This window comes from Accipiter gentilis, chromosome 6, assembly GCF_929443795.1.
Source record: "Accipiter gentilis chromosome 6, bAccGen1.1, whole genome shotgun sequence".
NCBI lineage: Eukaryota > Metazoa > Chordata > Aves > Accipitriformes > Accipitridae > Astur > Astur gentilis.
Genome location: NC_064885.1, coordinates 37,644,251 through 38,128,037, shown reverse-complemented (window position 1 = coordinate 38,128,037; position 483,787 = coordinate 37,644,251). Strand labels below are relative to the sequence as shown.

Genomic DNA, 483,787 nt, shown 5'->3' with positions numbered 1-483,787 from the left:
TCCTAGCTGGCGATCAAGATCTGATCCTTTTTTTTTTAAACACTTGAACAATGTGCATCTTAGTATAACAGGAACGTGAAACAAAAAAGAAGCAAGAGTTACAAAAGGTGAAGTAATCAGCGGGCTTATTATAGACACTGTCAGGTTGCTCACGTCCCCTGATTTAAGTTAAAAAAAGAAGAAAAAGTACTAGTGCAGATGGATTGCTTATAAGATGTATTCAAAGTTGCTAGTCCAAACAGCATAATTTTTAAGGCTAAGCATTCCCTATACAGCAATGTTTGAACCGAATGCTTTTTATGGATGCGATTAGTTCGTATAGTTGTGTGATTATGCACATGGGATCTGATTCACAGGATTGCTTCTTTCTTCCTTGACAAAGGAGAGATGTAAGAAAAAGCCTAAAAAAGGCTTCTGCTGGTTAAAAATATTCATGAAAAGTAAAACTTCAGGTTTAGAAAAGCCACATAAGGAGAAAAAATGGAGTTTCTAGATCTTTTGAAATTTCTACTCTGCAAGGAGTTGTAGTGTTTAAGGCTCATAAAATAGATTAAGAGTCCGGTGACATATAAGAGTGGATTTTTTTCTCTGCTCTCTCTTTGGCTATATATCAATAGGTCTTCTAGGCAGAAGAAAAGTCTTGCTGACTACATCAAAGATTCTGTACTAGGAACAGACCTTAAAAAATAAAAAGTAGGCCTACTTGAAAAACGTTCGTCGGGTATTTTTTAGCGGAGATTTTGTTTCTTCCCTAAAAATACGTACCCCCACAAAAAATCTTTTTTTTTGCTGAAAAATAAACAAGAGAAGCAAGTAGTTGTGTTTGATTAAAAGTCGACCTGTCTGAGAAACTGGCTGCAGTGGTCTCTGTAAGACGTAGCCCGAGCAGGGAGCAGGAGTTAAATACAAGGACACAAAGCATTGAGGCCACACCTTTCACGAGACACTGAAACAAAATTCTCAAATCACAATGCTTTGCTTTTCATCTCCAAAATGGCTTGTCTTAAATACTTCCGTGAAAAATTGCAGGTAGCCAAAAGCAGGCAGGGGAAGGCTTTGGAGGTTGGCCGGGACAAACGGCGAGGCGCTGATTTCCACCACGGGCAGCCTTTGGACAGGAGCAGCCCCGGCCCTTGGTGAGATGACTCAGTCCCATGGCTGCTACGTCCCTTTGAAAGCAGTAGAGAAAATAAGCATTGGCATCACATACGCTTGCAGATCTTTTCTGGTCAAAAGCTGGGCTGCTACACTGGTTTTTGAAAGTATGTCTTTTATAGTTCTAGGATGACTACGTGGCGCTTCCACCTTCAAAGAGACGCAACGCAACGTCCATGTGTTCAAAGGTAAATGTGCATACGGCCATGGTTCTTTTTGGGAGGTTCTGGATATAAATCGTAAAGGGCCACAGGAGAAGTCGGTGCTTTGGGAACTGGAGAGAAGATGTACTGGACAGGGAGGGTCACAGATGTTTCCTACCAGTCTGTTTGTTCCCTTTTCATTGCTACCTGGGTTAACTTTTGTGAGGCGATTTCCATGCAGGTACCTCCTAGCTACAGATCATACACTAATGGCAGCTTTTGTTTGGACTAGGCGCTATCCCAAAAGTCGCTGTAAGAGGCTCATACTCAAAACCCCATGGAGTTAGGCAGCTACTGTTAAATCCTTAGGGAGGCAGTTACCTCTCTGGTACCTGTGCCCTTCATAAAACATAGGCTCTAGCATTATCGGTAGGTTTGCATGTTCCCATAGCCAATAACTCTGAGTAAGTGACGTATTTAGAGCATCTGTCATAGCCTTAAGAACGGGTTTCTGCCATGCTGTGGTGATGGAGAACGTTTTGTGACATCCTGGAATTGAATTCCACTATTCTGAACATATCCTCTGGCTTTGGATACCCCCCACGCTTACTTTCTGCAAAACACATTAATTTTGGAGGTCTATTTGTTTTAATGCCTTTAACTGCAGACGTCATTCCTGAGAAAGGACGAAGCCCTGATATGTTGGCACGTTAGTCTAAAAATCAGGACAATGCAGGGCTGACGTGAAAATGAGGAGTATCACTAACGCTTGGGCCAGTGTTGGGAAAGGAGAAGCCCAAGGAAAAAAAGCAACTTCTCTCTCCGCAACTGTTTAAAAAATCACGATAAAAAAGACCAAGAGAAAGTTGGAGGAATTTAGGCCTTAATGCAGCCGGGCTCCTGCTCCTCCCCTCCCTGCTATTTTTAAACAAATTACTTTTAATATTACCTAGACATTAATGTTTTAGACTGGGTACTATTCATGCTCCGTAACTGCTTTTCATAAATGTTTTAATGGGTCCAGGCCCAATTCCACTGAGGTCAATTAGAAGATTCCAAATAAATCCTTCCTTCCCCTCCTCGCATTAGTATGCAGCTTGTAAGAGGGCTGACATTGGTCTGTGCTTTTATCTTAAAATAATCCAAAAGATGATTTTCCTATGGGAAGAACTATCACTATATAATTTGTGGGTGGTACTTACAGGGATGTTATCCAGGTAAAAACACTTATCTTTAATTTAGGGCCCAATTTGCAGACATGCTGAACACAATTCTACCTGAAGTTAAATATAGGCTTTGATGGTCAATATCTCTGAAAAGCAGAACCATAATTTTTAACATGTCTCATTTTGTCTCAGGCTTCTATTGTCCAGAATTAGGTTTAAAGTAGTTTGGAAGTGCATTTCAATGTGTCCTTTCTGCAAATATTGCAGCACAATAAAGCGGTATATTACGATAAAATATGTTCCGTTTTATTTATGTCTTAACTTCATGGCGGTGAGTATCTGACTTTAATGAAATTCATTTTTAAATGGACCTCAAACTTTAAATAACTAAAAGCATCTTTCTTCACAACAAGAATATAGTAGGTCTTTGGTCTGGTACGCCATAAAAAAATGGAGGCTGAGCTGTAAAATACCTTGGGAAATATTGACTTTTTTGTTTGTTCATATTATGGATGGCTAACTGGATAAATACTACTATGGGTTGGTGCAGAAATCCAAGTTCAAATTTCTGTTGTACCTCTGAACTTGCAGCATGGTCTGGGGCAAATAGTTTACAGAATAAGGCCCTAAACCTTTGTGCTATACATACCTAAGTGTCTGAACCCCAAAGGTCTAGCTTTAATCACAACGGCTTTGAGAATACTCCTTTAACGCTCTTTAATTGCAATTTTTGTGAGTTCTTTTTGGCATACTTGAACTGCAGAGTTTCACTTTTGTCTAGGATGTTTTACGAAATCGGAAACGATTTCTGGTATTTGAAACCAAGCTTGAAATTGTGCTGAAAACACAGTTCTTACAGAGGCTTTTCAGCTGAATTAATTACAATACAATCAAGCTGTGTCATGTGGGACAAGAAACATCTGGTGATAACCTTGGCCAATCTTACTGTAGATTGAATTCATGAGTCTGAATAGTTTTCTGGACATATTGATATAGCCATTATGTCCTTTTTCAATTTATGTACTTGTGATGGCTTTGGCCATCTTGACAAAAAAATCCCACACTTAGGTCAAGGACTCTGGAACCGTTAGTTTTCAGTGAGAAATTACTTGTGGACTCATTATACGTTTATTGTCTAAGGCTCCTTGTAATAGGAAATCTGTTTTGTGCATTAGCAATGTACATCATTAGCTTTGTATATTCCAACTGAAACTATTAGAAACACATCTTCCTCCAAGAAGAGAACTTGAAACAATTCAACAAAAGAAATAAGAAATCAAGCTTTGCTATTCTTTTCATTGTCTTCTAGTTATATTATCTGTGTATGCGTATACGTACTGAGGAAATTTAATGGCTAAAGAGCTTCAAGATAATTCCAGCTTTTTAAAAGCAAATAGAAAAGCATCACTCCGTGAAGCCGAACCAACCGTACAGCACTGGAAAGAAATCCACCTATGCCCAATACAGAGCTATATTGCCTTTTCTATTGTCAGCTGCCCCGTTTATAAGCAGAATGTCCCCCCTGCAGTCTGGTAGCGTTCTCTGTCCGCTCTGATGAGGAGTGAAGGGTGGGTAAATATGCAGGGCAAATGAAAGCCAAGCTGCTTTAAATGACGATGTCTTCTAGTGCCAAAATACTTCTGGTGTTTTAAATTTTGTAAACATATAGCTCTCAGACTTCGATTATCTGAAAATTGAAAACAAAACCAGAGTAATCATGCACATGAACATACTAAATCCCAATGAACTTTCTAATAAAATAAAAAATCCTGGCACTTGCTGGAAGAAATATTTTCAGTTGATACGGCCTCTCGGATGATAAGGGACAGCTTCATCATACTGCTCTTTTTTTCTGCAACTGCACCCTTGTGTCCACTTCTCCTGAGGCATGAAACCATCCTGACTTGGGCAGATTCCAGCTGCAGCATCGACAGGCACTTTACAAAGAAGGAATTCTGTGAAATGGGTCCATTTGGGACGCACCTCTGGTCTTTCTGCTTCCCCATGCATGGCAGGTTTACAACAGAGTGGAGTTACTCCATAGGGTTAGGAGCCCAGCTTCGGCCTCCCCACGACGTCTTCCTCCCAGCGCTCTGCTGCACAAGCCGCTGCAGAACTGATGCGCTACGTGTGTGGTTTTATAGCTTACCTCCTGCCCTTCTTTTTCTTCCTTGGCACAAAAACCCAGCAGCTGGGGTTCTGCAGAGGCACCAATTTGGGTGGAATAGGTTCTAAAAGACTATAACAAATATTACTACCTGTTTGCAATAGGTGCCACACATTCTTTGCGCTTTCTGAAGGAAATTGGAAGGGGACTGATCTTGGCTTTGTATAGAAAATCTATACAAATATTGTCTCTTCTGCCAAAGAATTCTTTTTCCTTAGATCTCAAGTCTTAAATTTCTGTATACCCAGATTTATGATGCTCCGCCGCTGTATTTATTGTAAATTGTAAGAGTTTTGCTTAGTTGCAGGTAGCTACAGGGTTTTAACAATCTGTAGAATTTGATCACTGAAGCACTGTTTAAATAAGGAAAAAAAGTCTGTCAAATCCTTTTGACCTTCATGGCATCTACAAATACAGCAAACTTGTTTTACATGAGATTTTTGAGATACCCAGGGCATATACATTTTAAATTATGCAGTCAGTCCAAGACAAAACTGGTTTTCCCTGCATATGAGATACATCCAGACACGTATTAAGTGTCTCCTGAACCTATAAAGAAATATTTGTATTCTATTTAATAAATGTGGGCCTGATTCTCTTACTTTCACCGGTATAATTTCCTTGACTACCACAGAACTACAGCTGCATCATGTCTATGAAAATGATAAAGCCAGCGCTTTTGTTGATCACAGTATGTAGCCTAGAGATACGAGGGAGACTTTACTTAAAAGTCTCATGCTGGTTGCATTAAATCTTGGTGCAAAACTGAAAGTTAACATTTTAAGAAATGTGTATTATAAATAGTTTATGAAGAACATTTTTTTTTCTGTTTAAGCTACTGGTATTCAAGGCTTCATATGATTTGTGAGATTCAACATAGAATTCCCAAATATGGTGTTAATTTTTCCCTGGGGATTTTATGTATTTATGTATATGCAGCCTGTTTTCTTTAGCTGTGTTTGAAAGCTATTTCACAGTACAATGAGGTCCTAATTTTTACAGCCAATCAAAGCTGTGCCTTCCATGTAATCAACTGTTTGCTTGTACAGCAGAACAAAGCAATGGCCTATGAAAAATTAAGTTGTATTTATTTTTTTATATAGTACTCAGAAGATTAGGTATATGAATCACATAAACCAGAATCTAATTAAATTATCAGCTCCCACAGCAAGTTCTGCATCTTCTGCAAATACATCTGAAATTGTATTAAACATATCCCTGCTTATGAATTCCCCAAGCTAAAGCTTTTGATGTTGCCTGCTAAAATCTTAGCAGAAATTACAAAAATCCAAATACTAACAGGGCAACTGAAACCACCTGTTGCTTAAACAACAGTATTTTTCAGTGATAAATTCTGACTCACGAGGTCGCGCTCCTCTTTGACTACCAAGAGGTATTTGCAAACATGGCAGGCTTTTCTGCTCTTACTGGGCTCCTGTCTGGCACAAAACCGTGCAGCACCAGGGAACAAACTAATCAAAAACCCATCCAGATTTTTATGTGTGTTTGTCAGCACTGCATTTCCACGCCCCCCCCCCCCCCCCCGCCCCAGGCCAGCGGGATTCAGTGTTAAAAAGGTGTGTTTGGTAACTGAAGAGCTTGTTCTCCAAATGGAGAGGAAAAATGTCTTCGGAAGCAACTGTTCTCTTGTTTTCCTCCTGATATACCTCACAGCTAAGTACAACAGTTTTCCTCTCTGGTTTAGGTCTGCTCTTCAGGTTTGGAATTTGCTTCCGTTTGCAGTGTTGAGCCAATGTCAGGAGAGGACAGCTGCAGGAGAAAAGAAGAAATTCTTCATGCATTTCAAATTCTTGAAATCATTCTCTTTGTATATAGTTAAAAATTTCTATACAGAAAGTACATTCCAGTCACAGGCATAACCTGAATATAAAACCTGGTAACAGCAGCAAATGTCTCTCAGATAGACACATAACTGCTGGCATGCCTGTCCAATAAATGATGCTGAGACTCAGTAACCCGTGGACACACTTAAAAGAGCCTTCGTTTATAAAAATAGTTGCCTTACATAATACAGCATATAAGCATACTTGTCTTGTTGACCAAAAATTACATACAGATTCGGAGTGTTCTTCCCTCTTTCCATTCATCTTCATACAGCAAAAATTAAGCTGCTAGTTAAGGAACTGTCTGCCTTGATGTATCAAGGAACTCTGTACCTGCACACGCAGGTTACGAGCAGCTCACAAACAAACCCTGTGGAAGATAAAGTGATACAGGTGAGAGCCCAAAGCCCAAGCTTCAAGTTCTCATAAATGATACTGGCATACTGGATTACTCGCGTTTAGCCGAGACATAGAAAGCAATGGTAGTTCTGCAAGTAAAGGTAATTTGATTGCTCGTGATCATTCAGATCATCTGAACATACCTTCAAAGAGCCTTGTCTTGCTGCAAAGATAGTTTGGGTTGTAATTCAAGGGCTGCCCCGGATAACGTTCTGTCTGCCGGCAAAACTTTGAATATGAGTATGCTGCTGCTGTTAATTTGATTTGGCTGGTTTCTCAGAGAGTGTGAACTAAAGCTGAACTTACTATTACTCATCAGTGGCTAACACAAGCACTTTACAACAAATAGACTAGCTCCTTTTGAGCACATTTCAGGGATTTCCTTTGTGTATTCAGAAAGGACAGGCAAATTATTTCAAAATTAAATGTGTAGAATGACCCAGTTTATTGCAGCTTAAATAACTGTGGAACACATCTTTGAGAAATCCCAGATCCATAGAAAAATACATTACCTGCAAGGGTGTAATAATACTGAAGGGCTGGCTATTTTTCCTAAGCTAGGCTAATTCAAGAGAAGGAAAGTGAGTGGAGTTCACCTGCATTCTCTCTGTAGTATAACATAGCCTCATCTGCCTGTGGTCACACAAAACGTCTGTGATGGGGCATGAAAGTAAATCTGTAGCTTAGTCCCTCTGTAGCATCCTAACCACTGAAAAAGAGAAGCCAGCAAAAAAAAAAAATAGAGTGGAGAAAGCAAGTAGAGAAAAAAGGAACTTCCTCCCTAGTTATCTCCTCACTTTATATTTTTATGTCTTTTATGTTTTGAAGTCTGTGCAAAAATTTTTCCTTGTAGCATAGTTATCTTCAACACCAAATAATCTCATATCCCACTTATCTGCAATTTTAGGTTTTGTGCGCCATATTCATATCTAGCAATTGTTTGAATGATGACTTTATCAGTTGCCAATATGTTGTGGTCTAACCTGGCAGGCAGCTAAACAACACACATGCGTTCGCTCACTCCCCTCGCAGTGGGATGGGGGAGAAAATCAGAAAAAAGGTAAAACTCGTGGATTGAGATAAAGACAGTTGAATAGGACAGAAAAGGAAAGGAAAATAATGATAATAATAATAATAATGATGATGATGATGATGATAAAAGAATATACAAAACAAGTGATGCACAGTGCAATTGCTCACCACCTGCTGACCGATGCCCAGCCAGTTCCCGAGGAGCGGGCCGCCACCCCCCCCGGCCAACTCTCCCCGGTTTTACTGTTCAGCATGATATGCTATAGTATGGAAAATCCCTTTGGCCAGTTTGGGTCAGCTGTCCTCGGTTGTGTCCCCTCCCGACTTCTTCTGCCCCGCCAGCCTCTGTGCTGGCTGGGCATGAGAAGCTGAAAAATCCTTGACTTAGTGTAAGCACTGCTCAGCAACAGCTGAAACATCAGTGTGTTATCAACATTCTTCTCAGCCCAAATCCAAAACACAGCACTATATCAGCTACTAGGAAGAAAATTAACTCTATCCCAGCTGAAACCAGGACACAATATTTGTTCATTCAATATGCATCAGAAAGTAATCTTAGCCCAGGGAGTTTTTAAAAATATTTTCCATAGAAGTTAATGCCTGAAATACATGAAATAAAGTTCAGTATAATTAATATAGTAAAAGTCTCAGTCACCAAAAGGAAATTGCAGAATGTGGGTGTCATACTGCTACCTGTTGCCTAGCAATGTTGCATACGTGTGGCACAAGATTGATAGATATCACCCACTCAGATCGCTGGATTCAGACCTTCACCGCCGAGTTGTCAGGTGGAAAAACTGCCAAGAATCAGGGAGAGAAATAACAGATGGGAAGAGAAGCATCGCAGAGTAACTTCGTCTCAGTGTCCAGCGCCATACTACCCAAAAGATAGGGATGTTAAATTTTATTGAGTCTGTTTTTCAAAAAGGCCTATGTAAATATGTACACGTATATAAATATATATATAAGAAAACTTGCTTCCTAGCTAGATATACCTGGGTTGTGCAAGTTGAGGTAATGATATCCTGAAATTAAAATGGCAATTCGGTTTCATAATTTGTAGTGACTCACGCTGCATTACCTTTAAGTAGGATGAACAGAAAATTCTCTGATATTATAGATAATTATAATGTTATTATAGCATTCCTGATAGCAAATGCTAAAGTTAAGATTAAGATGCAACACAGCATTTTAAGCAACTCATACCTTCTCAAAATACACTTTTTGCTAAAATTTTCCATGATCCACTTGGCTTCAAAGTCAGCTTTTTCTGAGAAATCTTTCTATGGAATTAGTTCTGCCATTTTTGAACCGAGTCGAGGAGCCTCCATATGTTCTATTTTAAATTCTGGACTTGCATAATTCCAAAAAATGACTAAAGATAGAAGCCTCAGACCTGACAGGTTTTATAATTCTCATTAGAGGAAGAAAATAATCTTGGTTTGAAGAAAATTAATTAAGTGTTTAAAAATAATGGCACCCAAAACTATTTCCCGCACATGCACAAGGACGGTCTAAAGATGGTTTTTCAGGCCAAAATGGTTTTAACCACTGTTTTATATGAAGGCATGCTCTTAACTGTTTACAGGTTTAAAGTCGTTACACTTGAGGAAAGCCTTATTTGGTTAGCCCCATCCATTAATAAGGATTCATTAAAATAATAACGAAGCACCAGAAAAATCTAATTATAAAAAGACCAAACAATCAATCCAATAGAGCATGAACTGAACAGCCATCTGTTGAACAGTCCCATTTGCAAAGAATTCAACATCCATCTTAGTCGCGGAAAACAGAGGAGCTAACAACACAAAAGCCAAGGAAGGCACAGTAAATAATAACGAGTAAGACAAGGAAAATAAATGGGAATTACAGTTGATCCTAATGCCCGTGAAGGGTGCGGATTGTTGGGGTTTTTTTGGGAACACAACGGCGGACCGTTGACGGATGCTGAAGAGAATGAGGGTAGCAGCCCGGGCGAGCAAAATTCACCGGATAATAGAGAGGGATGCGATAGCACGCAGCGCACAGGGCCGCTGTCAACAGCAACCTGCTCCGGACCCTACGGACTAGAGCTGCGCTAGCTCCAGCGCTCAGCCTGGGCTCGGAGCCTCCATGACATGATTACAAATATCTGCTCCGCAGCTCCTTTATGGTGGAAACGCTTCCCTAATGACCCGCTCAGGAAAGGGCTTGCTGCGTTCACAAGGAGTATCTTAATTGCATTCCGGTTTTGCCGACATTTGGTGTTGTTCAAAGCGCTTAGGTAAGATTTTCAGAAGTATCAAATGACTTTTAAAAACTACAAGTATCAGTAAGCACTCCGCTGCCTCCCAGTCAGTTCCTGAAACACCCACGCAGCAGTTGTTGCTCACTACAGCCAACTCCCACGCTGAGTTTGGGACTTGGGGTCTCTTACACAGTGCCTAAGACCCAAGCAAGGCAGGTGCATGAAAAGCTATTTAGAGCTAATTAACAGAAAATGCCAGCAGGAGAGGTATTTGGGGCCTCCAGCCTTCGTTAGGGTTGGGCACCTGAGCCAGCTGGGCTGGTGGACCAGCAGCTCTCCTCGTGAGGATCAGAAGCCCAGCTCTGCTGTTGCAGGTAGGTACCTACTCTGGTTTTTTGAGAGAGAAAGTAATAGATACCTCTTTATTTTCTTTTAAAATATAACAGGAGGAAGCAGTCATAGAGTTATTCCCTTTTATGTAATCTTCTGGTGGTAGGGTGGTTGAAAAAAGAAAGATTTCAGTTGTTTGCATGTGTCCTGCGTGGTTCAAAATTGTATCTTTCAGCGTGTGTTTTTGACTGTGATGGAAAATGAGGAGGGTCTGTCCTCTTTGATGAGATGCACGAGCTTTGTGGCAGGGAGCGAAAACTCACGGGCTTGCGGAGAGAGCACACGGGAGAGTTAGGAAGCTGGAAAGAAAGAGGAGTCGTCGTATCTCCTACCCTATTTTTAGCTAATACTGGTGTAATGCAAATTGTTTTCAACAGCCTCGAGAGTGGTTTTAGATACCGTAAAACACAGAAGTACAAAATTATGAGAAAGAGGGCTTGGGGCTCTAATGAGAGGATTTTGCTGACTTTTCTGCGCTGTTCCTTGACCTCGACGTGACATTTGTCTTTTTTTATCATTAATATGCATCTTCTTGGCAGCTGGTGATAGAAAATGATGGCTTTCTTTCCATGTGACAAAGGAGAAAGTATTTCTTTTCATTTATAGCGAAGGGAGCAAGGCAGGAAGCCTAGTTTTCTTCCCACAGCAATGTGGGCATCCAGAGAAAGATGTGAGCTGGGCGGCTCTGCAGACTGTGTGCCGTTACTCTTGATCTTCTTGCGGGTCTTCTAGTATTCCTAGGCTGCATTCCAGTTTGGCATTTATATTCCCCTCAAATGTTGTGATAACATTTACTTTGAAAAGAACCAAAGTAAGGTAATGGACCAGTTCAATCTCGCTTAAGCCTATTTAAAGATACACACCTTTCCAGCGTGAGGAATGTAACGTTTTAGCTCTGTTCTGACTATAAGGAAGTCTTCTCTCAACTAAGAGGGTGGAAGGGTGCCAATAGCAGCCCTATTATTTGGCAGGCAGGAGGTAACCTTACAGTAAACAGCTGTCAACTTCACAGTCTAGCTGAATTTTAATGGCTCAAAGACTAAAGAGAGTTATGATTTTTGCCTGAACCCTTGGGGTCTGGGCTGAATTACTCAGGGCTACATTTAAGCTATCACGTTGGGGTCATATGACTTGTCTATATAAATTCCTCCAACGTGCCGTTAAAATGTCAGTTCTTAACTTAGCTAGTACTATAAAGCACTTCAGCACAGTTTAAATCTCTGATCAAGTATAAAACAATCAAAACAGAATAAAAGGAATATCGTGTGGTTGGAGGCACTGTCACTTTTAACCACGTGCAGGTACATGCCATTGCCCCCAGTCTTCTGGGGTCGGTCTTGTTCTGCATGCAATGGAGAGTGAGGCTTAGCCCAGGTAAAACAATAGCATTATTTACTAGGAAACTTACAGAATTTGGCCTTCTAACTTAAATTCAGTGTGTCAATGCCAATCCCTTTCCTTATTCTTGAATGTCCGTCAAAATAGAAAAAGGATCCCCGGACATTCAAAATATGGACGGCTACTTTAAAAAGTACCTTCATTTTAAGAGAAATACTTATGAGTTTTATCAGTCTCAGAATATTGATGAGGACTGGAAAGCAGAAAGGACCGTAACTTTTAAATTAGGCCAGTGGCAAGTATGAGTGTGAATCACAACTTGGAAGAAAAAAAAAAAAAAAAAAATCCCCACCATTTGGAGATTACTGTGCTGAAGCAGTGATTTATGACCATTTCTTATGCATAAAGAACGAACATTTAAAACTGTACTGTAATTCTGCATTAAGGCGAGTACCTTCGGTTGCTGCTGTGAACTAGGCACATGCACTTACCTATCTGTCAGTGACAGCAGACAATTAAAGCAGTAATTTAACTGGGGATTCTGGAGCAAAGAGTGCCGGGACCAATACTGATACCTTAATGAAGGATCAAGCTGTGGTAATGGATCCTAGTAGTAATGTGCAGCATGACGAGCTAGGGTTTTGATTTGAGGAAAGTTATAGAGATGCAAAACTCGGAGTCAGTGGAAAAACTATAAATTACAGGTGACTAGCTACGTGTAGTTTCGGAATCGGGCATATTTGCCTGCACCTGACATGCCTCATGAATATACACCTGTATGATATTGATATTTTTTCTTACAGATTGGAGTAAGGCTATGCATTTTCTAACAGTGCAGCTGTATACCAACGCAGTGTCTGTTACAGAAGGCGAGGGCAAATATACTCTGCTGTACTTATGTTTTAAGTTGTAATCTTTATATTATTCTGTTACTTGTACTCCATAGGAGTCAGAAATCCTGCAGCACTTCTCAAAAAAATTATACTGCAGTGCTGATGAGTGTATCTTCAAAATGGACGTTGTTTGGAAGATAAACTTGTGCCCTGCAGAGAAGATAAAATGTAGATTTATTGAAGCAAACAACAACAAAAAGCTGTATATTGGATTTTGAGTCCTTTTTATATTTTAGGGTCTATAAAATCAGGCTCCTTGCCCTTTATATTGCAAGTCAAGCAGGAACAACCGTTGAAAGTTTTCTTGATCACCCATCTTTTATGTCCCCTGTAATCAAGCATATACCAAATTCCAGGGTGATTTGACGAAAAATACCATATTTCTTTACTAAAAACAAAGCAGAGCGATAAAATTGCTCCTAATGCCTTATCAATAACAGTTTTCTTTTGATATCAGTGGAAGTTCATTTTCTTGATATCTCACCAAAGGCATGGAGGCACTTTCAGTACATTCAAGTTTATTTCCAAAGACTTGTGCCTCTTCACTTAGGACTGGATTTATTGCCTCTGCAAAAATGCAGGTAAAACAGTCTTTATGCTGAAGAAAAAGGCAAAGCAGGAGGATTGGGTAGAGGTGCCCACGGAAAGAATACAGAGCAACTCTTCCATATCTACTCCTCAGTTCCCTGGCTGAAAGCAGAAGCTATTATGGCTGCATTTCCATATATTAAAGTATAGCACTGCTGCTTTCAAGCAATTACTTACACTTCACGTGTCCTCGTCCCTTTCTTGGCTGGATCCAAATTCCCCACTGTGCTGCCCTGTGTGGAGCCGTGATGAACCTCGGTGTTGTGCGGAGTTTGTTGTCTTAAACTGGATGTAATAAATAAATTGGAGTCAATGCACAACATTGAACTGTCAAGCATTAGTTGGAAGTTCAAATATTGAGAGCTTAGCTTACTTATTGCCATGGCAATCACTATTCAAAATATTTTTAGCTTATACTAAAGGTAGAAAAAAGAAGGAAAAGCAAAAGGCGTTTGAAATGTGAAGTACAAAGACATTTAAAAAATGTTCCGTATCCCTTCAGTGAGGGGACCTTTTATAAGGGAACCCTGGGTTTGACAATCTTGGATGATTAAGCTTGATATTAAGTGTCTTCTCGGGGACCAAAAAAAAAAAAAAAAAAAAAGGTAAGCGCAGCTAGGCTGGTGCTGCTGCTGTTCATAGTCTGATCTTGTTTTTATGAAACGACTGATCATGGCCTGAGCGTCATGCAATATCTCTGCCTTAGATAACTCTCTTGGCCCCTTGCCACCTCCTCCTATCTCCAAAATACAGAAGTTAGCAATAGAGATTTTAAATCACTGCAGTGCTCAGGGGTTTAATTAATAGTTCTTTATAGAGAAGTCTAACAATATTTGTCAATGTTTTTGCTACTTGCGCTTTCTCATTCAAAGTTCATAAAAGACAGATGACCCCCCACAAAGTATTATGTAATAAGGTATTTCAAAATGTAAAAATAATTAAAAAAAAAAGAGAAAAGTTCCTGCATTCCTTGTTATAAGGTCTGTGAAAGATACTGTCTAGGAGGCATGATAAAGGAGAAATCTCTTATTAGGGATGTCATAGGGGATAGTGAATAGATGCAGGTAATTACTTTTTCAAATGTCTAATGACCTTTTCACTAAAGCCCAACGAACCTCTATCATGCTCTGTTGCTTTTGGTAGAATATGTGATCTTCATGCGTACGGACGTACAAAAAAAAACTTCCTCGGTTTTCTAATAGAATAATATAATTCAAGAATTGGCATTGTAGTTACTATTTTTCTTCCAGATGTTGGAGTGTGAAGTTTGAGAAATAAATGGTTTAAGTTTGCATTACTCAGACTGGGGCCAGAATTTGGAATGTGTGGTGTTACTATATCTTCTGGCATGAACACAGTGAGAATTGATAGGTGCCAGCATAAACTGTAAAGGCGGCATTGATGATAGAAGCGGCTCAACAGGGACACTTGCACCAATGCGGTTCTTGTGTGGAGACACAAAACGGTGACAGGTGCAACATCAGCAGAATTGACTTGTTTGTAGTGTGGCAGCCAGGAATATACCTCAGTTTGCTCAACAACAAGAAGTGTTTAGCTAAATAAATAAATAAAAAGTAGCATTCCAAAGAAGATCAAAACTGCTTCATTACCGCTCAAACAATAAGCTACAATGCCGAAACATCTAATTATAAAACGAACGATAGAACTTTTGCGTTATGTTGCGTTTAGGGACAACCTGGAGACTCTAGAGTTCTGAGACAGAAAATCAAACATATTGAAGGCTTTTGCGCTCCAATTCTAGGGGAAATGACAGTGCCTACTGTTGCTGTCCACGTCGTGAAGAAGTAAGTCTGTTGATTAGGAGGCACCAGTCCCTGCCAAAAAATATTAGAGCACTTTCTTATAGAGAAGTATCAGAACTACTTAGTGGGTTCTGGCTAGACCATTTGTCTTTGCATTCAGGTCTGGGGTAACTGGAAAAAAATATAGGTGGAGTCAAAATGTCCTGGCTGAGAAGAACAACTTTACTTGCTACTTACGTTAATCACAATATGTTTAGGCTAAACAGCTTAACCATGACTCAAGCGTGTGGGAGAATTTCTTAGAATCACGTAAGATTAGTATGTGGTTTCTTTGTTCTGGCTAGGGATATATTCATGCTGGAATACACAGCAACAGTATAACGCTTTTCACTTAAAAAAAAAAAAGAAAAAAAAAAAAAAGTCTCTTACTGCCATAGTTCAGTGTTTAGAAAGAATGGGGAAAACCCCCAAAGGATTTCTCACCTACTTGGAATTTGCTCATTAGCTTTTGATTCTTGCATCATGTAGTGAGAACCGAAAAAACCCTCAACATAAGCCGTTTTGCGGTAAATGTAGAAGTGAAGCATTTCCTGTTTTAAACACATGAAACCAAAGTGGAACCATTTTCAGTATTTATATCGAGACCGGGAAGGCAAAAGGTGTCTTGGCTGAATGGTTCCCCTTTAGCTCTCTGTCGGAGAACTGTCTACAAAGTCTCTCTATAAGGTGGTGATTTCTGGCCAGAAGAATGAATTGAGTTAATAAACTGAACAGTGAGGTAAAGAGTAGTTTAAAGTCATAGCTAGAGTGAAAGCCCTGTTGTTTCTTTAACTAAGGTATTGACTGAAGCTGGATTGCTATAAATCTTCCTGCGAGAAATCTGTATGTATACAAGCTTGAAAATTAAGTCTAGCCTGTTGTGATTGAGACAGAAAAAGATCTGACTCTCAGAACTTCACTGGTCTGTAAAATAACTAAAACATTTGCCAGGAAGGAGAAAGACAGTGTGATTTGATACACATTTTTAAAAAGAATATTGAAGTTATACTTCCATTTAATTGAGACATTAATCCTAGAAAATTGGCTCCTACACGTAACCTGAAACCTATATCACATTCTTCTACTTGTTTTCTGATATCACCAATTGAAAGCATATCACAGAAAATAAATCTGTTTTCTTGTCCAAAATATGAGCAATTTCAAGAGAAAAGACTGAGCCGAAGAGGAATCTGAAGGAAAAAAGAAAATCCAGTAACCGCAACAGATAAATAAAATGACTGCCTCTAACTAATAAACTGGGAACCTGAGTACTGTGTTTGACAATAATATAGGAACTATAATTTGGCTCACAAACCTCTCAAGAAGTAGTAAAAACTGTTATGTGTTTTCTTGATGAGAAGCTGGGCATGTTGTTGACCTCATCATTCTAAGACGTTTCTTCTTCTGTGGATATTCAGAGCACACAACACTTCCACTGAAATCCCTTGTTCTGACTGCTGAAGTGTTATATAGCTATTTTCTTGTACGATTGAAGCTACGCCGAAGCCAAAGCATAGATCCCAACCATGCAGCCATAAAGGGTCTTGGGGAAACATTCAGACAATAAAATGTACACGGCAAATACTGAGTGCAGCGGTGAAAAGTGGTCATCCTTCTGCTAACACTCCACAGGCTATCTCTAAGTGGCCATTATGAACTACCGGTAATTTAGGCAACGGTTAGTTCACTAACTAGTAGGATAGTCACCAGACCATGCTGTTGGACTAGCAGGTTCCATTTAAGGGCTGCATGCCTAGAGATAGGGTTCTTGGATAGATTTCTAATTGCAATATAATTCTTTATAGAATGTATACTGTTACAAGCACAAGCTTTTCTCATAAAACCAGATCCAGATCTGGGACGTAGACATCGACACGCCAGGCATCGCAATAATTGAATTTCAGGGCTGAGAGTTAGAGATTTAGGTGCTCTAGGCGGGGTTTTAGCTTGCAAACTTTAAGGGCGTTGCCAGTTAGCAACGCGGTGCAATTGCACCCTGGGGTTGGTCAGGCTGGCCGGAGTGTCAGCTGAGGAAGGAAAGTTTGCGGTGATGCTGGAAACAAAATTGGCTCTTTCGCTGCATTATAATGAATTACATAATTTTGCCTGGCACACGGTTTACCTTTGATCCACCCAGTTGCTCATGATCTTGGCCCAAATCTCAACTCCTCTTTGTCTTCTATGACTTTGATTCTCCTTTATGATTTCTTAGAGGGAAAGGATGGGTTTCTTTCCTGGTCATTTAATGCTAGATACCGAAAAGTATTCAGGCACCTAAATTTGCAGAGAGATTAAATGTGTTTGCAACTCTGGCACCTAGTTTTTCAAGCTAGTTTAAATTGGGAAAACTCCTCACTTTTGGTGAAATGCGTTATGTCTGCCCTTCAGGGGGAGACACCTGCTTTGATTTTATTGTTAGTTGAGGTCACTTAATTCACATTAAAGTATATGTGCATTTACTTAATTTGCATGCTGTGAACTGCCCCAGGGTTTCAGGACCAAAGCTTTAGCGGATAGACATCTGGGAAATTTTCTGTATATTTCAAAGAAGCCATGTCAATTTATATTAGCAGAAGATTTGGTCTTTAATTTTTTTTCATAATGGAATATCTGATCTGAATCCAAAAGGTCCATAAATTACATCCCCAGGTGGGGGCGGGGCGTCCAAAGACATTTGAATCATCCTTTCCTGTCTATATCTCTTTATGTGGAAGTATTTCACTAAACATTTCTCTAAATGTGCATGGAAAAATTGAGCATCACATAGAATCTATAGTGGAAAGACAGTTGTGTATTTTCATGCAGAATTGATGACTAGTTATGGGAGGCAGAATTACCAACTCTAGAGAACACAGATGTTAACTGGCATAATGCCCTCTTGATGCAAATAAATACATTAGATGCTATAAAAGATTTTAAAACAGGAGAGCTCATCTTGGCAGGAGATATATTTGCTGGATTTGTGCTATTCATTTTGTTTTATAGAATTGCTGTGGAATTGGAATAGACTATTTGAGGAGCTTCTAAATGCACCAGTGGAATGAGACTTTAAATTCATTTTATTTCTAATGTTTTTAAAGGGAAAAAAAAATGCTTAATTTGTGCATAGGCACTTCACCTCCCTTAGTACCCAAAGGGTCTGAGCTACACGTCTGGTAAACTAAGCAATGACATTATCGCAAAGCGATGAAAGGCTGGACAACTGTTCAAACACGCAGGGTTATTAGTGTGTCTGGAGCACTACAAGGGGAACTTTCCCTTTCCGCTCAGAAGCTGCGATATTTGCATTCTTCCTCCATCATTAATATTCTTTATGATCCGAGTCTCACTGTTATCCCTACCAAGCTTTCACCACCTGCCACCCTCTGCAAACCCTTCCTTTTTTTACCATGCGATTATCTGAATTTCTTCTAAGTAAAACCTGACAGAATATAATGAGACCTGTCTCCCCTTCTCCTCCTCCAGCTCTGCTCCTGCCCATCACAAAAATACGGGAGGTTTTTGTGACTCCATCTTTACCTCCTTTTATAACCAGAAGGACATAGGCATCTGTTTAGGGCAACAGGTTTTAAGGTCAAACCCCTGTTGCCGTACCCTGGTAAGTGTTGCCAGGGTAGTTTAATGCAATGGTCTACCCTGGGTTTTGCACTGGATTTTTGTTACACGGCTTTTTTTTATTAAGGCAGAGGAAGGCACCCACGCCAGAACTGCTCGCTTCGCTACCAGGCTATTGGCGCAAGCCCACCTAGAGAGGACTTGGAGAGTGCTGGAAGGGTGGACGCTGGTCTGATTCGTTACAGCGATTTCTGTCTTTGAGTCTTGCCATTACTTTGTGATGCTCGTTAGTAAGAGAGTAGAGTGAAGGGCAGGAGGGAAAGGGGAGCCTTCGGTTTTTCCCTCTCTCCTAGGTGGCTGTCACATTCTATAGCAGCTGCTTTTATATCTTGCAGTCATTTATTTTTTTTTTTCCCCAAGACATGTCCCTTTTAACTTCCTGATCTCATTTTTCAAGCATTTTGAAGCATTTTACCACCTCCCTTTGTCCCTCCTGTTTTCCCTGATGTCAAGATAGCTTTTTTGTTCCATGCTGTTGTTTTATGAAGCCTTTGTCTCCTTATACTCATCTCTCTCTCCTCTACATGCGACTGTGAGCTCCCTTTACTAGTGTCTGCATTTCTGCGTCACATCAATCTCGCAATCTGACACATGCAGCCGCTAAAATAACCTGTGCATGATGCATACAACCCGAAAATAAACATTTATTTCAGCATTAGGTGCGTCATACCTGCAAATAACCTCGTTTATCTAGACACGTTTATTTTAATGCTTATTGTATAAATACCAGTATCTCGGCGTACTCTACAATACCATCTGCCACTTGCTCTTGTATTATGCATAATTTAATATAGCCCTACGTTACTCCCATTTTTTATGTTGCCAAGTTCGTACATAGCTACATACTTTGACAAGGATACAAGTGTGTTATAAAGATTACAGAAAATATTACACTGAGGTTTAAAGTGGCGCTTTTGGGCTAGAGAATGTTAATTCAGACAAGGTATCTGACACTAGCAGTTGCACAATGTGGATTGGTGCAGTATTTTTTCCATACTTGTTTTGAATCTTCTCAATAACTTAACCAAGGGTAAAATGTCAGAAGTGTATGATAAGAAATAAAAGTATATCCCACCTGCTCACCGATTTGGAGTTTTCAGTTCTCGTCAGGCTAGAGAAAACTCAATTCGTGTGTTCAAGTGAATTATTAACCTGTAACTTACCGGATTGCTGGGGTGTTTCTGTGGACCATTATCATTGGCAGGACACTGAAATAGCTACAGTTGATCAGGCTGTTACTGTCTTAGTTCTTGAAGAAGCCAATATTGCGCAGTGAGGAGATGCAAAAAGTCCTGCAGTAAGCTGTCATGTAAGCAGCATTAGTTTCTCCTGATTCCATGGGTTAGTTTAACCTTCGGAGCCTGAGATTACTTTTACCTTTGTTTCACATTCCAGGACTAATTTAAATTAATTCCAGATTGTTTGTAACATAATTATGTTGTAACTATGTGAACGCTTTGGAAAAAATCAAGATTCGCAACAGCTGAAACTTGGTGCCTGTTTTTAAAAAAGCAGCCGGTATCGCAAGCGCAGCCTCTAATTGTGAGTTGTTTCGATCGCTGCATGCCCTTCCTCTGGGTTACCGGTTCACTTCACTAAGTTCCCAAAGACAGTTGGTAGAGGATGGGAACGTGGTGTCGGGTGGTCCCTGAGGACTACAAAATAAGTGACATTAAATCAGTTCCTGCTGACTTGAACACCTCGAACTTCTTTAAATACCCTTTTACCTCTCCATGGGTTCTGGCCTTGCTGTCCAAGGCTGTAGCTAAAATCCAACAGAGCTTCGCCGATGACGAGACTGCTGTAAGTCACAGCAGAGCACTGAGCCCTCCTGAGAAATGCCACCCCTGGAGCTCACCAGCTGGCTCTTTGTAACATGGGTGATTGGGCTTTTCAGCAATACTTATGCAAAGCCACCCTCCATCAATTCTGAAACAATTTGTGCTTGATCGCTGGTACTTTTTCATATTTAGGATAAAACAGTTCTCATTACCCCCATTTTGCAATCACAAATCCATTTTTGGTCAAAGTGATTTTGGGGGAATTTGAGAACATTAGTCCTAATAATAATAATGAAAAAAAGCACAAAGTATTTGATTGTTAAAGCAGTGGCAAAGAACTACTCCTACCATTGACACAGAAAGGACTGATTGGTCCCAAAAAAAACCCCCCTGTATTTTGTGGAACTAGGGAATAAGACGTCAGTATTCCTACCCTCATTGACCTCAGCAAGGGTTGCACTTTTCAAGACTCCATTAGTAGGTATGAGTCTAAAAAATACTTTAGCAAATTCGGTGCCAGCTAAGCAGTAGGTAAGTTTGGCTCATTTCAGAGCCCTGATCTTATTAAAGAGAACCTGTATATAGTGAGCAGATTTTTCAGACCAGAGCATGAAAAGTCTGGATATTAAGGTGCTCGATTGCGAATTACAGCTGGCTCTGCTGTTGCTGTCCTAAATGTCTTTTCCTTTAATAAAGGTCCAGAGCCCTCTGTTGTTGTTCGCACTCTGCCTGAGATCTATGGCAGATTTTAGGCACGACTTAGAGACTGTCCAGAAAAAAACAGGTACTATCAATATGTAAAATTGAATTATGGTGCATCTAAAGTGACTGGGATGCGGTGTTTTAGCACAGCTGTTGAACAGGAGTATTTCTCAAGGAACCTGATTTACCCTTAAGACGTGGAACAGTAATGACTAAGCTTAACTGGAATAATGTTAGTATAAATGTAGATGGAGCAAAATGGCCTAATAGTGGCTTCCATAAATGCTGAACTCATCTTCCCCCTCCACATTTAAGTGTGATTTTTGGACGTGATGCAGAGCTTCTCAAGTGAAGAAATAAACCACGCTGCTTTTATAAACTTAGCTACAAGTTAGCATCTTTTAAGGCTCTAAATTACTCTGTGCACTGTTAATGAAAGCTGTTTAAGTAAAACTGCACAGAGCATTGTATCTATAATGAAGTATCAGAAATTATACCTAAAAGTAAAAAGAACTGCAAAGTAATTTTCCTTATTGTTTTATCCCCTCCATTTGCTTTCTGAATTCTGCACTTGAAATTAAATTGAGTCTACTCCCAAAAGGCAAAATACAAAGATCATAGGCACAAGGATCATGAATGCACTGTGCTGGAGTGCCCTTTTGTGGGTCCATGTTTTACATGTCCATTTTATTGAGTTCTTGTATCACCTATTCATGATCATTGCACTTCTCAAAGTAGAGAAAAAGAGAAAATCAAGGCAAGATTTCCAGCTTATTTGTGGTTTTTGGTAATGTGCCCTGATATGCCCCCTCTCATTTTCAAGGGGCTGTCATTTACGTAGAAGGCACTTGAAGTTACATTCTGATTTTGTGTTAAATAACTCGGGCGCAGGAGGTAGGCTAAGGCATTTAGTACCATGTTCCTCCTGGTCTTTAGGTGACAGAGGAGAGTATGGCTGGTGTACATTGCAGGGGTCATACCAACGAGCTTTGCGGAACCAAAGGCAGGCCGTCTCCAAATTTTTCCAATAATCATGAGTATTTTACAAATCTCAAAAATTAGAATTTAGTCTGGCTTTGATAATTGGCAGTTGCAGCCTGCTTTCTACAGGGGAATGAATCTCATTTTACTTAAAATAGAAAGAAATTTGTTGTTCTCCTGCTGTTTTTGATAGGGTGCTTGACTACTCTATAGCCCTTGTGGGAAAATATTTTGCTTCAGTTCTATTTTTATCTCCTGTTTGTTTATTTTTAATTACTACTTCAGTACCCTGGGATTTACCATCGATCTTCATCTGCCTACACAATTATCCTTAGCTTGCTGAAGGGTTTGTTGATTTTTTAAGTTATATGTGCTCTTTTAACACTTTTTTTGTGCGTGTGTCTAACTTCTTGTAAGAGGAGGATTCTGTTTTACTTGGAGGAAAGGTGGATTAATATTACTGGTGTTATGAGGGTGTAACACAAAGGGAAGATGTTGTCTGAACACTATTGCTGTCTTGGGGTGATCGTTTTTGTAACAGCATCCCGGGGAAATGTGCGCCATGGAATGAGGTGTTTCTGCCCCAAGGTTACCTAGGGAACACTGTAACATAAAATGTGGGAGGTTAATGTCTTTAGGAGTGTTTTAAATGCTCCAAAGTTCTTTGCAAAGCGACTCCCACTAGCTTGAGAAATACCTCTTAAATTTATGAAAAATTATTCTGCAACTTCACTGCAAGAGACAGTTTCTACTTCTCACAGCACTGGAGGGTCTTCTCTCTGTGTAGGTTTTGCGGTATCGTTTAAAAATTAATTCTACTGTTTTGTTTTAAGTTAATAAATTCTTATCTTCAATGAGTGGATCAGTGTAATTCAACTGATATAACCTAACGTTCCGTCCTAAAATTTATTTTTCTCCAACTCTGAAGAAACTACTTTTCCTGTAGAAGCAAGTGGGGAAAACATTTTCTGTCTCCGTCAAAACAATATCGGCAGCAAAACTCCAAACTTTTCTCCTGCTCTGAATGTCTTTGGATATCTGTTAAAGATTTCTGATACGCTTCTTCCTAACTTTTAAATACCTATTGTACAAATTTGGCTGGTGTTGAAAAGGGATGAAGCGTGAACTGTAGATCGTGCTGTTTGAGCTGCTGAAGGAGACTCCTGCACCCAGGTGGACCTCCCTGATGGCCAGCGCCATTCTCCTCGAGTTCGTCATGTTTGCCCACGTATTTACTGGAAGGAGCTTTTGGCTGTGAATGTCAGCTTTTGGATATTAAATAGTAATAACTAGTAACTTTGTGAGTCGTCTGAAAGCTGCTCTGAATGTCTCGCATTTATTTGCTTTCCAAAATTATGGGCTGAACAATTTTGAAGAAAAGGTCTGAAGAAGGTTGGTCATTGAATCATTCAAGAGAGAACTGTAATTATAAGCAGTAGAGAAAAATCTATAGAAAGGAGATAATTTCCCATTAAATTCAATGGGGCAGTTGTCAGCTAATATAAATTGGGGAATTTATTGACTTCAGTGGAGCCTGCTTACATAGTATGAGGATTCAGCCCTACCAGTTTTTGAAGCGAGTTCTGTAGAACCCATTTTATGTCAATTGCTTTCATTTTTATTCTGTTCGATGTGACTAATTATTACTGTTCCTTCTGTGAGAATGGACCAAACGGCTCTTGTCAGAGCCTTCTGCTGAAATGACTCACTCAAGAGAATGACGAGTAGTGACAGATCTTGCAACTTATCACTGAGGACCAAGGAAATCTGTTGTCATGAGTGGTACCCACATGTGCTGGAAAGCTCATGTCACTGTCAGGCTAACCCTGAACTTGGTTCTCCTGCCTTGCTGTATTATATATTGCCACAGAGCTACAGTCTCACTGCAGGTTGTAAAAGGTCAGCATGCTGTGCAATTAATCTAAAATACATGCACATTTCAGACTATGCCACATTGCATGATTTTAACCATCATATAAACAATTGTTGTAGTTCAGGTAGAGTTCACTTTGAAAGTTTCCATTGGCCTTAAGTAAAGAACCTTTAGTTTTGTCAGGGAAACAGTGACATAACCCCCTTTATTTTCTCTAGCATATGAAGTCTGAAACAATTACAGCTCACCCAGTAAATCCATTTTCCCCTCGTTCTCTGCAATTCTTGGATTTCCTTATGTTCCCCTGACTCGGGGAAAATACTCATTAGGACAAGCACGTACAGTTCCCCTAACTGTATCCAGTTTGAATTGCTGAAGCTGGTGGCTGGCGTAGCACTTCCACAGAATTTGTAAGGAAATGTTTAAAGAGGAGCCAAGAGCTGACCATGCAACTTATCCAGGTTTTCATCCTAAACTAGGAAGAAAAAAGAAAAAGTTGCCTGTCTGCCTTCTCCAATGCATTATTTGGAGTAAGATGCTTTCTGCCCCAGGCATGTCCTACTTCAGACTGTGCTGAAGGGGTACGCAGCACTTTAAAAGCCATTTACTCTGCCAGGGCATGAGCCTCTATGCCAGAGGGAGAGTTTGTACGCTCACCTCTTGGAGCAGCAGTACTGGGAGGGGTGGCTGTAGGAAACAGGGTGATTGGGGTTTGCTCAGGCTGGTTCTTTAACAGTGCTGGTAGCTGAAGGACAGCTTCAGACTAAGGCTGTTGTAATCTCTACTGAACAATGCAGCAGTGAGCTTCAGTACCACATCAGCATTTCTGAACGACGATACTTGCTTGAATTTTCTACTTTTTTCACTCCTTTCTTGGCCCCTACTTGAAAATATATATGTTCCCTTCAATTCAAAGGGAATTGAACTTCCCTTTCAATTAGACCTATTTCACAGATGGAAAAACCGAAGATGGAGAACCCGGTGCTACAAGGTGACTGCTACAGTCGTGTTATAGCTGACTTTGCATTTGCAGAGACACCGTAAAGCAGATTTCACGCTGCTGCCACCTTAGCGAATGGCCCGTGATGGATAACACCTCGCGTACGGGGCACTTGGGTTGAGGTACGGGACGAATGGCCCAGGGCACGCACCACAGATGCCGAAACGCGTGACCGCGGCAGCCTGTGGTAACGGGGTTGCTGGATTCCCCTTTGTTGCAAGATGTGCAGAGGACGGGGTCTGAATTGTTCTTTTCAGGCCCCATGCTGTGTTAATGGTGGTGAACAGCTGAACTCGTGTGTAGCTGCTGCAACTCCTTCTTCAGCAGTATTTCCCCATTCCTTTACCACTATACTATATATATTACCATTTTATAGATGTCATTCCTTTCACCAAATATCATGCTTAAGAATGAGAGACTGAGATGAATAGGAGAGGTTTGTTTTCCCCTCTGTGGGAGGCAGAGCACCCTTCCCTTTCCCCCGAAACACAAACCCTCAAACTCCAGCAGTTAAACCGCAATCCAGAGCACTAACATTTGGATTTGGAAGCATTTTGCGCACACAGATGGGGCTCCACAAGGTGCAAAGCAGTGAAGAATGTTGTAAATTGCCGAGTCAGGTTAAATTTTAAAAGTTAGAAGGGGAGGAAAAAGAACTAAAACCGAGGGAAGTGAAGGAAGAGGCTCCAGATGTGGGTTGGATGGGATCTGACTGTGTTCCAAGGTTTCTTCAAGGCAAGTGGGGAAAAGGCAAGTCTTCAGGAAGCGTTTTTGGGGAGCACTGGAGGGGATGAGTTAGGGACAGGGTGTTTTGGAGGTACCTCCCACCCACGAGAACGGTCTGTCGGGGAGCGGGAGGCCTGTCCCACCAAGTCTCCTTCGTGCCTGCACGGCGTCGGTGCGGTGACTGGATCGAAATGGGAAAGCGGGAGGGTACGGGGGGAAGGGGGGGGGGATGCTGCCAGGGCCTGTAGCCCATGCTGGGCTTTGTGGGGCCATGGCTGGAAGGACTGGAATGATTCCCCTTTGCTCCCCATTGATGGGGTGTGGGCCAGCATGCCTGGCGTGGGGTCATTAAGTGGAGATTGAGCAGGTTCCTGGCCGCCCCCGAAACAGAGGGAGCCGAGGGCTCCCCGAGTCACTTCTTGTTTTTTTCACAGCTCTGTGTCCCAAATGAAGGTGTAAAGTAATTGGCAGTCTGTCCCTCACATCTCATTTTAATACTGCAGTAATTCCATTTTAGACAAGCTGTGTACTTTTATCTTCCTGAGGGATCTCAAACAAACTTTTCTGCAAAACCTTTGCAGGTCACCTTTAAGATCAGGGTCGGAGCTAATTTCGGGAGAAGGATGGGGAAAGGGTCTGGAATGGTCTCAGAGGCTTCAGGAGGACCTCTGTGTGTCATGGTGCACAGCACAGACCATGGTGGCAAGTGCAGCTCTAGTCATACAGCAAGTTCGGAAACTATTATTCGGAAACACAGTTGTAACGAGGCAATATTATAAGAAAAAGACGGAACAATGGGCCACGCCAAGGACCTAGTTTTCCTCTCAAGCTAGGAAAACTCAGTGGACTTGTTTCATGCTTACAGCGATGAATAATTTTTTTTTTTCTCCTGGTGTTGCCCCTGTGTCTTGCGTATTGGCACATTGTGGAGGCGTTGGAGCTTGCCTCAGCTTTGGGCTTGGTGTAGGGTATCTCTTAGTGGAAGCCATACTACGGTTGTGCAGCGGGGGTTATGGCTCCTGGAGGGAGCCGCTACCCCATCTCAAGAGTCAGTCTGTTGTGTGATCTGGTAGAGTCTGGGGAGATAAGAAATGTAAATAGGAAACGAACTGCAAAGCTACCAGAGAGATGTGAAGTAGGGATAAGATGACACCCTCTCCCCCAAAAAACCAACCCCAAACCAACCCAAGAAACCAAAAAAAAAACCTGGAAGAAAACTCCAAAACCATTTTGGTTTGTGATGTACAGGGGGAGGAGGAGGCATTATAAACTTAACTGCGATTCAGACCACAGAAGAGGCAAGAATTATGTAGAGCAGAAGAGAGTTTAAGTTGGAAAAATGTGATTGAGTTAAGAGGAAGAAAAATTCAGGCTGCATCTCATGAGAAAATAGACTAATTGTGAAATCCTCTACTACGCTTAGATCTGGGCCCGCTGGGAAATAATGGAAAAGACTGTTTCTCGGCATGTAGAAGCCCCTAGACGAAACACCAGCACTTTAGGAATAGGTTAGGCACAACCGCAATATAGTTCATCAGCAGCAACCCCATTCCTGCACTGACAGGAAAGAACTAGCTAATTTATCAGTAATAAGTATTTTGTGTATCTCTATTTCCATATGCTGAGGACACTGAGATTGCTGATGAAGGTTTTTGGTTACAGAGGTGATTTTACAAAGTAAGAATTTATCTAATAAGAACAGGTCTAAAACTAACGGTTCATTTTGCATAGGCTGCCCAGCAGCCAGCAGAAAGTAATAGCTATTTGCCTCTACTCTCAGCTTAGGCTAATTTTGAACTACTAAATTAAAGGCAAAATAAAATAAAAGGTATTTCTGTAAACTGTTTGGTCTCCCTGGGAAGGATTTGCAAATGCACTTGTATTCATCACTTAGAAGGTTTCCTGTTGCTTACAAATATCTATTTTCTTGAGACACCTTATCGAGAAAGTGGCTTAATGTTTTTTTTATCATCCACTGTAGCCTGTTTTCAAAGCACAAGACACTCTGCATTTTGAAAATATTTGTTCACAGTATTGTTTGGCAAATTTCAAAATGCATCTAAGGTTTAAAATAAAAAACCCCCACTAACCATAAGCGTGATATGCAATTGGATGCAATTTCACAATTTAAAATGATGTTTCAAACCCCCCCTGCCCATCCTAAATATGTCATTTGTGTATAGCTACTGCCATTTCTAGATCCATTTATTTGCAGTAAACAACGCAGCTCAGACCTTTGCTCAGTGGCTGCCTATAGCTTTCGCTGTAGGTAAACATGGTTGGCTTTACCCCCAGTGTTAGCTGAAGCACTTTACGCCCTCAAAAAAATCCAGGGAAGGACTGTTTCTCCAAGCTCACTGTGTTTGACATTGACTTTTAGTCTGGTTTGAGCTGGAACTTTTCTTAATGCTCTTTATCTCGGTTTTCCATCAGTGACATTTCAAAGTTGTTGCATGAGCTCAAGCCGATCTTTCCGCAGCTAAAGGGAATATTCCATTTTCTCCTCCATCTTCATTCCTTCACCTTTGCCCTCTGGGCTTATCTGCACAGCTGGTGTCAGCTGTAGCTTTTATCTCTACCTATCCTTGAGTCGGTTCAACTTACTAGGCCAAAAAAAGGAAGGGGGAGGGGAGGGGAAAAAAAAAAAAAAAAGCAACAAACCATCAGCAAACAACTTGCAAAAAGATGGATAATTTTCTACTGGGTTTGTGAGTGGAATCAAGAAGACCAAATGATGCCAGAGCCAGCCGAGGTCTGGGCTGAGCAGAGTGAGCCTGGAGGGAAGGTGGGGAAGAAGACCTGCGCCTTTCAGCAGCAGAGACCCAGGGAGCTATTACCTTGTCTCAGCCATTCTGGCTCACCCTCCTGAGATAAACATGCTTTTTTACCCAACAGGGTTGCTGTGAAGATAAATTGATACATGTTCAGGACGTATTCAGCCGGTGATTAGGGAGGCAGTATTGCCCCAACCAAAGGTCTGTTTTCCTTGGTTTTAATTACCAAATACACTTTCTGTCAGATTAGGGATTTTAATGCTAATTTTCACGTCCTTGTATACATTCGTCAGTTGCACTGTCAAAAATGGAGGTGTATAGCTGAAGTAAATGGCTAAATGAGAAATACAAAATTCTGGTCTTTAGTTTTTTTAATCGAGAAATGGTTTATACAGAAATAGAGAAGTATTACAGTGACTGCATAGAAACTTGCCATAGAAAACTTATCACTGAATTAACATGCAAATATACATTTTATATTCACATCAAATAAGTGAAATCATAATATTTAGTTCTGTTAAGGAGCTTTTTCTGTAGAATTCTTGCCCAGAGTACAGACAAGACAGAATATTTGCTGTTTCAGCAGCCAAATGAAAGACAAGTACCGAATGATTTTTATTACATGCTATCTTTTAGTGTGTTGCCTACGATGTATTGTCCAGTTTATGTCCATTTCACAACATCACTTATGCCTGTAATATAATAAAAATGAAATGTAAATATCCCAGTACTTCATATTAAATATATTTTCAATCATTTTAAAAACAACAAACAAAAAGTTATAACAATGTGTAAATGTTAAAAGTTTGATCTTTCTGGCTAGGATTTATTACTCGTTTATTTTCCATAGGGAAATAGCAGGAAGAATAGGAAAAGGAGACTGGGAAATGGCATACTGCCCATTCTTTTACCTTTAAAATTATTAATCAATTTGAAGAAATTGAACTGGCAAAGTTGACTGAAACCTTCTTGTGCGTATTTAGCTCAACTGATACGCAACAAAAATGTACTGAATTTGTGAATGTGGACTCGGGTAGATAGTCCACCGCTATTGTGACCAAGCAATGCAATTTTTGATCATGGAATAGCACCATCCCAGTAATTTAAATAACTGTGTAGGTCATATCTACGTTCCAAGAGTGCGCTCAGTGGAGGAGGGCTAGCATGATCTAGTTTAATTACAAAAGCGAAGCAAAATTGCTATGTGCTTGATCCAAAGCCTATTGAAGCTTATGGGAATCTTTCAACTGGTTTCTTTGCTTCTGTATGTTATCTGTTATTAGGACTGAATCAAACTTGGTTTCTTCAAGCTTAGCAAGTTTGGGTCTTCAGTAATATTGGCAAAATAAGAAACAAGCTGGTGAGACAGTAGGTTTTCATCTTGAACCCCTCTACAAGACAGCTTTGAAAAAATTGTGGTGGTTTTTTCCCCCATTTTTGTCATAGGGAAGTTGCAGTTCAGTACCCTACATATTTGTAAACCTAACTTTGTGCATCTTAGACTGCAGGACTCCAGTGTTTTCGTGCCTTACTGGTTTTGGCCTGAGGAGTAACTCTGTGGAAAACCTTGGTGCTGCAGAGACATAAGGAAGAGCATAAAATTTCTAGACTGTATAATGATGCGCGAACAGGGCAAGCTAGACTTCATTTGCAGGACTGACGCTTAGAAGAACCTTGCTGTAGATGTGACGTCTATACTGCATACCTGACTCGGCCGCTATATAAAACAGCAATGAAGAGAGTTTTCAACATTGGCATTTCTACAGTCCGTTTAATCAGAGGAGACTCCTGTTTCAAAACACTTTACTGATACGGAGCAAAAAGAGGTAAAACTTACTGTGGACATGCTAAATTTGGCTTCTAATTACATTGTACACAAGTGTTATCTGTGGAGTAAATGAGCGCTTGCCTTAGAAGACTTCTAATTTACTTCTTGTGCAATGAGGGTTTCGCACGTAAAGATAAAATAGGACTAGTCTTTATGGTACATTCTGATGATAGCCTTGGAACTAGGCAAGACCGTTCTCATAGGCTAGTGGTCCTCTGTGGTAGACGCCTCCCATTTTTTTTGAAAGAATTGCTTCATTTTAATAGAATTTGGTATTCTAGGTAACATCTGGGGGGGGGGGGGAATACTGGGACTACATTCTATTTAAAAGAACTGGCTAAAGGGTAGACTAAATCTAATTCACAACAGTTGTTCATTGGTAAGTTCTGAAATATTTCAGGTTCATCTTGATCCCTTTTAAATGTTACGCATTTTAACATGCAGGAACTGTTGCAATTTTTATGAGCAGTGGCAAGCAATACTTATAGCTTGCTTTCATTATTTTTTTTAGAGGAATATGTGACTAAGGACAGCTGCAGATATAAACAATTACTTCATGCTAGAAATATCTGCATGATCTTTCATGAAGTTAAGTCTTGAAAGTGAACTGTAATAATGCAAATTATTTAAAACCAGTTTTCAAGCAAGTGATTTCTTCCATCGTGGTTCATTCTAATAATAATTTTCAAGCATTTAGAGAGTCAATTTATCTTAATTTTAGATTGTTATTAAATTAAGTGATGAGAACTCTGAGTAGGATGACTTTTACTGTCTAGAGTGTCACAGGAGAATGTAATAGTCCTAGATTTGAAATGTTTTCATGCTATTAAATGACTATGTTAAGGTATCATGGAAAACGAGCAACTAATTTATTTTAATCTTTCATATTCTTTGAGCTGTTTTTCTTCCTAAGTGTTTTTAAGTGACAAATGAGAATCAAAATCTGCCATTGATGCTTACTTCACAGTTATATAGAGAAGACTCTTAATCTATAGCTGACAAAAACCAGCTTTCCTTTTCCATAACGTAGTTGCATTTCTTTATCTCAAGAAAGACAACATAATCTATACAGTGTAGTTCTGTGTTTGTTCTTGCAAATCTCTGAATATAAGCCTTTCTGTAGGCAGTGCTTTACATACGCCTGTCAAATACAATTGGTGTTCTGCTCACATATAGGTCTCGATTTATGTGCCATTTATTCATCATGTGCCTCCTGGCTGTGCAGCCTGTGTATAAATTACTAACAATTATTGACTATTTGATACTTTGGGTCATATTAGCGTTGTTTGTAGGCTGAGCAACCTCTGTTTGGAATTAGAGACTCTGAATGTTGCAATTAGCTTACAGGAGCAGGAAATACCTGTATAATTTTTCCTTGCTTCTTATGTTCCTTTTTAGCTCTGTCATGTTTAACTAATTTTTGCTATGCAGTACATAACTGTGCCAAACTGCAATGGAGAAGGTTCCCCTCCCCAGCCTCCCGCGTGGTATGAGGCAAAACGTAGGTATACCATCTGCAGCATGCTTCAATCAAATCAACAGTGTGTGCTATATCTTCATCTTAGAAGCGCTGTGACCAGAGTCTCCTTTCATAGTGAAAGAAAATCAATCCTCCATACATGAAAACAGTTAGTAATGGTCTTACTTGAGCTTAACTTATACTGAATTATTCATGGTTGAGTTATCCAGGGAGAATATTACTTTCGTAGTAGACTGCTTCAATTGCTTCTCTTGTTTATTTTCATTGGGGCGATTTGCTTGAATAAGGACTGCAGGACCAGGTCCTGTGTTTGCTGGACATAAGAACATTTCATACTGGCTAATCCACTGGGTTGTGGGATTTTTCCTTTTTTTTTGGTGTGTTTTTATTTTGTTGTTGTTCTTGTGGGTTTTTTTTTTTTTTTTTTTCCCCTCCTGTTTTTGTGTTTGTTGTGGTGGGTGTGGTTTTTTTTGTTTTTTTTTGTTGGTTTTTTTTTTTTTGTTTAGGGTCCCAGCGTGGGATCCCAAAGTGAATGCTAGTGCATTTGAATCTAGATGGCTCCCCGTTGACATGCCATCTGCAGATGCTCATGTAGAGTATGTTTTAAGCAGCAAACACCTGGGGTGCTATATTAAAAAATGCTCAGCATTTCAAAATCCCAGTGATGAAGTGTAATATGCTCTTGATATGCCACTTGCTGTTAGAACTGTAAGCTGGATCCTGCTAAGTCCTAATGCCTCCTGTTGAAGTGAATGATAGCAGAGAATACTTGGGACTAGAGAGATGCATGACTTACAGGTGTATTAAAAGGAGTTTAAGGCTGTCAAAACTCCTTTTATTTAGACATAGTCATTCTAGGCTTATCTCCTTTGCTGTCTCTTTGAAGGACTACAGTGCAATACCCCTAGAGCAAGAGGATGAGCAACAGTTGCTACCAGGCCTTTAGACTCATATGACACTCCTTATTTTAGTGATACGAGATTGCAAACATTCAAGCCATGTCATTTAATGGCGCTAAGAAGTTTCAGCAGAACTGAACAATTTTTGATGGATATATTCCTAGAAGCTATGCTAAGGCACATGAAGGACAAGGAGGTGATTCGAGACAGCCGGCATGGCTTCACCAAGGGCAAGTCTTGCCTGATCAACCTAGTGGCCTTCTATGATGGAGTGACTACATCAGTGGACAAGGGAAGAGCTACAGGTGTCATCTATCTGAATTTTGGCAAGGCCTTTGACATGGTCCCCCACAACATCCTTCCCTCTAAATTGGCGAGAGAGGGATTTGATGGATGGACTGTTTAGTGGATGAGGAATTGGCTGGATAGTTGTGTCCAGAGACTAGTGGTCAACGGCTCAATGTCCGGATGGAGGTCAGTGACAAGTGATGTCCATCAGAGGTCTGTACTGGGACCAGTACTGTTTAATATCTTCATCAATGACGTAGTAGGATCAAGTGCACCCTCAGCAAGTTTGGAGATGACACCAGTCGTGTGGTTGACATGCCCGAGGGACCTTGCCAAGCTGGCGACATGGGCCCACGTGAGGTTCATGAAGTTCTACAGGGCCAAGTGCAAGGTCCCGCACCCAGTTCGGGCCAAGCCCCGGTATCAATACAGGCTGGGGGATGAAGGGATTGGGAGCAGCCCTGCAGAGAAAGACTTGGGGGTCCTGGTGGGTGAAAAGCTGGACATGAGCCAGCAATGTGCACTCGCAGCCCAGAAGGCCAACCGTATCCTGGGGTCCGGAGGAGGGACATGAAAATGGTCAGAGGGCTGGAGCACCTCTCCTATGAAGAAATGCTGAGAGAGTTGGGGTGGCTCAGCCTGGAGAGGAGAAGGCTCCAGGGAGACCTTATTGCAGCCTTTCAGGGCTTAAAGGGGCCTTATAAGAAAGGTGGGGACAGACCTTTTAGCAGGGCCTGTAGCAATAGGACAAGGGGTAATAGTTTTAAACTAAAAGAGGGTAGATTTAGACTAGATATAAGGAAGAAATTTTTTATGATGAGGGTGGTGAAACACTGGCACAGGTTGCCCAGAGAGGTGGTGGATGCCCCATCCCTGGAAACATTCACGGTCAGGTTGGACGGGGCTCTGAGCGACATGATCGAGTTGAAGATGTCCCTGCCCATTGCAGGGGGGGTGTGGACTAGGCGACTGTTAACGGTCCTTTCCAACTCAAACTATTCCATGATTGTCCAGTAGTAAAAGATGGCGAGAACCTACAAAGAGCTGTAAGAATGTAGTATGTGTATAACAGCAACAAGAAATACAACTATCTAACTTGATTTTTATAATATTCCATTTAATGGCCAAAAATGATAAAAACAAAGTCAGTAAATATTGAAGTCATTTTCAGATTAATTCAGAGAGAAGTAAATACAATTTGGGTCATGTTGCTTTTCATGACCCCCAAACCCCATTCAAATAAGCACTATGGATTTTAAAGATCTACCACGTCTTTGTTGATGTATTATTGATCGTGGTTAGTCAGCAGTTCAGCTCTTGTTGTTCACGACTACCTAAAGCAGTAAGATCAGTTGTTATTAGCAGATTATATTGTTCACGTATTTTCACTGCCTTTTTTTTTTTAAGGTATTTTTACTGATTTGCGTGTGTGTGTCACAGAGGGAGGAACTTTGAATTAGTTAACATTGTTGTTTCCAAGTATTGAACAGCAGCGTAACAGTCTCTAACTGTGTGTCCTTATATATTTGGCTTATATGACTGATATATTAGGAAGCAAAATTCTTCCTTCTGGCGTCTGTAGCGTGGGCCATCTAAACTCAGGGCTTGGCTGCCCTTCCTTCCCAAAGACAATAGGGGGAATGCTGTTCAGGATCCCTCTCGTCCCTTCCCTGCCCGTGTAGGAGTCACTGCACAGTCGCTGGCAGACTGCAGAGCAAGGAGGAATGGTTCCTCTGATGCCTGGCACTATTTCTGGAGTTGTGGAACTGAGAAAGACACCAATATCTTGATACTGGGCTGGTCACTTAAATAATAAAATTAAGACAGCATCCTGATACACTTCACAATCTGCTGCTTATGATAGGAATAAGTCATTTTTGTTGAGGAAGTAATTTACACATCTGATATCACAGAACTCATGGCATTAATTATTTGGTTTTAATGATCTGTATTCACGATTGAAGAGGGTGTTTGAAGTTCAGAAGTGCTGTAATATTAGTCTTAAGATAGAAGGATAGAAGCAGTTCTAACATACACAGGTAAATAATTTTTCCAGAGCTATTCCATTTTATTCCACCTTTTGCTACAGCTAGGTGTAGCACGTGTCTCCTTCAATTCCTGAAAATTATGCACTGCCTTTCTGTTTATTTTTAGCCAATGATTGTGTGCAAATGTGTTACTGATACTTGTGAGGAAATGTCTTTGTCCTGTTTTTTTTAGACTCATCTAATATTCATCATGTATATGAGTTAAATTTCACCTGCTTTACTACTCAATTGGTAGGAAACATAGTGGACACAGGTCTACATGCTAAATAAGGAAAAATTCTCTACCATGCCAAAGTGTTGTGACTGCAGCTTTGGAGACTGATGCAAAACGTATCATGTATTTGATAGTTTCTGGGGTAATTTTCTAGCTGTGATGCTGTGTGGATTTAAAAAGAAGAAAAAAAGTGCGGGGCTTGGGAAGCTTTGGTGGGTATTTTTGTTGTTTGTTTTCTTGGTTGGTTGGTTTTCTTTAAGTTTCTGATTTTGGTATCTTAGCTGACAGTTTGCTGCTTAACTTCGCTGTTGTTGGCTCACGGAGCTTTTTTGATCAAAGTGTTTTCCTTTAATGAGGCTGGGTGGTCTCTATTATACTGTTGTAGTACTAGTTAACTTTCCAAGTGTTACGAGCTTTTTTGCAGGGATGTTGTTTGGGTTTTTCTTCTAAAAAACATTATTTGAATAAGTAAAACTGCATGCACTGAAGTTACTCAACCCTTACGCAGCATTAAATGAAGCAGTTGTTATTTGAGTTACAAACTCTAGGGGTAAATACAGCCACTGAAATGTTGGCAGCCTCCTGTACCTGATTGTGCTGGAACACGGCTGTAAACAATAGGTGCAAGTAGCAAAGGAGTGGGTAGACAATCCATGATAGTACGTGCAGAATTCTTCCTTTTCTTTTATAAAACACAATATAAGCGCTTGGATAACGTGGTATCTCAGCAACAACTTGACAAGAGACGTATAATACACCCTCAGAGAATAGAAGAAACATAATTTGTCTCCAGTAAAGGTGTTTAGCATTCTGATCCTCTCAACATAAATTAATTTGCAGTTATACTAGCAGTGTTTTTACATACGTATTTTGCATTTGCATCAGAGTACTTCCCACTCTTCAGCAGCACTTGCTGCTTTTCTGAGTATTAACCGTTCAGAATGTGAGTATAGGTTAATGTGCTGTATACCTTAGGATCAGCTCTGGTTTCTCTCTTACATGGTGTACTTAGTCTTCAGGGGATTAAACATGTTCTTCATGAACCAGATGAAAATGAATATTTATTAAATATTGTGTCAGGATATACTTTATAGAGAAAATGCAATATATTATTTGAACAGTGCATGGGAATCTGAAGAAAACTCAGGGAAGCCTTTTATTCCAATAGAAAGTTTGTGCGTTTGTATAGTTATTGTTTTCAGACTTGGGTGTACACTTTGAAAATAGGTACAATGGAATAAACCGTATTAAGAGAAACAGATTCCTACATAGTCATCTTTCTCAATAGATGACAGATTTATAAGCAGAAAAGTTGCACACTTGGTTCCCAAATGTATCTTTGTCATGTGACAGATAAAGATACAGTACGAGGCAATTATTACAGCCTGCTCGATGATCGTAACGTTACAAAGAACAACTTTTCCTTTCTTTCATGTTTTTTCCTAAAAAGCTATTTGCTATTTTTAGTATTCATGGGCTGTACAGTAATTGTTGATCATTACTGAGTATTGTTTCTAAAGCTTTGTGAAGATGAAAAATGCTAGGTCTGGTGGTTTGATCAAAAAATATGTAAACATTTACAACAATAAAATGCTATTGTTTTCTCACATCTGTAGCAGTATTTATAACACCGCATTGTTGTTGGGTTTGGGGGGGGGGGGAGAAAAAGAAAAAAAAAGAAATTAGTCCAAGGCCCAGACTTTTCTTTGCCAATTTTCTACATATGTTTTTGACACTTAGAGTGTAGCAATAAGGGACATATTTCAAGACAAGCACAGAGACTGACTCTTCATTAAAGCTATACCTGCTGTTAACCTCAATGGTACTTCAGATGGAGTATTTTTAGTTTGATTCTATAGCCAATTTACTTGCATTATTTTCAAGCTGTGTAGCCAATATTTCAATAGATCATCATGAATTGACATCTTCCTTTTTAATTACAACCTCCTTTAAGTTTCAAAGTGTTTACATTGATTGTGTAGCCTTGTGAAATAAGCAGCAGAACTCAAGCACATCTCTGAGGGCAACAAGCAGGAAGCTATAATAAACACACTTGTCAAGCATATGCAGACAGAAACGGGAACATGCTGGTGGGGAATATATGACCTGCTATAACTATTTGTTTGAATGTGACATGTGCTTATCAAGATACAGAATAAAATAATTCTGCACAAAGAATCCAGCAAGTAAGGATGCAGGGATAAACATCTTCATCTTTTGAGGCTGTTGCTCTCCGGCTGCGTGGCTGACCTGTATCCCTGTCTCCCAGAGATGAAGAGGTGTAGCAGGAGTGGGCAGGTGCAGTCAGTTTAATCGCTGCAGTTTGTTCGGCTGACACGTCTGGAATTGTAAAAGATAATCCTGGCCGAGGGACGTTGCCTGCCTCTTTCTAGCATGGCTTATGTTAACAAGACAGAAACTTACTGTAGGCTAGGTCTTCACCTGTTGTAGTTCAAGGCAGCCAGCATTGTTGTCAGAGGCACTAAGCCAGCAGAAAGTTTAAATCTAGAATTGGCAAGGGAAACAGGGTAGTTGCTGTAAAATCATCCCAGCTCAGGTACAATACACATTTTCCTTCCTTCTCCCTTGGCTCTCTTGACTATGAAGGGAAAAGGGCTGCTGGAGGAGAGCACTACCTTTGCTTGCTGTTTCTGTAGGGGCAAGTCAAGAAGGTAACAAAACCAACGGATGAGGTTAATGGAACTTTTAAAAGCATTGCTAGGGGATAGACGTGACTGTGGAACGCACAAGGAGTGTGCAGTAGCCCTACCTGTCCCTTGTGCTGTGGTGGGGATTGCATGGCACAGTGGGCCACAGCTCTCATCCTCCTGCTGTAGAGACGCAGATGAAATTTCAACAACAATAAAAGGTGAAGATACTATTCAAGTATTATGCAAATAAACTATTACAAGTGCGTCATATTAGAATTGTATCCCCATTTGGATTATGTGATTCAACAAAAGAGAGACAATCTTCTGTGGAGCCTAGTGGAGGGCTTGGGATCTGATTTATCCCAACTCCTTTAGGTGCCTCACTGATTCAGCTTGCCTAGGATTTGAACAAACCTTTAGGGTTGGCTCTTCCTTCCTGTTTGAATAGAGGAGGGTCTGAGGTGAGTAGGCTCCTAATTTAGGGTTCTTGTTAGGTGCCTAAAGCTAGTCAGGATCAGAGCTGAGCAAGCTAAGAATAAACAGCAAATGACTACTCCAAAGCTTGGCTTGGGCAACTGCTGGAGCATCAGCCACACTTGGAAACAGCACCAACAGATTGAAGGGGTTTGGCCTTCAAAACTGCAACAGATTGAAGGAGTTTGGCTTGGGAAAGCTGTAGGAACAGGAGCAGCAGTTTGTGAGACAGCCTGGCTTATGCAAATGTAGAAACGGCAGCAGCAGGCTCTGACGGGATGTGTTGCTGGTGTATCTCCAAAAATTTTTAAACTGGCTGCTCATGTAATACCAGGGCCCTATCACCTATATGCTCAATTTATCACTGTGTCTTGGAACTTTTCCATCAGAGTAGTAGAAAACAAATGTTATCCTGCTATATAAGAAAGAGAGAAAGCAAGCCCACTCAGCTTATTATTTACAGACCTATCTTGCTGCTTCCAACTCTATCCATAATAGATAATGAATAAATTGGTTCACAAGCAAGTGTTTAAGTACTTGGAGTTAAACAACATACTGAATGATGCTCAGTCTGGATTTCATTCTCATTATTTCACCGTCATTGCACTAAGAAATTGTTGGAGACGTTTTCTCTGGTCATGGATCAAAGTCTATTTATAGGTGCAGTATTTATTACCCTGTCAAAGTCCCTTTTGACATGACTGGTCATCCTCACATACAAAAATTCATTTGAAATCAGTTCAAATAAAAGAAATAGACAATTGGTTTTGGTCACATTTGCCTTCCAGAACCCAGATTGATTGCATTAGGAATGAACTGTCACGTATGCAATATAATACTAAGAAGTCTTGTAACTGGGCACCATATTGGCCGTTATATGTTCATTAAAAGCTGTTGTGCATGTTAATATGGTTAAAACACATATAGTGGGGCCAAATAGCTATTAAAATTGAAAGCAAGCCAGAAACCAGAGCCTTATCTCTTACAAATACAGCATTTCATCTTTTTTTTTTTTCCTGCATGCCTCTAGAGATATATATACACACACAGAGATATACAGGAACAGCATCAGTGGAGTTATGCTGTAGAAAGCAAAAAGAGCTAGGAGGAAGGAGAGCTTTGAGCAAGGATGAGGTACTCTAGAGTGACCTTAATTTTTTGCTCTCACCAGTATATTAAACCGCCAAATATCTCAAACAGTCTTGTCTCAAGCAAAATGAATAGAATTGTCTTTATTTGATCAAGAGTATATAACTCACAGAGCAAACCACAATATTGTTTTATTCTGAGGCTTGACATGTGCTGCAGTGGGAACATTCAGCCCTACTACCATTTTCTGAACATCCGGTAAGCGTCCTTTTTTTAGAAAATCCCTACTGTAGCAGGACTCTTCACAAGAAAAATGTCTGTGTGAATGTCATGTGGACAAGTTTTTAAAATCTTTAATTCCCAAGTGATAAAAGAACCTAGCCACCAAGATTTAAGTTTTGGTTTGGTTTAGTAGTGATACCCGTTCAGTTAAGTTTGCTTTAGGTCAAAAATGGCCAGCTGGGAACCATAAACTCATTTGAATGGAGGAGCAGACTGGTTGTGGGAGATCTGGCATGGCTTGTGTCCATCTCAATGCCATCACTTCAAAGAATTCCTAAATGCTGTAGAGGAGAGCAGCAGTGATGCTGTGGTGAGAAAATGGCAAGCAGGGGAGGAGAGGACAGGACGTCTGAAGTCCTCTTAATCTCCTCCCTCTGCCAGTAAATTTGTACATACAAAATGCAGGTGTTACAGTGTGTGTTATGTAGACATATCCACAGTAAGGGCCATCAGAGCAACTGCTGAGCAGCTCAGGCTCTCGTGGTGTCCTAGCAGTAGAAGTCATCACTAGGCAAGGTCTGGAAACGAAGATCTGGCAAGTCCATTCACCTCAGGGTGACTGTTTGTTTGAGCCAGTGAGGGGGGAACAAACCCCTCGTGGTGTTGGGGAAGGAGGGGCTGTGGTGCAATGTTGCCTGATGGGTGGTAGAAGCGTAGCCTGCTGCTCTGCCAACAGATGAGCTTTGGGGGAGACTATTTTTAGTCTAATTGTTTTCTGAGCCATTAACCAGAAGCATTTTGGGGTAGTATCATATTCAGTAAGACTTCAGCACAGCAGCTTGGGGGGGTAGTCTTAATCTGAAGAAATTCTGGGTTTGGTATGACTCAGGTGGGCTGTGAAGTGAAACTGAAATACAGTTCAGAAATATAGGCTGGAGGGCTGGAGATTCAGGTGATATTCCTGATTTCACCAGACACTTGATAAGCTTTTTTCCTATGTCGTTTTTTTCTTTTCTCTCTCTCTCTTTTTTTTTTTTTTAAATGAGGATTACAGGGTTATGAAAAACTAATTCCATTTTGGACCCCTAGACTAGTATTTCCTGTTGGCTGGCTGTATGCTGTCACAGGAACCTAGTGAATGGCTGACAGTGAGGGTACAGACATAGTTGGAGTTTAGGCTATATCCATTTGTCCATGATTTCTGAGATGACGAATGGACACTGCCAAGTCATGACTCTTACTTGTTGTTAATATATATAGGATTAATTTTAAGCATTAGGAATTCTGCTCGAAAGTCCAAAGTCATGTGACTTTTAAAGTATGCATATTGCATTTCTTTTCCCTCTCTTCCCCTCACACACATCTGTAAAGCAGGGTGATGATAACAGTGTATCCTACAAATGGACTGCTACTAGATTTCATTTCTACCTTTCTTTTCTTGTTCTTTCAGGCCTTGATTGCAGTGCAGACAACTTGCAAATAAAAGGAAATGCCCTTGCAGGTTCCTTTGAACTTGTGCTTGTACTCCCTTTGACTTCCTTAGGTCCAGATGCAAAGTGAGAAAGCAAGATAAGCTGATGGCTATGCTCTCAGTAAAGGGCACGGGAGGAATCTTAGCTCCCTCTCGTCTCCTCTTGGACAGAATAACTGATTCTGTGCCAAGAAGGAAATTAATTCTTCTAATACAAGGCAACAACAAATTACTGTTCCCAACCACAGAAGGCAGAAGTGAAGGGAAAAGCATGTCTCTGAAGAACAATGTTTCTTGGGATTGTGATTGTATTGTGTTTCTTGGGACTGTTCCTCCTGGTGAAATAGGCAGTCCTCCCTTTTTGGAGCTGGTATATAGAGTTGTAACTGAGCCATAAAGAGATCAGGCTGCCGCAGCCTAGCAATACACACACCTGCAGAAGAGCCACATGTCACACTGGAATCAGCCGAAGCTTTGCCTGAATAAAACATCCAGGACCAGGTCACTGTGCTTAAATAATTTGGACTGGTGGGTTTTTTTGGGTGTGGGTGCCCCCCCCCCTCCAAAGAACAGACAGGTGATCTCTTTTAATTTATCTGTGACTTGAGTTTGGACAGAAAGGATTCATATGAGCAGATGCCTGATGAAGGAAAAAGGGTCATATTTGACCAGGAAAGACACGGGGCTTATACATTTGTATCTCTAATTTGCTGATGGAAATCAGTAGTACCTGGTATGTTAGAGTCTAGATTAAAAGTGGAGACATCTCTTGATCTGTTAATTGTTCCTTATGGACTGTGATGATACTGAGGGGACAAAACAAGAGGTGTTGTTTTTTTTGTTTTTTTTAACTTCATTTTTTCCCTTTGAATTCTCAGGCTAATTCAATAATACTTGTCATGATTTGTAGGTTTGTGCTTGTCTCCATTCTTTTTTTGCCTGTTACTGCAATATATACGCAACTGTAATGGATTTCTGTATAGAATATGCATCAGGCCTCTTGCTTTGTATTTTTATTTAACTGCCTGTCTCTTTAGGCATCTACTAGGAAAGATTTCTTTCTTCAGACACCTATATCCGTTTGTTCTCTAAGATTCCATAATGAATCTAGTTTTGTACTATCTAGAATTAATATGAATTGCAGACAAGCTTTGTCAGTTCCTCCTATTTACTTTCCCTGCAGTTGTGATAGTTTGCCTTTGATGTCATAAATGTCATAAGCTTAAACACCTTAAAAATTCATTCCAGGGAGTTTATCAGCTGAACACTGGTATCCTCTGTATTTTTACCTAAGTTACAGAGTCAGCTGTGTGATTTATCTTTATGGCATGTTCTGTACTTGTATTCTTTCTCCAGTGTGCTGAAAGGACAGTATTTATATCTCAGTAATTAATTAATGTTTAATTTCTTATTGAAGTGTTGGGTTTGTAATTGATGGTGGAGTATTTTGATCATGGATGCAGATGAGATCAAGAACCAAAAAGGGTCTAAGTGCTTGTTCAAAATCTATTCTGAAAATGGATTCCATTATTCTGAGGAATCCTCATGAAAGTCTCACCAGAAGGTGAAAAATCTCATGCAAGCTTTGGCATGGAGGCATTCACTCTTGCTGTGAATGGGTCAGCAGGAAAGACAGAACCGAATAGTTGACCAGAAGTCGTGCAGAGAAGAATTAGTGGGTATGTTGTAACTTAGAAATATTTGCTGAGTCACAGATTCCCTTTCAGGTAAAGGGAGACTATTTTGACTTTTTTAGATTGATGTCCCATGTAACAGAGATGAATTTCATGCAGTAATTTTTCAGTAAACGGAATGATTCGTCTCCGGTAGCTGAAGAAGGGTTCTGTGCATCTTTTCTTTCTGCAACTTCCCATGCTTTAAACAGTACTGCTTTTCTCTGCCATCTTTCTTCTTGTTAAAAAGTCTGGCCAATAAGGAACATGTGTTCTCAAAGCAGACTCTGAAAATATGATAGCAGGGCTTTGCTGGCAACAAAAAGAAAGAAAAAAATGGAGAAATAGGAATTGGTTATGAAACAATCCTTTGATACTGGCAAAGTGGAAGGGCTCTTCCAGGAGGAGCTAAAGATGGACAAGTAGTATGATATATTTTTGTGTCTAATAGAATGTTTTGCAGTTCCTCATGAAATGGCTTTCTCGGGAATAGTATAATCCCACTGCACATTGCAGTGGCTATAGAGACTGTATTTCTGCTTCAGTACTGTAGTTTTTCCTCATTGCTCATGCCTTTGTGAGAAGTTCACAGTGTTCCTTTTCATATATTGAACTCTTTGCATACAGAAATTTTAAAGCAAGAAGAGAGGCTCAAAGAAGTTTTGTTTCAGTGGGACTTTCTAGTCTGTATGCCTACAGGAACACTAGTGCTTAGAGAGATACCTGGAATTTTCATATGAAGCCACTGAAATATGACCTCAGGAGAAAAATCTAGACCATATCTTCCTTCTTTCAGGATTAGCAATTCCTTTGTATACAAATAAACTTCATCTTTCTCAACCTGTGAAAGATCCTGGGTTTCAGGGGTTTGTGGAATGGACTCCAGGAATGATTTCTTCACAGAACAAGTTAATGCAATGAGATTTCAAATTTCTGTGCAAACTCCAGTGCCCTGAAAACCAGACAAAATACACAAGGGATCAAACTTAAGGAAAGGGGAAAATCCTATTCTGCTTTTAGGTTAACATTTGAACTGTATTATTAAATATGCATGAACTCCCTGAATATAAATCATCTGCTGAAGGAAGGCTGGCAAGTCAAAGTTCTGACTCTTATCTTCCACAATTTCTTTCCAGGTAAGGTTTGTAGGAGAAAGTAAAAACCTTCATTAGCTTAAATGAAATAGTTGAAAACAGCAGGCAAGATTTTTGTCATATGACACCTCTTGCACAGCTATAAACTGAATATGCTGCAGAGAAGTGTACATAGGGCTCGGAAATTTGTAGACCTTTATCTCTAATTGCAGATTATTAAAATGGCAGGCAAACTTACAAAACAGAAACAAAGACAAGGCTTGATCAATGCAGAGGTAATTCCATGTGCTCCTCTGGTATCCCGCAAAAGAAGTTAGCTCCCTCAGCTTCTGCTGGCCAGAAAAACATGTTGCTGTAAGAGTTAGTGGTGAAAACAATCTTCCTAACATGGTTTCAGCTTCCTCCTTTGCTTTGAAACCTGTAAGAATAGTTGTATGCTCAGATTAGAGGAGACAATATATAAAAATTAGTTAATGATTAGTAGTTAGTAACATATGCTTTCCCAGGAACAAAAGCACTTGGGAGTAGTGTGTTAGTAGAGGTTGTTTCTGGTGCAGGTTTTAAGGTGAGATTATTTCACATACAGAATAAAGATTGAACCGTAGAAAATCAGCAACTGAAAATGATTGGATAATGTTTAGTATTTTATGTTATAATTCCAAATATTGGAAAGAAGGTGGGTTTTTTCCCCTGTTTCTTTCATCTCTGGTCCCATGCATAAAGAGACGGTATAGAAACAATAACAGCTTTTTTTTAGTTTTGCCACTGACTTCAGGGAAAGGAACACTGGGTCTTTTGACAGAAAATAGACTTTAAATCTTGCAAGCGACCATATCAACAATTACCTTTCCAAATGGAAAAATACAGCTTTTCTAATGTAACAGAAACAACCATGGATAGTAGGCTATGTTTTACTACTTTGATTCCAGATATCAAACAAATTGACTCTGACTTTAAAGACTCCACCCCCCTTGCTTGTATTTCAATTATAAAGGAGACACTTTCCTCTGTTAAGCTCCTGTCAATTACTGTTTCTTTTTAAAAACAAAAAGTTCAGGAAAAACAGTTGATAGCCCACAAATACACGGTCATCAAATGAGGTATCTAATGTAAAAAGTATGTAAAGCTAAGAATGTATGTTCATCTACTTCATGATGTGGTTATAGATTGAAGAATAATTTATGTTGACCTGCTTTTCCCAATGCCTCATATTTGTAAAGATTATAAATAAATTGTGGCTGAGCATAGAAGTAAATTAAGTGTTTGGACGTAGTGACTCTAAAATGTATTTATGGAATTAGCTTTCTCTTTGATCTACCTGTGCCTGTGTATTATGAACTGGTAGGCAGTTCACCTCCCTACACATTTGTCAGGAGATGACCTCCAATCTTGCAAGTTTTTCTTCACAAAAATCTTCCTTCCTTATAGTTGCTATGAGACCATCCATAGAAAGTCTTAAAAAGTTTTCATCTAGATTTCCCTCTCTGTAAGGCCAGAGAAACAAAGCATAGATTTTTGTACCTCCTTCTAATGTGTAGAGTCATTTGCTGGTGAGGCTAATGCTGGTTCCTGTTGTGTTGGCGACTTGTGAAGGGGGGAATGCTTTTCTCTTATAAACCAGCTTGATGACAGTAACACATTCAGCACAAAATCCCTTGACTTTTCTGGAAGCCCAACTGCAGGAAAACCAGAACACGTACACGGTAGTAGATCGTTATGTGACTTTACGTGCCGTAATATTTTGGAACACAGGGTGCACAAGGGACAAAGGTAATGAACACGTCCCTGCATAGATCCACGAGGACTTCTCTCCAAACAGAGGGGTGGCCACTTGCTATTCTCTCGCTTGAAGGAAAAAAGGAGGACTTCCTCAGCCGTGGCTGCCATAGCCTTCTGCTTGATCTATCACAACTTGCTAGATTGGATGCCCCAGTCACTCTGAACCTGGGAACATGATTAATTTAAACTTTTAAGGGGAGATAATAGCAATGTAAATGAATTTTACAGTAACCTGTAATGCTTTTAATAGCATGAATGTTGATAGTGTTTTTCTACAAAGTCCTGAGGCGCTTTACAGCTACACTATTAAAACAGGAAAAGTTATAAAATATAGAAGCTGTGGGGGGGGGAAAGGAGCCTAATCCTGTGTGAATCTGTGAAGTGTAGGTCAGGGCCTTATTCATTATTGTCTTCTGGCTAAGCTTATAAACACATGTGTATGCATAAAATAGTTATTGTTGCTTTTGTGGATGTGGGCTAGAACTTTAAAGCAAATTTATTAATCATTAACAATGTCTCTGTACTGGAACTATTAAATAGACAGTGATTTATCATAAATGACTTCATAAATCTCCAATGTGGAGTTTGAAACATGGCAATGCCAGGAAAATTGAAGCAAAAGCAGAAGTCTGAGTAACTGTTTGTGCGGCATAACTGTATGTTACAGTGCCTCCGCTAAGGCTCCAGTTCTGTGGTGCCCAGCTGTATATGTAACTTCATACAGGTTTTCTTTTTTGGCTCTAGTCAGAGCTGTATTTTTATGCTGGCACATGGCCACAGGGCCCTGCACGCCTTTCTAGGCATACCATACGACAAACGCTGCCCATGCATACATTTGGTGACAATCTTTCTCTGGCCAATGCTGTGAAACATTGGCTTGGGTTATTCCAATATTCTATATGTATGAGATGTTAGTTTCCTCTTCAGAGTCCTTAGGAAAAACTTCACGATTTCTAAACCTTTTTTTTTTCAGCTTCTCCCTTTCCATTCCACATCTGATCTGGCAAGTCCTATGTTAGTGCCTGAATATCTGATTTAGCTGCCCGCACAAGATCTATTCGCAGAATTTTTAATACGTACCAAGATTTTGACTTACTGTACTTGCCTTGATGGGATATGCTGGAATATTGGTAGAAAAGGGATAAATCTTGTTCAGGAAGGTCAGGCAAGTAAAGTGTTACTTTGTGAACTCCATCATTTGGCAGCTGCAATCTTTGGAAAAGGAAGGAGGGAGACAGGCAAGAAGAATTTAATAGATTCAAGAGATTAGAAGCTTTTGGATCAGCTGGGACTGCTGAACTTCGATCAAGGACAGCAAACAAATGGTCTGTAGCAATGTTTGAGTCATTAGTCATCAGGTCTAACGAAGTAGCAGAAGCTGGATGAGGTACCAGAAAACAGACAAAAAACAAATGCAGCATCTGTCTTCAGAAATTATGCAGCTCAGCCTTAACTCTCTCTCAAAACAACAAAAAAAGGGGGGAGGGGAGTGATAAATAATTAAAATACTCATAAGCAATTCTAACATAGCAAGGAAATACATAACTGCTAGCGTGGGTTTACTGAGAACACATCACATCGAATGAGTCTAATTTCCTTTTACAATAGAGCAGCATGTTTTGTGGACAGGCAAGAAGCTGTAGGTGTTAGATACTGTCAGAGCTTTGCCAAGGCCAGCCTGTTTTCATGGCATTCTCACAAGCCAGGTAGGGAAATGCTGGAGCTATGGTTGCTGGCGTGCAAGATGAGCTGTATTAATGCATTCAAAGTTGTTATCAATAGTTCACTTCAAACTGGGGGACAACTTGTCTTCTGGGACAGAGAGGTAGGAGTTATATTGGGTCACAGGCCAAACAGTGAGTGACCAAGATCACACTGTTGCACAAAAGCAGAGAAGTCAAGGCTTTGACACGCACAGTTTAGCTCTCTTACAAGCACAAGTAACTCTTGTGCTAGTAAAAGCTTAGCTGAATATGTAGTGTTCAGTTTGGGGCACTGCGCTTAAGGTACAGACCAACAGCAGGAATGATCAGAGCCCAGTCAACAAGATATGTAACAACTGACTGACACAAACCCTACGCAGTTCAGAGGATGGAGGAAGGGAAAGCTGATGGGGGATACATAGCTTCTGAAAACGTTAAGGATCTTGTAGCAAAGGAGGGTCTAAGCTGTTTCCTGTATTCCAGGTGGTAAAACAGATTGTAACCAGCATAAACTGCAGCAAGAAAGATTCAGACTAGACATTAAAAATCCAAACAACCCACAACAAAAAAACCCCAACCAAACCAAACAAAAAAACAACCTGCAAACTTTCTAATGATGCAGATAAAGCATCATTGGAATAGATTTTCTGAGTAGGCTGTAAAGCATCGTTAGAGATCTTTAAGGATTGAATTAGACAAACTTTTGTCAGATGCAACATAAGTGTATTTGAGCCTCCCTTAAGGCAAGGAGATACACATGATGACCTTTCTGGGTCCATTCTTTCCCTATTTTCCTGTGATTCTATTAATTAAATTAGGAGATCATAGTGTACTAACATCATTTTGCTCACATTTTGCTGGAGACTGGTAACAAATCTTCCAATTCATCATACTACCTTGCAAGCTTGCATTGATATGTCTCTGCTAAAGCATTTACAAAATGCGAAATGAATAAATAGTCTTTTAATGAAATGTATCCATGAAATGTAGGCCATTTCCTCTCAGAATTGAATTAAGCATTACAAGTGATCAATAACTAGATTTCTGTATCTACTGAAAAGCTCTGCTGCAGAGTTATATAAATAGTCCAGAGTAAGAGAATATGGCTGATACTTTATCTCTGTGACTCCCTGAAAACATCTGAAATCAGTTGGCTGTCTCAAAAGACTTGTGACTAGATAGATTGATTCTGTCTTTCAACCCTGGGTTACTGGGTCAAATTTAGCTTAACCCTAGAATTGAGTAATGCCTACTACCACATGCTATTGGAGACCTCTGCAAAAACCAGTCGATCCTGTTCAGATTTCTGTGAATCTGGTGAGAACTTATCATACCTTTTAGAGAGTAACAAAAGCACTGAGTTAAAATCTGCAAGAATTTAGGCACCTAATTCAATATTTCAGCACACAGGCAGCTTGACTTTAGATGCTGTGAGCATTCTTCGCTTCCATTATTTTATTTTTTTTTTTAGCAGTCTTCCCTCAATCTGGGTTGAAACACTTACTTGTGGGTATGTGTGCAGTGACTGTGCTGCTCCTTGTGCTGTATACCCTTTACAGATATAAAAGTCCTTTCAGTCCATAATTGCATGGCACTGTTCACAATTGTCACCGCAATATTTGAATGTGAACATGCCTAAACAGGGAATGGAAGTGCGTAATTTTCTTTGGCTTGTCATCACTGGGCTAAGTCTGTCAGCTGACGCTGCTGTGGCATAAGATTCAGCTTTCGGCTATACAAATGGGTCTGTACAAATGGATGTTTGAGTGGCCTGGTACATATGCCTAGTGTTAGTCCTTTACACGCAGGAATGCATTCCTATTTGTCATAAATGATATGTCAAATTGAATTTGACACTTCTGTAATAAAAAACTTTTTAAAAAGATCAATCTACCTCTTCTATTCGAAGTAGACATTCTGTATCATAAATAGAAATATTTTCTATTTCAAAGTTTCTGTCATGGTTTAACCCCAGCTGGTAACTAAGCACTATGCAGCCACTCACTCACTCCCCTCAACCCAGTGGGATGGGGGAGAGAATTGGGTAAAAAAAGTGAAACTTGTGGGTTGAGATATGAACAGTTCAATAGAACAGAAAGGAAGACACTAATAATGATAATGATAACAATAATAAAATGACAATAATAATAATAAAAGGATTGAAATATACGAAACAAGTGATGCACAATGCAGTTGCTCACCGCTCGCTGACTGATGCCCAGTTAGTTCCTGAGGGCCAGCTCCCTCCAGTTCATATACTGGGCATGATGTCACATGGTATGGAATCCCCCTTTGGCCAGTTTGGGTCAGCTGTCCTGGCTGTGTCCCCTCCCAAATTCTTGTGCCCCTCCAGCCTTCCTGCTGGCTGAGCATGAGAAGCTGAAAAATCCTTGACTTAGTCTAAACGCTACTCGGCAGCAACAGAAAACATCAGTGTGTTATCAACATTCTTCTCATACTGAACCCAAAACATAACACTATACTAGCTACTAGAAAGAAAATTAACTCTGTCCCAGCCAAAACCAGGACAGTTTCCCATTTAATCAGATGGAGCTTTAAAAAGTTATTTATTTGTAAATGAAGTTAACTGTGAATCAGAAATCTGTCTGCTAAGAATATGATGAGATTCTAATATCCAGCAATGTGACCAGTAGAGATAGGCATTCCTCCTTTTTTTGTTATACATGCTTTTAGGTTTTCAAACTCTTTTATTGCAGTATTGTTCAGATTTTGGCATTTATAGAAAACTCACTGGCCTTTTCTTCAACCTTTAATTTTAGTGAGCTGGATGCTCCACTGTGTAAACTGGGTCTGTTTCATCTACTGTTATTTATGTGTTTGTTTTCATATTTCATTTCTTGCTGTCAAAGTGGTGGCCTATTGTGCTGAAGGGACCCTGTTTCAGTTCTTCCAACTCTGTAATGCTTAGCCTTGTGCTCATGTCCCTTGTACTTTTTCAAAGAGGGGCAGGTGAGGTCAGAGTCACTTGGTGAGGAAGGATGAATGAAGGGTGTTCAGCACGAATATCTGTGTCTGCTTCAGCTTTGTATAATCCTTGCACATAATGACAGCGGACGGTTTAAAAACTGTGAACGTGATTGCATTCTTCCTTTAATATAGCTTCAGATAACTTCATCTTCTCATCCCCTTACTCATCCTCTTGCTCACCAGTGAACGGGGCATGAGCTCGCCAAATTCTTTCTTATCCTGTTGAGCGCACTCCAGTCCACAAAGTTTTCCAGACTTCTGTTTATTGTTTCCATCTGACCTACACAGTTGTCTTTTCAATTGTTTAATGGTGTATACTAATGTATTTTAAGCTACCTGACTATTAAGGACTGTCTATATTTTGCTACGGTGCTTCTCATTTTCATTTCTGTTTTGTCGCTGTTATAACTGGAAGCCTTAATTAACCACGTACTTCACATGTGTTACCTGTTACCAAGGCAATATTGTCTTTAAATCTGAGGAGGTGGATTTGCTTTCTTTTTATCCTGTGTGCTCTATTCTGATTTCAGATCTGCACCTGCTTAGCAACAAAAAGACACGTGTTCAAGGGGCTAGCTGTAACCTTGGCTTAAAAGTACAGCTGAGTCTAGATATGATTGTCCTTAAAAAAACAAAGCTGAACCTCTAAGCATTTAGCAAAAGCCCTATGTGTGTGTATATATATATATATATATATATATATATGACATTAGACTCCAGTGGGGTCTATTTCTTTAAAAAACCTGCTTTATTGTGAATACAAAGCAGTAGGGTAGGTCTTCGCATGGAGTTATCAGATAAAACTGTTATGATTTGTGACTAATGGGATATATATACTGCAGTATATACTGCAGTATTTACTGTGTTAGAAATACCCATGTCGCTGCTATGGATCAAGCAGCTGAAACCTGCAACGTATTTTGCCTGGTGGAGTGGAAAGGATAGGCAAATGTGCCTCTCCCTTCACTGCCAATATTTATTTATTTTTTCAGTGTAGGAACATTCTTTCTTAGTTGCATTGTGTCCATCTGCTATTTGATGCCATCAGCTGCCAGGCATCCCAGCACGTGAGCAGTTATATGAAGTCACTTGCCCTCCACCTTACCTTATGCTGAAGAACTATTCTGGCTTCTCCAGTTTTCCACCTTGAGGTCTTTAACTAAACTCTTCTGTGCCGGGGAGAAGTTCTGCACAGATGAAAAGCAGACTGTAGAAGGACATAATAATTATACTAGCAGAAAAATGTCAGCAGACTAATGTAGGTCCCCTATAGGGGTTTGAATCATCTTATGAAAAGTGGAGCCATTAAATAAAACAAAATGTTAGAGATTTTGTTGGGAGTGACAGAAGCAGCCAAATGTTCTTCCTGCTGGATCACTGACATTCTACGATTTTTGGCTGAGTAAGAACAGCAGGCTATCTTTCTCAGTTATCAGAGCTCAGATGTATATAAAGGTTTCTTAAGACTGTGAGATGGGGAGAAAAATGTGAACCATGCCCTGGCAAAAGCACTCACCAGGTATTTTATTGTAAATTTTTTAAAAATAAAATAAAATAATCTGCAGCCCAATCCTGGGAACAAATGAGTTCAGAGGCACTGAAGAAGCTTGTCAGGATCATCTGGTCTTTTGCCTTTGAATGCAGGCTCAATTAGAAACCCAGAATTACAAGGCCAACCTACGCAGTTTTGTTAATGGAGGGGAAAAAAAAAAATCAAGTGCTAGAAAAATACTTAGTGAGGTGTGACCCCACGTAATTCTTACAGAATTAATATTCAGGATTTGAATATGTTTATTTAAACTTAGTATTTATTTATTAATGAGTCTTTTGAAACACTCTAGACATAGCCCTTGTTTCACTGATGGGGAAACGGAGGCTCTGCTCACAGAATTTCTGTGAATAGGCTCTCGTTATTCTAAGAGGAAAAGACATATTCTTTGACAAGTGTGCAAAGGGGAAAAAAAAATCTGCCTGTGAGTGGGAGTCCAGTTTTCTACCCTGTATCTCACTGAAAGACTGTAAGAAAAGATTCTTACATTACATCAACCACAAATGACATGAGAATTTTCTTTAAGTTACTTCTGAAGCTGGCACCCAGGAGACTCTTGTTCATGCAGAAGATATTTTTAAAATTTCAAAGAAAAGTCAAGGAGTGTAACTTTTGTTTCATTCTCACTGTTCCTTTTTTAATCTGTCCTGTTTCTACTGGGTCCAATGTTCTTATAGATGAGCCTCTTCTGTCTTTTTTTTTTCTTTTCTTTTCTTTCCTTCCAAATGTAATGATAATTCACTGATAATCAAGTAACAGTCTTTGATGCAGAGGTCTACATAAGGCAGCCGTTCCTTCACCCTATACCTGGTAACACCAGCTCTTAAAGGGCTTTTCCCAGAGAACAGCAACATACCTGGCACACCGCAGTAGCTTGAGGAGAAACTTCTGGTTGACCCTTTAAATGATGTTCTATATGGGCTCTTAAATCAAAGCTATTAATGGTGAAGATGTAAAAACCCTTCAAGCGCTAACAGTGCCAGGATACCTTATGAGACCCTCCACTCAACATAGTAATAAGTAGTTAGGATGGTCTGCTACTATAGGGCCAAGTGTTATTCCAGCTGTACATAAACAGTGGCTGCAAGGGTGCATTTACAGAGTACATTATAGGAGATGGGTATGAAGGATTGACATAAGGTGGGGCAGCGCTGTCCCCCCTGCAATGAAGGAAAAGCTTTATTCTTTGTCAGATTATGCGTTGCAGAATAGGAGGAACCAGTGGCCAAGTCTGTGGAAAATACGGCCTTCTTTCTTCCTCTTTTCTCTGGACATTTGGTTGGCTTTGGGGATTGCTTCTTTTTTGTGTGTGTTTCATATCCTATTGATAGAACCAGTAAGGCTTGGGCAAAGAAAACCCAAGTTATATTCGGTTTAGTTAATAGCACTTAGCGGTTTACAAGTCTAGTGTTTTCCCATCTCTTATCTGCAGCATGAGGTTGTTTCTGCATTCTAAACTAATAGAGTTTAGAGCTGCAACATTTTTATTGGCAGTGACTAATACATGAGCCAGAAAGAGCACCATTTGGTTTGCAGATCCCATAATCAGCCACAGTCTAATCTCAGCCATTCTTGTTTCATCTAGTATAATTCCACTGAAGCAAATGGCTTTACTCTAGTTATTATATGATGTAATTGAAATCAGGATCTGTCTCAAAGTGTACAGTTCTGACACTAAAAAAACCCCCAAACATCCAAACCAACACATTTTTAAACTAAGTAAAAGATGTAACGTGGGTAACAACTACAATGCACACCAGGCCTATGACAGAGTACGACATTTTCAAGAAAAACCTGACAGCCTTGTAACAGACCTGAAACTGCAACCCTTGCAACAAGACAAAACCTGAAAACCAACAGCTCAGAGTGACCTTATTTGTTCTTTCTTTTCAAAGGAAGGTTTAAATGACATAAAGACCATGTGGTTTTGGTTGTCTGCTGAGAGACAAGACACAGTATCTTCCAGTTCCCATAGAAATAAATGACAATAATACGTATGGTGTTGAAATGCATGGTAATGCGCAGTATCAAATGCATGGCCTTAGTAGGACCTGCTGCACAAGCAGCTCAGCAATGCAGAAGTAGACCAAAAGAGATTTTCCTACGGATGGACTGAAAGGTGTTCCAATTACAAACTACATTTAGCAGAATACAGCTAAATAAAAAGCGCCTACGTCATATACTGCAGCTAGATATATTCCTGAAGCACTTTAAACTAAAAAGCCTTTACAATTCTAAACAACCCATATGTCTGTCAAAGCTGTCATTGTGCTGCAGCAAGTAAAGGAAACAAAACTTAATTTGTAATGAAGCTTCCCCCGGCTGAAAGCACAAGTCTTCCCCGTTCTCGTTTAAGCCTCTGTTCACAATTGCAGCACGCTCTCTCTCTCTCTCTCTGACTCCTTATAAAATGCTTTGCATTTCTTTTTGAATCACGTCAAGTTAATTTTATGGCAAACCATCTCTGTTTTCTGAAACACACAAAAGAAATATAATTATTGCTGGGTGAAGGGGAGTTGGAAGTAAACTGAACATGATGCTGGTAATTGGTTTTGGGCACTGGTGCTGGGAAGATTCTAGCCACCCGAACAAAAAATATCTAAAAAAAAAATCATTAATTATAAATGGGAAGCTTTGTAGTATAATTCCAAGATCAGGAGGAAAAAGCAACATCGTACTACCAAAAATAAAAAAAATAAACAAACATATTACTCAGCAGATGACCTTTTCGGTAAATAAGCCACTCTTTGGTTCATGATGGTACATAACCAAAGAAATGTTCCCTTGCTTTCATTCCCAAATTTGTTGAAGTGACAAGGTGAGATTTTTAGGATGCTTAGCTTTGACCTTGTTCTGTTCTTACTGTAATCAATGGGGGTTTTGTCATAGGGACAATGTGTTGTAGCCAAAACAACACGTTGGCAGTTCTTACCCAAAGGTGTGGTCCTCACATCAGTGTGCCATGCTTCTGCCTATAAGTCCGTCTACTCCAGTGAGCTCAGCTCTACCGGTCTGTACTGAGACAATGTGTGGCTCAGAATGGACTGAAATATCTACTCTGCTTCCTTTTCTCATGTAGACTAAGTGTTTTTGAACTTGTTTGTTTTGGTGCTTTTAATGTACGATTGTTTTCAATTACTTTTGATATAAGTGGCACTGCAGGCAAGTGAGGCTGGCAAGATCTGGTTCTCATTGTAAACATTTCACAGTTGTAATCATCTAAATTGCCTTGTGAAATTGTTCATTAGATAAAAATTAATAAATCCTATAAATGAAATCCAACGCACCGTTAGGCTGTTGACATTAAATCTGGCATAAAAACATAGTTGTAAATGAAGTCATTTATATCCACATTGATTTGGGGCCAAATTTTTAGGTCCTTGAACAATTTTTAAACCAGTGTTTATTCCAGCAAGTCTATTGAATAGGAGTGAAAACAGCGGCCTAAGTTATAGCTCTGCGAGCTGTTGGGGAAGATTCAATTTCTTTATGCCGATCTCCTACCTGCTGCATGCAGCATGTGGGGGAGAGTTCAGGCTCTTGAAGAGGATAGCCTTCTCAATTTCCCTGTTTCTGACCACACAAGGAAATTAATGTGTAAAATATTACCATTACTGTGACTTTTGTACAGAGCCACGTGTCTGGGGCCTCGGAGTCTCGGTGGATGGAGGGTGATATGGCACCATGGCACCAAAGCTGGTACGTTATCCAAAATCAGTGGCTAGCACCCAGCACTCTAATTATTTCTTTTTTGCTCTCCTATTTGGGCATCCCAGAGGATTCACGTTCGCAATGCAGATCACTACTGGCTGTGTTTTTCCCCATTGAATACTGCCAGTTTTTTATGTACACATACCTACTGATGTTGTAACAGACCCTAGGGTTGCCTCAAGTTATAGTTTCATGAGAAAGATCGTGAACTGAACTAAAGTCGTATATTTAATTGGAATAGTAATGAGAAGAAAATTCTTTTCTCATTCATTACAGGATGAAACCAAAATAACACTCTTCAAATTGATGGAGTTACTCCACAATTATATCAACAGCTCTGAAAACCAAGCTGGGCCTCAAGTTTTGGGGTTTTGTAGTCTCTTTAGGAAAACAAATGGTTATGAGTTGTCTTGGATGAATTAAAAAATACAGTTAGAAAATGAGTGATTCTGTAAACACAGTTTTAGTCTATCGCCAGATGGGAGAAATGGAGAACAGGTTGTAAAAGTATAAGCTAAAGCATTATTAATATTGTACTGTTACTGAGCCAACTTGTAGAGGAACTGAAAAAACATCCTATTGGTTAAGTAATCACTACACATATGCTTTTGGAGATTAATACTTTGAATTTTCAAAGCTTTTATATGTGTCAGTTCTGCTATAAGGATGAAACTGCAAAAATGCACTGGTAGCAAGTTTAAAGCATTAATAGCAATGTCAGATACACTTTAAGGATAATCACAACTCTTTTACATCCAGTAGACCCAGTAGTCTCAGATATGGAAATAAGACTTTTGACAACTAAAAATGTTTGAGAAAGTGGGGAAAAGGCAAAAGAATGTTGTGTAATATTTTAAACCTGGGTAGCTATTTCAGCCTTGGTTTTGAGTACTATAGTCTGTGCTATACGTATGCCATACTGGTGGTCTTCAAAAGTGATTGCATAATCACTGTGGCTTCCTCCTTTTCTTATGATGGTAACTGGGTTTTTAGCAACTTTTTTTTTTTTTTTTTTTTTTTAAAGCAATAGCACTGCTTTATTCCTGGAGACTATTAAGGTATTTCAAATATCAGGAATAGACATAACTTAGAGTCCTCAAACTACCTACTTGGAAGTCATGTCAAACTCATATTGGGGATAATAACATTGATTGAGATTTACTTACATCTGCATGATTTAAATACATATTTAATGCTAGATAGAGTTTGGCTGTGTGACAAGAAAAGCAGACAGGAGACAGCCTTCTATCCATGAGCTCTTGTATAGTTTTGGAACATCTTTATTCCATATGATATTCACTGACGAGCAGCTCAACTTGTTAATAATTAGTGAAGAAGGGGAAAAAGTTTAGCTACTGGCCAGTTTTAGTTTTAAGATACGTGATTTAAAACCAGGGTGCAAAAGAAGAATTATTTTGAGTGAGATCAAATTTGGCCTTGATTTGAGTTTTAAGTTTGTTTATTAACAAACTGGGTCCTTTGTGAGAACCAGATAGGCAAATCACCAACACCTCACAGGATCACACCTCATGCTTTTGAACACTCATGGTATCAAGCTGTGCTTGTAGAGATGTGTGAGATGAGAATGTATTTAACTGTATCACTAAATCTAAACGTATTATAATAGCAAAAATCTAGGGTCTTATTCTGATGTTCTGGTTAATGATGATTAATGCTGACTGGGACTACTCATAAAGCTATGTCTGGTGTAAGAGGTGCTGCCTGTGACATGATGGAAATGGGTCAAAGCTAGAAGCTTTTCAAAATCCCGTGAAGTGTTTATTTGCTTTGCTGGCAAAATATTAATCTTTGAGGTTTGTTTCTGGATGCCAGGTTTCAACACCTGAAACTTGCAACAGGTGACTTCAGATTTCTGATTACATAGGAGACAAATCAGGCCCCCTAGAAGTATTTTTTTTTTTTCCTCCTTAACTGTGCCTACTATTTTATAAGGAAATTTAACTTTGTGACACAGCTGACCTAAGGACAACATTGTTGTTTAATATTATGGTTATGCGAGTCTAACGCAGAGACATATGTATCATGTGTGAATGTGTCATCTTTGAATCCTAATACTAACATGGGAAATAAGAGCACTTGCTAGATCACTGAAGTAAGGTGAAAAAGACAAATCACCTCAGGGTGCTCCAGGATCCCAGCACTAGAATATTTGTGTTTTCTTTATTTTAATATTTTCATTTATTCTTTTCCTGGTATTCAGTAAGGGCCCCTTCGCACTTAAAGAAGGAAGGAAATATCCTCACACTGTTAAAACAGTACCTACTAAATGCGGGAATATCTCTCATAGTATCTCCTATGTATTCCGCTATATTGGTAGAGCTTCTTTACAACAATGTTTCAATGACAATTTGAGGTTCCCTGTGAGCTTGCTCAAGATGTTAATTTAACTCTTCATAACATCTGTTTTGATATTAAAAATAATTTCAGAGTGGATTAAAATAATCTGAAAAAGCTTCTTAATTTTCTGCACTGGTAGTATATAATTTTCCTTGAAATTTTAACACCTTAATATTTCAACTATTGTATTATTCCAGACTGATCTTTGATTGTCTTTAAGGAAAAAACACAGAATATCTTTGGAACAACACCTGCTTCTACCAGCGTCATTACAAGATTTCTCTTAGACGTTAGTAGAGACTGTTCAAAGAAGGTGAAATAAATGTTTATACTCAACGAAAGGGAAAATGGAAATTGACGTTTAAGTGTAAGCACTTCAAGAAATGGTTGGGAGTTGTTTCTGAGATAAGATGTCCCTTTTCCATGATGTTGGGAAGTCTTCAGCTGCCCAGCACCTTTGAAAATCAAGCCATTTTTGTAAAGTTTGAGGGCTGAAGTTGCACTCCCTTTTATATATTTGCAATAAATTATCATTGATATTTCAGATGCATAATTATATTTCTCTTATTAATGTTACTCCTCCAGTTATGAAACTTTAAGCTATGATCATAGAACGAATAAGTAACGAGCCCAGAAAGAAAGCATAAAGGTCTTATCCTCTGCCTCAAAACTCCTGGGCATCTGCGTTCTGCTTTTTGTCTAAAGGTTGTGCATGAGGGTGTGAATTTGGGAGCTAAGCAAGCTGACAATTTCTCTTCAAAGTCATCCTTGCTGCAATTCATTTTCAGCCTTTTCAGCCTCTCTTGGACAGTTACAAAAGACAGCTTTATTATGCAGCTCTCTTTCGCCTATTTTTGTACATATCATTTTCTGTTTGTCATGTTTAGGGCACCTTCATTTCCTCTGTCTCACAGAAGCAGAGATGATTACATTAAGCGTAGAAGTCTCCTCTCTTTACTTTTGGACAGTAAACCATAGAGTTATTTTCCATTATTCTTCATAAATTTTAGTGGGGTGGTTCTGGTTGAGTGTTAAGCTGGCAAGACCCACATTGTAACACAGAGCTACAACTACAAGCTGGGGAAGGCTAAACTTGTATTAATAAAGTGACTTTGTTGTCCTTGTGAGATATATTAGCTACTAGCTGCATCACAGCATCTTCTCTTCTGTATAAATCCCCAGGAAAAGATGTAGGAGTTGGAAGGGACTGGAAGATATCCTCAACCCTGATTAATCACCACAAGTAAAGGGAAGGTATTAAAAATACCCCTGAGGCTAATCCTGACAAAGCACCCTCATTCTGAATCGTAGAACTGATAGGTGCACCCATGTTACATTCGAGCTTCCACCTGTAGGAAAACCTGAGCGAATCTGAAGCTGTCAGCCTTGCACCTAGACTTTGTGAACTTGATCATCTGGATGCCCAGTTTAAAGCTCTAAAGGTATTCAGCTATTGCAGTGGTGAGTATTATGTAGGTAATTTACTGGCTAGAAGGTTAAATCTGCTTCTCAGGATGGGAATACCAAATCAATGATCACTTAAAAAATGTGTATGACTTGCCTTCCAGACATGTGGAGCTCTCCCCTACATCTGTCTTCCTATTCCCTTCATGTCTGCTCCAGCGCAGAGCCTCTCTTGCTGCCAGTACTGCTTTCTCCAGTGGGACTGAAGGTGAAGGGCTGATCTCCCATTTTCCTAAACTGAAACAACCGTACGGATTTCCAGCTGAAAATCACATACTGCAGAAGGCACCATGCTGTACAGAACAGCTGCTCCCCAGCTCTGTCCTTTCTCTCCATAGGTTCTCCCTCCTCAAAATGGCCATTGCTTGAGCCGAGCGGTGTATAAGTATGTGTGCACATATGTTAGTTTGGTACAGCAGTATGTGAGGTGCACGTGTGGGGAGGGGGCTGCCTTTCCCAAAGACCCTCGCAGGTGTAGTAGAGGTGCTGCATCTGCCAATCCATTTTTGGGGCACTGGCTCGTTCCACCCCACCAAGTGCCACGTAGCAGATGGGAGCATCTGCCCTTGCTTTTGTAGCCATTGGAACAGGCATTAAAGATGAGATTGCATATTCCAAAGTCACATAAGTTGCTCCAGAGGATAAATCAAGGCTTTGTTTGATTTGAAAATAGAAACAAACCAAATAATTTTCATGCACTGAACTTCTCTGTTTTGGAAGAAGCATTCTGGGTTGGAACCCTGTTCGTCACACTGACTTGAGGACCTTAAAAATGCATTGTGTTTCACAGACAGGTGCTGTCTTTGGAATCTCTACAGGATTTCCAGATTGCTCTGCATCCAACACTGCCATTAAGGAATAAAACTGTTCTTCCATTTGTACTAATTTCTCAGAAGTGGTATTTTGCTTTTACTGTAAACACACCTATCTGATACAAGAATTGTGAAGAATCTTTCCTGGGCTCTGCCTTAAACTAGTCCCCGATACTTTTTTTTTTTTCTTCCTTCTTTTGTTAGAGAAAAAGGTGCTAAGAGAGTTTAATGCCCTTCGCCTTCAGCCCTCAAAATTCAACCAGAAGATATGTAATTGCTGGGATGTGATTTTGATTTCCTCACTGGAAAACAGTGTGTGAAAAAGTCCTTCACAAGGACGTATTTTCTAGTTGAGGAAGCCCTAAATAGTTTATTCCTAGCCTCTCTTTTCTCTTCCCACCCTTCCACTTTGCCTAGGAAGACCTCATTGTATCCTTTGCCTCCTCTCCTTGTCTCTGCCTTTTCTGCACCTGTGTTTAAGACCTGCTTTGAAACTCATACTTCCCTTTGAAGTTCTTCCACATCCATCTGCTTGCGCTTCTGTGATCACCTCTTCCAAGCACCTCATGAGGGATAAAGAAAGCTGTGAGTCCCACTATCTGTGCAGTATGTGTATGATCACCCAGGTGTGAGGCAGGAGGTCTGTTTTCCATGGTCTTTTTCTGCCCTTGTTGGATGGACCCATGTTTTGTCCCTTTCACTTAGGGTGGCATATTCTGATTCCCAATTTGTCAAGAGGAAAGAAAAATATCTGCTTTTCATTTGTTTAAATATGTAAATGATATTACTGTGAAACACCAGTAGTTAAGATGCTTGTGAACTTTTAATTTTGTTTTCCATTACTAGTCAAACTGTGAGCTGGTAAGGGCTCACAGGAGAGACTTGTTACGGTGGTGTAAACTGGGGCTCGCTCTAGTAACCTGGTAATCTACTGACACAAGTTGCTCCCGTGGAACTTTAAACAAAAAAAACCCCACAATCATGGAGTAACTTCCCTAGAAAAGCCCTGGAAAACAAGGCTGAGCAATTCAGTTTTAGCTTTTCTTAGGCTTCAGTGTGTAATTTGCTACCTCTCTTGTCCTCCGTGCCTCTGTTTACATCCCTGTGTACCATACATTGATGTTTGCCTAATGAAATGCTGCTCTGGAAGATTTATGGGTGTACATTAATAGAATAATTAAAGGTCTTGAAAGTCTTCAGACGAGATGCGTACCAGGTTCAGGGAAAAAAAAGAGAGTGGAAGCCTGAGACGGGAGGTGATGTCTCTGCGCCCACGACCCGACACGTTGTGGGGTGATGATGTGTGGTGCTGGGGGGTATCGGAGGGCACCCGGGCCCCAGCCCTGTTCGTCCCCGCGGGCTTTCTGTGGGCTCTCACCCGCTGCAAGAAGGCAGCCTCTCGACCTTGGCCAGCCTGCCTCTCGCTGAGCTGCCTCGGGAAATGTCGGGAGCTTGGGAGGGAGAAGCAGGAGGCAGGAGCAGAGATACCACCCCCAGCGTGGGGAATGGGCTCCATCCAGACCCGGCTGTCTGGGTGGCGGGGGGGGGGGGGGGGGGGGAGGGAGAGGAGAACCCCACCCCCCCCCCCAAAGCTTCAAGCCCCTGAGGCGGGGAGAGACCGGGGGAAACTTTCCGCGGCAGCAGCTTGAGGCTGCGGCTGCTCCAGCCTTCCCGGTTCGCCTGAGCGTCACATCTGACGTGCGGGCCGGGAGGGCGGGCGGGCAGGCCCGGCCACACACCACAGCCACCACACACACACACACAGAGAGAGAGAGAGAGAGAGAGAGAGAAAGCCACACACGCCGGGGGATCCCCGCGGGGACCGCCGAGCCTGTGGGGGCACGCCCCGGCACGGCCCCGGTTCCGTGTGTGTGGGAGGAGAGTTGAGTGCGGGTGTGTGAGGAGAGTGAGTGCGTGTGAGGAGAGTGGGGGTGCGGGCGGGCGGGCGTCTGTCCGCGCGCGCAGGTAACGGCGGCGGCGGGCGCGGGCGGGAGAGCAGCTCACCCGCAGCGGCGGCGCGGGAGGCGGTTGCTCACTTCGCTGACGGATGGATGGCTGAGAGAGATCCCGCCATCCCATTTGTGCTCGGCTCATACGTCTTTCCTCCGTGCTTTTCTTCTTCTTTCTTTTTTTTTTTTTTTTCTCTTCAAAATCTCCTTGGGAATTTTCTATTTTGCAGCCTTTTTTTTTTTTTCCTCTCCTCCCTCCTCTCTCTCCTTCGTGCTGAGGATACGTTTTGCTTGCCAAGTTTGTAGTGACACCTCTCAGATTCCCCCACTCCCTGTTTTTTGGATCTGTTACAGTGCCCGTTCGTACATAGACATACCTCCTTTTTTTTTTTTTTTTCCTCTTTTTTTTCAAGAAAATTGGAATTCTTTGGGAAGCTAATGGATACTGAGGAGGACGATCCTAAAAATCTCCTTTTGAATCTGTAAATGAGGTGTACGAAGAAATTCTTAAATTCAGCCATCAATTTAGCTTCATATTAAGCACCTCGAAGTATTTATGATTGCAGAGCAGGTGCAAGCGAGGATTAGTAATAAGGTAAGGGAGCTATTTCCATCTTTGAGGCAGCAGCGTTTGCTCAGGGTTATCAGCAGCTTCTCTTTTTTTTTTTTTTTTTTTAAAAAAAATAGAATTTGGGCTGATTTATTTGCATTTTCGGGGCTGTTCTCCCGTCCTTCCGAGTCTTTTCTAATACGCCTGCTTGCTTTTCATCACTAAAATTTACATCCCTTCTCCCTGCCTGCTCTGTATTTGGGAGTTTCTTTGCTGTGCACATGTTTTGGCTGTTATTTGGCAACTGTTTAAAACCACCAATCCTCCCTTTAAAACCATTTCTTATCTTGCACTTTCTCTACCCAGCAGGATTCCTGAAAAGCCCCGTAGAAAACTGCAACACAAAAGCTTTATATTTTTTTCATTTGCATTCAAAAAGGAGAGAGAAGTAGTTAAAATTCCTTCAGGGAAGAGATTGGCGGGGGGGGGGGGGGCAGCAATCAGGTTCTTCCTCTAAAAGCAAATCAAAATTAATTCCTCTCTCCCTCCGCCCCCCCCCCCCCCCGGCCTCGGCGGTTCCCGGGAGCTGAAGCAGATTTTTGGGCCTCCCTCCCTCCCAAAGTTTTAGCCCCCCTCCCCCGTCTCGCTCCATGACCGTGTCACGGGTGGAGGAAGGTGATGAATTTAAAACGCTTCTGGGGGCTGTGGCACGGAGGGGAGGACGGGGGGACAGGGAGAGTAATTATTCCTGCTGGGTGGTTGGGAAGGAAGGCAAGGATACCCCTCGCTTCTTTCTGGGATGTTGCAGGCGCTTGTTCTTCATCAGTGTGCTTTACTAATTTTGTTTTACCAGCTCCATTTAGGGATGTAAATGGCACGAGTGTGGATATCAATCACCAGCTAACCGTGGAGATAGTCCGTGTTTTATGGGATTTAAGGCTTTCTCTTGTTTTGGAAAAGCTTTTGTGACGCTAACAATAAGGAACTCTATAAATCATCTAAATGAATTGTGTTCCAGGAAGGGTAATTTTTAGTCTGATAACTAATTGCACTAACAGTTGTGAACACGCTTGTCGTAATAAAGGTGCCACTACTAAAAAGTGGCTTTCTTGATACGGGTCCCGTGTTTACTCAACTCCTACTGTGTGCCTTAGCTGCAGACGACCGCTGTCCTCTCCAAATACCGGAGCAGATGAGATGATTGAGAGCGTAGTGCGAACGTACCTGTCTGGTGAAGTGGCACGTTCCCCAGCCCTGAAAAGAGTGAAAGCCCATTTAACGGGCTGCTTCCATGACTTAGGTTGAAAGCAGGAGGTAATCATCACTTAGGCCTTCTGATTACATATTTTGATTAAAAGAGGAAGCAAACTTTTTTTTTTTGTTTGGTAATCTTGATGATTCCATCATTAGCTTTTTAAATCCTCTTAAAAATAAGCAGGAGCTGTGGAGTTCAGTCCTTCAAGCAGAATATAGCAGTGTTCCTGCAGTGCTGTGAGGAAAGCTCCTCTTTCATGTCATCCTTTTCTGTTGCTTTATTTCCACCTTCTGTATTCATGATTTTATTTTTTGATCTATTATTAACAGTCAGGATATATTGAAAAGGCTGGAATAAAATAGTGCTGTTCTACTTAGAGGGAAACGTGCTATGAGGAAAGGAATCAAGTTTGACTGTTTTAAAAGAATTGTTAAACCACGGGGTTTACATTTACTTGAGTTTTCTTTCCACTGCCTTCGGCAATCTTTCATGTGATCTGCAACTGGTGATGTAACATGCATTCTATATGTACCTATATCATCTGCGTAGCTCACTACACCTTCACAGGAACTCCATTTAATGCTGCCAGCAAATCATTCACTGTGCAAAAAAAAACATCAGCAATTGAACAGGTGCAGGTTCAGTTCACCATACGATTAACTGGGCCAGTAGTTGCCAAACGTAATGCCATTATATAGATATGCTGAGTCCCTCAAAAATTCTTAGCATGGTTGGTTTTATTCTTGTTTTTTGGGTTTTTTTTGTGGCTTTTTTTTTTTTTGAAAATAACCACATGCAAAATCTGGTAAGATTGGATTCCTTGTGGCTGCTGAGTGGGCATTTGAGTAAGGTTAATGGAACCAAAATCTAAGAAGTTACTTCATGAAATGTATGTAGATTTTAGTGCTTTCTCTGAGCCCCTCTGAATAGAGTGTTTTATTAGCATGAAATATCTGATGCTGAGTTCAATCCTACTGTCCTTATTGAAGCAAAAATTTCCATAGACTTCATAAATCTGTACATAAGGGTGTTTTCAATGATAATTTCTGACTGTGCAATAAGATAACGTAGATGGTAACTTTGATGCCAGTATTACTTATTTGAAGTTAATTTGTTGGTGTTAGGAAGTTTACTGTTTATCTCTGTAAACTGGAAGGGATCAAAGAGTGTTTCCTGTTGTGTCATCAGTACAGGCACTGTCTTTCCCTCTTTGCCAAAGAGCAATTACTCAATGAGGACAGACTTGGATTTGAGCTTTTAAAATGTCTTTCCTCTGAACATCAAGAACATTTAGAAAACTGAATTGGTGACTCACTAGAACGGTTTTCTATATCCCTTTTTACTATTCAATATCTTTTATATCATGTGTGTATTTGAGCATAATCTAGTTCTTGAATTGAGAGATTATTGCTTGAATAAATTCTTCGCTTATTTGTTTATTTTCTTATTTGAACATGGTTGTCATGTATTACGCTATAATAATGATAATTCCTTAAGCGACAGTGAGTTGCAAGCAAATGCTCGAGTTCATGGGTGAACATAGTGATTCATGACTGTGTAGACAGTATTGCTGATCAAGGCGTATGGCAAATTAAATCTCTAACCATAATGTCTGGTACAGGTACAATTCATTTCCTATTTAGTTCTTGTTGTTAAATTAGCTTTGGGAGTTTTTTTTCAGATGGTAAACAGTATTACAAGACTCTTGTATTTTAATCCACAGGATGGGAGTCTGTCATTTCGCAATGGAAAACGAGAGATAGTCTTCTAGACACCAAAGAAATTAATTTATTGTACCCAAGTCCATACAGTTAATAATACTACTGTTTGATCCTATTTCAACTTTTACTTGAAATTTCATACTGCTTTTCAGTAGTGAACAGCTACCAATATCCTAGTTTTTACTGATGGGAAAAGTACCTGAAGCGGGTGGCTAATCTGCGATTGTGCAGCAATTCAGTAGCAAGTGTAGGTAGCGGACCTGTGGCTTTTGTTGCTTAGTTCCAGGCTGTAGTCCCTAGATGGGTGTGAAACTTCTGCAAGAGTTGCAAATGTTTCTGAGGAAGAAAAGTGAATACTTAAAGAAACAAAATTTTTGATACTTGGCAGAAATAAGCTTAACTGAAAGAAACAGAGTTGTGGATAACAACCTTTACCTGCTTTTGAGAGCAGCTTCGTTCTATAAATGATACAGGATGTCAGGCGTACTGCTCATTTAATGGCTAGGAAGGTGCTGGGGCCATCAGCCTCCGGGTGATGAGCCCTCCGCTGTATGGAGCAGCAGGATGCTCGCGGGCACCTGCCCGCTGTCAGACCCCTTCAGGCCGGGTATTCCTGTTGGCTGTGAGATCCATGCTGTGATGTGCACCTCTGTCTGCAAAACCAGGAGGTTCGGAGCAGCCAAATGCAGTATGTGGCCAAGTCCTGTTGTTTTTACACTCTTACGATACCATCACAGTCAGCAGGATGAGCTCAATAAAGTATGCTGCAGTTGTGACCATTTAAAGTGGCGTTCATGTTTGTTTAGAAATGCCAGAACTAATGAAAGCTGCTTTCCCAAAGATTTCTGTCTTGTAGAGTGAAACGCTTCCCCAGTTGAAACGTTGATGAGAGCTTTCACTCATCTTTCTCATGCCCGGTAATGTATTTCAGTTTTAGGGCTTTTTTTCTGTTGAGAGGTTGAGAGAAGTATTCTGAGTTTTGCAGAGTTCCTCATACCTGTTGTGTCACTTACTCTCAACAAATTTGCATGTTCCTCAGATAGTTTGGACTGAAGTCACCAACTGATTAAAAAAACTGGTAGAAGTGCATGCAAAGCATGGTTGTGTAGATCTCACTGCTTTAGAAGACCAGACTAAAACTGCAGCCTTGTCATGTATTTTCTCACGTAACAAGTTGGTAAACTAGCCGTCTCGCTTCATAGCTTTTCAGTGCATGGGCTAAGAGCTTACTACTGCTGACAGCTAGTGAGATTTCTCTTTGGCTCCGCGTATCAGTGGTCCAAGCGTTAAGTTTGAACATTTGTCTGTGGAGGTCCCTGTGGGGGAGAGGAGTAATTGCCAGAAATCTGCTGTGTATCCAAATGGTTAAGACTATGGTTTTGTCATAAATAGGATTAAAATTTCACAGGAGACCAGTTTTAGTTATGGAAATGACCATATTGTTGTGATACCAGATGTTAGGTTGATTTCTACAACTTTCTAGGAAATGGCAGTACCTGTGCACGAGTCTTGTGTGCTGGAGAACTTTTTGCAAAGCCAGAAAAAAACCAATAATTTGAAGCCTTTTTTTGTTATTAAGTATGCATCTACCTCAAGGTATATTTCCAAAATGAAATTTTGTAGTAGGTTTGTCAATGTGAAGACTTTGGAACGTATCTGACCATACCCTTTTTTCCCCAGAAAGCTCTGTGCTTCAGGGGAGGGACTGTGTTTTGGGGAAAGTTTTAAGATCCCTTTTCTCTGTGGACAAAGAGGCTGGACAAGCCACTTGCACAGTAGGAAAAGGGGCATGGGAAAGATGAGAGGACTGAAAGTAGGGGGAATGAAGCTAGAAAGACGACATGTATCAGAAAAGATGATATATTGAATTTAGTGATGATAAACTGCTACTAACTGAGCATAATAAATGCCTCACTATCCATAAAGCTGCGTTGCAAACACAAGTAGCCATGTTCAGTCCTGAAATGCCACTGTGAAAATGCAGTCCAAAGTCCACCTGATTTAGTCCATTTCGGTGGAGTTGCACTAGTTTACAACAAGGCTAAAGCGGAGGAGAACCGTGCTTTTATGTTTTAGTTGTCTTCATTATTGTTGATGAGCTGAGTATGCAGGACTTTGTAATGCGACTTTATATTACACAAGAAGAAAGTAGAAGGAATTGATCAGCTATAACAGTATAGTTAATCAGCTTACTTACTAGCTTCATATACTGTGAGAGGACTAACTTCATATACTTTACAAAGGGGAGAAATGCTGGGAAAGAAAGCATTTCTATTTGTGCATTTCAGTAAAATAATATAAAACTAACTATAAGATGTTTTCCAGAGCCTTAATAACAGAACTGCAATTAGCATAAAATTTCCAAGGACTGGGATAAATAAATACCAGATGCGCTTATTTATTTATTTAGGATTTGATCCATTTCCTATTGAGGGGAACTTTATTATTCAGAGGAAGGAAAAGGGAGAGGGTATATTGTTCCTCTGAAGTGGATGGGAGACTTTCCATCCCAGTTGCCAGAAAACAGCACAGGGGGCTTCTGAATTTTGAAATAGAAATTTGAAGTAGAAATTTTGTTCATGTTTATATAGCTGTTTGCCAACACTCAATATGGTGAAAGTTCATTTTAAGGAAATAGGAATATACTTATGGGTATTTATGTTTGAGTCCTGCCTTTCCTTTTGTTCAGCAATTATTCAGAATTGGCTTACCTGTTATTTTCAATAAAACGTCACCTCCAGCTGAGATAAATATTTAACTTTATATTTATTACTTCCCCCAAACTCCTGAACTCAGAAAAATTGGGACTGGCTCTGATTAAGCATATTTGTTGGACAATTGAAATTAAAAGCAATTTTAATTTAGTGAAGGATGTAGCCAGGTAGCAATTTATTTTGCAGTAAAAGGAAAATTAGATGTTATTTAGTTATAGACGAGGTGAGTGCTGAGGTTTTATTAATTATTGTTTGTATTTCTTGGGCAACCAGAAGGTTCAGCCGCAATCATCACCTGCTTTTGTGGAAGACAGTGTACAAATAAATAATAAATAAATTTTGTGTCCCAAGGAATTTAGGCTTCACTCTACTATGAGTTCTTATTGCATGATTTACCACAGTTGCACTGAGTTCATGTGTTCACAACATATGAAAGTATTGTAAATGGTGGAAGAATTGGAATGCAATGTGAAAGGAGAGTGGTCAGAAAAATAAATTCAATGTGCTCAGCGAAATAAACATTCGGAGGCACTTTTTAAAAGAAGATCATCAATCTATTTGAGAACTTTTCCTGTCTTTGGTAGACTCAGTTAAAAAATATGCACGCATATGTAGAGTTATACATATGCACTATGCTATATGATAGTGCAAATACACAAAAGAAATTGTGTGGTCTGATTCAAACTTCAGTGTAAATACATAGGGATCGCAACAATGTTACTGGAGTTACTAGGTACAACAATGTGTATGTGGCTAGTATATATGAAGAAAGAGCATTTCTTTTGATCGGAGAGTGACTTAGTCAACTTTTGTGCCTTGAATGAATGAATGAAAGATGCATAGTTAATGCTACTTTTTTCCTGCTATTTCATTTGCTTGTGTTTTAAAAATTCCAAACATAAAAATGTAGATTGACTTTCAGCCTATGTTTAGCATGGTTTAGCCTATGTAGAGACGTGTACCGTTTGGCAAGTGAAGGTCTAAGCAAAGGTTGAACAAAATTGAACTGTAAACATTACTTTAAAGTGGTCATTAAAGAAAAAGAAAATTTCTGTTTTGGAACATTTGCTGCAACTAACATTTAAGAACAGAACAATTTTTAGAAAATGCAAAACCTAATGATTTCATTGCTCTTCATTCACATCCCCCATTTTGTACTCTTGCAACTCTGATGTTTTTGCAGATTGTCGCTGAGGTAAAAGTTGACTTTTAACTTTTTTGTAGTTTGGTAAGTTTGTTGGAATAATTAGGAACAAGATTACTACCTAAACATAAATCTTGTAGCATTTGGAATCTTAATGTTGGAGAAGACCTTAAAAGGGCGCCACAGTTTTCCATTTTGACTGTTCAGCAACATTTTACATTGCCTTCATTTTTGTCCCCATTGTCATAACAGTAACTTTTTTTTTTCCTTTGTCCTTTTGTTTTGTTTTGTTTTCCTTTACCTTACCTAGTTCATAAGAAGTGTGCAGTGGCTCATTGCCATTGACTGGGGTACAAAGAGAGAGGAGCACCAATGTGATAGTTTGGTCTTTGCTTTTGCCGTACTCACTCTTCACCCAGCTGCTGGGGCCATGATGCAGCAGTTACGCCGTGCCAAATTTTTCCAGCATACCCAAGTCTAAGGTCTTAGCTGCCGCATGTCCACAGGAAAGAAACACTGGGGGCACTTTCAATCTCATGCCTTTGCTTGGCACTTACATTAAAATGTATTCTGGTACTCAATCTATTTTGTTTTCCCATCCATAAATTGAACTACTACCCTGAGATGCTGTGAGGATTAATGAATGCTTGGAAAGCTCACTGCAGATAGAAAAAATACAGTGCTGCCTCTTCAGATCATTATGTATAACACTGCATAGTTCAAAAGTTATGAGAATTGTATAAAGGCTCTGGCACATGAAGCAAGAAAATATTAAACCTCCTATTAATGGGGGAGCCATAGGTCTTTCTTCATCTGCCATCCATTCTTGGTTCGGACACCAGCAGTGCAATGAATGATCCTGTTCTTGTAAGCCTTCTCTTTGTAACAGCCTTTGAAAATGAGGAGGGTTTGACACAGGGAAATCTTCTTGGACCCTGATGGATGCTGTTCAGCTTTTGTGAAGTGGCAGTATTTTAATTCTTTTCAAGTATGTTTGTTCCAAAATAACAAAGCATCACTATGTATATGGGCCTGGCCATTCATAAAATGATTGTTTCTTTAAAAAAAAAAAAAAGTAAAATGCTTATCATAAACTCAGATGCTATGTGTGAAAGAAATCTGCATTTGTGATGAGAAGTTAGAATCCAGTTAGATTTCTAATACTTTTTAACAAAGTATTTAAGATTTCATTTTCTCCTTGGATATAAACTTATTAACCTGAGAATTATGACTTCCTAGGTAGAAATCTATGTGCAAGATTTTTGCACATTTTAAAAATAGTTTTGAATAATTAGGAAAATGTAGTGAAAATCGTGACAGACCTTTAACTATCATGGGACGGGGATGAAAACATCTGTGGTGTCAATTATTGCACCTCTTCTGCATGTTTTATATGGGGTCAGCTAACCTGTCAGAAATTCAGAGTAGTAGTAACTATGGTACTACAGTGGCTTAGATTCAGAAAACAGAAAGTGAAAATTCTAGGAGAACTAAAAAGTACGTAAACACAAAGATGTGTAATCTCAACCTAAAAGTTGTGCCTGGTGTTAGTGAAGCAAGCTCCTTCACGTTTGGCTGATAATATACTTGAGCTGCCATTTGCAATCCCACTTTAATTCAGAAATTATTTGATATTTCAAGAATGTAAGCTGATTCTTAAAGCAGTGGGGAATGTGTAAATGCTAGCAACAAGTCCTGTTTTATCTTTGTTTAGCTATGAATAAAATACCACATGATGATACCATATTGAGTAGTGTGGTGCTTTCTGAGCGCTCTCTATCTCTCTCTCAAGACAATTTCACTGCTTAACTAAACCACAGGTATGAAAAGAAATTATTTTACAGACTACCAAACCCAGTCTTGCATAATGCTGAATTTCCACAATCGGGTCCCAAACTGAAATAGGGTGAGCAAGATCTGTAAAACCTAGAGACCCTCAGTGGTGTCAGCACCAGAGGGAGCTGCTTGCCCAACTCTTGGCCATGTCACAGCTTGAAGGCTGGAAAGAACCAACAAAAGGGGACAAAAAGGCAGAAAAAAATTTATGGTAACCTGTTGAACACTGTCCACGCATGAAAAATAATATTTGAAAGTTGAAGCTGATCTGTTGGCCGAATCTGATATTTTTCTTACATTGAATAATTTTAATTTATTACATTCAAGTTCTAATCTAGCCATTTTTTCTAGATTGTTGTCATAAAAATACTTTGTAGCTTACAAAGAAGGTATTATAAAAATAAATTATGATCTTCAATTACAGCTGTAACTTTGGATCCTCTATTTGCTATATTAATGTAAATATATTTTATATTTACATATTGGACCCTTACATTTGTAGTCTTAGGTGGTACAGTGTGATGCCTGGTAGGAATACAAATAAGGCTAATCATTATTTTCCTCGACTACCCTCCCCCGCCCCCTTTTTTTGTTTCTTCTAGAAATACCATGGTTTATATGGCATTAGTGTATATTCTCTTAGATTACTGAGAACTGAAGTGTGTGCGATACAATGATTCTGGACTTCGTCTGTAAAGTAAAATTATTTACGTAGTTGCGTGCCAGTGAAGCTCGTAGGTTCCAAAGTGAAATCAGGGCGGAGCTGTGCAGGATGCTGTATTTACCCATAGTAAAACCACCAAAGAATATCCCCAACATCCCCCGAAACCACCTCCCAGGCACTGGTGTAAAGCATTTGTAATCTATGTGCTAGGACAGACGAAAGAGGATAGAAAGGAAATATTGCCCTTCAACAGAAAGATGACTTAAGCATTTGCTTAACTGCTTCTGCAAGTTGTCCAGGGTCACAGAACTAGCCTCTGGCAGAGTAAGGAATTGAACCTGAGCCTCTGAAGTCCTAGTCCAGCACCTTGTTCATGAGATATTCCTTCTTCTCTTAGCCTTATTGCCATAAAAAGTGATCTCTCTACACTGAAGATAATACTTTTAAAAGTAGATTTGTGTGTTCTGCTACCACTGTAGTAAAATTCATTTATTTATAGGCATGCACGCACAGACACACACAACACACACACACAAATCCTTTCCTTGGACAGGGGCTTTGCTGGTAAGGCAGTATAATAGTACTAAAATCAGTTCATGTGGAGCTTCAAAGTTATTAAGCTGTAGCAATTTCGAGTGTATTCAGTCCTTCGGCTTAAGAGATTTCTAAGGCAGGTACCTACCCACAGAGGTACACAGAGGTGTATGTAGAGAGTATGTGTGTGTTTACACATGTGTACACGCACTTCTAGAATGTATATATACACATATATATGCAGTTAGTTATTTCAAAATCAAAATTAGAAATTGAGTTTAGCTGAGACTTTGTTGGAAGTGGAGCACCCGAGAAATTTTCAGTATTTGGAGTGGTCTGGCTTTCTTTTCCTTGATAAGAGAGATCAGAAAAGCCCGATTTATTTGCTGCTAGCGCCTGAGCGAATGGACATTCTTCCCAATTTCACTTTTGGACTAAATCTACTAATAAAAATTCTTCTACATTTCAGTTTTTTTACAAGTTATACTGCCAAATTTAAATGGCAAACTAAGTTAGTTTTCAAGTTCCTTCTTTGAGAAGATACAGAACAAAAGTTTGTTTCAACACTGCGTTTTCCCTCTGTTACAGCAAATATGTCTAACTGATAATTCAATTAGTTTGACTTCCAAATTGGGAATAGGGCTGTATAGTGGTCTTAGCCTGAAATGCTCCAGCTCAGTGTTAGATATCTCTCCATGCTTCCTGCCTGACACAGGTGGGTGGAGGATCAGGGGATGCAGATGAAAAGAGATATTTGGGTCGCAGTGACATCTAAATTTTGAACTCGGGTAATGAAGTCCTTACGTGAACTCACATAGAAAAACTTGGCCAGAGCAACAACCTGACCTTAGGCACCAGTTAAATCACACAGCTGCTTCCCTTTCTTTCCAAGATCTCCTAGAAAGTTTTTTCTGTGTCAGTACAGCTTTCCTTGCTCCTGGATAATGTGGCAGCCTTAAGATTGGTAATGGAGGAACTGCAGATTTCATTACCTTTTCAGTCTTCTATTGAATTGGTAGAACTAAATTTGTCCCACTTTGAAACAAAAGAAAGATGTCGTCTTTGACAGTCTGTAAAAAAGAAACCAACCAATCCTCCAAAACCCCACAAAAAACCTGAATCATAACCTGAAAGCTGCAAATTTTGCCGTTAGATCTTTCAGACATATTCTTTCACTCTGTTTACAAGTTCAGATCCTAAAAGGTTGTCAGAAGTGGACCAAACAACCTGGAACAGTTGAGAGACACTCCTTAGTGTGTTTTTAATGTGATTGATTTCATGTTTCTGGTCTTTGATTCAGTTCTTACTTTCTTTTTGTTTCAAAGACCAAACACAAATAAACAATTCGTTATGATTTAGCTGGTTGCCTGAAGGACAGCTGGATTGGAAGTTCCTATAAAAAGCCTTCAGTTTTGTGTCAGGTCAAGTACAGTGTTCTTAAAGCACCATTTGAAACTGTCATATACATTGCACTTTCTCAAAGGCTTTTGCAAATATGTTTTCTAAGTGAGGCTATTTATCCAAGAACCTTCTCTCAGCCAAGCGTTCAGAAAACAGTAGCTGTTGTTTGCATCTTGAAGGAAATTATTTATTACTAAGACAAAATGAGTCTGCACTAACTCACTTCTCTATTCAGGGTGATATATTAAAACCTGGAGGATTATGAAAAAATCAAGGTGGAATAACTGGGCAGCAGAATGGTACTTGAAATCCAGTCTGCGTAATTGTAAATTGATGCACATTGGTGGAAATACTCTATTCTGTGACAGAGTCTGGTTTGTGGGTTGTCTGGGGGAAAACCTCTAAAGAGGTTATGATTTGTTCCTTGGCGGTTCACCCTAATTTAAACAGGACTGGGAATCATCCTTTAGAGCTACAACCAAAACTAGGCAGTGTGATTTAGCTCAACTGAGGCTTAGCCTAAAGTCTATTGAAATCTATGGAAAATTTCCCATTGATGTCAGCGGTCTTTGGATCACTTCTCAGTAGCTCTGGCAGTGTTACGTTCTCCATTAAATAATGACCTACTAATGAAAAATTCTACATCCCTGTCTGTAGTGTTTCTGTGAAAAGACTTTTTCATTGCTTTCCTTTAAAAAGATCTCAAGGAAAATTATATGCTCAGTTATTCATCTAGATCTCTACTAAACCTTTTTACCAACTCACACATACTATTGTCAAAGGGCAAAGTGCACACAAAATGACTAGGCTTTGTAATCATGTCCTGTGATATGAATGAATACAGGTGACCATATGATAGCTAAAGCATTTAGATGAAACAAAAGAACCATTCTGGAATTTGCCACATACAGAGGTCATCAAATCAAACTTTCAGGCTAGATTTTTTTTTTTTTTTAAAGGCTGGATGATTTTATGGCTGTTAATAATATTTGTAACTCCAGTATGCAAACTAAGATAAGAATAATCAAATCTCATGCTTCAGGGCATAAGCTAATCACCTGCTGGGTTTGGCATAATTGGTTTAGTGCATTATACTAGGAAAGGAGGTTCACTTTCTCTGAAACTTTGAGTCTTAGCCACCCTCAGTGAAAGCATTTAAAAGGCCAGAGTTTCCTGATCCCTTCTGACAGCTCTTTTGTCCATACAATGATGTGTAACTAGAGCCAGTGAACATTAATGTTAGAATCTTATTTTTGGATTTCCTGACTTAAAGCTGTTAGTATGAGTTACTGCATTTTATATGGCAGAGACTACACATATGTATTTAAGGGTTCCTTGCTGGTTTTGCCTTTTTTTTCAGAAGTGGAAAAGATGCCAAATGATGTAAGAAACAGACTTTGTGATAAATTGCTGAATAGTTTGCGCACACACAGACAACATTAATTCACCTGTTAAATTACAAAATAATCAATTTATCTATCTGTCCTGGTATCTGGACATAGAAAATTGATGTGCTACTTATAAATAACTAGGAAATGTTTACAATGCTTTGCAGGCCCAAATTAGACAAGTAATAAGTTATAATAGCTTTTTGATTAACTCCTTGGCAGTAGAATTTGTATTTACCTGATATGGAGCCTGGTTTTGGCAGTGGATTCACCAGAAACCACCTGCTCCAAAGGATTAATTCTGTAATTGAATCTCTGCTCATTTTAGTGAATGTGTTTTGTTTTCTTAGGCCCAGTTTGTGGTGGATTCTGGCATGTGGGTATGGAGCAGGGAAGCGTAAACATTTTTCCCTTCCAATGCCCTCAATGGAAGCTGACCATGTCTGCAGCCTGTGCGCTCTAGTGAACAAAGACCATTTCAAGAGTAGTGTCTTGTTAAAGAAAAAATAAGGGAAGTCCTGTACACTTTAGTAAAATCAAATATAAAGTAACAGGTAATGAGATACCCTAACCAGAATTCTCTAGGGTGCTCAAAACCGGCCCAAACTGATAAGTTTAAATTCCATTGATTTTAGAGTAATTTCTGTTGAACTCTATTTGGTTTTTACTATTAAATTAGATTTGGGTTTTCCCAGACCATGAAATACGTTCTTTGAAGGCAGTTTGCCCTGCAGCTCCACCAAGTACATTAGATGACAAAGTTGTATTGGGTTGCTTTAAGCTTTAACAGCTTGATATGTGGCAGCTTTAGCTGCTACCAATACTTCACTTTAGCTGGACTTTCTCTTCTAGGAATTTGTTAGGAGCACCATCTATGTTTTTGCCTATACAAATGAGTTTCAACTGAAAATCAGGGGCTGTAGTTTTCTCCTGGTTTTCAGGATTAAGGGTGACTAAAATTTAATGTATTCATATTGGGTAACCTAGAGATCAGGAGAGAGGCTGCAAGTTACGTGCCTTCTGAACGCCTAATGCAAGGCATCTTCCTGGAAAGCCTCAGCGATGATGCAGGTAGCCCTGTATCATAACATGTCATTCAACATGTTGGCACTGACCTTAGCAGCATGAGGTCATGAGACTGGGTTTGGTTTTTTTGTTTGTTTTGGTTGGTTGGTTGTTTTTTTGTGGTTCTTTTTTTTTTTTTTTTTTTTTTTTTTTTTTACATATATGTGCATCTATAGAAGATTTTTTTAAGCTGAGGAACAGAAAAGTACAATATTGTGTTGGGATTTTCCACTGTTCTTGACAGGGGAGTGTAGGGGCTGGGGCTAATGGGAGATCTGGAACCTGCTTAGTGCCCCAGCTCAGCTCAATCTGCAGTAAATCTATACCTGTCACTGGCTGGAGGCTTCAGCTCAAACAAGTACAGGAGTATTGTTAAATCTTCTGTTGCAGGTTTTTTTTTTTTGCTGTTGCATATAACTCAAGATGTTGGCTCACAGAGGAATAAGAAAAAATATTCTTCTCTTAAGAAAAGAACAACAAAACCACAAGCAAGTTGATTATCTATGTGAAGTCCTCAGATGCAGGCCTGCAGGAAAACCTGTAACACTGCTGAAATACAGGCGGCAGGGCTTTTTTTCCAGATGAATACTTTTAGTAAAACATTTTCATAATTTCCACACAGTGGTAATCATTTTATTGCTTTGCTTTATCTATACCTATTACTGCTCATAGAGTAGCTGCACAGTTCTGATAACCTAGTGGAAATGCATTCCAAGTGTAACTCAAGATTTGCAGAATTTCATAAAATTCTCTGAATTTCCACTTCAAAGCACACTGGCACAGTTTAGTATGGCTGTTAATAAGACATTTTTAGGTTCAGTATTTTGATCTGGAAACATAGTTATTTCATTTTCTGGTGATTTATATGTTTCTTTTCTAAAGGAATTTAGGGTTTTCAAAGTTATCAGTCCATAATTGAGATTTTACAATTAGCTGGCCCATCACTGTAGTAGCAAAATATTAGTCTATGGGATTACAGAGAACAGCACTGAATAAAACAAATCAGCCTTGCAGAGCCAGACCCAACTGCACAGGCAAGATTTTGCTCCGCATTTCAATATGAGAAGTTGTTAACAGATCATATATAAATAACTCTTGAAAGGGAAACGGACCCAGCATGGGAATGTGTTTATCTATAGGCATGCCTGCACTGATTCTTATCCAAACTTTGTCTTTATTCAATCAACCTATCCTTTAAATGGGGCCTTTAGTTTCAAAACTGAGGCTTGATTTTTACCCTCTTGAGGTGCAGCAGTCACAAAAGAAGATACCTGAAATGTGTGGAAGTGATAAACACTTACGATTCCCACTGGTCACCACTGATATATTCAGTTGTGCCCAGGACCCTGCCTTGTGGTGAAAGGAATTCATTGTGTACATCTTCAGAAGTCAAATACTTTAAAAGTAGAGTCCAAATTATAAAAATATGCTTCTACTTGAGTCTATAGCAGGCTGTTAATGATTGTAATGGTAGAGTTTCTTTCCAACAAACCTCTGAATAAAGTATTTCCTTGAGCTGGCTGTTCTCATAATATCTTTTCTGAAAGCCTTTTGGTCTCTGCTCAGGAGCTCTCTGTTGCCTTAGAGATACTACTGTATATTGTATACATGAAATAAACCCAACAAAACTGCCTGGGGAGTCTGCCACAGTCAGTAAACTAACACTTAGATCCCACCACAAATGGTTCCAACTCCTGATGGTTTGCCAGGCTGGTTTTGACAGGCTACATTGTAGATAAATAGAGGCGTTTATTCTATACTTTGGAGAAATTAAAGAATTAGGTATTTATTGTGATCCAAAAGTGAATAGTTGGAGATTGCTGGTCTACAGATTACTCCCCCCCCCCGCAAGGTTACATTTGCTTTGATTGTGTGGTGAAGTTATTTTGTACTTGCCTATATTTTGGTACCTTGGATATGAATTTTTCATAGTTCATGCAGCCATAGAAATGCCCAAAGAATAAAGAGAAAAATCTATATATGATACTGCCATGATGAGGGAAATAATTTGTCATTTTTCTTAATTTTGTTTGTTTCCACTAGAACTGCTTTTAAGGAAAAAAACCCACCTTTGTAATTTTTTAATCAAAACCCTACTATATTCTCTATCTGTGCACCTTCACTGACTCTAATGTCACTGCATGAATACAAATAAAAGCAACACTCGGCTACCATACTTATTTTAGCAGTACTCTGGTAGTTTTCAGACTATCAGATGTGATTTTATATCTTTATTCTCATGATTTGAGGACTGAAGCTCATGTTAATATCTACTTCTCACCCTTAAAATCTCTAAGTGCTCTATGGCAGAGCACAGATATTCTTACATTCATGTTTTTTAGGTGTCAAAACTAGAGATGCAGGGAGCAAGAGCAACCACTGAAAGTCCCAGGGAGGATGATATGTAGTGTCCCCAAGAACATAACCTACCTACAGGGATGCATTAAATATGACATTTAACTCCTCAACACACACTCAGGTCAATGCAAGTCAGCTTCAGTCCGAACTTGGCCTTTTCGATAAAGTTAGAAGTGAAGTCTGGAAAAATACACATTCAAAGTTTTGACTTTTGCAAGAAAGCCTTGCTTTCACAGAGTTCCTCCATAAAGTATGAGAGGCTGAAGTTTGCTAGAAAGAGGAATATAAATATTCTTTCCTCCTTGAATATTTTTCTTTAGAGTGCTCCCAAAGAGATAATGATTTGTATAAGATTTCTATGACCATATTACTAATAATTTAAGGCTCCTAAATATTTATTAAAAATCTTCTATTGTTCAACTATGGAATAAAGCTTTTTTGTTTGTTTGTTTGTCAGTTAGAAACAGGTGACAAGTCTTCAAATGAAATTGCAATAGGGCATGTTTCTGCATGGCGTCAAGTATCCTCAATCCTTGTATTTTCAGTAAATATGAAGATTTTTACTATTTTGTGGAAGACTGTTTAGTTTTGCAAGAGTCTGTTTCTGATATCTATAGAATTCATTCATTATAAATATTTAAGGACTGTTTCAGCATAGGCATGTGATTCAATAGAAACACAAAGCTTTTAATACATAATTAGTCCAGGTCAGATAAGTGGTACATAAGGGTCTGAATATTGAACAGTTAAAGCCTATCTGATTCTAATGAAAGTAGCTGCATTAGTTCTTCCAGGAGGAATCTGTTCTTTGTTTCTCTCGGGTCTTGCACAGTTTTCTGGCTTTTTTTATTTTTTGAGTAAACATTGTGTATGAGAATCTGATTCTCTGAGTGCACATGTATAATTTAATTTTTACAAGAAATCTTACTCCTTCTGGCTCAAAGTTAAATGTATGCAGAATCAAAGCCTTAAGATTACAATTGGAAAGTTTAAGTAGTAGGTGGGCTCTGCAATGAGTTTTAATCTACCCCTTTTATTTGACCTCACATTTATTTTGATGCACTGAAGCATTTTACACTTTAAGCAGCCTTGCACTGGAAATATCCAACTCCTACATTATTTCTGACTGGCTTTATTGCAGGAACTGCAGAGAATCTGGTTAGGCACCTATGTGTTGCAACAGTATTTAACTCTGAAAAAAACAACTAGAAACTGGAATAAAAATGGTGATATATAAATATACAAGCTTAGCATCCCACATACATACACTACCTAAATTCTTTCTTGATTTCTGAGGGGAATTAGGCCTCTAGCTCTTTTCACACTCCTGTATGGAACAAGCATGTAAGAGCTTTATTCAGCGTACCACACTTCCCAAAACAAACCATTAACTTGAACGCTGGTTGCACTGGAGTTTTTAATCCTAGAGTAAGTGGTAATAGCTATTATCGATGTTGTCAGGCCAAGAAACAGTCTTCCAATGAGCAAAATACACAAATCTCTCTATCCCATCATGTGAAGCTCACCCTCCCGGAGCGATTCTACAAGCCAACTCAACTGACCTAGTAACTATTCCTCTGCTTCAAAGTGACTTTTCTACACTGATAAATTTGTGCTAGTAACCTGTACAGATATGGAATTTGTCCCTATAGAGATGTGATTTTAATCTATCATCAAGAAGATATTTGTAGCCGGCTTTTGTGCAGTAGATTATTGATAGTGCCTCTTCCTTTATGCTTAGGATGCCAAGTAAGCGAGGCAAACTCTAAAGAATTTCAATGGACTATCTCAGACCTCCCTGAAATGGCAAATAAACTGCACAGTGGGTTGTATTCTCATATATTTTGCAAATGCTGCAGAGGAAAATAAATCACCACAGATACTGAGACACGTGTAAGTTTCAGTCTGAAACATGGACACGCTTCCAAAACTGCAATAAAGAGCTGTCCTTTGTATTTGAAGATGTCAGGCTGCTGGAATCTAGTGTGAGCTGAGGTTGTCTGACATCGGTTTCATTATGGCTACTTCCAGACTTCTCATATTTAGATAGTATGATTGAAGCTTTAGTGCAGCGTGCTCTGTACAACTGACAGTACCTTGGGCAGAACATGACAGATTTTAGCAAACAGATTAAAAGCAAGTTGAAGTGACTTTCTGCTCTTTTTGATTAATTTTGTGCGTGTGGTCTCATACTGTTGCAACATCTATGGAAATAGGTTGGTGCATCATAACCTCAAGGATAGAAACGAAAAGGAAGAAAATGAGTGTAGAGGGTTCTCTTCCTAACATGGAAATTGCTGAAAGACCTGCTGTTGGTGATGCTCTAATTACTTTGTACTCTGCCTTATCAGTGGTGTTGAACAGGGATGTAAATTGTGGTTCAATTTAAACAGCATTAGTTTTACAAGCTGAATGAAAAAAACCCCAACATCCTGTGTGCTTGGCTCAGTGAACTAAACTTCCCAATGAATGCCCTGGTTGCTGTGCTTTTCCTTCTTAGTTTGCATGCGGAGTGTCAGAAATCCCTTTAAACAGAAGAAACACATAGTTACAGAGTTTATACCTCTGAGTCTGGGTGGTAGAAGTGCTTAAAATTTCAGGTGGGACTCGGTGGAAAACTAAACAACAAGGGCTGGCTGTACAGACACCACATGTACCTTCTGGCACTGCAGTATTTCTCTTTCTTACCCATCCACTAAAAAGAGCAATGCATAGCATCTGGTATAGTGTTTGTTGGAGACTACTGCATGGCTCCACCACAGGAAGATAAATGAAGGTTAATGCATCTATTGTATTCTCTCGTTGGAAGGTTTTATTCCATAGGGGCATTCTAATTATAATACTTTTGCCATCCAGGAACTGAAACCCACAAGAAACCTAGTTCCTTTAGTCATTGAGTCATTCGAGGGTTGCAGAAAAATAAAGGCGGGAGCAGAAACAGCAAAGCAAACGATAAGAAGGTGATGCCGTTGCCCGCACAGTGGTGTCCAGGACCACTTGAGGTGCCCTAGGATGTCCAAGACATTCCCATAGTGCAGGCTGGTGTGATCAAGAGCCTATGGAGAGCCACACACCTCTGGAGCAGGAGCTGAAGGCTGGCTGGGCTGGCCCACAGCAGCTAACAGGGCACTACGCACCTCCGGCTGGGCAACTGAGTCCTCTCCTCTTCGCTTCTCCTATTGGCAGGGAAGAACTCTTACTCTAGAGTAAAAACCATTATAGCCAGCTGTAACCCCAAACAGATGTGGAATAATTTTGTAATTTTTATTTTTTTATAACTTTTTTTTTTCCCCAAAACAATTTTGTAAAAATTATTTGCACTAGGGCTAGAAGACATCGTGAGGATTAAGTCTCAGGTGCAGATACAACACAAATTTCATCCCATTGCTGTTTTACAATCGAAAGAGAGTGGAATTTAATATCAGTTCACCAACAAAGATCTCTTTACAATGTCGAGGCTTCAAACAAGCCATCCACTTAAAAGTTGTGGTTTGAAACACGGATATCACTAAAATGGAAAATGGTCAGACATAAGCAAGTTCATTTCCCTATATCCCCAAGCAGTTATTAATGGTAACACTATCATTCATTATTTACCTTTTCTGTGTTTAATCTGTGACGTAAAGTGTTTTATAACCAAGAGGCAGTTTTTTGACCCATCTAATCCCAGCTGGTATTTCTAAATCTATTTATACTCGATGTAAAATATTTAGTTAATATTTTTTACTCATTAAGAGTGTAATTCTACAACTGTGTTAATTGTTAATGGCCAATTAAAGCAGATTAGTATTTTTTAAATGGAAAAATACTAAAATCATTTCTTAATATAAAGATTAGATAAATTTTATCATTTCAGTCGACACTTAATTCACCTCACTATCTGATGATATTAATTTTAAGAATTTCTATTGCTCCCTCTAAAAAAAAAAAAAAAAAAGAAAAAAGGGAAACTTCAGCAGGTGCAATTCCCCCCCCTCCCCCGCCCACCCCCCCAATTAATAAAGGATCACAGACATTTTTATCAAGGTGGAATATGCTTTTGATAGCTCTGTTTCAGCAATTTTCCTGAACTGGAACACATTGGTTTTTTCTAGTCCTGTGAAGAAGTTTGCAGTATGATGGATAACGTATCATGAATAATTAGACATTGCGAGGCTGTAAATCCCAACAGAAACAATGCATCTCGCAGATTAGTTGTTTCTTCTACAAAGGGCAGTATACAATGATGGAGCAGAGCCATTCATTTTAGATACATTCCATTTGCAAGTAATCTTTCGTGTGAAAGAAAAACAAGATGTATGATAGTTTACACGTCAATTAAAGCATGTTAGGAATGAAAGAGCATTTTCAGAAGCCTGAAAACAAAGTTTTTCAGATGATGAATTAGCTTTTGGCTAGAGATTAATACCTGTGCAAAAATCAAGAGTGGCCTCATTATGAACCTACCTTCCTTGGATTCTTGCAATTAACAATGAAAATGAATGGGAAGGACTTGTCTTGTAATTAGTGCAGGTTGGGACATCTGAACTGTCCCAGCAAGAGCATCTGAACTTTCCCAGTGCAGTGAAAGAAAACTTCAAAGAAGTCGTCATTCTTTCAGTTCAGTTGGCTGATTGGGTTGGGGTTTTTTAAAGGATTAGCTCCCTGCTGTGGCAAATAAGTATTGAAATGCTGGAAATGCTGATTTTCAGAAAGACTGTTCAGAATGAAAGCTGCTTTTTCTTTCTATTAATCGTATTCCCATGTGTCACTAGAATGTAGAAGGTGGGGAATTCAGGGAGGAATCTGCATTATGATAGCAGTGCACTTTGACCTTCCTGTGATACCGTCTCTCCTTTGTTGGACCATGAAGTTTTCAATGCTAGAATGTCAATCAGTTGTCTGAAATTCATGAGTCTTTAACATAACTGAAGTGGATGAAAATGTACCGATTAGAACAATATTATGGAACGGGAGGCTATACTCACAAGTGGAAAGTTCTTTACTATTAGCTTTTGTTTTAGGTCTCTTTAAAGCCACTAGTCTGCGGTTCCTGTCCAAAGAAATGATTTTCTATAAGCTTCTCCAGGTTTTTGCCTTTAGTTGCAAGGACATGCATGCTGCATTTTCAAATGCTGGTACTATGCCAATAAACTAATAACACAGTGTTCTTCTTAATGAGGTGGCAGTTTTCCTACCTCTGAAAATTAAGAATGTCAGTCTGCGGCAATTTGGCATGAGGTAGCTCTGCCCATATCACTCTCTTCCAGTAGCAGTGAGGACAAAGTGCTGTTATTATCCATAAGCCCAGATCGAACTTGAAGTTCTATATGTAATATATCTCTAGCTCATCCCCTAATCAGTAGTCTTCCTATGGAAGACAGAAAGGCCCTCTCATAAGTGTTGCTGCCCAATGTCGTACAGCTGGCAGGCAGGAACGGGAAGGACTAGGCAAGAAATAAAAGGCTAATCACTACCCCTCCGCAGCTTGTAGATATTTGAATAATATGCACATTATTGTGTAAGCAAAATGGAAGAGATCAACTTATGAATGTGAAAGATGATATCAACCTTTACTTAGAAGAATTACTTGCACTTCCGGACTAACAAGCCTCAGAAAAAGCAAGATGCTGCAAAATGCAGTGTAACTGTGCCAATAATTTTCCATAGAGCTCGAGTGCTTTCTCTGGCAAAACACCCCTTGAGTAAGGACTGCAAATGCTGTGGCAAGTGAAAAAAAGTATTTGTTATTTTAAAAAATGTATGTGGTCAGAAAAGTGACTGCAAGAAATGACAGTAGATCTATGTCCTGTGTATTTTCAGTCTTTCTGCTGACTCCTGCAGAAAAATAAGTATGTGCTATTCTTTATACCAGTTAGCATTGCAGAGCCAACACATCTCTGGGAAGAAATGAGCTGAATTCTGACCTGGCTGTATTAATTAAGTCCCCGATGAAGACTCTTTATTATAGATGATGACGCATGGACCATAAACAGCCCAACTTGGTGTTCAGATCTCAGGCAGAATTTTAGTGCTGGAAATGAGAAGACCTTGTATGTCAAGTAAATCTCATCAGGAGTCACTCACAATGAACATTGAACTCACTGACACCACCTATAGACTCATTTTTCAGGGTATAATTGCATTTTAACACAAATTTCTTTTGGTCCTTGTCCTTGAAGTCCTCTTTGTTCATCTATAAAACAGATGCTCTTTGGGCAATGGGTAGACCAGCTCAGCACAATGAGGACATTAATGCTTCTGTAACCAGTTCCTTTCTAGCTTACTCTTACCTACAAATGCTGCTTAGGTACTAACAGAGATGAGAGAAACTTCCCTTTCTATAACTATGTGTATATTTTTCATTGCACGTGTTTATTTTCTTTCCTCCTCCCATGCTTACACCTCCTTTTTCCTGGCTGTTCAAAGAGCTCAAAGTTGAGAACATGTTTTAAGGATGTGGGACTATTTCCGAGGACACTAGGAAATTACTGTGTGATTAAAAATGTGCATTTACAGTTTTCTCCACTGATAATGTTTAACTTTAAAGCAATTTCCTGTCCTGTTAAGGGCTGCTTTAATTTTAACAGATGGCACCATTTTTCATCATCGAAACCGTAAACCTTTATGTAATTTACTTACATATAATTTGTATTTATTTCCTTGCAGGTTCTTAATTTTTTGAATGTAATAGCTCTCAGTGGATTCTGCCATGTACCGCTGAACTGTGCCAAATATTCAGCATTGATTTTCATATTGACTTATATCAATTGTGCCATTAGTGTAAAATAGATGGGGAAACACATTGAATATAATATTCTGAATGTTTTCATTCTTCAATCTGATATTAATAATTCAGAATGTATTTAACAGGGAATATGCATTAAAATCTCTGCCAGGATTTGAAAATAAATTTACCACAGGCCCTTTTGACTACGTTGGTTATGTGTTGGCTTATTCACTGTAATTTTTCCTTTCTGTCCCTCTGCCATGTGTATTCCCTCCTTCTAGCCTGTCCAAAGCACTGCTACAAAAGTCTTTCCCCTGGTTGATCAAACAAAATCACTCAGGGTCCCAGCTGATGTACTTGTATAATCTCAAATGATTCCTGTTCTCTCTTGTTCTACCAACTACCTTCTGTTCTAGAAAAAAAATCCATGCTTGTCACAGTAAACTTATTCTACATTGATGCGGCAAGTCTCCTAGAGTCTGCAGCCCTCCTGTGAGGCAGATGGGAAATTCTGTGACAGCTTCAGTTAAATTTAAAATGGAAGTTTCGGATGAGTTCAATATGAAGATGAAATTCTGCCTGAAATAGTAGCTACTCTGTTTTTATTTTCAGCTTAAGTTGGATTGGGTTTGCACTAGCCTCATATTTACAGTTCAGCTGTGTCAACTATACTCCGTTTGTGTTTTCCTGCTGCCCTACCCTACTCATTGCTGATAAGAAACAGTTTTCAAATGTGCATTTCATTGTTCAAATGCAAGCTGAAGCTAACCCTAAACTCCATCCCTATGGAGCAGACCTTTTCAAGTATCTCACCTTACTGTTATTTTGTCTGGTTCAAATATGCATGGCTTTTATCGTTACTGTGCTCTGCCTGGTATATATAGTTCTGTGTTCATCTCTCTCCTACCATTTCCATGTTTTTTCTCAAAATGTAGCCATGCCAGAAATCTTTCCTCCTTAGTTGAACGTGCCAGTAATCACTCCTCATTCAACATGTTCTGACTGTCATTCTGTGTTTTCTCTCATGTTGGTTCTTCTTGCCTCCTTTTGCATTCAGACGTTTCATGACAGCAGGTTATATTATTCCATATTGGTAAAACACCCTGTGAATATATAAACTTATATACATGATTTTTAAGAATCATGTAGATGTGAAGAAGTGATATTTTTAAATTCTTTGGGATTGATTTCAGTTTGGCATGCGTTAACTTGTGCTGAAATTGCAAATATATTTTTTAAGTTGGTTGATACTTGAGTCATTCTAGATGGTATATATCCGACAAAGAGCGGTACAAGGCAAAGTGAAGCTGATATGTATTTGGGACAGAGAGGTGTGAAAATAATCAGTTGTATAGATGACACAAGCAAATGATATTATGCCGGTTGGTTTTGGTTTACACGTTAGGTTAGAGCTTTACATGACCTAGCTTGGTTAAGAGCGTTTGTGTACTTCTGCTGTTAAGCATATCTTTGATACTGATTTCAGTTGTGTTTTGTCTGCATCTATTTTACAAGCCCACAATCTCCTATTTTACCTTAATAATACAATATTTTGCTTTTCATGCTGGATAACTGTTAAGCTAGTAAGTGTGTTGGAGTTAAATGGACATTGTCATACTTCTTTACAATTTCTTCGTATTTTTATCCTCACAGAAGATGGAAAGACAAGCTTTCAAGCCTTTTTTATGACTTATCCTTTGCCTCTTTATTGTGCTTTTTCCCCACTGCTTTTTTTTGATGGGACTTTGTATTAATGATTTTTTGTTACCTTCTATGCTTGTGCCCCAATATCAGATAATTGTGGTGCTGCTCTGGGAACTGGGCATGACAGTTTGGTGCAAATGCTATTGCTACAGAAAAAGTGTGTTGGCAAATCAGACTCAATTCTAATTCCAATTCCACTTAAGAATAAATTCTATTGTCTGCTTTGAAGGATATCCATGACCACTGCCATGAATATAATGGGAGTTTTTGCCCTAGCAATGTCTTTGGCAGATCAACAATGCCCATACATGGTTAAGTTCATGGGTGATCCAGTCTGATAATTACTCAGTACCTCGGTGCATCAGAGTAAGACGCATCTCACCGGCAGCCACAGCATGTGAAAACATGTGCATGTTTACATGATAGTGGCATTTCCTTCCCTAAAGTAACATGATTTACTGTAGAGATCTCCAAAACTGGGGTTTGGGTTGTTTTGGGGTTGGGTGTTGTTTCTTGTTTTGTTTTGTTCTGTTTTGTTGAGCTAGCTACAATACCAGAAACAGGCCAACTCTGCCAGTGTGGATGTTTACGAAAAGTTAACGTGTCGCATTAAGGTGTGAGCTTGATCTATAAAATACTTAAAAATAATCTTGAATTCTACAGAAGCTGGGGATATCAGCTTTTTATGAGGTGCTTAGCCTTTCTCAAGATCAAACCTTTGTAACAACTTTGACCAGATAGATTTGGCCAACTGTTTTTTGCAGCCGCAACTTTTCATCAGGTTACCTTGAATTGGTTGAAACACAGATCCAGTTACTTCTGAACATAGTCTCCTGAGAATAAAAATCAAGTAGGAATCTGCTTATTAGCCACAGTAAAATAGCTTGAGTCTCAGCTGAATGTTTGCAATTCTGTTCCAAATTTTTCCTGATAGTAGATTATTTAAGTGCTAATTTTAATCTAACCTTCAGAAGTAAAAAGGCTGGTAATCAAGTTATATTTTGTATTTGTGAATTGTAGTATTATATTAATGTGTTGGGGTTTTGTCTGATTTATGATTAAAACAACTTTCCATCATGCGTGCATTTTCTGACTGGTTTTATTTTCTGATGTATAGTGTCACGTAGCACAGTGTACAGCCAGAGTATTTACTTTTTTGACAGGGTAATACAGAACATTTTCTAACTTATCTCCAGAAAATCTCATAGAGATCTGACAAGATAATAGCTTTTGCCTGTATCCTGTGCCTTTTCCTGTTTAGTTATTCAGTCTTTTATCTGGTGCTGTGAGCTCCTTAGATAAGTGTTACTTGATTGTTTAATAACTAAGGTGCTTTTCATAATGCCTATCATGCTGCCAGAAACCATGCTGTTTATTTCATTCATGTTCTGATCAATTGGGTATTAAGTAATTACTATTTTGGGCTATCTCCAAAGGCTCTTTGCCTCTGCAGTAGCCTCCATTACAAAGATGCTGTATTCTGGCACTCAGTTGTGTTGAGGTGTGTTGTAACTAATTACTGGAGAGCAGTAACAAATAAATTTCTTGGTCCATAGGACCCAAGTTGTATGGATTGCCAGCGATGCTGAACCATGCATATGAAAGTCTCTGTAGATCTTGGGAATGATTTTGCTTTTTCTTATGCTGAATGTGGTGTAATTCTGTTTAAAATATTTAGTTTGGTGCCCTAGGCCAAACATCTTCACCAGGCATGTTGTTAGAGGCTATGTAAATGGCCAAGCACTCATGAGGGGTGGAGAGCACTTACTCTGCACCTGCAGAAGAGCAAATGGTTTCATTTGCTCTGCACGGAGCTGAATTCACTCTCACCAAATCAAGCTATGTGAACCACACCAGCCTGCAGTAAGTGGGGAAGATCAGGGGATTTGCTTCGAAATTGCTCTGCTGCTTTGAGCCAAAATGCGAATATAAAAACAGCCTTTGTGTCTGCATCTCTGCTGTCTTTTCCTTTCCCTCTCTCTTTGGGTTACTTATAGGAAAGACAGATCTTCCAGAGAGGTGGCTTTGTGATCGCAAACTTGTTAACTGTGGTTTGGGTGTTGGTTGGTTATGAGGAATTCCCATGATAGCAGTGCCTCCGAGGGAGTTTTATATCTTGTCTTCCAAGCATATACTGTTCTTCTGCTCATCGTGAAAGAGCTGGAAGACAAAAAAGCCTGTGCAATTACACCAAATGCTCAGTCATGATACAAAACCACAGGAAGCAACTGTAACCACAAAGTTTTTTATAAATATTTGTCCTGGAAAGGAGGAGCAGTAATAAAAGCAAGTCACCAGTGGAGGCTGCTGGAAAGGTGACCAGGGCATGACTTTATTGACAGTGAACGTGCCTGCAGCTACCATGGAGATAGATTTATATTAACAACTGAGATTGTAAAAGGGATGTTGAAAACCAAGCCCCAAACCCTGTGCCTCATTAACAAGAGTAACAACAGAAATCTTAATGGAAGTGGGAAATACTTTGAATTTACTTCATTTTCTTTACAGAGGAGTCTAGTGATTTTCCTTCAAGCAGTTCATAAGACAGGCTGCTAAGAAAACAATAATAGGGAGTGATTTCATTATCGCCAAATTCAGTCTTGAAGCCAGTCATTTTGGTGTCAACCTACAATTACAGGCAATCGCTGCCGTTCGCCTGGTTGTCCTAGTCTGTTACTGTTTACAGTGTGTACTTACCTAATGCACAGCATTGTGTCAAGTGGATTGTACTTTTGTTGTAGTTAATCAGCTATGTTGTATTTTCTTTATGATGTAACGTTGCTTCCGTGGAAAGCTATAGGCAGATGAAAGTGTCTCTAGTTAAAAGAGGAAAGCATCTTTTTTTGTTTTTTTCCTGCTCTCCACTTGCTTAGTAGCCTCACAGAGATTGTATGTATCAGCTTGTGACCTGAGAAGATTAAAAGGGTTTCTTGCTAATATATGCATGATAGCCACTGAAAACCCCATTGGCACATTCTACCTGGTTTGCAAAATTCTGGAACAATTTTTGAGAAACCCTGCCATAGAGCTGGAATCCCCAAACCACATTAGATAAAGACTTCTAGCCAATGCAGGAGCTGGTATGGGCAGCAGAGGCACTTGCACCCACCGCGGCTGGTGGCAGCCGGAGCAGCTGCCAGATTTGCTCCAGTGAGCGTGTGGAAACCGCTGCCCTCCCAAAATGAGAGAGGATCGCAGTGGTTCTTGGAGAGGCAAAGGACATGGCACGTGCTAGATTTCAGGTTGGAGAGAGCACGCTATGGGATCGGTCCTTCTGTTTCTGTGCCCCAGCATCAGATTTTTTTGCCAGTGAATCTTTTAAAATGCTTTTTAACCAAAGGTAATTCATTGAGTTTGAGTGTTACCGAGCTGTATAATTAAGTTTCTTTCATTCTTGGCAAAAGCCTGAATCAGTTAAAACTGGTTTCCAGTTAGCCTTAGAGTATGGAGACATTACTGAATTTCCTCAGTTTAAAGAAAGGGCTTTCTCCCTTCCTACTAGTCCTCAGAAAACCCAACAACAAAACTTGCTGAATTGCTGATGATCCTAATTGCTCATAGATTTGTTTGTTTGCTTTGCTAGGAACGTAGCAGGTTTTAGTTAAACAGCAACAGTTTTCTCTTGCGCCCTGCAAAGGTCCTGGCTAGACATGTGAGTCTGGGGCTCCCTGTGACCAGAGCCCATGGGTAAGCACTCGAGGTCTCACCACCCTAACGAACCACGCAGAGCGGTAACGCTGACATTTACGTAGTACGGAAAATGTCATTAAGGGAACTACACTGATGATCATGCTGAGGCTGAAATGAGACCAAGAAAATCTTAAACACCCCATATTGGCAAGTTGGAAAAGCTCAACCACTTTCATGTGAATAATTTCAGTGCCTCGTTTTAAAAAATCCTGGCAGCAGTTTCAGTCTTCCTTTAGTTGTACGTGTTTGGAGCAGAAGTGAGAAAATAAAAAGATGCAGGTTTTAGGCTTTTCAGTGTAACAGCTTACAGACAATATTGAAGTTTTTGATAATTACTGAGAGTTCTTCTGTGTGACACTTTTGATCGTTATATTTTCATGAGGATTTCTGACTTCCTGAGGAACATAGACCTTTGTGAATTCTTGTTGTTACAGCTCTGTGTTTTTTTTAAAAAAATCTAACCTTTTACATAAGTTTTCTGTAAATTCTTCTCATTAGGCAAAATGTTGTGTTTGATTCATTTAACCCATCTACTTGTGTGATATGGCAGTCACTTCATTAAACATCTAGATGAGAATAAACAGAAAGCAAGCTGTCTTGCAAAAACAAGATCTCGTGTAATGTGTTAAACTATATTAATCATTCCAGTTCTCCATATTAAAAGATAATTAGTGCTCATAGCATAAAAATTATGGTATACAAAAAACTGAAAGCATTTTTATAACAGGCGCGCACACAGATACACACACTTAATCCTTGCACAGCGCAATAACTAAAACCCAGTTATATCTCAGCTGATTCTCACATAATATCCTTTCCCTTAAATAAATTCTCATCTTTCTTACCCAAATCTGCAACTCATAAGTTATGCAGTGTAGCACTATGAAAGTAAGACCATACGGCATAAATGTAGGCTGAAGAAATACAGTCTTGTAGTCAAAGAACATCACTCTTCAGGGAGCTATACCTACCTAGAAATCTGGGGGAGGGAGAGCATGTGGCTAATCTATGGGGAGTTTTGAATCATGTCACTGTTGGGAATGATGAGGTCAACACACTCTAGGTAGTAGCTTCTCAGAAGAGTAAGGGTTTCTGCTTTCTCACTGTCAGAAATGGATGTCTGTAGCATTTTGGTTTTCACACTCACTTTGCCTGATTGGTCCACAGTCCCTTGCAGAGAGATGTGTCACTATCACTAGGAATGTATTACTACTCGCAGTCTCCGTGTTCCTTATTTTAGCCCTCAAATCTTATGGGTCTTTGCTTCGTGAGGAAGGAGTGGGGACAATGTTGGGTCAGGGGAATTCAGCCTTTGAGGCAGAAAATAATCTGCAAGACAGATGAGATGAAGGTACTGTAGCTAATCCATCCTGAAGCACCTAAAATGACATTATTTTGTAATTTGTGTGTGATACTCCTACCTTGCCACCCATGTAGCCATCTCTGAACTCCTTCGTGGTGTGATGCCCAGCACACTGGCAATCCTTAATACCTTTTCTAGTGTTTCAAACTGAAAAGACGTTGCAGTTCAGTCTATGATCGTACATAAGGCTCTTCCTTACTTTGCATTTAAGGCTGTTGTGTATATATGTGCAAAAAAAGCTATAAGGGTGATCATGATGGTCTTGCATTTGGCCAAGATGCATCCTGCAGTGGCTATTACTTAGGTATATATTCTCAGGTATTGATGAGTTATTTACTAGAAGTGCTTACTGGTTTAGTGAGCGCTTTTACTTTGATCTTGATCCTGTCACCATCGAAAGGTTGCTCCCACGTTGATGAATAATGTTCTGTACGTATCTGTGGTTTGATGCAAAGCAGATACTATACAGTGAAGGGTGAAAGAATCTTGTCCCCTGGGACTCAGGTGTTAGTGAGGAGATGTGAAGCAGTGAAGATAACAGGAGCTTAATGTATTATAACATTTAAAAAAAGGTTATCCTTATGCTTCACCTATGCAGACCCTGTCCATGCTGTTCCGTTACTGTTGCTTAATTCTAGGAAAAAATTATTTACTCTTGTATTTCTGCTGCTTTGTTTGGGTTTTATTTTTTGGTGGGGAGGAGGGAGTGGAGTTAGGGAGAGAAAGAAGGCCTGTTAGGAATGTAATTCTATTATTAAAATAGAAAACCTCAGAGAGAGAACGCTGCCTTCCTTTCCTGGAAGGTGGGTTTTTTCTATCTTTACCATAGAAAAAGCAAACAGTTAGCAACTCTTCCTAAACACAGGCCCAACTTGTACTGGATACTGCATTTCAGGACTTCATCTAATCAGGGCATGGAATAACAGGAAGCCTGAAAAATCATCTCCCAAAACAGAATCAAATTATCGTTCTTTTTATCTCTGCAATCGCATTCAACTTTTCAGTGCAGTTCTAGTGGATAGACCTTTTTTGGCTGTAAATGAAGGCAGCTGTTGGCTTACGATACCAGATTCTAGCCAAAATTATCAGTTTGGCAGTTTAATAAGCATTGATATTCATCCTAAACTTTTAAAAAGGCATAAAGATATATATTAACTGTAATGCAAAAAATAAAGATATCTTCCCTAATTAATGGGAATTGCACTAAAAATCAAAAATCTTAACAAGTTTGGGTGAGTTTCTGTGTCCAGGCTTTTGAACGTGTGCTTTTACCACAAAATTAGCAGAAATATCAAGGTCCAGCAAGCAGTGTGTCTCGTCATCTATGGATTTAAAAGCAAAAGGAGCACATGTTGACACAGTAGATGTAGGAAATACAGTGTCACTGAATATAATGTACCAAATGTTTGGTTATCTTGTTATTAGAGTCTTTACTTTTTTGGCAAGAAGGTGTGCCAGAAGCATGGGTCAGTTCAGCTGAATGAAATTTGCTTTTAATAAGCTTTATTTTGTCTTTTGAAATTAGATGTAGCCACACTTTAAGTGGAAACCTCTCTTCTTATTTGGCCTACCTGCCTTCCAGTTAAAAAGTGACTTATTTTTTGCCATGCAAACCCAAAAGCCTTTTGGATATTGTAAAGCTTGAGCACGTAGACCCTTTGGGTGGGTCTTGAACTTTTTATGTGTGTGTAGTTGTAAATGGTGCGTAATAAACTAATGAATAGGACTGAGGTAGCTTGAGTGGCACGTCAATGCCAGGTGGAGCTATATACCCTATTGGGCAACGGAGCAGAATTTCAGTTAGACAAATGGGGCTAATAAAGCATAAAACACTTGTAGCTACACAGTGACTTCTTGTGTATGCTTACAGTGTCAGTATGAATTTTACAGTATTAAAGATTATCTAAACGTGATCAAATTCAAAATTGTAGCTAGATGTAACCATGACACTAGATTAACTGATTAAAGCAGCCTTTGAAAAAAATGAACATAAACAATCTGTAGATCTATCCTGTATTGAACTTGACAAATACAGGAAGATCAGAGTTTATGAAAATAGTCATGCTATGATTTACACTTAACTTACTTTGGAGACTATAAAACTGAACAATTTTACATGACCGAGTATTTAAAAGAAAGATTAGACACACACGCATGGGAGTGCAGGCATATGACCATACAGTGCTCAAATGCATTTCAGCTGGGATATTTCCCACCCCAGTAAACTGAAGTATGCAACTAATTTTTTTTTTCCCCCCATTACTTGCCAGTTCTCCTCAATCTGTCTCTTTTGTCTGTCATTGAAAAGAGAACATATGTTCTCTTGTAGGTTCTTTGTCACTTACCTAGTGTGATATAAGGAAAAAAATTATAAAGCCCTGCCCAGCAAATTACCAGTACTTGTTCCTGCAAATCTGGTTTGTCAGCCCCAAATGGCTGTTCCCTCAGCTCATGTGATATATCCCCCGTCTGTAGAAGCCCAATGCAGTGGGGCTAAGAGCCTTGATTAGGATTCTAGCATGGTGCTGAAACGTGAATCATTTGTAAGAAAAGTGTGTGTTTCTGGCAGGAGGCAAGGAGAAATTTCAAGCCCTGTAAGCTGTTTCAGAGAAAGAAGAGAGTAACCTCCATTGCTGTGTTAGCCAAAGTTTACAGGTTGATAAGAAAGACAGAATCATAGAATGGTTTGGGTTCAAAGGGACTTTAAAGATCATCTGGTTCCATCCCCCCTGCCATGGGCAGGGACACCTTCCATTAGATCAGGCAATTTTTCCTTTATTCCAAGACAATTTATGAAATACTACTGAGGGTATAATAGCAGCAATTTAATTATACACTCTCTTTATTACCAGATCGTGAGATAATTTGCACAGCTTTCCAAGATATTTTGCATATGCAAAAAATTCTATGACTTGTGTTAGCTATTTGTTTAGGTCCTTTGGTGGAATGCTTTCCATTGGTATTAATTAATTTCTTTATGTTCCTATGGCTAGAAATTTTACTAAAGAAGTGTAAAATTTTTATTATTATTCTATGAGTAAAGGATGGTCTTCTAGATGTCATAAAAGAAGCTATTTCTTCCCTAAAGGACTTAATCAGAAAGATCAGCCAGTGAAGAATTCTCTTCAGATCAAAATCCACAGCTTGCTTCCATTTGTGACCTCTGAGGGTCGGTTAAAAATGTGTTTAGTGTTTTGACTTTTTTTCTTTTCTTTGTCTGTTCCTCATTACAATAGGACTGGAATTGACCTGACAATTAAGTGAATACCTAAGGACTTAAGCATAATTATCTGCTAGTTCTCAGTTGTATAACCTGGGACATTACATTTTACAGAAGACAAACATTTGTCCTTTTTCACATGCCAAGTTTAACAAGGTAACTCACGACAATTGTTTGTTCCTTTTTTTCCCCACATTCATATAAAAACTGCTAATAAATAAAAAAAAAAATTCATTCAGGTTGCCAATATATAAAATCCTATAATCTGTCTTTATTGTCATGTAGCCATCATTATCATTCATTATTTATATGTAGGATAAAATAGGTGAGCTTACATTAAGATGACTGGTAACAGAAGCTACACTTCTAGAGACAGAGAGGATGGTAACAGTAAATAATGAATTTCCTTTTCATTCTTCAGTTTTTATTTTATTACAGAAATTTTTTTTCTGCATTTTATTGGACAGCCATTATAAATTACTATAAGAACATGCTTATATTATTATCTAATTTAAAAAAAGTAGTAACTTTTCCTTTCAAGGTTACCCTTGAATTATTCCATTTTAGCAACTCTGCACCTTCTTGATCTCCTACAAGTTAAGCTCATTCATTCTCCTTTTTTTTCTACCTTACAAACAGAATGAGACAAGTCAATACTTATGTGAAATAACCCAAAGATATGGAAATATACTGCTTAATAGCATTACCTGGCATTTTCTTCTTTTGGGTCACTACCAAACACATGGCCATGCTGCTTGCAAATGCTCTACCAACATACAGTAGTGTCCTTGTTCAAATTTGTCATGATGATGTTCCACTTGGGTTGTAGTAATGCAGAAATCTGGTTTAGTTCTATGTTCGTTCTCATTGTTCCTGACTGTTCTGTGGCTACATATCTATGTTCTCCTATGTGGTCCTTCAGTAGCAAAAGACAGTTGATTTTTCTTTTTTTTAAATGCATTCTCACCTATCTAAAATTTGTTGTTGAGCCTTAGTTAAGGACTTTAAAGTGCTTTGAGGCCTTAAGAAGTATTGTCTTCTCTACTGCAAAATATCGTATGTATTATGATAGCAGGATTTCTCCAACTTCTCTGAAGTGGCTATAGTCAGGTCATGGGATGCTTATTTTGATTTTTCATCACGGTCATCACTCGCTGAAAGCCGAGCTTTCCTCTTCTACTACTCTGAGTTGTGTTTCTAACTTGCCAGCATCACGCTAACCCTTACTAAATACCTTCAGGGCTTGAGAACATCACTTGCCAATCACAAGGACTACCCTTGTCCTCGAGTCTGGAACTATGGCATTCAGGATCATCAGATAAGCTGTTATTTTGATATTTTTTTTTCTTCATAATTTTAATGATAAAATGTTAATGGGTCACAGTTAATTAATTCTTTCTATCATGACAAGTGATTGCCTCCAGCAGAGCTCCTCTTATGAATGTAGAAAACAGAGGTTCCTCTCTGATATTGTTTGGACAAGTTACTTGACCTGTCAGTTTTGTTTAATTATTACAAATGCCATTAAGAAGCAAATGTTAAATGTCACAAGATAACAGCCCCCTAAAACACCATGTGAAGCAAGTGCTTTTTTACATGCAAAACTTTTCCTCTGTGTGAAAGTGGTATTGATATACACTATTTGAAAATACTTCTTGCAGATTACATCAAACAATTAAAAGGATTTGAACCTTTTCCCTCACCTATAACTTTTTCTAAATCAGACCTAAGCCCAGTGTCCCAGTCTGAAAGGTGTCAATGGCAATAGGCTGACTTGCATATACAGCTGATTACTGTTGAGAGTATGTGCTTAATATAATGAGTGTGCTTCATGGTTTAACTGAAGGGAGCGAATAAGGGAGTACAGCCTCCTTTCCTTTGCTAAGTAGGGAGGGATCTTCCCTCCTTTGTTCTGAAACTGTGCAAGCCTTGTTTCTGTTCCTTCCCCCCCCCTTCCTCTCTCGGTTAGTGCAGTTTACCTCCTCCGATACAGTCTCTGTCTACTGGCAGGACTGGTCGCTGACTAGGTGAAAGTGGTGTGGATGATGTGAGAAGTGTAAGTTTCCAGTCTTGAGACATTTGGTAGCCATCATTGACTTGGTGCTGGGACCCTGAGCTGATGCACAGACAGAGAGGGGCACACAGCCACATCTCGGGTAGCTCAAGGGCAGATGGAAGAAAATCAGGTGAATGGACTGTAGCAACATGTGACGGTGAAATAAAAAAAATCTCAGGAAGGCTGACCTTGTATCTGTGTCTAGCAGCATGGTAGGAGCACGCACTTCAGTCAGTTGCTTTTAGAGCATTTTATTGTGCTGCTTACCAGCCTAATGCCATTACTGTGTCAGTGAAACTTCAACGCGAGCAGGACTTAAGGTTACGTATCTGCTTACAAAGCCCCACCAAATTAAAAAAAATATTAGTAATCGGTTTATTGTCTAGGAGATTTCCCTGAGGAAGGGTAGGCTGTTTCTTCTACGCTGTTTGTCTTCTCTAACACCATAAACAGATTATGACTAAAGGTACCTTATACTTACTCATAATAGATTTGTGTCAATACAGATAATACATGTATGTATCTCCTTCATTTACAAGCACTCAATATAGCATGGATCTCATTTGGGGGAAAACAAGCAGTATGCACTAGGATGGCTGCCCTAATTATGGAGTCTGGAGCAGCCCTTTGCTTCTTGTTGTGAACCATGGTTATATCTTTATCTTACAATAAAGTCCTGGACCTCTGAGGTACTGGCCAAGCCACGTCAGCAGATGTTTCCATCATCATCGCGATATTTCCGTCACCACCGTGATGTTAGTGGCCCAGCAGCCTTGAAAGCCCCAGGAAGAGTGATGTAGTTTTCTGGCAGTGGGAGGTCATTTCTCCATGCTTTACAGCTCTTTACAATCTACAGGCCACAGAGTAAAGGCAGTGGCCATGCTTCTTGTGGAGTGTGATTTTTGGCCTATTCTTTGAATGGTAGAGTGGAATATATCAGGTTTTAACAATTCATAATACTGCTTTATCAACAATGCTACACTACACTGTCCATACTCTGTACTCAGATATTTTTATTATCTGCTAAAAATAGTGTTCCAATATATAATATACATAAACATACTATGAGGAGTATTAAAACAGTATAAAAAATATAAACACCTGGGAGCAACTCCCAATACTTCTGCACCTGTAACTCTATCTCATATACTCATTTAAAACTATTAGTTAACATCTTTTTTCATCCAAACAAATATATATAACTTATGCATAGCCATGACATGACTTTGATGTGTTTTTCCTTTAAGAACCAGGGCAGTTTTATAATTTTGGCCAGATCACTTAGTATGAATTGTGATAATGCCATTGCGTTTGATAGTTTTGTGCTATTCACTATAGATGAGGACTTAATCCCTGCAATCCTCCATCAGTAAGTTCAAGTGGGGTTTTTTTGGTGTGGATTTTTTTTTTTTAAGGAGAAGTCATATGTAGTTGCTTGCTGTACAATAAGCATTTTAGTATCTCCAGGCAGTTTTATTATCCCACTGTGTTTTCAGCACAGAGCCATGACCCTGTACTGGGATAGAAGCCAAAGGATGAGCAGCATGAGATATTGTAATTTGGTTTTATTCGAGACCTTTTTAACAATATAATAATTTATGATAGCCAAGCTTTCCTTTGGGAAAATGTATAGGGGAAAAAAGTGTATCTTAAATTTATTTACAAAAATATGGGTTTGGACTAAATAATTTTTTTCTTAAGTGATATGTTTCTAGGTAACATAGCTAATTAATCTAAATATCCTTGGGTTTGTGGCATTTAGGTATAAATGAAGTTATATATCTCATAGCGGGGATGGTGTACGTCGAGTGCTTTGTTTAGAAAAATGTTCGAGTCAGCACTGTTCTCTGACACGTTGTCTCAGTGTATCCACAATGTTCAGATACCGAGAACCTATTTTGCTGAATCTAATTGATTCACACGTTCCTCTCTGAGATTGTTTAATATCTCATGTTCACAAAGATAGCAACTTTTACACATCATTTCACTTAAAATGTAGAATTCTGGCTTATACTTGATAAGCCACAATGCTGGGAAGCACTGCATTTTCATGAATAATAGCTAGAATACCTGAAATGTTGGTTGGTTTGTTGTTTTTTTTAAAGAGCTTTTTTTTTTAACAAGTTTAATTAGAGCAGTCTAATGCCTGCACATAACATGAAAATTATGTTTTATGGCATTCAGCTTTCCAGGAGCAGCTTTTAATTCATTTTAAAAAAAGACTCCATCCTGCTGATGGGTTCCAAACAGTTGTCCGTTATACCTGCAAATGATTCCATGTTTTCTGTGCTGCAAATAGAAACTAAAGTGAAGCTTGAAGCTAGTCGTCTAACTTCAGCATGCACTGGATTCTCGGTGCCATACTGTTTCTAAATAAACATATACATTCCAGGTCTGTTCTCAATTGACTTTCAAATTGAATTTCAAATTGTTGCTCCCTTCCAAAAGGGCGCATCAACACGTCTTGGTTTTTCTCTTTAAACAGAAGTTTTACGCAATTGTTAAGAAATGGCCTTAGCTGGACGTGTCTGATTTGAAAAGCTGGCTGTATTGACTTGTTATTTCTGAATTTGTAAACTTGACATATTTTAGCTGCTTTAACATGATTTTTATAATGCTGTTGATCCGTCAGAAATCTATTTCTATAACATTTAAGGTAAATAAATAGCCTTCAAAAGGCCAATAGATAACTTTATTAGCTGTTGTAATTTTCTAGAAATGCAGTGCTGTCGTATTTCAATGGCTCTGTTATGAGATTTCTGGCAAATTCTGTTTCTTGGCTGAAATAACCAACTAGACGTAGATTTTGGCCAGTAACCTTTTCATGGAAGTGCTCAGATGACCATCTGATTCCAGTTCCACTGTTATCTTCTGTTATCACGTCAAGTAAAGGAGATTGGTTTTTATTTTAAAAAAAAAAGTATCCCATAGCCGTGTTTGCACAATATGTTTTTCAGAGTGACCGTTTATTAGGCTGTTCTTCTACTAAAGTATTCTTATTAAATGTTAACTGAAGTTATTTTTAAACTTCTGAGATCTATGTTGCTTGTTCCATGGTATGAATCTGTTATCTCTTTTTAGGAAGGTAATGAGAAAGAGATGGTAAAATTCAGATTTGCTATTCATGTCATTATATTGTGAGTATTTCTATCCCTAGAGCTTGATGTACCACTGGGAAAATTTCTTATTTGCTGTAGATGGGCAGACTGTGGGTGTGGAAAAGTAAAGAAAACCATTTAAAAATTGACACAGCTTGCCAAAAAGGGAGATGGATTAGTCTCAGAAGAGCACAAGTAATAGCAAAACTGAAAAGAGGCCACTGAACAGAAAGTTGATATGCAACCTATCTATTTTTTATTCCTTGTAAGGCCAGATAGGCTCTATATGGTGCTTTAGCATTTGTTATGTCAGTGAACCATATATGTCACAAAAATATTAATGGAAAACTTGAGTTGCCTTACAGCACTTGAACTGTCTTCCTTACATCCTCCTGTCTTTCTGGTGCCCAAATAAGCAAAGATTTCATATGGAAATATTTTAAAATTGTGAACTAAGGATACTTAAACAACACTGCCAAGGCCCTGAGATGTATATAGCTAGCTATGAGCGGGTACCCAATCTTATGCTGATGCTGTGTAGCGTCCTGCTACCTTGCCTCCACAGAAAGAAAATCACAATTACAAGCATCAAAAAGCAAAACCGGCTAGTTTTATTGTGAATCTTGCTTATTGCAGTAGTGCTTACATATCAGCTGAGATCCTTCATACTAGAAACGTTGCAAACTCAAAGTAGCAGACAGTTCCTGAGCTGAAGTTTACCATTAAAGTAGATAATGCATCCAGATGTGGTGACTATTCCTTTTCCTTCTGCTGAGTTTATGGGGCTCATCCTCAGCTGCTGTATTCTGTTATTACTGCAATGATCTTAATGAAAGGGTGGCAATTTGTATCAGTGACAATATGCCCCATGTGTACTGGAACTTTCTTTTCTTTAGTAAAAGTACAGCTGAAAGAAAATTTCAGCTACAGTAGAACAACATATCCACATATTGGAAATGGAGCATATTAATTGGATATGTATGAAATGAAAATTGCCTTATAGAGAAACAGAAATAAAACCTACTATTTCCCAAGTATTAATTTCATTTTTTATTTTATTTCATCTGTAGTGATAACCAGGGACATCTTTTTTGCATTTAAAAAGCCAGAATGACTCTTTGGAGTTTCCAAGTGAAAACATGCCTATCTTTTAAAGTGGGTTGTTAAACTGAGACCTGAATGGCCTATTTATTTGCTGCTTTGTTTGAGTGGAGACTGGATCTAATCTGTATGTACACCGAGGGCTCTCCCTCCCTCAATTTCTCTGAAAAACTGCAATTAAATTTTAGACATAATAGGATTAAAGCATTATATTGCATATGACATGACATTTGTCTGCAGAATTATTGAATTTTATATTCTCACTGATATTTTACTTGAATATAGAGACAAAAGATGACCTAATTAATCTTGTATATCTCTTTCAGGACCATCCCTCTGTTTTACGCTACTTATGCTTTTTCCAGTTTCATTTTAAGTCTGCCATTTCCTTGGAAGTCTATTTCACAGCCTATTAGACCTCACTCTTAGGTGGATTTTTTTATATATATATACAGTTTTCTTATATCTTTAAAATACAGAAGGCAGCAATTTTTTAATCTATTCTGAACACATGGAGCACAGTAAAAGTTGTAGTGAAGCACAAAATTCCACCAAAAATTAAACATAACTGGAAAATGAATATATGTATTGCATCTGGAAAATTTAGAGAGAATATATTAATTAGCTTTGATTTTAGGGCAAATGAGTCCTAAGTACTTGGGGAAATAGTTGCGTTCTAGAACCATCATTTTTTCTGTAGCTTCTACCTGTTTCTGTTGCCAGTTTGTCTCCCATACTGTGTTGGAGAAACTAAGGGCCACCTTCATTTGGGAAATGTTTACTAATTTTTTTCTTTTTTTAGCCCCATAACTATGTGTACAGAACATCGCTGGGGTAGTAAAAATGCCATGGCTTTCGGGCTAGTGTGCCAGAACTGCTTTTCTTTTAACCAGCCAGGGTGGCATATATGCTAACATGCCAATACTCAGTTCTCCTCTGATGAATGAAGAGGACAAAATAAAAATCTGTTGATTAAACGTACTGGCCATAATATGAGATTGCAGGTGCACAGATAAAATGATTTCATGAAGTATTTTTATGGCTTGGTGTTAGAAATGTTTTTTCCCATTCCAAGTGTAAGTGTGTGGCTGATGCTGGCCTGTTCCAGGCCTCCGCCATCGTTCCCCTGTGTAGAGCTGGATTGAGAGCTGCTTTATGGCACAGGGTGTCTTCGCACCCAGCCTTAGCCGGGGCTCCGAGCAGGCAACGGCTTGGCACCAGCTTGCTCGGCAGATTCATATTGCTCTTTCCATTTTGGAAGAGGCCGATGTCAAAGGAGTCCGTTTGGCCGATGGTTCAGGAAGAAGTCCAAAAGTCATCACTATTCAGGGGGAGCAAAATGAAATCCCACGCCCACACCTACACCGTGAATTCCCTAACGAACTGGCAGACCTCGCGGTCGTTTTGACACAGGTCACACAACGTGGAAAATGCCAGGAACGCCTCTTTCGGGAACAAGAAGTACATCTCGTGAAAACAGCAAGATTATTCAGTGTTTTATGTACTTTAATCATGTTCCAAATACCCATTTTCAAAACGGCGCTATTCAAAGCTTTCAGATTTACCTTCCTGACAGAAAATTATGGTCCATGCAATATCTAAATGATGAAACTATAGGTAGATTTTCCAGTGGTTGACAAATGGAAAAGACCTATTTAAATCGAAGTGATTCAAAACCCTGGGTTTAAGTTGAAAATACTAGGCAAAAAAAATTCAGTTGTAATATTCTGTTCTTTTTTAAAGAAAGACTTGTCATTAGTTAGAACAACAAAAAGAACCATACCTTTTATCAAATATGGAATTTATTTTTTTTTTAAGCAGGAATGTGTACCACATAGTCATACATATCTATCTGTATATAACTTAACATACAATTACTCAGAATATTAATTTTTACAGTCTTAATACAATTTATGTTATTTTAATTTAAGATGTTAAAATAGTGAATAACGTATCTTAATTCAGTAGATTAATTTCTTGCTTTAATTCTGTCATGCCATGTGTGAATAGAAATTTAGTTTTGATGATAACATACAAAATACAATTTTAATTAGTTGCATAAAACTATCCTGAGATTCTTTAAGAATAGAAAAAAAATATGATTTTTCAAAATTTATTTGGGATGACAAACCTATTACTAAAAAAAAGGACATTTTAATTAATTTTGATTGTAATTAGGTTTTTTGGCCATCATTCGACAGACTTTCCAAGATATTTTGCTATTTAAAAATGGACATGCATGCATAGCACAGTTGTCAGAAGAACCAAATTAGACTAAATCGGTAGGAACTGAATTCCGCAAAGGCTGAGCACCTACCGAGTACTGCAGGAGATCTACCTAACTACTTGATATTCTGGATCCACTTCTTCCAAATTTTTGAATTAATAGATCACATATTTTTTCTACTCGTTTCTTGTCATAGACTGAAAGAGGAAGCCTTCTGGCTTTTCAGCTCATAGCCATTTTTCCAACATTCAAGGAATTAATCCAAAGGCGAAGATATTCTTCAGCTCATTAAGATTTGTGAGGCACTGTTGGTTCAGTATATTTTTAAGTGAACATTTAAAGGATTTTAATAGATTATCAGACACCAATATTTTAACATTAAGTTTAACATTGCTAATCATAGTATCACATAGAAATTTAAATGTAATAATTTTAAAAACAGAAATGCTTGTAGTCTAAATTAAGTAGCCATGACTCAAAATTGATTTTTACTTCTGCTTAAGGTACAAATACCGGTAAAAGTCAATCAGGAAAGAAAATAAATACCTAAACTCTGCCTGAGTCTGGTCCAGTCCTCCAATCCACATACAGTAGCACTAAACCCACATCTACACGGTGCATATATAATTCTGTATAATGCGAGTTCAGTAATATAACTACCTTCTCATTATAGTGATACACATGGTAATGAAGCATTGCATGTTGTAATTCTAACTTCTCTCCAGGGACATAAGGCTCATTTTGAAGCCTCGTATCACAACACCTCTCCTGGCTGAATGCTCTGCAGAGATGAGATGGTTATGCTATTCCCCGGCCTCCCTGTAAACTATTCTAAGAGATCAACTGGCTTTGATGTTGCAGAATTTAGTGGAGAGGCAAGGAGGTGATATTTATACCAATATTATACATGATACCATGTCTGCATTTTATATTTGGGTCACTGATTTATCTTAAGTGGATTTGTACGTTGGCTTACAAAGGTGTTTTCATATGGCAGCAGAGTCTAGGTGGGTGGTGGTAGAACCTGCGAGTTAATCTCCTAGAAGTACAGGTAAGCAATCCCATAATTTGTGTACTTTACAATGATCCAGCTGAGAAACTCATCCGGGAGCATAAAAGAACCCTGATGAGAAAAAGATAAGCAACATATGTAAGTACAATCTTAGAACAGAGCCTTTAGTCTTAATAGGATATTTTGTGGGAATGTCATTAGACTGTAACTAGAATTTACGTACTGAACAATACCGAGCTAAATCTTTCCTTAAGGGGCAAAAATGAAATGTAAACCTGGCTTGTTCCAGGCTTAGGATATTAACTGAAAATAATTTTCTTCTTTGTCTTAGACAGCAACCACAGCCTTTCCTTTCTTTCTTCTACTGCCTTGGCTCCGTGTTTCAGAGGCGCTGAACCCATAATCCTTTGACCACATTCAAACTAGTCCTCTGTGATGCAGTGTGTAAAATTCTGGCTAGTCTTGGTTTTCTGTCATCCAAAAGATACTAGTCTCCTTTTTTGTGGGAAATTTTTTTGCCAGCCATTCAATCCTCATTGTTTTTCTGTCACTGGAAACTACTATATGCTATTAAGTCCTGGAGAATGAAGAGCTATGTCACAAGGAGGGAAGAAAAAAGATTTCAAATAATAATTATAAAAAGAGTTTGATTATTTAAGGAACATAACTGAAATTGCAAAACACACATATACTGCATATGAGTTTCAGTGAACAGGAAATCAATTTCATAGTTGCAGTTCCAGGGTTTGCAGTAGTCTTGTGTATTACACCCATTGAATGCTCCATTTCTTTCAACTATCAAGGTTACTGAACTTCAGATACACTTCTCCTACTGCGTTTACAAATCAATTAAGTCAAAAGAACAAAGCTTTTTTACATGCTAGAGAAGTAATGCTCATTAAATTTTGGATAAGGTGCTAAGACAATTACTTCTAAAAATGGATGAAATTAATTGCACTCTTGGTTTCTTTTGATCTTCTGCAGCTTACATTATGCTTGTTGGTTTTCTTCCCCCTCTCTTGAATGTATTGGTATTCCAGAGACAGTCATGGGTTAGTGATTAAAACAATATTTTTATGAATAAATTTCGGTTTGCTCTGTCTGCTCTAAACATAACAAGGCTGCATAAAAGAAGGTTATCTGAGGTTTGGTCAATCCTGGCTTACTAACCATCATCACTGTTGCCTTAAGCACAATACTATGCAGTGGGGTCACTCTGGGGCCTAAGAGTGTGGTTTCTTAATGTGATCCTGTTTGTTTTTAACCTGTGATTTTGGGTACCTGGTAATCTATGCCTGGCTATGCCTCTACTCAACCTGAATTTGCCTTTTGTTCAGACTATTTGGACACAAGCACATGCTGAGGGTTGGGCTCTGGGCAACCCCTGTGGCTTGGCAGATGGGAAGGATGGAGATTTTGGTAATATTCCTGCAAAATGGGGTCAGGCAGCAAAGACCATGTGAACAATGTTGATCTCTTGTCTTGCTCTGTAGTACAGTGTGAGATTTGGAGACAGATGACCCGTGCTCGTCCACTGGCTAGGCAGGTTGGATGTTAGAAGATGGTCTGAGAATACAGCGTGCTTTGACCTTTTTTTAGACCTGTCTGTCGTAAGGCAGTCTCGGCATAGCTTCTCAGCGCAGCTTTCAAATCTTAGTTTCTCTTACTGTAAAGGAACTAATATCCCTTATTTTTCAGGAAAACCAGTGAGGATTAATTAATGTTTTTGAATTCATGGTATCCATGTTAGGCACTAATTAGTGTTGTAGATACAATACAGTCACCTTGGTATGAAGTTTTACAGAAGTGACAGACACAAGTGCTGCTTGTTTAAACTTTTTTAGCTCCCAGTTGATGACTGTTTTTTCTGAAGTGCATAATGATGTAGCAGTTGCCTTTATGAAAGAGCACGTTTTTGTTGTTGTCGTTATATGCTGGTTTAATACAAATATCTTTTGAAAACAAGACCACTCTCCTCACTAATTTTTTTCCCCACAGTTTAAGTGTGGGGAAGTGGACACTTCTCAGTTCAGCATGTAATTATGAAAAATCAAGATAATATGCATATAATTATACACAAGAAGTGGAGTAATATCAAAAGACCTACTGCTTAGGAGATAAACATTTTACTGAAAGTGGCTGCACATTGGAGTATCCCTGCAGTGAATCCCGTGCTTGCTTGAGCAAGTGCCTGTGGTCAGTAGAAATGGTGGCTGAGTAGTTAACAGGATTATGCTCTTGGTCTACCTGCATGTAAGGCAAAATGTAGATTTCTGTGGATAAATAGATTTATTGAAGCAAACTTGCATATTTTCTCTCTCCTCTGTATACAGTTAGTGATAGAAGCGGGAATAGGAAGCTCAGAGGGTGTTGAATGGGGAGAGGGGAGGCACAGGGTTGCACCAACACCATTTTCCATCTTGAGTATTTGCCTGCTCAGAGAGGTTTGAGGGCCACAGCTGTTAGGACCACTGCTGAATCAGAGATGAGATTTCTAGGAAAGAGGCTAGTCCTTAATTCCTCGGTCTTTGTCTAAAGACCTCCCCATGATATGATATTGGACTTGATAAACTGCTGCGATGTATTTTGTGTATTTAGATTGTAACATACACCTATTATTAAACTTTCCTTTTTTAAACTGTTTACTTTCCTGTCATGCAAGGTACATGGTGGGGAGTTTGGGGGAGGGGAACCAATTTTGCTCCCAGTGAATTTTGTATAAAAATAAGAATGTGTCACAATTGGGAGATTTTCTTTATGAACTGCTAATCCAGGCCACAGATCGGAATGGAACTTTTTTCATTCATCTCAGGAGCCCTTCATCTGCCAGACATGTTATGCAGGTTAATTGTTGCAATCCCATGAAAGATATAGAACCATACCAGTCACTTTTTTGACGGATGGGGAAACATAAGCAGAATTGACTGTCCCAAGGAGACATGGTTTAGCAGCAATAGAGTAAAGCAATTGTAAAATCAGAGAAGTCTTGGGTCTGAGCCTAAACATTGTGGTTTATATCTGTATTTGTGGTGAGGAGCTATCTATAGGGCAAGAACTGAATTCTTCTAATGCAGCTATTAAACAGAACCCTTCAAGGACCACAGTTCTCTTTACCAAATGGTTTCTATGGGCAAGTATATTGGATGAGTATGAGACAAACGCCTGTTGATTAAGGGCTGAGCTTGGAATTCAAATCTTCGTCACCGTGTTCTTTTGCTGTATGATTGATGAAGCTCAACTATAATTAAATTTAAAGCATAGATTTGGCAAAGAACAGTATCCATTAACTGGACTGATGTCATTTTATCCCATGTGATTCATTAACAAGTAGCAGTATATGTTTCTTACAGTTTACCTGATGTCCTAGGACATTAAAGGTAATGGTAAAGGTCTTGGGACATTAGGTTTGTTTATTTTCTTAATATCAGAGAAGCTGTCAGCTTAGGTTTGCCTAATTTTTGGTTGCTCACAGAAGAGAAGTAATGTTCTTAGAAGGTTTAGTATTCTGTTTATGATTGTTTAACATTCAGCATCAATGATTTTATTGCACAGACGCTGGCATTTTACTCATTATCACTTTGGTTTTCATGCCAGGTTCTTGCAAGAAGTGTATTTTATGCCAGGTGCCAAATAACCTTTTGTCATCTTACTGAATGAGGCACTGCTTTTGTTCTACAGTCAAAAATTACATCCAGATCTTATGAACATTAAAAAATATCCATCTTCTCTTCTGCCTTCCCCTCTGACACATGCGCAATTTGGCAAGGACTAACAGTACTTCAGAATCTATACATTCTGCTCAAAGTGAGAAGAGACATACCCCTCATTTCTTAAGATCATCTCAGACCAATTAAAGACCTGTGCAAATTAATAAATTTTTCTGGTTTGTCCAACACTTGGCCATTAGGAGGTGGCCAGACTGGAGAGCCATGAGCGCTACATAAGACAAAATGTGTCAGATCTTGGGACTTGAAAAGGTCCAAAACATTTGAAATTTTGCTTATAAATAGCTGTGTGCACTAAACCCACCCATATGGCTCCATGTGCCAGATATATGTAGGATGATCATTCTGAGTCATGTTTTCAAAAAGAAAAGCCATCAGAAAGAAAATAACACAAACCTGTAAATCCTTCAATTAATTCAAGAATTATTTATGTTAAATTATCATACATTTGCAGGATTACACATCTGCATTTTTCTTAACACTCTCAACTATTTTAAACCTAACAGCTAATTCCTAATTTGCTTTCATATATTCTTTGAAAAGGCAAAGAAAAGCTTAAGAATTCTTATGTAAACCAGATCATTCCAGTGCAATAATTTTATTACTGCAATCCGTTACACAGCACTTTGGTGATAAAAGAGCGTATCTCGGAAAAGCAAATCTTGGAATTTGTAACATGTTGTGGGAGGGGGTTGTTTTGTTTTAACACTTTTTATTAATTCCCCTTTTTACTTCGTTTTATTCTAAATAAAATGAAGTGGAAAAAACTGGCCCATGTATAAATCAACATTCTCTCTCTCTCTCTCTCTCTCTCTCTCATTCAGCCAAAAAAATGACTTAAATACTCTTCTGTAGTACTTTACCAGATTCCAAGAAAAAAAAAAAGTTTTATGATGCAAATACTACCATTTCTTTCTGCAATAAACCTGTCACGGGATTTGAGTTATTCACTTGCCCTTTTAGGAAAAATAAAATAATAATAATAAAAAAAAAATCAGAAGACCTTAACACAGAATGCAGGCCTGATTCATTACAAATGACACGTCACTGTTTCTTAGCAGTTGAGCTGAGTTTAGGAAAATCTCTCATCAAGTCAGGGTACATCTTAAAGATATGAAGCAAGGAGCCTGGCTTCTTTAAACTGCTTTACTTAGTGGAAATCAAAGGAATTGCATAAACCAAGCCTAGCTGAAGATCTGGCCATCCTAGTTTCATTAGACACTGTTGTGTCCTACTTTAATCTCCCAACTTTCTCAACAGGGAAGTATTTGAAACTTCCTTCAAATTTAACTACTTGTTCTTCAATTCTTTGGCATATATTTTGCAATTCTTTCCACAAGGACAGTTTCTCAGTAAGAATACAACATTCCTAGAAGCTGTCCATTTTCTTAAATTCTGTCCTTCCAAACAGAGTGGTTTTTCCAATATTCCAGTGTGACTGGTGGGCGTATCTAGTCATTATCCCTAAGCAGGGTCATGTACAAAGCCCATTAACCTGTATATAGAAAGACTAACTCCTAGATACCAGTTATAATCTATTCATATGGGAGCCCTGTGCCATTTTACTGAGCAGTAGAGTCCTTGCCCAAGATGAGCGTCAGAAATTGCTGAGTGGAGGAGACCACAGACCAAATGATTACCTGAAATAATCTCTTGCCTTCCTGCATGACATGGAAGGAAGGCTGCAATTCCTCTAGCCAGAATTAAGGATCCGACACAGGTTTTAAGCAGATACATGGTGATGTTGAAGCCAAGGCGCCTTCCCCCCGCCCCCCATTCTCTGTTAATCTTTTCTGGAAGGAGTTCTCTTTGCCAGCTCCCTTGGTTAGCCCCCATCTTCTTTGATCCCCATCCCCTGAAGGCATGGGCTCTCCCAGCTGCCTCCAACACAGTGTGTATTCCTCCTTCCCCTCTTCCTCTTCCCACCGGCTGGCTCATACACAGTGCATCTCCCTCCCTTTTCTCCCCATAGCCTTACACCGGCTCCCTGTAAAACGTCTGGCAGCTCGGCTGGGAAGAATCGCGTCGTGCAGCATTTGAGCGGGAGGGCAGGGAGGACGAGTGTGCCGAGAGGCCTGTCAAACACCAGCCTGCTGCTCGCTGTGCGGAGGTGGCAGAGGGCGCAGGGAGGGAGTACGTGACTCTTTTTTTTTTTTTTTTTTTCTTTTTCACCCCCCCCCCCCCCTTTTTTTTTTTTCTCTTCTGTTGACATCCCTTTCTGCATAGCAGCATGACTCACGCACTGGCACTCGTGGTCCCTCACCCCACAACTTCACAATTGCAGCCATAGAGACTGTGTGTGGGAATAAAGAATAAAACATGCTGCCTTCTCAGCTGCCTCTGATGAGACAAGCAAGGGCACAGCTAAAAGGCCACCGCAGCGTGATCTTCCCCGCACACAGCCCCAGGAGCGGCTTCTGCACAAGGCGGGAGGCACCTTGGAGTCCCCTGGCAGGGTTTGCCTTCCTGGGGCTTTGAGAAACTCAAGGAAGGGATTTAAATATAGTTAATCATTGTGATCGTGCAGACAGTCATACATAAAAGCCTTTTGTGAAGAGGAAAATAGGTTTTCTGCTTGGTAACTGGATGAAGTCCTTTTCTTGGATGACTGCAACAATACAGCATAAAGGCATAGGGAGCCAACAGCTGTTAGCAGCGCACAAAGGTGCAAACAGTCCTCATTTAGTACAGTCAAAAAATTATTTGTCCTGCAGAACAGGGAAAACCTGCTATCTATCCCATCGTCCAGAAGGGCACCTGCCCACACCTTCCTGCGAGGCGGGAGCGTGTGGGCCAGTGGTCGGTGTTGGGAGGGCGTCCAGATGTGTCTCCATCCAGGTAGAAAGGGCAGGTCTGAGTTCCTGCTGGTCGTGAAGCAACAGTGGAAAACTCAATCTGAATTCCTTCCTTCCAGGACCACTGTGATCCCCAGTGTCCTCTTCTCACCTCTGCATCCGGGTTGTAACTAATTGGATCCACTTGTCAAGATGATGCGGCTCTAATTACCCTGTATCTAAATTGCCCTGGAGGATGACTTGGCAGAAGAGCTCTTCACCCCTGTGAAGCATATCTGATCTGTAACCTTTCTTTTAGTCACTCCTGGTCTAGTGTTGATTTTTCTTTGCCTGCTGTTGGTTTCTAACACCTTGAACTCTGAAGAAGCACTGCATGTTTAATAACCAAATTTTAGAACTTGCTGACACATTAGAGCTTATTGTCTGTTAGTTTATAACACTGGTAAGTTCCTCCTAGATGTGGAGCTTTGTCAAATGTTTTCTGACAATCTAAATAACTAACATCTTTGACATTTACTGCACCCCTTTGCAGGCTAGGCAGTAATAGGCTCAATGAAATCTGAGTTACTGAGGCATGACCTGAAACAATATTAGCTGTCCTTGATTATGCTTTGAATTTTCATGTTCCCCTCGTCCCCAGCCCCAGTGTGATCCTTTTAACGGTTGTCTTAAGACTCGCTCGAGAACTAATGGGAAATGAACTGACTGGTAATTTCTTGCTGTGTGTCTGCTTGGCCCCATGCCAGTCTCTTGAAATGATGGTACCAAGTATAAATTTTCATTACACCTTCTTCAATTTCTGTGGTTACTTCATATTGTATTTTTAGATGAGCATTGTTCGTCTCTTACTGGTTTTAAGAACAACAATCCAGTTAATTGACAGTTTGGGTATTATCACCTTTTCTTTTAATTCCTCACCGTCATTTCTGTGTGTTGAGTCTTAGGCAAACGTCTTCCCTCTTCAGTTTTAAAGATAGGTACAGGAATAATTGCTATATAGCCTTCCTGTTCCTTTACACTCCATCACCTTTTTCTCCTGTCAGTTACTTGGTGTATAATTATGCTTAAAATATCTTTTGGTATTAGTTGAGATGCTTTGCACTATTTGATGCTCATTTTTCAATTTGGCTTTCTCAAGTATTTTTGATTGCCTCAGGCTCTTAGTATAATTTAAATAATCCTCCTGTATTCTAGATTATTTCTACCTTTTAATGCTGTCATTTTATCCTTGATACTGTTTTCCTCATCCTTTGCTTCTGCACAGCTCCTGTTCTCATTTGTGACACATCCTGTAGATGTTTTATTGGAACAAGCATAGCTAGTAATATCCTTCCTTTACTACACTTGATTTTCTGGACTCTATTGAATTCACATCAATTTTCTCAGACTCACTTCTCCAAAATCTACCTTTTGTACAGTCCATTATTTTTGCACTTTTTTCCTTAACACAATCTAATGAATATTTTGGGTATGCATACATGTCTTGCTTTCTAAGTCCACAAGAGCCTTTAAGGAAATGCTATCTCTTCTCAACAGTTCATTTTTATTCAGGAAAACACAGTGAAGTGGGTTGCACATTAGGCTCTCCTGCTGTCTTAAATCATAAAATAGTATTTGTTGCATGTGAACTACAGCTGCAATTGCGATAGTCACCTAAGGCAATAATGGATGATTTTAAAGCCTGGTAGATATAAGTAAAAGGCATGGTATAATAGTACGTAGATTTATTCTTTACTGAAATCAGAGTTCACTCATAGCAAGACAATTTTCATACAGCTGTTGGGATCAGATTAGCCACTGTCTTTCATCTAATGCAGATGTTTTTTGCTAGCGCAAAGTGAGCGTGGAAATTTCCCAATCAGACGTGAGAGCAGCCTATGCTCATTTAGTAACAACACTTTGCCACAGATGTTGGATGTGCGAGATACGGAACGGTGGTGAATTTACTCCTAACTCTCAGAATCAGACCAAGTTGAGTTCTAAAGTAGATAATTTAAAATAATTTCTAGCAAGTAAAAAGCACAACTCGTGACAACGCTGGCATTTCTTTCACACATTTTGAATCTCCTTTTTGCTGTTGAGGTTCTGGAGGATTTAATGAAATTTTTACAGCCAATGTTATGTCTTTCAGCAGAGAGATATATAAAATTTACACTGATGTCACCAATGATCTGGGCTTTTCTATGGTCTGCTGCTCTTTCATGATGCATCACTGAATGTGTTCAGAGAAGATTTGTACCTGAAATCTCTTAAGAGATCTCTTAATTTTATTTTTTACTCCTGGAAGATATCACGTGTAGAATCCAAGGAAGACTAATTTTAACCAACTTTGTGAAATATAATGAACATTTGAAAACAGGACCTCTCAGAATTTGAAGTTACTGTTAAATTAACAGCTTTGATGTCTTTGCAAAGGGATGTTAACAGCTCTAACACTTGAGACAGACCTACTATTTTGCTCAGTGAAAGTCTGCGTTACTGCAGTGTGATAGTTGCCAGTGCTATTACTTTCTTCAGATACGTTATTTTGAGGGTTTTTTCCCCATGAAAAATCAGTATTTTGGAATAAGACAGAAGAAAAGAAAGAATAACTCTAAAGAGAATATACTAAGCTTGATGTTTTTTTGTAGAGACAAAGGCAAAAGGGGAAGCAGGTACTTCAGTCGCTCATTGTTTGGTAGAGCTGTTTGTAGTAGCAACTTCCAAAATAATGAGGTGTCACTATGCTACTCTTGGCATGGGAGAAGGGCAAGCTTTGTGTTCTTTCTGTAAAGAGAAATCAAACTTTCCCTGCCTTCCTATGCTTTGTATTTTTCAGCTCTCTTCAAAACATTCTGTGCTGCCAAATAATTGTTGGAAGTTATTGCCTGGGGATTTTTGTTATTTTTATCCCACTCACCTATTTTTGTGGACTAGAAAGCATATTCAGTACTCATCACCTGTCTACCTGCTCCTTCCTGTAATACCATCTCAGCTTTAAGCCATCTACAAATTGTATAGTTTTGCTCATTAATGGCTTAGGTAGCCAATGATTTAATCACTTTATCCACAGTAGATGAAGGATTCCATCAATGAACTGTGAATTAACTCGCTATGTGCTTTACTCAATTTCCTTGTCTGTCTTGGGAAAACATATCTGTTTAATGGGAATGTAAGGCTCAGCTTCGCATATCAAGATCAGTGTTATACCATTCCTCGAAGTGTTAAAAAATGGGCTCTCGTAATTTCTTTTTTGCTTTCCCAGTTTTGGACATGTACTTCTAGGGAGCAGTTTTAATATATATACCAGTGGTTGATAACGCTGTATCTTGAACAGTAAGATGTGTTTTTCTGTGCTACCAACATGGACTAATACACTATTTTAGAGTAATTGGGTATGAAACGTTGCATGTATCCTTATGTCTACAATATCTAGGTATTTTTTACATCCTCCTAAGCTATTAGACTCAGTACTTTACAATGAAACAGTGTTCCACAATTTAATTACACGTTTTGTACAAAATATTTCCATTTAACAGTTCCAAACTGTCTCTTCCCTTTGAGTATAACCATTTTGGCTCAGCTCCCATCCCTAACAATGGGAGTGTCACATATAGTCCCTAAGTGTTTGAAAATGCTTTTCTTTAGTCTCCATTTATAAAATGTGTCTTCCACCCTTTATTATGCACTCGCTGTTTTTATTTCTGGAATGGCCTCTACCATTGTTTTCACAGAAAGAACAACGTAACCGACAGCGGCTGTGTTTTTGCTGCGGAGTATCCTTGCATTCCCAGTGTGGTTTACAAATCCCAGCGTCCTTGCTCGAAGCCTAATTCTATTTTTGTCGATTCTAGATTAGTTCATTAGGCCAGATTAGGAACCCTTATTCCTGATAACCATTCATAAGCAGGTACTTTGCTGCAGAAGACTGACTTGAAAGTAATTCTTCATACTGGGGAGGGGAAAATTGTGTAGCTAACAGTAAAGATGCCACTAAATATGAAGGTACAACTGACTTCCATCTCATGAGTTTTGGAGATGGTAGAAGGAAGGGTCAGCCTTTTATTAGCCCACTCTAATACCTTCATCAGGAGAGTTCTGTATGTGAAAGGGAAAAAAGGTCACCTTCCTGTACAGACAGGAAATGAAAATATCCTAGAGAATTTGTATTATGTATCCCCATGCATTCCATCCTGAGTTCAGCAAGAATTCAGCCCAGATAGACAGGTAGAGAAAACCTTCAGGATTTCTGTAAACACAATCAACCTGTTCTGACTGTAGGGCATGGAGCTGGGAGGATGGATGTCTTTTTGCATCCAGAGTATGCTGCATTTCCTTCATCTTCTTGGCTTATTGACTGGTTAAGGGATCAGGAATACAAGTCGTGTTCTCCCTCCAGTTGCAGGGAATGGTGAGGGAAGAAACAGGAAGAGACAGCAGATCAATACCTGGCTCCGAGCCTGGTGTCACCGGCAGAATTTTGGTTTTTTTGATTATGGGTTGGTTTACGCAACACCAGGCCTGCTGGCAACAGATGGGGTATACCTATCTCAAAGGGTGAAAAGGATCTTTGCACAGGAGTTAGCAGGGCTCATCGAAAGAGGTTTAAACTAGTTTTGAAAGGGGGAAAGGCATAAAACCAGGCTCGCTAGAGATAAGCCTGGGGGCGGCATGGCGAAGTTTGAGGGACAGTGTGCTAGCGAGGTCCTTCAGTCTGCTGTGTCAGCGGAGGTAGGCAATGGAGACCCATGCGGCAGCAAAGATGCAAGGGTTATTAATGTGTTGGAAACTGGAAGTGCCTGAGAATGGTCACATAGGAATTGGGGCTTCTCCCCCACCCCCCAAAAAAGTGGCAGGATCAATAGCCCAACTGAAATGCGTCTACACCAAAGCACGCAGCACGGGCAGCAAACAGGAGGAGCTGGAAGCCATTATGCAGCAGGAAAACTATGACATTGTTGCCATCACGGAAACACGGTGGGATGACTCATGCAACAGGAGTGCTTCAATGGATGGCTATAAACTCTTCAGGAGGGATAGGCAAGGAAGGAGAGGTAGTGGGGTAGCCCTGTATTTTAGGGAGTGTTTTGATTGTCTAAAGCTTAATGATGGTGACAATGGGGTTGAGTCTTTATGGGTAAGAGTCAGGGGGGAAGGCTAACAAGGCAGGTATCATGGTGGGAGTTTTTTATAGACCACCCAGCCAGGATGAAGAGGCAGACAAAATATTCTATAAGCAGCTGGGAGAAGTCTCATGATCACTAGCCTTTTTTCTCATGGGGGACTTCCACTTACCAGATGTCTGCTGGAAATACAATACACCAGAGAGGAAACAGTCGAGGAGGTTCCTGAGATGTGTGGAAGATAACTTCCTGACACAGCTGGTGAGAGAGCCAGCTAGGGAGGGCACCTCGCTGGACCTGTTGTTTGTGAACAGGGAAGGACTTGTGAGTGATGGGATAGTTGGAGGCCATCTTTGGCACAGCAATCATGAAATTATAAGAGATTTTGATTCTTGGAGAAATAAGGAGGGGGGGTCAGTAGAGCTGCTACCTTGGACTGCCAGAGAGCAGACTTTGGCCTCTTTGGGAGAGTGGTTGACAAAGTCCCTTGGGAGGCAGTCCTGAAGGGCAAAGGGGTCCAGGAAGGCTGGGCATTCTTCAGGAAGGAAATCTAAAAGGTGCAGGAGCAGGCCGTCCCCATGTGCCGAAAGATGAGCCAGCGGGGAAGAAGAATGGCCTAGCTGAACAGAGAGCTTTGGCTGGAACTCAGGAGAAAAAGGAGAGTTTATGACCTTTGGAAGAAGAGGCAGGCAACTCGGGAGGACTACAAGGATGTTGTGAGGTTATGCAGGGAAATAATTAGAAGGGCCAAAGCCTAGCTAGAACTTAAATCTGACTACTGCCCTAAAAGACAATTAAAAAATGTTTCTATAAATACATTAGCAACAAAAGGAAGGCTAAGGAGAATCTCTGTCCTTTATTGGATGCGGGGAGAAATGTAGTGACAGAGGATGAGGAAAAGGCTGAGGTACTTAATGCCACCTTTGCCTCAGTCTTTAACAGTAAGACCAGTTGTTCTCCAGGTACTCAGCCCCCTGATCTGGGAGACAGGGACGGGGAGCAGAATGAAGCCTCCATAATCCAAGGGGAAATGGTTAGTGACCTGCTACACCACTTAGACACACACAAGTCTATGGGGCCGGATGGGATCCACTCAAGGGTGCTGAGGGAGCTGGTGGAGGTGCTCACTAAGCCACTTTCAATCATTTACCAGCAGTCTTGGCTAACCGGGGAGGTCCCAGTTGACTGGAAGTTAGATGCCCATCTACAAGAAGGGCTGGAAGGAGGATACGTGGAAACTACAGGCTTGTCAGTTTGACCTCGGTACCAGGGAAGGTTACGGAGTGGATCAACCTGAGTGCCATTGCGTGGCATGTACAGGACAACCAGGTGAACAGGCCCTGTCAGCATGGGTTTATGAAAGGCAGGTCCAGCTTGACTAACCTGCTCTCCTATGACAAGGTGACCTGCTTAGTGGATGAGGAAAAGACTGTGGATGTTGTTTCCCTAGACTTTAATAAAGCCTTTGACACCATTTCCCACAGCATTCTCCTGAAGAAACTGGCTGCTCAAGGCTTGGACGGGTGCACTCTTCTCTGAGTTAAAAACTTGCTGGATAGCTGGGCCCAAAAAGTTGTGGTGAATAGAGTTAAATCCAGTTGGTGGCAGGTCACAAGTGGTGTTTCCCCAGGCCTCAGTTTTGGGGCCAGTTCTGTTAAATATCTTTATCAACAATCTAGACGAGGGGATCAAGTGCACCCTCAGTAAGTTTGCAGACGACACCAAGTTGGGAGGGAGGCTTGGTCTCCTTGAGGGTAGGAAGGCTCTACAGAGAGATCTTGGACAGGCTGGATCAATGGGCCGTGGCCAATTTTATGTGATTCAACAAGGCCAAGTGCTGGGTCCTGCACTTGGGTCACAACAACCCCATGCAATGCTACAGCAGAAGAGTGGCTGGAAAGCTGCCTGGCAGAAAAAGACCTGGGGGTGTTGGTCAACAGCCGGCTGAATATGAGCCAGCAGTGTGCCCGGGTGGCCACGAAGGCCAACGGCATCCCGGCCTGCATCAGAAATAGCGTGGCCAGCAGGAGCAGGGAAGTGACTGTTCCCCTGTACTGGGCACTGGTGAGGCCGCACCTGGAGTCCTGTGTTCAGTTTTGGGCCCCTCGCTGCAAGAAAAGACATTGAGGTGCTGGAGCGTGTCCAGAGAAGGGCAACCAAGTTGGTGAGGGGCCTGGAGCACAAGTCCTGTGAGGAGCGGCTGAGGGAGCTGGGGCTGTTTAGCCTGGAGAAAAGGAGGCTGAGGGGAGACCTTATCGCTCTCTACAACTGCTTGAAAGGGGGTTGCAGTGAGGTGGGTGCTGGTCTCTTCTGTCAGGTGGCTGGTGATAGGACGAGAGGAAATGGCCTCAAGTTGCGGCAAGGGAGATTTAGGTTGGATATTAGAAAAAAATTTCTTTACTGAAGGGGTTGTCAGGCATTCAAACAGGCTGCCCAGGGAAGTGAAGTCACCATCCCTGAAGGTATTTAAAAGACATGTAGATGTGGTGCTTAGGGACATGGTTTAGCAGTGGACTTGGCAGTGCTAGGTTAACAGTTGGACTTGATGATATTAAAGGTCTTTTCTAAACTAAGTGATTCTATGATTCTATGAAAGAGAACTGCCTCGGCAAATCAGAATACTAAGGCAATACTGTGCTGTTGCTAGGCAATAACTAGACAGTTTTTGTGCAATTTTCTACCTTCTGATGGGTGATGTAACTGGTCTAGATTTGTTATCTCACGGAAGTCCTTATCTGGACAATATGTGGTAAGAGACAAGGCTGGTGAGATAACAGGAGTGGTGCAATTAGTATTAATTAACCTAATACATCAAGAATACATGCCTTACGTTGTTTGTTTGACAAATCCTGGCTGCTTGCTCCAGAATTAAAATGTAAACAATTTAAAGTATCACACTGCTTCTGAGATGAAGCAATCACTCAATTTCTGATGCTAAAAAAGAGAAAATAATAGGATGGGAGCAAGGAAAATAATAAAGCAGAGAGGAGTGAGATAAAGATGTGAAAAAGTTTAAAGAATCATGTGGCTTTTCAGTGTAAGTACCTAACTGTTTCGAAATCTTAAGAATATAAGATCCTTTATAATTTAGTAATGCCACATGTTGGGCTATGTCACTCTGACCTCATCCTTAGTATATATTCAGCCCAGAATGTGCTATTTACCTTTTGCAAAATAGCATTATTCAAGTTATTACATTTGCCGGTGCAGTACTACAAAGTCTAAAGTACAACTTAGCAAACACTGAGTAAAATTGAAGTGATTCCAAAGATTACAGACTTACTGTAGCCAGCGGCAGCTATAATGCACATGCAGCTTGGCTTAAATATTTATTTGTTGTCATTATTTGATGGGAAGGACTAATTTCAACTTTGACATCAGATAACCAGAGGGGTTTTCTTCCAGAACACTAAAATCAGAAGGGCTTCATAAATAGAGTCTGGCGTGCAATTAAACCATTTGGAGATACTAGGTAAACTTTCCACTCTGATGCCGAGTCTACTCTTTCTGACATCTGAGCGTGCCTTTTGTGAGTCTCATTTTTTTAGTAGGTCAAGAGATCTAAGCCTTAAATGAAGCAGGCTGTACCAGACATGGATTTTCATCACCAGTGGGATCACGACCTTGCAGTGTATATTGAATTTAAGTTTAATACTGTAATGGATGGGACTTGTAATAAAAATTGCTAGATGTTTTGCGGATGAGTAATAAAGAGCAGATCAGAGTGCAGGACTTCAAGAATCCACAGTGCCAAAGAATTTCAAACAATACTGAATTTATACTATCTTTTGGCATTGTTTTTGTGGTTTGGAAAGCTTATAATAAAATTCAGGCCTTGCCCATTATTTAATTACTTTGCTACATTTTTTGGCCCTTTCTTAGTAGCTTAATAGGTAGTTTGCATAAAATGCTACCACTGTTAAATATCTGTTTGTGCAGCTAAGAACACAGTGGTGTTCCTTCTGTCCTAATGTATCACTTAAATGGAGATAAAATAGTGATTACACTTACTCTTTAGGACCATAGACTTGGATTTACTTTCAGCTCTTTCTACATATGTAACCATTTTGGCAGACTCATTTAAGTTTTCAGAAGATACCAGTACTTGCTGCTACGGTTACTCTGACTTTAAGTGGAGTTTTATTTTACAGACTTGTCATTAACCTGCTCATCTCTCACCAGCAGTAAATATGAGCAATCCCGTTATCCTAGCAGGGGAGAGAAAAAAAAAAAAAAAAGTAAAATGTTTGAAGCCTAGAAAAGAGCATTAGCTGTTGTATGGCATTTTTCTCTGGTTGTGATTACCCATGTTGAAGTTCCCTATCTTTTAAAAGTATGAAGGTCAAGCATCCAGATTCATTGCATGTAAAGGTTTGTGGGGACGTGTGTGTTGCTTTCACCTTTCCCAGAGAAGTGAAAAACTGTCTGAGACTGCCAGGGGCGGCTTAACGGCAGGGTCAGCATGCCTGCTGCTAAATTTTCTTCCAAAAGAGAGATGGCACGGTGCAACTTTGGAGAAGCACGCCATGTGTTGCAAGGGCTCAGTGATACCATTCCTTTTCTGGGAAACACAGTGTATTTATTTTCCTACATTATTTAATGCTTGCACCCAGATTGTCAGTTGCCAAGGCTCCCTTCCGTGGGACTCCCAGGAAAATCATGGTGAGATTGATGATTTAAATGGCCATTCAGGGGTTGGTAAAATTAAGGCTCTCAGTTATTGAATTTGATCTGCAGTACTAATGACAACAAAGCCTTCAAAATGGCACAGGAGAAATGAAATAAAACAATTACACGGAAATAAAGGTTCTTCAGACATCAAAGTTCACATGCTCATAGGAGGTTTCCTATCATGCTGATTAAATCCCACTAAAAACCAGCAAGTTCTCCTAAAATAGATGCAGCTTCCTTATACTGTATGGACAGTTGCATCTCGTGTTGTTACTTCTGTTATTATTATGCTATGTTCTGCACCATATTTCATGTCAGCAGTCACACTAATTGAAAACCTGAAGTAAATTATTATTATTACAGTAATATATTGCATCATAAGTATACATAATTCTTGAAAAGTAACAATGAACCTAAGAAAGTTAGTAACTAGATTAGGTGTGGCATGAAATCACAGAGGAGAAGGACACAATAAGATCAGCAAAGAGGAGGGAAAAAACCTTAAGTTTTCAGTGTAAACTTGAGTAACCATGACCTTTAAAAAGCTTTCAGAAATTTGTCTGCACTCAGAACAGACATCCTGTGAGTATATCATACAGTCCTTTATTTCACTCCTCCTTTCTCACCCTCTATCCATATGCCTTTTCAGCTCTTGAAAAATGCCGATATAAATGTGCTGTGAATTATGTGTGCCACGTAAATGTTCCTTTTCTTTTTATCCGTCATTAGGACATTGTGATTTATAATGACCAGCTCTTGTGTATTATGTCAATTATACCAGAATGGTGGCATTACTCTTTGGATTAAAGCACAGGATAGATACTGGCAATACAAAGTACGTTTTGCATGGCAAATATTGCTGAAGAATACCTATGTCCTCCTATGGGCAGTATCAGCAAGACTGAACTGAGAACTTAGGAAGCTCTCCTTTCAGTTTTATACTATTCCAGTCAAAAACAGGTTGTAGACTTTTTGTGCTAAAACTGTAGCCTAACCTAGGACAAGGTTTGGAAGAGGCAGAAGAGAATTTATTCCGGTAACTTTTAGGGAGACATCCTTTGGAAGATGCAAAAGCGCTGCTGGAAAAGCGTACTCTGCTGGTCCTCATGCTCTGGAAGGGAGAGGCAGAGACCTAAGCCCCTCTATTCCCCTCCTGAAAAGACCTGCGTTACTAGCAGTGCGAGCCATTTATACTTCTCCAGAGTAAAGCAGTGATGGGTTTGCACATGGAATACATGAAAAAGAAGTTTCCTTGCATTTTGGATTGAAAGGGAAAGGTTGCTGCAAGCCAGTTATACTGGTGGAGTTTCTGAGCAGCTGCACCAGAAACAAACAGTCTGGGATGTGAGGACCTCTGAAATCTGGAAGCGGCATTGCACAGCTCCCCTGACACTGAAGACGAGGAATGGAATTCTGCTTTCAGGATTCTGATTTTGCTTTTCAACAGCTAACTCTGTAGCTGTCATGTTTGGTTGATAACGAATTTAGATGGCAATCGGTAACTTGGTCAAAAAGGGACGAAAATATTGAGAGGAGCCAGTTCTGATGGGAAAGGCCTTAGGCCGTTAGTGATGACTGATGCTGTAGGAGAAGCATATAAATGATGTACTGCAGTAATACTTTGGGGCTCAATATGAAGCCCCTCTAGACCTGAGAAATATATCACTAATCAAATTTCTTTTGAAGGTCTTCCCTTTACCTAGCAAGGAGGACTTGATGGGAATCCCTGGCAAGTCTCCATTTGATATACAGTACTTAAATGTTGCTGAATGTTTTAATTTGCAGACATTATCAGACTGGGAGTAGTAATGTTTTGGCTGTTAGTGGAAAGGAAAGCTTGTTATTGATATTAGGCTCTTTTTAGTTGGGAGCATAGGTTGTTTTGATTTGGTTTGCTTTAGAAGAGTAGTTCTGAGGTATTGAGAGAAGCACAATACAAGGTCATGATCAATTTCAACGCAATTATTTCATGATTTAAGACAGGAGGAGAGCCTAATGTGCAACCCATTTTACTTTGTTTTCTTGAATAAAAATGAACTGTTGAGAAGCACAGGCTGAAGCTTCTGATGGCTCCTGTAAATCATCTCAGCTGTCAATGGCACATGGCAGCTTTCAAAGGAGAATATCAGTTGTCTTTTGCACTTGTTTAACTAGTAAAATAAAGTCCTGAGGGTGCCGAGTTGGAACCTTTCCTGAAGCATTTATATGCCCTTACGCAGCTATATCATCATCCGTTCTGCCTTGTTAGGTGGATTTGGAACTAGAAGAAAGGGAATATTTATTCTATCTTGATTTGACTTCCTAGTTTGTCAGGGATAGGTGGACTTTGCCCAATGAACACACTTGATGCAGTCAATGCAGCAGCTTCCCTTGCCTGTTGGTGCTTGGGAAAGGTTGCAGAAGGGTAACTATGCCTGACTTCTGAAGTCGATATGGAATTCAGATACTGTGCAATATTTTTCAGATTTCCTGTCGTAAGGTGTAACAGTTATTTTGTGTCTGTCTTCCTGTTCACGTCAGAAATTCTTCCCCTTCTTGATTCGTTCTGTGTTTTTAGCAGTTAGCTTAGTTCAGTCCTAACATCATGCTGCCAGGAACAGGCGTTCGTTGCCCTTCCTCACTGACTTGGGTTTGTCTGTTTTCTTGTGGGCTACTTTGTTCCAGTCAATATTTTGGATATCCCAAATACCAATGTATTAACAGTGTCCAAAGATTGTAAATGCTTTGCTTCTTTTGCTATGTTTGAACTAAATGTAGTATTTAGCTGATAAGTTTCACTTTATCTGCCTGTTTCACCCTGTATTAGATTATAGTGTGTTAAGGCCGCTGTCTTTCATGAAGTCAGATGAAGCCAGTGTCTTATTTTTGGTATGTTGCATAATCTGAGGAGGTTAGTCTGTTTAAGAAATTGATACAGCATATAAAACTGTACCTTGTGCACATATTAAAATGCGGTCGAAAATGAAGTAAAAGTCTGGTACACAAGCTCTAAACTATTTACATTTTCCATAAGAAAGGAATGCAGAAAAATCCTGCTTTTAACTTCTTCCTCTGAGTTTACCGTCCTTCTGTCTTCATCCCATTTTGTATGCCTTACACAATGATATCATTGGAACAATCAAATATTAAATCTGAAGGAGGGTAAGGATTTATATCTTCCATCGTAACTCCCTTAATATTTTCATTTTCTGTCCTTTCAAACCAAGTATCATCTTTAAAGAGCTATGTTTTAGATGGGTTAAGGAATCAGTAAAGACATTGGGGCATAATCTGAGCAAAAGTGTGTTTTCTGTCTGGCCATTCCATCACTACAGAGCCAGAAGAGAGAAGTTTGGGCCGTGAATGAATGGAAATACGATCTCAATGTTTAACAGGAAAAAAAAATACACAAAAGCTGATCTTGTCTCAGTAGACGTAGTTTTTTCAGTAGGAGCCATAAGCCTTCAGCTGTCCTTTGGCCCCAATTTTATTTAAGTCAGAAAACAGTTTGAGAAACATATGTTGATTGCAGTAATGACTGGTCATAATGCCTTTAACCTGATTTTATGTGGGGTTTAATGCCTTCAAGAATTTTATTACAAATATAACAACGTCTGTGTATACCAACTCATAGTATAGGAGCGTGCTGCTGCCTTCTTTTTTTGCAGCTGGTAGAGCTACATAGCTTCAAAAGTTTCCAGTGCAGGCTACGACAAGTTTGAATCCTCCTTCAGAAAGAGTGAAATTCATGCATTTCTTGAACCTACCATTCACTGCTAATGGCCCACAGTTTCCTAAAGAACTAATAGTGAGCTGACGTGTTTGAGGGAAAAGTTGTATTTAGAAGACTTTGTTTAGAGAAATCTTTTTTTCTGGCCAAGTCAAACCAAACCTGCTGTGGATAGCGAGAAGTTTGATCTAGGAGCTGGTTTGCTCTTTTAGTTATAAAATGTTTGCTTCAGGGATGTTTGAGAACACAGATGTGAGACTAATGTAAACATGTTGTTTATAATTGGTTTAAAATTTTTTCTTGATTGCATAAGTTATATGCCTAGTTTTTCCTTTTATTAACAGCTGTCATTTTTTTCTTTCACATATAGTCTAGGTAATATCACAACTGTATAAATCAATATAATAATGACATCATGTATGTATATTATTATTTAACCATTGCTCTCTAGGGCATAGTTATGTCAGTCATATTTTATAGAGTTTCTGCAGACTGTTATAATCATTACAATCTGTTCAGTGGAAAAACCCTGCAAATCAGCATTTTCTTGGTATTTCGAGTAGTAATCTTGTTGTATGGGTAAATAGTAACAGAATTTCTGAATACCAGGATCCCATAAGCATTGCAGGAAATAATGCATGAAGAATATGCAACTAAAATACTGAATAAATGAATAATCTTTATGGAAGATATTATTGCAAAGACGTTTTCAAGTCATCTAGCATGAGAGCCACCTGTGAATTTATGCCTGTAAATGCAAAAATATTAATATGCACTGGTGTCTTTTGGAAACCTGTCAAATGTGCATTTTGTGGTGTCTTGAATTATTTTGTATGTATATTAAGTAGGCAGCAAATTGTGCTTAAATCAAAGATAAATGATTGCTGGTTTGGATGCCTTTTTTTGAGAAGTGCCCAAAAAGGAGGATGAAATCGGAAGTGGTATGCAATCATGTTTCACCAATATACAATGATCTAAACCTTAAAATATATAAATCTTCTTTTGGATGATATCTAGTCAGAATGAACTCTCTAAATACTCCTTCTAGCAAAATTCTTTTTTAAATCAGATATGATTTATGCTAACATTGGTGTGATGAACAACATTTTATAGATTGCTTCTCAAATAATTTTCACTCACAATTTTTTCAGAGGCCCCAAACACAAAGAGGACATGAGACAAATAATCTTAGCATTGTTTCTCCCGTTTCACGTCATTATCTTAATCTATCAAGGCATTGTATGCTGAACACTGTGCGCAAGTTAGTTTAACTGCAGCAATAACTTGTGCTGGCCTGTATCAGATAAAATCCTTTCCAGATCATGATCTCATCTGTTAAGGCAGGTAATATAACCTAGAATATGTGTATAAGTTGTTTTTTTTTTTCTTTTTCTATGTTCAGTGTTCTACTTAATAATTTTGTTGCTTTAATACATTAAAAACTTACAGGGTTGGTTTTTTTTTTTCAAAACCTACTGATGCTATCCAAACAAATGTGAAAACTTTTAGCCACAATTGTGTTGAATCACTAATTGTCACAGGCTGTCTTATTTTCCAGCTTGTGGAAGCACAGCCAAACTACAAGTAAGAAAGAGGTAACCACCACTTTGTGCTTTGCACGTGATAGTTGCAGCTTTAGGGTAAACTGTGAGGAAAAAGGGAGGGTAAAACTGTGATCAGGTAGTCCACTGGCAGTTTAAGGATTTCTGAGCATCAGGTTTTCTTGCATTGGAGTATTTATTTAGTGGGTTGACCACCACATGTCAAATGACTGGGTTTTTTTGGTTGGTTTTTTTTGTTTGTTTTTGTTTTTTTCCCCAGAAAGTTCAGGCAACACAACTGAGAATCTGTCCCTCCCAAATCTTTAGAATTAAGTATTTTATTCCCTAAGGGGCTCTAACAGTAGTTACAGAAGGAGCATTGCTAATGAGCAAATCCATATTTATGTGCATTTGAGTTATACAGGGTTTTAAAATAAATGCATGAAGTACCAGGTGTAGAAGTAGAAATATGGACTTTAAACTGTGAGTCCTAACTGCGTAGACCAAGGCGGTCTTAGAAGACTCCACGAAGAAGATGTTCTTGTCAGCTTTTAACCACAGTTATATGAAAGTGAGAAGAGCAATTGATAAAGTGTTAGGGATAGAGATGCCCAGTATGAAACTCTTTGGATGCTTCTTTTACAAGCTCCGGAAAGTCTAAAATGCAAACTATAGAATAGGTCCTGCCCACAACTTCTGGCAGCCTAACTGCTATGGACATAAGTAGAGAGGAAGTCTTGGGACACCAGCAGGAGAAAACGAAAGAAAGACTATGTGGATGGAATAGAGAAGAATTGAGCAGCTGGAATTTAATACATTTCTCTAGGAAATGCTGAGTATCAAATTATATTAAGGAATTGCCTCTTTTACTTGGAAGGCAATGGTCTCGACAAGCCCTTTTAAAGAGAGCATGTTAAAAGCACGAGGGAACTGAACCATTAAGAAAGATACTGTATGTGAGTGAATGTATGTATTGCTTAAAATGGCACCGGTGTGTTCAGGCTTTATTACTGTCTCAAAACCTTTTTTTTTTCCTTTTTCTATTGGCAATAAGAAATATTGTCAGAATCCTAAGAGAATGGGACTCTTAATGGTAGATATCCAGCAATGAAAACAATAAGCAATTTACCTTTGCATCCTGCCACAGTAGCTAATTGTTCTTCAACAGCACTTTCTTAAGGCTCCTTCCAAATGTTCAGGGTGTTTCTGAGCTGTTCATATAAGGCCCTAAGATGAGTCATAAAAATATAACCAGGATGATTTCAGGGTGCTGGCGTTTTAATAAAATTCAAAGTGAATCCTGCTCACTTTTTCCATCCAGAACAAGTGTTCCATTTCAGCTTCTCACAACACAAAGCTATTTCATATAGGTCTGTCGCTGCTATCAACTATATACTTTTTTTTCCTGTGTTTATCATAAAATGAAAGGGCTGATGAGTGTGTGGTATAGATACGGAGCTGCCAACTTGAAATGTTGAAAAGCGATAGTTGTCAGCAATGAGCTTTAGTTACTTCCCTTAGGATAATGCGACACATCACACTGACAGGACATTTCTGCTGATGCTCAGTCTAAATATTAATGTGCTGCCCTTACTTCTTGTCATACCTCCCTCTGATACTCTACATTACTCCTGGGCGTCCTCCTGGCCACCGCCGCTGTTTTCCATTCTCATGACTTTATTCCTTTGTTGATCAAAATACTTGGCCTTCTGTTCTGGGGAGAAGGTCTAAAAGATTCCATATTGCCAAACCGAGTGTTTTCAAAGGTGGTTCTAGGACGTTTGTTGTCTGACAGCCAGCAAATGTCCACACCAAAAACTCCTGTGCCTCCTGTTCTCCAAAGAATGAATGGAACATAACATAGCAAGGAAATTGGTTAAAGGCTGTAAAACGGGGTAGAAAGTAACCTCATCTTTTTTCCTTAATTTTTGAATAAAATACACTACTGTATACTTCTTTGGTATATCCTAGTTAGTTTTCCCAATTCAAAGATAAAAATTGGAATAATCATGACAAGTGTGGATTCTTGACTATATAACCTTTTTTTCATTATCATATGTTGCCTCTGCATGCCATTCTGTGTTCCATATTTGCAAAATCTCATGTCATAAAGACAACTATCTTTGGATGTCTATAGTTGTGCGAGTCAGTAAATTGTTTATTTGCTCAGTGTGAGTTCACTTAGGACATTGAGGAGCTATTTCCTCCTAATTGGTTCCCTAGAGTCCTCTTATTAAAAAAAACCACCAAAACTTTAGGCTTCAAGGAGTCTGTTTGGGGTCATTATTTTCTTGATAAATGTACTCACCACCACTCCAGATTTCCCAGAAGGGAGACTGCAGGGCAGAACAATGTTGTGTTGCACGTTATATTCCATGATTGGTTCAAATTACTCAATTTACCCAGTATTTTCAAACAACAATCCTAAATCATCAGTCAGCCACATCCTACATCCAGTGCTGATGCCAGGCAGTCATTTTCCCTAGGAGCATCATTGAATATGAGCTCTCCTCAGCTTGTTTCATACTTTGATGAACTAGATGGCTGCAGGGACTGTGCTGAGATTTGAGACATTTCATTTGAGATGTTGCTAGTTGTTTCCATCACGGATAGCTCTGTAGGAAAGGAGTGGACAACACTGATTTTACTCATACTGGGTAGAGATTATCGACCTGTAAAATTTACCATCATATTTTACGAAACCAGTCTGAGATGTCATCTTGTCAGATAGATATGCTAATGCAAGGTGCTTTATCTTGTCTAGTCTTTGAAAGGGAACCTACAGTCAAACCTAAGATAATGCTGAAAGAGGTTGTCATTTATTTAGTATGTGCTAATGAGACAAGCACTATTGTTATGGTCTTTAGATCAACAAATGCTTCCTCAAGAAGAAAAGTATATCCTTCATTTTAGACTTAAATTTTAGCTCCATCTTTTGTAAATGTGTTCATTTTCACCTGTCATAGAACCTTTCATGCTGTATATCTTGTGATTATTACATTGTGCTCATTCTTTGATAATTGCTCACCTCTACGATTCAGCATTGTCATGCACAACTTTGTGTTTTCATTTATTCTTGTAGGTGCTGAACTCAGTCTAACAGAGTTGCAGGCTGATTGTGAAACACAGGGCTTAGGTTCCCACAGCCTACATCCCACCTAAATCCCAGTGTTTCCTTTTGGCCTTCAGAGACACCAAGGCAGTTGGGTAGACGAGGCACTGCAAGTAGAAGTACGGATGTGAAACACTGGACTGTAGCAACTGTGTTCATGTTCTTCTAGAGATATAGTCTTATTCACATCTGTGCCAGTCTTACTGCAAAATATTTACGAAACAAAAGGCTTGTGTTAAGGGCTGTGGAGCTGACTGCTGAGCAGCCGTGCCCATCACGCAGTCCCGTCACCCAGGACTGCTTAACCCACAGGTGGTTGCGGAAGGAGGCAAATACTGCCTTAAGATAATCCCCCCTTTAACAAGGGCTGCTGCAACATCCCCTTTGCAAACAAATGCCTCTTAGCCCCTCTCTAATTTACATCATCTTGGAAAGCTAATATTCCTAGTGTCAGGGATATATTTTTGGTTTATTTCAGTGGAAGTTTGACTGAAGCCTGAATAAAGGCCTGAAGATAAAATAAAAATTAACTTCTCTATTGAGAAGAAATGCACCATTTTTAATCCTGTAATTATGAAAATATCTTACAGACATGTCTCTCACATTTGCAGTCATAAGACGGGTGAGCTTGCGAGCCTTTCTTGCAGTCCCTGAATTGCATGTGTGCAACACAAGCTCTGCATGGCTATAAACACTGAGAACAGTTGTGAACAAAGAAAATGAGAAGCTGAGAAAAACAGATGCCGTGCAATTTGTACCTATTATGTAGTATCGAACTGCACCCATAATGTAACATTAGATGCCTTACTATGTTTGCCCACCTGTAGAAAGAAGCTGAAGCAGCAGCCGTGGCCAGCTCAGGCGTGTGGGAAATGCAGCCACAGTGCCTGCACCCTCTACTGGCTCATGTACAGACCACAGATGGGTTTGACTGATTTTTTTTTATCAGCTATAGGAATAATTTTCTCAGCCTGGATTAATAATATTTGGCAGCAAAAAAATTTTATAGCATCGTTATTAAAAGTAATAGGAAATTTGGGTGTCCTGCTTATCTGGAATAGGAAAGAAAGTGAAAGGTCTGAGAAATAGAAAACTCATGAATTCTTTCATCTTGTTGGGGAAAATATTTGTTGAGAACCACTGTGCTCACTTTCTATGGCAAGGGAGTGCCAAAGTTTGCCACACAGAAAGAGATTAAGCTGTATTGTGCTTATTCTGAATGCTAGAGACGTTGTTCATTAAGTTCTGCAAATGCCAGATGTGGGAAAAAAAACCTATTCTGCAACAAAGACCACCTAGAAATTTGAAAATTAAAATTCAAAGTCATGTCTTCCTGGGTGTGGGATTCAGTTTAGCCACAGATAGGTATTACAAAGTATTTGTATAGATTTAACTTTCAGATGGTTCTAGCGGACCTTGTATAAAGAACAACTGAGACTTCAAAGTCCATGTAGAGTGCATACTGTAACATGACCATAGTATATAGAGGATAATATATTCTGGGTTACGACATCAATTAAATAATAGGCTTCTAGCTTGCTGCAGTTGCTCTATTGCCATTTCCTTCTCTTTTTGTTTTTTTTTTTTTTTTTCCTTTTTCTCCCTTGTCTGCCTACAAGGATGCCAGCTAAGGCTTCCTGAGGTTGTATTTTTCCTGTCATAGCAGATGGAGGTTATCTGCAGATATTTTGCATAGAACAGAGGTCCTGTTTGTGTCTCTAGTTTTCCAGTGGGACTTGACAGCCAGCTACTGTAGATGTGGTACTATCACGTGTCTGTGTGCAGCCAGAAACACAAAGGCACATAATCTAACATGCACCCATTACACAGCTAGAATGAAAAAATTTGTTGCTGCTCCTCTGCTGTTAAATCACTAGAATAACTACCTTTTACAGGAATGATATTAATGGGCTATAAATAATGGCTTGGTTATACTACTGTGAGATTTTCAGAAATCACAAGTGATTTGATCTGCCTTCAGTTTACTTCCTTAAGAGTAACTGTATTTTCAAAAGGATTAATGCCCCTCTGCCCCCCATTGCCTGTTAATGGTGACATTTCTTCAGGTCCCTCAGTTTAGGACCTCTTTAGGTGCCTCTGCTTTGGAAATTCTTGGCAATTTCTGTACGCTCTGCTTTGCCTGTATGTTCCTGCCTGCGCAAGTCAGTTTTGTGTCCTTTGTCACTGTGCAGTGAATCAGATTTCCAGAATCACAAGCTTTAAAACTTACTAAGATAAGTAGGTGAATGTATTACCGTTTGTACAATGGTATTTTTATAGTGATACTAACTATCTCCTGGATTTCCCATTACTATGGAGGCTGATTCATGCCTGCAGAATACAGGAACATTTCTTTTATAAAGTACTTTTCTGTTGGTTCGTTATTTTCTAATGCTTATTATAGCAGAATTTCATAAACACGTTATGTCGACTCCTCCACGAGAACAGTTTGTCCCACACAACTCTCCCCGGTGCCTGGCCTCTTTCAGAGGTCTATCAATGCCCCGTAACAACACGGAGCCGCCGCTGCACCTGCAAACGACTGCGCCGATTGGTGCCAAACAGCTGGGGCTGGCAGAGGCGGCAGCGCCTGGGCAGTGCCAGCACCGGGCTGCTCCGTACAGCCCTGCTCCGCGCATCCCTGCTCCGCGCATCCCTGCTCTGCCGGCTGCTCCAGCACTGCCTCTTGACCTCCCTCTCCTCCCCGGCTCAGGAGTCTCTAGCCTCCTTTCCTCCTCTTTCTCCTTGGTATGGGAAGGTCGTCTCTGCCCCTGGTGAGAGAAAATCAAAATGGATTAGATAGAGTTAAAAATAGGAAAGATAAAATAGTTTGCCCAAGGTCTCCGCCCGGTCACTGGCAAAGCCAGAACAGGGTCAGGTCTGTCCCTGACTCCCAGCCCGGTACCCAACCCCAAGACTGCTTCAGCCTCTTTCCAATGCAGCTCACGTAAACCAGGTTGGAAGTGGTTTACTGCTTTTTAAGAGTGTTTTCAAACTGACTCTTTTTCAATTGTCAGGAATTAACTGGGACTGCATGAGTTTTAATTAATGGATCATGTTATTTGGTGCATCTGAAAAGAAATTTTAAGAAATATCTTTGCAGTGTTTGGCTCTCTTGGCCAGTAGCCATAATGACAGCCAGGCTAATTATATCGGTCACCAAGTTATCAGTGCAATCGTAACTGGAGGCAAACAGACGCCAAGAGAAGCTGGTAGTAAAATCATGATGTATTTCACAATCATCTTATTACTGGCTGATTTAAATAAGGACCTAAAATGCTTTATCAGTACTGAGAGAGCGTCGAGGTTTCAGCCAGTCTTAATTCACAGAAGTTGAAGCTTTCCTTGCTTATGGAAACTGGCTGGTGAAAAATCAAAAGGTACGCCTCGGTAAATGCACGAGGAAAACAGTGTACTATTTCTACTTGCAAATGCTAATAACCCAGCCTACATGTTCATTTTTTTCTGCTGCGGTTAGGTATTAGGAAACAATCAAAATTCTCTGATGAGGTTCCTCTGACTTCCATTTCATTACATCAGAGACGAAGTTGGTCCACAGTTCTCTGTCATTTGCTTACTGGGTCTAAAAGAATATAAGCTGCAATACTGACAGCATATCAGCTTCCACTGGGAATGTCTCTGTATGCTTTAAAACTCACTACATCAGAAGTACTATACACTATGTACCCCTTTGGATTCTAGTTTTAAACTAATTTAATTAAACCACTAGAAGTAGGTTGGCTTTCACATAGTGTAAAAGGAAAACTTTTTGTATAAATGCTTCTTGTAATTTAAAAAAGAAAAGTCTAGCCCCATACTTTCCTGTGTTTGGTCACTGCAAACCAAGGTAGATTCTGATTTCAAAGACTAACTGAAATTTTGGGAAGGAACAAAGTCATAAAACTCTTCTGGACTAAAAGTATTCACAGCCACATAAACAAGGAAATGGATTTTATAATTAATTCAGAGTTCCCTGGCAAGCACAGTGTTGTAATGTGTTGTAATCTACTGATTAAGTTCCAGTAAGAACACTGGCAATGGCTTGCTTTATCAATATCTGTCCTTTAACAGCACCCGAAAGAACCCGAAATTCTGAATCTCGGAATAACCACGGGCAGACTGCGCTCATCTGAGCATCTTGTCAACGCGGGGCAACATTTAGAGAGGGGTGAGACCATAGGAACAGGTTTTGTGTCAACCTTGGGTCCTGTTCGCTTCCTCTTCCTGTGTCCTCGAGCGTTGCGTTTTGGAAACACGGTACTGTAAAGAAAATCACCGTTGAGAAGTTCAGGCTCAATGGGTGTTTGAAACCTTCCAGCAAAGCTTTTAATCCAGCAGGGTTCTACTTCACAGAATGCTTTGCCATCTATCAGACCATTGGTCATGGCTGTTAATTAAATGAAAATGCAAAATAAATCTACAGTGCAGAGATACAACATAGCCAATTAAATATTCCAGTACAAGGTGCAAATGATAAAAAGCAAATGTCACCAAGGACAACCTGTATGATGTTAGAATACAAATCCTACCAGATGAGAAAATGTATGATTTCCCATCACGGGCCAGGAGGAAGAAAACCACTGACCCTGACCACTCAAGTCAGGTGTTGCAGAGGAGGCGGTGGTAAGGACATACGGGATGCGAGTACAGGCTTGGGGACTTTTGTGGATGTGGTTCAAGTTGAAACTCTTAGACTACCCGCATCTTATTTTCTTGTCTCTTGATATGTGAACATCTGACTGCTCCTGAGTGAGTTCTTTGCCATACAGGCAAAGCATCATCCTTTTTAAAATACGGTTGTGTTGTTTTAGTACAGAAGAACAATCTTAAAGAAAGCAAATGATAAGCAAGTAATGATGAGTGTGTGAAGTGACTGAGGGACTGTCAGTCCCCTGTATCTTTGTGAAGAGCTTTAACGGCTATGCTGTGAAGAGGGACGGCCTGTTTAAGTGGCTCTCTTCTTGGCAAGGTTAAACCAAATGAATGGCAATAGCTTAGCAGTTACAGCTAACTAAAGCACCTTATAGACAGGCATTATAATTTCATTAAAGATTTGGCAGTCGGGGGCAATCTAAAGAATATAAATGGACGGAGGTGAGTAATCTTAAATAAGTTTCATGAAATCAAAGAAAATATTTAATGAAGTTACTTGCAAGAAACAATTTAATGAGCTATCTTGAGACAAGCAAATTAATGAATATTTAGAATCTTATATATGTAAACAATTCCACCTTTTCTACCTATTAGAAAGGTTAATTTTTTTTCTCGAGATATACAGTCTGACAAAATCTATACTTGAAAGAAGAACATATTACTACCTTAAGTTATATCTTTCAATAGCTCATGAAACTCGTGTCACACACAAAAAAACTTTCTTACCATTAATGCTTCAGGTACACAGTTTATATACCTCAGACATGTGTTTTAGCTTGGATTGCTAGTTGGTAGCTTCTTTCTTCATTTTAGCTTTTGATTGTATGTTTTGCTCTTTTTTAGAAGTTAGGAGCTTGGGTGAGAGTTGTACGAAGGGCTTCGTGCTCTTAAAACGGAGAAAATGGAGCAGAGTTAAATTTTAGAATATAGCAGGATGCTGGACTTGGAAATTTGCAGGGGTTATCTGTCCATGGAAGTTTATCTCTCTTTCTTTCCATTATTTTGATAAATGCAGATAACATCCCTGTCAAGACTCAGCCAAACTAAATATTAACTAATGCCATCCTTTAAACCAGTTTTGCATTCCTTAGATTTTTAATAAAAGTGTAATTTCTTGACACGCAGCATATTAAAACATATTTAGCAAAGTTCTGATCGACTGCAACCTCTTCTCCTCTTCTTTCAAGTAAGTCCAAACACCCTTTATACACATGTGTTTGAACGCGTGTATAAATAAATGCGTGTATAGGACGCCTGGGTCTTTAAAGCACGGACATTCTGGATGTAGACTGAATCAGCGTCAGAAACTATACTAGTAGTACAGTAGTATCAGGCCTTAGGCAGCGTTATTGCCACATTTATGTTCAGGCACAACTAGTACTATCACATCTCAGTACAGAGAGATTAGTCTTGGTACTTCGTTCTCCCAACCTTATATCCCTTTCTAGCCCTGCACAACCCTTTCTGGAGCTGAAGTCAAATCTTTTTGCCCACCACAAGCCAGTACTTCTTTTTCCCCAGCTATATTTTGGGTGAGAGGAGAGCTGTTGTGCTACTGAGGTCTCTGGTGAGAAGAAGTAAGGAGAAGTGTTTAGGCACAGAGATGGGGAGTAGAGTTAAAGACAGTGGGAAAGTTCAGGAAAGGGACCCCAACCTTGGGGAGAGGCCAGAGCCAAAGTGATGAACTGTTAGCACATGTTACTGCTGCCAGAGCGAGTTAAAGAGAAACTTAATGTGCTCAAACAACAACTTTGTGCCATTTCTGCACGAGTGAAGATGGGTTAGGATCAGGTGGAAGCTTGATGGCCAAAGGTGGGATTGTGGCAAACCGGATGGAAATTGTCCGCTCCCGCCCCAAACCCCCCTATGGTAGAGGGATAAATGGGTGGATTTCTTCACGTAGTAGGGGACTATATGCTTAAGTGATCCTTGGAGCGCTCCAGTGAGGTGTTCACGTGTTGGCTTGGGGAACCTGGGGAAGATCCATAGAATCTCCTTGAAGGAGTGAGAAGAAAACTTTACACACTTGGATTCCAATGGCTCATCAAGTGACAATAAGGGCGCAGTTATTTTATGTCGCCATTATTTCTTACTTTTCAGTGCAAAAACCAACCCAAGGATAAAACTACTCCAGGGTTTTATGCGGATGAAGAATGGCAGAATAGCTCACCTGGTATTGCCCTCTTTGCAATAGTTTTTAGGCTGTTGGTTGATCTGTGGCTGGTGGCAAGTGATTGATATTCATATGCACATTTTCTTTCTAGTTTTGAAACCTTTTTTTCTCCCCACAGTGTTCCCTTGAGAGTAACATAACATGCATAGGATTGCTCTGTCAGCAAAAAGTATGTTCTGCCTTTTCCTCCCATATCTGAGAGCCACGTGCTTTCAGTGGCAGCGTAAGAGTTAAATTTCAGAGTACTGAAGGCGGCTGGACTTTGAAAATTCATCGTGGACTGTAATAATTATTGATACTTAGCAGGTGGAAAATGTGCCCAGGACACAATTATTCCAGTACGCGGGAATGCCACAGGATAAACTGCTGCTGTGTCCTGTCATTCCTGCCATGGACATTTAGTGGGACTGAGAGAGGTAAATAGCCCGGCATGGCTGGGACTGGCCTTCGCTCCTCTGGGATGTGCTCTCAGGTGAGGGGTGTAAAAGCTTATCAAATTATCGGGCACCTTCAGACCTCGCCTGGGGCTACATGCTTGGAAACATGAGTGGGTGTGCTGTGCTTGATTAGCGTCAATATTTTAAACCGAGGTGGATGTTGACGCAACAAATTACAGATTTTTAAGACAATTTGAAGGGAATTCTCTTCTAAAATAACAGGAGATGTTAATGAGCTCGCCACAAGAGGCTTAACCCAGGATGCTTATAGTCCTTTAGTGTGTGATTGTGGCTGTTTTTAAAAAAATGAATAGACCTTTCAGAATTCAAGGGACTATTTTCCTGCCCCTTCTGATCCGGCCTTCCTTTCTCCCCACATACCCCGAGTTGTCAACTTTCATTCTCTACCGTGATCCCAGAAAGCACGAAGGCCGGGATCGGCGAATACTTTTTTTCTCAAGTAAAAAGAGAAAGTAGGCAATGAAAAATAATTAAAAGATTTCAGGAAACAGCAGGGAGGAAAAAAAAAGAAAAAAAAAAAAAAGAAGAGCCACATCTATCTTGCGTGCAGACAGTGACAGTCTAAGTACATAAGATCATGGTTTCTTGCTAAATTATACCCGTGCGAACTATCGTAGCGTCGCACACAGGTACGGTTTAGGAAGAGGCAGCAGCCCTCCCTCCCGCAGGTGCATCCAGCCTTTTTATCCCCTATAGGCACCACTTTAATCCCCCCCCCACCCCTACACCAGGGTGCATGTGCTTCATGCGGCTGCCTGTAGCCGGCAGAGGGGCTCCCCCCAGACTTGCTATTTTTTCCCCCCGGAGGCAGGTTGTTCTGGCCGGGGGAGCGGGGCCGGGGCGGTGCGGGGAGCGGGAGCGGGGCCGGGCCGGGGCGGTGCGGAGCGGGGCCGGGGCGGTGCGGAGCGGGGCCGGGGGCTGCCCGCGTTATTCTCCGCGCCGCCGCTGGGGGTATCTTTGTACCATTTTTCATCCAGCAGCAATTTGGAGTGGAAACGTGTAATAGGGGGGGAAGAAAAAAAAAAAAAAAAAAAAAAAAAAAAAAAAAAAAAAAAAAAAGCAAGCAGGGTTCTCGGCGGTTTTAGCGAGCCGTGCATCCAGGAGCCAAAAAGATTAACACCCCCCTCTCCCACCACCACCCCCCCGTACCCCCCCGCACACTCACACACACACACACACACACACACACCACACACACACCCGCACCCCTCGGGGCACCGTCGCGGCTCCGAGCTCACCCGCCGGACATCAAGCGAAGGGGATTCGTCTGGAGGGCAATTTCGGATCGGGAGGGGGGGTGTGTGTGTGTGTGTTGGGGGGGGGGGGGCAGATCTATTGGATTAGGAGGATTATCTGCTTGCAGACGGAGAGAAGTAGCGTTTGATCATTTCTATTGCTTGCCTGATGGTCGGATTTAAATGGAGGTGGCTCGGCACGGATGAGGCTGAATTCCGGATGGGGATTTCCAGTCCCCCCCTCCCCTCGCCCCGATCCGAGGAAAGGGGAGAAAAATATATAAAAATCGATATAATTCGGAAGTGTCCGGGGCGCGATTGAGAAACCTCCAGCTCGCAGCGACCGGGAGAGAGAGCCGGAGGAGGCGAATCCAGTGAATTACAGTTTCAGCTACGATTGCAGAAAAGCGGCCGTGAACTGGTAAATACTTTGATGCTCTCGGCGTGCGGGGCGAGCCCGAACCGGGATGGAAGGGCTGACCGGGCCGGGCTCAGCACCGGCCCCCGGGCAGGGCAGGGCGGCTGCGGGGCCGGGGCGAGGGGGCTGAGCCCGGGGCCGCTTTGCAGTGCCGCTTTACGAGCCCTCTCCCCGTGGTGTGTGTGTGTTATGGGGGGGGGGGTGGTGGGTGTCCGCGGACAGCGAAGATGGCATTTCAGCTGCTTGCAACCGGCCCGGCCAGCGGAGCGGGGCTGGGGTGCGGAGGATGCGCGGCTGCGGCGGGCGAGCCCGCCCGAGCGCTGCTTCGGGGTGGGGGGGGGGGGGGTGGGGGGAGAAGCAACCGCGGTGCGGTGCTGGGGGGAGGATAGGGTATTCGCAGGGAGATTTCCACCTGCCCCAAGCACGGTCCGCCCGCCGGCTCCTGCCCCCCACCCCCGTCGCTCCCCCCAGCCAACTTTTCCTCCGCCGCCCCCCCCCCCCCCCGGGAAGGCCGGGGCCGCCGCTCGCCTTTGGCCCGGGCACGGAGCTGCTGGGAGCTCCCCGGTGCCGCGTCTCTTCCTCGGCTGCCATGCCTGATGGAGGGATTGGATTTGGGATTTTTTTTTTTTTTTTTTTTTTTTCCTTCAGACATCTTCTCGCTTGGGTGTTAAGTACTGGGTTTTTGTCTCTCCCCCAACCCCCCCCGCCTGCTCCCCCCCCCCCCCCCCCAAGCCTTTTTCCTGACGGATCCGCCTCATCTTCACTTGCCGAAGGAAAATCAATTTTCAACAGGTTTAATTAAAATTAATCAGTCAAATTACTTAATATTAATTGACTTATAATTAAAGCCAGAAAGTTACCTTGGAATCAGGAGAAAGGATGTTCTCTCGAATCGTTTTAAGGATGCATATGGTTTTAGAGCAATTACATTAAAATAATGGTTTAAATAAAACAAAACAGAGCTTGATTAAAGTGTTGCTTTCTTGCCGCTGCAGGTGACACAGTCTGGACAAGCTATTTTCTTCTGCAAATTTGCTGACCTTTTTAAGGAATATCATTTCAGTTTGACACTGCTTTTGCTTTCTGGAAGGCCAGTTTGCTGTAGTTCTAACAACTGTGGCATTAAAAATCCACTAGTATAAAATGGAAATATATCTTATAGAAGTTATAAATATCAAAGTGAATGTTTTTAGCACGTTTAGATGTTCTGTGAATTTGAAATGAAGCAGATTTTTTTTTTTTTTCCCCAGCAGAAGTGTAAGAAATTGTTTTAGGAAATATTTTTTCCAGTACTGCCATCCACTGTGGCAGTATTTGCATTTATCCAGAGCCTTAGTGGGACCAGCCTGTACTGGTAAATTCAGAGAGATAATTTGTATCTGAAACTATGTATTTGTGACAATGCTTAAAACAACTTTTTCATGCTCCCGTAAGACCTAGGTTGTTTTTTCGGTTTGCTTGTTTTTTCCAGTAGTAGCATTTTTGATGCATGTAGACTATCGTTACTGGTGAAAGAGCAACACTGTGAGCTTTGGGACCTTTTCTCCTACTTTTTTTCTGGGCTGACTTAATTGAAGCAAAGGATACCTATGGAATTGCACATACTTTATTACAGGCACCTGACAAGTGAAAGACCCATGTGTGATATAAATGAACATTTAAAACCAGAGCCTGGGCCCTGATTTTCAAAGATACTGATTCCCATTGACTGCACTGAGACTTGTGTGGGCTCAACAGCTGTAACACACAGCCCACTTTTGCATCTTTGAAATTAGATTTGCAGATTGGGAGCCAGAAGCTAAGTAGCCATGTTTGGAAATACCGGTTGGGTGGTTTGGGTTTTTTTTTTTCCCCCCTCTTCCCCCTCCACCCCCCCCACCCCCCAATTTCTGGTGCACGATGCAGGGTTAAAGAAGACTACTTCTTAGTTACTTTTGATAAATGACACTGGTTTTCTTAGACTACAGCTACAGACTGCAGCAATGTTGCAAAAGCAGTTTTGCAGCGAATGATTAGGGCATCCTTAGATACATATGAAGAGATGCTGTTTATATTTCATGTGAATCATATGCAGACTGTGGGAAGAAAAATGAGGCTGAGGATAATCATACTAAGTGTGCTGGGAAGCAGGGTTTGGCTGAACACCTCTGTTTTGTGATTAACTGAAGTAGCAACGAAAGCCATCAGAGAGCGTTCAGGCTGTTTAAGGCTGTAAGTTGTGTAGAAGCAAGGAGGAGAGCTGTCGTCCTGATACTGCTGTGGTTATCCTACCCCTTTTTCTACGGTGGGGTAAGAAGATAATATCCTAGCTGTTGATACTTAAACATCCTTAACAAAGTGGGTTTGCTCTGGATTATTTGGCTGGAGGTGGAGCAGTCTGCTGAGGAGGGTTATTTAAAGACTGGGACAGAGCTGTAGGCAGATAAATTGATTTGCAAGTGAATGGAGGATTTGAACATGGTAATGGTGGTAGTTTTATTTTTTATCAGTTTGCATATTTAATATCCACTGGCATACACACAAGCATAAACCACTCTAATTGTTCAAATGGAGTCTGGGGAAAAGAGAAGAAAGCAGAGGCTTAGATATGGTCTCAGTTCGTAATGGATTGGCTTGCCTTTCTTTATTAAAAGCAAATATACATTCCTTTCTAATAGAGACGTGGAGCTGTATTACAGATCCTTGGCTAGCTTTGAATTATTTGTTTGATGTCATATTTATTATGTTTTTTTAATCACATGAAAAAGAAACTATTTAAAAATTAAATAGTGAAAAAGAAGGGCAAAAAGAGACAGACATTCTTTGAAAGCAAATAATGAAAAGACAACATTTTGCCAGAGATTCAGTAGAAACCTTTGAGGATTTCCTTTAATAAAGGATAGGCAGTAATCAATCTGATCCAGTAAACAATATAATTTCCGATTAGTCCCAGATATCCATCCGTGGTAAGGATAAGAGGTAATGATAAAAAATAGATCCTGGCTGATGAATAAAGGCTGAATAAAAGCATTTTTCCATTGCTGTAGCCCTGTTTCTGAGCTCTCCGTTCTGAAGGAATGTATGCATTCAGAGGGGGATGCCTGCCCTGCTACCCGGTCATTGCAGAAGAGTTTGTATGGGAGGGAGGGAGGGAGTTAGGGGATGCAAAAAAAACCACCTCAAGCTGATGGGGAAACTTCGCCATGTATTGCATATTGAAAGCACATCCTGTAGTTTTAATGACAAATGATGACATTACATTGCCCAGAATGACTATTGAATTATCACAATTACAAGGGGAAGGTGTGTTGACTTCTTGGTGACTCAGCTCCACATTTCTACCTGCCTCTGAAGACCCCACATGTGTTCCAACAGACTTAGTTTTCATAATTATTAATTGCTAGTTAATCATGTGCTGCGTATTATCCAGGCATAAAAAGTGACTAGTTGGCTACTTAGTACCACGGTCAAGTTTTTCTGCGCTCCCAGTCTACCGTGCCACTTTTCACTAAGAACAGGAAGGTGACGTAAAGGGACGCCGTCTGTGTGAAACCACAGGGCACCATGTCTACTGGAAATATCCTTATGGTAATCAAGCCATGTAAAGGTCTGGGCTGCATACATCAGTGTAAAATGTTTTTTTTTTCTCACTGCTGTGGGCAAATAAAAGATGAGGCCATTAAAAGAAAAGCAATTGGAGTTCCCCTTCTCCCATTTGTTGAATTCTTCTGTTTTGTCCTTATAAAATTTTCTGCATAATCAGTTTTAGTGCTGCCTTTGGGTAGTCTGTTACTTTCCGTTGATGCTTGGTTAGGTCTTCTGCACCATATTAAGGCAGAATGTAATGCTTGGAAATTAGCAACATGTGACTGTAAAATCATAAAAGTGATCAAGGACACTTCACAAATATTATATTTCAAGTGACTCATACTCCTTTAACCAAGCAGAGAACTTAAGTGGCAATTTAAAAATATGTTTTCTAAATTTCCTCAATCACATCCTGCCTAGAGATGCCATTAGCCCACTTGTTGAACTGGTTCTGGGAATTTAATGAGGGGAATACGTTTCTGTTGGATTTTATACTTTTCTTTAATTCCATCTTGTCTGAAGCTTTTAAGTTCAATACCCAAACTTAAAATCATTCTTCAACTTCTGCTTTCCCAACCCTGTTTCCAAAAAAGCACTTGAAAGCAGTAAAGTGTGATGTAGGCACATAGCGTTAGAAATATTCATGAGGAGAAAAGGGCAACTTATTTAGAAGAAACCTTACTACATAGGTATACTGAATATTTTGACATCCTCAAACCTGTGTAAAACAGGCATTGTGGGATGGAGCTTTTGCTTCTTCAGCTGGTTTCTCAAAGATGAGTTGCTTCTGTGGAGACTTGGGCCCTGAAATAGTCGCCACGAGACTCCACTGCTGGCTTAGGAAACACTTCTGTCGCCGGAGCCATGGTCAGCATGACCGGGACATGACCACAGGGAGACCCGAGACTAGTTGCTGTAACTTCAGTAAGTGTCTTTCTCACAGATAGTGGTAGAAAATGAAAACAGGACAAGGAGCTGAATAATAGGAGCTGCACATGAAGTCAGATGGAAAGAGTAAATCTTTGTAGACATTTAATGGTGTTATATTCTAAGCTTTTGGGAAATTTTATTTGAAATTTTTTTACAACAGTAAATATAGTCTGTGCTATATCCTATTTCTATTTCATGTGAGAGAAAAATTCCCCGTCTATGGCACAACACTTTACTGCTACCATTACTGCAGACTTTATAGATCAGAGATGTGTCAGCATGTTAGCTTTAGCTGTGATGCTTTTTTTGTGTGAAACCTTATGGGCCTTGCAGCCACTTTCTCATACTGACACTCATAAAACGTTCAAGTTCTCATATTTATTATTTAATTTGCTTCCTATATAAAGCAACAGAGCTCTTCGATACATGAATGTGAAGCCAAAAATGACAGGCAGGCATGAATGGGACTAATGAGTTTTAATAATGCACACATTAGAAACTGCTAAAGGAAGTTTAATTAAGAAAAACAAGTTAAGCATGAAATTCATTTTGGAACAAATACAAGTAAAGTCACAGATGTACAGAATGCTGCATCACAGGAAACGGACTCTCAAGTTGATAGATCCCTATAATGCCAATATTGCACTCGAAATGTAGTGTGCACTCTACAGTTCTGGAAAGCATGGTAACACCATTCAAGAGCACTTTCAAAGTTGAGTTAGAGATGTCGGGTTTGTGATTAACGAATTATATTTATGCCTCTGTGGATTTTATGATGAGTTGGAATTTGATCCCAATTACCCTGATGGAATTGAGACCAGAATCTGATCAAGTAAGAAAAGCATTTGCTCTTTTTTTGTGCCACAAGGAAGTTTGTGTTTTGTTTTGTGTGGGTTTTTTGTTTGTTTGTTTGTTTTTTTAAATTCATCTTACTGAAGAGCTAGTTATTGATCTAGCTCTACAACAAGGGGTTTGTATGCTTTGGAACCGTTATTGTACGGTATCCAGGTAGAAAAGCAATTCATAGACAAATCTGAGTTCATGCAAGCATCTTTGTTTTCAGAGCTCTCTCTCAAGAAATGGTAATAACTGTATTTTAGCTTTTTTTTTTTACCTTGATGTCCTAACGTCCCCCAAAATAGGAAAATAAAAAAGTGGTATCTTTCTTATGAATCTGATATGAAAGCTTGCCTTAGGTGATGAACTACTAGCATTAAAGATAGTATTATAATTGTATTAAAGGTAGCAAAGAAAATCCAATTTACTTTTCTCATATGATTAATCCCAGTGAACCAAGGGTTAGCCACCAATATATATCGGGTAATGAACTTTGTTACTAATTCTATAGCTTAATTTTTCACCTGCAAGAGATGATAAAAGAACACTTAGTTTCAGGGGCATCTGGGTGGTTTCTGGTATACTCTGTTAGAGTGATCAGATGGGAAGCATGTGAATGTTTTATAAAGCGTTAATCAAAGCAAGTTTAATCCACTTGACATCATGATACACAATATGCAGATTTCAATACTGAAGATCTTAAATGAGAAACATCTGGGATATTTTATTCTCCACTATGACCTCTGATTAACATGAGTTCAGCTGAATTTCTACAGTAGGTCAAAAAATCTTCATGTCCTGAAGCACGCTACTGCCATCAACAGAATAGCCATTTGTTCATTTAGCTGAATAGTTACAGTACTCAAAAGTGAGTATAATGTGTGGTCCATTTAAGAGTTAACAGTAAGCTGCTAAAAGGAATAAAGGTTCACTTCAGTGCCCATTATATTCCAAGCCAGTGCATCTGCCATTTTTAATTTAAATCTGTATTACTTAGCTGTCTAAAACTTTACACATAAGTGACAGAGTTACCCATTCTTTCTGTTATGGGTAAAATCACCATTTTGTTACCTACTTACTGTGCAAAATGTCAGACAGCTATAGTCCACATTAAAAAATTGTAGCCAACTTCTGGTAATATAAACAATTACTTCAGCTAAGAAGTAGAACTATTTTAAGAAAATGATTTATTGATACGAGTAAATGGAAGATAATAAGACTTAAGTGACCCTCTTCTTCTTATAGGTTTAATTTGTCTAATTCAAAAACAGCTTAATAGACAATTATGATCAGAAGTCTTCCTATTTTGGCAAACGAAGTTGCAGAAATTATTTAAAGGGATCTTTTGATCATGAAAATACTAATTAATAATGAGTTAGTATTAGTGAATATTCCCACTAATGGGGAAGAACAAAAATATAGCGAAGCTGAAAAATGCATGACAATTTCAATGAGTCTGATAACACCTACTCAGTTCAATTCAACTTTTCGCTAATTCGTGGTGTACTGCGTGAATACTGGTTTTAAATATTGTATTTTTTCTAATTTGGTTGTAAGGTTTTGTGTACAAAACATGATGTTAAATCACAGAATCCTAGAATGTTTTGGATTGGATAGGTTCTTAAAGATCGTCTAGTTCCAACTCCCCAGCCACGGGCAGGGACACCTTCACTAGACCAGGTAATAATAGAGGTAAATGTGAGAATGGCACTGAGGAATCAGTCTCTCTGATCTGGGAGTGATTATTTACACAGCTTGTAGCATCTGGAAGTCCTTACCACTGAGTTGTTTGTGGACATGTGTAGCATAACACTTGTAATCTCATACTAATGTGGGGTGGGACTGTGACCCCATCAGAATAATGTCTTATTCGTACCGGTGTTGGCGATCTCGGCAAGGTTGTGCCTCTCAATAGGGCTGGATTTGTAGCTGCCTTCTGGAGCCTCCAGACCTGTAGCTGCTCTCAGGTGGAGGGGGTGCTGGCATGTGGGAGTTAACCAAACCCAACCAGAGCTGTACCCTTCTTAGGTGTGTGTATTCAGGGTTGCAGTTTCCTCCATTATCGCTTCATACACCTGTTTTTCTAAAATGCACGTAGTTAATTTCTTGAACTAAATACATGTAAATCCCTTCACCAAGTATTTATGGAAATACCCAAGAGCAGGGTCTGTTTCAAAAATCTTTACTACTCTATATAGAGAAAATATGCTGTATTTGACACAACGCTTCCCTTTGCTAACTTGAAACGTGAAAGAAGAGATGGGAAATTCTGTGATGCGTCTCTTGAGGATTTGTCCGATCGTGTTTACGATTGGTGTGTCACACCGACCCAGCGTTCAGCCTGGGTCAGAGTCTTTCCTTTAATGGCTTCTGTTCCACTGGCCACGTTCCTGTTTGGCATCGTGGCGTATTTTAGAACACGGATTTCTTTTTAGAGACGTGAAACATCTTTGGGCTCTTAGTTCTAAGTAGAGACTGTTGTAAGTAAAAATGGATGCAAATGTAGTTGGTTCTGCAAAATAGCATTTGTGTTTTGAAATGAACTGGCATTGTGTGGTGTTCAAAACTCTTACAATCGCTTTCTATGAGTATTTGTGCAATTGGGATTTACTCGCAAAATTGAGGTGGAAGGGAATTTTTAAGCATGAATATCAAATCACAGAGTACATCTTCAGCTAAAAAGAAAACAGCTGGTGGTGTAAAGATACCATAACAATGCCTTTACATGTGCTGAAGCTGGCATATGGCCGGAAGCCTTGGGTGCCACCAAAGGTTTTATTAATCCGTTGGAGCTATTGACAGGTGGTGCAGTTCAAGACATCCCTTAAGATTTGAAGCTCTGTGCATGAGCAACAGAGGAGTTTAGCTGCTGCAGTTTGCAGCAGATGTGACCTGTTGTGGGATGCCCTATGTCATTGGAAATGCAAAGATGCACTGAAGTTATCTTGGGTTGTTCGCTCCTCGGCATACTAAATGCCTCTCTAAAGTATTTCAGAATCTGAGCTATAAAGTAATTTAAATTCAGAAAGGAAGATAATAAAATAATAGATGATAGAAAAAATCTCTACATAGTAGAGACTGTTCCAAAGACCATGAAAGACTTTATCAAATACCTTTTACAGGAGAATTCATTTGTGTTACCACAGGGAACAATTGTGATCCTCACATCTAGACGGTAATAAAATCTGAAAATGTTTCTCCTCCTCCTCAGATCCACAATATTTTGATGCTGAAGCTCGCCCCAAATTGATCATTATTACTCTTTAGTTTATTCTCCCGCCCATCTCCCTGATCATTCCTGCTCCTGTCTATTGCTTCTCTTTCTTTCCACTGTTTAGTCAAGTCCAGATACCGAGGGAAGGTCCATGTAGATCACCTGCTGGAGGACTAAGGAAAATTTGGTCCAGCATTGACTCTCAACAAGTAAAAAATATGCTCCAGGCCGGCTTCCCTGCTTGCCTTTCCACCTAGTGCTGGAAATAAAATTTTGGCATAAGAGTCTCAAAGGATTTGAGTAATCTCTTTATTTGCATGAGTTTGTGTTTTTAATGTTACAGCTTCAGGGCAGCCAATGACAGGCTTGAATGTTTGACCTCTCAGTCTCAAAAGTAAACTGTTAGCCATTTAAAAAGAAAGGCTTGTGGTGGAAAAAAAAGCAAATCCAAAATTCAAGTTAGAAACACAATGAAATTCTGTTGGTTCCAATTCGGCAAGTGCTTTACAGTTTACTGTCCTGTATAGCCCGTAAATCTATTCACTGAAGATAGCTCCTACCCAGCAGTTAACTAATTAAGTATAGCCAAACACAGCACTGAGTTCTATTCTTACCTTTTGAGCCTCCTGTCTCTGAGTAAAACCTTGTCCATGGGAGGCAAACCAGAACTTTAGATCACAGCAATGGCAAAACAGCTGCTGGACAAGTGTAAAACTATAGCCCAGCTCTCGGATTTGCTTTGAATTTACATTTACATTGAATTTACCATTTTAGGTATCAAAAGTATCTTAAAAAGTTGTCTTAGATCTGAAAACAGGTCTAAGACTTTTAAAGTGGAAGTGCTGAATGAATTATCAGTAGCATCTGGGTAGTTTTCCACATTGAACCAACTCGGCAGCTTGAAAAGAAGGAGAATGCTATGGTTTGGCACAGCTACGTTGAATTTGGTTTGCCCTTAGAACTTCCCCAGACCGTGTAAATGAGCAGGAGGGCTACCGAGATTAAGTTCCTGCTATTTACAAGTTTGAGTTTGAGAAAGAAGAGAGAGTGCATTTTTCCACTCCTGACAGGAAAAACCCCCACAACAAACCAGAAACCAAATGTGGATTTTAAGACCTAGTGGAAAAGGTTTAAATTTGTGGCGGTTTTTGAATACCACTAAGGAATAAGCTTCCATCTTTACGTGACCTACTCTACATCACCTCAGAAGAGCAAAGTTGTATGAGGTGCCTTCTGCTCTGGCACCTATCTACGTACTCTGTCTTTACTATTTATCCAGTAATATCCTACGGCCTTCAAAATTTGAAATGCAACAAAGCAACAGTCTTCCAAGAGGCAATTGTCTGCGTGCCATTTTGTGTAAGTTTATTAAACTAAATGCAAACACGTACATCAAGTTTGGGGAATTATTTTCTGCAGCTAAATTGGTGCGTTTCCAGCAAATGCTGAGAATTTGAGACTGGAGAATGAAGGATATAAGCCTGTTTGTTAATGCAGTTTCACAGTGAAGGTGTTAGAATTAGCAGAGAAAGAAAGGGAGAGAGAAAATTGCGGAAAAGCTTCATCTATCTCCTTATTGCCTCCTGAGATAGATTGTTCAGAGCTAAAGGAACACTAGACATGAACCAAATCTCCTGCTGTCCTATATAGCTTTTACAATCTCCTTTTTAATAACCCAAACTGCAGGGTAGTCTGACTATTAGACAAGCCGTTCTTTTGAATTCTCTCTACAATGTGTATAGACATGATAAAAAAACAATTCTCATTAAAGCTGCCAATGCTGTTTCAAAAGCAGGTGGTTTAAAATGTTTCCTATACAAAGCAAAACACATTTCTTGTGCATTACACACTGCTTAATAGGGAGTGTAAGATTACGCCGCTATGTTGTGTATAACACTGCATCTTAATAGGATATTGTAAGTTGTGTTGGAAATATGTTTAACATGAATATGGAAGATATGATGATACGCACTGAGCTATTTTCTGAAGTGCTGGAACATAGCCTTGTGTGACAACCTCTGAGCTGAAGTAGTTGAAAATAGGATCTGGAATTTGCGATGATACAGTCTCTGATCCTAACTGATTATTTTTCTAGGATATTGTTCGGTCAGCGTTCTACTGTCAGATTTCTACTGTCCTATGGGAACATTTATTGTTTATGTTATAAATTAAGGATGGTAGGGATTGAGTGCATTCATCATGCATTTCAGTTTTCACTAAAGTCAATAGTTCAGAAGGAATGCAGGATTGGCCTGAAGTAAAAATCGTGATATACAGCTCCATCCCTAACCTGTCTGTTCTTATCCCTTTCCAAATCAGTTTTGAAAAAAAATGCTGAGGTCCAGTTATACTCAAGTGCAAATTCAGTTTGCCATTCACTTCAGTGAGAGCGGACTTCAGTCCTTCGTCGATGTGAACTTTTCACTCTGTAGGTGTTTTTCATTAGCAGTCAGAAACGTGTGGAGTAAGAAAACCATATAAAGCATGGTAATTCAGGTTATTGTGAATAAGCACAGTCATTCATGTTACCCTTACAAATATATTCCAGTTGCCTCAATGTTTTAATCAGAAGCCGTACTTTAAAATGAGCAAAAAAAGTTTGTGTGTAATATAATCTGCTTTTAATGAAATAAAATGCATTTGAGTCTTCAGTATGCCTGCCTATCTTAATTTCACTGTCTTCTGCTTTACAAAATAATTACTTTTGTTTTGATAAATCAACTTGTGCAAACAAGGTGAAAATTGATTATGAGCTGATTAAGTTAAATAAAATATCAACATAAACACTTACGTAATGTAGCCTGGCAGCAAAGTGCTTATTCTTAAAAAGGTGAATTTTAAAGATGTATTTTCTGAGAGTCCTGTTTCTTCTGAAAAACCTCTATAAATTCAATAGGTGACATTATAGATAATCCAGTAATCAGTGTTTCACCCACCATTTCATGGACCCATAAACTACTGCAGTTTTACTTACATGACTCTAGCAACTATTAATGTATGTAAATAACTTGTGAAACATCTAGTTATCACTCTGCTCATATTAGCTCTTTCATACTAATGATTTATTTTCATTTTCTCCAGGATATAGACCTGCGGCTAACTGGATTTGATTTATAAGAGGGGATTCTGCAGTAAATGGCTGCTCTCTTCATATTGCTGCTATGGAAAACAGAATTGTCAATAGGATGTAGTCTGATAAATAGTGCTGAGTGAAGATGCAGCTTCAATAAGTGTGAAATCAATGGAAGATACTTACCGCATGAAAAGCCTTTTGAGATTTTTCTGACAGGCACCTATTTAGGAAACTTGATCTGTTTCCTTCAGCTGCCCTGTTTTTACACCAGTGGATACAAATCAGATTGCTTCACTGTAGTTACACAACTAATGTGGGACCATGGCCTTTCCAAGATCCATGTGGCTGAACTGTGTATGGAGAGCGATGGTAGTCCGCCTGTTACACATGGGATTGAATGCCACTTTTGCTTTTTGTATACTTGGATTTTTGCTTCACGCTGCAGCTGTGTCCTCCCAAAAATTGGATGATACCAACCCAGTGGTGACCACCAACTTTGGCAAGATAAGAGGGATTAAGAAGGAACTTAATAATGAAATTTTGGGGCCCGTTATTCAGTTTCTTGGGGTTCCGTATGCTGCCCCTCCAACAGGGGAGCGCCGCTTTCAACCTCCTGAGCCTCCGTCTCCCTGGGCAGATATCAAAAATACCACTCAGTTTGCTCCAGTGTGCCCCCAGAACATTATAGAAGGCAGGTTGCCTGAAGTCATGCTTCCCGTGTGGTTTACTAATAACTTGGATGTAGTTTCCACCTATGTACAAGATCAGAATGAAGACTGCCTCTATTTAAATATCTATGTCCCAACCGAGGATGGTGAGTTAATAGCAGGCGAAACAGGGAGATCTTTTTATTTTCCTGTTCTACGTTCTAACAATATTAATTCACGTGTACTGGTAGCACGCATGGCTTTCTTTGTTTGCATGCCAGCCTATTACATGTCTGCATGCTGCTTTTCTGTGTATGCATCTGTCCTTGTTTTTTGGTTTTGGTTTTCTTTCTGTCTACGCTCATTTTTTTTTCTTCCACAGCACGTGTATTTTTAGGTCAAAGTTGGTACCTAATTCCCATTGCCACCCACTGACTTCTGGGAAGATGCATCAACATCTTATCCATTGCATGTGCAGGCACAACAAGTTGAGAATCTTCCGCACCTAATAAAGCAGGTCATATTTAAGTTAGATAGTGGTGTTGCATGCTCCTACTGTCTGTGATGGAGCTCCATGTTATTTTCTAGTCTTCTATTCATTTTTCAGTCAAAAGAATATCCAAGGAATGTGCCAGAAAACCCGGCAAGAAAATTTGTAGAAAAGGAGGTATGTATAAAGTGGACAAAAAAAAAAAAAAAAAAATGGGGGAAAGATCAAAACCTTGCAAAGGAAGAACGACTAATACAGCTCAAAGAGGCTGATTTGATGATGCTGTGAAGTGAACCGTTAGGGACTGTCTTGTCCTAACGAAGCCAGAAAGGTATTTAAAGAGAGGACCGTGTAAAACAGATGAGAAGATAACATTTGTAGAGCCTGAACTCAGTTGCACCTGATCATCTCTCTTGCACTAGCTCACGCTGACCTTATTGGCAGCTTCTTTGTCTTGGCTTCGTGGTGTAGAGGAGTGTCTGTCACTCGTACGTAGATACAGTATGTTGTATATGCATGCACAGGAGGTAGCTCATATGCCTGGGGCCTGGTACTATTGCTGTTGAAGTCGCTGGTACGGCTCCACAGCTCTATATTCAGTTGTATAGCATAATGACTACGAAGTATTGTAGCAAAGCAGAGCTGAAAATCTGCATTGTCTTTCTAGGTGATACACCCTATTTTTTTGGAACGGTGTTAACTTTCCTGAAACGTAGATGTGAAACACTTTTTTTCCGTTTACACGCTTCTAAAAGTGAGCGGTGATTTCCTTTATTATGTGATTACAGCTCTCTCTGTAAAGCCGAAAATCTCTTAATAGGGGTGTAGAGAAACGTTAAAATATTGTGACACGGCACTTTGGAAACTAGGCTGCTTTTGGAAGCTTTGGAAACTTGGCTTCTACACTTCTCGTGTTAGATAGTACGGGAGAATTTGCAGATTTCTTTGTGAACATTTGCAAGTTCCCAATGCGATTGATATGCGATAGAGAAGGTATATTTTTGTACTGATTTAAAGCAGGTATTTGGTACTAGTTTAAAGTACTAATTTTGTACTACTTTACACATTTGTTTTACGTCATATTATTTTTCTTTACTGTTTTCTTTAAAATGAAGTGTTATTTAATAGCTGGACTGCATTTGAATCTAGAATACTTTTTAGGGTAAACAAAGAGTAGTGTGGACATACACGGTTGCCTGTTAGCTGTAATCCATACTTTTTATATCAGTTGCTATGGGTCCCTGTTATTCCAGAACAAATACATTTTAGGAAAGTGTCACGGCAGGAAATTGTTTAGAGTTGGGCAGAGTTCAACTCTGTAAATTCTGTATTAGGTTTTTAAGGCGATGACTAGGCATCTAAATGAAGGTGGCCTTATTTTCCAAGGTTTTTGCTCTTACAGCTTGTACTGACTATTAGGTGTAGCTAGTTGTTAATTATTAATTGTTAATTGTAGTTGCTCAACGTATGCTTTTTTAGATGTCTAAATCCACTTTCAGTGACTGAAGGCCGAAAATTTGTTTTTAAAGTGTCGGGCTCTGAGGCAACTTTTGAGGTAACGTTTTCTCTATTAGGGAATTTTTGCTCAGTGCTGTAAGAGTACAGTTGTTTAAGCTGGATTCCAAAAGTTGGAAGCAAAGATAAGCAGGGTACTGTGAGCAACGTCACTTCTTCACACATCATTCAAGTTAGAATAACTGCTGTCATTTATATGCATTCAATTAATGTGCAGTGCTGCAGCAGTTATTACGCAGTTCATCAAGCGTGTGTAATTAGCTGAGCAACTTTCACTTCCTATCACCCAGACAGTGATTCACAAAGTCATGAAGATGCAGATCTCCATCATTGTTCTCAGAAAGCATCTTTTCCTATGAGAGAATATTAAAGAAAAAAAATAATCAGAAAAATAGCAAAAATAAAGGGAGGGAAAGCCCCGCAGATGAGAAAGTCATGTTTATTGTCCTGTGAGCCTGAAGGAGAATAAAGAGAGAGTTACTTAAAATTCAGCACGTACCTTTCCAGTTAAATTAGTTGCACACACAGCACAATAAAAAGCAGCAGAAGCTTACCTTTTCCCGTTGACAAGTGCAGAGAGCTCCTGAATACCTTCAGCCTGGGCAGTTGTCATAGCTGTAGTAATCTCTGCTCTCCGAGTAACTCATGCTCTGCTCAGCTGTATATGACTGAAGATTGTCCTTGGCTCGGGTTGCCCCCCATACCTACTAGTAAAAGGAATCATGTTGTAGAACAAAGCTGCAATAGAATCACAGCACCTTGGAAACAGCATTGGTTTTGTATGAGAAAGAACAAAGGCCCAATATTCTCTCTTTTGCTGGATTTTTAGGTTGCAGTCATTTCATTACATTTAGTGATGAAAATTAATGGAAAGAGAAAATACGAAAATAAGAGGCAGGCTTTTACACTATCTTTTTAATTAATAAAGGTTATCTAAATTTGAAGTGACTGAGTCAACAACCGTATGCTATCCTATATATTGTTTGATTCTTTCTTATTACATGAACCAGATTGCATTAGGTAAATAAATTAGTATCTATACTTAATTGTCAGCTGAGGGACATGAGAAGATTCAAGATTTTGAAGAACAGGGAGTAATCTGATGAGAAATGAAAGAAATTCTATCCATGAGTCATGCTGGAGATCGTGACGAGCATTATAACCATTACCACCTGTTGGTGGGATTTGGATATGCACTCTGCAGACACTACAAAATGGGAGGCTGGAGTTGGGTGAAAAGGAGTGAGACAATATAGCATGCTTTTTGCTAAATATAGATGCCTGTATTTCAGTATACTTCATCTTCAATTTGCTGATTCACTAGATAAAGAAACATCATCTGGTTTTGTGCCTTTTGCTTCAGGTACGTGAAGGCCAGAGATTACTAATGCTGTGATGGGCATGCATACAAGCAGAAACCTCTCTGTTTGCTAGCGCTGGTTTTAGGAAATCTGTGCAAAGGCATCTAATTAATTTCGTGGGGTTTTTTAGAGGCTAGACCCCATAATTCTAAATTTTAATAGAACCTAGGTTGTATTGTAGGTAACACCATTTTACTGACTGATATTAATTATATTGTTGATTGCAGGGTATTTCCTGAATTTCCTGACAAACTTTTGCATCATTTCTAGGGAATACCTGAGTGGTTTTGCACTCTGTTTGGCATTTCAGATCTCTATTTTACTTTATAGTCAAAGCACAAATATTTTACTCGTGATCCAGAACGGCAGGGTGACTTATCATCTCTTAGGAGGACTGAATGTCCTGCTTTAGCTGCATGCGTCTGTTTTTTTAATACTCTGTATTAATTTCTTTGCATTGCAACAGTTTGCACCATGAATTTCCTACTTTAATGACAACTACGTAAAGAAAATTTTAACGTGATCACTAATACGACCACTAAAATAAGACCAGGTATTGTGTGTTCTGCACTTGGGACGGTAGTATGCTCTTTCTTATAAACCTGTACTAAAGCCTTCATATTGCCTGAAGATAGCTGAATGTGGAAATGTGAAGGTGTAGTTTTTGTAGAGAATATGATGTATGCTCAATGTCATGGAACTAGGCATGTGCAGTTTTGGATACGTTGGTATTTGTAGGAGAATTGGGAGTAGAATAAGGAAAGAGATCACTTGATCTTTACTTTTAGGTTTAGGAATTATCAGTGGCTAAGAGACTGCCCAGTTTCAGTGCCTTCTTCACACGTGGATTCTGTTTCTTATTCTAGTCGGTGCAGTGAATAAATTTTAAATGCAAAGAATCATGATCTGAACTATCTCATTTGAGAGTGTAGGATTAGACAGCTCTATTAATATTTATGCCTCCTAATGGGCTACTTGATTTTCAGAGCAAGGCTCCCAACACCATACTTCCTGGGTTATGGCTGTGGTTACTGTGGTCACATAGGAACATATATACTGTAGGGATTGGCGCTCGGAAGATCTCGCGATGTACGGAAAGAGAAGGGTTAAAGGAGGCGGGATGACCGACAGACAGTATGTAAGGGCGTGACGCAGTTGAATAAACGCCATTTGCAGCATCCTCATATTGGTGTCAGTGCTCTGTGGCCCAGGGTATGGTGGACCCTGTGCCGAGTCCCACGGGGTGATCAGACGAATGTCTACAATATACATACATACAAATACATTCTTGAAAATGAAACACAAATCACAGTGCTGTAATCTCATCCTGTTTTTGATCATTCATTGTTTTCAGTAGAGAATCTGTTACAACAGTTGTGATTCGTAAATGGCACTGATAACTTTAAGGCTTTTAAGCTTAGCAATATGAAATATTTTTTACAAATCTAAGCAGAAATGGAAAGAGTACAGTTTAGCCTGTTACCTTGTGTTTCTCTTGGGTGCTTGCTCCAAGACTCCATTTAGCTATCCTAGAACTGTTTATTTATCACATTTTGGAAAGGAGGAATTAACGCAACATGTGCGGTTCCTATGGACGTCATTAAATGAAATTCTTTCTGTCTACCTGTTTCAGCTCTGAAATCAACCAGAAAAGGACAAGCTGAGACATGCTAAAATGTGTATTTCCACTGATCAAATATCAGTTTGTCAATTGAGTATCAGATTCTTTTTTTCTAAATATGTAAAGTAGAAAATAATATCAAAGTAGCGGACTTGTAGATAGTATGTTGTCAAAAAATGATTGAAATATTCTACTCCATGGCCATATAAATGAAAAGTATGAAATGTAAGGTGTGAACCTCCATCACTGCAGACTGAGCTATGTCAAAATATGTTGCATTGCCAGCAGGCTAAGAACATGCATTTGCAGACCATTACCAGGGCTTATGGTGAGTGAGAGGTGCGTCAAAGCCCACAGAGCTCTAAGTGCATATTTTGGTGTACATCAACCGTTACAAAGGGTGTATATCTTCATTAGGCCACTTTGAAAATTCATAATGAATTATTTGCCTGTAGTATATTTGTGTCAGTAGCTGCCTGCACACATTTGAAGTTTTGCCCCCATTCACCTTTTCTGGCTCCTGGCTGAAGAGCCCTCATCCTCATTCTGGCCTCGTGAGGCCGGATTTCGTCCCTGCAGTATCAGCAGGCACAAATGTAGCCCATAATCCTGAACTCCAGTGCTATGTATTGAGACACCAAGATTGTTCTATTTTTCTGTTCCTTTTTGAAGCACTGTATTCTTGTTTTCCATTCCTCAGATACCACTGCAGCATTTCCTATTATACTAGTAATACATGGAAGAAGATAATGAAGCAAACATTGTCTTGTACGGACCTTTTCATCCTTTCACAATCTAAAGCTGTTAGTGTCAGTTAGCTGCATTTTTCAAAGACGTGCAGTAGGTTTATGTCATATTTGAAATAAAATAAAATGCTTAAATTCTGATGTACTTTCTACAGTCCTCTTTCTGGGTGAGCCAATGCTTGGCAATAGAAAACTTCGCAGACTGCATTTTAAGACTCCAGTCATCTTAAATGCCATCAATGCTGGTCAGAGTCCTCTGTAAATGTCTGGTTGTTCAGGCTCTGAGCTCCTGCTGACCACACAGCCGTCGTGCTGTCATTGCTTTGTTCATATACCTTGACACTGCTTATAGCTCTAACAGGTCTTAAATTCTGATCTAATTCCATTCCTTGTCCATTATTTTACTGCTTGCTTTTCATTTTCTACATCCTCCCACACACAGGCTCTAAAATAGTACTGTTACCCTGATAATACTAAGTCGGATAAAACTGCTTTGTGCTTCTTCCCCTGGCCTTTCTCGGGTTGGACTAGTTGTACTCAGTAAACAACTGTGAGATGGTTTTCCTTTCAATCTGCTAGTTTCTAGTTTATCATTTAAAGCCAGAATGGACAAATATTTAAAAAAAACCAAAAAAACCCCAGAAAGTTACATAAGTATATTTGTACATTTTCAGGAGGAGTAGTTGAGTAACTAATATGACTTTTGGGTAACTATTATTTTCTGCTTGCTTTTTTGGTCATTTATTTCCCTGTATTGTATTACTATTCCTTTCTCTTCTCTGTGTTCATGCTCTTAATTTCTTTGTTTCCTTATAATACACATGGATACAGATATTTTTAGTGTTCTTTGCATATTTTTTGAAGCTTGAAACATGATGCTTACATGTGTCAAACCGTTCTTAAGGATCATCTCAATTATAATGTTAATAATCTGCTTATAACTTGAATATTGCTCCAGTATAATTTTATTGGGTTTTTTTCAAGTTCTTCTCACTTATAATTCTTTAGCCCTCTTCATTTTTACTTACTTTATGTTGTCAAATTTACATGTCTTCTCTATTTTGATATGTATAGGATTATTAATTATACTGTGCATTCAGAACCCAACTGCTTTAATTAGCTTAACATAAATGAGATTTGGTTTTGGGGTATCAAACCATTTCCTTCTGTTTTAATATTAATATCTGTTATTTTACTTTCTCATGCTTGTAATAATGAAGATTTATCCTAAAAAGAAGCAGCACTGAACAATAGGAGGCTAAGGGAAGTGGGACAAGGCTGACTTTAAGCCATGTTTGCACTTATATTCTAACGCATTGCTGGGACCAGAGTGGTCTCTGGCCAGAATCGGAGCCATCTCAGGGCTGCTCTAAGTGAATGCAGAAAATGCAAGACACACGGAAATGGCACAGTCCAGGTGCTGCAGATGATTTTCCCTTCCAGAGTTTTGCCAAAGTGTTTTGAAACACTTCAGCTGCAACAATAAATCACGTTGCTAATTCATCTGCTGTGGGAATTCTTTTAATATCCCCTTATGCTATCAGAGCAGTAATCAGTATCTGCCCTGGTAGAGTTTTCCATATGCTTTTTATTGAGGGTGGCTTTTGCCTTTCCTGTTCATACTAATAGTAGTAAATGCATAGTAAGTTTAGTCTTAGGAATGTGTTTTAAGAGAAGGAAAATTACCTGGCTGAAGAATTTCTGGTTCTTCAGCTGATAAAGCTCTGGCAGAAGTTCCTTCATTGAAATACCATTGCCTTGTAAAGGTCTGTCCACCAAGGGAGATGGAGGGAGAATAAATCTTCTGTGGGGTTTCTGCGTTAGCAGGGGTATTGCCAGTAGATTCGACCAAGATGACACATTTTGGGAGAAGATCATAGCCAGTATGACTGGTAAGCTTTAACAGCAGCTGCACTGGACTGCTGTGCCCTGAAGGAAGGCTCGCGGTCCCGCAGCAGCTGTCGGGGACGACTCCGCAGGTGGGCCTTTTCCCAAGTATTTTATGGTGGTCCAGGATCTGTCCCTTTCTGTTGCAGAGGAATCGGAATACAGTTTGCATGCTCTTGTGGGCGCTATTTGCATCTTCCTTCTCTCAATGTTAATTTATAATTCAGTATCTTGTGAGATGCTGAGCTATCGTAGGACCTAATATAGATCTGAGCTACATTAAGGTCAGTGGGTTTGGATCAGGCCCTGCAGAAGCGAAGTACTGAGGTCGCTCGATATGATTTGATATTTGTTTAAATAATGTCTTTTTATCCTTATACTATTTTATAATGTGTGGAAAATCACATATATAGCATATATAGAGAGAGATAAGCTAGTAAGGCAAAATGTATAGGAGAGAGACAGCCATTTATTATTTGTATTTGTTTTCTGGAAAGCTTCCATTTGTTAAATTTCACCCTTTTTGTAAAGGCCTTCTTTAATTATTAGCTGAAAATCAGGTATTTATGTAATTACCATAATTATATCTACACATCTAGTGTACTTGCAATTATTTCATTAAAAATTGTAATTATTATACAATTATAGGGGATAATGACGTCCTTGTAACATGTTGCAGAAGCCCTAATTAAATAGTGGCATAAATGAATTGGAAGTGATTTTGAAGTTTTGAATATTGTTTTATCAGAAATATCAGAAGTGATTCATCCACATTATGAACTGGCAGTAAAACCCCTCCAAAGTTATTTTGAGAAAAGATTTCACAGAGCTCATGGAAAAGGATTTGTCTCTATTGCCTTTCTGTCTTTACTTTCTGTTCTCTATATTCTTACACCTAAAAACTGTCTGCAGATTTTTAATGGAAAGGTGCATTGTGTAAGAAGAAGATTGCACAGCTTGCTGAATCTTTCTAGAAGGCTCAGCCCAGAGCAAATAGGATCTACATGCAAGCACAGTCTGTACTTAGACATCCTTCTTCTATACAGAGGGGAAAAAACCTATCCAACAGTTGGTTCAAGATGATGAAAAAGCTCCACTAAATATAAGGACATTTTCATTACGTGCTGAGTTTCAGTGATCTGCTTATAGATTGGAATGTCCAAATAGTGCCACTCCAGGTGTTGGGGAAGCAGAAAAAAAAATTCCTCTTGTAGCACAGATCCATGTGATGCTCCAAGAAAAGGAGTTGAACTAAGCAGCGTGGATACAGAGGAACCCTGTGGAGCATCTCCCTTTCTCCCCTCCAGAGTGGGTGGGGAATGACAGGCAAGGATAATATATGCCAGAATCTACCAAAACCTCAGGATCACAGATTTCTCGTCCTCTTTCATGTCAACATTCTGTAGTGTACAGATGATCTCTCTTCTCTCCCTTCAGTTAATTTTAAAAGTCATTGAAAATGGCAGGAAGGCATATAAAATTTTTAGGCTCATTTTATCATTCTGGGTTTTTTACATCTCATATAGCCTGTTCTTAACTGATGGGTATATAACAGTGTACCTATGGCATGACTGGCAACCATGCAGCCACCCTTACCGTGACATCCGCCTCGGTTTTGCTTCTAAAGACAGCAGCCCGCTGTCGGGCTGAGGCTCTGGGCAGACTGGAGCTGTGTACAAACCAGCTGGAGGGGCCTCCCATCTCTCTTGCTTACCTCCCACCTACCAGCTGGGGCTCCTCCTCCAGTCTTTGCTCCCAGTTTTGTCGGGGGAATGACTCATGCACATTCTTCCCAGTTACTTCGGATGCATTCAGGCAGACCTGAACAAACCTCCTGTTTAATTCACTTAATTCACGTCAGCTCGGTTTTGCTCAAGCCTGATTAAGGAGGGTTTGCAGGGTCTGCTCTAATGCAGAATTTTGATGTCCCACAAAAGGACGGGAACAAAGCTGCAAGAAGCAGGAGATCCTGGACGTAGCAATAATGTCCTACCGTGCCTCAAGATGAAGAAAGACCATCCATCCGTGGCCTGGAGAAGAGCTCCCTGTTTCTACCATCTCGTGTCTAGGTTCCTTGCTGAGGCAGCCCATACAAGAACCAGTTTGCTCATGCGGCTGCGGTGCTTTTCTAAGGACTTGCTGCCCTTTAACCAGAAGCTGAGCACTGCCGTTGTTGTCAAGCTCCCTTCCAGTGCCCTGGCAGGTATTTTTTTTTAGTTTCTGCCAACGCTACTCTCTGCTTTTCAGTCTTTAATATATTAGTATTAATGTAGTGAACAGGCAAACAGAACATACCATTCACCAGCTGGATCTAGCTAAACTGATGAGAATTTAGTCTCTGAGAAACCTCGTTCCCAAAGCAATAGTTTTAATAAGATGGACCCGGCGGTAAGGGAGTATGAAACATGCATTTATCTGTGTATGTGTGTATACATATGTGGTCATAAACGGATTTGAAAGCTGAAAGGAAAGCTAGTACGGTTTGTCTTGATCGCAAAATTGATATTGATTCGTGTGTTTTCATATTTATTTTAAAGTGCCAAAAAGAATTTGGACTTTTTTAAAAGTTTGAACTTCGTTGCTGAAGGCCAGATCTAAGATACTTATGTGAGCCAAACAGAAGATTTTGCGCAGCTACCTGCTCCAGGACTGCTTTTGTTAATGGTAGCCCCCATGATCTATATAGCAATTTGGATCCATGAAATATATTGCTTTATATGGCTGTTGTAGAGGCAGGTTTATTTGGGGAAATTTCGGAAGAAATCATCAGGCTGTAAACCTGGATTTTAAAATCTTAGTCCTTTCCCTGTTTCTCTATGATGCTAAACTCAGATGAAGTAGCTCTCCGTATGCATCAATTAACAACTGTGCTATGTGGAACAGGAAAGAGAATTAAGTTTGTTTTCTACACTTTTCAGTCATTAACTGAGCCAATTGTTAATGACAAATGGATTACTTTTGCTGGAAACAGTAACTTTTGAAACAAAAAATAATTGCTATACTTAAGTGCCGAAGCACCTGCAGTCTCTTTTATATGAAGTCTCCATAGATGAAGTCTCACGTAAAAGAAGAAACAAAAGATGTATCGATTGTCTTTTCCTGAAAGTGCCATGAAACCCTTGATTAACTGGCAATTCTTGCAATGTTGCAGTTGCAGTTCAAGTGTTGAAGGTATTACCTGGCCAAAAGCACGTTATGGTACCAGATCGTGGGAAACGGGTGCTTGGGTTTTATAGAGACAGGGATGGTTGCTGAAGAGGTCACAGCAAAAGTCCCCCCTCTCCGGTCCTGAATCTGGGCCCGTTAGCAGAAATCCCTCGCGTCCCCTTCTGCGTGCATTATATTCTGTGTCGTTCACATGCGAAAGAGAACGTTGCCCCTTGAACTGTGAAAGAGTCGTGTGGTTTTGACAGGCTTGATTTTGTTTCTTTTCCCCGGCGCCGTTGAAAGATGGCTGCCAAAATGTGGTTAGGCACGAGAGGGGCGTTTGCTTGCGGAGGTGAGCTGGGAGACTGAAGATGAGCTGAAAGAAGCAGGAAGGGGATTTGACAGCAAAGAAGGCTCCTGACACACACGGTGAAGCAGGTGTACGCTGCCAGGCAGTGTGCAGACCAAGCACAGAAATGGGATTAAAAGGCTCTTTCCCTCTAGGCAAAATAAGACCAAGAAGAAGGCAGCGCACAGTTCCACCCTGCAGTTTTAAGTGGCAGAAACTATTCTTCTCTCCAGAGTTTGCTAACATATATTAGTTGCTGTTTTTCTGCCCAGAGCTTTGACATACTCAACTGCAAGCTACTTTGGGCGAGTATGGGCACAACAAACAAGCAGCAGTCAGATGAGAGAGGAAGAAACAAGTAATTCACCAGAAATGCTCCATATCCCTTCCACACTTGGTGTTTGCACTGTGCGAGCGGTCTGGCTGTCACCCCTCTCTGTCCAGCACCTGGGCGTGCGTTAGAGGACGTGCCACAAAGCAGGTTTGACCTAAGGTAGAGCAAAAGCTAGCCCTTAATATCGCTCGATTAAAAATAGATAAACTCAGCAGTAAGCTGGCTTTTGGCCTGTTGTTTGAATTATGAATATTCTTCTAAATGCTGTCACTTCCTTAAAGAAGTACAGTGGTTTCTTTTGAATTTTAAGTGACTTTGGATTGAAACTCTGTGTGAGTGATTATCTGGCTGAGTGAATACTGTTGTTGTTATTAGCAATTTGGGGGTGTTAACCTCTTCACTGCTGAAATCTCTAAGTGTAGCATGACATTGTGCCGGCACTCAGGAACTAGAAAGGTTAAGAAGCCATTGAAACACATTCAGGAAATGTCATAATTTTCAGGCTGATGAAGTGCTAGCCTGGAAGAGAACAAAGAAGCGATAATAATAATTACATTTACTTTATGCTTGTGAAGAAGACAGTTTGAAGGAGAGCGGGCCATAGACGGTAGCTCATTTTTGGTTCTGCCCCCATTAGTTATGTCAAATTCCTGTTTTACTTCTGTAACCCCCGAAGTGTGCTGTTTAAATGGAGCTTGGTTGCAGAGGGATGATTTGACACAAAGCCAGCTGTCCCTTTCCAGTCATTCTGGACCTCACTAGCCTTTTCCCGTTCCCTCCCTCCTCCCCTGGCTAAGCAGCATCTGGCCCTCTCCCTCTGGTGAACTCGTGTGACTCTATTTCAAGTATAGATTTAGTTATTAAATCTGGAGATAAAGTATGGATCTGTTCCACTAATCAGATACTACAGTGATTAGAGCCATAGAAGTACTTGGAGAGATCAATTAGATTAGATTATCAAATCATTATAAGCAAACTCTTAAAGACAAAGCAATAGAAAGTAATCTTGTGTCACTGTATTTCTGTAGAGAATATTTATACTCTCTTATTGTTTGTTTGCCTCTATTTTATTTACATGTGCTAAGACTGCAGTGGCATCAAGCCTTATGCTCAGAACTGGGCTGGAGGACAGAATAAACCAATTTCTACAGTAGAGCTCTCTTTGTGATGCTGGTCATAGGCTAAAGGACATTATTGCTTGTACTCTAGGTGAAAAAATACATGCATATGGAAATCTTACTTTATAAAGCAATCGGGCAGTTTCTTGGGGGAGCTTATTTCAGATCTCTGGGGTTAGGCAGGAAGGCTTCTGCTCTCTCGCCAGACTTTTATTCTCTCTCATCTCATTCTGTATTTATTATTTTCACTGTGGAATCTTATTTGAACTACTTTTATTGCATAAACCTAGTGTTACGAACTGACGCTAGCTAATTCAGATGAAGGTTTGTGATTCATTCTTTAGTAGTTTGTTTTCAGGGCTCCTGTGAAAATGGTTTTCCAGTGTGTAATAGCCATTCGGGTCAGTCCTAAGCCTTGAAGTTGTGTTTTCTACAGCCTGCAGTGTTTTTTCTTAACGCGCGCGTGTGTATATATATATATATCAGCTTTTCTTTGTTAATATATATTTTAGTAAGTAGTCCAGCTAATGCTAATATACTGTTTTCATGAGAGAATTGGCAGAATAGTATACATCAAAGGCAACAATTAGTGTATTTTCATTTGACTTGTTCAGCCTATTAGGTTGTTAAATTTTGCATAGAAAATCATTAGCATGTTTAATTTGGGAAGGAAGCTCTTGGAAGAGGAGTTGTGGACGTAAATCAATCAGTGAGCAGGCTCTCATACAGTACTACAACAGCAGCTAGAGCTCTAAAATACCGTGAAATATTTTCCCCTATTATTAACTGTAAATGCAAAGAGGTGAAAAAACTGCAGGATTATCACCGGCTTAGGAGTTAACAAAGAAGCTTCTGATGGTTTTGTCCAATATTAGAATCTGGAGCAAGATTGTATCCCATTCTTTTCTTTCCAAATACTGGCATAGAAGCGCAGGGTTGCAGCTCTTCTTTCAATGAGGGTGAAAGACATCCAAGTCAGGCTTGACATAACATAGGTCACGGTTTGTGCTTTTTTCTTTCCCTAAAACTAGTTGAAGAACTGTTGCATCGCAGGTGATGTTGCAACTGTTACGACTGTTGCTCACTGCCTCAGAATTAGCTGAAGTTGAAAAAGTGACCGAAAAAACTCCGAAGTGCCTTTCCCGCCCATCTTTATTGGGAGCATGTGACCTGACATTCTGGCAATTTAGAAAGAGTTATCTGGTATTAAATAAATTCAAAAAGGTTTTGATTTTGACCAATTAAAGTCAAAGAGGAAAGGTCAGAAATCAACACCAAAATAGAACAAATATTAACTAAATATTCCATCATACAGCAGCTAATCAGGGCTTTTGTGTGCCCTGCTGTGCCAATATCTATTCAGAAGCTAGTCATTATGTCTCTGTTCTAAAAGAGAACTAATTTTGAAGACTTCTCTGCACTAAAATCAAGTAATTTACTGCCCTTTTTGCTCTGTTTTTATGATGTTTTGCCTGATTTAACATTCAGTGCTAGACGTAGTGGCTTCTGGTTTTGTCCCTGCACTTTTCAGGTTCAAATTTCTTTGAGTGCAGTTACTATTCGTTGGTGCCAAAGTATTTGATTGCCTTCATAAACTAGGATATTAAGCGGCAAAACTGGTGCAAGCATCAGGATTACATTATTGAGTAGTTTGAAGGCACAAAAATCCATGAAGTCCTTTCCATTGGGGTCCGGTGGAAAGCTCCTGTATCCATTTGCACACAGTGGGTAAATTTGTGGCCACGTAAAAGTCAATCGTGAAATTCAAATCACGTTTTACAGGACCAGGCCCAAATTCCCATCTCTAAAAGATGAACAGACAGAGAGGGATATACAGGGATTTGAATGTTTGGTAGATTTTGAAAATTTTGCCTGAGGTACATAAATATCTTTTCCCTTTGTTCTTTTTTTTTTCTTCATTCTTATTTTCTTGAAATAATTTCATTCCTGTCTTGTATCATAGCCTCTCCTATAATAACAAATCTGTTTCACCTTTTTCGGTACTTCTCTGTTTCCTGCTCTCATAGTCTTATTGTGTCCGATTTGTCTTTACTTCATGTTTCCACGTCCTTTTTTTTTTTTTTTTTTTTTTTTTTTCATTTTAGAAACATTTACTATTTCTTAAAGGCTACAAAATGAGCTATTCATTTGCCACTATATCCTTTAATTTTTTCCTTTGCATTGGAGATGGAGAAACTAGGACAAGAGAATGGACTTCTGCAAAGTCACACACACAGAGGGAAAGAGACTGCCTATCATTGTGGAGCTGGAATTAAAACATCCCATCCTTTTTATTGCATGTTTATATTTAGGGGCTGGGCTGTTTATGATGCTCCTGGGCTGCTTTTATGGTTTATGTAGCTGAAGCAATGCTTCTTGTCTTTAATTCCTGCACAACTTAATCCTGATCTTTCCTAAGTGCAAGTATTTGTCAGTCAGTTACCCCCTGTAGGGGTGAGAATCACGTCTTATCTTAGCCCATGAAATATTTTCTGCCTCCCACTTGTCTTGCTGCCTTACAGCCTCCAAATAGGGAAAAAGAAAGGGTTGCTGCAGCTTTTATTAATTATTTACGTGCTGTTATCAAACATTCCTAGAGTGCCATAAATATACAGGCTTTAGTTCAAACTTGGAGAAAACAAGTTCCCTGCTCTAGAGAATTTACAGTGAAGAAAAGACAACAGAGGTGAAGATATAAAGCCAGTGGATGTAGTAAAGTAGTGCAGAATACAGGAGTTTTGATAAGAAGGGATTGCCATAATACACGGTGTGAAGGAGAAAGAGAGCAAGAGTGCTCGGATGCATGCACGGAGTGCCCAAAGAGGAGAAAGAGGCAGCAGTAAAAGTCAGTAACAAATAACGTACAGGGATTACAAGGAAAGCAAAAGGATTGACCTGATTTGTGTGTTTACCACTCAGCGTCTTAGTGGTGCCCTTTCAGCTCCTGAATATAATCATTTAACTCGATGGGTGGCAGAGGCAAGCGCATGTTTCAAATGGAGACCGACATGCTCGAACAGGTCTGTCTCTCCGCCATGGCTAGCTCACGCGTGCGCCAGTTAGTGACTGTTTCCGAAAGTCATCTGAAACCATGGGAAATGGCCCCTTCAGACGAATTAATGACATATTCAGCCCCTAGCACAGGGCTTTCTTTGGGCCCATGAGAGTAGCTGCTGTATTTCTGTCCTTCCCAGAGGCAGCAGCGTGATGGCAAAGTGCTGCATCCGATGCGCGCTGAAGCTGGTTTTTGAACTCGGTCCCTAACCTCCTGTAGAACCGTTATATTTTTCTCCTTTTTTTTCCTAATACAATTTTATTTTTAGATGCACGAAAGGATGAGCACAACGAGTAAAGTGTATATCAGCAACACAGAGTAACCAGAGGTGAATAGGCTAGACTTAGCTTACAGAAATCCACAGACGCTGACGTTATTTCCCAGTGACTTTGTTACGGTATTACACATTGTGTGGCAGCGTACGTTGCATGGTAGTGCGCAACTGTCCCATGTGGTACAGTTGCTGCTATGGAGATCACTTGAAATAATGGAGTATTAAATGGCATAATCTATGATAGAGTAATCGGCCATAGCATTAAAAAAAAAAGCCATGTTGAAACAATACAAATTGCTGCCTAGAAAAAAACCCGCGTCTGGGTGCGATACTGTCTCACCTTGTTCTCCTCAGTGCAAAGGGCTGCTCTGAATCACTTCTGACCACGTAACCAGGGCATCGCTTCTTTTCTGCTCAAATGCTGTTCATCGTACTGAAGAGCTGCGGAGTATATTCAGAGACTCAATCTGCACATATTTAAGGCCCTCACTTAAGCACGCTCCTAAGGAGACCAGTTGTGGAACCTGGGCTTATCCAGGGGTAGTTCGAGGTAGTCATTAATTTAAAGATTTGCCTGGTGGCAACATTGCCATTTACTGTTTAGGGGCAGGATTTGTCCCATGGTTTGCTGAAACTGGAAGGCTGACTCCTAGGGATGATAAAGCCACTGGACGTTGCTTTGGGACTTTCAAGTGGTTGTAAAATTTCTGTAAGTCTAGTTATAATGTTATTATAAAATAGGCCTAATTGTAGTCACCGTATGAATTCTGAGCAAGACGAATGTGCAGTTGTGTGATTTCACCCTGAGCAAAAAAGACATTGGTGTTGGCCTTCTCTTCTTGCAGTTGCATTTATTTGCTTATTTACTGTAACTTTCTTTTTGCTAGCTTTAAGAGGGAGCATTTTAAGGTGCAGGTGTGTAGTATACGCATCTAAGCCTGTGGACAAAAAGATCAGCCAAAAGCTATACGCGGGAATGAATACATAATCAACAACCTTGTACTTGCCTGTTATAACAAAATAGCATTAAAGAACAGAACATTTGACTGTAACGTAAGTTGCAGTTACTTCCCTGCCAGGGTAGCAATCCTCTTGAGGCTGTCATCTATTGCAACTTGAGCGATTGCTAATTGCTTTTATGAAAGCACCAGCTTCAATTATATTTTTAGCGTGTCACCTGTACAGCTTTATATTTGCATGTATTTAGCAAGGCATTCATGCAACGCTGAAAAAATTAGGAGACGATCCTACAAAACTTAGGTTCACATTTGAAATGTAGCATTAAACACACTGAAGCCACAGAACAAACTGTATTGCACCTATCACGCTTTCAGTTCGGGAAAGTGGGAAGAATGCAGTGTTTCGCTAGCTGTGAAGACTGCCCACACCTCCTTTTGAGCTTCTGGGTTTGCACCTGGCACCGATGAAATGCTGTTCCCCAGAGCAAGCGCTTATTATTTGTTAGCCGCTTTCGGTGCGAGACGTCACAGATCCAGCAACACGCCCGAAATGCTGACTGTTCAAGCAGATGGTAAGTGCTTAGCGGTTTTATAGGAAAAGCTGATGTCCCCGATAACTGACTTTACTGAAAGTAGAGAGGGCCTTAACAACCAACACATCTGGGGTTCACCTTGAGCTTTGCAGAAATTCAGATTTGGATCCAGACTGTCTGGCTTGCGCCAGTGCCTCCTTCAAAAAAGAGATAATTAAAATGACTTTTATGTCTTCCTTGGACTCACGATGTCATTTGTTCTGGCAGCAAATGCGACAAAATTACTGTACTTATTTTAAGTTTTCTGTGTTATCTTAATGGCCCAGAAATTTTTAAAAGGAGGTTTAGATTGTGTGGAATACAGTGACAGCTGCATTAATGCCAGTGTTTCTATGAGCAAGGCTTTCCAATATCCATACCCATTTTGTGGTCTGTGGTAGGCAGGATTGAACGGCTTTATCGTTTTGCTCTCTTTTAGTGAATCAGAGTAATTCCTCACAGTAATAAACCAGAGACCTGAATTAGCAAAAATCTGATCCCTAATTGACCTTATCTTGCTGCCAGTCTGATGTAATCCAGATTCTGATGTGATCTTGTCCTCCTTTCTTGTGAATAGTGAAAGAACACTCACTCTCATTGATTAAAAACCTTAGTTTTCTTAATAAAAAAAATAAATTAAAACCAAAGCATCTCTTTCAGGCATTTTCCGCTTTGGGAATATGTTTTATTGGTTTCCACAATTAAAATTACTAGCCATTTTTAGATTGAATATGTTGCCGATGTGACTCTGCATTCTTGGATACATCTGTGTCTTTGTGCATAAGGCAGTGTCTACAGCGGTAAAATTCTGCTCCAAGAGCAGTATAGCAGCTAAAAACTCTGGTACCTAACAGTTTCGGGAGGCAGATGTAGGTTTTCTTTCTCCCTCACCCCTGCTTTTTAAAGCAGGAAGAAGGAACCGTGTTACATATTTTTAACGGAATGGTATTCAGATTAAGTAATTACAAGACAGACTCGTAGTAACCTACTGATTACTTGGTGCTTGCGAGTTACCCTTGTAGTAGCTGATATCACTGGTAAAATGGTGAAACAGAAAATACATGTTGTTTATTAAAGAATGGTTGCTAGATGAAGTTAAGATGAATTTTTAGGTTTTGTAAATCAAAGCAATATAAAAATAAAAGCTAAGAGTACGTTTTAGGGATTTTTCAATCCTATTAATATTTATTAAACTACAGTTCTTTAGATTTCTGTATCTCAGATACTCTGTCATGTAATAACACAGGGTTGTCTGAGACAAAAATTAACTTGGACTCAACTAAAATCAAAGTGAACTGATTTCTTCTTTTTCATTCCTCTGACTGACAGAAATGCATAAAGTAGAAAAGTCAGAAAAACATAATAAGTAGATTTGAAAAGTGCTTGCTACTTTATACATTATGGACAGTTTTAGAAATAAAGATGTGCAAAGTTCTTAAAAAAAAAAAAAAAAAGGAGAAAACCCCTATTTAATCCTTTATTACTATAAAAATTTAATAGCAATGCAACACTGAGGATTACAGTCCAGCCTTCAGAAGTGCTTCTGCCATGTTGTATCGGTTTTCTTCTCCACATCCTCTGTACTGTTCTGGACCATAGTTTATGGTACACTAGATTTTTCAGGGAAAGCAAATAATGCTCACTTCTGCGTAGCAGTTGCAGGGAAAGGGAAGGCAAAATTTCCTCGCCGGCTGTAGCAGTGTTTTACCACCAGTGAGGCAAGCAGGTATTATATATCAACACAAATGCATTCTGTATTTATTTGGTTAGATCTATATATTGGTATACATGTATCTTTTAGTGGTTTTATTATGGTAATTTGAGGTCTGTTGGCTGAAGAGCCTAATATAAATACTACAAAGTAGTTACACATATGATTTGGAAGAAAGAGAAAACATGGAAATTATTTTCTTCCGTAAAAACGGTTGAAAGGTTTGGAAATTTAATCTTAAATTTATTTTTGCTTATCTTGGGCAGAGGGGAATATTTGATTTAGCTGATCGCAGAGCTTTAGGGGTCTTTTTAGGGGTCGCAAAAAAATGCCTTGGTTATCTACATTGGGGTCCTACCTTTAAGTAAGAGAATAGGACTTAGGTTGTCTAAAATATTTTTTGTTCTTAGTACTCTCCCTTTCAGAAGTTAAATTTGACTCCCTGACTGCCTCTGAGTTGATAAAATTTCTCATTTTCCTGGCCGATGTAGGCTTTTCCTGGCCCACATTTCTAATGTGAAAGACAACAAGATGAGCTTGTGTATTTTGAAACTGTTTTGGAAACTAAACTTTTTTTCATATATAACAGAGGGAAAAAAGGGCACACCCTATTTGTTTATTTTCTTCCCCTCTGCAGGTCATCTTTAAACTGACTCTGCCTCTTCATATTTCTTTTTAGAATGAAAATTTCGGTCATAAATCACAAGGAACATTACGGCAGAAACACTGCCAAAAGAAGTTGTCATTTAAAGTGGAAAATCCAACTGAAGCTTAAGTGTAGGTAGCAGCAAACTGTAATGTAAAGTTAAAGACTAGAGTGGACGGCAACCTCCTTCTTTAAAGAATAACCATAAATATTTACACTTCCAAACCAATTAATAATTCATGACACACAGCGGTCATGGAACATACTGTGTTGATGCTGTACGGCTTTATTTTTTTTTTTTTTTTTTTTTTTTTTAAAAAACCCCAAACAACACCTTTAATCCCAGGGTGCTTTGTGAAGTGGTTTGCACTCGCGGCAGATTGACTAACATCGTGTCCCGCTGCGGCTGGGCCATGGGTGCCAGCTGGTACCGGGTACTGTCCGTGGCTCCTGTTCGCCTTCCTGTTGTGGCATATGGCTTCTCCCTAGATTTATTACAGGTACTGGCCGTAGGGATTCCTATAGATGGAGTTGCTTCAGCCATTTGCTTGTTTTACTTAGTTTAAGTTTGAGCAATTAAAGTCATCTATGCTGGTATCCGCTTCAGGCTGAATTTTGTGGGAAAAGCTCAGTGAAGACCTCGTAGCTGTTTGCCAAGAGAAGGGAGAAATGCCCTGTTTTGTCTTGGGAAGAAAGTTGTTGCAGCTGTTTGATGGAGGACCTGTGTTCCCCTTTGCTCTGAAGCAGGCATGGGGTAGATGTGAGCATGTAATTATAACACTCCAGGCTGTTTCATCAGGCATTTGCATAAGAAGCCAAATTAGATTAGTTTTAACTTAATTCTGGTGTTTCCTAACCTCCCAGTCTTTGACTCGGCAACCTTAATGTTATTTTAATATAGTTTCTTGAGATTAATACAGAGAAAGAGGCCCCATAGGTCCTATAAATCTCATAACCACATGGAAAATCTAGCAGGAGACGTTTCTAAGAAAGAACAGGAAAATGCATGTTCCTATGGAAATGAGAAAATGTCTCTTTATGGTGGCTTTCAGAAAAACTCCTGTAAACTACCACAAAAAAGAGGGTGAATTCTTCATCCCTTTGAAATCAAAGGGATTTGCTTGAGAGTTTATGTGATTAGCACAGAAAAGATATCTGCTGCAGCAGAGGCAGAAGGATTTTTTTAAGAAGCCTTTAAAGTGACATAGTGAACTATTAAATTCTGTAGATTTCTATAGTAATATTCTGTAGGATCGCATCACGTTTCTCACAGCAGAAAATTCACTTTTAAAGTATGCTTATTTGCATTATTTATAATCCAAAGATAAAATTCAGACTGTTTCTTTCAAAAATATTTTATCATTTTCCCGTGTTGTTGCCTGAGTAGTACTGCGTGTTCACGTAAATTCTGGGGTGGTGTACTGGAGCAGAGGTAGTTATGTTTCCTTACAGCTGATATTAACGTTGGATTAAGAAAGCCACAATAAGAATTATCGACTTGATCTTCCACAATTAAGCATTAGTCTGGTTTAAAGCTTTAAAGTATCAGACAGTACAGCAGTGCAAGTTCTAATTAGCATTGTAGCTAATGCATATATTGGTGTTCATGTGAAATAAACATGCCAAAGAGCATAATGCATGTATTATTTTAATGCTTGTGGGGTTTATTGTGAAATTAATTATAACTCAGGATGACAAAAGAGTTATGTAGATGTTGTTCATATTAATTAAAGCAAAATGCACTAATAAATTGATTTTTTTCCTCCCTTATAAGAATAGAAAGTCAGAAAGGACTTGCTGCCCTCACCTTCGCCCCTATTTGAGATTACAGAAAAAAATACCTTGAGCTACTTTAATTTGCCTCCTTTTTCCCAAATTTTTGGCTTTACCTTCTCAAGGAGTTTTCAGCAATCGCAAAGCTTAGAGATACATGAGCTGAGATTTTCACGTAGCTTTGGCTTCAGAAGGCTTAAAGAATGACATGACATACAGTGAGGTTTGTGATTTACAAATAACGTGCGAGCATTAGCGTGACAGTGATAATCTGTCACTGCAAGGGTACAGCCCGCGCTTTTCCTGGACCCGCGATGGCCCTTGGGTTTCGTCCAGCTTTTTGGGAAGACACTTTTTCCCCAGGGGAGTTTTAAATGGATCGTTACATTTTCCTGAGTCTCTGGCCCGGAGCGGGGAACCCCCGTTACAGGGAGGCAGCAGGTATCTCCTCGGCGTGACTGCCCGAGTGCCTGCGTGGACAGGTTTATTGCAGCGAATACTTCTCTCTCACCTTAGCCGGAGAAATAGTCGCTCGTATTGCGGGTTATATTAAAGAAGCACATCCCCCTTGGGCTGTAAAATCTCCATCCCTTCCTCCTCTCGCTCCCTTTTGTCCCTTCCCCGCAGCAAAAAGCACATCCTACGGCAGCAGAACCAGCAGCGTGATTTCAAGTACAGAACTGTACAAGAGAGAAAGGAGGTTAAAAGCTCTTAAAACATATGGCATGCTTTGGCTTAATAGGAGGTAGGTGGCAATCTCCACAGGGATGCAGCATGGTTTTTTGAAGCATTTGTTTCCCAAATACCTTTTTATGATTTTTCCAGCACAGACATGCAGTAAGTGAACGTAACTAGAATATCTGCTGTGGTGTAATACGCGCCTTCTGCAAATGTGACAGTGATGAGTTTAAAGGAAAGAGGAGGTGGCAACAAAAACAAAGACAAAAAGTGCTGTAAGGACTATGTAGAAGTTAAACGCAGGTGCCATTTAGGGTATTGCTGTAGAGCCTGCTGATACTGTTTACTTCCCTGCTGAGGTAGAAATCTTTCTCTGCTAAAAGCCTTCACAAGAGCACTGAGGATATCCCCATGCAACAGTGTATTACAGGACACACATTTGAGAGGAAAACTGTTAAAGCCGCCTCTTAGTTTTATTGAATTATTACCGCTCTGAGAAAAAATACACTTGAGGAAAAACCCAGCTGTTAAACGTAGCTCTTCTGGAGCGAGCGTGTTTACTTCAGCGTGGCATTTAAAAAGTATTTATCCCAAAATCAAACCGCAAAAGCTCCAGCACTGGCCGTAAGAAACAGATTTACAGACCTGGGTTACTTCTCCTGCAAGAGCTGGCTACGAGGGCGCTTTCTTCAGCAGGGAGAGAGCGGCTGCGGGCGACCCGGCGAGGGGGCAGGCGGGGGGGTCCCCACGGCGGGTGTCAGCGGAGGGAGGCTGAGCTCGCCGGGGCTGGCAAGGAGCACTGCGGGAGCAGCGGGCACGGGCTAAATTACAGGTTAGAGATGGCCGAGTAGCTCGTTTCCCTCCCTTCCCTTAACCTCCTCCTCTCCCTCTCTCTCTCCTCCTCTCCCTCCATCCCTGTTTTCTCGCTCGCTCGCTCACTCTCCCCAAAGTATGTGTTGCAGGTGCTGAGGCAGGATCACACAGCCTTGAGCATCCCGTGGCAGTTCATGGAGCACTGTGGTGATTTATTTTTCGTTTATTGCACAAAAAAAGGACTCCCATTTCCCTACGCTCTGTCCGCACGCAGCTTCTGTTCCTCGGGATACAAAGGGAGAAAACGTTCCTATAAAAAGTAGGTAGAAATTTTAACCATTGTCTAGAAGGCCTCACAATATTGTGACTGCCGTGGCAGGTGAATAATGAGCCACTATGCCGGGCTTCCAGCTAAATGGGGCTTTGTCCCGTCTACGCGGCAAAGGCATCCAGAAGAATGCAGAGCAGTTTTCCAGTACACAATGAATCACTCAGTGAGGCCAAGTGACACTCTGCGAACACTCGTCCCAGATATTACAGCTGTTGAAGGAAGCTGCTTACGAAACAAGGGTAGGCTCAGTCGCTTCGTGACCTTACAGTTCCTGCGCTGTAGGAAATAGTTGGGGTAACTCTCTGCAGGAACAGCGTTGCTTTTAAACCCACAAAGCTCTGCAAATGGAAATACTGGAGTGTTAGAAAGATATTATCTTGGGACCTGACCTGGTAGGATGTACTCTGAAAACGATGTGGTAGCCATTTGGGTAGATGGCATAAATTTCATGGGAGGGGGGTATTTCATTCAGAAACTTGGCAAAACAAAGGAAAGGAGTACCAGGAAATGGGAGATTTGTCTCTCCCCAGCCAGGAAACCCATCACAGTTGTAACACACTTGGTGAAATGAACTTCTCCTTGCATGCTTAGCTTCTGCTACAGAGGGAGCTGTGTCAGTAGTTAGGTATATGAGTGGGAATTTGGGAAGTTTTGCAAAGCGAAACAGGTAGTTTAAATGGTACGGACCTAAAAATAATTTCTTCGCTGGGTTTGCAATGTGGAAGAGTTCTAGGTGTTGATGCTGTGACCGCCGTAGTGTGGTGAAATACTGTAATTTAGCTATCGTCCCTGTTTCGTTCCTCCCATGATCAGTCATGTACGCTGTGTTTTATATTGCCCTGTATAAGCTCTCGGAATGGTCCGTGAGCAGCGACAGTCACTCTTATGCACTAGCGCAATGGGAATATACTATTTACAGGTTATACTTGCCTTCAATTTCCATCCAGTTTTTTCCTTGAAAGTTTCGTGTGTTTCAAAAGTAGGTAGTCATAGGTAAGACCATATTCTAGCTAGATTTGGAAAAAAAGTTTAATTTGAACACTTACCCACTGCTGCATCACTTTCTTTACTTCATGGATAATCAGTTTCTTAGTGTTGATAATGTACATTATTAAACTTCACTTTCATTTTACTGAATTTCTGTTAAGAGAGATTATGTCCCAGTGATTCACAATATTTATGTACCTGCATAAGTCAGAAAACAGGAGACTGTACCATCAGGGGAATTATGCTTGTCCACAGCCTTTTTTTGTGAAGAAATGTTTGTCTGTATAGCAATGCAAATACATAATTCCTATGCAGACACTTTGGGAGAAAAAACAAAATTAATGGTATATGCATACAATCATTTGTTGGGTCTGTGCTAATCACATATGAGCAGTTTCTGATAATTAGAAATTAGTGTGTGTGTCAGTAGCCGGGTGAGGTCTTGCGCTTTCTTTCTGCCCTTGGGATTTGAACATAGCGTGCCCAGCAATCATTTCCCTTGTCTGCGCTTTGGTTATCATCTGTCACAGAACAGTTCAGTTTCTTTTTTTTTTCCTTTTACTTAAGATACAAATTTTCTGTGATCCTGAGGCCAGATTGTGATAAATCACATACGCATACACAAACAAACAAAGATCAAGATGGTATTAGCTGGGAAAAATATACACGCATACATAAGCTGTTGTATGTTACTTACTCTAGTGTGCAAATCTGTGCCCGTTTAATGGCCTGTTACTCTGTGTGCTATACAATATGAAAACTGCAGGAGTGTTCGTTAGGGAAATGGAATGGATGCTCGGGGTACCTACTGTCACCCCTTGGAGATGTGGGCTGTTCTGCCTACCCCTGCTGCTCTCCAGAGGGACGTAGATCTCCCCGAGGTTCTGTGTCCTCCGCCAGTCTCTGCAAATGTCCTGGATGTCCTGCAGTGTCTAACAAGGTGCGAGATGTTCCTATTTCAGCAGCTGATCCGTTGCAGGATCCCTGTGTTTCTTGAGCTGTGGCACCCGGCTCTGAACCTTTCATTCGTTCTGCCCTCAAAGCAGTGACATAGAGAAAGCAGCAATGTGAAACCGAGAGAATTTTTTCTTCCGTATCCCGGTCCCCTCCTGTGCAGCAATCAGGATCCTTCGGAGACATTTCAAGTTGACTCGGCTGCTCTTTTAGCACTGTATTGGAATAGCTTCATTACAGTCAATGGAACTATTCCACTGAGTAACTTATTCAGCGGGGTGAGAAAGAAGCTTATAATATGGCCATAATAAAAGGCCCAGTTTTGTCATCTTTAAATGCACAAAATTCCCATTGACTTCGGTGTAAAAGGAAACAGCGATGCCAGGCCTAATGCTGTCTGTCTAAATATAATTCTACCTGACACGTCTGACCTTTATTTTTAGAACAATTTCACTTTTAAAGGAAAGTACAGAAATACAGGGGCATTTATCTATTTATATAGGGGAGAAGTGAAGTCACTTCTCTTCTTCTGCCTGGGTGCTGGAGCATTATAATGTGCCTGCCAAACCCTATGTGTAGCTTGGCCTTCAAGCTAGACAGCAAAGCCTTAAATGAACAAAAGACACAACAAAAGCCTTGTTTGAAGTATAGCAGGAGAATGTCAGGGACTGGAATGATGTTTAAGGATATCAGACTCTTTATTTGTCTTTTAAGTTATATTTAAAAAGATGCAGATAGGACAGAGTTAAATCTTGGCCCCAAATGAATAAGGTCATCTGTAATTTTTTTATATTACAGAAGGTACGGCATGTACCGTTACATGGATTTGCAACGTCCAAGAATCGGTACTGGAAAGACTCCAAGGTTCGTTTTTCCTAGACTAAAGCAACAGTTTACAACTGTTGTTCTGTGATTTTTTTTTCGCCCCTCATTTAGCTGAATACAACGATAAAATATATCTGCAGAGCATATTCCCCTAGCAGGAATTGCAATGTAAAAATAAAGCACCAGATGGCACCCGGGAGCATTCCTGAGAGTGACACAATCTGAGCCTGCGGTGAAAATGGTGTTGCAATTGGTTTAAAACAAAAAAAGGAACGATCTCCTCTTCTTGCTAGTGGTGAGTGCGTCTAGACCCCAAATATCTCTTATTTTACTTGTTTCACGCAATCCTTGAAGTCTTCTGGAAGAGTCTTGGACGCTTTTCAAAATAATTGCAGTCAGTATTATAAAAAGCCCAGATATGTCTGATCTCATAACTATACAAAAATCGATAAACTTCTGTTAAAAATGCCAAGATACAAAGTGAAAGAGCGCGGGCACAGACCCAGTAATTCCTTGGCACTACATGGATTCTTTCTTTTGAAAACAACTTGCGTCAGGATTGGGATGGGGCGCTTCCATTCAATGACACTTGGATCGCCCCTGTCTGCTACGAATATCCTGTCCAGCTGTGGGGATGTGATTAAGATCAGCCATGTCATAAAAGTAATTCTATAATGACATCTTTGTATTTTCAAAATCTAATACCTTTCCCTCTTGACTGTGTAGCTGCTTCATTGCTACTTTATGGGCTAAGCCTGCCATCCCGCTGCAGTGCATTGAAACAAGCTAAACTCTATCAAGGAAAAATGCAATTTAAAAAATGTGATGTATTGTTTAAAAAAATTGATTTTTAATTCAAAGCCCTTGGAAAAAGTAAACTATAAGACAGAATTGTCACTGTATAATTTATAAATGCATTATTTCTACAATCGTAATGCAATTTTTATATGCCTTGCGCTTTATATCATGATTATCACATTCGTCTCATTTAACATATTGGGGTTTTTTACTGGAATAACCAAACTCGTTTGTTTGACAGACAGGAAGAGAGAGGAGGAAACTTTTAAGTTAATTTAGGATCTTGAATTACAGATATGAACTGTAATAGCTGAATGTGTTTTGGTACACATTTGAGAAGAAATCAAACCCACAATAATACATCCGATGCCATTTCAGATCCGACTCTTGCACAGATTCTGAGTGTTGACCGAGAATGGCACCTGGCTCCAAACTCCTACCCCCACACCCCGGCTCGATCCATGTCTCGAACTAAAAATCTCTATAATTCAAAAGACATCACTGATAACAGATAATATATATATATAAATCATATACTGGTATATATGAATGAACATCTCTTTATAAAGTTGAAAACAGTAGGCCATCCATATATCAGCTAAAAATGTCCTCTGTGATCAGCATCTTTTCATTACAACTAGTTTTCCAAGACCTATATACTGTGATGTCCATCCTATGAGGACTGTTCTCTTTTTCCGGGGAAGAAAGCTTGTAAAGTGTGTCATCTTTGATTTCTGGCAGTTCATGAGAAGTCCTGTGGTATTCCAAAAAGCATAACCTGTGACTCCTAGGTGAAGGGGAGAGCCATGTGGAGCTGGACTAGAATGATGCTCCCTTCCAAAAAATGTAAGGGCTGAATTCTTCTGGGATCACTTTGGAGTGATTTAAGATGCATTTGAATGCATCCGAGACAACATTTTGCCTGTGGAACATTGTATTGTTGCCAGGTGAACGGTCATACACGCGGACCAGACCTGTGGTTCAAATAAGGATGCTCAGTCAGTAAGCGGGTCTCTGAGCTGAGCTTAAATCTGAGTACCATTCCTGTTTCCCAATGCTTTTGATCCACTTTATGACTTTTGGAAGGTCGTTTTTAATCTCCGTTTCGCCTACCTCTTTGCAAGTTCAAATACTTTGTAAAATCTGCTGGGGAAATGTGATGTTTGTGCAGTGTTGAGTCTATCTTAGCGTGGCATAATAATTATACTGCCAACATTTTAGCTAACAATACGTGCTGAATGCTACCCCGCTGTGAGTGATTCTGGTTTTCATTGTTGTCTTATTAAATCAGCCTGTAGTTTGTACCAGAGCTAACACATGACCCAATTTACCTTCTTGATAATAAAAAGCTTCTTGGATTCTTCACAGGAGTGTATCAGATTCATAGAATAAACTCTTGTAATTCTGATAATGGGAGAACAATCACTTGACCTAGGAGAACTTCAGGGAGAAAGAATAATATAGGCACTGTATAGGAGCTCTGAGTTAATCGGATGAGAATCTGTTTTCTATAACTAATTTAGTAGTTGCCAATAGTATTGGACTGAGCTTCTTGCTTTCCCTAAGAACCTGCATGCAAAAAAGCAGTGGCAGCTTCCTCACACAGCTTTCACTCTATCCCTGACTACATTCACCTCCAAGGTTTTTTTCCATTATCGTGTCTTTACCTTTTTATTAAAACACTCACAGCATTGCTTTTTTTTTATGGTGGTGTTTGTGATGGAGACACCTATCAAATACAAAGCAGCTTCAGGCCATATTCCTGTTTTTCATGAAGCATTGGATAGCTCCACTAGTACCTACTTTAAATCACTGCAAATGCCATTGCAAATTCTTGATCCACCCATTTGCCTAATGACTGTATTGCTTGGATAGAAAATAGTTTGCTTTTACTCAAAATAATGCTGAAGTAATTAGATGTTCTAAGTTGCCTGAATGCTCTAAGTACCATTAGGCTCTTTTGGCACATGAAAGAAGAGCAATGGGAAAGCTACTTTAGAAAATCACACATAAAATGTATTCAGAAGTTATTTTTGAAAGGTATTGCAAAAAAGGATACTTTTTATACATTGAAGTAATAAGTAGTTCGGCAAATCCTTTGCAAACTTGTCAAAATGTCATATCCAGGTACTGGATTGGAAAATTAGTAACTGCTGAAGTGTGTGAGTGTTTAAAGGTGTCACTGTGTGGCAGACTGGCGGATTTTAGCTTCTGGCTTTAAGGAGAGATGTTAATCATTATGGCTGATATTTAAAATGTCAGAAGACCTTAGCATGAAGATAAAGGATTTAATATGAGACTCTGCTGTGTTATGTTTCCTCACAGAAAAGAAGGAAGATCGGCACCTGTTCCTTTTCTCTTTTTTTTTTTTCTCTTTTTTTTTTTTTAAATTCAGTGGCACTGTAATAGCTGAAGAAGCATCCCAAAAGCACACAACCTAGCAGAGTGTGGAGCTGTGAGGTGGAGAAATGGATCGCTTAGCTGTTCCTTGCTCTTTGGTACAGTTTCTTTTTCTGATATTCCTGTTGTAGCTCCTGTACTCTGTCATAGCAGTATCTGGGACCGTTGCACCCAATGGATTGGCAGGGAGGCATGGCTGGAATAAGGGAAACTGAATTTATCACTTCCACCCTCGCCTGCTTTCCTTTTCTTTGGCTTTGGGTGAGGCTCTGAAAAAATGAGGGAAGTTTTCTTTCACAGCAAGGGTTTCCACTACCTCTGCTTAATGCTTTCTAAGACAATACTAGGTAAGGAAAGCTGCAGATTTTACTTCCGCAGCCAGTGCTTTTAAACTACTTAGCGAGAGTGGTCTTAGTGGCTGGAAGAGTCTAAAAAGGGGTAAAGAAGAAAACTCATCTACGATTTTTTTGGTTTGGTTTTTCTCATTTCCTTTTCATAAAAGGCTGCAAAATGTGCCCAGGTAGCTGAAGCCTTAAATTATTTGAGTTTAAGCATATAGTTTCCACTCTGCCGGGTTAATTCTGCTTGTCTTGGTAAAATTAAGCAAGTTATATGTCAGTTGCTCTGCTTCCATGTTCACTTGGACAACCTGCTGTACTGGGACACCTGAAGGATGGCATTTGTTAAACACATCAGAGACAGCAAATGATCCATAAATATTGAATAACAAGAGTGCAATACCCCGTTCAGAAAGCATTTAGGCATTTTGTCTAAACATAATCGTTATGTTGGTTTAACTATTTTAGTTAGGGCTGTGGTTTTTTCTTACTAAATTTGATCACTGGTATGAACCTAGCTATCAACCAGATAAAGTTATAAAAAGTCATATAAATTTTTCATTTTTAAAGATGAGAGAGTTCAGAGAAAGTGTTTTGTATACTGAATAGCATTTTGTATGCTAGGAGGTAGACGAAAAGACAAGATTTTTTGCTTTTGGCAAGGTAACGTAGAGACTTTGTGGTTGGTGTTCCAGCTTTAAAAAGAGAAGGGAAGAAGATTGATGGCTTGATGAATATTAATTGACACTTACCTTTCCACGATTTTTCTTACGAAACAAGCTATTTCCTGAAACCAGCAGTGAACTTCAGGGCTGTTACCTTGGTACCATTGTAAAGAACATTTGAGTCTCAATCTTTTATCCGTATTTCTAGCAGGCTGGGTGGTTTCATAAACAGAAAAATTACTCTTGGGATAGGGAGCAAGCTACTGGTTTGGCATCTGAGTTCACAAGTTAAATTCACTCTGATTACTAATTTAGGAGTTTCTGATGGCTTGTGAACTAAGTGGAAGGTCATCTTTGTCCTCTTTTTGTTCGTTTATGCTCCACACTTAAGCACATCTGCAGCTGAAATTGTTCGTTAATGACTTTATTGTCAGCTGCAGGGAAGAGAAAATGAACAATCCCAGGATGCAGTCCCTGAATGTCAGTGTTAAGTTCAGACCCATCAAATATTTCTTTCTGAACTCTACTCAGTAAGCCAAAAGCTGTGGTAACCCAAAGGAGTAACCTGATATTTTTATCAGGCAATGCACTTGTGTTTATTTTATCCAGAGGAAGCAGGTGCATTTCTGCAAGGGGATTTTCAGGTATGGTTTAAGCCTACCCCATTTGACCCTAAAAAAGGAGGTACTTTTGGTGACTTCAAGTCAGAGACGCTTCCAGTTAGCTTTCACCATTCCTTTCAGAAATCAGATCCTTCTACTTCTCTTGTTGTAAGTGGCTCTTTTTTTCTCTCTCGAGTCTCACCTCCATCACCTCTCGTAAGCTGTCACTGTACTGCAGAGACGGAGCGCGAGGCTGAGCACCAAGGTCTCAGCACTCATTCCCGAAGGGCTGTGTGTAAGCGATGCGCCGCACGGCATCTGCCATCACCCACCAGCTGAAGCATCGCTCCTGCGATCCTCCTGGTTGTGACATGCAGGGCGAGACTGAAACCTGGGGTTACTTTCAAGCCCAGGTTTCTAGACAGATGAAATGTGCTGTGCTCGCAGCTACCGTCTCTGTAAGGCATTTTATAGTATTCGTACCACTGTAGAGGGGATTTTTGTTTGGTTGGTTTTTGCTTTCTCTCGACATGATGCAAAGGAGATAAAAGGCATACATTTCATTACAGGATACTTAGCTTTCAGCAGCGGTTTAGTGCTCAACCTTACAAAATTACATTTGAATGTGTTTAGCTTTTCTACTGCATGCACGTGTGTTGCTTCCCATTGCTTGCTCAAAATAAAGGAAACCTGACATTATTCTTTCTCTCCTGACAATGCACTACCTGTTTCATTTCTCTCACTTTCTTCACTCCTCATAGCATCTTCTTATTTTGTTCTTCCAGTCATGCATTGCCATTTACTTTCTCGCTAGCTGAGAAGTGGATGGTTCAGAAACAGAAGATACAATACGTATACTATAGCATTATTTTTACTAGAAAATTTAATGGAAAATCTCAGTAATTCTTCACAAGCTACCGCGTATGGGAAAATGGAGCACAGTCCACCAAAAGGAATAAACGTGATAAAGTACTTGGCATGTGGTAGTCAATACACTGATAGCAAAGAGTTTTTATGTGGAAAAAAATGTTGAATAATTAGTAACACATAAAAGACAAAAAATACTTCTCTCAGTGATGACAGTGGATGCTCTTGCTATGAGTTGTATTTCTCAAAGATAAGAAGATGAAGTAAAGGCAATTTCTGCATGAGCATCATCAGGTTCAAAGCATTATTTCTTGATGTCTAAAGGACTTCTGACAAGTATAAACCTGACAGTCACTGGTCAGAACACATTTAATACATCTTTCATGTGCTGAAATTAGTAGGTCTAAGGTCTCCCTGGGGTAATATGATGTAAAAGATGCTCATGACACTAATTTACTCACAGACCATTAGGTCTCTGTAGATGCTAGACTTTAAAGACCTGTGTGTGAGGAACATGCTCTTCAGATACCCATACTGTACTGCAATCCTTCATTTTCTTAATGCAATTTCCTGCAGCTGTCCTGTTGGTCATATGATGCGCAATGAAGAGTAGACCTCAGGAAGTCATAACTCTGAATAACAGGTCTTCTTATTTTGCACTAAATATTTTGAGTGTTTCATTCCTTAAGCAAAGAGGGGAGATAAAATTTTAAATATAAAAATGATTTGTTGTAGTCAGTTTTGACAAACAGTATTCTGTAGTGTTTCAGTGTTTTAAAGAAATTGGCACAGAAAAATGAGATGCTAACTATCGTTATGAAGCTTTTTTATAGTCTTTCTGCCTCTGTTTTCCAATTTTAATAAGGTACCTATAAAAAAAATGAATAATGAAGCAATATATAAACAACGTTACAAAGACAGCCTTTTCTCATTAGCTTGAACACCCTACTATTTTATAGATAGATAGATTCTTTTTAATGTTCTGAAGGTAAGTTTTGGATGAAATGCCAAGATTCTATAGAACCATACATAATGATGAAGAATTAATGTCACATACCCAATTGTGTTGCCATTGGAATAGTATATCATGCAGTTCCGTGCCAGCAGATTTAACAAACGTGTCAGCCATCATTATTAAAGCATCTAAAGGGTCATCTTTTGATCTGAGCAGCGTAGTCTAATAGCTTATAGTGTGCACATAATGAAAGATGATGTGTGGGATCTCCGGTGATCTTCTTGATCAAGAATCAATTAAAATAAGTTGCTGTTAATGTGACACTAGGTATAGAAAAAGTGAGACACACTTGACGGTTACTAATTCCAGCAGGCAGCCAAAAGAGCTCTGTAGAGATATGAGGACAGAAATGGCTAAATTAGTAAACTGTGTTGACATCCTTGCTCAATATTTTTTAATATGCAAGCATAGCATATTCCCAGGTCTAGTGAACCTGACAGGCGTGAGTTACTGACACTTTATGAAAATGAAGCAGAGAATACGTTTTTTTCTTTACAATTAGAGTAGCTCAAAACTAATTATCCTAGCAAAATGGAATGAGCAAGCTGTCCCAGCAGGGGAGGCTTGCACTTGTCTGTGTTGCTGCCTGAGTTCAAAAGCAACCTCTAACTAGATGCTTTTTAACCTGGGGATGCCACCAAGAAAATGCTCCTGTTCTTTAAAGCAAATGGATGCTGACTTCTGTCCCACTCTCTCACTCCTTGTGGTGCCCAGTGGGATTTCTACATCACCTTGCTTTAGAGCAGGAATTAAAGAAATGTAAATCTGGGATAATTCTGCCCTGCTGTATCTCACTCGCAGAGCTCTGAGCTCCCTCGGCATATGCCCTTCTTTGGGACAGTGTCCAAGAACAGCCGCGTTCAAATGCCTGGGGTGCAGGCAGGGAGCTTTATTTTGTTGGTGTTTTTTTCCTCCTCTTTTGATCTCTTATGAAAAGTGCCAAATGATCTTGTCATGTTCTAGGTGATTCGGTGTATGTTTCATTTGGAACTGTGTATGCCCACAGGAGGTTAACTGGTGCCTTGTAAGATGGATCCTGATAAAAACCTAACCCAGCTGTGTGGATGTTTTGAAACTGAATCCTGTATGAGAATCCCAGGGTGTCGTATCTTCTGGTTTGCCAGAACATTTGTGAATCTTTTTTAAAATAACTCTTAAGATTTTATGAGCTTGAACTTGTTATCCTTTACCACATCACAAAATTTCCCTACATTTTCTTAGCAAGCATTTTTTAGAACCTTGGACTTCTAATTGGGAAAATTGGGACTTCTTTAATGCCAGTGCTGTATTTCAGCTAATGGAAGAGTCTGACACAGCACTGAGGTCAGCACTTTCTAGCATGTTTATCACACTGTTTTCAGCCTTGGGTTGTGCTCAAATCTTTCTCTTATTTCCTGTGGTCAGACTTGCCAAATCACATCTGTTTTCTCCTTTACAACCTCTCTGGAATCTGTGCCTCACTTTCCTCTTCTGGGCACTTAATGTCTCTCTTAGTGACATAAACCCCTATTTATTCATTACCTGGACCTTAGCCTCACCTTGTCTGCTGTAAGCTTATTTCTGTTTTCTTTGTGCACCGCTGCACCCAGGTGTCCCCAGAACGGAGGGGGACCCCACAGTGTGCACATGCAGACCACGCACTCCCCTCCCTTGTCTGAATGTTTGGCCTCTCTCTATCTGCTCTGTGAACTCCGAAGCTTGTAATTTTGGGGGGTAATGTATCCTATTCCACCATGCCGTGTGAATGCAGAGTAGTATCATGGGGCTAATGCCTTTTTCTGTCCCCTAAATAATAGCTAAAGTTTATTGTAAGGTTTATCACAAACTGGCTGCCTGTGTCTGAAGTCACACACTTCATCAGATTTTGTATCACTGAATTATTGGGTGAATGCTCTCTTACCGAACAGAGCGTGAATTAGCAGCGCAGATGTATTTAACTCAGCATCGCATGGGCTCTTCAAAAGTATTTCTTCAATACTAAGGTAACTTCTGAAAAACTGTGCATCACATTCCCTAGGTGAAATTACAGTCCTGCTAAAGGAGCTGTACCAACAAGAAGGAAAGACATAGTCCAGTAGCGTTAATAAAAATACAGGTAGTTTTCAGCCAAACATCGTGTGCGAACCAAAGCTGAGGGCTGAATCACAGATTCATACTGTAAAAGATCAGAAGGAAACATCATAATCCAATTTGATTTTCTGTCCACAGACCTTCACCCAATCAATTCTGTGGTATAAAGCTGCTGTTTCTAACCTAGATAAACTCAAGTTAATAGTCTGTGTTGCTGTTGCAGACTGAAGACTGATATTTTTTCTGTTCTAGGAAATGATTCTATAATTTCTGAGGAAATAGAAAATATTTCACTACTTGATTGTTCAATTGTTCAACAAATGCTATGAGCTTGAAACGTGAGATACCCCAGAAGAAGTGGCTTAAGGTGGAATGCAGATGACAGTAGTACAACTTGACCAGGAATTTACCTTTTTCACTTACGCTGAGCTGAAAGCAAGCCAAAATCTCTGCATGCGCTATGATTTCTGCTTTAAATATGAGTCTGAGAAACTTACACTGTATGTTTCTCCATTTTTCCCAAATGGTATATACATAAAATACCTTTTGCTTTCTATTTTGATGTAAAGAACTCTTGCTATACATTTCATTTTTCATTGCAATACAAAATAATCTCTCCATCTCTCAAAGTTTGCATTTTTGTGGAGTTCGGACATAGTTTTTCCATACGAATGTTTCCCTTTGCATTGAGTGAGCTATGACTGTGGAGTTCTCTGACATTTTCCCCTTACCGTAGACTGTTCTGTATCTCTTAAAGGCAGTGAGCCATTCTGGGACTGATGTGACAAGACATGACAGGAAATTCCACTGAATAAAACAAATTATACACTAGAGATGTGCTGAACTGACTGAAAACAATTTGGACACCAGGGGCTATGAAAGGTGCTGAGGAGGTTGAAAGCAATGACATTTTCTTGTAGGTTTTATTTAAAGTGTTTTGATGCACAACTTGGTGTAAATCAGTGATTGTGAGTTCTTTAGGTTGTCCCCCTTCCCATTTTCTTGCTCCGAAGGGTGTGCACACATGTACATGAGTGAGCCGAGTCGGTGAGTTTCTTGTAGCTGATAATGATTCATTATGATTTTGACTCATATTGGAAAATGTAGGTACTCATATTTTCAATTTGTGTTTTACTGAGTAATATTTACGCAGAGTAGAAATGGGTATGTGCCCATTTTTTAATTCGCAGTTGTAATCAAGCAATCACATGCTTAGGTTGCAAAACAAATTCTCAGTCAAATGCACGCTATATGATCAATGCAAAGATTTTGTTAAAGCTAATTTTACTTTATATAGCGATAAAGAATACCCTGTATATTAATGCAACAATGAAAGACACAGTTGATGTGGAAAAGTATTTAAATACACCCAGAGGAAAGAGGAAGAAATCTAGTAAATGAATTGAGGATTATTTGTCATTCATGTCCTCCAACTTCGACAATAAAGAAATTTGACTTGATTCTTCTTCTACTTGTGTCAATTTTAAATCATTGTACGTCAGCTTCTTTTGAGAGGTACTTCTGATTTGTAAGTGAAATGAAGGTAGTGAATTATTGCCAATAAGCTAAGATTACCATTTTGCCTGTACAGTAACAAAACATAAATTTTGTTTAATGTGCCTTTAAGAATGTGAGCGGAGTGGATACGCTGCTGCCAATGAATAATGATTCATATCATCAGAGTGAGGATCCGTTTGTCTGTCTCATCTTGTCATGTAAATGAAAAAACATAGAGCAGATAATATGGCAATCTGGCAGCAGTCTACGCTAAGGTCTGCGAGTCAAAGGGTTCTGCATCGGAGGAAGGCGTTTACGTGAAGAGTGTGCTTTCCCTGATACCGTTTGGATGACAGACGTGGAAGCATCGCTCGCTGCCTTTGTGAAGCCAGGCAATCTTACACCCACTGGCAATCGGTCAATACTATTGGAAAAGGCAGTGGAAAGCAGGGGATGAAGACGTTTTACCCTTTATTTCATGCTTTTTCCAATAGCATGCTGAAATTAATCGCTAGAATAATACAAATTTTTAATCAAGTAACGCCCAGAGAATGTTATTTGAGCTTTATGCTGACACCTGTTCTGAAGAAACTTCAGTAAAGCATTTAGGCAACAGCAGATCTAGCTCTGTGATTTGGAAGAACTAAAGCCGAGTTTAATTAATAGACTTGAGATTTCTGCCTTGCATTGGTAGAAATCAGCAATGACCATTAGCAAGCCTGTAGAATTCCTCCCTTGAAGGTCAGACTGGAATATTGTAATCATTCCTGCCTTCGTTTCCCTGCACGTATTACCAGGAAACTGTCCCTAGTAATGCTGGGTTAACACCAGGATTTGACCTGCCAATCTTACTGGGGCTGTTGAGTTCGACGACAGGAATCCTGTTTTGGAGGCTCTGTCAGCATCAATCCAGGCTACCTACTATTATCTATTAATTCACTGCTTTGATATAGATTATAATACTTCTTACAGTGTTTCTGTCATGTGAAATTCAGTACATCCTACAGATTGAAATACACTGTTGGCTGCATCTGCTGCAGTAATATACAGGGTTTAATTGCATTTCTGAGAAAAAGTACAAACTTAAATACTTGTCTCAGTGGAAATATAAGTAGATTGCAACCTTGAATGAACTCCGAAGTGGCTGAATAGAAGATGTTCTTGGAAAATACGGAGATACTATTGTTTATGCATATCAGCATATGCACATTAAGCTGGTACTACCTAGTAGCTCCAGTTACTATATTTATAGACAGATCTTCAAAGGTGCATCTATGGCACTTAAGGAGCGGGCTCGAAAGACCTATAGAAGAGAACGTACTGTCTCTTGCTGGGGTCAGTACCAGATGCTTCATGGAATAGCACAGCTTTTTATAGTTGGATTGTACTATCACCGATGGGTCAATCAAATTCATCGTTCACACATGACTAACTTTACACCTTCATTTGTAATAACAAGGAGCCGCCATAATTTATCTGGCTGTTGAAATCAGGGTTTTTTTCTAATCGGAATTATCAAAATCTGTTTCTTTGTCTCTGCAACAATTTTGTATGGGGAGTACAGAGAGACATATATTCCCAAAACATAGTGATTAATTTTGATTAAATTGTTCATGTTTCTGGTTTTACTTGCAGTTGGAGAGCGTCAAATTTTGTGAAGTTGGTAAAAATAATTCTGCCCTTGTATGTGCTGTTTTAACAGTGCTGTGCATGTTTTCTCTCCCACGCAGCATTCTGTGAAACGATCTGTTAGTTGTGAGCAAAATTATCAGCTTTTGCAAATTAGAAACCAGATCCAGCCATCCACAAATGACAGAGACATTTCTGAACATCTTTAACAGGGAAGACACAAAGAGAGAGTTTATTAGGTTACGTATACATGGGTGTGTGTGTATGTGTATATGTGTAGTATATGCATACATAGAGCTAAGAACATTGTTCTAAGTAGGTGTTTGCATACTTCTCAAGAGACTTGAAATACCAGACACAGAACGCTGTATGGGGATATACTTTTTATGCCAGGAAACAAGTCTGTATTAGCAACTGCATAATAATCTGTAGAATATCTATTACTGATTTCATTGAAAAGTCTTAAGGCACAGTGCATCTGATAAGCATTTTCATTATTGTAAATTAGATATTAAAAATATTTTTTTCACAGACTAAAACCTTTTCTTTCCTCCTGTAGTTCTCATTAGCTTAGTAATTCAGTTACAGAGGGTTTTTTTGTTTTGTTTTAAGAGAAAGGAGTTGTTTTGCATCTTTTCCAAGACTAAAAGGAAGAAATATATATTGCAAACGAAATGTTAGAACGGAAGATACATATCCATAGCAGGTTCACTAAATAACTTTTCGGTGGCCAGTTCCAAGTACTCTGTATAAAGGCAATATTTAACATTTTTGTTGCCATCGGAACGTTATTTACTTAAAGATTAAATGATTTTTTTTTGTGTTTTCTGATCATCTTGTATATCAACTATAATACTACTTGTTCTTGGTTTTGCTGAGAGCTAGCTCATGTCAGGTACTCAATTCCTCCTCCTGACGCACTTGATTCTCTTGCCCTAAGTTCATTTGGCAACATGTTCTGCTGAATTTTAATTTAGGGTAGCATATGTATACAGCTCATCTTTAAGGGATTCTAAATAGCAAACAGCTCATAAAACACTGTCCTCAAGCTCCTCACAATTATTTTTTTTTAAAAAATGAAATAAAAGAAATAATCCTAAATGTCAATATTAATTCACAGTGTAGTGTAGCACCCGATATTAAATGTTAAGTTCTAATAGTGAATCTATGGAGACAGTGTCATATTTTGTAGTCTAAGTACTTTTAAGTACCACAAGGTCTTTCAGCGTAATTAGTAGAGAATATTGAGCCCAGCCAGAAATATGGGATTCATCACTAGATTAGAGGCTTCTTTATCTCTGTGAGTTTAATCATGTGTGCAGAAGACTAATTGTTAATGGCATAGGGTTTATTGCTCTTAGCTTTCCTCCGTTTTAAATGGAATGGCCTGCTTTGTGAAAAATAATTAGGTTTTATTGTTCTACCTGTATCGAGTTTTGTTGATAATCTTACGGTTTTACCAATTGAGATTCAAAGAGCAATTAGTGATAGTGATGATGTTTCATTTTAAATTGCAAAGTATTGTTATTTTTCCTCCTTTTTCCTTTAGATTATTTTTTCTTTTCTTGTGACAATAATAGATGTACTATCTCTAACTTTTAATGGGAAACTGTCAATAATAAACAAATGAAAACCTCTTGGGTTTGCAATACGCAGATTTAAGAATATAGCTTCTTCTGTTGGCACATGCTTTAATGATTTGTAGGACATCTCACCTGTGCCTTTGCAATCAGAAAATGTGAAGCCTCAAGGCAATGACAGTGTATTACATAAACATAAACAATTTTCAGTGATTTACAAACTCACTGTTTGATCTTGCTTTTTTTGGTTGGGTGAGTTATGATTATGCTTAAGGATTAATTAGCCTTATGGTACTTGCTCACATAGAAGAAAGATTTGCTTATCTGTAGCAAGGGTCATTCGCTCTCTCTTGAAGTCTCTGGAGAAATCCCTCTTGTTTTTCAGTTTTAGCAAATCTCAGAATAAATATAAGCTGAGGTTTTATCTGAAACCAAGAGACCGCATGTCAGGGACATTTAACAGATCTGTTGCTTGTAACTTCAGAGGCAGGATCTTGGCTCTTTTGGCATAAGTACCAAGCCTCTTGTTGACTCATACTTTTCAGAATGATTTTAGAATGAGATTCTTGTCCCAGATGCCCATTAGGGAAAAATAACAATATGATGGAGAAGTCACTATGAGATGCATTTCTCTGTGTACAGGTTGGAAGATTAGATATCTTTTTCTCAGATTTGCATTTCATTTTTCCAGACATGTCCCCCATGGATTTCCAAGGGTGTCTGTCAGCGCTGCAGTGTGCGCACCCTCCACAGTCAGTGCCCCCTTGCTAGGATAGTTCGAAGAAATCAGGAAAATACTTAATATTTTTTTCTTCCTTGTACCAAGGAAAATTCTTCAGGAATTTTTAATTATTCACCCTGTATTAGTAGGTCCTGACGTTGATATAACAATACCCAAAATCTGTTTACGGATTCTTGGGTAAATTTTAATTTAGATGTATTTTCGTCCTACAGACAGAACACTACAAGTACTTGTGGGAGTTATTTAAGAAACAACTCCAAAGGGGGTTGTTCAGTCACTAGACTTGAGGGAAGATTTTTCCTATTTTAATGTCTGTACTCTAACTCAGACATTGACATCTGCTTACAAGTACTTTCATTAAGTTACAACTTGCCCAGGAAGATGGGGAACGTTAAAACATCACAGTTAGAGCTGTTTGTTAAAAAATATTGGGTTCAATCATCTGAAGTGGAGACTCTATGAAATGCAGGACTTCAAGTGCATAGGAGTGGACTTTCAAATCCCTTGCCCAGTACGAACAGACTCATATTTATTTTTGCAATAAAGTCCCTGTCTTCCTAAAGCGTTGCTTTCTCCATGACACAGATTCATCTCAAACCCAAGGCTCTCTGGGATCCACCAGAAAAGGGATGTTTTGTCTACATCTTCTTAGCAGTCCTATTCAGCTAAAGCGTGGTTGATGTGATGCCCGCCCAGAATATAATGGCCGAATCGGGACTTCTGAAATTTATACAATATTTCAGTAGATAGAGCACTCATCCAGGCTTGCAAGAGTGAAACTCTGGGCTCTTTGTAGCCTCAAGGAGATCAAATTCATACCTTTCATTTCCCATTAAAGTCCCCTAGGTATTCAGTACAGAGGGCATTGTCCATTCCAGTTACATCTCTGTCATTCCGCAAAAGAAGCCCTCCAGGTTCTTGGACTGAACAGACACAGTATGTCTGTAGTTCAGTCACTGAGGCAGTCGCCTGGGTCAGCAGAGATCTCGGTCCAGTTATTAATCCAAGTATGGTTTAAACTGCCACTGGGCAGAATTCTCCATGGAAAAATTATGAACAGTCCCCAGAAGAGGGATCAGCACCCAACCCCCTCTTTCGTGCTTGTTGTAAATAGGTGTTCTAACCCCCAGATTACAGATTTCTCTGCCCCTCTTTGGTTCCAGTTAATTTGAACGTAGAGATGTTTTCCGCACAGTTGTGGAGTGTGGAGAATGCTCCTGGCCAAGAGCAGGTGGTTGAAGCATTACAGAAATGGGTAAAAGATGCGAGTTTGAACCCTTTCATGTGGAGAAAGTTGTGGAACATTTACCTCTTTTTCTCAATAGTGTATAAAAGTGACTCGTATTGCTTCCTTCCATTGTGCTTTTTTTTATAGGAATGACCCTCGCTCACTTTCTTGAAAAGAATGATTTAGGTGCATAAATGTGGTAGCAGCAATTTAAGAAGTAACCACTACGCTGCCTTTTTGTGTTGTCACCTTTTCCCTGTAAGTGATGACTGCCTCCAAAGCAGACATTCTCACTCCCTGTCAATCCAGAGTCAGCCAGGTTAGCCTGAACCAGCATTAAAGGTGATTTAAACTAATCTGCTTGACTCGTTATTGAACTGGTCTTGAAACATTCACCCAACCCGACAACGGGGCTCTGCTTTGTGAATGGCAGCACCCAAGAGAAGAGTAGAGTAGAGTAGAGACGAGACGGCGTGGAGCATTAGCTTCTTGCTCGGTTTCAGCTAGGCGCCCGGAGCCCGTCTGCCAGCTCCCTAAATCACAGGGGATGTTGGTACTCTGAATTCCTGCCTGACGCTGGCAGCCCAGAGCGAGGCACCCGACCCTTACAGGGAGGTGGGATTTATGGCGCTCTCATTGCTTCGGCGTTCCCCACTAGCTGTTTGACTGTGTTGGATATTGTGAATCCCTCCCAGAACGCCTAATTTCCCCACGTGGGCTACCAGAAAATACCTCGTAAAACGCCACGGGTTGCAGTCTGGAAGTCAGGTGCTTAAAAGTTAGGTAGTTACATGACCAGCGTGGAAGCGTCTAGGTCTTTTTGTACATTCAGATCCTCGTGTTTTTTTCTCTCGTTTACTGCATTAATCATGCAGTATTTAGTAAAAACAATGAGGGGAAAAAAGGACCAAACAAATAGGGTTGTTCTATCCCACCGATATGATAGAACAGTTAAATTAATGGCTAAATCTAATTAGGAAATGAAAAATTACAGCTTGTCTGCTGCCAATACTAAAGCCAATGGACTGTGAGATAGAGCTATGGTTACACTCCAAAATTATCTCACCATTGTTGAATCTTAAGGTGGCTTTGCTGCCTGCACTTGGAAATAAAATAATCCTAGCAATTACGGTTTGCAATTTGTGAGTGGTTTGAAATGTAGTGGCTTTTACTATAATAAATGGATTATTGTATGTTGACAAAGTACAACTTTAATTAACAGTGACAGATAAAGCTCTTGCATTTAGAAGCTATTTATATTAGAAATTACCTGATAAAAAGGGGGGTTTTTAAGCATTCTAAGTACCCGGTTATGCATTACCATCTTGGTCTGCTACCATATGTATTCATCATTGCATGGATGTTGCCTGGAATCACAGCAAGTTTTTCTGAGACATTAGACTGTCATAATAACTGATAGATCAATGGCTTGATTTACATATTTATTATGGAGAAACTGCTTGTTTTCATCAACATAACTTAGATTTTATGCATTCTTTGTCTAAAGGTAATTTGAAAATATTAATTTTCAGTGACAGCTCAGTCTTCTTCCTGTTTAATCACTTAATTTCCCTTCTACCTAAGAATGACATTCAGTGAAATGAATGAGAAATGATAACTTCAGGATGTCATTGTCCTTACTGACTAAGAGCAAACAGACAGCCCAGGAGACAGTCTGGGTAGCTGTACAAAATATATCAATCACAACAGCAAAAGCTAATTACATTTTTTTCCCTTTACATAAAGACATAACTTTAAAAAAAAAAATTCTTTAGTTTATTAATTTTCTGAAGTCTAAAAATGTATATTTTTTTAGCAAAAATAATCCTAAAAAGGAAAAAAATGTGCCATCTGTCAGAACTAGAAAAGTCATTTTACTTTGCACATTTTGTTTTCAGCATCATATTCAGCATCATCTGGATCACACTGTCTTAATCCTTCAATGACAGGAATTTGCAAAGAGGCACTCTTGATGGATCCCAAGGAAAATAGTCACTGAAGTATCTTCATGAATAAAAAAGCGTTGGTATTCTTCTTTCTTGTTAATTCCCTACTTTTCATTAATGTTATCCATTTCTGCAATTCAAGGTAGTAAAGATGTCCGAAGGAATACAAATAGCTTGAGAGGAAGGAAACTGATGAAAGGGAGTGGCTTATAGCTTTCCATATTGTTGCACTTTGTATGATAGAGCTGAATGGACAAGGTAGGGAGAAAAAAAAAAGAGCAATTAAAATGAGGAGACTAAGAAATTGAAGAGTATAAAAGGTAAGAGAGAGGAACAGACAAGATAAGAAGCAGGGTACATGCAAAAAAGACAGTAGTCTTCGTCATGTTAGTAGTTTAGCCGTATCAGAAGTGTTGGGAGGTATTTAACCCCTTGGTAACATACTCAGACCTTTTAGAAATTAGAAAATACTTATAAAGTCATCCTGTATTTCCATAGCTGTTTGTGTTTTTACAGATTCCTTCCATCAAGGCTATTTCTTATTGTATTTTCTGGTGGTATACATCAGGTCTTTCTTTAAAATAGTGCTATTATTTGCCCATTGCATCCTACATCAACACTGGAAGCCCAGCCTATTGCCTGAGGGTATCTCCATCAAGATCTCCTGCCTTCTTCTGGGTGAACTTACTGCTGCTAGTGAGGATTTTACTGATGCAAACTGAATACCTAGTTTGTTTGGTAAATGGAATTTAAGAATGAAAATGAGATTTTTGTTTGTTTGTTTTCATATGCCGTCAGTTTAGCACATACGTCAGATGTGCGCTGATAGGGACAGTGGACATGATTTTAGCCTCCAGCCTGTTACTAACTTTAGTTTGGTAGAGGTTCAATCTAGTTCACTTATTTGGCTTGCCTCTGTTGCATGACTGAAGATTTAAGGGAAAAATGCTTAGAGTCCCAGCATCTGTTAATTTACGCTATTTAAAGTACAAATGAATCAGAGGGAAGATTTTTTAAACCATTTTCTTAGAGGTTTTCCTCCACTCACTGCTTGTGTCTATATTGAAAATAATTGAAATTATTTTAAAATTCCAAGTTACAAAGCAGCCATTAGAAAATGATTTTGAGTCAACAATTATCATAACTCCTATAATACAGTAATGTTCTCCGCTGGTGGGAGCATTCGGTGGTTAGCTTGGAAATGCCTGTAAGGTATTATTCTTCGTGTTAGACAAAACCCCGATGGCTGCTTAAAATTGTTGTATGTCATGGCTGCTACACAGGCAGTTAAAGTCTCCATGAAAATGCACTACCTCTGTAGTTTGTCGGCGCTACAGGAAATCTAATTGAAGCAGTTTGGGTGGTGTTATAGGACATAAAATCAGAGATGTTCCTTACTCTTATTACATACTTAAAAATATTATCTTAAAGTGCTCCCTAATAGTTTGTTATAATTTTGAGTTGGTTTTAAAAACAGTGTATTTGAGTACAAGTAGATGAAAAATCCCTTGGTAACGAGGGAAATTACAGAGATTTTCAATTACCAATCTACATGTTCACTGACTTTTCATTTATATCTTTCTTTTAAAATGAAGTTGTATTACAAGATGAAGTAGATGCATCTTCTGTTTTGGCTTCTTTTCACGTTCTCAAGAATTTGTTGTTCCTTTGGGTGCTTTTGCTGTTGGCTCTCTGCTATTATTTTTTTATTTTTAATTGTTCCATACTGTGCGAACAGTAGTACATGCCACAGTTGCATTCCCCTTCTCCCAAGCCTAACCACTGTCTTTCACCAAGTATGTGCGTGATATGAATGTTTCTTTTTGTTTTGGATATGGATATGTATTTTTATTTGTGCGTGTATTCATAAACACATACTCACAAATATACATATACGTTATGGTTTCATGTCTACACAAAACTGTAACCTTGCACATTTTACCGGAGTAGAAACACATGACAGTACCCTCTGCAGTACGTTAATGTAAGCTGAAGAATTTGCAACAGATACACTTTCAAAATTAATGCTATTGAGCTGCCTGTATTTGGTGAATATTTTGTAATAACAGGAGTTCCACATTAAGCCAAATGGACTGATTATGAAAATTGGAGGATAAAATAAATGTTAAATTTGCAGTGTTGCCAAACTGACGTTGCTGATAAAAACCTGAAAATGTTGGGGGCTAAATTCAGGGATCGTGTGAATAACACCTTGTTATAGCCCAATCTTTTCAAAATTTACTAATGCACTTTCAAGCATGTTTTTCAATTAGCTAAATATCACAGCTGCATCTTACACATCAGGAAGTCGATGTTAGCTCAGCTTCCATGCTGAGAGGCCAGAGGGCTTTTCTGTAGAAGGGAAAGGAAACCCACATGAAGCTTTAAGGCGAGACAGTTGATTGCCTTTTTTGTTTGCTACCATTCTTCCTTCTTTCTGGACATGCAAATAACAACAATTTACATTAAAAATGTATGCAAATAATTTTTACTTCTGTTGATGTCACCATTTAATTTTTACAGTTGTGATTTACAGTTGCAGTTTTAATCTTGAATTAATGTGGCTGATTGCAATTATTTGTCTTTTTAATTGAAATAAAGTAGGAAGGAGAGGTGTCCCGAATTTGCTACTTGCTGTACAAATGTTTCTACACCGGTTGCGAAGTAAACATCTCACTATGGTGAGTGGGACTGGAAGACGGAACAGGGGAAGTAATTGCACAGATTGTTATGCAGCTGGAAGACTAGGAGAGGGCATGGCCCTGAAAAAAATTACAGCTTTCTACCTGTGTTGCAGAAGAAGAAATCTGCTGAAATACCAAACTACAGGATATAGTCTTTTTTGGAGCAGAATTACTAAGTTAGCCTCGCTTTACTTCTTTTGTAGAGGTACACAGTACCTATTTTTATTTTACTGTATTTACAGTGTGCAGTTATGATTGTCTTTAAAAAGCTGTGGGGTGTGAAATAGGAATATATATATTTTTTACATTAAAGGGTTCAGAATTGCTTTTCCTGAGGAAACTGTCAGTGATGCCAGAGAATATCAAAGTCAGTGTGAAGCCGTTATGCTAAAAACTTACTTTTCATTCAATTTCTCTGCCTCTGTACTTGAAATCTTGATAAAGGTTGAAAGTTTAGAAGTGACTGATACAATTATGAATGCACTGACTGTTCAGTTAATTGGCAGCGCTTTGAATAAAGGTACCATTTATAAATTATTCATTGATCTATATTTCATGATTAATAGGTGGAGCTCGGTTCCTCAGCTCATTGAAAAGCGTATTCAAATTGTTTTAGTAAATTTGTAACAGATGCTGCTCTAACAAATAGTTATAAAACACATTATAATGTGTAGATATAACTGAAGCAATATATAACATTTCACTGTTATTCAGTGTCACTGTTTTCTTACATAATTTCTCACATCAGTGTAACACTGAATAAAGTAGGGGTTTTTTTCTAATGAATAGTATGGGGAGTAGAACCGTATCCTATTTGTGAAATGCCAGCTCCATTAAAATTGGTGGTGAAATTTCCACAGTCACCACTATGTTCAAAAGTAAGGTTCAAATTTCAGTGTTGGAAATTGGCATGGGTATCTTGATTTCACTCTAAAAAAAAGGTTTATAGATTGAACAATAATATTGTGGTTAATGTATACTAAAGTTACTTCTTCATTGCTACTCCCAAGCCGCTCTCATGAAGGAAGAACTTACTTAAGTTTTCAGTGGAAGTTCAAGTCTTGGTTGTGTTCACTCAAACCCTCTTCCTGCCTGTGAAATAATTTCCTATGAAGAAGCATCCTTTATGAGCCTCCGCAGTCCCTACAGCCCTTTCAGCTTGCTTTCTTACTGCTCCTTCGTCAACAGGCGTGATGGTGAACAATAGTTTCTGCTATTGTCTGTCTCCATCCTTTGTCTTGCAGTCACTCAAGTTCATTGTCGTTCTCTCCAAAGGGCATCTAATCCTGCAGATATATGCACCGTACTCTCTTTTGCAGTCTCCCACTGAGTCGTTCAGTGAGTAAACATTCACATCCATATGACCCATGGATGACAGCAGGACTGAGGTCTTGGTTTGGAAAGTGTCATTACTGCAGTTAAAATCTGTCTGAACGCACTGAGAATCCAGTAGTCGGTGCTATTTTGGATTATTTTCATGTCAATCTTCAGTTATCAAGGGTACTAAATTAACCTCCTATGACTCTGAAAACATGAAAATGTTGCAGTTCAAATAGTTGTACAAAGTCCATAGATTAGTATCTTTGATCTTCTCAAGGGTCCCACAGGCTATTGACACACACATTTAGAGAATTCAGGAAAACAGATGGTCAGCATTCACGGGAGGGACTAAAACAAGGTGATCAGGACATCAAAAAATGTGATACAAAATTCAGGTTGCCTGTGGAAAAAATGAATGTGGAGCAGGTGGGGAGAAAATTTACAATGTGCCGTCGAACCAAGAGCATAGCCTCTTGCTGTGGTTTGGGGGTGGTTGCTGTTTTGAGGATGTAGGTGCACTGATGTGTAGCCTCGCTGCTGGACGCCTCCACATTTACTGTGAGGAAATTCACGTTACCAGCTTCGTGACAAAAAAAAGGATATTTACCTGACAAAACTCTTTCAGAACAGCCTATGCAAGAAGCACCCCACCTCGAATGGTATTTTCCCAGAATTTCTCTTCATAGCTTTCAAATGCATTATAGGCTTGCTAAACTCATCATTAGAAGCAAACTTGCTGAGGACCACCCCATACCAAAAGAAGCCAGCAAGTGTAAAATTTGCAAATGCATTTCCACCACCACTGTAAGAAATAGTTCTCACAACAGAACTATGAAAATTCATAGATTCTCTCTCGCTCTCTCCGTCTATCACAGACTGCAACATATTTCATCCAGTGCACCAAATGTCCTCGGGGAAACTGTGGGTGAAAAGAAGCCCTGCGCGTTAAAATGAATTCACACAGACAATTGGTGAAAAAATATGAAAATCATATTTTTCCCAAGACAATGATTCCATTTCCAGCCTCTCTTACAAGTCCTTAGGGAAGATCTACAAAATATCTTCAAGAGGCTATGTTAGGAGAATAAGTCACATCTACTGGACACTAAAACCAGGGTCTCAACAGAGGTTTTATTGCACATTATAATTTTGATCTCCATTAATATCTTGTATTCTAGAGGCAACAATTTCCTGTCTCTTTCCCCTGTCCTGTTGGACTAAATTCCTGATCCTCTTGGTTTAGTCGCTTCTGTGAATACTGAACATCTCTTTTTCTGAATTATTTAAACAACTTAGTTGAATGTGAACAATTTGTCTTAACCACGTTTCGCTTGAAGGTTACGGCTCCTATGCCAAAACTGAAGACAAGGGTTTATTGTTTTTTTCTCACAACCCCATTACCTGTTCTAATAAAACTTTCCTTCCAGACCTCACTTCACTTCTATCCTCAGATGCTCTCAACTAAAGCAACAATAATATTACTTTGTGGTGAATTGCATTGTGGTGAATGGGGTGAAATCCAGTTGGTGGCAGATCACAAGCGGTGTTCCCCAGGGCTTGGTGTGGGGTCCCGTTCTGTTTAATATCTTTATCGATGATTTGGATGAGGGGATTGAGTGCACCCTCAGCAAGTTTGCAGACGACACCGAGTTGGGAGGCAGGCTTGATCTGCTTGAGGGTAGGGAGGCTCTACAGAGAGATCTGGACAGGCTGGATCGATGGGCCACGGCCAATTTTATGTGGTTCAACAAGGCCGAGTGCCGGGTCCTGCACTTGGATCACAACAACCCCATGCAGCGCTACAGGCTTGGGGAAGGGTGGCTGGAAAGCTGCCTGGCAGAAAAAGACCTGGGGGTGTTGGTCAACAGCCGGCTGAATATGAGCCAGCAGTGTGCCCGGGTGGCCACGAAGGCCAACGGCATCCCGGCCTGCATCAGAAATAGCGTGGCCAGCAGGAGCAGGGAAGTGACTGTTCCCCTGTACTGGGGAATGGTGAGGCCGCACCTGGAGTCCTGTGTTCAGTTTTGGGCCCCTCGCTGCAAGAAAGACATTGAGGTGCTTTAACATGTCCAGAGAAGGGCAACGAAGCTGGTGAAGTGTCTAGAGCACAAGGTCTTACGAGGAGCGGCTGAGGGAGCTGGGGCTGTTTAGCCTGGAGAAAAGGAGGCTGAGGGGAGACCTTAACGCTCTCTACAACTACCTGAAAGGGGGTTGCGGTGAGGTGGGTGCTGGTCTCTTCTGTCAGGTGGCTGGTGATAGGACGAGAGGAAATGGCCTCAAGTTGCGGCAAGGGAGATTTAGGTTGGATATTAGGAAAAATTTCTTTACTGAAGGGGTTGTCACACATTGGAATAGGCTGCCCAGGGAAGTGGTGGAGTCACCATCCCTGGAGGTATTCAAAAAGCATGTAGACGGGGTACTCCATAACATGGTTTAGTGGGTATGGATGACGGTTGGACTCGATGATCTTGAAGGTCTTTTCCAACCTAAATGATTCTATGATTACATCCTGGGGAAGAGAACAATGAGCCATTTTCACTTCTTATGGCACCTGACTGTGCAAACACATGCACACGTGCATCTATGCTCATATATGTATGCCCATTTACACACATATGTTCAGTGGTCAAATGGAAATGCAGACATTTCTGTATGTCTAGATCTCACATCTGAAAAGTTCTGGTTTTGCTTTCATGAGTGCATTGGTATGGCGTTTGGTCAAATACAAGTAATTTTCAACTGTGTTAGTGAAAACACTTTTTGTTCAGATGCAGGAAAAGAGTGCCCAGCAAATGGCTGACGCTGTGTGTTTTTGGGTAGTGAAGGCATTGCTCTTCTCCAAATGCTACAGCTGCTAACTGAAAACCTCGGGGCATCTGTGCTGTGACTCAGCATCTATATTTTAGAGGTTTTAATTTCCAAAACGATGTTAATAACTCTTTCAAATAAGGGTTGGTTCCACAACAATCTGGTGACTTCTCCAACACAACAGCTAAATGCAAATTCCAAAAATGTAAGGGAAATACTGTTCAATAATTTATTGTTTTAAATAATGAGCTTTCATAGGAAGTTTTTCCTGAAAGTTTTTTAGAAGTAATAGGATAAAAATCCCCTTGAAATATTCCAATGCCTGAACACAGCAAATTTTTAAATTATACTTATTTAAAAGCATGACTACTTGTTGTTTCTTAAGAGCGAAGCCTGATAGTTACACAAAAGATAATGGTAATATGGCTCACTGGAAACTATAGGACTTTCTTTGAACCCGAGGAAGTAAATACCACTTAAAGGAAATTAGGTATATATCAAACCAGAGCTAAAATTTAGCCTCCAAAACATTACATTTTTTCTTAAATGATATTAGGAGATTGTTTAAGAAAGCTCTCTTTTGTTTGGGAGAACATGTTGCATGTGGGTGGGAAGCTTCCTAAATTACTTAAGGATCTCTCTAAAGTCACTCACTGGCTTTAGTTTAAAAGAGTGTTTCATTGGAAAAGTGTTGCTGAAATAATAGCTCTATAAGGTTTGATTTTTCCAGTGATGTCCAGTGCTCCGTTTACAAGTAAAAATGTTGGGGTTTGGGTTTTTCCCACCTAAACACACTGCAAAGCTAACAAGGGATTTAAAGTAAACTAGGTCTTCTCCTCTCACATCATCAGTGGCAATGAACTTCCTAGAGCCTAAATGGTGCCATGACTTCCACCTGAGCATCACCGTTATGTTCAGCTTGTGCCCTCAGCTGACAGCCATTTGGCCCAGCTGGTGCCCATTAATGCAGGTGTAGCTGACTAGGGCTTAGTGTACAAATCTGTGGATTTGCACAAGGTAGTCTGGTTTGCCTTTATCTGTTGCCGCTATTAACTTGAGCTGGAACTTAGTGTCATGCAGCCTGGCTTCCCTAGAGCTGTCTGGTTTGTGGCCTGTTTTCAGGGTGGATGAGAGCGTGCTGTTTCTAGACAGGTTGGTGGGTGCTTGGGGGTTTGGTGAGTACTGGTCGGAGCTGGTTGGAGTAATGTTTAATGGCAGTAGGGATGATGCTGAATGGAGAGCGGGAGAAGGGGAAATTTATGCCTGTTTTCATAAATTTGTAGGGATGCCTGTGCTCTAGCACTCTAAAATAACAGCCCTGAGCTTTTCATTGCTTCTGAGCCCATCTGTGCGAAATGTGACTCCACCTCTCCTTATTTAGTACTTCCCAGACACTGTATCTGCTGAAAATACTCAGCCCTGCCTAATCAGGGGACAGGGAAATTGTTATGTTACTAGGGCAGAATAAGAATTTTACCATCAGTGGATGCAATGGTTTTCTGAGAGCTTTTCAGTAAAGGCACAAGAATAATTCAGTTTGTGTTATTTGTTAATCATCCTTTTTAATTTGGATTTTTTGCTTGTTCTGTCCTTTGCCTGTCTACAACTCTCAGATGAGTAATTGCCACGTAGCTTTAGAAGGTTATCATAGCAACCAAAAGATGGGGAGGACAGTAAATGAGAAAGTCTACAGTCCAGCAGTTTATTTTAGCAGACGTTAATCAATGGAACTGCAGCTTCGATCGCAGAGCTTGAATTCGTTTCTTGTATTTGATTTTCCCTCCAGCTACTATTACAATTTACTTTTTATTAAATGACTTCTGATGAGCAGATGACTAACCTCTTAGTCCTGTCTCTTCACTGCATTGTGAACTGTAGATTAAACAAAACCTACCTTGATAGAAGTAAATTTAAGCAACGTAGTTTTGTTTTGTGATGCCAGAGTAACTCTTAGTTACCGAGTACCTTCATTCATTAGCTGAACTTGGTGTAATCTACTCTGAAGTGTTAATTTTATCTTTGTATGGACCTATAAAAGGTTTCTAGAAAGGTGAAAAATATTGTTAGCAACAAAAAAAGTAATGGAAGTCTTTTTCCAGGCACACAATTTTATAATCTCCAATATTCTCTTCCCTGCCTTCCTTCTCAAAGGATTTGCATCTTTTGCCTCATATGTTTCGTGGAGCCATAAGCTTGCAGAAATAGTCAGTTGGTTGTGTATTATTTGTGGTAGCTGATCAAACTTCGGAGTAACCTGCCACTCTGAGGTGGTTCTTCTAATTCTTTCACTAGATCAACTGCCAACAAGATATTTTTTTTATCCCAGTGCAAGGTGACTGATAAAAGCACGCTCTACGTGGAACTGATAAGAAATGAATAATCTCACAGACAAAATATACAGTCTTTGCAAGAGAGAGGATTATCACATGTGTGAAGCAGTAATACTGGGGAATGCAATCAATTGAGAAAAATCTGTAAGTCAGCAGTAGGTAGTATATGGGGTCCAGAATCACACCTGGGCAGTGAGATAGTAGGTGTAGAAGCCTTGTCGCCCCTATGCTAAGTTAAAAAAAAGTGAGTAGCAGCAAATTTGTTGGAGCAACCACTTAGAATGCTGCTGTGACTGGTTGTTCTCTGAGTGCTGTTGCCCCCACCAGTGGAAGGCCAGTTGTGACTCCCTGACATGCTAAGCTTTCCAATTCTAGGACATTTTCAATTCTAGGAATTTCCAGTTCTGTCTTTTGCAGTGGTCTATACAAGGAAAGCAGTACTGGGCTAGAGAAATGTAGAGGTTTCTGCTGTGGTTGGTGTGAGAACAGAAGTGTTTTGTTTCATCATTTCCCGCTCTGCGTAGTCATGAACTGATATCAAAGAAATGTCACAGAATCCTCCTGTGTTGCATTTGTTGTTGCTTCTACCCGTTCCTACCTGCTCCCTTGTTCTTTCAGCTGCACTTTGTTGTCTTCCACTTCTTGCCACTCTGATCACAAATACTTCGTTTCTTGCAGCTATCAACAGAGATGCATTTATTCTCTCCATTGCCTCTCTGCATTTTGTTCATATTCTCTTATTCCCCATGTTTCTTCCTTCCCTGTGAATTTGCCTGCCTCAGATTTTTATATAATTTTCTTTTCTTGCCCTACGTTGGCACAGCTGCCATCTGACTTTTCTTTTGTGTGATGTATCTTTTTTCCTCCATTCTTATGTTCTGCAGCGTGTGAAATGCACTGAACTGTAGCATTGCCAAGAAGCATCATACAGTGAGAAAGAGATAAAAGTATTGAACTATGAGAATGTACTTTAAGCTCTGTGTGCTGCCGTGGACAGGACAGGCTCTCTGTCAAACAGTTCTATGTTGTATAAATTTTAAGACTAATTGTGATATATGCTGCTCATTCATTTTTGCTTTCTTGGGCATACAATCTAATTCCACCTGGGAGAAATGCCCTTTCTCTGAATAACCTTGTGCTATAGGTGTAGAGGTTTTTTCTCTCTGAACACCTTTTTCACGTGTAGGACGGCCCCAGAAAAGAAAAGCAGTGAATTTTAACAATTTAACATACTATCTTTGCAAGCAAATTCAATAACATAGCTTCTAATAGTTTATGTATTTTAAAACTTGGCTTTAGTCAAATGTGCATACTGGCAATAATATGTTGGTAGATATTTACCTTCATCAAGGGGTCACTTTTTATTCGAGTACCATTTATATAAATATTTCTAAAGCATGATTTTAGAGTTTGCACAGGCTTTGTCCATCCCTATTGCACTTTCCTCCTTGCTTTCTAACTAATCTAGAACAAGAAACCTACTACAGTCAAAGCACCATTGTCATTTTAAAAATGTACGTAACTTGTATTTATTGAAAAATCGAGAGGGCGTTTGCAGTAAGAATACTTTTTTATTGATTAGGAGAAGAATATTAGAACTACACATGTTGTATAAAAGCAGTTTTATTGGCCTTTCTCTTTGTAGAGAAGCTGGTTGAGGCTTTAAAGTATTAAGATAATTGGGCTGTTATTTATTTTTCTTTTGCTATAGTTTGATTGTGGTTTTCAATGTACATTCAAATGAATGTCATAAGAAATCCAGTAGTGAGATCTGAGGTATTGCTTAGGTACCATGAATATTCGTGTCAGCCTTAAGGAACTGTCTGTTCTCCATACAGGTGTATTCTGGAATGGACTTCTTGGTCTCAGACTTCCCAGTGATGATTTAGATAGTCTGGGCTGTTAAACAATTGGGAGGTGGCAAAAGGACACCTAGCTATGAGCAGGTTATTTCCCTTCAGAATGAGAAGGACTGTCCTCAACTGGAGATGGTAGAAAATGTTCCTGTAAACTGAGAAATATGCCAAACTGAGCATCAGGGAGGAATCCTGGGGCACTTGGAAGTGCAGAATAAATGGACTGGCTTTCAGGTCCATACTTAAACAAGTAATGACGACTGTAGGCTAGTGTTTCACTAGTCAGGATGGTGTCTGTCCCCCTTGGGTTCAGTTTTAGTCAGCTGCTGTTTCTGTACAAACTCATCCCTACCAGCCTGGTCCCAGAAGACCCCTATAATTCTTTTTCTGGCTATTATCTCACTGTGTGACTAGTCTATATAAGCTACCTCTAATAAGTCACTTCATTTAAAAAAATCACTTTTCCCAGTTGGGGAAAGACTGGTGCTTAATTCATAAGCACACTGCTCAAAGTTGTTGCAAAACGAATTTAAATTAAGAGGACCATAAATACTTACTACACTCTATTTACTTGGGAGAAATGCATCTTCCTTGTAAGAAAGCCCATAGTTGCAGGAGTTGAATTTGGACGACTCAGCCTTCTAGTTCTCTCAGAATAGCACAGCAGACAATATTCTTCATTTAGCAAATACTTGTCTGAAGTTGACTGCCTGGCCATTTCTTCCTTCTTTCCTTTCTTCCATGAAATGTTGTCCTCTCTTTCCACTCCCAGCCCTCCCCTGATACGTGATGCCCCAAGGGTGAGTTCTGTTCAACAGCGTTCAAGGTATGGCTTGACATTTCTTGTGGCTGATACTGAGGCAATGCATTAGTCATACTGCACATGCTCATCTATGTTGTCCCATTTGCGAATGTGAAATCATAGATGTGGTTTCGTTTCTTTGCTGACCATGGTCTCTCTTTGCATCTCAGAAATGTTTTGTGATTATGTGCAGCTTTAAGAGAGTGAACTCGAGAATGGTTTGAAAAACTCGCTGTTCTTTCCAAGTTAAGCGTATTCCCACATGGCAATTCCATGGAACATAAAGGTTCATCAGCTTGCATGTCACCACACTCTCACTCTTGGTTTTGCATATTTGTAGGATCATGATGGATGTAGTCAGTGCAACAGGCATTTTCATTTCCCAAAGAAAATGTTGTCTTCTATTCTGTATGTGTTTTAATAGCTCCTGACTCCTTTATGAAAGTCTGCAGGGAAAAAATTTACATTAACAGATACAGTAGCTGTATTGGACCTTTAGATACAAACTCTAGAAACAACAAAAATCCTTTCAGCTGGTTTAAATGTCTCAAGAAGCAAAAACTTGAACTTGACTATCGTGTTCTGAAATAACAAAATGCAAATCTGCAAACAGCTTCTTACAAGTTTTTCCTTGGAAGTTGATACCCTGGGTCCATATTTATTCTTTAAACTGTACTAGCTAGGAACATAAGCTGTGTAGGTGTTAAGGAAAAGAAAAACAGATTACATTACAAAGCAAGATGCACGCTGTTTGAATGCATCAATAATTCCTTTTTTCTTCTCTTTTTACAGCAGTCCTAAAAAAGATGCAAATATATTCTACAACTTAGACTTGTACTGTTTATGACAGATGTACGTTAATATAAAACCTTTTTCTTAATGCACACACGGATGAGCCAGATTTTGTACAGAAATAATTGGGCTAATTAAAATTGAGTGAATGTTTTAATTTCTTTTAAATACAACATCTTTTCTACCTGTATCAGCTGTATGCCTTATTCATTTTGAGATACTGGAGAGAAAGCAAAAGGGTTGACTATATTACATGAAAGGAAGTAAAATTTTTCCAGCCCTTTAAGATTTTTTTTTAAGTTAAAATGTCCTGTTCAATCACAATAGTCTTGCCCTAACCCTTTCCCCATGTCTCTTTCTACATACAACTTCAGTTTTTAATGTGCACATGCATGAGCATAACTTATGACAGCCTTGGCATACATGGTGATTTAATTTTTAGTGTTTAGTAATGAATAATTTGGTTTAAATAAGGAACAATTACTTGTCAATTAATTCCAGATTTTTATGCAGATCAGAGATACTTAGCTTGCCTTGTGTTCTTCCTTGGGATCTAGGCATCCAGTCTTGTAAAATGCAAATTTCACCTTCTCCAGTTGCATTATAAATGAAAACAGAGTCTCCCCTTGATATCATGTGTTTTCTTTTTTTTTTTCTTCTTTTCCTGCTGTTCTTGATATCTAGTACTGGATTCATAGCATGTTCAAAACATCTATTGATTTCACGGAATACTGTATCAGATACTCATTTAGGTGTGCTAGCGTTTTTTCTTCTTACGGAGTGACTCTTCTTGCCCATCTTTTCAATTTGTACAGTGTCTTTACTTGTATCAGTATTACCCACCTCACATTTCACAGCTTGCCATATTTTCTGTTTGCATCAGTTCTACTTTACTAATAGCATTATACTTCATATTTTTTTCAATATTTACTGCTAATAATGATTACCTGAGCCCTGCTCTGTGTGGGAGTTTTCCAGCTCGTATTAGTGACTTTTCAACTGTGTCGTGAATCATGTTGTTAGTGTTTAATAAATATGAGCAAAATGGAATTATATTTAACTTGGGTTTCCTTCTCATGAAAAACAAGATGATCTTTTTTTGAGTAACTACTGCAGCAGGGATGTAAATTCAGTTTAAAGGGCTTGTTCAGCTTGCTTGGGTTGAATGCTTGCCTGTTAGAAGTCAATGGAAGTTTGCCATTTTCTTCCGCAGGGCTGTGATTTCCTTTACTGTTCCCCTTTCCACCCCTTCTCTTTTCAAATAAATTATCAGTGTGATTGAACCCCAGCGTGGTCCCTGGAAGGGCTTGCTTTCTCTTTCTTCTCCTTCCTTACATTTTGCTGTTCTCTTGTTCCCCAAAAGCTGTTTTAACCATTTCTGCTCTGTGTTGCTGTTCATATCAGAATACCCATGGCTTGTTTCTATCTTGCCATTAAATTTTGCAAGACTAGTTTTCATTGATCAGTATACTGCTTTACGTTGTACGCCTCTGGGAATGGGTAGGGTATTTAAGAAATGCTTCTCAAGAAAGAAGAGAGTATCCGTAACTAAGTCTCGATCTCTCAGAAATATTGCAAAAGTTTGTGTGGGATTCTTTGAAGAGGCAAAAAGGCCTCAGCTCACATGCGGAAAAAAAGATACTTATCTGGACCTTCAGTAAAATTTTGTAGTCTTTTAGTTCAGACTGACACAGCTTGCTTCTTTAGACTCCCATCTACATTGCTGTTCTCTGAATATTATTCTATTAAGATCCAAGATGTGTGTGTTGCACATCTTGGGGACGTGGAAGAAGACACCCCAAACCAAAATATATCCTGTCACTGAGGAAAAATAAGCAACTAAATAGAAATTCTGCTTCAAGCTGCCCTTGTAGCTTAGCGTTTCTGTTTGGATAAGAGGGAGTTTTGTATACTGAACATCTACATGAAATGCTCCAGCAAAAAATGCTTCACTTCATAGTAGAAGAGCCATGGACGAAAAAGCAAAAAATTGCGTCAGTACAGAATGAAGACATGCAGCACCTTGTCTGAAAAATACTGCGCAAACAAGGACTGCTCCTTTTGGGGCTGGGACTTGGGACTCTGCAAGGAACTATATATTCTAAATCGTAATTTTTTTGGTGGTGTTTTTTAAAAAAACTTTTATGAACTTTATTTCCATTTTAATACTGATGCTATATATATGAAAAATTATCCGTCACTAAATTCTTCTCTGTGGAACTGTTACTATCTCCAGGAGCATTTTTACAAAGAAGTCTTATAAAAGAATCTTCACATTTTCCATTCGACTATGTAATACACCAAATCTCAGGAGATATTAAATGTGTGTCTGTGGGAGAATGCAGTCTTCCTTGCATAATTTAACCAGCATTATTACTCGGCAGCCGCCTTAAAGGAATAACGATTTCAAAGCTCTTTTTCTTGTTCTACATTCTGTGATGTGGTGCTTTTCCACATCCTTTGCTAGTTAAATAAAAAAAACCCTTAAGAGTCTTGAAACAGCGCTACTGTTGCAGCACAAACTAGACAAGGAGAGATGAAAGTAGAGATTTTATCTGGGCCTTCAATTCAAGAAGTTGCTGAAAAGAAAAATGCATAGTGATGGCAGAAACTATTTTTTTTTCCTGACGATGTTCCTTTATTATTTAGTGCAGGTTTGTAGAAATGAATTTATAGAAATGAAATACGATGGGTAAGAATTTAACTGTGGCAATTTTCTGTTAATCATTCCTATTTTTCAGTTGATCCTGACTAAGTTAACCTTATGGCAGCACTCAAAGCAGTAGAAATTCTTCCTAAGAATCTGAAAAGCTATAACCAGCTACCCGACTATCTTGTTTCTCTACCGTGTGCAACAGAGTATTCAGGGAACAAGAAATACTGGACTTTTTCTCCTTTACTGTCATTTTTGATCCACTTCTAGTGGACATGGCAGAAGTGTATAGAGTTCTGCATGCTAGAGCTTATGAGCTCAGTTCTCTGTGTGGAGTTTATGCACTTATCTATATTTGAGAGACAGAGACTAGGAGGTATTATGCTGTGAGATGAATAATCTGCTTAAATAGTGAAGTACCGGTAAGCGGTATTGAAGGCACTGAATGTGTTTCTTTGGCCATTTCCTATGTGGCCTGAATAATATTGCTAAGGACTGGCAGTCTGTCACTTTAGGCTCAGAGGAAATTTCTTCTGGTTTTGTAGGGCAAGTTTGTCAGGTATGATGTGACAACGCTTTTGTATGCAGTTGAATGATTACTTTGTGCTGACAACTTGGCTACCTATGAAAGAAGATAGTATTGACTGTAGTTTAGGTCAGTATTTTAGGTCTCTGTGGGAGTTGCTGTCTGAGGTTTAGTCTTAATTTTTAAGTTTAATTTACAGCAAAGGCATGTTCATTCTAAGAAGGATTTAACACTAAGGCTTACAAATGGGTAAGAACAAATTTAAGGTAGGGTTGACATGATGGAGGAGTTACTGTACCAGGAAAATATTCCATTTGTAGAAACTTGAGGGGAAAATGTGGAGAAAGATTAGAAGGAAAAGATTAAACTTGGTGGTGTTGCTGAGTGAAGGAGATGGGTCAAGATTTCTTTGCTGAGAAACCAGTATAGCTCCATGCAGAATAATTGAGCTTCATTGAGATCAGCTGAAAATCTGACTGTGAGGCTTGTTGTTCTCCTACCCTGTGTTGTAAACTGGGCAGAAATCCACTAGGGTCATTGGTGTTACACCTGCACAAGTGATAACTGAACCACGATCTACAGTAGATATGCAAGTGGCACTGAAGCTATAGGTCGCCCAGAGCATAGCAGTAAGAAGCTTGTGCTTTATTCCTTAAGGAATTGGGTGCATTAAATGTATTAATAAAACATGAACTAACTAGGAGTCTTTCCAGTCTGTTGGATAAATATGTGCAACTTTAAAACTTCCCTATATTTGGTATGCTAGATATTTGTATGGTTTCTAGATCTTGGTAAAAGTGTTAAGTACCAAATAGTAGCACTGCTACTAGGGTTGTTAACAAGCACAAGAGTTTTATGCAGTTGAATGGCATTCTTTGTTCCTGATTACTCCACTTTGCTACTCTTTTGCATGACTAAGTTTGCAATTGTGTGCCTTTGAGTGTGTCTCGATGATTTGAACAGTGATGAAGGTGCTATTGTAAGGAGTATGTGGGAGTATTCAACCACAGGAACATTTAAAAATATATATATACACACACCATCTGGCGCAATGAGGTGTATTTCAAAGGCAAAATATTTGTTCTTTAGAAGTGTCTCTGAGTTAAGAATTTTTTTTTTTTTTTTTTCCCCTTTGGAAAAGACAGTTTGGTAGTTTCTAGAAAGAAATTCTTCATTCAGAGAAGGGGAAGGAACCTAACCAGGATATGGGTATTCTGTAGTTTATTTTTTTAACCCTCTCCATATTTTCAAAAAACTCTTTTAATGTACCTATTCAAGAACTGGAGAGTACTTGAAGAATAACTTTGTTAAAATTTAATACAAACATAATACCATTTAGCTATGCCTTCTTGATACTTGTTTATACAACCAGGATCTACGTTAGCTCTCGTAGAAAGTGTTGATTCTGCCTTTATACAGCCTTTTCAGAACTTTCCAGCAAAGAAGACTCCAGTCAGGATTCCCCTGTGTAAAGGCTTTTTGTATTCACAACTCTGCAAAACATTGTATATTAAGCTATATGACCGTATGTTTTTCCTAAATTATTGCAAAAGTACTACGAAATTGTATAGGGCCAGGAACAGATGTTCAAAGACCCCTAGTAGCAGCACCTCTAGTGAGCAATGAATATCTAACAATAACTTTTAGAGTTGTCAGCCTAGCATAGTAATGTGCACATTTAGCACATTTAAATGTGCCACTTTAATTCTGTGTAGTGCTATATTTTTATTAGAACATTGTGTGCTTCAACATTAAATGTCTCGCAGAGGGTTTTTTTTTGTCAACTAAAGCTGATAGCAAATTCTTTTGGAGAAGAGTTAAAACCATGTTTATAAAACCAAGGTGAATGACATGGTGGGTTTTTTTTCTTCCAATTCCTTATTTCTTTGCTCACTTGGCAGCCACTTGCTGTTTTGCTCAGGATCAAAATCAGCCTAATGAGTTGCAGGTACAGAATTCATTTGGTTTGCACTTCATAATTTTTGCCCAAAGACTGTCCTTTATTAGTCTTCTGGAATTTCTGCAGTATACCAAGATGTATTAGACATCAGCTAATTCTTGTAGAACAACTGGATGAAAGGTTTTGCTCATTTTTAAAATCCACCATTAGTAGATGACTGGTCTTCTTTAATTACTGTAGGGATAAAACCCCCTGATGATAAATTAACTGTGTAGCATACCCACATATCTTCTGTTTTTCCAGATATAAACAGGAGTACTTACTGAATAATCATTTTTATGCATCTTTATTGATATTTTAAAAATCCTAATATAGTAATGGATGTATGCTTCACTGGTAGATGCAATTTCTTTATTATTGTGCCTCACTATGCCACAGTTCTTTTTATTAGTGCTTTCCAGCTCTCTTAAATTTTTTATGCAATGCACTCAGGAATTTTTCTTACACTTTCAGAGACAGACTTTTTGTAGTGCAGCTTTTGACTCTTCCTTTTATTCAGGATGCCTTTTTAAGTAAAGCAATCTTATGTTGTAATAATGGAATTATAGTTTGTTGGTTTTTTTTTTTCCCCTGGAACAATTCAGAAGTTCAGTTACTTACATTTATGGATATGTCTTGTTGGGCATGAGCTGTGTCCGTACACAGCAAATGTAACCAGGCTGTGATCATTTACACCTTCTTTAGAGATATTTTAGTAATGGCAGCATAAGATAACTAGCATATGTCCTCCAGACTGATGTCACCTTGGATAATGCATTTTTCTTCTCTTTATCATACATGTTTAATCCTGCTCTTTGGTCTAATATGGTACTCTGTAACAAACGCTAATGATTGCTGCTGTCAGATAGGACTTTAATCCATTCCAGGGCCTGAACGTCTGATGTGTGAATAATTTGAAGCAATAACATTTTCTCTCCCCAGCCCTAGCTAGGCATGCTGTTCTTCCTGACTGGATGTATTTAGAGACTTTAAACACTCCAGTCATGAATCCTCCCACCAGATTTTGATAATTCCGATTTTTGTCTAATTTCTCCTCAAATGGAAGCTTTTGAATATTCCTCTTATTTTTCGTATGGACTTCTGACATTAGCCTAAAGACAACAGATCACATTGGTTTTTACATCCCTTGATAATTTGATTCATTGTGCGGTGACACCCACAGTACGAGTTCTGCCTTTGATTATTGGGACTTCGTTTAACCTCCCAATGTCCTTGCGTTTTATGGAAAGACTAATACTCTCCCAATTCTTACAATTTAGTCGGTTATCCTGGGGATTAAGTGTCCTCCTGCTGGGAGGTGGATTATCTGCAGATGCAGCATTTCCAGTTACTCCAAGGCGATGTAGAACTTCCCCAAACCCGAACGGCCTCCTTGCAGGTGCTCCTGGTGCCGCGCTGGGACCTGGGCAGGCTGAGGCCCTTCTCCCTCACCAGGCCCCAAAATGGCGGCTGCGGCCTTGCCTGTGGAGCGTGTGGGGCTGCTCCGGAGCCTTGGCTGTCCTCAGCCCCTCTCCTCATCGCAGCGCTCCTGCTTCTCTTTACCGCAGCAGTTTTTGATTGCTTTATGGATGACTACAGTTAAGCGATGCGAATACCTATTCCAGGTTTTTCCTACTTAAATTTATGTTCCTGATACAGCTTATTTCAGTGAAGTGTTTTAGTAACCACATAGCTTTGCGCATCTCTTCTACAGGCCGAGGAATGCTACCGGGAAGAGGCATACATAACTTCTGCTCTGTATCTAGAACAAAAATGGGTTTAGTACAACTGCGAGCAGGATTTGGCCTGTGCTCCATTATCCTTTAAATTGTGATAGCTCCTCCACTCTACGTCATAAATCTGTTGATCATATTTCTTTGAAAAGGAATTACTGCTTCAGTCAGACATTAATCTCTCATCAGATTTTATTATCTTTCTTATTTACACTGCTACTTGGATTATAAAGACCCGTTGAATAGCGTGAATTAGCAGTTTATCAAATTTAAGTTTTCACGGCCTAATAATTTTCAGGGTGAGTGGACTTCTGCTCGGTTTTTCCCCGTTCCTTAGCAAGAAGTCTTACTTTAATTCTGGCTGGTAAACAACAGTAAGGGAAGGAAAAATCAACAGAGCCAGACCCTTCCGTGCCACGCTTTTGTCGCGGACAAATTTTTTCCCGGCCAAGTTACAAACCTCTGGAAACAGGAGGCAGTACCAGAGGGGGGGGGGGGGGGGGGGAGGGACGGCGCCCCAAGGGCCGCGGTGGGGCCGCTCCGCCTGCCCGGCCGCGGGAGGGCTCCCCGGGCCCGGCCCTCCCTCGTTGCTGCCCGCCTCACGTTCGGGGCGAAGGCGGCGGCGGTGCGGCGGGCCCGGCTCGGTTGCCAGGGCGACGCCGGCCCTGTCAGCCGCAGACGCTCTCGGAGGCTGTGCCCAAGCGCCGGAGAGAGTGGGGTTTTAGGACCGATTTATAGGTGGGAACATGTAGCGGAGTAGAAGAGCCGTAATATGAGGCACCTGTAGGAAGAAAAACCCACGTTCGTGTTGCTTTAATGCCCTGCTGTGAGCGCTGCCCCAGGAGTGCCAGCCCTCCTTGTGCAGGGAGAGTCTGAGCTGAGGGGGAGAAGATGGCCTGTTCGATGTTACACCTTTCTAGGAATACTTCTCTTCTCTTGTGAGATAGAAACAGGGAAAATAAACAGTTGCTTCGAGGTTCGTGGCTCGTGCCCGTCCATTGCTCTGTGCCTACTTCAGCAAGTCTCTAAACTCTGGGATAACACCCGAGAAATTTGGTTTTGGAGATTATTAAGAATGGAGAAACGTGTCCGCATTATTGTACTGAAGCGTTAGCATGTCCTGGCAAAGTATCCGGGTTAATGCAGATCCCGTGGGTAGCCTTCCCCTGCGCCCTTGGTGGTGGTTTTGTTTCCAAAACAAAGAGCTATTTCTGAGATGGCTTTCAGCCCCCAGGAGAACAAATTAACAGTTCAAACAAATGTGTTTTCCCTTCAGTTGCTAAATTGCAACCTATCTGGTGACAGGGCAGAACCTTTTCACCGCTGGCAGTGGTAAAGCTTTTTAAATGCGGAATGTTAAAATCTTACTACTTTTACCTAAACTCAAGCTAAGCTGTACGCCTGGGAGCCCTTGGAAGGAAACGATTTGCTTATGGGTACAGAGACATGCTGAGCTCCCAACAGGTCCTCGGCTGTGTTTAACCCTCCCTTTCCCTCGCCTCCCACCTATTGAGATTTTTGCTGTGAAGTTCCTTGTCCGTGCTTGATGCCTTTTGTCAGAGACGTTTTCTGTTTCTGCCCCGGCAGCACCCCATGGCGGGAGCCCAGCATCTTCTCTGTGCTTGGGGTCAGCCAGAATAATGCACAGTGCCTGCAATGCCGTTTTACAGTAATGTAAAATACTCTCGGGTCAAAATCCGTTGTTGTGCTTGGTGCTAGCCTTTGTCAGCTTGTCTTTGAAGTGCCACAAGTGTTGGATTTAGCTATATAATAAAGACATGGAGTTAATGATTCTTTTCCATAAAAAAAAAGGGATACCACTACTTACCTTATTTCTCTGAATGAGAGAAGAGAGCTCCCTTTTCTGACAGTAGTATTTTTAGTGAGTTCTAAAGCAGATTCACCGTGCACGAAGTTGAAAAACTGGCTTCGGAGAATATTGTACTTACCTTCTTGTGTAAAAACAGATCCTGTCTCCTTCAACCTACGCAGACTATGAAAGTATGATTATGGAAGCTTTGGTACAGGCTGGCTCTGGAGGCACATGAGGCTTTGGAGCAGATCTCCTCTCTTGAAAAATTGTCCAGGACCTTTCAACCATAGGTTACGTTGGTGATCTCCAGCAGTCAGAAGCGGGTATTGTACAATTGCATTTATGTTCAGGTTTCTCTGTTCCTGCTTCAGTGTTGCCTGTCAAAAAGCCCAGCTCCCACGTTGGGAAAATGACTGGATGGATTTGTCCTAAAGCAGGCACCAAAGCTTTTGTTCATGGGCTGGCTGTCAACAAAATGCTGAGGTAAGCTGGTTGACACTAGAGTTTCTGTCCTGGAGATCAATTGCATTACAGACACGGTGGCAGAATGAGAGCTTTGTGCTCTCATCTGCCCCATAAATTGCTGTCTTTACATTTTCTGGTTGTCTATTTTACCGTCTTATAAAATTTGCTGTAATTGCCATCAGTTGTTCTTGCTGCTTTTGGAATATGCTGTGTAACATGAAGTGTGTTAAGAGCTTCTTAACACAGCATTTCTGAGCAGAGTTTGTAATGTGTGTAAAGGTCTGCCCTTGTGAACCCAGTCACAGAACTGGGATGGAACAAACTGTCTTAATGAGAATAAGGTGCGCTAATTTAAGATGAGGGTTGTGTATAGGAATGTAATAACATAGTAATGCTACTACTACTGTTGTCATCTATGACGTTGCTCAGATACAAGTGTGCTGTTGTCAATAGCTGGAGGGTTTAGCATAGATGAGGCATAAATGGAAGTAAATAGATAGGCATTTAATATCTGTAGATATTAACATCATGTCATCTGTGTCTTTTATATGATGGTGATCTCAATAGGTAGTAATCTCGTTTTTTATGAAACATCTACTTGATTTCATGTATTACTTTCACTTACACATCTTGGGCTGTGTAGTTTTGCTCCTGAGTATGAGCATGTTGATATTATTATTAATCCTTGTATTCTTACCTCACTGAATAAAACAGAACAAGAAAGTTTAGGGAAGCAAGAACGTGTAATGCATATCAGTGATATGGAAGAAGTGTATGTACACCTCCCCAGCTGGATGATGATATCTCAGTAGCACAAAGAGAACAACTGCCAGCTACAAGTGAAGAGGCAGAAATTAGAGCAACTGCTGAAAAATCACTGAAATTAAGGACCTGCTCGTTTAGTGTGATTGGAGCATGTAAATATTAACTCTAATGATGACAACACGTAAATTGGAGTGCTCAATAAAATTGAGCACATGAAACTGAAGTGCCACAACCTGCTTTATTGATCATTTTTAAAGTCATCTGCATTTAATTTGCCACACTATTTACGTATGCTTTCTGTAGTTTGCTTACAGCAGAATTTCCATAAGGAAGCCACAAGTCTTCCAAAATTCACACATACAGGTACATATAAACAAAACAGTTCTATGTGCAAGATATCCTAAAGTTGGGAGCTGATTAGGATCATGAAATTCTTTCATTCACTTGTTCTACAACAGTCTCTGGCTTTGCAGAGAAGATGAAATATCCAAGAAAACAACAAGGTAATTACAAGACAACACTAAAGATTTCTGACATGGTCACCTTTCATTTAATAATCAATAAGGATAGTAAGTAGAAGCAAATACTGACACATGGGAACAGAACAGTTTTATAGTAAAGTTCTAAACTAGCTGAAATGTAGTTCATGTAAATAGCTCCTCAAACCCTATGGGTTTTAAGCTGCGGTGAACTTATGACTAGATGAAAACTGATTTAGGTGCAAGTATCTGTTTCTGTTACATCACAAATAAGACTTGGGAGTCTTTTGATGGGCCTTAAATTTTTCAGAACTGAACTTTATACATGCAATATTATAATGCTACCTTTCGGTTCCTGCAATCTCCCAAATGCAAAGGCAATAATATAGTGACATCCTCACTGTAAGGATTCAGCAAACAAAAAGCAAAAATATCCCAAAAGTGAATTGACAATGAGAACACTTCCTAGATCATTCAAAGAGCAGCATCTTTCAAAAAACCGTGCACTTTGTTTTGGCAGAAGTCTTTGTGTTTTTGTAAGGCTTCTAGATCACAAACATTGGTATTGAAGGAAAACATGAATCTTAAAATTACAAGAATTAATTTTTCAACAGTTACTTCCCTCAATGTGCCACTAACTTTATAAATGGTAAGCAGATGTATGTACGAGATTGGCATGATTAGAGACTCTCAGTAATCTTTTGTAATAGAAAATCTTTCATCTCATTTTTAAGATTTAAAAAATCTCTACAAACAGGAGCATCACTAGCTTTTTAGGATTCCAAAAGGAAATGGAAGTTCCTGTCCAGGTCAACTTGATGACAGTGTGGTGTCAGGAGGCTTGAGAGGCCTGTGTGCTGCCTGGATAGCAGGGTTTCTGGCAGTGACAGTGTAATATAGAGCAGTTTATTCTGACAGATGATGAGGTTTGCTTATATTAGCTCATAATTTAATAAAAGACAGGCAAAATCACAGGGACCTTTTGTCCTTTTGTCAAAGGCCTTGTACAAAAGGAACTTTTTACATGGAAGTAAAGATTTCTTGAGAATTCATAATTAAATGTCAGGCTGTGGAGTGGGCAGAGCTATACAAAGTATAAATTAAAACTCTGTGCAAAAAGAACTAAGAAAGGATATTTTTTTTTATAGATCGCTGAAGCAACTGCTTACTGTTGACAAAATATGTGCATGATCCTATCGTTTTGCAAGTACTTATTCGCTGTCATGCTATTAAGTGTCACTGTGATACTTTGCATCCAGCAATCTCAATAATGATTGCTTTTTTAAATTCAGATTTCTAATATGTAGAGATGTATTTCTTGTTCCTCCTCAAGACATAAGGGGTTAAAAAAATCTTTCAACATCCTGGGACACAGTAAGAATTACTTGGCTTCTCCCATTTTAGTATTGCAGACTTTGAAAACTGGTCAGAGGTTTGCCTTGAGAAGGTGTTCTGTTATGCAGTACAGAAGCACTTTGTTTTTGCAAAATAAAGCTGTTGTCTCTTAAATACCTGATGGAAGTGTGGGACAAAAGACAAATCACAAACCTGCTTGATCTTTAAGGAGCTGGGAAGAGCTTTGTGCAATTCAGAATGAGATTGATTGGACTTTAGGCTCACAGGTAGTGGGTAAAGTATGTGGAAAATAATGTGACGTAGGAGACTTTGGGGGTTATCTCTGTTTTCTTTCAGGCTATGCTTGAACAAAAGCAGTGGTTTTTGAACCACGTGTGTCTCTACTATTTAAAAAAACTAAAAGCAAAGAACACATCTAATCCTTCAGATAGTCCAAACAAGTCTGAAGCTGAGTGCGATCAAACTCTTAATACCGATCCTTGTTGCTGACTGCAGATCTTGAGAGAATCGGGAGTTTGTTTTTCACCTTTACAGTGTAGCACTGTCACTAGTGAGAACACTGCTGCATACCTTAAAACTGATCAAATAAATTGATTAGAGGGGAAGGATGGAGGAGACTAATTATTCTGGAAAATGAGAAGACTGAAGGAGAGAAGGGAGCTAAAGGAGGAAGCAAATGGGAAGGTGCATAGGAAAGGTGAGAACTGCAAGAAATGCAAGGGTAAAGCAGTAAAACAGGATGGGAAAGGAAAAATAGAGTGGGACCAGAAAATATGAGAGGATGCAGAAGGGTAATGAGAAGACAGTGTGAAGGTAAGGGCAATGAAAAGGAAAAGGAATTCTATAACACGTAAAAGAAGGAGTTTAATTTTTAAAAAGTTAGTTGAAAAAAAGAAAAATTAAAGAGGAATTAGGAAGTGCTCCGTACAGAATCCCTCAAGAGTCCAACCTATAGCCCCATGCTATTGGCAAAGCTTTTAAAGTCTTCTGCTTATAATTGTCTTTAACGTGCCTTTGTAAAAGTTGATGACTTCTGAGGTCACCTCTTCTGGTTCAAGGGGATGTACTTTGTCTCAGCCTGTGTGGAGACTTTGTATCACTGGTGTACCTATATGACTTGTGACTCTGGGTTAATGGCAGTCATTGCATGGCCTTATGTCTTAGTCCCTGAAGTTGGCGATATATAGTTAACATTTGGATCTGTAACCAACGGCTGGAGGGTCTGAGAAGATAGACACTGAAAATGTCTGTAAAATTACAGGATCATCTGTTTCTGTGCTGGTACAGAGTAGCTTCCTGCAGTAAATCTTGTTAGAAAATAACATTAAATGTTAGTTTAGCCATATATCTGGTAACTTCAGAACTAAAACCACTGCAGTGGGCTCTGAATAGCTTCTTATTCAGTAGAAAGTAAATAGCTAGCTGCTTTTCCTGTATAGCTTTAGCATTTCAGCTTCTGCTGCTGAGACCAGCTGAATGGCCTGATACTTGCAGTTTACTTTAAAACATGTAATAAAACCTGTGTAGGACAAATACTCTTTGATATAGAATATTTAGCTTGGAAAAGCTTGCCTGCTTATGATGGGATGCAAGGACTGTAAACAATTGTTTCCTTAAAATGCAAGGAAGAGATTCAGGATGAGAGACATATTAAAATACTTAGGCTAGAATTAGAGAAGTCCTTACCAAACTGTACAGTTGTTCTTGTCATGAAGCTGTGCACAGGCACAGTGTGGACCTGATTACAGAACGGTGAATCTAGATTGTATCCTTTGGGACAGCGGGTGACCCATGTTAATTGGCAAGGCTGGATTTAATAATTCTGTTCTTGGTGCGTTTTGTGAGTGCTTATCTTGTGTGTGCCTTTGGAAAGTGACATGTTAGCAAGTAATAAGCTCTACTTTAGTAGTAGAATGTTGACAATTGCTTTTGGAGGTCTAAAATTTATTTTTCTCATTTATGTTTTATGTTGATATTAATATTTAAACCATATCAGCTAACAAGAATAGGTTGAATGAAGAGAATAGAAAATGTCTTGTGTAATGGTTGGAGCCAAATGCTTTAATTTTTCTCATTTTAAGCCTTTTCTGTTAAACCATATTACTTTGTAATGCTGTCATACTTAAATTAGTCTTTTTAACGTTCAATTTGGTATAGCTTTTTGTACGTGGGCTTCAGTTAAAATTAAATATATTTAACGTTTCACTGGATTCTTTCACTTTCTTCGATAGCTAATCCAATGTATGTTCAACAATAGAAAGAAATGTATTGTATGTGGGGCCATGTTTTCCTTCCTCCATGAGTTGTCTAAGATTAATGTATTTTATTTCATCAGATAACTATCCAGTGCTTATAACATCTACCACAGTAAAAGAAGTCTGTCAAATTTTTTTTTCCACATATGGCTGAACAGAAAGTCTGTGTTACAGATCCTTTCATAAGTAAAAATGCAATCGGCATAGCCTGCACCAAATTGGGAAGTTTTATCAGATCTTCCTTCCATCTCTGTTCTGTCGGTCTCTCTAAAAAACTGATCTAAAGGTCACTGAAGTCAATGAAAAGACTCCTATTGACTTCAGTGGGTTTGGTTCACTCCCTAAATGCCAGTGAATAAATGTGGGCTTTGCAAGATGCCTAGAGAATTTAAAAAAATCCTGGGAAAGATGAAAATATGTTGCAAAATCTTTCTCAGCAGCACAGTCCCATGAGTTCAATTCCCATTTATATCAAAGGAGCTCCAACTCTGCATTCTCAGTTAACCCTGTGTAGTTTTTCTCATTTCAGCTGGAAAAATGATTGACAGAAACAATCAAGAAGCGTTCGTCGCCTACCTTCATTTTGGTTTAGCTGTGAACTAAAAGCAATAGGGGATTTACACTCACGACCTTTGATTATTGCATACTGTAATGTAAAAACCCAGCTAACAGCCATGAGCCAGAGTTCCAAGGGAAGTAGATAGTTGTGGAGTTTTCCCTTACTCTTGTTCGTGTTTCCTTATCTTTTTTACACCATAAACTCTTATTTGTTATTACTGACTTGTATGTCTGCATCTTAATTGTATTTTTTTTTGAGAGAGAGAACCAACCTTTGGATTTGGAAGATCCTAGATTGCATATATTTTTCAAAAACTGGAGGTTACCAGCAGATCTCCAAGTACCTCTCTCTAAGAGCTTTTACTATCTCTTTTCTAGCCTCTCGCATACTTCAGATTTTCCTTGTTGAAGTGTAGCTTCAAACGCACTTTTTGCGAGCACTGAACTTTTGGGAAAAATTGTTTCTTCTACTGCTTTCTCACAGAATAAACATTCACCCCAACAGTTTTACTCACTAAGGCATGTTGAAACCAACATCACGGCTACCTGGAAAGCTTTAAGCTGTAGTCAACTGCAGAACACTGTACTTGCTCAAGAACTTGTTGCAAAATGACAATGAAGATGGGTGATGGCATCCCTTCGTAAGATGACTGACTAGATGCCATTCTAGTTTCTGATGGCCCTTTCTTGGGATGTGCCAAGAGGTTACTTTAGATCTCTTGTCCTCACTGAAAAAAAACATGCAATGTCTCTAGATCACTTGTTCCAACTCAGAGGCTCTGTAAAACTCTGTATGGCCCTTGCTTCCACCTTGGCTATGGCTGGAGCTCTCTACAAGCTGCCTTCCCCACTGTGCCCTACTGATACAAGAGTTACTGGGGGGACTGGCACTGGGATAAGGGAGGTTTCCTGCCAAGCCCTTTGTTTGGAGTTACTGGCGGATGGGGATGTTCAGGGCATGGGCACTGTACGCTCAGCAGAATGGTGATTTTGGCATGTTTTCCTATCCTATATTTTATACACCACTGGTAAGATTAGCTATATGTGAATGTAAAGCGTTTGCCACTGTGAAGTTAATTTCTAATAACGGTTACCCAATGTAAATGCTACATTCTCTAAGAAACGTCACCAACTTGTTTTGCTTGATTTAGAGGCAAACAACCACCTCTTCTGATTTTTGGAAATCTTTCTTCCCCTTGCACTTGTTTCAGATAGTTTATCAGGATACAAGTAATTATTATTTGTAGAACTAGTATTATTAGAAGCCTTTTAAAATTATACTTTGGCAAAAGAATAAGGCTGAACTACGTGTTCAGTTTTTTAAGAAGAAAATAAAACACTTGTTGGCATGGCAATTAGAATGATAGAATCATTTAGGTTGGAAAAGACCTTTAGGATTGAGTTCAACCATTAACCTAGCACTGCCAAGTCCACCACTAAACCATGTCCCTGGATGCCACATCTACCTTTTAAATACCTCCAGGGGTGGTGACCCAACCACTTCCCTGGGCAGCCTGTTCCAATGCTTGACAAGCCTTTTGGTGATGAATTTTTCCAATGCTATGCTTCTCAGAACTCTCGGGGTTAACTATACTATACTTCCTCTAATGCAAATTCAGTGTGCATAAATATCTACCAGGTATTTCAGAGACTTCACTAATTCCTTTTTACATTCTAGTTGCTTGATGGGCTGAGGGACTTGATGCAACACGATGATTGCAGGCTGTTAGGTTGCTATTGCAGTGTTCGTGGTATCCAAGAAAACTTACTGTTTGGAGATGCACCGTTTGTTGAGATTGGACATGCTGTAATGCTTAGGTAATTCAGTGAGCTAACACTGGAGAGAGAAAGCTCAATTTTGAATCTTGCTTTTTTCTTGTCTGGATGTGAAACTACTGACAGGTCAGAATTCATGGGAGGGTTGGGAGGACATCACAGCTTTATTCGGCAGTTTAATGAACTCCCCGAACGTCAGCTCCTCACCGCTGTGTAATGGATGAGTTTGCTTCCTCTTGCTGTTTGACGTTATCTTGAAGACTCATCAACCTTAACTGAGTTGTCTCTGTTCAAGAATACCCAACCATGTGTTTAGAAATTCCCTTTGCCTCTGTGGTGATTCAGGCTGTTCAGGAGACTTTGTGTAATACTGCTGTGCAATTCAGATGCTCCCTGAGGTTGCTGGGCTTGGCTGATTTGAAGCAGTGAGCTTTGCCGTAGTCTCAGTAATGATAACAGTAAAAAAGGATATAGGTTTGGGGTCACTTATCACTTGCATCTGCTAAACACTTACTGAAAGCCCATATTTTATATGGTCCATGCTCTGCTGTTATATAGGGATTCCTCTACCGTCCTCCTCCTAAAAATATTTCTTTCTAAAAGAGCATTTAGCGATATGAATAATGTCCATAACATCTGGCTAGTGTTCTCCCATGTCTTATCTGACAAAGCAGAATTTGGTTATGCAGTATATACTTTGCTTTTAGAGGGGCTGTTTGTTTTGGGTTTAATACACACATTTGATCTCTTGTGTGTCTAAAGAGACCTAATGGTTTAGGGCTATTCACTTAGAGTAGAGGTTTGGGAGTCTTATGATGGTCATTAGGTCATTTGCGAGTTTCTCTCCGAGTCTGACAGCTTTCACTGCTTTTGCAAATGAAATGCCGTACTAGTAATGTATTCCATCAGATACTTTATTTTTGGTTTGTAGCCTACACAAGGCAGAGGTACTTTTAAGTAACACAGGGACTTTTCATTGAGGACATCTTCTAAATTTAGCATTCATAAATGACTAATAAAATTAGAAAGGCACAATTGCCATTTTTAATTTTCTACCTTGAGTAGTAAAATCTAGTAGTAGACTCCAGCTGCTGTACAGTGGAAGAGGTGAACATTGGTTGGAGTTCAGGGAGCTGGATTAGCATTAGTGAGGTATAATGCGAATAGCCAGAGTTTAGTATTTTTTCCCTGAATAAAAGATGACATTTTAGACTGACCTATTGGACTGATATGTTTTGAAAGCATAGCTAACAGCAGAGTACCATGTTTCTGTATGTTTTGTAATTGTTGTGTATTGTGTTTTTTAGGGGGGCTAAAGGGTTGGAATTATAGTTGCCACCACAACCAGGGATGGGTATGCAGCAGTGGAAAACAACTTTTCAAATAATGGTTTGAAAAACACTTGTTTTCACTGATTCTAATTTAACTACTGAAAAATTGACCTTTTGAAGAAAAAAAGCATTTAGCGTGTCTGTAGAGAAGAAACAAATGCCATCAAGTCACTGTATTCTATGCCAGATTTCCAAACAAACTTGTGTATAGGATAAGTATAAGTATAGGTAAATGCAATGTGTTTTCATGCCGCTTTGGTTTTTAAAGCGAGTCTAGGAAGTTAGCGTAATTGAGAAGTAATGTGGATAAACTTCACGTTGACAGTGCAAAAGCCATAATAATCATTGTTAGTTAGAATGTGTTAGGTGCTACTCAGAATTTAGCTGGAGAATATCGGATTATTTCCTACCCTATTAACTGCTCTTCATAATGTGCTGCCTGTGAAACAAAACTGTATATATGTTTGTGGAAAACCAAAGCAATCCAGTCTAGCTGTTTCTGACATTCTCTGGTAGAAAAACACCAAAATAGTTAAAAGGGAAAAAACCTAAAGAGTTAAAAGCAGGGACAGACTGAATGGCTTTGTTATGGCGTGAGATATTTATAATAAAAATGATATCATATGCATGTTTTGCTCTCCTGTTAATTCAAATGGTGAGGGGTATGCTTTGCCTTAAATTCAAATACAACTTGACATGCAGTTCATTTGCCATCTGGGTTAGATTTATATGGAAAATACTGGAAGCATCAGTTCACTTACTGATTATTTTTAAATGGCTTTAGACTATGTATATACAGCACTTTAGTTCATTGAACTCTTGTCAGCACAAATATAATATATAAGACAATTGCTTCAGTAGCACTCAGTTATTACAATTATAACCTTATTATGTTGAATCAGCTTTTTGCTCGTTGCAGTTAATAAATAGCATTCAGGGTTTGTTTATTATTTTTTTTCCTGTGGCAGTGAAAGCATTGCCTTATTTAAGAAAAAGAAAAGCAAGAAGCAGAGAGCATATAAAATATGCAGAGAAAAGGCCATTGAGAAATTTTAGTGATGTGGTAAAACGAAATGAGGGCTCATTTACTTCTGCATAGCTTTTCAAAGCTTGACTCTGTATTTAGGATTTGTGACTGCTATCAATTTACCATAACTTCTCCTGTTATAGTCTTGGGGGGGGGGGGGACACGACGACACACCACCAAAAAACCAAACTCATGACTGGTAGAATATTTTAGGAAATGAAAGCTTCTAGGTTTAGTTCATTGCTTTATTTCTCTATTCCTTCCTTTTCCTTGTGAGTTCATGAAGTGATATAGTTACTCAGATACCATGGCAATGCTAGTCCATGATTTCTTCTGTATGCTGACCTAATAAGGAAAAGAAGATATGATTTTATGCCAGTGTCCTTCCCTCAGGTCAAAGTAACAGCTAATTCCATGCTAAGTTGAAGTTGGAAAGAACTTCTTTTGGTTTAATTCAGTGATACTAACCAGTTCTACCAAATTACGATTTTTTTTATATTTAGCACCTACCTTCTTTTTCCACCTAGCCTGCCAGGCCTTTTAAAAGATACTACCTCTCTTTATAAGCCTTGCTTTTCTAATATCTGATCATTACAGCAGTAACACTGTTTACTTTAGATGTGTACACTTTTGGATACTCACCTATCTGAAATAGTGCTGACCTTCCAGATTTATTCTCTCACATGTAGACATCATCTACGGTTTCAGGGCTCAAACAACAGCTCACATCAATCTTGGTAATAGCGACTAACAGTATTCCAACCGTTTCTGGATCCTGGCTCATCTCTGCTTTGGTTCTAATGCTGCATTGCACAGTCTGGGGCAAAAAAGCTCCAAAGTGCACCTAAATATAATGTGAAATTAACATTCCTTGATCAAAGCTGGAAAGGGAGGGCGGGAAAAGCTGAAGAGTCGTCATATTTTAATATAAAATGGTAGTAAGTTAGTAAATTTATTACCGATATACACCTAACTAAATAAATCCGCGTCGGGTATTTCGCATCAAAAAGAAGAGAAACACGTATGAGAGAGATTGGTACCATTTATTTCCTTCCCTAATTATTTCAGGTCTTGACTCTGCTGAACTGTCTGAGCTGAAGTGTTATCTTTTTATCACAAATACTCCAACCAGTTTACATCACAGATGGTTCAAATCTGACCTTTTAGAAGTTGAATGAATACCTCTTAAAAAAGACAAAATAGCCTGGTAAATCCAGATGGTATGTCATGATCGTATTACCTGATCATTTTACAGGAAGAGATGAATTTCTGGCAGGAACACATCACACATGTCACTGTGCAAACTTTGGCTGAGGCACAGCCTTGGGTTAGATGTTCTGTCAGTCAGGTGGTAGAGGTAAAACAAGTAGCTGGCACACAGATGCACAGACATCATGAAGTAGTATCTTGTGCATATATGTATGACGCATACAGACTCACATGTACACATACAGTGTTATTTTTTAACAAGTTTGTCTCATTTCTCTTACAACTAAGACAGCTGAAAGTAATCCGAGTATGTTCACGACATTAAACATTTCCACATGGTTTTATAGAAATAGGATAGAATAGTAAGCAAGAGCAGTAATGAGCTTATATATTTATCCTATATGAATAAAAGGATGAGTGTCACAATTGATTTGTCATTTTGCCTATTTTGAGTAAAGGAGCTTGTACCATCAGGTACCTTTTATTCTGGTTGTGCTTATGGTCTAGAATGTAAAATACCCTGGTGGGTATTTTGCCAGCAGGGGTATTACGCAGTTGTGGTCATGTCACATAACATAGCGGATCCCACTGAACGAGGCTGGTAGGGAGGCTGTAAAGCTTTTGGCTTACTCTGGTGAATCTGTCTAACTTGCAGCACTGCAGTGGTACTGTAGGGAGAAAGTGGTAGAGGGTAAATAGATACAACTTCACATTTGCAAAGTTTTCACCTGCTTTTGGGAGACCAGCATTCCCAATACGATGTAACCTTTGAATTGGGCATTGCAGTTCTAGTGTATGGAATACTTGACACTGCAGGTTTGCCTGGAGCACGTTTTAGCGTGGTTTTGCAAGCACTCTGAGACAAAATAGGCAACTAATTTTAGGTAGAAGCCTTGGTGTGTCTGTCTGAATTTGAAAAAGTAAACAAGGTTTTGAAAAACAGTTTATCATAAATCAGATCAGTATCTTTGTGTTTTAAATGTAAAAGAGTGAACATGATTTTTCACTTACTGTAAATGAATGTGGTTAATGCTTGTTAATAGCGCAATCCTGTATCTGCTCCTCTTGTGGGTTTTAGTAGTGCTATTCATATGAACAGAAGGCCCACAATAAAAATCTTTGGCACTTTATTTGTATAAAATTCTCATGTTGACTGCTGCTTCAGCAAGGAGGGAAATACTTTTCCCTCTTTGCTGTAACATCCATTGTGATAGTCTTGGTGCACATTATCATTATAACAAGCAACAAGAATCGATGCTACTGATTAATGTAATATTGCATGTTAATGAGCCATGTTCTTGTATCATGTAGAAGGCTATATCCTTGAGACATATTTAAATAAATAACATTAAGAGGAAAGAAGCCTTCCAATAACTAAATGGTTTTAACTTAAGTCCATAAAATCAATGAAAATGGAAGCTAAAGCTCTTGCTTATCTATTAATTCAGCACTATGCCTTCTCCAGGTCAGTGTTACAGCACACATGGGACAAAATATCCTTGAATGATTTTGTACAAGATTACTGCGATAGCCAGACACAGGGAGATAAGGTAAAGATAGACTGATAGGCTTAACTCTGAAATGGCCCGGTTTCATGGGTTTATTTCAAACCCCTTGTGTTGTGCAGTTCTTGGGTGTGTTATATCACCGCTATAGAAACCTTTGCATATGTGGCCATCTAATTTGTAAAGAAGGCAACCTTTAAGCTGACAAGCAGCTTTAGATCCTTTCTAGACCCAATACCAAATGGAAAAATATGGGCCAAACTGTGGTCCATGGGACGGACCCATGTAAAATGGGATGTGTTTTAGATGATTGTGTTAATAAAAATCAGCAAGTGTTTTCCTAACAGGTCTAAACATTTCTGTTTAATGGAGGCATAAATTCCACTTATAAAAATGCTTGTCTTTCTTTAGTCTGAGCCTATCTGTATTCTTAGCTTTTCATGTATTTTCACTGCAGAAACTGTGTTTTCCAGGCAATAACAACATAAACCTCAATACTGATCTATGTTACATCCCACATAATATTTGGGATTATATAGCTTTTTAATTTAATTTCTCTGTGCTCTCCTCCTTCTAATAATGTCTCTCCTTTATCTTTACTTCTTCTCTTCCACCTTTAAGAATACTATGCTACAGAAGTGAGATTTACTTTATTGTTGTATTTATGATCACTGTAAATTCCTCTGGTGTGAACTCAAGCTGAAGTCCTCTGTGGAAATAGCCCTGTCTCCTATAATCATAAGTGTCATCTTTGAGGATGACAGCTTCAAAGTTTCTGGGGAACATTGTTCTCGTGGGATGTTAGTGTTGTGAAGGGGGGAGCTCCCACAGGTATTTTAAATCAGTTCCTTGGAGGGTTTTGAAGTGTAACAGCAAGACCTTGAATTTGACCGAATATTCTATGGGGAATCGGTGTAGAGAAAGGAGGAGGGACGGTACATTGTTAGCTGTTGATGTGACTAAGGAATTAAATCTCTGCATTTTGAATTAATTGAAACTTTTCATTCACATAACAAAACAAAAAAAAGGCATGGCTTAGCCAAGGGATCACAGGCATCAAGGTACCACAGATTTTCTTAGTGGAGGACCATGCCCATCCCTTATATATTTACTTTCATTGCAAAGGCAATAATTTTGGAATTAAACTTACCTTGAGCTTTTGTTGGTGGGTGCACATTGCCTCGGGGAGCCCTATGGTATGTGAGCCTTTTGGTATGTGAAATGTTAGGCTTTTGCTTCTTGTCATCCTGACAGTTTTTTTAGATTTTTGGTTCTATTAGAGCTTCTTGTTAAATATTGTTTTAGATTACTTGTTTTTGTTTGGGTTTTTTTCCCAGTTAATTGTGGTTTCTAGTTAACTTATTGTGGGGTTCAGACTCAAGTGGTTCTGGTCTCTGTGAAGGGTATGTTAGAGGGAAATATGTCTTTGTAGGTAAGGATATCTATTTCTTAAATCTTTAATAAACAGCACATGATAAAGAATTCATGGGAAGGTTTTGGGGAAAAAAGAACCAACTGAATAAAAGAGTGTGATTTGGTAATTTAATACTAGCAGGAAAGACAAAAGATTTCTCTAGTAAAATTTGTGTCATGAACCTGAGTCTCTGGCCACAGTAATTATGAATGAAACATTTCTGTTCTGGACAACAAGCCTATGGAATAGGTACTTTTTCACTGTACAAAGGTTGCATTGTTTCTCTTATATTCTCAGGTTTCTGCCTTGGAAACATCTCTGTGCAGTTGCAAAAAGTGCATGGCATCAAATTGCTAATAGTTAGTAACAATTTTAGCAATTGAAAAGGAAGTTTACAGGGTCTGTAATCTAGCAAGCCAGCTGGCATTTAGAAATTTGTTTCGGCAAGGAAGCGGCATGCATTTGTTTCCTCTGGAACCCTGGTTTACCTTGGAAGAAGAGTCTTTTGAACAGGAGATAATTTCGGTGATTGGCCTTTATGTGAATTCCCTCTTTGGCAGCTACATCGAAAAGCCACCCTTGAACATGTTCGGCTTTTCTGTCTCAGTGCTGGTGCTGTCAGCACTTGTTCATGTCCATAGGATGTCAGATGTCACCTTCACAGTTCATAGTGACCCACTAAGCTGAGATGGTCTGCTCTTCTTTATCAGAGAAGCACAGGAGAATTTGTCTTTTGGGGACCATGGAGAAATGTTGAATAGCTGTGAGAGGATTATTTTTACCTGAGAGGTTTAGCATGTGTCAGTGCAAAGCATGCGGATTACTATTTTACAGTAAGCAGCACTGTAGTCTTAGACTGTACCTAAAAGGATCAACAGAAATGCTGTAGTTACCCCATGCCTGAGTTAGGAGTTTTGCTGTGCGGCTGGGAAATTGGTTACAGAGAGCATGCGGGCAAGATCCCCTTTTAACGCAGCAGTGAAGAAAAATCCCGTAATCGTGATGGACTGGATAAGTGAAAATTGAGTAAGTATAGAGCCAGATTTGGTTTTTACTGGTTTAGGAATACCTTCATTGGAACTGACTTTTATAAACTGAATAGACTGAAAGCGGAACAAATGAGACGAGTAGGAATTTACAGTTGGACTATTTTCTTTTTTTAGGTGACCAGTATTAGTGACCCATTAACGCTTTGGATTTCATGAAAACTTCAGCACTCCCTTTCTGACAAAGATATAAAAATTCATTCTAAATGTGCTATGAAATCACCAGGAGTTATAGGAAAAACAGAAGCAAGTCTGATGCAGTTAAAAGAATAAACACTTATTTCTTCCTCAAAATATATATACCTTCCAATGATATATAAAATCATTCAAAAGATGCAAAGCGTAGACCTAATTTTCCAAAACTCCTGGAAAGGACTGTCAAAATCAGCTTAAAGATTTTTAAAAAATGACCGTACAATGTTGGGGTCCCCACAGGGATCTTTTGTTTGAAGATGTTTTGCCAACTGTAATGATGAATTGAAAGTTAATCGTCAGTTGCCAGGATAAAGTGTTCTGAACTGCAATGATAAAGACCTGGATTTAATTCCCAATATCTTGATTTCTTTTCTTATCCATCTGTAATTACCCTTTCAGTGAACATTGCAAACAGTTCTCACATGTACTCTTGCAATAGTAGCATAATGCTGTTTAGGACTGGGACTTCAAAAGAGAGAGTAGCACACGAAGATTAGTTACAGAGGTTCCCCGAAGGGGACAGGGAACAACAAAATACAGAACCCAAATCCTAATTTTGGCAAGATTTGGATTGATGTGGTAGCAAGAGCTGAAAATAAAGACAAAAGAACGTTCTGTTGGCATAGTAGTAAAATGTAATTGACCACAAATAGAAGAGCATTCTGTCTGCTGCAGCCAGAAAAATATTGAGATTAAAAACAAGCAAGGAGAACCATAGTGGAAGGATGGGTAGGCAGCTGCAGGAAATCCCACTTTTTAATTAAAATTTTCCATAAACTGAAGGGAAGACTTTTTTTTCACTTGAAGCATTAAAAAAAAAAAAAAAAAAAAAAAGAAACTGTAAGGTGGTTTTAAAGACAGCAGAAAATTGGAAAGGTTAAAGTGGAAGTAGAAGGAAGCGGGAGGAGTAGGAAGAATGCAAGGTGATTTGCAGACATGACCTTGAAGAAAGACATTTTTGCATACTTCAAATGGGTTTTACCATTAGCAGGCTTGAGTGTTAGTTGTTGTGTTTGAAACAACTATCTGGGCTTGTGATTAGACCCTGTAGCAGAGGCTTGGTCTTGCCTTGACAGGGCATGGGAAATAAAGGGGATAATTCATTGCTTTTGGATGCATCCCCTTTTCCACATAGTTTCCAGTAAAGCTCAAGCGTTTGCTTTACTTTTTTTCACTGTGGTGGCATGTAGCAACACAAGAACATTACAATAGCTTTTTCTCGGGAAGCTTTGTAAAAGAGTCTTTAGCCAGTTAGCAGGAGAAAAATAAAAGCGCTCTAATTTCAGGCCTTACCAAAAGAATGCAAGTACTAACACAGGGAGCATGCCAGGACCAAAGCGTGGGAGACTGGGGGCAAGTCTGAATGAGAGGGAAGTATCCTCTGTGCGGTGTGATCTGTACCACGTACATTTTTCAATACAGGTGTGGGCCTAGCTCTGCTCAGCTAGTTGTGCTTTCTACAGAGAGACTTTTTTGTCAGTATAGCTGATAGCTTAAGTTGTGATTGTTAGCAGAACAGATCCTCCACAGGCCCCTCAAAATGAAAGATAGAAATGACCTGTGAGACCGCATGTACAAGACCAACACGCGTGCACGATATTGTCCCCAGTGGAAGGCACATCAGATGACAAAGGTGTTCTGTGCTTTGTCTTGGCCAAAGAGTCTGCACTTCCAAGTAGGGTATTGCTGTACTATGTCATGGTTAAATGTATCTTCTAAGGGGCAAAAGTGAAAAAGCACAAAACCCACATTTAATTTATCCTTGTACATAAGTCAGCATTGGTTGTACACTCGTTACACCTGCCTTAAGCTTACAGAACAGGGCTCGACAGGGATGTTAAAGGTAGAACTCTTTCATGCTTGCCCAATGCACAGCAGCAGATGTTTTCTGTGGCATATTGTGCAATAACTGGTTTTATTCATAGAGAGTGAGATTACTCTGTGCTGAGTAGTTGTGACTAAAACCAAGTGGGAAAGCATTATTATGAACCCTGAAGGGAGATGGAGCAATATAGGTAGCATTTGGATGTTTACCTTTCCGATCTTTTAACAGCTTCCCGTTTGGGGAGTAGAAAAAGAAACTCAGTCTTTTCAATATTTCCACTATTGTCAAAAGAATCTTAGAATTGAAGCTACGCAGATGAAGAAAGCAATTAACAGCAGAAAAAAGATAAAGGGCGACCACCTCCAGTGGATGTAAAAAACCCTAATTTTGCTTTGAGAATTCTTATAATAGAGAGGTTAAATTATGAGGCTTTGTAAGAAACCACTTACACTATCATTTCTTGCTGAGGTCTGTCTTATGCTTCTGTGTTACTCATGAAGGTACTTCTCCCAGGGTCATAAAAACCCTGCGGAAAATGTCAAAGGTCAGTGTAAATGACTTGGGGGTAGGGTGGGGTGGAATCTGTTTCTTCTTTAGTGTTTCTTGGAGGAAAGGACTTAATAGAAACAGGAGTAAGAAAAAAAATATACTGTGTAATAGCAGTTGCCTTAAGATACTGATACGGTAAGGTAGAGAAAAGGATGTTGAACACTTCCTGGAAACAAAACTATTAAAAACTGATCGCTAATGACTAGAGTATCCCCACTTTTTTGCAAAATTGTGTAGAAATAAACCGCATACTCTTAACCTTCTTAAAGTTTGTTGCTTTTGGTTTTTTGTTTTTTTGAGTGGGTTTTTTTTTTCCTTTTTGGCAAATCACACAGATGGTGGATAAAATGTATCTCGCTTTTCAGTGCTCAAAGTATATACAGGCTTGGTGAAGACGAATGCACAATGAGACAAGAAATTTTTAAACCACTCCTGTACACTTTGTATGTGACATCAGGAAAACGATTTCATCACTCGCTTGTTTTCCATTTTCCCAAATGGAAATGCAAACGCATTTGTACTTCACAGGTGAGTTGTGATTGTAAATTCATTCATTTATAAGAAATACTCAGATACACACGAGTGTTGCAAGAACAGTAATAAACACAAGAAATGTTGAAGGCAGAAAGAAGTGAGGGTCAAAAGGCAGTAGAAACATAGTGCTTAACTCCCTTCTGTGCCTCTGAAAATTTCTCCAATTGGTTCTAGCTCAGATCTCAAAAGGCCCTGAGTCTATATAACCCTATAAATTGCAATTAATGTTAAATTTGCACAGTAGTTGAACCTTTGACTTTCTTTTTCCCTCTGCTCAGCCTTTAAAAGATGCACAAAGCTTCTGTTTCTGACCATGGTGTGGGAGAATGATGCTTAAGTCACTTTACGTTAAGCCTAGGTTCAGTCTTTAGATATATTGCTTCTGCAGTAGGTCCTCCTGTTTTTCCACTAACATCATACAATGCCTGTATGTTAGGTTTAATCTCAAACAGTTCACAGGCATATCTGTTTATTTTCTTGTCTCTGTTACATCTCTGTTCAGTTTCCTGTTTCCTGAAGTCTAGAAATTAATTTTAGCATAGTTGTATCATGTCTTACATTCACAGAACCCGACTCATTTCAGTTGCCATCTGTTGTATATTTTAAATCTTTGCACTGTGCTTCCTATAACCTGATAGCCAGAAATGTACATGTTGCTCTCAGTACTATTTCATTATATGCTTAGCAGGCCCAGAGGCCTGCCAGGTAATGTTAAATTTCTTACTCTCTTAGATAGTATACTGTTTTTTTGAAAAGTATGTAGAGTTTTTTCTCCACCTTTGACATTATGCATAGACTTAATAGCAAGACATTAATTATGGCATTTTTTCAATGTATTTATATTTCAAAATTTAGAGTGATGACTCACAGTGCATAGCTTAATGTTTTTAAAGAAAAGGCTTTCTATTATATATGAAATTAAATGTAGGCTTTTAAAAAACCCCTTGTTTGTTTCAATACTGTGTGCACTGTGTTTGCAAAGTCTATCAAATATTCATGGAGTAATGGGTTATACTCTGGCAAATGTGGAATTTTTTCCTTTGCTTGTACAGCAGAAGAGCAGTGTAACTTGCATCACCCACTGGCCTTATTTGTACAAAGATCTGTATTAGCAGGGGGAGGTTTTCCAGTCCGATAGGACTTTGTATGGGTGATGTCCCTAGGAACATGATCCATTCTTATTTTTAAATAATAGAAAGGATTCCAAACTCAATCCTACACTTATGGCTATGTTGTTCATCCTAATGATATTTTAAAAAATGATAATACAGCAACATGTACTTGATGAAGAATCACTTTTGTTGTACTAAGTACCTGATACGCAGTTACCATAGCTTTGTCTATAATACTTTGAATTGTCATAAATCCAGTTCAGTGTTTCAGTGCACGAATCTCAAGGAGTACTGGCAATCTTCTTTTTAATATATATTCTTTCCAGAAAAGCAGCACATAACTGCATGCTATATGTTTCTCAGCTTTATTGCAAATCCTCTGATAAAACAAGGAGCGTGTAGAGTCCTACCCAGCCACTCCAGTAACTCTTAGCCTGAAGGAGCTAAGAGTCTTACACTAAATCAAATTCTGTATAAAGAACATCACAGCCTTAGTTTTACACTTAACAAAGAGAATAGGAAAATCCCATTTTGACCGTACTCATCCTTCTGTTGGTATAACTGTTGGAAACATGCAGCAAGAAGTAGTCAATCCTTTTTCCTCTCGTAGATACCTCTAACCACTGCCTAGGGAAAGGATAAGCTACATCCAATAGCACTCTCCTCTTATTTCCGTTTCTTCTTCCATCCTCCTCTTGTGACCTTCCATTAATCCCTTTCATCCTCCAAAGCCCAAGGAAACCTACATCTAAAGTTGCTCCTTATCCTTAAACTCTTCCAAAAATAAAATGCTGCAACTGCCTCTGAAAAATGCTTTTTATATACGTGCAAGTGCCGGCAATATTTCTAAAAAGATCTCAGACATCTAAGTGCTGTGTGAACTACTTATTTTTAATAGCAAAATATTGACCTAGGATCAGTGTGTGTTTCAGCGCAGCAAAACAAAAATTCATCCTTTTACAAAAGGCTACCAAAGGCTTATGAGCCACGTGAATTCCACTTAGGCTTGTAAAGTAGGGCATACTGCAACTTGCTTTTGTAATATGGGCCTCATCCTGGCTTTCTGGCTTTTTCATTTTTAGAAAAGACTGCATTTATATTCATTTGGAGGGGCTTTCACATAATCAGGGGGTCATGGTTCACAAAAATGGATCTAGAGTTATTAATATAACGTGTCCCCCCCCCACACACACACCTAGCTACCATGTAATAATGTAGGGGGTTTGATATAACAGTTAGCTGCCTCACTTGTTTTCAGACCTAACACTAGATAAAAAAAAAAAATCTGCAGTTCTTCTTGACTGTATCAGTCACTACTACTAACAAGTAAGGAACCAATCTGTAGCACATTTCTAATAGTCATCTCAACGTGGATTTTAATGCTTTTTACAAAAAGAGAACAGATTTCAAATGTTGCTGGAGTAAGTTCAGTTTCCCTTTCACAGATGCTAATTAACCTTTGACTAACTTAAGTATTAGTAGATGTAAGAATTTTTAATGTGTTAAATATGTCAGTGATTTTATTCTCATGAGTTTACAAACTGGAAGAGCTTACTATTCTATCAAACCACTGAAAGAAGGAAGAAGAAATGATTTTTATAAAATTTCAAATATTAATTTATGTTTTTTTTAGTGTGTCCTAAAGTTAAATTAGCTGTTTAGGAATTTTTTTCTTGGTTGCCTGGCATTCTGTTGCTCTCAGTTTCTTAATCCCTGATCCTGCAAAATATTTAAGCAAAAAAAGGCATGGCTAAGGTATATTTTTACAACTTTGCATTTATTTTTTTAGCAAGTTCTACACAGAGCTTTAGGCTCCGTAATGTATAATTATTAACCTAACTGGAAAGCACCGATGTTATTAAAATAATTAAAAACAATCAGCTGGCAACTGTCTACAGGAAATCTCATTTCCCTTCTATCCTCTTTCTTAAAGTACATTTTGAGACTTCTCTGAATGATCCGCTCTGAAATGTCTTCTGAAGATCCTGTTCCTGTAAGCAGGATGAATCCAATGGCACTCAAAGGAGTTACTCATGTATTTAAAGTTGCTTGAATGCTTAAATCTTAAATGTTTTGCCACGGTATTACCATAGCCTTGATTTCCCATCCATACATGTACCATGCTTAGGTACATGAGGTAATTTTCATTTCATTCTTTTACTTTATATGAGAAACTGCTCAAAGAAATGCTTTCTTTGAGCCGGAGTTGTACTGTTTTGAAAAGTTTTCTTTATAAATTAAAGAAATCAACAGATTTAAACCAGCTTGATGGCTTATGATGGCAGTAAACATACTTTCGTTTAATTTTCAACACTTTGGTATTTTATATTGGCAAATAAGAAGTAAGTATGTGATCATTATGCCTTGGTATTTGGTGTTCTGCCTGGTGCATTTCTAGGACCTGATATTTGCCTCTGATTACAATCTCAACTTTTTCTATTCACTATTAATCACCCAATTAGTCACCTGATTATCTTAAATTAATGTTATCAGTGGCTATGTTTTCAGATTTGAGTTTGAAATGTCATGTTTCTGGCAATGCACTCTGCTAATTATTCAAATATCTTTGTTGGATGGAAGATGACTTGATGCAACATGCCCTCCTCTTCCTTCCTCACATGGAAATCTAGGAAATCCAAAGGTTCTTGATAGTGCCAGAATTGTTCTATAAAATTTTCCTCAAAATAAAGTTGAGAGGGAAATCTGATAAGCAGGATTGGCTTACCAAATACTGATTTGTTAAGTAATCCGTGCTGCTCACTAAGGCCCGTATGCAATCATGTCCATGCCCTTTCTTCCTGCTTATTCTGCCTTTTCTTCCTGCTTATTCTGCCCACCCTGTCTCCTCCCCAAGACTCAATAGCCATGTTTTCTCCTGCCACATAACCAGGTAAACACACGTTTACAGGGTCTGAAGGAGAGGGAGCAGTCCGGAGTGTGCTGCAGGATGCCAGAACCGTTCCTATTGTTCATAGCCAGGCCAGTGCCTGAGGCTTTAACAGAGCCATTTCATCCACAGCACGGGCTGTCCATTGCCATGCCATAGGATTTCTGTTCTACAAAATAGGTTAAACTGGGAAAATCTGTTGCATTTAATATTTGCACTCTTTGACAGTATCTTATTTCTGGACTTTGTCAACCAAAAGCATGAAAGTGGTAAGGAAGATGGAAGCTGTTAGCCTTGGCCTCCATTCTTCTCCAGGGGAGATATTCATGTGTTTAAGTATGATTTCTATGTAATACAGCTTGCAAGACTGGTCTTTAGTAAAGAACTTGGATATATATTTACAGACATTCATTGTGACTCATCAAGTAAATTATACTCATTTTCCAAATTAGTACTGTATGCCTATCAAATATGTACTTTCCAGACAGCTGTGGTCCATTAAATATATCATTTTCTTTTTAAGAAAATTAAAATTCAAGTTAAAAAGAAACTTTGGGGCAAATTTTTAGTAGGAGGAGATTGGAACATTTTTCAAGTGAGAAATTTTAGTAGGTGGGTATAAAATCACAGGTGGTTTTGGCCTGAGCAAGTGGTTGCAACAAGAGATGTAAATGGAACCTCTTGCTACCAAAATGGTACAGGTTTCTAGATAGTTTGTTCTCCCTTCATAGGTCCCAGTAATGTAATTTTTGCTCTGAAGGATGATAGGAGAGCAGGATCTCAGGAACCTTTACTTCAAGCTTGAAACCCAGAATAGGCTCTGCAGTTTATTATTTGACATAATAGATATGACAGATGCAACTAGTTGGAAGACTTTAAAGGTTCAGTGAATTTTGCATATGACACATACTTATTTGAATCACCCATCTGTGCTTTCAATGACGTGCACTAATTGTTCAACACAATAGAGTATCAGACTGTTATATAGGTGTAATGCCACACAGTATGCTCACTATAATGAGAGTTTATAAATTCAGTTCTTCCTGTCTGCATGAAATGAACTCCACGCAAAAATTAACAATGAACTGACAAGTTTTATAGAACTATAAAATTGATTATGTCAAGAAATGAAATAATAATAAAAAATCTTACTGTGTTTCACATGAGGGATGTGTACTTCTCGCCACTCATGTTTTGTCTAATTCTAATTTCTGGAAACCAGGAGTGGGATTCAGCTCCAGATTAAGACACTGTCTCATGCAGGAGTCGCCCTGTAGCTGTCTGTGTGAGCCAACTATGTAAAGACCCATTGTGGTTTGAGGGGAGAGATGGTGTAGGAGTGCACCAGTGTTCGTGGTGCCTAAAGGTGTAGGGGCCTACATTAGGCTGTGATATTGTTCTGTTGGCTACCCTGGCTGGCTGTATTATCTACGTGGTCTTTTTTTTTTTTTTTTTATTGAGAAGTCCATTATCAGCATGGTCCTTGCTTATTTAGACACCTAGCTCGCAGGTGGGGAATTACATTTAGTTTTTAGGAGCTTAAAGCTTTAAACTACAAAGTTAGAGCTCTCCCCTTGAATTTGGATAGCCCACTGTACAACTTAAATCACTAATGAGATGCCAGTGCATTCTGACTTGCTCGCATGATGGCATAAATTACTTTGTTCATTAGCAGTACCAGCAAAAGACACTGGCCCAGACAATGGCACCTTAAAAAAACCAAAGGATGTACTGACACTGCAAAGGATGGTGGTTTTAATTGCAACATATGCTAGGCTCTTTGAGTAGTTTTAAACTAGTTATCGTGGTGTTAGTCCCAGCTCTTCAACAGAATTGCAACCGTCACTGAAATTTAAGCTTCTGTGTATGTTATTCAGACTGCAGGAAAGCCAGCTCAGGTGTGACTTACACTGATGCCAATCATACAGCTGTTATTGGGAAGCAGTCTGTTGCAATGAATGGCTGCGGTCTGCTAAAATTCACAGCCTGTTGGAAATCTGCAAAGCTCAGAAGTTATTCTTATACTGAAGGCATGCAATGGAATTGGGATGAAGTTTGAGGTTAAGCTGAAAGTCTTGCAGGGAAGGAGAAGAGTGGCTGAGAAAGAGTTCTGTAACTTCTATGAAAGCAGTTCCAAACTGAGGACACAGCCTAGTTGAGCTTGCAAACATTTGGAAACTTGTCCAAAGCCACAGTGAATCATTACCTTATACATAAATAGTTTAAATTTACAAATCATATGAGTTGCAAAGCTGTTTCTATTGCTTTACATTGAAACATAAATCAGCTCTGCTTTTTAACAGTTTCTGACAATATAAAACTATTACATTTCTTCTGCTAAATGAAGCAGTTCATTTGTGTTTTGTCTGTGTAGAAGTCTGATTTTGATAATCATTAATTCAAAAAGGTATAAGATTGCATAACAGTGATAACAGAATAGAACTATTCTGTCAAAAACTTCTAACATAAAAAGACTGAATATCATTGATCTGTGATCCTGATGGGTATGTTTTCCAGGAAACCAGATTTCACTGATAAAAGAAAAGTAAACACGGTTTATTATTTCTCTTTAGAGAGTTGCTATCAGTAATAGATTCCTTTTCTTTTGCTTTCAAACTACTATGTCTGCATCTAGTCTTTCTCCATCACATATACCCAAGCTGTACACAGAAAATCCCAGGAGAAAGAAAATAATTTACTAACTCTCACATTAGCAAAGAATGTAGAAGTCATCTATGCCCACGTGTAGGATAAAGTTTTAGAAATGCATCTAAATCACAAAGTTAATATATACTTAATGCATTTATACAGCTGAAGGTATAGTTAAAAGCTCTCAAAATCTATTGAAGTTAATTGGCTTTTTCCTGTTTGTCTACGTTAAGTACTCTGCATTTACAGTTTAGTTAATAATCCCGTACTGAAGAGCTGGAATGAATCTGTCTAACATTACCAAAACTGAATCTACAATGCTAACAAATGAAAATCTTGAAGGAAAATTATAAATCAAAAATGTTGCTTCCTACTATGGAAACTACTCATTACTGGTGCTGAAGTGAAAACAAGGTCGAAGATTATCTGTACTGTTGGGTCCATAAGCAAAAGCAATCTTTGCTGCCCCATAGGAACAGGCTATTAGCGCTCTGTTACAGGAATAACCTTCACTTTCCCCAGTGTGTTTGGTAGTTTGATAAGGTATTGTTCTGGTGCCAGTGGTTTGCTATAAATGCTGTAGGCATTCATTCTGCTCAGCAGGATGGAGTTTGGATTACTGCAATATTTTTTTCACTAGCTTTGGTTGACTTGGGAAAGGGTCATAATGACTGTTTGCTCAAATAGTCTCCGAAATATTCCTCACAGATTTGTTTACTTTCTAAACAGAAGATATTCTAGTTGTATCAGGAACTACTTTTTAAACAAACCTTAGTAATTATTGCTGAAGAGTTAAAGTGATTATAAAGTAACTGTTATGTGTGTAGTTGTTACAAAATGCTATATTTAATATAGCTACTGATTTTTGTTATCAAAAGGACCCATGCATGAAACCTTGGGCCATCGTTATACTGTTTATGTAAATTCTCTGTATTTGTTAGGGAAGAGAAAGTACCTTTTACCCCACTAGGGTCATCTTTAAAAAAGAGAAACGTAGCTCAGTATGAAAACCCTGGTAGCTGTGCCCATATTGTGACCCTAAGCAAGTAGACTTCTGAGAAAATAAATAAAAATAGAAGTGAGAGTACCTTTTGTCCAATGATGAGAAATGTTGTGGTTTTACCTGCTCTGCGTTTTGCTGCTTTCCTCCAGAGAGCAGGGTTATTGTCAACAGGTGAAGAATTAGGAATGTCATATTGTCCCAAACCCATCAACTCTCACCTAAATGGCTGTTGTGAAAATGGAAGCAAGGGCTGCTCTGACATTTTGCTCTTAAATTTGCTATGCTTTTTGTAAATAATATATTGTAGTCCTAGACTTGACATTTTGTCAATCTATTTTATTTTGATGATCATTTCCTGTTCACCAGCTTCTGTGTTAAGGTATTCAATTATTAAATAGTAAGCGTGAAGGTAAAGTTTCTACTAGAAGAGTTTTGAGCCTTCTGTCCATATAGGAGTCGACATCAGCTGTGTAAATATGTGGTCCCAAGTATCACTGCTTGTCTGTAAGTTCTGCTAGATTAGAAGTGATGTGCTGATTTCCTTTCATGCTCCATTCAGTATAAAGATTTTATCTATCCGTTTGGGAATCCTTAATATAACATGCAGAGCAAGTCAACTGTGGTTTCAAAACAAGTACCATGCTAATACTGAAAACATGTCAAAAGGAAAATGATTTTTCTTATGACAAGTATTTGATCCCACTAATCTTCAAGCGGTGGCTGTGCTGTTCTTGTTTTGTGACTGCTCTATTGCTGAGATGTTTTGAGTTTTCCTGCCCAAAATTATGCTCTTCTAAAAATACAGTATGTAAATATGAGAAAATAAGTGAGGCCAGGCACTTTTCTTCTGACAGCCTTTTACATAAATTCTGCCCCCTCAGTTCTCCCATCACTGTTTCTCAGAGCTATGTGCTTTGATTCTGTCAAAAGGTGTGGTAATGAGAGCAGATATAATTATGTTTCTAAAAGCTGGTGACCACAGTCTCAATTAAATAGTCTTTTAAGGATGCTTTGAATAGTGGAGAAACATTTGACTTGAAGTATCTTTATTCTTTTTAAGATCCAAGTTAATGGAAGGACTGTAGTCCTGAACACCAGGTTATTAGTATCAGTATTTATTAACTTTAAAAAATTTTTCTACTTGTATTTCAGTAATGCTCAGAGCTTCAGATCTGTAGGCGGAATCTGTCTGTGTTTAAAAGGCATATAGGAGAAACTGCCTGTATATGTGCGTGCATGTACACATATATTTATATAGCTATATATAACTAAAAGAAAATCATCCACCTTTACCTTCCAGGAAGAAACCTTGTTGTGTGAATGTTTTAAAACATTTAAATATGACCGTACATGCAGACAGATGTAAAGTATCAGAAGTACTATCTCTGCCCTTGAGATCACAAGAGACAAACCTGCGTACGATAGCAAGAACAAGGAAACTCTGACTTAGGTACCAGCATCAGCATTGGGTGATTGGGAGGTTCGGGCCAGTGCTGAAGGCAAGCCTTTACAATTGATGATGGAGGGTTCAGTTCCATCTAATTTAGCCTACTGTGAATGACTCGGCATACATGACGTCTACCTTGTTTGCTCACTAGGGAATCAGATTTTCTTCGCACTACTCAAAACATGGCAAGAAATGCAGTGATTTGGCGTCAGTATAAGGCAATTGAAAAGTTGATCAACAAGTCACTTTGCCTATAAAGTCCTTGCTCCTCTGTCTGCCGAGTGTTTGTGAGGAGAGGGTTGGATTGCAGTCAGCTATACAGCACAAAACATTCTACTACCCTTTATCACTTTTCTGAAGAAATTCAGCTCTGTGAGGTAGCTTTAAATTAAAAAAAAAAAGTTTTACTGATAGTGGCTCAGAAAATTGAGAAAATAAGACTTGAAAATTATTTATGATCTCTGTGGTATGCGAGAGTGTGGATTTCTACATAGTAAAATACTGCACAGGTTGCAGTGATACAGTGAATTATATACAGCTAAAAGCATGTGGCTTAAAACCATATGACATGAAGTACATTGGGGAGAGGGGTGGGAGAACTTCATTCTAAACTCTATATGAAAATATTATGCACAATTAACTTGATTTTCTCTGCAATGTTCAATTACATGGTTACATGAAGACCATTTTGCTCTGCTATTTGGGCTATGAAACTGGGTCTCAGGAGAGCTGGACTGTATGCTCAGCTGTGCCATAAACAAAACTATATAGCTGCTGTAACACCAGCCCCTGCAGTTAATAGAATTAGTTGGGGAGAAGACTTTTCCAGCAGAAGGCAGACTGACAGCGTTTGTCCCTAGCAAAGGTAATTGTGCAAGAATCCCAAAGCTATCTCACCTGCCGAGACTGCTGTTCTGGGCTAGTTTCTTTCCAGAGAGAGATATTTGGGGACAAGATTACAAAGGTTATTTGTCCAGTTGTTTTGGGATGAATCATTTCCATTCCACATCTGAGAACAGACGGGGACAATGAAATAAAAAGTAAAATAAGAGTAATTGGTTTTAAGTATGATTTTAGTTATATTTTGGTATTTAAGTCAAGAGGTAGCAGAGAATGCTTTCTGATGGCATATCTTATTGTTGTAGATGACCCACCCTACCTGTCTGAAACAACACCAGAAAAGGTACAAAAGCAGCAAAAAAGAGACTAAACTTTACTGGGTTTACCTAAATTGATGGTGGTTTTCTCAGCTGTGTCTCTTTGTATATCCCTATACGAAGCATGCACTTAACGGCATCCTGACTTGCACTGTTATTATAGCAACACTGTAGAGATCTTTGAAAGAAAGTGAAGATTAATGTTGATATATTGATGGTAATTGTAAATCTGCCTTTGGGAACTGAAAATTTGGATCTTAAAATTACAAATCTTCAGTTCTGTTGCACGAGTTAAACATGATCAATTTTTAAGCTTGTGGTCTAAAATGAGTTCATATCTTCCTTAAAATTAGGAAGCAATTTGATTATGAGAACTAGAGAAAATGAATGTAGCATTTTATTTGTATGTACAGAGACTAAAAAGCAAGGCATTTGTAACAAAGAAAACTTAATTTCATTGCAGAGTTTTGGTAATATGTTCAAGAGATTGAAATTGTATTTGTTGATTAGATTTACCCATAGAATAACTGAGGGAAGTTAGAAATTTGGGATGCTCATTCCTGCTTAACTCTTACTCCTGAGTTGACCTCCTGGCCCAGATGCAAGTAGGAGCAGTTCTGTTAACGGTAGTGGATCTGTCTTTATATTATTAGGAGAATTAACCTGTTGACTTCAGAGAACTTACTCGGAGGCTTAAAGCTAAGCGTGTGCATAAGTCTTCATTAGAATCTGGATTGTAGTCATTATCTGTAGAGAGGGAGAATTGATTCATGATCTGAAAGCTCAGGTGGTGGCACAGCTGTGTAATGTTGCATTCAATTCATTATAGCAGTGTGTCACCCTGGAATATAAGTATCTGTAAAACAACATGAATTATTAATACAAGTAAAATGTTAAAAGCTGCATGGACTTGTGATATTGGCAAGTGGGGTGGCACTGGAGTGGTAAATGCTGATGATGACAGCCATATAACAGCTTACAAGTTTCATTTTTCATGTCTGTTACCTGCCCATCCCTCACCTCTGGAGCTTTGTACTCCAGCTGCAGTGTTCCGGGTTAAATGCATGGACTTTGGTTTTTCCGTGTCAACCTTGGTCAGCAGAGTCCTGGTCTGTTTGAAGCATCCTTTTCCTCATTTATAATTCCAATGGATGGGACAGCCACTGCTTTACCGTAAGTGTCTGTTCCTTTCCTTACTTTCACTGGAAAGAAAATAAATGAATGTCTTTCACTCCTCTCTCCCCTCTCCAATGGATTCCCCCCCCCCCACTGGCTAGAACAGAAGTCAGAGTAGTTGAGACGCTATAATGTCTAAAATAATTATCAGGTGGTTGGTTCCTCCACTGAATTGCTTCCTTCTTGTACTAAGTATACTCCATGCATAACCTATGTTTTCATCGCAGCCCTATAAGGATTACCAGACAACTCACCTGGGATATTAGCTTTGTATTTTATGGAAAGTTAGGAAAAAAGTACCTCTGCTGTCTTTGAACAAGTCCCGGCAGGTCTCGTTCGCGGGAGTGGTACCGCTGTATCTGCACTGCTGTGCAGGGGCAGAGTGGAGCAGAGCTTTACCCATCCCAAATACCATCTGGTGGGACACTGTAAGGGTGCCCAACGCAGGCAGACATCCAGAGGGCTGAGGTACGCGCGTTGCGTGCATCTTCAGGGCTGAACTTGTCTGCTGTGTGGATGGGCCCCAGGGGACCATGGCTCACCCATCGATCTGTACTTTTCCAGCCTACTTTTCTGTTAGTGCATGACTCCATGTTAAGGCATATCATGTAACCAAAAGCCTTCTAGGAAGGGAATTGGATTTATAGAGTGACCAATTGCAAAGGGAATGGGATTTCAAGAGAGCCTGAAGCGAAGCTTCATTTGGGCTGTTCTCCACAGGACGTGTGAACATGAAGTGCCTTCACCTCTGAGAATACATTGAATTTCAGGCTGCACCTAAAATGGGAAGCAGAGGAGTGAAACTCTATCTACATTCCCAGATTCTGATCTCATTTAAATTCACACAAATCTAGTGCAGAGTAATGAAGTTCCTTCAGATTTAAGGGAAATCAAGATCCAGCCAGTGTGATTAATGTTGTGAATAAAAAGGTTCGGGATTAGACATTCTTTCTGTGTGACACTTCAGCAATATGCTGTTATAAAAGACACAGCAGGAGTTAGTCTTGAAGTGTCAGAATAGCTTCTTTAGTGACAAAGCATTTATACATGCAAATTTTCAAAGAAAGTTGGCAACCCTTTTGTGGGTTCAATTTGCACCTGTCATTCACTTGCGGATGCAAATTTAAGTTACTTGCAGCTCTAATTACAGTACTTGATTGTCATCACAAATCAGGTAGTCAGATGGGAATCGACTGAGGTTTGTGCCATCATTTGTTGTTAAAACATGAGTGCAAATGTTATCATCGAAAAGCAAAGTCGACCAGGGCTTTGCCCTGCTGATAAGTACAAATATTACAAATAAGTACAATATGGAAATAAAAGGAATTTGAGGGGGAAAAATAACAAGGAAAGGCGTGAGCATGTGGTGAAAGCAAGACGGTAATAAGGGAGAATATAAAGTAGATTGTTTTGTCTGTTGCAACGAAGTGTGGTAATAGGAAGAGATATTTTTTCAGTTAAGAGTTTCTCAAGACCCAGCTGCCATTTGTACCTTCCAAATATCTTTTCTGTAAGGAATTCTAGTTCTTTTATTTTTGCTGACAGCTTTCTAATTTTCAAATGAAAGAAGATGATTTTATAAAATTATTCATCAGATAACTGTTATGCTTTATCTTTCCAATTTGTCATTATATTTTAAGGAAAATTATTATATAGTTATGTTTTAATTTCAACACATAAGAACTTGATTTTTTACTTCACTGGAAATGTTGAGGTCTGAAGATTGTTAATTATACTCGTCATTAAATTAAAAACAGGAGATAGGTGCAACATGTTATTGTGCCTCAGCTAGCATCTGCTAGACGGTGATAATTCAGCACAGATTTTTTTTTTTTTTTTTTTTTTGTCAGAGAGTCTGTTGCATAAAAATGATAGTTGAAAGAACAAAGGATTGGTTATTTTATATTTGGATCTGAGGGTAGGGCCTAAAAAGGTGAGGTAATTCTACTTCACAGATCTTCAGTGCTCAGCTCAAAATAAATGAGGTTAACGGAGAAGAAATAGCAATGGATGGATGGAGGCACTTAATCGAAGTTTAAAGATAAATATAAAATTGTATTTAACACGTGCGCTACCAGATTCCATGGTGTTGCAACCCACTCAGCGAATTTTTCTAATACCTGTATTATTTCAGCAGTTGGCCTTAATCTCATCTCTTTTTCTTTTTATTGAATAGACACGTCAACTCAAAGAATGCTTTTTACTATGGAGATTTCTAAATTGCTAGATCTGTGGAGCCTACTTAACCTAATGTAAAAGGTCCTTTTTTTTCTTTCCCACTTTTCTCATTACCAAAGGAGAACATTTTGCCCCAAACAGTGTCTGTATACATAAGCACAGATTTATTAAGTTTAGAGGATTGCTACTGTTGTTTCACAAAATGTTGTCAATTTGCGGTATGACTTTTTTTTATGATGAATGGCTTTCCCGGGCCAAAAAGCTAATGACATCCACGGCTTCCATGCCTTGCACAAACACGTGGTCCAAAAGGCCACAGATAATTTCTGCCGAATCAAGACCATAAAGAGACAATTTATAATCAGCTTTAATATATTTGGGAGCTAAAGTACCTTAGTCCCTCATCAAAGGGAATGATAAAAAGCAGAATTAATATGGCTAGACTATAATTATTTCTGAGTGCATAATTACTGTTTAGCTAACTGGACAGGAGGTATGTTATTCCTCTTATTTTGAGCAAAGGAAAGTCATCTGCAGACATACAGTAGTCAACTACTGAGATTTTAAAATGCATCATGTATTTCCTTAGCATTGATTGCAATACAAATAGAATAAATATTTGAATAAGACTTTAAATAAAGTAAGAACTATTTTTAAATTAAATGAGTAGAGAGTTTGCTAGGAGTTCCTCCTGTATGCATCATTCCTTTAGCTTTTGTAGCAAGACTGTTCACTGCCTTTAGGAGACATAAACTGCAGTAATCGCTTCTTCCCCTTTTTAAACTGACTTAGGGGTCTACTTTTCCGTTAGCATTAATGAGAGTTATGGGTACGCAGCAACATGAGACTAAATGAGACTAAACCTTAGAGAGAGTCTTGATAAGTAAATCATTTTTGTATCAGCATTTTAGAAGCTTTAGTATCCTTTTTCCCCCTCATTATTTATGGTACCAGATTACATTGTTGATATTTAATATTTATTACATAAACTGTAGCTAAAATTTAGGCCAGCACAATAAAGCAGCATGTCTATTGGAAGGCTTATGTCTTAAGCATAGTAAAATGGTCTTTTTTTAATGAATGCCCATTTGGGGAAGTGAAATGCTCAGAGGAGGAATAAGTGGGCCTTCACAAAAGGTGAAGAGAAGCTACAGTGGAACAACAGTGGAAAGTAATTGTGGGTGAGGGACTTCTGGCAATCAATTCTATAAAATGTATACTCTCTTTTGTTTTATTGGCTCCTAGTCCATCTTGTCTTTATATCAGTATTTTTATAATTAGTTTCTGTTACCTAAAAAAAAAATATTAAAATGATGTAAGAACCCTAAAGAATCATACACTGAATAAACAGTCAGGGCTAAAGAAATAAATCTAGTTGAAGGATACACTTAACTGACAAATTCATGAACTTTCTGTAGAATATTAATTCAAACCTGCAGAAAATAACTGAAGATTATACACTTACTAAGCAATTTCGTCCCTGATTTTTTTTTTTTTTTTACTTGACTATTGCTGTTACATTTTGTAGGATATTGCCATAAGATTTTATTTTGTTTATCTGGTAGTGATTTTGGCATGTTTTTCTGTGTAAGAACTCAAGACTCAGCCTTTCTTTATGATCATACAGACACAGTGATGCTGTTAGTCAATGTAGTCTGTTATTTGGAGAATCAGAAGCAAAAGCCATTTCTTACTGGTTTTAGAATGAGAATTACTGCTGAAATGGGTGGAAGTCTAAGCCAGAACTTCTCTGAATACTACTTTCATGATTTCAGAAAATTTCTTCAGCAGCCATACATGAAATGGGCAACACCGAACAGTCAAGCTCAGAGCTCTGCTTCCTTTTTGAGGATTCAAGATTGAACCACTTGGTGTTGCTGTGTGCCATTGTAGACAGCCCTGTGCACAATGGGTCTTGAGCTGATGTTGCTTTTAGGGATTGCAGAGCAATTCAGTAATACAAATTAAGTTTCACAGCATCCCTGTGTGTATAGATAAAATATCGATAGTAGGTAAGTAGTTTCACACCTGGTGCATGAGGACCAAACTCTGCTTTGGTTTCTAGACTTCAGATAGCGTTGTAACTCCAGGAAACAGAAAACCCATCTCAAGCGTTTTTGTCCGTGTTTCTCTAAGCTAGCTATTGCTGAGATGTAATGAATGTGGTCCGTTATATTTGCAGACCGAAGCAAACTTGTGACAGAAATCACATCTTATTTCTTTCTCAACAGAATACTGTTCTGGTGCCTGGTGGGTCTGCCACATGTCTCCATCAGGGATGTGGCAAGCAGGGCCCCTGTATTGTGAAATAGATATATAGCTGTATTAGAAAGCATGTTTAATCTATGGCACCTTAAAAATAGGCCAGCCCCTTTGCAAAAGGAATTGTCAAGCATTGGAACAGGCTGCCCAGGGAAGTGGTTGAGTCACCATCCCTGGAGGTATTTAAAAGATGTGTAGATGTGGCACTTAGGGACATGGTTTAGCGGTGGACTTGGCACTGCTAGGTTAATGGCTGGACTCGATCTTAAAGGTCTTTTCCAACCTAAACTATTCTGTGATTATCAGGAAGGTGGTCTGATTTTTTTTATGGTTTTCAGAGAAACTCATAACTATATAAATAGTGAAATTATCCAGGTTGTTTTTATTAGTGAGCCCATTATGCTTCACCATACTGTAAAATCAGAGATGGTATGAGACCAGTCATTTATGTTGGGGTATTTGACGCGCTACGTAACTGCTGTTGAGATCTGGAACCAGGACCTACACAAAATAACCTCGTAAAGGCCAGCTATTAAAGTGAAAGTAACTTCCATTGTCTTGGTATCATCTAGAAAAGGAATTTGGAGAAATGTGTGCTGTTTGCCTTTCCAGACGCTACTTTGTTCCTTTCTGGTCACTTTAAAAAATTTAAAAGATAACAAGAAGCCATTAAAAATGTGTACATCTATCTATCTATCTATCTTTATCTGTGTCTGGCTCTCAGACTTATCCACTTAGCTCTGTTAAGTGCATAGCCCTTAAAATTCTTAAGTACATTCTTCCTGTTCGCCATGCTGAAAACCCACCATGAAATTATTATTATTCTTTGCATACATCTTTTACTTTTCTAGTTTTATTCCTTTAGAAGTAAAATTGCTATGGTATGAGAATTATGGGCAGCAAAACATTTGAATGTGTGCATTTGGATAGGATCATGTTATCTAGATACCATAAGTTGTAAAGATTATATTCAGGGCTTGTATTGGGAAAAGCTGTTGCATCACTAAGGCTCTGTATTAAACAGAGTGATTGTTGCAGGTGTGACTATAAAAATGCTCGTGTTTAATTTATGATATATTATTCTAGTGTTCTGTATTTAGAAGGAGTTTAAAACTATTCTCTTAATTGATGCAGTAATTAAGGTATTCAGCTTTGGTTTTCAATAATATGGTCCAGTTACTACATTCACAGTTAAAATCTCATGGTACTTCATGGGTTGTTTCTGTTTCTCAAATCCATGCACCTGGTACAAACATTTTATGATTTTTTTTAATGCATCACTCAAATACATGGTATTTTGCCTATAAACAACAGGTTTAATGCTGAATGACTAATATCCTGTAAAATAACAGAGCTAGAGAGAACTTTTTAAATACAAATGTTTTAATACTCCATAGTGCTTAGAATTAATGCATGTCTCTTGCCTACATCTACTGCAAATATCAACACATACTGTTCATCTCTTTTTTGTTGTTGTTTTTGTCTATTGCTATTTTATGCATGAGAAAGTTCTTGTTTTCTACTCTGCTTGGCTGGCTTTTTCTTTTTTTTGTTACTTAGTCCTGTGTTCGTACTGATTGCTTTTTTGCATGCAAATTACAGAATGTCATGGAAATGAGAGAGCTCTGAAAAAAAAAAAAAGGAAAGATAATGCTGAGTTCCAACTGTCTTTTGTTTGTGCGTAAGTGTGTAAAATATATGACGTGGAAATATTTTCAGAATGGCCTTTGACTTTCCTTCTGGTGTATATTTTCATTACTGAGTAAAGGAGTGGGCATTTTTCCCATTGGAAAATATGATGAATCTATGAATAATACAGGTACTGGGCAAGAAAGAATTTTGTCTTGCCATCCATTTATAGAAATAAGGAATTATGATATTGTGTGTCTTGCCCAAGCTAAAAACCTCAATTCCATATTCAATGCAACTTTTGTATACTGTGTGTGAAAACCTGGCCCCATTGAAATTGATGGCAAAAATCATTGTCTTCAGTTGGTCTAGGATTTCACTCTGGTTTCTAGTTTACATATGGATGTTAATGTTTCTTTACAAATATCTCAGCAGGTAGTCAAAGGTTTCAAGGGAATCTACAGTTCTATTTAAATGAGAATGTAATGAGTGTGTCAATTAAAAAAAAAAAAAAAAAAAGAAAAGAAAAAAGCCAAACCTATGCTTATCTTTGTAAAGCACGAGCTTAAATGGTTAAACATAGAAATGTGAATCAGCATTTCACAGAAAATATTGTTTTAACCAACTGTCAAGACCTTGATTAGCCACCTTATTGCATCAAATGCAAGAGGTAATTTGACAGTTCCTAATAACAATGATGACAAGGAACAATTAAGTGGATCAATATAGTTTATGGTGGGTATGCTTTTAGTAAACAAGTTTTGATTCTTCATTTAAAAACAATAAAGCACTGGGCACTCTGATTCTTGTGCTAGATGTTTCTAATAGCCATACCCCCTAAGGAAGGTTTTGCTGTAATGTTTGAAAAATGTAATGAAAAATTGGTTGTTATAAACTAAGATTTCCCTCCCTGCAAATGTTTTTCTTGAAACATCCATGGGAATTTAATATTCACTGTTTTTTTTTTTTCCTCAGTCTTGTATATTCTTGAATTGTCTTTTTTCCTCCATTTTCTCCGTTCTCAATCCTAGGTCCCCTTACAAAGAAACAGACAGATGATTTAGGTGATAATGACGGTGCTGAAGATGAAGGTATTTTTTTGCCGCCAAACTGATTTGCATGACAAGGATCCCTGAAAATCTTTTTTCTCCCCTCTTTTTTTGACTTCTTGTCTTCTTTTGAAGAGTTTTTTTTTTAATTCCCATTTTTGATGTGTTTTGTCTTCTTGCTTGTTGTTATACATATATATATATTTTTAATTTTTTAAAAGAAAGAATGTTGTTAAGTTCTACGTTTTGATACAAAACAGTAACGATATTTAAAGAGGAGGGTTTTTTGTTTTCTTGAAATGGACTTTTGATATGTTGCATCCCACCTTTTGACTGAATTTTGTCCATACTATTTAAACTAACACTCTTTTAAATTTTCTCTGTACACCTTTTTGCATGTTTTCTAACCCTATGTATTTCACCAAGTACAAAGATGTTTCTTTTTTCACTGACTGATCTCAGTTTGATAAACATATAAAATGTTGTGTTCATAAAAGGAAAAATACAGAAAATTCTTAGAAAGTGTCTCTTAAGCAACTGATTTTCCCATATACAAAACCTTCTGCATTTACCTTGCCATGAATAAATATAACCAAACGCAAGACTACCCCATCTCCCTGTAGAAGAGAGGTAGCCCTGGAGTGGCAGGCAATATTTGTAGTTGGTGAGGCTCTGTGCAGCACCGGTGAATTCAGTGGAGCTAAACTGATGTCATCTAAAAGAATCCGATTCTTTCTGTTTTCTACAAGCATACAAAGATGCCTATCTGCTTGTGCCACCCCTTAGAAAACTGTATTACCAAGTAAAATCGAAAGTTTGAAATGTCAAGCATATTATAGTGTTTATGAATTATGGGTGTTAATCATATAAGCTGTGCAGATTTGATATTTTTTCAGGGCTATGAAAATGGTAACAAGGGGCTCTTTCTCCTGAGCAGTCTCATCCCTTCAAGTAGATGCGCTTCAAAATTCTGAATCTTAAACACATACTTTGTATATTTTATGGTCAATGAGTAAAACAAATTACCATATAAGACTGGTAGAGTTGCTACTTGCTTCTCTGTTAATATCTGGGGATTTTTTTTTTGCCAGATACTAAGATGAAGCTTAACTTGTAAACTGCAAGGCTCTTAATTAAGAAATTTTTCATCACACAGAACATTAACTGTTTTACTCAAACAGAAACGTGCAGCCTTATCACAAAAGATGAAGGAAGACAAATATGAGCATTTAACTTCTTACCCAATAACTGAACAGAAACTTTATAAATAAACCCACAAATTCGTATGTGTTTGTTTTACAATCCCCTGCTGAATCTGTGTGTTAAGCATATGAATGAAAGCCCACCAGTTGGCCCAAGATTTGAAAGAACCACCTAATTGAAAATCTCCTTTGAAAGCTCTTATATTATTCAGAGCTAAGTATGATAATTCAGATCCACTTAGCTCTATGAAGCCAAGTCTTTTTTACATTAGTTCATGACTAAATATTGCAAGGGACAGTCTTGTGTATTCTCCAAGACCTGTGACACTGAATTAGCCATTGTAAGAGTTACTCTGTCTTGTTTTAACAATATGGTTTAAGAAACCATTTGAAACCTGGGTTATTCATCCAGTGGACCTTAATGGCTCTCCGGAATTGCTGTATAATTGCCAAGACAGATGCTAATGGCTTAATGTTTTTTGAGTCCTCCTCTGCTTAGACACACTTAGAAGAGACTACTCAGTTTGCTAAAATTCAGCAGAGGGTGGTTGCTATCAGAAAGCAGCTCAGTATATAGTATCAGATGAGAGTAGGGATCTCGGTCTTTGGAGAAGGGGTGTCCGTGTCAGACAACACCCGTCTCCCACATTGACAATTGTAGGAGAGAGAGAAAGGACTGCAAGAACACAGCAGTCAAACTAGAGGGGAAGAAACACATTTACAACACTAATAAATCTCTGTAATTTATAGGAGTGAGATTAATTTTCTCTGGCATACAAGTGACAATTTTGTTCTCCTTTCCACGCCAATAGAAGAATGCAGGCAGTAATTAGACTTTTACTGCTTCCGAGAGTCACAGAGAGACAGGGCAAATTTGAATTTTTATGATCAGTAGACACTGAAGGCTGCTGGGATGTCTGCTGGGTTGGTAGAAACCTTGTCTGCTGTGGCCCTGCATTTCCCTGTCCCTCAGTGGAGGAGCAGTATCAGACGACCCACGTTTTGTGAACCTGCTCTTCTGCACTGGAACTTTAGCACTTGTTACACATGCAGAACTGAAGAGTTCACAAACTTCAATTCATATGTGTTTAGGTATGAGTAGCAGGAAAGAGAGAGGCAAAGCAAAAAGCCACCTTAGCTGTCTAGATTTCTGCTAACCTGTCCATCAAAACCTTCACCTTTTGCAGTAGGGTAGTTTTTACTCAATATAAAAATCTACAAATGAATAACTGGGAATAAAATAAAACAAATAGCAAACTGAATGAATGATGAAGTTGGGATATTGGGGAGACTGGGTTATACATGATGAAAACCAACTGTGTCATGTAACCATAGAATCCATGCTACATAAACAATATACAGTGATTTCTAAAATGCCCAGGATAGTCCCTGTGTTAAGAAATTTGGAGCTCCCATATCCATTCCTGAAGAAAGACCTTTCGCAGCAGCTTCTTGGATCAAATGCCTGGAATATATTCTGTATTGTGTCACTCGAACATCAGAGTTTGATTAGAAGATTTCATTTTAAAACAGCGTTCAATAATCCTACTCCCATCTGCTGCTACATGTCACTACCACAGTATTGTGGTCCAAACCTTGCCAGCACAAGCAGCGGAATTGGTAATCAGGCTTGGATCTCTGGTATGTGCTGCAACCAGTAGACCAGGCTTAATTAGATCATTTTTCATTTTTGTTTTCAAAAGACCCAAAGGCAGTAGTGCACATTACCAGCTAATGATCTGCAAATTTGCTGTTTAAAAAATGAAGGTGTTTTCAAATTCTATGAGTGTGAAAATCCAGAAATTGTATAAATGTCGTCTTTCCCCAGTCTGGATACATTCTTGTTTCCGTTTAACCCTTTCATGTCTACACTTGAAATTGCTTGCCTGTTTTGCAATAAGTATTGAACTACTTGAGCAGGCACCAAAAAACAAGAGTGGCAAAAGCACCAGCAACCAGTGAGCATTGGGGCTTTCCCTTTTTCTAGGAATGGTGAATTTGCCTATTTGCTGACATACAGGTAAGCAATATCTAGTGTAGACACAAGATGTAACTTTAAGTTGCTTAGCAGTTGAATAAACTGTACCTTCCCCAGTCTAAAAACAAGGCTTAGTTTAAAAAAAATAAAATATTTTCACCATAATATCTTATCTCAGTCTTAATTCTGATAAGGTAATAATTTAACTTGATTTAATTCAGCTATAGCAAAAAACAGTACCTCTTTATGCACCCTTAGTTCCTGTATGCTAAAATCGTTTGCATGACTTAAAATATAGCAACACAAGCCATTAATCAGCCTAGGTACTCGGGGATCGGAACTGGACTTCTAGGTAGTTAGTGCTGTATGAAATATCCATGAAGGATTGCTCACAGATGAATTCTTCTCATCCACTATTCTGTCATACACACCTTACCTAGCACATCAATCTGTCAATCTTAGATGCTTATTTAGTCCCCAATGCTAGCTGAGCATCTCTCAGTTTTTAATGTATTCAGTCTCACAGCATCCCTCTGTGATAGAGGAATGCTATTATTCCATTTTTAGAAATGATGAATACAGATGCTAAGTTTGAGGAATGCAGACACCATGTCCATAGTGAAGCAGGGAACTGAGAGTACATGCCTCAGAAGCGGGGTCTGCTCTGTAATTGCTAGGTGTTTCTACTCTTCCCTTCTCCATTCTAATCTCTCCTGTGAAAAAGAAGACAGATTAGGAACAGATGTTGCTGTTTGTTCACAGGCTGTAACTGTGATGATTCTGATCGTTTAGTCTGATGCTCTGTCTTATATGGGCTATTGGACTTCATTGACTGAGGGAAGTTCTTGGTCCAGAGCATGTTTTAAATCAAAACAAACACAAATCCACTCAAATTTTAAATTACTAATGATGCAGAATGCATCTGCAAAGCCCTTCTTATGCTTAACAGACTGTAGCATCATTGGCGCAAAAGAGCACATTTCAGAACTGAGGATCTTCTCCAAAAACCCCTATCACTCCATTAGTATTAAAATAGACTAGGTTGCCAAGTTTAGCATTTCATCTGCTTTCAACTGTCATGGTAAGAAACAGGGAGAGAAACAATCTTTCTGTCTGGCACTAGTTGTACATTTTCGGACTTCAGAGATCAGTAAACAGCAGAACACATTTGTCTACCTCACAAAGCAACCACATGCTCCAGCCTTAATTATAGCCTTTAATGAGTTCCAGCCAGGCTGGAGTAGCACAGATCGTACTGCTTTTGGTGAACTTGTTGACTGGCCACATAGACATATTCCTGTTCATCCTGTCACCTATTCACATTGTAGTTCTGTGATTCTGATTCCCAAGTACAGAGTCTAGTGTCAGTTGCATATTAAATTTTTCCCTTTACGCTGAGAACCTAAGTTCAAATTATGTTGATTTTTTTGTGGTGGCAATATTAATACTTGAAAAGATGCATAATAAAAATTCTGACAGACCTTTAATTTAAACACCTCTTTGGGGCTCCGTTATCCTTTTAGCACTGCCAAGCATTGCTTGTGCGGTGAAGAGTCTGTCAGCTTTTGCATTTCTAACCATCATCTTTTAATAATTTGAAATTACTATCTACCTGGCTATTGAGGTCCTACTCTAATGAGAATCTGCTCCAGATGCTTACCTGTGAAAACATAGGCCTTTTTTTAGGTTAGAATATGCATTCATATAGTCCTCGATCAGGATCTCAAATTACTTTCAGGTAAAGGTAGTTAAGTGTTTGAGAGTGCACAAAATGATCCGTTGGTTTGACAGATACAAAAACAAACAAAAAGGAGATAATTCTATTTGTCTGAAACTTGATGGGCGCAGGTTGTATTTTAAAACCTGAAACGTGTCTAGTACCTCGCTGCCGCTCCTAACAGAAGTTCAATAGTTACTTTAGTAGTCTCAGGACATCTAGTTTTATATCATGTGTTAAAAACATGGTATTAATGGATGTTTAAATATTAGCACTACTAAGTGCACTAGCTTATTAAAATAGTGGTGCATCTATGAGGCATCTGATAGATTTGAACTGAAAGGTCAAATACTGATAAAAGACTTTGAAATGATTAAGAGTTGCGCTGATTAGTACCATGCTCTACTTAAATATTTTAGGACCAAAGCTACACCTATCCATCTAACGTTCTGTGTAAGGAACATGTAGGTTTTATAGTAACCACTCTAAAAGTTTTCCAGTGTTCTTGTGCTGTTTCTTGTTCAAAACCCAAGATTTACTTACTAGTCTACATCAAAATGTCACAATTTTTTATAGCATTTAGAAAAACACTGCTTGTGACATCTGTGCTAAACTAATTATATTTTTGTGCTAAGTTGTCTCCAGGTAGGCTTTCTTCCCTTCCCATTTTGGTTGTTCCCTGCAAATTATGCTTGTTAAGTCACGTGGCCAATTCACATCAGCTTCAAATGACTGAAGCTATAATTATGTTTTGTTATATATGACTATTGTGACTGGTATTCACAGTCAGAGCCGGTTCCCTGTGGTGTGATGTAACAAACAGAATAAAAGACAGCCCTATTCCTAAATTGCCTATAATGTAATTAAGACCAGACATGAAAAGTAGATGCAACAAACACTAGAAAGGTACAGAAGAGAGGACATGATGGAAATCATAATAAGAAAGTTCATGTCTATGTCATATAAATAAGATCATTCTCTGCTATACAGCAAGACCTACTTAGATGTTTTATGAACGAGCAAGTTAAAGCCAAACAAATCACAGCTCTCAAAAGTTATCTTCTGTGGGAATGAAAACAGAAGAGTTGAATTTGAGGATTTTGAACAGCACTATCCCTGTATATGTCTTTGAAAATATTCATGCGTCTGCTTTTTAATAAATGCACACTTAATGCAACAAAAAGTTTGGTACACAACTAAATTAAATCAGTATATAAACCTACACTTGGCAGAAATGCCACATTTGCACCCCAGTTCTTCAGGTTCAGGATGAGCTACTTCCTCAAATAACTATTAATCTGTGTGAGAAAGTGTTACTACGGTTTGCTGAGACTACTCCAGCAGATGCGCACAAAGGGCTGATAGCAGTCTGTAGGAAAAAGTGAAAGATGTATCAAATCATTTATGGTCAGGTTTTGAAAAGTATCTGAGTGCCAAAATCTCAGTGATTTTCTTTGAGTTGGACACTGAAGTTCAATAAGCACTTTTGAAAAGTGCATCTTTCTGCCACTTTTGTACCAATACAGCACCTCTCCTTACAGAGTATTATCTCAATACTTCCTCCATGTTAATTTTAAAGGATGATAGTTTTCATGGGGGAATATTTACTGTCTTTCAGGTAGGAATCAATTCCTGATTATGGTCTGATTTTTTGCTCTCTTCTTTTGATCTTATTGTTAAATAACATCCACCAGTTAATAATATCTGTACTTAAAAGTACTCTCCCAACTGAATATTTGTACCTTTCAGATATTCTTAGCTATAGCGTGCAATTGATATGAAACCACTGCCTGTAAGACCAAAAGGCAGCGATCTCTCATCTTCACATGAAGCGCTACATAGCTTCTATGTAATCCGTAGCTCAAAGTCCCAGTAGCCTCAGCTGAACGCTGCCTCATCTCACAGATGTCCCAGTACTAGATTACTGCCCGAGACGCGCAGAATCACCGTTGTTCTTTTGTAGAAGGGATTTCTCTGAAGACTGATGACTTTGACAAAGCAGCGTGAGGAAAATTCATACTGCACGTCATCTGCTCTGACGTGGCACGTAGGCAGAGCTGAAAATTAGTTGTTCTTTATCGTCTGTAATCTTTACAAGAATATTAGTAGTAGGAAATAACAGAAGTACGGTATAGACAGAATTTACTCAGAATCACGTCTTTATATGTCAAATTTTACTCATGAATGTGTGCTTCCTTTCTTGGATAAAGGACACCCATTCTTTTCTAAATATTCCAATATTATTTTCCAGATAAACAGGCCAGTACTACCACCATTTCATTACTGTTCACAGTTGGTGCTCTGTAATTCTATGTAATTTTAATTAAAGAAGAATTCTGAGACAGTCTCCCCCTGTGCTACCACCAAGCATACAATTAACTGTGTACAATTTCTGCTGGGAACAGTCACACAGTGATTTCAGATTAATAATTTATTATTGCTTCCATGTTAGTATCAAAAAAAAAAAAAAAAAAAAAAGCATAGACTATGAACAAACCATCTACTGAAAACAGCATATGGATTTGAAAAGACTTTTTCCTTGGTGTAAATTTTAAACCTCAGGAGCTCATAATTCTATGGACGATGAAGATAAATAATCTCCTTAGCTTTACACACTGAAAATCGCATGTTGGAAAGCCCTTACTATATGCTCGAGTGAGGAAAGCAATACAAGTAATTTCATGCACAACCTTCATCATCCTTTTGGTCTTGAATAAATGATTGTTCTAGTACTTCCAATATTGAAGATCCAATTTCTGATCTTGACTGTTCTGGCATTTTCTTCAAGTTAGAATCAATATCAAAATAATAATAGCACATGGCTTTCTATAAACAGACACATCTGTGCTGATCTTTTTCAGCAGATTCAAAAAGCGGGGCTTTTAGTGTAACTGCCCTTACCTTTACAGTGCTTCAGAAACGACTCAATTCTACAGAGAGCCCACCTGAAAGCTGCTTAACTAAGATTCCTCCAAATCAAAGGAGTAAACAGTACATCTGAGGTTTCTTCAAATGCTGAAGTGAGTAATCAGGGAAGTCGCTTGAATACTGCCATAATGGCAAAAAATGTCTTCGAATCAGAATATGCAGTACAGTTCCCCATTGGGAAGTTTTCATGTGCTCTCCTGCTATTGTCTTTCCTGATTTTTAGGGACTATTATGGAATCTTATGAGTGGGGAAGAGGAAAAGACTCGGATACCTAGTAAATGAGATCACAATACAATTCAATCCAGATGTAAAAGTTTAAATTTACACCTCAGCTGATTTCTTTCCTGTCCAACAGGGAAAAAAAAAATCTTTTAAAAACATATATTATTTCACCATTAACTGTGGCTTTGAATTGGTACTTAACAACAAGGAGCAGTGATGTTCATTTTATTCTGAGTAGATTCATTAATTTGCTAATAGGACTTTTTTTTTGGGGGGGGGGGGGGGCACAGATACCCAAATCAATGTCTTCGTTAAAAAGAAACTCAAATCAATATGTCAAGATCTAATTTTATTATCATTTTGTGTCATTTTTGAGAACCTTACAACTGGTTTGAATACAGCGCGGGGGTTTATAAGCAGTGTTCCAGGCAGCTATTTTTTCAAATATACAGTCCTTTTCACAATTCAGTAAAATAAGAAGTACCTTAAACTTCAGGCTACCCAGGTTACAAGCAATGGCCGTTTGATGTCTAAGTGTTAAACAGTTTCCAAGTACTTTTTGAGAACTTAGACTTCAGACCTATCAAAAGACAGCTGTTTATACACACTTTTTATAAATTACTAATCTTAAACTGTACTGGAAGCAATCGACAATTTACGTATGAGCAGAAATCTTGTTTACCTTAATATGGTGAATCACCTTTAGCTGAGTGAACAGAAAGATGGACTGAGTTTTCAGAAGTGTTCGCACTTTGCCTAAATGAGCTCACGCTGGCGTTAGTAGACATTTTACATCAAATTTAGCAGGAACAGAATTAGACCACTGTCCTATTGCATTTGAGCAAACATGTTACCATTTTCGATTCCTTTCAGCATTTCCGAGGCCAAGCGTCTCAAAAATATGAATTTTAATTACAAGCAAGCCAAAAAGAAACACTTGCGTCCACCTGCCCATTTCCTTATGTAAAAGATGTTGCTTGAGAAACACTTCAAGAAAAATAACCTCACTAAAAAAAATTAAAATATTGCATGTATCTTTTTTTGGTACTTTCTTGAGATAAAATGTGTCTTAATATTTTTTCCAGACATTCGGGACAGTGGGGGACCTAAGCCTGTGATGGTGTATATTCACGGAGGGTCCTACATGGAAGGCACTGGAAATTTATATGATGGCAGTGTTCTAGCAAGTTATGGGAATGTGATAGTCATCACAGTCAACTATCGCCTTGGGGTACTTGGTAAGAAGCTTTCAGCTTTCCATTAATCCCTGCTATCTGCAATGCAATTCATGTTATACGTGAGAATGTGTTTAAAAAAAAAAAACAAACAACAAAAAACAACCAAACAAACAAAAAAAAAACCAAGCAAAAGAACAACAACAATTTTTTTTATTTTCTTTGTCACATAAAAGGTTTGTATTCTGGGCATGTGATATAAAGACATTGCAAGCATTACCTGGAAGAACATGCTGTTGTGCTTTTAGTGGTATGAAACTGTTATTCCCATTGCTGAGCTGTTCAGACAGAAGAGGGTTGGTTTTTTTCTGTGAACAACAGTGATGCTTTACTTCATAGACAGGTAAATTAGATTTTTTAAAAAATGTTAAGTCACAGACAATAGGGTTTTCTGTTGGAACAAAGAGACTAAGTTTTGATTACCATGATTTTTTCATGCAGTGAAAAAGATAAGGAGATTATGAAAATATTATTTAATAAGAGCTGTTCTTTTTACCTGTTTGTTTTGAGCTTCATTGTGGTTTTGAAAAGTGTTATGGGTGTAATTCAAATACTTCTAGTATTTCTTTTTCTAGGCTAAATTAGAGAGCGAATAGAGTTACTTTTGATTGTTTCAAATACAATGAATAGTATACGATGATGCTATTGGTAGACTTGTGCGATATTCCTCTTTGTAGCTTGTATTTCTAGAAAATTATACTTTGTTATTTGTTCATTGTCGTCACATTAATGATATGAGTTTGCTAGCTCTTGAGACAATGCGATTGTTGGGGTTTTTTTCCTCCTGCATATTCTACCAAAACGTTGCGTGCTAAGACTCCTGAAAGCAGGAGTTCAATTCTGGAATACTGTGGAGGTCAGTACAGTCGCTTGGAACGCTTACGTAGGTGTAAGGGTATTCCCTGTAACATCGGAAGTGGTGCGATAGGCCAGTGTCGTTCACAGCAGTGAGTTGGTTCTTAAGACCAATCAACTTCATTTTCAATTCGTGGGCATTAGCAACGTCTGCTACTCTGGTTTTGTTTTGTGTGGTCGTTTTATTTCATCATTGCTCTGTGTTTTAAATTCAGCTAGCATGGTCCCCAGATTCATCAGTTCTGGTTTGCTCATCTGGGTAATTTTCTTCCAACAGTTTCATTTTTGTTAAAAATTTGACATCTGAATACACCTTAATTTGGGGGGTAGGGAATGGACTTTGGCTTTAGATTTTGAAACTTAATCTACTATGTTTGTGTTGTACAAGGGACCGAATCATTTCCAGAAAGATCGTAACTATTTTTTGCTGGGTTTATCTCCTTAGTATCCAGTTGGAGTTTTCATTTGTGATGAACTTCTTTAAGCCACGAAATTCTGATATTTTGTATGTTTTTCTCCCTCTTCTTGTCTTCCAATTTATAAAGTGACTTCAAGTCATAGGTACATATTAGTGCAGCAGTTAATAATCTGTGTCTCAAATCAACATTTTAGTTTTATACTAGTGCTCTTGCCTTTCATGTTTCAAACAACATTTGTCTATATTATGTGCCGGTAGGGTATTCTGTCCAGCAATATGTATCCATTATCTGAAAGCACTGTTTATTTTTGTAAATTATTTAGTCTAATTCCTAAATCAGTTGTAGTGTTTGAAAGGACTAGTTGCCTGAAAGATGAAAATTAATTCACCTTCGTTGACGGTAATGGCTTTTCCACTTGTAATTTAACACTGATCCCTGAGGTAACCCACTGCTAACATCTTACTGAGCTTAGGAGAATTTCATTTGTGTTCGTGCTTTTGTGGTTCTTTGGACTTTGTGGTCTTTACAGAGCCTCAAGGGGCAGAGAGCTAATTTTCTCTTAAGTGGGACCTATTACAGTAAAAACTCTAAAACTCACAGTAGAATCCAGTGATTGGTATGAATGCTTGAAATTACTTTCAAACTAACTAAAATAACCCTGTAGGGTTATTGCAGGTTTTTCTTAGTAAAATAAATGCACCTGTTACAAAATATATGAATGACTTTTACATATAGTTATCTGGTACAGTGCCTATCTGTCATGTATTAAATAAATAATGATGACATATGACTAAATAGGTAGCGTAGAAACACACTAGTAATCAAAATAGAAAATTTGCACAGTATGTGGGGTTTTTTCTGCCTGCCTTTGTTTCCTGGTCTTAAGATAGCCCCAGAGTAAGACTTTTGCATTAACATAGTAGATACCAACTTTTACTTGTTCTGCTTTAATGAACTTTTATTCATCAGTGTACAGTAGACTGTTACCCTCTGCAGTCATGTTAAATAACATACGGTTTTACAAATACATAGCTGACAAATTCTCAGCTTCCTGTATTTGATGATATCCCATAAAGTGAGAGGTTCAGCTTCACTGTCCATTGCCTGTGGGACACCTAGATCTCACTTTACTGCTGTGTAAAATGCCTGGCCGTACAGGGAGAAGTAACATAGGGGGGGTTGGGGTTTTTTTTCCACGTGAGAAGATGTAGGCACAAAATAAGGTCTATCTTCTCAGTTTCATATGACCGTTATTGGTCTGGGTTTCTTGTATCAGTTTTTGTGGATGTAAATTTATTCATACATACAATCTCTGTGAATTCTAGGAGTTCTGCCATTGGTTCGCCAAGATTCATGCTGTGACATTTCTTAATAAGGAAGCCAGTTAAATAAATGTTTAGAGCTGCAACAGCAACATTTTCTTCCAGACCAATTAATGATGGGAAGGGAGGCTATGCTGTGATATTAGATTCCTTACAGTACTATTAAGTCCACAGTAGACAGCTTTTGGTGCAAGTCAGATTCTTTTTCTGTTTATTCTGAGTTGAAACATCCTTTGTCTTATAGACTACTCTGCTCAAGGATCTGCGTTTAATGGAGATTCAAGATTTGCTTCTAAGTAAAATGCTAGAAATCGCTTAAAAGTGAAATCCATTTGGTAAAGAGAAAACAATGATAAAAATTAAAGAAGTATGGAGCAAGCAAACAAAACCCCAGTGAGTTCCCTGGCCCAGTTTTGTCTTTGAAAACAAGTCTGAGAATGAAATTCTGTTAGACTCTTTCCTTAAGTAAAGATAAGATGGAAAAGAGAACTGTTTGCCCTGGAAAATCAGGGACTACTGAATAAGAAGCCATTGGAAACAGACTATTTATGTCTCCTTTAGATTCCCTTTAAATGCAAGTCTTGCGCAAGCAATCTCATCTAGGGAGGAATACTGCGCAAGTAGTCTAACACCCTTGAAGGACAGTATAGGAGTAAGTGCAGATATATTTTTATGGCTCGTTTTTAGGAAAGGACAGATATGAAGACAAGTTTGGATTTTGAACTCAACTAAGTTGAGACTTCAAATGTTTATTTAACATACCCATCTGGTAAAAAACAGGAGCTTTTTATTTAAATTTCATAAAAGGAACATAGAAGGATTATAAAAGGAGTCTATTTAACATCCAGAAAAGATCACGATAGACAGATTTAATGCTGCCAGTGCCATTTTCTGTGTTCTTTCTTATGAAAGGTTTATTTAGTAAAGGAAAATGCTTTGCTTCAGCATTGGCTGCTACCCCTTTTGCTTTCAAGAGGGCAGAGAAAGTAGAGAGCTGGTTTACGCTAACTACGTACTTGTTTTTTCATTTTATTAGTTTATACTTCTTGCTCTTGATTATCTTTTAATCACAGGACTTTAATAGAAGTGAAAGAAACATTTTTAATGCAGCTCACAAACTGAATTGGGGATGGAAGAATGATTCACAGGAATTTCTAGGTTAAGCACTGCTTTAAATTTCCTATTTTTTCCTCCTTAAGAGGCAGTGGTTTTCACTACAGAAACAGTAAATTGTCATTCCAAGGGTCTGGGTTAAAAGGTGGTAATAAAGAAAAAGGAAAAATTATATGTATCTTGTATTTTCCATTTGGCATTCTGAAGAATGTCTGCATTGGGAAGGCAAACGTTCTATAACTGTAAGGCCATAATTTATGCCAAAATTGAAGCACACCCATAAGTGAGATTTGTCTTGGTTATGCTTTCTTTAATTATAAGCAATTTTCCCTTTTGAGGAGGGTATAGGAACCGTTGCTGTCATTTAGTCTTATATTTATGTTGTCCCCCTTTAGTTGAGGGATATTGACTGGGATTACTGAGTAGAAAACTCCTATCCAGGTATTCTGCCACTTTGATTTTTTTGCCAGTTTGTACTTTTAATACGCAAAGTAAAGTCGCTGCAGCACGCTGTTTGAAAGGCTTGATATCCTTATTCTTACTAGTACATTATTTTCCAAATAAGTGCACTGAAATCGATGGGGCTCATAAGTACAGTGCTTCCCCTTGTGACAGAGCCGTTGCCCATAATTTGAAATTATGCCATGAGAAAAAAGGGTACTGGCAAATTGCTACTAATGCACAGAGATTCTTCTGAGAATGGCTGCTCTTAGAAGGGGTCTGTTGTATTTTCCAGCCCAAACCTCAATTTTTCAGTAGTGTGTTGCGTGAGCTGGCTGTGTTGGGCCGTAACATTCATGTAAAAGGAAACTCAGAACGGTGAAAGAAAATAGAACAAAGCAAAAATACTGTCTCAAAAGCCCTTTCCTACTTTTCTTAATGACTGTTAGAACTTTATGGATGATGTGGCAACAGAGGATGGGTCTTACTATCCCTTAACATGTGTTGTTGCTGTGTGTCAGAATACATTAGGAAAATACACTAGGTTTGAATGTACATATTGCTTCTATGCAGAATTATGCCAACTAGCAATATCTTACTGGCTAAAGAGGTGCATGAAATATAAGGATACAGCCCTGCAGTAAGCGTTGAGCAATCTGTGCCAAGCCCAGCATTTCTGCCATTATCCGTCTTTCTCTCAGCAAGACGCTGCACATTCCCAACAGGCAAAAAATAATGCACAACCTTTCCTTTATGAGTAAGTTTATGGGCATGGGTTTGTTCCCGTTACTGTAGTAATTCCAGACTGTAGCCTAGTGAACCCTTTCATGGGATGAAGAATTATTTAGTTGACCGTTTGCAGGACTGAATGCAAAGATGAGAATGTATTATAATGAAAACTAATGCAGAACAACTTGGAAGTACCTCCCTATTTCAGGAGTCTAATTCCATTGTGATTGACTAGAAGATATTGTCTTGTTTTGTCTTGTTATTTTTGTCTTTCTAAATGGAATAACATACCTTTTTTTTTTTCAGTGCTTTCAAATTAGATCTGTTTTTTTTTGGTGTTAATCTAATTTGTCAAACTGATCAATCCTTATTTTTGTAATTATTTACTTTGTCTTTTTCCCATCACATGGTTTGGGGGTTTTTTTGTTTGTTTTTTTCTGCCTTTCTCTTCTCTTTATTTTGACATCATGGTAATAATGCTGAAAATATTAAACAGAGGATATCTTTCAAATAGATAAAATTTAGACATAACCCTTTCAAAAAATTCTTCACATCAGATTAAAAAAAAACTTTACTCAGCTTAATGAAGATACTGTGATGAATTAGTCTGCTGTGTCACTTAAGTATTTTTGCATATATAACCTATCACGTTCTTATCCTGCAACCTGGAGAGTTGTCTTTCCTCCTGAAAATAAGCCTCTTCACTTTAGTAAAAGGTAAGCATCATCTACTCGTGGCATAGTGACTATTCAGTAAAAGTAATTGTGGAATAAGGAGGTTTATGTTAGTTAGAGATCAAAGGAGATAAAAAATGTAGCAAGATTCTTTTTCCTACATTGCTTAGACTGTGGGGTTTTCTTTTATAGTTCACAATTTAATATCCAGTAAAACTGGGAAAATGTTTGATCATTAGTGTCAGTGACAAGCACATCCATTATCTTTTTATGAAACCTTAGAGGTGCTGTCGGAGATGGCATTTTATTCCAGCTCTGCTGTACCACCAAAGGGTCTCTGATGAGCCTTTTTTCTATTATCCATTTCCTAACATGTTGGATTAAAAATGATAGATGAACAGAAGATTATATATTATTGCCTAATTAAAAGTACATTACCTTGAAAGTAAAGATGGGAAATTAATAGCAAAATGCATCAAAATGTGCAGTCAGAAATCATTCATTTAAGTTTTCTGAATTGGAAGAACATGTAAAGAATGTTAATTGATAAATACTTTTAGGGACCCTTGGCAGCTTCATAACAAGTCTCCTTTAGATATACGAATATTAAGTTGCTTATGAATGAAATTTTAACATTTGGGGACTATGCAGAAGGGAAAGCATCCGGAAGGCCTCATCTGATCCCACCTTAGCCTTGGGCATGACTGTTTCTTGATATGAAGCACTCCAAATGAATTTGATGCTAGATAAATAGAAGAAGTTAAGATAGAAAACGTACTGCAGTTATCTATTCCCTCTGGTGGTGTACTTCACAAGGTCTGATTTACACATACTTAGAATTCTAAAAATGTATTAGACAATTCTTATTTAATATAGTAGGTAACCTCAGGTCAGCCCAGTTTGCAGGAGGCCCAAGCACAGCTCATCTAGATTTACAGTGTCCTAATTTCATAGGTCCATTAATAGAATTAGCATTCAGATCTCAAACCTGCTATAATTAATGACATTTTAGTGGCTTTTCTGTGAGCTAGTACCAGCCAAAGGGAGTCATGTATGCACTGAAGCAGAGAAAGGAAGATTGCCACACTTGAATCTGTACCATCAAAATGACAAAATGGACTTGCGGTAAACAATAGGTTATTGACTAGATATGTTTAAAGGGTCAACTGCAGTGCACAGCAGGCGAAATATTTATGAAATGGGAACCCTGAATATATAGGGTTCCCATTCACTTTTAAAATGAACCATTTCTTTTCTATTTGTGCTTTTTCTAGGACAGCAAATTGACATTATCTACCTGCTTGGATAGATACGTACACACCCGCTTCTCTTATTTTTTAGGGCACAAAGACATCATTTCGTTTGCCGTTGAATAGGTTTCTGTCTTGGTACAGGTACACTTTAAATAACAGGTTTATTCCAACGTTTGTCACTAGACTTCTTTTTTGGTAAACAGAAAAATAACAAATAAGAAACTTTAAAACTATTCATTTTGGCATAAGAGCAGTTTGTGTCATTTCTGTCAAGAGAAATTACTTTTTGGTAAGATAAATTCCCTTGATCAATATTTAATCATATAATAAAAGTATTCTAGTTTTTCCAAATAGCAGATTTATCTTTGAGAGCATAATAAACTTCAACTTGATAATATTTGCAAAATAGGAAAGAAAAAGTGCTCACTGAAAACAAATTATAGACATCTTACTGCCTCAGAAAAAAAAAATCAAAATCTTTGACCCTATTATGCTACATGAAGTTATTTGTGATTTTTATGATCTAGCTATGTGTGGCTACCTTCACTTTCCTCTAAGTAATATCTGACCAAATAACTTTTACACCAACACTGATCCCCGCGCAAAACCTCTAATCTATGCTATTACAAATGTTTCAGGTATACAAAATAACCTGTATTATACACTAGACGCTGTCCTAAGCCTTTGGTTTTGTTTGTCTTGTGATGGGAGACGTGTCAGGAAGCCAGATTTGGCCTATCCTTAGAAGCAAACAGAATTTGGGTTGCTCTGCCTTTGCTAGAATCCCAGACTTCCCAGGAAAGGATCTGTCTGACTGCAAGCCAAGAGGTGGGGATACATTAGGATTTTTATGCAATCTGTATCTCACTGCAGTGCATTCCAACGCTGAAGTAATCCTCTGAGTTTCCAATATTCTGATTTTCAACCAAGGCAGAAATACGGTACAGCTCAGCATCTAGGTTAGCTCTGTGCCCAGTCTTGGTGGGCTGGGCACTCTTCACTCCTGAGCTTTACGCTGCTGTCATTCATGCCCAGAAAAAAGGCAAATGAAGAGTCTTTTGGCACTTCTGATAGAAGTAGCAGGACAAGTAGATAACATACTTCTGAATTCCCAATTCACTGCATTTAATTACCTGTATTAAAATAGTCCCAAGTTTTCTGAAGCTTAAATGAAGCACTTCTATATACTGTGGGGCTTTGGAAGCAATAGATAACTAGACAGGGGATTTCCATTGCAAATGTTGCTCTCATTTTTCACACATTTCAGATGCATAAAATTGCTCATTTTATGGGGTTTTTTTTTGTGTGTGCAAATTAGTTTACATATATAGGTACTAGCTCAAATACTGTTCTGATACTTCTTTGATGTAATACCTCATGATATTTTGGAATCAGTTGAACAAGATCTGTATTTTAAGGTTGTAACGGCACTTTTTAATGGTTCAAAAGACTAACGCAAACAATAGATCTAGAGGGCCAAAACCCTCTTGGCAGCAGTACTGGCAACAGGGGCTCCTAAATTTTTTCTTCTATTTAATGTGTGATCCATGTGTAAATGCCTGCCTTAGCCAACATAGAAAATACTACAGTAAAATGTAGCAATTTGCATTACTTTCCAGTGGAGAATACATAGAAGGCTGCATTGTTTGATATACTGATTTCTTACATCCCACGATGTACTGGCAAATAAATATTATTTTGGCAAAACCTGAATTTGAATACATTATTATGTGAAAAACTGCTAGATGAAGGCCTATGAAAGGCTAGAGGAATTTATGTATATTGGTTAACATCCCTTATTAAGCAAAGTATGAAAATTGCCTTCAAGCAAATATAAATAATAGATACCAATGTATTTGTAGAAGTATTTTGAGTATCTCTTGTGTTGTATATGTTGCAAGCGAAATGTATTTTTGAAAAAAGAAAGATTACTTATATATCTTAATTAAGTATTTGAAATATCTTCTCCATGTTTCAGGGGGCTTATTGTTGCTCAAAATGAGAAGCAAGACAGGAATAAATCTTACTGGGGTTTTTCATTTTTCTGCAGTAATTTTTCACTCTTTTTGTGTCAAGATTCTAATGAAACAGAATCAGAAAGAGGTGAGCAGTCTTACTCTGGGTGACTCACTAAACATTCAAGAATTCTACTGATTTTAAAAATTATTTTTGCTGTATTCTTCTGTCAGTTCTTGAATGTTTGATTTTTATTAAATCTCCCACATTCATTTATAATTTGTTCATCTTCTCAACACTTTCCACCAGGATTTCAGTTGAGGGATCTTATGCTGCCATAGGTATGCTGAAAAAAATCTTTACTTTTTTTTTTTTTAACTAATTGAGAGTGAAGTGTTCACTACAGAAGTACAAAATATAAAAAGAGAAGTGGCATAGTGCCTTATAGCTCTAAATCATTTCAAAAAGAAAAGGCAAACATATTCCCAGCCTGTTTTCCTTACTTAGGATCTAATATCCCATGAATTTGGTAGGCACTTATTTTGTATCATCTCACTGATTTCAACAGGAAACATATGGGTAAATTAATTTCTTCCAAAAAAAGTTTGTTTCTACCTCTACCTGTCGGTGTAATTTATTGCACATTAGTTGATTTGCTTCTATGACTGAAATTTGCCTTTCAACTTTAGCAAAATACTCTAGCTCAACTGAAAATCATTTTGCATTTCATCTGTAAGGCTTTATTAAAGCAGTGAGACGCAATAGGGTGTGCTTTACAGAGCCATTAATGCATGCCCCGTGTGTGTTGTGAGGCATGAGGCCAAAGGCCGTGTGCTTTCAGCTACCCACGAACCATATTAATGACCCTGTAAAATACACTCCTGAGCATCCTAATGCTATTATAATTACTCACTTTATTATTACGTGCCCCTTGAAAAAAATTCTCTAAATATTTTCCTTTCGCTTTTATATAGTCCTTAAGTAGGAAGGCTAATTTATGGTAGACTGAAAGGGAAACGTTCACAAATAAAAGGAGTATTAACTTTCTTTTCACCATTTCTTTCTGATAATTTAAAATTTTCTCTTTGAACACTTCATGGGCTTTGCACATCCTGCATATTCAAAGCTTACAAACCATTTCTTTGTTGAGTTTCTCCTGTTGTTGTAATTAATAGCTGTTTGGATGCACATTGCTTGGATTTTGTTTATCATTAAGTTCTTGAATTTATATTAAAAAGATAACTTAAAATGGAAATGTACTCACTATTTCATGTATTTTCTTTCTAATAGAAAAGAATTTACTTGGCATCTACCTTACTATACAGATCTCTTCTAATGTGGGTTCCCTCCAGCTGAAGATGTGCTTTAAAAATGTTATTGATAAATAACAAGATACTACCTGCATTTTCCAGCAACCACAAAATTCAGCATCTGCAGTAGTGCCAAAATTCCATCTTTGCAGTTGTCTCTAAGCTAAATGTTATGAAAGCGGCAATCACAATTTGAAATTTAAAGCTGCGTTCTTAAATAGCTTTAAAGCGATGCATACATTTCCTTTTCCTTCCCCCTCCATAAGCACATAATGTTGTTTTTTCGTCTTTTGAAAGTTCTGTATAGTGTTTGACTGGTTTCTTTTTATAAATATTTCATAGGTAGTGTTTTGATCTCTGGTTCAAATTCAGTCATGGCAGCAGATGTGTTTGTTGATAAGTTTCTTTTGAAAGTACTCTGTGCAAACATTTACAAACAGGAGTATATTCAGTAGGTGTAGTGGAACTGACAATTTTGAAACAGTCTTACCTAGAATAAATGCTCAGATTTAACCTTTTTTCCTTCAGACGGACAAGATATGAAAAAAAATAGCATTGCTTGGCTATGGTGCATCAGAAATGAAGCTGAGGGTCAGAAAAAGTCTGGATAATATTAAGGACATGGAAAAAAGCCGCCCGCTTGCAGACAGGGTTGTCTTGTAACCCCTTCCAGTTCCAGGTTATCATAGAGCAGGCTCTCTTGCAAAACGGTTGCAAACAGCTGTCATTAGGAATCATCAGCTTTGCTAGAACCTTATGTATTTTTACTAGGACCAACCACAAATAGGAAATATTATGTGTTTTGTACTGAAGAATCAGCAATGACAACATTGTGCGTCTGTAGGAGAACCGCTTGATACAGTGCCTCTGAAAGAGGTGGAGATTCTGTTTCTGCTGCCTAGAGCACTAAAGAACACTGGGTCTACGTATTCATTTTTCTGTTATTCCCGTTCTCGTAATCACCTTTGTGGCTCACCACTGCTGAAGTCTTCACAACGTTTCACAATGACTCTGGACGAATTTTCAATATCGCATTAGTAGTATGTGGGTCTTTCTCTGCTTCTATATGATTCTCTTACAACAGTCAAACAAAAAAAAAAAAAAAAAAAAGAAAAAATGAGCCCAAGTAGGTTTATTCCCATTAATGATTGAATGCTGGCATTTGGATGATGGAAATAGATAAACCAAGTTCCTTTGTCTGACGATACAGAGGAGAGCTTTTGTCATGAGACTGCACTTTTCATTTATACAAGCGCTTAGTCAGTCTTTCAGTGCTAAAACTTTTGAGTCCTTTAAAAGCTTTTCCCATCACATTCTCTGTGGTTCCTCAGTGTATCTTCCCTGGAGATCTGCAGGAGTTAGGTAAAGATAATCAATCTCACTCTGAATGAAACAAAATTACTTGTGACGATCAATGTGTGCCAATAGTTACTTGTTGTTAAAGTCATCCTGCAAAGTTGCAGAACCCAGCAGAAACATATTCAGAACATGGTTCTTAACTTCTCACTGCCAAGTAAGCAATATGTAGGAAGCCAAAAAAAATTAAACCGAAGCATATGAAGGGGTTTGGTTTTCACTAGCTTTAGTTTACATTTACATAGAATAAGGACTTCCCCACCCCCCCCACCCCCCCCAAAAAAAAAAAAAAAAAAAAAAAAAAAAGAGCCAGACTCTTCTTAGTGGTATCTAGCAAAAGGACAAGTGGCAATGGGCACCAATTACAAGGAAATTCCAGTAATAAAAACCTTGTTCACTCTGAGGGTGGTCAGGCACTGGAACAGGTTGCCCAGAGAGACTGCGGAGTCTCCAGTGCACGGAGATATTCAAGCCTGCCCTGGACACGGGGCTGTAGTTGGCTCCGGTTTAAGCAGGGGAGGTGGGGGACTAAATCTCCAGAGGTCCCCGCTACCTCGAGGCTGCGATTCTGTCATCTTAAGGCATAGCGGTGGGATACCGAGTACTGGGAGGGGACAGATGAATTGTTCTCTAGATGTCTACCTGATCTTTTAACTCCTGATTATCTTTGCAAACGTTGTCTCTGCATAGACTGGACTCTCGTGAAAATGAATTAGCCCATTATAGTTGTCTTAGGCAAAAAATACGCTTTTCTGCAAAGCAATAACCACACTACTACCTTTTTTGGCATGAGTGGATATATCATCTACTTTCACTGAGACTGTGGCTCACAGGCACAGAAAGGATTACTTATTCTGCTATCCCAATGGAGTAAACTAGCTCTGTTTTGACAGTCCAGCAGTGAGAGATAATGATTTGTCTCCTGCAAACTTTACAGTGGCTTACATCCAAAGCAGAAATGCAGAACCTTTTTCACACTTAAGCTAAGCCTTTCAAGGTCTTTTGCTAAACCCTGCACTTATCCTAGTATTACCCAGAAATTAAATGTTGGGGGGTGAAGGATCACATGGTCTGGGGTTAGATCAAGTGAAGTCTTATGCTGTAGATTTTTCAGTTGGAATTTGGGTTTTCTGGAAAGGAGCTCCTGATTTTCAGGAGTCCTAAAGACTGCCTGCAATTTATAAGTGAATGGAAGACTACTTTTTCTCTGCCTTCCTTGCCTATTTTTCCTCTTAGGAAAGGATCCAGTGTAAGCTGTACCTATTCCCATGAAATGTTGGCTTGTTTTAGTTTGATGTCAATTATTTAGGTTCAGCCTCCCAACCACTGCCCTATACGGCATCCTATTTTTTTTTTTCTTTTACTTTCATCATGCCAGGATGTTTCCTCTGTGCTGTCACTCATCTCACTGCTCCTTTTCCACACAATTTGGCAATTCCCGAGCACAGGTTTTTTTCACATCTCTTGACACATATTGAAAAATCACATGTTGATGAAGACCAATTTCTTAACTAAAAACTGCCAACGCCATGGGTGAATACATCGCTTAGGGTACATTAGTGAAATTCTAAAACCTTGCTTTTTGGAAGCTGATCATACACTAAAAGCAGCAAAAAGAAAAAAAATTAAATTGCCAATTACAGCTAATAGCTTTCTGCAATTGACATGTATAAAGCAGATTGAAGGTACTTTTAATAGCAGTTTCTCAGTAAGTGCAAGTAGTGAAATGCTTTGGAATGAAGCAGTTGCAAAAAGCAGGTTAAATGTCCCGTGCTTAACAACTTGCAGAATCCAGAAGGCTGTTTTAAAGACATCTTTGGGGATTTCTCTGTAAGAATACAACTGATAAATGGTTTTGTTTTGTTTTCCCTTGAGAGTGTTTACGTATATCTGATATTATTTGCTGCATTTCCTTAAAAAAAAATCATCCTAAAATAATGTTATTTTTAAAAGACTATGAAAAAGAGAAACAAATGCCTAGTGAGAAACCTCATTCTTTAATTAAGTGTTTTCATTAATACCAACTCTTTAACATAAATATCTCTAAGGTGAATCAAACAAATTTAAGTACTTTTCTGAAAGCAGAAAATGTACTTTGTGTATTAAGTCACTCATTTTTCAGAAGGACTATCACGGCAGTTTTAATGATGGAAGAATTTCAAGAAGAGCAAAGAACTTGTTAATACTATGATAAGTCAAGAAATAAAGATCACTGACCAAAATAGGGCTTTCTGAACATTTTTTTATATTTGTATTTTTCAGTGCTGTGTAAAGCACAGATGAAAGGTTAAGAGAGTAATAAAGAGAGGCTGGAATGTGAGTTTGATGGGTAAGCGGTACTTTGATCTTCAGACTATAAAATACTGCTACCTGGGTCAGAACTAACATTCATCAGGGCAAACAATCAGTAGTTCGCTGCAGTATAAAAGTCACAATTCCTTATTTTATGCCATGCTAGCGAACATTCTTGTGGCACACCAAAGGAAGGAAAGGGAGAATGTAGATGTTTTAGCAATTTATGCAATTTAAAGCAAATTTAAATGTGTTTATTTAATATTCTCTTTAAATTTATATGATCGTTAACATATAGCACTGTAGAAATGGATTTATATTAAATACTGAACAATGTTGATGGTCTTGAAAATACAAATAATATATGAAATTACTTAAAACCAGGAATGAAACTGTAGGTTATGTGATAACTTGAAAAAAAAATTCAATGCCTCTTTTAATTGAGTTAGGCAAAATTACATTTCCTACTATACCCACTTGTTCTCCTGCATTACAGTTTCCATTTTCTCCTACTCACTCATCCCTTTGGAAAGATGTCTACTTCTTTTTAAGTTTCTTGGTTTCACTTGCACTGTTCGAACGCAATTAACTGTGCTCTCAGATCTGAAGCTGTGCCATTTGCACGTTGCTCCTTGCTGAAGGCAGCGCTCATCCAGCACTCTTCAAGGTACAGCGCATTGTCACATTCCGGATGGTGTGGGTAACCTCGACATCCTTCTCTAATAACACCCGAGTAAAAGCTTTTAACAATTTCTTTACGCTAAATTTTTCTCTCGCTTACAATGGTACGACTCCAAAGGGATGTCAGTGACAGTACCATAGTTTCACATTGGTCTGAAGCAAGAGGACAATCTGAGATAGAAGAAAGACTATTGCAAGAGCATAATAAACAAACAGTAGAAAATCTAGACTCTAAAAAAGTATGAGTTTGATGTTTCTTTTCTTTTGGTACACCTGGTCTTTGTTGCTAAAATAGTTTTTGTGATTTCACAACCGCCCATTATTTCTGTTGTTCCTGATTAACTATAAATATGAGTAGTTCTACTGATTGCAGTTAGATTGCTTACATGTATAAAATTAACATATAATAGATGTTTATGAAGTCTGAGTCTTGGAGAACACGGTAAAGAAATTACTAAAAGTTTGCTCTTAAGGAAACTGGAAAAATAAATATTTTTTCCCCTTTGAATCTCAGTGGAGAAAAAGTGTGCTTTCCGCTTGACCATATTTGGTTTGCGTATCAATTGTAAAATAAATATTAGTAATTCTAAAGATAATTACTGGAAAATTAATTTCCCGTTCTTGATTATCTTAATAAAGCTTATCTTAATAAAGCCTTTGTAGTATTTTACTGGATCACAATAGTAAAAATGGTCTGGTTTTAAAGAAGCAAAAACTGTTCATTGAAAGCAACTTATTTTTTTCCACTTAAAACTACACCCACGCTGACTTGTGTACAAAATAGTTGCAAGATTATCATGCGCTATGAATAGATATATCACAAATCTATAGATTGCTTTTAAAAGTGTGACCATATCTTTTAATTATGGCCTTGATTCTAGCAAATTTAAGGCAATAAAAACCTCATTAACTTTAATTGTGTTGGATCAAGCCCTATATTTATAATGTGATGTAATTGTCCACTGCATTCATGACATCTGGCAGTATAATTCTCGATCATAAGGAAAGCACTAGATTATATTTATTGGTGCAGGCTTAGCCATCAGACAATGTTCAGTCAAGAATAAAAAGCTATTCAGAGGATTCCTTCATCAACAATTAGGAAATTAAGTCAGAATGTATATTTATTTTTATTTATTTAAATGTTACATTGCTCCTGTCACGGTGATACCAACCTCAAGTTGATACAAGCTGTTGTTACTGACAGAACAACTCCATTTCAATCTGTTAGAGGTTGAAGGATATGCATATTTATTCCATAATTTTTTTTTCTCCAGACATTGCCACCACTGAAAATTTGGCTAGCAGGCAAGAACTGACACACCATAAGTTTGAGCTGGCATGTTGTATCACAACGTTGTGATACGCCGTTTTGGTTTATTTTATCTGAAAAAATGATTTTTTAGTGCCCTTTACAGTTGTTTCTCAGCAGAAGACACAATACTGGAAATGCCCAGATTGTTAAAACTGCCCTAGATTATGCAAATGCCACTGCGTATTATTTATCCATTTGTTAATTATACCTCACCAATTCATTAATGACTTTCTCTTTGACTCATTACAGAGAGACAGATGGGGCTTATGACTCTGAGACTTGCAATACTATAGCTGCGTGCGGTCCAAATACGTGGTTTCTGGCATGCAACAGGCAGAATAATATAACATCTCTCATTCCACACTTTCATCTTGATCGCGTTTGTTTTGTTTCTCAGCCAGTGAACATTGGCCTCGCTGTCTGCCTGTACACAGCTAGTGGAAACCATGAGGGGAAAGATTATTACTTGCTTCTTTCTTGTTCTACACCAAATAGCAGGTAGCAATGGCATTTCCTTTCCCTTGATCCTCCAACTTATACTAGGCACTTTACACTAGTGAGTGCATAATACTTAAAGCTATTGCAGTACAGTACACCCTCAGAGACTCTATTCTTGAGTTCCTTGTCAAGGAGCTCAAGTGCTGTGTTGAATTGTGTGACACACAGGGAAGTTAATAAAGGACCTGTGTAGATCTGAAAGCTAGGGTGTGTTGTATCCTTACACTTGGAGTGGTAATAGAAGAGAAACCAAAAATTTGGCATTATAATCCATTCAGGAAATTATGTTTAATCTCTTGTTCTTCACATTAAAAAAGCTTAATTTCAAGTGAAATAAGGCTTGATTTCCAATGAAATAAAATGAAATGAAATAGTATAGCTAGTCAGGTATTTCTCCTCCAGACTAACTCATCTAAGTATTTAAAAAAATAAATAGTGATGATTGAAAAAAAAAAAAAAAACCAAACAAAAAAACCCAAAAGACTATATTGATAACTGTTATTTAAGCAATTTAACCTGTTGGCCACCATTTTGTAAGTTTTTATGAGACATTGTTTGCTAATTCTTTCAGACTCTTTGCTACTGTTTTCAGACTCTAGATTTGTATGATTTGTATTAATAGATAATGGAAGAAGCAAATATGTAATTGAATAGTTTTTCCAGACAGTCCTGTAGCTGTATAGCTCTTGATATTATTTTCAGAAACTGCCTATGCCAATATTTCTATTTTTGTTTCAGAGAATAATTAAATTGTTATGCCTAAGGCTATCTGAAATTGTATCAGTAAAGTGAGTCGCCAAAGTGAAATGTGCCATTGCATGAGGGATGGCACCGAGAACATAGAACGCTTCTATCCGAATTATTCTTCTTATTAGCTTATATATTCGTTGTTATTTCTAGTATTTGAGATATATGGTTTCTAGAGCTTACTAGAGAGAAAAACAGAAGGAGATGAAAGTAACGGGGGCGTGTACACATAATGCTGCACGGCATACCCGATTCGGTATCGCTGTTTTGAGTTGGAAAGTATAGTGTTTCTTTCAATATCTCTTTTTCTTCCTTTTATCTCAAAGATTTTTAGCTCTCCTTTTTGATCACTCATGTATCTAAAAAGAAAGGTTCTTCCAGCCCCATCACCATTAGCTCAGTAAATCTAGGTGTCATCTGCCTAACAGCATAATGAGCGGTAATAGCTCATAATGACCATAATGAGCACTAACAGCTGAACATGTCAAATATACTGGAAAAAAGAATAGTTCCCTATGGGACTCCAGCCTCCTCAAAGTGGAGTTACAAAGTGCTACTGTAGATAGCAGTGAACTACTGAACTGCAGTGCAACCACAGCTTGTTCCAAAAAATCTTTTATGGAGGAAACCAACTTAAAAGTGACATCTTTTGACATTGTATTCGTTATAAAGTGGGATTTCACAGAGGATTTTGAAACAAAACAGGTATTTAAGTTTCCAATCGAACCCGAAGGGCAAGTTCTTTTTATCAGGGCAAAACCACAATGCAAATCTAACCCTGACAACAGGGCAGCACACTGATTTGCTTTCTGATAAAGGTGGAATTGAATTTTATGAGAACATTTGGGGCATTTAAGGTAGGATGTGACCTAATACATTACTGGTTTACCCTATGTCAACAGCACAAGCAGGTCTTGGGAGTAACTGCAATCAGGTAGGCTGCATGCCATTCCCACTACGGTGTTTGCAGCTACAGATGTCCCAGATTAATTTACTTGATTTATCTTATACAAAAGCTGGTTGATTTTGCAATTCTCATATTTCAGGCCTTTGGGAATATTCTGACTTTTCGTAAATTTTTTGGCTTGATTTTACTGATGTATCACAGAAAAATTTTCCTGGAAAATTAAAGTGTTGCAGATATCATCATGTTTCCCCTGATACTGGATGATGGTCCATGCAAGAAATAGTAACGCTAACTCTGTTTTCTTATAAAATGGTCTTTTACACCTCTATAAAGATTCAGCTATATTTTGATCCATTCTATTCTAATGTTTCTATTTGTTTTACTCCTTGCATTGCTTTTTGACTTACTCATTGTCAGTCGTCTTCCTGGTGAAAAGTTTTCAGTCCACTAGTCTTGCTGCAGAGTTTGAAATGAATCCATATCTACCCTGTTTGCCACTGTGGAAAGCAATGTTTTCTAAAAATAAAGTCAGGATTTTTTTTTAGTATTTTCAGAGAAGCCATGCTTTCTTTCAGGTCACATGGGAAAATAATGAAAGCCATGGCTTCCAAAGAGAAAAATGTTATTGTTCCTATCTGTTTACAGAGTGATCAGCTATGTAGTTTTCCTTTATGTATGAACTTTATGTATGAAACGATGAAACTGAAATGCAATGCCTGGGTTTCAATCCTGTGATAAACAGAGTCAGCAAAACTAGCAAAAAATGAGTTGTGTTATCAAGTGTATCCTCAAGCGGATTTTGGGCATTGAAGAAGTTACTGAAGTAATGCTCTTGCCTGAAATGGATGCAGTTTTCTTTACGTCAAGCCAATAGCTGAAGTATTCATCAAGTTTTTAAATACATGAATATTTTTTTCAGTAAGTGCTTCAGTTTGTTTCACCTCAGTTAATTGCATTCATGTGGATATGTTTGCCACATCAGAGCCTCAGAGTTTAAGAGTATCAACATCTATTAAACAACAAGGAAACATAAGAGAGTATAAAAAAAATGTTGCTTTGCTAATCAGTAAGAAAAGGAAGCCCAAGTGTCATAGTCTTCTAAATAGCAATGTCACAACGATGGTGAATGTGCACCAGCTAAATACACACTGTACATAGCAACAGACTGCACTGATTTTGGCAAACATCTTCCATGAAACCTATGTAGGTGGGAACTTTTTCAAGGAATACCAGTCTGCATGGTTTCTGTAATGGGAACAATTGGGGCTGATTCCATAACAACTTTTTTGTTTAGATGGTATGCCGAAGAAGAAATCAGAAAGTTCTGTAAATTGTAAGAATTACTTTGTATAAAGCAATCACTGTGTGTGCAATGTTATTCTTATCCTTAATTAGATCAGTCACAGAAACAGTCTTTTAAGAAAGGCAGTGTGACTTTCTGTGCTGTGACTGCAGAAGAGGTGTGACCGTACTTGCATATATGTGCTTATATATTACTATATGTGCATACATTCAGGCACACGTGTATGCTACAGTTATGCAGCAACACTTGGCATATACTTGAGGTATCGCATCGCTTTATGAAACGCATTTAATCTTTGTGATTTCCTCATCAAATATATATGGCACTTCTGTCCCAGGTGAGGTACAAGGCAAGAGACTTTCCAAACATCCAGCCCTGGGTCCATGAGAGCAAAGATGGCAATCCCACCTAATGATCTACGCAACTGAAAACACTGGCACAAACTAGCCATCTGACAGGCTGACTAGCATTCCATTAGTTCAGATATCTCACATGCTGCTTTTGCAAATCCCTCAGGCTGTGAGAAGATAAAACATAATTTTCAGGAAATGGGGAATCTTTAAGAAAACTACGTTAAGTTTTTCAGACAGTCAGAGAGGGATGCCTTTTAAAATTGTACTTAATTTATAATTAAACTTACTATTTTTTGAAGACGTATGGGTCCATCCATAATATAAATAAGGTACTTAAAGTGAAATAATCTATAATTAGAGGATCTAAATGTTTGGTATGACATTTATCTTTTTTCCCTTTGTTTTTTTTTTTTTTTCCTCTCCCCTCTCGCCACTTCACAGATACCCATCTGCTTTAGAGTAGTTTTTCACACACTCTTGATTCTGACCAGGAAAGGATTTCTTTTAATAGTGTCCTATTTCCGAAACATACATGGACTAGGAATGCAGAAAAGTGAAAAGAGTTTTAAGGGTTTAGTAAAAATGGATAAAGTGGATTCCTACCTGTAATTAAGTTTTACTTTGTGCCTATAAATGATTACTTGAAATGTATGGAAATTATATGCAAGCAAAAAAATCTATCCCACTGTAGGTAGTGATCAAAGTCTCCAAAATATCAGTTATTTATGTGTCGTTGCCAATGGACACGTGTCAATAGAAAAAAACCCAACAATCTGAATGTTTTGATTTTTTGCCTAGAACTGGTAGGTTAGTAATACCCAGCTCAGACTTCTCTTCGTCTCTAGGTCATAATTAGAATATATCAATCTGAAATGTGAAATACTATCTTTTCACTGTCTAACTGTTGTTGTTAAATCACACGTAAATTACGTAAATACAAATCGTTAGCCTCTGCAGAGATCACCATAGAGAGTATTCTTTGCCTTTCCTCACTCAGAGTATGTCTACATGCTAATAGTGGTTCCTTCTGTCTTTAAAATATATTAACCAGGGAATTTGGATCAATCAAGGGCAGCTGCTAATGAGAGCTATCAAAGTTACCAAAGGGACCAGTATAAAGGAAATGGAATACTGCAGATACAATACATTTTATGGGAAGGAGCATCAGAGTTAGTGAACTTGTGAGGATGCAAGTTAAAATTCAGAGACTTATTAACATCTTTCCTTCCAGTTTTTGTCTTCATTGTACTATTTCATGGGTTAAACACTTATGCTGGGATTTCAGTTTAGACAAATAATTTTCTGGTACTTTCTCGTTTTCCAGCATCAGGCATGGCTGTTTTCCCCAGGAACTTAAGGGAGAAACCAGCCTTCCAACTATTACTAGATTGTCCTATACGAGTGTCCCAGCGACACCAGATCTAATGGCATCGCTTGGCCTGTGAGCCGCTGTGAAAGATTCTTGGTATAGCAGCTATAAAATCCTTTCTACATGTGTTGCTCGCTTACCTGAATGGAAAACTTCCAATTCTGGGCAAGATTTTGTTTTTAAAAAGAAAGGAAAATAAAAATGTAAAATGAAATCCTGAACAAAGTCAGCTGCAAAGAAGAATGCTTTGTGGTCCAGGTGAGACAGAAATCAAATGCAAACAAGGATGAGTCAGTCAGGTCTTAAAAATAGATCTGAGCAGCTGCCTATTAGGAAGGCAAAAGTGGTACACAATTGGCCATTTCTATAATTATTACATAGATCATTTCACATCTTCTATTATCTGCTACTTTTGACATGTCTGTCTTGGTATTGGGTACACTGGGACTGTACACCAGCTAGAAAGGTCATATTAGTTTATTATCCGTGGTCCTAACCACTTATGCAGATACTTTTGACTTCCTCTCCTATTATTATTATTCACCTTTTTGAGGAAAAAAATTTAGGAATTCTATTAAAGACAGATTGCACACAAACAATTTTGTGCTGACCCTGTTCATTGTGAGGCAAAAAACATGATTCGTGTTTGTAAGTTGTTTGTACAGGCTGGGAGGATTTGGGGGGAAGCGGTGTTGGTTTTGGGTTTTTGTTTGTTTTGTGTTGGTTTTGCCTCTGGCTTTTCTTGTGTCCCATGACAGTGCTCAGCTATGCAGGCAAAAGGGATAACTTTTCTTCTGACTCATAAAGATGCTTGAGAAAATTACTCTTTTTTTGCTTTTACGATGGCACAGAATTTACCGAATGGCTATTTTTTTTTTCCTTGGGCTTTGTTTTTGTTTTCCTTCAGGGAAAATTACTAATAGACTTAGGGTTTTTTTCATTTCCTTTCTTCATTTGTTCCTCTTTGATATTAGTTTTTAGTAATTCATTTAAGAACAACGTACGAGGAATGGTAGAAAGAATTTTAATGCAGCTCCTTGGTTATAATTAGGAAAAAAGTGGGCACATATTTCCTCGAGTATGTAATTTATAACAGTTTGGGTAATTTGCCGGTGTACTGCTAACTGATTGCCTTGGGGAATATGAACTCTGCACATGCCCTAGGCAGACTCCAAACTTCCTTTTGAGTTTTTGACTCTGTCTTGCCACTTACCCTCTCTCTTGAACTATATTGTTAAGAGGCTCCAGCAGTGAATCCTTGACTGAAGTGTTATTACCAGTGATACGTACTTGCTCATAACAGTGTTACCTCCTACTGAGGACTGAGCTGGCAAGAATGCAGTTTTCTGGCAATGGGCGTCTGCCAATTTGTATGATGACTTTGTGAGTGCTGGTAGCCAGAGTCACCTGAAGAAGTCTGGCAGCTTATACGAGGGCAGAACTTGGACTCCTTGGCATTGTTGGGAGTTCAAAGAGAGGGGAATCTCCTTGAATCGTGAGCTTGATGAGACAAAGGTTCCTCTTTTCATACAGCGGAGCCTTTCTTCGGGAAGAAGGCTGAGCTACAAAGAAGGGTGCTGTATTTGGGAAAGCTGTTGTATTCCAGTAGCCTTAGCATACATCTGAACTGCCAAGAAAAGTATCTCCTATTTCACGCTGAAGCAGCCACATTATGTACGTTTTAGTTTATTCCCAGGCTTGCTTTCCGAGTGAGGAAGTTCATTTTTTCCGAGACAAAATCGAGGTGCGGTTGTCTGCATAGTTGATTTCAGAGGCTACTGCCCAGAGGCAGTGAGGCTGGGACCATGCCAGCCTGGGTCCTCTGCCCAGGGCTTCCTTCCCTGCAGCAGCATGGCAGCACTGGCCTCGGATATCTCCACCCTGCTGGACTCCCCAGGCTGATTCCTTAGGAGAGATGGCAGCCCTCTCATTACAACTCCATCTCAGCCTGCTTTTTGCAGGTTTGCATTATGGAGGTATCTACCGAAGACCTGAAAAACTCAGCTCGGTGCATAAGGTGCTCCAGCCGACTCCCCTTATTGTAGCTCCCTAGCCTCGTTGTTTATGGTATTTCTCGGGCTTTTATGGAGACCAGGCAATCTTGGCGATAGCTGTTGAGTGAATGAATCGGGCTTCTACTTTCCATTGCAATTAAATGGAATTTTATTGCCTTACTCCATTGTTGTTTCTTTAAAAATCATAGTTTACCAGCTGTAATAAGGATGTTTAGTTCTCTGGTTTGGCGTATTCCAAGAGAAAGAGGAACTTATTTTAATAGTTTCTTCTGGCCTTGAAAAGCTGAGTGTTTACAAGTATTTGCAGGCACCTAACTTGGAACTTTGCCCTACCAAAAGTAAGCCGGTACAAATCCTTCACACCCCAACTGCTCATACATTCTCTCCCCATCTTTTCTCTAAAAAATTCAGATCTTTCTCTCTCATATACAGACTTGTCAAGCTTCATGAGCTGATCCTAAGCCTCGCTTTCGTGACCTGTAAGACCATCTGATTGTGCATTCATCCCCATCTCCTGGTCTGATACATGTTCCCACTTCCAATTTTCATTATACTGAGAAATCTATCGCTGTTTTACCTGAAGGAAGTAGAAATTTTTTCTCATTGCAGACAGGGCTTTTTCAGGATGTTGCACAGGTCTTTATCCTTTTTCTGATCAGAAAGTTTTTATGCACTTACTGTCTCAGACGCTACATGTGTTATGAAAGGTCTAAAGGAAAGATGAACTTTCATGCTTAGGTATGTTTAGATAGAAAAGATCACATAAATTGTGCTAAAAATCAAAATGGTATTATTCACTTACTTAAAGCCTATTAAGATCAGGGATACCTATTTTTTCCCCTATAAATTAATACTACTCCCTCCCAAACTCCCAAAATAAAACCCCAGATTCCCAGACAATCATGGTTTGTGAAGAGCTTAATCTAAGCTATATTTCTTTGTCAAAAGAATATACTGTCCCAAAATTACATTAACAATTAGGATGGGAATTTTCTTGGTGTATTGACACTTGCATTTTTTAATGAGTTACCGTTTCTCTGAGTACTATATAATAGCATCTCTGCATAAATTGTATTAAAAATATCTGGTTTGCGCTCTGATAGACAAGCGAGGTAACTAGCATTTTAGAATGCAGTAAAAATGAAATATAAATTTGTGTGAAGGTGCCTTGTAAACACGGTAATTTCATTATTTTCTATGCATATGCCTTTAATATAAAAATATATATTACAGGAACATGCTAATGTTCAATGATCCTTTGAGTAGCAAAGGCTTTCTTCCATTTTTTCCGTCTTCTCATCATTAAAGTAATACAACCACCAAATGTAATACAACAACATCTCCAATGAAAAGAGTCTTGAATACAATTTTCTTCTACACAAGACGCAGTATTTCACGTTAAAAAAATTTGGTATCTATCCGAAGTTCTTAACTTCCCTCTGAGTGATTTCTAAGAATGATACAGGCACAAGATACTCAGTATTGAGGCAATAAGCCACTTAATATCAAACGCGAAAAAAAGAACAATCTTTGTAACGGAGGAGAAGGGAATCAGAGTCATTTTCTTTTTGTTTCCTATCCACTTCTTGTTTAAAAGATTGTGACATAGTTTCTTCTTCTGTAGAATAGAAAATTGCTACTTATTACATTTGTTATAAAGCTGTCATCATTCATTAATATTTATAAAGTGATCTGAGATCTTCAGAGAGCTATATCCCGTAGGTGAATAATCTTTCACTCAAAACCCACAAAGGTATTAATATTAATAATTATTAATATTATTTTTAAATTTACTTTGTTACCTGAATTGGAAAAGTATATACTACATTTCACTTCATTTAAACAAAACAGTTTTTACCTTTGCATTCTGAAAGTTGTATAAAGCAACACTGCTTGCAGTTTCTCTTTTCAGAATTTATCCACAAATCCAAATAGTAAGAAAATATTTATTTATTCTTCTGGGATCTCTATTACACCAAATAAGAATAGCCTTGGATTTAACTATTATAGTTGTTACAAAAACTGAGCCTCTGTCATACTGAAATTTGATTTGTTTTGTTCAAATACTGCCAATTAGATGGGTATTCAATGTATTCCACTTTCCTTTTTCATGCTTGCTGTTTATTAAAATGGGCTGTGATTTTTATCACGGGTTATCCTACTGTAAACACACAACTTTAATTTCCAAAGGCATCTTCCTTCCTGAGTCCTATGGTAATCCTCAACCCACACGTTATTGGTTTTCATTTCCTTTTGAATGTCAATTTTAAACCTTTAAGTATTGAGCCTAAATTAATTTTTTTATATGGGCTCTTTATTCATCATATGGAGTAAATTGTCTAGAATAGGTCATTTGTGTAGTGCTGGACATTTCACTAGAAGAATATGTCTGAAAAAAAGAAATCCTCCCCTCTTGCTTTATTCCTACTCTAATAGTATCTTAGAAATAGTTCAGGTAAGATTAAGAAAGGCCCTTTGACAAAACTTTGTCTAGTACTTTGGGAACAGACAAGCATGCTCTGTAAGAGATATTAATTGTTAGAGATTATGTTAACTTTATGCTTTCTATTTATGGATTTGAATACACTGGTTGTGGATGGTCTTGAGTTACTAACCCTGGAGAATGGCTGTTCTAAGACTGGTTTCTGATCAAGAAATCGCAGTAAAAGCTTCCATAAAGCGTCCTCTCACAGGGAAGCAAACCAATTTTGAGAGATTGTGTTTAAAGGAAAAATGTAATTAAGATGAAAAAAACATCAACATCCAAATATTTGTTCTTCATCAGTTCCTGTCGTGATGGTGTATTTGCAGTATGGACACTTGGGCAATATGAAATAGGAAAGACCACTAATGAAGTTTACACAACTAGGTGAATATCACAGACAGTGGGTCATGCATTCATATACCTAGCCGGGCACTGGCCAGGGCTAATTAAGAGATTTGGTAGATTTTATTCAGATTAGTATTAATAGCAACACTCCACAATTAAACTGTTGAAAATCAAGAAAGTTTGAAGCTAGTAAAATACAAATATTGTATGAATATTGATTAGCTTTAAAGCTTGCTTTCTAGAGAAAACAAAAGTTTCCTCAGTGTTCTGTAAAGACTTTTGTACGCTTTCTACAAGCTAGTTTACTACAGATTTTATTTTAATCAAGTTATTCCTGTAAATTCCAATTGCTCTCTCCTCGTTGGAGACCTGTTTGTAACACAATACCCTAAGAAGTGCATGTTAGGGAAATAAATCCCCAGTTAGTTGCATTTAGAAATAAGGTACTTTAAAGTTTGCATATAGGAGATTAGAAGATGCTAACAAAAACACAGCATCTAGCTGTGCAGTGGGTTTGAATTTGGAGATGAAAGGACTATTACTATGGAGCCAGCTGGCTGTTGTGTCTGGTTCAGAGGAGCTTTACTTGATTTATTATTAATTTAATACACTACACTGTCTACCCCCAAAAATGTTTTGAACTCTTCCTAATTCTGTCCCGTGAGGCTGTGCAGCTGTTGTTGAAAGGAAAGTGCGGAAGACTTGCCCCAATCCCAGTTTTGTTTGTGGTTGTTGTCAGTTGTGGGGCTTTTTTCTTCTGGAATTTTTATGTGTTTGAAATCAACGTAACTGGGGCTGTTGTGGTGTTCTAAAACAATCACCCTAGCTCTGCTACTGTCTGTGGACTCCATATCTCTCAGCCTAAATAAAAGCGAAGCTTTGATGGACAAGAGCCAAAAGGAAGAATATATAGAGAAAATAATAGAAGGTGAGTGTTATAATAACTAGCATCATCTTTAACACACTGCAATTACACTAAATTACTGATATATATTATTTAAAACAAAAGAAATGAGAACATAAGGTATAGGTTATTCTGATACTCTTTGTTAGAAGGAAGATAGACTGTCAAATTTCATTTTTAAATAAATATAGAGCATTTGAGCGTTGGTCAAGAATTCCAATATACCCCTGCGTTTAGCTGTGAATCTGGTTGGAAAAAAATCACCTTTGTCTCAGTTGTGGAAATGAGACGCAAGCATTGGTTACTAAATTTGTCGCAGTTCATTGCTGTGACAGCTAATAGATGTACATATTGGCAATTTGCTTAGTAGATTATCATTTACTGTCACCTTTTTAATTAGAATGTGATCTTCCGTTGTCTTTAATCCATTTGCATCATGGATGACAAATTGCTTTCCTTAAGGGTAATCCCTTATTATCATAAAATAATTTTCCCCAAACTGTTACATGAAGAGAACACCCAAAACTGTGTAAGCATTTAAAATCCCAGGATTTCGCTCTTTAAGAGCCACATCATAAGTGCTGATTTATTGTAGTTCTTGGATCAATACTCTTTTCAACTCTAATCACATTTTACACCAGTTACAAAATGGACTCTGTAACTGCTTTGAGTCTCCAGATCTCTGTTATAATGATAGATGGATATATATCATAGGAAACTATTTCTTTTACTAGTCAGAATTATATTACTGGGAAATACAGCGCAGCTTGTTTCTTCTAAGCTTCAGGAGATGATTCTGGCAGTACAAAAGTTTACAGAGTTCACATCACACAAGTGTCCTCTGATTTTTGGATGGTCAGCCTGAAAAAAATGCGGGAAGATTCTTAGAGATGTTAGCTTACCATAATTTCAACCCAAGTCAACACAAGCAGGAAGCGCTTTGTTATGTTAAAAGTCACTTTTGTTGCCTCAGTTAACTTTGTCCTGTTGTAGTAGGGAGTCATGGGTCTTGAATGTAAAGGGTAGCCATACCCAGTAACATTCAATGAATATTCATTTAGTACCATCCAATGAATCTTTCTTATTTTATCTATTTTTCGTTTCCTCTGCACATATCAGAACTCAGTTAAGGAAGTAGAAAGCCCAGTGCACAACCCGAACGAGGACTGAGTGAGGTATCCTCAAAAAGCCAGAAAAACCTAAGGGACATTAATAACATGATTAACACATGCATTCTTCAGGCTGGTAACTTTGCTGCTCTAAAAAGATAAGTTAAAAATTAAAACCAAAGTTGTCCTAGCTAAAAACTAAAAACCTAAGAAACAGCTACAAGCACTTAGAAATGCAGCAATAAGAGCAGTAGGCAAGTGGTTTATATGGAACAACACACAGCATCTTCTGCTTACAATGCATAGCGTGGTACAAAGGCAAAACGCCTTATCCGTACCTGCTGGAATAGCAGATGCCCACTGGGAAGTAGACAAAACTCATTTCTTTGCAGTGTTTTACCATAAACAACTCACTCTCACAAGACGAATGGTCAGGTTTTCCTCACATTAGTTCAGATGACTATCACTAGCTTTCAAACATGCTGGTATGTGCCAGCATGTGTCTTACTTTCAACAGTTTATAAGATGCTGTAAGTTACAGGAAGAAATATTCCATTTCTACACAGAGAAAGCATTTAGAAAACAAATGGAAAAGAAGTGAGATTCTCACTTTATGTTTTACTTAGACTCTAGCTTACAGAGGCTCTAAGGGATGTGCTGTAGTGAAAACGCTAAATTAGAGAAGATAAAATCAGTTGAAGAAATGTCACCCGGTGCTTCAACGGACAAGAAAAAACAATGCCACAAATTCTATGTTTCCTCCCTAGATACTTTTTTTATGATGGGAATCTGGGACCTGAGCTGTCCTCAAAGGTCACGGAAAGCAAACGAAAATATTTTCCTATTGAAAAGGGCAGTCATTTTCTTAAATTCTCCTTCACTGGCATGATTTCTCCCTGCTTTTAGGTGAACGACCTTTGAATACCAGCTAGTAAAAGTAGCAACTCAAGGAGGTTTTATCTGATATTAAATATTTGCCTCCTTAACAACAAATTCCTGCATATGGTAAATAGTTTGGCACAATAATAACTAATTCAACATTATACAGCTCAGAAAAATAATTCTAGAATTGGAAAGTATGGCAGTATATAAGCTTCCCGTGGCAAAACCAAAAACCAACCCCTCCTCCCCCAACAGCTACATTTGTCCCAGAGAATTTGTCTCTCGTAATTATGGGCATATTGCAGAATCAGAGAATGTGAACAAGAGACATGATTTGGTCTGTCCTCTGATCTCTTTTTGTGCATTCTTATATATATATATTTTAATAACAGTCTTTTCAGCTTTTAATACACATAACAATGAATTTCAACTATATAGCACAATGCAACGTATTGATGCATCTGAGGAAGCTTACTGTAAAAGTTGTCTTTTAAAATAGCAGTATATTGACTTTATCAAAATCTATAGCAACTAGACTCATTAATAGCCAAGGGGAAGCAATAAGAAGTGGATGTGAACTGATGTATTGGCCTCTTCTAAGAAAATGAGCTGAGCTTTGTCAGCATGTGTGAAAAAAGCAAAGCCTCGTTTTGATAAGTAATACTATATTTTCCTCATTTTGTCTAATTTAATTATGCTAGCATTATGAAGGCATATAACCATTGTAACTGAATCAGTGTCAGAAGTCAGCTAGTACTATGGTTAGGACTTAAGACAGAAGAAGCTGAAAAATCCAAAATGGAGAGAACAGTTTAAATTCTGAATTTTAGTCCACTGCGATTGAGGTCTGCTTTTACACAGAAAATTCTCAGAATCAAAGAGCACTTTGGGTCTAACTACCTTTCCTTGGCCTTATTGCTATCACGTTAGCATGTGTCATCATAACACTCTGAGAGGCAGGACAGTCTGCCACGTCTACAAAAGTTTTAGGCAGCTTGTCCCCGATGACACAAAAATTTGGCAGAGGATGCAACCAAAGTTGCAGCTCCTGACCTCTGTGCTAGGCCTGTAGTCTTTCAACAGACGTATCTTTCCACTACTACCACCAGAAACTCATCAGGTGATGAGATGCATTGTATTAAGACTGTTAAAGCTGGTTGCTTGTGAAGCTCATTTATCTAAATCAAGGAGTTACTTTAAGCATGACAAAGGAATAGGAGGTATGGCTTGTAGTCTTTGCTTGTTTTATTTTATTCTCGTCCCTCCTATTATCTTGTCTTGTAACCTTGGTTAAGTCCATTAACCTCTTTATGACTCTGTGTCACTTCCCATGTGTTGTCCTTTTAGATTTAGTCATTAAGAGCAGGCGTGTATACACAGTACGTAGCACAACGGGGCCCTTAATGTTACTGCAGTAGAAATTGCAAATAATTGAAGTAACCTATCAACAGTCAATAAGCCAATGCAGAGCTACCCAATGATCCATGCCATTTAATTTTCAATCTAGTTAATGTTTTAATTATTTTACTCCCCCTTTTCCGCTTAGCGTTGCCACCATGTACGCTAGAATATTCAACTTTGTTTCTGCATCAAGCCACTGAGTGCTCTAGCAAGGTTTGAACGTAGGGCATAGATGGGCTGGGACTTGATGTGAACAAGCTGACGTTGTCAGGGTAAAGAATAGTCCCCAGAGAAAAGCTTCACATTTATGATATTTGAACTATAAGTGTTTATTCTTGTGGGTAGTTGACACCATACCTTTCAAAAAAGTTAAAATCACCAGGGCTCTAACTGGGTCCCCAAATGCATCTATGGATCACGTGGCCTTTTGAAACAGCAAATCTTTCTTATTACAAGTGTCGCCACTCCATTCTGTGTGGTTGTCTCCATGTCCTCTAACAGTCCATCAGAACTAAAATTTGTTGTACTTCACATTTTTTATCAGATTTTTTAATGAAACAAAGGGGTTTTTTTCATGCTTTCCTGAATTAATGCATGCATTTTAATGAAGATTGAGAATTTGTGCATGCTTAGTCTTTTTTGTTTTAATTTTCTATTTTCACCTTTTATGCTACTATTTCTTGATATTAATATTCATAACACAAAGTTCTATTTTAAATTCATTATTTCTTCCACTCATTATCTTATCTCTATACGTATGTCTTTAAAAATATAAATAAAAATTCATGAAAGAAAAGCCCAAACAAATAAATAAAGAAATGAATAGCCAGATTTGTTTTTCTTTTATATATCCTTTACTAGGTTGTTTATTGTTCTAATATTTACTGAAAGGTTTGTTCTCCCTTTGCTTGAATATGTGCTATTTCCTTTAAATAGTTCACCTTTTTATTAAACCAGTGAGGGAACTACCCATATCTTATAGCACTGGGTAAGTATAATGTCCATCTTGTTTACCTTGTTCAAACCAAGAGATTTGTCTCACTTTGCCGGTATCCTAACATGATCTTTCTGGTTTTATTAATACTATGTAAATCCCAAATTTATTTACAGAGGAAGGCCCAGATGTCTTCCTGGGGTCACTTAATAGACAGAGGTCCAGATTAAGCTTTTAAATCCAGTCTTATCATCTGTTCTATGGCAGTTTTTATTTCCACAAAACTTTGCAAAACACTACCTGAAATTTCCAGTGTTTATATGCATATTTGCGCCTTTCAGTGTAAATTAGTGTCTCCACAGTCAAAGCAGTCTCTTGCGATGATGGATTACAGGAACAATTTGAGAATGTAGCCTCAAACGCTTTATGTGCTTCTTCTGTTGAATAGGTACAGGTTTCCTCCTGAAGCTTCCCACCTAGAAACACTTAGATAACTTGTAGTTAATGGATCTAATTTAGAATAATATCATATCTAGATTAATTGATTGGTTATGTTTGAAACTGATTATTTCTCTCAGTTTGAAGCCTGGAAGATTTGGTGGAAAACATCTAGCAACTTACGAATGGTTAACAGTATTTCAATTTTCAAATCCCTGGTTCTTGTATCTGATACGTTTAAATTTTGAAGGGCAGGTTCACTTGTACAGTCCATAAACCCACAGTTACAGAGTGACTGAGGCCACAGAATAAGTATGGAAGGCTGGAGCAATGTGGTCCATATCTGTCCAATATAAATTGCTCTTGTCACAAAAATACTCTCCTATGATGGCCTTACCCTAAAACAAAGAGTTTTGAGACCTTTTAGAAGTTCTGACCTCTATTTTTTTTTTTTTTTCTCCAAAGATAGGTCTGGATGCCAGATTAAAAAACTGAAGGCAATTGACAATATGCTTGAGTTGACAATATGATTGAATGCAAGAAAAAATGCATCTTATAGGTCCGAAAGAAAAAGCTGTGGACCATTCCTTGTTCTGTTCACAGTAAGTTGAGCCGCTCTTCTGAGAGGAGACACTGCTATTAATCTTTACATCACGTTACAAATAAGTCAGGAAAGTTGCTTTGATAGCTTCCTCCTTTACTCCAACTCAGTTCCATTCCCAAAGACAAAAAGAACTTTACATCCTATTTTTGTCCTTCTCTAAAATGTATCTAGAGCCCTTAAGTTTCCTGAGGCGCAGCGGCAATGGCCCTCGGTGCCGTGCTCCCAAACGCTCGGGGTGAGCTGTTGTGGCTGCGGGGCATGTACCAAACCAGCTCCTTGTCCCCCTGAAAGCCCTGCAGCTTGCTTCTGGGACTTTGGTCTTTTACTGCAGCATGTGTTAAATTTTAGCAAACAAATAGAAGACCTTCAAGCTGCTTACTCTTTTAATATTTCATCATTTTTTTCCTCTCATAAATATAGACGTAGTCTAAGCATGGAGAAAATAGAAAAATCAGCAGGTATAATATTCTGCCCGAGTCAGTGGAACTGCTTTATGACACCTGGGCTTCCTTTGTAACCTTTATTACATTATGGTACTACACAGCATACCATTAAAGAAAATTCTGGTCTCTGGTTGCAGTTCATCCTGCTTTTTTCACAGAGAGTTTTTTTGTACTTTCTTGATTAAATTGAAATATTACAAAGAGCTTTTAGGAAACCATGCTGCTAATAAAGTACTTAGTAATTTCATGAAAAATTATCTACTTTCCTGTCAGCACGTTATAGTTTATATGGAAAACCAAAAGCAAACCTGAAGGACTGACTGGACTTCTAAGACCTTCCGCTTCATGACTAAGGACAATATGCAAATGTCACAATCTCGGTAGCACTAGGTGCACAACCTGGCTATTGGCATGTCAGCGTTTTTGTACCTGATGTCAATGGATTTTCACGGTGGAGTGCAATTGGAGTGTTAATGATGCTTGATGGTTCCCTTTTTAATTACGGTTTCAAGAAGGCAACCGGCTTGCAACTAATTTAATGTATTTCATGCTGAGTTTTGAATCATTCCACTTTATTAATAAAAATCTCATGTGATGCTCTATCTGTATAATATGTCAATACTTTAGAAGCTAAAATTAATTTGTCTAAAAGTTGTCAAGAGAAATTCAACAAATGCTTTTCTGTATCCCTCTGTAAATTAGCATTAACGCAATTTCAGCTTTCTACTAGTTGTCTTGAATTTCCTCAGTATCCAAAATTTATCTGATATATTTGATAAGATACTGTATTTAACATATATGGTCTAGTGAGGTTCTCAGGCAATGGTTTCAGGCCTCCTGTGTGAAAGCTGTCCCACTAACTTTCTGCTTGTTTATGCTGGAAAGGATTTTTTTCATCATACTCCTCTATGGTAACGCCTAGCTGGTTCAAAATCCAAACCCCAAATATTTGCTGGGTTATTCTGCATTGTCGTCATTATTATGGCAACTGTTCTGAATCTTTATATCAATTTTAGGATTTCCTTCATCCCTTACATACTTCAAAGTTTTCTGCCATCCTAATCAAATCTGCCAGCTCTTGATTTTATATTCTTTGGGTTTTATTGCTAGTTTCCTTGAGACCCTACCTATAGGTTTACATTTATTGCTATTTATTCCTTTTTTCCCCCATTTGCTGTGATAATATTTTTTTTACATTAAATAGCTGCATTCAGTTTTGCTTTGAAACATGTTGTTTTGCTTTGTTGTCAGTTTTTAGAGAGTCGTGTTTTGCGATTACTGGTTTCTGGTTTTGAGCATCTAGGAAAATGCTCTTAAGCAGTTCCCAATTATAATTCATGATTTTCCATTTAAATTGAGCATCTACTAAGTTATTCTCAATTATATTTTTTTTCCTGCTTAGTTCTTTCTCCCAAGCGATTTGGTTCATAATTATTTTCAGCTTTATGGAATTAGCCATTTTAAAGAAAAAGGAATACATAATAAACTCTGAATTTTGTTTGCTTATACCAAAGTATATTAGGTTATAGTCACTGGCAACAATGTTACTGTGCATTCTTTTGCTCTTTTTTATCTGTGAAGACTATGGTTGCAGGCGTCTGTGAAAATGATCCGGCTTAAAAATCCCGGCCCCTCCCCCCCTCCCCCCCCCCCCCCCCCGCCTGTTTGGAGGCTAGATTATTTCACATACCCAGTTCAGATATGTAAATCACAGGAACAGATGAACTGCCCAAACTGAGAAGCAGGAATCTTTTCCAGAAAGCTCTGAAGGTAGCTGAGGTTGAGAAACAGAAAGCAAATGAAGGAAGGAGGTGATAACCCTTTGTATCAGATGTGCTTTCCTCAGAACAGTAACATGCAATCATAGCCTAATACACATTTTTCAGGTAGGAGACGTTCTCCTAAAATTTCCAAAGTTCCATTTTATTTCCAGCAGCAGGGGATTTTCAGAATTTGACCTCTCAGATTTAACTCTCCCATGATTATATGATTGCTTCTGATGTTAGGTGTTGATGTACCTCTTCATCATGTCCCCTTGGGTTTTTGATGCTGCGTAGCAGATGTCAACAGGGACCTCATCTTTTTATGTAGCCATTGGTTCCATTATTTAGGGTCCATTAGTCAAATAGAACCTTTTTTTCTCCCCCCCCCCCCCCCCCCCCCCCCCCCCCTTAACAGCTCTCCCACAGAAAAAGACAACTTGATCATGTAGTGTTACGTATGCTTCTGACTGTCTCCTTCCTCTCTGGACTCTTTCCAGATAGATTTGGCATATGCATGGCAGTCTCAAAACCAATTGATTTTCACCAATTTGGGCTCCTATTAGCTAGGAAAACAGTTTCCCAGGTAGAAAAAGGAGATTAGGAGTGCTTAGTCTGTGGCAAAGGCTTACTACATGACAAAGAATCCTCATGACAGAGCTTTTATAAATGATGAGCTGTGAGAAAGTTTCAGCTATAGCTGATGCTATCTTAGATGACATCAATCATTCACAAGAGGAAGATCACTAAGAGACCAGGCTTCATTAGTTATTATACTCACAGAACTACTTATTGACATAGACTATTATTTTCCCTCCCCATTGTTCCTCAGTCCCCTCTAATGAGTTATTTTGAAATTACTTTTCCAATGATACTCTTCTAAGTTTCAGCGATGTCAGCCAGGTTACATTTGCGTCCATAAAGAGGCAATTCCAAGGGTGCTTCTTTATTTCTCAGGTACCTTGCAGGGATGTCATCTTTCCACATTCTAGTGTCCTGAATATATTCTGTTCTCAAGATCTCAGACCTAAATGAATGCTCCTTTTGCTCTCCCCCCACCTTTGTTATTTTTTTAAGGAAGTTGCTGGCTCCAGTGAGTCCACTAGCTTTCCACCGAGTACCTGTCCTCACAGGTCCCACTAACTGCTGTGTCACTGCTGTCTGGGAGTCCAGATGTTTTTAGGATGTGCTGGTACTGTGCGTGTGTTCTATATGCTTCCACCTCTTCCACAGGGAGGATGTGAAAGGTTTAATGGACCCAAGTCCTTCTCAGGACCTATAGTAATAAGTAAAATATTTTTACTGTGCTTGGTTTTTGTTTTTTTTTTTTTATTATTATTATTTTTGCTTTTACTGGTAAGGGTCTTATTTAAGTTGAAATTAGGAGGTGTTGGGAGGTTTAGGGGTCCTTTTAGGAAAGCATCATGTAAATCCATTTTGCGTTAAATTCAGTGAAGAGTCATGCTGGGCTAGCACAGAAACCAGGACAAGTATAACTGTGTTAGTACAGCTCTGTCTGGGTTAAGTAGCTTTCCTGAACAGCAGGGCATAGGAGGCTGATCAGAGGACTGTGCTAATTCAGTTAAATCCTTTTCCATTTTGGAAATGTCACATTTAGAGCTCGTATATTTCTGTGTAGTGCTGTATTTTGTCATGCAAACATACCCTGATAAATCTTTCAATTCGAAGGTCAGTGACCCATTCACAGATGAAACCATGTGGGTTTTTTTTTGCCAGCTAAAACATCCAGATAGCATTGTACAGAATAAAATACAAAGTGATGAACCCAGACCCAATGGCTCTGCTTTTAGCTGATGCCTATTATGTATCTATATGTGTGAAGGTAAGTATAATGCAATGACAGGCTTTTAGAGGCTTCTAATCTACATTTTCTTACCCCAGAAATATATGAATAGGAGTCTGACTTCATTTTCTGAATCCAAAAAGCACATATCTTTATCCTATGGTTTTAAGCATACTTTCATTTTAGCTCATTTGCAGTCTGTTCAAATTTTTTGATAGTTGTATGCATACATCTCAGAGCAGAATGGTGACTTTTATTTTTACCTGGACTCTGTTCTCCTCCGTATTCCAGAACAACTGCTCATGTAGCAGGAGGGCACGTTTATCCACGTAGATCTGGATAATCTATGGTTGTGAGAGCTAGTAAAAATATTTCTCAATTTTTTCTTTTCCTATATTGCCTCCTGTACATTCCTTTTTGTATACTTGGGAAAGTGCTGAAGCCCGTGTGTTTTACCCTCAATGTTAGAGATCTTCCAATGAACAAAGTGTTCATTTCAAGGGAGAAATGGTTCCTATTACAGCTTCTGTTCAAATCCCAAGTTCAGGTGTATAATCATGGCAAGGATTTGTGTTGCTTCTCTGCATGTGTGTGTTTAATGTTATAGCAGCTGAAAATCAGATGCTTTCAATTTTTGCTTTCTGAAGCCCACATAAGCAAAGGGATTTATTTTTCTTGATTGCTTAATTAAGGAGAATGTTCACTATGGAAAGCTGAATATGCCAAATTGTTTACAGCTTAGCAAGTTTTTAGACAACTTCTGATTTGATGTGAATAGAGTCAAACAGAGGAAACTTACTTTAACAAAATTCAGTTTGGAGGGCCTTTAAGAACTAATTAACTAAATTAATTGATATTGGTTTCACTGGAGCAGATGATGGTAGCAGTTGTGTGTGTTGCACTCCTGCCGCCCTTATTCTTCCAATGCCAGAGCTAGTGGGTTTTTTTAATAATAGAGATAATAAAATGAAAACAAGTCTTCTAAACCCCAAAATACTGTCTGCTTACTTTACAGCATGCCACTACCAAGCTTGCACAAACTACAGAAAGCTTGTCTGCTTTTGTTTGTGCCAACTTAAGCAGCGCAGTTATAACTTTGAAAATTATTCTGGGCGTGGTTTGGTAAGGACACAGTAGCTATTACTAAGTGGTGTTTCTGCAGAATTGATGCTTGAAGTTACACTTGGAAGATTAAATTTAAACAAATTATACTGGAACAATTCTGCAGACATAGAGAGACAGATCTAATGATGAATGCACAAGATAATACTTTAAGAGGGCTAAAGAGAAGAAAGCGTTGAATGATTACTTTGTGAAGTAAAATCTGATCAATGCATTCCTTGGGGATTGTGCAGGTTTACTGGAGTGCAGGGGTACACTTCCTTTAGGAAGATGCTAGAGTTTGAATTACAAATGACCGAAGCCACTATTCTTAAATGTATTCACACACACATGCATACGCACATATATACATATATATAAATATATAAACCAGCAAACAATCTGTTACAGTCAGAGAAGAAAAGCATCACACATTTCCTTTTAAATCTTTTTTTACCTCCATTTTATCCATAACCTTGTTTAAAGTCTCTTGTTTTCTCTTGTGACATCTGTATTTCCTGGATGTCTGGAACTGCTTTTGTTATTAGCAGTCTAGATTCCCTTTTTTTCTTTCCCTTTTCCTCTAACTTTTATTCTTTCATTCTTTCTTCCTACTATTTGATCAACTCTACTTTTTTTTTTTTCTCCTCCATTGTCTCTCCCCTCATACTTTGCTTTTTGAGCTCTTGGCTACAAATACAAGATTCAAAGGGCAAATCTATTAAAAGAAATGGCAGTAGGTTTATGGCTCTCCCAGGAAAGAAGAAAGAGTTGTTTCCCTTCCTCCCACTCCAGAGATTTTCACCTGGGAAGCTGACAGTTCGTTTGCACAAATACACTTTCTACCTCCCATGACTGAAGGAGCTAATGGTGTCAGGAAAATTCTAGGATGTACCCCACTCAACTTGAGAGCTGCAGAAGCCCTTTGGAAGATTGTTCATTAACTAAACAAATAAATGTCTTTGGTTAAGAAGACTGCCTTTTCTGCTTGCTGTTCCTGTGTTTTGGCTTCATGTAGTAGACAGGAGCCTGGAGTAAATTTCCAGCAGAGGAATGCCTTGTCTGTAGTTTTTCCAAGATGCCCCCAGCAAAGCTGTTCCATGTGGGAAGGTACCTACCTTGCAGAAATAATTTTCTTTTGTTGTATTTTCCCCGTATTTACTGGTGCTTAGGGCTAAAGCCTTGGGCCACCCTTTAGGTTTGGGATTTTTTATTTTTTTAACATCTCCCACAATTTCAGTTTCTTCTGTTGTTTCTTGTTGGGCCTTTGATGACTTGTGCATTGAAATTTTATCTGAGAAGTTTTAGAGACTCTAAAGTGATGCCCGCTTTTTTCCTGCGGGGTGGTTTACAAAATTGCCAATTAAAAATAACCTCAATCAAAACTGATTTCAGAGTTCAGTTTCAAAAAAATAGCATGATTATAAAGGTGGAGCAGAAAAAAAAGTAATTATAGGGACTTTCTCCACTTCAAACTATGACCTTGTAACACGTCACCCTAAACTGACCATGCTATGAATTACTCATCTCATATCGTAAACTCGATAATCTTACCGGCACTGAAGTTTCAGTTCCAGCCTGGAGTTATGCTTTGCTGGGGCCTCTAAAAAGCCTCAGCTTTGTCATTCTTGCATACCTGTTCTGCTATGCTTTCTTACCGTGTGCCTACAAATCTATACAATTGCGACACTATGAATATACTTTGAATTGCTTTTTACCAGAGCTGAATCCCAAGAATTTTCCTTGAGCAGAGGCAATATTTGCCCTAGGTGCTGTTTCTAGCCATTTTACAGAAATATGAATACACTGCAAGAGTCGGAGCTGGTTTTAATTTTGAAAACAACTTGCTATATAGGTTCAATATAGTAGAGTACTTAAACGCAGCCCCAAACTGAATGTTTCATGAGCCCCTGGCCTCCTTACTGATACCGAAAGTGTATTTTGCAATAAGGCTCTGCACCTCGTTACATGGCAGGTATATCAAAAGCAGTCTTACTGCTCACTATTTTATAGCAATCACTTTTTAAAATTGGTAAATCTTCATGCAGAAAGAGGAGAAAATAGTCAACATTCCGGTAATTGTTGTTTCTCACTGCAGAAGGGGATTTACAAATAGTGCAACAATGTTGAAGGTAAAATTATTACTGGATGCTCTGCTGTGAGTTCTAGCAAGCTCTTGCATAAAATCTATCAACTGGAAGGTCACAATAATGCTTTATGAAAGTAATGTAGCTTCAGTTGTAAAAATCTGTTGCCGGAATCAGAGACAGAGATGGAGAGATTCATCGAAGAGATGTACTAAAAACGCAATCCAACCTACAACTGTTATTCTTAAAGAGGGAGACATAACCCAATACTGATGTCCAGACTATTACACCTAACAAAACTATTTTTGAAGCAGTTTATTAATTAAGTCAGAAATACCTCGGGGGGTGGGGGTGGAATGAAGATACTTTCTACAGGAAATTAAAGTAGCAACATGAAGAAGTTATGAATACTCTATTTCTTTCCAATTAATGAAATTTAATTTGAAAGATAGAATGAGCTTCCAATCCATGATCCTTATACCCTGGTATGTTGTCTGGAAACAGAGTTCATTTTAATTAGTGGTAAAAAGTATTTATTATTTTCCAGTGTCAAAAAGCCCATAAATTTAGGACCGCCTTCAGAAAAACAACAAGGACTGCGTTACTTGTTTTGCAAGAGTATACCGAATATTTTTAGTAGCATTATCGATAGAAACATACATAAATCATATATACCTAGTTTTTTAACATCCTCCTAAAATCTATAGCAGTTGTAAAACTACCCTCATGGTTGTTGTGTCACGCAATTAGAAAGTGTTGTGTTTAAATCTTCTTTTCCACCAACTTTTGCAAGCCCCTTCCAGTTTTCTTATTACTTTCTGATACAGGAGAGTTCCTGGGTCTAGTACGATAATCTAAGTTAATCCTGTAGGAAAAGTGACACTAGTTAACTGGTTGCATCTCCCCATTAGACAATTAACTCTGTGACTAAAAGGAGACACTTTTTTGTAAATCCCATGCATATTGTCAGCCACTAGGGGACATCGAAGGGTAATTCAACCTGTGCTTTCAAGTCCCCCGGAGCTGGGATTTACCTTCATTTCTATTTTAGCCTTCATTGGCACAAAGATTAAACATCCCCAAAATCGCTTCCAAGCTTGACCCTTCCATATGGCGTAACATGGCATTACCAACTGCGCCAGCAGGAGAGCTCTAATGGGTCCTGACGCACAACAGCCCAATTAAGTGCCACAATGAAAGCAGCAATTTTAGCTTGTTTAATAACAAACTTCACGGAAACAAGTCTCTGCTTCAAAGGATCTTTTAATAAACCTGAAGTAAAGCATGAGAGGAGAAAAAGCTAAACAGAAGTATAGTTACTTTTTTACAGATGATTAAATAGCAGAATTGTTAGCTAAAAGATGAAGATTATAGTAATTGAAGAGAGTCTCTCCAGAGAGACCCCGTGAAGTTGCGCACACACGTGCATGTACCAGCTTTGGCTGTGTGCACACTTGTCTAATATACATACCTTATCTGTTTGTAAAAACCATACTTGAAGAAAAAAAAAAATATAGTTTTTATTTAGAGCTCCTTGCTCTGGACTGCATCACAGAACTCTTCAGGTGAGGTGGGGCTTTATTACGTGGCAGAGGGCAGTGGCAAATAGGCTGTGAAAGTAAAAACTTTCTTTGAGAAATCAAGCTCAACTTTATTCTGAAATTAAAATTCTTGCTATCTTCTCACAACTAAGACCTACTTTTCCGTATAGACAAGTCTACTGGGCACAGTAGTTCTCCTCTTACAATCTGGATTTGCAATAACTGCAGAATTGACATAATGTGTTAGCAGGAATATTTTTTTTTTATTATTAAAGTACTTTTTGGTAGTGATTTTTTATATGCACGTTCCTAAGAGATAGCTCTGCTCTTCTTTCCACGAGAGCATTCCTTAATTACTTTATACAGCTGAGTAACAGGTGCATAGCAACAACAGATCAAGAAAAAGCATTAAAGATCTTCTCTATGAAATAGTGACTTTCTCATGGGTAGTACTGGAGAGATTCGAGAACGTGGCAGTAATAAGAGCACATAATTTACAGGCCAGTACCTCAGCAAGTAGATCTGTGGCTGAGGCAATATGGGAAGATGTGTCAACCTATCTCAGGAGCCATCCTTCCTTTCTGACCTCATACTGTGTATACATAATACATGCAATAACATACATTTCTGCTTCAGTAGACAATTCAGGGGGAGATTTGTTGGCTTTCTCCTTCACTAGAGAGAGCTGAGGAATTCCAGGGCAAACCAGCAGCACAAATAGGAAAGAAATTTGTAGTAACGGGCTAGTGATTACTGAAGGAACGTCTTAGTGTGGGAAAACATGTTTTTATTTTCTCAGTGTAACTCTCATTTCAGTAGCTGAGTTGCTGGTGACGTGATAAAAATGGTCCTTTTTTTTCACCACAGTTCATCTAAACAGCTGAAAACATAACTGAATTCAATATCAACTAAGCTCCATAACATCCCTGTGGAAGTTATTGATATAATATGTATATGCTTACAGTGAAACACCACAGGTCAAAGCTAAATGTTTAAAAATACGTGTGTACAAACTATAGTTATGAGGATATCAGATGGAATTAAATGAACTCTATATAGTTCTTCATAGACTCAAGTTGCAGTAGAGACTGAAAAGCATCCTAGAAAAGGGGTGGCTGGGCACTACAGCTGTAGCAGATACATGATTAGGAGGAAGAAGTAGAAGGGGAGGGCTAGGCTCAATTAAGAAGAGTACTTCTAGGTCTGTCCTTAGAAATTTTGTCCTTAGCTTTGTCCTGAAAATTAGCTGTTGGATGCATCTCTCAAGAAAAGGTAAATCTGGAGTGGGACAAAGCTCTTTTCCTGTTTATGTCTAAGGTTGATTTACATGGTGTTAAACAGTTAAAGGTTTTGTGGTTTTTTTAATTAAGCTTGAGTTGGGTTCTGTAGTGGTTTAGTCTTTAGCTGCAAATTAGTAGCGTTGTTTGTCCTTACGCTACAATATTGAATGGCAGGTCTTTTCTGCTTGAATGTTTTATAGTATGGATTGTAATAAAATATCTTCTAGGCAGTAAGTGGTGGGTAAATTTGGGAAGGTCACATGATTTGTGGGGTGACTACAACATTTGTAAATGGAAAAAAAATACAAACCACCACTGAAATGCCTGCAGGCAACAGAGTTTACCAGTATGAAATGCTGATATAAATGCTTATGTTTAAGGCACTTTACAGTGCCTAGCTATTCTGAAGTGGCCTCAACCAGCTGTGGTCAGCACAAGGGGAAATCCTCATCCTCGCCATTCCTGATGAGTTAAATCACACGTGCTCTGATGTCAGGTTGTGGCCTGGGAAGGGCCATAGTGATTCATGGGTCTGCCACTGCTGGTTATGTACTAGCAAAAGTTTTTTTCTTGATTGGTGATAGGTTTTAGAGCTAGTCTTCTACTTTCTTAATTTCTGCCAAGACCATTATAATTAGAGGTTTGATGTTGTCCTGCCTGGCATAAAACGTAAAAAATTGAAAGAGACTTTATAATGTTTCATCTCTTTGTTTGCATTCTTTATGTGCTCTGTGGCGCTAGGTAATGTTTTTTCACACCTGTGTTTCGGCAGTGTTAAAAAATCAGGCTGTTATGGTACTTGAGAGAAACAAACACTGTTCAACTGTTTTGCCCTTTCCTATCCTGAAATTAGCAGTATTGACTTGAAGAAAGGGAGAGTGTTGCTTTTGAAAAAACTGTTGCTATTTTAGAGAAGTGTTCAGAGGCTGACCTTTCATGAATGTCTAGGTTTAAAATGACTTTTCAATTGTAAAGCATGTGTGTGATGGAGTTATAATGGAAATATTGATATAAAAATGCTATTAATAATGGCAGCAAAACGCTAATAATAGACAGACGTGCAGAAATGCTGTCCTGGTGCCTCACTGGTTAAAATTACTTCTTCAGCATACCAGAGTCCTGGCATAGAACTACACCTGGTAAGTGTTTTGACAGTACCACTAGCTAAAGGATTTCCACTAAACATAATAAGCCGTGGATGTGCCTTTTTGTCCCCCAGCAGTGCTCCTCTAACTTGCAGTATTTGGGAAGGGAGAGAAAAATCTCTTTCATCATTGGATTTCTCGTTGAAAGTATTCTATAGGAAAAACTCTAATTGTGGGGGAAACTTACTATTTCTAAGTGTATATAATGTCCAGGGCTACTGTAGGAACTTGCTCTATTGGTTTGCAATGGCAGCATATAGATATGAAATGCTTGCACTTACTTTGGAGTAAGAAAGACCAAAGGAAGAAAAATAACAGACAGACAGACTTTTCCTGGGACAATCATGCTAGCTGTCAATTAAATAAATTGTTTTCATAGTATGTTTTTACTGCATGTTTTTAACTTTAGCACCTGTTTTCTACTTACATATCTTTGGGCTATCCAGAAATTTTCCTCAGTTGCCTTGAGGTTTTTACTGCATATATCTCTATTGCTGTCACTGGTGTTTACATGATTTATGTTTCCTTTGCTTAGGAAAGGGATTGGACAACACTGCTTAATAGAGTAAATGTGTTATCACATTGTAATACACTAGTAAATGTAAAAGGTATATCTCAGCACTAGTATGGATGGAGAAGGCAGGATATGCAATAAATATTTTTACAGCAGGGAAGCTGTGTTTACTGACCTGTATAAGCTTCAGGGATTTCATTCTACAAGTGTGTAATAGATTTGTTTTGTGGTGCACGCACCATTCAAACTTGTGATCAATATAAGCAGAGTGGTGTGGCACTCTTGCATGTACTGGATTGAGTCATTCCAGGTAATCAGATTTACGTTCATAAAAGTTCTTGTTCTGTGGTATAATGTCTGAAGCTAATGTAAAATACAAAGGACTGCATAGTCCTCGGAAATTGAGTGATCCCTCACGCTTCAGCCAGCTACATGTGATGTTTTCAGCAAGAGCTCTTATTCCAAGTATATGAATTGGAAGCTTGAGAGCCTCAAGGCACTGAGCAGTAGAGAGCCACTAGTGGATTTGCATATCCATCTCCATTACCAGGGAGCCAAGGGCTAGAATCTGTCACACAGAGGAAGGTGTGGAGTCGTATTCCCACTAAACAGATTGCTCAAAGAGCAAGTAATCTTTGAGAACTGGGTGCAGAATTCTCTATTATGCTATTAAATGTCCACAGTAGTCCACAACTGTAGTCTCACTCCATGCAATATGCAGTTCTAAACAGAAATGTGAGCTAAGAGGTTTAGGCACTTGCAGTAAAGCAGAGTAGGATTTGAGCTGTAATCTCTGGGTGAATTAACTCACTGTTTCAGCAGAGCAGGTGGAGCTGGTTTTGCCTGTCTGAGGGTGAGAAGCCCCACATCATCGTCTTCTCTCATGGGAAAGGCTAGGGAACTGAGCTCGCTTCTGCAGAAGGTCTAAGGGAAGCTTCTTTTGCAAAGGCGTTCCTGCAACATCACAGAAATCTTTGCCCTGTTCACCTCAACCCTCATTCAGCACAAGGAAAGTTGATTTTTTCCAGGGCTATGCATTTCTTTGTTGCCCGTTCTTCATCTGTGCTAGGAAGCTACCAGTTTACCTAAAGATCAACACTATGTCTGGCAGAGGTCCTTCAAAAGCGTCTACAGCCACACCACTCTCACCTACAAATTATACTACCCTGTCATACTGAGATTTGGGATTTCCTTCTGGGGCAACTAGATCCCGTAGTTACCAGCCCTGGCAAAGATAAAATAAAGTTGAGTGGATGAGACTTGTCCTTCCCCCCTCCCCCTGCCTTTCCCCTTTTGTTGTACTGGACCAGATTGCATTTGTGGAAGAGGCGCATCCGAGGAGGGTGAGATTGATGGCTATAGAGCACTACGATGTTGGCTAGAAGATTTATAGGACGGTTTGTCAATTACATGAAGTTAAACAACATAACCCACTGAGTGGAGTTGAAAGCAACAGTTCCTGGCACAAAAAGGAAATGGTGTGAAAAAATCTTGCATCTTGCTCTCCCAGGATTCAAAATGGTCTGTACATCTGTTGTCTGCAGAAGTTCTGTTATGTGTCGCTGGCCTTCGCAGCCAAGAAGTTGCTCAGCATCTGCTCCAAAAGGCTAGATCCCTTCTGAAACCATTAACCCAGCTTTGACAGATGCAGCTCAGCCAGAAGAATACCAGCTTTCAGCTTCTATGCAACTTGCAAATAATGTATAGATGTGTGTCCCATAAATGTTCACTCTATGCATATCCATTCAATAGCTTAGTAGGATGTGCATCTCTTGTCCCAAGAGTGTCCGTACATAACAACGGACGGCGGTGTCCAGTGTGCTGGAGGTTCCACCGGTGATTTTTAGTTTGAGCTTTCTTTTTTTCCTCCTCTGGCTAGCCTGCTTCACTCATATTAGCTGAGACATGTTTGATGACACCTGCTCTGAGATGAATGACTCTTGTCCACCAAACTTCATTTGCAATCTTAATCAGTGCTGTCTTTTCAAGTGTATACATGGCCAGTATATAAGGTGGGTAATATTTTGCTTTTGATTTTCTGCAATGTTACATACTAGGTAGTCCATTAAATGAAAGCGAAGTGGTATGAGACAACTTGATCATAAAGTTCTGATTACTTCAAGTTATTACAGGGCAGTGACATCACCTTAGAAAAATCTTCATTACAGACATTAATTGCTATAAAGATTTCATACGCTTTTCTTATGGGGCCTCTCTTGCATGGACACAGTACTAAACGGTTTCATGTCAAAGAGGCTGTGTTTTTTCTTAAAAGACAAAACATGAAAGATGAAAAAGATTTAATACCGCATCTGTCCCAATCGAAGTGATGGGTTTTGATACTTTCAAATTTTTTGCTACAAAGAGAGAAGATAAATGAGGAATGGTAAGCAGGATGGAAAAGGGGAGACTTCAATGAAAGATGATGTGTCAGGGATAGGAAAGCGAAAGAACGGGATCCACAGCAGGGCGGAGGGGGGGAAGCTGAGATCAAAAGGTTACCAGGAGGGTGGCTTAGATCAGATGCGATCATGACCATATGCATTCCCAAATTCCTAAGCCTTAACCGGAGAGACAGGATTAAAACAACTTCTTTAACATCAGAGGAAGTTTTCTAAAGAATGCGAACACGATTGGTCTGACAGACGATTTGAATTGTCTTAAAACAGTGCTGCAGCTGCTTTGTGTAAAAGTGAACATGGATTTTATGTAAATGTAATTTTAAGGGCAAGGATTGAATAAAAGTAGAATTACTCCACACCATCAAACACCATCCAGATCTGAATATTTTGCAGGGTTTGGCAAAAGGCTTCATAATAGAAACGTGGACTGACTACAGAAGTCGTGGGATTCTGTACAGATTCATGTAAACCAGCACTTTTTACTTCTGGTTAACATTTACTATGTACCGAATGAAATGTGGCTTCACTTACCAAGTTTCAACTCCTAAAAACCCCCAGTCAACCTATACCTTTTCTATTTGTGATAAGTAGCTATTTAGCTAATAGCTGTGTAGCTATTTAACAACTAACTTTTAGTATTTTATCTTTGGTATCTTATGGTGGGTAGTAAGAAACTTAGTAGCGTACAGGTTACCTGATAGGACAATTTTTGTCTAAAATGCGTACTTCCTAAGAGGGGCTGAGACTCACGTGAGGAAGTACTGCAAGCTTTAGGATTCCCAAACAAACCTCATCAGTATTAAGAGCTCTTTTTAAAGTGGTTGGGTGTGAAGAGAGACTGCACCTACCTGTATTTGCTCCTGGATGCAACAGCAGTAGCGGCAAGTTTAACTCCACATGAGGGAAAACCCAATTCTTTTTGCTCAAGGTAGAATTCTTTTGCTTTTATGGCTAATGATTGCATTCACATGCCTTCAGCTCGCGGATCCAAATGACTGTATGCCTATTTATATACGAGGGGAAAAGCATGCATACAGGGAAGCTTCCCTATCTTTGCAAATTGCTCCCACCAGTATACACTGGATTTGGACTTAAAACTGATGAACCACTTACTTCAGAGAAGATTAAACCACAGAGTTCAGAGAACCTACTATCTTCCTCGGAGCTTGCATAACTTAGCTGATAAGGAGAACTTGGCTTTTATCACAGAATTGTGTGTCTGCAAGAGGATAGCTGGTCTGACAAATTTTACCATTTCTTCCATGAAGGCCATAACAATTCCCAGGTGCATTTCAGGTCTTAGAGGTAGACTATACCAAATGCTTCAAAGGTCTAATGAGTTAGTGGGCATATAAATTACTCGGTACCCTGCAGGATCAAATGAAACGAGTATTGGTTAACATGCAAGTAACAATATGAGTGGAATAATCGGTTTAGTTTCTCCTATACTGGAAAGAGTAGTCTTCTAGGAAGCTTGCAACTGCAATAGCAAGGTTATCTCATGCTATCTCTGGATTAATGTACAGGTGTTTATCTACAAAAAGCTTCAGATGCAAAGAAAAGTGAAAAAGGCTTTACTTACAAAAACAGAAGCCCAAATTAAGACCAAGTTCTGTGACTCTTATGGAAGTTATCTCAAACAACACAACAGAAAGGCAGTAGCCTACGAGAAATAATTGTTTGGGCCTTTACAACCACCAGTACTCTCTCCTACCCCCTGCCCAGCTTTAAATCTAGCAGTTTATCTCAATTACCAGCCAATATAGAAGTGACTAGACCTAAAACAAGTCCTCATTAATCTTTCCTGTAATGTTTCCCCCAACAAGGGCCCACGCCTCCTCAGACCACACAAAAAACCTGCATACGTGGAAAACAGCCCTCCCAATACTTGGGCAACGCCTAATTCAGCAGCTGGAGGCATTTCTCTCCCCCCAGTACTCGGGACCAACAGGCTGTGGGGAGGCTGTGGGGAAGCAGTAACTCCCAGACGGGCCGGCAGAGCCGCTCGGAGCCCAGCGCTGAGGGCTCCGGCCGGTGCGTTTATTCACACCGCTGTCGTGCGCTCCTCGGCTTGGCAAGTAAGTGCGTCAGAGCCCATAAACTGTAAATATTTGGTACTTAAACCACACTGGTTTTTTAAATCATTATTCATCCAGGACTGAAAAACTCCAAAACACTGGATGCTTTTTTTCCTACGACAGAAAGTGTAACAACAGTGTTAATCTTCTGGGGACTTTTTAAATTTAAACTGCCAAATATAAAAATTAATGAGGTGTGAGGAGATGCAGGCTTTTGCATCTGTCTATCAACAACTTAAATATGGGAAAAGAAAATAATCTACTTGAATAGCATCTGATTGTGTGCTTTATTTTGATTTCTATCTTGGTTCCAAGAGGCACTTAGCGCATAGAAAAAGAGAGCACTTAATATCTGGCAAGACAAGTCCGTGTGTCGCAGTCTCTCAGAGAGTATTCATTTTCAAGGACAAAATAAAAAAGAAATGTTGCTACTAATGTTTCTTTTAAAATTCCAGCCGAAAGCAGATGCGGTGGGGTAGGCAGGCATCCACAAACAGGTTCATTGGGCTGAGATGGAAGCGCCGGCGGCACACGTGGTAGCCAGCAGTGGAGCTGTTCGCTTGCTCTGGTTTGTGCGTCTCAGTTGCATTTAGTTTGGTTTGCTGCTATAGACGGACGTTAAACCAAATCGGCATACAGCCTTTTTTTGGTCTGAACTGTAAAAGGTCTTTGACTATTTCTCCTCTGTTTCTACTTAAAAGGTGAAATCCTGTAGGCCTAAAACTTTCTTTTTAGCGATACTATTTTCCTTTGAATATTTATGGTTAAGATGCAGTAAAACATTCCAGTTTTTCATTCTTTCCCCTCTGGAGTTTTTTAATACTCCTGAACAATGTTAGAGCTACTGTTCTGGGGTTTCTTTTTAATTCTGTATTAATACACGAAGCACATTATTCATCTTTATATTGCACCAAACCCCTCAATTTTAATTAACTTCTTTAAGGACTTCATTCTGTACCCATTGACATTAATTAAGAAGTTCCATTGGCTTAGCTATCAGTCACTGCATTTGCTTGGGGCTAGATTCACCCAGGGGAGAGTTACAGAATTAGCCACTGAAATCTCTTAAGCCAAGAAGGTGAGACGGGAAGAACTTCCACCTGTCTAAGAAACACAGCTGCTTGATTCAAGACTGCCAGGAGGACTCTACCTGTGCAGCATCTGAAGCCTGATCTGCTGAGAAGCATCTTTTACGGGGCTAGCGGTGGCCAGAGAGGCTGCCGAGGAGGTTCGGTTTGAGGGCCGCGCTGTATGTATTTGCGAAGATCCCGCAGCTTTTTCCCCTCTCTCGGTTGCCATCTGACACTGTAGTGGTCTGCAGGTCTGCTGAGCTGTTGCGGCTGGGGTGTTAAAGGCTCGGGGGGTGCGGCCAGGTAGGAAAATACCTTACGTGAGCCCAGCAGAAGGTGAGGAAGAGGAGCCTGGTTTAATAGTTAAGGCCTTTACCTGGGAAAGACCGGACGGAGTTTCAGTCCGAGTTTACTGTTTGTTATTGTGGGTTAAAAAGCCATTGGTTGAAATAAAAAAAAAAAAAGAAAAAAAAAGTAATCCTGGCAACAAAGACCGGAGCTTGGGCTTACTTGTTGAGATGGAACAGTTTTGCACAGAAGAACCGGAGTTACTGCCTCCGGAGTCAAGTAGCCGATGTTTTTTCTTAGTTGTTAGGTGCTAAAAGTTCGGCTAAGTCTTTCTTGGATCTGACTCCAAATCGAACTATATTGCATGGGCACATTGCTGTTCATGGAAATCTGTCACTACTTTTGCAGTAGCCCTTCCTTTACTAGTAGCAGATGGAATTTTTGCCTTGCCGTGCTAGGAAACTGAACACTTCTTGTGCGCATGTTTGTGTATTCTTGTGTGCATGTGTAAAGAAGTCAATTTTGAGAAATGAACAAAGCGATCTGTCCTCTTTGGGAGTTACTTAAGGGAATGGGCATTTCACATATACTCTTAAGTTTGCCTATAGAGCAAAATAGCAAAAATAAGGTAGTACTTATCCTACGCAGCAGCAGCAATAATTGTTTTATCTCTTTGACCAGATATTTTCTGCCACATAACGCACTCAGATACAGCTCATAATTTTTATTCTTTTTAAATTATTTTTATTGCATAGCTGCGCAAATCCACATTTTTAAGCAGGCTGGTAACTTTATTGAACTGAGATCATACAGAAGCAACAGCAGTTGCTGACGTATATATAAATTACAAATATTGTTTTAAAATGTATTTTCAAAGTGATGCCTATTTTGGAAAATACCAAGAACTTCATCTACTACATATGGTTGATGACACAGTTTGGGTTTGGTTTTTTTTCTTTTAATTTGAAATTATTCCGTGGTTATTGTTTATTTCCTGTATTCATTGATAGATTGGCTGTTTTTTAAATCAATGCCAGATGAATTGAGCGGCAGAATAAAGTCTAAGCCTGTACTGGTTTTGTCCAATACTCATTAATCAAATGCATTAGGAAACAAATAGTGGCCTTGATTCACTTACCCGGTGTTATGCTGATGTAATTCCATCAAATTCTGAGGAGGTGTCTTTCATTTACACCAGTGTGAGTAAAGAGGAAAATCAGATCTTGCATCTCGCTAGCAAAATGCAATTTGTTTGCCAGGAAGGCTGGATAAAATGTAGATATCACACAGGCAATATGCCTCTAGCTGCTGTGCTTACCACAAGCAGCTCAAAGAGAATTATTTAATCCTTGTTTGCATAATAACTTCTGATAAATAATTCAAGAACGTATGGCCTAAAGTTTTTTTTTTTTAAGGCAGTGCCTGAGGGAGAAACACGATTCTGTTCCAGTTTTAACAAGGAACCAGGAACCCCAGCAGAGTTGTTAGAGCTGTATTCAAGCTCTTCGGACATGTTTTGGTGTAAAAGGTACAGTGAAATGCACAAGAGGACTTCAAGATATTTCATGGGGAGTTGTCACAAGAGGAAATACACCCTTGTGCAATGCAAATATTGCATGTTTGTAGTGTGAGAGGAAACTAGCAGGCTGGAAGATAGCTTTTTAGTAACAGGACTTAATAGTGTAATCCGTTAAATCAAATGTCTAGAGAGTGGTGTTCCGAAAAAGGATTTTTTTATTATTATTATTTTTTTTCCTCCTTATTGCAACAAGATGCTTGATACAGGCTTGCTGATAGTAAGTGCTTAAAATTGGGTTCTCTCTCTTTCCCCTCTCTCTGGTTATCTTTTAACATGTTAAAGTGATCCTGATTAAGGAATGAAAATGGTATCATTATCTTTGGCTACTTTTTTCCTTCATATTTTGTATTTTTGGGAAATTACTTATTTATAGGACCAGAACAATTCTGTTAGCCAACATAATAACTTGAATTTATCTCTGTCAGATGGATTCTGATACCCTTATTACTTGCATCTGTTTACTGCAGTGGGGTTTGCTTTGAGTTATTATATAGCTGAATGTGAATATGGAGGCTAAATCTGGTCCTTACATCGTTGATTTGGAAGGGGAAAAAAAAAAAAGTAATTGTTATTCCTGGCAACCTAGGGGATATCATTGCAATTTGAAAGCTATTTGTTCCCAGTCTGTCATGGTTTTTGACATCCATACCTACAGTACCATATACAAACCTTGTATTTACTAATTACAATAGCAATCAACAGCTGCTTGTTTGGACTTAGAGCAAAATCCTGTTTGTTCTCATCCAGTTGTCTGACCTGAATTTTGTTTGGTTTGTATTCCAGGAGGGTTTATGTGACCATACTCTTTCATCAACCCTGGTTTTGTTTCTCTATATGAAATATACAAAAACCAGTAAAGGTGACATTGACTTTCCTAACAGAAGGATACATAAAAGCTAACCTGGAAAAATGTACCTGACATTTTCAGTTTCTTAGGAAGCGCAACAACATGATCATTTCTAGACTGTTGTACTCTGTAAGCAATTCTGATTTATATTTCAGTTAATTCAAAATAGATACTTGTAAAGATGGGTGTTAAGTGAAATTTCACACAAGCAAAATTTTTTTGCTGGTGTTACATACCTTTATAGAAATTATTGCTGGATGTATTTTTGATTGACTTTCTATCCCATTCTAATTCTCGTATTGTGTAGAAAAAGTGAATTACCACTGAAGTTCTATTGGCTAGGTAGAAAGAGTGAGAATGTCGGGAATGTACTGTTTGTTCTTATTCCATGCAAATAAATGCCTTAGATTTTTTGAGAGCTTTTAATCTTTGTTAGGGTGCCTGATTTTCATGAACCTTTGAATGGAAGTAAGCAATTTGGCAAGAAATTAGTTATTCTTGCAAAAGGTTCATAAATGAAAAAAGTGCAAATTTGGCAGAAGGACAAAGTGAAATGTGAATGTAGTAATTGTTCAAACATTTTGCCAGGGTCTCCCAGGCAGGCTGTTAAAACGCAAGTGTGGATGACAGCTGTGTATCTCCAGGTGAGGCTGATTCTGTTTGAAAATCTGGGTTTGTTCTATGTAGGCATTTGGCTGCTTGAATTTCAACAAGGAGAAACAGTACGCGTACCATGCTTTATGTTCAGTTTTTCCCTGTGTGTTTATCTGCAGAATTCCCATTGAGACTCTTTTGTTACAATGTTCCCTGGAAAATCCTTTAGTATCTCATGCTGTGCTTCTTTCAAACCTGAGGTGTAACAATACCATTTTAATCTCTCCATCTGTTGATGGCAGAAGATCAATGCTGTAAAATTCTCTATTAATATAAACCTCTGGTGTGTTTTGTTTGGCATTTTTATTATTTCTATCTTTCTGATTATATAGAGGAACTCTGTCATAGGATCCAGTTATACCTGTAAGTAATTTTACAGTCTTATTCTTTCAAGTCCCTTCTGCAGCACCATGTAGTCTTGATAACTAAGTTATTATACCTGTACCTGATTTTAAGTATTAGAGAAGTACCATTGAGTTCGGGAGCTAGGTGTCTCCTAGCACATCTATAAATCAGAGCATATGAGGCGAAGGCACATTTGCTGCTTAGCTCTTACTTTTATGTACAGAATGCATATTTTATTTTGGAGAAAATCCAACCTTGCTAACTTGGAAACTGGACTGTATCTCAAAGAGCTTGTACTTTTAAGAACCAACGCTTGGCTTTATGTGTGTATTTATATTGGTAGCAATGGCATGGATACCACACTTTGTTCACAGTATTGAGACCTAATTTGGCAAGAGTTAACCCAATAACTGGAAAGCGCAGGGGAAGTAGTTACAATGCAACAACAGTATCTGTTCAGACATGAAGCCAGTAGGATGGTTTAAAGTGAAATACAGATTTATTTATTTTTTTAATGTAGACTTTAATGTTAAAATGTAGTCCTAGTTTTAGAGGTATCAATAACCTGCAATTCCATTGTCCATTACACAAGCATTGAGCTTATCAGAGGTCACATATTAGCTAATGTTTTGATAGCTCATGACATTCATCTCCTGATTCTCACGCATGTTCATTTTACTTTGGATTAGCCATAGGCTAAGAATGGGCACATAGCCAATTACTCTCTGGCTCAAGTGACATGCTACAACTCACTTCTGGCCGAGTGTTTGATGTTTAAATCATCATCCAAGGGACAAAGCAATGCTCATGTACAAAAAAGTGTATCTTGCGTTAGGAAGGAAGAGTACGTTTTTAGAGGAATTTGAAGAACAGCTAGGGGTAGTCTGCTTTGACTGTACAATTATGATTGTAATAATAAAATTTATAATTCTTCTATAAATAACTACAATGCATAGGTATTGTGAAGACCTATTCTGATACGCACTGTCAAGGGAATGATGTGGTCTGCAGGCTCCAACTGCTGGACTAGGATAACAGATTTCTCTTCAGTTTTAGCTTTAAAAAAAGAGACAGCATTCCCCGTATGATAGAAAATACTGAAGTAGCAAGAGTTAAGCTATTCTGAACTGTGAGCTTACAAATTGAACGTTGATTGCAATTTGAAAGTCAGATTCTATTGTATCATTTGCATCAGAAGTATTTCTAGAACTGACAAATGACAATGCCCAGTTGTCTCTTATTTCATGTGAAGCTTCTTTGCTTTTACATCGGTGAACTTTCTACCCAGCAGGTTATACAATAGAAGTGCTGCCTCTTTCGTATGGAAACCCCAAGAGCGTAATGTGTATCTTGCCCTTCAGAAGAGGTGTCTATATATACATATATGGCTTAAGACAGCTAAGCTTGTTTAAATAGAAGCATATTTTTAACAACTTCCATAGAAATCCTGTATTACAGGCAGCTGCAACCTGTTCATAGCCTATGGGGATGAATGAGAGGAAACAAACACTCCTGAGCAAAATCTGCAAAGTATGTATGTATGAAGGTCTGTTTGACACCATTGAAGTTTTTATATGTTTTTCACATCTCTTGCTATTCTAAAGAAAAAGACCAAGAAACTCAATGTAACAGTAAAATTAAGGAAATTGGGGAATACCACAGAGTCGTCTTTTTTTTTTTTTTTTTCTTTTCTCCCCACTTGCTGGGCTGCTTTACTTGAACTGATCTTGTTTAAGTTCATCTTGCACTGTAGCTGGTTACAGAGAAGAGCTTGTTACTTATTTGGTGGTTAGTTACATAGCTATATGTGAAATGTTTGGGTCACTTAGCTATTTTAGAATAAATGAACTCTATATTCTCTGAACATGGGTAGTTGTGTGTATACTCTTTAAATAAAACTAGATCTGCTTATGCCTGCTTTTGCAAGTGCAAAGTTGAACTTAGTAAAGAGAGGGATACAGATGTTTTTTCTCTGTTTGTTGCAATGGAGTAACTTCTTTAAGTGATCATTGCCCTCTGGGAGAAAAGCTTGGCATTTCTGGACCGGGCAAAAAGTAGACAAGATGGCATTGCAGTGCTGCTCCCATGTATCGATGCTGTTGGGGTCAACAGTCTCTGGTCAGTGCCTGCAGAAGAAGAAACCCGAGAGTTAATGCTGCTGTTTATCAGGTTGTGTATGGTTGTAATGAAGATCTTGTCCTGTGATCGCTTATGAAAGTGAGTAATTTTATTCATACCAGTGATCTTGGTGACTTCAGGGAGACTACTCAGAGTGGTTTGCTGACTTGAGGCTGCCATGTGTAAATTGTGGCTGCTGGAAGTTTTATAATTATGTATTTTTTAATTAAATGCTGCATATCAAAAATATAAATTGTATTTCTCCAGAGCCAAAGAATTATACGATACATGAAGTTACTCAGATGAAGGTGCTAGAGTTGCAGGAAGAACTGTCATCTTATTTTCTAAGTGACATCAATTTGTGTGGCTAACATTTCAGTAATAAAAAGCAAAATGTAAATCTATAGCCTGCTGTGAAGGGAAGTCTACAGTTTCAATGAACGCTGCGGGATCTACTCATAAATATTCATTAAACAGTGCCTTACTGAAAATGAAATTTAAGTACTTAAGGTAATGGAATAAAAGTAGTTGAGAAGCTCTTTCAGATATGTTCAAAAACAGGATAGGAGAGAGAGGGTAAGTAGGATAAAGTTTATTACTTGCTTTTTGATCTTTTAAGATAGAATAAAAGCACTATAGGGTTAATGGCACTGAAATGCATTGTCCCACACCTAAGGAAACCTCATTAGCTTTTGATGGAAAACCAGCGGGATTTCCACCTTCCTGGACGCATGTGTTCAGTTACATCCTTCCACGAAATTATGATGTCAGGATTTTTACTTCTTTACATCAAGAAAAATATGGGAAGTATCGTGTAGCTCATCATTCAGAAACCACAAGGTTGTCCACGCAGAAAAAAAACAGCAAAGTTGCTCTTACTTTTACTTTTTAAGTTTTTTATTAAGACCCCCAGAAATAGTTCAAGAAGATAATGAATAAAATGGGCTCTTCTGCAGATGGAAGTGATTATGACTCTTCACACCATTGCTTTCCAGCACGAGGGTGATGCATACTGAGGATGCTTCATTCTATGAGTAAGCCTGTGACTGGCCGGTATGAAATTGGGGACGGAAATGCTCAGATGAGTTGAATTGCTCCTGCCTGGCTCCCTCAAAAGTCAGTGGCAGTTCGTGCTCATCGCACCTACTTTGAGATGCTTTACTGAGGTATCCAGATTAGGAGCTTGGTGGCCCCAATCTGACCACGTGTCCAGTGGAAAGGAAGTGAACCCAAGCCACCTGAGGCTGCTGTTGTCTTTCCATCAACTCTACAGGGAGACTGCACGCTTCAGTCGGTTGGTGACCCGGTGTGTTGAAGGTGGCCCTTAGTGCCTGCAGGTATAATGCATATCCCAGGGTACGCTGCATACCCTTCCAGTACTTAAAGGGGGCCTACAGGAAAGATGGGGAGGGATTCTTTAACAGGGACTGTAGCCATAGGATGAGGCATAACAATTTTAAACTGAAAGAGGGTAGATTTAGATTGGATATTAGGGAGAAATTCTTTACTATGAGGGTGGTGAGGCAGTGGAACAGGTTGCCCAGAGAGGTTGTGGCTGCCCCGTCCATCCCTGGCAGTGTTCAAGGCCAGTTTGGATGGGGCTTTGAGCCACCTGGTCTGGTGGAAGGGGTCCCTGCCCATGGCAGGGGGGTTGGGACTAGAGGATCTTTAAGGTTCCTCCCAACCCAAACCATTCTATGATTCTACAATAATTAACCAGATGGCATTTCTGAAAGTTTTGACAGGATCCTGAGTTAGCCATAGCTTTGAAATGTAACTGCTAGCGCTGTTTCCCTAAAATAAGTATGCTGACAGATACTACTGGGCTTCTAATCTTTAGAGCTTGTCTTTGTTAGAACAGGGTGGCTTTTGAAATAGGGAGGACTCTGATCTGCAGGATGAGACAGATTCAAATAAAAGATTGGAAAATCAAATTGCTTTCCTGCCCACTGTGTCCTTGAATGAGATCTTTCCTTCTGCTTTTGTTTTCTCAAGTCCAGCAGTTTTCAGTGGCTCCATGGGTTGGAAAACCTGTGCAAAATTTGGGTTCCCAGGTAAACATGCTCCTCTCTGTCCCCCAAGAGCTGACAGCAGTTCTGCTTCCTCCTTGTCTTGGGAATCCCAGTGCCTTGGGCTATTGGTGACTCCTGTGCTTTTCCTGCTGCGGTTTTTGCTTCAGAAGGTCTCCAGGCTGAAAAATCTCCTCTTTCGTTGCGAGTGCAAAAACCTGAAAGAAGATAAAAAGGGCAGTCTTTTTAACACAATGTGACATGAAGCTTTTTCATAACTGCCTCTCCTAAATTGCAGCTAGCGTCTCTTGAGAAGCAGACAGAATAGGTGTCAGAGTAGCTCCTCAAGTAAGCCATGGCGTGGACACTTGGAAAAACCAGCACTGATTTGGATTGAGATGGTCTTCTGCTGCTAAATCAACCGTATGGATGTTCTCACCCCACTTGTGAAAGGATAGTGCGAGAGAGCTGAATCTTGAGGAAAGTCTTTTTGGACAAATGTGTGGTGTCTCCTTGGTTAAATTGAGTAATATTACCCTGCTTGACTCAAATGACAAGCTTTCTGGTGAAAGAACAGGTGGAGTCAGTGGTTCCCCTAACATCCCTTAGAGCTAGCATTGCTGTAATGTGTTGCATTAAAACCTTTCCTGATGCCTTCATGGCTTGTTTAGTCTGTGTTCAGATAAACGATGCACATATTGTATCAAGCTGTATCTGGAAATAGTAAAGAAAATGCTCATTTTCCATATAGTTAAATTAATAACATACAGGACTTAGTATATATTAAACCATTACTGCCTTTTTTTGACACAAACTATAAGTAAATAATACATATTTGCATACCATATAACTCCTTAATTATTTAGGAAGCTGCCTTGGCTAAAAACTCTGTACATCTAATTAAATGTTGTAAGGCAAAGTAATATTATTCTTGGCTTAAAAAAAAACAACCAACAAACAGGGGGTTGGGGAAGACTTTTATAAAGGATTCGTTATGGACAATGTTTCAGTAAAACATCTGTTACTGAATTTACTCTGTTATTTTAAAAGTAATTGCCAGAGAAGGAGGAATAAAAAGGCTTTTTTTTTGTTGTTAAAAAAAACCACAAACAAAACAAAAGCAAAAAAAGGAGAACCCCCAACCCCAAACAACTTGATATTGATAATATCAAGTGGCAATACCACAGTATTGGTAATGAAAGTGCAGTCAAAAAGATCCTATCGCGATGGTGGGCCTTGACTCCTTTCAAACATCATGTAAGTTGGGAGAGTCTCCACCGAACTCACAAGACACACAGTAATGTCTCCATGAAGAGAATCAAGCTCAGTTTCTGTTTGAAACTCATTTACTGTTTTGCTGCCTGAGCCATAGCAATGGGAGGGCATGAGGTCTGCAAACTGGGGACAGATACAGCAAATTCCTGATGGCAGCTTTTGCTGGTTTTTGCTATTGCTGCTGCCGCTGCCCAGGCAGGGGGCTCGTGTCTGCAGTAGTTCTCGCAAGAAGCATGGAAGGGATGGAAGGAAGACCTGAGTCAGTGGGGGAGTAGCTCCTGGTAGGGATTATCAAAATTTTTTTTTGAGATCTGATGGCAGCCGGCTCTGAAGTGTCATACAGCAACTTTGTGCACTGATGTGTTATCCTTCCTATTCCAGAACAGTATCTCTACATAATTGAACTGAACTTTATTTTTGTAAACTTTCTATAAGTTTCTTCTTCTGTTTCAATCTCTGGTATTCTGTGAAAATGAGTATTGTTAAATATGCATCCTGCAAACCTTTGCAAAACAAGCTTCTGTACCTTTAAATATTATGCACGATATGCCAAATTCTTTTTCTCTCTCTGTGTACGTCAGCCTCAAGAAAAACCAAAGAGCAGCCGGGGGGAACCCATGAGAATACATATACTGGGACATACCTAGAATTACAGATGCAGTCTGTGCTCAAAATTACTGTGTCAGTTTTTGCTGCCCTTTGGAAGTTCGATGCTATCACTTCAAAATAAAGAGCCACAGATGTTGAAGTTATTAGAATAAATTAAGTCAGGTAGCAGCCACCATCTTTTTCCCATCTCTCAAAAAGAGAGTATTGCTGATTTTTTAAGTCTTGTTTTGGTCATCGATTTGTCTACCTGCAGAGCTGCCATTGTAGCTTACTTGTTGATTGTAGCATTCCAGCTAAAGTTTCTAAATTGCCATCCTCAGCTGAAGATGTGTCACAAGATTGAACAAATGACCTTTTCGGCGTAATAACATCCTTTAGCCATCAGGAATTAGTGTGTTGCATCTATCATTCCTGCAGGCCTTAAGGTACGTGCCTAGTTCTGTAGTGCCGTTCCCGTAATAATGTTACAGTCTTGAGAGAGACACTTTTCGGTGCAGTTATCACTGAAATTGGTACTCTTGTTTCAGCATTATTATTACCATCATGTGTTATGTAGGTGCTAGAATAACAAAATGTATTTTTGAACTAGCTATTTTTTTATTGACCTTATTTTTACTTTTTTTTTTTCACTGAAGTTCTTATTTACCCTAATTGTTACCCAGTGAATAATCTCTTGTTAGATTAAGCAAGAAAGCTAAAGGCTTGAGAACTTAGTCTGAGACTTTGCACAAATAATTAAAACATTATATAAAACTGCTGTACGCAGTAGGATATTTTGGTACTCTAGAAACTTAACTGTCAATTGGAAAGAGAAACGTGTACTTACTGGTTCAAAGAACAATTAGGTGCTTTTAATAATGCACTTGCAAAACTTTACATGCTGTAGCTAATAAAAAGGAATTTACTTTTCTAAGCAGTTGTAAATGAAAGACAAGGCTTTTATCTGCAGCAATTTACAATGTATACAGTAATAGAAAATAATGATTCACAATGAGAACTTCAAAGTGTCTGATTTAGGCTTCTAATTTTCAAGTCAAGAGGATTTAGCATTCACAAATGAATATGTTAGTTTGTGTAGACTGATCTTTTAAGTTAATTAGGGTACACAAGCCCTAGGATGATATTGGCAGTCGGTGATTGTCGGTTGTTCCTTAACAGAGGTGTAATATTGGCAAGGAATACCGAAATGAATGTTGCCAGAAGTCATTACTTATGCCTCACCTGGGAAAGCACTGTTAAAATCAAGAGTAATTTGGGGGGGGGGGGGGGGGGGAAGGAAGTGACAGAATGCTACAAGCTCTGACTAATTGGAAGAGCAACTAGAAACGTTGCATCAGTGTTTGTCATAAATGACCAGCTGAAACAAGCTCGAATGTGCTGATCCTGACCATTCTGGCATGTTAGTTCCGATCATAACAGCTCATCCTCTGCGTGTTAAGGACAGCACAAAAGGGGGAGGTAACGCTTTTGAAGACACAGACTGTTGCTGGGCTTTGTGAAGAAGCATGGTAAAAATGTCTCATCCTACAGCGTATAAAATAAGGAGAATTGCTCCCTGAGTACTTGCAGGGTGCCCATCTCATCGTCTTCATGGTCAAAGCCATGTGTGGGTAGGCCAACGTTCCCTTACCCCTGCGTTGTTTTCCCACGCTGGTTACACAGGCCTATTTATAGGAATTGTTAAGAATAATTGTCTTCCTTGCGATAGCTGTGCCCACTCACTGCTTCTGCACTCTCGGGTGCCCTGTAGGAGGTGTTACATCTCTAGCTAAGTAGGTTTTTAAAACTCACTGCTTCTTCGAGATAGATCCCTGTTGTACTAGTCACCTCCGTTACCATCCCCATAGCTAACTTGCTAGAGTCTGGGTTTAAATCAAAACCTGTGAAGTGCTTCAGTGAGTTTACATGAAATTTCACAGAGCTGTATATTGTACAATTTGAGGACCTGCTTTTCTGAAAGGATACTAGTCAGTTCTTTCACTTCACAGTGAATATTTTTTTTTCCCAATAATTTATGTATTATTTGAGCCTGAAGGAAGAGAAAGACTAAGAATAAAGTACACTTATGGATTCATCACACAGACTGAACAGTCAAAAGCAGTCAGAAACATCAAAGGACAGTCTTATTTACAGCTAAAGCTAATTTCAGGACTAGTTAGACTGCCTGTGACATTACTGGTATGTTTACTTGAATCTGAAATGTAGGTGTTACTGAGTTGGAGAATATACTATGTGTGAATGTGTGGGCACCAATAGCATTGTGATTTGCATTCAAGTGAAAGGAAAACTGAACAAAGAAAGAGTGAGTCACCTTGAAATGAGGGGAGAGTGACAGTCGAAAAACGCCGATAAATACCTGTAACAATGGACAGAAGTCAGAGAGAGGGTTTCCCATTGACAATAATATTATGTTTTTATTTCCCTAAGAGAATAAGAACACAATTCTAAAATTGGACTAGCCATTACAGAGATTGGACACTCATTTGGCTAAAAGACAACTGAATCTAATGCTCTGTGCCTTCTCACAAAAGTGCAAAACGTTGTGTTTTGCTTAATATTGCTCCATTTGTGTTTTGTTTGGAAACAGGATGTGGGGGGGACACAAAGGCCACATGCCTCCCACTGATTTTAGAAATGTTACTTCATGTTAGTCTTCTGGAAAGCACCTGCTAAAGCTATCAAACCCCTGAATCAAAAAAATGAGTTTTACCTTCAGTCAGTCCACACAAAGGACTGGCTGTCTGCCGCAGCCACATGGGAGGGCTCCAGGGCTCTGAAGAAACAACTTGACCAGAATATTCTGCATTTGCAGCTCCCTTTCTTTTCCAATGTTGCAGTTCATCAGTGTGAAAACCTGTAGCTGTTGCAGCTATTAAATGTGTACTTCTTATAGCGGTTCCCTGTAAAATGGTTCGGTACGTCTGTAAAATAGAAAAATATACAACACAAATAACTAGAAGTCTTTTAAAACTCTGGGCAAAAAACAGCAATGCAGGACTTAGTTTTGATTATATAAAATTTTATTTGAGGGGATACATCTCAGATGTAAAACCCAATATAAATCTAATGTTTGTGTTCATAAGAAAATACTAATTAACAAGGTAGGATAACTCTCTACATCTGTTTTCTTTCTTTGAGTATCAGGAGAGTGAAACGAAGTAGCTCTTAATATGTTCTCATCCAATTACATTTATCTCTCTGGCTAAAATTATTCATTGATCCCTAATCACTGGTAGTTGTTTACACACAACAGTGTTCACATGTAGCATGCAGCATATTGAGGATTATTGCTATAATAGGAGCTAATCAATGAAAACCACTTATGACTCTCTTAATGAGGTGATAGCGAAAGGGTTTTTTTTTTTTTACTGCAGCAACAGATTTGTCAAAACAGACATAGCTGTTCACAGCCAGTAGGAAAATAGTTTTCAGCATTAGATCGCAGACACCATTTTTCTCTTTCTCTATAATAATATTAAAGTTGAAAAACGATTATTCTGGTCCCCCTTTATTAAACAAGCTATTACAAAGCAAGTGAAGGATTTCTGCACCTTCAATTTTCCACCTAATAATAGTAAAATACATCCATTGTTGCCTTGACAATATTAATGCTATTTTTTTTTCCCCCCTCAATGCCTAAAGCAACGAGTGTCACCGTTTTCTTTGCCAGCTTGAAACAAATGGTGGCTTTAGATTTTTAATATTAAAGACAGGGTTTTTACGGGTTTTCACTGTGATTAGTTAATTCATAGGCTTGATCTGATATTCACCCGTGGACTGGACATAGAAGTTAACTAAATCTTCACAACAGCCTTTGGATTGTTCTTGATAATACCAATATTTTGCACTGAGACGTATCTGTTAACATTAAAACTCCAAGATACCTTAAAATAAACATATGTCAGATATTAGGCATTTAGGCAGAGTTAATGCCATTGGCCTACACTTTTTCTAGTTTATCATGCCATGTTTCTGCTATTAAAGCTTCAGACACGCTGGCTCTGGTATTTTTGGAGGTGCTGTGTTCTCAAAGCTCTGCAGATTTATTAGAGAACAGTGAATTCAGCACCCCTAAAAATAGATGAGCAAAGTTTTGACTTCGGAGCATGTTCCTTTTTGTAATCAGAAATGGGATGTAGAAATAGCCCTTCCCAGGCATGTGCTCTGAATGTCAGGCCACAGCCATAGGCTACTCTGTTTCATCTCCAAACAGGAGAGAATCTAAGATGGAATGATCTTTATTGGAAGATCCTTTAGATAATTCTTTTTAATTATTTATGCTGAAAATATTCCAAATGCAAAAAGAAGCTAAAACTTCTTAGATTATGCAGATTCAAAGAGACTTTGGGGACATCCATTAATATTTGCATGCTGGATAGTTTGGTGTGCTGCTTCAATTATCTGGAGCTTGATCACTGTGTGTAATCATAATTTGTTCATAAAACTACCCAGGCCTGTCAGCACACTGCCTGAAATTAAGCTTCTTCTGCTTGTGCAGAGCTTATGAAAAATTGAATGGCAGTTCATTTTCACAAAACATGACAAACATAAAAGAAATTATGAATTAATTTTAAACCCTGCTTAGCAGAGTCTTATCAATTTGATGGAGCCCTTTGTCTTACGGAAGTCTGGCATCAGAGCTGATATGCTTAATTAGTATCAAGCATCTCAAAATGTCTGTGACTGACAGGTTAGATCCTTTGGTGTCCTCCCCCAACCTCCCCATGAATTGCAGTTTGAAATCTAACAGTTTTAGTTGGGGAAGCTGACTAACATAACTTTCACACCTTTACATCGAATTAAACACACGAAAATGGGATTGCTGTTGCAGTTGAAGCAAAGACTGACACAACCCATGAAATCAAAGATAAATAAAATCACATTTGCCGTTGTGGAGTGTCTTTAGAGCTGAGATTACAGTGTTCTGGTCTGGGAATATACCTATGATTTGAATGTGAACATAGTATGGAAAAATTAACCCATCTGGCGCAAGCAATCAAGAGCTTCAAATAGGTTACTAGACACATCCAGTAAGGACTTGGGAGGGTGTACAATTTAAAGAATGTTTCTTATTCAAAAATTCTACCTGGACACAAAGGGTGCCTGGTATCAGTGAGATTTGAAAGCAGTAGGTACCTTATACAGTCAACTTCCAAATAATTTTTTTTCCAGAATTATACTGAGGTAGGGTTGTCACTAATGTGAAAATAATGATTTGACTCTCAAGCTTTAGTTAAAAGGTATTAATAGATATTTTCCGTCTCACAGAGAAAGCGGGGGGTGGGGGGGGAGTAGAATAATAATACTTAAGGGTGTTAGAGATAATTGTCTAGATTCTCTTTTTCTCTCATTTAAGTGAAGTCTTGTAATTAATTGCACTGATTTCCCCAAGGTAATTCCTGAACTGTGATGATGTAACAGGAGCATGACTTGACCTATAGAATTGTACAATAAGGTTAAAATCTTTAAATGCGTCCTGTCCTTGCATATTTTTAGGGACATCTAGAGAAAAAGGTAGGTATTCAGAAAATATTGCATAAAGTTATGCTCATGGAAGGGCTATTAAAGACATTGAGTCGAATTTGGACTGTAAAATTGTCTATAGGTGCAAGTTTAGCTTAAATCAACCATGTGGCAATCAAACCACACTTGAGTTTTGGATGCAGATTCTTGCCTGGTATTGCTCAGATAATCACAATGATGCTGAACTTACAGTCTTTGATATGTTATGAATCTTTCAATAAAGACAGTTTAATTCTTTGTTGATATTTTCTGGACTTCCAGTAGGGGTTCAGCTATGCCTCGTATTGTTTGCTCCTACGGGCAGGTATCCCATTGCAGTTACTGGGGTAATTTGCTGAGGAAGGAGGACAAGTTTAGGCCAATTTCATGTATTTCTTTCTTTTTTTTTTTTTTTACGTGCAAAGAGAGGGAGAAAGAGTGAAATTACCCTCAAGTATCTGAAAGGAGAAATAAGGTAATCTTTTTTTTTTTTCTTCTCAGCTCTGCAAGACTGATTATTAGTTTTTTCTTCTTATCTTTTTTTTTTTTTTCTTCATTTCTCTTTTTCAAGAGTCTCCCGGCTCTGCGAGTCTCTCAGATCAGCTTATGTTTGGATTGCACTGGTATAAATGGTTACAGTTTGTACACCTGTAACGAGTCAAGGCTTTGAACAGACAGTTTAATAGTTATGATCATGCTGAGGATTATGTTGAGGAGATATCTCATAAGTTGTTCTGCTATCCTGAGCTTTTTGTAAACCTTTCTGTGACTTTCATATTGTACTTCTGTGTATACTTTGGATATTTCAGTTGTACCTACTGTGGTCTTTACCTTCTTGCTGGGGCAATAATGTACCTCGGATAAGCGACTTCTCTGCATTCCAGGTTGATCTTATATCTTCCTTGTAGGCACTTCATATCTGTTTTGTCCTTTCCGGGGTGTATCTAGGTTTCCTTCTGCTCTTAGAGTGAAAACACTGTAAACTGGAGGAGCACAATCTATTTCAAGAAACCTGGATTCTTTTAGCAGAAGTATATTTTTAGGCTGGTAGCTGTGCTCTCCCCAGAGGAACCTCGGCTTAACTCTAAACTCAGTTGTCACTGCTAGTCTTCATTTCTCATAATTTCTGGAATTACTGTACTGTAAAAGTAATTTCTGTAATATCATTACAGACTAAGACAAAGCTTTTTCTTTTTGTATTATATAGCTGAGAGCACTTTGGTATGTCTAAGAAACATGTTAGTGTCAAGGGAAAAATGTTTTTTACTTACCTTACATTTCAAATTTAATAGCTACTAAAAGTATTTACTCATTATGTAGCTACCAGCATAAAAAGCCTATCAAATATATATCATTGGTAATGAGCATACTACCTTTTTTTTTTTTTTTTTTTTAAATGAATTGACGAGAAATGCAGCTAATGAGGCACAACTAGGCAAATCAGTAGAAAGTGCAAGTTTGGTCCATGTGATCAGTATTAAAAACTGAGTCACTCCTTCCTCATCTCGGGCCTTTGATTTCTAATGTCAGCGTAGAGATGGGTGCTGCTTGTGTTCTTGTACTCGGAATCTGAAAATATGCTACTCTGCATTTTTAGGGTTTTTTATTTGCCTTTATACATTAAAAACTGCTAGGATCATATGACAGCACAAACGTTTCATTTCTCTCGGGCATATGGAATAAAGAAGTTTTCACACATATCATTATGAAACATTTGTTACCTTCTCAAAGGCATTATAGAAGCTTACACAAGCTCAAACCTCTGAACTCTGGGGGGATGATTCCTTTTTTGGCAGGAAGAGATTGGGTTTGACTATATTTGCAGGTTTCCTTGATTCTCTAGGAATGTTCTGCTAAAAGTGGTTTGTTTTTCCTGCACCTCTGCAGTAAATGACATGCTTCAGAGTAGTGGTGGGCACTCTAAAATGGTCAGTCTGATGTTTATTATGATTTTGTGTGATCTTGAGTGGCATGTGATTAAAGGGATGATTTTGAAGTTTCACACTGCAGCTTTGTTAATGTACTTGGCAATTTTCAAGTGGTTCTAGTGTAGGAGTCGTGGAGTGGTTCTTTATACCCCTAATACAGTAAACCTCTAATGAGTAGTCCTTTTCTGTCTACTTAGTGCTGTATGAAGTTTAACCTTTAAGAGAAAAGAGAGAACTTGATGCAAGCTTGATGTCCAGCTATGAAAACTGGGGTCTTCAGTGCTACCTTAAGTTCCCTTTCTACCTTTTAGCACTCTTGGAAGTTAACCAGAAGATGTGATAAACTAAACTTTCCCTCGGATTATTTGCTTTGATTTCCGAGTCCTACGCTTATTAACCTAAGTGTGCTTAAGTTATACTCCTAGTAACGTCTGCCAGTCTTGGCCTCGGTGGGAACATTTTCTTCCAAACTCTAAACAGTCAATTTGTCCTGAAAATGGAGCTTCTGTACTAAACAACAGGGAGTAGAAGAGGGCAGGACAACTGCACAGAGCAGGAGACTTGAAGCACCTGGCAAATATTTGGCTATGCAGTTCTTCCCACAGGAATGTAATCAGCTCTCTTCTCCCACCATCTGGAAGACAGAGCATTTTTGCCAGCAGAGGAACTTGCTCTGCAGTCCCCATCCTGCCTGCCTCCTGCTCTTTTCTCCACAAAGAGCATTTTCTCCCTTTCTGACTTTGTGGGCTGATCCAGAATCCTGTGTGAGAGAGTAGCTGGGGGTGGGAGTATTGTGGGATGGGTGTTTCTCGATTTTTGTCCCAAAAAACTGGAAAGAAATTGCCTTCTGCTCAAGCTTTTTCCAGCTTTGAGAGCATTAAATGTGCTGACCTGTGGAAAATAATGGTCAATATTGGCTTCGAAATGAAGCTGTGCTTTTTGTTATTCCAAATCATATTTGAACAGCTTCCCAATGATTTGGTAGAATTTCACGGGTACAGCTGAAACAGAATGTGGTACAATAGCTTGGAGTTTGTTTTGTTTTGTTTTCACATCACTCCTTGCTCATAATTTCCCTGCAGTGGTAAGTGTGGTTCTATTTGAAACCATGCTTGCTAGTGTGTCAAAGACATGAGTCGTCTTTGTAATGCAGGCATTAGTGATCTGCATTAATGCATCTTTAAGTCTACCAATCTGTTGCTGCCATGGATCAGAAATGTGCCTTGATTCTTAGTTCAAAGAGCTGATTAGAGGCGTTAGTCCCGCAGCGTTAGTTTTGAGACTTCCTTGTTGTGCATAGTAGGTGTTTTATTTGGCTGGTTAAGTGAATGGCAGTGATAGGGTAGAGAGCATGAAAGTTTGTAGTGATAATGTCGTGAAAGTTTGTAGTGATAATGTCGTGACTGGTACTGTCAGAGCTAATGTTACAGCTGCCCCGTTAGAAGTCAAGAGCAAGCCTCCTTGCTACTTAGGGCCAGTTAAACAAGGTATGAAAGATGTGATACACTTAGCAAACTAAAGAAAAAAAATGGAGTTATTTAACAGCATTTAATTAAAACATTTCCCATAATAATAATGCATGCATCTTTAATGACCATGAAAACGGTTTCCTTTGGTTGTTCTTTTCAAACACCAGTTCTCACTTACAGAATTTTGATATGTAGGACTGAGTATACGTGATAATCAACGACTGCTCAGATGTACAAAGTTGATGTTAAAATATTAATATTGCAAAGTCAGTCTTGTCTTAAAAAAAAAAAAAAAGGCATTTATTCCAAAGCAAAGCTTGATTGAAGCAATGTGATTTGAACTTGTCCTTTTATCCATAAATAATGGATATTAAAAATGGGAGGAAAACTTTGTGAATTGTTAAGAGCAAGAAGTATTCAAAGATTCAAACTGCAAATAAAGTATTACTTAAAACTTTATTACTTAAAACAGTTAATCAGATGTTGGTTCTGGGAATTTTTGTTTCTAGTCTTCATTCTTACATTGCTCGCGATGTGCCAGTTAGTTCTTGGGGAAGATTATTAATTTTCAAAGTAGTAGTGAAGAACTGAATAATTTGTGTTTGAGCCTCTACCACAGAAATGCTGGGCAAGTTGCTCGCTATCTTCTTATTTGTAATATTTCCACTTCCTAGGGAAGATAGAGGTGGACCTCTGAGAGGGGACTGGAAATCAGATAAAAGAAAACGACCGACAGATGCTCAAATTGCCAAGCCTGAACCGGCTAAATCTTGAAAGTGTAATACTGAGATCCCCAAGTCAGCAAAATCGGCCAGAGATGTTGCTGGTTTAGGTGGCCATTTGTCTTGCACAAAGAGAAAACAGAAGGGAACTGAAGGCAGTTTTAGTTAACTTATTATTCTGTAGTTTGAGGCAGTTCAAGTAAATATCCAAGTCACAATGTCCTGAAGTTCTTTCTCATCAGTTCTGAACATAGTTCTTATAAATCAAGTTTTCCTGTGCATGTTATTTTGGTTTGGTGTGCTATTTTTAACCTCCCTTGCTGCAATAACGTCCAAGTGATGAAACGGAGACATGTTTGAGTACTCTGTGGGATACAAGGCACAAGCACCTCAGCCCTTCGTTACTGCTGAGACCAGTTTTACAATCGCCATCCTGACAACCAAATAGACAGCATTCTTTTGAACTTGCTTCCCTCCTACGAGTTGCTCAACACCTCATTTAAACTACAGATTGTGTCTCCTGGTTCATCTCTCTTTACAAAATCGGAAAGGAAAATTACTGCAGAATCAGTAAGAGCCCAGCTGGCTGCTGCTGCTGCAGAAGGAGCACTGCTCGCCTGTGTTCCCCCATCATGCCTATCCTCTTGCCGCAAAGCATCACACACTGGTGAATGGTGTGGATTTACTGATGTTCTTGAAAAGTGGATTCAGATAATCAGAAATAGAAAATGAAGTAGAAATCATGTTTCATTTAGTCTTTTTCTTTGTTCCTTTTTAAAACCAACTGGGTCAAAAAATGCTGCTAGTGAAGTGACACTGGTGAAACAATATTTCCCTGATGCAAAGCCTTTAAAATGCTTACCTTTATTTAAAAAAAAAAACACATTTTGAGGAACTGTCCTTTCAAAAGGACTTGTTAGGTATGTATCTTAATTATAGGATAAATATGTTAGATGCCAAAATAATTACTTTCACTAAGTCATAAACTTAAGTAACTAAGTGGTGGGCCGTGGATAGATTACTTGGAGTTAAACTTCTAGGTTCCTTCTTAGTTTTGAAAAACTGACTGGTATATTTCAGAATTTACATGAAATAGCTGTGTCAGAAAATTTTTTAAGGAAGTTTCTGATGCAGAAATATGAAGCAGAGCAACAAGAGTGGGGGAAGTAACAGAAATTGCCACAGTGGATTTAAAAGACTGCATGGTAGGTTTGGAATTAGCAGAGGCAATGGCATTAATAATGCTTTGCATTACTGCATCAATTACCTGGCTCACTGTGCCATTGAAGAAAGGGACCTAATAAATTCTGACTCTTGCTGCTGAAGGATATTAGCCATCCGTTTACTGAGAGGTTTTAATTTGCAGAGATATGAAATGATGTTTGACCTAAGTGCTTTTTGAATGCAAACCCATGACAAATACATATGTGTATATCTAGCTTCAATTTTTAAGAATCTTTTCCGAAAAAACCCCTTCCATGAAGTCATTTGATGTCTACAGTTTGATTTGCACGATATAAGAAATCTACATGCACATTCTAAAATTTACAGAGCAATTAAGATTTTCTTTTTTTCTCTGCCTCTGGGATTCAGGTTGCGACAGGAAATACAAAGTGTGCACTTTATTCATGTAGTGGCAGCTACATGTCCTTTTAAAAGTGAAGTGAAATTGGTAAACATGAGGAGGCTTTCAAAGAAGAGTGAACTTTAGTTATTTGAATTTATTGTAACCTGTTGTTACAATCCTTTATGAGATAAGGAACAAATTTTTATGGAAAGATATTAATGCACGGAAATGCTGTAAGAATTTGCAGTTCCGTGTTAAGAGCAGAATGTATGTTGAAGAATGGTGCACAGTGAGCCTGCTTGGCACTTACCTTGGGAAATCCAATTATTAGTGTTTCTGGGTGCTGCTGGAATGGAAATATTATAAAAACCTGATCTGACTCCATAGCCTGAGCCGTCCAATATAATATATGCAACGATGTTATAATTTTTTGGTCTTTTTACTTGAGTAGAAGTTTTAATTATAAATCGGAGAAAATATAAATATTGCTAAAATAACTTTCTGTATTCCAGTCAGTCCTAAGAATGATCACGAAGGAATTTGATTAGAAGAGTCAGAGCCGTGCTAACGGCAGTTTGCTCCAGTGTGGTAAAGCCTTTATTAAAATTCCAATTAAAAATCACCAAGAGGAAGGCTGCTGTTTGTGCTTCTTGTCCTGGAAGCCACAGGCATCTGTGTCCAGTGGAAAGGTTTTTTTGCTTGTTAATTAGATTCACGTTTTGTAGCGATAATATCTAGAAAGGTATAGAGGCAGGGTTAGGGCTTGGGGGCTCCTGGATAAATTGTTGGGTTTTGTAATGGTGTTTGGACTATGTATATACAAGAGTGGGTTAATGTATTTAACAGGAGTTTGTGTCCTTTCCTATGTGAAAGGATTAAAATAACAATAAACCGTGTATGTCAGTGACCACTTATGTGTATTTGAATTGTTTGTAAAGGATATTCTCACTTCAAATGACCCTATAAACATTAATGAAGCCAGGCTGTATTTTCTTGAGATTCTTGCAAAGTTAATATTTGAAGAAGTTGTGTGTGAAGTATTGCAATGGAGAAGCAATGTGACTGTAATTTTTAAAAGGTGTAAATATTGTATAAGGTTTGTAGCCAGTGGATACAGTTAACAAATGTGTGTCCATGGATAGCTAGAGATAAGTGTATGAGAGGCTAGTCGGAGGAAAAACTCTGATCCGAAGAAGTACTATCAAGCATTTGTTTCTAATCTACTGTTCTTGAAGCCAAAGGAATTAGAAGTATGATTGCAGCCTTTTAGGATTTGCTCATCAGAATATTTATATCATATTAATAATAAGCAATATTAAACTTGTAACTCATGGTTTATTTTTAATGAGGTTACGACATTTCATATGGGAACTCATTTTCTAGCACCACTTGGGAAGATGCATCTAGCTTAAGATCGGGAATATAATTTGTTTTCACACGAACCCGCTTACCTGGAGTAGTCCTGAATGGCCCCGTATTTGCTGGTCCCAAGGCTGGATGAGATTGCTAATAAAACTTATCTTCCAAAAGGAACCACTAGTACTTTGGCAACTACCTACCTCCCAATATCCAGCATGGCCTGGGTTTCGCGGAGTCACGTCATAAGGAGTGGAAGCCCAGGCAGCATCTTCAGGTGATGGTACGCAAGTTTTTGCGCAGGTCGTGGGGCTCTGGACCTTTGACTCTGCCGCTTATTGGTGATTCCCCTAATACGTGCTTGACCGAAAATACAAAGCTGTGCTCTCTGGACACTTGCGCTGGCTGGGCATGCTGCCATGCCCGCTCTTGACCTACGCGCATCGCCTCGTCGAGGACGTAACCGCCCCACTTCCACCAGCCAAGGGGAGCCCGCAGCTGAGGAAGGTGCTGCATGGACACTGGTGATGTTATTTCTAATCTTTGCTGGGACTAAGTGCGCAAATCCCTTGACGGCTTTAATGAAGTTTACAGCAGTTACTTAACATTATACACAGCGCTTGCTGTAGGTGGCAACAGTAAGATTTGCTGAATTCACAGGTTTATGAAGTGTAGCACTGAAACAGCTTAAGGCTTCATCAGTTCTAGTTCTGCCATTAAGCACTGCCACAATCTGCGAAATGAATATGGATGGCATCTGAGAAGGTTATGCTAATTAGTTTAGTTGACGTCATTCTACGGCTCAGATTAGAATTAAAAATATTAATTTACGCAATTTTAATGGGAGGGACAATTGAAAGCAACTCTAAAATCAGAGCATCATAAAAAGATATTGCTGGCCTGTGAGTGTGGCTCTATATGATGATGATGATGATGATGATGATAAACAGTGTATGACATGTTATTCTAAATGTCTCCTTACTGAAGGATATGCAGAGGAAGTCTAATATGTAAGTTTCAGGTTTTAGTTTCTCATACCTATAGGTATGTGCTGTACTACTGTACAAGTAAAAGGTAGTAATTCATAAGTATCGTACAAGAATTTGAATGTTATGAACTGAGACTTTTTAGAAATTAAATTTTGTCTTTTTAGCTTTGAAATTAGGTCTTTTAGAATGATGGACGCAGAACCAATTAATTATTTCAAGGTTTTTTTCTATTTCAGTATAGGTGATCTGCTCACTTGAGCTAGTCTCTATTAAAACTGCCACGCATATCTTTGTTTTTGAGATATTTATATACTCTGCTTGTTCTCCAGTATCATGTGGAAGCCGCAGGTTAACTGTGTTTTCTCCACAGAGAAGCTATTCTTTCTTCTGTTTAATGCTATGCTCATGTATATTTGTTAAGGGTATTTTGGACTTCCCTGCCATCTCTTATACAGTATCTAGGGGAAAAAACCAGAAGCTTCCCCTCCACCCCTCCTTGGGAAGCCCCTTAATCACTGAAATTGCTAAGAATGTTGTTAAAGAAAGGAAAATATTTATCATTCTGTGTATATCTTAAAATTTTGGAGCCACACTGTGACAGTGTACAACATCTATAGATTATGAAATTACAGTAAGAAGTTATGATGCTGGAAAGAATTTAAATGTACAAATGGAACAAATAGAATCAGGTTAAATTGAAAATCCTAGTTATTTTGTTTTATGCCCCATGATTTCGCTCATCATAACACCAAGAGACCTAAACATGCATCGAGAACCCACTATTACAAAGAGCTTAAGGTCTAAGACAGCAAGTGTGCCAGGATATATTTGAATATCACTGAAAATGATACCTCTGCATTATTTATGAGTGATGGCAGTAATGATAGAACAACTGAAGCTTCATGTAAGACTGTAGAAAAACACTGTGAAACTTCAGACGAATTAGTTGGCCAATTTGTGCTACATCATCATCATCATCACTGAATCGCTACCTAAAGGAGTTCTGTTAAAGCTGGTTCAGGTATGTCAGCCTTTAACCCGCAGGCCCTTGTAGATTCGCAGAAGAAAATATATTTCAAGTGGAATGTGAAGTCTTCTTGTTCAGACAAAATTTCATTTGTATATGAGATTATCCAAAGATAACATAAAAGTGATTGAGGATACAACCCTGAGGAGCTGCACAGAGAAGCCTCTAAAGAGCCACTGAAGGAGCGATCAGACTGGCAGGAGGAGACCCATGGCAGAACAGATTAAAACAAGCAAAGGACTTTATGAAGTCATTATTATATTTTGAAGTTCATTGTTGTTTAATCACTGTAGCAGCTACTGTGAAAACATATATGTAAGCCATAACACTGCTGACTGGGGGTTTAGCAAGTAAATCTGTGTAATCCTCTGAGGACTTCTGTACTACATTGCCACTTGCTGAGCTACTTACACTTTCATATGTGTTTTGTAGATAAAGATATGTAAGAACTGGTGAGTTCAGAGAGAAGTCTTAAATACAATTTCAACCTTTGGCAAGCAGTCCCACCCAGGGCTGTCCTGTGCCTTTAAACCTCGAACACTTGGTATGAATTATTTTATAGGCATAGTTTAAAGAATTTATTGGATCGAACCTTTCAGAAGCAGCCTAATGCAAAAAGGCTTTAGCTATCTAAACCAATGGGATAGCCCCATGTTGTGAACTGTGATTCTGATTTTTTATCTCATGTTTTTTAACATGTTTCACCCTGGCTTAAACCATCATTTTAAGGGCAGTGACTGTCAGTATATGTCTCTTCTGTGCCAATGTTTGTCAGGATGAATGTCTGTTAGGTTAACAGACATAACCTGTGTAGTCTGACACAGAAATGTTTATCTCTGTAAAAGGTAACCTAGTAGGACTCTTTTTTTTTTTTTTTTTTTTTTTTGGTCAAAAAAACCCAACCCAAACCTGAAACTTGACCATTTTTCTTTGTGATTTGCTAAGTGGCTTGCTTGGGTTGAGTTTCTAATTAAGCTTGTGTTTATATTGGGATGTTTATTTTGCAGGGAGATTATTTCCAGTAATGCAACTCAGATAAACAGGCGACAGCAAACCACAGACAAATCCATCACTGATTCTGGCATTATCAATCACTTTTTAAGCTAATGCACAGAATCTTCAAAGACAAACGTTTAACTCTATTCAATGTGTTACTGTATGTCAACTGTTGATAGAGAGGTTTTTTAATGATTTTGGATGTGTCATGCTCCGCTTAGAATTCTCTAGCATTTCCATTGATAAATACCAAGGCATAACTGTCATTTGCATGAATGGAAGCTGTAATTATAAATGTACTCATGGCCCGTGTTGAAGTCAGGAATGTAAAGAGGGATGTTTGCTAATGTAGAAATATAAATAACAGTTATAAATGTTCAGTCTTTAGTGTGGAAATTATATTTCAGACTGTTTGAGATGCTTTTTGTTTTTTTAAATAATAGTATTAGGAGGCTGAATTTTTAATATTTACTATGTTGCAATTAAATTGTTGATCATATAAATAAGTTTGGCAAGAGCAGTGTATCCGTTTATCAAACGTGAGAAACAAGTGTGAGAATTGGCTTGGCAAATTTAAGATTTAAAGAATAATGAAGACCAGCACCATTAGAGAGGAGCCTGCACCTCCTTAGGACTGTGTCGTCAATCCATTTTTTTATGATTATCTTTGGATAAGTTCATATAGTTTAGGAAAGATACTGTTGTCCTCAAAATGTGAAGTAACTTTGGAGATAATCAAAGGTTGCAGTTTGCTTTCCACTGGAAATTAAACGAAAAAAAAGTCCCACACTTCATTGTGAAATGAAATTTTCTAAACTTTACCTGCCTAATTTAGACAATTTTGAAATTAGATCGATGCTAAAAGCCAGCGACCATTGCTTTGTGATTTTCTTAGCGCTTGGTTCCCCTGCCTATGGGACTGGACACAGTGAAAGCCGTGGCCAAGGTAGAAATCCTCTTGTCGGGGATGAGCAGCCAGCTGAAACGCTCCCGGCTTTCCATTTCTGTCGTGGGATGTCTCTGATATGTTTGGAGACTTGCAACCCACTAAGTACTTGGCCCTCAGAAATGGAACTTGGGTGCTTTCATGTAAATTAGGGTATGTTCCAGATAGAGATGATCGGAGTATAAAAATACACTAATGTGCAATAATAAAAGCAATGAGCAAAATCTTGAGTTGGCAAGAAGGCACCCAATTTCCATTCAGTTTATAGTCACTTGGATAGGAAATACTTAAATCTTTATCAGGCAGCAAAATACATAAGCCGTTGGATGACTGTAGGAGATAGTGAGATGCCCTGAGATGTCTTAGTTTGCAGCCTGCCCAGATGAACAGCCGTACCGTGATGCTTTCCCAAATGAAGGCACGGAGATGTATCAGCTACTTGTTTTGCTGGCATTCTTCAAGGGATTTACTGCACTGGAGCAGCCCTTTAGCTAGCCCAAAGGCTTCCGAAATACCTTGAAGCCATATAGATTTGCGAAGTGCATCTCTTTCTTAGTTACTGGAGAAGCAGGAGTGCCTGATGGTTCCAGTCGTGATCCAGAAAGATACTATGAACTAAGATATTTCCCCCAAATTTTTGTAATCCAAGTTACATGTCTTCCCTGTCAAACACTTTATTAATGTCCTTCCACTGAAGAACACGAAGATCACTCCATATAATTTCTAATTAATACTATCAAGATGAGGTGATTGTGCAATGAAAAATATATTTCTTGAGTTAAATTTGATGAAATGAAATGAAAAAATAGTTTTGCTATTTGAATTTTTTTTTAAGTATTGATTCATATTATCCTGCTTTATATCAACAGTGCTTTGCAAGTACTATGAGTTTGTCATCTGTGCGGTTATAGTAGCTGCATTTAGCAGGCTCCTTTTTAAGATGTACCTGCTTTGATTTCTGTGATGCTCATGCTGTAGATTAACTGTAATGAAATTGGTTGAGTAACATGTAGGATCTGTTTTATAGCCAGATGGTGTACTTTGTATTCTGTACACTAAAGTTGGCACTGTGGGTAAGTTATTGTAATAAAAGCCAATAACTAAAAAAGCTTTTTTTTCCCCCTCAACTAAAGACTGTAAACAAAGGTCATGTAAAAAATTATTGTTTAACTGTGATTCATATTGTCAGCACTGGGATTAATAATCTTCAGTTTTTATAATGCTGCTAAAACATATTTTAACAAACAATATGTATAGGCAATCTTTAAGTTAAAATAAACAGTCCGTTTATTATCCTATGACAACTACAACTTAATTTCCGCTCCTATGTTCAATACAGGCTTCCCCATTTTTTTTTAATGACAGTCAACGTTGTTTAAAATTGCTTCAAATACAGAGTGCGGAACTTGTTCATATTTTTGCTGGGATTGTCTTACACAACTAGAATTACAGTAGTAATTTAGCGTGTGTTTATTAGCTATAAATTTATGTTTGATGCCTAGACTCTTTGGATTAAATACGCTATTCATAAACAAAAGAGATGCAGGGTCATTTTGATTAGGGGCAAGGAACTGAATTACTGAACTACAAAGTACTGCCCGAATCCTATTTGCAGTTCCATGCAAACTTCTCCCAAGAAGTTGTTGCTAAGAAACACACACCGTCAAGTCTGCAGCTGCTCCAGAGCAGCTTCTCCTTTACCCTTTCTGACATTTTCAAAACTTAAAAGAAAATATTGGGTCTTACCAATATTTTTAACAGGTGTCTATGTGCTCACAGTTTTTTAAAGAATGGGGAGAAACACTGGATGTTGTACAGATGAATAAATTACGGGTCCTTGGAAACATAGGGGTCATATTATCATTTATGTTTAAAAAGCCGGTTTTGTGATCCAGATTGTTGGAACAATTCCTCAGAACTAAGAAATGGTATTTTCCAGTTTCCCAAATCCATTCTGATTGGTTTGATGCATGCACTGGAAGAAAAATTGATTGACATTAAGATCACTAAGCAAAGAGTGAGCTAACAGAATCAGATTAATGAAAACATACGGTAATTACAACTGTGAAAAAACAACTTAGAATTTATAATGTTGCCTTGGGGCAAATAATCAGATGTGTTATCAATGAACAATTAGAGTTGATAAAAGTAGTCTTGTATGTATAGGATTACCGTGCATAGTTACAGATGTGTTTTAAATGAAAGATTTATTGGAAGTTTCCTGCCTAAAATATGCATGACGTGTAAACACATTGTTTATGAGAACAAATAAAATCAAATCAATTCCTGCAGAACGCTTCATGGCAGAAGATCAAAGTTTATGTATGCTTTTCATTTATATTCTATAAAAGATTAATTTCATGCCCTTTATTGCATTATATTAATCAGTTTCCCTAATATGTGTGTTATTAATGAATATTAGTATAACGGCTGTCAGAATACTGGTATATTAATAATGGAGGTAAAAAATTAACTTTATAGCTATGAAAACCTCTGCATTTTGCAAGAGCAGAAAAAAATCCAACGTGACAAAATAGAGGTAGGAAATACCTACCGCATGAAATTTAAAAATCGGTTCCTGAGGGCAGGTAGTTCCGAAGAGCCGGTGTTTTGAGAACTGCATATCTTTCTCTCTCCAATATCCCCATTTCTCCAGCATAGAGTAGAGGTCCAAAACCAGTTCAGAAGTATATTGGAAGATACACAGAAGTACATATCAGCCAGCTTTGGCATGGAACAGTGACAGAGAAAATCCAGGGAGAGAGGAAATAAAGACGACTACGTGGTTGCCATTTTAATAACAGAAAAAATTGCTCTTACTTATTCTCCAAATTTATTTAGGAAAACTGTAGTTTATTCATTTTCTTTTGAAGCTTCTGTGATTGCAAAACACGGTTAAAGAACTTGTTTTGTGTATCCTTGTGCAAATACGTAGTATTGTGTGTTTGTGCAAGCGTTACCGTAAGAAGTTGTAGGACTGGGGTCTTGTTTATGTTTAGCAACAACTTGCACGCGTATGTAGACTCAGATGTTGAGCGAGATACTGTAACTGCAGCTCATGGGAGAAATCATCTCTTACTGAAGAGAATAATAAAGGCTTTAATGTCATTACTGTAATGCAACTGGGACTGGAACTGGACTCCTGAAGCTTTCAGAAAGAGATGTAAATTATCCTAACCTTTCCTTCAGCATCATTTACATGCTCATAATCTTAAGCTATATGATTCTCTAACTTCCAAATCTAGCTTAGCCTTTAATTACATGCAAAATTATGTCATCCAGCCTTCACTTCAGCAAGACTGCTATATCTCAGTTGCTTCTAACTTCTCCTCCTCGAGTGTTGCCATGTTCTAAAGCCTGAGTCTTCCTGCACCAGCATCTGGATATACTCTGGCATTACAACCTGGTAGTCACTGGCTCGTCACAGGAACGATCCTGTAGCAGTTAGTAAGGTCTTATTTGCCCTGGAATGATCAAATGGGAAGGTGCAAAATTCAGGGATCCCCGAACAGGGTCATTGGTATAGGTACGGTTCCTTCATGAAATCTCCTTAATGTTCAAATGCAAGTCAAGGAAAAAACAGGGCAGAGAAGAGAAAGCTTAAAGAGAATTTAAAAATCACGTGAAACTCATGCTCTGCTTGTAGCTCATCACAGGCACGGTTTTGTTTTCATGTAAGCGTACGCACAAATTTTGATAGTGGATCTCCTCATTGAGAAGAGGCAGTCATGTTCTAGCACAGGGATCAACAGAATGAAAATAGGTTTTACTTGACAATGCAATTTAGAGCTGGACGTTGCTTTGCACATATGGTATAGTTTATTTTTAAGTGAAAGATCTCAGTAAGGTGAAAAACCCAAGTCCTTAATTTTTCACGCTTCCATCTTATCTTCCTGCTGTAAATTTCATTCTTCTGTTCTCAGAGCTTGCATTGAAACGTGTCTGGAAAAGGTATTCCTTGAGACATTTGACAACCCCTTTTTGTTTCCACCTGTTGTACTTTTGCACAAAACAAAAGGAAAATTTCTGTTTCTATAGAAATTTAAATTCTACTTTTAATGAAAATTTTTGTGGCTTTCAAGATCCTGTGACACCGGTGTTGCTAATGCAGTTGTTTGCTCCACTGGCTACTCGATTGATCCTCAGTTATAATTATAGTTACACGAATATTCACCTCCTCAAATTAATGTCATTTAAACCGGGAATTAGTAAACAACTCACTGCTGTTGTGCAAAATGTTTGTATAGGAATGCATATTCATGAATATTTCATTACAATAACATCTATTAACTTGTTTTTTGCAGAGAAACAACTAAATGATATTTTATAAATCGATGTTTGGCAAATAATGCAGTTTGTTTTTCATGGCTGGTGTCAGTGATGTATGAATCTCCCTACATGTACTTTTTCACTAAACATTGCAAAAAGCTGCTTTGCAGAATCTTTAAATACCATTGAAGCAAATGTTTTTTCATGTGTGTGCTAGGTATGAAGGGGCTGAAGAAGCAAGGTCACAAACTGTAGAATTGGACCTCAAAGGGTTCATTCGTTTTCCCGAACATAGCAAAAATTCTTAGACTCTTCCCATGGAATCTGTTCTTGTTTTTAAATAGTAGAGATACCAATAGTCAGAAGCAGTCTATTCTTGCAGCCACACCATGAAACAGATTTTCTTTCCTAACGTATAACTAAAGATATAACTTGAAGTCAGCTCTGTTTTGAGGAGGTTGGACCAGATGATTTCCAGGAGAACATACAAACCTAAATCATTCTATGATTCCATGATTTTTGTATACCAAGATTTCTACCTCTGCAATTTAAGCCCACTGGTTTTTGCCTCATTTACTTTTGAAATACAGGGAATATTTTATTCCCTTCATCTTTGTGGCCATCTCTTATGTATTTAAATGTCACTGCTCTGGGTCCTCTTGGTCCGATACCATTTTCATCATAAATAGCTTCCCGGAATTGGCTGATTTAGATGGTGTTCTCCAGACTTGTGTTTCAACTAATCCATACCTTTCATGGAGTATGCAAAGTTGGGTTGCGTAGGCTGTATTGTAGGCCTTACCGCTAATTAACAGGATGGAAAGCTTAGCTTGTTTTCCATATGAAATATTATGAATGTAACCCATTGTGATGTCTTGTCTGATATAGCTGAGGGGTGGTCAACTTATGATCCATGGTAACTCTGAGATTTTGGGGGTGTTTTTGAAAGACTGGATGCACAACCAACTGTTTGGTATTTTGCATTTGTGCAGGTGGTTATTCTTGCTGAAAGTGTAAAAATGTGTGACTTGTCCCAGAATTATGTTCTGTTACTTCTTTCTCTGAGACCTATACAGTATTTCTTTGTCTTAATTGTGAAAATGTAAAATGTGATTGTGTGAAAAGCCTTTCTGAAGTCAAAACATGAAATTACTACTTCCCTTCTCACCTACAAGATATGATTGACTTATGAATTGAAATAACCTCGATCCGTGTCATCTTTCAAGTGCTCATAGGTAGTTCTATAATTCTGATTACTTGCTAATCGATAAAGTGAGGCAGCCTCGTTCAATGATTCTTCTGTTCTCCCCTTTCTTGAAAAAGAACAAAGACTGGGTTTACTGAACACTTAGTGTTTAGAAACAAAGTTCTCAGAGGATGTGGGTCCAATGAGGTGCTGGATACTGTCTTTTCTTTCAAGTGGAAGCTGAAAAAAGTTTGCAACCCTTGCCATAAATGAATAGTTGATCTGGTATAAATTATACAGCTGAGTTAATGTGTTTTGTTTTATTTTTCCAAGCAAGCTTGACGTGAACACCGGCACCTTTAAGACTTCTTCAGTGCTCTATCAGCCTTGAGAGGGAACAGGACCATTATACTAGTGAATTTAATTTAGGTATAACTAGATTTTGTGGGGTGGTCAATAAGCAGAAGCTGTTACTCAGATCAGTGAGGGTTTCTTCAGTCTTAGTTTTAGTATTAATTTCATTTAGTGCTACGCCAATGAACTTTTAAAAGGAAGAAAGCTGTTCCTTAAGCTTTTTCTGCTTAATGCTCACTTAACTAGCAGAACTATGAACCCTGTCCTGTAAGAAATCAGATTTGATTTTTTTTTTTTCATCACAAGAATTTCATAGAACAATTTCCCTTTTTATGCTGAGGATAGAAGCTAGGCTTCACTGACATTTATAAAATCCTGTAGAGCTTTTCAATGGACTTAGAAGAAAAAGAACTTTAGCAAGGACCGTTAGGCTACGTGAGAGCACCTACAAGAGGGAAGCAAGGGGAAAGAGGAGTAATATGCATAAGCTGGAGCATCATTTAAGCTTTTTCAGAAGTTTTTGGGCAGTATGAGTTTTCAAGTTGGGTAACCATATGAATTGCATGTTTACACCTCTGAACAACGTAAGGCAAATCCATGCCCAACTCCCTATGCTTATTGATTTGCTTTTGCAGGCGGATACAAATTCATATCTGAATCACAAAGTTCTGTCGTGACGTGCTTTGTGCTTAACAGCTCCTGGTGGCGCTTTCTTGTGTGAATTTGTTACTTTTTTAACGTAATAGTTTTGCTATCCAGAGCAGCCTGTCTGTAAGTTCCCGAATTTGTTTGTGTGTTGCGTGACTGAAGTGTTGGTCTCTTGTCACTTGCTCCACCTATAAAGAACAGGATTTTATCCATACCGTTCAGAGAGGAAAAATGCATTTGGTGATATCTGTCCAGTTCTTGGTAGTGTCTCCATGTTGTGGAATCAATGAATTGTTCTCATTTAACTATTAACCAAACCATTTTTGTGTTAGCTGATGATTTTGTTGAGACATGATTTGTTTTGCTTAGCCTCGTTAACCATTTCTGCTGTGCGCAGCCATATACACATGGATTTCAATCAACTCTAGAAAGGGTGTATGCCCTTGTCACGTGCTTAATTTGGGATTGGATCAGAAAATTACAAGTCACGATCATTCATGCTACTTTTTTCAATAGTTTATGCTGTTATTCTCCTCTTTTGCCTTCATCTTCCTATTGAAAACGCTGAATACGATTAAGTGGTTTTTGTCCCCTGAACTTTTAATTAAAATACATAACAAACCTAGTCATAACATTCCACTTGTAGTACTGCAAGGTACTGTTTTAAAAGGAAAAAGTACGCTTAATTATGGTATTTGATAATCTTTATGGAAAGTCACCAGCAAGACATATGGGATTTAAAGGGTCTGGGATTGCTTACAAATAAAAAATATAAATAGAGTGTTACAGTTAAACTTTTTTCTGCTTTACTTCAACCCACTAATGCTAGCAAAATCCCCTTGCAATTCACTCATGTTTACATCCTTGAAACACTTGTACACAAGAATAATGTGTCCATTTAGTAATTATTTAGCCAAGCTATGCGTATTGTTTCTTATACTCTTTCTTCCTAAATTATTCTTCCCATCTTCATAATTACTACTTCTGCAGTTCTTTTTTTTTGCCTTACAATTTGCTAGTCTCTTCCTTGTATACACATAGCTGGAAATAAGCGCATTCTTTGTGTTGTAATTATGCTGGTGTTCTATAAATAGGGAGTAGTACCTTTTTAATTCATCATGTGCTACTGCATCTTTTCAGCAACCATTTGGAAAGGAAAAATATTCATACATAGTTACAGAATATTGTTACAGACAGCTTGGGCTTGCAGTATTTATCTTCCTTCCCAGTGAGAAAGGTATCTTCACTTATTTTTTCCACATTTGTTTAAAAAAAAAGTGAGGCAACTATAATGAGTAATTCTGAAGTTTAATAGAATAAGAGGATCTCTAGGCCCCATGGATAAATGGTCCTTTTCTTTTTTCCTTGGCTCTTGTTAAAATATGTAAATAAGTAGGGGACATCCTGCAGCCGTTTTTGATAGCTTTTCGTGTCACCAAGAAAATCTCAACATTGTTATAATGTGTGACCTATATACAGTGGAAAGGTGACATTTCAGCTATTCCAGCTGGAAAGCTTGAGTTGTGTGACAGCTATACCTTAAAGATCCAATGAATAATTCCAAAAAAAAAAAGGTTTTATGGGAAGTTAGCCGTTGTGAAATTCGGTCAAATATTTAAGACAAAAAAACCCAAAGCAAACACTATCCTTATTGCCATATATGTGTAACTTAGAGTAATTATGCCCTATGTACATGTACTGTATGGTATCACTGCAATGAAGTCCAAAATATTAAGGTCATCAGCACTGTGGCTTAGAGAAATCAGTCTATCACATATACACGTATTTTGCTTTTAAATATGTTCTTTGACTTGTGTAGTGTTTTTCTGAGATCTGTTGTAGTATCTTTCGGTCAGTAGATGGTGCAGCAGGTTACAAACTTGGTTTTCCCATGTGACATAGTTTTGACCATCACTTGAGTGAATAATGTAAAATTTTAGTTTAGACATGTTTAATTTTTATTAGTAAATTCAGATCAAATCCATTCAGCTTTAACTATGATTAGTTACTTTTAAATTTCATATATAATGCACAAGAGTGGCATTGCATGTAAATTAGCAAATATACAGTACTATAAGCAAACTTGGATGAATCGAATGGGAATGTTTAATTGATTAAAGTGAATAGATATAACTTTACTGAAATACAGACAATGGATTTGTTGAGGTTTTCTGGAGAATCGTTCTTCTAAAAGAAACTCGGATTAGAAACCATTGCTACTGGCATGAAATGTATCAAATCCTGCACGAAGTTATACCAAAATAAATGCAGTTTATTTCCTTCTGTTAGCATAGCACAGTTAGTCATGTATACTAGTAAGACTCTGAAGAAAAGGAAGTTAGCTAACATGTTGAAGAACAGTGTAGTAAGATGCTGCTGCTTGATTGAATCTGAAATTACGTGAAAAGGCCTTCATGATATACTCAAGCATGAACTCAAGAACTAGCAAGTCAGTTTGGCATTTAAGAATCAAATACATCATTTAGGATCTACTTGAAGTTCAGTGTCTCTGCCTTGCTACTGAATGCTTTGCCTACCATCAGCCACATCTATATTGCCCTGGCTTTTTTTTCCTCCTTGAGTGGAAGGAGGGCAATACTACTTGTAAGATGCGTGATGTATTCCGTGGAGTTGGAGTTTTCTTTATTTGCGCTATGGCAGGCTGAGATGTGATGCTAGGACAGCTTTCAGCTGTAGAGGCTGCTGGAGGACGCGGGAGCATTTGTTTTCTTTCTGCAGGGAGGGAGACGGGAGATGGAGCAGGACTTGGCAGGGGGCTTTCTTTTTTGTAATAGTCTTGGCTCGGAGGAAGATTTTTTTTAGACTTGCATGATAGTCCTTTTGGCCAACAAAACTAGTTGTTTCTGTGTAACGTGTAAAATACCAGTTGATACAGTCAAACCAAGAATTTATCGCACTATGTGGTGCATATTCCACTGTGGTCAGTCTAAAGCACAAAGCTTTGAAAAATCACCCGGAAGTATCATGTAATCTGGACTTGCCTTTTTTTTTGAAATACTGTAGGAATAAGGTGTGTATCGGTATACCTGCCTATTGTATGCTGCATGTGTTCTTCTTAACTGGTATTTTTCCTGTATACACAATATAGTTACAAATTCTACTCTGACAGATTTCTGAATTGCTTATTAGTTAAATGGCTTATGGTTGGTGAAACACACAATTAAAAAATTGAATCTGTGTGAGCGAAGGCTTTGCTTCATCAATTTTTCTACTTTTCTGAATGAAAATTTATGAATTTATTGATGATTTATTGTCTCTTGTCCTCAGAAAATTCATTTTGTGCCAAAAGACCATCGCAAAAATCGCCAGATCCTGTTTTTATTGAAATGAACCACAATTTTCTATTTGATTCTCGTGAAAATGGTATTGGTTCTAGACTATTAAAATGCAAGATCTATTACTGCCTCCCACCTTTTAAGAAAAAGGCAATTACAGAGGACATTACTTTTATTTTTGTGACGTGGTGGGATAATCAAAATTTAAAGCTTCAAGGTCAGATGTGCTTTCCTGAGTGACTCAATTACTGCTCAGTTTGATGGCAGTAGAGGAGCAAGGATGCTTGAGCTTTAAGGTTGCTGGGTTTCATTATATAACGGGAGCGTAGTAACAGGAAGCTGTTAAATACAATTTATGTGTGAATAGTCCAATTGGTAGGCACACTGGCTCCACTGTGTGAAGGATTAAATAAATGTAATACTTTCCCATTATTATTCACTGAACAGGTTGGGGGTTTTTTTATTAAGTTTTGGTTAAAGTGTACATAGTTATATTGTCAAAGTGACATGTCTGTTTCCTTAAAAGCTAAGTCTACACTGAAAAAAATTAGAAAGTTTATAATGCTATTTAATTTTACCCATTTCTTTTTTTTTTTCCTTTTTTTTCACATACCCTTTATATTTGCATTCTGCTGAGCAGTTTGCATGTTTGTAATTTTCATCTTTTAAATTGTGTGGCTGTTGAGGCATACAAGTCTATGGTAAGTACTTTCATAAACCTTTAAATGTTCACTCAGAAATCATGGAAATACGTCATTTTCCAACTAGAGACACATAAATAAGAATTCTAGTACCAGTTTAAAATTTTCTCAACACCATGCCAGAGGGTCATCGCTGGTCTTGCATTCCATGTCACAGCCATTTTCAGAAATTAAGGTTCTAAATTACTTTTCTTCAACTTACGCCAATTTACTCTGCCTTTTTCCCATTTACTAGTCTATAATTTACACCGCCATTTGTCATCTCTGTTTCTGGCCCAGGATCTTTGCTAAATATACTTACACAGAGTAAATGAAACAATCTCAGAATTGTGCTTCTTTCTTCAGTGGGTTGGCAGGAGCGTTCTCCGTAGCATTAGCTGAATGACTTTCTCTGGCAAGTTGTTTGCAGCAGTTATTAATCTTATTTTGTTGCCATTGTCATTCAAGAATCCTAACATGAATTACTGTATTTTAATTCCCTTGGAGAAAAGCATGGAAATATATTGTAATGAATGCAATTTTTGCGATGGTCTGGCTAACGTAAGAATATGCTAAAATTGCCAGAAGATTAGCCCGATCAAACAAAATGTTAGTTATAAAAAGCAGTTATTAAGGCAATGCTATGTTCTGGACGCTGTAATTATACCGTACGTAAGGCTTTCCATTAACCAGTGGCGGCATAGAGAGCAGGTACAGGTCAACACCATACAGCTTCACTCAAACACTGGCTAGGATCATCCCATTACTGCACATACGTCTCGTTCCGATTTTGCTGACCGCGTGCTGGGAAGCTTCAGGCGGAAACCTCTCCTCCTGGGCTTTGCTGAATTGCTGTTCCTGGCTTTACACCAGATTCTGATGCAGGTCCAGATCTCGCAGTCCTGACGGTCGTTATCATCCTTCTGCCTGACAGATGTATCCCCCTACTTGATACCTAATAACAATTTGTCATTAGCATTTTAGTGGAGCTCAAGCTGTAAAGGTGAAATAGCATTCTCGTAGAGAGCAGTGCTGAAGAAAATACTCTTGTTCATTCTCCTTCAGCTCTGGAAATAAGAGTGTAGAGACATAATCCAATATTGCTTAAAATAAGTTTTAAAATCTTGAGATGGGCTTCATATCTATCTGTAATCAGATCTGCAGGCTGTTTCTTCATAATTATCTGGTATTTTATTAGTTCCTAATGCTGTATATGCCACATCTGAATATATATGTTCTTGAGCCATCTTGCATAGATAATAGAATTTGATATGAATAGGTTTCTTTTTACATTTACAGTCTTACTAGAAAATTCTAGTAGTAGTGGAGACATAGATTACTTTACATTTTAAAGAATAATTTCAATAAATAAGCCCTTTTAAAAGATCAGAAAAATGGCATACATGTTTTTGCTCACATTATATTTCCTGGCGGAGCATGGAAGGAATGGAGCTAGGGAAAGAAAGATCATCCCTAAAGAGAAAAATAAAATAACCTGAAGAACAGACACTCACCATCTTCAGTCTGTTGATCATTTTCAGTATTTCACATCCTCTGTCACAAAATACCAAACAGGTTGACTTAAAGCCATGTTTATGTTCATTTGATTGGCGGTGACTTGAGAGCATTTTTGAAGGAAAAATATTATGAGGTTTCTTGCTGCATGAGGCCCATAATGTCTTTGAGAAGATTTACTGGTCGGGGTGTGTGGGTGTGGGTGTGGGTGTGTGCTTGTGGGTTTTTTTGCTAAGTATTGTAAAAGTTTGCCTTCAGCAAATGAGGAAAGGGAGATTGCATAGGCATGTGTTCCTCTTTAAAGGTCTCCGTGAAGAGGCATGAGTAAAATTTTGGAAAGTGAGCTGTCATTGCTATCTATCAATTGGTGTCAAACAAAGAAACCTTCCTTTTACAGTCTGCAAAGCCAGTAATCTTTAAACCATGTTGGTCCGCCCTTTCTCTCTAACAAGCACAAAGGGAAAAGAAAGCAAAATTCCAAATGGGGGAAAAAAAGGAGCATTGAGCACATATTCCGTTAACGCTAACATTTGATAGGTCTTCTAGATTCCAGATATAATATTTTGGCAATATTTTATTGTCTAATGAATGCCAAAATATTTTGGCCACTTCATAGTCACTGCTAATAAAAACAAGAACTTCAATTAAATATTCTTCCCTTTCTTTTAGTGGGCTAAGAAATAGAATCCCTGATAGCTTTGATAGCTTCCACTTTCTTTTAGTTGCTGCTGTTTTTGTCGGACTGTGGTCAGTAGGAAAAACACTGACGTGGAAAGGATACCTTCTGAACATCAGCCAGGGACTGAACCCAACGTATTTTGATCTTCCAGTAGGCCTCAAACTAAAGCCAAAATTCAAGCAAGTAAATTCTCATTGCCTTCATGAAAATTAGCGATTTCTTCAGCAATCTGCTGGCACAGTTACTGAAGTTATCTCTGGTACAACCTGCACTTGGAATCAAGTAAAGGTTTTAAGGTACCCTTTGTCACCGATCACTTCTCCAAATTACAAAGCCAGTGTGCGTAATTTGAGTCAATTAGCAATTTTATAGTTCACAATTATCTTTATTGTTGATTCCCTCTGTAACAAATCCTGGATGAAGCAAAATTTGCATAATTTTATATTTATACCAAAATTTAAGTATTTTAATGGTGATACTACAACAAAACTCTGTTCAACTTTGTGGAAAGTACTTCCAGTATCTGCTGAAAAGAGTAGAGCAACCCCCCACCCCCTTTTAAATTGTACGGTTGTTTGAATTCCTTTTTACCTTTGCAGACTGCTTATAAAATACTACCCCCCCCCACCCCCACCCCCCCAGTCTGCCTGATGAGGTAGTTAATACTGTAATTCTGATTAATTGTTTCAATGTAGATATCTATTTCATGGAATATTCTTCTTCCCAAAGTTGCAATTAAATGTGCTTTAAAAAGAAAATCTATCGCAGTATCTATTTGAGGAAATCCATATAAACTTGTAAAGGATTCATTTTACATTAGCAACCATGCCATATTCCAACATAAGTGCTAATTTGAATGCTTCAGCTGATTTTAAGTAACCGTGAATATGCTATAGTGCAGTGACTTTCACCTTAATCTTTAGTGGTCAAATTAAATTCCTTGCTATTTAAACACTGTTCTCCTATCAGATTGCTCCTTGAGCCTGCAGTACGTAAGGCAGAAAAGAAAAGCTGCGGAAATCTGGTTTAGAAAATGCATTTATATGTGGTGACTTGGAAGTAATATCTAAGTTTGTACAGGGTTTTGGAGTTCCATTGAAATGAAAAAATGATCGAGAATTTATGCAATAGCTTTAATAATTGAAAAGCTAGAGCCAGATTCACTGTTGCCTGAGCATCTAACTGTGCAGCAGTTTAGATTTTCATAAGGCACCTAACTAAGTTATGGACCTAGCTCCCTACAAAATCAATGTCTGCAACCTGTTTAGCTGCCTTTTAAGTATCCCAATACCTTCCTATTTACCTTTGAAAAACTATGTTGTTTGGGTCCAAATCCCATAACCCAGTAAACAAAACCAGGGAAGGTATCCGTTCATGTTGGTAAAGGATGCGATGCAGATTGTTGGGTTTTTTCCAAATCGGCTGCAAAAGGCTCCATTACACCAAAACAAACAGATCAGTCACAGTTTTCTTATTTTTCTATACAACACAAAAAATGGTGTGCACTTCATACTGCAAAGGAGCCCGGTTCGATAAAAATTGTATCAAGTTTAATCAATACTAATGTTTTGTCTGACTAAAAAAATACTCATAAGTGTTGTTTTGAAAGGACAGGCCTTATGGAAGTCTCTACCTTTTAAGAGCCAGGGCGCTCTGGCCTCATGTATATTTAAGTACCTATTACCTTTTTTTTGCCTGCCTCTACAAATATACCATGTACTATTCCTGGAAATAAGACTACAGAAAGATGCTGTTTCTGGGAACAGTGTTGCAGGGCTGGTAATGTTGACTGGTGACTAATTAGTGTCATTCCCAGAAGTATTATCGCCGGAAGAATTTCCGAGAAGGGACTGACAACATGGTATGTTGGTATATGCCCAAGTCATGCTGGTGTTTTACTAGCCCTCCCATAATTCAAAGTTAAGGCTGTGACAAATGGCAGTTATGAATTTGTTGGGGTTTTTTTTCCTAACCATAATTAACTAAAGCGTAGCTCTGTTCTCTTAATTTCAGCTCTTTATCATATTTTGTGCTTTTGTTACAGAAAAAAAGCACCAAAAAGCTGAGCACAGTACTAATGGTTTTAGTTGGCTGCCCGCATGCGTTACTTCTGTGCGTGCAGAATTCGAAACTATTGAATAGGCCATGTACGTTTGCGTGTCTAATTTACAAAAATATCTACTCTTAACGTGGGAGAACTGATCTTGTGACACATCTCTAAATGAGTCCGTGATGGTTGGAAATATCTTGAGATAATTAGTGGAAGAATCTAAGCAAATAAAGTGTAAAGAATAAACAGCAAAAAAGCAGGCGAGCAAAACAAGGACGGCCAAGGAAAGCAACAGTAATGAATTATCATTCAATATATAGTATAGTTTTTAGTTGTTTGGAAATGAAAATCCGGAAGACGGTCTGGATTTTGTCAGAAAGCTTTAGTGTTCTTCAGTAAAAAAGTTTCAGGAACATTGCTGCCAGTGGCAAATTGTGAAGTGTTTGTTCTTGTCTGATGAGGAATAAGCTGTACGCAAGGAAGCGCACAAACACTGAGGAAGTGCCGTATCACATAAAAAACATTGTCGGAGGTAGCTCAGTTGCATTACAAGTGCTAAAAGAAACTTTATAGCTAGGAAATCAATGCGAAGTTTGCCCATTCTGTTTGGGGATTAGAGAAATTTATCTTGGGAGCATCTTTAGGTTTTGCTATTGCACACTGGCTGGAACTGGCTGCAGCAGCACATCTACCCTTGCAACAGTGGGTTTGGTAGCGGTGGTGGGGCTCGATTGGTGGATACCTGGATAAACTACCTTAGATAAGGTTGGATGATATTTGAATCCATTTTTTGCTTTCTTCAGAAAGCATCTTTTGTAGAATGGTGTATAATTTAAGCTCATAGTCATCTTTTGAAAGTTCTGTTGATCCATCTATGCGTCTATACATAGTTTTATTTGCAAAACATCTGTTCTTCTTCTGCTCTTCCCTAAGGACTTTTGATGATGTGGCCATTTGAATCAGCTGTGGATGTGATTTGTTTATCTGTTTGCTTTTTGGCAAAGCTTTAAAAGCAGCAAATCCAGATAGGTTGGATACAATGTACTCAGCTCAGAGCTGCCCCCCCCCCCCCCCCCCATAATTTTTCTAAGATATCTTAACATGTTTAGATGGGTAGGATAAAATAGAATATCAAATATGTTTTGCAAGTACCTCTGTGTGCTGGTTTTGGCTGGGATACAGTTAATTTTCTTCATAGTCGCTCGTATGGGGCTGCGTGCTGGATTTGTGCTGAAAACAGGGGTGATAACACCGGGATGTTTTCGTTCCTGCTGAGCAGTGCACACGCAGAGCCAAGGGCTTTGCTGCTTCTCGCCCCACCAGCGAGGAGGCTGGGGGGCACAAGGAGTTGGGAGGGGACACAGCCGGGACAGCTGACCCCGACTGACCCAAGGGATATTCCCGACCATAGGACGTCACGCTCGGCATAGAAAGCTGGGGGAAGAAAAAGGAAAGGGGAACGTTGGGAGTGTTGGCGTTTGTCTTCCCAAGTCACTGTTAGGTGTGATGGAGCCCTGCTGTCCTGGAGATGGCCGAACGCCTGCCTGCCCGTGGGAAGCGGGGAAGGAATTCCTTGGTTTTGCTTTGCTTGCGTGTGCGGCTTTTGCTTTCCCTATTAAACTGTCTTTATCTCAACCCACCAGTTTTCTCACTTTTATTTTACTCTTCCAATTCTCTCCCTCATCCTGCCATGGGGGCAGTGAGTGAGTGGCTGCATGGGGCTTAGTTGCCGGCTGGGGTTAAACCATGATACTCTGTATCTAAATTCACACTGTTGCTGGTATTTATACGTCAAGGAAAAATATCAGAGACCATTACTGTTGTGCAGGCAAAAGTTTCCAGGGCATGGGATAATGATTCAGGGTTTCAGGGTATTAAATCTGGTTTTGCCATTAGTTCACTGAATGGTTTTTGGTTGAATAACTCATAATTTATTTTTGCCTCAATATTCCTGAGAATGTAAAGACTGGAAGGTTCATTGTATGCAAAGCTAAATAGATCCTCAGCGTCTTTGTTTATGCGTTCCTGACCCGAGGGTCTCTTGTACCGCCAGCAACCTTGGCAGAGCATGTCATGATCATGGAATCTTTTTTCTTTCTTGCAAGGACACAATTTAAGCGATGCGTTTGGCTTAGTCAAATTTTTGGGCAGGCAGCAAGGGTACTGATAGGGTTTTTTTTTTTAATGTAGCTACCCTTCTGTTCCCAGACATTTGCTGCAGAAAGTAATGAAATAAAACACTAAAAATCATTGTGGAGAATCAGTCTGAATTGTCTGCAGCCTATGCATTTAAATCGCCAAGAGGCCTTCTGCAGTCTCACCAGTTATCACTTTTGCACATGTTGAGCCTTTGCTGCCTGCCAGCAGCAGTTCAGTAAGTTCTGCACAGGATTTTCTCCTGAATCAATCCATTCTAAGCCAGTAGTAGAGCTACTGATGTATGTTAATGAATTCTGTTTCACATTTTCCCATTTATACTGCAGTTTATATACTGTCCTTGGAGATTTCTGTATTCATCTTATCTGGCTTTAGAAGAGTACTGGAGAATCTGGTAAATGACAGCTGCTGTGTTTTTAAATTTTGCTGCAAGGTTTCAGCAAGATAACATTGCAAGAGTGGAGGTTTTTTGTTGAGTTTCTTCTTTCTTTTTTTTCTTTCTTTCTTTTTTTTTTTTTTTTCTCTCTCCCCAGAACTGAAGCCGAGGACAAATTATTCTGTTGTTTAGCAAGTAACAGCATGTGTATAAATTTCTAACAATGCTTGAACCAATAAGAAACATGCCTCAGATTACATAAAATGGAAAGGTTATTTTTCCAGTGAAATACTTGATTTAGGATAAATACCATACCATAGAAGTGAAGGGGACACCCTGAGTCATGAAGTTTATGGTCTCCAGTGGTGTAGCCAACCAAATCACACAACACCATTAATATCTGTGTCAAGCTGTTTTGAAACTAGTTATGTTTCTTACCTCCATCACTTACAGAAAAGCCGTCTTAGAACTTCATTCAGACCCCTGCTTTTCATTGCCAGCTGGTGTTTATTAATGACTATTTATTCTTCTGCCTTAGTTTTTCACTTCCCCCTGCTAGTACATATTTCTTTCTTCCTGTCTTTCAACCCACCCACAGTGTGTTTTATTTATAAAATAGGTCACTGGCAATTTTTAAGAAAACATCCTATATAGTTTATGGAGCAGACTGAAAAACTGCAAATTACAATAGCAGCGCAGGACCTTCAAACAGAGACATCTTCCCTTTCAGTAACTGAAAATTTGGTTATTTTACTCTAGAGGACAGAACCGGTGATGCAATTAGTATAAAATCTTAGTTGAAGCTTCTAATTTCAAATTTACCATGACATTGTGCAGGAAATAGTGATGTACCACACTGCAAGGTCTAGATATGCTCTAATTCCTCTGTGGCACATACCCCAGCAAGAACCCTTCTACTTCAGATCTATAGCTTGGCAGAGGACAGTCCTGAAGCTTTTTCCTGGTTTCTTTGTTTTCTTGCAGAAATGCTTCTTGGTTTTTTGTTTTCTTTGATTTGTTCAAGAAAATCAGTTTGCTTTTAAACTCTGCAGAAGGTCTCAGGTGAGGGAATATTTTCCTTTATGGCTTTTGAATAACAAGTTTCCCCCATATAACCCGCAGGGAGCAGTCTTGTATCTGTGAGCTCTGAAGTTCTCTAGGAAGTTTCGTGTTTCCCCCTCATGTAAGCTTTCCTCTTCCTATGCTGCATGAATGTCATACCTTTGCCCAGACCAAGGAGAAGCTTGGAGCTTCTAAGCTTGGAGCTTGAAACACATAACTAATAATTTCATCACTGGTATAGCTTATTTTGCAATTGTGTCACATTATAGCATTGAAGTTTTTAAATGCTTACAGATCACTTAAGTGTTACTTTCCCTAGGGGTAGGTAAGTCTTCTAACTGATTATTTTTCCTGCTGTAACAACAATGTACAAACTTTAGTAATGGTAAGTTCACAAAATTGTCTTGCGTTGCATAACTCCAAATGTACATTTTTTTGTTGTTGTTTTCATTAGTCATTAAAATTGTTTGATCTACCTTTTTTTTTAATGTATTTTCTCATCTTGCCTATGTCCAATCAGTGTAATTCAAACTGACTCTCCTTGAAAGTGCCACATGGGAGGATATGATTAGTTTGTGAGCGAGACTGGAAGTACCATCATGGGTTTCTTTGAAAGAAAGGCACACAGGGTAAAAATCAGATTAGGAGAAAAATTGTAGAATTTCAGATCTGATCACCCCCGTATTCAAGAAAAAGTATATTCCCTGAAACCAGAATTTCGATAATAAGCATATTCTGCATTTTGGCTTGTGTTCATGTTTGACATTACTTTTGGTGGCGGTTCCTCATTTATTATGATTTTATTTACATCTTTTTAAAGTTTATTTACTGCCTAGGAAAATGTTAAACTGAAGGATTTGGAAACTGAAATTGTTTCCCTGTCTGTAAAAGGCGGATAGTATAGGCAGCAGTGCTATTTCCACTGTCCTGACAGACGTCGCAAGAAGCGTCAACCCCCTGATGGTGAGTGGGTCTTGATGTCTGTATCAGTTTCATTTTTTTGGCTCGCTAAAGAAGTTTGGTGGTGCAGTTACTGCAACGTCTGCTGCACCTGAACGGACAACAGATGTTGTGTTACCAGTAATTGTCTAAATCATTCTTCGTTGAATATAAAATCCTGTGGTATTCCATGCTGCATATCCACATGTGTCTTTCTCCTCTGTAATAGCATAACAATATAGTTCATTTTGGAGCTAGTGCTTATTTCCTAATGAGCCCCTGAAGAGACTGGGTTAGGGATTGTCTCTACAGAATCTCCTGGTTTTCGGTGTTACTGTTCCTGGTCTGCTGATGTAGTGAAGTCTCAAATATCCAGGGGAATGCCTGGGGGAGAGAAGGGAGTAGCATGAGTAGTCAAGGATAAGCAAAAGGAAGATTTGACATTATAAAAATACACTGTAATATATCACCTTTGGAAAAAACTGCAAGTAGATTCCACAGTTTGAAAAAAATGCAGACAAATTTCTGAGGAGTAGAAGTATCTTTAAATAGTAACAGGTGGAACTGAACTGGGGGAAGCTGCCTGTTCATCTCATTCTCAGCAGCACCATGTAGCTGGGGGTGTTGAGAGAAGATATGTAGTGATACCTCAAGGTTGATCATAGATATTTACCATAAAAGCTGAAAATTACCTGCTCATTTTAACAAAAAGCTTCAGCTTAGAAGCTTATGATTGAAGGATCAAAGCAATCTCTTTGCTTTTCTTTTACCCATAATATCTGCTAGTTTTGTTCATCTATATACCTATCCATGTACAGTCACAACTAGAGGGATGCTCTTAAAAAACATGTTTTTAGGAATTTGTCTCTAGTTTTGTAGTGGAGCCAGTACTCTTCCTGTACCTGCATTACTCCAGTAACAGACAAATATAAAGTGATTAAGTACAATTTGAGTCTGGTTTGGGTTTGTTTTTTTGGTTTTTTTTGTGTTTTTTTTTTAATGATGAAAGGACTGGAGAATATTGAATCATTGCATGATAAATTTCTTCTTTTAATCTTGCTGGCTTCCATCTTATAAAATGAGGTATGATTTCAGTTTGCTTCACAGCCATACAGATACATTAAAGGAAGCTACTCTAGGAGGAACATTTTTTTTCTGTCCTGAAATGATTTACTGGATTTAATGAAACTGCATCTTTTCTTTGTCCCTTCCCACCCCTAAACCAATAAGATGGATCATTATCAATAGAGGGGGCCCATTGTCATTCCCAACCATCATGTCATCTCTGACCCATCTTGGCTGGTGCAGTTGCTGTGATGAATAATTAGCGTTTCTTTTAGAAGAAGAGCGTTAGCGTAAGAATGCATATGTGCTTTGTATAAAATTAGTATAATGTATATGTAAATATATAATGTATTACTCATTATAAATGCCAGCACAAAAGGTGTTCTTTTTCTTAGCAGAAGCCTTATGATCTCGCTGTGTTCAGTAGACACGGGTTTTGCTTTGTATGAAGGCAGGATTTGCCTCCCGTTGCTTGTCAGTAGGCCTGAAAGTCCTCTATTAACGTTGCATTGGGGATCTCGCCACCAATTGAGTCAGTATTTTATTTTCAAATGCTTCACTAGAGATGAATATAAGCAGTTCTCTAAAGCACTCTTCCACTCCCCTTTGAAAGCCCAATTCTAGACAATGTATGCAACAGGGACACAAATAATCATCACGCTTTTCAAGTTGTTTGCCTTCTATTGCTAAAGTTAAATATGTTTAAATAGTGAAAGTTACCAACTTGAAGCCTGCTATCTGTTCCTGTAATGAAGGCCAGAGGGAATTTAACCCTAATCATTTTCTTCTTTCCTGGAAGCAAATGAACTTGCTATCAGTGAGGGTGTACTGGTCCTTACCAGTAAGAATGAACTTCAGAAAATTGCCACTTGACATTAGAGAGCATTGTGCAGATTCTACCAGCACAACCAGAAATTGAAATAGAGGCCCCAAGAGCAAAAGGTTTAATAATGCAGCAAGTCTGTCAAGCAATTGAATTTAAATAATGCTATAATGCAAAACACTAGTTACTAATTACTACAAGGAAGGAATTGCAATAGAAACTTTCAACAGTTTGTTGTTATGCAGTGGCAATATTATGAGATTGGCTTGGTCTTGCAATATAAAATCCTGATTTCGAATTGATTTTAACGAAACAAATGAAAGGAGCAGAAAGCCTATTTGGAGTGGACACTTGAAAATAGGAATTCAATACTTAGAGAAAATATAAACTGTCTAGCTTTCTAATAATAAATACAAGAACAATGTTGAAGAGTTTTCATGACGCAAGTAGGTTGTAATTCTAAGTAATGCTTAGCTGAGGTTGTGACCCACATCCCAGGCATTTGGCTATCTCGCTCAAAGCCAGGTTTGTGAAGCATGGCTGCGTGACTGGCTTAGTTTTACTGGAAAAAAACCTGCAATGTTGTTGAGCTGTGAGGTTGTCTATAAGCAAAAGCTTTGCAGTACAAGAAAATAAATAATGGAAAAGCGAAATCTTGCGATGACTATACTAAATCTAGGGTTCAAGGGAAAAGTACCGACATGAAGAGATATAAAACTCCGGAAAAAGCAGGGTCAGAAGGTTGCAACTCTGCCAGACTGAGGATGAGCCCACTCCAAAATCCGCGGTGGTTCAGCTACCCTTGACTGAGGACTGCCCAGCCAGCAGGGACTCATTGGGTGCCAGCATCGGGCGAGGTGATCATGCTGGTGCTTAGCCTTGTAGCATGTAAACTCAAGCTGTCTTCTGTAGCTATTAGCCAAAGTTATTGTTTGCTCCTAAATCGTATCTGATCCTGCTTGCACAAGGTCTGTGTCTGAAGAAAGATGCCCGAGTAAGTGTGACACAGAGGGCTGGTTAAAAGGTGAGGCTGAGAATTATAGTTAAACAAATTTAAGTCGAGAAAACAAACCAACTAGTTACGTTGAGTTTGGATGTCTTCAGTGATCAAGACCATTTTTGTTTAATTCATGCCAACCAGTTGCATTTATAGAGCTCTTTTTGGCTAACATACTCAGTATTTTTTCTGTGCTTTGATTGTTAGAAGTATTTAATGTGCTAAAAGTTTGAAACAATTATGGTATAAAAATAGATGAGCGTAACATTGAGAGATCATGTTAACAGATTCTTCCAGTGAAAAGGAAGGGGTGGAAAGAGGACATGGCTTAAGAGGCGGTAGCAACAACTAACAAAAATAAAGGTATTAAATGGAGTAGGAGAATTGAGATTTGAAAGCTGGGAGGTCAGATTATATTGCATTGCTCAGAGAAAGAAGAAATAGCAATGCTGTAGGTAGGCAAGGTAGCAGAGATAGCATTTTGCTATTACTGATGCTAAGGAAAGGAAGAATAAAAAGATAAAGTAAGCTAGAAGAATAAAATATGAAAACAGAAGGGCTTATCATTTATAGTATCTACGTAGCTCCTGAGTATTAATTCTACATAAAAACTATATATAACATTTGAGTGTTAATTCATGAGAAGAGTTTCTATTCTTGAAAAGTGTTTTGAGTCTGAGTAAGAAAATTTAACCCTGTTGATGTGGGACTGGAACAGAGACGGTGTGAAAGGAACAGACGCTCTAAGGAAGCCCAGATTTACAATTTTCATTTTCCCACGTCTCTATGAAATGGTTTCTTTCTGTTTTTGGAGAGCACCACCTGTGCTAGATGTTTTGTTTTTTTAAAAAGTGATCCCGGGCAGATCTGCCATGAGATGGCAATTTTGTCTCTTATTTCCAGCTGTATACTCTTATTAAGATGTCACTGGTTTTGCCACAAAACGACTGCTGACAATACCAGCTGGGAAGTGTGGAGTATGAATGCCATTTAAGCCTTTTCTCTCGTCTTTTCGGTGTGGGGTAATTTGCTCAGTGCATTAATTTGGAACAAGGTAAGACACAGCTTTCAGTCAACAGGGTTAGTTCTGAAGCTTAAAGCAACATTTTTCTTTTGTTCTTTAGAAAATTGTCGGTTCTGTCTGGGGACTTCATTAAGGGGAGTAACAGGATTCTTTCTGCCGGTTCTTCAGCAAGAAGGAAACCTTATTACCAGTTTTTAATACGAAAAAGTAAGGGGCAAGTTTGAATAACAAAAAATTGAAGAGCCACGTGACAGCATAGCATTTCAACATGGAACACTACCTTGTGCAAGATATGGCTGAGTGGTTACAGTAGTGTCTGTATTAATAAAAAATTCTCTGCAGATTTATTAGGGTGTTACAGATGTGGGTGATGTGGATGTATAGATAGAAAATATATCAATTCTGTATGTATGCATGTGTACATATACATAGTCTTGATGACCTTAAGTTGGCTGTTTTAACAAATACGGAGTTAAGTGTATATTACATATGTTACAAAAGTCTCTCTTCACTGTCAGGAGGACTAATAGTAGAATAAAATAAAATATCACAGATCCTGATTGTGCATCATCCTGCATGTGGGTGACTCCCTGCTCTGGAAAAATCTTGGTCTTTTAGTTAGAAAAGGACTTTCTACTTCCATATATGAAAAGCAGTTAGCACATCCTGGTAATTAGGTAATGTAAAAATCAATGTACTAATTGTCCCCCCCCACCCCGTTGCTATATATGCTAATAATGAGATTCAGACTAAACAGGTTCCTAATTCAATTAGTTGTTTTGACCTCATCCATGCGCATATTAGCTGTACATTTTCAAAAGGTTTTAATCTAGTAGGAGCCACTTCAGCAAATGAAAAACAATTTTAGTGCAACAGGTATAGGAATAGGGATGCTTCCTGGTAATGCACAGTTACTCTGTCTAGATGAGAGCAAAGAGACAGAAGATCATTGAGTTTGAGAATGTGGTCATGCCAGTAAAGGTTTGCTGCTTGTACAAGATCTTCTGAAGTAATTTTTTGTTAAGGTTTGCAACTGCAAGATCGTATAGTAAATTTGCAAGAGCCTTGCAGAAGAGGGCATTTCTTCATGTTAACTGGTATTCAATACCAGCCACGTCTTTCCAAACTTCAGCATATTATTTTCACTTCTGCAAAAGACATGTCTGAATCCACCAGCCAAACAGGAGACCTAAAAAAAAACCCGCCAAAAAAAACCCCAAACAGCCCAACAAAAAACCCCAAAACACAAACCAACAAAACCCAAAACAACTTAAACAAAAATTTAAAAATGGCTTCACTGTAATTAAGTCAGACTCTGGTCAAAAAATAATTTTAAAATATTTTTACTCCTTTGGTGTGAATGAATTGCTAGGAGTAAGCCTCCAGTCACAGAATCATAGAATAATTTAAGTCAGAAGAGACCTTTGCAGGTCTCTTTTCCAGTGTCATGCCCCAAAATAGGGCTACTGTCAAAGTTTGGGACTGCTCAGGCTTGTCTGGTTGTTTATGAAACTGTCCAAGAACAGGGTTCCTGCAAGATCCCTTGGGGAACCCGTAATATCACAAAGCTTTAGAGAAGTTATGTTACATGATGCATGCAAAGTTCTCAGTAAATTGAACCATTAGGCCAATTAACTGCGTTTTTCCGTAATATAATTTTATACAGGTTTTAATGTTAATGATTTTCATTGCTAATTAACGTACAAGGAAGAAAAGATAAAATATATCTCGCTACTTGGTATCATATGCAGCAGGTGCAGGTTTCCAGTTTGTTCTTGTGCTTTTTAGATTGAACTGCAGCTTTCTCCTCCATGAAGGTTTGGGCCTTACTTCTCCACGCACATACATAAATCTCCGTTCTTTAGCTTGCCCAGAACCCTGTTCTCCAACCTCTCCGTGCCCTCAGAGCTACTACACATGGTCCTCCTCCCCTCCACTCTTAAAAAATAAGCAAAAATATTTACATCTGAATTTTCTGTAATCAAGCCACAAACTGAACTTAGTCTTGTATTCTCTACGGGTGTATACATTCATATATATCACTTAAAGATAATATTTTTCTGATCAAGACTCTCCCAATAAGGTAATTTATTAGAATCTTATCATTGTGAACAGCAATATCCTTTAGACATAGGGAAGTCTCAGCTTCAGTAAAATAAGAATCTTCTTATTTCTCCTGCTGTATGTGAATCTGATCAAATTAATAAGAAATTACCTTCCAATATATTTCAGAAATGTCAAGTCCTTTAGGGAATGTTTTGGTGCTGTTTGGGGTGGGGGGTGGGGGTGGTGTTTGTCTGTTTGTTTGTTTGTTTTGTAAAAACTGTACTAAACCACACTTGCTATTTTCTTGTTTCGTACATTAAGCTTCATTATTTGCTGACTGACAGTTTGAGTTGTTCCTGTTCTCCACCTGCTTAATTACATACAGTCATTTTGTTATTCTTCTATAATTTCATGACCATGCTAATGAAAGTATTGGGACTATGGATTGATTTCCATGGAGTCTTATCTTTTTGTAGTTCAGGGTCTGTTAGCAATGAAAAGAAAACCTCCAAGAATTTACAATTTAAGACCTATTTAAATCTAATTCATTAGAAGAGAGGTAAGTCCTGGTACTTCCATTACGACAAAATTCAGAAGCTCTGAGCGCTTTGATTTCTCACGTGATGTTTTAGAGTTCTGCAGATGCTGACCAGGCAGTATTCTATAAAACGTGTGTCCAGTTGTCTTGCTGGATAGGGATGTACAGCTGGGGGCTACTAAGTATATTTTTAAAATGTAAGGAAAGAGAAATGCACTTTTCTAAATATCGAAAAGATTCAAAAGCTTTAAGAAGTGAATAGAGGCATCTGCCTATGACTGCTTTATAAAGTGCTTATAAACCTCCTACTGTCTATGTGGCATATGGAAAGTCTAGCTGTAGTCCCTAAAATAAAATCCTAGATTTCTCCCTTAGAAGCCCTTGCTATAGTAGTCATTCTAACAAGAAACTTAAAGAATGTTTTGCAAAGGAGTGGTAATTCACAGTGAACTTTCTTAGTCTGTTGGGAGTTTTTTGTTGGTTTTGTTGGTTGGGGTTTTTTTCCTCTTGCGGAAGGAATTACGTCCTCCACTAGTTCTGTCTTGCTGCCTCCATATCATGTACAGTCTTGTGCTGATGTAACTCCAGTGACTGCAGTGAAGTTGTATCTGATCTATAGAACTGCAAGATCAAAATGAAGCCTTGAACTTGAATTTTTATTAGCAGCTGTCAGATATTATATTGAGCTTTACCTACTTCATTTTAAAATAATGTTTTCACATCCATATTCCAGTCCTCGTACCTCAAATTAATTCTGTAATGTAAATACCAAGTGAATCAAGTCTGTTGAATATAGGACCAAAGAGGCAGGTGAGGAGCAAAATTCATGAAGAGTAATCCATTAATGACTTGTAAGCCCCAGTCTAGCTTGAGGTGTTTGCGAGCTACAAATTGCTGGAGGCTGGGCAAGTATTTTGGGGCAGTATGACAAAGTACTAGACTTTGGGGTTTTGTCCCTGACCTGACTTGGAGACCAGAATTTTGGTTTGACCCACTATGGGATTGATTTTTTTTTTTTTTTTTTTTTTTTTTTTTTTTTTTTTTAAGAGAATAAGTGTAAGCATTTAAGATGTATTGCTTTCCAGGACTATTTTATGGGTAATAAAACTTGCATTATATTTTTGCACCAAATCTATGTATTTGTATAAACTGTTTAAGGGAACGTAGCCAATATCTCCTTTTATTTATGTTGCTCTAAAACCAGAACAATTTATTAGTTACTTCTCTGAAAGTTGTGAAAGCAGAGTTTGACCCTGGTAGTTTTTGTCCAAAGGAAGCTAAATTCAAGTGTCCATGATGAATGGTTTTTGGGCTTTTTTGTTGGGTGGCTTTTTTGTTTGGGTTTTGTTTTTTTTTTTCCTCCGTACTTGTCTGAGATTCAGGGCAACATGCCAGTACTAAAACTGTACCGGTATTAGGGATTGCGTTTGACTCCTGATGCTCCTGTTTAATAATAGCAAGGTACCTAAAATCACATGCATGGCCTTGCATTTTTAGATTGCTGTGTGTCCAAGGATTTCAGAGATCTTTATGACTACAGCAATCCCTATACTCTTCCATGGATGAGAAGTAAGTTTTATGCAATTTTTATAAAAGGGTAAATGGAAGTCCAATGAGATTAAACAATTTGACCAAGAGTAGAAAGTGGTGTCAGTGGCAATCTGGGGAGTAGAATGTGAGGTATTTAATCCAATTAATTGATGAGCGGGTTGAGGAAAGTGATTCTGCCCCTCTGCGCTGGTGACCCCCCCTGCAGTTCTGCGTCCAGCTCTGGGGTCCCAGTGCAAGAAGGACACGGACCTGTTGGAGCGGGCCCAGAGGAGGGCCACGAAGATGATCAGAGGGCTGGAGCACCTCTCCTGTGAAGAAATGCTGAGAGAGTTGGGGTTATTCAGCCTGGAGAAGAGAAGGCTCCGGGGAGACCTTATTGTGGCCTTTCAATATAGAAAGGGAGCTTGTAGGAAAGATGGAGAGAGACTTTTTACCAAGGCCAGTAGGGAAAGGACAGGGGGCGATGGCTTTAAACTCAAAGAGGTAAGACTTAGGAAGGAATTTTTTATGATGAGGGCGGTGAGACACTGGAAGAGGTTGCCCAGAGAAGTTGTGGATCCCCATCATTGGAAGTGTTCTGTGATTGTACGATCGCTGTAACTCTGGTAGCGTATCACCAGAGTCAGGTTAGTTTGGGTCCGAATTCTCCTCACAGATTAGATGCACATGTGTATGTCTGACTGCACCGGCTCCAGTTTGTTGTTCCTAATTTCCCCACTGTAAGAGAGAAAAGAATTGAGCATGTAAAATGCATTTAGTATACCTTTGTATGCATCTACCTGCACCCAATGAATGGAAATACTCTGGATATTGTAAACTGAAGATCAAAATGTCAGAAGTAAAGGAGTACACCGTTGCCTAGTAGGTAACTTCAGATGTGATTCTATGGGTTTTGAGTATTAATTACTTCATATACAAAAAGTGTATAAGGTAATGTTAAAAACTCGGTTGGAATATTGTACTATGCATCGCCAATAACTGAGCCGCAGTATATGCATATATGCAGTGACTTAACATTAACCAATACTGAATAATGTGCTCTACGGTCTACATACTTGAATGGTGAGATGCCTTGCATTTATATAGCACTCTCGATCCAAAAAACTGAAATACTTTTAAAATAGGCTTAAGCATTGGTATCCCTGCATCCCAGCTGGAAAATTACAGAACAGAGATTGAACTGTTTTAACAAGAAGTTGGTGATTATTTGGAATAGAATCCATCATCTGATATTCATTTGACTGCTGTGACATTAGAAAGATTTTTAATGTGCTAGATGGATGAATGCTGCTAACCCCTTAGTGTCTGTGTATATATATTTAATTTTTTTTTAAGATTTGAATAATCTTTCTATACAGAAAAATACTGCTATTTTTCTGAGTTTCCTACATGAGCCATTTTATTCATTTGGTCACTGACAGCTTGAGACATCAACTTGTTTCTCAAAACATTTTTCGGGAGCAGATACTCATTTTATGACGCGGTTGCTTTTTTGTGTGTTAGCAGCTGTTGAGACCCGTGCTAGGTAGTAGAGTTTTGGTTCCCCACTGGACTGTCTGTCTCTTTAAATGAAAACTCGCTGTCTGTTCAGGAGGTGTTGGAGAAGTTCTCACTGGGGATGTGCTGTGACCTTGGTGTTGTGTGCCATTTGTGCATCATTAAAAGGTTGTAATGAAGTTCTGCCGCACACAGATTGTAAAAGGTCAAGCAGAAAGTTGGGAGCCAATGAGGTTGGGAAGAAAAATTGTGCTAGCAGCAGAGGTTGAGGGATTCATTATATTGATGCTATGGGGTTTTCAGCAGAGTAATAACTGAGTTAGCAATAGAATGTAAATCTTCTCAGCCACTTAGTCTGAGCCTGCTTCCTCTTGATTTGTGGGGATATATTTTTACTAGAGTACAGGAAAAGTCATTATGCTTTCAAGAAAGCCACTGGAACTAGTTAATGCATTGTAGGTAGAAAGACAGAAGATAAACAGAACTGTATGTGGCTCATCTGTAAAAGCAGGGCTTTGGTGACAGAAGGAGAACGATTGTACCAAATGAAAATGTTTATGTAAAAAATTGGAGCTGCTACACCACATAATTGTAGATTTGCAGGTTTTGGTCGGCAGATTATATTGTATACATGTAGAATGCTGAGATAATAACTATAAAGGCTGCCTTTGTGGTTCATAGCAGGGAAAGTGGTAGTGGCCTTCCACAATCATATCTACATGGGAAGGTATCCTTCAGTGCCATAGGCTTCATCATTTCCCCCTATTTCTCTGAAAAATGGCCCCTGTAATTGCAGAAGTATAGGTGTTCATCAGATAGAGCAACATTTAACAGACCATGTAACTTCCTTGCATTATAATTGACTTGAAATTAATTTAAGCTATTGTGCATTAGAAAATAAAATGGAAGAATAAATCTAAACTTCAGCTGCCATGCCCTTGGAAAAATTAGGAGTAACCAAAATATATGGAACAATTTTACTTTCCAGTTCTCTGCATATGCTAAATTATGTTCTGGCATAATTTGTCACAATCTGCACAGAAACAAGAAGTTGTGTGAAAGGCTGTGTGTTTGTTGTACTTTCATAGTCTTGCACACAGGACTTTCTTCAATTGCTTTATAAAATCAGAGCTTTTTTTGATACATATGGAAAAATTAGCAATATTTAATCGTTCTTCATGTTAGCAACTTGATTTCCTGGAAAGCTGTTTCCTTAAAGTGGAAGAGGCACCAACCTGGCATGACTGATCTAAGACATTTTTGTTAACTACATAAATATGCAGATACACTGTTGGGGGAACTAAAAACCCCCCAAATATCTCTAATTCTCACTGAAGGAGTAGGGAAGTCACCAGGAGTCTTTCCATTGCTTTCAGTGATCGGAGCCTGCAATATTCCCAGAATGTCCTCCAAAGTCTTTGCATTTCATCCCTAATATTTATTAATTAATTTATATTATTTAGGGAATTACATCCAAAAAGAGGAAAACTGCGCAAAAACTGCTATCAACTTTGCTGTTATCCATGTGGAGGCTCATCATTTTCTGTACTTGAGTGGTATAGGAAGGATCAAGCCCATTACTCCTAAATGGTCCTAAAAAACTAAATGTCAGTGTTCATCCCTTTTTATTCCTGGCAGGTGATCTTGTAATTCATCTAATGTGTCAATTACAGCCAGCTTTGAAAAAAAGATACTCAAAGTATCTTGGAAGGAAAAAAAAAAAATACTGTGACTACAACAGGTTATTTGGCATCCAGTCAGCTTCCGTCAGATCACTGTAAATTACCTGTCACATTATTCCATTTCTGAACATGCTTTGTTTCAACATCCTCAGCTAAACAGTTACATATTTTGTACCTTTATTCTGTCACGCTTTCACACTTGCTATGCAGTTCTGTTTTGTTCTAGAAAATACCATCTCTCTACAGACTGTGATAAAAGAGCTCAGAGAGGTTTTCAAAGAAAGCTTTAATCAATATTGGAGGCATATTTTTTTGTGCATTGATTATGCTAAGGTGTTTAATTAATCAGCAGACAGTATTTTAATAGAGAAAAACGTTACTGAAGAAATGATAATGAAAAATTACAGAAATTTCTTTTTAACACCAGCTTGAAGATTTCTCTCAACACACACACACACACACACACGCACCTGCCAATGCTGTGAACTTGAGCCAATCCTGCTAATCCAAACCTGTTTGGTTTTGAGGTTTTTATATTCATTTCCATCATTCATTTGTATCTCTACAACTGGAAATTTCAACCTCCAGATTTACATAGTATTTCTCTCAAAAATTGAAGGATCTTACATCCCAGTATGGCCCTTCTTCCTTAAATATATTACAGAATCAAATCCCTGGAGTCTGTTGCAGTGCTTTTGAGACATATATCCTTCTGGATGCTAATTCAAAGAGACCAAGTTTGTAGGTATTTCAAGTACAGTCCTCAAGAGTCAGGCTGCTAGAGGTTGTCTAATTCATTCCTCTGCCCCAAACAGGATCAACCATACTTCTGTCATTCCTGATTGATGTTAACATCCATCTTTGTAAACTTACAGAGAGCAGATGACTGTATTCAACTATCCTTATCACTAGATACTTTTTCCTAATTACTAGCCAAAATCTCTCTTGCTTCACTATTATTCCTGATACTGCCTTCCATGAAGGAGGGATTAATTGCAGGAGTCATTTATGTATTGACAGACTGTTAACAAGTGTCTCCTGTATATCCTCTTCCTCAGCTTAAACATTTTCTTTCACGTTGCTTCTTGTCATCGCTGCTGTTCCCTGAGCAATTCTCTCTCCTTTTAGTTCCTGTCTGTGAAGGTGGTGTCCAAAAGCAGAGGCAGTACTCTAGATGAAGTCTTTCCAATGCTTATTAGAGCAGAAAGGATCATTCGTCTTGTCCTAGAGGTGATACTTCTGTTTGTACATCTTGTTTTATGAAAAGGCTTCTGCTGAACATGTGAGCTTTGGATACGGACCAAAATGCAGATCCGTTCTGGACAGTAAGGGTATAGATGCTGTTGTATGACTTCACGCTCGCCACCTCCCTGTCATTGCCATAGCAAATACGTTTGGTTCAAAAGCTAAGGAGTCTTAAACTCACTGTCTCGCAGATAAAATGCATTATTTACCTTTTACTTAATCCAAAAGAAGTATAAACTATCTCAATTACCTACAAACGCTTTCTTTGAAACTTGCAATACTGTGGTTTACCTCCCAGTTGGGCTTCCAGGGGTTAAGAGTCTGGACTATGCCAATATAACCGGCATATTCAGATACAGGCTTTATCTTTACCCTGACTGCTCTGACTTCGCTGTTTGGGATCCATAAGGATGAAAGAAGTAGAAGGCTGTAGAGCAGTGAAAATGAAGGAGTTATTAAAGTAATTAGCTGTCGCTCCGTGCATTCACGTAAGGCAAAGTTCTGTTGAGTAAGTAACGCCTTCTTGCCTAATTATTTCTAAATCAGAATTGTACTTGGTTAAGGCATGATGTTTGGTGTCACGCGGTATCTGGAGAATTTACTTGCATTGAAGAATGTAAATCACACAGTGATTGTAATACATATATTCACTTCTCAAGATGTACATTACATCAGGTAATAAGGCTTTCACTTTTTTATCAATTCTTTTTTTGCTAGTATGTTATAGATATTTTGCTAATTATAACTGATTAAGATACAGAAGACGTTATGCCGTGGTTCCCATCACAGCATCGTTCTTTCAGTGAGTTATCTCTACTGTTGACAGTGCAATTGTTTCACTGCCGGAGAGTGCAAACACCTATGAAAAATAAGTTATGTTGCCAAAAATAGCACCTTCAGAATGAAAATTAATAATAAACACCTGTGCCTTGAATTATTTAGAATACATATAATCTATTTTCAATTGGTTTCTCACAGTCACCCACAATCGCTGAAAAATAAAAGGCGCTTTTTGATTCCTTTTTCTTCTTTTATTAAAAATGTGACTCGTACCCAAATAAAAACACTTGGCATGCATATTTGGGGCTACATGGAAACCTAAAGTATAAACACTTGTTTGTAAGACAAAAACATTTGCTTGAGTTCAATAATCAGAAGATGTTGCTTTTGAAATTGCAGATCATTTATTTTCCTGGGTTTTGTGTTAGATCGAGATTTGCAATACCTTTGGTTTAGAAAATGTAGTTTATTAATGCACACTTTGTTTACTGTGAAAGCAGATGCAATCAGATTTTTGTAGGATGCTGAAACATTGGTCTCATAGTAACCGTATACTTTTAAATTTGGTTCAATATTTTGGGATAGATGAATTTGGGCTATGGTAGGGTACATGATCAAATGTGATCTACTGTAATCATTATTTTTTAGTACAGTCATAGGTTCCAGTTTAAGTCATATGGATTTATCAGTTACTTCAGGAGAGTAAAGGTGAAGAATGCGTTATAGTATTGGTGTACGTCTGTTTTCTCAGCCCATTTTTCACAAAGTGCTGATGGCAATGAACTTTCAGTGCTATGGCTAGTGTTAAATATAGCATAGTGGCCCAAATGGAATACTATTCTGATGAATTATGTTGTAGAGTTCTGACCTATGCCGAGTTCTCCATTTTGAATTATACACAATATTTTATAGTCCTGTTTTTGCTTTTCAAAAATGCATCTTATTATTTTCAGCAACAAATTATGCTAGAGATTGTGAGTCTTGGAAAATGACTGAGCTTCTGTTGAGGCCAATTTTTGCAACAGTATGTTAATGAAGCTTGAAAAAAAGTCTCCATTTTCATGTTGAACCACATAATAGAGTTAGCACTTCAGTGCCCAAATTATGTAAGTGGCAGAGAAAGGGAGAAATCAAGAGCCCTACTCCCAAAGCAGTTGAGTTAAACAGGCTTCAGATCATATTGAGAATCTGTGCTTGTGCTACTTCTATTATTAGACAGAAAATTCTTTCCTGTAGGGCATTGTTAATGAGCCAATAACTTTTGGAGTTACTCATTATATTCCCCATCACACTTGTGCTCCTCAGGATACCCACCTTCCCCATCCAGCCCATCCATACCGCTGTTCCTACTGTATTTCTGCTGAGAGATTCAAAAGGGAATGCTGTTACATTTAATGTAATTTAACAGCTTTAACTTCACTATCTCTCATGGTGGCCTTCAGGAGATTACTGAGCTTTGAGAACATCCACTCCTTTTGGACAGTGCTCGCTGTCTTTCCCAGCGCGAGTCTGTTGGAGCTTTGTTGTAGTGTGGAAGGATAAAGCCGCTAGCTGCAACTCCTCGCGCTAGCAAAGTGCCTTACCTAGCCCTTGTTTCGTGGGAAGCTATTGCAAATGGATGTTTTTATTTATGAAGGCTTGTCATCATTTCTGCTGAAATTTAACGGTGTATTGCTGTGAGATGGGGTCATCAGGCCACTTATTAACTTGGCCAGAAGAAAAATAAAAATGCCTTTTGGGCCCCATTGGCAATATTTCTTGAGTACCTGCTATTTAATCACCTTCCTGCTATGTTCAGGATGTCAGTTATCTGTATTACATATTTCATTTAAGTGTATAGAATGAGGTGCGGTAATGATTTCTACATTCATAGTAATGAAGTACTAGCTTCCCTACGGTATCTGAAATTACTGTGGCTCAACAGCGTCAGAGATACTTATGACACCAAAACCCACGTTGTTGTATTTTATACATTTGCTGCTGGCACTGAATTTCTACATGGTTACTTAAGCAATTAAAACTAGTTTATTACTTTTAATTACCTGTCTAGTTTACTTTGTTTTCTAATTTATCAAATCAGGCTAGAATATTTTATACATGCTTACTTCGTTGCCAGCAGACAAGGCACCTACATGCCACATTATGTACATGCAGCTAACGGTGTCTCTGAGAATAGCATTATGAGAGTTGGGAGGAACGTTTTTTTAAATATCGTTTCAAGGATCCTGGACCCAAACTGTGAATTGTCTTATAGTTTCAAGTGCATCCCAGGCGGTAAATAGCAGTATTTGCAAAACCCCACATTAACATCCGAGAAATAGCACTCTTTTCCTAGGAGCTATTATAGGGGAATAATTTTGCACTTATTTCCTTGCTGAATTTACAGCAAAAACAGTTAAGTAAGAGGATGCTTTTCTCAGAGCTGTGTACTTACTTCTGACAGTCTTGCTCATTGAAGAAAGCATGTGAACACCAAGCAAAGACAGACCAAGTGGAATCTCTGGGTTTCCAACTATGCATAGATGCGTGCTAAGTTACTTCTCACAGCTTCCCCCACCTTCCTCTTCTGTTCATCTTGAGTTCATGGACAGTGTGTTTCCAAATGTTATCTAGGGCTTCTCTCCTGGAGCTCTGGACGAAAAGCCGGTTCTGTATTTCCTTTATTTTAATGGAAACATTTTTATCACTTCCTAGGCAAACCGCAAGATTAGTTTTTGGTCTTACCCTGGACCTGTCCTGTTCACCATTGTCAAGACAGCTGACTTTTCTTTTTTTTTTTTTTTTTTTTTTTTTTGCTTTCTTTTTCCTCCTCTTTCTCTTGTTGTTCTCTTAGAGTGCTTTTTGGGTGGTCCTTCTTTGATGCCATCCTGCTTTCTGTGAGGGTTCCTTACACCTATGTCCTGGTTGCTTTCTCTTTTCCCACCGTGCCCCATCTTTGATTGATTTCATTTGCAACTAACTTAAATAATCAATTCTATGATGCTGAGTCAAAACCCTATCTATCATCCTGTCATCTGTCCAGATGAACACCCCAGCAACTCCAGAGTTCCTATGCACTTGTTTAGTTTTAAGCTAAATTCATCATATCTAAAAGAGCCCTTCCCGCATTTCTTTCACTTTTCTTCCCTGGTTGCTGATCTCTTACCTGATGAAGATGGATAGCACTATATTCTGCCTCTAAAAGCTTATTTGAAATGACTTATAAGACCTGTTAAGTAGTAACCCTACAAGTGTGAGATCAGCACTTAGCTATATGGAAAGGTTTCTAGAATATTTTTTTAGTTTGTCTCTCTTAGTTCTCCTTTGTTTTATTCCCCTCTTGTCTTGATTATTATCAAGATTTCAAATTCTTTGGGGAAAATCAGGCTGCACAGTACCTGCTGTTAAGCTAACCTGACTGAGACTTCTAAATGATGTTGTAGTGAAAGTAAGTCAGAATATACTAATAACAGACTGCTTAGAACTATAGGAAATGATGAATCTTTGGAAAGTTATTGAAATGAAAGCCTTATTTCATAGGATTTCAGTGACGAACTGAAGCTGAAAGTCAAATGAAATGTGTTCCATCAATTTCCAGTAGTCCTCTTATCTGTACGTGTGTGCCCTCTAAGACAAAGAGGCACTGGATATTCCTCCTTACTGCACAAAAAGCCTTCAGCTGAATCCTGCAGGCTGGCGTGAACCTTGCTCCCAAACCTAGTAAAGCTCTTCAGTATATGCTGACCTTGAACTAAAAGGGATTGCATCCTCGAAGGGTGTGTATTTAGCATGTTCTTTTCTAGTTTTCAGTAAGACTTCTCAGCAATTGCAGCCTCGGTGGCTTCAGAGAAAATATTTCACGCAATCGCTTGTGGAACATTCGAGGGAAACAGCCAGTGGAAACAGATAAGTTTCCATCCTGACCTATGGTGCATCGTTAGTGAGTTTACATTTTTCAGGTGCGCCCTTAATACAGAGCACTCAGAAGCCTGCACTAATCGCACAAAGGAGTCGTGTTTATGGCCAGGCTTCACTGTATCACAGAATCTACTTAGAAAAGGGAAGGGGGGGGGGGGGGGCAATAATTTGCAGTGCTTGAGGCACTCGGGTAGAAATTGCAGTCTCTTCTTCCGTGACTGACAGAGCTCAAGAAGACAAAACTTTTTTTGAAAACTTAGAAACAAAAGATTATATGCCTGTTCCCACACATACAACCAGTTATTCAGTGCCGTGTGACAAAATTTCACAAAGAATGTACAAACATGCTGGTGCGATGACCTCTAACAGTAAGAAGTCTGTTTAGAACTGGCAACCATCAGCCTTCGGAAAACTCTAAACTGTCAGTTGCAACTTTTAGGCAGCAAATTTCCCAAAAAATAGACCATTAATCAATGTAGCCAGCAGGAGAGGTAAGCTATCAGAGCAAAGACTGGCATCTTGATCAAAATACGCATTTTATTTACTTGCATTCACAGGTGATGTGGGCTGATTTGAGCTGAGGTAGAGCCTTCTGTTTTGAAATGTTTCGAGCACAGAGTTTATAGAAGGTAAATTTCTATTTGATGGCTCTTTGTGGATTTACATATAGAGAGGTAACTGTCTGGGGAGACACCCCCCCCCCCCCCCCCTATTTATTTGTTTACTAGTAGTTCAGAGAAGTGCAGACTGCTTAAGGCTGTGGGTGGATTGGTCTTTGTGCAACAGAAACGCTTTTTTTTAAGATCACAAAATAAAGGCCTTAATAAAGACGTTTTGGTTACACTTCTAGTTCTTCACCTGAAAAATAAACCTTCAGGATTATTAGCCTGGCCTCATTAGGAAGAAAACATTCGCTTTAAAAAGCAAATTGAAACATACTTCGCAGGATTAAACAGGATTCAGCCGTCATTATTGTGTGATAGATACTATTTCTTTTATTGTGCTTTATGAGCAGTAAGACATGAAACTTGTAATGTTTTGAAGGTACTCTGAAGTGAATGAGGCAGATGAAGGAACGGGGCAGAGAGGTTTGGGAGAATTTGTGTTTGATCTGCTGTAGGACACCTGGTGAGAAGCGATATTTTGTCCATGGTTTATCAAATTCTGTTGGCAGGCAGCCTGTAGAAATGCTTCCTTCTAGCCCAACGCAGCAGAGGGAAAAGAAAACCACTTAAACCACCCAGAAGCACTAGGCAGAGGAAAGCCTAAGACTATCCAGGCAGTCAGCACCTATAGGTCATTATCCAGTTTGTTCCCTCTCTGCGGTGTGTCCGGACCCTAATGCGTAGACCTGGGTTCCAGTTGCAGAAGCGTGGGTGGATGGCACTGTTCAAGAAACCCTCAGGTGTCCGAGACACTCTGCGCCTGGAAAGACAAATACAACGCAGGAGTTGGGGGAGACTCCCAGGCTTTCAGCAGCTGGAGGGCCAGGGTAATTTGCAGAGCCTGAAAAAAGGCTAGACATCCAAATGCTGCCTTTCAGATGAAATCCCAATCCCATAGGATTAGTGAGATTTCTATTTCAGAAGATAGGATTTATGCTTTAATAAGTAAATGTCCTAATTTCTGATGGGTCAAATTACATAATAAACCTTATTTGCTAGCCAAACCGTGGATTTAGGCAGCTGAAGGTAACCAATTTTTTTTTTTTTTTTCATTAAATAACTAGCTCAGCATCCAAGTTTATGGCAAATGTAGAAGGACCTTATCCTGCAGGTTTTTCTGCTAATGTAAACATGCACTAACTGAGCTATGTAGTCTGTACAGAGACTCCACTGTATGCAATATAATATAGGAGATAGAGGAGAGAATAAGCAAACCAGTTTCACCTACCGCTTATTGCTCACTTCATGTATTTTGTGTGGTAGCACATGAGTTCTCAAAACTGTTTTGGAAAAACAAGTCTTCTGCTGGAGAATGAACAAGTCAATTGGGACATTAATATTTTGACATAATTACTAATCCTTTCTGCCACCTTCAGGAATGGTTTGTCTCATGGCTGTGCCAAAGCAAACTTATTTCAGATATCTTGCACACACTAAGCATGTATGGTTTTTTCTTGTATCTGTGATTAATACACTTTTTTCTGTCTCCTAGCTTACAGGTGTCCTAATGTCTCTTTCAAACTGCACAGTTCTAAATGATAGGAATGAAATAATCAGTTGTTCTAAAACTCATAATTTGACTGATAAAATAATGAATTAATAAAACAGATGATAAAATATGGCTTTAACTGGGTCTGACAATATACTGTTCTTTCTCTCTATAAAGTGCATGAATGAGGTTTTCCATTCTTGATTTGCAGCCTTTAGTGAATCTTTGCTACTTTGGTCCTGTGTTTATGATTTTTAGCAAGTGTCTATGGTAAATTACCTTCCACATGATTCCTATATGTACTAGAGCTTTTAGGGTTTTTATTCTTCCAATTCTAGCGATCTAGCTTTATTTCCAAGGAGTCCAAAAGAACATTCATCTCTGCTTTGTGTTTTCACCCTCTTGAAAGTCCAAATTGTTGGTAGCAGCCGTGCATTTGTGGGTGAATTCTTTCATGGATATTCCCATCACTAAAGGCACTTGGTCTTGCTGTAGAAATATTATCGTCAGTGAGGCTCATCTCCTTGAAATATTTTCTCATTTTTGAAATACTGAACACAAGGTAAACTGCCCTGCCTTAAAAGAAAACACTACAGCATTTCAAGCTTATTGTTTTAGTTATTAATAGGGAGCTTCTTGTGAGTTCATATTTCTTTAATGAAAATCAATGAGAGATTTTAAAGCATTTTCAAAACTTAGTAGCTGTAGTACAACTTCAGTGAAAACTAGGGTGATGCCAGTATGACTAGAATAAGTGTAATTCAGATGTAAAGGACTAAAATGCAAATTCGTTCGCGTTAGTTCAACAATGCTAATGTATTAGCTGTCACTTTATGCTAATGTGCAGGAAGAATAATATGGGGTAAACCAATGCTGTTTACCCTCTTTTCACATCTAAAAGAGCTTGACTAAAAGGCCACCTCTTTCTGTTCTTGCAGCAAGATCTTCCAACAGCTACAACTCTTCCTCGGGCAGGAGGAGTGCAGAGGCAGCCTTGCAGCGAGAGGAGCGGGGAAAGGGGAAATAAACGTACGTTTTTAGTTAATGGCACATGTTAAACCCCCAACACACCATATGTAAATGCTTAGGTGTTAACCAGTTACTGTAGTGTCATGAAGAAGAAGTGCCAGTACATCAGGAGTACAGCCACGTAAATGCATTCTGTGCACTTTTCTGCTCTCCTTTTTATTGTTGTGATTGGGTTTTTTTGTACCCAGATAACCTCACAGATTTCACAGGAGCGCCTCTTAAATTAAGCGAGATCAGGATCAGTGGTCTCCTACTTTGGGGCCAATTTTGCTGGTTCATCTGCTGAGTTGTGCTTTTTTAACTTCACAGAATCGCTTTAATTCCAGTTAAACTATTTCATGTTATCAGTGACCTCAAAATGCGCTATCCTGGTTATACAGGATAAGGTTAAGACTTTTCTCTCACAACTAGCTCATTGAATTAGGGGGCAGATTCTGAGCCACTGTAAAGTGGCATAATAAAAATTGATCTTAGGGGAGCTACGCTACTTTGCATCGAGTAAGAACGTAGCCCTTCGTAAATCTTAATTCTGATTTTTTTTCATTATCTGTGTTTTTGTAAGGTAACAATCTATTACATGCATTTAGCGGCTAGTGCAGTGGAAAGCCTACAGTATAGTACAAATCAGAATCTAGCAGAGGCTTTAATTTAGTCAGGGACAAGCTTTGAAGGCAGTCAAAGAGCCACTGATGGAGTTCAAATGCTCTTTGTCCTGCAAAAATAAAGAGCCCATTTGTTCTGCCTTTTTACATTAGCATCTTCTACCTTGCTGGAGGAAAAGGAGGAAGAACTGTAATCCCAAGCTCTTGTTTTTAACAAAAACCAAATATTGAACTCCTTGGTCTTACCAAAACTGTAGCTATATGGCAAAAAGATGCAGTTTGCAATGGCTTTTAGCAAGTTTTACAGATTGGATAGTTTACACCCCAGAAGTACCGGCTAGTAAAGTAACTATTTCTCCTTTCTTATTTTCCTTATTTCTCACATCACCCCATGACCACTGAAATGCAGTGCTGTGACAGATGTTGCCAGCAAAGGATTGGGTTTTGAGAGCTGCTGGGTACCAGGCAGCTTCCACCAAAGATGAAATATGCCGTATTTCACCTTTCGCAGGGCTCAAACCGTCAGACACAAGGCCCCCAACGCTTGGCAGGGACTACTTCTTGACTGTCAAAAAATGCTTTGATAGCAGTTGCTACTGCCTAAGGAGGAAAGTAGTTACGATCAGAATACCTGATTATATGACACACACAGTGGACTAGTTTGCTTCTCAAACAGTAGAAAAATATTTTCAGTTTTTAACTAATTACACCATTAATCCTTGCTTTGTTCCTTTTGGATACGTTCATGCATGTTTGTACGGATGTCCCTGTGTTAAACTGGAGATACTCTTTTCTATTCTATATCCTTCTTCTGTGCCTTATAAGACCCGATATCAGGTAAACATCTTCCCCTTCCTCCCCCCCACCCCAGCAATTGTTTCAGTAATTCAGAAAGTGAGCTGGAGTTGAAGACTCCCTTCTCTTTTGCTTTGTGGACAGGCAATAGTTTGTGTAGCACACTTGCTCTCCGCAGTGCTTTCTGCTAGTAGTTTCTCCTAAGGACATCGCCTCGTTTTCTTTGCAAATTACTGTTATTCTCAGCAGGGTTCAAGGAGGGTCCTAGGCTTACTACTTTTACTAGTGTATACATTCAATTCTGTCTGTACAGCATCCAGTAGAAAACAATGCTTTTATCATTAGCTCTACCTTTATCCTGTGGCATAACATTATAGCCATTTAGTGTTCAGTGCTTTTGAAGAGTCCTGTTTGAGCTGATTTTACTTGTGCAAAGCTCAAGTGGCAAATTAAGTTCAATTATTATCTGTTCACTTGCCTTATCTACCTATTTCTAGAGAAAGTTGTTTTCTCAGTTTATCTCTGGATTCTATCACAAAAACTTCACCTTCAACTTTTTTTAACCCAGAGTATCCATAGTGTACCAATTAAAAGGGCTATCCAGTTACATTTAGCATGGACAAAAGACTTCTTTTAAAATCTAAGAGTCTGCAGTTTGCCTACATGCCCATAACGGCAAAACAATACTGTGTCTACGCAAAGCAGTACTAGATCGAATGAGGACTGTCTTGACGTGGTTCACAGTAAAATCCAAGTTCTTCTTAATTTTCCTTTTCAGACACTCTACTAAAGGCTAAGATATCTTTCCTTTTCCTTCGTTAACTCTTGAAGATCAGTATACATTTTTACCCCTCCTTCATATTCCTGGCTAGATCTATGCTCTTTTGCCAACCCTAATCTTGATCACAAATTTCCAGCAGCTATCACATGCATAAGTCTGCCTTGATGACTATATACAGTTGCTCGATGGAAGATTGTTTCACAGACCAAATGGGGAAAAATGTCACTATTTATAATTAAACTCTGATGTCATAGGGATTCCTTTAAATGGGAATATGTAAGAATTACGATATTCTTATGTTTCCATATTCTATTGCTGTCATTAAAATTACCATATTTACTAAACTGTTAATATGTCCAGCAAAACGGAATAGAGGATTTGCACAAATGTATACATAAATGCTAGTGTGCATTTTTGTGTATATATGTATTTCTAGCCTGTTACACGACACTTGATAATGGACAGATCTGAGAGAGGTGTGTAAGATTGTAAGAAGTGGAGCTGTAAAACTTCTAGGTAAAGACACAACTACTAGTCTGAAATTTGTCTTGCAGAATAAAATAGGCCACAGAAGAGAGATGGCTTTATTAGAGGATAAACTTACTAGTTATGCTACTTAATTTTGGAGCTTTTGGGCTTATTTTCTGTGGTGTAAGGCATGCCTATATCATCCATAGGCACTGAGCAATTATGCTGTTTTGCTTCAGAATCTGATTTTTTAGGGACTGACTAGACTGATTAATAAAAATCAGTTGTCCTAGGTTTAATTTTCTGTATTTTATGTGTGAATGAGTGTATTGTTTCAATAAAAGACGTATTTTGATACTTTCAAAGTAGATTTAATCAGAATGTGCCACATTTACTAATGATGAGTCTGAAAATTAAAAAGAAATTATAAATTAAGGGAAATTTAAATCCAAAAAGAATTGCTGTGGCCAAAATTAAGATACCAAAATGTCATCACATCAATGTATAGTGTTAAAGGCTGTTGGTGGCATTTAATGCTACAAGTTCTTCCCAGAATCTTAATTTTTCTCAACATCGTATAATGCGGTAAAACAGGATATTGTCATCATGTACTTCAGTCCGGAAGGAACTGAGTTTATGGTAGAGTGTCTTGATTACTTGAATTGTCAAATTATCCAAAATTTATTCAGTTCTTCAGTTCTTTGGCATACAAAATTCTCGCTGACTTCAACAGCAATTCCCTGTATTAAACAGACAAAGTACACTTACTCTGTAACTGCAAGAAGGCTTTTTTTATGTGAGCCCATTTTGAAAAAAGCATAAATTATTCTCAAAGGCCACTCAACACATTTATTTAAGGTCTGATTTTGCAATTCATGTGGAAGAAAAACATTCTGATTTTCATAGGCTAAAGGTCTAGTAAAGGGTACCTTTCATTTTCAAGAAGAAAAGAGGACACCAAACTCCTATGTAATCCTTGGGAATTCCAACTTAAAGGAGAATTTCTTTCTGGCATTTGATTCACGGTCAATAATCTCTCATGTTTGCAGAATGTGCAAAAATGAACAAATATAGTAAACTATGGCAATATTTGAGCTATATATAGTGTGTACCATAAATAAAATAGGTTAAAACCTGGAATATAATAAATAGATTGTAATAACTCGTTGCATATCTTTAGTGCCACCTATATGCAAGCAATGGTGCAAGAAAGTTAAAGCACATTCCTGGACAGTATGTTGATTGAACCGACTCCGTCAGCAATGTTCACTCCCAAAGTAATAGCAAATAAATTTATTAAATGGGAAGCTGTCAACTTAGTAATAAGTTATTGTCTTCTAGTATAGTGACATAATATTTTATCCTACAAAGAGTTCTTCCAATTAGCCAGCTTTACAATAAGATACTAAGATACAATAGTAGCTTTCTATCATATTGCTTTGAATGAGATTCTTGCAATTAAACTTTTGAAACTGCCTTCATCTTTTTAAAAGAAAACTTTAAAATCAAGCCTAAAATAATCACAAAAGTTATTGTATAAGCGCTTGTTGGCTTACCAAATTTCAATTCTAACTCACAGAGAGTTTGAGCTGGCTTTTATTTCATGAGTGTATCTGTTTTGTATTTTGTTTTGTGCACATCACTTGCAAGATTTAAGTCTGAGTACTTTGCTATTAGACTTGCTTTTTTTATTTCCAGCATGACTTAATAACTGAAAGAAGGCAAGTGAAATCTTGTTCAGTGTTGCCATTAACTTGCTACACACAAACTATTAAGCTTTTACAGGAACTGAGTTTCAGCCGCAAGTAAGTACCTAGTTCTGTAGAGCAATTTTATTTTATATCCAAGTAGTAAGAACAAGTTGATAACCCTGTCTATGCCACCTGAATGTAAAGCCACAAAACTGTGACTCTCTTCATAAATTTTTTTGCTGTCTTACTAAAGGGTACAAAGTACTTACATCATTTCTCCAAAGACAGCATGAAGTAGAAGCATATAGCCATGCCAAAGACAAGTAATTCAGTCTGTTCATATTTGCTACAAAAACAATTAAATGTGTGTTTTAATATTTCAGTGTCTTTATCGCTCTATATTACTATTAGTGGTTTTGAATTCAAGCATCACATGCTGTATATAATCTTGTATTTTAGTAATACATGCTGATATTTGGTCCTTGCTCATGGCAATAAGAGTTGCATAGGATCTTTCATGCAAATCACTTGACAAAGTAATTTTTGAAAGAGATGCAGAAACAAGGATGCGGGTAGGTGTGATGGGTTAACCCTGGCTGAACACCAGGTGCCCACCAAAGCCGTTCTATCACTCCCCCATCCTCAGCTGGATAGGGGAGAGAAAATATAACAAAAGGCTCGCGGGTCGAGATAAGGACAGGAGAGATCATTCACTATTACCGTCACGGGCAAAACAGACTCAATTTGCAAAACATACTCAATTTATTACAAATCAACCAGAGCAAGGTAATGAGAAGTAAAATGAAATCTCAGAACACCTTCCCACCACCCCTCCGTTCTTCCCAGGCACAACTACCCTCCCGGATTTCACCACCAAGCCCCCCCCAGCGGCACAGGGGGACAGGGATGGGGTTTATGGTCATCACACGTTATTTTCTGCCGCTTCACCTCCTCAGGACGAGGGCTGATCACACTCTTCCCCTGCTCCAGCGTGGGGTCCCACCCACGGGAGACAGTCCTCCACAAACTCCTCCAACGTGGGCCATTCCCACGGGCTGCAGTTCTTCACGAACTGCTCCAGCATGGGTCCATTCCACGGTGTGCAGTCCTTCAGGAGCACACTGCTCCAGCGCGGGTCCCCCACGGGGTCACAAGTCCTGCCAGAAAACCTGCTCCGTGGGCTCCTCTCTCCACAGATCCGCAGGTCCTGCCAGGAACCTGCTCCAGCGCGGGGTTCCCACGGGGTCACAGCCTCCTTCGGGAACCCACCTGCTCTGGCGTGGGGTCCTCCACGGGCTACAGGTGGAAATCTGCTCCACCGTGGACCTCCCTGGACTGCAGGGGGACAGCCTGCCTCACCAGGGTCTTCACCACGGGCTGCAGGGGAATCTTCGCTCCGGCGCCTGGAGCATCTCCTCCCCCTCCTTCTTCACTGACCTTGGTGTCCGCAGGCTTGTTTCTCTTACATGTTCTCACTCCTCACTCCGGCGGCAGTTTCTCTCCGTCCCAACTTTTTTTCCTTCTTAAAAATGTTATCACAGAGGCGTTACCACTATCACTGATTGGCTCGGCCTTGGCCGGCGGCGGGTCCGTCTTAGAGCCAGCTAGTATGGGCTCGCTCTCTCTCGAACACAGGGGAAGCTTCCAGCAGCTTCTTACAGAAGCCACCCCTGTTACCACCCCCCCCCGCTACCAAAACCTTGCCAAACAAAACCAATACATTAGGTCAGGGTTATGTCAGAAGGCCAAGAGTACTTGAAATGGTTATAAGGCCTTGATCTTCTGCCTCCCATCCCTCAACGCTTAACAGACAAGTAATGCAGACGTCCACTATAAGAATATTACAGTGTTAATGCTGCAAAATAGGGAGAGGATTTATGTCTATAACAAGTCTGAGTCTAAATGATGACTGTTGAGGAGTTACTGATGTGTCCTGTACCATTGCATTCTGCCCCTTTAGGGAAAAACCAAGTGCAAATGTTATATGGATATTTTACCTTATAGCAACTCCCTACTTCCTCAAAATGTACAGGCGTATCTGGCATTTCAGCTTCAGAATGGAGCAGTCCAAATCGTATTAGGGTTGCTTTTAGCAGAAATGCTTCCCGTGTGCGCTCAGGTTGAAATAAACCTAACCGAACAACCCTGTAGATAACAAAAACCTCAATGACCTCACGAGGGTCAGAATTTCAGCTCTGGAATTAAGACACCAAAATGACTGCTCTTTCTAAAGAGCTCTAAGAGGGGTGTTTCTCAATCCTTTCTCTAGATCATGCATTCAGCTCTGCTCGGAATATCACCTTCAGTGTCTAATAATCAATTTTCATCTGAGAATAATGAGACAAAGAAGCATCCGACAATGTGATTGCCAACCTGCAAAGAAACTCTTTTTTTTTAACTGAAAATATTATAATTCATTTTCAAGCTTTTCAATGAAGAGACTTAAACACATCACTGATTGCTAAGCGTTGTTTAAGTTGTCCTGTAATTTGAGATTCCTTTTTATGAGAGATCTGAAAAAGATCTCGAGTAGGCCATAGAAAAAGAACACCATCTCTTTAAAAAAAAGCAATAGCTTTCAAGGCCCAGGATGCCCTCTGCACTGAGATTAATAAAGCTTGACAATACATTCTGAATGCAAGCAATGACTTCTATTACAAGGGGAAAAATGAAAAAGCTGCTATTACTGACATAGTCAATAGATTGCACCTCAGTGTATACTGTACTTTCTACATTTTTAATATAAATGTGTTCAGTTTCAGAGACGGGAGCATTATCAGCATTCATTTTACTTGAGGCAATAATGTGAGAAGTTGTGTCTCGTGTAATAAATAAATAACCTGTCTTTAAAACCATTTACTCAGATTGCTTTTCCCAAATGCTTATTTAGAGGTGCTCTGGAAGGTGTCATATACCAACACCGCCATGTTATAAGGATTTTATAAAATGCAGGTTCCTTTTCTACATAATTGTTAGTGGGGTATTTTTGTTTTGCTGGTTTTAGAAATAGTATAATGGTGGTCTTGTACGGTGGTGGGATGGTGTGATAAGTTGTAAAATGTGGCTTGAAGCCCCCGTATTTCTCAGGGGTTCTTGGTGGTCATGAAGACCGGCCACCAGAGGCCAAAAAGCTTTCCATCGTGGCTGGCAATTGCCCCTCTTTCAGCTTGAGATTTATCTTTTTCTTCTGTTGTATTTTTCTGGGCTTGAAAGAATGGAAGAAATTGTCTTCTGTCTATAAACATACATAATCAGATCTTCATAATCTTTGTAGCACCCACTCGTACTAAGAAATTATCTTCTCTGTGTAAATGGATCATGTTAGATGGCACTTAATTATAAAATAAGACACTGAGTTAATTCATGCTTTGCGTGGTCACTTCTCTGTATCCGTCTTGGCAAATACATTCACATGAACAAACCCTTTTCAATCTGTTCAGAAGGATAGGGAAGGAAGTGTATAAGGCACAGGTAGCTCATAAGAGCATAAAAATGAGAAATTATCAGCAAACTTTGAATTACTTCTAACAATATCTAATATTGAAGGAGGTGTTTTGTACTCATCTGATGTCTGGCCATAACAGATTTTTCTTTTAACTTAATCAGAACAATGGGCTTGATATATCTCTAATACCTTTTTTACATCAGCACAAATGTACTGATTTCATTGGAGTGACCCTTGATTTACACTGTTGTAAAGAAAGAAGAATCAGGCTGTAAATATATAAGGGAGGGAAAGCATAACTGTCTTAGACGTCTAGAGACTCTAAGTACAAAATACAGGAAGATTTATTTAGAGTGGCTCAGGGGTTGTAGCTGGCATAATAGGCTATAATAGAGCACAGGAAATTTAGGCTGACTGGAAACTGCATGGTTTACTGTTCTGTGGCTTAGCTATCAGTGGCTCAAGGTGAAAACTCTGTTGGTTAACAGATAGACACGTTTCTGACTATACTTCAAAGAAACAGGTGGAGGTGAACATACACCGTTTATGCATTCCTAATTCTATACTCTTCTAGGGCTAGACCTGGTTTGTAACTCAGAAAAATCTTCCCCTCCTGAGAAATCTTCCCCCTCCCGCTTCAAATGGTAGATTTTGAAGTTAAACCTAAAAGTTTGTTCTTTCTCTATTCAGCACAGAAAATCTCTCTTCACTAGTAAGGATGCTCTGTATAAAGTCTTCTGTGCTACTTTCTTTAGGTCATACAGGGAAACCTAATTTAGTAATATTACAGAAGGCAAAACTTGCCATTTTCTGTCCTAGAACTCGGCACTGATCTGATTACTTTTGACTGTGATTCCAGGTTATCTACTTAATTTGTCTACAGTGTTTTTACCAACATGTGTTTTCCCATGAGGAACATATTAATTTGGTTGTTGCCCTGGGGAAATCTAAAGAAAACAAAAAAAACAAGACAAAAAAAAATTAAGTACAAGAATTCCTTTTCATAAAAGGAACACCATATACCCAATAAATGACAGGCTTGTATTTAGAAGAATGTTGAAATCAAAGTATTTTCAGTCTGCACTTTCCAATATGAATTGCTCATTTCAAAACATAATGCTCTGCATAATTAGCTCACACAGTTTCAGCATCAGGGCTGTGTATCAGTCTAAGTGATGTGGTAAAAGCTAGGGGTAGTAAAACAAAGAAACTGATGCCCACCTACAGAGCCGCTGCTGGAGAGACTCTCCCGCTCCCGCATTTCCCATTTTCTGCTGGACAGAGGTGCTCTTTCCCACCTCTCCTCTCTGTGGCTCTTCCAGGGGCACAGAAATCACCAGAACTGGAGCGGTGGTGACAGTTTTGATGGTGACACAGTTTCCATTTTCTACCTCCCATACAGCAGGGTGGCAGTGAGAAAATTCAGCCTTGAGCCGCAATTAGCAATTGCCCACTCATTTCATCTGAAGCGCAGTTATTTAACTAATGACAGCATTTCTTCATCTGGAGATAACGTGACAGATAAAATGGGGTTCTGTGAATCACACCATGGATGTGCATGAAAAGATTATTTTAATTTCTAATTGAGTATGTCAGACCAGCAGACCCGAGACCTATTCCAGCTCCATCCAGTATGGAAGGACAATATAAGAAAATTCCTTAGCAAATGCTCTTGTGCTGCCCTCCCTACTGTTCCTTACTTCTTTGCCTTTCCTTTGGATTTAATGAGTAAGCAGCCAGAAGCTTAATTGCAATAGGTAGGTCATGGGTGCAGTACGAACTAAAATATGGTAAAAGAATATTGAGACATTCATTGTTAGCAGAGTTTCCAAGTAATTTATAAAGGCACAGAAGGTGTTATGGAAAATGGTGATTTACTTGGATAAAAATTAACTCTATAGTTTCTTCAGTAGACATATCCTTTACTAGGTCATGTCACGGTTGTTTTAACATAAAGTGTATTAAACCAACTTTGGATTGCTTATGTTGCAAAAATAATTGTGAAATGTAATTTTTGTTGAAGAACGACGTATCATTATTCCTACTTATCGATTTCTAATTCCTTTAGTTTGTAGGTGTAGTTTTGTTACCAGTGACTGAACTTCAGTAAAACTCAGGTGTGAGTTTCAAGTATTACTACAAATACCTTATTGTCTTGGAAGCAAAGTGTGAATGAAGAGCCTGGGCAGCTGCTATCATACCGGAGAACTAGATAATCAAAGATATCGAGCTTTTTAAAGTATAGATCTATTTCTTCATATTTTTAAAGAAATAAGCTCTTTTGAAAACATGATTTTTATATAAAAAAATAACTTTTTTTTAGCACAAAGCTGGGTGATGCTTTAATACTCTACTGGGTTTTGCCAGCATGCAGGCTCAGAGAAAATTGTTGCTTATCTAATTTTACATACCCCGAAAGCAATTTTGAAAAATAGGAGTCATTGAGTAATATCTTTACTAGTGCCATAAATCAGAGACTTATTTGCATACAAATGAAAGTTGAAACGAAAGTGCACTAAGAAGTAACAGTGCTCTAAGTTAGAGATCAACATTAAAATATGACCCCAAGGTTCCACCCTGAAGTAAACCAGAAATCAGAAGATACCTTCTATTGGGAGATATCTTCTGTGTATTTGTTGTTGGGTTTTTGATTTGTTTATTACTTTAACTCTGAACACATTCACAGAAGGATGAAATTATTCACTGGTCTGTGAATACCTGTAAACAATTCATTAAAATCTTATCATTGATAGTATCAAAAATACATGAAATATTCAGTGAATAAATCACATCAACAAGTTGTGATTGTAACCTGTAGCAATGCTAATTCAGAAATGTGTACTGAGACGTGTGAAAAAACAAGCTGCAGAAGATGGAAGTGAACTCTGTACTTTCTGGTAACCACTTTTTTCAGTGTCGTTCAAAAGAGGCAGTGGTGAATTCTGAGACAACAAAATCAAGGTTCATCAAAGAATGATACTGGCCTTCCTAGGAAAAAAACCCTGTGAACTGGAACAAGATGAAAAAAACCCCCAACACTTCAAAACACTGTAACAAATTCTGAGACAAATTTGTAGGGTCAATATTGGAGTGCAAATACACGAGTGGCCATTTTGGACTTAGAATACTAAACTAAATCTAAGCTATAGTGGTCAAGGCAACACCTCCTAATTAAAGGCCTAAAGAAAGGAGTTCCACCTACAGGGAACAGATGAAAAAGGTTCCAGATGAAACAGATTGGAAGGCTGCAAATGAGACATGTAATTTTCAATACAAGAGATACAGCAATTTTCCCTATGGTAAGGTCAGCAGATGAAAAAGGGCTATGTGCAAAGTTTTTAGAAATAGAATGTATTATTTTGAACAGTCCTTCCTTTTAGTTTTTCAGTTGGTGAATGAGAGTGTAACTTTAATTACACATTTGCTTCTTTCAGTGAAGACTTTCCTCTGGGCTCAAGTTTGGGGGTTTGGGGTTTTTTTGTTTGGTTTTTTTTTTTTTTTTTTTTTTAACTTTAGCTCATTTTGGTAGTCTTTAAGCACCCCTACAGTCCTGTTGCCTTTGTGCCTACTTAAGTAAGCACTACTGAATCTGTGTAAAAGGTTACTGAAGCAGGCTGAAGGCTGATTATAAATGTATACTAAAACCTGTATATGTGGACATAAAGGCTATTTTCACATAAATCAAAGAACAGTGACTTTTAAAATTATTTGAATGACTTGCATAATGAGTAGATTTGTTGGCAAGCTAATATCATTACTGCTTGAAATTACATTTCCGTTACAAAGTCTATTCCCGTACATATAGGTCATTGTAGCAGTTTCAATAAAATTGTGTTTATACAGTCCCGTTTCATTTGTCTCAGATAAAACAATGCATTGGTGGCACCATCCTGTGTCCTGACTGAAGACTGAGCAAAGATAATGTCGGTGGATCTAAAGGTTACAGAGTTACTAAGGAAGGATTAGTCAGAGATTTAATAAGCAGATTTTCTTTGGCTGGCCAACACAACCTTTCTCGGGTCCTGAGATAGGGCCTTCTAGAAAAAAGATCTAAGTCTCTGGGCTTTTTATATTCAGTGATCCAATCAGGATTTAATGAGAAAAAAAAAAAGGCATTAATTATACCCAAACTAATGGCATCTTTTCCTTTATTTTCTCTTTATATATTTAAATATCTTAGTCTCTAGTCAGAAAGCAAGCCAAGGCTTTCTCCACCTTGCTCCAAGCTCCTTTGCTGCCATGCAATCCTCAGTCTTTCTTGCCTGAAACTTTGAACTGAAGCACCATTGCAAACAAGGAAAATCTGAAGTCCTAAATTGGTTCCTCTTTGACGCATTCAATTAGAAGTGCCTCAACTACAATTGACCTCCCCAGTGTTTAACAAAAAGCTATGATTACTTCGATTGTACCAAGCTACAGTGACCACTTCAGGTTCCCATCAGGTTAGTCCTGCAAGAATGATTCAGATGATGCCAAAGAAAAGTGTCTAAAGATCCAAATAGAAATCAGTAAGGAGGAAACTGCTAAAGAGGAGAGGGAGGGAAGGAAGATTATCACACGCTTGTGAGAGAGGGTCGGGTGCTGGCAGGGAGCTACTGGTTGCTAAAATAAAAGCTTGTTTTGGAGTGGTACAACAGACCAAATAGATTGATCTTCAGTCTGCTTTCTGGTTGAAGGTAGTTTCTATATGCAAAATGTCTTCTGTCCTGCTTCCGTGTCTGATCACTAAGGTTTGAATTTAATTTCTTTCTGAGACCTCTTTATTAACTCGGCTATAATTCTTCTGCAGCTCTTCACCAGAGGCAGGGTTATCGCTTCTTGGAAGCTATCTAAACTGGCTGGCTGTGTCCTTCATGCAACAAAGCATCAAAATTAGTGAATCAGGCAAATTTGCTGCGCTAAAGGGAATAATCGGCCATTATGGAGCCTGCTGGGTTGGCTAACCTTAGACTTCTGCAGAGACGCACCCCAAAAATTACATGAGACTTTCAAGTCAGAGGCTCAGCCTACAGCTGTGGAAGGAGTTGTTAGAGACGCGTGGTGGAAAAATGTTTAACATCGGTTGCTCCCTAGGAAGTTTAAGTTCTCTCAAACTATAACTGTCTCTTGAACGAAGAAGAATCTATATAGAAAATAATAAAATATGGACTTGGTGTTGTTAGTATTCTGGAGAGATTACACTAGTGTAGATTTTATATTTTCAATGCATTAGACAGTCAAACATTGTATAATTCACCAAGGACATTATAGCAATGTTTTAGAGGCTAAAGTCTTCTCAGGAGTAAGCAGGCACAGTGTCATCAAAGGTGACACATCCTGCCCATTTCCTGTCTGGTTGCATTATGGAGAGGAAAATCTCATTTAACACAAATTCTACCCTACTGTAATGTCCATGAATGAGGATAGAGTGCTGGGCTGGACATCAGATCAGTAATATCTGCAAACACTGGCGTTTAATTGAAGAATACGTCTGCTGCAGACCTACTTACAACTGATCCTTTGAGATCTGTGGGAACGTGAGTAGATAAAGGTGTTATAAAAATTAAATAGCCTCAGTTTACCCTCAGCTAGGCTGTGAGATGTGAAAGATACGTCAAAATTTGAGGGTAAATAGGTTTAATTTCCATCATTTTTCATGTAGTCTTTGAATTTTGCCAACAATATGTAGTGCCACCACATGATTATCTTAAATGCAGTCGACTCTGAGGGGTGTTTAAGGGACCTGCTAAACTACTATTAATAGTGTCTCAGTGGACCTGCTCTGCAATTTGGGGATGACAGTAATTTTTCAGTTGGTCAAATATTTACCATAGGGGTCAGGTATTGTGTAAATTAGTATTCTATGCCTTGGTAAAATCAACTTATTAGAATACAAATGGGTTTATTGTGACAGTATCATTCTTCTCAGTTCATATTTTTTCTGCATCACAGTACAGAAATGTGCTTTGCTAGGTTAAGAGTTCTTTCTTTGAAGAATCCTAGGGAAAAATTAATAGAGGACATGAACTCTGTCCTTTGAGGTGTATTAATTTGGCCAGACTGGAAGACCTAGTAAGTGTCTGATCATAGGATGCATAAAGTGTAATATAACCAGTGGCATTAGTTACATCCTTGATCTCTGGGATGGATCAGAAAATATGTTTACAGGACTAGTTAATTGAATATGCACTGTAAGATCTTTTCAGATTTCTTATTAACAATATTACCAGTAATAAATGAAAGTGTATCTATTGTTTAAAATGGAACATTCATTTAAAAAAAAAAAAGTCTGTATTCAAAATGAGTTATTTAAAACCAGTCTTTTGTTCATTAAAGCTAAATGATAATTCACATTGAAACAGCTGCACATCCCCTCACCAAAGAACTGAAAAATTTCCACACATATTATCTACCTTATCCTAAGCGATCGCTGTTGCTTGACTGCATCCCCTAGTACATGCAGTGAGAATGCCATGCAATGTAATCATCAAGTAATTAAAGGTAGCATTATACAGGTGGAATTATACAGAATTAGGAACCTGTTAGAATTTCAGCTGTAAGATATTTGATTCAAATGTAGTGTGGCAAGCAGAACGTAAGTGAACACCGAAATGCCCCATTTCTCATAAAATCTCACAAACAAAAAGCTTTAAGAATATCACGTGAGTCTTGTTCCATTGGGATTAGAGATAAAACCAAGGAAAGCTGATTGGCTTTGTCAATCTATTGGTCTAAAACAAACAAACAAACAAATAGCATTTAAGCTGCATTCCCATAGATCAGATTATCATGAGCAATTATTTTTCCATACACACTTTATCTGTATAAGGATATTCCCATAAACTACAAGTGTTTTCTTTGTGTTTGTGCCAAATTGCATGGCTGTGCTTAACAAACAGAGGTCATTCATGCCACAGTTGTTACAAGCTATTAAAACTCAGAATGAAATACTTAGAGCGTTCATCTTGCAATTGGCAGAAATACCGTGGGCTGATAAACACTTGTGATTGTCAGCTGCTAAAAAAAAAAAAAAAAAAAAAAAAGAAAAGAAAAAGCTCGGGGCTTTAATGCACGTAAAGAACAGGTATATCAATAATGTAGAGTTAATTTAGCTAAATGTACATTTTAATGCCAAAATACTGGAGGGAGGAACAGCTGTCAGAAAATTCCTGACCATTCCTTGTCATTTCATAAAATGGACTGGCTAAGAAGCAAGGGGAAAGAAACCATAACGTTATCACTCTTCCTTTCTTTTCACCAAATACTGGGTAATCTCTTTAGTGGACTAATCATTCCTGACTGCAATTTTTGAAATGGCAGAGTAAATTGCACAGCTGAAGTTAATGAAGAACTCTGAGATTTGACAAATTTATTTCCTCTGACAAATACCAAATGTTTATAGCGCTTGCTTTAGTTTCAAGCCATTACAGGTGCAGCAGAGATGGAGGAATAACTTCACTTAAAAACTATGATTTTGCCAGGGAATAACACAATCATCCTGTCAATCAGAAATGTATTTCCTTTCAAGTGCAGTAATTAAGTAAGCAATAGTATTATTAGGTTGACAAATAAGAAATACAAAAAAAGGAACAGAAACTTCTTGGGAAGCGAGAGAAAGCAGAAGGTTAAGACCTGGGCTACGGTCTAGAAGAGGTTTGTAATTGCGATGTTGTCTGGGTGTTGACTGGCTGATTGAACAGCCTTGGAGGTGTCCACAAGCTGTCAGGCCAGGGAATTGGAGTTAATGGACAGCTAATATCATGATTGAATGGTAAAAGTGGAGCCTGATCTCTTTGAGGATGGAAAATCAATAGTCTATTAGATTTGTCAGGATGACAGGGGCAGAAAAAAGCGAAAGTCTGCTGTATTTGCTTGCATTACCAGGGCTGCTCTAATTAAGCACCCACCTTGAGATGGAGGGGAACCTGGAGAATTGAAGTAGTAATGAGATTCAGGCTTGAAGTAAATGAAGTAACTGCAGCATAAGGCGTGCTGACAGACAATTAAACCTCTTTATCAATGCCGCTTCTTTCCAGAAATAAAATCTCATATGGCAGCTATAAAATAAGGTTGAGCCTGGTACGATCATAAATCGTACTGCAGCTTGTGGTTGTGTGCGTTATTGTTCAAGTTGTTCTGGAGTTGTTTTCACAAAAATTGTAGATGCATTGGCCAATGCTGAGCTTCCTAAATGAAAGTCTCTGCTCCTATGAGTATGTGTCTTGCTTAGAATTACTCTGCATCAGACCCGTGCTCTTTCACTATTCACTACCAGTATCCAACATGACACTCCCGGCTTGCTGATAGCACGGCCTATCTGGGTACGTGCCAGCCAGTTCAGCGGCACAAGGTAGCTCTCATTCGTCTTCTCTTTTTCCTTCTTGCCATCAGGAAGTAACTAAGCTGCCTAATTCAATCAATATGCACATATCTCATCCAAACTTGATAGTAAATGTAATGCTTCTGACATTAGGAATGTTAAGAATGAGCCCACGTTCACCAGCGTTCAGCGCTGCACGGAATTGCTGCTTTGGATTAAACCTGCGATTCTTCAGGGCTTCAGATGCCTCACACACGTACAAATGTATAGTAGTATTATTTCTGTTTATCTCTTTCCTAATCAGTGCGGTTGAGCAAGTGGAGGGCTTGGGGCTCAAGATTTTTTGTGGGAGAACGTTTTACTTTTGCAATAAGCAGCGGCAGCAAAGGTGTGCCTTTCCTCTCGCAGCGTTTAAACCGAGCGCTGCTGGATGATCGCGCCAGTGTTCTGTGGGTTGCTTTGCATCATTTTGCATCGGTTTTCAGCAGGCAGGTTTATGGGGGAAAAAATTCCTTTACCTTACAGCCCCCGTTTGCCCCATACCTGAAGCGATAGCTATTCACTGTGCCAAATTGAAGCCAATCGGTTGCGCGCTCTGTTTCTTAGAGGTGGAAGTCAGTAGGTATTCTGCACAGTTAATTGCAATTTGAAATTGAAAGTGTGTAATTTGGGTTCCTAATACTTTTGGCCTGCCACTTAATTTAATTGTACTATCAGTTGCTGAATGTTCCAAATGACGAAATCAAGAAAGGGTTCTACATATACAAATCCATGACTATTTTTGAAGTAATTTGTGAGGGAATTTGCAAACACTTGACAAAAGTTCTTTGATCAAGGAGAGTGGTTTTATATTGAGTGATTGGCTTTGTCAGGACTTTTCTCAGTGATAATCTGCACTAAATTCCTAAGTAGGCTCAGAGGCAAGACCACACTGTTTATTGCACTTTGTTGTATTTTTGTGAGTAGATGTTTCTATTAGATGTGTAGAACCAGGGAAACTTTCTCTATATAAGGTCACTAGTGCCTTTGTTTTGGCTATTGTATTTGTTAGCCTTTTAAAATGAAAGGCAATTTTTTCTACCGTATTCTATGTTTCCATTATGTCTATAGTATAATATATACTAGAATATGAATTTAAATAATTCTGTGTATCTAAAGAGGTATAGGGAGTGTTTTGTGGGTGATAGATCTATATATATGAGCCAGCTGTTTCTTTCACATGTATGTAGCTGAGTGTTCATTTGGTTGGCTTCCCTTCATTATGGATTCATCTTAATTGGAAGTTACGAAATTAATTTCTGCTATTTACTATACCTTATTTGACTTTACCTCTTTTTAAAGATCCACTGGTCGCTCTTAATTTCATCTCAAAATCCCTTCTGCTTTGATCATACTTATTTTTTTCATTTACTTCCAGTGCTGCATTGGTTATACCAGGCTGAAATATAAAGGAATTAAGTTTAAGACTATAGCTCTCTTCAGTCTGGACTTAATGCAGGCTCAAAGGTGGGGTAGCTGAAAGATCTTCACATTTTCTTCACAAGAAAATACTTTGTAGTTTGATCTCATTTCTTTTTATAAGGATTTTATTACAGATTGTGGTGATTACGCTTTAAAATTTATTACGTAAGTGCATGTCATATGTATTTGAAATATCAGATGATTTTCTTCGTATATTGAGGATGTTTCTTGCACTATTCCATTAGTTTGTTTTGGTTAGTAGATTAAATAAATGACAAGTGACAGAGTGGTTTAAAATGAGTGCCTTGTACAACCTGCCTTCACATCTGCTGTGGTTTAGAATAAAATCAGGTATGAGTACAATGACCTTGATTTAATCTTTGGAGAATGTTTGCAGAGCATTAAAAGTTCACAAGTTGTCATGATGATGAACTAATCGACTCGTAGGAGGATACCGAGCAAGTATCTGAGTCTGAAAGTGTTTGACATTTTCTGGTGCGTTTTGGATGTCTCACTGAGGGGGCTGGACCCGCTGGGAATCGAATGCTCTGAGACACTCTTTGGCACTGGTCAGCATTTCATTAAGTCGGGTCTTAAAGTAGCACAGATTTAAGTTCAGGTCTTACTGCAGAGTTTTGTAATAATAGTTTGGAAACTGCTTATTCGTGTTGTGTCTTGACAGGAACTGGTCAATGCTTTGCTGCCATGTCATTTTAAACATAAAATTAGAATTTAGCATAGTGTAGGTTTAGATTTTTTTGTTACAAAATCAAGGTTCATTATCAGTCTGAGTGTGATGCTTTCTCTAAAGAAGTGGATTTTGAGCCTGCAGCGGCATCAACTCAACTTGGTAAGAGATCCTGTGGTCTGTAAAGGTGCAAAAAAAATTGACAACTTTTAATCAAAATGTTGAGCAAAACAATAGCAAGTATGAGTCCCCATAGAAAGCATAGGACTAACACACAATTATGTATTCTTCGGTCTAAATGTGCGGAAATACGAAATAAATGAAGGGCCTTACCCAAGTACAGCAGTTCCCTGAAATTATTCCATTGAAGTTCTTACAGTGTATTTATGTGATATAAATAAACACACATTCTAAGAACTAAACAGATTAGCTTTCCCTAGAGGTGGCAAGACTCGGGATATTTTTTAAATTAATGGGTAGAGTTAATACAGAAGCCAGAGACCCTCAGTGACAGCAGCACTGATAGCCTGGCAGCACCTACCTCTTATTTATACCAAGAGGACTGCAGCTTTGCTTTCTTTGCTTATCTTAGTTTGGCACTTAAGAACTTTGAGGGGGAGAGAAGACTCCCTGATACATTCTTGTTGATGTTGGCAAAATACATCTATTTCAAATGGAATACTGATTTTTGACAGTCTGGCTGAAATCTGATCCACTGAAATGCATATATCATTGTAGGCCAGTGCAAATGTGGCTGTATAAATCATTCTTTTGACATACTGGTGTTTCAGTGATATGTCTTAACATTCTAGTTTTGAGCGTATGCTGTTCAGAATTCGGCACTGGTGTGGCAGACTGACTGTATTAGGGCTTACAGGAACACAGGAAAGTGGACTTTTCATTGCAGTGGTAGCTTAAAGTAGCTAATACTCAGTCTTTCTTTAGGTTACACCTCCGGTATGTGAAGAATTAAGATAACAGTGCAGAACTTCTAACTTTTGCTTTTAAAATAATTTCAAAATAGGCTTTTATTAATGAGAATTGCTTTGACAATCTTCTGTAAGATACTTTTGATTTTGTCTTCACTTGGAACTAACTTCTCTAAGAAGAATTTTATAATCTAATATTCCAACAGTGATACATGTGAACAATTTTTAAAAAGAAGGCCCATGGGTTTCAAATTCTGTGAAATTTTTGTTTAAATTGTATTGTAAACACAATGCAGCTGGAAGTGATCATTCTATAATTTTACAAAAAAGAACAGATATGAAAGAAAAGGTTTTTCATTTCAAGTACTGGTCACTTTAGAATTGGTTTTTACTTCAGATTTTATGGTGGCTCTCCGTTAAATCCTAGATAAGCCATTACTAAGGCTAACCAGTACCATGTGAAGGTATGATACAGTCTAAACCAAAGGCCATTTAAGCAGGCAAAAATCTTTCTACTCGCTTCACTGCATTTCAGACAATGTCTATAGCTTTTAGTTTCCATATCTGTTCTTCCCAATACCTGGGAATGTGTTTCTTTACGTGCTTGGGGTTTTTTTTTCCCCCAAATCCTAGATCGTTACATTCAATTGAGATTTAAAAAGTCCTGCTTTTAGATGTAGATCTCAGAACTACCGCTGAGTGCAAGTCGGTTTTGGTTGTATAATAATGCCAAGCATTTCCATTTCCAGTACTTGAAAGAATTGAGTAATAAAAAAGATCAGGCTATGAGTGACAACTTAAAACCTTACTCGCTAGACTGAAAAGGTTATAAAGTTACAATTTAATGTGTATATACTCCAAAATTTTAAAGCAGAATATAGATAATTCTAGTAGCTCTATAAATACTTAACTGAGCTCTTCAGGCCTATTTTTCTGATGCTACGTTCATTGCAACTATAAATTCAAACTATACTGTGTCAAAGGAACAATTACAGTTTGTCACAAAAAGGAAAATTTAAACCCATGTCCTTTTCTTTATAAATTATTAGACATATAAAACGTGTTATTTTCCCCTTAAATTTTAAATTCATTTAATGTCAAGTTCACTGCCATCTGGATACATGGTTTTATGCACTTCTTAAGGAGGACTTACTCAGCTAATTTTTTCTTCAGTTCTAGTGAAAAGTCTTTCTAAAACAAGTTCTCACTGTTTGCAGAGAGATGCATCTTGAGCATGCTGACCAATTTGTGTTTAGGATCATAAATCACATTCCATTAGGCATATTAGAAAACAAATTGTTCTTTTCAAAATATACTTTATGGAATATTAGACATGATGCAGCATAATGGAGCTAAATCTTCGGTGAATATATTTTGTGTAAAATGGATCCAATTTGTGTTTAAAGGAAGAAAGAAGTTAACGTTCTCTTTACACAGTGCATTCCACAATGCAATTTATTAGCATTTCGTTCATAGGGACTGGAATTTTTCCAGCTGCATTCAGTTGAGATTATCTGACCTTGGGTTTGAGTTCAGATAGTACATTCTCCCCAGTCTTTTGAGTGTATTTATGTGGTCTGTACGTTTTAAACAGAGAATATTGATTTGTGTAGGTTGTGAAAACAATATCTAAAAGCAGTTTACCACATATGCTAAAGAAATGGAAATAGATCTTTTCACTTCTTCTTTCCCAAAGACCCAGCTTCTTTCGATAGTGCACATGCTTGTGTTATCTTTAGTATGTAGCCTTAATGAATGCTTTATCTTTGGCAGTAATGTGCAGAGCATAAGTGGTATTGGCCTTGGAGGGCTTTTTGACTTAATTTGCTGGATGCAAAGCCTCTGTTTCCAATAATTTATTATGTTTCAAAACCATCTCTGGGAATATAAAATGTGCACCTGAGGCTAGCTTTTATTTATTTCCAATCAATTTTTGAAGCTGCACTATTTTCTGGCATGAAAAAGTAGATATCAATCTACCTTTTTTCTGCCACCCCACCCCCCCCCAACCCCTAATATTTAAAGCATGAATAAAATCAATATGATCATATATTGATTTGTATAACATCTTTTATATGCTTCAAAGTGCATGGCAGAATTAGAAATCATGTTAAACTCCAACAATAATTTGATGGCAGATTACGCTAAGTATTTAATCACTCCAAAAAAACCCAACCCTAACAAATGCCTCGGCTGAATGTCTCATACCACAATTGATTCTCTTGCACTGGATTTCAGACTTTGTAAAGTATATATTAAAGAGCTTAACTAGTAAATTAGAAGACAAGATAACTGCACTGTAGATAAATGAACATTGCTTAGAGAATTTTAACCAGATTTTTGCCTAATTATTTATTCTCTACCGTGTAGTAAAACTGAGCAAAACCAACTCCATGGAAATACCGCATTTGGAATGGATTGGTTTTGTGTAACTGGGAGCAGAGCATGCATATTTGCATTTATTTGCATCTCATATTTTAAGTCGCAAGGTGTTTTGGTAGGGTTTGTCATTCATTAGCCATTTTTTCAATGCTCGGTCTAAAAGGATCATTGTCTTGGCTGGGAACCCAACCCCCTCAGTTGGGACATTAAAAAGAAAGGAAAGGAGCATAAAGTCTCTCTAAATATGAGAACTTCAAATAGTTTTTACCTTGTTCATATTCCCGTGCAGTGAAAGCCTGTTCAAACACTCACCATAGTTACTGGCTAGCTTTGGTCATTTTTCTACCCAGCTGGACAAACGGGGTAAAAACCCTGGTGAAAAAGCAGTGCTGTAAATCTTCTTTATCGCTTCCTATGAAAGCTAAACCTACAGCCCGCAAAATGTATGTGCTTTACTTCACATGCCTAAGTCATCCTCTCAAAATCGATGGGACTTCTGAGGGGCATAGATTTAAACAAGAGCATCACTCCTTACAGGTCCCGGATCCAGATTTATGGATGCACTGTGTATGCTTCAGTGAGAAAGTTTGGCCACCAAAGCACATGAGGGTTCCTGGATTAGGCCTCGTGGCGGCTGGGCTAGCTTGTCTGTTCAGTTCGTACGACGGGCTCCTCGACGGACAGGGTGAGGGAGGAGAAACCATGTCCCCACGGCGCCCAGAAGGGCTGTGGGTGAAGACTGTGAGCGAGGGGAGAGCCGACAGCACAGGAAAATCAAATTGATGCCAAGAGGGGCTGGGAAGAGACACCGCCAGCACCTCTGGATGACGGAAAACGGAAATTTTGTCAGGAGCTCACGAGCCAAGTGGTGCTTGCCACAATCCAGAAAGCTATGCCGAGCTTGGGGGAGAGGAACAGCCTGGAAGGGCAGAGGAGGAAGGGGGAAATTCTTTCCTAAAACCACTTTTCATGTGTTTTCTGTCTTATCTAATCCCTTTGAATTTTCTGTGTCCTAAAGAGTTAATTATTCTGGTTCTTTTTCTAATGATATTTCGCCTTTTTAATTTTAAGAGACTGTCTGTCTTTTCTGTGAACTCACTGTAAGGAAAAGATCTAGGCAGACTTACCTCAAAGCTTTAGCCAAGTTAAAGTCCTATTACAAGCCATTGAGGTGATTTAATTTTATGACTTCGGGACACTTTTTATGAGGAAAGTTAGTACATGCTGCAATGCTTTGCTGAATCCGGGCATCCTTCTCCTTCGTTCTTATCTGAGCACTTGGTAGGCAAACACCATGGATTCAGCTGTAATACAAGCTGGTGTTTTAAACTGCAGTGTAAGGATATAAGATTTTTTTAATATTGATTTGGCTTCATCTGCTTAGGTGACCCCTGGCATGAATACCATATTTATCTGTGAACTTTGCTTTTTTCTTTTTTCTTTCTTTCCTTTTTTTTTTTTTTTTTTTATTAATATATAAAGAGCCCAAACTATTTTATTTTTTTTCTTTGTGTAGCATAAGCCTTATCTGGCACTAGTTGGTACAAAAAAGCTCGACATCAGAGAACCGAAGTATATTTTTCCCTTCCAAGTACTATCAGAACGAACACTAGGACCAAAGGCTCTCATTGAAAATAATTCCTTAAATAATCACTTACCTTGAAGGCATTCGATCTGTATGATCTGAATGAAACTGCTGATAACTTCAGAGAAATAGAAAACCGTGTTAAAAATCACTTTCTCCTGGGGACTGAAGTCCTGTCAGTCACATGGTGGATTAGAGGCTTGGCAGCTCGCCAGCCCATCAGACGGCATGTAAGTTCTTTGATGCCAATTGCATTAGCTTTCCTCTACTAATGTGCTACATAGCTTGGAAAAGAAAAGAATGAAGGTCAACATACCAGCATGTGCCCCTGGTATAGCAAGGGCTGCTCATAATGTGCGGGAGAATGAAAACGCTTCAGAGTTCAAGCTGCAGGCTGGGTGACCTTCTCCTATGCCCAAGGTCACGAGATTTTTGTCCTCAAGTCCTGAGTGCAGCGAGTGCTTGTCAGAACCCTGGCCCGGCATGCAATTTACTCTGGAATTCCCAAACGGACACAGTTTGCCTTCAACCATTATGGCCGGTTATTTATGTGCAGATGCTGTGGGCTATGAACTTTCTGCAGAGTGTAACCACTGCTGAACTCCACTCTCACTCTCCTGGTTTTGTTCTTTGTGAGGGCCATAATGCATAGCAATTGGCGTAGCTCATGAGTAAAAAACCTAGGCCTTATGACTGATTCGAATGCCCTCAGACAAAAAGTCGGCTTTACGTACATCTTTTCCCACAGGCATCTTGCTACAGAGATGTGTTACAGAGATGGATGACAGACCCGTGTGTCTGCTGACTTACGTTAACCATAATAAAGTAGAGACACTACACAAATGATAGATGGCCAGAGATGATCGTGTGTTTGCAAGGTAATTAATTGCTACATCCTTCTCTCCCCCCCTGCTTCAGAAACAGGGAGAAAGAACCAAACCACTCCCCAAAGCATCTGAAGTATGATACTTGCTGGGAGGTGAAGCTTACGTATTGAAGCAAAATGTAGGAACAGAAGTTGAGTCTAAGAAACCATCAAAACACGGCAAGGTGACCATATCCTGAGTGTATCTAGTCATCACAAAATAATTGCGTTTGATATGGTGAGGCACGAATCCAGCCATGAAAAGATGTGGAGCCCTCCAGTCTAACCTCCATCCTACCCAGGGTATACTTGAGAGATTTCCCCATCTTTTCTTGTTCCTCACCCTGGACATCATCTTGTATTCTCCCCACCGTGTGTGCTTTGGAAAGCCTGGAAGACTTCTGCACCACTGCTGACACCGTACCACAGCCCTTAAATTCACGCTTCACTACTGAGAAGGAGTAAACTGTAACTCCCCGGGTAGCAGTTGGCACAGAGTTTGGCATCAATCAGCTTGTAAAACTGGTAGATTGACACTGAAATCTACCTTGTGACTAGTAAAAGAACTAGAGGAGTATAAAATTGTGGAAGGAAAGGAAGGTCTTTCATATGGAATGACAAAAATCAAATAGGTTATTTTGGTCTTAAGCTGGTTTTGGCCCAAAGGGGGGAAGGGTTTTATTTTAACCTCTGATTTTTCAGTTTTACACTGTAATAACCTCATCAGGGAGACAGGCTGTAAAGTGGGGAACAATTTGTAATATTTCCCCAGAACTGTTATGTGCTAAATTTGCCCTTCAAGCTTGAAGTGACTTTGGTTTTAAGTCGTTATAGGGGATAGACCTCCCAAAGCAGGGGAACTCTACTGTACTTCTCTTCCCTCATACTGATGATAATTAATGCTCATAAAACAGAAGCAAGGGCAACACTGCAACAGCTACCCTTGATAAGCTTACAACCTTATAAGAAAACTCTCATTTCTTGCCAAAACCAGGGTTTAGTAACACAATGTTATCTGACATGGAGTGAAAAAAAAGCTATATTACTTTGCTAGGTTAAAAGCAGTAACAGCAAGAATATGTAAACAATGAAGGAAGAACGTACTTTGTCATTAAATGAACGAGGGAGATGATGGATGATGTGGAGATTAAAGTGCAAGAAATGTTGGAGTGATTTTTAATTGCTTAATTTTATCCCTTTTGAATGAAGAAACGTTATATTCCACGACTTCAGTGGTGGCAAAAGGTGAATGATGTATAAAATAGAGCTTTGGCCTGCGATTAAATCCTTTACTTAGCTATACACAAATCTGGATCTTCATTTTGCAACTCGGATATACCAATAATAGCAAGAGGAAAAAAAAAAAAAATATTTCCTGTCTGTAGGACTTGGAGGGGTTTTGATCAGTGCAAAGATGAGTCGTGCACTTTTGGATGACTGACTTTGGTTTGCATATACTGCTCGGGTCTTCTGTAATCATCCAAATGTTCTGCTCATTCACAGGGCCTCTGACTTTGCAAATTTTGTACTGGAAAAATAATACAGAGCTTGTCCAACCATAACCTTGAATGTGTTAGAGGATAATTGCAGAAGCTTGTTCATATAGTTCAAAAGTAAATTTTTTAGGGTTAATACAGGGCATCCTGATACGTAACACTCTCTTCGCTTCAGCTTTCTTTTCACCTGAGGTTTTCAAAGTGCTCTAGTAATGGTTTTTAATTTCTCTCCTTAAGCAACTACAGTCTGAAGATCTGCAGCATTTATCTAGGGGTTTTTTTTAGTTTTAATATTATTTGAGGTACTGGTTTGGGAGAGTACTTACGGATATGTATTTGTATGTACAGTATAGACAGAGAAATTATGTAGGCTATAATTAGGGTTTTCTGATACTTCTGATGGTAAAATGCTTCTTGGAGTTGCTTTTATAACTTTTGTGTTGTATTTGTGATGAAACCCCCAGCAGATCTTCGTCACAGGCCAAATTTCCTGGAAAAGTGGAGTGACTTTATTATCAAAATATGAATCAGGAGGAGAAAAGCTGTTTTGCTTACATTAAGTCTTAAAAATTCTGTCTGTGAAAAAAAGAGTTTCACCCGCATATTTTGGCACGTGGATTTGAATACTACACTATGGAGAGGTAGCTTTTCTTCAGCAATGTCTGTTTCATAATCCTTGTGTAAGTCCCTCTTATTTCACCCGTCACACGAGTCTGGTAGATACTTATTAGGAATCTAGTTTTGTATTTTCTAGTTATGTATTTTTTCTGTTTTATCCTAGTTTTGTATTAGGTTGTACTGGGGAGGGTGGAGGGACAAGCCATGCTACTCCTAAGTAGTTTTGATAATTTTGACTCGTATTACAATAGTACTTATCTTCTAAAAATTAAGTATAAATTTTTTATTACGCTGCTTTTTTTCTATCTTCTACTTCATTTCATGCTTTCTCACTCAGACTGTGGTCACGTAATTAGTTGATTTCTAAAGTGGCATAAACAAAGGGAAGAAAACCTTCATGGAGACGGCAGGAACAAATGTAGGAAGGTCAGGATTTTTTAACTAGTGTTGCCGTTAATGGAGTTTGTTTCTGATCCACCCTAGAAGATTTCTCTCTCCATCCCCAGCCTTCTCACTCCTCCTCATTGCTATGATATATCTCACAAACTCCTTTGTTTTAAGAAATTCTTGTTCAGTTCTTAGTGAAGGCGTAAAAACTTTTAGACAAGAAGCAGAAGTAAGTAGCTGGAGGCAGGATCTCTCTATTATTTGAGAAGTAAACAGATTTATCCCTCTTAAAGTAGTGATTAGTTAATCCGTTACCATTTGACTGCCCTGTGGCTAAGGCAATAAAATTACAGTTTATCCAAAAGCAGAAATATGCCAATAAATGTGATCCTCATAGTGACACTGAAGTCATTAGGGGCTTTTTTTTTTATAAGAAAGGAGAATTTTGCTGAGCTAAAAATACTGTAAATATACAATAGCACTTGAAATACTCGGAAGGATACAGACTCAGATGAACTAAAATAGCATTCTCTTTTACACATAAAGGATTTTATTGCTAGTGGTTTTCTTTGAGTTGGAGCCAGTAGAAATGGGGAATATGAGATGTCCAGAGAGCAGGGAGGTGGGAACAGAGATGCTCTGAAGTTACGATGAGGAGGGGGAATTGAAATGGAGGTGGCAAGATGCTGGAGGTCAGGGGCTGAGCGTGCTGGAGCACCGGGATTGCTTGCCCAAGGTACAAGGGTATATGGGGAAGGGAAATAAGAAGGTGAATAAGAAGGAGGACTGCACAGGTGACAGGATTGAGGCTGGGACAAGAAGAGGAACAGGAAAGGAACTAGCTGGATTGAATGCAGCAGGAGGCAGAAAAGGCAGGGAAGCACAAAGAGGGTTTCCCTCGTAGAGCAAACGGTGGTTCAGAGGCTGGAAGGAGTCCCCCGAGAGTCCCCTTTCTTCTCCTGCCACTGAATGTCTGTAAAGCTCCTGTCAGATTGTCCTGCTCTTCGACCAACCGTGAAAATTAACTTGCTAGCTTCATAAAGGAGGTGTTACATGGATGTGTACAGTGCATATGCGGTGTGTATATATAGTGGGGTTTAGCTGTCAACTGCCTCCTTTACCACACGTTTCTCAACTTTTCTATCCTGCTTGATGCTGTCTTTCACACCATAACCTGATCTATCCATAGAGAGGTCCACTTGGTGAACTGAATGGATCTGAGGGTTTTTTTGGTTGGTTGGTTTTTTTTTTGTGGGAGGAGGGTAGGTGGGGGGCGGGGGGGGGGGGGGGGGGGGGAGAGGAACAGTGTAAATCATTCATAGGCAAAAGATTGCACAAGCAGCACCAATTCCAGGCATCTTAAATTAAGTGCCCTGCTTTATATTTAGACAGCTACTATTCCCACTGACTTTACTGCAAACTTTATCTGCAGCCCAGCATTTCTGTTTAAAACGTCTGTTTCTTAGAGCTTGAAAATGTGAATGGATTTTATAGTTTGGAACCTGAGTTTATAGATTTGCTCAAGAACACAAACCTATTCACTATAAGAATCACAATTAGAATTTTTTTCTTCAAGGGCTCAATCTTACAGGAGGCTGAACATTATTGACATTAAACTCATAGAGTTAAGGTGTATATAATCAAAGTACACAACACTCTAAAGAATTGAGCCGTAAGCATAGAATTCACTAGACTAATGCATTTGGAAACACTTTGCTTTGCATATAGAGGGAATCATCACACATCAGACACCTGGCAATTTTGATGATCCTGGTTTCATAAGAATAACATTGCATACTCTATTACCAGAAGAATAATAAATGAGAACACTGAACAGAAGTGCCAAAAGGAATCCTTAATATCATCTTTTATGAACATCTGTCATATTGTTTAAGTACAAAGAAAAATGAGCTTATGCAGAATGAAAAATCAGTTCTAAAATGGAGACTATTAGTACCTTTTGCAAAATGTTCTTATTTTTATTGAGCATTTTACTGTATGCATGAGAATTTGCAGCATTATTTTTATGGCTCCGCTCAACCTCCATTGTGCATTCGGCCTTGGTATGGAACTGAGAGGAGCTGGCTTACACATAAGGACAAAAAAGAGGTGTAATGAATCATGAAACAAGCCTGTTTTATTCAATAAGATATTGTCTGAGCTTTCTTTCCACATGAAGAACTGGCCATTCAAACAGAAATGACCTGCAGAATTTTTGCATAGAAAGGAAACTAAATGCATTGGGGCATATGTGGTAATAACTCTGTTGTTTCATGATACCAAGAGATTAAATTAAACAATACTTGCATTTGGAAACTTCTCTAGTGCAAAGAACAATGAAGTATTTTCTCCAGAAAATGTCATCGATTCCTTTCTCCAGTAATTTTTCAAAACTTCTGTAATTGGAAGACCTTTGTTTTCAGTATAAATGCGGGCAGAGATGTCTGGCACAACAGAGAATAAAAGATTGAAAGGCTTCCTCAGGAAAGCAAGTGCCAGCATTACATATACTTTGCAAAAAACCCCTCACAAATAAAATGCTGCACATACACAGCAGGTAAAAGATGTCACCAGTATACAATGTAGTATCTGACGTGAGTTTTTAAAATGGACTTTGTATAGTTTCGGTATTACCTTCAACCTGTGAAGAGATGAAAGAAAGCTTATTATACTTAACATTTACATTCATCGGTGTATCTATAAATTCTTGGCCTTTGTTGTGCTATTAAAGGACTGAGTTACAGCACGCCACTGTTGAGATGTCATTATTTTAGAGGTTGGTGCATAGAGTAATGACTTTTTCACTTTTTTTTGCTAAAATGAGCTTGTGTGGAATAGGTCTCACTGGAGGAAGGGAATGTTTTCCTTGTGGGATTTGAAAATCTTCTTCCACGTAAAGGTTACTCTTTGGTTTTTTAGTCTTTTTTGAGCAAAAATATGAAACCATGTAGCACTTATAAAAAGCTTTTCTTTCTTCGTATCTTTGCAGCATTCTAGTTTTAGTGGAATGTACAGATTTTTCCATTTAGCCATGCCACACACAACAGGTTTGGTAGTTCAATGCATACCTTTTTCTTTCTTCTCTCTGTAGTCACTGATGCCTCTGGTTGATTAATTTTAGAATAAAGCATTCCTAGAAGAGCTCTTCCAGAGAGGGTTTTCTGTAGACATCTGTTCTTTACATCCAGGGCAAGATGGTCCCTGCATGGTCAGGCAGGCTGTGAAGTTCAGTATATAGAAACTTTGATTTTTTTACAGTCTTTTAACTTTTGGATGTGACTTCTTCACGTAGGAAATACTCACTGCAAGTCAAAGTGCAACAAGCTATCAAGTCAAATTAAAACTAGAAATAAAAACGTAAAATGAAAGAATTTTTCTTCCATCCCAGAGTAGAACACTGGCTCTAGTGCACATCAAGGTCTGACCTTAAAGCTTTCACCGATAGGATGCTTTAACAGAGCAAGAAAATGAGTAACTGAGGAAAGTAGGAAAAAAGGGAGAGAGCTGCAATCCACAACAGTCCTTTGACTCATTGTTACTGTTCGAGAAGTCAGTGCTGGACGTGCTGCTGCCTCTTTCCGCACTCTTACACGCTTTAATGTATCTGATTTTTTTTTTTTTTTTTTGTAAAGTGTGGTTAGTCATTTTCATTATGAAAGGTCAGTCTACTTTTCTGCTGGAATTTGAATGCTGTCCACATTTTTTTCCCAAATGTCATTACATCAGCTAACATTTTTATCAGCTATAATGACAAGATTTTGTAGCGTTTCTAGCACACGTCTTTAGAATACATTCTGTCTGAAGAGTTCTTTTGGTAATTAAAAATGACCTGGCTACATACTAAATGCTAAAATATTGTGAAATGCTAACGGCCGTCTTCAAGGTTTGAGAACCTTCTGTTCCCTGTAAATTGTGCAAAATGTGAGTTTGGAATCTTTGAAAAATGTCTTCCCCCCTCACTTTCATAAATTTCAGTTAACTTAAATGGATAAGGTCACTGAGTTTGTCTAGAAGACCATTAAAGAATAACTATTTCTGAAAACTTAGTTTCTTAAGCTGGCATTCTCAAGCTCTGCCCCACTTCAATGCACATCGCTTTGAGACTCCCTTTTCATATAGCCTGATTCTCCCCAGTGCCTGCATTTCTATCCACAGAGTCTTTTTCTAATTATAGCTTAGAAAAAACATATGCAAGACCTGTAGCTGGGCTAGGGATGAAGTTGTAGCTGTCCTTCAGACACTGTTGCCGTCTCTGAAGCCAGCCTGCAAGATGCCTTTTATTTTCCCTTTGTGGGTTTCAGCGTTGTTATCTGCAGATGGAGTTAATGCCAGGTGGCTCCTCTCAGAGCGCCTGGCACCCACAGGTGGAAAACGCTCCTTTGTTGTTATCTGTGAATTTTAGCAGTTCTTAATTCGTAACCATTTAAGCCACTTGGAAAACTGTTAATTGCATTTCTGCTCTTCCACCCCTCCTCCTCCTCCTCCCATCTGCTGCCTTTTTCTCCCACCTTTCCCTACCCCCTCTTCTTCTGATGAAGGTGGAGTTCGGTTCGTCCTGCCCGATGGCCCAACGCTGTCGTTTGGCTCCGTGCCTCCGCCTCTGTGCTTCCCTCCTGTCTGGCTCCGGGCACCTCCGTGTGTGATTTTGAGCTCCCGGGGCTCTCACTTGAGCCTTGTTTCTCTCCCTTTCTCTGCCGCAGAACGTTCTTACTTCCCTTCTCTTGGTAGTTTTAACTCTCCAAGGCGGTTGCTGAAGTGCGTAGAATAACGAGGCTGGCCCCTCCGGGGTCTTCTCCCTCGGCCCTCCGCAGCCAGCCGGGGTGCACCCGCCGGTGGGTGCCACGCAGTGGGGTGGTCCCGCTCGACAGCAACCCCAAGGGACTCTGTGAAATCAGTAATTAAAAAGTAGCTCAAAACCTCCCACCTCTACCAGAGGTTTTTTTACGTAACAGCCCATCAAAATTTATGCTGTGCTCGGTATTCTGAGGACGTGGTAAGCGATCGCAAGTTGAATGTATCAGATTACAAAGAATTGTATCTATTTCCTGAGAGCAAAATTAGATTTATTCCCCCCCCCCCCCCCCCATGTGTATTTTAATGGAAGATAGAGTTGCAGAGAACTTTTTTTTTTTTTCCTAACTCGCTGGGGCTTTTATTTATTGTTAGAGACTGAGTCAGGTGTCTGGTTTGTAGTGCACTTGCGAGTTGTAGGGACACTTAGAGTTGTTAAGTACGTATAATGGAAAGAAATGAGATAGAAGACCTAGTCAGGAATTTTGCAGCAGAACGCTTTTTCCCAGAAAATGGTGCTTCAGGGAAGCTCAGATGTTTCATGGAAATTCTTCGGGTTTTTGCTATGAACTTGTACGAAAAGACAGGCTGTGATGTTAGAGAAGGCAGTCTGCCATACTTTTCACTGCTGCTCTTGATTTGACATAATATCGAACAGTATAATTGAAATACTTGGTTTTACCTTTAAAGTCATTTTAAGGGCATCTGTTATTTATTATTGATTGTGAAGGCGTCAGAATGTTCCATCGTAAACTAAACAGGATATGTTTCAGTCCAGAAAAAATGACATGTTTTAATCAATGCTGGGTGGCAGATGTGTCTCTGATGATTTAAAAGTAAAATATTTCAACTCTTACGCTACAGATGACCGTATCACTAATTGTAGCGCACTACCGCTGGCATAGAGTGGAATAATATAAACAAAGAAAACAAAAGGCAATGTCAAATACATTTTAAAAGGAAATTAATTTGAATTCTGAAATTAAAAAAAAAAAAAAAGCATTGTTTTTTCAAAGCATGTTGATGTGTGGAAATATTTGTAAATATTTTGTTGTAAATATTTTGTTGAAAATATTAAGCTTTTGCAAAATTACCATTTTTCATTTAAAAAAAAAAAAAAAAAAAAAAGACAGATAATTTCCAAGACAGGTCTTGCCACTGTTCACTGTGCTCTGTAGCGAGCCCGCTTCTGGAAGAAGAGACTGGCCAGAGTGGCTTTATGTTCCCATCCTGGTCTGCAGCAGAGGTCTCGCTCAGACTCCATCACTCTGATTCAGGCAGCATTTAGGAACACAGACTCTCACATTACTGACTCTAGCTCTTTAATTTCTGACACTCGTCTATGAAAGATGGTTGCACAATTTACCATATGCAATTTTTAAACCTAATTTAAGTTAATTCTGTACAACTTCTCATCAAGGCACTTTCAATTTAATTTTTTTTTTTTTTTAGGACCGGTTTAATTAAATTTAACATAAGTCAATTCATATTGATTGAAATTACCTTAAATGAGTTTGGCTTAAGCCCAAATAACACAGTCTTTTGCACCTGTTTTAAGTTAAATTGGTTTAAATTTATACCAACAGTTATACTTTTGCCAACCGTCAGTGGTAGTCAGCACACAGAAAGCTCACACTTCTAGGCTGTTATGCAGTACAAAGTAGAGAAATAATCTAGGATTACTTAGGTGTACTCAGCTCTCAACAGTATCATTTGTAGAGCAAAATACCATTTAATTAGTATAAGCTTCTGAGAAACTTATCAATACCAGGTGTTTGATCTTCCATTCCGTCAGTCCTAATTTCCCAATATATATTATACAATCAAATAAATGGTGATTTTGTATATTCTCAGTTTTTTAAACATCAGCCTTTATTGTGGCTCTTATTAGAACTCATACTCTTCTGCTGTAGTATTCTGACATGCTTTCCTTTCTTCCCATTGGGAAATACCAAATTCTTGCAAAATAGGCTGAACTCAAAGCGGGAATAACAGGATGAATTTGTGTGGTGAGGCAAGGCAGCAGTACAGGCAACACCCCTATGCTAAAATTTTCTCTGTAATTCCAGAGCTCTCAAATGCAAGTGGAAACCGCCACTTGATTTCTTCCGAACCGTTCCCCTGTGGCCCTTTAAAAATGGTCTTTAGGAGAAAGGCAAGTAAAACTCTGTTTGGGACTACGAGCGTTTTGCTAATTTGACCTTAAGTTCACTAAGTGTAGATAAATATTGGACCTAATTCTATACTCACATCTCTATAAAGTAGAAGAGATGAAATGTAATGGAACAGAATGACTTAGGGTTTTCTCAGATACAGGTTGTACCTGTGACAAGTTTGTTGCTATAAGAGAAAAAGCTGACCTCCCCTTCTGCTTATTAACCTAAGGAGATGAGTAGAGCTAAAATGAGGTGTACAAATAGCTGCAGAGGCTAGTGGAACACACGTTCTTACCCTATACCCCAGTAGGCAGGTGTTTTGACACGGCTATCGTCTTATCTGAGTGCTTATGAAGACCATAGAAGGGTGCGCACGTCCTCAAGCTTAGGAGTTTCCACTGTAAAATGGGGGGGTTTTGTGCATTTTGGGGGAGGAAAGAACAGTTGTTTGTTTTATTTTTACTTTTATCCCCCTTTTTTTTTTCTCATCAGTCTCTCTCTTTACTACAGAAATAATTTTCTGGTGCAGAGCATTGACTGATGTAACCTAGTGCGTATGAGCCATATAAATTAGCCGAAACAGAAAATAATGCGCTGCCATGGTTTGATATAACATTTAACACTGCTGCATTAATATCTATTGCAATGTAAATATTACTGTTTAGAAAATGTTTGACCCTTTCTAATATAGGAGGCCACACTACATTATATCAGACTGTGCTCTGTCATGTTGCAACATGAAATGAAGTAACAAGAAGTGACACGAACCTTTGTAAAATACCACAGTGCAGTAACCCATTTTTAATGCTGTCAGTATAAACTATGGTAGCAGGTAGAAACAAATCAAACGTAACATCTGAAAAAGAAAATACTGTTAAAATTACCTACAGCCTTCAGTTAATATCTGACTGTCAGGACATCTCTAGCTCGAGTATCAATTCACACCAATAAATCGTGCGGTTTTGTGATGAGAATGATTGTGAATCTCATTTTAGAGACTGTCACTTTGGCGTTATTTATTGGTACCTTATACAGCATAGCGGTATAGTTAAAAATATGAGTTTTGTCTTGGTAATTTTCTCGGCTAACAATCCCACAGCTCCACCTCGCCTCTCTTCCCAGGTCTAAAAGAGTGAATACTGCAATGGTTTGATTAAGCATCCCAGGAGCTTATTCGCCGTTTCACCTTGCAGTATTTTTGTTCCATTTACTCTCAAACTTTTCTCCTCATAAACTGCCCCAAAGCACGTTCCTACTGGCATGAGAAGGCTAGCAAGGTGCTTGTTAGCTTTCCTTCATAATAATTCCCTAAAGACTAACAGCATCCAGCTTTTACGGTCCTGACATTTCAGCAGTCCTAGGGCCTCTCCCGCAAACGAAGCTCGCGCTTGATGCCAAACTATATCCAAAAAGCAAAAGCAGTGCAAAACTCATGAATTTTATTGGTCACTGTGGAATTAACTGGGCAACCAACTTAAGAGCACAGAGACTGATTCACCAGCATCACTGCTGAGGAATAAAGCAGCAGATTCATTGGATCTGGTAATTTTGGACATAAATAATGTTTAAGGCAATTAGCAATGGATTTTTGGCTTGTCCTGATGACTTTATCAAACTGCAATTCTACAGCACAAGTGAGGCTTGTAAATACATGTATGTAAACAAAAATCCCAGTTTTACAGTGAGGTTCTTTGGCATATGTTATGCAGCAAGCAGGTCTTGATCACACTGCTCGTAGCATATATGAATGAGCTCTATAGTAATAAAAGTGATTCTTCTGTTTACACTGGTAAAGGCTGCAGCGTATTAGGGCTTTCTCTTTCATGTGACATTTCTGCTGTACTTTCTTTCTTCTCCTAATGTTCTCTACTCCCCGCTGAAAGGAGGATGATTTCACTGGAGAATATTCCTCAACAACAAGCAGGCGAATCTTGCAATCTGACCCAGTAGCGGGAGATTTGGTAGTTTTCCAATTTAAGGGATTTTCACAACCACCATACAGGTTGAGAAAATTCCCACAGCTCTCAGTTTGCGAAGTGATGCTGTCCTGGCATCACATAAATCAGTGATGTGACCCGAGACAGGGTGGGAGAGGCTTTTGTGTTGGTAAACACCACACAAAACAGGGCTCAAGCTGTGACGGGGGACGTTCTGAATAGATATTAGGAAAAGGAATTCATAATGAGGATGGTCAAACCTTGGAACAAGTTGCCCAGAGATGTTTCATAATCTCCGTCCTTAGAGGTATGAAAAACATGACCGGATAAAGCCCTGAGCAACCTGATCCAACCTCAAAGTTAGATTCAACTTCAAAGCCGGCTCTGCTTTGAAAGGTCATCTTTCCCAGGTGGCCTGCCGAGGTCCCTTCCACCTGGAAATATTCTGTGATTCTTTGCCAGCCAGCAATTTCACCCCGAATAGTATTTGGTGACCTTCTCTGCTGCATTGATTTTCTATAAAGACTGACTTCAAAGGGTTAAATTAATTTTGTTTAGGGTTATAGGATGAGCATGAACTGCCGTCTGACAAGAATCACGTGCTACTGGCTCATCCACTAGACATCTAATGTTACAAATGCTTCTAAATGTACTATGAAGATATTCTAATTTGTATTCATTTTTAATGTTATCTTAAAAACTGGTCTAAAACTGGAAGACATATTCTTTTTAGTTCATTATTTTTTTGTGTACACTATGAAAGAATTAAGGACTAACCCAGCTTGCTGCAGGTCATCAGATTTCCTCTTTGACCTTGTCTGATATAATCTCATCCGTTTGTGTTCAAGACTGCTTAAAAACCTAAACCTAACCTGCACAAAATAAATATAGGAGAAAAACTCTTAAGAAATGCTCTTTATTCTAAGCCCAATGGGTTATCTTTATTTGTTAGGTCTGAGTATTTGACTAGTATCTAGTTTTGCAATAAACAGAAGCTGAAATGTAATTTACCAGCTCTTCATGAATTGTTTATTCATATCCACCCTCGGGATATTCCAGTACTATTGAATTACTCAGTGTGATGTTGACAACTAGTTTTGGGGGTTTTTTTTCTTCCTAATTTCTGAAATGTGCTGTTATCCAGTATTTAGATCGGAGAATTAATTATCAAGGACATGTGAGAATTTCACAAAAAAAGTGTGGACAATTTTAATATAATGGGCCAAATTCTATCCCAAATTATACTGGTGCAGCCCAACTCATGACAGCAGAAAGGCAGAATGTAGGCAATTAAATATTACTGCAAGATTGTTTTTTCATGTGTGACATTGCTTTCTAGGTCTCTTAAAAATACTTCAGGGTTGGGGGGGGGGGATTGGTTTGTTTTTCTCCCCTGTCGAGGTAGCGATACGGTAAACTTCTGTAATAAGAAAGGAAAAAGCAAGCATAAAAAACCCCTTGACATCAAATTATTTTCCAGGAAGTTAATAGGGAGTTCTATTTACTTTCTCCAAGAAATTCGCAAGTGAAGGTGTTGTATTCCTAATCAGTTATACAGGACAGAAAAAATCCCAATGTTTTCACTAAGGCTTCAGAATGATGAGTTAGAATTTGTTGACGATCCTGAGAACTGATTGGTGCCTGGTCCCCTGGACTACATGGAGCTTACTGAGGGGTTTCATCGGGACAAAAACATCTGCCTAAATACGGGGACTGAAAAAAACCCCAGACAAGTCCTAAGAAAATAAAAAATACGTAGATTAAAAGGAGGGCACTAATTAACTGAAATCCATAGCAGCTTTGGTGTTTGACCAGGAAAGATATGGCAGTTAACTTTAGAATAGGCAGGACTTGCTTGCAGCAACATAAAGTATAAAGATGGGTAGGGGCATAAAATATGAAGAAGAGAGAAGACTGCCATGCATATTTTCAGTTAATGTTGAGACAGCTGGTGTTGAGAGATTTCACAGGTTAAAAATAACATTCTTATTTTGTTACAATTTTAAATTGCAGCGTTCCTTTTTAAAAAACAGCTACAGCACTAATTAGTTAATATCCCTAAGTATTTATGCTCTAGACTAGTGCAGCAGTTTAATATAGGGTTAAAATTAAGGATGATTTTGTGCAATTTTCTAAAATAGGGCCCTGCAGTACATAAATAAAACTTAAAGGTAAATTATATCGTGAATATTCTCTAAGCACCAAAGCCTCTATGTAGCCTGCGACCTACATGCTGCAATATTAAATTAAAAATAACCACCCTCATTTTATTTATTGGGAATCCAATACCAAGAGATGTATTGTGCCGTATACTTCCCATAGTGGCAGTCATTATATTATTGGAATTATCCCTGATCCTTCCTTTCCCTCCCTATCAGAGTTGCAGAATAAACTGAAATATCCAGCTGACCCACAATTCACAGTGGGCTCTGTGAGAACTCGGACAACAGCTGTCATTCACTAGGGGTACTTTAAAAATCATAATCCTTCAAATTAAAAACCCTTCATCTGATAAACATACTGGGTGGGGAAGAGGACCAGATTCAGTTCCTAAAGCTTCCCAATTAAATAAACAACCCCCAAATAATGCTGGCTTGAGCCGCCCCCCGGCGCTCCCTGACCCCTAGCTGGGCTCGGAGGATGCCTGCTTGCAATCGGGGAGTCCAGGGTTAACAGGATAGATTTTTATTTAAGAGAAATGCAGTCGTTCTGGCATTACGTAGGCGTGCCCTGTCAAAGCTGTTCTCCGTGACGCCCGCCCCGTCAGTCTCTGTGTCTCGTGACAAGTCCCACATCACTCGGGCTCTTGTCACAGCTGCTTTCACGCCTGGGCTGCGCCTTGCTCCTGACCGTAATCTCTGCAGTGCTCGGCTCTGGGGACGGAGGAAACGGCAGTCGGGATCCCAGCTTTGACCTTAGCCACCGAGGTGATCCAGAGCCTTTTTCCTTCCCCTCCCTTTGCCCGAAGCGCTGTTACTCAGTCACTCAGACGTCACTGGCTGTGGCACTGCTGGGAATTACCCGTCCCCTGGACATGCCGGGCGTAGGTTATGTCAGCGCGGTCGTGTCATTGAAGCCCTACAGCTTTTCTGTTTTCAAGACTGCTACATTTGTGCCCATCCCGTACAGCTATTGCACATTTAGCTGTTCAAACAACAGGCAATTTTCCTGGCGGTTACACCAACTTTTAATTAATTGATATGTATTGTGATGAGTCCTTCTTGTGACACTGCTTAGAGCTCCTGGTGATCCCTGGCGCTTTCAGCAGCACAACAACTCCATCGTAAATGTCCTGCTTCATTGCATTCCTGCTGCAATGATTAGATCGCGCTTCTGCTCAGATTCGTAGTCCCAGCTATTTATTACGGCCGCGTGGCAAAGTGTGGAGGTTTCTGCTCTGGAGCTTTGGGCGGGTAGTCTAGAAGGGCAGAGCTCTGGCCCTGGAATTCAAGTTTTATACAAACCAGAGAGTTCTACATATGAATTACAGAGAGTGTGAGAACAAGCTAAGCTGTGACAAGTCCTGATAGCCGCAGTTATCTTGTCCATTCGTTACGAAGCACGAATAATAATATTCTGTTCACCCATAACTTCAAAGCATGGAGGCAGCCTAACAAAAAACATTTGTAACAGACTAACCATCTTTGCAACCTCTGCTATCTAGCCCTGGTTGCCCACTAAGGAATGGTAGCGTTCCTCTGGGACATGGGTCTAGGATTCAGCAAGTGTCCCGACACTCCAGGACTCGGGAACGTCTCCTTGGTCATCAGCAGGTGTCAGCGGTGAAGTCTCTATTCCTTTCAAGTTTCAGACTCCATGGTATACAGCTCTAAAGTTCAAGTCTTTGCACCATGGGGCTGCAGATTAATGCAGATCTGGCAGGAAGGAAACCATCATATTCATCATTCCAGCTTTAGAAGTCGTCTTACCCTTCCTAGCTGTTGTCCTCTATTCTATGAAATGCAAAGTGCCTTTGAGAAAGCATCATTTATTAATAAGATATATTCTTTCAGATTTTGGCAGGTTACATTCCAAAAAAAGACCCAGTGTGTCCTTATGTAATGAAACGCTGCACAATTCATGTCTCACCTCCTGCCACTGCTTTTAGAAATGGGTGGAAATGAGTAATTACCCATAAATGGTAGGCATTTCTCCATTACTTACAGAGAGTATTTGGCAGCGATCATTTAGGCTTTAAATGCTTTTTTAAAAGCTAATACCATTCATAGACCTGCCAGTTCCAGAACTTTAACAAGTGTCCCCTAAACTCTTCAACCAATTTATTACAAAATTACTCCATCTTTTAAATTCAGCTCTATTTACCTCTGTCTCTCTCTCTGCTCTGTATTTAAACCATAATTGTGGAGTCCTTTGTATATGCCAGAGTATGAGAACATGACATTAAAGATTGCTCCGAGTACTATAATTTAAAAGAAGAAAAGTTTGCGTCACCTGTAATTCAGGCGAGAGTTGAAGAAACAGTAACCTGCTGCAGTGCCCCTGACATCATCATGATGTCGTCATGACGTGCTTAGGTCGGACTTCTCAGTGGAACGAGTGGGAGAAGAGGGCATCTCGCAGGTTTCCCGATGGCCCCTCACCGGCAGCTCGCTGTGATGGTTTGGCACCGTGTGCCTGGGACGGACGGGGAGCCGCTGCCCGGAGGGGCTTGTTCCTGGGGTCAGCAAGGCATCCCCACCTCTGGGCAGATGTTGCCGAGCCAGCTGTGTGTGCTCTGCATCCCTATGGTAAAGCTGCACTGCAGCGCGCGGTTTTCACTGGATTACCACAGGAGTTTTCCTGATCCGTCAGTTACTCCCGTACATCTTGAATGCAAGGCTGAATTTTCAAGTTACAATTTAACCTGTATCTGCAGTTTTTTTTCATGTAATAGCATTGCTGAAGTCCTCTGTTTTAGAGACCTCCTCTCTTCAAAAGTGACCTCGTATATGGTGGCTGGCCTAATATAATGTGGCTATAAACTTCATAAAGCTGCATTCCAGCTGCGATCACAGATTTGGGAATTTATTTCTTCTGATGGTCTCAAAAAGCTGAACTTTACAGGAATCGTGAAAGGCCATTTCTTTTTTCTTTCGTCGTTGTCTTGCTCTATTTTTTAGAAGCATGCTATAGGCAGGTATACTAGTTACAGAAAATAGTTTATACAGTAGAAAGTGTAGTTTTAAAACTTAAACCCGATAGATATAATCTCCAGTAATACAAACCAATATACTATAATTTTAAATACAAATTATTTTATATATTATTTGATCTTCTTATGATTGTGCTTCCATTGTCTTCTCTTCTTCATCGGGACACCAAAAGTAGTAACCACTTGCAGGCACGGACCGCTTCGGACAATAATCCATCCTAGCTTCAGAATTTCATGTATTGTTGGAGCGGGAATTGTATTTCGGCTGATTCTCTTAGCTGCCTTTTGTGCATATGTGTACAAATACCTATGTATGGGGGGGGAGAGAGAGACAGTGTTTATAGAGGGAGTATATTTGAGAGTATATTTAAGATTATTTAACGTTAATTTAAATTTAATGGATTTTTCCCATGTGCCAAGGAAAAAAAATCCCTGCTTTAGCCCTGAGTAAACTCAGTGAAATTAGATATGGTCAAGTCAAGTTATTTAAACTTGGGGATTTCAAATACTGGATGAATAAACAAAGTTGCTGGTGAAGAAAATGGCAAGAACACTGCCATCATCAGACATGCTATGGAAACATTAGAACTTTCTCTAAAGCACTTGTAATAGACCAAGAGAATGATATGCATACACTAGCTGATATAACAGGAATTACTTTCTTGCAGAGGCAGTAGAGATGATATTTAGACTCAGTATTTTACTAGTCCTGTCTTACTGATCAATAGCAGTACTATCTCTAGTTCAGCTTTTATTCCGTGAGTACTATAGTATGCTTTTGCTTCAACTAAGGAGAATTTCTGATGAACACAAAGCCCCGCTTCCTTGTGGCTTTGTTTTTACCATCACCAGCTTACTTTATTTGAGCGTGCTGAATTTATGGACTTAAGCTAAAATTAAAAAGAAAAGAATTTTTCCTTCTGCTAATGCAACTGAAATGCCACTGAGCAATGGCGTTGTTCAGACAAAGCCCAAATTATCAGTGCAGCACAAATATTGTCAGGTTAAGTAACGGTTCATTTCGTTCTGCAGGTTTTATTTTGTTCAGACAGAGCAGGCTTCTCAGTTTACATTTACATTTTCTATAGGATACACCCTTGCCAGTTTTGTGAAAAGAAGGGCAAGAACAAGGTTCTCGTCCGTGGATTCTGGAAGCTGTAAGAGGATATTCCTTAATTTCTGTGGGCACCGAACCAAAAGGCTGGAATGCAATGTATTGCAAAACTGCCACAGGAAAAGGGTTGTGTTACAAAATATATAATGAGACCATAGGTGTTTTAGTAGAGTTTTCAGTCTTCTAATCTTAGTATGGTGTGGGTGGAAGTAAGGGGGTTCTGTGCTTCCTGTCATAATGCATAGAAAAAGTATGTGGAATTGGAGTAGTTTGAACTATTTTCTGCAGTTAGTACTCAAAATAAATAATCTTTGCTAACTTGGTAGAAATGATTGATTATTCCCTAAGCACCACTTTGTACTTGGAACATGGAGACTTGCTGGTGTGCTTGAAACAGCATAAACAACCCGTTGCTTTATAACTTGAGCTGCTCATTAATTACTCAAGAGTTTTACCACTAAGTGTTAGGGTATTGATTAATAGGTTGGAATTTGAAAGTTTTAAAACTCTCTGTCAGTGCCCACATCGTGCATGTCTGAGAGCGTGGGGAATGCTCAGAGCTCAGCTTTCAGTACATGTCCCATTAACTCTCATTAAATAGCTCCCATTCTTCTCTTCCACTATCTAAAGTGGTTGCAACAGATTTCACGGATTTCACATTCAAAAATAACTTTGACGGGCACGATAAAAGAGGTACCTTTATATAGCATAGGTTAGATGTGAATATAAAAGACATCCATAATTGAAGATGTGGGTTTGGGGGCTGGAGGGGAATGCCGTTCATGGTTTAGGACTAAATGATGCCTATTTGCGCTCTGACCGATCAGCTCTCTGGTGACAATTATCAACATCGCTCCTGAAAGATAAGTCCGCTGCCCCTTTCCTCCACCGAGATGGCAAAACAAGATGCGTCCCCCCATGTGTTGCTCCAGTTCCCAACCTCGTGTGTGACCTTAAACCGCCAGTGTGACGTATTTGTGCACAGATGCTGGATTGTAAACTCGCCCAGCTGTGAGTGCAAACGCTGCCTTGTGTTGACTTTTCTCAGGTCATCAAGCATGAGTCAGTTTTCCCTCCTAGAAGAGACTACGGAGGCATTAGCTTTCCAAGCATACAGCCAAGAGTGTTACGGAAACTCCCTAAAAAAATGTGTGATAAGGCTTGATTAGAAGGAAATAAACAGAATCAGAAGTGTCACGAACTACAGTCAACTCTGTTCTTTCTTAAGGGCAGGGAGGAAAGCCCTTAAGAACGAACAAACCAGCTTGGCTGTTTTGCTGGGCTGATGAGGCTGAGTGTGGATATCAGGGGAGGGCTCTGTGTGTGACAAAAACATATGTGCAATTCCCCCAAAAGTTCCACAAAAGCAGTGGATATTTAAAAACACCAGAAGAAAGATAACCGCGGTTGTGCTTCTTCATTACAACCAGGATCCTAACATTTAAAAGAAGTATCCCTGCCATAGTCTTCAGCAGAAGATCAAAACGCTATCATTTTAACATCAAAATGTGGGGGTTTTCAGTGAAAAACACCCCTTACCGTGTCTTTTTTTTTTTTTTTTTTTTTGCCTTTTCTTCTTTTCCCAAAGACTAAGGCATTCAGACTCTAGGGTGGAGGCTGTTTATGTCTCTTCTTTTCAAAAGATGTTTGACAGCTGATCCCGGGAGAGGGTCTCTCAGTCTTTAAAATTTTATTAAGCTGCAATATTTGGAATTTTGAGGCTTAGACTTTAGCCTTTGAGGGGAGAGTATTCAATGGCATGAATCTTTTAAGCTGCAGTGCTGCAAGAGATGATTTCAGCAATTTGCCACAGACCATTTGTCAAAGGGACAATGAGGCATTTGTGAGCAATATATGGTGGGAATAAGCTTCAATTTTTTCATATAGCAACGTTGGAAGAAGCACTGTTATGTCTGTGTGGTTTACATGGTACTTAAAATAGCTCAGGCAGCCTCCAAGGGAGTATAAAGCCAATTTTTAAAATATAAATCTCAATTTCAGGTCAAGCTGGACAAAGAAAACAAAGCAATTTAGGAAAACCACTCACAAATTTTTCATCTGAATTTGTAAGCTTGTAAGCATAGGTGAAAGCCAGGCTCAATTTGGGGCTGCTTAAAGGAATTCATTCTAACCCACCTGGTGCGTTGGCATTTAGTATCTTTTCAGTGGTTTGCATAAGGTCAGAGTCTGTTACTGTCGCTAAGGTTAAGAGGACTTTTTCATGTGAATTTTCAGCGTAAAGTCTATATGAACATGAATAAGTAGAACAGGAGGGAGAAAAGAATCCAAGCTAAAGCTATTGTAAACCATCTGTACTACTGTGAGACCTGCCTGAATTTTTCCATCATAAGATTGACCAAAATATCTTCTACTAAATGGGAGGCTTATCTACAAGCACAAGTGTACAGTAGGATGAGACCTATCCAGGTTAGGAAAGCTTGGGTGGAAAAGATTCTAATAGATTCCTGTAAGATTTGAAATTTTTTGTAGGTTTACTGACTGGTACGTACTATGTAGATGCTTCACAGCAATCACAATGCTTAATTTATATTCCAGTGACACGCATTTGTTCACTATGATTTTCAAGACCTAAGCTATAATGAGTGTTTTGATGATGTAAGTGACATCCAGATCTATTCTATTCCATTCTATTCTATTCTGTTCTAAAACTCTGCAAATAAGGATGTTGGGATTCACGGAAAAAAGTTTAAATTGCTTTGTGTTCTCATTCTGTTCACTACTGAAGTAAAACACTGTACAGTACAGCATCAGCATAGCCTGCAGATGAAACAGAGGACAATAAAGTTACCAGCAGTGTTTTTCCCTTCTTCAGGGAAGAGCCATAGTGGTAAATATAGTGCCAATAGAGAAAAAAACCCATAATGTTAACATATCTCATAATAATATGACTTTCTCATTCATCGCTGCAGTAAGCCAACTGTTCTCCCCCTTGGTGTCACAGCAGTAGGGAAGTTTCAGCTACATGGATCCACAACTCCTTTTTCTACTTTCTGTCTTTGAACAGACCCAAATGACATAATGATAGTGCCTGGTGCTGGGGAGTGAAAGTCTCAACATCCATCCACCCTAGCTCCTTCGCCAGTAGCTTCTGTCATTACTGGGTACTCGGTTTAAAGATATAGACTGAACAATTTCTTGTTAAGGCTGAAAAAGAAATTATTGGAGAATTAGAGCAAATTTATTTTCCTTATGGATAAGTATGTAAAAACTAAGCTATTGCAAGCCAGGTGGTAGGATCGCTCCAGCTTACTTTGAAAGTGGAGGAAATGCACAAGCATGCCTTTACATCTTAAAGCTGTCCCGAAAGCCCAGTTATTCTCCTGTGTTGCAGAATACCGTGCTGTAAGTGCTATACATACATCACTGCAGATATTAGACTGTCTTGAGTTATTTTAATTCCACTATATTTTCGGCTCCCTTAAACGTTACAAATACACATACCTCCTCTTGCAACCTGATTTTCCACTGCAGTTGATTTTCCAGTGCTTTTTTAATTATGTCAGTGACAGTGAACATGTTTATTGTATTGGGTTTGTGTGGCAAGCTTTTGGTACTGGGGGGGCTACAGGGGTGGCTTCTGTGAGAAGCTGCTAGAAGCTTCCCGTATGTCCGACAGAGCCAATGCCAGCCGGCTCCGAGACAGACCCGCTGCTGGCCGAGGCTGAGCCCATCAGTGACAGGGTTAGTGCCACTGGGATAATGTATTTAAGGAGAGGGAGAAAAAAAACAAAAAAAAGCTGTGCAGCAGTGATTGCAGCTGTGAGAGAGGAGTGAGAACACATAAGAGAACCAACCCTGCAGACCCCCAGGTCAGTGCAGAAGGAGGGGAGGAGACGCTCCAGGCGCCGGAGCAGAGATTCCCCAGCAGCCCGTGGGGAAGACCGCGGTGAGGCAGGCTGTCCCCCTGCAGTCCAGGGAGGTCCACGGGGGAGCAGATCTCCACCTGCAGCCTGGGGAGGACCCCACGCCGGAGCAGGTTTTCTGGCAGGACTTGTGACCCCGCGGGGGACCCACGCTGGAGCAGGCTGTGCCTGAAGGACTGCAGCCCGGGGGAGGGACCCACGCTGGAGCAGTTCGGGAAGAACTGCAGCCCGTGGGAAGGACCCACGTTGGAGAAGCTTGTGGAGGACTGTCTCCCGTGGGAGGGACCCCACGCTGGAGCAGGGGAAGAGTGAGGAGTCCTCCCCCCGAGGAGGAAGGAGAGGCAGAGACAACGTGTGATGAACTGACCCCAACCCCTGTTCCCCATCCCCCTTTGCTGCTGGTGGGGGGAGGTAGAGAAAATCAGAGGTAAACTTGAGCCTGGGAAGGAGGGAGGAATGGGGGGAAGGTGTTTTAAGATTTGGCTTTATTTCTCACTATCCTATTCTGATTTGATTGGTAATAAATTAAACTTATTTCCCCAAGTCGAGTCTGTTTTGCCTGTGATGGTAATTGGCGAGTGATCTCTCCCCGTCCTTATCTTGACCCACGAGCCTTTCGTTATATTTTCTTTCCCCTGTCCATCTGAGGAGGGGAGTGATAGAGCGGCTGTCTGTTTTGATTCTTTGCTATGCCTGTGGGGTCCACATAGAAGGTACGTGGGCAATATCTTCTAGTTAGGAATAAGTAGTTCATATAAAGGAAGGGAAATACTGACGCGTATCGGCTTCCACTTGGAAATGTCATTCTCGTATTTCAAGAACTAGAATGAAACATGTTGCCAGAGTAGACAACCAGACATTTCAGAGATGTTCATTATGTTAATCTGTTTCAACTTCTGAATACTCAGCTTGAAGGAACTGATTTTCCAGATGTGTTTAGCAGTCTCCACTCCACTCAAAGTTACTAATTGAATTGTTGTTAACTTCAAAAATCCAACAGAACTCTTTCAGTGATGGACAAAGAGAAATCAAAGATTCAAGGCAAGTGCAACTTCTGAAAAAGTAGGCACATAAAAATAAATTAAATAGATTGTCCAGTTTCATTTTGAAATAAGTTTTCAGTTTTCCGTTATTATTTTGCTGGTGAATTGCTAAAAATCTGCCAGGTATGCTGCTGACCCTGCTCCCATGAACCCTGCTTTTCTTCGAGCAGAATGTGCATCCATTCCCCTGAACGCTTGCCCTTTAAAACGGGAATGGTGAGCAGTAGTTACAAATTAAAGGTCCAAACCTGGACTTCGAGGCCGTGTGCGCAGGACACGGGCTGATGTGTTACCGCCTGGCACCGATCTACTTTTGCGTAGCACTAATTGAATCCTCGGCAGGAATTCCCTGCAGTACGGGCCCCCGGGAAGCTTGTCGGGATGCTGAGCCAGAGCCGGCGCTAACATGAAATCAGAGCTCCAGCTTCACGCTGCCTACTGCCAAGCATCACTGTGGGAGGGCGGTGGATTTGTGCCGCGGTATGAAAGTCAGCTTCATGACAGAAGCCAAGTAACTAAACAGAGAGGAAAGCTACTTGAAGACTATCAAACCATATGAAAGCTCTGTGCGCGTGTGTTTGTTTTTAACAGAAAGAGAGAGCAGCAGGAGACAAATGACCTATTAATCTGTGTAAAATGAGGGCCAGGGTTTATAAAGACCTGCACCATTTGTAAATTCAGTTGTAGAAGTTTTCGATGAGCCCTGCAATCTGCTTACGCCACAGAAGTGAGAAACAGCTAAGGCTCTTTGAGGTCCCTTCAGTATGTTCGTAAGGAAGAGGAAGTGGTTGTATGTCTCTTCCCCTGGATTCGTTGATAAAACTGAAATCAAAACTTGTCAGTAAGTCTTGAATTATATCTGATGTGTTCCTAGTGAACTTTCCTGCTCCCATTTGTTTCAGACAGACTACTGAGACTAATAGGAGACTTTCAGAAACCCGGAGTCTGCTCATTTAGACTCAAGTCTGAGCTTTCTTCACATTTAGGAAAAGTGAGTTAGAAAATATTCCACGCACATCATGTTTTGTGCCGTATCAATCCCTTGTGCCTAATTACTGAAGACATTTTATGCAAGTATGGGACCTTTCACTTTTTTAGAGTTCATCTGCTTGTGCTGCTTTTCCATTGTGTGAAATCAGTCTCTAGCAGCAAAAACCATACCCATTATTTTTCTGTGTTCCTGAACGCTTGAATGTTCGTCCGTGTTTTTAGTATCTCTGCAGAATCCGTCTTATTTCACTTGTTTTCCCTTTGGAATGATTGTGCCTGGTTATATCAGTTCTAGGTGTATTATTCAGTAACCAAAGTAATGAAGACTATAGAAACATCTTGATAACATTATCCTCCCCTGTCACCTCTGTTATATCTCATTCCCATTAATCCACTTGTCACAGTGTCAGTTCCCTGTTTGCACCATCTCTTTTCTTTTGAAGTCCCTCATTACAGCTGCTGCTTAAACACCTTCCTTTCTACTATTTGAAGACATTTGGGCACAGCCCCATAACATAACGGCTCTCTGGTCTGCTTCTCTGAGATACAGGCTATTTAAATGGGATGTCCTTTGGAATGGAGAGCTTTCTTTTGCACTCACTGGACCCCACTGACATGAAAAGTTGGCTCGTAATAGCCTGGTTTCCAGACCTGTGCCTCAGATTATTTCTTAGCAAAATACGTCCTTTCACAAAGTTCAAACCTCACCAAACAGATCTGTCTCCCAGACTCCGTGCTTCCAAAAGTACTTTTATGATGTATTAAATAATCATCTGTTATAAAGGGGCACTCTTAAAACATACTGTAATAATATATCACTGCAGCCTCATTGCTTAGTTGATGTAATACATCACTATAACAGTGTCAGACAAGAAACAATGTACTTTAAGCAGCCTTCTCTCATACATGTTATTAAAATGGGATTTTTGAGATGGTAGTGATATGATGGAAAACAGTCATGGTGAGTTCTCTGTATATCACTGAAATCGTTATTAATGCTGATGGCGATGTCATTTATTGTAATCTAAGAAACAATAATTCAGGTTCCAGCCCAATTTGTTGAAAGATATTCTATTTTGCCCAGGTCATTTTGGTTTTTTTTAATTTATTTAGAGTTACTATTGTATTTTATTTTTTCAGCCAAGTCTTACAAGCACAATAGTAAAAAAAAAAAAAAAAAAAAGAGTATTTTTTATATTTGCGACTGCAGCATTAGAGTATTTTTCTTTTCAAGCTTGAGTTGGAAATTGTATCAAAGGAAACTTTTAGTTTGGGTTGCTAAAGAAACAAGGCTTAAGTGATAATGCTGCTTGCTGTTCCTATGGTACTGCCTCCTGTCTGGCTTCCCGTGCTAGTAGCTTGTTAATCTGTTAAAGATCCAAAAATGTGTTAGGTAGCTACATGCTTCATGAGAGTGAGAGGCAGATAGAAGAGGAAGAAACAGCTTAATGCTCTAACTGAGGGAAAAATTACCACATGAATTTAACCCCATTACTAGAAAGCAAAGGTCATAGGAAAGCAGGTTTCATAACTCCTGCAGCTTGCGGAAATACTTTTGAGGCAGAAACATAAGAGAAGAGTTCCTCCGTTGGCATGTATGGGTAAATCCTGAGTGTACTGTCCACAGCTATTAAATTTATCGCTTTTAGCTTCATGCTAAAGGTTCATTCGAAGCACTTGCTTTGAGACCTGATTCCATTATTGATTACCAAAACACCAGTACGTGGGGTTCATGAACGTTCTGTCTATCACGATAAATCACTGAGTGGCTTTTTTGAAAATGCTTTTAATGAAGAAGTTCACATGCAGTTGCTGTCACTTAACACGCTGTCTCCTTTTAATATTTTGACCTGGATTGGCAGTTTAAAGAGAATGATTTTCATCCTGCACATCAGTTTGGGTGGTTTTGATCTTTCTGGTGGAATGGTATTTTTCTTTCTGGCAGTAAATTTGGGCATAGATTTCATTTGGATCTGGTGTTCAAAGTTTCATAATCCAAGGCAGTTTGTATAATAATAGTAATATTATTATTATTTATTATTATCCTGTTATCTTTAATATATTTTGCCTGAGATGTGGAAAAATTAATTTCAAACACTTCCAAAATAAAAGCTGAAGCAAAGTATAGATGCACATTTTTCTCCCTGTTGTGTTTTTTGAATAGTTGTTCTCAAAATAACTGTATTAAAAGTGGAGATAAATGGAAGAAAATGTTTTAGATCTAAAAGAAGGCAGATGGAAGTGAAGGAACTATCTCTATACTGAGCATGCAATGACCTGGGTGGTCTAATCTCTGTGGGATGTAGCAGGTTTTTATAGATTGGTATTCACCATTGTTTGGGTAGCAGCAGTAAATTACATCATCTCTGCAAGTCTAGAACTCTGCGTATTGGCTTCCTGATATGCTTTGTTCTTGAAAAGGAATTTATTTGAGTTTTAATAGTTTATTTTAGTTAAGGCTTTAGAAGGAACTTAAAAAAAAAAACAACCAACAATCCACAAGCTTCTTAATTGCATTCAATAAATGACTCGTTCACCCAGTATTAATTCATACATAGTATATCAACCTCTAATTTCTGTTTGATTTTAGTTATAATACTCCTTGGGCTTATTTCCTCACAATTTAAAAGTGACAGTTGCATTAACTTAATAACCTTTACAGAATAAATGAGAGAATAAATGAGAAAGCAGCAATGCCTTCAATAAATGTTGTTCATAAAATACAATTGTTACAGGGTACTTAATTAGAAATATTTTGTGGTCAAAATAAGAATAGAAATGAATGAGACCGATAATGTTTCCTTGCTGGTAGCAACATCTTGAGTGCTCACAGTAATTGTAATAATGCTTGTTATAACTACCCAGACATGTTGCATGCTTTGTAGCAACGTTTGCACTTTGCCTAACTTACAAATTCAGAAACTGGTGAATGTGTTGAAAATATAATGTGTAGTGGTTTATTGTTAGAACTGTATTCACTAGGGGAGTCAAAGATGTAGCTATGAACCTTAGAGTCCTTTTCCAATATCTTGGCCATTCTACATGGACAGGAGATCCCTTCAGAAAGATCATGATGTGGAGATTTTATTTTTTTTTCTAGAAACCAGCGCAGAAACCTGGTCTCTTTGCCAAGTAATGTTCATGTTTCATAGTAGTTTGGGCGTAAAGTATGTATTACTTTCACAAATGGGCTTTCTGAGTGAATATTTCTTTATGAGGTTTAATGAAGGCACTGAATGAGGAGAAGAGCATTTAGTATTTGGGAGAAGAGCAATGACAAAGATGAAATAGGAAAAGGAGAAGAAATGCTGACCAGTGAGGGACTTGATAAACGAGAGCTTGGGATCAGCACAACATTTGACAAGAGAATTGGGAAGGAATCAAGATATAGTTTTACAAGAGTTCTTGTGTAGTTGCTGAGGTCCAGCATTTTGAATGTATAAATATACATTCAATGGATGCATTTTTTTCCTCTTTATTTCTGCATGTGTGGATTTACTCATTCAATCAGATAAATCTGCTTGCATATAATAAATGGTAGATAATCTCTGTGTGAATTGCTATTAGTGAACTCTGTTGGGGGATAGTACTTAATTGTAGCAAATGAAATAAAACTGACATAAAAGACAGCAGTCACTTCAAAGTAAATACACTATCCAAAGCAACTTCTTTGGCTTTTAAGTGAAGGATCATCTCTACTAGGTGTTGGTTTTAATTGGTTCTTTGGGAGATTTCTTTATAAATTTATTATAAATTATAAATTGATTCATATTTAAATGTATCCATTAAACTGCTGAGTTAGCCCAGAACTTGAAGGACAGCAATATCATGTTCTCAGAAGTGTTGCTGACTGTGCTAACAATTAGGGTATTTCATGAGCCATCCTGATCTTTACTGCTTTGTAAAATTTGTAGTCCAAATATTTAGGTCCCAATGAGCACTGTAACACTGTTGATTGGTTAATTCAGTATCTGTAGTATTGCTTGACTCAACTGTGTGGAAGAAACATAGAGAAAAATATCTCAAGTTCAGCATTTTGTTAAAGGGAAGTGTCAAAAAAAGAAAAAGGTTTACATTACTGAATTGAACTGTTCCTCCAGCTTAACGACTATGCATAAAATACAAAAAGAACAAAGAGATGTAATTAAACAGTAATAAAATGTAGAAATTAATTTCTAGAGAAGCTAGTTTTCACGTTGTATGTCTAGCCACTGATTATAAAGAAATTCTGAAAAACTAATCCTATAAACCAATCCTGTTGAATACAAATACATGAGCTGAACAGGGGAGCATCACATCTACCTCCTTCCCCCTCTTTTAATCTGAAAGATTTGAAAAATCAAAGATCCTTCCCCTTTGTTGCATTATAGTCTATGATCTGAACCAGGGAAAAGTATATACTGCCGCGCACACGGCCAGCTCCATTCATGCTTTCAGAAGGTGCATTGTTCTCCATAGACCACAAAATAGAAATAAATTTATTTAGCTGAGAGGTTCAAATAGAAATTCCAGCCAGTATTAGTAAAGTAAATCCAAGCAAAGATAGGTTTTGTTCAGAAGTAGTTTATGAAAGGAAAACCAAACCACCTACAGCAAGCAATACTGAACAAAAGGAAAATATTGATGCCTCAATGTAAAAGCAAAAAGCCTTAAAAATCACGGAAAAGACAGCCTAGTTCATTTTTAGGATCTCAGTCTTCTGGTCAGGTTGAAGACGAAGCTCTGTTCTGTTACAGCAGCCTCTGATAGCTCAGATCTGTGTGCTCTTGCACAGCAACTAGGACTGGGAAATCCTGCCATGAAGTAATGAAGCCAGTATGGACCGCAGTATTTTACAATATTGGTTTCTCATATATTTGGCTAGAATAAACTGTAGGAAAAAGGCACTTTGATTAAAGAAAGGACTTGCAGTTAAAATTCTTTAATCAGTGGGAATGTAAAGTATTCTAGGAGTTCCAACTGAAAAAAACCCCACCAAATCTAGCTGTGGAAAATGAGAAAATACTTTATTTGTCAAAAGAAAATGTGGTCACAACTTAAGAAGACTAGTTAGTCTTCAAGGAGGATCAGGGGCTCGCTTTACATGCTCTGAGAGTACCCAGCCTCTGACAAATATGAAGGAGAGGGGATTTCTCCACGGGATTTCTTTAGTTAATTTTTTTGAAAAAGCAAGCAGTAATGAGCAGTGCAGAAGTTCCAGTACAGAGCACGTGTTATTGCTAAACACCAATAACAGCTATGAATTTGATCTGGCACATTCCGATCAAATTTGTCATTATGTCGAACCCTTTGAGCCCCACGTTGGGTGCCAAAAAGGACTGTCGTGGTTTAACCCCAGCCGGCAACTGAGCCCCACGCAGCCACTTGCTCACTCCCCCCACTGTGGGATGGGGGAGAGAATCAGAAGAGTAAAAGTGAGAAAATTTGTGGGCTGAGATAAAGACAGTTTAATAGGGAAAGCAAAAGCCGCACACGCAAGCAAAGCAAAACCAAGGAATTCCTTCCCCGCTTCCCACGGGCAGGCAGGCGTTCGGCCATCTCCAGGACAGCAGGGCTCCATCACACCTAACAGTGACTCGGGAAGACAAACGCCATCACTCCCAACGTTCCCCTTTCCTTTTTCTTCCCCCAGCTTTCTATGCCGAGCGTGACGTCCTATGGTCTGGAATATCCCTTGGGTCAGTCGGGGTCAGCTGTCCCGGCTGTGTCCCCTCCCAACTCCTTGTGCCCCCCAGCCTCCTCGCTGGTGGGGCGAGAAGCAGCAAAGCCCTTGGCTCTGCGTGTGCACTGCTCAGCAGGAACGAAAACATCCCGGTGTTATCACCCTTGTTTTCAGCACAAATCCAGCACGCAGCCCCATAGGAGCGACTATGAAGAAAATTAACTCTATCCCAGCCAAAACCAGCATAGCCCTGTGCAGCATTACATAAATGAGGCTAGTCCACTCAAGATTTTTTGTATGTTCCCTCTGTTTTCCTATAGAAGGTGGTTGAGTGTTCAAATGAAATATGTCACTGGTGAATAATTTGAATACATTGGGTCTCAGGCCCTAATAGTGTATCTTTACATTATAAAGCAAACCTATATGATAACCGTAGTGGTGAACCATGATAAATCATACTGATATTACCGTACTTGTGACGTCCACTGCGCTTGCACAGCTGACGAGTGTAGGATAAAACATCAACATGAAAAAGTGTTTGGAAAGAAAGTAATTTTCTGTGGTTTCCCTACATTTATTTTACAAAATATTACTACAGTATAACTGCCAAAATTTGTGTTTATTCAAACCCCTATTTATTTCCAGATATGGGACCTCATTACACTAATAGTATACTATTATGTAAATGTATTTTCTATAAATGTCTAGTATCTGTAAGTAGTTTAGTCTCTACGTCCCTAATGTAATATATCAAACAATAACTCATTTGTCAAAGAGAGACAGTTCATTAGTATTCAGCAATCATTTGGACAGAATAAAACAGCAACAGTATAAAAATTGATGTTGCGAAACTTAACAAATGAGGGAATACGGAAAGTGTGATTCAGGAAATTGCAGGCCTGCCCTCAAGGGCCATTTTTAGGTCACTTGTCTGCATTTTAATATTACATTTGTTTTAGAGAGAGTCTCCAAGTTATTAGGTTGGGAGGGAAGCCAATTTGCAACCATGACATCAATATCCATGGGGTTCAATAAATGGGAACATAACAACACTTGGGACAGAGTCAGGGTGAAAAGGTGTAACACTGCCAACAGTGGTACTGTAACTCAGGTTTGCAATCAAATTACTGAATGACATAAACCTTAACTTTTAACATGTTTAAATACTAGGAAATTTGCTCTTGAAATCTCTTGCCTTTTAAGACGAGGAAAGAAGTAGGTATACGTGTATATGACTTAAATTGTGGTACTTCTTGCATACACTTTAAAATTCAAGCGTAGATACGTACAGATGTGTTTTGTCTACCTATCGGCAAGTTTGGTAAGATGCCAGCTTCACAATTTTGTGTTAGCCATTCTGCACAGGTATTAGGCGTGTAATTCTCAGTTTCTTGCATGGTGTTTTGCTGCTTCTTGAACTAGCAGTTTGTTTTCTTCTCACGTGCGTGGGTCTGTCTTACCCCAGTGTGCATTATCTGAATTGTAGAAATACGGAATTTTTACTGACTTAGTTAAAAGAAGCATTCACAAGGAAGATTTCAAAATATCTGAAAGTGCCTTGTCTCTCATCACTGCTGTAAGGGTTGCTTGAATATGAATCTCTTTTATGTGAAGAGTTTGAAGGACGTTGTGTATGGCCTTTAAATACCTTGCTAGGTAAAGATGCGCTTTCTTCTCTGACTCACAGAAAATGTCAGCAGCGGATTTTGTGAATCTGTATATATTTCTACACGTTGTTCATCTCAGGTCAGAGAACAGCACTGGTGGAGCACTCTCGCTTTGGTTCTTCTGGCTGCCATCATTGTATATTGAAAAGAAATGGGTACATTCTAAAACATTCCATTGTTTTTGACATTGTGCAATTTCTGCACATTTTACTTTTAATTGGCTTTTTGACCTGAAAATAAAGGAACCAGATAGATAGGTACCTAGGTACCGAGAAGTAGTCTTCCTACATGCTTGAACCAGATGTCTCTCTTGTCAGGCTTATTCATGACGATGTGCATGTTCATTTGATTCAATATTCTGTTCTCCTGTTATTTTCCTCCTAAAAGCACTGTAACCTCCATTCATCAAGTCTAAGATTAGCCATCTATGGCTTTTCCAAAAATACCAAGAGCTACACAGTTGCTGTTGAATCAGAATTAGAATAAAACCTTCTTCTAATGCTTTCTCTTTTATATTCAGCACCCTCATTTCCATCTTTCACAGCTAAATCGGGTTATTTAGATTACAGCAAGGTCTGAACCAACTCAGATGAACAAAATTATCTACAGAGCCTATTTACATTTCTTTAATGAAACACTACGTTGGCTTTGTATTAAAAAGATTTTAAAAAAAAAACCAACTAAATGTGATAAGCATAAAACTATTGTGAAGGAAAGATAAGCTTAAAACTGAAGCTAGTTTTTAAAGAAAAGAGAAAAAAAAGATTATTCTTTCAGAGCATGATGTAGATGACAGTTAATTAAATGACATGTTACAGTGGTCACTTTATATAAAATTCAGAAGATAACAGTTCCACAGTGGTATTTGAAATACTTATTCTGACCACTGCAAATTACCGTCACCAATTCAAACTGCAGCCGTGATAAACATTTGTAAACACAGGGCTCCTTTTAAAAAGTAACAAATACTTGCGCACCTGGAATCCGATATCCGACATGTGTTTCCAGAAGGAAGCTGCGGTGCAAACCAGCCCCTTCCCACGGACCGCTGGGATAACAGGAGCCGTGGAGCGATGCCAGCTCCGCTGCTCGTGCGGCTCCAGTTGCCAAGAGGGCATCGGGTAGCTGGCGCTGCGGGACGTGCCCGGTGGCGGAGCCGTCCATTTAGGATATATCAGCTCTTTATTATTGTATTTTCACAGTGCAAAACAAGCCAAGATCTGATTTTTTTATTATTATTTTTTTTTATTTTACACAACCGTGGAAGTGGAGCCCAAATCTGAATCAACAGTATTTCATTGGCTGGTAGATTCTAGCCAAAATACGGCCCTCTGATTTTGTCTTTAGCAACAATAACTTCCTTTCCATATGTGGAACACCTACAGAATGAATTTAAACGAGGCTGTCATTCTTTTTTGTAAGCGAATGTTGTCTGTCTGTGCATAAAGAAGGGAATCCTACAGCTCCAGCTTTAAGTCTGTGTTTTTCCAACCTCTACTCTCACGATGAAAAAGATGTACCTACCTGCCTGTCAATCTCTGAAACCAGGAAAAATTTTAATTTGATTTAGGCCATTCTTTTCATTATGCAGTAATTGACAGAGTAGGAGGTTTCTGATATTGTGAAAATGTGACACGAAAATATTTGATATGTGAAAAATAACCTGCCATTTACAAAGTAGTTCAAAAACCAGACAGTTCGGAACAGATGCTATATAGTGATACTCTTTTCAAAATGTCATCTCTCTGCTGTCATGCTCGCTGTGCTGCTTTGGTGAGTAAACAAGAATGTTACAAGTGCAGCTGATGAGCAGGCAGAGATCATGCACCGATGAGGCTGAAGCAGTATTTATCTTTGGGTTAATACAATACTGAAAAATTAAAATCTAGCCTCATAAATAACTGTTTCAGAGGTAATGAGTCATTCATCGGCAGTCTGCTAATGACTGACTGTGCAGCTCTCAGGTGTGGATTTACGGAAGGCCCTAGGATAGCCATACTAATAACAAGTTTTTCATTTATTCTAACCTGAAATGTCTCTTAAAGGCAATGTCTGATTGAGTTGTCTGTATTAGCCGTCGTTACTGTTGTTTTAGAACCTCTAGGGTTTTAAGGGTTTTTTTTTCCTTTCAAAGGGACCTCAATGTAAGTGTCTTACAACAATCTCAAAGATTTTTACAAACACATATTATTAATAAATGATATGTATATCATTTTATACCAGTAGACATCAAAATAATCCTCAGAAGAGAGAATTGTAATCCTCATCTCTTATGTGTGAAAAATGAGGCTTGGAGCTATGAGCTGTCTCAAGCTAAGAGGAAAGGATGTGGCTGACAAACCAAGAGAGGTTTGCCACCTACTGCTGGAGAGATGCTTTGTATCCGAACATGCTCCAGCAGTGCTCTTGAATAGCTACTTATTTCTCAATCATATACTAGCTGAAACAATATACAAGAGGAAAATCCAAAATCAGTCCATGCGTAGGTAGGCAGACAGCTTGCACTTGTTACACTAGGTAGGATTTTAGCCCTTGTTTGTCTGTTGACAAAAACAAGATTCAAGCTCAGAAATACTTATTGGTTGCCTCTTTGGGGTGATTTTTCTTGCATTCCAGTAAGGGGGTTAGTATATATACCAGATTTGGGGGGATTCTTTTGCATTGTGTTGTTGAAGCTGCTTGTGTGGTCAAGTTACGTGACCAGTTGAGAGTTACTGTAAAAGCCATAGCTGCCTTTAACCCAAGGGATTATTGGTTAATCACACAAAGACTGAATTTGGTCTGCACAAAAATATGGTCCGTGTTTTTGTGTCTGTTGCAAAACAAGGCACATGTTCACCTAGGACTGAAGTCCAAGCAGGAGCAACCAGGTTATGACACAGGGGAGAAATCATTAATTAAAACAGAACTATAACACGGCCTGGAAATACCTCTGGTAACATTTTTGACCTTCATCTAATTGGGTCCAAACACTGAAGTCTGCACTGGATTCTTCAGAAGAGATTTTAACAGTCCTTCTTTGAAGGCTTACCAAGCCGTGAAACTAAGGAGGTAAAAAGAAGTATCCCCACACCAAAACCTTGGTTTCTTCAGACTTTGGCATCATTACCTGTCTATATGATTATCAAAGATGTACTTGGTGCTTTGCAGACATGCAGTGTCATTATGGAGGCAGGCTTAGACAAACTTTGACTCTTCAGAAGTTTTACATATGAAAACTAGCAAATACCAGCTTACTTCAACCATGAAATAGTTTGCCTCTTTTTTTTTTTTTTTTTCCCCCTTAAAAAAAAAAAAAGGCTGCTAGCTAAACTGTCCAGAAACTGGATTAACAGTCTATAACCTCCCGGGACAATGCCTTTTTGGAGCTACCCAGCTGCCTGGCAGATGGCTTGCTGCCAGGCAGACACAGAAAGTGCCTCTCCACCTTGAACGACAAATGATTCTCTTATAGAGCCAGCGAAGTTCAACCAATTGCTGCTATAGATTAATATAGAGGGCTAGTAAATGGGAGCCGATGGTCATGCAGATGAAGGCAGAAGGCCCAAAATGGTGAACTGTACTTCTAGCATGGGGATAATTCAGTTGCCCTAATCAGGCTTTGTGGATGCAGAGCTATCCAAGTTCTGCAACATCTCCTCAGCTGAAGTCCATAGAAATCCTCTTTATAGTGAATAAGAGTTCTGAGTTGTTCATGTTTACAGACTTTCATCTGATAGAGCTTAGTGTATTACCAAGCTCCGACTTTCCAAATCTTGAATTTCCTGGCTGGTGAACTATTAAAATGCAGATTAACTAAACTTCAAACAGATTTATTGCAGATGGCTCCTGCACAATCCTTTTGGATTACCTGCCTCTGGACATCATTTCCTAGTCTGTAGGGGTTCATTAAGGACAGATTTAAATGTGTTAGCTGGGAAAAGGCCAGCAGGAAGAGTATGTTGAAAATTATTCATATTATTATGTTTGATCTAGTGATACAGACTTACCTTTTAGGAACTTTTAAGTTTCTCATTTGCAATAATGAACAAGACGCGCAAGCATGCCTCATGTATCGTGGCTTTGTTTAAGAGTGCATTTCATAACCTTTGAGTTATTTGTGGCAAAGAAAGTAGCCTGTGCCGAGAGTGCGAAGAGAAAAAAACAATAGCCGCAATGCACGCCCCCCTTAGTTCTCAGCTGCAGCAACTCTCTATTTTCCTCTAAGGAGAGCCTTGAGATTCAAAACATCGCCATGAAACATTTTGCTTTGCTTCTGCCATCTAACCCGTTTCAAAATACAAATCAGCCTCGGGTTAGATCTAAGGTTTATTTCATTACGCTTATAAAAACAAAAATAGCGATGTTTAGACTTACACGATTCACTAATTGTACTGCCACTTGGTTTCTTTACAAATTGGCTCCAAAGCTCTTAAGTTTTTTTGGAGATGTATTTAATTTAAATTTATGCAAAAGCAGTGTAATGACTTCTCCTTCAGACTACAAGGGGGGTTTTAATCACTTTCAACATTTAGCCCCTGATTGGGCAAAGCACTTAAATCTAAGTACTTGGGTGCTCAGACTCCTCACTGAATCAGGTCTGAGGACTAAATGCTGAATTCTCAGTTGCCTCAGGTTTTTAAACAAAGTGGAAGTGCAGCCCTGTGAACAGGCATCATCTTGAAGCTATTTAGCAGATATCTAGTAAATTGGAGCCCTCGAGAGGGCTGGCAGTACCATTTGAGCAGCAGCAGAATCCAGGGTCTTTCTCGAGCTCAGCTATCTCCCTGCCTGTGTGCCAATTAAATGGCACACTCTTGCCTCTAGATTTTATTCTGTACTTACACAGGCTAAATATAGAAGTCCTCCTAAGTTGTTTGAAAATGCTTTCCACTTCAGATCTCAAAATGTCTTATTCATTATTGCATATGAGAAACTTAAGAGTATTTTGACAGTGTCAAGCAGACAGTCCAAATACTCTTCATAGGATCCTGGTCCAATTTACTTTGACTTTGGTGGGTACTGAAGCCAGTTTCAAAGTACACCTATTTCCAGGAAGCAGCATATTTCATTGGCAAGGACTTGCCAGAGAAAGCTGTCAAGCGCTGAGGAGTGTTCAGCTCCGTGGACTGTAGACTAACTTGGCTATGAGCTGGCTATAGTCTAACAGATACATTTCAAATATTGAACCCTGGTCTTCAGTGATGAAAATTTAGTGCGTTAAAGAGCGACACCGGTTTGTTCCTCTGACTACCGCTGACCCTCACACCTGCTTCAACAGTTTTGTATTCAGTCGCTGCATGCTGGAAACCAAATTTTCAACCATGTTTCCTTCTAAAATGTGCTCTTCCACTCATGCGAACAGATGTTTTTGCAGCTACACTTGTGCAGGTTAACAACCACAATAGTAAAGTACATGCAGGTTTTAGAGTTTATCCCCTTGAGCTTTCATAAATGCTCTCTTCAGGCTCTAATAGCATTGCTGATGTGTGTGTGCAGGTGTCAGTTGCGTTGAAGTATGCTTGCAGGCATTCATGGCTGCACAGGATTGATGAACATGGCAAGTGAGGGTTGAATAGCAGGTGCTGAAAAACTACCCTTTTTTCTTTTGGTTTTTAGTTTTCGAGAGCTCTTTGCAGAACTATTCAATTGTATTACAAATACAGCTATATTTGGTAGCATTATAAGCATAACTATCATGACCGCAGTTTTAATCAGTCATGGATTTGATCTCACCATCTAACAAAAAAGAAAAGTTTTATTAAATGCATTTTCTAATAATGTATTTTTAATCCTAAATGCCTGCAGACTGGAGTTATTTGCCAAAAACCGACTGGTAAACAGCACGAATGCTTCATATGCTTCTGTTGCTGCTTTCAAAAGATGCTGCCAAGGTACATAATGCATCAAAGTTTGCATTGAAAAAGGAAAATCAATCAGTTCAGATACTGCTACAGCCTGAAGCTTGTTGTCATGCTTGGTTGCTTGCTTGCTTTCCGAAAAGGTTGGGAGCCATTTCCTCTCCTGGTTTGGGAAAACTTGCATGACTGAGCCCTTCTCTAATGGTTATGTGGCCCCTGGAGAGCCCAAGATCTCTGTTATTTTACTTTCAGTGAATGAAGAACAGTAGATATATAAATGTCAGTAGGAACGGACAAGAGCTACTAATCAGAGTAAAATCTGGTAACCTGGTCTGGTTACGTAATGTGTTGGGTTAATTTTGTTGTCTCTGGAAATAAAGGGAGGCATGAAGGGGAGGTCTCCTAGATGGCACTTCATGACAGAAAATGCAAAATTCTTCAGAAAAGCCTGACCCTTGCTTCTAAGGCCTTATTGAAACCACATCAACATCCTTTATAAAAAATGCCTTTTTCTAGAGAGCTATACAGAGGATCTGAAGCATATTGTGCACTCACATTCCAGGTTCTCTAACCTTCTGCAATAATTGGCAGCTAGCCTGCTTCAAGGATAAAATTTATAAAGCAGAGAAAGCCTCCCATATGCTGCCCTTTTAAGGAAAGTCTTCTCATTACTGGAAAGCAGGAGCACAGTGATGGTAAAATACTGTAAGGATCATTTATCAATCATGCTATCAGCAAAGCTGCAGAAACACAGAACTAGAGAAATTAGACAGGGAAAAGCTCTATTTTTCATCTTCATCTCCCTGTTGCCACCAATACAAAACTTTCTGGTGCTTTATGGCTCTTTGTTTTAAAAGTTCAGATCAATGAGGTATGCCACCATTTCTCTTGGGAAACTTTCCCTCATTTTTAGCTGTTCTCATAACCAAGAAGTATATTTGTTTCCTGTTCTTATTTTGGTGCTGTTGTGTCTAGTGATAACCTTATGTGGCAACTTGAATAATTCATACTCTAATGTACTTGTCATCCCTAGGGTGTTTTTTGACCAAACTATATTCATTTTACCTTGTGTTGTTTACCCACTTTTTAATCTTTTCCAAACGCTTTCCCCTTCAGCACCTTATTATTTTTGTTTTTCTTTTGTGAGCTTACTCCCATTTGTTTTTCCTTTGTACTCCAGATAAGAAAGACACACTGTGACACCTGGGTTGTTTAGTACCTTTCAACTGCTAAACAAGCGCTGAGCTGCATTTGGAGAAGCATCATTTTTGGCTGCTCTATGGCAATGCAGACCTGTGACGGACTTACCTGGGGTAGAAGCGGAGAAATCTCTAACATCGTTATCCTATCTTCTCCCATTTCTCCCCAGGTTTAGCAGTCTGCATTTTCTTCTGAAGCTAATCTTTCTTCAAGGTGTTTTTGTACTCTCTGCCTCTATTTTGTTGCTGCTGTGTTCACAGCTCCCTTTCCTTTTTAGCGTCATTGGTTAATTGAACTGATCTTCTTCCCTATTATTTGTCAGGCTTTTAAATGAGGTGCTAACCCCATTTTTTGTCCTGCTCCCTTCAATACGCTCGGCTACCAACACGGTTCCCAAAATCAAGAGCTCGGCCCACGTGAACTTACGAAATCTTCAAGTCGTGTAGGAAGCATCCGAATGAAAGAAGCAGACGATCATAAGCAGAGAACAAAATTTGATAAACGGCCTTCAATAATCTCAGACAAATACAACTGGCAGCTCTATGCTGATGAATCACAGATGTACCTCTCTACTCCCAGCTTCTCGATTTCCCCTTCCTGACTCTCAACACTCTAATTATTGGGAGAGTGAGAGGTTTGTTACTTTATCCTTCCAGCTTCCTTCTGTTTCTAACAAAAGTATAAATACATTCTCAATCTTCTAATATTTCACTTGTTTTGGAGTTTTCTTCCCACTAAACAGTTGCGGTATTCTTCCCATTTAATGAAATGGTTTCAGCTTTCTCTCCTGTTTAATGGGTTGGAAATTAGCGGTGAACAGGAATGGTCCATTGCTTTGGTCTGTAGTTTAGGAAATCTGTGAAAAGGAAATGCGTGTGAGGGCTGTCTGCAGACTCAGGAATGGTCTTCATTTTGCTTTTGTAATTTTATTTAGAGTACAAGGCTTAGTAAATTAAAACAGATTCAGTTCAGCAGAAGGCAATGTTGTTCAAATGCTATAGCTTTTTGTTCTCCCAGACAAATACTATTTTTCAAAACTTGGTTTTTAGCATGTGTTTCATATTTTTTTGCTCAAATTTACATACATTTATGGTTAGCAATGTATAAGGTCTAAGAGGATTTCATACAAGTGAGGTAACCACACGCAGACTTCCGGATTCTCATACTTTTGTTGTTGTTATAATAGTGTAAATAAGACATTTTTAGATGGCCATTACTGTTGTATTGTGTCCTAATAATTGATTAGATTGTGGCTTTCTAAGGAATATACAGTGGTCTCTAAAGGGTATTGCAACAGCTCCACAGCACCGTAAGAATTTGTATGTTTTACAGATAAGTCCGTTCTGTGGAGTCACGCATGTAGGATAAAGAGGCAGCACAAGTAGGCTTTATCAGCTAGGGCCCCCAAGGGTTGTACACAACACAGGAAAATCCAATTACAGCCACAGGAAGTTTTTTCAATCTCTTAATCGGCATCGCAGCACTGCAGATGGATATTATTGCCCACTACTTAAGCTTTATTACTCCATTTTTCTGTCTGTAGCCCTTCGCCTCGCCAACCCACCTTGAAGAGACGGCAGGCAGAACCGTATAAAACTTTTTATGACCTTGGCATCTGCACTGTTTTGTCGCGTGAAAGATAAGTACAATTGTGACAATGAAGAGGAAGCTGGCAACCCTTTAAGTTGGTTTTACAAGTGCGGTTTGCCCTGCATCCCAATCACGAGAGCTAGCTGAGCCTCCTGACCATCGCTTCACCCGCCGTTAATGGCTGCAAACAGAATTTGCCAGCCCGACTTCTTCTCGAGGCTAATGCTTTTAAAAGAGGAGGCAGGATGATCTAGGGCAAAGGAGCAGGTGCTGGCTCTGGTTTCGAGCTCTGGTTTGCACGGAGGTACAGATTCATTGTGTGACCTTGCATTGAGTCACTTGACTTCCAGTGTTTCAGTCGTGCTATAAAATTGACTAAAAGCAGGGCTTAAACCAGACACTCCATCCTGGGTAAATAATACACTCCGAGAATACATATAGGAGGAGGGGATTATGTTTTTGTATCTTAAAATACCTTTCCTGACAGAGAGGGTGGGTCTTCTACGGATGAATAATCTGTTAGCATAAATTACTGTTATTTTCAGTGATGGTTTACCAGGTATATGTATCAAAGAGTGATACAGGCTGCTTGATTTTATGGTACATTAACTTTGCCAGAATGCATTTATTATATTTAAAACCTGCTAGGTACCTGCAGTGGGAACAAAGATTGTATAATTATTTTTTCTTTAGCTTGTGGGAAACCAAATGCTTTGAATATAAAAGATTCTAGGGGTGAAAAGTTCATTCCGTTCACCCCTCCATAGTGAGCGTATAGGCGAAAGGTAATCTGATTACTAATTTGAAAACAGATGAAAGAAACCAATATAGTGATGAAATAACTGCTACTTCCATTTTTACCCTTTGTGTTATTGGAAATAGTAAATAGATGCAGTAGGTGAGCTGTGAAGCAAATCTTTCATTATTTTATAATAAGCATCTTCTCCAATCAATTAATCACTTTGGAATAAATAGCTTCAGGGTTTTGATTTTAAAACATATATGCAAGATTTTGCCGCAGCAGCAATAAACAGCAGGAAATGTACCAATGTTCAATCCCTGTTTTAAATGAGGAATGCAGAGTCTATGAAATTAATGGAAATATCTTCATTAAGTTTACTGGCTTCACTGCCTCAGAAAACAATCATCTGTTCTTGAAAGCATTGCAAAATCCCCGTGAGCAAATTCATAGGAAGGGATGAATAAAGGTTTCAATTTTGGATGGCTTTTCCATACAGGTGTTGGGTAAGTTCATTCTTACATCCCAACTCAGTTACTTTATTATCTGATCTCTTATCGTTTATATGATAATAACTGTGCCACCTTATTTACTCTGTTTTGTACACTGGTCAAAACCTGCTCTAACTATATGGGGGAAAAGTGTCTGTATGGGTACTGTGATATGCAGAAAGCTGTCTGATCTTTATTTGTCAATAATGAAACTCATTGATCCTGGGAGATATATAGATATAGAGAGAGATATATATATATAACAACAACAACAAAAAAAAAGTTAAGCTCACCACTACATTTTGAAAGCAGAGAACAATTTGGTAGTTCCACAACTCCTCCTATGCTTCGAACAAGATTATAAAATTACACATATTTACAATGTAAGAAGCCTGAAGCCCCCAAGCAATAGCAAGCCAAAGAAGACAATAAGTGCTGTGATCTAGACATGCACTTTGTCCTTTGCTGTAGGAAGTGAGGTACAACCCACAATACCTGCGAGCTTATCAGAAATAGCTTTTAAGTCACCTAGAGCACTGCAAATGCTAAAGTACCAATGAAAATAATGGCCAGGTAGTTACAAATAATGATGTGTTGTACTACACAGGCGTCCAAACAGGCTTGCTTCTCTTATGTCTAAGTTTTTGACTGTCCAGCTATAGCATTGTTTTACTCGACATTTTTTTTTTAGTACATAGCACCTTTTCTCCATGCTCTATATCTATTTTGACATAGTTCTGGGAAGAAGGACAAAGGTAGAAGGAAGCATAAACTCTCCTACATGGCCAGTTCCCAACAGTTATCAGGAAGTGATTTACAGTACTGAAGTGAGTATTTTTCATACCTTGCACAGCATTATTTGTGTTCAGTCATTTTTAGTTGAGACATAACACGTTGTTGACTATGATGTATACATGTTGTGAAACAATAGCTGGGGCAGTGCACAGCAGTATTTAAAAATGGTTTAGAATGAAGTAGACACAAATATATGTGTTTTGGTTTTTAACCCATATAACTGATGCCACAGGGAAACTTAATATAAACTATATATTTAAAGAATTGAAAAAATATTGAGAGTATTGGGGAAAAAAATCAATTCAAGGTTTGATCAGATCCATCTCCATATAGACTGTGATAGCTGGAGATTGATTTATTGACAGCAGAGGGGAGCACAGTATTCCAGCCACTGTAATGCTTTTAAATGGTCTTCTATAATGTTTTTAAATAGTCTTCCAAACTTACAGCAATGAATTGCAATTTTGAGGAGAAGAAAGAAGAATACAGTAGAAGTTCTAGATTCTATCCTAGAAAGAAACATATTGTCTTAAAATTACTGAGACTAGTTGTAAACCTTTAGGGACATATCCTACTTGTTTCTTAAATCATATGTGAGCTTTCCATGAGAATTAGCAAAACATTTTCAAAATTAATATTTTGAAATTATGATTCGTCATCATCTTTGAATGTGACTGATGGATCATTGAAAACCAAAAATCATGTGGTACCTTTTGTTCTCTTGGAAGAAAGCAGCAATGACACTAAATGAAACTGCTAGTCATCGAGCCGCCCTCCTCCTTTCTATAGTCTATAGTCAACCCAACACTGCTGTTTTTAGAAGATAACAAATTAAAGAGATGAACTTTCTTTCTTCAGTAACTGTCTCATGAGTAAAGAAGAACACAAGTACTTTTAACTGTCAAGTGATGTTCTACACCATTGACTACAAATATAAAGTTATGCACGTTACGTTAGAAGCTGAGAAATCATATAAAGATTAATCAAGCCAGCACATCAACTCATTGTATCACACTGATGCTCCACTGAAAACAGCTGGTATTTTGCTAGCAGTACATTGCCAGAAATGGGACATGAGTCTATATTGCAGTGTCAGAGATGCCTTTGTTAACTGCAACAATCCTCGGAGTCAGCAGAATTAATGTTGAGTATAAATACATTTTCTGACAAATCTCGAGCATACCAAGAATGCAATCCGTTGCAATCTAGCAGATGCGCTTTACATTCAGTAACTTTGTCAGGATGTTGCTTGAGATCTGATGGTAATTACTGATGTGTCATTTGGGGTGTGTTGTTGAGCAAAGTCTATTAAAACTCAATTTATTTCATCAGTTAGCACCCAGCTTACATTATACAGTATGTTAAAAGAACATTCACGCTGGAATTTTAAAGGTGGGCATGTGGTTGCAAAAAACCTTCAAAATGTAATGGCATGATAATTCTCTAGCTCTTTCATTGCTTAAGTCTACCAGACCCTATTTCTGGCCCCGTTATTCAGAGGCAGGTTCAACTACGCCTTCCACCACAGCTTTCCTCTATAACCTTGGTTGCGTCACTCCCCTTTTTGCGCTACGTCTCCTTGTTCAGTATGAACCGAGTATTACAACGACCTTTTTATTCAGGGTGAGGATGAAAACATAACATCCTGTAAACCATCCTGATTCCAGAGTAATTCAGGGCAACATATAAATGTCATAGAAAGGAAGAACAGTAACAGACCATTTATATTTTGTTCCCTCAACCTGCTCCCTTAAGGAGCAGATCACGACTGAGATCAGAGCAGACCTTGGGACTTGGGCTTGCTTACGCACCGTGTGGAAATGTCTGACTTAGAGGAGGGAGAGATGGCAGATGTTGTGCAAGGAGATGCAGCAGCTCCAGGAGAACAGGATATCCTCTAACTGGCTACTGCAGGTTTTGTGAATTTTTTATTTTTTTTTTTTAAGATTATGATACTGCAACAGCATGGGCAGAAATCTGCTCCTCTTAGGCTACTGAGAAACTGTGAATCATGTTGGTTTAATAAACTCTCTTTTCATGTTATTTCATCTTCCCAACTTTTCTTTTCTGCATGTTGATTCCTTTCCTTTGCACAAAGCCTAAGAACACCCTTTGTTACCTCTCTAACATAGGTAAGCCCGGGGCTGTGGTGGGGTTTTAATCCATTTACAATTATAAACAGCTAAAATCACCTGTTAATACCTACTGTCTGCTATCTTTACTTTCAGATGGGGTGGTCTTTAGTCATATGAGTTCATACCTCCTGCCTTCGAGTGATGTACATGAATGAGGTTTACTGGCATAGTCCTGGCTTTATTTACTTTCCATAGGTAATGATATTTCTTGTACTGGAATGAAACATTTTTCCCATTGTGAATAACAGATACCATTGTACCGTCCGTGGAAAAAATACCGGGTTTAGTTGACAAGCTTTGCATATATAACATGATCCCTTGAAGGCCCGAATTCCCTGACTTTTCTCTGACTGAGTGTATCTTCCTATACAATTAAGGAGGCTGTTTTCAGTTATTTAAGAGAAATAAGTGCAGGAGAATAGAGCCCTAAGAAATGAACATTGGTTATCCCAAAAGGGACCTAGTCAGAATGGAAGCTTAAAAGGGTCTACGCAGTTTAATTCATGCAACATCTGTTTTTGGGAAAATTAGCAGAGATTAGATTTTCCAACTCATCTGAGGCTACGAAAGTGCCTTTAGAACCTGTAGTATTTGGTTAAGTGTTAAAAACAAATTAGCACCATTTTACTTACCGTGTGAATACTGTGCATATTAGTTCACTTTGTAGTAAGCTATAAGAATTGTAACGGCAAAATAGAAAACTGATGCCTCTAAGTGAGCCACTCTTTGCCATAATTTTCTTAGCTGCCTTATAGAAGCGCTTGACATTCCTGTCTTCTTCTGAGCACTGTTTTGTTAGATGTAAGCATTTTGTATAAATTCAGTTCTTGCTCAGGACTGAGGATTTGTTCCCTGTGACCTCTGACTTGTGTTCCTTCTCTCGGTTTGGCTGTAAGTGGGTGTTGGAAGCTTCAAGGCACCTAATCTCATCCAAATGTGAATAAGAATATTACCCTCCCCATAAAAGAATCCTCCTACTCAAAGACCATGTAATTGTATTGTATCAAAGTATTATTTTATAATTGTAGAGTAGCTTTCAAAAAAGTGTTAGATTTTAAAATACATGACAGAAACATAAAATAATTTAGGCTTTGTTGTTTTTATTTTCCTCACTTTGCTACTTAGCAGCTTTCTGTATTCTTCTGGCAAAAAGATTAAAGTAGTCATGCTAGATGAGGCTGTTACGTGCTACTCTCCAACTAGGCAATATTGAATACCTGGCTTCCTGCTGTGGACCAAATATAGGGGCAGTAAATGCAAAGTTAGCATCTTTAACAGTATATTTACCTCAGCTGGGCTCTGGTTTTCTTTCACTGTATTTGTTGCAGAAATCTTTAAATGTAGAGCGATCTCAGTTATTGGGAGCTGGATGGCATATGTACACACGTTTTTCTTTTCAAAGCATTCCAGATTCTTACTTCAGCTTCCAGTCATCTCACATACTTAATTATCTGAAACATCAATTACTTTCTGCTACCCATTAAATATTACTTAGGTTAGCCACTCCGTTGATGCTGTATATTTGATGCAGTATCTATGAATGCACTTACTGATGTCATGCTTTTACATATCTCAAAAGATGAAGGGTCTGGAATCACATCTTTGCTTGGTTTGTACTGGCAAATTTTCTTGACTTCACTAGAATTAGATTTAGAATAGCAATGAGCCTGGTCCATCTGTAGATGAGTATATGCATATTTTCAGATGATGGTGTGGTAATGCATATGATGCTCATTGTGGAGTGGAATGAAAGGATGCAACATTTACAGAAAACGAGAGCTCTGCATTTAGTTGAGGCTGCAGTAGGCACTCTTTCAAAGAATTCTCTAACTGGAACAAAACAGAGTAAAAACGTTGCCTTTCAGCAACTGAATACACATTTGAGATCATTATTGGAAGCAGTACAGGCATTTTTGCGTCGGTACTTGGTGAACGAAACTTTATTTAGCAAAGCCTGAAGATCAACAGGCTGATAGCATGTGTCTGTGTGTGCCCATGCGTATAACGTATTTCTTACTAATACCTTTAAATAAAGGTACTTCAGCCTTGCTTTTGTGGTATCAAGGTGCTAACTGAAAAGCAAAACTCAGAGTACTACAACATTTGTTCTTCTGGTACTCCAGAAGCCTACTTTGAGTTAATTGGTGATTTTTCACAGACGACATCTAATCTATAAGTATAAATTACTTTGCACTCTTATTATGCCTTAATTGAAGTGCACCAATGTGAAATTGCAATGGATGGAGCTGCAGCGATTCTAGCCTCAATTAACTTTGGGTGGATTTGAGGGTTTTATCCTTCCTTTTCCTTGGACTAAGGATGATTCTTCGACATCTTGTATTTATTTAAATTGTTGCTAGAAGAGTTAGGGGATATGCACATGACCAGGTATTTTGTAAGGCCGCTCTGAAGAGATACACAGGAGTTGTGTGTATGATTTGTATATTAATACATATCTTTTATGTCCTACTGTTTTGTTTAACAGCTGTACAGTCAACAGTGGCCAAATCCCTCAGGATTCTCTGGGGAGGAACGGTTTAATAGCAATCATTTTTTTTGGTAAATGGCAGTTACCATCTCTGTAACAGCTACCCTCATCCCATTCGTGACTTTTCTTCTAAGATAGCCTCGCTTTTAAGACACAAAATGTGTGTTGCAGCACAATGAAGTCATTGTGAAGAGATGAAGTATCTTGCCCTACGGAACAGGAAATTCAGACACAGCAGAAAGCAAAAATTTTACTAGGAGAGGCAGGGGGATACCGTGTAAGAAAGGAACAGGCATATGGTGATGCAGTTAATTCTTAGTTACTTCACATTTTACCAGAACTGATAGATATTTACCAGAAAATTAGATTTGATGCCTCTGTCTAGGCATATATGCTCTTAGAAATGTTTCTGGTGTTCAGTTCACAGCGATGGAAACAGTATAAGAATCTCGCTAGCACAAGCCTGTGTATGAAGATAGTTGTTTGCAACATATTTTTGTTACAGACCTCTCCGGTTTTTCCCTAGTGGCTCAGGCGGTCATAAAGTACGTTTGTGTTTGCTCTTAATTGGTTTGCTTTTCTTAGTGATCTTTGGCCCATGAGAAGTAGTCCACAGACTTTTAGAGGTCCACAGGTATAAATCGAAAACCTGCTATATTTCTTAGCTTTCTCACTGTTGGACAAGGCCTTTTCTCTGGGTAAGAGCAGATTCCGCATCTCTGCCATCATAAACACAAAGGGCAGCTGCAATAACAAGCCGTGATACATAACCTGCCGTGCTATAATTATGGTGGTGGTGCAGTGTGCTCCAACGTGCCTCACTTTACAATTCAAACTGAAACTGGGTTGCTGCTTTTTCTACTTACTTTTTCTCATCAGTAGTTATTCTTACATGCAGGCTAAGATAGCCACAAATACAGTGTCTTCGGTAAGACAAATATGCCTCTAGGTGTTTAAAGGGACAGAGCAGAATGTCATCTTTCTGATCGCTGTGCTACTGCTGCATATTGTCTTGCAGCAAGGAAACAGATGTGGATGTGATGCCACAGGTAGGTCAAGGAGCTGGTCGACCACAAAGCGTCTGTAGAGAGCACGGCAGGTTGTTATCACGGGGGTAAAAATATTGCCGGGTGTTCCCAAGGATTTATCGAGCGATAAATTGATTGTGTGCCCCCAAGTATATTTCAAAGAGCATAGTGGACACATATATAAGTTCACATGAATAACAGAACTACAAGAATAATGTTGATACTGATTAAATAAGATTAAGCTTCGCAAAAAGGGAAGGGAAGAGAAGAGGAAAGGGAGCAGAAGAGAGAAAGAAGGAAGATAGAAAAGCTTTATTTCTCAGGCTTTCTCAAAACTTATTTGAATTCCCAGTACATTTAAAGGATCTATCTGATCTGGCTACAGAAGTCAGATCTTGATTATTTAAGTCTCATATGTTATTTAACGCGCACACTCAAACGCGAGAAGGCATTTTGGTGATGACCTGGAATGACCTCTACCTGTATTATACTGTTCATAAAACTTACCTGAATTAAATCTTATCTGAGCAGTGACATATTTTTAGAAAGCCTCCAGTTCTGATTTAAAAATGCGAGTGATGACATACTGAATGCGGTTCTTGGTAAATTGGTCCAATGGTTAATCTTTTCTATTTATTTTCAAATAAGGAGATTTGAGTTCACAGTAAATTAGCACCATAATTTCTGTGTTCTGATTGAAAGATTGCACTTTCAAATAGCTGCTAGGCTTCTAACTAGTGATTTGCATACACAGTTTTACATGAAGATTTCTGACTTCCCTTTCATCAGCTCATAGAATTTATATTAGCATTGATTGGACCCTCACTGCAAATCTCAACACTGTGGAGAAGTATTAAAAATTATGGTGCTGTCCCTCTCAGTGGAACTCATAATTATGATTTTTTTTATTTCTAAAATGTGAATTTTCCCTTCTCGTGAAATTAAACCCATCCTTTCTCTCATCCATATACATATTCAAAATTCTGAAAAACTGCGTGGTATTAGTGAAAACATATACAACCAGAGTGACCATTATAAAGCAAAGATGATATCCAGGCCTATGTTAGAAAAAGTGTTCTCTGGCATGTAACAGTCAATTAAAATGTACTACCTAAATGATGCTTTTGAAAGCTGAATCTGAACTACACGTAGTTCTAAGTAGCTGCACACATTACACAGCTCATTATCTAGCAAAAATTTCTCAAATATGTTGGGTAGAAAGATCTTCAAGTACCATCTGGGCTATCTCGAGATAATGAACTGATTTTGCCCAAATCTTGAAGGAAAATGGAAAGCAGACTTTTTTTACGAGGTCAATTTTTATTTTTAAAGCCTTGCACTTTAAGAACATTGATATTTGTTAACTCTCCACTATAATATGTTTTCCAGGTTTGTAGCTGCTGCTTTTAATTGTATCATCTAAAGTTAAAATTTATGGCATATTGCATGAAAGCCTAGCATATCTTACTGCCTCGATTTTGATCTTCCTGCTGAAAATGGGGGTGCTGAAAGACCATAGTAAAGGACAGATATTTAATGCAATGTGCTGTGGGCTACTTAATTTTGCATATTGCACTACTTGAAGTAAGTAGGACTGGAACAGCTGTGCACTCAGTCCTGGTGAAGACAAGAATCTCTCCCTCGGGGCATCGCTTTCTTCTGCCAAGTAGGAAAGTCAAGTGATGGCTTTGGCTATGGACTTTTCTGTTCTCTCATGTAGTCTTTCCTTATCATTTGGGCTTTGGCTGAGTATATTTGAAAGGATCAGTATGTGTTTGATTTTTATTATTCCACACTTTATCCTATAATAAGGTTTGGTTTTGTCTATGCTGTCCTCTGGACACTATCGATTTGATTTATTTTTTTGTTGAAGTTCTCAAAGATGGTGCTTCATAAGAGCATTGCTATTGTATGACTTAGCAATACAGTGCTGTTCATTTCCTGTGAAAAGTTTGTATGCAACTTAAAAAAATATATAAACTAAAAGTTGTGTTGCCCTAGAGCATGACTCAGCCGTGTACTAACAACTATGGTTTTTACCTCGTGGAAGGCATTTAAGCAGATGTTCTCTGCTGGCAGCAGAATTGCGTATTTTTTCAAAGATGAAAATATTCATAGTTACCTGCTCTTTTCTATAGCAAACCTCATCTTTTTTTTCTGTATTTTTAAAGAAGAAGAGGAGACAATCAAATCAAACGTACTCCAGCTGCCTTTTGCATCCACCTATGCCAAATGTCATTCATCAGTTCTTAAGGCTTACTTGTACTTTCCGATACGTGTCAGCACATATCACTTAAAATCCTGTAAAATTAGTTTCTGCAGCTGTATTTCTGAGACTAGTCTTGCCTCCTCCTTTTCTCTTTTTTCCTTTTACAGCATATCCAGAAATCAGTATTAAAGATCACTTCTAGTGGACTAGCCCTATTGCTTATATAACTCTTTCAGAGTACCTCTGAGATTGTTATCAGACTTTCATTTGACTCTTCAGTAAAGATCATCTATAATAAGCTGCTATAGAGCTGATCTCTCTGCTGATCATTTGGGACCGGCTGTGTTGTATTTAGAGTAGAGGTCTGACAAGCAGAGGGCAGCTGAAGCCCTCTTTTATCCGTGCTCCCTGCCCCGAAGCCAAAACGTTGGCTGCCAGGACTGCCTGCAGAGCACAGAATAAGTTTACGCTTCCCACCCCGATACCAACTCTACCGCACGGGCTCAGAGAATTGTTTCTGTGCAACTCGTCTCCGCAGCTGACGGGACTGTAACCAACATCTGACTTTTTGTATTCTCACCGTTGCCCCGCGCCTGACAAGCCGGCCACGCGCTGCGGGAGCTGTGACCCACTAACCGGTCACGCTTGACGTGTGGGCTGGGAGAGCTGGAGAGAAACACCACCCCACCGTGCCACGCCGCAGGCAGAGAAACCGGCCAGCTCGGTTCTTTACAAGCAAACGTTGACCTGCTTCATCGTGTGGGCCTGCCCCATACCGCGACCCCACGTGCAAGCATGGGATTATCATAGGGACCGATACATGAACGTCTCGCACGTCGAGAATACCCAGAATTTGAGAGACTGCCCACAACGGTCCCGGCATGACAGAATGGAAAACAACCATTGACCACACGGAGAAAAGGCGGCTTAAAGCTTTTGAAAGCACTCTCTGACTTTTATAATCTCTCTACTGAAACTTGAAAGGCAAAGAGAGTCGGCCTCTTCTCGCAGCCTTCAGAGAATTCTAGAAATTATAATCTCAGACTCTTCCAACATCCACAACATACTTGCCAAGAATATCACAGTAAATCTAAGCATTTGCCTTCCTTCTGTAACGGTTGAGGAAAATTTTCCAGGATAGGAAAAAATCTGGCTTCATCCAGCCTTTTTTTTTGACATTTAAAGGACTTTGATATAGCCCGTGAAAGAGAACCTGTGTTTTGGAAGAAGACTGGGAGTTAGTTAGCCTGCTTTGGGCTGCATTGGACCCAGCAAAGTCGGGCCAATACATCTTTGACAATGGAATAAAGTGCTCTGGTGTGAGACACTTCACTCTTCCGCGGTCTGCCTCTCTACTACAAGTTTGCTGTAATGCATCAGCGCTGGCAAGTGACAGATGCCAGACTGAAACAGCTGTAAGGGACGTCTGTAACTTGCCGCGTTCAGTTCGTTTAGCCTCTCGCGGGAGAAGAAATTAAGTAAAATGCAAGGAAGGGAAAACTTCTGTTGTTTCAAAGAGCCACAAGGAAAGGCCAGCCTTTTTGTAGGCTCCGGCCACTTCATCGATATTAATTCGAAGGATTTGGTACTCTGGGAGGAGTGTTAAAAATTCTAACAGTAAACCAGCAATGCTGGAAAAGCACATCAGAGTTTTTACATCATCACGCACTTTTCTCCATGTATACTTTCAAAATGCCGAAGGATATAGTTACAAGTTCTTATACTAACTGATTCAATTCTGTAAATTCTTTACTCTGGTGAAATGTATGGGAATTTCCAAAGGCTAACTGCTGGGGCAAGAGCACTGGCCAGTGAATTTGGCACTGTTGGTATTTTTAAGCAATTCGACCTCACAGAAGCACCACTCTAGAGTTTGGTAAGTTAATGAATTACTGCAGCTGTTTCGCATTACTCGCAGTACAGTTTATTGTTCATACACTTAACCTTGAAGTACTGTTCTTACAGTGACACAGCTTAATTAAGACAGTTAAAATAGTTGAGCTGTTTCCTAGTTTTTTACCGAGTGACTGAGGTTATGTGAATAGTGGGAACAACTACGCACAAAAAACTTTTCAGCTTCTGAAGTGTTCTTTTTAAGTCAGCCATATAGTCCAGCCATACTGAATGGATAGATTTTTATTCTGTAAGAGCATCTTTGTTAAAAAAAAAAAAAAATATTTAAAATTCCACAGCTAGAACATTTGCAGTTAAATTGGCCTCATATCAGAACCCTTCCTGGTCCGCCCCCCCCCATCACTTTTATCAGTGCTCTTTTGGTAGTCACAACTTGATCACTACAGAAATGCAAGCCTAACATCCCAAAACAGAGTTGTGCGCTGAAAAAATCAGTGCAAGCTATTTGTATGGAAGGTACTTGTCCTTAATTTATAAAGCTTATGGTATGACATCAGAAAATAGAAGTAAGTTATCGAACAATTTATGTGACCGGTCACGTAACCTTACTATGTGAAAAGTGAATTGTTTGCAAATATGTGTATATAATGTATAGAATCGTAGAATGGTTTGGGTTGGAAGGGACCTTTAAAGGTCATCTAATCCACCCTCCCCCTGCAATGAGCAGGGACACCTTCAACTAGATCAGGTTGCTCAGAGCCCCGTCCAGCCTGACAATGTACATCTGAACAAATATTTTGCAACAGAACGTTTGTCTTCTAATTGTTTAAAAGTACAGTGTGTCCACCTGCAAAGAGTCGGACATATTGATTTATCTTCTATACCTAAAATTAAAATAAATTCTGTATATAAATGCAGTGTCTCACATATCTTAAACAGCCAGGAAAGAGTGCATAATGATGTAGCATGATACGTTGCACATCTCATGGAGTTAAGCTAAAATCTTGCCCTTCTGAAATCATTAGCCTTATTACTCATATGCACATGGAAGAAAGCTACAGAAACAGACAAGCACTTTGCTAATGTTGCAATTACTTTTTTGTACATTACATGAATTTGATACAAAACTCCTGATTGAGCAGCATTTTCAGAAGACTTGCTTACCTGATTCTCGAGCCGAGGTGTATTGCAGATGTCTACAGAGGAATATTTTTCTTGCACTGAATAGTTTATATTCTCCTACATCTTCCTCATGGGCGTTCCTAGTCCTTTTAGTCACCTTACCCCTTATCCATTACTAAAACATGCTATTAATATTAGGATGTGCTGGTCAGCAAAGCGAGGAGCTGTATCTTCTGCTTCATGAATATCACATATACATTAATGTTCACAGTGCTGCTGCCCACGTAATTCATTCAGATTAGGTAGCTGATGCGAATTCAAGAGAGATGTCTAAGAGGAAAACAAATGTGCTCTTTAAGTTTAACCATAGTGTTTAGAATTTGCTTATCTTGCTCACATTTCTAACTGAGTAGGTATAGTATAGTTTAAAGGGCAACTGAAATTTTCTGTACATGGCAATTACCATTCAACATTAATAGAGGGTGTCAGACTAAAGTTCTAACCAAGGAACTTGCAATCCAGAGGGAATATAAATTCTTCCCTCAAAATATGTCCTGTATTCTTCCATTATGCATTGATGCATTTATACTTGTACAATTTAACGTTTGCTTTTAACAAAATAAAAGATGACATTTGACTGCATAGGGAATTGTAACTGGAAACATAGCTAAATTATGATAACACGTGCCTAAACAGGTGGGTAATATTAAAGTCTTAAGTGTTACTGCTTTCAGTAACACAGTTCTTTGAAAAAACCCTTCAAGCATGTCAGACCAGTTTTTAGAAGCTCTTGTGTTTTATTTTTAGAGTAGCATTTGTTGCTGTATATTTCCTTGCAGGCAGATTGGGGTTTTTGTCCAACAAGACATTCTGCCCTTACTTCCATCCAGCCACGAAGGTTGCTGGGTTATGAAACACTTGTATGGACAGAACTCATCAGAGCGAAGGTTTGGTTCTCTGTGATGTGAAACGGCACTTGCATAGCCACCAGCCTGCGCCTAGTCTTTTACTGCAGCAGCGGGTTGTAGCAGTCCCTTACATTAGGAAAAATTCTGTCTTGGCCTTCCCCTCTGCGTTAATTTGAATGTTCAGATTAGGCCAGAGCTTAAAATAATACAATCTACTAAGGTTTTCACCACAATATTTTAAGTTTCCCAGCTCTATTCTTTTATTTACTCTTCAAAAATGCTGGAATCATATTAGAAAAAAAGATTTATCTGCATGGCAAGCAGAAATCATTACCCAGGCAGATAAGCCTATAAAGTATTAAAATTTATCTTAACACAAAATACAGGGTCTGGTTGTGGCACACTCTGCCTATTTGTCTAACGGACATGTAACAGAGAAATGGTCCAAATGAGCTTAATAAATCTCTTTCTTAAACTCACAAAAGACCACATCCTCACTTCCATAATTCTATTAGAGTCTGCTCCTTTAGAGGAGATAAAAGGAGAGATAACCTCTCCATTCAGAATATAAAATAGCAATTGTTCAGCTGATGATTGGAATATTGCCAGTAGAAGGACTTAATTATGGAACAAAATTAGCTCAATCTGACCTTTTTAGAGAATAATGCAAAAATAAGTTTTTTTGCTAATGTCTTCCTGGAATAACTAAAATAAAGAATAATTTACCTCGCCTTTTTTACAAGAGCAAAAGGTGGTACCATACGATAGCAGCGTTCGTGGTGAGATGACAATCCAAGGATAATAATTAGACAGCATTTGCAGAAAGAGATAATACATTTTAATAGACTGGCTGATACAGTTTAAAAACAGACAAGCTTTCAGACACACAAGCCCTTTTCAGCAAGAGCAGGTTCCCCTCTATGAGTCAAAATTGCTAGCTTAATATCTAGATAGTGTAATGATTGTGGCATAGAAATGCATAGAAATGTACGGTGTCTCTATTAATTACATACTGAAAGCTCCTCTAGGGATGAGGATGAAACATATTGTTGCAATCTCTGTTTTATCTAAGCGATAAACAGGAATAAGTACTTGCACCCACAGACCTGCAGACAGGGTATGATGCTGTGTGTTAAAGCATTTCTCTACGGGTGTTTACTTAGATGAGTTTATCTGTATTCAGGCACTCCTTGCTATTAAAAAAAAAAAAAAAAACAAAAAACAAAACCAACAAAAAAACCCAAACAAACCACAAACTGGAAAGAAAAACCTCATCTGTTTTATCAGTCCTATCTCTGATTTCATGACATTCTGAAGGCTTCTAAGCCATGCTGATACTACTGCATACAAGAAAAAAAGGCATGAACAGGTGGCAATATTAACAGGCTTCTTATGGTTCTGAAAAATGAGATAGAAATGTTTCATGTCATGAAAGTCAACATCAATAATCATCCATCTTGTGTAGATATGGAAGTCAGCCAATGTGGTTCTTGCTGAGGAAGCATGAGATATTTCTTTTGCATCAGAGCTGTTGCTCTGGACACAAGTCATAATTTGTCTAATATAGATGAATGAGGAGGATATTACTAATACTTCCTTTTTTCTCCCCCCCCCCCCCCCTTTTTTTTTTTTTAAAATAAACTGAAAGCTCCCCCTTCTGGCACATTTCCTGAACTGAATGCAAGGTTCCTGATGCCTACTTTTAGCAACAGGAGACATTTCCTCTTTTGCTCTCTTTTTAAGATCCTTTTTGCAGGGATTCTTTTATAATTTCCCAAGGATTTCCCAAGCTTTGGGGCTTGATGTGAACTCATTTAACAGCAGGGGATTGCCCTAAGGCTTTACCTGTAATTTTAATCTGTTGGTTTTCCAGGCAGAGACTTATTTGCTTCCGACTTTGCTGCATATTACACAGAGTATAGAAAACAACTTTTTCAAAAACTTTGAGTGTTAGCATTTGTTTTCCTTCAGGGCAATCACTGTACCTCAGCTATAACCCTACCACCTATTTGCCTGATAAATGCCTTGGAATCACTTTGTGAAATCTACAGGATCTTTTTGAACCAGTGCTGCAGCTCTGCTGAGAGCAGATCCTGTCCAGGCTCAGGGAATCTGCAAGCCAGGGAAAGGGAAAAAAGCAAAGAGAGACTTGTTTAAGGCAGAATTTTGGCAGCTGCTCTCTTCTCATTGCTGCCTGTGTTTCGAGGACCGCCACTGTCCGCCGTTCCTCTAATCCCTTAAATCAGCGCAGTCACTTACGTGCTTAGTATGATGAACTGATTCGTCAGTCGTATACTTACGCAAAGAAAAGGGAACGCTTTCGCAGCATGTGCAGCCACAGGATCCTGTAGTTCCCGTAAATTCCTACATTTTAATTTTGTTACATCCCTCAACTCCAAGCAGGCTGACAAAGGCAGTGAGACTGGTTAGGGAACTTTCATTAGATTTGCTATCATAGATTCAAAGACATCATCTCTCCCTGTCCTTACAAACTATTTATGGGGGACAACATTTTACTGGAGTGTGAAGACAGGAATGCGTGCTTCTGTGCGGGAAGGATTTTACTGGGGCCATCCTTTCACGTAGGCCTGAACACCAGCCCCTCTGGCTACACAGAAGATAACAAAAGAGAGTGAAGCAGAGTAAAACAACATCATATTCATCTCAACTCAGTACTGAGCTGTAGTAGTAAAATGAGAATGAATTAATTACATTTATGACTTTCTTTCTGGGCTTTCCCTGAGTATCGAGGTGCTATTTTCTTCTGGGGTAGTGATGCTACTTTGCTTTTTGATGCAGTTAAGTAGTAAATGTGGCAGGTTTTAGTTGTAGAACAGTGGTTATTTGAAAGTCTAGTATCAGAGCAACAATTTACTATGGCTACAGTGAATGAAGTATGCCCATTAGACTTGGTACATTAGGTCTGGAAGTGGGAGAATTGCTGGCCTGGCACCTTATGCCACTTTCCTGTTCCCTCTCCATGGTAACAAAAATCAGAATTGACCTACACAAAGCAAGCTGCTCGCCCTAAACGGAGCATAGCTCAACTACGGAGGCAGCGAGGCCAATTAGCTTTCAGTGCAGTTTACAGCAAAGAAGGTCTGTGAGTATAAATGTCTACACATACGACAGAATACCAAATGTAAGCTCGCCATTGGAAGTCAAATCAGAATAATAATAAAGTAATGAATGACATGTTCATTATATACATGAATATAGGTACATGCATGCACCTATCTGTATTCTTGTTAAATCCTTACTTTATATATGTGTATGCACACGTGTCTGTTGTCTTAGAAATGTCTCGAAAGCTGCTTTTATTGTCATAATGAAACAGTAGGACTCCTTTGAGAGCCATTTGTCTGAAAAACTACTGTAAACTTCCTTTGAGTAGGCTGTCTGCACTCAAGAGAGTTAAATCAGTAGAACTTTGACGAGACTAGAAGACCCACTAATATCTAATTAATGTGGAAATAATTGTTGTGATGGTTGCATTTCTCTACAAAGCATGTACTGAAAAACAGTTAAACTGTCGATTTAGTGAGCATTAAATGAGTTTGGTATGCAAATGGAGGTGCTGGGCTACTTCATAATGCTGGTATTATTTAAACATTTGTTTATTAAGCTGAGAAAATTGGAAATGTCAACAAATGGGATCCAAAAGCAAAGCAACGTCTTCTACCAATAGAGACTTTCTTCAAAGTTTTTATTGTCCACCTTTTAGAGTCAGTAGGCTCGAATGACAAGAGTAACAGCAATACTGAATATGAGAGTACTGCTGGGAGTAAGGTGTAAAACAGTCGTTCCTGCACCTGACACATTCCACCATTTTTCTTCCAGTATGAGTAAAAGGGAGCAATTCATGTGCTCTCTGGATTACTGCTGAGCTCTTATCTTTTTGATGTTAAGGGGTCATGGGAACAGCTTCAATTCTCTTTATCCATTTAATGCAGATTCAATTAACTCAGGTTAATGACTGTGGGCTGGACCTCAGGGAGCGGAGAGCTGCTCACATTGTTCAACCCACCTGGTCCTGTGACATAAACTGCATTTTTGGGGGAGAAAAGAGGAAAAGAGAGTGTGTTGCTGGGACATAACCAAACACAGTCTACAGAGAAGTGTAACCGTTGCCTCTCCAGCGTGCACAAAGCTCATGGCCGCATCTAAGTACAGAAGTGCAGTACATAGTTGACCAAATCACTTACAAAATGACTGCAGCGTTTCTGTTTGCTAAACCTTTACTCTTAAACTTGGTACAATCACCATGAAGTCTTTGGGAGTAAAACATTGTGACCCGTTAAGACTTAGACGAGTATTTTGCCTGGGATGTATGTTCATCTTCCCCACATTAATATATCATGGCCAAAAGAGTGAATACTAAATAAATTGTTTCAGGAAGAGCGCAAAATTGCAAGTTGTTGTCCAGTGAATATGGAAGATTATGTAGGTGCATAATATTTAATGGCATAGACTTTTGAAATCTGACTTAGAAGATTGCAAGAGTATTATGCAGAAAAGCACTTGCTAACCCTTTCTTTTTTCATTTACCTTCACAGGATTTTTGAGCACTGGGGACCAAGCAGCAAAAGGAAACTATGGCCTCCTTGATCTAATTCAAGCTTTGCGATGGACTAGTGAAAATATTGGGTTCTTTGGTGGTGACCCATTAAGAATAACTGTTTTTGGATCTGGTGCAGGCGGTTCATGCGTCAATCTGTTGACTTTATCCCATTATTCTGAAGGTAACCGTTGGAGCAATTCAACCAAAGGTATTATGCAGGTTGCAAATTTTGACAATTTTGGTGTCTGCATGCCACTGCCATTAGTACTATGTGATGCTCTGTATATTCTCTTTGTTCCTATGAACTGTTGAGTTCAGCTCAATATTAAGCAAACTTTTTAAAGGCTGTACAAGCCACCTTCTCCCTCAGCTCTTCTGTGCATGTTTAAATTTTGGTCACTTTCTTCTTTTTCCTATGGAGCTTTGTAGAAACACTTTATAGCAGACTTCTGAACAGCATTTTCTCGGTGCATCATTTTTGTCTCTTTTCTTTCCTACCTAAGGGTGTCCCTTTTGGAAGAGCAGTCAGTCATGCTCACGGTAGATGAGGTCGTCTATATTCAGACTGTCATGAAAGGCATGTTTAGTTTCTCATGAGGAGCAGAATTTAAAGAAAACTAAAATGACACAGTTTCTCTTTTCAGGCGAACAGCTGAAATGCTTAAAACTATTATTTTCTGTGAAGGAAACACGTATCTAGTTCAGAAATCTTTTGTCTGAAAGTGCATGAACTTCACTTGCTGTCATCTAATGAAAGAATAGTTGAATGTTCTGCATGCATGATCCAAAATTGTCAAAGCATCCAAGTTGCAAATGGATTTTCTTCTATATGTTTTTTCCTATTCCATAACTAACACCTTTTCTCTCTAGTTGAGGCAGACAGCAGGAAATTAAAAACATGCTGTTTGAGGCACCCAATTTTTTTTTTCCTATGAGTTTTGCACCACAGTTCCACACAGTTTCTCTCATTTGCATGGCTGCTGCTTATTGATCACATTACTTTTGTCTCACTGTTTTCACACATTTTTTTCTGTATTGTTTAGTTTTACCAGGGACATCACACTGTGCCCTGTGCATACAATCCTCCACTAATTTATATTGCTGTATCTCCATGGGGGACTAATTGGCCAGTCATCAAAAAATAATTCCACTGACATTAAAAGAGCTGCATTTACCCAAAGTCATATCGCAGAGCCCACTGAGGTCAACGGAAGTGACAGATTCTTTAGATCAGGCCTTTACACTATTTTAAATGAGATAAAAATATAGCTTTTACAAGAAAACTCTAGTGGAAAATAGACTGTGGTTTAAATTTTAGTCTATTTCCACAATTTGATTTTTAGTGTAATCCTTTTTTCCATAACTACCTGCAGTTAAATAGGACATATTTATAAACTGGCCTATAAGAACGAGATGTAAGCATCATCTCATTATGCTGTAATCTGAGGGTCACTCTGCACCCTCTTTTTTCATCAGAACTCGCGAAAATAACTTTTGTCGCAGAGGATTTAGCTTAAGGTTGCGTGAGGAGACCTGGTTTATCTTCCCCTAACTCTTACTTGATCTTAATCTTGATCTTGATGTAACATGACATTAATGCGAAATGCCACATTTACAATATCTGGACAGACATGTGTTGCCTCTTATCAGCAAATTTTACCCTGTCATATTCTAACACATGGCCAGAATTCTGCCAGGAGCAGAATTTGTTTGAGGAAACTGATGCAGTAATTTGCCGACATGGCAGATCAAAGGATTCGGGAAGGGACTGGAGAGGGCTTACGGATGTATACTTAAAATGCAATTGTAAAAGTAAATGTTTGAGGATTTCTTTTATAAGAAAGCAAAAATATGCTTTATTGAAATTTGGATTAAACGGGACAATGTGCCACACCCCCATGTATTTTATGTTTCATTTGGGGATGGTTAGACCTGCCATTAAGAAAAAGTGTTGAAATCAAAATTGGTCAGCTTCAAATAAGAGAAGTTATTTCAAGTTTTCAAACATTTTCAAATATCTTAACATTTTCAAAAAACCCTTTTGTTTCACATTATTAACCAGTCTCTTTCATAAGCTGTAAATTCGGATGCTCTCTGCTTCCTTCATTTCCCTTTGAAAGGATCCCGTGGTAGTTGAGAGGAAGCATTCAGCCTATTTCAAGATGGTGCTGTTCATAGCTGCCCATCTGCAAGTTGGCAGAACAGCACCCATCTTTAGAAGGTGCTCTGAAAATGTAGATGAATATATGCAAATTATTATTATTATTTACTCTGGTGAGACTCTGAATAGGAGTCACAAAGTTATATGGTCCATTGAACATTTAAATCTTTTTTCCATCAGTCTGAAGCCCATAAGCTATAATAATCATACACATTATCAGATAAAAATGTAGTTTTCCATCCTGTGTGGTACCAATTTCTGCCAGGAATTATGTGACAGAATGAAAATAATTTTTCATACTGTTGTTCATTTTTCACCAAATGGTTTCAGAGGAGGAATATTTCCGTAAGCATTCTTCAGCAGAAGGAGGGATGTTTAGTTTCATTTCCTAAGATAACTTTATGGCCAGAGAACGACCACTTTTACTTAACCCAACATTTAATCACTTAGCAAGCCATAGTGTTTATATCAGCATTTTCTTAATACATAGCTTACACTTTCTGTCCTTGTTCAGAGATATGTAATAAAGCAATAAAAATAGATTTACACAATATGCAAAAAAGAAACATTATTAAGTATCATGAAATACATCTTTGTGAAAATTCCATTTTGTCGTTTAGTTACATTTATTACAATGCCTGGATCCTCTGCGGTAATTCCACTGACTTTGAGCTGATTTACACCAGCTCAATATCTGACCTTGTAAACATGCAAATATATTTTTACCTGCTTTATAGCTCAAGTTCTTTCATATTTTTTACTCATATCTTACAAGGAAATAATATCTTGGATATGACTTCTCATAAATTTAAGGAGAGGCTTGAGTTTACGTATTTCAGTCCCTACACCTATCTGATTTTAAGACTTTTGGATTTGGACCTAATACGGTCTAGAATGATTTTAAAATTCCTCAGAAGCTTGTAAAATGTTTCCTGCCAGCAACTGATCCCAACTAACTTCTGAGCATACAGGGTCTGGTACTGCAATAGAGGCTGTAAAGGCATGTCTCTGACTTGATTTAGAGGCTATGGAAATTTTATCAATAGAAATATGTTACTTATCAAAGTAAAAGCCATCTTTTGCATTATTGGAATAAAATTCTGAGGTAAGCTGAGCACCTTCACTCCAGTTCCTTTAGTGGGAGTATCCAGCTATTCATCAAGCATTGGACCAAAGATACATTCTTAGCAAAATTGAGGGAGGCCAGATGTCACTTCCAGTCCCTAAGCAACTCTACCAAAGTCAGTGAATTACCCCAGGTGCCTATCAGCATAACTAAAACCAAATTTTGGCCCATAGATCTTAAATCAGCATAACTTACGTATGCTATAGACCTTTTTGTATCACCCACAGTGAGCTATAGGAGGTAGGCTCCAGTATAAAATATTTGCTAGTAATTAGTGCAGAAGATGTGCTACTGAAATGAACTGGATGCACTTCCATGAAAGTGCAAAAAACCAGAAAGGTAACAATTACCTAAATATAGTCTAGGTTTCCAAGATTAGAGATGAGCATTACTTTGCTCAACGTTCAGACTCAAAATATTTTTCAGAATCCAAACTACCCTCCCCAAAGGGAGCAGGAAAAGGCAAAGCCCCAGCACAAAGGGAGCACAAGAAGTATCGGAACAAGGGTGGAGTTTCGATTGCATTAGAATCAAGAGCAAAAAATTGGATTGATTCATTGACTGCAAGGGAGTGAGGCTTTCATCCACGATATGCTCAAAGATGCTTACAGAAGGGAGAGGAAAATGTCAATTCAAACATATTTTGTTATTTCTATGAGTAGAATTCCTGGTCCAGAGTGCTAGTTAAATCAGCATAAATTCAAATTAATTGCACTGAAGTCTTTGGGATTTGCTACAAGTTTATATGCAGCGCCAGATCATACTCTCTCTCTCCCCTAAATGAATAACTGAACATATGTTTAAATCTCTGAATTGCAAGGCTAAATAGTGTAAAATATATCATTTCCCTTTTTATGTAAGTGTGATCACTATAAACCTTCATGAAAAAGGCTCCTTACAAGAAAGGATCCTGACTCTTAGACACTTATAAATTTAATAGCTGCCTAGTACCTTCTCATCTGTTACTCCAGAATGTAAACTTTTGCTGTGATATACAATTCAAAAGCACTGCACCTCTCAAACCAAGTTTAATCCCAAACAAAACATTAAAAAGCAGTATAGTAGGTTTAGTCGACACAGTTGTATGCACGCATGCTGCTGATGGCTTGAACAATATCCAGAAATTCAGTCCATTTCAGAGACTTGTTGGCTTTTCCTCCAACCTATAAATTGCTTTAACTTTAGGAATTTCTTTCAAGCTAATAGTGTTATCCTACATAAGGTAACACCACTTCTTTTTCTTCTTGAGTTTCTTTTGAAAATCTGTTCCTCAGCTGGACTACATTGAGGTAGAATCATTTGCTTCAATTTCTGCGCATATTGCATTTGTTTTGTATACATTACCTATAGGTACAATGACAGTCAGATCTCACCATCTTGTGTATTAAGTACTATTAAGATTCAAGTATCTCTTCTCTAAAAGTTTTCTATTGTTTCAAAGAACTCCTTTGAATCTTTCAAGTATGTAGCTGTTTCAAGGTCACTTCAGTAGTTTTTAAATATTTCTCCCCACAGGACTTTTTCAAAGAGCAATAGCTCAAAGTGGAACAGCTCTCTCCAGCTGGGCAGTTAGTTTTCAGCCTGCAAAATACGCCAGGATGTTGGCTACAAAAGTTGGTTGCAACATGTCAGACACTGTAGAATTGGTAGAATGTCTACAGAAGAAGCCTTATAGAGAACTTGTCGACCAGGACATTCAACCAGCAAGATACCATATAGCCTTTGGACCAGTAATTGATGGCGATGTGATACCAGATGATCCTCAGATACTGATGGAACAAGGAGAATTCCTCAATTACGACATCATGTTGGGAGTTAACCAAGGGGAAGGGTTAAAATTTGTTGAAAATATCGTGGATAGTGAAGATGGCATATCAGCTAGTGATTTTGACTTTGCCGTTTCTAATTTTGTCGATAACTTATATGGATATCCTGAAGGCAAAGATATATTGAGGGAAACTATTAAATTTATGTACACAGACTGGGCAGATCGACACAACCCTGAGACCAGAAGGAAAACTCTGCTGGCTTTGTTTACTGATCACCAGTGGGTTGCACCAGCTGTGGCTACAGCAGATCTTCACTCAAATTTTGGATCGCCTACATATTTCTATGCCTTCTACCATCATTGCCAGACAGATCAGGTACCTGCATGGGCAGATGCAGCCCATGGAGATGAGGTTCCTTACGTACTAGGAATCCCCATGATTGGTCCTACTGAATTATTTCCTTGTAATTTCTCCAAAAATGATGTCATGCTAAGTGCGGTGGTGATGACTTACTGGACAAACTTTGCAAAAACTGGGTGAGTACCAGATAATGAATAGTCTCGTATACAAACTCAGGATATGATGATGCAGTGCTTTCCCTTGGTTATCTCCCTTGGGAATGCCTCTGTACTTGCAGGATGAATAAGAGATTAAGAATTGGGTTGGACATTTATGTTTATTGTAATGTCCCTCAGCACACTTACAAATTCTAGCAAATAGAGGGAAAAATTATCTTTGCGAACATTCTGCGTGAAGAAATCAAAAAAATACTTTGAAGAAAAAAATAATTGAGGGATCCCCAGGACAGTGCAAACCCAAGCATTTAACATACGTGTATAGTTAAAAATGGTTACACTAGTAACTGACTTTACCCCAGAGACAGAAAATTACATAAATATTGCATCAAATATAATACAGCTTATTTTAATAATGTGTTTGGTTTTTTTAAATTGACACTTCAGACCATAAAATATGTGACTTTATACTTGAAAAGTTTTATCGTTTTCATTAATTCTTCTCTCACTGGTCATTCCAAACACTTTTCTACTTTCGGGCATTGGGCTCTGAGTCACTGTGTGTTATACTGAGAGTTACGCCCTGCCGTGGTCTTTCACCTCTGGAAGGCCACAGATAACTGCATATGTACTGAAATGCTGAGCTTCATGAGTTTTACGTTACTAAAAAAGAAAAGCTAAGCCTGATGTCCTCTCACACTGGTCTCTCAGAGTGCAGTTGTCCGCACTACCGCATTGCTGGCAGCCTGTCCTCAGCAGCAAAAGAGTTCAGTGTGAGAGCTACTGGAGTTTTGGGGAACTAGGGAAGTTGCTGAAGTCTATGTAAAAGAAGGGTTCATTTGCATAATGCTGTTTCTAATCAAGATTATTAAGGCCTCTAATTTTAGGAAATAGCATTCGGCTCTGTCCAAAGGCAGACTTAAACATTAGGTATAAAATCTTAATTATGTTAATTTTATAATTCCTTTTGAAATACTTTGTAACATTGGAGATTATTTTTTTTTAGCGACCCAAATCAACCAGTGCCGCAAGATACAAAATTCATCCACACAAAACCAAACCGTTTTGAAGAAGTAGCATGGACCAGATATTCTCAGAAAGACCAACTGTATCTTCACATTGGATTAAAACCACGAGTTAAAGAACATTATAGGGCCAACAAAGTGAACCTTTGGTTGGAACTGGTACCTCATCTGCACAATCTTAACGACATTTCACAGTATACCTCTACCACAACTAAAGTGCCATCGACTGATAATACTTTCAGACCAACAAGGAAAAATTCTGTTTCTGTTACTTCAGCCTTTCCTACAGCCAAACAAGATGATCCCAAACAACAGCCAAGCCCATTTTCAGTGGATCAAAGGGACTATTCAACAGAATTGAGTGTTACTATTGCAGTTGGTGCATCTTTGCTGTTCCTGAACATTTTGGCCTTTGCAGCATTGTACTACAAAAAAGACAAGCGGAGACATGATGTTCATAGGAGATGTAGCCCACAACGTACTACTACCAATGATCTTACCCATGCACAAGAAGAGGAGATAATGTCCCTCCAAATGAAGCACACTGACTTGGATCATGAATGTGAGTCCATCCATCCACATGAGGTGGTTCTTAGGACCGCCTGTCCCCCAGACTACACGCTAGCTATGAGAAGGTCTCCTGATGATATTCCCTTAATGACACCCAACACCATCACAATGATCCCCAACACTATACCAGGGATTCAACCCCTACACACATTCAATACATTTACCGGAGGACAGAACAATACTCTGCCCCATCCTCATCCCCACCCCCATTCACACTCAACAACCAGGGTATAGCCAGACAAGATGAAACAAACTTTATTTTTTGATGGATTACAGTAGGTGATGTTACTGAAGATTACTTGGCTTTCAACCTACAAGACTCTTACTATTTAAATATGGAGGAATATTATGTGAATATACATATCAAGAACTTTTGGGGTTTTGAAAAAAATGAATTGTACATATATCAAATGAACTTAAGAAACAAACAAACAAAACAAACAAAAGAAAAAACAAAAAAACCCAACTGTTTGCAATTGCTTGAAGCAGTTGTCCTGAATGATACTTTTTCATTCACATTCAAGTGTTAATTTTTTGAAGATTTAAGTTACATAATGGAATTAGGCATGTGCAACACAAACAGGAAAGAACTATGACTGAAAATTTTAAAAACCTATAAATATGCACAAGGGACACACTAATGGAATGTCAGATAAGTTTCACCAATTTTTATTTGGACCTGTTTTCTTGTGTAGACCATATTTACATATTTGAATAAGTACACAAAGCACCAATGCTGTTAAGGCCTTAGAAAGGGGCTCATGCTGAAATCTGCCAGTCAAAGAAGTTTTACAGCCTGGCAGGTACAACATTATCACATAAGTGCTGTCAGTATAAAAGTTGTGGGAATAAAGGAAACTGGATATTTTTAGCACGATGTGCATGATAATTTATATGCTTGGTGGCTGTGCTGCTGATTAAGCCGTAATTAAAATTCTTCTCATCCCATTGGAGTTTTTAATAGAAGCTTTCTCCATCAATTGGCACAACCTAAAGAAGTTTTTTAAAGGGGCAAAAGTAATTACAGTAAAATATTTCATGGTAGCTTCAGAAATAGAAGGAATTGCAACAGTTCTTAAAGGTATTTATGGCATTCTAGGTATACAGTGGTGAACCCTCGCTGATACGAATCCCAGACAAAAAAATCTGTATTATTAATGTTCTTTTTCCTTTCCACCTAAGTAATTTCTAACTTTAACATAACTATAACTTTAATGGAATCTCCTTTGGTGAAGGATTTATAATTTGCTGTGATTTAGTTACAATATATTTAGTTCAAATTGGTAAGGTAAAGTGTGTCCAAAAATTTACTTGCAATGATATTTTGCAATATAAAAATGCCCCAATATTACCACTCTGATTACACCTTTCAGTTTATTGTTTAAACTCATGTTGCATGTTACAAAGTTTACTTACAATACTTTAATATAAAGTTAATTCCCTTTTTGCTATACATTAGCTTTGCCATTTGAATGAATTCTCTAGCCTAGATGGCAACAGTGTAGAAAAAGAGGGTATGTAAGAACGGGGAGAGAGCCAACAACTGGAAATTTTAAAATCAGAATACTACATACGTTTGTGTGATTTGAAATGAATGTTCTAAAAACACAAGAAATTTTTCATTCCCCTGTTGCTTTCCAGTAATTATATACCACGGTCCTTTCAAAATGTTTGTATATGTAATCAGATGTACATTTATATAAAAGAAATAATTGAGATGGACTTAAGAGCACATCCCTGATAAATACTTTCTCTCTTACCTGTACTATATTTCTATTAGACTAAAGTTATGTGATTTTTTTTTACATTTTTTCAAATTACTAGCAATTTTGATAGTTTGTAAGATAATGCGAAGAACTTTCTCTGACAAACTAACTGCAGTAACAGAAACATTTCTTTTCAGTTACTCTTTTTCAAGAATGAAAGCTTATTACACACAAAAATTGTATACTACTTGATGGAAAATTACTTTGTACTTCTTGGCCATATTACTGGTCACTGAGTGAAATAAAGATAATCTGGATAACGAATATTATTCCAATGCTAAGAGACCTGATCTTTGCTCATTAAAGAGCTAAAATGTTTATTGCTGTTTTGTCATTTTTTAATGAAGTAATGGTAACTGTCTCAAATAAAGAGTAATATCTTAAGACCAGTCTGGTTTTTGAAGACATGAACATGCCTTCTACAACTAATACAACTGCATATTTATGGGCCAGTCCCACCTACAACCATTTCTTTACAGAAATACTGGCATTGTGACTGTATGATGTCATAGTATTACATGCGAATCTCCCTTAGTTTTCAGGAATAACTTAAAAATGCAAATACCGACACCCCAAAAAAAAGCCAAGGAACAGGCCTAATTGAAATAAATCTGCAGTATTCTGTGGTGGGAAAAAAAAAATCATCTGGGTTTTATCTGGGTGATCGAACTTTCATAAACGATTGCTAGGAAGTTCAAAGCGTGTTTGCTAGCATCAAGCACAAACGTTAATACTGAAGCTGAAAGCAAAATAAAGTACTGCAATTTCAGTCATTTTATTTAGCTATTAAAAAAAACCAAAAAGAAACCTATGTATTTAATTAGTGTGCGTTACAGTCCCCAGTTTTAAATTAAGCTCTTTTGGTAGAAGCATAAAAAAATAGTCTTCAAAATCCAGGGCGGTCTGTGTGCAATTTCTGCCTGATGTGGTTGTGCTTTTAGACTGTGACCTGCCAATGTAAACCAATAAAAAGAATTGTCTGCCATCTGATAATTATTGTTTAATAGGAAGATTGTATTTTGCTATGTTGATGAAACAAAACAAAAAAATACAAAAATATTGATGGCCATAAAACAAGATATTAATGAAATATGATTTTATGTGCTTTTCTTAACTTTATCAAAACCAAAATAACTTTCTACTATAGTTTATTTGTGGCCATATATCTATATATCTCTATATATACAGTATCTGGTAATTGTTTACTTTTATTAGTTACAAAATAAACGATTTAGGTAAACCAAGCATGACACTACACTTTATTTCTGTCAGCCAACAGTATTTAAAATGTGAAAGATGAAGGCAACAACACAAATTTTATCACTCCCGTTTGAAAAAAAAAAGTCTATTCCTGTGATGCAGATACTGTGAATGATATTTGAGTGGCTACTTTATAATTACATTACAGCAGCTGGCTTTCCAAAAGTAAGATGGTGTCCCACATTTTAACACAACGTTAAGCAAGACCAAGAGATATTTTAAAGGTGAAACAAAATAAAAATATAGGAAATGCTTTTGGAATTTCTTCATTATGCTTCATGGAATATAAGTTTGTTCTTTTTAAAATAATTATCCTTTTGATTTGTTTTCCACGGTAGCCTACAAGAAAGCAAAACTGAGTGTGATATTTAATTTCTTGTATCATCCTTGGACCAGATTTCCAATAAAATTAGGATATCAGTCAGTCTTTGGAAGTTCAGTAAAAATATAAGAAGCCTGCATTTATTGCTTTCACACTTTTGTAAATATGTTTGCAGACCTTTTTAAGAAAATGTAATCTACCATTTTGAGAAAAAAATAACAACGGAATCATTGTCTCGTTTATCTATTAAAATTACAGGCAATATAATGTGCTGTGCTGACATTTCTAGGAGAAATAAAGCAGATAAAACCGCATTTTGCTCAATGGTATCTCAGTTGGTTATACGTGGTATTCTCCACCCACTGAAGACTTGCAAGGCATGGATGAACTACCCGAGCATAATGTTCCATAGGAAAATGTAGTCGTTATTTTCATTGTCTCTACTGAACATGGATTCCTATGTCACAAGACTTTAGTTATTGGATATTTTGCTTATTGAAACACCCTGAAAAACGGATGAATAGACGTCTAACAAATAAACATGTTACAGCTTTAAAGACACCGCTGCACAGAATTTCTGTTGCCAACTTCACTAAGAGATGAAACAGCTGAATTCACAGGAAGCTGTCAAACATCATGGCATTCCTTTGATGTTTGTAAGTTGTTAGTTTTTTCCTGTGGTGTTAGTTTAAAATATTGGCCTTTTTCCCCCCCTTTTTTCTAGTAATGAACTGTTACAGATGATTGCTTTTTAATGTAAGCGAACATTAGATAACTTAATTATTATTGTGAAAATGTGCTCCCAAATAAATTAGATTAATGGGAAATTCCCTGCAGAGATTTTGTTATTTTTCATTCAAAGCTTTTGTCAAAATGTCTGTTGCAGCAGTTCTGCTTTTTTCACTCTGTAAGTTAAGGGACTTTCTCCAAATAACATTAAAAATTTCTTTTTCTATTGAAGTAACAACACTATAAGATTAAGATGTCCTTCTGAGATCTCCAAATAAATATGAACAATTTGAAACATGGCAAACGCGCTTTTACTCTAAACATTCTAATTTGATTTAATTCTGGCACGTCAATACATTTGTATGCAGACTAGAAATTAGCAGCATTTGATAAGGCATCCAAGAGAACTACGCAGCAGAATCAATGAGTTAACCACCAGCCATGCACAAAGTCCCTTTTCTCTTAGGTTCTGTTAATGCTATTGTATAATTGATTTCTTATTTACAGATTCAGTAAAAACTTAACTTTGTGAAATGGGAAATGGTTAGAACAAACTAAAGAACTTTATCCGGTGGAAAATATTTAGAAAAAAATGTTGAGAATCACCTAGGAAGTGAAGATTTTTATGTGCAACCTGGCTTCATTCCTTTTTGTTGATGTTACAATTCTCAGTAATTTGTACACATGGGAAACTATCATTTCTGTAATAAGCTTTAGTTTCTAAAAGGAATTTAAGTATTGTATGTAAATTGTGGATTAAAGCCTATTCTGAGTTTGGTTTCCCTTGCTATTGGGATCAATGAAAAACCTCATAGAAGTGCAATGAATTTGTACAAGTAATTTTCATACAGTATCTTGAAATGTTTGGGTTTTTTTTTTTCATTTGAAGATCAAAGTGCTATCACAGCAGTAAAAGCCGTTGTAAGTATTTGTTTCTCAGAGAAAATGCCTTCTTGTATATATATGCATCTTTCTCTCCACGTGCACTACTCCAGCCAATAGAGGAGATTTCAAAAACCTTGAATAAACAGGGAATTTTACCTTTTTGCACCATGCAGAATCAATTCAAAGGTAAATGCAGGTGCTCAGTGTGGAGGTAACACCGATACCTCATTCTGCATTCTTTACTGTTATTGACCAGATGCTCAGCTGATGACATTTTTTTTTAGCACCAGCTGAATTAGTATTTATCATAGGACCATTGAAATCAATGAAGCCCTGACAATTTACACCAGCTATCGATCTGCTTCCGAACCTTTAATGTTCATCATGGCTCATCTCACCGTCCAATTTTGCACATCTTCTCACGCACATGAACACCCACTCACAGAAATTATTACAAGTACAACTACCTGATTTATGAGCACTACCAGGCACTAAAATATGCTTTAAAATATGCTTATAGTTATTTGTATCTAAGTCCAAAACTCAGAAAAAAGAGCCTTCTACATAAAAAAAAAAATCACTGGAAATTACGCTGATGCAAAGAAAAGGGTTGTACCACAGTTTGCAGCCTTAATATGCTATAGTAAGTTTTATGTTAAAATCTTTTTAAAAAGGAACATTTGGTTCTGTCTGATTCTCAAATCTGTGTGTTGACCTATATGTCAAAGACACAATGACACTTTACAGCAGTCGTAAGCCTGCTCTGCTTTGCTCCATTCTGGAAGGGAAGAGACATACAACTGAGTGACACGCTTGTTGTAAATTCAGGACAAAAATAGCTGGATTTTCTGTGTCATCTGAATTTTCCCCTCCCAGTGTCAGCAACACCAGGCACTCAGTGTTTATGAGCTTAGCTTTAGAATGATGCCATTTAAAAAAAATAATAAATGTGGAGTTCTTAAGTCTACAGGGTTGGACAGTTAGTATTCAGGTTTTCTGCTTTACAGCTGTAAGAGCCAGTAACTTTTTTTCAAATGGAATTTGCTAATACTGGCAACCAGAGGTGGTAATACTAGAGCTCAATTAACAAGAGGTTCATGAAAGACTGCGTGTGCTGATAACACTTTAAATACATTATATATATATATATATTATAAAAAAAAAAAAAGACAAATTTTGCATGTCATCATTTTGTTCAGTTGCAGTGGAAGTTAATGAGAATTTCGCTGTTGACTTCACTGAAAGAAGAATCGGTTCAGAAATCTGTATGAACTCTTGTGCTGTCCATATAAAAGTTAAAAAGCTATGACCATGGCTTCTAAGAGCCTTTGGATGTTTCCAGACCTCCCTGAGTTATTTATCTATCTGCATTTCTGCAAAGAGGAGCGTGTATGTTCAGGTATTCGTGCTCAGTGGCCAAATATAGATAGGTTCTTCCCCAAAAGACAAATCACCATGATATTGCAAAATCAGCTAATATACCTTATTTTTCAGCAAGTCTTGTGAGCTTGATCTCAGCACTGGATCTGTGTGACAACGCGGCTCTGGGCTGGAGCATGATTGTTTCTCGTGGGCCTGAAGGATAGAAAAAAAAACAAACCTGTGACTGAAGAGCAGTCACGCGCCAGAACCCAGTACAATATATTTTCTATAAATTTTCCCTGGAATAAAATGAGGGGTGGGGCAGAACCTTCTGGCAGGAGGCAGTTTGGGAGAGTGAGCTGTACAATGTACCTATTTCATCCATTAATTTGTAGAAACAACCTTGGCAGTAATTTAAAGCAATTAAGACTATATATGAAAGATTCTAAAAATAATAGATGGTTCGTTTGTCACCAGATACATTTTCAGAAGAAGTCATGCAATATTTTAGTGATTGATGATAAAGATATGCTTGGACAATGTTGGTTTTCTACTTTTCACAAGGTTACTCCTACGTAGTGGTGAAATTTGGCTAAGCAGATGAATAAATTTTGCTCTCATTTGCATACAGTTAAGTCTAGAGCAATTTCATGAAAATGGAAACCTGGACCTTCACTAAAAAAGGTAAGTAACATCCAAAACCAATTACTCTTGGCCAGCTAGTAAGAGATTCCCGTGTTAAACCATGTGATGATTTTTTCTTTAACATTCATCAATTTGCCATAAATATATTTTTCTCTCCCCAGTCAGTAACTGGAGTAAGTGTACCACACTCTTCATAGAAGATGAAGATAATAGGAACCATTGGTTTCTCCTCAGGAATCATGACTTCGGTGTCCAAGATCAGAAAATGTGATAGCAAACAAGTTTGGGAGCCTTTTTTTTCTTCTTCTTCTTCTTCTTTTTTTTTTTTCTTTTTTTTCTCTAGGCACATTTGGGTATCTTGATTCTCTGAAGGCTCACCAGAACCCAGAAAAGGATACAACTTTAACTGCCACAGCCAGGCGCTTTGTTGGCAATTCTCCTCTTTCCTTGTCCAGGAGGAAAGGGCAGGATTAAGTTCATGAAAGGAGACTTCTCCAGAAAAACATTCCCACCTGTAGCTCTGAGACGCACCAAGGAAGTGTGAAAACACTTGCAAAGTCCGCTATGTTTGACAGAAGAAGGAGCATATATTGTCATATGTAATATAATATTAGTAATGGTTGTACACTTGAGATTCTATTAACTTTGTTTTAAAAAACAAGTGATCCTTTTTCAACAATACAGTTTTATCTCAAACCTAAACAGGCTACTTGGTTACTAGAATTTGGGCTGCATTGTAATACTGCATGTGAATTCCCCTTTGTCCCCTGCTGCTCCTGGTTCTGTTCTACAGTTCAATTCAGGGATCTTGTTTTAAAACTAGAAACTCTCTGGTTTTGTTGAGTTGCTTCAGCATGGATTACTGCTAAGTGCAGTTTGTTCTAATTCATTCATCACTTACTCAAAAAGTGTATTATCCCAATCCTTTGAGTTATGATTTATTTTCTTGGTTTTTTCTTACTTCCTTTAAGTTCTAGGGGGTTTTTTAAACTGTTTCTGTGATACGTGCAGTTTTGTTCTTCTTCATGCCGTCTCACATCGTTACTACTGTCTCAGACAAATGCTAATATTTGAAGTAATTTAGATCTCTGTTTTCTTCACTTATTTTTAGCGGTCGTCTTGTTCCTTCTGATTGGGATTTTGCTTTATCTTGTCTTTCTTGTAGTTGCATATCCAGGGCTATTCACAGACAATCTATTTTTCTATGAAAGTAGTGTTTGAGTACAGAACAGCTCTGGACACTAAACTCCTTTATTAACTGATGAACTCCCAGCCACAGAGGAATTGCTATTCGGGATGGGAATGGAAATCCATCCACTCCAGTATCTCTCGCGTCTAGCATGGCCGAGACCAGTTGCTTGTGGGTAGGTACAAGAATCCCTTCAGTCAATAATGACAGGTGTGTGCCAGGAAGTTCACAGCCATCACTGAATTATCCTCACACACATGCCAGATGGTAATTTTTCCCTTTGAAAGATGCTGGAGGTGCAATTTCACAGACAAAAGCCAGCCTCGAGCTAAGGCAATCGTGTGCCTCCAGAAATAAGCAGTGACTTGTAAACTCTGCTGCTTGCTAGATTAAAAAGCTTAAAGAGGCTATGAATAGTTTCTAGCTCACGGCCACACTTCAGACAAGTGTTGATGTATTTTTTCCTGGCTGCGCAGACACCAAGACCTTTGTTCTGAAGTGAGCTTTGTTGCAGTGCCTGTATCTATGCTACAGCTGTTCCAAGGAGCTGAGCTCCTGCTGACCCTGCTGCCGTAAAAGGCAAAATTTCTATTGACTGCACCTGAGAAAGATGAGTGCCTTCCACAGCAGAAGGGAATGAATTACAGATGTGGAGCATCAAACCCAATTTTCTACTGTTTTGTAGCTTGAAAGAGCCCCTTGCCTCCCTTCTTAAAGAGCAGAAGGAGGGTTTGATAGTTTGGATATGGCTGTAGGAGGTGGTTTTGCTGTAGATTTCTGGCTGGATGTAGAAGGTTATCAGGATGAAATTCTTTCTCCTTACAGTTAACTACCAATATTAGGTGCCTAGTGTAAGGAAGCTGACTAGACGTTGTCTGAAGTTAGTAAGAGGGGGAGTTTTAGTACTGGATAGATCATAGTCTACTGGAATCTGGCTTTCCTTGTTGACTTAAGAGGGAACTGAAAGTAGGTGAAAAAAATTGCTGTCCTTACGGCCCTTCAGATATTCTTAACTAACTATGAGAACCTGAAACCTTTGTATGAGATAAAGCATTTATTTTTACATATGTGTGCTATTGATAATTTTTTTTCAGTTGCATAGATCAGAATGATAGCTTTTCACACCCATTGTTTATTTTATTACCATAGTGCCTATGGCTAAGGGAGTAAGACAGCAGTGATAAGAATTAAATAGCAAAGACTCTGAGGCAGCATGAAGTAGTGAACAATCTTTACTTTAAAAACTTCATAGTGTAGAAACTTTCCACGGGTAAGCATAGCTAAGACTGGAGTAGGTTGCTTCTATTGGACAGAATGCATTTCAGAATGGATTCTGACGTGGGATGGCTAGACGGGCTGGTGATTTTCTTCGTATTTCTTTCATCTCTAAACAGCTCTGAGATTCTTAATAGATAAGGCACAGTTATGTGGTTTACAAGAATTGCTAGTTCCACAACATTATTTTATTCCGTGTGATATTACTTTGTGAGGGGTAAGCCTTGTTAGGAGTGAGTTAGCAAGGTGGAAATGCAGAACAGAGAAATACCATAGGAGAGAGAAAGCAGGGAAGAAGAGCTGGAGGAAAAAGATCAGCCCAGAGGAGTGAATTTCAGGGATCAAACCACTACTGAGCAGTTTGGCACACCAGCAGAAATGGAGGCTTCTTGTAGCACTTGGTGAGACTGCTGTGTTTTGCCAGTTTGAACTGCTTTGATCAAGTGGGCTGATTCTTCTCAGAAGTTAGTATGGGTTTAAATGCATTTAACACACACTAGCTATACTTAACAAGAAAGACTAGCTGCCTATTCTGGTGCGGTGGAGTCTTTTTTTTTATGTAGTCAGACATTTCTCTTTCTCCTTCTAGTTTTGAGTGTGTTTGTAGGCTTCAAACCTTTGTCTAAGGACTAGAAGAGATGGCAGCAACAGCAATAGTTCGCATGTGAAAAGGATGAGAGTTGTATTTTCAAAAACTGGCCGAAAGCAAAAGGGGTTTTATTAGTTGTAAGCAGCATAACAAATTATTTCTGTCAGCTTAGCCGCCTCTAGTTACAATGTCACAGTGAACCGCACTATTTTAACCTGTGTTGAGCATGAAGATGTACAATAGACAGATCGATGTCAAGCACTTGAGGAAGGGTTTACAGGAGTATTTTTAGATTTCTGTGTGGTCTCTGACATCTATTTGACAAGCACTTAAGACCACAAGATTTCTAAAACATGCTTTAGAGGGATACTTGATTTAAATCATTATCAACTTTACTGGAGAGAGAACTGATTGTTGTCCTGTAAATCATCAGTAGTATTAAGAGAATTATGCAAAAGGGGATCACTTATGTCTTAGAGAGGAGTTACATTAGTGCCTTGGCTGCACTTGTTCAAACCTCTGAACCTCATGCTGTGTGTTGCAATCAGATTAACTGAAAAACTAAAAACAAACAGAACAAAACAGATAAAACTGATAGCAATATTTGCCACACGCTGAGGTCAAAGAGGTGTAAAAACTGACAGATATTGATGGCTTCATTGCCTATGAAACTCCTAAACATTATCCATTTAGAGGAGAGATCAATATGAAAAGCATCAGCTAATGGGAACTACCTGTGGTGCAATCACCATCAAGTGCATGTCCATCCTGTTGATCTATAAGGCTTTTGTAAAACTGGTTTCTCAGATCAGAGGTCAAAGCTAGAAAATTCTGAATTTCAGAGAACAGCTGTAAGCATTCATGAGACTCATTGACTCTAATATCTTTTAGGAACTCTTTCATTTATTTGAAGAATTTGCCAAGAAGTTGTCATCTCGTTAACCTAGATACCAGACATAGCAGACTTTCATTTCCAGTAGAATTGTTTGGATTAAGGGTTGTTATGATTACATATGGTTCACATCCGATCAGCAAAAAATAAGCTTTTTTGATACTGTGACTGTCACCTATGAGTCCCTAGCTTCCATCTTGCGTTATACATGGCATTTTTTTGAGGAGGAGAGGTAAGGAACTTGTGCAGCATTCTTACCTGCATATTAGCTTTGTTTGGCTTTCACAAAGTTAATGAAGAGCACGTCTAGGAAATGGGAGATATCTTGTCTTTCATCCTTGACAGCAGGCATTTCCTTGCTGGCGTTCAGACGGTTAGTTTCTGCAATTAGATTTGCATTAATATCTATTCTCTTTTCTCTCTTCATTCTTATAGGTATATGCTAATGAAACAAGAAATCTTGAATGTTCGTGTTCAACTTTTGAGCTTAAAAATGTCTTTGCCTTGTTGATGTTAATGACACAAAACCCTAAGGTGTTATGAGTCTGTTATGCATATACACTTTAAATTGGTCATTGCAAGTCATGCTGGAATACAACAGTACTGTACAAGCATTATGATGGTGTAAAATAATCATTCATCTTTAGACCACAAACACTGCAGCTTCTGTAGCTCCACCAGCTGTCTCGGCAGTGTGAAAGTCTCGCTGGAAAATCAAGAAAGGTTATCAAAAGGCAGCACTGGCACCAGCAAGCATCTCTTTCTGCAGGCTGGTAAGGACAAGTGGTCGTAGCCCAGCTGAGTCCATTGGGGACCCTTCCACATGGCAGTTGCAGGCATCAGACTGAAATGCAGCAGTAGGGAGCAACCAAAGAGCTTATTTCAGGTTTTTATTGCTGTCGTGATGGTAATGGATCTAGGTCCGTGGTCTGGTGTGCTAAGAAAAATAGATAAAGCAAATTAAATCTTGGTAACTTCTTAAGAAAAAACAAGCAAACCTTTTCTGAGCTTAAAATTTTCGTCTGAACTGTTGGCTTGCTGATGACCTTAACTCACAGATGTTATAGCAGACCCGCTGTGTTCTTGCTGCATGCTAGGTGACAGTGGCCGGAGTACTCAGGTGCTCCTTTCCAAACTAGAGCACATCTGTAGCTACTTCTTCAGCCTCATCATTTCTGTAGTCTGTGATCCCTCCATAATCCTTCAGGTAGGTGCTGAGCCGATGTTTCCTGAATGTTCATGCTGGGTCTGTGTTGCTATGGTCAGAGCCTGGTCATGGGTAGAGAAAACGGATCATACTTTAAGGAGCTGAACTTGGAATTTGCAGACTGCAAATCTTTGGCACCCAATATAGCAAACTAAGTAAGCTAGGCTGCATTTCTCCCATGATGTGAAATTATTTTTAAGATGAGATCAACTAGAGATAGTTGCATGGAAGAAAGAAAATTCTCATTAAAAGTCAAAGAGAAAGAAATGCTATAATAATTTTACCAGTCATTTGTTTCTTGGTTAAAAAAAAAAAAAAAATATATCAATTTCCATATTTCCTTCCTTTGGTAAAATTCAATGATACCTTTAATATATAGAAAGCTTATCTTTTTCAAAATTATTGCAGAATTATATTGCAGTTATTATTCTGAATGAACCAGTTTTATTTCACATGACTTCAACAACAAAACGGAAAGAAAGAATAGCAGTAAAACATCATGATCTGTAATCTCAGCACTGAGCATTTACCACATGCAAGCCTGACATGCCTACCTACAGGATATAACCTCCACCATCTACAAGCTCATTCAGCTGCAACATGAACAAGTTGCAACCTCAGAGTTGCTTTGAATTAAACTGGCAGTCCTAGGAGGCGTCATGTTCCAAGAGCTGGAGTCTCTGCAACATGATGGTGTGCGTGAGCTGGGCAGGGGTAGCAAGGGGACACAGCGGTACCTGAGCTTTTTTCATCACCATGCAATGATCGATGGAAGATGGACAGGACCGGAATGGCACAAACCAATTTTGTTATTACCAGCAACCCCACTCTAGCTCCTTTACATGCGGTCCCTCTTGCTTGCCTTGCCTAGATCCATAACAGCATGAGCTTGTGCCCAATTAGGCAAGAGTTAAAACCAGCAATTAAAAATACTAACATTTAATTTTAGAAAGTGGAGGCAGACTGGAATAATCCGGAGCAGACAGCAGGGTCAACAGCAGGCATGGTCTGTAAATTGACTCTGTCTGGTGTGAGCAAACTAGGTAACTGCTGATTAGGCAGGTCCTGTGATGCGCTTTTTGTGAAAACAAATTCAAGCTGCAGCCTTCTGTAGACAGTACAGCTGATGATGGGTTGTTACTTAAAAGGTCCAGGAAAGCAGCTTTCAGATCCCAGGCTTGTCAGAAAAAACAGCAGGAGGGGGCACAAATAATGAAAACAAATGTACACGGAGAACTGAACAGGTAACACCGCTGCAGAAGTCAACAGTGTGATGTGCCCCGAAACGTATTGCAGGAAACTGTGTAAAGTCAGAGCTGACCCAGGCCACCGCAATAGCTTCCGTGTATTTATTACTTGCTGTGCTTGGGTCCTGATGGGGCAAACAGTATCAGTTATGCTTTTCTTCCCCTATGCAGGGTGTCACAGTTTTAAGATACTTCCTAGCCTTGGAGAAAGCGACTGCAAAATTGCACTGACAGGTACAGCTGGTTGTAGGGGGAAGGAAAAGCGGCAGCTAGCGATGGCCGTGCTGGGGGAGGCTGAAGTGCATTGACAAGTGTCATCGCCAGCTGGAGCAGTGCTGATGTGCAAAGTGCAGGTCAGCTTCAGAGATGGTGTTGGGTGTTCAAGCTATTCCCGTAAGCCCTAGTGACCACGGAACATTTTCCTTTTACTCAGTAGGAGGATGGTTTTTAGACAGTGCTTAATGAATCGCTTCCCATACAAATGAGTAGCAGAAAACATCCTTTAATCAACAGAACCCTCTCGTTGCTGTTGATAACAGTTTTTTTCACAGGTGTTTTAAAAAAAAAAAAAGTCTCATTTCCAGCTGTCACATATGCACAGTTCTCAAAATAGCTGACAATTTGGAAGCAACTTTATGGATTTTTTAGGTTTTCAAGAGCTATCTGACAGGGAAATGGGACTGAGTAGGAAAAGGTAATATGAGGGGGGCACTAGATTGATTTACTTCTTGTGAGTGTGAGACCACACTCACTAGCATCAGGAAAAATTCTTATTGTTGTTATTTAATTCCTGGTAGTAGGTATTAATTTTACAAAAAAACAAGAACTGTAGGAACATCTACTATAATTATTACTTGACCTACTCTGCAAAAGGCAGCTGCTTAATTTTACTTGCCGTTCCAGCAGCAGCTGTTTATCTAATGAGTTTTGGAAGACCAGTTCTTCCAGCCTGATAGCTCTGAGAAATACAGAAGCATGGCAAAAAGTGGCATTGATGTTTCAATAAGTGACATTCTTTCCTCTGAGTCAGCGTGAACAAAATGTTGTGGAAGACTGTTGGAGGCGCTGGGAGGCACCACCTTTAAAAAAGGCTTAAAGCCAGCACCCATTTTCTCATTAAGAATGAGTGTCTCCAGTGCACAGATGATAAATATGTGTATGGTGGTCATAGACTTCAAAGAATCTATGGAAGAGAGAGACATTTTGGGGAGGGAGAGAGACATTTTGGTTCCTTGCAATATGTGTGGGCTTAATAAATGCTATCAGCTATTTCTGCATTGCATGAACCAGCTCTAAACAAAGTAATTCAGATTTCTTAAACAGGAGTCTTGTGGTAGCACTGGACCTTAATTCAGAAGAAGTTCTCTGCAGGCCCATATGATGCTGCTGCTCCAACACAGTGCAGTGTAAGGCTTGTGTCTTTATAGCATTGTGCCACAAAGTCATGCTGTTGCCACCTTTGTGGTTAAGCCTCTAGCCAAGCTATTGCTTCTGGTGGTCTTGGTGTCTCACTGCCAGCAGCTGAACCCTAGAAAAATGTTCATATTTGGGTTTAGACAAGGAGGACTCATAAGTTGGAATTAAAGCTGAGTTTCCCATTTGGTTTTGTTCTGATCCACAATTGTTCTCGCAGTACGGCTAAAAATAAAATGACCTCTTTCTTTTTCTAGCTGCTGTTGTAATTATCATTCCCCACCAGATGCCCTAACTTCCCACTGTGCCCCGCTGGTTCTGCTGCCCCTGTTGTCTCTCAGTCCAAAGAGTTTCTGAACAAGAGACATGCTTTTATGGAGCCTGGCAAAGCTTCAGAAGGGAAAAGGAAAAATCAATACCGCTTCAAAGCAAAGTCTTTGCTTCAGTGAATATGACATTTGCCCTTTCTTCACTAGTGGGAAAAACAACAAGGACACTTACACCAGCAATGGAAATAGAATGAACAACAGAGAGACCTTCCAGGTTTGACTTGTAAAGGGAAATAACTTTATAGTCATTGTCCCTATTTGGTGACATCAAAAGCAGGTGTAGAGCGTTAGGCGGTGCAGTCTAGGAATGAAGTGGAAAGTAACACAAAGTCAAAGAGAAGACTTGAAGGAATTTGGAACAAGTGATAATAGACTCTGCTGAAGAAATGGGGAATGAAAGACATGACACAAAGGGTCAGGTCCATCGCTGCACAATCTAATCAACTATAAAATGTCACCTGCAAAGGTGGGCCATAATGGTAAAAGGACCTTCCAGTAAGTTTTACACCATTTTGACAGCTTTGCAGCAACTGAAAATGGCGACAGAAGCTCACACTTCGCTGATGAACAGCTTCTCCCAGTAGGGTCGAAGCAGGTCAGAAATTTTCCAACAGAAGTGGAAAATGTCAATTAAGGAAATTAATGTCTCTGCAAAATCAAAACAACTTTGAAAGACTATCACTGTTTCTGGAGGATTTACAAAAATGTAAACTAAATGTAAACCTTACAAGTCCCCTTCAATTATTTTTGATACTCAAGTTTTCATTAATTTAATTTTCATTTAATTTTGACTGGGTCTTTTTGTTTCCAGTTCCTTCTGTTTCAAAACTAGATACTCATTCCAAGTTGTTAATTTCATTCTGGTTTGACGATACAACTTCTTCGCTACTTTTCCGAGTTGTTTTGTTTTCATGTTTCTACTTCTGTGTCATTCTTCACATGCAACTTTGTGGACGTCTTTTGCAATAACATGCATTGTTTCAATAGGGCCTGTGTAACTGTTTGAAAACAGTCTTTTTTAAAGAAAGTATTTTCCTTATATGAAGCCCTGCATTCAGCTGCAGCTGCCAGTAGCTTTGTTGTAGTTTCTGGCCTGTGCAGTGGATAATTTGCAGCACCTAACTTCCCCCGCTGAGAGGGGATCCTGGGTCAGCTGCTGTTGTTGCAGTCATGTAATGGAGCAGACTTCATCCTTGGTGAATCAAATAGCACGATTTCTGAGGAGCACACTTGTAGCGTAGGAGGGCAGTCATGTACTCGTACTCTGACCCCTGTACTTGTGGTGGGTGAGAGTTCTGCAGCTACAAGAATCAATAAAAATGTATTGATTTCTCCACACCGTCATAAAGCTTGTCTGCTCTTATCTCCAGTTTGCAAGCTGAAAAAGGAGCCTGTAAAACTACAATTGTCCTAGACTTTCCGTTTTCCTCCCCCAGTCCATGCTTCTCACACAAGAGACCAAGATCTGTTTCTGACAGAGCCACCTGGCCAGGGAGCCGTAGCCCCACTCGCTGTATCACAGCATCCTACTTTTTTAACACTTGGGTTGTGAAAATAGCTGTTTTTGAAGCTTTCTAAGTAAGAAGTGCAGGGGGGATTGCCCCAACTGCTGAAGTAGAGTGACTTCTCTGGGGCTTAACTCGTCCCTCTACGTGCAAGCAATGGCAGTCAAGGAAATGTAATGTGAAGGAAGAGCTCAGTGCATCTCTGGATATTCTGGATTCACATAAAGTTGCTTTTTCAGGGTCATTTCAGCTCCCTTTACAACTGTTTGATGTTTTCTGTTCTAGGAAGAATGTAGGTAGCCATCACTCATCTGAAGAACATGGGAATGTCCTTCCCTGTTAAAAACTGTCTCAGTGGTAAAAATGAAGCAGGTGAAGGGTAAAGCAGTATTTTCAATAACACTTAATTTCACAGAAACTGCCACCTAAAGCCATACTTCTCAAAAGGTGAGTGGGCAGATGGCAGCTTCTAGTACTCACGCAGAGAACTTGGGAAGCTTGGCTTCAGACTTCTGGGGGCAGATCCAGCTGTTTGTCAGCCGTGTAGTCAGTCTTCATTAAATCCCAAAGTCCTGATAAAGCATGTGGAATGCAGTCATAGAGCAATCAGGTTGGAAAAGATTTAGCCAGAAGACAAAAACACAAGCCCCCTGCAAACTGCAGAATACACTTCGATGCTTTCCATGATTTCATCAGCTAGGTCAGCAGTATCACTAAACAATCATGTTAGAATGTTACAGAGCAACAAAAAGTGTGATGAGAAACATCTTACAGCATTTGAAGGTATCAGTCTTGGAGGCCTTTGTTTCTATGGAGAGTAAGGGCTTTGATGCTCAGCTGTTCCCATTGAGAAGATCCCTAGCTGCACTAATTTTGATAAAAATACATGCAGTATCCAGGTAAAACTGTTATGGCCGGTAGATACGTGCAAGTGTACTGGGTTTGCGTGGCAAGGCTTTGGTAGCGGGGGGGCTATAAGGGTGGCTTCTGTGAGAAGCTGCCATAAGCCCCCCCTATGTCTGATGCAGCCAATGCCAGACGGCTCCAAGACGGACCCGCTGCTGGCCAAGGCCGAGCCCGTCGGTGATGGGATAACATAGTTAAGAAGATGGAAAAGAACCTGCACAACGGCAGCCAGAGAGAGGAGTGAGAACATGTCAGAGAAACAACCCTGCAAACCCCCAGGTCAGTGCAGAAGGAGGGGAGGAGATGCTCCAGGTGCCGGAGCAGAGATTCCCCCGCAGCCCG

General features: G+C 38.8%; 1 protein-coding gene and 1 long non-coding RNA gene across 6 annotated transcripts; one reads left to right on the top strand and one right to left on the bottom strand.

The window, feature by feature from the left end:
- The first annotated feature begins 138,426 nt into the window (after positions 1-138,426).
- Positions 138,427-468,843, top strand: NLGN1 (neuroligin 1). Of its 5 annotated transcripts, XM_049801796.1 has the most exons (8): positions 138,427-138,745; positions 150,372-151,177; positions 151,618-151,677; positions 252,610-252,669; positions 261,761-261,913; positions 458,754-458,939; positions 463,561-464,350; positions 465,336-468,843. In XM_049801796.1, the coding sequence occupies exons 2-8, from the start codon at positions 150,685-150,687 to the stop codon at positions 466,156-466,158; spliced, it is 2,565 nt and encodes an 854-aa protein (XP_049657753.1). In that variant the 5' UTR covers positions 138,427-138,745; positions 150,372-150,684; the 3' UTR covers positions 466,159-468,843. The 5 variants fall into 5 exon arrangements, with proteins under 5 accessions (XP_049657753.1, XP_049657750.1, XP_049657749.1 ...); XM_049801793.1 differs by lacking the exon at positions 151,618-151,677; XM_049801792.1 differs by lacking the exon at positions 151,618-151,677 and having other exon boundaries at positions 458,754-458,966.
- A 3,583-nt stretch (positions 468,844-472,426) lies between these two features.
- Positions 472,427-483,155, bottom strand: LOC126039135 (uncharacterized). The gene is made up of 5 exons (XR_007506218.1): positions 483,020-483,155; positions 477,837-478,107; positions 477,097-477,219; positions 476,338-476,507; positions 472,427-472,461 (listed from the first exon to the last, which is right to left on the bottom strand). It is a non-coding gene; the product is annotated as an uncharacterized LOC126039135 (long non-coding RNA).
- Positions 483,156-483,787: the final 632 nt, after the last annotated feature.

Coding starts and splice junctions, on each gene's coding strand:
- NLGN1 (XM_049801796.1), top strand. CDS start 150,685: ATGGCCTTTCCAAGATCCATGTGGCTGAACTGTGTATGGAGAGCGATG. Junction 151,178..151,617: donor CTATGTCCCAACCGAGGATG/GTGAGTTAATAG, acceptor TTCATTTTTCAG/TCAAAAGAATATCCAAGGAA. Junction 151,678..252,609: donor GAAAATTTGTAGAAAAGGAG/GTATGTATAAAG, acceptor TCTCAATCCTAG/GTCCCCTTACAAAGAAACAG.